The sequence below is a fragment of the Muntiacus reevesi genome, chromosome 18 (genome assembly GCF_963930625.1).
Source record: "Muntiacus reevesi chromosome 18, mMunRee1.1, whole genome shotgun sequence".
In the NCBI taxonomy this organism is placed as follows: Eukaryota; Metazoa; Chordata; class Mammalia; order Artiodactyla; family Cervidae; genus Muntiacus; species Muntiacus reevesi.
This window is the reverse complement of record NC_089266.1, coordinates 38,477,679-39,015,920: the sequence shown is the minus strand read 5'-3', so window position 1 is coordinate 39,015,920 and position 538,242 is coordinate 38,477,679. Positions and strand designations below refer to the sequence as shown.

The 538,242-nt window shown below is 47.4% G+C and overlaps 12 protein-coding genes and 9 non-coding genes across 40 annotated transcripts in view; 9 read left to right on the top strand and 12 right to left on the bottom strand.

Moving 5' to 3' along the window:
* Positions 1–1,145: 1,145 nt before the first annotated feature.
* SMYD4 (SET and MYND domain containing 4) lies at positions 1,146–43,021 on the bottom strand. 4 transcript variants are annotated; one of them, XM_065909870.1, is made up of 11 exons: positions 42,820–43,021; positions 41,806–41,951; positions 24,498–24,642; positions 19,641–19,730; positions 17,092–18,256; positions 7,576–7,758; positions 6,849–7,063; positions 5,473–5,605; positions 4,519–4,635; positions 4,192–4,315; positions 1,146–2,009 (listed from the first exon to the last, which is right to left on the bottom strand). In XM_065909870.1, the coding sequence occupies exons 2-11, from the start codon at positions 41,937–41,939 to the stop codon at positions 1,856–1,858; spliced, it is 2,460 nt and encodes an 819-aa protein (XP_065765942.1). In that variant the 5' UTR covers positions 41,940–41,951; positions 42,820–43,021; the 3' UTR covers positions 1,146–1,855. The 4 variants fall into 4 exon arrangements, with proteins under 4 accessions (XP_065765942.1, XP_065765944.1, XP_065765945.1 ...); XM_065909872.1 differs by having other exon boundaries at positions 6,849–7,039; XM_065909873.1 differs by having other exon boundaries at positions 6,849–7,012.
* Positions 43,022–43,139: 118 nt separating this feature from the next.
* On the top strand, positions 43,140–87,496 carry RPA1 (replication protein A1). Its single transcript, XM_065909951.1, has 17 exons — positions 43,140–43,291; positions 47,744–47,794; positions 49,488–49,566; positions 50,232–50,340; positions 62,103–62,191; positions 69,752–69,844; positions 72,104–72,236; positions 73,658–73,760; positions 74,992–75,060; positions 75,203–75,395; positions 75,889–76,028; positions 76,441–76,589; positions 78,830–78,962; positions 81,244–81,420; positions 81,967–82,074; positions 84,958–85,044; positions 86,494–87,496. The coding sequence occupies exons 1-17, from the start codon at positions 43,259–43,261 to the stop codon at positions 86,596–86,598; spliced, it is 1,851 nt and encodes a 616-aa protein (XP_065766023.1). The 5' UTR covers positions 43,140–43,258; the 3' UTR covers positions 86,599–87,496.
* On the bottom strand, positions 44,051–44,147 carry LOC136150410 (small nucleolar RNA SNORD116). The gene has a single exon (XR_010659837.1). It is a non-coding gene; the product is annotated as a small nucleolar RNA SNORD116 (small nucleolar RNA).
* Positions 87,497–118,572: 31,076 nt separating the features above from the next.
* On the bottom strand, positions 118,573–191,360 carry RTN4RL1 (reticulon 4 receptor like 1). Its single transcript, XM_065910664.1, has 2 exons — positions 190,883–191,360; positions 118,573–121,631 (listed from the first exon to the last, which is right to left on the bottom strand). Exons 1-2 carry the CDS (start codon positions 190,893–190,895, stop codon positions 120,304–120,306), a joined length of 1,341 nt encoding a protein of 446 aa, XP_065766736.1. The 5' UTR covers positions 190,896–191,360; the 3' UTR covers positions 118,573–120,303.
* Positions 191,361–195,085: 3,725 nt separating this feature from the next.
* On the top strand, positions 195,086–204,665 carry DPH1 (diphthamide biosynthesis 1). Of its 5 annotated transcripts, none has more exons than XM_065910111.1 (13): positions 195,086–195,231; positions 197,015–197,167; positions 197,292–197,355; positions 198,974–199,095; positions 199,481–199,638; positions 199,758–199,879; positions 201,553–201,621; positions 201,999–202,155; positions 202,270–202,370; positions 203,051–203,129; positions 203,403–203,543; positions 203,698–203,805; positions 204,528–204,665. In XM_065910111.1, exons 3-12 carry the CDS (start codon positions 197,303–197,305, stop codon positions 203,785–203,787), a joined length of 1,092 nt encoding a protein of 363 aa, XP_065766183.1. In that variant the 5' UTR covers positions 195,086–195,231; positions 197,015–197,167; positions 197,292–197,302; the 3' UTR covers positions 203,788–203,805; positions 204,528–204,665. The 5 variants fall into 5 exon arrangements, with proteins under 5 accessions (XP_065766183.1, XP_065766182.1, XP_065766184.1 ...); XM_065910110.1 differs by having other exon boundaries at positions 195,093–195,188; XM_065910112.1 differs by lacking the exon at positions 195,086–195,231 and adding an exon at positions 195,238–195,560.
* On the top strand, positions 203,923–205,353 carry OVCA2 (OVCA2 serine hydrolase domain containing). Its single transcript, XM_065910115.1, has 2 exons — positions 203,923–204,163; positions 204,528–205,353. The coding sequence occupies exons 1-2, from the start codon at positions 203,977–203,979 to the stop codon at positions 205,025–205,027; spliced, it is 687 nt and encodes a 228-aa protein (XP_065766187.1). The 5' UTR covers positions 203,923–203,976; the 3' UTR covers positions 205,028–205,353.
* An 8,745-nt stretch (positions 205,354–214,098) lies between these two features.
* Positions 214,099–218,770, top strand: HIC1 (HIC ZBTB transcriptional repressor 1). The gene is made up of 2 exons (XM_065908915.1): positions 214,099–214,287; positions 215,755–218,770. Exon 2 carries the CDS (start codon positions 215,775–215,777, stop codon positions 217,917–217,919), a length of 2,145 nt encoding a protein of 714 aa, XP_065764987.1. The 5' UTR covers positions 214,099–214,287; positions 215,755–215,774; the 3' UTR covers positions 217,920–218,770.
* A 150-nt stretch (positions 218,771–218,920) lies between these two features.
* On the bottom strand, positions 218,921–415,375 carry SMG6 (SMG6 nonsense mediated mRNA decay factor). Of its 6 annotated transcripts, none has more exons than XM_065908908.1 (19): positions 415,173–415,375; positions 411,294–413,028; positions 410,549–410,741; positions 409,641–409,751; positions 406,943–407,049; positions 406,640–406,718; positions 399,861–399,971; positions 399,277–399,489; positions 369,576–369,637; positions 362,639–362,784; positions 324,878–324,994; positions 323,156–323,324; positions 311,233–311,434; positions 241,029–241,205; positions 237,196–237,342; positions 227,146–227,299; positions 224,086–224,297; positions 223,754–223,835; positions 218,921–220,606 (listed from the first exon to the last, which is right to left on the bottom strand). In XM_065908908.1, exons 1-19 carry the CDS (start codon positions 415,258–415,260, stop codon positions 220,476–220,478), a joined length of 4,236 nt encoding a protein of 1,411 aa, XP_065764980.1. In that variant the 5' UTR covers positions 415,261–415,375; the 3' UTR covers positions 218,921–220,475. The 6 variants fall into 6 exon arrangements, with proteins under 6 accessions (XP_065764980.1, XP_065764981.1, XP_065764982.1 ...); XM_065908909.1 differs by lacking the exon at positions 415,173–415,375 and adding an exon at positions 414,914–415,008; XM_065908910.1 differs by lacking the exon at positions 415,173–415,375 and adding an exon at positions 414,288–414,849.
* LOC136150396 (U6 spliceosomal RNA) lies at positions 267,032–267,140 on the top strand. The gene has a single exon (XR_010659827.1). It is a non-coding gene; the product is annotated as a U6 spliceosomal RNA (small nuclear RNA).
* On the bottom strand, positions 331,678–331,750 carry TRNAK-UUU (transfer RNA lysine (anticodon UUU)). The gene has a single exon. It is a non-coding gene; the product is annotated as a tRNA-Lys (tRNA).
* Positions 404,216–404,289, top strand: TRNAW-CCA (transfer RNA tryptophan (anticodon CCA)). The gene has a single exon. It is a non-coding gene; the product is annotated as a tRNA-Trp (tRNA).
* A 78-nt stretch (positions 415,376–415,453) lies between the features above and the next one.
* On the top strand, positions 415,454–427,805 carry SRR (serine racemase). Of its 3 annotated transcripts, none has more exons than XM_065908916.1 (9): positions 415,454–415,587; positions 418,359–418,543; positions 423,155–423,326; positions 424,972–425,098; positions 425,287–425,390; positions 426,262–426,381; positions 426,511–426,585; positions 427,064–427,273; positions 427,605–427,805. In XM_065908916.1, exons 2-9 carry the CDS (start codon positions 418,515–418,517, stop codon positions 427,803–427,805), a joined length of 1,038 nt encoding a protein of 345 aa, XP_065764988.1. In that variant the 5' UTR covers positions 415,454–415,587; positions 418,359–418,514. The 3 variants fall into 3 exon arrangements, with proteins under 3 accessions (XP_065764988.1, XP_065764989.1, XP_065764990.1); XM_065908917.1 differs by having other exon boundaries at positions 415,515–415,592; XM_065908918.1 differs by lacking the exon at positions 418,359–418,543 and having other exon boundaries at positions 415,533–415,587.
* TSR1 (TSR1 ribosome maturation factor) lies at positions 426,599–436,894 on the bottom strand. Of its 2 annotated transcripts, none has more exons than XM_065908913.1 (15): positions 436,772–436,894; positions 436,481–436,584; positions 435,943–436,162; positions 435,691–435,825; positions 434,890–435,314; positions 434,017–434,176; positions 433,489–433,646; positions 433,038–433,234; positions 432,168–432,330; positions 431,698–431,808; positions 430,399–430,531; positions 429,169–429,285; positions 428,655–428,795; positions 428,476–428,550; positions 426,599–428,348 (listed from the first exon to the last, which is right to left on the bottom strand). In XM_065908913.1, the coding sequence occupies exons 1-15, from the start codon at positions 436,866–436,868 to the stop codon at positions 428,170–428,172; spliced, it is 2,415 nt and encodes an 804-aa protein (XP_065764985.1). In that variant the 5' UTR covers positions 436,869–436,894; the 3' UTR covers positions 426,599–428,169. The 2 variants fall into 2 exon arrangements, with proteins under 2 accessions (XP_065764985.1, XP_065764986.1); XM_065908914.1 differs by having other exon boundaries at positions 436,112–436,162; positions 436,764–436,869.
* On the bottom strand, positions 430,181–430,275 carry LOC136150456 (small nucleolar RNA SNORD91 family). Its single transcript, XR_010659876.1, has one exon. It is a non-coding gene; the product is annotated as a small nucleolar RNA SNORD91 family (small nucleolar RNA).
* LOC136150457 (small nucleolar RNA SNORD91 family) lies at positions 431,460–431,554 on the bottom strand. The gene has a single exon (XR_010659877.1). It is a non-coding gene; the product is annotated as a small nucleolar RNA SNORD91 family (small nucleolar RNA).
* Positions 436,895–438,053: 1,159 nt separating the features above from the next.
* Positions 438,054–475,196, top strand: SGSM2 (small G protein signaling modulator 2). 3 transcript variants are annotated; one of them, XM_065909339.1, is made up of 24 exons: positions 438,054–438,299; positions 443,682–443,757; positions 456,561–456,723; positions 456,949–457,110; positions 457,381–457,448; positions 457,548–457,693; positions 457,960–458,094; positions 458,546–458,670; positions 459,062–459,129; positions 459,260–459,420; positions 459,584–459,710; positions 461,300–461,434; positions 466,313–466,463; positions 467,234–467,298; positions 467,401–467,537; positions 468,178–468,306; positions 468,542–468,724; positions 470,505–470,882; positions 471,101–471,225; positions 471,635–471,717; positions 471,860–471,969; positions 472,589–472,685; positions 473,200–473,367; positions 473,586–475,196. In XM_065909339.1, exons 1-24 carry the CDS (start codon positions 438,243–438,245, stop codon positions 473,672–473,674), a joined length of 3,138 nt encoding a protein of 1,045 aa, XP_065765411.1. In that variant the 5' UTR covers positions 438,054–438,242; the 3' UTR covers positions 473,675–475,196. The 3 variants fall into 3 exon arrangements, 2 of the variants coding, with proteins under 2 accessions (XP_065765411.1, XP_065765412.1); XM_065909340.1 differs by lacking the exon at positions 461,300–461,434; XR_010659642.1 differs by lacking the exons at positions 471,860–471,969; positions 473,586–475,196 and having other exon boundaries at positions 473,200–473,336.
* TRNAE-UUC (transfer RNA glutamic acid (anticodon UUC)) lies at positions 441,143–441,214 on the bottom strand. The gene has a single exon. It is a non-coding gene; the product is annotated as a tRNA-Glu (tRNA).
* TRNAG-CCC (transfer RNA glycine (anticodon CCC)) lies at positions 447,870–447,942 on the bottom strand. Its single transcript has one exon. It is a non-coding gene; the product is annotated as a tRNA-Gly (tRNA).
* A 4,985-nt stretch (positions 475,197–480,181) lies between the features above and the next one.
* Positions 480,182–496,160, bottom strand: MNT (MAX network transcriptional repressor). Of its 2 annotated transcripts, none has more exons than XM_065910393.1 (6): positions 495,772–496,160; positions 489,541–490,120; positions 488,957–488,998; positions 488,698–488,809; positions 483,879–484,071; positions 480,182–483,747 (listed from the first exon to the last, which is right to left on the bottom strand). In XM_065910393.1, exons 1-6 carry the CDS (start codon positions 495,842–495,844, stop codon positions 482,993–482,995), a joined length of 1,755 nt encoding a protein of 584 aa, XP_065766465.1. In that variant the 5' UTR covers positions 495,845–496,160; the 3' UTR covers positions 480,182–482,992. The 2 variants fall into 2 exon arrangements, with proteins under 2 accessions (XP_065766465.1, XP_065766466.1); XM_065910394.1 differs by lacking the exon at positions 495,772–496,160 and adding an exon at positions 495,552–495,612.
* Positions 496,161–509,692: 13,532 nt separating this feature from the next.
* The window catches only part of METTL16 (methyltransferase 16, RNA N6-adenosine), a 61,479-nt gene continuing 32,929 nt past the window's right edge, over positions 509,693–538,242 (bottom strand). For both annotated transcript variants that reach the window (XM_065909086.1, XM_065909085.1), the window contains 5 exons: positions 537,868–538,010; positions 521,301–521,370; positions 520,490–520,579; positions 511,236–511,409; positions 509,693–511,113 (listed from right to left, as the gene is read on the bottom strand). In XM_065909086.1, the coding sequence (XP_065765158.1) occupies positions 510,490–511,113; positions 511,236–511,409; positions 520,490–520,579; positions 521,301–521,370; positions 537,868–538,010 (1,101 nt within the window). In that variant the 3' untranslated portion in view covers positions 509,693–510,489. The remainder of the gene's footprint in view (positions 511,114–511,235; positions 511,410–520,489; positions 520,580–521,300; positions 521,371–537,867; positions 538,011–538,242) is intronic.
* Positions 533,938–534,041, top strand: LOC136150374 (U6 spliceosomal RNA). Its single transcript, XR_010659808.1, has one exon. It is a non-coding gene; the product is annotated as a U6 spliceosomal RNA (small nuclear RNA).

Below are 538,242 nucleotides of genomic sequence, written 5' to 3'. Positions count from 1 at the left end.
ATCTTAGTTTCCCTGGGCCTCCTGCTTTGGAAGTGTGGAGTCTTAGCCACTGGACCCCCAGGCAAGTCTTGGACTTTAGGTCTTAAACCAAGCACAGATAATCCCCTTGTCAAGCTAATGTCACCTGACAACACAGGTTAACATGCAGACAGATCAGGGAGGAAGTTTGTAACTTCAGGAAATAATTCTGTATTTTAAAGAGCATTTAAAGAAAGCTCTTAAGTTCACATAAAAATAAGGTCTGAGATGTAAAATTCTACCCACATTCTTTTTAAGGAAGTGGGCCTATTTTACAAAGTACAGCAGAACCTTTTTTTCAGGAACTTGAAACGTGTCAAGTGTTTCAAGAACAGAACAACTACAGAATTGGCCACAGGACTAAATTTTTCTTCTTGAAAGTCAGTTCTACCCAAACATCTCATTGGCCACGGCCTCTGCCACAGTGAGTTAGTAGAAAGGAAGACAAACGAGATTCTGCCTGCCCTTCATTCAAAGGTTTGAGTGCAAACCGTGTTCTGAACACTCAGCTTCTTGAAAAGCTACTGCCAGGCAGCTTCAAGGCCATTCAGTTCCTGATTATAAATGCCAGGGCAACCACCAGGCACTTCTTGGGCATGGATGGGGTGGGCAAGCTCTCAAAGCAGCATGAATTCTTTTCCACTAACTCATCTGAACCACTTGGTCCCCAGTGGTGACAGAGAACCCAGGGTTCAGATCCAGAGACTCTGGCCGTCTCACGGGGTTTAGACCAGGGTCCCCAACTTCCAGGATCTAATGCCTGATGATCTGAGGTGGAGCTGATGTAATAACAATAGAAATAAAGTGCACAACAGGCATAATGTGCTTGAATCATCCCCAAACCGCTCCTGGTCCGTGGAAAAACTGTCTTCCATGAAACCAGTCCCTGATGCCAAAAACGTCTAGACCAGTGCTATACAACCAGGTAGATAACAGTTCTCCTTCCTAGTTTGTCTCTTAGGTCTGAAACCACAAGCAGCCATGCCCACACCCTCAGCATTTTCTGAAGCTGTTTTTCCCCCTTTTCAGTACTTACATAGTCTGTATTTCATTTGCCTGCTTGGAGAGATAGAAAAAAAGCAATCTCTTTTCAGGTTTGCTAATAAACATAACTCAGAAAGGATGTGTTATAAAGCCTTCGCTACAAGTTTGATTTTATTAGTGTTTGGTCAGTGAGTCAGCCAAGAATATAGAGTGAAATCCAGAGAACAAGGACTGGAAAACTAGTAGGAAACAAATTGAGAGTTGCCATCCTAGCCCAACAATAAAATGGCCCCATATTTATTTCTCTATTCATAATTTATACACTACTGGTTTAAACAAAGGATCTGAGGAAGCTAGATAACATAAATGAAACTGTCTCTCTAGAGGTAACGAGCCTCACTGACTTCTGGCTTTATAACTATTTTTCAATTACAACACAACTATTAAGAGTTTAAGTTCCCACTGGAGTGGTACACAACATTTCATTACTGCTAGAAACCATAGGAATGTTCCAGTGAAGCAGACATCATCATTTAGAGAAGTGGCGCCTAGCCAAAACCCAGATGCCAAAACCCAGGCTAACATCCAGATGCCTGCAGATCAGCTAAAATCCTTTTAAAGGGCTTAGGTTCTCCAGATACCAGTTTGAAATCTTTTCTGGGAAATGGGAATTTGTGCTGGAGAGTAGTTAACTACTTCAAAAAACATCCATCAAAATAGGTGAGCCTGTCTCTAACCGCAATGCTTTCCAAGTCCCCCCCATCCCATACACCAGGCTTGTGACTGTCAGGCAGGTCCTGTGTTTTTAGGTTGACAGCTCAGCAGCAACAGACGCTCTTTAACTCATCCCACCCTATTCCTTAGGTCCCCCAGGGATGGGGAGCAAGTCCAACAAACAGGATTTCATCTTTTGTAGCTCCCGGATCTCGTCATTCCAAGGGCCATAATGTACCAACAGGACCTTCTCTGCCTTCTGTATTGTAGTCAGAGCTTCGGGTATTGCACACCTGAATCAAAAGGAGGTAAAGAGGAGTGAACCCATGTATTCAATCAGGCAAACATTAGTGGAGGGCCTATTCACATCCTGTGAAGAATGCAGAGTAGATAACTTTTGTTTTCAAGAACTTATAGTCTAGAAGGGCAGATAAGACTCACAAACACACTGAAAGGTAGAGTCTGAAATGAAAGTTACAAAAAAAGTACAAAGATTCCAAGATACTGAGAGACAGGCAGGTCTCAAAGTGCTCATCCGGCATTTTTGTTGTTGTTCAGTTGCTAAGTCAAGTCTGAGTCTTTGTGACCATATGGTCCTGTATTTGCTCAAGATTTACTCAGGAGTCTTTGTCTCAAGAGTCACCAGGTCCGTCTGTGACCTGATTCTGCAGCACTTTGCCCTCTCTCTGACCGAATGGGCTGCCTCTATGTCTCGGGTATCAGGCCCACCCACCACACAGTCCCAGGACCGTGTTTCAAACATTTTACCACACCAGTGGCAGCTTTATCAAGGCTGGACGTATTCCATCTAGAAATACTGACAGTAGGGCCTCCTAATGATCCCAGTTACAAAAGTGGATGAGGCCATCAACTCACCAACCCTACTGTTCTTACAACTTTTAAAGAAACGAAAGACTTATACATAGAAAACTATAAAACACTGATGAAAGAAATCAAAGAGGACACAAACAGATGGAGAAACATACCGTGTTCATGGATTGGAAGAATCAATATTGTCAAAATGGCTATTCTACCCAAAGCAATCTATAGATTCAATGCAATCCCTATCAAGCTACCAACGGTATTTTTCACAGAACTAGAACAAATAATTTCACAATTTGTATGGAAATACAAAAAACCTCGAATAGCCAAAGTAATCTTGAGAAAGAAGAATGGAACTGGAGGAATCAACCTGTCTGACTTCAGACTCTACTACAAAGCCACAGTCATCAAGACAGTATAGTACTGGCACAAAGACAGAAATATAGATCAATGGAACAGAATAGAAAGCCCAGAGATAAATCCACGAACCTATGGACACCTTATCTTTGACAAAGGAGGCAAGGATATACAATGGAAAAAAGACAACCTCTTTAACAAGTGGTGCTGGGAAAACTGGTCAACCACTTGTAAAAGAATGAAACTAGAACACTTTCTAATACCATACACAAAAATAAACTCAAAATGGATTAAAGATCTAAATGTAAGACCAGAAACTATAAAACTCCTAGAGGAGAACAGAGGCAAAACACTCTCTGACATAAATCTCAGCAAGATCTTCTATGACCCACCTCCCAGAATATTGGAAATAAAAGCAAAAATAAACAAATGGGACCTAATGAAAATTAAAAGCTTTTGCACAACAAAGGAAACTATAAGTAAGGTGAAAAGACAGTCCTCAGATTGGGAGAAAATAATAGCAAATGAGGAAACAGACAAAGGATTAATCTCAAAAATATACAAGCAGCTCCTGAAGCTCAATTCCAGAAAAATAAATGACCCAATCAAAAAATGGGCCAAAGAACTAAAGTTGGGTTTCTCAACCTTGACGATATTGACATTTGGGGGCCGGGTAATTCTTAGCTGGGGGTCGTGGTGATGCCATCTCGTGCACTGTTGGATGTTTAATAGTATCTCTGGCCTCCACCCCGAGTCCTAACAACTAAAAACGTCTTCAGACATTGCCAGACGTCCCCTGGGGAGCAAGACGACTTGTGCTTGATTACAACTGCTTTAAAAAGAACAGGACCAGGAAGAAGGAAGAGGGCCTGGGGCTGAGGGTGCTGAGAATGAGTGCCGAGGGAGGGAGGGAGGAGCGGACTGAGAAGAATGGCTAAGAACTGCTATGATGGTGGGCAGGGGGTGGGGGGAGCACTGAGGCAACGTCTCCCTGGGAAACTCCCTTCAGAGCTAAGAGCCTCCCCGTCATCTCCCAGGAGGGAATTCTAAAGCGACAAATGTGTCAGCAGGGCAGAAGGAAGGGATCACTCCTAAAGGGGAAATAAAGACGTTTCACTTTATTTTCATTCCAGGGCCTCGTGACCTAATTTCCTAGAGAAACTGTTCAGCCCTCATCAGAGTCTCATCTCTCTTCTACAGAGCAGTGGGGCGCTGTGGGAGCAAAAAGGAACACACAGAAGAGCCTCGTATAAAATCAGTAGGTGGCCTAGCAAAGTGCTAGCAAACAAGACTTACCCATTGAAGAAGACTTGGGCCAGTTTGAAGAGCTCATGGCCCATCTCCACACTGGATGGCCCGTGGTGGACCTCCACCACTCGGAGACTCTCCTGAAGGTGGGTCGCTGACTTTTCCCAGTCCCCTGCAAAGACAGGAAAATCTGGATCCAGACGAGAACCCCAGTCAGCTGTGGATGAACTTGTTCTGGGAAAGGAAAGCTGAATGGAAGGGAGAGTAGCCTCAGATGAAAGACTGAGAGAGACACAACCAGACAAGGCCAAGGTCACGACCGCACACACAGGCAGGCTCATTCCTCGGAGCGGAAGGTGCAGACACAGGCCATACCTAAGGCAGCATAGGCCTGGGCCAAGGTGTCCTCGATTTCTCCCACCACGCTGTGGTCCGCAGACAGGAAGCTCTTGGCATCACTCTGACACTCCAGCAACAGCTGAGTGGCGAGCTCTATCAATTCAAAGGAAAGTGGACTCATTACAGACACAAATCCAGTCTTAGACATGAGATTCCAGCCCTTAAATCCTCTATGGCTGGGCCTGAATGTGGAAATCCCACTTTGTCTCCCTGGGTTGTGATCAACCCGCAATGCTGGGTCCAATAAAGCTGTTCCCTTATGCTTTCTCTTTCGACAGCACATGGTGCTGGGTGAGGCCTCCCCACATGTGCTCTAGGTTTCCAACTTCAGTTTGAAGTGGGATGGCTACATTCCATGCATGGTCGTTACTTCTCTTGACTCAGAAGTCTAAGCAAAAAGGTCAACTTTCATAAAAAGTAGTGTAAGTAAATTCACATGACGTCAAGCCCCAAGGCAGAGCTTTCCAGGGTAATGAGGGGTTTTGTAACTCCCTTTCTGGAAAAAGCAGGACACTTAAATCCACTGGGCACACGCCCCACTGCTCTGTAGAAGCGAAATAGGCTCTGATGAGTGTAGAACAGTTTCTCTAGGAAATTAGGTCACAAGGCTCCGGAACTTACATAAGTGACACTGAGCTTCTGGATATGCACAAAAGATTACGGATGTCAGAGATAACTCATTAGTCTTTAACTAACTCTCTGATGCCTAAGAGAACAACAGCTTATATCAGTTGGCCCTTTTTCAAGGACATCATGCAAGCTGAGCTGGTAAGGATTTGGTCTCACTGGCCTACATAGCCATCTTGTGGCTGGCTGGGGGATAATTAAATTCAACGCTTCAATCTTCACTGAGTATCCTTAAGATCAAGGTGAACTCAGACTGAATAAAAGGGAAGGGGCTGGAGGACCAAAACAGGGAGCCAGTCTCACCTAGCCTGCCGTTTCTGAGACGCTTCTGGGCCGCCCCCACCTGCCGCTGAAGGTCCTGTAGCCGGGAGACCAGGAGGTCTCTGCTGACTGATTCCATACAAGCTGGGCCGCCACAGCTCAGAACATCATCTCCCTGCGGAAGTCAGTGTTCTCTTTATTGACCAGACTCAGCTAGCGACACTGCACGTGCTTACCCTACAGCCTCACTCCAGAACTTCTGACCCCATGGGGGAAGGAGACTCCTGCTGTAACATACAACGACCAAGGGGGACTGGACCTAGATTTTGATGGCAGCGACTGTGCTGGAAGCAGCAGCCGAGTCTTACTTGAGATTTAGCTACTGCAACCAAATTAAAACTGGTACAGACCACAGTCTCTTTCCACACTGGCCTTGTGTTGTGTGTTAGTCGCTCAGTCGTGTCTGACTCTGCAACACCATGAACTGTAGTCCACCTGGCTTCTATAGTTTCTCTTACTTCTCTCTGGGGCTAGGACTTTGGATGACAAACATATTTCCAGGGGTTATGAAAAAGCCACAAGGAAACCAACATGAAAAGGTTCTAGGTGAGGCCTCCCCCCATTTGATGCTGGGCTTCTTGTGACTTCAGCTTTCTAACACAACCAGCTCCATGTTCTACCTACAGGTCCCCTAAGACATTTGGTGTTTTTCAGATGCCAGAATCCGTGGCTCCATTTGGCAAGAGCACCCTGACTTCTCCTGAGGGTCCTTCCTCCCCCTTCCTCTCCTTTCCTCAGTCAGTGCCTGGGAGCTGAGCGGGGAGCAGACAGCTCTGATATGGACCATCCCTCTGGCCCAAATGGCTGGAGGGAAACTCTGTGCCTCTGATTTCCCTCCAGCCACAGGTGTTGGGTTGATGAAACGCAGTACGATTTTTGCCCAGATCTCTGTTAGAGTCTGTATGTTTTTATCCTTCTGGACTGGGAGGGTCTGAGGCTGGGGCTAAAGGCAGCCATCTGGCCACCACAAGGAGGAAGTCTCTCTGAGATTGGGCTAAATAACAGAAAAAATGGAGCTGAGCGGGCAGAAAGAAACACTGGGTCTTGGTGACACTTCTGAGCTCCTTGACTACAGCGTATTTGAAGCACCCTTAACCTGGGACTTCCTTGTGATTTACTGGAGCAACCCTGACTCAGTTTAGGTGGGATTTTCTGCTCTTTGCAGGAGAAAGAGCATGAATCCCAACCCTTCCCTGTGGTTCCTGTAGGGGGTGATCAAGGTATGGGGAAGAGAGAGTATGGCTTTCAGCATCTCCAAGTCCCAACAGCGTCCTGTTAAAGATTTCAGGCCTTTCAGCTGGATAACTGATGTCCCAGAAAAGCCACGAGAAGAGAAGAAAAGGGAGAAAGCGATTCACCTGCAGGAGCGCTCTGCAACAGTGACAACGAAAGGCTTCCCGACCAGGCCCCGCCGAGGGTCTCTGCCTCTCCCGTTCACAAGGTGGACAGTTGCAGTCAAAGAAATACTGAGACCTCAGCTTCTGGCGCCTCTCAGCAACACCCATCCTGCTCTCGTGCGGTCCTGCAGAAAGACCACGCTTGGCCAATACTGAAACCGAGGGAGCACCAGACACTGCTTAAAAGATTGCAGGGGAAAAAAAAAAAAAAAGATTGCAGGGGACTTCCCTGGCGATCCAGTGGTTAAGACTCTGAACTGCCACTGCAAGGGACAGCGGGTTGCCTCCCTGGTCAGGGAACTAAGATCCTGCACATTACAGTAAAAAAAAAAAAGACTTCAGCTTAGTGGAAGGTCTGTCACATCATGTGACAAATACCTTTTACTCAAACATGGGTATAACTATAGAAACAGGCTTCAGAGTCATGGGGACAGGAAGGAAAAGAAGCCAAGAAGTGTTCCCAGTCCATTTTCAGAAAAGGATGCTTACAGGGATCAAGCAGTGAGATACACAGCAGATACACAGAGGAGACACAGCAGGGCCGAGTGAGGAGCTCTGTACCGCCTCCACCAGCAAACACACCCTCCCTGGGCAGGCGAAGGAACATGCTTTGTGGCGTGCCCATGCGAGTTCACCCCATCCTTTTCTGCTGGAGAAGGGTGGGCAGAGGGGAGGACAGACGGCTCACCATAACAGTGGAAGATCTCCTGCCCTCTTCTAATCAGCTGTAATGCCCGAATGGTGGCGATGGTGCCAATGAAGGACACGCTGATGTTGGGGCTGCAGGAGTGGTTCAGGAGGCTGAGGACAGGGAAAACGGCTGTGGCAAGGCGCACCTGCTGGGTGTCGGTGATGAGGTTCTCTTTAGATCCTGAAAGAGCAAGAGGACAAAGGGGAAAAATGTGTCAGGACATTCATCCTGGCCTCGCCCTCCACTCCTCAGAAGATGAGCTGGGCGATCGGGCCTGAAGCCCGGCTGAGTCAGAGCTCCGCAAGCCGGATCCGATATAAATCAGACGGAGCGTGACTCAGAGCTAACTCTGGTCCCCAGGAAGCAAAGCAAATGAGCACATGAAAAGTCCACCAGAATTCTGGAACCTAACCACTGTGTCTCAATTCCCCCAAAATAATCCAAAGATTAGAATTTGTAGAAAATAATAAAAAAGGGATTATCAGTAGGGAGCCTTCTAGACAAGACAGTTGCATAATGTTCATGACGACATGGAAATCAGAGCACCTGCTGAAGTTACTTCCTAAAGACTTTTATAGTCCAAGTGCTTCTGTTTAACTGATCTTTGGGGGGTTAATAGAACAGGTAACCTAATCGCTATCCTAAACAGGCCTATCATCTTTTTTTTTTTTAATCTATTTTTTAAAAAATCAGTATTTCTTATGCTTACCCCTTTATTCTGCTCTTTGTCCCAAACTGATGGGATATCAGTCAGTAGCAGTACTCACTGAAAAAAATCTCTGGATCACTTTTTTTTTTTGACTACACCTTGCAGCATGTGGGACTTCCCTGAGCAGGGATCAAGCCTGTGCCCCCTGCACTGGAAGTGTGGAGTCTTAACCACTGGACCACCAGGGAAGTCCTGGGTTATGTCTATTCCAGTTCCATATCCCAAACAATCTCTTCTTTGAAACACAATCAACAATTTAACAACAACAAAAAAATTAACCACGTGACTGAAAATTAGGAAGGAAGAGGGGGGGAGCCGTGAGGCTATTTCTGCACCAAGGCTCAAGCACTTACATTCATATGTGAATTCTTCTACTCTCCTGTGGGTCCACTTGCTCTTATTTTAGCCGTAACTCTAACTGGCATACCTATTCAGCTTCTTAGCCCACAACAGTCCAGAAACAGACAACTAATAAGATGCAGAATTTCTGACAATGGCAAAGGAGACGGTGACAGACTGGGAGGAGGCAGAACTCATATGAGAATAACAGCCTTGGGGCAAACATAAATACTAGCACCACTGAGTTTTATTACAACTGTACATCTGACCTAAGCAGAGGTTCTCAGACTCACACCATACTTGCACGGACTTTTGTGATGACCATACACATCTTAGGAGAATGCACAGCACACACAACCTTGAGTGTACAGAAAGGTTTAAGCCGTGTTCCGCAACCTTGGTGTAAGCACGAGCAGATCGTATTTCCAACAAAGCTGGTTGAAATATGAAAGATACTGGTACTTGAAAGGGAAATTTCACTTTTCTGGAAAACTGATAAACCATCATTTTAATTGTGATATCACTGTACAAGCCAGGAGTCTCAATCTACCAATCACCAAATAATGCGGTGTAGGCACATATGAGATAAATAAAGAAAATATAAACCATCAAGTGAAAATGTTCTAGAAAGGAAAACATTAGCTACAGGAATAATACTGTCTCTCTGCAGACAATTCTATTACCTGCTGCCGTGGAGAGCCAGAACAAGTAAATAAAATTCACAGGGAATCCAAATGACTCAATTTTAGTCAACCGTCCTACACTGTATTGAAATCTTTCATTAGTGCATCTCCTAAATGCATAACTGATTTTAGTATCCTTTCCCCTACCCTTGTCCAAGGCCTACCTTCTGGTAAATGTGCTAATGAGCAGTGGAAATGCTAAAAGGTAAGGAGGCCGCAGGAAGGAGCAGCACAGGGCACAAACAGTTTGTAGTCTGAATAATCAGCCTCTGCATAATTAAAAGTTGACTTGCATTGCCAACTACTGATAACTGGCAATCTATATTAGAACAGCTGCTAAAATTTTCCCAGAAAAAAATTATCACAATGCTGTGAGTAATGCCAGCTTCGTGAATTATTTATGGATTATCCTCTAACAGAAGTAGGCCCAGGAACTGGGTGGGGTGAGTATTTTATGTCAGAGTTGAATCTCTCTCTAATTATCTCAACAAAATTAAGTATTGATTTTAAAAGTTATTCAATATTTTGCATTAGTCATCTATTAGCAGAGATCAGAGAAAGTGAGAATGTGTAGGTACCTTAAGCAATTCTGTGACCTTTTGTGCACAGAACAAACAAAAAAACAAAAAAAGAGGGACTGATTCTTTATTTTATGGAAAGGGCACCTCACTAATATCCTTAGTACATTTAAAATGAGATTCAAGTAAAAACAAAAACATTCATTTATAATCCTTTCGGAATATACCTCTCCTGGCAGATATTTTATGAAACAAGAAATTTCTGTGTAAAGCAAGTCATCAAGGATGCCCATGCAAGGTAGATTCCCAGTGGTTGAAGAGTAAAAGGGTAGTGAACTGACCTGAACCCCTGCAGAACTTCATTAATCCCCTTTACGACCTGAACCCAGACACACCACGAATATGCCAGTTTCACCCAGACAGATCCGCACATACCAAGGTCTGGAGTTTCATTGGTGGCCAGTTCTATTCCTTCAAATAAGTGCCAAAGAGAGGTTCCTGAGGAACTATGATTAAATAGGATTTATGCAAAGATAATAACATACGTTTTTATAGGTTTTTGTCAAAATCTATCCAAGTTAACACTTTAATCCTTCTTCTGAGCTACTAATGAAACAGCTGCTAATGAAATTCAATGAGAACACTAAACTGGGAGGTGTTGGAACCCCAAAGAAATAATAAAAAGGGATGAAATAAGATTAGAAATATTAGCAGACGGAGACAAAATTAGACTGACTTCAAAAATCAAAGTGAACATTGCTGGTGGGCGTGTTAACTGGTACAGCTTTCCTGGAGGGCAATTTTGCAGCATGTATCAAGTGCCTTAAAAAGTGCTCTCATCACGTGAACTATTTTTTAAAGAAGCTAAATTACAAAAGAAATACATGGGAGTCAGAAAAAATTTACAATCTGAAAATCACAGAGAAAGTAACAGTCATTTATAATCCTCTCAAGTCAGCTATAAGGTTTGGGTGCATTATATAAGTTTTCTTTCTAGCCCTAAATATGGAATTTTTAACATAACTAGCAACATGGTACACACAGTGACTTGTAAGTTACTTCTCTTCACTTAGTATGTCATGGCCATCTCTTTATACTCTAACCTGAGGTGTATACTATATTTAAAACAACAACAAAGCAACTCTGCCAATCTGATAGGGAAAAAAGGGGATCTTGCTTAAATTACTAGAGAGAGGTTAGAAATGATCATCTTTATTACTACTTTGATAAAGTGTTCACTTATGTACATATAAGATTTAACTTATATACCATAAAATTCACCTATTTTAAGTGTAATTCAACAATTTTAAGGAAATTAAGTTGTGCAACCATTACCACAATCCAGTTTTAGAACATTTTCAACACTAAGTATATTTTTAAAAGTTGATTTTAAGAGTTGCACAGTTGCTGGGAATGTTCTCTCATTTTTGTCACTCACATTTTCATTTTTCTTTATGGGTTTTGGGGGGTGGGGAGTGTTAAACCAACAACTATTTCATTTCTTACAATGCTGTGTGCCAAAAACTTTGCTTGAGCTCAGCTGAATATTTTTTCTGCTAGTCTTGCCTGAGATTACCTTTAGGATTACAACCATGTGCATGTGGTCGTTTGAGAGGCTAGCCCAGGCTTGTTCAGAAGCCACACCATCATTTTAAGAAGTAACAATCGCAGCTGCAAGGTCTCTTAAGGCTGAGACTCATTAAGTCACATAACATCACTTCTACTGCATTCCACTGGTGAAACTGAGGTTCAGCAGGGGGAAACAGGCTCCATCTCTTGATGGGAGAAAAAGCAATGTCAAGTTCAAAGAGAGTTAAACATATAGGGATGGGACCACAGAAATTGTGGTCATTTTTGCAAATAGCCTCCCCAGAGGCCTGGAGATTCACCTAGTCCTCTCATTATCCATATTAGAGTATTGACCCACGCCGAGGGTGGGTAACCTGCCCAAGTTCACACTGAGAGTTAGTGGTTAGAGTGACAGAACAGGAACTCACTGTTCCCCATCCAATGTCTTCATTCCTTCAAGGACCTCTTTCACCTAACTTCTCTATCTTCTTTTCTGATTATAATGTTTTTGAAATTTGGTATTTAAGTTAAATCTAGCTATCTTCGAATTACCGAAATTTGGTATTATATACTTTAGAAAAGCTTCTCTGACCACCCTAAAATTATGTAAAAATTCACCTATCTTTCTCTAGATATTTTATGGTTTAATTTTTCAATATTTAATTTTTTAATAACTTGAAGAAAGAAAGAATCTAATATTTTTGGGGGGCTATCATATCAGTACCATATTGCTTTTAATTATTGTAGCTCAATGCTGATAGGAAATCTAGCAGTACTAACTCCCTTCAGTACTTTTTACAACAAAAAGGCTATTCCTACCCAGTTATGCAAGAAGAAATTTAGGACACTGTCAAAGTTTAAGAAAAATCCAATCGTGATTTCGTTGGAAATGGCATTAAACTGATTAGGTCAATGCAGGGAAATCAGTGTTTCTACAGTTTTCAGTCTTTCCTTCTCAGGACATGGCATGTGTCTGCATTTATCCAAGCCTTCTTTTATATCTTTCCAAATTAAAATATCCTTGCATTTCTGAAAGAGATTCTACTTGGTTATATATATGAATGTTCCTTTAATAAGCTGCTGGATGTGACACAGCAGGGATTTTTTTTTCAGGGTTTCTGCATCTATACTCACAAGTGAGACTGGTCTATAGTTTTTATTCTGGGCTTTTGTAAAATGAGTGGGGAAAGGCCTAGGTTGTACCCATGTCCTAGAACAGTTTATAAGGTATAAAAATGATATAAAAATATCATTATATTTTCAGATATTGTTTTAATGTTTACATTGTATAAAAAAGATATAAAAATATCTTTCTGTTCCTTGAAAGATACTTTTTAAAAGTATCTTTACTTTTAAAAGTACTTTAAAAGTTAAATATGTTCCTTAAAAGTTTTAAAGAACTCAAATAGAAAAGAGTGGGTCTAGCTTGTTTTTATGGAAATATTTTGATAACTTTTTCAATTTCTTCCATAATCATTGGACTTTTGAAGCATTCTCCTCCCTCTGGAAAAATTTAGGCGATTTCTATTTTTCTACAAAGTTGTCTACTTAGTATTTTCAAATTCAAAAATAAATTTATATTCTTGGCTACACCCCTTCATTGTTTCTAATTTGGGGGCGTCTTCCCCTGGATTTCTTAATTAGATTTGTCAAACTTCTGTCTCTATCAGGAACCTATAAACTGTATAGCCTTGTGCCAAATCCTGCCTGCTGCCTCTTCTTTGTACATATGTGGCCTAAGATTGGCTTTTACATTTTTAAAAATCACTTATTTATTTTTATTTTTGGCTGCCCTGGGTCTTCGTTGTGCATGGGGCTTTCTCCAATTGCAGGGAGAGCAGGGCCCACTCTCTAGCTGCAGTGAGAGGGTTTCTCACTGCGGGCACTTCTCTTGCTGCGGTGTGTGGGCTCCAGGGCGAGGGCTTCAGTAGTTGTGGCCCACGGGCTTAGCTGCTCCTCGGCCTGTGGACTCTTCCAGGACCAGAGATTGAACCCATGTCCCCTTCACTGGCAGGTGAATTCTTAACCACTGGACCGCCAGGGGAGTTTGGTGTTTACATTTGTAAGTGGTTCAAAAGAAAATTCGCATGAAATGAAAAATCATAAGGAATTCAAATTTCAGGGTCCATAATAAATTTTTTTTTCTTTTTTTTTTTTCATAATAAATTTTTATTGGAGCCCAGCCAGGCACATTCATTTGTATACTATTTATCATTGCTTTCATGCTACAAGTACAGTTGAGTGGCTGCAAAAGAGACCATATGGTCTGCAAGGCCCAGATATTTACTATCTGGCCCTTTGCAGAAAAAGCTGGCTAAACCTTGGTCTATAGGACACAAGCTCTGATGACTATATTTCTGAATTCCCTATTTTATTATGTTATTTTCGTTTCCATATCCTTATTTTGAATATATTTGATCCGAGTGGCATATTAAAGTTTCTTTTAACCATGAAGTTTTTGCCAGTTTCTCCTTGTATAGTCACTTTTGTTTTACAGACACAATCTCAATGTTCCTGAGAGCTAAGCTTGATGATATATTTCAGAAAAGTATCCTTTACAAAAATAAAATGCCTCTTTGTTTTACTAGATATTTTACCTTGGGTTCTACTGTTTTATATTAATACCCTGATTTGCTTGTGATTTCTGACATGTCCTGCCCAAACACTTCGCATTGTTTCAAGTGTCACCTGGAGAAGGGAATGGCAACCCACTCGAGTATTCTTGCCTGGAGAATCCCATGGACAGAGAAGCCTGGCAGGTTATAGTCCATGGGGTCGCAAAGAGTTAGACACAACTGAGCAATTAATACTTTTTGTAAACAGAATATAGTTGGATTTTAATCTTTTTGACCCAACCTAAAAGATTCATTTAATAGAGTTTAGTCCATTTATATTTACTGTTATAGACTCATTTTTATAATTTTCCTATCTTTTGCTTTGTGAACTATTTTTTTGAATGTTTTTCGTTTCCCTAGAATGAACGGAAAGGTAAACAACCAATTTTAAATTTACTAGAATAATGTTACCACAGTGTGAAAACGTGTTTTTAATTTTAAAAATACCGAACTGTTCAAAGAAAGCTGTAACCACCCATATTTCCACTTTCAGAATTCATCACTGCTAATTAGGATTTTGGTATTTTTACTTCTAGTGTTGTTTTTTCTATGTATATACATTTCAAGCATAAGTAAGAATAAATCATGCATAAAATACTAGAACCTCACAGATGAAGACAGAGTCACCAATCCTTTTCCAATCACTGCAGGTGACCAGTATTATGGTACATATCTATTTTTCTAGTCCTTTTCATCCACAGAAGATACAAGTGTTCCTGACTATACATATTCTTCCTACCAAAATTCATTCTTAACAACTTGTGAAAAATTTTACCCAAAACTTGCTGTGTAAATAAAAAATTGACTGCAATGCAATACCATGCACAGGGAACAAAAACATTTAGGCTACGATTCTCTGACCATAAGGGGGAGGCCAATGAGGGAGGGTGGATGGAAAACACCTTCGTCCCTCCGGCTTTGCCATCCTGCCTCAAGCATTCAGCCTGAGTTAGTGGTCACCTCTACTGTTTTTCCCAGACAACAGTTTCCATAGTTTTGCAAGCTACTGACATTTTTATCTTTTCTCATATGTTCTACTTAGTATTTTAGAGGCAAGACACAATAGAATCAAAAGGTGGTAGCTTTCTGCTGTATAATCTGGAAGCTCCATATACTATTTTTTATATTCAGAAAAACAAAACAAAATGAAACCAGTATTTTTTAAAATGCCAGTGAAAGCACCCAAGGGAAAACACGATTCTGGAGAAACACTCAACAGATATATTTTAGAAGGCAGCGATGGCTCAAAGCAGCAAAAGGCAGAGAAGAAAATGGAGACTGGCGTGCAGTGTGATTCTGTTGTATCATGGGATGAGGCCAGTGCTATTTTGGGATGTTTCCTGTGCTTCAGGATGGGGAATTGAGTCCTGCCCCAAAATATGTCCAATGAAATACCTATACACTGTGTAACTTGGCAGCTGAATTAAAATTAGAGATAAAAAATATAAACAAAAGGTTGACAGAATTCTACATTACCTCATGTGAGACAAAAGAGCTAAGCATATATAGTTCAGTGAAGCCACATTTAATATCTGCCTATAAATCCTAGGTGTAGATATGACCTCATTCCTCCCCTCCAGAGAGCTAATTAGGAAATTGAGAAAAGTATCGTGAGCTGATTGAATTGAAACACACTGTTAAAATGGAGATCAAACAACAGAAATGTTGGAAACACCATTTCTTTGCTAATAATAGTATCTGTTGTCAGTACAATCGTATTAGAGGTGGCACTCAGGATGCTGGGCACAGGTACCCTCCCCATCTACCTTAACAGCCTTATCTCCAGGGTCTAATTCAGGAAAACAGGGCTAGGCTGGTCTGTGTCTAGCAATGGCCCTGAGACCAAAGGCAGCTCAAACATAGATATGGTAATCCATGTTTGATTAGAAATAGTCATACAGCCCACTATAACAGTATTGCATGAAAAGCTATGCTGGGCCAGATTCCTCTCTTGGAAATTTAAAACAGAAGAATAGAGGGGAAAATCTGTCAGGTGAAAAGAGAAGAGATAAGAATAGCTGTGTCACAGGAATAAGTTAAGATTCTGATACTTTAATTACAGACCCTGCTCTGTCTGCAGTCTTGTTTGTTGTGATTGTTTTGTCCAGATTGTTTGAGTTTTCCTTCACAATAAAAGACTAACAGTGTAGGATTTCCCTGGTGGTCCAGTGGTTAAGGATCTGCCTGCTGATGCAGGAGACATGGGTTTGATCTCTGATCCAAGAAGATTCCACATGCTGCAGGGCAATTAAGCCTGTGTACCACACCTACTGAGCCCTCGTGCCAAAACTACTGAAGCCTATGCACCCCAGAGCCCATGCTCTGCAACGAGAACCACTGTATTGAAAGGCCTCTGCACCACACCTAGAGGAGCCCCTGCTCACCGCAACTAGAGAAAGCCCGTGCACAGCAATGAAGACCCAGCACTGCTGCTGCTGCTGCTAAGTTGCCTCAGTCGTGTCCGACTCCGTACGACCTCATGACGACAGCCCACCAGGTTCCCCCGTCCCTGGGATTCTCCAGGCAAGAACACTGGAGTGGGTTGCCATTTCCTTCTCCAGTGCATGAAAGTGAAAGTGAAGTCGTGTCTGACTCTTAGCGACTCCATGGACTGCAGCCTACCAGGCTCCTCCGTCCATGGGATTTTCCAAGCAAGAGTACTGGAGTGGGTTGCCATTGCCTTCTCCAAGACCCAGCACAACCATAAATAAATAAAACTTGAAATAAAATTAAAACAAAATTTTAACAAAAACAAACTTAAAACAAAAATTAACAGTGTAACTGTTGGGGGGGATAAGATTTTTAACTTTATTTTTACAAATAAGCACATCAGCTTCACAACTCTGTATAGTTAGGTGAGATTAAACTACCCATTTTACAGATGAGAAAGCTGAGGCAGAGTAGGAGGATCAAAGTAATTTAAAGTCACAGAGCTTCTCGATGGCATAAGCATAAGACAGCTGTGTCTTCCCTTAAGCCACTGATTTGACTACTGCTCTCCTTTACAGTTCTTTCTCCCCTGTAAATGTTGCTCTATCAAGAACGATATTGTAAGGCAGAATAAAGAGGTTTCCTCTTACCTGTGTGCTGGATGGTCGTTATTGCCTGAGCATTACACTGCAGCTGTAACATGTGTCTCAGCATGGCCACTCCCCAAACATTCAGCTCTGCACACAACACAGGAGTCTCTGCAGCTTTCAGCTTAGTTGGTTTCAGATCTGTTGTGAAGGCCTGCAAACCCGCTGCTTCGAGCTGCCTGCACAGTGCAGAAACACTTAGAGCACAGAGGAATTTGTGCTCAGGGCTATGGTTTTCAGTATGGGGTAAAAGGTGGAAGACGGCATTATAATTCCTTTCATATTTCCCATTAATATCACATCCAGGAATTGGGGTCACAACTGCTTCATCCTTTTTTTCCCCCTCTCCTCTCAGGTCGTATTTGAGTATCTGCGCTGGATCCTCGCTTTCAGGTAAGCAGATGCCCTGCTTACTCATCTCACCACAGAGTTTCTCTATGACTTCGTCAACATCCTCAAACCTAGCTAAGAGAGCCGACCTCAGGGCAACATGACAAAACACGCCCAGTGTGAGAAGCAGAGCCCCCAGAGAACACTCCACACTATGGTAGCGATCCCAGGCCTGCTGCATACACTCCTGGCTGCAATACTTGGCATAGCTGCAGCCATCACAGGGAACCGGGGCCAGAGTGCGCCTCAGACATCGGTGACAGTGAAGGTCCCCACTGGTCACTTGGATATCCCACTTGTTCTCCAGGCCATGAGGTCGCGGTGGCATTTCTCCTGGGTTAAGGACACTCACAAAAGCATCCTCTTTTACCAGAAGCTCTCCTGGGAGGATATCTTTTGTGGCAACCAGATAGCGGCCTTTTAAAGGGTCTATATGTAAGCTGACAGAGGACGAGGCACAGGGAATTTGTTCATTCTCTTCCCTTAGGTCCACACCCTCAAAGGTTTTGGTTAGAGCCTCTGGGAAGATTTCTGGGAGATTCTTCTTTTCTTGTACCTTCACTTTCACACGACAGAGGGTTCTCTGCAGAATCTGAAATTGGGAAGCTGAGACGGTTGGCTTGGCAGCAAAGTTACTTTCAAGATCACTGATGGTCTGGCTTGCCTCCTGTGGTCTCCCCAGCGTCACCAGACACTCTGCCTTACGCAACAGCAGCTTGGGTTGCAATCTTTCTGGATACCCATGCGTCTGTGCTCTGACGATGTCTTTAAGGCATGTCTAAAAACAGAAAGTAGATTCCCAAATGACCGTTCGTCCCTACTCTAAAATATTCACTTGGAAGTCTTAACAAAAATCTACAAGTGAGTGAAGGATTATTAAAAATAGAGCAACTATAACCATGTGCTTATTTCTTTAAATCATATTGTACTGTGATCTTTTAGTTTAGTGATTAGAAATACATGGTGAAGATACTATGTTTAACTGTCATTAACTATTTTTGATTCTAAGGAAAAAAGTTTTACAGATAGAAGGGGCATATTATGGTGATTAAGAGGGCATCCCAGTACAGACTCTGCCTCTTACTAGTTGTATGACCTTGTGCAAGTGAAATAGTTTCTCAGTGTTTAAGTTTTCACATCGGAGAAAATGGGGATAATACCTCACAGGATAGAAGTAAAGACGAAAACAAGGTAATATACCTGAAGTGTTAAAAAGGTGCCTGGAAGACAGTATGTGCTTAATATACGGGAATCATTATTGTAAGAAGTAATAATATAGGGAAGATATAAAGGGCTAAACACTTCACAAGGTCTTCCCACTGCTGTCCTCAGTAGCCCAGGCTTCTCTTGCTGGGGGACTGGAGCTAGATTCTTGTTCTTCTCTTTTGGACCAAAGGGCTTAAGTGTGAACTTGTGATTACTCACATAGTTCTTTCCCCACCCCCGCCACTTTTTTATTTTCGGTTGTGCTGGGTCTTCGTGGCTGCTTGGGTTTTTCTCTAGTTGTGGATAATAGGGGCTACTCTCAGGTTGCGGTGTGCGGCCTCCTCATTGAGGTGGCTTCTTTTGTGGGGCACGAGCTCTAGGGCTCTCTGGCTTCAGCAGCTGTGGCTCCTGGGCTCTAGAGCATAGGCTCAATAGTCACGGAGCACGGACTTAGTCGTTGCTCTGCAGCATGTGGGATCTTCCCTGATCAGGGATCAAACCTGCATCTCCTAAGTTGGCAGACAGATTCTTTACTACTGAGCCACCCGGAAGCCCTAGGGGAAACCCACTCATCTACTTATTAAAAAAAATAAATAACCCAAACAAATAAATAGTTTGCAAACACTTAGAACCTAAAGCATTATTAGCAATGGCTGTGTATGCCACAACTGGTCTTAACAGCTGAGCACTGCTGACCCACTGGATAGAGTCCATGGCCCTGGGGAATGTGCATGTCTCCTTCCTGCCAACCAACACCACCCTACATAATAACCTGTGACAAGTGAAGTGAACGACGAGAAAGAACAAGTTCGGGAGGATATACATTTGGTTCCGATTCAACCAGTTGCACAGGGCCCAATTTTAGTGTTCTGAGGTAGAAGCAAGGATGAAGGTCTAGTCCCCCCGGAAACCCCCTGCAGATCCTCTCCAATCACACCAGGCATTCTGATACTCACTTCATACTGACCCAGGTGGAAGAGGGCTGCAGAGCGATTGGCATAACACAGTGATATGTCCGTAGAGTTGGGCCCCGAATGCGATACTCCCTGAAGAACAATGAACCAGTTAAAGGTATATACTTGGAAACTAGCATCTTCAGAGTTTTTTTTTTTTTTTTTTTTTTTTCAGATAACAGGGGCTCTGCTACAAAAGACTGTATGCAATTGGGAAAGTTACTGAATCTCTTTGTGCTTCATCTGCTTCATTTTTAAGTACCTTAGAGCAGAGCTGAGAAGATTAGGTGAGGAAATAAACACGTGAAGCATTTTGAAGACAGCAGCTTCACAGTGTCGGCCACAAGACAACACTCAAGGTAAACGACAACTGAGGAGTATAACCTGGCACGTGACAAAGTGTGAGGGGAGCAAATAGAAATTCACACAAGAAGAAACACCAATGATACGTGGGAAACAGTTCATAGATAGTCAAATACATGAACATGAAAGCAGACAAAGGCTACTTTCTTCTACTACCAAATTGGCAAGGAATAATCATAAAGGTGGCAACTCCAATAACTGGAGAAAAGACTGGGATTATTCAATGAAAGTACTGGGACAAGCAGCCACTGAGGAAATATAAAGTTGTTTCTCAACAGATGATAAAACTTTCATTAGGATAAATTCCCAATGGATCAAAACCTTAATGTAAAAACTGAAACTGTTAAGAGCACTAGAAGAAACTACATGAATGGTCCAAAGTGATGCTAGAGTGAGAAATACCTTTCTAATTATGACGCAAAAACCCGAAGTCATAAAAGGTTAATAAATGTGGCCACATAAACATAAAAAATTTCTTTGGAGCAAAAACCAATAACAATATTAAAAGACAGACATTGAACTGGAAAAAAATATTTGCAACTCCTATTACAGGCAAAGGGCTCATTTCTTTATGAACAGGCCTACAGATCAATAAGATGACAAGCAATAATTTAGTAGGAAAATAAGCAAATGATAGGAACAATTCTCAAGGGAAATATAAACGGCCCTTAAACAAATGAAAAATGCTCAACCTCATTCATAATCAGCAAAATGCAAATTAAAACTCTGCTGAGATGCTATTTTTTACTTATCAGATCGGCAAAGAAAAGTAAAATTGATAGGATACTCTGCTGGCATAGAAATGAGATACACTTTTTCTACATTGCTAGTGGGAATGTAAACTAGTTGTATGGTTACTGAGGCAATTCAGCAATATATATATATCTCTTAATACATACGTGCTGAGGCTTTCCAGTTGGTTAGTGGTAAAGAATCCACCTGCTGATGCAGGGGACACAAGAGACACAGGTTTGACCCCTGGGTTGGGAAGATCCCCTGGAGCAGGAGATGGCAACCCACTCCAGTATTCTTGCCTGGAAAATTCCATGGGCAGAGGAGACTAGTGGGCTACAGTCCAAGGGGCCACAAAGGCTCAGACACGACTGAGCATATACACTATATTTATATATATATATCTGTATCTCCACTGACCCAGCAATTCCTCTCCTAGGGATTTATCCTATAGATATAATCTCTTATCCTATACATATATGCAAAATAACATACATGAAAGGCTTCTCATCACAGAATTGTTTGAAGTAACAAAACATAGGAAACAAATATTGATCTAGAAGACACTAACAAATTAACATTACATCCATACAATGGAACAGAAGTGGAAAAAGTGCAGTGCTTAACAGTAGAATGTTATTTACATAAAAAGAGTGTATGTGTGCAGGGGTGGCAGATTATTTGTATTTATTTATATTTGGTGAGGTACCTCTGGAAAAACACCTTTTAACAGCATCAGTGTTACTAGGTTCTGGGGATGGAAACGAGGTGGCTGGGGAACAGAGGAAGCAGACGGCACTGTATATTCTTGCACCTTTAAAATTCTAACTATGTAAGCACATTTCCTATGCCAGAATAAATAGACAAAATAATGATAATAATACCATAATAATCAGTATTGCTTAGGATATAGAGAAATGAACATCCCATGCTCTGGTGGAAGGGGAGTAACTAGCTTTTTCCTGGAGAAAGATTTAGCATCAAGTGCCAAAGGCCTAAAAAAAAAAAATCATATTCAATTGACCCAGCAATTGCCCTTCAAGGAATTTATCCTGAGGAAATAATCAGGTGTGTACAAATATTTACATAGAAAGATGTTCCTTGCAGCTTTATGATACCAAACAATCTGCCAACATTAGGAGATGTTAAATCAAGTATAGTTCTCTGTAATGGAACACTAAGCCAGCCGTAAAAAATCATGTTCTAGCGGAAAATTTAATAACATGAGAAAACGGTCACAATAAATTGTTGAGGGGAAAAAAAGCAGGTTACAAAACAGTAAGTACAGCATTATCGCAATTTTGTACAAGAAAAACATATTTTCAGAGGAAAAAGAGGCTGGCTGGATGTAAGCAAAAATGTTAGCAGTGCTTTTCACTGGTTATGGGATTTTTTTCTTACTGTTTATGCTTCTCTATATTTTCCAAGTAAACATATATTACATTTACAATCAGACAAAAACAACAAATATTATTTCAAAAAAGAAAGAAAATAGCAACTCTATGAGAAAACGGCAAAGTACCAAATCACCAAAATACTAGCTTCATGAAATAGGAATGCTCATCTCCCTCTGCATTCAGAGCAAATCTTAATTTTTTGTCTGATTTTACTTTTTTTAGTTTATTTTCCTTGAACAACTTCCCTGTGATCACATTTATGACACGCATGCATGCAGCTGAAGAAATATTAGCTCTGAAAAAGAACTATTAAGGCATTTATCAGTGATCATTACATCTAGTGGGTTTTAGTTCCTTGGCAATCACTAACACATTATTCAGATAAATACTTTCTTGTAGCATCACAAAGCAGAGCTTTTATCAATTTTAGAAGATACTGTTGTTAGTCTGATAGTTGGAAAACTAATTCCAAACTTTAAGCATAGGTCTGTTTAAGATGCAGAGTAGGGGGTACCCACTTCAAATGCACTGGCTTTCATGATAGCTCAGTTGGTAAAGAATCTGCCTGCAATGCAAGAGATTCTGGTTTCATTCCAGGGTCGGACAGATCCGCTGGAGAAGGGATAGGCTACCCACTCCAGTATTCTGGCCTGGAGAATTCCATGGACTGTATAGTCCACGGGGTTGTGAAGGGTTGGACACGACAGAGTGACTTTCACTTTCACTTCAATTGCACACTCACTCTTTCAATAGACAAGGTTCACAGACCTGGTTCAAGGGATTGATACATTCTTGCTTTAAACCCATGTTTATCTCTAAAAAATTATGGAAGGAAATCTCTCAGGAATCTTTTTCCAATTCCTACTCTGGAAGCCTTCTCATACTGTTCATGAGGTTCTCATGAACAGCAGATCAAAACAAACTGGAAAATTCTTCAAGAGATGGGAATACCAGACCACCTGACCTGCCTCCTGAGAAATCTGTATGCAGGTCAAGAAGCAACAGTTAGAACCGGACATGGAAAAACAGACTGACTCCAAATTGGGAAAGGAGTACGTCACCCTGCTTATTAACTTATATGCAGACTACATCATTCGAAATGCCAGGCTGGATGAAGCACAAGCTGGAATCAAGATTGCGGGGAGAAATATCAGTAACCTCAGATACACAGATGACACCACCCTTATGGCTGAAAGCAAAGAACTAAAGAGCCTCTTGATGAAAGTGAATGAGGAGAGTGAAAAGCTGGCTTAAAACTCAACATTCAGAAAACTAAGATCATGGCATCTGGTCCCATCACTTCATGGCAAGTAGATGGGGAAACAATGAAAACAGTGAGAGACTTTATTTTTTTGGCTTCAAAATTACTGCAGATGGTGACTGCAGCTGTGAAATTAAAGGACGCTTGCTCCTTGGAAGAAAAGCTATGGCCAACCTAGACAGCATATTAAAAATCAGAGACTTTGCCAACAAAGGTCCGTCTAGTCAAAGCTATGGTTTTTCCAGTGGTCATGTATGGATGGGGGAGTTGGACCATAAAGAAAGCTGAGCGCCGAAGAACTGATGCTTTTGAACTGTGGTGTTGAAGACTCTTGAGAGTTCACTGGACTGTGAGGAGATCCAACCAGTCTATCCTAAAGGAGATCAGTCCTGAATATTCATTGGAAGGACTGATGTTGAAGCCGAAGCTCCAATACATTGGCCACCTGATGCAAAGAACTGACTCCTTGGAAAAAAACCTTGATGGTGGGTAAGATTGAAGGCAGGAGGAGAAGGGGACAATAGAGGATGAGATGGTTGGATGGCATCGCTGACTTGACGGACATGAGTTTGAGCAAGCTCTGGGAGTTGGTGATGGACAGTGAAGCCTGGCGTGCTGCAGTCCATGGGGTCGCAAAGAGTCGGACATGACTGAGTGACTGAACTGAACCTTAATCTAAGTCACATTGGCTATAAGCTAACCTGGTGGCTAGCCCCCAAATCCAATTTCTCTCTAAACTGGGACTATCACACATTAACAGCCTCATCAGTAATTCAGACAAAAAAGGCACACAATTCAGTGAGAGCTGACAGACACCAGTGAGGGAGGCCAAGGCGTCCAGTAAGGCTTGCTACACTTGTGCCTGAGGGAATATGTGAAGAGAATTTTCTTGACAGAATTTAAGACATATAATACAAACTCTCCTTTGTTTCAGAATATGAACAGAAGCAGAGTTGTACAAGTTTTCTTTTTAAAATCCAATCCAGAATTAATAGACAAAGTTACTAGTGGCTATACCACTTAGCAAGAATGACTATTTTTTGAAGAAATATGCACTGTTGAATTGTTGAGACGGCTCCTCCTGCTCAGCTGCGGGGTGGGTCTTACCTTAGAGTACAGCACAGTGGCTCCCATATAATCCTTCTCCTGAAATTTTTTGTTTCCTTTTTCTCTGTAGAAGAGGGAAGCGTCGGGGTCCTTTCCAACCAGATAACCTCCAGAAAGCCTTTTTAAAAACATCTCATCCTCAGGTCTTCACGAAGAAAGAAAAATCAACAATGACAAAACAAAAAAAAAAGGCACAGATTTGTTATTTCAAGGAAAATGAACCATTGCACCTGAAACAGGAGTGAGTGCCTATAAAATACTGGGACGCAAGAGGTTGGATGTGTTTTGTAATGTGACTGGGGAAGAACATCTTTGGTCTCAGAGACAAAGGGACTAGAATTTCTATTTAGGGGGCAGAATACAATTTATTTATTTTGGGGCCGTGCTGGGTCTTCACTGCGGCACATGGGCTCTACAGCACGTGGGCTCAGTAAGCCCACACCATGTGGGATCTTTTAGTTCCCCCAGCAGGGACTGAACCTGAGTACCCTACACTGGAAGACAGATTCTTAACCACTGGACTTCCAGGGAAGTCCCGTACACTTTTTATTCTCTATCTCATAATTACTGGCTAATAAACCATTCCTTGGATTAATGCATTATACAGAAGTTTGGGTGTGGAGAATGACATAATACACAAGAGTCTGTACTAAGACGTAGTCTCCACCTAAACTTTATTGAAAATACCTAAGTGAACAGCTGACAGAGGGGAGACAGGGAGGAAGGGAGAGAGTGAGAAGAGGGAGGGGGAGAGAAGACTGAAGAAGAGGAAGAGAGGAGATGAATCATAAAGTCAGTGTAGTGAACTGTTAGCATCTGGAGAATCTGAAAGAAGGGTGTTGCACAGCAGTTCTTTACCTTATTTTTGCAAGTAAATCTGAAATTGTTTCAGTCTGCAAAGTGTTTAAAAGTAAGTATATGAATTCTCCAATATAGAAACATACAAACATACACCTTTCTTCCAATAAAGAAAAACAGTATAGAATAACCTAGCCTATACTCTGACTATACAGTGCAATGAAACAAAATATGAACAAAATAGGAACTAAAAATCCTCTTAAGCAACTCTTGGGTTAAAGGGGAAATCAAAGTCAAAACTGCAAAATGTTCAGAAAACTATTTTTCAAATTTTTGTTTACAAAGATCTACCAGAAGAAATACCTTTCACGTTGTGATTCAGTGTGATGCATCTGTGCATATAGGGAAATTTCACAAAACATTATCTTTCATTTAATGTCAAATATGGTTTTATTAATATTTAAACACAATATAGAAAAAAATCTCAAAATAACAGAGAAAGAAAAATAAGGATAGATTTTAATTCAGAAGGTGTGCTTGCCTGTTCAAAATTTATTCCAGTCCAGAAGATATGAGGACAATAACCCACGCATATCTGATAGACCACAGATCCTATTCTTTGTTCTATTTGTTTTTGTGTTGTTTTAAATTAGGTTAAATCTGCAAATCCTATTCAAACAAAAAAGTTGTGATGAACAGTAATAACAGGGAAACTCTTCTTGCCTAACAATGACTATTCTTTAATCTTAATCCAAAATGATGACAAACTCAATGTTTTTGTAATTGTTCTTCAGTGTAATTAAGAACTAAGCTGCAATAATTCATTCTTTCTTGCAGCACCAAGTTTAACTCAGTAATTAAAAAGTCTTGAAAAGCAAATGGATGGTCTTTTCTTTCTAATATTTCAAATTTTCTTTTGGAATGTTAGGATAAAAAATGTGTGGAAGTGAGATGAAAAATATGGGGTTTTTTTGGTGGGGTGCACTCTGGGGCATGGTAGGTTTTAGTTCCCCACCTAGGGATTGAACCAGTGCCCCCTGCTGAGGAAGCTCAGAGTCTTAATAGATGGATCACTAGGGAAGTCCGAGATGGAACAATTTTCTGGGTAATTTTTTAAATTGTGGTAAATATTTTAAAAATTATCATTTTAACTATTTCAAAGTGGACAGTTTAAGTACATTCATAATATTGCACAAGCATCACCACTATCCACTTCCAGAACTTCTTCATCAGCCCAAACTAGAACTCTGTACTCATTAAGCAATAACTCTCTATTCTTCCCCCCGTCCAGCCTTGGTAACCTCTATTATACTTTCTATGAAGTAGTCTATTCTAGGTACTTCATATAAGTGGAATTGTAGTGTTTGTCCTTTTATGTATGGCTTGTTTCACTAAGCATAACATTCCCAAGGTTCTTTTTTTCACAGCTGAATAATATTCCATTGTATGTATATACCACAGTTTCTTTACCATTCATCTGTTAGTGGACATGTGGGCTATTTTCACTCTTGAGCTATTGTGAATAATACTGCTCTGAACATTGGTGTACAAGTGAATCTGTTCAAGTCTCATTTTCAATTCTTTTGGGTATAAACCCAGAAGTGGTATTGCTGGATTACATAGTAATTCTAGTCTAAAATTTTTGAAAAACTGCCATATTGTTTCTCATAATGGCTATATCATTTTACATCCCCACCAACGGTGCACAAGGGCTCCAATTTCTCCGCATCCTCACCAACACTTGTTACTTTATTTTATTTTTGGATAGTAGCCATCTTAACGAGTATTAGGACAATAAGGTATCTTGCTGTCATTTGACTTGCATTTCTCTAATGATTAGTATGATGCTAAGAGCATCTTTCCATATGCTTATTTCATGTGCTTATCTTCTTTGGAGAAATACCTATGCAAGTCCTTTGTCCATTTTTAATTAGGTTTGTAGTTGTTGTTCTCGACTCTTAGGATTTCTTTATATAGTCTGGATATTAATCCCTTAGCAGCTATATGATTTGCAATATTTTCTCCCATTCTGTCGGTTGCCTGCAGATGACTGCCAACAGAATAAATACTCTGTTGGTATTGTCACGTAAGGCACTAAATATTTCATTTTTCATGAAGTCTGATTTGCTTATTTTTTCTTTTGTTGCCCGCGCCTTTGGTTTCAGAGCCAAGAAAAGATGCCAAATCCAATGTCATTAGCATTGGGCTTATGTTTTCTTCTAAGAGTTTTACAGTTTTAGCTCTTAAATCAACTAAATAACTTGAGTTATTTTTGAGTTAGCTTTTGTACATGGTTTAAGGTAAAGGTCCAACTTCATTCTTTGGCATGTAGAGTCTAACTTGAAAGCAGATAGAAAGAACCAAGCTCTTTCCTCTAGCCATGCCTTCTCTTTCTAGAACCCTAAGAGAGGTAGAGCCTCTTATAAGCTTGATAGGCAAAGCAGAAAGGTCCAGCCCCAGAAGAAAGTACAGAAGATAAGAGCTGAGAAGCTATAGCTTAATAACTAGCATCCATTCACATATGCACATTTTTTTCCTGAAAGTAAGTGCAGTTATCATGGAAATTCACCTCTAAGTATTTCACCATGCCTCTGCTAAGAATAAGGACATTCTCCTATATCTTGATATTGCAATATCATTATCACGCCTAAAAAATTAACTCGAATTCAAATATCATCTAAAATTTCTCCATTATTCCTAAAATGCCCTTTTTTCCCCCTTACCCCAACCTGATGCAGGATCAAGGTTCTAATGTACTGCACTTAGTCATTATTTCTCTTTAGCCTCTTTTGAGATAGTTCCATGATTTTTGTTTTATTTTTCATGACTAAATTTTCTGAAGATTCGAGCCAGGAAAATGTTCTACATCCTGGTTTTGTCTCATTGTTTCCTCATGATTAGATTCAGATCAAACAATTTTTGCCAAGAGTACATTATCATTATACTTTTTGTTGTTTCAAACCAGGAGACACATAATGTCAAGCAGTCAGTCCCACCACCACTGGAGCCGCTGTTTGGTCATTTGATTGGTGACTGTTAGATTTCCCCAATATAAAGATAACTTCCCTCTTGTAATAACTAACATTAATAAGTAACCTGTGGGGCTACACTTTGAGGCCATGGGAATAATCTGTTTCCAGTGATCTTTCTTCTAATGGTTTTAGCATCCATTGATGATTATTGCCAGAATTCAGATATTATACTGGGGGTTACAAAATGGAGATTTTCTAATTTTATCATTATTTTTAAACTTATTAATTAGCATTCTTCTGTAAAGACAAATGTTGCCCCCTTTTCTTCTTTTACATATTTATGTATTTATTTGAATATCACCATGGACTTAAAAAAATGCATTGTTTTAAACCCTTACCATCATCATACTTTTTGATGCTCATACTGTCCTAAATTTGGACAGCAGAAACTCTTCAGACTGGCTCCTATGTTATTTTTACTTACATAAATCCATTAGGCTTTGAGTATTTCCTTGATTTCTGGCAAGACAAAGTATTCCAGTTGTACCAGTATAAAATCAAAACAAATGGAAAGGCAGTGAGTACAGATAATAACTCTGTTAAGGATCCCCTAGGAGACTGCAGACTATCAGTGGGAGAGGTTCACTTGTCTCAGGAGGTCTTGATATTGACAAAAGGCATCTAATTGGGGAAAATATTCCTCAAAGACTGTAAATGGCAAGAAAGAAAACTGCATGCCTCGCTTTAAGCTTTAAAGACCCAATTCACATTTTCCTTTAATGGGCAAGCATATGGAGATTAGAAATTTAAATATTTTTTGGTCATTTTAGATTATGATTGGCTAACTTTACAAACAGCTCTTCAGAACTAACCTGTTAAGTAAAGAAGTTTGGGGATGAAGTAGTAAGAGATACACAGAACAAATAAAGAAACAGAGGGAATAATTAACTTCAGGGAAAACAAGAGTTATATCAGAAAGGAAATGTAATTCAAAATATACTTTGTGGTTCACATGATATCTACACAGACATAATGATATACATAGTGAAAACTGGTTTAACCAGTATTATATTCTATTAGCTATACATCTGTGGATCACAACAAACTGGAAAATTCTTAAAGAGATGGGAATACCAGACCACCTGACCTGCCTCCTGAGAAATCTGTATGCAGGTCAAGAAGCAACAGTTAGAAGTGGACATGGAACAACAAACTGGTTCCAAATAGGAGTACGTCAAGGCTGTATATTGTCACCCTGCTTATTAAACTTATATGCAGAGTACATCATGAGCAACACTGGGCTGGGTGAAGCACAAGCTGGAATCAAGATTGCTGGGAGAAGTATCAATAACCTCAGATACACAGATGACACCATCTTTATGGCAGAAAGTGAAGAAGAACTAAAGAGCCTCTTGATGAAAGTGAAAGAGAAGAGTGAAAAGCTGGCTTAAAACTCAACATTCAGAAAACTAAGATCATGGCATTCGGTCCCATCACTTCATGGCAAATAGGTGTAGAAACAATGGAAACAGTGACAGACTACTTTTTTGGGGCTCAAAATCACTGCAGATAGTGACTGCAGCCGGGAAATTAAAGGACGCTTGCTCCTTGGAAGAAAAGCTACGACCAACCTAGACAGTATATTAAAAAGCAGAGACATTACTCTGCCAACAAAGGTCCGTCTAATCAAAACTTTGGTTTTTCCAGTAGTCATGTATGGATGTGAGAGTTGAACTATGAAGAAAGCTGAGTGCCGAAGAATTGATGCTTTTGAACTGTGGTGTTGGAGAAGACTCTTGAGAGTCCCTTGGACTGCAAGGAGATCCAACCAGTCCATCCTAGAGGAGATCAGTCCTGAATATTCACTGGAAGGACTGATGCTGAAGCTGAAACTCCAGTACTTTGGCCACTGATGTGAAGAACTGACTCCCTGGAAAAGACCCTGATGCTGGGAAAGACTGAAGTTGGGAGGAGAGGGGGATGACAGAGGAGGAGATGGTTGGATGGCATCACCAACTCAATGGACATGAGATTGAGTAAGCTCCAGGAGTTGGTGATGGACAGGGAGGCCTGGCGTGCTGCAGTCCATCGGGTCAGACATGACTGAGTGACTGAACTGAACTGATACACTGTAAACTATAATATAGTTATGATGACAGAATGAGGGAAAAAACAAAAACATACACTTGAATTGGGAGTAAGAGAGCTAGATTTGGCATCTAAAACTAAAAACTCAAAACTAACATTATTAGCATACTGTTTAGCAATATGAAACTAAATACTGGAAGAAACAGTGAAAATATATTTTTTTTATTTTTGCATTTTTGGTTGAAAGCTAATTACTTTATAATATTGTAGTGGTTTTTGCCATACAAAATATTTTAAATATCAGTGTCTGGGGAACAGAAATGGGGAAAAGTGAGACAGAATTGCTGTTTTTCTTTATAGGCTTTGAAGTATTACTTGACTTCTTACACTTTATGCATATTCTGCTGTTCTACGCTTAGTTGCTCAGTTGTGTCCAACTCTTTGCAACCCCATGGACTGTAGCTCACCAAGTTTCTGTTCATGGGATTCTCCAGGCAAGAATACTGGAGTGGGCTGCCATGCCCTCCTCCAGGGGATCTTCCCAATCCAGGGATCATATCCAGGTCTCCCACATTGCAGGCAGATTCTTTACTGTCTCAGCCACCAGGGAAGCCTGATATGCATATTACTCTGATAAAAAATGAACTAAAAAAGGAAAATATTTCCACTTAATAAGGTATCATGTCTACACAGTTTTACAAGATTTTCTACCAGTTTTAAAGAACCAAATAATCCCTACAATACATGAATTATTTCAGAGTACATAGAAAGATGGGAAACTCTCCAATTCAGGCTATGAGGCTACCATAACCCTGATACCAAGAGCTGACAAATAGAGCACAAAAAATAACACGCCATCTAATACCATTTCAGAACACATATACAAAAATCCTAAAAATAACATCAGCAAATTGAATCTAGCCATGTGTTAAAAAAAAATGATAGATAATAACCAGAGTTTACCTCCAAAACAGTTCAACATTAGTATATCTACTGATATCAATTCTGCATTAACAGATTAAAGGAGAAAAAGAAAATGATCATTCCTCTTAGAAGATACTAATATATAAAAAAAGAACTGATAAAATTCATCACTTATTTATGACGGAATGTAAGGCAACTTCCATAAACTGAAAAGGGTATTATATAATACTATATACTTGTAGCAATGTCCTAAATGGCTATTACTATTCAACATTGCACTACAGGTCTAACTAATGCTATAATTAAAAGGTAGAAGAGGTACAAATATTGGAAATGAAGATTACTGCTTGCAGATATACTTACTAAAAATTCTAACTGGACTGGCATAAAAATGATGAAATAATGTGAAAGTACAGTTAGGTGGCCTGTTATGATTCCTAGCTTACATTTATACCATCAATCATCAGTTAGATAATTTAATTGGGGGGATAAGTCTTATTCACAAGAACAACAAAAACCTTGTAAGAAGTAAGAATAAATCTGAGAGGAAATGTACAAGATCTATATAAAGAAAATGAGAAAAAATTTTACTTATGGACATAAAAGAAGCCCTAAACACGTGGCAAGACATACCCTTTACTTGAATGAGGAAATTTAATATTGTAAAGATGTCAAATCTCCCTAGATGTATCCATAAACACAACACAATTCCAAAAACCCAATGACACTTTTTACTGAACTTGACAGTCAATTCTGAAGTTCACATGGGGGAAATGTATATAAAAATAGCTAAGATAGTCTTGAAAAAGAAGAATGACCCCTGTATGTGTGTGTGGGAACTTGGCTTAAGAGAGAGCAAAGCCACATTTGTACCAGACTTTCCTGCCTTCAAGTGCTCCTTCTCACTATGTCTGGTAATAAAATCTCAGGGGGAAACCATTCCTTGTGGTTGGAGGACTGACCCCAGTTCCACAAGAGGGTTGGGCATGTGGTACAGGCCTGGACACTCAGAGGAGCCCACACCTTTAGTTGAAGGGGTATGCAGGCCATCAAAGATAGGTTGATCAGAGTCCAATCCAGACATTTTTAATTTTATTTTTTTTTGCCAAAACTCTTGGGAAAGATGACCTCTTTTCTTGTAGTTATTAAGCTATTATCAGGGTGTGCTCAAGGCTACCAATGGCTATCCTGAGTACCAGGGGGAGACAGTGCCTGACAGATGAAGAGATGGGAGTCTGATGACATCTTCTGAGCTCCTGAACACAACTCTGCATAAAAATAGGTCTGCCTTTCTGCACATCCTAGTTTCATAGCCTGTAGAATTCCTAATTTGGGCTGGGTTCTGTCATTTGACTGAAAAAATTCTAATATGATACTATAAAATCACAATAATTAATACTCTTTGATTTTGGCACAGAAATAGAGCCTAGGAACACATTTACAGATAAGTGGGGATTAAATTTTTAATAAATGTGGCATTTTGAAGCACTGGGGAAAGGATGGACTATTCAATTAAAGATGTCAGGAATTCATCTGGGAAATAAAACTTAAAACATTCCCTCACATCATATACAAAAAATAAATTCCAGATGGATTAGAGAGCTAAAACTAAAACACAGAGCTACCAAAAAAGTTAGAGGAAAATAAAATATTTTTTATAATCCTGGGCAAGAGTAGACTACCCTAAGACACATAACCCAGAAGCCATAAAAGAAAATGACAGATATGGCTGTATAGAAGTTAAAACACATACACACAATTTATACACAAGAGACACCATGAGTAAAAATTTTAAAAAGATAAATAACAGACTAGGAGAAAAATTAGTAGCATGTACCATAAAGAGATACACAGCCAGAGTCATGAAGACTTCTTATGAACAAGAGAAAGATAAATGATCCACTAGAGAAATGGGCAAAGAACAGGAACAAAAAATTAACAGAAGAAACAAATGGGTAACATCACAAATGGTGCTACTTTAACTAGTAATCAGAAAAATGTGAATTGAAACAACGCTATTTTGTCCTTAAGGGTACCAAAATTAAAGACTGTTGCTCTGTTGCTTTCTAACACTGGTGAGAATATGTTTCTGGTAAATGGGTAAAGCGTTCTTGGGACACAATTTAGCAGTATTTATTAAATTTTCAATGCTCATAACCATTGATACAACAAATCCTCTTCAAACAATCCATCTTAAGTTCTAAATATGTGTACAAAAACATACATATAAGCTGTTCACTGCAGCACTGTTTGTAACAGTTAAAAAAAAAAACAAAACCCACAATACTATTTTACCATTTCCCAAACACAAGAATCTTACAACAATTTAACACCATTTACTCATCTTGCCCTTTGAACTACTGATGTCATGTCTTTGAAATGTTTTAAATCCCATAAGATGTTATTAACATCATTGCTTTATTTATTTTTTTAACATCATTGTTCTATTTTTGTCATCATTTAAAATAATTAATTCAAAACTATTTACCCACATATGTACCTTTTCATTCCTTCCTGCAATTACAATGCTTCCTAATCTGAAGAACTTACTTCAATACTTCTTAAAGCTCTGATTTGCCGAAGAAATAGTCTCTCAGATTTTTCTTTTGCATTTATTTTTGAAAGGCACTTTCATTAGGTATAGGATTCTAGGTGGGAAAGTTTTGTTTTACTTTGTTTTTCTTTCACCACTTTAAATGTGCCATTCAGGTGTCTTCTAGCTTCTATAGTTTCACTGAAAAAAACTAGCCATCAGTCATATTCTTACACCCAAAAGGACAATGTGCGTTTTTTTTCTTTGGTTATTTTTCAGATTTCCTCTTTTTTTTTCCTTTAGTTTTTAGCAGTTTGAGTCTGATGTCTCTAGGTGTGATTCTATTTATGTTTACACTGTCTGGGACTTGCTGGGCTTCTGGAATCTGTGGGTTGATGTCTTTTATCAGTTTTAGAAAATTTTTGGTCATCCTTTTAGAATATAGCTTCCATCCGACTCTCTTTACTGATACTCCAATTTCAGGTAAGTTAGACAACTGATTGCATCCTATATATCTCTGTATGCCATACCATTTTCCCCCATTCTTCTTTTCTTCTTGTGCTTTATTTTGTTTTTCATTAACCTGTAAACCACTTTCCTCATCTAATTTTACACTGTGTCCAATCTTCTGTCAAGCTTAAGAATTAAGTTGATTTCAATTACAGTATGTTTTGAATTCTGAAAAGTCCATTTTTTGGCCTTTATTATTTAAAATTATTTTTATTGTGGCAAAATAAACATAGTATAAAATTTACCATCTCAACCATTTTAAAGTATGTATTCAGTGGTATTATATACATTCATAATGTTACATAACCATCATCAACATCCATTTCCATAACTTGTAAAAAACTGAAACTCTAAACTCATGAAACAATAAACCCTCTATTTCCCCCCACCCTCAGCTCCTGGCAATCACCATTTTATTTTCTGCCTCTGATTTTGACTACTCTGGAGTACCTAAATGTGATTTTTTTATAGATTCTAATTCTCTGTTGCAATCTATTTTTTCATTCACTTAGTCCATCACCTCTGGTTTCTTCAACATGTTAATCAGAGTTATTTAAAAATCTGTCAACAAACTCCTGTATGTAGATGTCAATCAATCTAATGTTAATTTTTTTCCTCTTCATTATTGGTTATTTTTCTGCCCCTCTGCATGTTTAGTAAATTTGTGTTCCTGACACTGTGTACAAAAGACATAAGGAAGCAAGACAGCATGTTCCACCGTGAAAGTGTCTCCTTTCCTATACCAGACAGACAATATGAGGGCTGGCCTACATTTATCCAAACAAGAGTTGAACTGGATCAGTGCTGGGCTACAGGCTTACTAAAACTCAGTCCATCTGTGGTTTCCTCATCTATCTTGGGTGTGGACCTCCTGAGCTTGGTTGAGAGACTAGAAGGTCTCTTGTCTCCTCATGCATGAAAGTTTTGGTCTTTGCATGCTTTGAGCTAAGATTTTCTTTTTAATAACTTTTTTTTTTGGCTGTGCCATGCAGCATGTGGGATCTTAGTTCCCCAGCTAGGGATTGAAAACATATCTCCTGCAGTGGAAGAAGACCACTGGACTTTTAGGAAAATCCCTACAATTTTTTTTTTCATTTATTTTTATTAGTTGGAAGCTAATTACTTTACAATATTGTAGTGGTTTTTGCCATATGTTGACATGAATCAGCCATGGATTTACATGTGTTCCCCATCCTGAACCCCCCTTCACCTCCCTCCCCATCCCATCCCTCTGGGTCATCCCAGTGCACCAGCCCCGAGCACTTGTCTCATGCATTCAACCTGGACTGGTGATCTGTTTCACACTTGATAATATATATGTTTCGATGCTATTCTCTCAGATCATCCCACCCTCGCCTTCTCCCATAGAGTCCAAGAGTCTGTTCTATATATCTGTGTCTCTTTTTCTATCTTGCATATAGCGTTATCGTTACCATCTCTCTAAATTCCATATATATGTGTTAGTATACTGTATTGGTGTTTATCTTACTGGCTTACTTCACTCTGTATAATGGGCTCCAGTTTCATCCATCTCATTAGAACTGATTCAAATGTATTGTTTTTAATGGCTGAGTAATATTCCATTGTGTATATGTACCACAGCTTTCTTATCCATTCGTCTGCTGATGGACATCTAGGTTGCTTCTATGTCCTGGCTATTATAAACAGTGCTGCGATGAACATTCGGGTACACGTGTCTCTTTCAGTTCTGGTTTCCTCGGTGTGTATGCCCAGGAGTGGGATTGCTGGGTCATATGGCAGTTCTATTTCCAGTTTTTTAAAGAATCTCCACACTGTTCTCCATAGTGGCTATATTAGTTTGCATTCCCACCAACAGTGTAAAAGGGTTCCCTTTTCTCCACACCCTCTCCAGCATTTATTGCTTGTAGACTTTTGGATAGCAGCCATTCTGACTGGCGTGTAATGGTACCTTATTGTGGTTTTGATTTGCATTTCTCTGATAATGAGTGATGTTGAGCATCTTTTCATATGTTTGTTAGCCATCTGTATGTCTTCTTTGGAGAAATGTCTGTTTAGATCTTTGGCCCATTTTTTGATTGGGTCATTTATTTTTCTGGAATTGAGCTGCAGGGGCTGCTTGTATATTTTTGAGATTAATCCTTTGTCTGTTTCTCCATTTGCTATTATTTTCTCCCATTCTGAAGGCTGTCTTTTCACCTTACTTATAGTTTCCTTTGTTGAGATTAATCCTTTGTCTGCTTCTCCATTTGCTATTATTTTCTCCCATTCTGAAGGCTGTCTTTTCACCTTACTTATAGTTTCCTTTGTTGTGCAAAAACTTTTAAGTTTAATTAGGTCCCATTTGTTTATTTTTGCTTTTATTTCCAATATTCTGGGAGGTAGGTCATAGAGGATCTTGCTGTGATTTATGTCAGAGAGCGTTTTGCCTATGTTTTCCTCTAGGAGTTTTATAGTTTCTGGTCTTACATTTAGATCTGTAATCCATTTTGAGTTTATTTTTGTGTATGGTGTTAGAAAGTGTTCTAGTTTCATTCTTTTACAAGTGGTTGACCAGTTTTCCCAACACCACTTGTTAAAGAGGTTGTCTTTTTTCCATTGTATATCCTTGCCTCCTTTGTCAAAGATAAGGTGTCCATAGGTACGTGGATTTATCTCTGGGCTTTCTATTTTGTTCCATTGATCTATATTTCTGTCTTTGTGCCAGTACCATACTGTCTTGATGACTGTGGCTTTATAGTAGAGCCTGAAGTTCAGGCAGGTTGATTCCTCCAGTTCCATTCTTCTTTCTCAAGATTGCTTTGGCTATTCAAGGTTTTTTGTATTTCCATACAAATTGTGAAATTATTTGTTCTAGTTCTGTGAAGAATACTGTTGGTAGCTTGATAGGGATTGCACTGAATCTATAGATTGCTTTGGGTAGTATACTCATTTTCACAATATTGATTCTTCCAATCCATGAACACAGCATATTTCTCCATCTATTTGTGTCCTCTTTGATTTCTTTCATCAGTGTTTCATAGCTTTCTATGTATAGGTCCTTTGTTTCTTTAGGTAGATATACTCCTAAGTATTATTTTATTTTTTTGCAATGGTGAATGGTATTGTTTTCCTTATCTTTCTGTTTTCTCATTGTTAGTGTATAGGAATGCAAGGGATTTCTGTGTGTTAATTTTATATCCTGCAACTTTTACTATATTCATTGATTAGCTCTAGTGATTTTCTGGTAGAGTCTTTAGGATTTTCTATGTAGAGGATCATGTCATCTGCAAACAGTGAGAGTTTCACTTCTTCTTTTTCTATCTGGATTCCTTTTATTTCTTTTTCTGCTCTGACTGCTGTGGCCAAAACTTCCAAAACCATGTTGAATAGTAGTGGTGAGAGTGGGCACCCTTGTCTTGTTCCTGATTTTAGGGGAAATGCTTTCAATTTTTCACCATTGAGGATAATGTTTGCTGTGGGTTTGTCTTATATAGCTTTTATTATGTTGAGGTATGTTCCTTCTATTCCTGCTTTTTTATCATAAATGGATGTTGAATTTTGTCAAAGGCTTTTTCAACTTACCACAACAGAGGTGCAGAATTCAGCAAATGGCTTGAGAGGAAGACTGTATGTGTTTTTTGTATACAAAAAGAACACAGGAAAGACCTATGGCCAGTGATCTGGAGGGCTTCCCTGGTGGCGCTAGTGGTAAAGAATCTGCCTGCCAATGCAGGAGACACTAGAGACTCACATTCGATCCCTGGGTGGGGACGATACCCTGGAGGAGGGCATGGCAGCCCACTGCAGTATTCTTGCCTGGAGAATCCTATGGACAGAAGAGCCTGGAGGCCTACAGTCCATGGGGCTGCAAAGAGTAAGACATGACTGAGTGACTAAACTACCACCACTTGGACATCTACTGGACATTGCCAACTGGAATATGAATCGTTAAACTTCCTTCTCAAGACAGCTCCACCTGCAGCTTTCCCAGGTATGGAAATTTCATCCTTCTACCTTTGGCCCTGTAGGTCTACATCACAAGAGCCACCTTTGACTTCTCTCATTCTCTAATCCACCATATCCCATCTGTCAGGAAATGCGATTAAGTCCACCATTGGAATTCAACCACTTCTCATCCCCACTACTACCACCCTGGCCCAAATTACTATCACCTCCTCTCTCACTTGGATTAAAGCAATAAGCCTCCCAACCAGTCTATCTATTTCCATTCTTGCTCCTCCTATGAAAGTGAAAGTTGCTCAGTCCCGTCCGACTCTTTATGACCCCATGGACTATACAGCCCATGGAATTCTCCAAGCCAGAATACTGGAGTCAGTAGCCTTTCCCTTTCCCAGGGGATCTTTTCAACCCAGGGATCGAACCCAGGTCTCTGGCATTGCAGGCAGATTCTTTACCAACTGAGCTATCAGGGAAATGTTCCTCCTATAGTCTACCCTCAACACAGTGGTTAGGGCAATTGTTTAAAACAGGGATCAGCAAACTTTCTCTAGAAAGCCAAAGAATAAACATTTAGCCTATATTGGCCAAGAGGTAAAAATCGAGGCTGTTATTATGTAAATGTTAAAATGAGCATCTCAAAGAAGTCGGTTAAATCATGAGGGGGGGGAAGCTTTATTTTTAAAAAGTGGAGTCCCAGTTTTAATGAATCAGTTATAAATCAGAAATTCTGTAAACCGATTCCATAAGAAGAAAGGATTCAGTAATTGAACCGATTCTATTCAATGACATCTTTGTTGCATAGGTGGTCTCTAATGCTGACAACAGATTTCTTAGAAATGTTGCTCTCTCTGTTTAACTAACATTTTGTTCAGTTTTGCCTCCAGTGGAAGCAGAAAGGTTTTTTTCAGCTGTTAAATCCTAAAAATCAATACAATTTATTTATGTAAAAAAAAAAATCACTCAATTGATATATTTTTGAACCTTTTAAGTACTAATTTTCTTTCTATCAAGTAGGAAAAAAATGTATTTGTCCTAAATCCTTAAAATACAAATGCTATAAAAATTAAAAAAAAAAAAAATCGAGGCTGTTACATACGTACTTATATAACAAAAGAAAAAACATGCTTTTATTGACAAAATTCAAAATATAACAATAATAACTGAGTACATTTTTAAACAAGCTCTACTGATGAGAAAATGAAAAACAAAAAATTTTTCAAGGATCCCATTTTGCTAAATTGGAGCTCAAAGTCAATGTCCCCCATCATCAGATTGACTGCAAATTTTTTTTTTTTTTTTTTGACTGCAAATGTTTATCTGTAAAAACCATTCTTAGCTGAAGGCCACACAAAAACAGGCAGTGGGATGGATTTACCCTGTGGGATGTTGTTTGCTGATATCTGTTTTAAAATATAATCAGATCATATCACTCTCATCTCAAAACTCCATGAATAGTTTTCTATTGTTGTGTAACAATTACCACAAATTCAGCAGGTTAAAACAATACCCATTTATTATTCTCAGTTCTGTAGATCAGAAGTACAGGCGGGCTTACCTGGACTCTCTGCTTAGGGTCTTAAGAGGCTGAAATCAAGGTGAGCTCTTTTACAGAAGGTCTGGGAAAGAATCTGTGCCTAAATTCATTCTGGCCGTTGACAGAAGTCAGGGCCTTGCAATTGTGGGTCTGAAGTTCCCACTTCCCTGGTGGCTGTTAGCCAGGAAGCACTCTGGGCTTCTAGAAGCTGCCTGCATTCCTTGTGTTGTGGCTCCATCTTCAAAGCCAGCCAAAGCGCATTCAAATCTTATGCTTTGAAGCTCTCTGATTTCCCTTTCTGCTACCAGCTGGGACAAACTCTCTGCTTTTAAAGGTCTTGCTTGATTAAGGTTACGTCCACCCGGTAATTATATCTCAAAGTGAGCTGGCTTGGGACTTGCATTACCTCTGCCAAATCCCTTCCCAGCAGTGTTTAGATTAATGTTAGATTAAATAACCAGAGAACAAGAATGGTGGGGGTGAGGGGCATCTTTAGAATTCTGCCTACCACATGCTGCAATAACTTCCTATTCAGAGTGAAAAGATAAGGCACTAATAAAGGGCCCACCCGATTTGTGCCACCTGCTCCCAACTCCCATGCATGTCCCCTTACTTCTCTGACGGTATTTCCTACCACTCTCCCTCTGGCTTACTCTGTTTATTCACTACTACATGTTCACCCAACTTGCTGTTTTTTAAACCATGCCAGATACTCGCCCACCTTAGCCTCTCTGCCCAGAATTCTCTTCTATCAAATATCTCCTTTGTTAACTCCTGTATGGCCAAGACTCTGCTCCACTTTTGCTCTTTCAAGAGGCACATCTGATGATACCATTTAATACTACCACCTGTACTCTCATTCCTAGCAATGGCTATTGCCCCCATGCCATTCAATATTCATTGTTTCTACTGTGCTTATCACTTTTAACATATTATATACATTATGATGCTTATTTCTGTCCCTCCTTGGTAGTAACGATCTTTGTCTATTTTTAAAAATTCATTTATCTATTTTTGGCTGAGCTGGGTCTTCATTGCTATGTGGACTTCTCATTGCAACAGCCTGTCCTGGTGCAGAGCACAGGTTAAGTGAGCTTCAGAAATTTCGGCACACAGGCTCAGCAGTTGTGGCTCCCAGGCTCTCGAGCACAGGCTCAACAGTCACGGCACATGGGCTTAGCTGCTCCGTAGCATGTAGACTCTTCCTGACCCAGGGATGGATGGAACCCATGTCTCCTGCATTGGCAGGCAGATTCTTTACCACTGAGACACCAGGGAAGCCCCTTTGTCTATTTTTTTTTTAATGATGTGCTTTTTTTACTAAGCACCTAGCACAGTAGCTGGCATGAACAGATGTTGAATAATCATTCACTGAATGAGGTTCTGGGAAATTGTTTCAGTTTCTTATACACATGTGGGTACTAGGTCATGAGGTACAATATATTTCTTATCTAAGAGTGTAGTCAAGAGTGTTTGAAAACTACTTAGCTTAGACTATATCACCTCCATGGTTCTTTCCAAATAGGAGAATTTTTTAATTTCTATGTGCAGCCACTGAATCTGCACTGTATCCTTTGGGATATGGCAAGGTGTACAGCCTAGTGACTACTGCAAGGCATGACTACTGAGACACAATACTGACACTGACAAAGCTAACAAGCATCCATCCACCTGCCAATGCAGGAGACTCAAGAGACACAGGTTCAATCCCCGGTCAGGAAGATCCCCTGGAGAATGGCAACCTGCTTCAGTATCCTCGCCTGTAAAATCCTGCGGACAGAGGAGCCTGGTGGGCTACAGTCCAAGGGGTCTCAGAGAGTCTGACATGACTGAGCACACACATACCTGTTCTATTGATATAATAGGTTAGGAAGAACTGTGGAAATAGCAAGAACTGTTGAATGACCCCCAAAGAGAAAAACCTGCACTTAACTCTTCCATCAGAAAGAGATATAATCTGAGAGGAAATCATAAAAGAGAACACTTTCCAGATCAAAACTTCCCTGACTGAAGCGTTCATTCACTTACTGAAGAAGCAGAGATGAGTGAAGAAAGAGATCGTTTAAAGTCTTTGCTGTAGAAATGGTGACCTGAATGGACTTGGGGAGCAAAGACCACTTCTGAAGTATGTATGATTTCCACTCATCCACGGGCAGATCCATGCTACTTTAGATCTAAAAAATGAATAAGAAAACAAGGAATTCAGTTTCCTACAAACGCATAGTTCCAGAAAATCAAGATTTCATTCAAGCAAGCATGAAGCAACAAAATCAAATCTTGTAGTCTCTTCCTACAGTTGTTTACATGCCAAGGAAGGATATATCGTCTCTCGCACCAATTCACTCAACATCCCTTCATTCAGAAATATTTACTGAAAACTGACTTTGTTCCTGGCATCGTACTAGTGAACGGTTATACAATGATGAATCAGATTTCTTACACAGTTCAGTTTTTTCTTTTCAATCCCGAGGTCACTCCTTTAGTTCAAGCCCTCACCATTTCCTGTCTGGCATTCTTTCTCCAGTATCATAATTAGTCTTCAGGCCCTCAGACTCCCCCTCCCAGTTCCCCCTTCCCAATTCAGTCCATCCTCCATACTGAGACCGATGTCAGTTCTCTGCCTTAAAGTCATTGATGCTCCTCCTAGAACTTAGGGAAGCCCAGTACAAACCCTTTATTATTTGACCCCTGGCTCACTTTCTGATCAAGTCTCGCTTTTCCTCTACACCCTACTATCCGAATTTCCACACATCCTTCAAGACTCAGTTCAAATGGTTCCTACTCCGGGAAGCTTTCCCTGATTTTGCCACCTGTGACGACAGGAGCACACTTTGCGTCTCTCCTGGGGCCCACACCACGTCTACACTGAGTTAAGGCTACTCACAGCAGAAACTCCCTCGACATACTGTGCTCCCCTCTGGGAGTTAGGGACCAGGTCTTATTTACCTTGAGAGACCCCCCCACTGTGCCAAGCTCAGGGTCTGGCACCTGCGGGAGTTCAGCTCGGGATTGCTGAAAGAAGCAAGTCACTGTTTTGACTACCTTCAGTAGCAGAATTATCAGGGAACCCCTCGAACACTCCTCTGGGCTAGCAGTCTGTGGCTGCCCGCCAAAGGCCGAGTGCGGTATGTTTCCTAGAGCCCGCGGGGAAAGGTCCCGGAACGCCTCCGCCCTGCGCCCTAGGCAGCTCCCGCGTCACGCTTCGCGCGCCCCGCGGCTCGGCGCCCCGCCCCCAGGCCCCCGCCATCCCGCGAAGAGGCCCGGGACCTGGACTCCGGTGGGTCACGTGAGCCGCGTGCCGCGCCTCAGCCAATGCGGTGGCTGCTCGGCCCTCAGACCGCCCCGTGCGGTGCGCACGTCGGGAGGCGGGGGCGGTTCACGCAGCTCCCCCGGCCAATCGCCTTGGAGCGCGCGGGTCCCCGGGAGTAAAGCCAGGCTTGCGTGGGGGGAGCCGGAGCGCGGGAGTTGTTGCGGCGGAACCATGGTGGGCCACCTGAGCGAAGGGGCCATTGCGGTGAGGCGACGCCTGCGAGCTGGGCGCGGTGCGGGGCGGCTGTGGGCCCTGGGGCCGTGCGGGTGGAGACGGGGGAGAGAACACAGGAGCCGGAGTGATAGCGGGGGCTGGGGAGGGACCGCCGGATGACTCCCTAGAATCATCAGTTAACGCATTTTTATCGTCATCTTTTTAAACATGCTCATGTTTTTCCTGCTTAAGGAGTTGAAACAAAGTAAACGGTTGATTTTCGCCCATCTCTCTCCTGCAGCCACTCTTTCTTCTCCCCTTACCCCATCCGCAGCGAAACTTTCTCCAAGAGTTGTCAGTTTTCAGTTCTTTTCCTCGCCTCACATTCCCCTGTAACCGACTCGAATTAGTCACTCCCCTTCCTGATCTCTGTAACCCTGGCTGAAGTCAGCAGTGCCTCCTGGGGCTGTTAAATCCAACAGACACTTTCGAGATCTAAATTTTATCAGTTCTCAGCAGCGTTTGACTATTGGGCATCGCTTTCTTCCGGTAGAATCCTCTTCTTTTGGTTTCTATGGCTCAGCTTGGCTTGTCTCTCCCCGTCTTACTTGCGATCCTTTTGTAAATTTTTGTTGAATCAAGGCTCAACCCTAGGCCCTCTTCTTCCAAGACAATCAAATTACTGTCTCTATGTCAGTTAATCACAAGTTTCTTTTTGCCCAGGGCCAACTTTACTCTGAAAGACAAACCTCTATCATCTGTGTACTTGATATCTCAAAAACTTTTTTTTTTTTTTCTTTTCAACGTGCTGGACCTCAGTTTCGATGTGGAGACGGTAGTGAGTTCTCACTCATGTTGTTCAGATTTTCCAAGGAATGCATGAGAGGGTCAAAAACATTTTAAATTCAACATGTCACAAACCAAATCTAATATCTTCCTAAATTTGGGCCTCTGCTGTCCCCTATCTGGATGCATGGCACCATTATTCATTAAGTTATGCCAGCCAGAAATTGTGGAATCGTTCTTTCTATAAACTCTGTCACCCTGGCTATCCAGTCCGTACCTAAGTTTGGTCTGTTATACCATCACATATGTCTCTTAAATCCAGCTTCTTCTCTCCAGGCACACTGGCACCATTACTTGTGCCTGGCCTTCTCCCTTTTACCCAGCATAATCTTCCTCCTGCCATTCCCAACATAGCATATTCCTACCTGTTCTTTCCTTTTTTCCAGACTTTTTTTTAACGTAAATTGTAAATTCCTGGTATATTTCATACTCCTGCCTTCCACAGGGGCTTTGAACATTCTTAAACCACTGCCTGGGTGGTTCTTTTATTATTATTGTTATTAGATTTTTTATTTTTTATTGGAGTGTAGCCAATTAACAACGGGTTGTTCTTCATTCTTCTCTTGTTGACTAACATAATCTCCACTCAGTTACTTCCTCAAAGAACTCTTCCTTGACTCACTTTGCTAGGCTTAAGTCCTTTTATTTTCAGACCCTAATTCCTGTTTGTTTACCTGTTATCTGTGATTTCAGGCAAAATATTAAACTCTGCCTTTCCTCTTTTGTCACAGACTTGTCATACCTAGTACATGTTGCCTCTGGTTAGTGGAAGGATTAAATGAGCTGTTAATTTATGCTTAGTTCATGTCTGATACATAATAAATGTTCATTACTTGTTACCCATTATTAACAGTCACAGATATGATTTTGCATTAAGTATTGTTCATTTCATTAATGTCAGTTTCTTTCTGCCTCCCCCCACTGGACTGTAAATGCTCTGAAGCCTGAAATCTTGTCTGGTTTTTTTTTTTTTGCTCAACACAGTCTCCCCGATTCCTGGAGCAGTGCTGGCCAGTATGAGGTGCCCAATAAATGTTTACTAATTGTGTATGTGGAGAGGGAAATGGCAACCCACTCCAATATTCTTGCCTGGAGAATCCTGTTGACATCGGAGCCTGGTGGGCTGTTGTCCATGGGGTTGCACAAAGTCGGACATGACTGAAGCAACTTAGCGTGCATGCATGCATTGGAGAAGGAAATGGCAACCCACTCCAGTATTCTTGCCTGGAGAATCCCAGAGACAGAGGAGCCTGGTGGGCTGCCGTCAGTGGGGTCACACAGAGTCGGATGCGACTGAAAGTGACTTAGCAGCAGCAGCAGCAATTGCATATGAGGCAGTGAAAAGAGAGGGACAGGTGGATGAAGAGATACAGTTGGCAAAGTGGAGTGAATTTTTTTTCGTTTATTTTTATTAGTTGGAGGCTAATTACTTTACAATATTGTAGTGGTTTTTGCTGTACATTGACATGAATCAGCCATGGACTTACATGTGTTCCCCATTGGAGTGAATATTTTAATAAATTAAAAATAATTAACCTTGAGAAGTGATTGCAGATTGTAGTCCTCGTTTCCTTTATAGCTGCAACCCTGCGTCTTTAAGACAAATTAGGAATTGTTCTTTACTTTTAAAAACAGTGACTGAGGTATCATTTAAATAATTTGCCGAGTTAGTTTTTGTCACGTTCAAAATTTTGGAAACATTTACAGTGTTAGCTGTAGTATTACTTAGGTATTGTTCATAAATGACAACGAAAATTTATGTGTGTGTTTCGGTAGAGAACCTTTGTCAAATTTCTCGTCTAAAGCAAGTAATATTTTAGTTCGAAAGACATAGACCCCCAAGGGCAAGCAACTAACACACACAAATAGTAGGGACATTTTCAGCAAGAGCTAATGAGAGCTTATTCATGGAATTATTGTGGTAAATAGAATAAATAGTATTTTTATCTTAAGTAGCTAGGTAATAGAGAGAGGAAGGGAACTAATATTTTTGACCATTTCTAATGTGCCAGATCCTTCATTATAGTGAGTACTTAAAATAACCCTGAAAGGTAGATTTTTATCTTTAACCCCATCTTGCAGACGAAGAAATTAAAATGCAGAGAAGTAGTTTGTGGACCAGCTGAGGATTTGAACACATACTTTTGAGCATTACATTCTGTTGCTTTGCATTTTTTTTCCTTCCAGTTTTACTGAGATGTAATTGAAATACCGCACTGTTTAAGGTGTACAGCATAATGATCTGACTTATGAAACCATTGCCACAGTCAGTTTAGTGAACATCTGTTACTAACACACACACACACACACACACACACACACACACACACACACACGGAAAAAGAGTATTTTTTTCCTTGTGATAAGAACTCTTAGGATTTACTCTCTTACTAACTTTCATATGTAACATTGTTAATTATATTAATCCTGTTGTGCATTTCATCTTGAGCCTGGTACTTATCTCACAACTGAAAGTTTGTAACTTTTGAATAGATTTTCCTCCTCCCTCCACTTCCTGCCTCTGGTAACCACAAATCTGATCTCTTTTTTTTCTATGAGTTTGTTCATTTGCCTGTTTGTTTTTGAAGTGTAATTGGCCTACAATACAGGGTTAGTTCCTGGTGCACACCATAGTGATTTGATAATTTCTGTACATTACAAAATGATCACCATCATTGCTTTGTATTTTTACTAGCAATGGTAATTTGGAAAATTTTAAGTCAGTTCTGCCTTAAGTGTATATGTCATGTTATATGTCCCAGAAGAGTAAGTTTTAATATTCACTATTTATTGATGGCACAAATAAAAAGAGTAATAAAGAAATACATGCGTTTGATTTTAGACTCAGATAGAACAGAAATATGCTTGATGAAATTATTGACCTGCCCTCTTCCCCCAATTCTGTTCCCCAGAAATGGCTACTTAAAAAAAATCAGACTTTCTTGGCAGTCCAGTGGTTATAGTTCTGTATTTCCAGTGCAATGCAAAGGGCTCAGGTTCAATCCCTGGTCAAAATCTAAGGTCCCACATGCTGTGGGCCATGGTCAAAACAAAAGATCACATTTACTGAAGTTTAATTAGATTTGCATAAAATAGGAATTATATTGCATATGGTTTGCACACTATCAGTTTGTAATACATCAAACTGTATGCAGTAGTATATCAAGCTGTATGCAGTTTGATGAATTTGGACAATTCAAAAATTATAAGAGGATGCAGTGCAAGTTAAGCCTCCAACTTGTGTCCCCCATCACCCAGTTCTTCTCACAGGAGGCAACTAGTGGTATATAAACATTTTCTGGAGGCTGCATGATATTCTGTTTTAAGGGTTTTGCTATATTTGTTTGTCTGATTCCCAATTAATAGGCAGTGTAGGGAAATAAATGTGCTGTTATGAATAATGAGTACATATGTGATGCCAGTATTTTATGAATACATACATGAAGTGAATGTATATTGTTGGTAAGTATGAATCCCACTTTTATGATTTGTCCAGAGTGATAAAGAACTTAAAGTGGATTCTCAAATGGTAAGCTCTGAGAAGGGTCTTTTAATAATGTTATCTGTGGTTTATTCCAGATACCAAACTAAAAATATGTCAAGTTTTAATCATGATTTTAACACCTGTCTCACAAGAATCCTTTTTTACTTTTTCAGGCCATCATGCAGCAGGGAGATACATCTATAAAACCCATCCTCCAAGTCATTGTGAGTACCTGCATATTTTTGTCAAACATTTTTGAACTTACATATAAATTACATTTCATAGAGGATATACAGTCCACTTTAGGAAATTTGTCTGCTGTAAATTCTCTTCATCATCACAAACTTAGTCCAGTCCATGTTGTAACTCTGAGAGAGAAACTGGGCTTTATTTTTACTTTTATGTTAGTCAGAGTTTGACCTCTGGAGGTTCCAATTTGAGGCTCTGCCTTTCTGTCATTTCCATAATTGGTGGATACTATATTGCTACCCATTTTTATTTAAGAAAAGTATCATTTCTGTTTTTGCTACAACATGGTTGTTATTCCCACTTCATAGATGAGAAAACTGAGGCTCAAAGAGGAAGTGACTTGTTCCAGTTTATATAGCAGGAAGCAGTAGAACCCTGATTTGTACCCAGGTGGTCTGACTCCATAACCCACCCACTGAACCCCTACTCTTGATTATCTCATCTTAGGAACAGCTTTCTCACCCAAGTTCAGTGCGTCATCATTCCGTTATTCATAAATGTTGCCTTTGCATTTGTCACTTTTTAGCATTCTAGATAAACCGTTAGAATCTTATAACAGGAACACTTGCTACCTGTGAGCATCTGGAGATTATAGGATTCCTATAAACCCTTCAAAGTCAGTAGAGCCCAGAGTGAAATAATCTCTACATAATATAGAATGTGGGCTTTCCTGGTGGCTCAGCAGCAAAGAACCTGCCTGCCAATGCAGGAGACTTGGGTTCGATCCCTTGGTTGGGAAGATCCCTTGGAGAAGGAAATGGCAACCAGCTCCAGCATTCTTGCTTGAGAAACCCCATGGACAGAGGAACCTGGCAGACTAGTCTGGTTACAAAAGAGTCAAGCCTGACTTAGCGACTAAACAACAGCAACAACAAAAACACATCATTACTTCTGCCTCCTTAGTGGTTCTGCCCTGGGGTTTGTCTTGCTCAGACCTGCCTCATATCTGGCCTCTGGAGCTCTCTACCCAAAAAGAACTTGTCTGCTTAAAATTCTTCCTTAACCCTATCAGTCATTTAAGGAGTTCGCAAATTTTGCTGAGGATTTTAAAAATCAATAGGAGCAGAATTCTGTACCATGATTGCAGATTCTGAGTCAATAGGCCCAATGGTTTGTCTCCCTGTTGCTCCCAAACTCATTGCCAGTCTTCTTAAGGCTGTTTTCGTATTTCATTTTCTTCAGAAAGCTGCCTCTGATTTTCTTCAAGCTGAAATAAATGTCTTGGCTCTGCTCCCATGTCATTATGTGCACACCTCTGCTGTTCTCTGCCTCCATCTTCACCCCAGTTGTAAGCCTCTTCAGGGGAAGGAATTCCTGCCCCCCCCGCCCCGTTTTGTATTTTTATCATGTTTCCTACATATGTTATATGTTTTTTATTTTTTTAATTAAATTTTCAATCAAATTTGAGTTAGGAGAGAGAGAACACAAGAGTATTGGCAGTTTATTTTGTTTTTATCTATGTTGTGTTTAATAATGTTAGTAAAGAGAGGTTGGTGGGAGAATCATCAAGTCCAGTTTTCTTTTGCTTGGATTTAGGCGTTGAGAGAGTGGGCAAGCAGCTCTGTTTCTTTGGGACTAATGGCAAACCCATTCTCCTGCCGCTGAGGTTTACTTATCCCTGGGGACTGGGCAGACAACCTGGCTAATGAATCGTGTTTTCTCTCCTAGAACATCCGTCCCATTACTACAGGGAATAGTCCACCCCGTTATCGACTGCTTATGAGTGATGGACTGAATACTCTATCTTGTACGTATGATGTATAAATTTAGGAGTTTGTATTTTAATAATGAAAGCACACCTAACACCCTGATTGCAGTAATTGGAACATTCCAGAAGTCTACATTTGCTTGGCTATGTCTTCAGTCAGACAGAATTGCAGTTGGCAGAGAGCATTCTAACAATAGACTAGGTCTAGTGGAAAGCTGCCACTTGGCTTAATTAATTTTCTCTAAGTGGTGCTCTGTGCTTTCTTTGATTAATTTCCCTTAGGATGATATTGACATTTAGTGGATATGATGGGTTAGCTGTCCTACACTTGTCTTTTTGGGGTTTTATTTCTGCATTGGAAGCTTTACGGGGAGAAAGAGAATTTGCAGAATATATACTTACTATCTCTAGTCACAAGGTGAAGGACCTAGAAGAGATTTTTTTTTTTTAATCTTTGTCATGAAACCTAAATGATTGAAAAGATGATTTGGGACACTTCAGGAAATACTTAATTTCATCGAAGCAGCAGGTGTTAAATGCACAGCAAATTATTACTGTTTTCTACCGTATAGAGTCTGAGTAGTTTTAATTTCAGGAATGTCTTTTAAGGCATTGTTTTTTCTTTTGCTGGTACAGTATGATCAGCTTTCAGACTGTCATGACTGAAATGTCTTAGAGACTAAAGTAATCTCTCTGCTTTTCAGCTTTCATGTTGGCAACACAGCTGAATCCTCTTGTGGAGGAAGAGCGATTGTCCAGCAACTGTATTTGCCAAATTAACCGGTTTATTGTGAACACGCTGAAAGATGGAAGGTATGTGGTGTTTTGGGTATTTTTAAGTATTTATTTATTTGGCTTCATCGGGTCTTAGTTGCAACACGCAGGATCTTTCACTGGGGTGCTCAGACTCTTCAGTTGTCGTGAGCAGGCTTAGTTGCTCTGTGGTGGAATCTTAGTTCCCCAAGTAGGGGTCGAACCTGTGTGTCCTGGACCACCAGGGAAATCCCTGTGGTTTGTTTTTTTTCTGTTGTATTGTGTTGTAAAATGGGGGCTAATTTTTGAACACAAAAGTTTATTTTTTTTTATTTTTTTTGAACATAGAAGTTTATTGGATGCCAGAATTCAATTAGGAATCAAAGAGGCAGTGGTGAGCTGTCAGCCAAGAGTTCAGAGCTACTGAGTTCTGAATTCAGGCGACTGAAAACAGGATACCAATAGGACAGAAATATGGAACCAAACTGGAAATTTCAGAGCAGAAAATGAAAGCCAAATGTAGAACTCATATTTCTGATCTCTTCAGCAGCACTGATTCTAGGATTCTCTCTTTAAGTATCTTTTAATGAAAAAAGGGTCACTTTTTAGGGCAAAAGAAGATGTACTTCATTCTATAACACTGCCCCTTTTCTGCAGTCTTGAATCTTTCATAGTAAACACTTTGTTCAGCGAACAGAGAGTACTGTAGAGTACCTACATGATGCTCCATGCTAGAGACAGAGTGGTGAACAGAACCGTTAGTCACACCTGCATAACCATTGCCGAAATACTTTTTTTTGGTGGCATGCAGAGTCATACTTACCAAATCTAGGGCAGTTTAAAAATCAAAAGTGTGAGTTTCCTGGCAATCTAGTGATTGATGCTTCATGCTTTCACTGCCATGGTTCCAGGTTCAATCTCTGATTGGGGAACTAGGATCCTTCATACTGTACGGTGTGGCCAAAAAACTTTTTTAAAAAAGCCAAAGTAAATAAAAATAGTAGCATTACAACTTATTGAATTAAGTAGGAATTCATAAGTCCATACTGAATAAATGAATACATGAGGGGGAACAGAAAGTTTTTCTTAGGATGGAATGCCATCTTAAAACGTAGATGGATTGACAGAATTAGATAATCACCATTCGGTGACCATCATGTATGCAAGAAACATTTAATAGGTGCTGTGTAAGTTTCCTGTGGCTGGTCTAGCAAAATACCACACATTTGATGATTTAAAACAAAGAAATTATTTCTGGAATAATTTCTGGAAGTCTGGAGTTGACGTCAGTTTCACTGGGCAGAGAGCATGGTGTTGGCTGGGCTAGACTCCTCCTAGGAGCTCTATGGGAGAATCCGTTCTTTGCCTCTTCCAGCTTCTGGTGGTAAATAGCATTCCTTGGCTTGTGGCTGCATCACACCAGTCTCTCCTTCCATGGTCACATTACCCCTTCTCTCTGTACCAATTCTGCCTCTACCTCCTTCTTTTTTTTTTCCTTTTGACTGCACAGTATGGTTTGTAGAATCTTAGTTGGCCAGTCAAGGATCGATTTTGTGCCCCCTCCAGTGGAAGTGTGGAGTCCTAACTCTGGACCACCAGGGAACTCCATCTTCCCTCTTCTTAGAAGGATATATGTAGTTGCCTTTAGTGCCCACCAGATAATCTGGTATAAAATCGCCACTTCAGCCCTTAATTAAATCACACCTGCAGAGTCCCTTTTTGCGGTAGAAGGTTCCAGGCGTTAGGATGTGGACGTATTTTGGTCAAGGGTGTTCATTCAGCTGACCACAGATGCTGAAACAGGTGGTGAAATTTGGATGAGGAACAAGTTATTTTTAGGATTAGTATATCCCCACGCCCCACACAGCATAATTATTAGTTGTAAAAGGAAAAGAAGCAATTTACAGTGGTGAAAACTGGCAGATGACACCTTATTCCAGTTGTTGACATTAACATTACAAGTAATGGGACAAAGAGAAGTCAGCATGTTGCCTGACTGGATGCAGTCAATTCATAGTGAACATAGTGTCAATTCAGTTCAGTTCAGACACTCAGTCGCACACTCTGCGACCCCATGGACTGCAGCACACCAGGCCTCCCTTTCCACCACCAATTCCCAGAGTTTACTCAGACTCGTGTCCATTGAGTCGGTGATGCCATCCAACCATCTCCTCCTCTGTTGTCCCCTTCTCCTCCCACCTTCAATCTTTCCCAGCATCAGGGTCTTTTGAAGTGAGTTAGTTCTTCACATCAGGTGGCCAAAGTATTGAAGTTTCAGCTTTAGCATCAGTCTTTCCAGTGAACACTCAGGATTGATCTCCTCTAGGATGGACTGGTTGGATCTCCTTGCAGTCCAAGGGACTCTCAAGAGTCTTCTCCAACACCACAGTTCAAAAGCAGCTGTTCTTCAGCACTCAGCTTTCTTTATAGTCCAACTCTCACATCCATACATGACCACTGGAAAAACCAAAGTTTTGACTAGATGGACCTTCATTGGCAAAGTAATGTCTCTGCTTTTTAATATGCTGTCTAGGTTGGTCATAGCTTTTCTTCCAAGGAGTAAGTGTCTTTGAATTTCATGGCTGCAGTCAGCACCTGCAGTGGTTTTGGAACCCAAAAACATAAAGTCTGTCACTGTTCCCATTGTTTCCCCATCTATTTGCCATGAAGTGATGGGGCCGGATGCCATGATCTTAGTTTTCTGAATGTTGAGCTTTAAGCCAACTTTTTCCCTCTCCTCTTTCCCTTTCATCAAGAGGCTAGTTAGTTCTTCTTTGTTTTCTGCCATAATGGTGGTGTCATCTGCATATCGGAGAAGGCAGTGGCAACACACTCCAGTACTCTTGCCTGGAGAATCCCACGGACGGAGGAGCCTGGTAGGTTACAGTTCATGGGGTCGCTAAGAATCGGACATGACTGAGCGACTTCACTTTCACTTTTCACTTTCATGCATTGGAGAAGGAAATGGCAACCCACTCCAGTATTCTTGCCTGGAGAATCCCAGGGATGGGGGAGCCTGGTGGGCTGCCGTCTATGGGGTCGCACAGAGTTGGACATGACTGACGTGACTTAGCAGCAGCAGCAGCATCTGCATATCTGAAGTTGCTGATATTTCTCCCGGCAATCTTGATTCCAGCTTGTGCTTCCTCCAGCCTACCGTTTCTCAGGATATACTCTGCACATAAGTTAAATAAGCAGGGTGACAATATACAGCCTTGACGTACTCCTTTCCCTATTTGGAACCAGTCTGTTGTTCCATGTCCAGTTCTAACTGTTGCTTCCTGACCTGCAAACAGGTTTCTCAAGAGGCAGGTCAGGTGGTCTGGTATTCCCATCACTTTCAGAATTTTCCACAGTTTATTGTGATCCACACAGTCAAAGGCTTTGGCCTAGTCAATAAAGCAGAAATAGATGTTTTTCTGGAACTCTCTTGCTTTTTCGATGATCCAGCAGATGTTGGCAATTTGATCTCTGGTTCCTCTGCCTTTTCTAAAACCAGCTTGAACATCTGGAAGTTCATGGTTCATGTATTGTTGAAGCCTGGCTTGGAGAATTTTGAGCATTACTTTGCAAGCGTGTGAGATGAGTGCAGTTGTGTGGTAGTTTGAGTATTCTTTGGGATTGCCTTTCTTTGGGTTTAGAATGAAAACTGACCTTTTCCAGTCCTGTTATATTATTGCCAAAGACGTATAATCTGTATCCAGTCACGAGGAAGCCTAGGGTAAATTGATAGACATTTTATAAAGTAACTGATTTTCAAATTTCAAGCATTGAAGAAGTCTAAAGAGATACGGTAGTTAAATATAACACATGATCCTGGATCCTTTCGCTGTTAAGGGCATCATTAAGACATTTTATGAAGCGTGAATGAATTCTGTGGATTAGATAGAAGAATTCTTTGGTTTTCAAGTTCAGTAACTTAACCAGGTCATGTCTCAATGTCAGTTGTTCCTCTTTTTTTCTTTTCTGGTACATGGTGTATGCTCTTTCAGTCTGCAGTCTGTTCTTTCTGATGAAATTTTTCTGTTGTTATTCCTTAATGACCTTTTATGTTTCATTTGAGCTCCGGTTTTCACTTACGTTGTGGATAACTTTGTTCTCCATATATGTCTTCAGTTTGCTGTAGTCTTTTTTTTCTAAGGCATGCCTTGGCTTAAGATTTTCTGACACATTACATAGTTTGGTCTTTGTTAGATATTGCTTCTGTTCTCTCTCGTCCCTTAACTTTTTTTAAAGATACACACACACACATATACACACACACACACATAATCTTACTTACTTTTTTCGGTTGTGCTGGGTCTTCATTGCTGTGCAAGCTTTTCTCTAGTTGTGGAGAGCAGGGGCTACTCTCTGGTTGTCCTCGGGTTTCTCATTGTGTTGCCTTCTCTTGTTATGGAGCACGGGCTCTGGGGCACTCGGGCTTCTGATGTTGGGGCACATGGGCTCAGTAGTTGCTGCTCCTGGGCTTCAGAGCACAGGCTCAGTAGTTGTGGTGCTGGGGCTTAGTTGCTCTGGATGTGGACTCTCCCGATTAGGGATCAAACCCACGTCTCTTGTGTTGGCAGGCAGATTCTTTACCGCTGAGCCACCAAGGAAGTCCTCCCTTAACTTTTCAAGTGCTCTTTGCTTCTCAGTCTCTTGTTTCTTCTCATCTTTTGACTTTTACTGAATTCTTGGTCTTATTTTGCAAGCCACACTTGGAAAGTATTCCCTTTCTTGGCTTATGCTTTTTTCTGGATTGGATTCTTAATTGTCTCTGCCTCCTCTGTTCCTGTTATTTTTATGTACTGTTGTGTGTTACATTGCTACTGTGTTATTTCTTTGTGTGTGTGTGTGTGTGTGTGTGTGTGTTATTTCTTTTTTATCTCATGCCTGTCAATGCAGGAGAAATAAGAGACTCAAGTTCAGTCCCTGTCAGGAAGATCCCCTGGAGGAGGGCATAGCAACCCACTTCAGGGTTCTTGCCTGGCGAATCCTCATGGACAGAGGAGCCTGGTGGGCTGCAGTCGACAAAGAATCAGACACGACTGAAGCGGCTTAGCACACACACACACATGCTTAACGTGGACAGCTCTGTCCAGACTTCATTTGCTCTGACATAGTCTAGGCTAGGTTCATCTCCTTGCCAACCTTCTCACTTGGGACCTGTTATCTGCCACCCCAGGCTGCCCTGATTTGCTTGAGTGGTGCCTTCTATCCACTTTCTGTCCTCTAGAGCATGGGATAGGGGAGGGTGGAGCGCTTTGCTGTGACTGAGTACAAAAACTCGAGCTCCATTCTTTCCCGTCACAGGTGGATGCCGTGTGTTCCTTCTTAGCTCTGCTGAAAACCTGAGTGTGTGTGTGCGACCAGGTTTATTCCTTACCTTATTGATGGTCACTGGTTTATTCCAACCAGGGCTTTAGCAGTCATCTTTGTACATTTATCTTTATATGCTTATGCTGTTACTTCATAAGAGTTGATTACAAGAATTAGAATTGTGGGGGTCAGGGGACATGTGTTTTAGAAATTAAACCAATTAACATACTCTTGATCCTTGTATAAGAAAACCTGTTTCTGAATAGGCAACAGACACGGGTTAGATTCCTGGCTCCCCGTGGTGGGGGAATGGAGAGTTACTGCCCTGGAGCACAGGGTTTCTTTTCAAGGTGGTAGAATGATCTGAAGTTAGATCATGGTGCTGCTTGCCCAACTCTGTAAATATGTGAAAAACTGCTGGATTATGTATTTTTAAAAATTTATTTATTTTTGATTGAAGTATAATTGCTTTCTGGAGAAGGGAATGGCCTTCTCCCGATCCCTATGTGGGAGACAGGGATTAAGACCATCCCCAAGAAAAAGGAATGCAAAAAACAAAATGGTTGTCTGAGGAGGCCTTACAAATATCTGTGAAAATAAGAGAAGTAAAATGCAAAGGAGAAAAGGAATGATATACCCATTTGAATGCAGAGTTCCAAAGAATAGCAAGGAGAGAGAAGAAAGTCTTTCTCAGTGATCAGTGCAAAGAAATAGAGGAAAAGAATAGAATGGGAAAGACTAGAGATCTCCGCAAGAAAATTAGAGACACTAAGAGAACATTTCATGCAAAGATGGCTTCGATAAAGGACAGAAATGGTATGGGCCTAACAGAAGCAGAGGATATTAAGAAGAGGTGGCAAGAATACACAAAAGAATTATATAAAAAAGATCTTCACGATCCAGATAATCATGATGGTATGATCACTCACCTAGAGCCAGACATCCTGAAATGTGAAGTCAAGTGGGCCTTAGGAAGCATCACTACAAACAAAGCTAGTGGAGGTGATGGAATTCCAGTTGAACTCTTTCAAATCCTGAAAGATGATGCTGTGAAAGTGCTGCACTCAAAATGCCAGCAAATTTGGAAAACTCAGCACTGGCCACAAGACTGGAAAATGTCAGTTTTCATTCCAATCTCTAAGAAAGGCAATGCCAAAGAATGCTCAAACTGCCTTACAATTGCACTCATCTCGTATGCTTGCAAAGTAATGCTCAAAATTCTCCAAGCCAGGCTTCAACAATACATGAACCACGAACTTCCAGATGTTCAAGCTGGTTTTAGAAAAGGCAGAGGAACCAGAGATCAAATTGCCAACATCTGCTGGATCATCGAAAAAGCAAGAGAGTTCCAGAAAAACATCTATTTCTGCTTTATTGACTAGGCCAAAGCCTTTGACTGTGTGGATCACAATAAACTGTGGAAAATTCTGAAAGCGATGGGAATACCAGACCACCTGACCTGCCTCTTGAGAAATCTGTATGCAGGTCAGGAAGCAACAGTTAGAACTGGACATGGAACAACAGACTGGTTCCAAATAGGGAAAGGAGTACGTCAAGGCTGTATATTGTCACCCTGCTTATTTAACTTATGTGCAGAGTATATCCTGAGAAACGGTAGGCTGGAGGAACCCCAAGCTGGAATCAAGATTGCCAGGAGAAATACCAATAACCTCGGATATGCAGATGACACCACCCTTATGGCAGAAAGTGAAGAAGAACTAAACAGCCTCTTGATGAAAGTGAAAGAGGAGAGGGAAAAAGTTGGCTTAAAGTTCAACATTCAGAAAACTAAGATCATGGCATCCGGCCCCATCCTTTCATGGCAAATAGATGGGGAAACAATGGGAACAGTGACAGACTTTATGTTTTTGGGCTCCAAAACCACTGCAGGTGGTGACTGGAAGCCATGAAGTAAAGGACGCTTACTCCTTGGAAGAAAAGTTATGACCAACCTAGACAGCATATTAAAAAGCAGAGACATTACTTTGCCAACGAAGGTTCATCTAGTCAAAACTTTGGTTTTTCCAGTGGTCATGTATGGATGTGAGAGTTGGACTATTATAAAGAAAACTGAGTGCCAACAAATTGCTGCTTTTGAACTGTGGTGTTGGAGAAGACTCTTGAGAGTCCCTTGGACTGCAAGGAGATCCAACCAGTCCATCCTAGAGGAGATCAATCCTGAGTGTTCATTGGAAGGACTGATGTGGAAGCTGAAACTCCAATACTTTGGCCACGTGATGCGAAGCGCTGACTCGTTTGAAAAGACCCTGATGATGGGAAATATTGAAGGTGGGAGAAGAAGGGGACAACAGGATGAGATGCTTGGATAGCATCACCAATTCAGTGGACATGAGTTTGGGTAAACTCTGGGAGTTGGTGATGGACAGGAGGGCTTGGCTTGCAGCAGTTCATGGGGTCACAAAGAGTCGGACGTGACTGAGTGACTGAACTGAATTGTGTTGGTTTCTGCCTTATATCAACATCAGTCAGCCATAGGTATACATGTGTCCCCTCCCTCTTGACCCTCCCTCCCACATCCCACCCCTGAATTGTACTTTTAAAGGGTGAATTTTATGGTATATGAGTTATATTTCAACGAACCTGTTTTTTAGGGGAAAAAATACCTATTTCCCCTTAACCTTGTTGGCATATTGTACTAGGTATTACAGATTTTTAAAAAATAATTTCTATTCATTATTTTAATTTAAAATATAATAATAAATTCTCCTGTTTGTGAGGTCAAGTATCTTTTCATACATTTATTGATATTTGTAGTTCTTCTTGGAATAGCATTTGATTATATACTTTGTCTTTTGTGTGTGTGCTGAGGGTAGGCTAGGGAGAAGCTTTTTATAAATGAGGGATATCAACTAATTCTTTTATCTCACTTTATCATAGTCTGTTTATGGTATCTTATGATAAGGAGTTAATAACTTTTTTTAAATTTAGTTAGTTTTGTGCATTTTATCTTTATGGCTTCTGAATTTTGTATTTTGCTTAGGAAACTTCCTGACTGGGTTATAAAAACATTTCTTGGCTTCAGACACTTGTGGTGAATTTTTTTAAGTAGACTACAGTTCATCTGAGATTTTATTTTGTTTCTGCTTTTTAGTTTTAAAAGCATTTGGATTATTTTAAGTTGTTTAAGGTTTGGGTTTTTGTTATTATTGAAGTATAGTTGATTTATAATATTATTTTTAGGTGTACAACATAGTGATTTGATATGAGGTTTACTTTTATATGGGATATAAACAAAGAATTTAGCCTAGTTTTTCCCAAATGAATGGTCCGTATCATGGGAGGTCTACGGTAAGGAGTTTATTCTGAGTATGATGGGAAACTATAGGCTTTTGAGTGGCAGAGTGTTGGTATGATCTGATTTAAATTTTTTAAACTTTCCAGGAGATGATTTTGATAGCTATGTGGAGAGTTGATGGTTGGTGACAAAAGTAGATAGAGACTGGTATTCCGTTTATCTGGCTGTGTCTGTTTACCATCTTTTCCATCGGTCTGTTTGTCTAGTCCTGTGTCTGTGCCAGAGTTGGTCTTTTTCTTTCTTTCTTCCTTTCTTTTTTGTGACATCTTCTTGACAGATAATTCATACACCGTACAATTCATCTATTTAAAGTGTAAAATAGTTTTTATTATTCTCAGAGTTGTGCAGCCATTACCACAATTAATTTTAGAATATTTTGTTACCCACCAAATAAACCCTGCACCCTTTAGCTATCACCCCCAAACACCCCATCCTCCCCATCCCTAGACAACCATGAATCTATTTTCTTTCTATAGGATTTGCTTATTTTGGACATTTCACATAAATGAAATCTTGTAATATATATGGTCTCCTATGGCTTGGAAATCCCTAGTATATATTTTTAAAAGGTAGTAGTTCTTTTTTAAAAAACTCTTTATTTTAGTGCCTAAAATACCAAATATTTTGTCACTGTTCAGTTTTCAAGTATTCGTGTGTTTGTAAGGCTTCCCTTGTGGCTCAACTGGTAAAGTATTTGTGTGTGTGTGTGTGTGTGTGTGTGTGTGTGTGTGTGAATAATTTATCTGTACCAGGATCCAAAGGGAAGCTCACACTGCAGTAGGTTGATAGTTCTTTTAAGTCTCTGAATATAGGTTCCTCCTCCATCTCTTTTTTCTTCCCTGAGTATTTATTTGTTGAAGAAACCAGGTCCTTTGTCCTTTATCCTCATTCACTGTTTCCCACAGTCTCAGTTCTGCTGATTAGATCTTTATAAAGTCATAATGTGTCCTTGTCATCTGTGTTTTCTCTAAGTTGGTATTGTGTATATTCTTTACATGTGCTGCTGGATTTATCTTACTAATATTTTATTTAGGATGTATGTATATTACAGAATAAAGTTAGTGGTTTTTTTAGGTTTTTTTTTTTAGGTTTTAGTATTGGGCTAATGCTAAATGATTAACAAGCCTTTCGTTTTTTTCTGTGTTCTGGAGTAATTTGGATAATTTTGGAAGGTAGTTAAATATCCACTGCTAAATACCTATGAGAGTTTTGAAATAGTGAATCTGTATGTAATATTCAGGAACAGATAATTTCAAGCTTATTTTATTGAAGTAATATAGCCTTGATATGAAAACCTGCTAAAGGTTGCACAAACTGATGAGTTATATGTGAAAATCCAAATTACAGCAGTCAGACCATTTAAAGAATACATCACAATGAGGTTGGGCTTACTGTTGTTTACTGCTCCAGACTAGCTCCCTTATTTTTTTTTTTTTTGCTGTGCTATGCAACATGTGGGATCTTAGTTCTATGATCAGGAATTGAACCTGTGCTCCCTGCAGTGGAAGCATTGAGTCCTAACCACTAGCCTGTCAGGGACATTCCTTGTCTATTCTTTTTAATGTCCATCGAGACTGTGCTAATTCAGGCCTCCATCAGTTCTTCTGTTTTTCTCCCTGCCTCCAGTTGTGTTCCCCTCAGAGTCTTTCAAACTGCAGTTCTTTTTAAAATACGAACATACAAACATAGGAGAAGGCAGTGGCTACCCACTGCAGTATTCTTGCCTGGAGAATCCCGCGGAGAGAGGAGCCTGGCAGGCTACAGTCCACGGGGTTGCAAGAGTTGGACACAACTGAGCAACTAAACCAACCACCACCATTACCACAACCAGAGAAAAGCCCGAGCAGCAACCAAAACTCAGCACAGCCAATAAATAAAGAAATAAAATAAAATTAAAAAAAATAAAAAAATACAAACATGATCATGGCATTCCTGTTCAAGCATGTATTGAGAACCACTGTGGACCAGTTGCTGAGGTGTACCCTGGAGGATACCTGCCATGACTGAACAGGCAGCTCAGGAGGAGGAGTAGATAATCAATAATGAATATACAGCTAAATTATATCATATATGTGAGTAAATAATCAAATGAGGAACATGCAGTTAACTGAGATATTAATCATTGTATGTCAACCTGTGTTAATTAAACCTGAGAGATGTGATCTGAAGGAAGGAAATGATGGCTGTAGAAAGGAGTATAGCCGAAGACTGATCTGAAGCAAAGATTAAAGAGGCGTCTCTTGAAGACCTGATGTTTGAAATGAATATTAGATGAAGCAGAGTGAGAGACCCTCACAATCAGAAAGAGGCACGTACAGAGGCCTGTGGCAGGAGAGAGCATGACATACACCAGGAACTGGGAGGAAACAGATGGCGGAGGGCGGGGTGCCACAAGAAAGCAAGATCAACTGGAGAGATTAGTGCGAAGCCAGAGCTCACTGAGCACATCGGCCATGTGAAAAGGTTTCTCACTCGTGGTCATAGGTCCTTGAGTAGTTACCGAGAGGTCTTAATCAAATTGAAAGATGGACAGAGAACTGTAAATTCTTAATTAATTGTAATCACATGAAAAACATCTCTGGGGACTTCCTTGGTGGTCCAGTGGTTAAGACTTCGCCTTCCAGTGCAGGGGGTACAGGTTCAATCCCTGTTTGGGGAACCAAGATCCTACATGGCTTGTGGCCAAAGAACCAAAACAAAAAACAGATGTGACATTATAATAAATTCAATAAAGACTTTACTAAAAAAAAAAAAAAAAACCCCGTAAAAAAAAATCTATAGTCATGTTGGTTTTCACAGGGAAAGGGTAATTGTTCAGATAAGTATATGTTTCTAAAAACAGATTATCTCTTGTTGTGCCACATATTGTTGGGTTTAGTAATCTAAATTCTTATCATGTCATTTGCTCCTTGAAGATACGGTATGTAGTAAGGACACTGCATTTTAATTAAGGAACTAGATGGGAAACGAGAACCCTGCAATCATAAAAGGCCTTGATAATGATGCAGTGAAAGATTAAGGGGAATATTTATGTAAGAATTGATATCATATAGTTCTCAAGTTATTCAGTAATGAAAAACAGTTGACAAAGGGAAATAGTTTTTATCACAGTGATTATTGGGGGAAAGCTTTTAAAGTAGCTTATCATTTTAAGGGCTTCTGAATTTATTTTTTCTAACATGTTTCTTTTCCTTTGCCTTTGTAGGAGAGTGGTTATTTTGATGGAGTTAGAAGTTTTGAAATCAGCTGAAGCAGTTGGATCAAAGATTGGCAATCCAATGCCTTATAATGAAGGTAAAATGTTTTTTATAGGTTGTAACACTCAGCTGAATACCTCTTAATAGATCTGGAATGCTTCCTTTTGCTATAGTTTCATTTGTTCATCTATGGGGGGCCTTACTCTAGGAAAAAGTAACAGGTTACTCTTTCAGATTTTTTTTTTTTAATACTGAAAAAATGATGGTAGGACTCTGTAAAGGAAAAACCTCTCTTCTGTTTTTCTCTGCACGCAACAATCATACATATTTCTGGCTGTGACCAGATGTGTGGGTTTTTTCCTCCCTAATAAGCTGTTCTCCACTTCTCTATGGACACCAGCCGGGTCTCCTACAATTCAGTTTGGTTCTGTCACTGCGTATCTGGAGTTAGCATCAGATCTCCCAGGGTAAGGGCTCAGGCCCACCAGACTGCCTTACCCCCGCCCCTGACCCCACCGCCCACCACTGCTCCCTTCATTCGAAAGTCCTGCCTGTTATCTGTGCTTCTGACCAGCTGGCTGTAAATTGTCGAGTCCTCCACTTCTCTCTTCTGATTCAGTTAGGTTAATTTTTTTTAGTTAATTAATTTGTTTTTGGCTCTGCTGGGTCTCCATTGCTGTGCATGGGCTTTCTCTGACTGCAGCGAGCGGAGGCTCCTCTCTAGTTGTGGTGCTGGGGCTTCTCTTTGTGGTGGCTTCTCTTGTTGTGGAGCACAGCAAGGGACTTGTGGGCTTCGGTAGTTGTGCATCAGCTCAGTAGCTGCAGCACACGGGCTTGATTGCTCCGCAGCATGTGGGTTCTTCCCTGACCAGGGATTGAACCCGTGTCTCCTGCATCGGCAGGGGGATTCTTTACCACTGAGCCACCAGGGAAGCCCTCAGTTATGTTAATTTGCTACAGTGGCTTCCAGAACTCAGAGAAACAGTTTACTTACTTTGTTGTTATTCAGTCACTCAGTTGTATCTGACTCTTTATGACCCCATGACAGGCTTCCCTGTCCTTCACTATCTCTGGGAGTTTGCTCAAACTCATGTCCATTAAATTGGTGATGCCATCCGACCATCTCATCCTCTGTCGTCCCCTTCTCCTCCTGCCTTCAATCTTTCCCAGCATCAGGGTCTTTCCCAGTGAGTTGGCTCTTTGCATCAGGTAGCCAAAGTTTTGGAGCGTCAGCATCAGTTCTTCCAATGAATATTCAGGGTTGATTTCCTTTAGGATTGACTGGTTTAACCTCCTTGCTATCCAAGGGACTCTCAAGAATCTTCTCTAGCACCAGTTTGAAAGCATAAATTCTTTGACTCTCAGTCTTCTTTATGGTCCGACTCACATCTGTACATGACTACTGGAAAAAACATAGCTTTGACTATACAGACCTTTGTTGGCAAAACGATCTCTGCTTTTTAATAGCATCAGTATCAGTTCTTGGTCTATTTTAATCTTAATTTTTTTTCCTTATTATCAAGAATATTTTTCTCCTTTGTGTGCCTGGTAATCTTGGAATGAATTCAGGCATTGTGATTCATACCCTGTTGAGTGCTGGAAACTTGTATTCTTGAATTTTTTTCAGGGATACAGTTAAATTATTTGGAAACAGTTTTATCTTTTGGGATGTTGCTTTTAAAATTTGTTAGATGGGATCAGAGAGTGGCATTTATTCTGGCTCTGGTTATTCATAGTACAGAGGCAAGACCTGTCAGAGTATCCTACTCGATGCCTCGTGAATATGAAGTTTTCCATTCTGGCTGTTAGGTACAGGTGCTATTTCTAGCTTGTTGTGAGCATCGGACACTGATCCCCAAGGTCTTCTCAGATGGTTCTTTCTTTCCCTGGCTTCTGATAGTTTCCACCCAGAGATCAGCCAGCCAGTACTCTGCCGACTCCTCGAGGGGATTCTTCCAACATCTCTGGAGGTCTTTCTCCATTCAGCTCTCTTCTCTGGTACTCTGTCCTGAGAACCCTCCATGTCTTGATTCCCCACATGCTCGATTCCATCTCCTTAACTCAGGGCTTCCTCCATGCCCACTTCCTGTGTCACAACCTGGAAACCCTCAGGGCTTCCAGTAATCTGGTACAGTCACACTCACCTTGTTTATTTCCTCTGTCTCAGAATTACTGTCCTTTGTTGCTTAATGTCCAGTATCCTGAGAATCATTTGTCTCATAAATATTTTGCCTTCTTTTTGGTTATTTTTGGTGAGAGGGTCATCTTGGCCTCTGTTATTCTGTCATGTTCTGTACATGGTTTTACAAGTCAAATAGTTTTGCAAGTGTGTTCTTTGAAGCAACACCAAAAAAGCATTTCCCTACCCAGCTCTTCTTTGTCCTCTGGCTCCTAGCCGGGGGCAGTTTATTTCAAATCTTAGAGCTGTTTCTCTGCTTTGTGTTCACATATTTGTCCATTAAAACTTGTATACTTTTCAAAGTTGAAATGTTAAGATAGACATATTTTTAAAAAATAAACATTAATTTTTGTTTTAAATTTTGAGTAGATAATATAGTTACGTCTTTCAGCAGTCAAAACGCTAAAATTAAGTATTTAGAGAAATCTTACTCCTGCCCTTGCCTCCTCCTGTTTTGTTTGTACTCACTGCTGCCCTCTGTAGGTAACCAATTTCAGTGGTTTCTTTTTGTCTTTCAAGGGTTCTCTTAATGAAAATATAACCAAGTACATAAGTTACATATTTTCACTCATAATCCACTTTGCTTACACCAAAGGTAGGATTAAAAAAAACAACTCTGAAGAGCTAGACAAGTACGTACACTATGTTACCTCTCTTTTCTCAGTTCTGTTTTTGTTTTTTAATTTCAGCTTAGAGATATTTTCATATATATACCTAAAGATCTTCCTCATTTTTACTTGTTTATTTATTGACAGTATAGCATATTGTGTTGTGTGACAATTCCATAGTTTAACCAGCCTTTTATTGATGGGCAGATGGGTGTTTCCATACTCTGGCTATTAAGACAGTGCTGCAGCAGATAACTTTATACATATGCAGGTATATGGGCAGAGGGGCTTTGATCGCTAAAGGTGAGATTGTTGGATCCGTGGATAAATGCTTTTGTGGTAGGTAGATATGCTTGGGTTCCCTTCATGGGATAGTATCATTTTGCATTCCCACCAACAATATGTGAAAATACTTGTTTCTTCACAGCTGTGCCAACAGAGTATGTTATTAATCTTTTGATTTTTTTTTGATCAATCTGATAGATGAAAAGTCAGATCTCAGTGTAGTGTTTAGTTTGTATTGTGAGCAATATGAGCATCCTTTTAAATGTTTAAGGGCTTTTTATTCTCTGTGAACTGTTGTGTTGTCCATTTTTCTTTTGAGTTGTTTATCTTTTTCTTCTCAATTTTTAAGAGATCTTAAAAAAAAAATAGAATTAGTCCTTCATCTCTGATACAAGTTACAGTGTCTTTCGGACTTTGCTTATAGTGTTTTTTTTGCTATGCAGCAGTTTTCTTTTGTTTTTATGAAGTTGTATTTTCCAGTTTTTTAAGACTTTGGATTTTCGATCCATAGTTGGGAAGATCTTCCTCACACCAGAGTTACAAAGGCAGTCACCCATGTTTTATTCCAGTGCTGGCGAGACTTTATTGTTTGTGTCTGAATCATCCATGCTGCTTCTCTCTTGCGGTTGTGATGTCTTGATTTGTGAGGTTTTGGGCTTCACTTTCGCATAATCTGCCGTTTGTCTCTTTCCCCTAGCTTCACTAAAGATGCAGTCTGTATATGGGATGTTCGTTTATGGTATGAGCATTCATTCCTCTTGTCACTCTGTATGATTTTTAGGAGAAGGGACGGTTTGGGACTTGATCGTCACCATGCTTCTTTCAGAAGTAGAGCCTTCTAGATTTTAATTTTTACCTATACCAAACGTATTAATTTGGCGTTTTACATAGGAAAAGGGAAGCTGCAGCCTATTCAGGTAAAGTTTTAAGATATTAAATAGGAACATCACAGTTGTTTTGCAATGGTAAAGTGTTAAAACAAGCATGTAGGTTGTCTTATTCCCAGCTTTTAGGAAGGCAAGCCACGACAAAGCAATACTTAGCATCTCTATGAAATCTCTGGATGCTAGAGGCTTGAGGGAGAGGTGATTTTGCCCAGCTTACTACCTTTGACTGAATTTCTAATGTTTTTTATGTTGTGTTTAATTGACTGGCTGCTTTGAACATGTCTTTCAGGGGCAGAGTATTTGAGGTAATAAAGATGGAGTTGGAAGGGGTGAAGGATAATTACCACTTGGGGTGAGGACCATAGAACTATGAGAAGCACTCGTTTTGTCTCAGTGCTCAGTTCCACTGGCTCTTCCTTTCTTTAGGGTCTGTTAAAGTGCAGAGGAATGAGGCAGAGATTTTGCTGTTCAAGAGTATTTGCTATTGAATTTCGTTGTAACTAGATCAATAACACATTGTTACTTGGGCCATCATGAAGTAGCTTTGTTACAGTGACTACTACCTTATGGGTGTATTTCACAGAAATGGTTTCTAATTGTTTATTGGAAAGCAAAGAGACTGTTATTAGTGAGAAGAGAACTAAAGTTAGATTTGTATCCTCCCAGCACCTAACCCAGACGTGTAACATGGCAGGTGACCAGTAAAATTAACTCATGAGATCCAGTCCAGAATCAGGCAGAGAAATTCCAAAAGGTGCACTGAAATTGTCTCATGGTACTAGTACCACATTAAGTAAAGAGTGAAGATACTTATAGGATTTTTAAAACATGAGAAGTAAAACTCAAACACAGCTCATGTTTCCTTCAATATTGGGTTGGATGGTTTTAAATATCCTGTCTTTACCGTTATGTATTTTTTTTAAATCAGTATGTATATTAGTCGTATGTACCTACACTATTTCTAACCATAATATCTTACTTAAGACTTAAATTCTTTAATATGTTGCTTAGTTATTAGTGTCACTCATTACTGATAGATACTAGTTGAAATTTTTTTCCAGCCTGACTCTTTATTTTCTACCAATGAGAAATTGTATTTATTGGATTACTCTTGCTTATATTCTTTGTGGTTATTGTTAAGAAAGTAATTACTGGTAGAAACGGAGGTTTTTGTTTATCTGTATACTCTATTGTCTGTTGTCTAATTTTTCTCAGCTATTATTTTACTATTAGTGGCTTTTTGTAACTGCTGGATATTGTAGTTATTAGTTATGTTCTATATGATCATATTTCTGCCTGCCAGAATTGGTTGTTTAGGATTAAAAATTAACTAGATGATAGTGAGTTGATTGGATGTAGTCATACAGACCTGGGTTCAAGACAAGGTTCTGCCTCTTCCTAGCTGTGTGACTGGGCAAGTTACTTGACCACTTAAACCCACTTTTCTCATCTGTTAATTGGGTACAGTAATACTGTTTACGTAGAGGGCTTAAGAGTAAGTGGAATAGTGCCCTTAACCTTGTACCTGGTGCATTAAGTAAGCGTTCAAAAAACTGTAGCTGTTACGGACATGTCTATTACAGGGCCTAATTGGAGTCTCATTAAACATGCTAAATTTCATTGACTCTAAGAATCCAATGGTTATAAAACTATGCTATTACGTACTACTAAAAAGAAATTTTAACATTAATTTTAACCCATATGTTAAAATGTTTTAAAATATTGATCTCACAACAGGTAAATAGATAAGTTACATTTTTTAAAAAATTGTGGTAAAATACACATAACATAAAATCTACATCTTAGCCATTTTTAAGTGTATCATTAATGACATTCAGTCCAGTCACCCTTGTGCAGCCACTTCTATCCACCTCCAGAACTCTTCCATCATCCCAAACGGAAACCCTGTACCCATTAAACCATCTCTCCCCACTCCCACCAGTCCTTGGTAACCACCCTTCTACTACAGATACCGCATAAAGATTAGTTACATTTTGATAGAAATTAACATAAGAGATTGGCAAGACCCTGTGACCATGTCCTATTTATTAGCAGATGCTTGGAGAAGTAGGCACGGTGGGGAGGAAGGGACTTGGGAGTATTGATGTGTTTGAGACTGTGGGAGCATGGGAGGAACTAGGGTGGGGTACCGAAGGGGTTGGTGTATCTTCATGGCTCCATGTTTGACTGTTTAAATTATTTGGTTCATTTGAATAAAATTTCCCGAAGCAGGTAAAAATACAGATTAAATTTTTGTCCCAATTATTTGGACTCAATATTGTTTGTGGAGCAATTCATCTTTTCCCTACTAATTTAAAGGAAGGTTCACTGTAGAATTTCAGAATGTTCCTTCATAAGACACACTGTCAGAGGAGAACAGTTCTGCCATGCAATCTCTTGTGACACTGGAAGTTAAGAGGTAATGGAAAAGCTGAAAAGCAGACACAAAAATTCATTGTCGATAATCTTGGCTCTTTTTTCTGTGTAAATAAGGCCTCTCTGTTCTCTCCATAGGAAGAGCTGGAGTTCTGTTTAACCCTTTTAGTTTGATGCTAAGTTTGATTCACTCTGATGGCACAGTTGACTCTCCTTTAGTGGTACCAGTTAGAAGGAACATTCGCAGAAGGAAATAAAATCAGTGCACAGTATGCCCGTTTGCATTAAGGCCTTGGAAAACCCGGTAGGGAACAAACCCAGGGGTGGAAGAAGCAGAGGCAAGGTGGCAGGCAGGGAGCTATTCTAGGGGGGCTCACCGTGTGTCTGTTCTTAGGGCTGTCTAGGAAATGTTTTGAGCTGCACTTGTGTGCCGCAAGCAGTCTTGGTGATCAGCCCAGATTAGGTTTGACTTCTACTTTTAGTGCCACTCACAAAGGCCACATCAAATTCCATAAATTTTTTTTTTTAATTAGCGTATTTTAACATTCTTCAGTTTCATCAACATTTGTAGAAAGGGTGAGGACCAAATAAATACTCTGATGGTGTGGCCTTTTTTATTTTCTGCTTGAGAGACATGTTTGTTTCCTCTCCTTTTTCCTTTTAATCTCCCTGTCTCCCCGACACACCTGCTTCTGAACTCCATCCTCATCTCTCCTGCTGTGACAGTTCACTCGCTTCATGGTACCTAAGGCGCTTTCAACTCTTATTTTCCACCAACTGTCAGTTGCAGAATAAGGTTGCTTTGTTTGGGAGGGAAAGGGTAGAATCCTTTCTGAATGTCTTCTTTCCCTTTGAAGCAGGAGCACTTCAGAGACAATTGAACTGCTTTTAGGTTTTTGTTACCACCCAGCTTTTTCTTCTGATAGATCCTGCCGCGAACACAGTTCTGTTGATAACATCGATTTGTTGCTATGGAAATAGTGGTAATGTCACAGATTCAGCCCAGTGACTTTACTTCAGGTTCACGCAGGAGAAGTGGGCAAGGCTTTAGGGGAGAACCTCATTAAAACCGAAAGCCATCAATTATAAGCAGGTGAAAGGTAAATGGAGCCAACCTTTTAGGTAATGAAAACAAAAGTGAACCCCTAGCACTTTCGCTGCATGCAATCAAGTGCCCCAGCATGAATTCCAACCCAGGAGAGTGGAGAGTCTTTGACAAAAATCACAAATTTGCACTTTCTCAGAATATTTCTTCTGCTTAAGTTTAAATCTCTTAACCCAAATTATTGGCACTAAAATGGTCTTTCCCTTCTGATCATCAGGACACGGACAGCAGCCAGTAGTTCCTCCTCCTGCCTCAGCAGCCAGTCCACCAGCCAGCAGACCCCAGCAGCAGAGTGGGAGCCCAGGAGTGGGTAAGGCTGCCACCCGAGGACGCGTGCTGACTGCGTGCGGCAGGCTTTTGATTGATGGTTTGCAATTCAATCTGGGACTACAGGGAGTTTCCAAAATGCCACACATGACAGTTGCTTCTTGCAAAGAATAATTCCAATTTTCATTGTAAAGTGTGTGATTGAAAAAAATGATTAAAGACAGTCTTTTAAAGATACTTAATATGCTTTTTTTTAAAAAAAAATCAGAATGATACACTATTCTCTGTTAATAATTTATGTGGTAGTTTCTCACTTAACGTCCTCTTGACTATGTGAATTACATAACTTCTAAATTCTCGCCTTTTAACTCTCTAGGAGCCACTTATTCATTTGGTTTGTCTCTCTCCAGGTTTCCCGTTTGGCGCTCTTGGGAGTATTTATCTTAGCTTGAAGACAGTATCATTTATGTTGGTCATAGGTCTTGCTTCTGTCTCATGGATGAGAAATAGTTTCTTCTTTCTGACTTTCTCTTCGGCAGGTCCTGTGAGATTATAATGGAATCACTTTGTTTACTCTCTGGCCTCTCCTTTAGGAACCTCTTCGTGTGGGATGTCACCAGTGAAAATTATGATTTGTAGAATTTGGTTGGAATTTATTTTTAGAGTTTCTTTTTTCTGTCATAGCTTCATACACACTTCCTCCCCTCCCCTCAACGATTAGTTTCTATTCCTCAGTGCTAAGGTTCTAAAAAAAAAAGCAGGGTTAAAATGTCACTAACATTTCTGTGAAACTTTCAGGAGGCATGTCTTTTTCCCCACTAGTCTTTGATGTTTTTATCTGCCTTGTAATAGCTATCTTCTAGCCATCTCCCTTTACAAGTGGATCTATTTATATATAGCTCTCAAATTATGTAGTGTTGGAGGGAGATGAGGAAATAGATTATCTAAAATGGTAAGTACCCCAAAATGATTCACTTTCTTAGGCTGAAGTACAAATAGTATGTTATACTTCTCCCCACTGTCTGACCCCTGACAGATTTATCCTTGTGGCTATCTTTGGCTTATATTGAGATCCATTAAAAAAAAAAAAATCAGTTAACATTCCCTAAACACATAACTGGATGCTGAAAGGAAAAGGACTGGAAGTGTATTGAGGGGGAACGGCCAGCATGCAGACTGGATGTGTATGTGTTTTTATGATTGTATAATGTATACTAAAGTGATATTCTACACATACACATTAAGATAGTCTACAGAGAGTGTGTGCTTCCTAGAGTTACCTTGAGGTAATTGTTACTGCTGTGTGTGTAAGTCGTCTCTTGACTCCCGAGTTAGAAAATTTTAAGATCTGGGACAGTTTTTGTCTATTTTTTATCGAGTGCTACAAATATCCAGAATAATGTGGTACTTCCTGTGGAAACTCAGTAAATAAATGCTGAATAATGGAAGATACATATTTCCACCCAGATGCCATGTTGAAGAAATATTTTGGTATAGAAGATATGAAATCATTGGACTAAATTGTCGTTTCTGAACTTGGAGGGTGAATCTTCATAGAAACAGCATGCATGTAAAGGCATTTGTCTGCTTATAGGTGTTATACATAATGACATATTCTTCCCAAGTGCAACGCAGATGCATAGGCTTGGATGAAAAGGAGGCAAGAAGGGGCCACAATAGCCAGTCCCCCCCGCCCTGTTCATCTTGAATGGAAGACTGATTTCTTGCCCTTTGCTCCCAATTAAACCCAATCCCGTAAACTTCATTCTAGATGATTCGTTCCTGTAAGACCAGTTGAGAGCTGGGAGTTTCCTGGGGGTGTTTTGAGGAGATTTGTTTGTAATAGGTACTCTTCATCTCAGATGATTCACCCACTGTGTCCCTTAATTCCCAGCCTTTCCTTCTTGCTCTTTCTCTTATGCAACCAATGGCTTGTCTTCACTTCTCAGTCAAGGTTATTTTCTTTCTCCAACCCATTATCTTGCCTACTGATACAAGGGAAAAGTTTAAAGATTCATCTCTGAAATAGCAGAGTCTGGATTCATTACCCTAATTATCTCAACCTCAGGATGTAAGTCAGCAGATACAGTCCTGAACATCTGTACACCCAGCCTTCATTTTAGACCTCACTGTAGTCTCCTGTTTCAGTCTCTGTTTGATTTCCAGATCTCTTGATTATTTAAAAGAAAAAACTTGGCCTCTCATTTTGTATGATGTCACTTGTAAATTAAGAATTCTTAGAAAACTTACCATAAAGTTTAAATAAAATAATGATTGTCCTTCTTGGTATTTGATTTTAAAGCTTCCACTGCATCTAAGGCTTTTGGTGCTTCAAAGGCATTTGGAAAAGTTGGCAGTACCAGCCAAATGAACAGCTCTGGGGGAACACAGGCCAAAGTGGTACCCATCGCCAGCCTCACCCCGTACCAGTCCAAGTGAGTTATTTCATAGAATAAATTTAGAAGGGACTTAGAAAAGAGTATAGGAGGTTATTATGGGCTCTTGAGTTACTCATATGTGAACTTCAGGGTTACCACGCATAAAATAGGTTTCCTCTCTTTTTTTCTTCCAGAAGGGGAGGAAATTACAAATTGTGGCAACCTTTAACTATTTCATAATAAAATAATCGCAGAAAGAGCAATCAGCCATAGCCTATGGAATTTCATTCATTTTAAAAGAATTTGAAAATTAAAAGATTTAATGTTTTAAGAGGGGCTTCCCAGGTGGCTCAGCTGTAAAGCATCTGACTCCCAATGCAGGAGACATGGACGTGGGTTCAGTCCCTGGAAGATCCCTGGAGAAGGAAATGGCAACCCACTCCAGTATTCTTGCCTGGGAAATATCATGGACAGAGGAGCCTGGGGAGCTACAGTCCATGGGGTTGCAAAGAGTCAGATATGATTTTGTTGCTAAACAGCAACAACAGAGTTTTAAGAACTAGTTGATAGTCTTAAGAGTAAAAATAATCTTCATTCTAATTCAGAAGGCATTTCATTTTCTCATCAAATAAATAGATGACTTTCAGTCCAAAAATTATTACTACAATTTGGTTGGCTTAAAAGAATCTGTGTGTTTGTGTCAACTGTATTCATATAAACTGAACAGATACTTCTTTTATATGATTTCTTTCCATTAAAAATTTTAGCAGTTGAAAATTAGTGAGTGCTCTTTTCAGAATTCTTTCAGATATTATTTACTTATTTATTCTTCAGTTCTTGGCAATGTGAAGAAGGTCTGTTCCCCTGTGAAATGACGGAATAGGGTAACTAATGTGTCCAGCAGCTACTCATGGGATGGGCACCAGGACTGGATGTCAGACCTTGCGCCTCCCCCACCTTTCCAATGGCTTCTGTCTAAAATCATAGTGCCTGAGAGTGTTTTCTTATGGTGGCTTAACCAACACCATGTTCCATACCCTTGTGTTTACATTCCATGTGCGCTGGAAGTGAGACAGAAGTTTGACATCAGTTATATCAGTTCCTATAATTGAAAATAGCGGCAAAATATAATTGCTGGTATTACTGCATTTTCTAGCTTAGAACCTTTCATTAAGGGGATAGTGTTGCCTTGGTGATGCCTTTTGGAGAAGAGAAAGCGTTTATAAATTTACTTATTTGACAGGAGAATGAGTCAGTGTTAAATAACCTTGTGTGTTTTACTATTTGCTTATTCTATAAACTGTCAAACCTGGATGTCATCCTGGGGTTTTAATTAGCTGGATTAAAATACAGCTTCCCCTGGAAAATAGAATATGCATAAGGTAAGAAAGACTCTAAGAAGATAATAGGGAGGGAACACTTCAGATCTTTCCCAAGTAAGACTCCCGACACTAAGATTATCCATTTTTGGTTTTTAGGTGGACTATTTGTGCTCGTGTCACCAACAAAAGTCAGATCCGTACCTGGAGCAACTCCCGAGGGGAAGGGAAGCTTTTTTCCATAGAACTGGTTGATGAGAGTGTGAGTATCTGTCGGGTGGGGAAAGAGGAGTCCTCAGCTCTGGGAAACAGAGGGCTCACCTCTGTGCAGGCCCATGAGGTGAAGGATAACAGTAGGCCAAGAAGAAACATGCTTCTTGTTGCTGTTTTTCCTCTCTTGTAATCTTCTCATGCCGTCTGGGGGCAAAGGGTTAAGTCATACGTAAAATCCTTGGTCTCAGACGGAAGCATTTATAGCAGTTGACAGTGGTTTTCTAAATGTGAGTAGCCTCACGGGCAGGGGAAATCAGAGACGTTATCTGATTTGCCAGGAGGCTTAGTCAAAGCCCCAGGAGGTGAGGTCTCCTTGGGAGCCGCACAGAGCCCTGGGCCACAACAGAAGGCACGCGGTGGCCTTGACAAGTGATAAGCAGTTGGTTTTGCGAGAGTTGCATTCTGGCAGCGCAGACTTCCTGTGCCTCATGTAAACGAAACCAAACCATGATGGAGGGATGAACAATCCAAGTAGTGGCATCTCGACAAGGATCTTGTCATGCTATATGTCTGTCCATTCATTTTACTTATAATCCCTAGTGTATACTTCAAGCATTCTTTTCAAACGACTGTATATTTCCTATTTGTTCAAACCTCGAAGAGGGCAGAAAAAAATAGTTGGGGTTTTTTTTTATTTGTTTCTGGTTTTTTTTGAAGATGGGATAACACCACCAATGTATTGACTGTGTCAGAATCCAACTTTTTTAAACCAAGTTATTGGTCTCATCTGTCAGTTGGCTAAAAATTCAGCTGTTAATTTAAGTTTCTTCTCCATCTGTAGCATTTTGACTAACAGGAAAATACAAGTGAAAATCCAATCACGAGCAACCTGAAAAGTGTGATTTATTTTAACATTTTTGGCAGTGACTCTCAAGTATGAAGTAATTCCTTGATCGGTGCAAATGCGAGGGAAGCTGGTGAATCACGGTGGCCCAGCACACTTCCCTGGGGGCTCTAGTAATGTCACTCATGTTCAAAATACATTTTTTAAGGTTTCTAACGTGAGGTTTAATGAAGCCCAATAATGGGGATCAGCTAGTTAAACCTGGATTGTTTCGCTGGAGTTAATAACTTGAATGCGTGGCTGTGAACTATATGTCTTCTATATTGACTGTTCTACTGTTTCAAAGATGTCATCTTGACACCAAAGTGTCCCATTTTTCACTGGCAAAACCAGAGCTCCATAGTTCTAAGCTGCTCTCTCTTACACGCTTCTGCAGGGTGAAATCAGAGCGACTGCTTTCAATGAACAAGCGGACAAGTTTTTCCCCCTTATTGACGTGAACAAGGTACGCAGCGTGGCATCTAGACCAGAAATGGCCAAGTGATGGGGTGGGGACGTGGGGACTGCTGTCCTTTGGAGAGCAGTGTGATGGTGAAGGCCTGATTTGATGGCACATCCCACGTTCCATAGCTTGGCTTCTTTTGCAGGTCTATTACTTCTCTAAAGGCACCCTGAAGATCGCCAACAAACAATTCACAGCTGTCAAAAACGACTACGAGATGACCTTCAACAGTGAAACTTCTGTCATGCCCTGTGAAGACGGTCATCACTTACCCACAGTTCAGTTTGATTTCACGGGGATTGGCGACCTGGAGAGCAAATCTAAAGACTCGCTTGTAGGTAAGTCTGTGCGTGAGAACCAAGAGTGGCCATCATTAGTCTTGTTTGCTCCACACATGGGGGAGGCATGAGACGAGTGCTTGCTGTTTCACTTTTGGTTGTGCTGTCACGAGAGTCTCGACCATCTTTTTAATTTTGTTTATTTTTGGCTGTGCTGGATCTTAATTGCTGCGCAGGCTTTTTTCTCGTTGCAGAACGTGAGGACTACTCTCTAGTTGCCATGTGTGGGCTTCTCATTGCATGGCAGTGGCTTCTCTTGCCGCAGAGCGCGGGCTCTAGGGCGTGCGGGCTTCAGTAGTCGGTGGCTCACGGGGCTCTGGAGCACAGACTCTGTAGTTGTGGCGTTTGGGCTCAGTTGCTCTGCAGCATGTAAGATCTTCCCAGACCAGGGATCAAACCCATGTCTCCTGCATTGGCAGGCAAATTCTTTACCGCTGAGCCACCAGGGAAACCCTTGACCGTTTCTTACTAAAACACCGTGCTTGTGTCTTAGACATAATCGGTATCTGCAAGAACTACGAAGATGTCACAAAAATCATAGTGAAGTCTAACAACAGAGAAGTCTCGAAGAGAAATATCTATCTGATGGATATGTCAGGGAAAGTGGTGAACGCTACCCTGTGGGGAGATGATGTAAGTGCTCGCATTGAGTGGCGGGAGTGTGTGGGGGACACAAAGAGCTTCCTGGGTGGTGGCCTTGCCTCGGGAGCTGTGGGGCGTTGGCCATGTCGGCTGGGTAGATAGACCCTTCCTCGTGAAGGTTTGGGCTCTCTGGGGAATGTTTGAAAGCTTTCATGATTTACTTCTGTGAGATTTGCTCTGGTTTAGGTTTTACATAGTGAAATTTGCTCTTTGCTCTCACTCTTGGTTAGTTTTGATGCATCTCTGAGCAGGTTCTTGTGTGTGAGGTTATCTTGTATGGAGCCCATGTAGTCTTTATTGCATTCACTCTACTTTTGGCTGTTTGCTTTGTTTTTTATAAAAAAAACTTTGTGTTCTTCCTGCTATTGACACTTGTTTGCTTGTTGTTCGTGTTGTTATGCAGGCTGATAAATTTGATGGTTCTAGACAACCCGTGATGGCCATTAAAGGAGCCAGAGTTTCTGATTTTGGTGGACGGAGCCTCTCTGTACTGTCTTCAAGCACCATCATTGTGAACCCTGACATCCCAGAGGCCTATAAGCTTCGTGGATGGTAGGTTTTTATGGGGCTCAACACAGGGGCTGTTTGAACCTGGGCTTGGAGAAGAACTGGTTCTTTTGGTTCCTACAATCAGCATGTGATCTGTCTGCCAAGCAGAGGGCTCTGTTACTAAATGGAGCAGTTCCTATATTTCTTGGAGGCATTATGCCTTCTGAGAGGATGGCTCTAAAGCCCTTAAACTGACAAACCTGTAATCCCATGACAAACCTGGAGAGTCACAGGGAGCAATTAGGACAGGAACGCTGCCCGCCGACCTTGATCCTGCGAAGCAGGTAAAGACGGGCTGTAGCAGCTTTGTGCTGGAGCTCCGTGAGTGGAGGTGTCTTTCATTTCAAGGCTCAAAGCTGTGGGTCTCTGCGGGGTGGGGGGGTAGGCGTTCTTGTTCTGTCTAGACGCCGGTGCTGATCGCATCTTCTAGTGTGCTTTCACACTCTGATCGAGTGCGGTGGGCACAATGGGCTTTTGTGGGCAGTATGTTGCTATTCACAAAGCACTCAGGGAATGAGGAGAACATACTAAAATCTCACTGTGTCTAGCTATTTAGGGTGTTAAAACTCTGCCTCAATAGAGCACTTCAAACTGAAACCTGGTATGCAAGCATTGACGTGGTCAGGGAAAAAAAGCTCTGGAACTCGCTTAAGCTTATAATATGTGTAGCTGCAGGTCACAGGGTGGGGGTAGGTGGGTGTTGATTTCCAACCATGTCTTAGGGTTTGAGTGACTAGAGAATTGGCTCGTATTACATGCTCCCCACTTTTGTTTGAGCTTAATGTGAACCAGTAGCACTACTATTTGAATAGTTTCATGACACATCTAAGGCTTCCCTGGTGGTGGCTTAGTCGGTAAAGAATCTGCCTGCAATGCAGGAGACCTGGGTTTGATCCCTGGGTTGGGAACATCCCCTGGAGAAAGAAATGGCTACCCACTCCAGTATTCTTGCCTGGAGAATCCCCTGGGCAGAGGAGGAGCCTGGTGGGCTACAGCCCATGGGGTCGCAAAGAGTTGGACATGACTGAGTGACTGACACATGTGACACATCTACTGGCATGACCATGTCGCTTAAGCCAGCCTTGTGCATGTGATCCATGTGGATCCATGTTTAGCTTTTCTGGTAGCTGGCTTTGCATTATAGCGTGGGGCCCATTCATTAACAAGCTGACCAGAAGGAACCACGGCTTTGGTTTGTCCTTACTGCTTGATTTCCCATCAGGCTCTGGCGAACAACTGCAGGTTAATTGCCCACATTAAGGTCTTCATAGTTTATTTGTTGATCACTGTGATCCCAGTCAACATAAAAAGACATGTCTGTCCCTTGAATAAGGCAGCTTGGCGTTGGTCAGAAAGGAGCCCGGTGTGTCCGCCCCCCCCCCCCCCCCCCCCCCCCCCCGCAAGGTCTGGAGGTGTCTGGATCTCGGCTGCAGCAGTGTGGAGTTTCTGCTCTAAGAAGGGCTGCCTCTGTCCCTGCTCTGTTGACTCCTGATGAGCTGTCTTTGGTGGCAAATGTCTCCTCGGAGTTTTTGAAACTGTAAACTTGTGTTGCTAGTCGAGGTGAAACAGATTTACGGACCTTGCTGTGCCTCTGTGACGAATTTAGCCGCTTACCTGACGGAACAAAAAGGCAATTGTCTGCAGCTTAGGGCAGCATCCATTCTGTCCCATGCTCTCATTTTATGGGGCCTTTTCTGTATGTGGTTACTTTTAGTTATCCTCCTTTTGGGTGACATTGGTGTGTTTTTAATCTCAGATTGCCTCTTTCCTGACACAGTGTGTTTCTGACACTCCCCTTGCGTGTCCTTTCCTTCATATTAGCTGATAATGTGATCAACCTTATAATAATTTAACATAATGTAATTTCAACTTCCATTTTGGCATCTACACCAGGGCTCTCCATGGTTGCTTGTTTTGTTGTTGACTTTCCAGGTTACTGTTTTTTTAGGCACTTGGGCCGTCTGGCCTGTGTTGATAGCAAGGCTAATTTAAGAAAAGGTTCTGTGGTAGTTTGGCACTGTCTTTCGTGACCACTGGGAGGCGTCAGAGCAATTGAGATTTAAAAGCGGTCACTCCATTTCTTCAGTAGACTTGAGATACAATGAGGAAGATGCTACCCTCAGCCCCACTTGGCCATGACCTGTGAAAAGTTGGGTGGGGAGCAAATAGCCTGTACCTGGCATATAGAAACAAGTATCACATTCAATATGCGTATAAAGTGCCTGTTATTCTTTGTTTTTCAGGTTTGACTCAGAAGGACAAGCCTTAGATGGCATTTCCATCTCTGATCTAAAGAGTGGAGGAGCAGGTGGGAGCAACACCAACTGGAAAACTTTATATGAGGTCAAGTCAGAGAACCTGGGCCAAGGCGACAAGGTATCTGCATTCCTAACTTTCTCCACAAAAGCATGTAGAATGTGCAAGAGGATGAGTTTTCAGATCCAATTTCTGATAACCAGCTGTTAGACCTTAATCCAGAGCTATGATTCTTACCTGGGTGATGGTTGAGGAGGCCAGCCAGAGTGAGGGAGCCATGCTTTCGAATAGGAGTATGTTATATTCCTCAGGTCAGTTGAGGCAAAAAGATGCTCAGAGCTCTGACTTAGAGAGTTGTATAGTTCTTGGAGGGATCTTAACGAAGTAGTAGTAATCAAGTTGTGTATTAACATGAACCGCGTTCAGGTCCATATTCCTTTTCTGTGATTGTTCCTGCAAACTGAAATGCCTGCAGACCAGAAAGGCAGCTTTTGAGATTACAGCTCACAATGAACATTAGTGAGTTACAGCGTCAGACATGGAGTGATTCACGTGTACCCTCACTGGCTATAGAGGATTAACCTCTTGGGGGCTGAGCACCCCTGGAATTCTCTGACAGGAATTGACTGGTATTTGACTGGAGTTGCAACTTCCCTTTCAATGTTTGTGTTTAATGATCCCCACCCCCCATTTTGCTCTGCATCTGTATTCTGTCAGCAGTTCAAGATTTAAATCATTTATTTCTCCTTTATGCTCCCACAACCAGTAATTCCTGCTTTATTATTTTCATATTGTACAATATGGTTTTTATTCCTTACTGTCTCATTCCACAATACTTTCTTATCCATCATTGTCAATGACTGCAACTCATAATGCTGCTACACAATGTCCTGAGACTTAAACATTGGGCAGATGTCTGTCATCCTGGGTTTTCTTGTCAACCAGTTTCTTAGACCTAAGGGTAGACAGTAGGTAGCAAGGAATCAGGCCTAGAGAGTACCTATTCACACCCAAACTTTCAAGTCACACTTTGAATTGGGCCCTTACCTGGAAATACAGAAAAACCCTTCAGGCATTCTCCTGGAAGACTCCTCTTCAGAAGAACAGGAGTCCCCAGCTCCTGGGCTACAGACCAGTACTGATCCACAGCTTGTCAGGAACCGGACCACACAGCCGGAAATGGGCTGCTTCCTGTTGCTCACATTGAATCATCCTGTCCGTGGAAAAAATAGTCTTCCACCAAAACGGTCCCTGGTGCCGAAAAGGTTGGGGACCGCTGCTCTAGAGCCTTTTAGAGTGAGAATTCATCTGACCCTGAGTTCAGAGTACACCCAGAGGAACTGCACCCCCCCCCCCAAATTATTCATCCTGTATCCTTTCCATTACAGTTAAAAGGCAAAGCAAATAGCAGCAACAGAAAGCCTACGCTTGTGACTTGGTCCTTGCCACATTTACTTAGCAGTGACGTCTCCACTTGGAAGGCGCTTGTTCAGTCTTTGCATTCTACTGAACTTGATGACTTAGACCAGGGGTCCCACGGGCCATATCTAGCCTGCCGCCTATTGTAAACACAAATGCATTGGAATCAGCCACCCGCTCTCACCTCTAGACTGTCTGTGGATGGTCTTGCACCCCAGCAGCAGGGCGAGTCTGACCCGATGGCTTGTAAAGCCTGAGATAGATACTGTCTGGCTTTTTACAGAAAATGCTTGTTGACCAAAGACAAAGTTGAATCTAGATGCTTGAAATCACTGCTATTGTTTTTAACACGGGAGGAGCGGTTGAAGATAACTATGTCTGAGTTCACTGTGTCGCTCTGTATTTCCTGGTTCTGTGACCTTCAGAGGGGCAGAGGAACAGGAGCAACAAGATCAAGATTTCTTGAAGTCTTTTTCTTTCATATAGTCTATTTCATTCCCCCAAATTCAGTCTATTTCTATTAGTTTAGTCTAATTTAGAATTAAGGACTTGCTTGGTGGCCCAGACAGTCAAAGAATCCACCTGCAATGCAAGAGGCCTGGGTTTGATCCCTGAGTTGGGAAGATCTCCTGGAAGAGAGCATGACAACCTACTCCAGTATTCTTGCCTGCAGAATCCCCATGGACAGAGGAGCCTGGTGGGCTAGTCCATGGGGTCACAGAGTCAGACACGACTGAGCGACTAGCACAGCACAGTTTAGAATTAACTTCTTTATTATTAAGGAGTAGTATGCTTTAAACTTGGTTTATTACCCTTCTAGATGTTGTAGTCAGCCCAAGTAACTTCTGAAACTATAGAATAAATTATCCCTTGTAATCACATTGTGAGAATACACAAACACTTACCCCTTATATGTCAGGGCAAGTCCAGTCCTGAACTTTGGTCTGTGTTCTTTGCCTCACATCACTCTTTTCTCCTGAAGCCTGACTATTTTAGCTCTGTGGCAACTGTGGTGTATCTTCGCAAAGAAAACTGTATGTACCAGGCCTGCCCAACTCAGGATTGCAACAAGAAAGTGATTGACCAGCAGAACGGATTGTACCGCTGCGAGAAGTGTGACAGTGAATTCCCCAATTTCAAGTACCGCATGATTCTGGCAGTAAGTAGAATGGGTGAACAAGGACTGCTCTGGTGTTTGTTGAGCTCCTGCGAAGTTCCCGGCACTGTGGAGACTAGCTTGTCTCTTAATTCAGGCTTTCAGATTGCCTGGGATACTCAGCAGTGACTAAGAGCCGTCGTGTGGAACGCCTCCTGGTGACTGAAGGGTGTACAATTTAAAATGCAGAACACATTGGAGGCTCATTCAAAACCTTTAGTCCAAAGGCCATTGCAGCTGGAGGGCCACTGAGTCCAGTGTGCCCGGATCCTGCATCTGAAGGCGATTTTTGTTGGGCTTTATCTCCCGAGAACTGAAATCACACATCCACACCACATCACGTTCCTGCTGTGATCCACACTTAACATTTTGAACTTCTCTCTTGGATAACTTTTTACATTCTTTGGAAAGAACATAGCTATTTAGTGGAATCGGCTTTTTCCCCTAGAAACTCTCTTAACGAGTGGAAAAAGTCAATCTCTCAGTCTCCTTAGTGTGTCTTCCTTTTGTTACTTCTTTGGTGTAATGATGTGAAGTTGTGTCTTTTAGGTCAATATTGCAGATTTTCAAGAGAATCAGTGGGTCACGTGTTTCCAGGAGTCTGCAGAGGCCATCCTTGGACAAAGCACTGCTTATCTCGGGGAATTAAAAGAGAAGGTCGGCCATGTCCTGTATTATTACTGTAGTAGTTCCCATGCTGTAACACTTAATTCTTTTTGGTCTGATGATTTTTGGTCTATTGCTGGTGGGTGTTGTATAGCGTCTCTCACTGCTGACTATGAGAGCTCATCTGATTCTAATTGTGTCCACCTTGGATGTGTTAACAATGAGGTGATGAAGTAATGTGTATAAAATTCTTTAAAAACAGCACTTTGTAAGTAGAAAGCACTTTTTCCTCCTGTTTCTAAGAGTTGGTGTGCCCGCAGTCACTTGAGATCTGGAAGTATCTTCTGAAGTAAGCTTTTTTTTTTTTGAGTCTGTAGTAATAAACTTTAAGTCCATTATGTTTTCCCCATTATTTCCCCATCACCATAATGGGATGGTGAATAGTTCCCTGTGCTTCACAGTAGGACCCTGTTACCCACCCATTGTGTATGTGATGGTTTATATCTACCAACCCCAAGCTCCCAGTCCATTCCTCTCCACTCACTCCCCCACCCCCACCTTGATAACCGTAAGTTTGTTGTCTGTGTCTTGAGTCTGTTTCTGCTTCCTAGATAGGTTCATTTGTGCCATATTTTCCACATGTCATAGAGTCCACGTGTAAGTAATGTTCTGTGGTGTTTGTCTTTGTCTGACTTTGCTTAGTAGGATAGTCTCTAGCTGTGTCTGTGTTGCTGCAAATGGTATTGCTTCATTCTTTTTCATGGCTGTGTAGCGTTCCATTGTGTATCCGTACCATCTCTTTATTCGATGTGCCTTTTTAAAGTGATAAACACTTCTCTGAAAACTTGAGTCAAATCCCGGTTTAAATTCAAGTGTAAGGTATATGCTTATTTCATGTTGTCAGATGTGTTCTTACAAAGTAACTTTCTTTCCAAGGTCACTTGCTCCATTTCATTTCTATAAGAGTATGTTCACATAGTAGTTTTGTTTAGTTCAAGGACTAGATACTAATTATCCTAAAGTTAAGAAAGATGTTTGCTCAGATAAAACATATAAAGACCAATAAAAGCTATAGTTTCCGGGCCACACAAATTAGTATCTGTCTATAGATTTTTCTCCCCTATTGTCCTCCAAATCGGTTAGGATACTTGTAAAAGCCAGTAGCAGAAAAGGATTTGTCATTTGTTTTGGTGTGTGTTTTTTTTTCTTTCCTGTCTTCTATTCTGTTCATTTAGCTCTGCCCTTTTGTCTCTTTGAAATTGTCCACGAGCTCTCTGAAAATAATCCCAACAAGCCCTTTTACAGAAATAACTGGAATTGACTTTAAAGTATGATGGTATCTTTTATCTGTTTTGCCTGGTCCTCTATTTTCATATCAGCTTTTAAGGCTCGAGGCAGCCTTTCAGGATTTTTTATGGGCTTATTACATTTGACTGGTTTTACTGCCAGTGAATGAGGACATATAGAAACTCTCCCCTCAGGAATCATAATATTCTTGGAGTATGCGCTCCATGCTTTCACTAATCTTGAAAGAATGATGGCAGCTGGTACAATTTTCTGAAGGTTTAACACATTGTTTTATTTACATACCCAAAAGCCTGAGGACTGTGTGTGTGTGTAGTAACCTTTATACAAAGAATTCTATATATAGCAAAGCTATTTTCATGTTCCAAGTGGCTTGCAAATAATACTTGACTGATATGAACTATTAATTTTATTAAAAGTTCTTGTACATTTATTTTATGCATATTTGTGTAAAATGCTTTCTCTAATCCCTCCGTTTACCAGACTTTTTTATTTTCTTAATTCAGAAGCTTAATCAAATAGTATCTGAGAGGCCAGTAAAAGAGAGAGAACTGTGGGTTTTAAACTTCTTCCCTAACCTTTGCCTGCTTCTCCTGCCTTCTTCACTTTACCACATCTGTAAATCCAGAGGCTGAAATAATGTATATATGACAACTTGAACTTTTTTCCTGAGTCCTCACCCATTCTTAATTTGTTCTGAAGATTCTGAGCCTCAGATCTATTCCATCACAGATTTTGAAAGTTTAGAAATGTGTTTCCTAAGAGTATTTCAGTTTTTTTCTATTGTGATAAAATATACATAAAATTTATCATTGTGAGTGAGTGAAAGTCGCTCAGTCATGTCCAACTCTTTTGCGACTCCATGGACTATACCAGTGAACCAGTGAAGTTGCTCAGTCATGTCTGACTCTTTGCAACCCCATGGACTATAGCCTACCAGTCTTCTCCATTCATGGAATTTTCTAGGCAAGAGTACCTGGGTGGGTTGCCATTTCCTTCTCCAGGGGATCTTCCTGACCCAGGGATTGAACCCAGGTCTCCCGCATTACAGGCAGACACTTTACCGTCTGAGCCACCAGGGAAGCTGCATGGCCTGTACAGTCCATGGAATTCTCCAGGCCAGGATATGGAATGGGTAGCCTTTCCTTTGTCCAGGGAATCTTCCCAACCTGGGGATTGAACCCAGGTCTCCTGCATTGCAGGCGGCTTCTTTACCAGCTGAGCCACCAGGGAAGCCCAAGTATGTAAGTTCAGCGGCATTAAAATACCTTCATGTTGTGCAGCTGCCGCCACCATCCAGCTTGTAGGACTTCTTCATCCTCCTCGGCTGAAACTCTGTGCCCATCAAGCACTAACTCTCTGTTGCCCCTGGCAGCCATCATTCCATTTTCTGTCTGTATGAAATTGAGTACTCTAGGTAGAATATTTTAATTTTTAATAAAATTCTACCTAAACAGTTTTATGCGATGATATGTCACCTATATATTAGTCATTCCTAAGAAACTTCAAGCCACTGGGAGGTGATCATTTTCTCAGAGATTTTTCTCCAAGTCTTTTCAAAAACCATACAGATATTTTCAGGTGATCTGGTAGTTTCCATTCCTACAGTTTTACGTTTTGTTTCTGCAGAACGAGCAAGCATTTGAGGAAGTTTTCCAGAATGCCAACTTTCGATCTTTTACGTTCAGGATCAGGGTCAAACTGGAGACCTACAATGTAAGTAACGTCACCCGTGGTGCGTGAGGGTAGCAGCATAGAACAGCTATTTGTCACCCACAACCCCATTACAGCGTTAGCTGTCAGCTCCTCGCTTACTGTGTTCCAGACCCAACACTTAACACCCTGCGTTTACTACTCACTGAGTCACAACAACATTGGGGTACTGTTATCAGCTCTGTTTTCAAATGAGCAAACAGACCAAGAGAGAGGTTAAGGCTCTTGTCCAGTATTAACATCCAAGGGAAACATGCTGTGTGGCCTTTTCAGTTAAACCTGGGGGATTTTGGTTTGTGTCCTGACAAAATGGACCCACATCTTCCACATGGTTCGGGTTCTAAAGTCAGTATGTGAGAGAAAGACCACATGTGGTTAAAATTACCTTGAAAATTCCTTTAATTGCTCATAACATCATACAATTGTAAAATCATGAAAAAACAGCCTTTATTGAGTACTTACTATCTGCCAGATCCTGTTCCACACCCTTTGCATGCATACCTTGTCTCCATTCATGCTGGCAGTAACCTTGCGTGGAGGAGGCATTGTTACCCCCCGTTTTGCCAGTGAAAAGCTGTAGGCATATGGAGAATTGAGTAACTTGCCTAAATTCATATGCTAGCAAGTATCAGAGCTGATAATTGCACGCAGGCAGTTCAGCCTCAGAGCTCTGCGCTCAGCCAGGCTTAGAAATCTGACTGGGTTCTGTAGGTACAGAGCTGGATTGTGCAGGCCCTGAGCTGGCCTCACCCCAGTCTGCCTCTGAAGGCACTGTCCAACCTAGTGAACGGGCGACGGGAGAATGCAGAAAACTTCGCTGTTTCAGGGTTTACTCATTCTGTTTTCCTGTCAGGCCTTAACCCTAATGCCTGCTAACAGCTATGTTTGGTTTTGTGAGCATTAAATGAGCCTCTCAAAGTCAGCTGTACGGTATCAGGGTGGGGTGGGGGGTGGTCGAGAGGGAGGGATGGAAGGGTGGCTCGGCCCCGTGTGACGTGGACAGGGGAGGTGAAGGGCAGTGAGGCCGCCTCGCGCGGGGCTGAGACGGGCCAAGGCAGGCTTCAGCCTCTGCCGCGAGCACGTCTCCTCTCCCCCGGCCTGCTCCCGGAGCCCGAGGTGTGGCTTCAGCAAGTCACTGTCTCCTCTGGGCTCCCGTTTCTCTCTCTGTAAAGAGAACAGATTGAACTTGAAGAGCCCTCTGCGGTCCATCACACTTGGAGTCTAGGTTTCCGAGTGTCTGGGACCATGAGGAACAGGTACAGGGGCCTGTGTGGAAGGGAGGCCTTTGTTCCACCGGAAACCCCGCCCTGGGCGCTCGTCATCACGGCTTTACTGGCTTGACGGGACTCTGAACCCAGCATGTCTTTGTGCTTTCTCCTGTTGGGATCATTGAAACCAGGAACATGGCCACAGGCGTTTCTTCGTTCACAAATAGTGCTTCTCTTTTCAAAGGATGAGTCTCGAATTAAGGCCACGGTGGTGGACGTGAAGCCTGTGGACTACAGAGAATACGGCAGAAGGCTGGTCATGAACATCAGGAGGAACGCGGCGATGTGAGAGGAGCCTGCCGATGGGGCAGGAGCTTGTGGATAGAGGGCTAAAGCGAATCCCCCACCCACCACCCCCGACCTCCACCTGCACCCCCATCCCCGCCCTGACCCACAGCAGTGCAGAGCGCCCCTCTGCCACGAACTAAGCCATCGCCTCTCGTCACACCTGGGAATCCACTGGCAGCAAAGGGAAGCACGCTCGCGGGGCTGTGGTGTGAACTGTGTCAGACCTCGGGCTCAGTGGCGCGGACCGTAGTACCACTCACTCCCTGTCTCGGCTTTTGTCAATTTTACTAAGATCTCATTATCTTCAACCAGGAATTATGTCACGAGTAATTGACCCTCAGTCTGTAGACAGTGAAATAAATTATGTAAGTCGGGTTCCCGCTTCTCCAGTGGTGACACCTTCTCAGCTTGGATCCCTTCCCAAGGGGGAGCGCCGAGAAGTGGTTTTGTGGAGGAACTTGAGTGTTTTAGGAAGCCTGTCTTCCTCAATTTCAAAGGCTCCCTTTCTAGAGGGGCCACACAGTTGTTAATGCCTGGAATGGCAATAGGGTAGAATTATTAATCAAAGTCATATCTTTTATATCTGAAGAATATCCTTCCTTCAGGGTTTAATAGACTGAGTCAGATGGGTCTGATATTAATCAAAATGGTCTCTTCTGAGGAAGGCTGATAAGCATTGACTTGCTGTCCCCTAGAGACATCCCGGCAACTACAAAGCATCGCTTTCGTCTCCCCTTCAATTAATGTTGCATTTCTGTTGGTATGCCTTTTCTACCTGTACATATTTCTTGCATTGGTATGTTTTCTTTTCTTGATTAAAGCTGTATTAAATAGGAGAGATTCTGAAGGGAGAAGCCCTTTGTTGCCGTTGCCTTGTTTAATAAACAGTTTATTCTCTGCTTATGTATTCCACTTTCTTTGAATGCAAAGGGTTCTTGTAACTGGAAAGCAATTAATTAGCCTTCATAATAAATGTTCACTTGGGGGAGATGTTAACTCATTACAAACTCGAAGATTAATCCAAAGCATAGAGATCATTCTTCCTAATGTCTGCAACCTTGAAATGCATCTTTAAAAGAATGAAAACACCAAAAACAAAAAGCCATTGTGCCCCGGAATGCTGATGATCCGGCACTTTGGGATTTTATTGATGTTTACACAGCGGTCTTAACACCAACCAGGCTTTGAAATGTGAACAGACAGTGAGCTGGTAAGAAAACAGTAATTATGCTACTGGGCTTTTCAGTCGGCAAGAACATGCTTGCTCTGTGTGTTCCTAATCATATTAATTATCTATCCGGTCGCTGCAGCCCCTCGTCTGGCGTTTGCAGCACACCTCACTCCAAGCATCCAGGCAGCATTGCAGTCTTCCTGTCGTGCTGGGCTCTGGTTTTTAATCTGGCGAGCCCGGCTCATGGAGGCCCTTTCTAGACCTGGGGAGTGAGCCCGTCCTACCTGTCATCCTTAGCCTTCCTCTTCCGGGAGGAACCAGCTGGCGTCAGGCAGGATGACTTCCACGGCTCAGAACCTAGGATGGCCTTCTCCCAGGCCCTCTTAATTGTCTGGACATGGTCTAGTCTAAGAAGATGGCCACTGGGCCGCACTTGACTCTCCGGCCAAGGCCTCAGCGATTTTTTACGGAAGCTCCTTTCTGTCTGACCTTGCTCGTAAAGCGCTGACTGGAAAATTACAGTCTTCAGCGCGATGGTGGATTGACAAATTGTGGGTTGGAAGTGGCAATCTAGCTTTCAGCCTGGTAACCAGTCTTTTATATCTACCGCTCCCAGCATCCCCTCCTCTCCCCATCACGGCTCCCACCCCGCGAAGAGCACCGACGGCCAGCGTGACCCCGACGCGCCTCCCGGAACACGGGACCAGCCGCCGCGCGTTCTCCACGGCCACGCGGTGACACCAGCACGTCTCCGCGGATGTGATTAGGCGCCCACAGGGGGATGCTCTGAGATGGGGCGGCTCCCTCGAGGGGCGTGTCGAGCAGATTCCCCACTAAAAGGCAGATCCCCGGCAGAGGAGCATCAGAAATTGGCTCCACTGTTAGGCTTTTAAGAGCCTCAGGTCCCCGAGGGTCGCCTAAATAGATTCTGGCCCACAGTTCTTAGAATTCTCTTGGAGATAGTTTAACCTCGAAAGGCTGTTCATATTCTATTTCTCATCTTTCACTTAGAGATCAATGTTTATTTTGCGTACACCATGACATCAGCGTTAGACAATTAGGGAAAAATCTAATCATTTCGTCTTTATTTTAAATGGCTCTTGGATCCCTTCCAGTCTCATTGTGATGGAGGCAGGGGGGGAAAAGGGTAATAATCTGATTTCTGTCCATATTTTCTGTGTTTTATGCTTTCCATTAAGGCCTTGCTAATCTCTGGTGTGTTCATTCTGACTTTCTGAACTTCAGGATCAAAAACTTCCCCTCCCCCATGTTTTTTCCTGAGTGGCCCATCTTCGAAAAGTATAAATAATATCGATTATGGTGTTTAATACCCTAATGAAACCCATAGTTATTGACTACATAATTAATATACTGTCTAAAAGTGAAGTTTGGTAGCCCAGTATATAAAGGTTTAGATATTGACTTATGTTTCTTTGGCAATATGCCTTCTCAGATTTTATTTATAGAATATGAAACTGGTTGCTCAGTCTCTTCATGTTGTCACTTGTTAGAAACCCACTACTCCTCCCTAGTAAATTGATTATTTCCTTATCTCAAAGAGGATATCCGCCCCCACACCCCCCAGGGCTCCCACCCACCCTCTTTTATGTGGTTTGTTAGCTCTTAGTTTTATAATCCACTCTGCTGGTAGAGCTATGGCTTTCAGAAACACTTTTGAGAATAACCTTTTTTTTTTCCCTCTCAAAAAAGACTTTAGATGTTTAATTTTCATTGTTTTGAAAAAGAAGCCAACTGAGTATGTTTTATTATTAAGCTGATAAGTATTGTTAATGTCAATAAAAAAAAGAATGGGTACCATTTGGACCATTGATTATTTCTTAACTCAAGTAATCCATGTTCATTGTAGAAAAAATAACCTGCAGACAAGAAAAAACAAAATTGTCCTTAATCCCTCCTGTCAGCAATAATTGCTTGTATAGCTGACTACTTTTCTCCCTGCATGTGTGTGTGTAATTATAGTTTTAGCTTAAAAATGGGATTATATTATGCATATTATTCTGTAATGCTTTGCTCCTAGCACTAAAGAATGGACCTCTTTCCTGTTTCAGTAAAAATAGATCTATATTATTTTTTTGTAAATCTGGGTAATTTTAATTGGCATTTGGCTATGTGTGTGCATGGCTAGGTTTATTGAGCCAGTTCTCCAACGGATGTGCGTATTTTCTAACTTTTAAAGTTTTATTTTTATTTAGACCTAATTGGCATATAACATTGCATTAGTTTCCTTTTTTTGACTGCATTGGGTCCTCGTGGCAGTGCACCGGCTTTTTCTACTTGCGTTGGGGCATGTAGGATCTTAGTTCACCAGCCTGGGGTTGAACCTGCATCTCCTGCACTGAAAGGCAAACTGTCAACCACTAGACCACCAGGGAAGTCCATTAATTTTAGGTATACATATACTTTCTCATTGTATTTTAAAAACTCAGCTTTTGAGCTTTTGATGGGCAAGAATATTCTCCTTTGCTCTACGGTGAGACTGTGTCTCTCTCTTCTTATTCTGTGCATTTATCTGATTGTGCTTTCTTTGCCTTAGTTCAGTAAGAGCTCCACTGAACTCCTCTTGTATACCATCAAGAGCTGGCAGGTGGTTTGAGCAGGCACTAGAATCCTCTGGAGCAAAAGCAGGTGGTTGACTTGGGAGAAGAGGGCTGAAGCCATGGTGGCTTCCTCCTCCCTACCACATGGATGTGGTTGTGGCCAAGAAGAGGCCTGAATCCTCTTGTTTTCTATTAGAAATGGCCTTTTGAAACACATCTGACTTGCTTTATAAATCAACCTGATTTAAAAAAAAAATTTTTTTTGGCCACACTGTACGACATGTGGGATCCTAGTTCCCCAGCCAGGGATTGAGCCTGCACCCTTTGCCTTGAAAGCTCAGACTCTTAACCACTGGCCCACCGGAGAAGTCCCAAATTAACCCGCTTCTTATCTAAAGCTAATAAGGAATGATTTTTAAAATCTTTTCATTATATTTGAGATGGCAGTTTCGAGTCATTGAGAAAAGTACATAGCACCTGTCTTCATTGACCACCTGTGCCATTTTCTCCCTCTAGGTGACTTTTTTTTTGGCCACACCGCATGGCCTGTGGCAGCCTACTTCCCTGACCTGGGACTGAACCCATGCCCTCAGCAGTGAAATCATGGAGTCCTAACCACTGGACTACCAGGGAATTCCCCTAGGTGACTTTACGTCAAAATACCTTGTCCCCAAGAACTGCAGTCTATTTGGAGCAAGGCTTGGGGCTAAGTAGTAGTATCACAACTCAAATTAAAATTCAGTAGATGGCGAGATCACTGGAGACTCAAGTCATCAGAAAAAATTTCACAAAGAATTAGGTGATTTGAGACTCACAAATTGTAGCCTTCATTTAGATCAGGGGCTGTCTGATCTAAATGGAAAATGCGTACAACCCCTGCTAACAGCTATTCATTCTATAGTCACCACTGGCAGATGAAGCTACGTAGATGCCATTAGAGTTAAGTAGCATCAAAGGACGGAGAAGGCGATGGCACCCCACTCCAGTACTCTTGCCTGGGAAATCCCATGGACGGAGGAACCTGGTAGGCTGCAGTCCATGGGGTGGCGAGGAGTCGGACATGGCTGAGCAACTTCATGTTCACTTTTCACTTTTGTGCATTGGAGAAGGAAATGGCAACCCACTCCAGTGTTCTTGCCTGGAGAATCCCAGGGATGGGGTCGCACAGAGTCGGACACGACTGAAGTGACTTAGCAGTAGCAGCAGCAGCAGCAGCAAAGGAAACAGGGTTCCTGTGGAAGTAATGTTTGACCATGGCTGGTATAGAAGGATTTGCTTGTACTATTGCCAGGCCTGTAACTCTTCCCAGGTGGTGCAGTGGAAAAGAATCCACCTACCAATGCAGGAGACACAGGAAACGTGGGTTCTATCCCTGGATCAAGAAGATCCCTTGGAAAAGGAAATAGCAACCCATTCTAGTGTTCTTGCCTGGAGAATCCCATTGCCAGAGGAGCCTGGAGGGCTATAGTCCCTGGTGCTGCAAAGAATTGGACATGACTGAGCGACTGAGCATGCATATCTTTTCTTGCATTGGGCTTGCAAGTCACATGAGTTTGTGACTTGCCCGTGAACTTGTGGCTGAGACCCATCCCACCACCTGGCCATTTTTGCAGCCCTCCAGCTTTGCCAGGCTCTTGATAGCTGTCTCCTTGGACCGCCCCCAGGTCCTTAGCTCTTGATAAATCTCAGAAAAAGTAGACTTTTCCGTATTTCTTTTTCATCCTTGAATACAGACCACGTGAAAAACAATCCCACCTGCCTCGTGAGATATATTTATAACCAATTCAAAAGTAATCGTGTAAACTTTTAATAATTTTGAGCCATTCTTATGAAATCATACCTGCTCCCTGGGGTATTACCCGGTTGGTAATTGGAAGTTTGTGCTGTCATTAAAAATGACAGCTTCCTCAGTTAACATTCTTGGTGCCTGTAAAATGCAGATAACTCAGCCTATATTTAACTTGTGTGGGGCAGCTTCCATTCCTCGGTTAGGTAACCAGGGGCTGGTGCTGGGACAGCAGCCGCTCACTGCAGGGAGCGGCAGCTTTGTGTGCATGAATGCCCTCCCCCCGAAACGCAGTCAGAACAACCAGGACTTTTTAAAAATAAGCTCAGATTGGGCTCTCATCTCCCCTCTCACAGTTGACACTGCTGTTCATGTTGAAGTTTATTTATATCTTCAGTCAGCCATGGTACAGAGGTCATTTCTATTGGCCTAAAATTTTAGAGGCTTATGTTTGCCTCGGAAAGCTGATCTCCAAAGCACTTAGACTTGGAATGCAAAGCTGGTCTTTTGGGGAAGTTTTCTGTCTCCACAGCAAACCTCTACCCTCCCACTCCACCACCACCACCACCACCAATTTCTCTCTCCATCATTTATTTAAAATTTGAATAGCTTTCGAAGGTGCATTCCTGTAAACGAGCTCCCCACCTCTAATGGGCTCTCTCCAGGCAGCAAACCTTCCATAAAGGAGCCACTAATTAAGCAGAAAACGGTTTGTCTTGCTTAGCCATGTTCCATGAATCTAGCAGTCAATTTAGAAGATGGCAACATCCTTCTTTATGGCTATGATTTTAATAATATTCTTTTGTCTTTCTGCCAGCGGTTAGGGTGTTTATGCACGTCTTCCTCCCCATCTTGAAGACTCGTTGCCGTGGACTTTTTATGAATATCCTTATTAAAGTTACTCTTGATGGATCAAACCCTTGCCGAGCCTTCCTGGTTGGAGAGCCGGGCGGTGGGAAAGCTCATCCATTTGCAGTGAAAGCACGCACACAGGCTCCCAGGGAAGATGCCTGTCAGTCAAACGGCTCTCGAGTTGTGAGAGGCCCCCAAGGCTCTCTGGCCTTCTCCATCTGAAGGTGTTAGCAGGCTTCCCCGTTGGCGGATGTGCACCCCCGGCCAAGCTGCACATGCCTCCTATTCGAACCTTTAGCTCCTGGAGCTGAGTCTCCTTTTGTGTGTGTTATTCAAGTGCGGAGAGGCTAGGAAAAGCAGGGCTTTCTCAATTAGAAAGCAACATTCTTGCATAGTAGTGGTGTTCCGTTTGTGGCATAATTGTCACAGCAAATTACCAGTTAGGTTAAATATTGAGCTGGTAGTTCTCGGAGCTTCAATTATTTGCTCCACCCCGCCCTCCCCACCCGCCCCTACCCTCACCATCACCTGCTATCCTGCACTTCTGACTTGATCTTCTGCCAAGTGGTAGCTTTTAAGTGAGGCTTAGAGAAGATACACTCTACAGCAGGAGCAATAAATCTGGCTTTGGGCAAGTTATAGGACGCCAGGAACATCTGAATGAGGGGTGCAATTTTTGCTCGGTGCGAAAGCGGGGGATAAGCCGAGTCGTCTTTCCTGACTTCTCACTCCAGCTATAAAACCGCTAGGTCAGTCAGTATATCTAGCAAGGCTGTCTCCTAATGTGAAAACCCTATTTGAGATGCCACAAGAAATGCAAAGGAAATATAAGACTCAGTTCGTTCTCTCTAAATTTTCATCCATGAGGGGGAAGGCCCACAACATGGTAGAGTACTTCTTATAAAGAAGCAAAGTAGGAGACTTCTCTGCAGGTCCAGTGAGTGGTTAAGACTCCTAGCTTACACTGCAGAGGTCACCGGTACGATCCCTGGTTAGGGAACTAGGATCCCGCAGCAAAAAAAAAAAAAAAAAAAGGGAAAATAATAGCTGTGGGAGAGGAGCCGGTGGAGAGGAGGGAACAGACTCTGGCGGAGGCAATCCCAATACATGTGAGTTGTCATCGCAAGGGCAGGAAAAATGAGTTGGCAGGGAGAAAAGAGATCCATCTCTAGCTGAAGGAAGGGCGCACAGTGTAGGTGCAGGAGCAGGAGCAAGGAAAGTGGGTGCAGATGTTACCAAGGAAATCAGCTCGGTTCAAGGGCTTGATCTTTGTAGAGAAATAGGAAGTGAGATTGCTGAGCATCACGAGAGCGGCCTGGACCTTGATTTACAGGGAGCTTAACATTAAGCCCTTTGGAATGTGGGTCCCAGCTAGCATCCTTTGTCTTTAATTGACCGATTGTCGGCTGCTTCCTGAGCTGGCGTTCAGGCCAGCCAGAAACCCTGGCAGATTGCTCCAGCGCAGCCTCTCTGCTTAGCCAACTAAACCGCCAAGGAAATCCTGCAGGGGATGTTATTGGAATGTTGTACACTCCATTCCTCACCAGCTTCATGCTGGGCGGCTCATTTTCTTTGGACAGAGATAGACTGGCTCCCTCTCTTGTTGATGGAATGAAAATTCTCCCTTGCATTATGGCTCATGTGATAGCTTTGGTGGCGGTGCCATGGGGGTAATGAAGAGCTTCTTAATGGCTCTAGTTAAACCCAGTAATCTCACTCTATCAACCTTCAGCCGGCTGTGGGACTCTAACCCAGTTTTGTATTCCTTAACGCCCAACACCCACCACTGGCATCCAGAGCACACTTATAAATGGGTGCTCATTCCTTGACGCTAGGATCATGCCTCCTTCAACCCCACTTCTTGGCCGAGGTCAATCTCTGAATAAACGGGGGAAGTTGAAGTGATTTTGGTCTCAGCATCACTCTTCTCAGTCTCTCAGCTATTGGCCTGCTGATTTAGTGTCCCCATGGCGAGAGAACTCATTTTATCCTGGAAAATGGGGAGCCGAATTTGCTCCCGGACCTGCCTAGGTCTAATTAGCCCGGTCTGTAAGCAGGTGTGTAAGCGCGGTCTGTTAGTGCCCCGTGTGTGAGCTGGTGTGTGTGCACGCGTGTGCCCTTGGCTCCCGGAGCCTGGTCTCAGCAACGGCTGCTGCTCCCTCTGGGGGGCCCACTTCAATCCTCTTGTTCTCAAGAGAGTTGGTGCACGAGCCCGCCTTACCCTGGTCTTCCTGAATTTCCCAGGTTCACCCCCAAATGGAAAAGCATTGGTGAACCTATTTGTAGGGAAAGGAATGGAGACACGAATGTAGAGAACGAACTTGTGGACCCGGTGGGGGAGAGGAAGAGTGGACGAATGGAGAAGGTGGCATCAACGGACATAGAGACACTCTCAGGTGTCAGAGGGACAGCTGGTGAGCCGGTTCTGTGTAGCACAGGGGGCCCAGCTGGGTGCTCTGCCCGGACCTGGAGGGATGGGATGGGAGGAGGGAGGGAGGGGCTGTATGTATAATTATGGCTGATTTGTGTTGTTGTATTTCAGAAACCAACACAACATGGTAAAAAAAATTTTTTTTAATATAAATAAAAAAATGGAAAAGCAGCCAAGTGGATATGAATGTCAAGGCAACTTTCTGCTGCGCCTGAGTGAACTAGGAAATGCACCCCCACACATTCCCCCGCCCAGGCAGAGGACCGCAATGGGGCAGGAGAAAAGGTATAGGTGCGAAGAGAGGTCATTTTAACCTAAATTAAATAATGGAAATGACAATTATGAACAGCACTGCGAGCAATGACTAGGCAGCCAGGGCTACCTGACCATGACAAATGGCTCTCCGGGGTGGGGGTGGGGGGTGCAGGGCGCAGCCTCCTCTCCTGGTGGAGCCGCAAAAGGGTCCCTCCACCCGCCGGGGCGAGAGGCAGGGCGAGCGCTGCCTGATTTAGCCTGGAAGTTAAAATCGCTGGAGCAGTTTATAGAAACAGAGGAGTGAGCTGTACCGCACAATCAGTAGGCAGGATCCAGAGATGATGGCATAAACGTTTCAAATGTGCTCAGGGTAATTAGTTTTGAATTACCATGTGCATATTTTAAACATTTAAATGATCATCCCAGGTTTTCGAAAAACAGTTTCACACGGCTTCACGTCGCTCCCCCTCCCGGCGCGGCCTCCCCGCGGGAAGGCAGCCGGCGCGGGGCTGGAGATAGAGCCAGGTGGATGGAGCGGAGCGGTTCTGCGGCAGCCTCGGTGGAGAGAGCAGAGCGGGAGCCGCGCTAACCCCGCGGATCAACGGGGATTAGGCCGCAGCCCGCGTCCTGGCGCAGACAGCTCGCCCAGGACTCTCCTTCCTCCAAGCCACGTCGTCTGTGCCAGTTTTTTTTTTTTTTTTCCCCCCAAAACGATTTGTTCCGCTTTCACGTTTTCCATTGTGCGTGAAAATGCATTTCCATTTGGGTAGCTTTTTTTTTTCTCTCCCCATTTTATGAAGACGTGGACAGCTGGGAAACTTGAAAGATGGTTAGCCAGGTAGGAATAACATGAAGGGTTGTACACCCTCGTCCATGTCCACCAGTCAATTTCCAGCAACTTCAGTCGACCCCTGTGTTTGGACCAGAATGCCAATAGCAGTTTCTGAAATCCCTAACTCGGTCGAAGTGGAAAGGGCAAGGGTTTTTCATGCCACAAACCTGCAATCTCTCTCCTCTTACAGGCATTGCTAAAGGAGGCGCAGGCTGGTATCTTTCACAGGACCTTCCTAGGTCCTTCCTGTTCGGAGAAGCGGATATTTATAAAGTCAGGTCTCTAATAAAGGACCTGAATTTAGAGCAGAGGCTTAGAAAGCAGCCCCGGCATCCTTTTCTCCCTGTTAGATGCTGTTCCTCCGGCAGGGGGAGCTGGGAGAATAAAAACTAGGAGCCCTTGTCGAGGACCTTTGGAGTGGGAGCTATCTTTGCTGAGATCCTGATTGAATGAAAATTGTTCATTATGCAAACTGTGTGGTGATACACAGAGGCGGCCCCCAGGCACAAACCCCAAGTAGTTGCTTTTTCTCTCTGCAGATTAAAACATATGAATTGCTTTGATGTAATCTTATAACAAAGCCTAATAGAAATTTTATTTCTTCTGAAGTTGCCTGTCATTTCTTATTGCCCCCCTTCGCCTGTCCTATTAATACCCTTACAGTCAGGGATAGCGGCTGAGTTTAGACTGTATCCGAGGATGGGAACAGTGTTCTTTCCTTGGCAACGGCCGGGGTTATTTAAATACACGTACACTGCTTGCGATATGTTTAATCTCTTGGTTTTTCCTGCCCCCCCCCTGCTATTTATCATCTTAATGGAATGCTACAGAATATCACATTATGCAATGTGTTTAAATTGATAAATTATATTAGAAAAATATTGGATCGGATTTTTTAATGGTAAGTGGGCTTTGTAGAAATATTTCCTCATTAGTAGATCAGCTGCTTGCAGGGTAGACAGTGTAAGGATTTGGGAATAAGCTATATTTACGACCTATTTGGCTAATTAAAATTAAAGCATAATTTTAGCATGAAGTTCCTGCAAGACTTTGCAGAGAGGGTGGAGGAAGAAACTTGCCCAAATCCAGTTACTTTTAAATGTCAGTTGCCATAACAACTTCACATGAGCCATATTTTTGCTTGAAAATTCCTTTTAGGATTCAGTTGCTATAATAATTTGCCTCAGCTCTTTTTAGGAGGCATATTTTCCTGTTTTCCTTTTGTGATCATTTCAAGGCTTTCAATACTGTAACAAAAATGACCATGTAAATAGCTCCACTCTTCTTTCCTTCTACAGGAGCAGAGTAAAGCCCCCCCCCCCTCCCAAATAGAAGTGTAGGCCACGGGGGATTCTTTTACAGGGAGGGGTCTCCCAGACCACAGGGAAGAGGGCAGAGTTCTAGAGCTCTGTTGCTGCAGGAGCCTGTGTCCTTGTGGTTGGGAATCATTAAGCCCACAGAATTTTCTGAAGTGTCACTATTCAGCTTTTCTGTGTCCTGGGGGTTTTGCATAAGGCAAAAGCAGTTCTGACCCTCTGAAGGAAGTCTAGATCCGCTCATGTATTCTGGAGGCCTGTCGCCTGCCATCAATTTGTTGTTCAGAGGAAATACTGGCATTTGATGACTGAGTGAGGCAATCCCCAAAGTATTTACTTAGAAGCAGAGTGGTAGCGGAGTCAAGTTCAGTGGCCTTTCTTTAGCTGTTTAGCTGTTAACCTTAATTCATTAGACGATGTGACCTCAGAGAAGCGCTTGCATCTGAAATCTTCTGACCACAGGCGCACCAGAGGGGACCAGTTGCTTCCATCTCTCTCCGGGGCTGACACTGTCTTTGCTGAGGGCAAGCTTGGGGTCCCAGGGAAAAGGTGTTGTAAGTGCAAAGAATATTTAATTTCAAAAGGCTCGTGGTCCTGTCTCCCTGGAGGAGCTCTGCTGTTCTTGCTCACTTCCAGTATCCCTGGGGCAGAAGTTGCAATCGAGTCTCTGAATTGACCCCACCATGACTTTAGTGACCCCAGGTTCTCTTCTGGGTACTCATCATGGTCCTTCTTCCCCCTTGACATTTTTCCTGTTTTCACCCCAGCTCTTTGGCGGGATCTTGAATTGTTACATCTTTCCTGTGACTTGGAGGCTTGCAAAGAAACAGTGGGACTCCTGCTAGGAGAATAAAGAAAAGAGAGGTCTTGATGGCTCCCCTGTGGTCCCCGGGGACTCCGCAGTGGGCAGCCCACTTGACTTTCTGCTGTCCATACCTGTGTGGCGAGGGTAACCCCTGCCACCACCCCTACCTCTTAGGGTGGAAGTGAGGATCAAATGCAATGATTTGTGACAAAGAGAAGCATAAAACCCTCTATAAATGTGCCAGGGATAATAAGTATTATATTTTCTCCTCTGAGTGAAGCAGACTTTGGAAGTATGAAACTTATACTCTAGAAAAATCAGCTGGACTGGAGACGTGAGCTGCTCTTTCCAGACCTTGGCAGTGGGTCTCCAAAGGAGACTTTGGTGAAGGTCTGCATCTGTTTGGGGATGTTCAACCTTTTGATTGTTCTGTACACGTTCGCTGAAATGTAATACTTGACATTTCTCTAGCACCGGTTGTGCTTTTTTTTTTGTTTTTCAATCCGAATGTAACTGAACTATACGTTCAGGGAAGTGGAAATAAAACATGATTGCTTGGTTTCAATGTGAAGCTGGAGTTTCTGCTTCATTCTCATCCTCCTTTAAGGATTTTCATCCTTTCCTCAAGTTTCAGTCTCCAGGCACTAAAAGCAGACTGTTACTTCACACAGGAGGAAGACAGAGGTGTGCGGGTGGGGCACAATCTGAGGACTCTGTGGTTAGATAGATATGGGTTCAAATCCCATAGCCTCCACTTATCTGATGTCACAATTCATCCCCTCATGTGAAAAGCATGGATGATGATGACCCACACCTTTCAGGCTGTTGTGTAGATTAGAAATAATATTTGTAAGTATCTAGCATCAGTTCTGGAGAAGGCAATGGTACCCCACTCCAGTACTCTAGCCTGGAAAATCCCATGGACGGAGGAGCCTGGCAAGCTGCAGTCCATGGGGTCGCTAAGAGTCGGACACGACTAAGCAACTTCACTTGCACTTTTCATTTCATGCATCGGAGAAGGAAATGGCAACCCACTCCAATGTTCTTGCTTGGAGAATCCCAGGGACGGGGAAGACTGGTGGGCTGCCATCTATGGGGTCGCACAGAATCGGACACGACTGAAGCGACTTAGCAGCAGCAGCAGCATCACTTCAGTTCAGTCGCTCAGTCCTGTCCGAGTCTTTGCAATCTCATGGACTGCAGCACGCCAGGCCTCCATGTCCATCACCAGCTCCCAGAGTTTACCCAAACTCATGTCCATTGAGTCGGTGATGCCATCCAACCATCTCATCCTCTGTCATCCCCCTCACCTCCCACCTTCAATCTTTCCCAGCATCAGGGTCTTTTCAAACGAGTCAGCACTTCTCATCAGGTGGCCAAAGTATTGGAGTTTCAGCTTTCACATCAGTCCTTCCAATGAATATTCAGGACTGGTTGGATCCTTCCTTTAGGATGGACTGGTTGGATCTCCTTGCTGTCCAAGGGACTCTCAAGAGTCTTCTCCAACACCACAGTTCAAAAGCACCAGTTTTTCGGCCCTCAGCTTTCTTTATAGTCCAACTCTCACATCCACACATGACTACTGGAAAAACCATAGCCTTGACTAGATGCATCTTTGTTGGTAAAGTAATGTCTCTGCTTTTTAATATGCTGTCTAGGTTGGTCATAACTTTTCTTCCAAGGAGCAAGCATCTTTTAATTTCATGGCTGCAGTCACCATCTGCAGTGGTTTTGGAGCCCCCCAAAATAAAGTCTATCACTATTTCCACTGTTTCCCCATCTATTTGCTATGAAGTGATGGGACCAGATGCCATGATCTTGGTTTTCTGAATGTTGAGCTTTAAGCCAACTTTTTCACTCTCCTTTTTTACTTTCATCAAGAGGCTGTTTAATTCTTCTTCACTTTCTGTCATAAGTGTGGTGTCATCTGCATATCTGAGGTTATTGCTATTTCTCCTGGCAATCTTGATTCCAGCTTGTGCTTCCTCCAACCCAGCATTTCTCAGGATGTACTCTGTACATAAGTTAAATAAGCAGGGGGACAATATACAGCCTTGACATACTCCTTTCCCTATTTGGAACCAGTCTGTTGTTCCATGTCCAGTTCTAACTGTTGCTTCCTGACCTGCATACAGATTTCTCAAGAGGCAGGTCAGGTGGTCTGGTATTCCCATCTCGTTCAGAATTTTCCACAGTTTGTGGTGATCCACACAGTCAAGGGCTTTGGCATAGTCAATAAAGCAGAAATAGATGTTTTTCTGGAACTCTCTTGCTTTTTTGACGATCCAGCAGATGTTGGCAATTTGATCTCTGGTTCCTCTGCCTTTTCTAAAACCAGCTTGAACATCTGGAAGTTCATGGTTCATGTATTGTTGAAGCCTGACTTGGAGAATTTTGAGTATTACTTTACTAGAGTGTGAGATGGGTGCAATTGTGCGGTAGTTTGAGTGTTCTTTGGTATTGCCTTTCTTTGGGATTGGAATGAAAACTGACATTTTCCAGTCTTGTGGCCACTGCTGAGTTTTCCAAATTTGCTGGCATATTGAGTGCAGCACTTTCACAGCATCATCTTTTAGGATTTGAAATAGTTCAATTGGAATTCCATCACCTCCACTAGCTTTGTTTGTAGTGATGCTTCCTAAGGCCCACTTGACTTCACATTCCAGGTTGTCTGGCTCTAGGTGAGTGATATACCATTGTGGCTATCTGGGTCATAACAATCTTTTTTGTATAGTTCTTCTGTGTATTCTTGCCACCTCTTCTTAATATCTTCTGCTTCTGTTAGGTCCATACCATTTCTGTCCTTTATTGTGCCCATCTTTGCCTGAAATGTTCCCTTGGTATCTCTAATTTTCTTGAAGAGATCTCTAGTCTTTCCCATTCTATTGTTTTCCTCTATTTCTTTGCGCTGATCACGGAGGAAAGCTTTCTTATCTCTCCTTGCTATTCTTTGGAACTCTGCATTCAAATGCAGAGTTTTCTCCTTTGCCTTTCACTTCTCTTCTTTTCATAGATATTTGTAAGGCCTCCTCAGATAGCCATTTTGCTTTTTTGCATTTCTTTTTCCTGGAGATGGTCTTGATACCTGTCTCCTGTACAATGTCATGAATCTCTGTTCATAGTTCATCAGGCACTCTATCAGATCTGATCTCTTGAATCTATCTCTTACTTCACTGTATAATTGTAAGGGGTTTGATTTAGATCATACCTGAATGGTCTAGTGGTTTCCCCTACTTTGTTCAACTGAAGTCTGAATTTGGTAATAAGGAGTTCATGATCTGAGCCACAGTCAGCTCCCAGTCTTGTTTTTACTGACTGTATAGAGCTTCTCCATCTTTGGCTGCAAAGAATATAATCAATCTGATTTCGGTATTGACCATCTAGTGATGTCCATGTGTAGAGTCTGGTCTTGTGTTTTTGGAAGAGGGTGTTTGCTATGACCAGTGCGTTTTCTTGGCAAAACTCTGTTAGCCTTTGCCCTGCTTCATTCTATACTCCAGAGACAAATTTGCGTGTTACTCCAGGTTATTTCTTGACTTCCTACTTTTGCATTCTAGTCCCCTATAATGAAAAGGACATCTTTTTGGGAGTTTTAGCTCTAGAAGGTCTGGTAGGTCTTCATAGAACCATTCAACTTCTTCAGCATTACTGGTTAGGGCATAGACTTGGATTACCATGATATTGAATGGTTTGCCTTGGAAATGAATAGAGATCATCCTGTCGTTTTTGAGATTGCATCCAAGTACTGCATTTCGGACTCTTCTGCTGACTATGATGGCTACTCCATTTCTTCTAAGGGATTCTTGCCCACAGTAGTAGATATAATGGTCATCTGAGTTAAATTCACCCATTCCAGTCCATTTTAGTTCTCTGATTCCTAAAATGTCACTGTTCACTCTTGCCATCTCCTGTTTGACCACTTCCAATTTGCCTTGATTCATGGACCTAACATTCCAGGTTCCTATTCAATATTGCTCTTTACAGAATCAGACTTTGCTTCTATCACCAATCACATCTACAACTGGGTGTTGCTTTTGCTTTGGCTATGTCTCTTCATTCTTTCTGGAGTTATTTCTCCACCGATCTCCAGTAGCATGGGCACCTACCGACCTGGGGAGTTCCTCTTTCAGTGTCCAATCTTTTTGCCTTTTCATACTGTTCATGGGGTTCTCAAGGCAAGAATACTGAAATGGTTTGCCATTCCCTTCTCCAGTGGACCACATTCTATCAGAACTCTCCACCATGACCTGTCTGTCTTGGGTGGCCCTACATGGCAAGGCTCATAGTTTCATTGAGTTAGACAAGGCTGTGGTCCATGTGATCAGTGTGGTTAGTTTACTGTGACTGTGGTTTTCAGTCTGTCTGCCTTCTGATGGAGAAGGATAAGAACCTTATGGAAGCTTCCTGATGGGAGAGACTGACTGAGGGGAAACTGGGTCTTGTTCTGATAGGCAGGGCCATGCTCAGTAAATCTTTAATCCAATTTTCTGTTGATGGGGGGAGGGGAGCTGTGGTCCCTCTCTGCTATTTACCTGGCATATAATGGGCTAAATAAAAAAACTGCAGTAATGATTGCTGTCCATCGCTGTGGAAGGGTCAAAATTCCTTTGGTCAGTCTGCCCCAGCTGCCAGTGCCCTGTGACCTCTGGAGGGAGGGTATATTTTTCACCCCCTCAACTGATTAGAATGAAACCTGAACTCCTGAGCCCAAGAGTGACCTTCATTTGCAGAGTTCTTGAAGGTAAATCTGGGACAGAAAGGGGACAGCATTCCAGGTAGGTCACTTTAAAAAAAAGTCACTTATTTGGCTTTGCTGGGTCTTAGTTTTGGCATATGAACTCTTTGTTGTACCATGTGAGACCTAGTTCCCTCACCAGGGATTGAACCTTGGCCCCCTGCTTTGGGATCACGGAGTCTTAGCCACTAGGCTACCAGGGAAGTCCTCCGAGAAGGTCACTTTAAACTCAGCCATAGAAAGCATTTTGTAATGATCAGAACTAATGAATGACAGAACAGGTCACTTGAGAATATAATGAGCTTCCATCCATTTTCCATTAAGAAAAGACTGGTAAACGTTTGCAAAACCCCTGAAGGGCCCTGTTCTTGGCCCTTGCGGCTCAGAGCTTGGGAGAGGACAGATGGTGAGGAGGCGCATTTTGGCTACAGGGTTCAGCTAACACTTGCCTTTGATTCTCTTCCTCCCTGAGGATTCCTGTGGGGAGATGCTCTGTGGTGGTTGCCATCTTAGAAACTGCCTCCTAGGTTTCTAAGGTTCTCATGGCTAAGTAACAGTCCAGGGACATGGTTTTGAAAGATGTGGCCTGGCTCTGAGGAAAGGCTTGGTGTCGTGGTGGCTTTGTTACAGAGCCAAAGTCCCAGGCACCTCAAAGGTAGGCAGAGGGTACAGTGGGAGGTGGACTAGAGAGAAAGTTTTGCCCCGGAAGCAGTTCCTCAGATGACTTTCACTGTGAGTTGAATGGTGTTTCCCCAATAGATATATCCAACTGAATCTGTGAGTGTGACCTCAGTTGGAAAGAAGGTCTTTGCAGATGAAATTATGTGAAGGCTCTTGAGATGAGATCATTCTAAACTAGAAGGTGAAAGTGTTAGTCACTCAGTTGTATCCAACTCTTTGAGACCCCATGGACTGTAGCTCGCTAGGAATATCCATGGGATTCTCCAGGCAAGAATACAGGAGTGGGTAGCCATTCCCTTCTTCAGAGCATCTTCCCTACCCAGGGATCGAACCCAGCCCCCTGCACTGCAGGCAGATTCTTTACCATCTGAGCCACCAGGGGCATTACCATCCTAAACTAGAGTGGACCCTAAAGTCAATGACCAGTGTCCTTAGAAGAGAAGGATTGAGGACACACAGACGAGGTAATGTGAATATGGAAGTAGAGATTGGAGTAATGCTGCCTCAAGTCAAGGATGTCAAGGATTGCTGGCAGCTATGAGAAACTTAGAGAGAGGTGTGCGGCAGCTTGTCCCTCAGAGTGTTCAGGAGGAAAGAAGCCTACTGACCCCTAGATTTCAAACATCTGGCCTCCAGAACTGGGGAGAATAAATTTCTGTGGTTTTGAGCCACCCAGCTTGGGGTTCTTTGTTTCGGCAGCTCTACAACCCTATGCAGCTGCTGTTCTGCCATCTTGAATTCTCTCACGCTCTTTGCAGTGGGGCAGTGAGGGGAACCCTGAACCCAACCACCCAAGAGTCCATCATATCCCATTAACAATTGTCTCCCTTGCTCCTGGGGCTGTTCTGTGAGGCTCCTCAGCTCAAACTGTCTCTTCTCTATCTCCAAATGCTCCCTGGGATCTGATTCCTTCTGCACCGGGTACAATTGTGTTGTATTCTTAGTGGCTGGGGTTTTATTACTTATTGAATTCTGAGCCACGGCATGAAGAAACACAGGGCCATTGCCACAAGGCATAAGCCCCTTGCAAAAAAAGGCACATCACCAGCAGAAATAACATTTTTGAAAATCACCTAAAAAAAAAATGTAGCACCAAACATGTAATAAACAGCTTTCAGCCACAGTCTGCCAGCCATAAATTTAATCTGTTTTGACCTGGACACAGCTGTTTTCCTCTCCTTTCTTCAGCATCTTATTCTGAGCTGGCAGCGGCCAAGTGCCCATTGTCATTGGCATTGAGTTTTCATGTTGAAAGACACTTTAATGAGAGAGTTGGCACCACATTCCGCACCTCGGTGGGTATTGTTCCCTCAGCAAAGTTTGCAGTTAACGAGTTTGGGGTTTTGATCTCAAAAGCACTAGGGAGATAAGCTAGGAGGCCTGGCAGTGACATTCCTTTGGAGACAGGCAGGAGCCAGCACTGTTTTCCAGGAGCGGCTGATCAGTCTGGGAGGGGTCTGCAGGCAGACCACACAGGAGGGGTGAGGATGCTGGGCTATTCCATCCCACTCATCACAGCACCCACCTGAGCTCCTGCTTTCTCCTGGGAGAGAACACCGGAACCCCTGTGTCTGCTTCCTTGAGCTGTGGTGGCCCATCTTGCTTTTCAGAAAGATGCCTTTCTTCCCAGGGCAGCCCAGCATTAGCATGGAAATAGAGACATCATTCTTGAGGGGACCTCTGTTGACATGTTCCTCACACATCAGTGCTAGGGAACCAGTCCCCGGGCTGTGCTCTGAGCAGAGAGGATACATTTATCCTGTCTCCTGGCAGGTGGTACCCAAGGAGCCCTTGCATTGGACCCTGTCGCCACAGAACGTCAAACAACACGCCGACTTGGATTCTCCAAGCCTGGCTTGGATGTCTCCGGAGGCGGCCTTTCTCCTTCCTAATGAGAAGGAGACTAATGAGAACCTTTCAAACCGTCTTTTTCTCTTTCTTTCTTCTTCCTATTTTTTCCTTTCAATATTCTTTTCTGTCTGTGTGAAAGTACTTAGTTCTGAGTGCTGCTGAGAATGGAGTTGTCAAAAGTGAAAAAGGCGAGGGAAAATCAAATGTTATTCTCATCAGCTGCAGCTGAAGGTGTATGATGACTATCTCCCACCGAGGGCCCATGCCAGGCACATTGCCCCCTGTCTGCAGCCCTGGGTGGTCATGGGGAACCCAAGTACCAGGTACGCTTGAAATGACAGAACAGTTAAACCACGTCCAGCTACCGCCCACTAACCTCTGCTTGGCTTTTCTTTTTTTGACTGTGCCATGCAGCATGGGGATCCTAGTTCCCCAAGCAGGGACCAAATCCACATTGGAAGCACAGAGTTTAAACCACTGGACCATTAAGGAGGCCCCTCTGCTTATCAGCCTCACTTGACTTCCGAGGAAGCCTCTCATGCCCATGGAATCCATTTCCCATCTTCCCGTGGACATGCGGTGGCCTCACATGCACAGCGGGGCAGCGTGTTTGGTGGCCAGAGGTTGTGATTTGGGAGAGAAGGTTGTGATCCGTGAGGCCACAGAGAAAGAGAGGCTGGGAGGGGGGAGCTGTCCTGGGTGGAAAGGCAACTTATCTTTAATGGAGTCCTTCGCAGGAGCAGAGGGAGGGGGGCGAGAGGGAGACACAGAAGCTGCAGCGCAAAGTGTAAATAGGATGATTGTTGTCTCTTTCTCGGGAAGTAAATAAATCAGCTCCGTGTAGATTCGAGAGGTGGCTGGCGATGCTGTGTACTTACACGGCGTCCTGGACCCGGCCTCCTGACGTTGATTCATGACGCCTTCACCAGCCCACCGAGGGCGGGAGGTGGAGAGAGTTGTTATCCTTCCTCTAAATCCAGAGACTGAGCGAGGTTAAGAGGCAGTAAGTTGGGAGTCGAAGGCGGGGTCCCAGCAGCCCTTCCAGCACTTCCTCCACTAGATCATGCTCCACTTAGAAGCAAGTAATTGTCAGGTAACCTATTTTTCGGGGGCTAATTTCAGCGTATGAGGGTTTTGTCTCCCCTGTATATTTCTTTGCCTGAAAAATGTATGAGCTTATGGAGCAGGAAAGAAGAATTTTAATCATGTGCCCGATCTCATCTGGGGACCAAAGGTCCAAGGGAGAGAGAGCAGAGGATGGGATTTCCCGCCCCACCCCACCCCCACCCCCCGCAGCCCCCAGCCCCACTGGAGTGGAGTACCTTTGGCACCTAGGTGAAACGAGGAAGGGGAAATGCCTGTATCGGTGGAATCATCGGGCTTCTGGCCTTGGGTTTCCTGAAAATGTGGATCTGAAATGATTTTCTCATTAAGAATCTGTTGACCAAGTGTCCTGGGGGAGGCTCAGTGCAGGAGAAGAAGTGAGATGCTTTGGCTGTGGGTTTTTGCTCAGCAGTGGTGCTGAGGCAGTGGAACTGGCTGCTGGGGTTTGCAAATGGGTGGAAAGTGCATAAGCCTCTGTCTTCTCAGGCCTGGATTTCAACCCTGGCTGGAGGATGGAAAAGCCAGGCAGTGAGGAAGGGATGAGATTCAGATCTCAGATGCCAGAAGGGAAAGTTCTTTGGAATAGTTCTCCGCAGTGCTATTGCTATGCACTAGACCATCCGGAGCTCTTCTCACCCAAACCCTGCAGCTCTCCCCAGGTTCCTGAGAACGGGCGGGGGTCGGGGGAGCAGGCGAGCTGCCGGTGGAGTTCTGTCTTGTGTGTTACCAAGGAGCAGGTGAGCAGAGGAAACTGCCTTCTGTCCCCAAAGACCAATTTCTTCCAGCACCAGCAAGTGTGCAGAGCCTCCGCCGGGTCCCACACGTCAGGGTGGCCCCGGCTGGAGCCTTACGAATGGCTCAGCAGATGGATGTAAACTCCGCATCTTCAGGCCCCCACCCAGGAAGACGCATGGCTCCTTCTATGAGGAAAGGCACACCTGGGTATGCCTGTCCCGGCATCTCCTCCGCCCCTTGCATGTCCACGATGGGGAGAGGAAGCTCTAGGCAGCTTGGACCCTGTTCCCTTATCCTGAAGCGTCAGGGCCCACACCGATCCGTGCTATATTGGGCAGGCCCTGCGGGGACGCAATAGCATGTGTTTAGCATCATTGCAGGGACCTGCCACCATCAGAGCCGTCTGACGCAGTCTGGCGCCCCTCCCCCTCTTCCATAGTTTCCCTTCATTCCCTTATTCCCCTCCCTACCTTGCTTCTCCATCTCTTTTTTCCTCTCACTCAGCCTCTGCTGAATTCTGCATTGACATCAGCACTTCCAAAAACAACAACAAAGGAAAGTAGGTCACTGGCGGTTTCAGGTCGGAGCTGGGCCCTGGTGCCAGCTGAATCAGGGGGTACGACTCCTCCCATGGAGAGCAGGGAGACACCCCAAACTCTGCGCCTGCTGCTTTGTGAGTGGGGCTGGGTTCCCATCCCTGCCCCGTATTCTCTGGGAAGGGTAAGTTCAGGCACATATACCGTGTGTTTGCACGCTGGCTCACCGACAAGGCGAAGTTGGGTCTCTGGCACTGAGAGCCACTCTCTGATCCTGGTATAGTGTTGGGGTTCAGGGACCCCGGGGTGTGCACAGCCAGTCTTGTGAGTGGGAAGGCAGCCTGAAAATCCACATGTTTATTCACACATGTGTACATAGGCCCGTCGCCTCAGCCTCTTCTGCCCTGTTCCTCGGAGGCGTCACACGTAATATTTCCTCTGCTCTCTGTGGTCATGGAACTCCCAGTTCTGCTTGAAAGATACCCAACACGCTAATTGGGACTCCTGCTATGATTAAAAAGAAATTTCAGATTAGAGCCACCACGCTATAGAGCCGGGGAAGAAAACAGCTCTTTAGAAACGCAGCAGGAACAGACTTTAGGCTTTGTTTTTTTTTCTTCTAACTTTGAAAAAAACTGCATCTTGCTGGTGTTTTGCCCATGACGGCTTATGTACAAATAAATAGCCAGTGGGTAGGGCCCAACCCACAAAGAGAGGGGCGCTTACAAGGAGATGAAGTTGCAGCTTCCCCCCACCCTTTATAACACAACAGCCGCAATGGAGTTCTTTTTGTGAGCCTGAACCCTGCCTCGCCATCTCTGGCCTCCTGACTTGGGAGATGCCAGCATCCATTCCAGGGCAGCCTTTGCCCAGGATAAAGCTTTTATGAGCAGCCGAGGGTGAGGCGCACATTTCAATCAAGCTTCCTGAAGCGATTAGCTCTGGAGGTCCCCAGGGCTGGCCGGGGGGCGATTTAAGCTGTGGTCAGTCACCGGCAGGAGGCATAGCAATGAGGGCAGCGCTCCTGAATGATTTCACTTGCAGAGCTGAGCTCATCGCATGGGTACTTTTAGATCTCATTAGCTTGGGGAGAGCAAGAGCACACTGTACCGGGTCCCCTGGGCTCCATACCTTTTCAAGCAGCTTCTCTTGTTTCAAGTGGGATCAAGTTCGCCCCACCCCTTTTTACCCCCAGCCCCCAGCCTCCAGCCCCCAGGTACAATGTTTAAATTTTAATGTTGAACTCAAACCCTTCTCAAAGGGGACCATCTGACTCTATGTAGATGAAGTGTCTCCTTTATATCGGTTTCATTAAAAGGCCCAAGAAAAGAACATCAATGTTTGCTGATAGAAGAGTATAATTGTCTTTAAGGGTAATTGGCTAATTATTGCAGATAATTGTCTGCAAATAATGGAGAGGCAGGTAATAAAGAGAGAGGAGGCTGCACGGAGGGGCTGGGGCAGGTAAGGAGACCTCACCGCTTCAGTGGGATGAGGCTGAGGCTAGGAGGGTATAAGGCAAGGACTGCACTGTCTGACTCCTCCAAAACCACCATTCTCAGGGTCTTGCGATTCCCCAGAGCAGGAAAATTCCAGAAAGAATTTGGAGGGCCTCCCTGGGATGGCCAAGGAGAGACGTGAAGAAACAAGAGCCCCTATGCACTAATTCTATCAGTTCACAAAGTAAGGGTCCTTTCAGGACACCCCTCTCCATCTCCCAGCCAACACCAGGACTCAATTTCAGAAGAAAGGATTATCTTTATACTGAATAACTTTGGTTTAATGAAAAGTTCTCTACATTAATGTGTCATCGCAAATCACTAATATCGCAATCACAGGCTCCCCTTGTCTTCAGATCTCTGTTTCCCAGAAGCAGTTGCCACATCTTTTGGAATGAAGAGGAAGCAGAGAACCTGGGTTTGGCATGTGAGATCTTAGTTCCCTGACCAGGGAGGGATTGAACTCGTGCCCTCTGCAATGGGAGCATGGAGTCTTAACCACTGGACCAACGGGGAAGTCCAAGAACCTGGGTTTGAAAGGCTGTTGCCGTTTTATTCTCGTAGTCTCTCAATCTTCCCTGCCCACTCCCCTCATTTCCTTTATGTGACGTAGATGATTTGGTCAAAGCCAAGCTGGTCAAGAAGGACTATTTCCACTACCGACTTAGCCTGGTCTGTCCACTGCTGCTGAGAGCCCGGGGTGTCATCTGGAAGGCAGAGCGCCACCTATGGGCCAGGGTGGAGAGTGCAGCAAGGATTACTTGACGCTTTAATTAGACTCCCAGTTTTAAACTTTTTTGAGGATGTGATGAAAAGCTCTCTGTAGAAACTCACACATCCCCAGAGGGCCTTGCATCAGTGCCACACAGTTGATGGACACACTCCCTCATTCCCCAACTCTGTTTCAGAATCCTGAATCTTGACAAAGCTCTCTCATCTTTCTCATTTCAATGACATATTTACACTTAAAATCCCAATGTTTCATTGAGAAACATCCAAGCAAAAGTGTAACCATTTATATCATTGTCTCTAAAGTTGAATAAAGTTTCAATAAAATTGAAAACTTTATTTTTCCTAGTCAAAGTTGTTTAAATAGACAACTCTACCTAAATATGTAAATAGCATGAATTGAAAATAAATTTAGAATTGAAAACGCAAAATAACCTGAAGTTATACAAGATGTTACCATTGGGGAAAACTGGATGAAGTCTATACAGGACCTCCTTGTACCCTTTTGTGGTGGGATAGGGGATGGGAAACTTCCTGTGAACCTATATTATCTAAAAAAAAAAAAAAGTTTTTTAAAGATGGAAAAAATTTTCACCAAGATAAATTATAAAAAACTATACTATCATCTACAATAAATTACTACTTGAGTTAGTGATTTCCTGTTCATGTTTAAGCCAATTTGCTATTAGATGATTTAATATTGGAACCAAACTTTCAAAATTCATGAAAATACTCCAAACAAGCAAAAAGCAGCTATATTTGACTGAAAATATTGTGATGGTAAGTTAATTTTCCAAATGAACAAAAACAACGAAAAGAAAATCTAAGTGTTCAAAACAGTCTCAACAAAGCTCTGAGGAGAGGCCAAAAATAAATGATCAAAATTGCTGAAGGGGGATTTCCCTGGCGGGCCAATGGCTGACTCCATGCCCCCAATGCAGAGAGCCCAGGTTTGATCCCTGATCAGGGAACTGGTTCCCACATCCTGCAACTGAGACCCGGTGCGGCCAAATAAGTAAATGAATTTTAAAAAATGAATACTGAAGAGACTTCCCTGGTGGTCCAGTAGTTAAGACTCTCTGCTTCCACCGCAGGAGGTACAGGTTTGACCCTTGATTGGGGAACTAGGATCCCACATGCTGTGCTGTGCGGCCAAAAAATTTAAAAATGCTGAAAGCACAAAAAATTGTAAAAAATGCAGGCATTTGAGAGGAGCAGCTAGGAAGGTACCTGTTTCCTGTTTGTACACAGGGGCCTCCACGTTGTTCTCGCAGGTCTAACTGTCGACTTTGAGTGGCTCTTACCCACTGCCTTCCTGTCGCAAGGCGGGAGGTGTGCTGCAGGGGAAAGGAACATGGGGCTGGGTGTTTTCTCTGCCTTTACTATTGGATTTACTCTACTGTCAATATGTGGGGTCCTTTCAGAAATGGGGACCCAGGTACCACTGTCAAGAAACTGGAGAGGGGCTTTCCTTGTGGCTCTATGGTGAAGAATCCATCTGTCAATGCAAAAGACACGAGTTCGATCCCTGGTCTGGGAAGGTCCCACATGCCGTGGAGCAACTAAGCTCATGTGCCACAACTACTGAGTCTGTGCTCTAGAGGCTGGGACCCAAAACTACTGAGCCCGTATGTTGCAACTACTGAATCCCGTGTGCCCATGCTCTGAAACAAGAGAAGCCACCCCAATGAGAAGCCTGCTCACCGCAACTAGTGAGTAGCTCCCACCCTCTGCAATTAGAGAAAAAAACCCGCACAGCAGCGAAGACCCAGCACAGCCAAAAATAAATAAATAAAATTATTAAAAAGATAAAAAAGAAAGAAACTGGAGAAATAACCCTGCCAGCGTGGGAGATCTTTGTTACTGTACCCCAGTACTTGTGGGGGTGTCTGCCAGCTCCTCCAGTCACTGGCAATCCTAGTGACCCAGTTTGGGAAAGTTTAGGGGGTCAGGAATGCAGAGAGAACCTGTAGAAAAAGATTCTGCCTTTTGATTGATTCTGCAAATCAGTTCTTCTGAGGGTAAAATTCCTGAGGGTGGGAAGAAAGAGTTGAGTCTCACGCCACCCAGGGTGGTCCCACTCTTAGCATTCGGTCATGTGGGAGGGGATCTTCCACTCAGGGAAGGAAACCCAGAGCTGTGTTGAGGAAGACCCCAGTCTTGGGCTCAAAAGCATGGATTTTTAATATCAGGAGACTCATTTTCTCCATCTGCAAAATGGGGATTGTGATCCAGTCCCCTCAGAGGTGACAATTCCCAACTAACTCTGAGGCTGTGTCTACAAGGGGACTTAAAAAAAACCGAAATTCCACCCAGTTCTAAGTTGCTTTTTCATTGTCATTCGTCACTGGTCTTAGGAGAGAAAAACAGATGAGGAGGAAAGATTCCCAAGGAAACAGGGCCATGGCCTTGCTGGGTCTCATGGGCTGAAGTGGGTCAGCGACTCTGAGAGAAGAAGCTGTCCCTGAGTGAGGAGGCTGAGGGGAGTGGGCCAGAGGAGTCCCCTTCTGATGATGGCGGGTGTCCACTGGCCTCTGGGAGACCAAGGCCAGGCTGGGCCCAGTGTGGGGTTGGTAGGGAAGGAGAGAGGAGCTCCAAAGACAGCAGAATGGTTGCAGGGAGAACCCCCCCACCCCGGGAGCATCACCTGTGAGGCCAGGAGGGACGTTCGTCTGGTCTAGGGAGTGGGGAAGGGCCACCACAGGACAGGTCCAGGCGATCGGGAACAGCTTGGGGGTGTGGAGTCCACAGCAGCCTCTCCTACAGTACCTTCCACCCAAGATATCCAGCCTCCACCCTGCCTGCCTCTGTGGGCACAGAACTGAGGGCGCGTAAGGCCCCCAGGGTGGTCTGAGTCGCCTTCCCGATGAACTCGGTTCACAGCCGGCAGAGACACAGACAAGGAGGTGAGCCTGGAGTGGCATCGGGAAAGGTGGATGGTGTGGAAATTCAGAAGAGCCTGTGCCTTAGACTTGCAAAGTGCCAGACACTCGGTGGCACTTTGAATGCTACAGATAAAACAGTGAGAGACTGGCTGGGCGGCAGGCACGATGAGGGGTCAGGGACCTCGGGGCCTCTGAGGCTCAGACGCCGGCATAAAGAATAAAAACACCTTGGAGACCTCAGTGACCTCGAGCATGGGGGCGGAATGCCAATGCGGAGAGGCACCCGCCACATGCCCACGGGCATGGCCTCCAGGAGATTCAGGACTCAGTCCCCTGCAGCCTCCGTGGCGCTGGGAGGCACACAAGCCCTTTCAGAGTCAAGGTTCAGTGGGAAATGCTGCCCCCCAGGGCTCCGACCAGATTCTGTCTCTGGTCACATGCCTACCAGTCGCTGAAGAGTGGTCACCAGCGTGTGGGTAGGGCAGGACTCGCCCCACCTTCCACCCTCCCTGGGCAGCGGGGAGTGGTGTCTGCATGACAAACCCCTCCACTCTGCTCCTGACTATGCTCCTTGTAATCTTCCCTGGCACCTCAGACAGCAAAGAATCTGAACGCAGTGGGAGAGACCCAGTTCCATCCCTGGGTCGGGAAGATCCCCTGGAGGGAGCATGGCTACCCACTCCAGAATTCTTGCCTGGAGAATCCCCGTGGACAGAGGAACCTGGTGGGCTGCAGTCCTTGGGATTGCACAGAGTTAGACATGACTGAGTGAATAACATTTTCACTTTTTTTTTCAGTGAAACAAAGGGGGATATTGGTGGCTGGAAGGTAAGTTCCTTATCAATTCATGTGGTGGGCATCAAATCTGGGGACCATGTGAATGTCCCATGCTCGGATGCACAAGGACAGTGACGGGACATGGTGCCTGAGAGATGCGGTTTTCTCCCTACTGCACCCTCCTGTCTGTCTGTCTGCATCTTTCCTGCCTCTGACTCTGGCTTCATGATGTCTCAGAGGGTTGTTTGTTCTCTCTTCAAGTGACACTATGTGTGAGTCTTTTGGGGTCTCGCCTGGACTCCACCAGTCCACTCTGGGACCCCATCCCCTCACCACAGTTCCCTCGGTGGGTTTGTCCTGCCGGCCCTGGTCCCTGAGAACATCTTATTTGGTGGCTGTCCCTTGCATCTCTCTCTGGCTGGAGCAGTGAGCAGACACCTGGATGCTGCCATGTCTCCATCTCTGGTCAGCTGCCACTCGGAAGGCATCCTTGTCTTGCCCATGACCGTCCCTGAAGCTGGGGGGTTGAGTGATCCAGAGCCTCTTGCCTCGGAGCCCTCCCACCTGTCTAGGTCCTGAGCACTTGTGTTTCCTTCTTCCTTAGAGTCTGTCTCCTGGGAAATGGTACTTACAGAGATTGAAGAGTTTAATACATCTCTTGCTTCCTCTATTTTCTGAGAGGGAGCTGCAGAAACTGTGGTTGGCAGGGGCTCCCCAAGATGCCTGGCTGAAGGAGGAGGTGGGGTGGGATGGAGCCTCAACCAGTTTGGACAGCATTGTGACCCAAGCCCACTCTGCAGCAGCAGTGTCAAATTCTGCAGTTCAGACATGCCATTAATGTGCACGCTACCACACAGGAATCCGTGACACAAAAGGCACAGCCTTCCCCACCCTCCTGGTGCTTAGAAACGAAGAGCTGTAATGAGAAATAAGAGCTGAAAGCAGAGAGATGCAGGGCAGGCCACATCCGTGCAGGCGGGTGGCGTACCTTGGAGGAGGCTGACCCACTTCTTTTGGAGGTAAGGGGCCTTGTGGGCCAACTCACTGAAATACCACTTAAATTAGCCACTGCTACCCACACAAGGGTCCCCCTTTGTCCTCACCCCTCCTGCACTGCTTTTGGAGCATGCTAACACAGACTCACAGCTATCCTGGGTTCGCTCTCCCTTGGGGCATCCTCTGCAGCCTCGCCCACTGGACATTTTAAGACCATAACCCACCCTGATTCTAGGGGCCCTCTTAAAAGAGACAGACTCAGAGAGATAGCACAGGTAGGCATGTCTCACGCTGAGCCTCCCTTTCTTTCTGGCTTTTTGGTTGTACTATGAGTTATTTAGCCAACAATAGATATTTATGTATACTTTTTTAGAGCTTGTATTTATTAACAGCCTGCAAAGAGGGGAGACGGGGAGATTTACACTGAAAGCACAGTGAGTTAAAAGGGACAATTAGAGGAGCAGAAAGAGATATCAAGTAGAGAGTGAAAAGGATATTTTAATGCACAAAGGTTCTTGAGATATTTCCCAAGTAGACAGAAGGTAAAAGAAAATTGGCCCATTACAAGCTGATGGTGGGGAATTGGTAACATGGGATGGGAGTAATAGCTGATGGGCTAAACTCCTACTTAGACCAGAGAGCCAGGCTGGGAGGAGGTGAGCTGTAATGCGACCATGGTTGTGTCAAGAGGCTGAACATTAGATATTGAGAGGAACCCCATCAAAAGGTACACTCGCTGCTGATCCAGCAAAGAAGATACACAAAGCAAGGCTGACTTCTTCCAGGTCAGGGTGGAAAAGGCCCTTGAGGAGCTGGGTCCCAGAGTTGGGTCCACCCAGGGGCTGGTGGGGACAGTCTGAGTGGTGGATACTCAAGGGCAGATTTGCTGGGAGCCACCAAATCCCTGAGGCTCCCAGCTGACTCCAGGGAGCCCCACTCCCAGAGCAAACTTGTTCTCTCTGACCCCAGACGCTGCAGCTTGTCCTCCAAGAAGCCTTCCTGGTTCCCCCCAGCCCCCTCAAACCTGTCAACAGGCCTTCTGGAACCCCCCATTTGCCATAGTGGCAGAGTGCTGAGTGATTAGTTAGGTGACAAGTAAACATTTGCTAAATGGGATTCTTGGCTTCCTGGTAATGAACAGCCCCAGCAGGAGAGGAAAAAAGGGAGGTGTAGTCTGGGGAGAGTTCTGGGGATCACTGATGGTCTGCTGGAGCCAGCACATGCGGGGGTGTCTGGGTAGCCCTGTGGAAGCGAGGAGAGGGGCTGAGGGCTGAGCCCTTCGTAGATGGGGAAGGAGGGAGTCTGGGAGATAAAACAGCTCTGGGATATTTCCGAGCTTGGAAGCAGCAGGTGTCTGGGAATGGGACTCTGGCCCAGGCACACTTCCAGGGAGCGCTCCAGCCTGCTGGCACGAGGGGAGGATCTGGCTGAGCAGAAGAGGCAAGGTTTCGATGATGAAATCCACTGTTGAGGAACATTGGCAAGCGTGCCACGGGTGCGGGCCATGTGTTTGCAGAGGCACTGAGGGTCTGGAGCAGGGACGAGGACCCCCAAGGTGGGGGGCTCACACCTCCACTTTTGGAGTAGAATCCAGGTTCCCTGGGCCTTTCCCTCCCCAGGTTCACCTCCCGCACCTCCCCAAACAGCATTCCCAGTCTTCAACTCACAGTTGGTTGCAGATATCCCAAACATGGTGCTATTGCATGCCTCAAGCCCTCTGCCTGGAATACTCCCCACACTCTTCTCTGGCTGCCTCCTCATCCTCTGAGACCCATCCGAGTGTCATCTCCTCCCGGAAGCCCTCCGTGACAGCCCCCACCCAGCCTGAGTTTCTCGTGGTGGTAATGGGGTGCACTTACAGAGACACCAACCCCACTCTGGTTTCACCCATCCCATACTTGTTTCCACATCTAGGCTCTGAGGTCCTTTTAGCACACTTTTATGTCCCCAGAGCCTGGGCCAATAGTTGGCATGAGTAGATCCTTGTTTAAAGCTTGTTGAATGAAGGGTAGGGAGCTGGCCAAGCTCCGGGGTCTGGGGAGGAACTTGTGGAGAGAAACGCTGAGACCACTGGAGGCAGATGAGCAGATGGTTCCCTCCTGGGGCCTGGGGACAGCAAAGAGTAAAGATGGCAGAGGGGCCGGCTCCACCACGAACAAAGGGGTAGGGGATGGCCCTAGCCTCTGGGAGGAGGATGGAACTCTCCAGGCAGGAACCCAGCCCTCCCTGCCCTGAACCACCCAGAAGAGAAGCCGGGTCTGGTGAATTGAGGGGCCTTGGCTTAGCTCCCAACGTGTCAGCTTGCTCCAATGCTCTGCACAAGGGTGTCATTGTGCCTGCGTAGCGTATGAGCCGCTGAGTGACAAGTGATGTCATCCACCATACAGCTGCTTTTATTCCCTCTACTCTTAGAGGGGCAAGCTGCTGAAACTCACCTGGCATCCTGGGCCTCTCTGCCTCGGCTCTAATAACAGTCGGCAACCAGAGACTGCGCCGTGCTCGACAGAGGCAGATCATTTATAAAACATTAGCATTTCTTGTCCTGACATTTCACTCCCATATTACAGGACTTACGAAGTCTTTTAAAAAAAAAAAATTTAATAAAGTGCTTGGACCCTTGATTTTCCCGCCGAGGGCTGTGCTGTCTAAAGTTGGAAATGAAATCAACAACATAACAGCATCCTCAGGTCCTAAAGGGGACAGCTAGGCCCTGGCACCGGCCTGGGTAAGAGCAGGCAGACCACTGGGAGCAAACGCAGATAATTTGTTCTGCCGCCACCAGACTCCCTTTAGGGCACATTTCCAGCCCTGTAATTAGGAGGATTTGTCCAGGCCTGGAAACACAGCCTCTTTCCTCTATTTGGGGGAATTTGCTCCTTTCTTCAAAGGCAGGGAGGTGGGTGCAACCTCCAGACCCCACACACATCCACTACTCCATGGGTCAGTCCCTGGCTCCCTGGAACACCCTCTGGGTCCTGGGAACTGGCAGTTCCCTTCCAACCACCCCCCGGAGCCCACTTAAGAATCAACAGCTCAGCTGCTGCGGGTGAAGCTCTTAGGAACAGGCCAGGAGTGATCCAGGGCCGGCCTGCTCTGGGGACAGCCACAGAAATGGTGCTGACCCAGTACAGCCAGAGCATGGGAAGTGAATCACGTCCTGTGTCTGTGAGTGAAGAACCGAGAACGTGTGCATGCGTGTGTGTATGCGTGTGTGTGTGCGTGTGCAGGCGCACGTGTCCCAGTGAGTCAGTGTGCCCCTGCTCCAAACAGGTCCTCCCACCAACAAACGTGCTTGTGTTTTCAGAGCTGAGCCTAGCCAGGCTCGCCCACCCCCACGAAAGCCTGGGATCTGCCACTCCTTTAGGAATGCGGGGTTAGGAATTGAGAAACAGGGTTCTTTCCAAGAGAATTTTTTTATTATTATTATTTTTTTTCTCTCTTAATTGGATTCAATGTTTCTTGCACCTGACACACAGCCTCTCTGGTGGGGAATTCAGGTTTGTGCAAAGCCAAAAACAATTGTGCCCGATCGGACCCCAGCCAGCAGCATGGCTGACCTTGACTTGAGCCCCTCTCCGCTGTCTCTGGGCTTTCCTGCTCCCTTCCCTGCACGTCCCCACTCCTGACCCGAGTCTGGCCACCTTCCTGACCTCTCCCTGTCCCCGGGGCATCTTCAAAGGGTCCAGGAGGGATGGGGCTCCATAATGCAAAAGTGCCTGAGATGGTTCTTGAAATGCCCTCTTTGTTCCCCTTTTGCTAAGGCCGCCCGATGCCACCCTCCTGCCACCCTACCCAGGACCCTTGCTGGGATGCCCACCAAAGAGCCTCAAGGAAAAATTCAGCAGCTGAGCCACACTTGAGGCCTGGGCTCATGCCCAGAGTCTCCCTGGCCCATCCAGACTGTTGCTGGCAAAGCCCTAGGCTGACAACACTGCCCAGCCTGTCGGACTAACACTGTGGGTGCTGCCTCGCCCGCCAGCCTAAGAAACCCAAATCGCCTTCCTGCCCCTTCTCCTTCCAGCCCCTTCCCAGGGTCTGGATCCCTGATGTCCAACAAGCTGCTTCTAGCTTCTCACCCTGATGCCGACAGCTGCTGTACTGGGAGTGATCGGGTGCTCTGGGGTGGCAGACGGTCTTGTGTTGCATATAAAAACATAGGTGATGCTCTAAATATCTAAGAATATTGGTCCCCTGAAGTGATTCTTGCGGCTTCCCCTTCTCCCTGACCCTCCCCACTGTCTCTTGGCCCCAGGCCCGGGAAAGCCCAGGTTACACGGGGACTACTGTTGCCAGGTTGGGATTCTAGACAAAAATCCTAGAACTCCTTTCTTGCTAGAAATCACCAATACAACCCTTAGTTCCGCAGATATAGTTTTGCGTATAGTTTATAAACATGATAAGACATACAGTTAGGTAAGGGAGTAGGGAAGGACCTGTGCATTTGTGTATATATATGTAGAGAGTGTGTATATATATATAAGTGAACATAGTTATAAAACTGCACCTCCTGTGAGAACCCCATTGCACACAATGAAGTTTTAAATTTCAGCCTCTGATGATCTTGCCTTTGGTAATTGGTTCTTGGAGCCCAGCAGCTGGGCCTGGTCTGCCAGGGTTGCCTGAGACATCAGGAATGAGAGGCATTACCCCCGAAGGAAGGACTGAGGGTGGCACAAGGTTGGATTCAGGGCAGGGTGACTAAGTGGCCTCAGGCAGGAGCCAAAACGCCACCTGCTCACGTGCCCGCACAGAGCTGGCGGACCCAGCCTCTCGTCTGTTTGCTGAGTCGAGCTTCCTCCAGGGGTGGCGGGGCCCCTTCCGACATCTCCAAATGACCAGGATTCCGCAGAGCTCAGCTCACGTGGGGCACTGTCCCATTGTTACAAATGAAGGATTCACCTCGCGGCTTTAACTGCCCTGCTGGGTGGATGCTGTCCGTGGGTGCTCGGCGAGGGGGCTGGCTGGGAACAGCTGGGTGGGATGCACTAAACCCCCCTCTGCTTGGGGCTGTACACTTTGGGTTTATGATCCACCAGCCAGGGCCCAGACAGCAGCTGAAGCCTCTACCAGCCTTTGCCTGAAACCCAGCAGATCCTCCACGTGTAAAAACAGAAAAGAAATCCTGTTCCTTGGTGGGCATGTGGCAGTGCTGGGTGCTAGCACCCCATGTCCTCAGCGGAGAGTGACCACCAGCCCCAGTATCCAGGCCAGGAGGGAGGCCCTCAGGGAGCTGCCCGAGGAGGCCTGCTGCACCCCGCTGGGGGCACGGATGGGGGTCCTGCGGGCACACTTGCCCTTCCTCTTGGGCCGCGCCGTGGGCATGAAGTCAAAGCTGAACTTGTGCTGGTAGTCAGGGGCGTAGTCCTGCAGCTCCGGGGCCTGCTTCCCGGAGCCGGCCTTTGAGACCTGGTTGCGATTCCTATGGCTGGTGCAGTTCTTGCCCGGCTTCTTGGAGCCCGACCGAGAGCCAGGCGGATGGCCGTGCGGGTGGCCCTTGTCCCTGGCGGGACCGTGGGGGGACGGGTGGTGCTCCTTGCGGGCGGCCCTGTCGGTGGTGGTGAGCGTGTGAGACTTGATCTGGTGCGGGGACGCCGGCCCCGTGCAGTTCCGGAAGTCCTCGGCCCTCAGCAGCTTCAGGTCCTGGCCGTGCAGACGCTGGGGGGACACGCAGGGGACCGCCGAGCTGGAGCCCCGGAACCTCTGCAGCCATTCCCACAGGGAGCGCCCCCGGCAGCCACAGTCCCAGGCGTTCCCGTTGAGGCGGAGGAACTCCAGGGCCCCCAGGGGTGCCAGGCAGTCACCTGGCAGCTCAGAGAGACTGTTGTTGAAGAGGAAGAGGGTGGTCAGCCTGCGGAGGTCGTGGAAAGCCTTGTGATGGACCCACTGCAGCTGGTTCTCATGCAGCAGCAGCCGATCCAGATTCACCAGGCCCCGGAAGGTGTCCTGGCCCAGGCTCCACAGCTTGTTGCCGTGGAGAAACAGGTGGCTGAGGTTGACCAGGTCCACAAAGATGTCGTCCTGGAGGTACTCGATGTGGTTGTCCTGCAGGTAGAGGTACTGCAGGCTGTGCAGGCCGCCAAAGATGCCGGCCGGCAGGGCGCTGAGCCCACACTTATAGAGGTAGAGGGCGTGGAGCTTCACCAGGCCCTGGAAGGTCTCGGGGGCCAGCGTCCGCAGCTGCCGGTTGTCGCCAAGGTCTAGCTCCTCCAGGTGCACGAAGCCCTGGAAGGTGTTGGGGTCGATAAAGGTGATGTTGTTGGAGTAGATCCACAGGGTGACCATGGCGGGGCTGAAGTGGCCCTGCCGGAGGAGGGTGATGTGGTTGTTCTGCAGGAAGATGCGCTCGCTGTCCTCCGGGATGCCCTCGGGGATGGCGGCGAAGTTGTGCGCCTGGCAGCTGACCGTCATGGGCGCGGGGTAGCACACGCAGTCCCGCGGGCAGCCGCCGCCCAGGGGCAGCTCCCCGGCCAGCAGCAGCAGCAGCAGTTCCACACAGCACCCTGGAGGGGAGAGAGAGAGAGCAGAGCCAGGTCACAGGGGGGCTGCCCAGGAGGTGGGAGACACTCGGAGAAGCCAGACTCCGCGGATATGTGAGACTCCTTGGTCGCCGGGGCTCTGTCCTCGTCTCAGCCGCACTCAGCGATCTGGGGTCTGGGGTCATACATAGCCCCCTGACTCCTGATGGCTTCCCACGCCCTGGCGCCCCACCTCTTCTGGGGGTTTCTATTCCAGCCTGGGTTGTGAGGTGGATTGGTGTAGAGGCTGTGGTCCCCCTACACCAGAAGGACTTCTTTAGCCCCACCTAGCAACCCCTAGCCCCGCCCACAGCTTCTGAGCCCCGCCCCCAGCTTTTGAGCCCCGCCCCCTTAGGCTCTGTCATCCTGGCTAGGATTGGGGTCACTGCCCATGGACCCAGCAGCCAGCCTCGGGGCTCCTGTACCCCACCGGGGTCCCAGCTTTGTCACTAACTTGCCTTTATCTGCATGTACAGATAGTGGGGCAGGCTCCTGTTCTAACAAAGTAAGTATCTCATATGGGCTCCTGAAGAGTCTTTTTATTTCAATTTTTCCTAATAACAAACAAAGTGTAAGGCATGTCACCAAAGTTTATCTTAAAAGATTTCTCATTTACAGTGCCTTCCACGTCCTCAAGCATGCATCGTCCCCCATGACGTAAGTTTCCTCATTTCTAAGTAATAATAGTTGTTCCTTGCAAAGGACACGTGTGTGTGTGTGTGTGTGTGTGTGTGTGTATGTGTGAGAGGGAGAGAGAGAGAGAGAGGGACAGAGAGAGAGGATGACTGCAGGAGGCACCAGGACTGATGGTTCTGGGGTCCTAGGAGCAGCCAGAGAGAGACTGCCCCCCACTGCGTTCCACTGTCTGGTCCCTCCCTCTCCCTGCCTCTCTGGAGATCCCAGGCTACCACTGCAAATCAGGCCTTGCCTCTCGATTGTCCCGAGCATTTCCTCTGTAGCTTCTCTCTAATTGGGCATTAATTAGGCATTCGTTAATGGATCCTTAAAATAATTTATTTTCGGATGTGTCCAGCCTGTGGTCGGATAACAGCCACGCACTCATTATCGCAGCAGCCTCATTATGGATGATCGTCATTACCTGCCTTTTTCCAGGGTCGCAGCTGCCCCAGGCAGCCTAGCAGGCGCGCCAGTGTTGTGGGGACTGGCTCCAGGTCTGTAGACCCCCGCCCTACAGGGCCAGGCCGTCATCTCGTCCGTGCCGGGGTTGGCTTCCTGATCCTTCCCTTTCAGCTTGGCCCATCAGGCCTCTGGGGAGAGCTGGGTGCCTGGGGCAGCTCGGCTGATTCTTCCGGCTGCCAGCTGTGCCCAGGGCATATTGGATGAGAGAACCAGCCTTCCCGGCCACTCTCAGGCTGGCCCCTACTCCCAGCCTCGGGCCGGCTGCTGCCCCAGAGCCGCCTGCCCCGGCTCCAGTGGACCTCACCACCCCCGACACCCTCTCTTTCCTCCTAGAAGCAGCGTCGTAAATAAGTGACAGCTCCCAGCTGTTGGGAGTTATGGGCTCCCAGAGAGTGGCAGCTGCTTCCTGTCCCCCTGTAATCACCCGGCTTCAACAACGTTTCCAACACATAAAAATCATCGCACATAATTCGGTTTCTGCATAATTGTGTTGGGTTGCGATTTCAGAGCAATTATGACCTCGGCAGTTGTGGCGATGGTGGCAGAGCAGCTGTGAGTTCCCATTCTGGGCTGGGCCACGCTCTCTGCGGCTCCTGCCCTGCTTTAGTCATCGCCACCATTGAACAGTCTGCAGCCCCGGGCCCAGGCAGGGGGGCCTTTTCAGCCTCAGTTTCCCTGTGTGTAACAAGAATAGGAGAGGATTGCTACACCAGCACTCCCTGAGTGGTGTCTGATTTCCAGTCCACTACTGCCCACCTAGGTCTGGCCAGGGGGTCCCAGCCCTGCAGGAGACTCTGCAGTGGGAGGACCCCCTAGGAGCCTGGCCCCCAATCCCAGGTTGATAATCAGGGATCCTGCCCACTGCCTTGAGCCTCCAACACCCGGGCTGGGAGGAGGGCCCAGCACACACTGGTTGCACCTTCCACATAGCCTGCCACCCCATCTCCCCTCGCTCAGCTCTGCTCCTCTGCCCGGCCCAGATGGCCCCAGGGAGGCACCCCCACCCTGCTACCCCGAGGGAGCCCAGGGTCCCCTTCCTAGCTCAGGGTGCTCATTGTGCTGAAGGGGACAGGGCCACAAAACACCCCCACCCCTTGTCCTGCAAAGACAAGGCACTTCCTTCCTTTAAGTCAGGTAGGGAGCACGGCCCGCAGTGGGAGCAGGCTGAACCCTGGCAGGCTCAGTGTTAATACCATCGACATTTGTGCAGCTTATAGAGTTTACAGAGGGCTCTGCTCACGCTCCTCAGAGCCTCAGAACTACCCTGTGTGGTGGGCGGGTGGGGGGGAAGGTTTCCTGCTTCCTGACCTGGGGTGGGGAAGACAGCCCTTCTGCCCGCCACTGTGCCTCTGTCTCTGAAAGGCCCTGGGGGGGGGGGGGTTCTCTGAAGTCATCCTCAGAGAAGCTGGGGGTGCTCCATGAAAGCCACACACCTCCCCCAGATGCCCCTGGGGGTGTTGGGGCACAGGGGAAGCCAGGCAAAGACCCTGGTTTGGGTAAAAGAGCCGAAAGTCCAAAAATCTAGGTGTGGCCTTAGTGTTTGGCATATGAACACATTTTGGCAGGTGGGAGGGGTCAGATATCGGAGGTGGGGGAAGGGGTATAAAGGTGGCACTCGGGGCAGGAGCCTGAGTGGAGCTGTTCCCCTGAGAGGGGCCCAGGAGGAGGCAGGGACCCCAGGCAATGTTTAGAGCTGCTCTCTATCCTCTGGTACCATCCAGATGCCAGGGGACCTGGGCCCGTGACCCCTGCCCCGTCCCACTGGGCACTGCAGTGGGTCTCAGCTGAGTCTGCTTCTCCAACCTGGAAGCTGGTCCCATCTCCGAGGCCCTGGACCAGCTCTCCCAGCCTCCCCCGCCTCCTCTGCCCGAGCCAGCATGTGCCCTGGTCATGGATCATCACCCTGCCTATTTCTTCCCGGGGAGGCTGGCACTGCTTCGCCAGAGCTCCTCCTGTGCCCCCGTGCCCGCTCATGTGGCCCATGGGAGCCCCGACCCACTGATTACTGATTAATGTACTAACAATGACACCGGTGCCTTTGCTGTGCGTTTTACGATTGCAAATTAGCGTGGATACAAGTCTCCACGGAGGAGCCTTATGCTTCCTCCCACCAGCTTCCTTGCCCCCTCCTGGGGAGCAAGGAGGTCACTCTACCTGAGGGGGCTGGAGAAAGTAAAGTGTGGACTCAAATTTTGAACTTCCTCTGGCTCTCGTCCTCCACTGTCTCCTCCCCTGGTCTCCTTTCCTCCCCCTGCTCCCCGCCTACTCCAGGGGCATCCACCTGACTGTCTACTTGGCTGCTCCCAGACTTCCTAGCCCCCCACATACAGATCTGCAGCCTCATTCATTCCTTCCTTCATTCAACACTTGCTGCCAGAGTCCTGGAGTATGCAGAGTGCCAGGGTAGGGAGGGGCCTGGGAAGGACTTGGCAGGTGGGTTCAATCCCTGGGTTGGGAAGATGCCCCTGGAGAAGGAAATGGCAACCCACTCCAGTATTCTTACCTGGAGAATCCCATGACAGAGGAGCCTGGCGGGCTACAGTCCATGGGGTCCCAGAGAGTCAGACACGAGTGAGTGATTGAGCACACACACAGAAGCAGATGGGGGTCTCAATACCAGACTGTCCAGCAGGTGCCAGGCCTGGAGTAGGCGCCGTGGTGTGTGCATGGGGAAGGACTGCTGCCTCGCGCCACTTCCTCCATGAAGTCTTCTTGCTCCCCTGCCCGCACAAAGGATGTGCAGAAAAGGAGAGCCATTACTGTCTTCATGTCCTGTGTGTGTGTGTCAGTGTGTGCTCAGTTGTGTCTGACCCTTTGTGGCCCCGTGGACTGTAGCCCACCAGGCTCCTTTGTCCATAGAATTTTCCAGGCAAGAATATTGGAGCAGGTTGCCATCTCCTCCTCCAGGGGATCTTCCTGACCCAGGGATTGAATCCGCATCTCTTGCATCTCCTGCATTGGCAGGTGGATTCTTTACCACTGCGCCACCTGGGAAGTCAGTCTTCATGTCCTATTTCCCTCAAATCCCCAAACCCCTCACCTGCTGAGCAGGGACCTGTGAGGGCCTGGGTGAGTAGCCAGGGCTTGGGCAGGCCCCTCACCCAGACTCAGCAGCCCATTCATAAGCTGTGCCTGTGAAAGGTTCCATAGGGGCTGGACCTCGTGGGCTGGGTGGAAAGGGCATTCCAGGCAGAGGGCAGCACGTGCCAAGGTACTGAGGTGGGGAAGTAGGCAGCAGGCCCTGTTTTAGCCCTTCTCTTAGCCTCTAAGTAGCTTGAACTCCCTAAGAGGCTGTAACTATGGCTTAAGCTGAGTGAGGGCTACCCAGGGCTGGGGAGGCCAGAGAGCTCCCCACTGGGACCAGCACCACTGATAGGGCCCCTGCTCCTGTCTCAGGGGCTCTGCAGTTTCCCTGCCCCCAGAAACAGGAAGGGAGCTAACCAAACGGGACCCAACCCTGTACCAGAACCGAGTAGCATGTTCCTTACGTGGTACCTTCCTGATACCCTATAGGTGGGAAGCACAGAGGGGAGGCGCCGGCCAGGGCCGCACCGCGGGCCAGCAGGACAGTGGGGGCATCCTCGTCTGAGGGCTGGTCTGCCCTCCCCGGCCCCAAGGTCTCGGGCCTCACTCTGGCCTGAGTCTGGCGCCTGCCCCTCCCCACACCCATGCAGGGCGCCAGCCCAGTGGGCTGATATCCCCAGGAGCCGCCAGGCAGCTCCGTGGGGCTCTGGAGGCTTAGAGACTGGTCAGCCCTGTGGTCAGTCCTTCTGCCTCTGCAGCCTGCCACCCCCCTGCACGGGGCTCGGCTCCTGGCCCCACTGCTGCCCCAGCTAGCCTGGCACTCCTCTCTAAGCCAATCGATGCTAACAGGATGGCTCTGCCGCCAACAACAGCCTCAGGCCAGGCCGGCTGTGCTCACAGAGTGAGTGGTGCCTCCGGCCACGCGGCACTGCCCCTCTGAGCCACACCCAAGCCCAGGTCACTCCTGGAGACAAAGAAGCCAGCCAGGGCAGAGCTGGGTTTCCCTCCTCTTGTCTTCTCCATGCCAGGTTCGTCCTGCCTCCTGCCTTCTGCACGTGCCATCCCCTCTGCTGGAAGCTTGCCTTGGGACACGTGCAGGGCTCCTGCCCTCACCTCTCCGTTCAAGCCCCTCCCCATGTCACCTGCTCAGGGAGACCTTCCCCAGCAGCCTTTGAAAATATTTGTTGATTTATTTAGGGGCTTCCCTGGTGGCTCAGACAGTAAAGAATCTGCCTGCAATGCAGGAGACCTGGGATGGGAAGATGCCCTGGAGAAGGGCATGCAACCCACTCCAGTATTCTTGCCTGGAGAATCCCATGGACAGAGGAGCATGGTGGGCTACAGTCCACGGGGTGGCAAAGAGTTGGACACAGCTGAGTGACTAACACTTGCAATCCATTTATGTGTTTTGGCTGCACCACTCGGCTTGTGGGATCTTAGTTCCCCAACCAGGGATGGAACCCAGGCCCTCGACAGTGAGAGTGCAGAGTCCTAACCACTGGACAGCCTGGGAATTTCCCCCCACAGCCTATTTTAAATGACCCCTTCCCTGTTTTACTTTTCCCCATAACATTTCTTCTTTCCTAATAAATTCCCGTCATTTAAAAATTGACGTTATTTTCTGTCTTCCCCCACTTGAGGGGCAGTTCCATGAGGAGTGATTTTGGCTAGTGTTCGGTGCTGTACCCTCAGGGCCTAGAACAGTGCCCGGCACACAGTAGGTACTCAGGAAGAAAACCCTAGGCCCAGAGCCTGGCTAACAGTAGGTGCTCAATAAACATAATGGTTCTGATTAGTACACGGGCCTCCGGGGTGAGCAGACTCCGCTGTGGCTCTCTTTCAAGGGGCCCTGGCCAGCACAGAGGTGACAAAGGAGGTCTTGGGGAGGGAGGGGACCCACCGGCCCTGCCTGGGACCTGGGGCAGGGTGACCAGCACAGGTTTGTCTGGGACTCAGGAGTTTCCCAGGACATAGGACTTTTAGTGCAAATATCTGAAAGTCCCAAACAAATGTCAATCACCCTATCTGGGGGCTAGGAGTGTCGAGGCCCCCCAAAAAACTTCTGACCACAGGATAAGGAGCGAGTCAACCGGTAGGCATGAGGCACGATTGTTCTCCAGACCCACACCTTAGGCCCTGTGGCTGCAGCCTGGGGCCTAGACAGAGCCTCTGTGGGTGTGTATTTCTGAACATCTACATGTATGTATCTATGTGTGTGGACATGGCTGTGTGCACATACCTGCGTGCCCACATGTCCATACTTCAGCACGCCTTTGTCTCTGGAGACCATCGAGGGGGCTGGCCACCCACCCTTTCATCCTAAGCATTCCTGAACCCCACCCCAGGGAGGGGGCAGGGCCCTCTTCCGAGGAGAGGCCCGTAACATCCCCGTCTTATCTCAGCACCCACTCTGGCTTTGCCTATAGCTCCTGCTCTCCTCCTGACACGCTGAATTATGTACCCACTCCAAGCCCCTCCAGCACACCAGGATCACTCTCAGCTGGGAAGTGGGCGGCACCTTATTGGAATAACCTTTCAGCTTTCATCTGCCGCAGCCAGTCCCCCCTGAGCGGGCCTGGCTGGGAACGCCGTGCTAATTGGGCCGCCAAGCTCTCAGGAGGCCGTGTTGGAGCAGACTCAGCCTCCTCTATCCTCTGCCTACCCGTCTCTATCACCTCCTTGCTGCGGGGGTCCCTGCGTGGGATGGAGAGGTGGAGGGGTACACTGGAGGCCGGCATAGGCAGTTCTTTATCCGTGAACTGCCTGGGCCTGGGACCAGTCCCAAAGGCAGCACATTTCAGCTGGACAAGCTCAGACAGGTCAGTAAACCTCCACAGCCTCAGTTTCTCAGTTCGGGAATGGGGACTTACAGCCCCTGCCTTCTTGGGTGTTGGCAGCACTCACTGATGCTGTGTTCTGAACTGGTACCCAGACCGGCTGCAGGGCGGGGCATCCTCAAGGCTGAGGACTGCATTACCATTACTGCTACTCCATCAGAGGAAGCTGCTGCCTCCCCATCCTCCACCCCTTGGACCCTGGCTTTCACCCCACCCACCCTAGTGCTCCCAGACCCCAGAGGCCTAGCAGAGGCACCTGATGGATTAGATACCAAGTCAGGGCTCAACCTCAAGTTCCTGCCAGGCCTTGGCTGCCCCTGGGCATAGCAGCTGGGGGATGAGGTCTTGATCTTTGTACTTGGCTGTCTCTCTCAGTCCATCCCCGCACACCTGGAGCTGCCAGCTCTCTGCACAAAGCCCAGGTCATATGAGCTCTATCTTCACTTTGAGAAGCCGTCCCGGGCTTATAATATGTGTTCACTGCTACTCAAATTTGCTTCTCAGTTTGTGGGCCCCAGAACCTGGGTTGTGTTCACCAGGACTCCAAGGCTGAGGACAAGGGCCTCTGAGACACCAGCCCTTCCCAGGGGTTTCAGAGAAGACTCTGGGCCCTGTCTCCTCCATCTGGAACCAACTGTCTGTCCCCACAAACCCCAGAAAACTGTAGGCCCACCTGCAAACAGACAGGCCCCCTGACACCCGCGTGGTGTGATTACTGGGCTGGGAACCTTCCTAGGGGGCTCCTGAGGGCGTGTGAGAGAGGGGAGCTGGGGGAGTGTTCTACCAATCCCTGAAGGAAAACAGAAGATCGAACCCAGCCTTTGAGAAGCGGGTGCAGAGCTCTCCACCAGGACCCCTTGCTCTGAGTCCCTGCCTTGCTGCTTGTGAAAGGTCTTCGGAAAGCATGTCCTGTTTATCGATCACCCCGTTCTGAATCTATCCTCCAGTTCTTTCATTCATGAGAGGAACAGCTCCAAGCTCAGTGCTACAACGGTGAGTGATGTGACTCCTTCCCTCATGGAGCTCACAATCTAGGGGAGATGATTTAAACAACCAGAGACGCCCAAACTGACACAGGGAGGGGGGCACTGGGGACACAGGAAGGGGGTTTAAGACAGATGAATGGATGGCCTCTCTGAGCAGTGGGTGACACTTGAGTTGACACCTAAGATTAAGAAGGAGCTGAAGAACAGCTTTCCAGGCAGTGGGAACTGCAGGTGCATAGGTCCTGGGGCAGAACTGAACTTGGTGTGGATGAGGGGAGAGGGACATGTGATGGGGTCAAAAAAGGCTTTAAAAGGCTCAGTCAAGAGTTTGGTTCTGGGACTTCCCTGGTGGCACACTGGATAAGAATCCACCTGCCGACGCAGGGGACATGGGTTCAATCCCTGGTCAAGGAAGATCCCACAGCCCGCGAAGTAACTCAGTCTGTGTGCCAAGCTGTTAAGCCTGTGCTCCAGGGCCCGGGAGCTGCAACTAGGGAAGCCTGTGTAACCCAGAGCCTGTGCTCCACAACCCCTGAGCCTGCGCTTAAAGCCCGCGTGCCACAACTACCGTGCCCTTGTGCTGCAACCACCGAAGCCCGTGCGCCTACAGCCCACGTCCCGGAACAAGAGAAGCCACTGCAATGAGAGGCCGGAGCACCACACTGAAGAGTAGACCCTGCTTGTCGCAACTAGAGGAAGCCGGCACACAGCAAGGAAGACCCAGCACAGCCGTAAATAAGCAGAGTTTGGATCTGATTCTGTTTCTGGCAGGAAACTAAAGCAGTAGCAACCTGATCAGATCTGGGGGGAGCATGGCTTTGTGGGAGCAAGAAGGGAGGCAGGGAGGCCTACGGCTGTCATCCAGGAGACATGGAGGGTTCAGAAGGGGTAGGGGCCGTGGAGACAGACAGCAGTGCACAGGTTGAGAAACATCTGGGTTGCAGAACTGACAGGACATACGGATGGACCGTTGTGAGGGAGACAGGAGGCTGCAGAGGGCAAGAATACAGCAAGATGGGAGGAGCCTAGGAAAACAGGCATGGGGCCGTGAAGAGCTCTGCTTAGGATGAACAAAGCCGTAAGTCTTAGAGAGATGATTAGCTGGAAGCTGGTTGTACAAAACTGAAGCCCAGAGGTAAGACGCACACTTGGGAGGCATCGGCATAGAGATGGTATTTCCATCCATGGGAATGGATGAGGTCACTCCTGAGAGTTAAGAGAGAATTTAGAGTCAAGACTTCCCTGGCGGTTCAGTGGTTAAGACGCTGCACTTCCAACGCAGAGGGTGTGGGTTCAATCCCTGGTCAGGGAAGTTCCACATGAGGCATGGCACAGTCAAAAAAAAAAAGAGAGTGCAAGAAGATAGAGGATGGAGGATTGTGGCAACACAGCAATTCTGAAGGTGTGTAAAGGAGAAGGAATGGGCGATGAGGTCAGAGGAAGCCCAGAACATGTGGCGTGACTGAAGCCAAGAGTGTTTTGAGAAGGAAGGAGGAATCAGTCGTGATGAGAGTGGCTGAGAGTTTCTGGGAGGACTGGAGAGTGTGTTTGACAACGTGGAGGTAATGGGTGATGCTGGAAAGTTCATTGCTGGTAGAAAGCTGAGGCTGGAAAGTTTGTTGCTGGTAGAAAGGAAGGGGCAGAAGCATGTGGGAATGGGATGATGAGTGGATGGGAGCTGAGGAGGGAGGCAGCACTGGATCAGACAGGACAGGCTGCGGCACGCTGATGTGACAAGGGACCTAGAATCTCCACGGCCACGACAACAGAGACTGGCTTCTCACTGAGGCAGGGCAGCCGCCGCTCTGCTCAGGGACGCAGGTGGAGAGCTCACCCTCTACCCAGGACACTGCTGGTCTCCTGGCAGAGGGGACAGAGGACTGGCACTTGAGGCTTTCATTTCCAGGGGTGCATGTCACTCCGGCTCACGCTTCACTGGTCAAGGTCCTTCAGAGGGCCCAGCCTGTCATCGGTAGGAGAAGGATGAAGGCTCCCAGGGGACTCTGGGGTCAGCAGCTGGGAGCACCCAGAGGCCACCCATTAGGGAAGCTTGGCTGCGAAGGGAGCAGAGAGTCTGGGCAGGACCCGAAGGGGTGTAGGGTCCAGGGAGGTTGTTTGTTTTCTAAGATGGAAGAAAAGACACTAGAGTCTGTTTGCATGTTCCTGGGGGTGATCCAGGAGGAAAGGGAGAGAGAAACTGATGCCTTAGGAGTGAGAGGACCAAAGAGACCAAGATCCAGAGGTCCAAAGGAACACCTCCCGAGCAGCTGTTCCTCCTGAAGAGGGGAGGATGTGTTAGCTTCTGAGGGCTTCTATTTTCTCCCGGAAGTAAGTGGGGTCATCAGCTGAGAGCAGAGGGAGGGAAGTGGGTGGGAGCTTGAGGAGGAAGAAAACGGAATGAAACAGGCCCTCTGTGTGGTGAGAAATCAAGCCACCCTGGTCACACACAAGGTCTGTGGGGATGAGGAGACAAAGTGCCTGCAAACCCAGGCTTCCACGGCCACTGCCCCAGGCTCTGCCCGAGCTCCCCTTACCGTTCACTGCACAGGGGGGGCTGCCTGGCCCCTCCCATGAAACTTGCTCAGGCCACTCCCCTGCTGACATTACACTGTGTGTGTGTCCGACTCTTTGCAGCCCCATGGACTGTAGCCCACAAGGCTCCTCTGTCCATGGAGTTTTCCAGGCAAGCATACTGGAGTGGGTTGCCACTTTCTACTCCAGACCCAAGGATGGAACCTGCGTCTCTTATGTCTCCTGCATTGGCAGGTGCGTTCTTTACTACTAGCACCACCTGGAAGCCCCGACGATACAATTAGCTCAGCAAATATTTACTCCCCCACTTTCCTCTGACCAGGCATCACGCCAAGAGGGCTCTGGGGATAAAAGACCCAGTTCCTGGCTTCCATGAACTGACTGACAATCTTCCCCAGATGCCTTCAGGAAAGTATGTTGTGGACATCTGTCACTCTTGTCAGCCACCCAGCAGCTAAACCTTCTTCCTGTACTTGGGAGATCTTCCAGTTTACGTAGATGAGCCTTTCCTTCCCCGTGGAAGCTGAAAAGGTCCAGCCCTCACTTTCCCAGCCTCTCTTGAAGCTCCGCCAAGACCCAGGGTCGGGGCTCTGCCACTCGACACGACTACCCCAGACTTCTGAGCTGGGAGTTAATGAGGCAGATACACCGGGGCTGAGCAGGACCCATGCTTGCCAGGATGACAGCAGCGGCAGAGCCAACGGGGGCAGAGGGTGCGGTGAGAACCTTAGAGGTGCTCCCTGGAGGTGTCTTTGCCTTCACTTGAGCTGCTGTTCCTACCTGTGGAGTCCCCAGCCCTCTGGGAGATTCTGTGAAGGACTCAGTATACTTCCAAAAAAACTGCCCTTTTATTTAAATTAGTCAAGGCACCTGTCTGTTGCTTGCAAATAAGAATCCTCGCAGAGGTGAGGTCCCTCCTGCTGGGCATGGCTCCCAAGCCCTCCGTGCTCTGGCCCTGCTCCCCCAGTTCCTGCTCTTCTTGTGGGAGCAGTGCCCTAAGTTTCCTTGGGGTCAGGGGGGACCACCCCCCAACTAGTGCCGGGTGTGTGGAGCTTATCCCAGCATGTCTGGTGAGTGAATGAATGAATGATTTCGCTGATGTGATTCTAGCCCAAAGCAAGGAAACCAGGTGCTAGAGTTGGCTGAGATGGCTTTTTACGGGTAAACACAGGCGTGCGTGCTCAGCCACTTCAGTCTCTTTGTGACTCTATTGACTGTAGTCCGCCAGGCTCCTATGTCCATGGGATTATCCCAGCAAGAATACTGGAGTGGGTTGCCATTTCCTCCTCCAGGGGAATTTTCCCGACTCAAGGATCGAACCTGCATCTCCTGCATTGGCAGGCGGATTATTTATACCACTTGAGCCACCTGGAAAGTCCAAATATATACAATATATATTTTACAGTAAGTTTTAGCAGCAGGAGAGACCTCATGCCGAAGAGGATAATTTACCAGGCATTTCAGGCCTCACCTCACAGACCTTTCTCTTTTGACCCTTTTGCAGAATCTCTCTTGATTGGCTCCTTAAGACACTCGGCAGGGAATGCTTCAAATGGATCTGCGGTGTTCTGTGTGTTAAGCTGAGCAGCGGGCTCAGGGATGTTAACTTTCTTATTCTTTATACCTTATATTTGCTTACATTTACTCTTCAATAAAAGAAATAAATCTTACAGAAAAAAAATACCCTGCTGAGTTTAGCTGAGAATCTTAGGTCCCAGGCCTTGAACTGCTGTCTCCTCCCTGCTGGCGGAGCCCCCGTACTTTCTTCAGGGACCCTCGTCTGGCCAGCCACCAGCACAGGGGAGCCCCTGACCCTTATCCAGAGAGCTTTAGTCCAGATGGCAGGGGGCTTCCCAGTGTCCCCAAACCCTACCTATTTTCCGCTACAAGGTTTTTCTTTAAAGTCACTCTTCCTCACTTGTTTTAGCTTTAAAATAATACTTGCCAATTGTGGAAAATGTGAAATGTATAGAGCTAAAAAGGGAGAAAAATCACCACAATCCCATTATCCTTGACAATCATCCATGGGGCCTTGCTGTACCTTCTTACGAGACTTCCTTCATTTACGTAGGGATATATAAAATTTAAATAAAAATTTTATTTAAAGCAATAAAATTGGGATCATGCTATATATGCAGCTCTGTAGCCTGCGTTTTCTGCCTAACTTCTTCATTCGTTCAGCTGCTCTCCAGGTGCCTCCATCTGTGAGTTTCTGCTCTAAGGCAGCTTTGGGGAGCCCAGCAGGCAGACTGACCCCACCCTCCAGGAGAATACAGTCTGATGGGAAAACAGACACTCATTGAAGGGCCATAGCCACATCTAATCACACCCTGTGCTTGGATGGCATCACCGACTCAATGGACACGAGTTTGAGTAAACTCCGGGAGTTGGAGGTGGACGGGGAGGCCCGGGGTGCTGCAGTTCATGGGGTTGCAAAGAGTTGGACACAACTGAGTGACTGGACTGAACTGAAGGAGGAGTATAAGGAGAGAGATCCAGGTAGCCAGGAGAACTGTGGGGGCTCCCCTAGCCCGTGGGGGTGGGAGGGCTGGGAGTCTGAAGGCTGAGAAGGACTCCACTGGGGTGAGCGGGCATTCCAGGCAGAGGGAACAGCAGATGCTGCAGGTCAGAGGCAACACACAGTCAAGTGACAAGAGATCAGGTCAGGTTTTCAGAGACTACAGAGGATCCTACTGTATGACAGACCATAAGTTATTTTTCTGAGACATTTAGATTGCTTTCCGTTTTTCGCTGCTATAAATTATCATGGCAAAACTGGTAATATCAGTTGCCTCCTGGGAAACTCTTCTGGAAGCTTAGGGACTGGTGTGGAGGGAAATTCACTTGTATACCTGTCAGGAGTTTTCGATTTATTACCGTGTGAACGTACCTATCGATTCTTTTAAGAGTCAGTTAAGCTAAAACTAAGTAATATTGAAATGAACATCCTTATGCATAACGCTTTATCCTTTTTTTTTTTTTTTTTTACTCTTTCCCTAAATCAGAGATTCATTATCAGTCCTCCTGATACACTATGACAAGTCACCCAGAAAGGTTAGTCCATAGAGCCTCACGTTCAGGGCCCAGGAAGTCACCAACCACGGGGTTTTCAGAGATCTGAACTTATCCTTTGTCTGCCTTCCCATCTAGGCTGTGAGCTACTCAGGAGACAAAAGCTGTGTGCCTCCTACAAAGAGGAGACCTCTGGGGTGGGGAAGCAAAGATTAACGCGTGTTGAATCCCTTCTGTGTGACAGATCTACCATCCTGGGAGCATCCACATATACTCTTTAGAAGTGTGTGTGTGTGTGTGTGTGTGTGTGTGTGTGTGTGTGCGCGCGCTCAGTCGCTTAGTCGTGTCTGACACCTTGCGACCCCCTGGACTGAATCCCGCCAAGCTCCTCTGTCCATGGGATTTTCCAGCAAGAATACTGGAGTGGGTTGCCATTTCCTCCTCCAGGGGATCTTCCCAATCCAGGGATTGAACCCTCATCTCTTGCGTCTCCTGCATTGGCAGGCAGATTCTTTACTACTGCATCACCAGGGAAGCCCACTCATTAGCTACCCCCCCCAAAGATTGTTTATTTATTTATATTTGTTTATTTGGCTGCATCCAGCCTTAGTTGCAGCACACAGGATCTTCATTGAGTCGTGTTGGATCTTTCGTAGCGGCACACTCTCTAGTTGTGGCATGTGGGCTTAGATTCCTCTTGGCATGTGGGATCTTAGTTCCCTCACCAGGGATCGAACTTGCGTACCCTGCGTTGCAAGGCAGATTCCTAACCACTGGACCACCAGGGAAGTCCTCCCCCCAAAAATTATTAGGAAGGTATTCATAGCCCTATTTTACAGCTGAGAAAAATAAGGCTCAACAAAATGCAGTGATTCACCCGAGATGGTGGAACCAAGATCCAGACGAAGATGGATCTGGCATTGAACGATGGAAAGACAGCTCTCTCTCTTCCTTGAGACCACTGCCGCCTCAGGGACCCTCACCTACATCCCACGGACAGTGTCTCGGCTCCCTTGCCGATAACTTCACCACCCACCCTCAACCCGCCCCATCTTTATTATTTATTTCCTCTCCTGGTGCTCCTCACTTGCAAGGCTGGGGAAATGGAGGAGGCAGATGGGGAAAGAAGTGGAAATTCTGTGTAATACCATTGACTGTTATCACAAAACTTGTCTTAAGTGCCAACTCTAGGGATTTGCCAGAGTTGGTGCGACAGAGGTGGGGCCGAAGGTCAGATTAAATTGGGCTAGTAACCCCAGGGGGATGCTTGAAAGGGGTAGCTAAAGAAAGCATTTCCAGCAGGAACGCGAGGCAGCTGAGGCAGGCAGCAAGCTGGCCGGCCAGGTCAAGCCTGCTTTGAGAAGCTTAGTGGTGACAGGCCTGGGTTCACACATCCTCCCCCAGAAACCTGAAATCTTGCCTTTTCCCCCCAATAATGAGTTGGTATAAAAATGGATCCTGAATAAAATCGTCTGCAGTTTTCAAATTTCAAACTGCATTAGTCAAAATATATCAAATTTCCATGTACTGACTTACCACCTGCTCAAAATCGGATCCTTTTTCAGCTGGAATATATTGAAATATGAATCACCTCCTGAAGGAAAAGGGGAGACGGGGAGGGAAGGCCCTCTCAAAATGTGCGGATGGGCAAGCCAGCATCCTGTGCTCCTTGGGCTCCTGGGCCTCCACCAGCCTCCCAGCCTCCCTGCCTGCCTCAGCCTCCCCGTGACGATGGGCTCACTGGTGGCCCATGCTCCTCAGGCACTTCCCCTTGATAGATACCTGATTTCTAGCTCGAACTCTGATGCTCTGGGCAGTCTATGCTGCATAGTCCAGAACACACTCATTTCAAGTCCTCCAACCTTTAAATAAGCATCTACTATGTGCTGGGTGCTCAGACTCACAGGGAAACATGAAAGTGAAAGTCACTCAGTCACGTCCAACTCTTTGTGGCCCCATGGACTGAGCAGTCCATGGTATTCTCCAGGCCAGAATACTGGAGTGGGTAGCTTTTCCCTTCTCCAGGGGATCTTCCCAACCCAGGGATTGAACCCAGGTCTCCTGCACTGCAGGCAGATTCTTTACCAACTATCAGGGAAGTCAGACGCATAGGGAGCCCGACCTCTAATTACACTGCTAAATCCTAAGATGACTCCTTTGTCCCCATCTACTCATCCCCTCAGCAGCACTCTTTGAACAGTGTGGGCCCTCTCTTCTGGAAACACTTTCTTCACTGCAGACGTAGAACTGCCGTTTTTTTCCTCCTGCCTCGCTGGCTGCTTTTCTTGGTCTGCTGTGCTGGGGGGTCTTCTTTGGCTTGATTTCTACATAGCCTGACTCCCTAGGCACAGCCCTGGGATCTTCTCTCTTCCATACCCACACCTATCCCCGGGGGAGCTCACCCAGGCTCAGGTTTTAAATACTGTCTCCATGGGGATGAAGATCAGACATGTGTCTCAGTCCTGAACTCCAGAGCAGTCCACCCAACAGCTCCCCTGACATTGCGTGTGGATATCTAATAAGCTGCTCAAACTCTGTGCCCCAAAGGGGTTCCCCGCCCAGGCTTCCTCATCTCAGTAAACGCCAGCCCCAACCTTTTAGTTGCTCAAGTTGAAAATGTAAATGGCATTCTCCATTCTTCCCTAGCCCTCAGTCTCTTTGCCTTTAATCCATCAAGTCCCACTAGTTCTACCTTCAAAATAAATCCTAAATCAGTTCTCATCACGCCATCCCCACCGCCCGCACTCTGTCCCAGGCCACCACCGTCTCTCCCCCGGACCCCAGCAGCGGCTTCTCCATCCAATCTCCCTGCTTTTATTTAGGTCCCATCACCACCCACAGCCCACATGCAGCCACCAGCATCTTTAAAAATGGTAAGTGCTATCTTGTTCCTTTCCTGCTTGAAGACTTCCCAGTGGCTCCCCCACAGCACCAGAATAAAATGCAAGCTTCTTACCAACCCAGCGCTTCCTCATGACCGCCTCTCATCACATCTTCAGCCCCGTCCTCTACCATTTTTCCCACACTGGCCTTTCGGTTCCTAGAATACAGCAAGCTCATTCTTTTTTTTTTTTTTTTTTTATGTATTTATTTATTTGGCTGTGCTGGGTCTTATTTGTGGCACATGGGATCTTTGGGCTTCATTGCGGCATGCAGGCTGTATACTTGCGGCATGTGGAATCTAGTTCCCCGACCAGGGATTGAATCTGGGCCCCCTACACTGGGAGCTTAGAGTCTTAGCCACTGGACAACCAAGGAAGTCCCAGCAAGCTCATTCTTTTCAACATTCCAAAAGAAAACCCCATAACCATTAGTAGTCATTCCCATCCTGCCTCCCCCCACACCCACCCCCCAGCCCCGGCAACCATTAATCTGCTTTCCATCTCTGATTTGCCTATACCGGAAGTTTCATACAAATGGAATGATACAATATGTTTGCCTTAGCGTTTTAGCGCTGACTGTTCCTGCATGAACCACGCTGCCCCAGGCCCTTGTGGGACCACCTCCCTCTCAGCACTCAAGCCGCAGCTCCAGCATCACCTCTTTGTCTAAAGCAGATGCCCCCGCCCACCCCAGTCCCTCTTGATCGCAGAAGTACATCTCGCTGTTGCCCTCTTAGTCCTCTCACTTAATTATTTGTTTACATGTTTATTGTCTTTCCTCTCATCTGCTTGTTCCCTGTCATGTCCCAACCCCCAGAACAGTGCCAGGCACCTGGGAGGCACTGAACAATTATTTGTGGATTAAGTTAATGAGGGCAGCATCAGCACCATGATGGAGCATTGAAAATGCTCTTAGAGACACGGGTGAGGGTGGGAGCCAGTTGTGCTGCCGGGGAGTGGGAGGGTCACAGTGGAAAGGCGGCCTCCAAGGGGAGTAGAAGCTCCCCGTGGCCTTCATGCTAGGTGGAAGAAACCACATGGGCAAAGGCCTGGAGGCAAGAGACAGCCTGTCTGGTTTGGAGTACATGACGTCTCCTCTGGTTTGCAATTTAGCCCCTAATTCATTGCTCCCCAACCTTTTTGGCACCAGAGACTGCTTTCCTGGAAGACAGTTATTCTCTGGACCAGGGTGCAGGGGATGGCTTTGGGATGATTCAAACACATTATGTTTATTGTACTTTAATCTAACGCTACTGCTGACCTGACAGGAGGTACCTGTCTGCAGCCCACAGGTTGGGGGCTCCTGCTCTAACTCTTTCACTAGCTTCCCACAACGAGGAGACACAAGATATGTCTAGGAGTTGGGTTTGATACAAGATGCAAGGTACTGAGAAGGAAGAAAAGATGGAGTCTTTTTCATGTTTCTTCTCCCCCAGCCTGGTCCTGGCATGGGCTGGACACCCGCACAGATGCAGAGAAAAACAGACTGGTTCCAAGTTTTCTGATTCTGAGTCATTCGCAGCTACCTTTCAGAGACATGGGAAGGTGGGAGGAGATGGCGATGTATATTACAGACACTTGCAACTGCGTTTTGAAGATGGGGCTGAGCCAATGGCCCCTCTGGGTGCTGGACTGTCTGTGAGTCCCATGTCCTTTATTTCTCCTGATCCAATCAGGCCCTGCCAACCTAGGCCCTGTGGCTCTGGGAGTCCAGCTGAGCTCCCAAGAGGAGAGGCCCTTCCCCAAAGCCAGGAGGCTCAGGAGGGCAAATTCAATTGTGTGCAAGGCAGGAGCCATTAACCTGTCTGTGGACTGCAGTGTCCCCACCCTTTCTCCCCTTGGCCAGCCAGGCCTGTTCAGGCTGCCTCTGCCAGAAAACAGCCTCCCACCATCCCGAAGGCCCCCTGCTGCCCCGGGGCTATGCAAAACCTTTTCTGTCCCTTGGTGCCCCATAGCTCCCATCACCCCTGCCTCTAAGATCAGAGCAGGTTCTGAGTTAAGAAGAAAAACCAATCCATGTGGAACTCACTCCGTAGTCAGAGGCAAGCCTGTATCTTGGTGCTTCCTGCCCCTCAAACTTCCAGGTGGAAATCTGCCCTTGTGTGTGCATGCTCCGTCACATCCGACTCTTTGCAACCCCACAGACTGTAGCCCACCAGGCTCCTCTGTCCATGGGGATTCTCCAGGCAAGAATACTGGAGTGAGTTGCCGTGCCCTCCTCACGGGGATCTTCCTGACCTGGGGATTGAACTCAAATCTCTCACGTCTCCTGCATTGGCAGGCTGCTTCTTCACCACTAGCGCCACCTGGGAAGCCCCTTTTGGCAGGGATACCCAGTGCATTATGTGGGAGGGCGGGCTGGGAGCCCTCTGAGTGGGTCTGCCTGCCCCTCAAGGGTGCAGAGGAATTAGCTTAGAGCAGGGTTGGCCTGCACCTCTCGCAGGTGGCTCTCCCGGTGAAGACCCCGGGCCCCTCTCAGCCCAACCTCAGGCCTTGGCGGGCCTTCCTGCCCACTGCCCTGGCAGCCACACACCCAGTCCACACTCCAGAAAGTCTGGCTCCTTTACCCCACGATTTTCCGCCCCTTCCTGGGCTCAGTTTATCGAACGGCTGCATGCCACCATGGATGATCGTGGCTTCTGTCTTCCCCCAGCCCAGAAACACACAACTTGCTCGTTTTCTTGTTTCAGAGCCCAGAGTACCCTTTCAGGCTCTCCACTAAATCTGCCGCTTTCTGCTCAGGATCGGGCCAGCTCATTTAGGCAGCCGGAACGAGGAACAAATCAGGAGCACCTCCAGAGCTAATGAATGATCCGAGCCTTCGGCTCAGGTCAGCAGCCCCCCGCCAGCCTCCTGGGTCCTCTGTGATGGCTCATTATTCCAATATTCCCAGGAGACAGATGGAATTTTCCCCAACATCACCTAATTACATTCCGGCTCTACGTGATACGGTGACATGTGTGCAAGCGCGCACTGTTCCCCACACGACAGAGACTGGAGCATCCCTGCAGAGGGCGCGGACGGGATGTTTTCATCTTGGGGTGTGCGCTGAGAGCTGTTACCTGGGGAGGCTCAGCGATGATACCCCCCCTCTCCTGTCAAGAGCAAGCCCCATCCCAGGTGACAGAGAACCAGCCACAGAGGCGCAGACAGAAGGGACTTCAAAGAGAGGACAGCTGTAGGGAGGGGACGTGTGTTTCCTGAGGGCCTGACGCAGAGGATTGGAGATGGCTCTGATGCAGAGTCTCGGGAGCACTCCAACGCAGGGCTCCCCTGGACTTGAGTCCCTCCCGGTGCTATGTTGAGCTTCCCAGAGTGCTCTCAGCCTGGGAGGGTCCCCGGGACAGAAGATGGCAGGCTCTTGGGGACAGCCCAGACCCACTAACAGAGCCAAAGGACACAGAAATGGGTGTGGAGGCTCCTGAAGGACAGAGCGGCCTCCTTTGCGCCCTCCTTCATGCCCTCCCCTCCCCTCCCTCCAGCTTCTGTCCATCACCCGGGGGTATAGGTTGGACTGCAGGTCCCTGCCCCCAGCCTCACTCCGTGTGACCTTCACAGCCTCCTCTCCCGTTCTCCTCAGTGGCCTTTCCAAACCTTTCCCACTCTCCCTAAATCGCTTCCCTTGGCCTCTGGGCCTGCCTCCTGACCTTCTCAGCACCCTCCCACGACAGACCTCCTGCTGAGGCTGGCTCTGGTCTGCCCTCTCACCTCTGTTCGCCCCCAGGTTTCAGTTCAGACGTCTGCGCTGTGCTCAGTCTGACTCTTTGTGACCCTGTGGACTATAGCTCACCAGGCCCCTCTGTCCATGGGGATTCTCCAAACAAGAATACTGGAGTGGATTGCCGTGGCCTTCTCCAGGGGATCTTCCCCACACAGGGATCGAACCTGCGTCTCTTAGGTCTCCTGCATTGGCAGGCAGGTTCTTTATGACTAGCACCACCTGGGGAATGTCTCCTGGGGCCAAACAGGAACCACAAAGCGTGAGAAGGGCAGGTAGGATGAACAGGTGGCCACCTGGAAGCCAGGCCCATCTGGAGAGGCCCAGACTCCAACCACTGCTGTCTGTGGAAAGGAGGAGAGGGGAGCGCTTTGATTTTTCCGGACAGTGGGAGTGAGAATTTTCACATGCCATTGTTTAGCAGCAAATTCCACCCAAAACAAAACACGCTGTGGGCCTGCACAGCCCCAGCTGCAGCCCGATTCTGCCCGAGGCCGTGGTTTCCGACAGCTGCCTCCTTGTCTGGTGGGCACCCTCTCGGCATCTCCAGTTCCCTGCCCCCACTATCGACTGCTCCCTCTCCGCCCTGAGACTCACTCTAGCCTCTCCCATTGAACAACAAACCCTGCCAAGCCAACATCGCCCTGCGGCCACCGCCTCTCTCCTCCAGACTCAGGTCAGTCAGAAGCAAACCGCTTGAAAAGTCTCTCTCCTCAGTCAGCCCACTTCCTCCACTTCCAGACCCTGCCCTGGGATTCCACCTGCTTCTCACGCACAGACTCTCTGTTTCTGCCCAAATCCAACCGTTCTCAGTCTCCCTCTTGGATCAACTGCCCCTTGAAATCTCCTCCACCCCCAATTTCCTCAACACAGCTCTCTCCAGGGTCAACGCCAACCTGGGTCTACTCCAGACACTCCTTCTCAGCCCCCACGTGCACCTCTTCCTCTTCCCATCCTCTCCACAGAACCCACACAAATTCATCCCCCCACCTTAACTGACTCCTAGCTCCAAATCCGCATCTCCAAAGGCTCCGTGCACGTCCCCTGGGATCACCCAGACTCCTGCTACTCAGCATTCCCCAAACGAGTAGCACCCCCCTCCAAACCTCCTCCCCTCTCCCTGAGTCACCTTCTCAGTGACCATTGACTCAGTCTGCACAAAACCTGGACTTTGCATTTCTTCTCTTCTCTTCCCTTGAGTTCCGTTCACCCCTGTAGCTTCCACCTTCAAAACTCCTTCTCAAGGGAGCAGCTGCCTGCTCATCTCCTACCTTCTTCCTTTCTCTCTTCCAGCTCCTCCTTCTGACCCTATCACTCCAATGGCTGTGACCCTCTTTGTCCAAAGCTCTGGATCCTAAGCCAGCATTCAACTCCTGTCATAAGCCCAACCTGGTCCACCTGGTGCAGTGTCTCTCCCATCTCCAGGCCTTGGGTCATGTTCCCCTCCCCTTGAGATGTCCCTCCTTCCCTCATCTACCTGCAAGTTCTCACCTGTTCTTCAGACTCAGTGCAAGCTAAGTGTGATTTTCCTTGTTTTGGGCTCACCTAGAAAGCTCTGTTCATTCCACACAGCTTCACCATCATCAGTTCACTTGCAGGAATCTGTTGTCATATGAGAGACTGAATATACAAATAGATAATGCCAAACCACATAGAAAAACAGAACTCTTTGACACTCAGTCTGCAGTAACCAGCCCAGGAAACTGTCCCCTTACCTACAGTAACCAGCCCAAGAAGGCAGCCTGCTACCAACAAGTCAGACTTATAGGAAATCAGTCCACATCTCTAGCAAACAGTTCAGGAAGCCAAACAGTAACCCCTGTGACAATCAGCCCCAGTCGACAAGAACTTGACTAGCTTCCCTAATTTTTGTCCCCACTTGCAACTTAAGATCAAGCAGGGAAAACCAAATATGCTCCTAACCACACATAGAGGATACCCTACTTCTTTTTTTAAAAAATATTTATTTATTTGGAGCTGCACTGGATCTTTGTTGCCGCTCAACACTTTCTCTAGTTGCGGTGAGCAGGGGATACTCTCTAGTTGCAGTGTGCGGGCTTCTTGTTGCGGTCAGTAGCTTCTCTTTTTCCAGAGCTTGGGCTCTAGAGCGCTCGGGCTTCAGTAGTTGTGGCACACGGGCTCACGGGCTTAGTTGCCCCGAGGTATGTGGAATCTTTCCTCCCAGACCACGGATTGAACGTGTATCCCCTGCATTGAAAGGTGGATTCTTAACCACTAGACCACCAGGAAAGTCCAAGGATGCCCTGCTTCTAATTAGTCCATCCCTAGCTTCCCCAGGCCAATCAAGGCACAATTGAGGCCTTCCTTTTTTTCCACTCTAAAACTTTCCCACTCCTCTGCCTGCCTCGGACTCTCTGCCAAAACGTAAGTGATTGTTACTTCAAAAAGCAAGTTCTGAATAAACTGCCTTTACATGTTCTCATTCGGTTGGTGCCTTTATTTCCAACTATCCCAAACTTGAGCCATTAAAACAAAACCCATGACCTCGTGGGTCTGTGGGCTGAATGGGCTCTATGGGATGGTTCTTCTGTTGTTCTCACTCAGGGTTTCTCGTGCGCTTGAAGACAGATGGTGGAGAGCCCTGGGTCCTCTGGGCTCAGAACTAAGATGTTGGGACTCGTGAGCCCCTCTCTCCTCCATATGGTCTTGGGGTTTCTCCTCTCAATGTGGTCATCGCCTGTGGTCTTTCCAGAGGAGCCAGGGGGTGTACAGACTTCTTAAACCACGGTTCAGATCTCCCAAAATCATCTTCAGACTTGGGAAAGTGAAGACGCTGGCTTTGATCAAGAGCTGGGAATGGGAATTGGCACAGCTTCACTTCTACTGCATCTGACTGGTTAAATCCAGTTGTGTACCAGCCCGATTCCATGTGGGAAGGGACCCTTCCAGGCTATGATAACAAGAGGCACGGGGGCCACCTTTGGAGACTGGCTTCCACACATCTTCTTTCTCACTGACATTGCTCTTGGTCTCTGAGTGTTTGATATCGAACAGGGGCTTGGCTGAATCAGGGCTCAGCAAGGCTTGACGATCAGGTATGAACTGACAGAGGGTTGGTGTGTCCAAGAGGTGAACAGAAAGGCTCTGCCCCCAGGCCCACACCACCCTGTGTCATTCACATAAACATGCTCTCTGCTGCTCGGCACGCCGCTATTTTTAAACCTCTCAAGCAGTGAGTGGTGCTTAACATTTTTTGAATCAGGGACCCCTTAGGGAATCTCATGAAAGCTGTAGGAGACCCTCTCCCTGGAGAAGTCACTCACAGTTCTGCAGCATATTAATGACAGCTGCCCTTTACCGAGATCTTTAGAGCAAGCCGGTGACCGTGTGCAATGCAGCATGTCCATGATCTGGACTTATTACCCCAAACATACTGCAGGCTAAACACTACCATTTAGCTCCATTTCATAGATGAGAAAGCCGAGGCTCAAAAAGGTTAAGGAGTGGGACTTCCCTGGTGGTCCATTAGCTAAGACTCCGAGCTCCTAAAGCAAGGGGTCTGTGAAGTTTTACCACAATTACCCTGTGGTAATTGTGTGCTTTAGTCCCTGATTAGAAAAAATGGACAGTGACAAGAAGCAACTACTCAGAGACATTTGCAAGTGAGAACTATTTCATCATCTGCAACAGATCAACACTTATTTGAAAACAGTAGTCTAATAAGAACCTGCTGTATGTTGCAGGGACCTCTATTCAATGCTCTGTACTGACTTAGATGGGAAAGGAATCTAAAAAAGAATGTGTGTATGTATATGTGTCACTGATTCACTTTTCTGTGCTGTAAAAGCTAACACAACATTGTGGACCAACTACACTCCAAGAAAAATTAATTGGAAAGAAAAAAAGGTTAAGGAGTAACTAGAAAACAGCACTGGAATTCAGTGCAGGAAGGTCTAAAGACAAAGCCCAGACCCTTCAACCACTGCACCCTACAGTTTCGGGGTTTCTGGGATGCTCTGCAGTCCATCTGGGAACCTCAGGTTAAGAATCCCTCCTCTAAGGGCTCCCAAAGTCCTACTTCCTGATCTAAGTACCCTACCAGTCTTTAAGGCTCTGAATAAGCCAGACCCACTCCTTGCGTCCCCCTCCCTACCCCCAACACCTGGATTTCCGGCTACTCCCAGGCCACACTTAGCTGCTGCCTAAGCCTGGCTACCCCAGACTCTGAGCTGGCCTCCCTTGAAATACCCTCTCCCCACTCTGTCCTCAACCAACGGTCAAATCCCCTTCTCCCGAGAGCTTTCCTTGACAGTCTGCCCTGGACTAGTGCTGGCTTATCCCTCTCCCACTGGGGGCTCTCATCACTTCCTGAGTAACTGCTATTTTCCCAACTTAGCTCTGATCCTCTTGAGAGCAGAGACCCATCCTCCCTGTCTTTCTCACCTTCCTAGATAGACACTTTCATAAACACTAACGGTTCACAGATTCCTCCCTAGGCCCATTTTCTCTGCTCTCCTTTTGATTCCTGGACCCTCAACCCCAAAGGCTGAATGAGACTCCAGAGTGGACCAAGTCAGAGAGGCACTGACGAGACCCAGACATGTTTCCTTTCCGCAGAGAAGCAGCTGCTGAAATACAGTTTTAGAACCCAGTCCAGGGTCAACCCACACCTGGCCGCTCCAGCAGGAATATCTGGTATCATCTGTTTCTTTCTTTTGCATTCTCAGGGAACACCATGTTGCACGAAATCTGTGACTGTTTTGTTTCCTGATAACAATAAATAAAGACTGAAAAGAATGTGCATGTATCGGTCGGATGCACAGCTTCTATGGAGCAAACAGAACAAAAGAAACATCAGCTTCTCAGACTCCCCTGGTGGTCCAGCGGTTAAGAATCTGCCTGCGAAAGCAGGAGACATGGGTTCAATCCCTAGTTGGGGAAGATTCCACATGTCTTGGCGCACCTAAGCCCGTGCACCATAACTACTGAAGCCCATGCATCCTTCAGGCCGTGCTCCGCAAGAGAAGCCACTGCAATGAGAAACCTGTGCGCTACAACTAGAGAATAGCCCCCTGCTCACCACAACTAGAGAAAAGTCCACACAGCAACAAGACCCAGCACAGTCAAAATTAGAAAAAATGAATAAATAAAATCTGAAAAGAAAGAAATACCAGCTTCCCAAGTTCCATGAGTGGAGAAGGCAATGGCACCCCACTCCAGTACTCTTGCCTGGAAAATCCCATGGACAGAGGGGCCTGGTAGGCTGCGGTCCATGGGGTCGCTAAGAGTCGGACACGACTAAGCGAATTCACTTTCACTTTTCACTTTCATGCATTAGAGAAGGAAATGGCAACCCATTCCAGTGTTCTTGCCTGGAGAACCCCAGGGACGGGGAAACCTGGTGGGCTGCCATCTATGGGGTCACACAGAATTGGACACGACTGAAGCGACTTAGCAGCAGTAAGTTCCATGAGAGTCTGCTCTCCTGATGCCCCACTCCCAAACCAGGCAATCGGTCAACAGGCCCTGGCTTGTGGATGGAAAGCTGACAGCAGGATGTGAGACCGCCACAGGCAGAGGACAAAGACAGACAACTACCAAGGACAGAGATGATTGACCAGTCCCCCACACACACATCATTTGTCCCCGAGGGCTAAAGTTACTGTCCTCCAAGCCCTGGGTCAAGCACTTTGCACTTGTTACAACCACACGAGCAAACTGTTGAATAATAAAATTCACTTTATAGGCGAGAGAACCAAAGCTCCAAGAGGTAAATGACGTGCCCAGGACCACTGAGTCCATTGGGTACCATTAGGTATTTTGAGGACAGTCCAATGAAGGGACAATTGACCAAAGTGTGGTTTGGGCCGAGGCAATCCTCAGGGATGGCAAATAGCAGTCAAGGAACCACCAGAGTCACCACCCCTAGGCCTGAAGAAGGGACAGAGGGGAGGGGATTGAAAGTCAACCCAGAACACAGAAGCTGTGTGAAGAGGGCAAGAGCTGAGACATTTGGTCAGGAATGGAGGATAAATACCCAGCAAGCACTTTCCTCCCGGCCACTAATCGCCTGCCCTCCCCATGCCACCTGTCGGCTGGGCAGGTCACAGCTGGGAACAAGTAGGTCAGACTCTAGGGGTGGGGTCGGGGAAGGTTAGCACCTTCACCCTCTGGAAAGTGGCACATTTCTATGGGGTGGAGGCCAAAGAGGCCCAGAGGGGCTTGTGCACAAGTCTGGGGCTCCCCACTGCTCTGGGTGTCGGCACTCCCATCAACTCCAAGCATTGAGGTCTCACCCCTCGTTTATTCCCCACACGGTCCAGAGTCCAAAATGAACCTTCTAGTTCTTTGAGAAAATATGGTGCGGGAGGTTTGAGAAGTCCTCAGCAGAGGGGAGCTGTGGTTTTACAATTAACCTAAAAGCCTCTTATTAGCATCTTGGCCTAAAAGTCTCCAAACACCCACACAGAAACAGGTCTTCCCCCACACCAACTGGCTTTCAGCTTTCGGGTAGAGAGAGGGTTTCAGTCGAGATGTAGGCTGAGGCTCTGCAGTTCAGTACAGCCCCTTTGGCGGAGTGGGACCAGGCTGCACCCCTGTGACAGGAGGGCTGACACCACATCAGCTCACCAAACCCTCCTTCATTTGCAGATTTATTAAATCGAGAGCCAATTCTGACACAGTTTCCTTCAAGCCATTCTACCTTGCAGGTGTGCAAAATTTATCTGAGATAAAGAAAGCCATTACAGAGAGAGCACAATCTTCAAAGCCCACCTCTGAGACCAGGAAGAAATAAAAACAGTAGCCCATACAAATGTGCAATTAAGTTTGCAAATACTTGGGAGCCAGGAGAAACACCTTCCCTGTGGAGAGCAGGTCTTTAAGGCAATTTTCTTGAACTCTATTCAACACTTACTCAGAATGCCTTTTAAAAATAACATATGATTTTCTTCTCTCTCCAAAGGCTCCCTTATTCTTTCTCTTCCACGTAAGAATGAGCCAGCTCTGGAGTGAGAAATGCAGTTGCTCATTTTGATAGGGGATGATGGACTATGTTTCAAGGGAGGTAGAGAAGAAAACCAAACAAACATCCTTGGCCAGGGAGCAGAGTTTTGCTGAGGTGTAGGGAGGCCCAGAGCCTAGGGGCTGGCCCTGGGGGTCTTCACCCACCAACAGAAGGCCACGGTTCCAGAGATCAAGACTCAGCTTGGAGGTGGTGTCTATCCACAGCCTGGCCTGGGCTCCACAAATGCTTAGTTTCCCCAGGTGGGGATTTGATTCCCTGTGAGAGGCAGAAGGCTTATTTCTGCTATAGGGTTTACTAAACATTAGATTCATTTTTCTACATAAATTTGTGTGTGTGTGTGCTCAGTCGTGACCAACTCTTTGCGACCCTCTGGACTGTAGCCCGCCAGGCTCCTCTGTCTATGGGATTCTCACTGGAGTGGGTTGCCATTTCCTTCTCCAGGGGATCTTTGCAACCCAGGGATCCAACTCACATCTCTTGCATTGCAGGTGCATGAAGCGGAGCTACAAATAGGTTCAAGATGGCTTCAGCGCCACAGAGGGTGATAGGACTCACATTTTGGCCCTGCCACTCAGTAACAATGTGACTTGGGGCAAGTGGCTTGGCCTTCTGAGTCTCAGTTCCCTGAGCTGTAAAACGAGATACTGCATAGGGCTGTTGACTGAATATGTGGTTTAACTATAAGAGCACCTAGCAGGCTATATGTCCTGGACCCAGGAAAAAAACCACTGCAGCTGGGGTGCAAAGCATTGTTCTAATTCTGGAAAGGGCCACCACTCAGTTACCAGGGCAGAGAATCAGAGGTATCACTTTGTAGAGACAGCAGAGTTTTTGGATGGGACTCAGCTTTTCTTTTCTTTTTTTTTTTTTTTTGGTTGTGCCTGGTGTTAGTTGCAGCACATGGGATCTTCGATTGTTGTTGCAGGGCTCTTTAGTTTCAACATGCAAAGTCTTAGTTACAGCCTGTCGGATCTAGTTCCCTGACCAGGGATTGAACCTGGGCCCCTGCCTTGAGAGTACAGAATCCCAGCCACTGGACCACCAAGGACTCATCTTTGAACCTTAGTTCATAATTTAGTGTCTATATGTCCCTTGGCCAAAGTCCTTAGCTTCTCTGTACCTCAGTTTCACCGTCTGTGAAATGGGAACGTGAATAATATCTGATAAAAAGAGTTAATCCATGTAAAGTGTTTAGCTAGTGTCTGGCACAGAGTAAGCATTAATAAGCATTGTTTTGTTGTCATTATGGCTTTCCCAGATCAGACTCCATGTGCTAAAATTTAATAACATTTTGTTTTTTTGTATTTATTTCTGCAGCTACATTCTATTTATGGCAAGTGGTACTGTCTCCATTTACAGAGGTGTTATCAAGTTTCCCTTTTAAATACATCTATTTAAGCTAAAGTGGGTCAATATACAGAAGAGAAAAGAAATGAAAAATTAGTGCAGGTGCCTCACAGATGGGTGAGACGCTGAGAAGGTGTGAAGCAAAAATTGAAATTTGGGAAACACCCAGATAATAAGCCGTGCGTAAAGCCAGAAGCAGACCCAAGACATGTCCCACGCCCACCCCAAGGCCATCCCAAGGTCGTTCGGAGGCCAGCGACCTTGAAGCCTGCTCTTTCCTGCCTTCGGAGTCCTCCCTGGATATGCCACCCTGCCTCAGGCAGAAGTCCCCAGCTCCCCTGAGGATAACTTTCCCAAAATGAGGGTGCTGTGAGGAGCTCCCGAGGCCCCTTGCCTGCTTGCCTCCCTGGGATGCCTGGGCCCCAAAAGGGAACCATGGCGCCTGAATCTCGGGGCAAGTCTGGTGGAAGACCTCCAGCCTGGGGGCTGGGGGCTGGAAACTGGGAGGTTGGGGGGGGGGGGAGGGTGGTCCCTCTGAGGAGGTAAACCGAATGCCATTTTTCTACAACTTCTAAGGAGAGACTTGGAACAGCCTGGGAAATAAAAACAGAATTCTGGCTCTGGCCGCCGAGGTGTTACAACTCAGTCCCAGTTGCCTGGCAACTGTGCAGGTGTGTGATTGGGTGAGCGGCGCTCCCAAGGAGCCAACCAGCGTCCGCCGGGCCGGCCAAGGTGGGAGCCGGTCCGGGAGCAGGCCAGCGGCCGCATCCGCATCCCGCATCCGCTCGCGCCCGCCGCCACCCGCCTGCTGTCCTCCTGCTGCCCGCTCCGCGAGAGAGGAATCGCTATGGCCTCAGGGGGTCGCGGTTTGGGCGGCTGCCAGGTACAGGCACCCGTGCTGCGGCTTCCACTGCTGTCTCTAGCCCAGGTTGGGCCACCGACTTCAGAATCCGTGTCCGAGCGCCTTGACCCGCTTCAGACTGGCCTCCCACCCCAGCCCAGCCCAAAGCTGGCATTTCAGAGAAACCCGAGAATGAGAACGGGTGGGACCTCCGTCTCCAGGATCTAGGCTCTCTTTTGGCACATAAATACACCTTCTTCTGTCCCCAGAGAAGGTGCTAAGGGAGCAGAAGCTTCCAGAGGAGGGTTTTGGTGGACTTCTTTTGGTTGACTCCACTCTCCAGATGGGTTCTGCAGCCGACCTCCCAGCACCAACAACCAGTAGGAATAGTTGCTAAGAGGGCTGTTGGAAAGCAGGCCTGCGTTTGAACTCCAGTCGGTGACCAACGGGGCTGTGTAGCCCTGAGCAAGTCACATCGCCTCTCAGTTTGCTGATCTGTAAAAGTTGGGGGTGGGGGACACCTGCTTCCTAGGGCTGCTGTCACGGTTCAGTAATAAACATAGAACCTTTACCATGGTGCTTGGCACATTCTCAGCCCTCAGTCCCAGAAAAATAGTTCCATTAGGGCCTAGAAGCTGGTGCCACCAGGCATAAGTCACTGATGCTGGGGTGCCTCCCACTCAGCACATGGCATTCTAATCCCCACCCCTTTTTCAGTAACCTGTGCAGGTGGCCTCTCAGCGGCGGGTCCCTGTGATGAAAGGTGGGCTGGCTACCTCGCTCCTCATACGGTGGCCTCTCCCAGCCAGCATCCCTGCATTTGCCGCCTCCTGGCACCATTTGCAACCACCCTAAAGAAATGCTGAAGAACTTCTCTGGTAACCCAGTGGTTAAGAATCCACCTGCCAATGCAGGGAACACGGGTTCGATCCCTGGCCCAGGAACTAAGATTCCCACACGCCACGCAAGGGGCAACTAAGCCTGAGTCCACGCCTAGAGCCACCCCAATGAGCAGCCCATGCACGGCAGCTAGAGAGTAGCCCCCACTCGCCACTACTAGAGAAAGCCCACACGCAGCCAAGAAGACCCAGCGCAGCCTAAATAAATAAATAAAAAGGAGTGCTGAGTCAAGGGGCAGGGGGTGGGGGAATCAAGGTTTCTGCCTGGCTCCACCTGCTGTTGGCCCCACCCACTCCTAACTCTGCCTTTTCACTCTCCCTCTTAGGCAGCACTCTCCATGGGGTCCTCTGCAGCCAGCACTAAGGTCTTCGCAGGGCAGGTGTTGCTCACTTGCAGTTCGGCAGGACTGGGCGCCCCCCCCCCCCACCAGAAAAGAAAAGGGGGAAGCAGGCCAGCTGACTCCACCCCTTGGCCAGTGGATAGCTCTTTTTAACGGAGAGTATCACCCCCCACCAATCCCTCTCTTCCATCCTCTACCCTTCACTGCCTTCCACAGACCCCAGGCGGCAGGCGGAGAGGCCAAGTGTGAAAGCGCTCCTGCCGGGCAAGAATGTAGAGAAGGAAATCTCTGAGATAGAGGCAAACCCCACCCCGCCTTGTGGGAGGCTCCTGGAAAGACTTGCTGAACCCCAGGGGCTGAAGACCCAGACTTTGTTCACACTCCCCAGCCTGGAGGGGGGTGCCTGCAAATCCCCTACACTCCAAATGCACTTGGTTCAGATGTGTTTTCTTAAAAAGATTAATTCCATGCAGTCCCAGGCAGCCTTTGACACTGATGTTTACATGGGGTTTTTAAAAGCTTCTGCTTTTCAGCCAACATATTAACATGTTAACAGTTGTGCTTGACTCTGCTTTGGTGTCTGGGCTTTTTTTCCTGCTTCTTTCGAGTTTTCTGTACTTTTTTTTTTTCAAATTTTCCACAGATGGCGTGTATTACTTTCATAGCAAAAAATTAAAATAAACAAAAACAAAAGATTAATTAGTGGGCCCGCTCAACAACCTGTTTAAATCCTTATCAGAAGGGTAGCAGAGTTTCCCAGAGGGCCAGAAATGGCCTCTGTCTCTGGATCCATGCTGCTTTCTGAAGCCACCCTGGGCAAGAAGGGCAGGGAGGCACGGGTGGGACAAAGTGACCCCAATGATTCTCCTGGGACCCCTCTAGGGAATGGCTGTGGTCCTACCGGACAGCAAGTGGCCAGCAGGTTCCTGGAAGTCACTCACCCGTGGTACCAGGCAGAAACTACCCTCTTAGGAAACCGGCAAATGAAAATTCTGGTTTTCCCTTTGTTCAGCTCTGCGCGTCCAGGAGGGCTTCCCAGGTGGTTCAGTGATAAAGAACCTGCCTGCCAATGCAGGAGACAGTTTTGATTCCTGGGTCTGGAAAATCCCCTGGAGGAGGAAATGGCAACCCACTCCAGTATTCTTGCCTGGAAAATTCCCTGGACAGAAGAGCAGGGTGGGCTAAACAATCCATGGGGTCACAAAGAGTCAGGCTTGACTGAGTGACTGAGCACATTAGGAACATAGGCTGGAAGGGCAGGGTAGGGAGATGGGTTGTCCATCCCTCATTCCTGCAGCTTCCTCATCTGCCCATCGTGACCCAGCCCCGCCCGAGTTACCAACTCCTTCCAGCTTGGGCTGCTCCAATTTGTTGCAACCAATACTGCCCAAGGCACTGCCCTGGGAGATCCATCCATGCCTTGGCCTTGACCAGTCTTCTCCCAGGAAGCTCTAGGACCCAGCAGAAAAGGAGACTTGCCAAGATGCTAGAGAGAAAAGGGTGGAAACTCCAAGGGGGCAGGGATGGCTCTTCCAAAACAATAACAGTAAGTGAAAATTTAGAGCTAGTGACCTCAGGGTCAGCACTGTGCTCAGTCCTACATGTGTGAAATCCCTAACCTTCTTAACACTCCAGCAAGGCAGGTGTTATTATCCATCTTCTAGGTGACAATCTGGAAGCGCAAAGAGGTTTAGAGGCCTCCACAAAGCCCACAAGTACAAACTGGCAAAGCAAGAGCCAGATCCGGGTCCTCTGGGGTCAGCCTCTTGCTCCCAACAGTATCTTTCCTGCCATCATATCTTCAGTGTTGTGCAAATACAGGTGAACAGATAAGGCAAGGATGGAGGGAAGGGACTTCCCTGGTGGTCCAGTGGCTAAGACTCAGCACTCCCAAGGCAGGGCACCCAGCTTTGATCCCTGGTCAAGGAACTAGATCCCACATGCCGCAATGAAGCGTTCATAGGCTGCAAAAATCGAAGATCCCTCATGCTGCACCGAAGACACAGCACAGCCAAATAACTAAATACTAGAGAGAAAAAAAAAAAAAAAGATGGAGGGGACTTTCCTGGTAGCCTAGTGGTTAAGAATCCATCTGCCAGTGCAGGGGACACGGGTTCTATCCCTGGACCAGGAAGATCCCACATGTTGCCACAACTACTGAGCCTGGGCTCTGCAGTAAGAGAAGCCGCTGCCATAGAAACCTGTGCACTGCGATGAAGACGAGCCCCTGCTTGCAGTAACTAGAGAAAGCCCTTGCAAAGCAATGAAGACCCAGCACAGTCAAATACATTTAATTAATAAATTTATTTTTTAAAAAAGGATGAAGGTAGCTTCTATGTCCCCTACCCCTCCATCTTCCAGTGGGCCTGCCCCAAACCTGGGCCTGAACAAAGCATCATACTCAGCTCATCTCAACAGAAACTACGGGAAGAGGCCATGCCACAGACACCGGGACCCCCTCCTTGGAGGTCCTGCAGACAGCCCTCTCCTCTTCCTGCTCAGAAGTGGACAGCCAGGACCCTTTTTATCTGTGGGATAACCCTGAAAGTGAAGCAGGGGAGCCCCTCCCCCCCACTTGCTGAACTGGGGAAAGGCAGCAAAGCAAAAGCAGGGGAGCTGCAGTGGCCAGTGGGTCATTATTTACCATAAACTGGGTCTTCTGTTACTAAGAGCTCATTGAGGGCAGGCTGGTCTTTTCACACATCCGTCTCAAGCACCCAGTGGAGCAGCATCCAGAAAACTGGGTAAGCGCCCCTGGGAGGCCACAGACCTTTGAGCTATGCTGAGACCCCATATTCTCTTGAGGACACTTATCCAGTAACAACACCAGCAGAGGCAGATTTACAGGGATCCTAACAAAGCATACACAGCCCTCCCAAGGCCCTGCACCTAGTTCTGTATTCATGACTTATTTTTTTTTTAATATTTACTTATTCATTTATTTGGACTTCCCTGGTGGCTCAGTGGTAAAGAGTCCGCCTGCTGATGCAGGAGATGCAGTTCGATCAGTCAGGAAGATCTCCTAGAGAAGAAAATGGCAACCCCCTCCAGTATTCTTACCTGGGACACCCCATGGACAGAGAAGCCTGCTGGGCTATAGTCCATGGGGTTCACAGAAGAGTCGGATACAACTTAGAGATTAACCACAATGATTTATTTGTTTGTCGGCCTCAGGTCTTAGCTGCAACACGTGGGAGCTTCATTGCACCATGTGGGATCTTCCCTTGAGGCATGAGGGCTCTAGTTGTGGGTCCCGGAGTACACAGGCTCAATGGCTGTGGCGCGTGGACCTAGTTGCTCCTTGGCATGTAAGATCTTAGTTCCCCCACCAGGAATCAAACCTGCATCCTCTGCCTTGCAAAGCGGCCTCCTAACCACAGGACCACCAGGGAAGTTTCTCATGACTTGTTATACTTTTTCAAAAAATGGGGAGTCTAATTTGTGTAAACTCCGCAAAATCTGGAACCAGCCCAGAATGTCAAAACCTGGAACCCACCCCCTGACATACACACAGCCTGCTCCTAGCTGGCACATGTAAGCTGGTTTTCCAGGGAAAAAACAGCAAGAACCAGGGTAGAATGAGAAGGGATGGCGGGGCCCTGAGGCCAAGGAAACCCCCAGATCACAGTCAGATTTTGATCATGATCAAAGCTGTGTAGAACATCAAATGCAGGTGGGAGGGTTGGGCAATACCCCCACCTCCACCCCCAAATAATGTCAATATCAGAGTTCAAAAAAGCCCTCAATCTTTTTGAATAGGGAAAACTTTTTAATATTACATGACTCTCTCTTTCTTTTTTTAAGAAAAAAATTTATTCATTTATTTTTGACTGCCCTGGGTCTTCATTCCTTTGTGCAGGCTTTCTCTAGTTGTGGCGAGCAGGGGCTACTCTTCATTGTGGTGTGTGGGCTTCTCATTGTGGTGGCTTCTCTTGTTGCAGAGCACAGGCTCAGTAGTTGTGGCACATGGGCTTGGTTGCTCCACAGCATGTGGGATCTTCCCGGACCAGGGATTGAACCCATGTACCCTGCATGGGTTCAATCTGCAGGCAGATTCTTATCCACTGTGCTACCAGGGAAATCCTTGAGTGGGGGCACCTTTTGAGAATCTGATGAAAACTCTGGAGACATTAAAATGCACTCACACAAAGAATAGTGATATCCTTGCAGGGGGTTATGGCCCCTGAGGCCCACTGGTTGGCCCTGCGGGAGGTGGGGAGGCCCAGGTTGAAGCCCCTACAATGGAGGCAGTGTAATGTGGTGATGTGACTGTCAGGAAGCTGGGTTCCATCCAGCTTCTAAGTCTCTTCAATTCCCCAACCCTCTACTAAACTTTGCATGAGGTGTTCTCTAAATTCCTTCTAATTCCTTCTAGAATTCTGATTATTTCTGTGACTTTCATCTTCTGCCGGCCTGAGCACTGCCCCAGGCCTTTAGGGAAAAAAAAAAAACCAAACCACCCATTCCATGCAGTAAGAACTTTTCATACGTTGCTTGTTTAATTCTCTCAGTTACTCTATGGAGCAAATATTCTTTGCTCCATTTTACAGACTAAGAAATCCCTCTGTTGGCATGAGGGGTAAAGGAACTCCCCCAAAGTGATGGTAGGTAGTGAGGTTCAGATTTGAACCTGGATCTGCTGGGACCACACAAGCCTGTGCCTTTGCCATGGGCACACCGATGCCCTTAGTCGCCCCTCCTTCTCACACCCACTGTCAACTAAGCCTTGAAATATTGGTCTTTCCCCCTACCTCTTGGCCTCAAGCCACCTGCTTCCCACTCTCTGTCCCTAGGGGTCTGCTTGCCACCCAACAGATGGGGAATAAAGACCCCAATCCCATCCAGCTGGATCAGATCCTATTGAACCTGATTCCTCCTGGGGCCACTGCTTTGTCGGGGGACAATTAATGACCGTGGTTGATTGTTGGACACTTAGACACGGAGCAGCATCACCCAGGTTTGCCTTCCCAGCCTAAAAGCCCAGATTAATCGCCCTGGGCTGGTTCTGTCACACACGGGGATATATTTTCCTCTTGGAATTTACAAGTAGTTCCATCTGAGAAATAAACAACCGGAGATAAAAATTACATTGTCACAGTGCAGGTGTGATAGATGTAAGAAGCAAACCATCGTTGTGGTTGCCGTGGAGGTGCTCTGCGGACAGAATCCACCAGATGAGACCTAGAGGAGCCCCAGGGAAGGGGAATGAGATGCTGATGGGACCTCAGCCGAATGGGAAGCGTGGACTATCTGCAATTTACATTCCATCACTCTAAATCATAGGGTTCCAGGCCGGCCTCCTGGAGCCAGGGTGAGAGTTTGATTGACGGGAGACATCCTCAAGCCACTCCGCCTCTCAGCTGCAGGCCTCAGGAAGGGGGAGCCTGGACAACAGAACAGGCCCCAATTGAAGAGCCAGCAGGGGACACTCGGCTTAAACTTGGCCAAAGTGTTTCCATCAAGACACCAACTAGGGACTTCCCTGGTGGACCAGTGGTTAAGAATCTGCCTTCCAAGCAGGGGACGTGGGTTTGATCCCTGGTCAGTGAACTAAGATCCCACTTGCCTCTAAGGATACATGTCACAACTAGAGAGAAGCCTGCTCAGCGCAAAGGAAAGCCTAGATGCTGCAACCTAAGACCTGACACAGCCAAATCCACAAATACTAAAAAGAAAAAAAGACACCAACTACTTGACTTGTCTCTACTGCTACTAGCTGAGGGAACCCAGGCTGACCTAAGTCTACCTGTAAAGAAAGCCACTTCAGAGACACCCACGAGAAGACCGGACTGGACCTGGGTTCAGAATAACTAATGTTTACTGAGTACTACGTGCTCAGTCCTCTGTGAAGGACCCAGCAAAGATTATCTCATATTAATCCTCAAGGCAATGCTATGAAGTGGTATTATTCCCATTTTGCAGATGACAGACTGAGGTTCAGAGAGGTTAAGTGACTTGTCCAAGGTTCCTGGAATGGATTCAATCTTGTTGTTTAATGGCTAAGTCGTGTCCAACTCTTTGCAATCCCATGGACTACAGCATGCCAGGCTTCCTTGTCCTTCACCGTCTTCTGGAGTTTGCTTCACATGCTTCTCATGGTCATTGAGTCAGTGATGACGCTCAACCATCTCATCATCTGTCACCCCTTCTCCTCCTGCCCTCAATCTCTCCCAGCATTAGGGTCTTTTCCAATGAGTCCTCTCTTCGTATCAGGTGGCCAAAGTATCGGAGGTTCAGCTTCAGCAGTAGTCCTTCCAATGACTATACAGGGTTGATTTCCTTCAGGATTGACTGGTTTGATCTCTTTGCTTTCCAACGGACTCTTAAGAGTCATCTCCAGCATCACAGTTTGAAAGCATCCATTCAGCGCTCAACCTTCTTTATGGTCCAACTCTCACATCCGTACATGACTACCGGAAAAACCATTCAATGAATGGCCCCCAAAATATATGTCCACATCCAAATCCTTGGAACTTGGAAATGTGACTTTATTTGGAAAGAGTCTTTGCAGAGGTAATTAAGGATCTTGAAATGAGATCATGCTGGATTACCCAGATGGGCCCTAAATTTAACGGCAAACGTCCTTCTAAGAGACAGGAGAGGAAAAGACAGAGAAGAGAGAAGCCTGGTGAAGACAGAGGTGGAGACTGGAGTAGCCACGAGGCCTAGTAACCACCACCGGAAGCTGCCCCCCAGAGCCTTTGGAAGGAGCACAGTCCTGCCCACACCTTGAGTTCAGATTTTTTTTACCTCCAGAACCATGAGAATACATTTCTGCTGTTTAAGTCACTCAATTTAGGATTCTTTGCTGCTTGTTTCTTTGTGAGTGCATGTGTGTGTGTGTGTGTGGTTGGTTTTTTTTTTTTTTTTTTTGTCATGTCACACAGCTTAAGGGATCTTAGTTCCCCAACTGGAGACTGAACCTGGGCCCGCATATGAGGAAAGCACGGAGTCCTAACCAGTAGACTGCCAGGGAATTCCCTAGCCACTCTATTTGTAGCAATTTGTCATGACAGCCCTAGGAAAAGAATACAGGGCCACAGCTGACAAATGGCAGAGCCAGGATTCAAATCTGGCAGGCTGGCCCCAGACTCAGGGTCTGCCCACCAGATGATGCCTGGATGCAAGTCCTGACTCCACTGCTGTCATGGTGTGTGACCTTGAGAAGGTTGCTAAGCCTCAGCCTGCTCACCTGCAAAATGAGGAGGTCAGACAAGACAAGTGGGGTGAATCCGGGGCTGCCATGGTGATAAGAAGGACAAATGGGGTTCTGAGGACATCATCAAGTGCAAAAAAGAAAAAGGCCTTTCTTAGCAAATCACTTGCAGACTGCAACTTCTGTGGGGTTTGGGCCACCCATGACACAGTCCCCACCTTCTAGTTACAGTCCGCCATCAGTACACTCTCCTAGGCCTCAGTGACTGGTTCAGGGCCAAACCAGGGTTGTGACGTCAGATTCAGAAAGATAAGCTTTCTCTCTCTGAGAGGGAGTGGGGCGTGAACTTGGAGTTGCTGGGCATTTTGAGCATGTGCCGACGCAAAAGAAGTCATGCTAAGATGCTAAGAAGCAGAAACCAAGTCCTGGTGATCACGTCACACCTGAAGATGAATCTTGCAGTTTTATGAGCCTGGGAGATTTCTTTTTTTGTTTCAACAGTTTGAGTTTCTGGCCTTTCTAAACTGGGTGTCCCAACCCTCAAGGAAAGAGTGGGATGAATTGACAGAATAGCATGGAAACATATACATTATCATATGTAAAATAGATAGCCAGTGGGAATTTTCTCTGTGACACAGGGGGCTCAACCCAGTGCTCTGTGACAACCTAAGAATCTGCCTGCAATGCAGGAGACCCCGGTTTGATTCCTGGGTTGGGAAGATCCCCTGGAGAAGGGATAGGCTACCCACTCCAGTATTCTTGGGCTTCCTTTGTTGTGGCTCAGCTGGAAAAGAATCTGCCTGCAATGCAGGAGACCTAGGTTCAATTCCTGGGTTGGGAAGATCCCCTGGAGAAGGGAGAGGCTACCCACTCCAGTATTCTGGCCTGGAGAATTCCATGGACTGTATAGTCTATGGGGTCTCACAAAGAGTTGGACATGACTGAGCAACTTTCACTCACTCACTCAGGATGTACAGGTACATGGAAGGGAGGTTCATGAGGGAGGGGACAGGAGTATACCTGTGGCTGCTTCATGTTGATGTACAGCAGAGGCCAACACAATATTGTAAAGCAATTATCCTCCAATTAAACAAAATAAGAAAAGAAAAAAAATATAAGCCAGTTTCACCATGGGTCTCCATCACACTGAGGATACCCTGCCGTGATCTCCCCACGACCCAAAAGGTCTCGCATGAACTGAACAGTCTGCCCACTCCTTTCCCCTGGTCCCTGTGGCCCAGCCGCTGGGGCCATCTTGCTGTTCCTGGAACACGCCAGGCACACTTCTTCTCAGGGTCTTTGCTCTGGTTTTCCCCTCAGCCCAGTCCCTCTCTTGCCCCAGCATCCACATACTCCGTCCATCATCCACCTGGCTCTCTGATCAATGTCACTTCCTCCTAAGGTTTCCTTGAGCACCTTATCTCAGACTACCCATGGCCACTTTCTGTGCTCACCTCCACAGTCCTCATCAGCCTGCCATTGCTTTCTTGTCCCTGACCCGCCCTGGAATGTGGGCTCCACGATAGCAGGGCTCTGCCTGTCTCATTCACCACGGTGTCCTCACCATCCAGGCTCCAGTATCTGGCAGGTGTCCTTACATGTCTGTTCAGGGACCAAATGAATGAGTGCTGGATGCCTTGGGTGCCTGTAACTGGGGAACCTGCTGTAGTCTGGAGGGCTCAGGGCCGCTTCTTAAGGATAGGTCATTTGAGCTGAGCTCTAAAGGAAGAGAAGGAATTACCCAGGTGAGGGGGTGGGGCAGAGGCAACATTACAGGCAGCATCATCTGCTTGTGGGAGGATCCTGACCAGGATGGAGACTGACACAGTGAGGGACAGAAAATCAGTAAGGGGTAAGTTGTGTGAGGTGTGAGCAGAGGCATAGACAGGAGGGGTCAGTTTACACAAAGCCCTGAAAGCTCTGATCCCAGAGCTGTAGGAAGCCACTGGAGGATTTTAAACAATCAAAGTGATATGATGAGATCATTTTCCCTAACATCATCTTTCTGTAGGGCAGAACCTGGAGACAAGAGAAGAAGCTAGAACACCAATCAGGAGACTACTGCAATAGTCCAAGCGTGAGATGCAGGGCCCTGGTTTAAGATGGTAGAAGTAGGGGACATGGAGAGAGGGGGATACGTTTGAGCAATGTGCAGGGGATGGGCTGGACTGGTGGAAGATGACGAAAAAGTGGATGACTCAGTGGGTGCTCAGCAGATAGCAAAGCAGGCCCCTCAGTGTCCTAGATTTGGACACTTCTATTAATGTGGCCAAAGATTATAGCTGCTTGGGGTTCTTTTTTTTTTGGAAGGCACATCAAACTTTCTGACTCACTGCGCTTGCAGGCAATCGCTTCCTCATCAGAACAACCCTTATGGGGACAAGAAGTCTCTACTGTGAGGGAGGCGGAGCCCGCGGCAAGCTGCTGGATCACAGTCTGGAGAGAGGTGCTGGGGCATCACTCGCTGGCCAGGTCTGGAGAACCGCTGGGGGTGGGGATTTTATTTCAAGAATGAGAAAGTGATCATGGGCAAGGGGTATATACTCTTTCCTTCCACTAGGCTAGAGAATTTTTGAGGCAGGGGAAAAAAAAGAAATAGTAGGAGAAATGTCACCAAATTATGATACCTATATCTCTGTTTCTAGAGTCTTCCATGACCCCCTCCCCGCTCTGGTGTTCTACCAGACTGTCAATGCCTGTGGATGATTACAGAGACCAGAGAAGGAATCCCCTGGATGGCAGTTTCAGAAGCTGGAATCTGGAAGACTTATGTGGGACACAGGCCAATCCTGAGCAAGGATGAGCTCCTTAAGCAGAAATCAAGTGGCCATGAATTTGGTGGCCTTTCTCTACTTTTTAACAACCATGCCCCACTAAAAACAGTCATCATGGGTTGCAAACCAGTGTGAAGGTACTTAATGCTACAAAACGGCACACTTTAAAACCGCTCAAAATGGTACATTTCATGTTATGTGCAACATAAACACAAAAAATGTAGTCCACCGAAACAACCAATTACTGAAGCTTTCACTTCTCCTACAAACGCCTGCGAAGTGGTCATCTTCCAGCCTCAGGCTGAACATACATAGCAACAGGTGAATCACTGTCACGGCCACAGAAGATGCCATCTTTTCCATTGCTGTTAAAAACTTCTTGGAACACAATCAAATTGGCCAGGGACTTCCCTGGTGGTCCAGTGGTTAAGAATCTGCCTGCCAATGCAGGGGGCCCAGGTTTGATCTCTAATATGGGAAGATCCCACATGCTGTGCACCACAACTACTGAGCGCTAGAGCCCAAATTCTGAAACAAAAGAAGCCACTACAGTGAGAAGCCTGCAGACTGCAGCTAGAGAGAAGCCCCCATTCGCCGCAACCAGAGAAAGCCCCCACAGAGCAACAAAGGCCCAGCGCAGCTAAAAATAAATATTAAAAAAAAAAAATCAAAGCGGCTAATACTTAAAAGAAAAAAAATGTCATCATAGAGTTTTGGGGGTCCTCTCCAGATGCTCTTCTGAGTCAGAATTGTTCCAGAGCTGGACCTCCTCATCGATCACACCATTGTTCTATCCTGCTTCCTCAAGTCATTCTGAGCTGTGTCTCTAGGAGAAGAAATGGTATGCACGAAAAGCACCCCCAGGTCATGTCGGAGCCAGGGTTCAGAATGCATGAAGGGAAAGAGCCCCTCTCTGGATCCAGAGAGCCAACCTGTGTGGGATTTGGATGGCTGACCTTGGCCAATTAGTGCCTTGCTCGGTGTAACCAACCGAGTCACAAATTCAATTCAATTCAGCAAACATTTATCGAGCATCTCAGAGCCAGCTGATTTCTGTCTGTTCTGTAAGTGCAATGAAGCTCAACCTTCTCTCTAGATTAGAGTTATTTGTATTTCGAGGCGAAAAGGTAGGTTTTAAGTACCTGTGAGAGGTGGTAATGGATCCTGGGGGAGGGGTGGGCAAGGACTGGGGCTGAGAGAGTGGAGCTAAGAAACGGCCTGTGAGTCAGAACGGCAGGACCTGGCCACAGAGACAGGGAAGAAAAAGTACCTGAGAAGCCAGATAAAACCTGGGGATTTTTTTTAAACTCCCCCTCCCCCCTACATACTTTCTTTTTAATCAAAAAGATAATGCATGCACATAGTTTAAAATTTTTTTCCCCAAAAAACACAAAAGGGAATACAATGAAAAACAAGTCTCCTTTCCTCTCCCAGACCTCCAGTCCCTAGTATCTTTCTTCAGAGGCATCCCACTGTTAATAGTTTCTTTTGAGGTCTTTCCAGAAAATTTCTATCACATACAAGCATATCTTTCTTTTTAAAATCCAAATGGGAGTGCAGTATATTACCACTGCTTTTTCACTTAGCAATGCATCTTGGCATCTAGCCCATATCAGCGCTACACAGTCACCCATTCCTTAGAGTACAGAATCCGATTGTATGGGGTTGTTGTAATCTACCCAATCGATCCCCTACTGATGGACATTTAGGTTGCTTCCCGTTTCTGCTATTACAAGCAATGATAACGTGCACGCTCCTATATGTGCATTTCTGCCCACAGGTGCAAGGGAATCAGTAATAATTTCCTGGAAGTGGAATTGCTATATTTAGATAGATGTGACTGACTGTGGCTGAGAAGTTCAGTTGGAGCTCTCTCTCCAGGAGAGGAGCTGCTATGTACTGAGCCCCTACCTGCACCCCTTCCTTGCACAGGGCCCCAGGTCCCTCACTGCCATGTGGCCATATCAGAGCAAGGGTTTGGACTGCATGTTGGGAAAGAGTTCTCTGGATTCTGGGTTCAATGCCTGAGTAGGGCAGATCCCCTGGAGAAGGGCATGGCAACCCACTCCAGTATTCTCGCCTGGAGAATTCCATAGACAGAGGAGCCTGACAGGTTATAGTCCTTGGGGTTGCCAAGAGTCGGACACAATTGAGCGACTTTCATTTATTCACTGGATTCAGAGGAGCCAACTTGCATGGCTGAGGACCCAACTGGGAGCTAAGAGTATGCAGACCCCCTCCCCCCTCCAGTCAAAGAGGTTAAAAATGTGCAGAGAGGGAATTCCCTGGCAGTCCAATGGTTAGGACTCTGCACTGAAAATGTGGGTTTGATCCCTGGTCAGGCAACTAAAATCCCACCAGCCAGACTTGCCTGGCAGTCCAGTGTTTAGGAATCCGCCTGCCAATGCAGGGGCCACGGGCTCGATCTGTAGTCCAGGAAGATTCCACATTCGGTGGAGCAGCTAAGCCCCTGGGCCACAACTACTGAGCCTAGGTTTTAGGGCCCTTGAGCCGCAATAAGAGAAGCCACCTCAAGGAGAAGCCCGCATACCACAAATAAAGAGTAGCCCCCATTGTCTCAACTAGAGAAAGCCCACGCACGGCAACGAAGATCCAGTGCAGCCCCAAATAATTAATTAATTAAAAAAAGATCCTGCAAGCCTTGAGGCAAGGGCAGAAGAAAAAAAAGGAGAGAAACTATACAGAGAGATCAATGCATCATGGTAAGGCATTTGCACAATGCCTGGCACATAAGGAGTGTTCCATCACCATGAGTTATCACTGGTATAATAATAATAACGACAAGAGAGAGGGGGCCCTGTCTTGCCAGTGGTGAGGGTCGGTCTGTCCAAGCATCCAGCTGACTCAAAGGCTCAAACCTGGGAGCCTGCTCCGAGTTTGGAGCCGAGACAGGCAGTTTCCACTTATCACAACTTGGCATCTGGAACTCACGGGCCTTTGCCAGTGCCTAATAAACACCATACTTCACGCCTTGCCATTGTCACCCACGCGTCCCCTGACGCCTGCTGACGCCGCCTGCCACCGCACACAGTCAGCATTTCGGCCAAGCATATGACTCCTTTATGACCTGCTTTCTTTTTTAAAGCGGTGGATGTAGCCTAAATGACGTCACCTTGACATAATGAAACTAAATCTGTGTTTGGCGGTGGGGCCAGCGGGGAGGAGGAGTGCATTGGGCATGCCAGAACTTACACAGCCAATAAAGAATCAGCCTTGAGTTTGGGGCCAGTCAGACCTGGGTTTGAATCCTGACCCTGACACTTAAAAGCTCTTAAGTCATTTAACTTCCCTGAGCCTTAGTTTCCTCACCTGTGAAATGGGCTAAGCACTTGTTCTAACAGGATTACAGAGAGAAGTACAGAGTACACAAGATAATGGATTATTGATGAATTTTTTTATAGACCGGCCTTATTCCAAAAATGATTTCAGGCAGCTGAGATAATGTATGTAAAGTGTCTGGCACATGCAGTGCTTCCATAAAGGATCAATTCCCCTCCCTGGCCCTCATGTTAAAGTGGTCACCTTCAGACCCCAGCACCTCCACACACACCTCGGTTTCAAAGTACTGCCATCACTTGAAATACTTCTGGAAATTTCTTTCTTCAATTCCCTCACTCTCCCTCTCTCTCTTTTTTTGGCTGCACCATGCAGCTTGTGAGATCTCAGTTCCCCTACCAGTGATTGAACCCAGGCCCTCAGCAGTGAAAACATGGAGTCCTAGGAAAGTGAAAGGAAAGTGTCCGACTCTTTGAGACCCCATGGACTGTAGCCTGCCAGGTTCCTCTGTCCATGGGATTTTCCAAGCAAGAATACTGGAGTGGGTTGCCATTTCCTTCTCAAGGGGACCCAGGGATCGAACCTGGGTCTCCTGCGTTGCAGGCAGACTCTACCGTCTGAGCCACCAGGGAATCCCTGAATCCTAACCACTGGCTAAAACAATAAAGCTTCTGTGCTGTGTGCTACGCTAAGTTGCTCAGTTGTGTCCCATTCTGTGGACTGCAGCCTGCCAGGCTCCTCTGTCCATGGGGATTCTCCAGGCAAGAATACTGGAGTGGGTTGCCATGCCCTCTTTCAGGGGATCTTCCTGACCCAGGGCTTGAACCTGTGTCTCTTACATCTAACCTGCATTGGCAGGTGGGTTCTTTACCACTAGCACCACCTGGGAAGCCCCATACCACTGGACTGCCAGGGAATTCCAAAAGTGGTTCAATTCTTGAGTCCCACCTTGCTTTCAACCTAAAAAAAAAAAAATTCCCAACAACAAAACAAACCACATTCTGAAAATGTCTTGTCTGTTTATTCATAATACACAGCTTCAAATTATTCTTGGCCTTTTCCAAAAAATCAAACCTACCCTCAGTGGCCAAGGATTCACCACGATCGAGGCTATTAAGAGGAAAATGCTATGAGATCTGAGGCAATTTCCAAGAACTGTTGTGATCGAGCAGAACTGGAATAATGGCAAAGCCTTCCCAGTCCCCACCTCCCCTCCACTCCCCACCCCCATGTCTCCTTTGACTTGGTCCATTTCTGGGGACACTTGAAGTTAAAACCTCTTTGCAGCAAAGTCCACTTGCTGCTCCCTGGTCACACTCATGGATCACACTTCCAGTCCCTGGGGTAACAGCAGACTGCTGCCTCTGGACGCTGAGTGCAAGGATAAGGTATTGAGGATGGAGGATCCTTCCTTCCATCTTTCATGGGGACACTGAGAAAGCAATCCAGGGATTGGAGCCCAGGGGTTGGAGACAGGATGCTTCAAAAGCAGACAGCAGGGTCCCCCTGTGCCCACGCCTGCTGTGTACAATAACACCCACCAACTCTCCTAGCGGGAGACCCACTTGACCCCTTCTAGGACCAAAGGAGGGCAAAGGCTGCCCACGGTCTGAATTTCCTCAGCCTCGCCCCTGCCAGCTGGTGAGTTTGTTCCTCCTATTTCCCCAGTTCCCAAGAAGGCCCTGCCCCTACTTAACCTTGGAGCAGGCTGCAGTCACTGCGGCCAAGCAGAAAGATCTAGCCTCCAGAGTGAGCCAGGCCTGGGTTCAGATAGCTCAGGCAGCACAAGCAGATGAGTTGCCTCCCACTTCCAAGCCTCAGCACCCTTGTCTAGGAAAGGGGATAACACTTGTTTGGGTTGGGGGAGAGGTATTCAGGAGGAGGGCTCATAAAGATGAGATGACATAGACCCTCTGCAGATGGTGGCTAACATTCCCAAGGCCCTGGGTGCAGGCCCTGTATCTGGGGTGGGTGGTTCGCCCGTTCTCACAGGAAGCCTGGGATGATGCCCTGATCCCACTGGCATGGAACTCAGCCTGCTGAACTCTCACTGTGTATCTGTGACAGGAGGGTGGGGGAAGGGAGCTTCCACAAGCAGGAGGACCTAGAATTGGCTCTGGGAGGACAAGACCTTGGTGCTCCCTCACGCTCCTCCCCACAGGTTCACCCCAGAGACGAGGTGGGCTGACTCTTGCTGTGGATGGAAGCACCATCTGGAAGGTGGGACAGCACATTGGTTAAGCCTGGCACTCAGAATCTCTATCAGCCCTCTTAGATGACTTGTTCCAAGATCTCCCCTTGGTTGAAGATACACAAGTCCTTATCCTCTTGCTAATTGGTTCAGATCAATTGACCTTCAAGTGGGACTAATGTACAAGTGGTAAGAGATGGCTTGTATGCCAAGCAACCCGTGTGCTTAACTAGCTGTTGCTCAAGTAACCAAACAAGGCACATGAACCCAAATTTCTCAGAACACCTTCTCCTAACAGGCTGCAGAGCCAGCATCTCCCCCATCGGCCTGAAACACTTGGTGAGTCCACAGACCTGCTTAAAGGCACCAGATTCTATTAGGCAGGTGGCAATAACACGAGTGTAGATTCCTCGGGGAGGCACAGGGGGTGCTGAGCCTGATACCACAGTCCCTGGGCCCTGCTCTGCCCTAGCTCAAGCCACCTGGCAGGAGAAGGAGCTGCATCGCAAGTGCTGGCAGAGGATGGGGAAGAAAGCGTATTCCTGGCACTCTGGCTCCCATCTGACTTTTTTTTTTGGTCAAGTTTTGAGGCTTGTCGGATCTTAGTTCCCTGACCGGGGATCAAACCTGCACCCCCTGCATTGGCCATGCAGAATCTTAACCGCTGTACTACCAGGGAAGTCTCTCCCATTTGCCTCTTGATCTGTTTCCTCACTTGGCCCATTCCCAGGAAAGCGGGAGTCTGTCTCACTGAACCCATCTCCGAGGTTAGGTCACCGCTGATTTTCAAGTGGGAGCGGATGTTTAGTCTTTTATTGCTGCCAGTCCCTGAAGTGATCTGCAAACCGGTAAAGACACCAGGAGAGGGCCTAGAAATCTTGGCCAGGCTGGGAGTGGACAGCAACTCTCCCCACCTTCCATCACCCCCTCTGTGGCCCCCTCCTTCCTACCCCAACAGAGAGCTAGCTGCTGGCCAGAAGTATCTCTCTGCCTGCCAGAGTGCAGGCCAGCCGCCCCTAACTTTCCTGGGCTCTATTATAAACCTCTGCTGTGTTCCTTCTGAGCCCCCCTCCTCAGGGTTTGAGCCGAGCTGCTTTGCCTTATCAGTCTTGCTTTTCACATGCGCTTAAATTCATGAGAAAAGGGAAAAAGTGAAATCAGATAGAAACGCAGGTCTGTTTGCTGTTTTCTCCAATGAAATGGTTCTGGGTAAACAGCAGACGCCTTTGATGAAATCCCAGCAGGCTTAAACAATAAAGCTGGTTACAAACTCAATCTGGCCAAGATATCAGATCTGAAATTGTTTCAAAAAACATGTCAACATTTTCTAATGCTCCTTGAAAAAACTTCCTGGGTTGCCCTCTGTGGAGTCTGGGTCGAGGACAGAGGATGGGGGCAATCCAGGCAATCAGCTTCTGCTCAGGCCCCACAGGACTTAAGCAGCCTGGAGTCCAGGAACAGGCTGTTCCAGCTGCTGGGAGGCCCTGCCAGGGCCTGCTGTACATGTCTAAATGGTCATTTTGCAGCCCTTGTCTGATCCAGGCAGAACACCAGCCTCCTTTCTGTCTGCTTCTTCACCCCCCTCCCCAAGTTGGCCCGTCAACCTCCACCCCTAATTCCCTACCTTCTCTTCTCCATACCACAGCCAGCAGAAGCTTTTAAAAATGTAAATCAGATCATGCCTCATGCCGTTCCTTTGCTTAAAACCTCTAATGCCTTCACACTGCACTTAGAATAAAATCCAAACTCCTCCTGTGGCCTACAAAAAAATCCTACGGGATCCGTCACTGCCAGCTTCCTTCCGGCTCACTACTACAACTCCAGCTTCCCCCAGCCTTCTCTCCAGTCCTAGCAGCCGCACCCATTTCTGCCTCTGGGCCTTTGCACTTGCTGTAAACTGCCTGGGACGTTTATGTCCCAATTTGTCAGCAGCTCCCTGCCCACCCTAGCTAAAGTTGATCCTCTCCCGGCCAAGCACAATATCACCTCACAGCATATTCTCTACACCGAGTCCAACCACTCTCTGAAATCACCTTATGTGTGGACTCATTAACTGTTTCTTCCTTTGGAATGCAATCTCTCTGCAGACTCCCAACCTGTGCGTCCCCTTACTGGTAGCTTAGGACTGGCATACAGCTCAATCATGAACTGCTGCATGAATGAATGAGTAGCAAGGATGTCATCACCCCCTCTAGGCACCCTCCAGGGCAAGACCCAGGAGGACAGCACCATAAAGATACATCACCAGCCTCTCCCAGCTGGTCACCCTGGCCATCCTCGCCCTGCCACCTCCCCCAGCAGGCCTCACTCAAGGTCCCTGCAGGCGTTGGACCACCAGGCCTTGGTGGAGCCTGAGGGCAGGAGCTCAGGATTGGGCGTCTCCCCACTCTTACTGGCCCCTCTTCAGCCGGGCTGTTTCTCTCCTCTGCCCATCTCTTCCTCCCCAAGGACCCAAGCTCACACAGGCCTGGGATGGGGGTGGGCAGGGGCGCGGCGGCTCCCCCCGCCCCCGCCCTCACCGGCCTTCTTGGACAAGCTCAGGCGCCCGGTTGGCTCGAGTCTCCTGGGTCTGGGATGGCGGAGGGGAGTGGGGGGCGGACAGTGATGCCACCCGAGGCCTCGGGCCCCCCACCCCCACCCCGCCCGGGCCGCGATCGATCCTTGCTGCTCAGGCCTCATTACCGGGGAGAACGGCCGGGGCTGGCAGAGGAGCCAGACGGCTGCCGAGGGAGGTGGGGAGGCCTCCCGGCTCCCTGGCCCGGATTAAATATTTACTATGTTTTGTTTGGCCTTTGGGGGAGGGGCGTGAGGGCTGTCGCATCGATCCCGAGCTGCCGGCGGGGCGGGGCGGGGCCCGGGGGCGGGGGCTGGGCTCACACTCGGCGCCCCGCACCCCAGCCTCCATGGGCGGGCCGGGTCGGGACCCCAGGACCCCCGAGTACCCCGCCCCCGGTCGACCCCTCTAGGGGCGGGGATTTGCTGCCGGGCCGCTGGGCCGCGGTGACAGATCTGGGTTACCGCGCGGGAGCGGCGGGCCGCCCTGGAAACGCTTCCCACCCCGAGGACGCCTAGGCCGGCGGCCAGGGAGGGGCCGGGCGCTTGGCGATTGGCTCCCTCGCCCACCTGCGTCCTGCCCGCAGACCCCAACCGGGATCGGAGACCGCTGCCGGAGCGCCGGTCTGGGCTAAACCGCATCTTCAGTCCTCCCGGGTCTGATCCCCCCAGCACCCCTGAGCCGGCTGCACCAGCCCATTGCACAGATGTGAAATCCGAAGCAGAGAAGGAGACGCGGGGCCAATTTGGGCACCCACGACCGCCCGAAAGCCCGGGCCCTTCCTCACCAGCCTCTCCCAGCATCTGGTCGAGCTTTACTTTTCTACAGAAGGCGGCGCCACGCCAACGCCCTGGCGAGCTCCCAGCACCCGCCTGGCGGGCTTCGGAGAAACGGAGAGAAATGGGAGTAGTCTGGGCCTCGGGGAGCTCTGGGGGTGCTCTAACACTGCTCGCTGGATGCGCGGGTTTGGCACACTCCTCCGCAGCCAGAAAGGACCCTCCCGGAGGCTTACTCGGTCACACACACAACTGCTAGTCATCCGTTTAGTGTTCCGCAGTCGGAACAGGTGCGGCGGGGGCAGAGTGCTGCGTAGTCAGGGTCCCTGCCCTCAGCGAGCCTATAGTCTGCTGTACCCACAGTAAGAGTTGTCATCTCTTTCCAGCCCTCTACCCGCATGCGCGCGCGCACACAGACACACATGGTGACTACTCCCCCACAATCCTGTTATAGGACATAGACCCACCCTAAAGGACTTCTCCAGGCTTCCCTGGCGACTCAGGCAGTAAAGAATTTGCCTGCAATGCAGGAGACTCAGGTTCAGTCCCTGGGTGGGGAAGAGCCCCTGGAGAAGGGAGTGGCTACCCACTCCAGTATTCTTGCCTGGAGAATTCCATGGACAGAGGGGGCTACATTCCGTGGGATCACAAAGAGTCGGACACGGCTGAGTGACTAACACACACACACGAAGTCCTGCTCACATCACATTCTACACGTGCAGGTGCACCCACAAATTCCCAGCCCACCCCAACCCCATCTCTACATGTGTATGTGTGCACATCACCCCCCCCCCCAGAAAACAACTAAAGAGTGGCCGCGGCACCCATCACGCGCGTGTCCACTAATAAACACACATGCGTACAGAGAGCTGCCCCATCCCTACACATGCATGTGCATGTGCTAGTACGTTCACACACAAAGAACACCCCTCTCCACCTCCACACAAGTTGGTGAACGTGCCCACAGAGCTGACCGTCCCCTCATCCCATCCCTGCGCACACACACACACATGCACACACACACACACATGCACGTGCACGGAAGTATCCACTGACATCTCATCCCTATACATGTGTGTCCCCCTGCACACCCGCACACACACAGGCACACACGCATGCGCACTGACTGTATATAGGCAACTGGGGAAGAGCTTCAGCCTCCAGCCCTGCTCCTATTTAAAGAGAAGCATTGCTGGAAAAGGAACAAAAGCAAAGCTGGCTATAAATAGCCACCTCCCTCCCCGCTTTTCCTGCCCTCCGGCCTGACGGCCTTGCCTCTCCTCTCCTGCCTGGGCCCAGAGCAGCCAGGGCAGGACTGTCCCCAGGGGTGGGCACGGGGGCCCTCAAGGCCCAGTGGCCAAGCACAGAGCACTAGGGCCCGCCAGGGGCTCTGGGCCTATGTGGGTGCAAGAGCTCGCAGCCTGCCACCTGCAGCCAGCCCTGCGTGCATGTGCCCGGCTCAGAGGGAGGGAGGCCCACTTGGGCCTGGCGGGGCTGCTGCCTCAGCAAAACTGCAAAGGCTGGCAGCTGCAGGGGAGGAAGGCGGGGCTGCTGAGGAAGGCCACAGCTGCCCCTGCCCAGGCCCTCCCTTCCCGCCCAGGCCAGATCTTCCTGGGGTTGATTCCTGGTTTGGTACCTGGGCCCAGAGTCAGGGATACTGGGTGCCCTCTCAGAAGTCACATGCGCTGGAGGAAAGGTTGGCAGGACCAGAATGGGGGATGGGATGCAAGTCCTACTTGGAGTTCCAGTTCTATTTCCTCTGATCCACCAGCCTTAGGCAAGGCTCCTAACCACACCACCCAGCCTCAGTTTTAACCCCCTCTTCTTGGGGTTCTAGAAGTGATGCATGAAAAACCACTGTGCCTAGCAGGCCCTTGGAAACTGGAAAGCCACTAGGATGGGGGAGATTACAGACTGCTCTCTTCAAGAAACTGCCTGCAATGCAGGAGACCACGGTTCGATCCCTGGGTCGGGAAGATCCCCTGGAGAAGGGAATGGCGACCCACTCCCGTATTCTTGCCTGGAGAATTCCAGGGACAGAGGAGCCTGTCCTGTCGGGCTATACAGTCCATGGGTTCTCAAAGAATCGGACACAACTGAGTAACTAACACTTGCTTTTTAACACTTTCTGTGTCGGAGAAGAACTGGATGAAAATAATAATTTTGTTTTGTATTTGCCATGTGCTAGGCACTGGGCTATCTTTATTTTATTCCGTCCTCTGTGAGGTAGGTACTATTTATTCCCATTTTACAGATGGAGAAACTGAGGCTCAGGGGCTCACTCTAAGGTCACACAGGACTGTAAACCACAAAGCCAGGTCACAAAGCCAAGCTGGAAAAGATACTGAAGCTCTCTGTTCTATGTTTTATACTGTGGGGGACTGGGGAACCCTGGTTCTCAGGTTAGCCCCTCCTCAGAGACCAGTGGAAAGGTGGGCTGGGCTGGGCTGCCTGAAGCTGGAACTGAATGGGCCGCAGGGAGGGAGCTGGTGTGACCCTTAGCTCCTGAGGCCCCCACCAGGGTCTTGCAGCATGAGCCCGCCTCCTGCTCACCCCTCCTGTCCCCTGAGGGGCTTTTCTCCACCAACCCTGGGGGAGGGGGCGGGAGGAGAAGGAGAAGAGCTCAGGCAGACCTACTTTCAAGGCTTTAATCCTTTTTGCTTAAAGGATTTTTTTTTTTGCTTGGGGAAGACTTGGTCTGATCAGAGGAGAGACGCAGGGAGCTGACAAGCTGCGGAGGATGGGGGGGGGGGGTGAGGAGAAAGAAATACATATTTATTACCCTCAATTATTAAAAAATAGATAGTACCAGATCTTAGGTCCTGGCAGACACTGCAGTGGCATTTGTGCAAGGACTATTTTCTTTCCCTTTTCTTTCTCTTTTTCTTTTTTGGTTATTTCTGTTGAAATTGTAATGCTTGTAATGTGGCGAGCTTGTTAGTTAAAAAAAAAAAAAAGAAAACTCCCTGGCCAGTTCCCAGTGGGTTAGGAAGAGCCCCCAAGTACTGGGAGGAGCCGGACAGACCCCTTCTCAGTGGAGGAGAGGGTGTGGACGAGAAAGATCTGCGCCCTCATTTGGGGCTGCAGGGGCTGGGCCCAGGCAAGCATGTGTCCCCAGCTGTTCTCCACTCCCTTCCCGCCCCCTACTCTCCCAGGCAAACTCTCCACCAATTCAGCCCCCACTCCCGCCCCTTCCCTCATTGCTGCTCTTTTCGAGGGAGTGGAGAGAGAGAGAGAAATCGATTCTGCTTCTTCTGTGAAGGAGGCGACAGCTCTTGCCCGAGGCTTCTGAGTGCTTTGCCCATGGGTACTGCCAGCTCCCCAGACACACCCTTCTCTCACCAGGGCCGAATCAGCCTTTTGAATCAGCCTGTTGAAAAGGGGGCAAGGGGCAGATCACCAGCTGGGTGCAAAGATGCCAGGCATCTGTAGGGCAAACTGAGGCCTGATCCCCCAGGCAGGTATACACCCCTAGCCTCTTTTGTTGCGGATTTCACATCAGGGCCAGAAGGGGCCCTAAACAGAGAGAAAAAAGAGTAAATAAAGAGGGAGAGGAGAAGGGGATCTACAATGAGGAAAAAGACTAAGAGGTAAAGCCACTGGCAAGCGGACCATGACATTCATTTCGGTACTTGAAGACTCGCAGAGCCTGGCCTCGATACAGGACTGTTGGCCAACAGATGGAGCTGATGAAGACCAAAGAGCAGCAACATCTCATGAGGACTTGCTACCTGCTGGGAAGGCCCTTTCCTCCTACCTTGTCATGAATTCTCAGAACACCGAGAGGCAGCTGGCATTAGCCCCACTTTTCAGATGAAGAAATCGAGGCCCAGCGAATTAAAAGCAACTGCCCAAGGTCAGGCAGCTGGTAAATGGCAGAGCAGGGCCCTGGTTCCTGCCCGTCTGGCTCCACAGCCTCAGCTCCCAGCTACTCAGCTCGATATACAAAGACAGCAGGCAAATGTGAGCAGACCAGGGATACTTTTGAGAAGCAGCAGGCAAGAAGACTCTTTCCTTTCTGATCAGGGAGAACCTGCTTTGGGGGGAAGGAAGAAGGAGCTGAGGAGAAGTCAGGGCTGTGAGCCGGTGGCTGGTGGATGATGTCCCAGTTTTCTGGGGAGGCTTTCAACCTCTTCTTACTTTCCTGAGCCAGCAAAAACCACATGGGGATGCTTTGCAAAGCCCTGCCCCCTGCACTGCCTTATGGGGCTCCTCCCAGACTCTAGGCAGAGGGGACAGAGAGTTGAGGACATGGCCAGTCTTCCCCAAACGAGGTGACCCATCCCTGAGACTCCTCCCCCCGCCAGGGCTGGCCTGTGTCATTTTGTCCACTCACGCGGACTCAGCCCTGGACACAGAGAGGCAAAGCTTCAAAGGGCGGTCAGTTCTGGCCCACAGAAAGGAGGGCACAGGGTTACCATTCATGCTACTCATACTCCGGCTGCATTGGTTGAACGCCCATTCTGGGTCATAGTAAAGTGCCACGGACTTCATCAGCATCATCTCACGTAAGCTTCACAACCCTCCAAGACAGGTACTCTTAGTAGCCTGGTTTTACAGATGGAATAAGTCAAGCTCAGAGAAATAAGGTCATTCCCAGGACTTGAACTTGGGTCTGACCAGATCCCACAAGCTTGATCCCTGCTTGGAGGTAAAGGGCTCGATTGCTGACCCCTGGACTGAGCTCTCCCCACCAGACTTTCAGAAGCAAGCCTCCAGCGAGCGAGGACAGCCACTAGCATAGCTGGAGAGGTCACCAACGAGGGCTCCTCTGAAATAGAGGTACCATAGAGGAAAGGCTGGGTCTAGGGCTCCTGGACAGATGAGGGACGTGGAACCAACCTTACCAGCCAGTATGCCGTGGACAAGCTATGGGACACAGCAACCTGATGCTGTGTGACGCTGGGCAAACCACCAGGGCTCTCTGGGCGTCGGTGTTTCTGAGTTATAAGGTCTCTTCTAGCACCAAAGAACCTGCAAATCTATAAAAATCGCACCAATTCCCTGGTCCAGATCGGAAGCTAGGGACCTACCCTTTCACATGTTCCACCCTCAGGAGTTTTTGGTGCCACAAGCCACCCCAAGTGCAAGGAAAGCCAATGCCCTCTATTCATCTTCCCCTCTGATGTGCTCACAGCCCCCTTCACTGGAGACCTGTGCCATGTCCACGGCCTCAACACACTCACACACACACACACACACACACACACACACACACACACACCCTCCTCTGCGAACAACCAAAAGACTTAGGGTCTGGCTGTCTTCTGCTTGGGGGAGTGTCAAGCCCGCCTACCTAAGGGACATTACTGACCTCCCAGGATGGCTTCCCTAGGAAGCCCTTGACCTTTCACCCTTCTCTCCTTTTCCTGCCCCAGAAGCCCACACAGCACGTGGACCAAGGCATATATAAAGATGTAGGCTGTGGCATGGTCTCTAACAGCAAAAAGCAGCAAACAGCCTCCACACACAAGTCAGAGGATGGGCAGTCAGATGAGGCACCTTCTGCAGCCATTCAACAGAAAGGCGTTTGAGAACTACTGTTAATTCATCAAGACGGGGCACATTTCATGCGATAGACGGAAGGATGCACCAAACAGCCTGGGAGGGGTAAGTGTTCCCACACTTTGGGTTGTGGGCTTACAGTCATTTTCTTCTTTTTGCCAATCTGTGGCTTTCCAGTGTTTTCTGCCATGTGTCCACATTAGTTGCGAAGTTCAAAAATGTTCTCTCTGGAGAGAGAAGTTTGGTGTATAAATGAGGCAGCAGGTGAAAAAGATAAGACTTTACAGAAAACTAAGTTCTGTGTAAAAGGCAAGGTCTTATGGGACCTGACCTCGGACCCCGTTAGGAGCCAAGGAGGAGCGGTGTCTGACCTCAGTGGGAAGAGGGAGCCCGAGACCCACCACTCCTCCTCCCCATCTGCCATAGCTGTCTCTTTGGTCTGGGGTTTTGGCTCCTTCCCCTTGGCCAAGTGACTGATGGGCTTGGGCTGACCCTGAAGCGCTGGTCCTATCCCAAGGAACCTGAGACTATTCCACGGGCTCATCTCAGAAAGTGTGCCCTGCTCACAGCTCCAGCCCGCAAGGCAGCAGGTATTGTGTTAAGCACACTCCTGCCTCAGGCCTTTGGCTTGCTGCTTTCCTCCATCTCGAGAGGTTTTCCCAAGCAGAAGCAGCTTTGGTAGTGAAAGAGAGCCCTCCCTCACTTCCCTTAGGCTTCTGTTCAAATGTCACTTTATCAGAAAGACTTCTCAGCCACTCTCTGTTCTTCTGGTCACCCTCTGTTCTTTAATGAACCCTCTGTTACTTTTCTTTTTCTAAACACCTACGCCCACCTAACAGAATATAGTTGGTTGGTGGTTTTGTTGTTGAGTGTTTTTTTCCCACTTATTTTACTTATTTTTTGACTGTGCTGGGTCCTCGTTGCTGCATGTGGGCTTTCTCTGATTACGGTGAGTGGTGGTTTCTCTTGCTGCAGAGCATGGACTCTAGGGTGCATGGGCTCAGTAGTTGAAGCTCGCATACTCAGTCGTTGTGCACTTTGCCTACAAAGGTCCACATATAGTCAAAGCTATGGCTTTTCCAGTATTCATATATGAGATATGAGAGCTGGACAATAAAAAAAGGTTGAGCACTGAAGAATTGATACCTTCAAACTGCGGTGATGGAGAAGATTCTTGAGAGTCCCTTGGATAGCAAGGAGGTCAAACCAGTCAATCCCAAAGGAAATAAACCCTGAATATTCACTGGAAAGACTGATTCTGAAACTGAAGCTCCAATATGTTGGTCACCTGATGCGAAGAGTTGACTCACTGGAAAAGATCCTGATGCTGGGAAAGACTGAAGGCAAGAGAAGGGGATGACAAAGGCTGAGATGGTTGGATGGCATCACTGACTCAATGGACATGAGTTTGAGTAAACTCTGGGAGATTGTGAAGGACAGGGAAGCCTGGTGTGCTGCAGTCCACGGGGTCGCAAAGAGTCGGACAGGACTGAGCAACTGAACAACTGAACAACAACAACAACAACGGTTTAGTTTCTCCAAGGCATGTGGGATCTTCCCAGACCAGAGGTCGAGCCCTGAGTCCCCTGTGTGGCCAGGCAGATTCTTAACCACTGGGCCACCAGGGAAGTCCTGGTTGATTGTTTATTGTCTGTTCTCCCCACTAGAATGGAAGTTTCATGAGAACAGTGGACTTGGTTTTTGTTCACTGCTTCATCCTCAGGGCCAGGCGAGCAGAAGGCAGGCACTCAATAAATGTTTAATGTTTGTCAAACGGAGGGAGCTCTCCCATACCTCTCTTGGTTGACAGGATAAAAGGTGTTCAGCTCATCAATAGACAGATAATCCATGGGTGACCACAATCTATAACATGGTCTGACATGGAAAACGTGGCTGGCTCAGCTGGGGTCTTCCTTCTGGGAAATAAAGCTGAGAATACCAATAGGAATTCCCTAGTGGGCCAGTGGTTAGGATTCAACACTTCCATTGCTGGGGGCAGGGGTTCAATCCCTGGTGGGAGAACTAAGATTCTTCATGCTGCGTGGCATGGCCTAAATAAATAAATAAAGCCGAGAATACCAAGGATGTGGGGGAATTAAGTGGTGGGAGGAGGCGGGTGAAAGGCCATCTTGAAGAGTAAGCAGCCCAGAGACTTCCCTGGTGGTCCAGCGGCTAAGACTTTGTGCTCCCAATGTTGGGGGCCTGGGTTCGATCCCTGGTTGGGGAACTAGATCCCACAGCTACAGCTAAAAGATTGCACATGCTGCAATGAAGATCAAAGATTCCATGTGTCACAACTAAGCCAAATAAGTAAATTTTTAAAAAAGAAGAGGAGGAAGAAGCCACCCTGGGTGGCCATATTGGGCTTTATGAGAGATGAAAAGTTATGAGTGTAGACAGTGGGGTCGGGGCAGTAACAGCTGGCTTGGGTGGAAGAAGAGTCCATGAGGGGGATCATAGAGAGGCTGCTCCTTCCTGGAGGGACCCCCTTTCATGGAGGCTTCTGGAGTCCAGGCCATGCATCTCTTTGCAATAATTCCCCATTTCAGTGTGCTATCTTGAATCACTGTAATCGCATTTGTTCACTGAAGGCAGAAATACCAGCCCACCAGGGGCAGTGGGCCAATTACAGAGAGATGATAACCACTGCTACCTCGAGGCAGCCCCAGGGCCAATTGCCGCCCCACAGTTTGGTGGTGCAGGTCCCCCTTGGGCTGGAGTGTTCTCCTGAACGTGGCCCCGTGAACTGTCCCAGCCTTTCTCCCCTGCTCAGAGATTCGGTATCAACCACAGGCTTGGGCAGCAACCCGGGAGCCCTCCCTGCAAGGAGAGGAAGTGGTTCAAAGTAAAAGTCATTTTCACAGACGGGAGAGAAGGCAAAAGAGGCAGCATGTTCTCACCCCAGGCACCATCTGAGCTCAGCTTGGCCTAGCAATTTTATCTCCTCATGTTCGGTCCAGCCTCATTTAAACATTTCAGATCTCTGAAGCCCAGAATGTCCACGAGAGGTTTTTCATTTGCCACGGAATCAATAGTGCAAATGTTGTTCCATACAAACCTGCCAAGTCCAGCCCTAAAGTTTTCTGAGTGAGAGTGCAGCCTCTTCCCCCAGCGCAGCTCTTGCCCTGCTGGAAGTCCTCTGTGGCCCGGTTGCCCAGTCTTTCTTTGCCTGTTAGCTTCCTCCTCCTGTAGAGGAGCGGAGCAGGGCTGGAGTGAGGCAGCAACAGCCCTGGGCCCTGACGAGCTCAGTGGCCACTCTGCACCTCAGTATTCTCATCTGTAACTTGGGGCTAATACTACCTGCCTTTTCTACTCTTAATGAAGCATTGGACAGAGAAAATTGTGAGACACCTTTCTCCACCCTCCTCACTAAAAAAAATAATAATATTAGGGCTTCCCTGGTGGCTCAGTGATAAACAGCCCACCTGCCAATGCGGGAGCTACAGGTTCGATCCCTGATCCAGGAGGATCCAACATACTGAGGGGCAGCTAGGCCCACCCAGGCGCCACAGCTACTGGGCCTGTGTTCAAGAGCCTGGGGGCCACAACTGAGCCCATGTGCTGCAACTACTGAAGCCCTTGCTCCCTAGAGTCTGCGCTTCACAACAAAAGAAGCCACCGCAGTGAGAAGCCCATGCACCGAAACTAGAGTAGCCCCCACTGACCGCAACTAGAGAAAAGCCTGTGCAGCAACGAAGACCCAGCACAGCCAAAAATAAATAAATAAACATTAACATTAAAAAAATTAATAGAAAGAAAAAAGGAAAGAAAAAATATCTTCTCCTAGTTCCTGATACGAAGTTTTCTTTTCTTTTCTTTTTTTTTTTAAGCCCTAAGTTATCATGATTTAATTTTTCTTGCAGTTACAGAGCAATTTAAAAATTGGGTTTCGATACTAGGTTCCTTGTGTTCCAACGTACGTGTACAGTCATTCAATCAACATTGCTAGTCAACTCATAAAGACACGACATTAGTTATTGATTCAACACTGTTTACCCAATGTCATACTCGTGCTACATTTTATTTTCTGCAGGATGCTGTACTAAGTCGGGTCCTGGTAGGAAAAACAGAGCACTGTCAGACTGAGTAATTTGATGAGTACATCATGATGATGAGAACAGGGGTGTGTGTGCTGTGTGCTTAAGCTCAGTCGTGTCCAGCTCTTTGTGACCCCATGGACTGTAGCCCACCAGGCTCCTCTGTCCCTGGGGATTCTCCAGGCCAGAATACTAGAGTCGGTTGTCATGCCCTCCTCCAGGGGATCCTCCCAACCCAGGGATCGAATCCAGATCTCCTGCATTGCAGGCAAATTCTTCACCACTGAGGCAGCAGGGAAGCCCCAGGAAACCCTAATAGACAGTGTCTTTTTCAGCCCCCTCCCTTCTCCCATGGCACCCCCTCCCCTAACCCCAGCTATCCCATCCCTCCAACCCTCCATCCCTGGGGCTGAGTGAGGGGAGGGAGCTCTTACTGAGCTTGGCGACAGAGCTGCTGGGAGAACTTTCACTGGTTCAGCACAAACCAGACTGACATCCAACTGCCAGAACCTGCATTCCTTTGCCTGAGGGCCTTCTCTAGCAGAGAAACTTTCTTTGCTCCCTTCAGGGTAACAACACTCACCCATTGAGGGACTGGAGTTGTGTATAAACACCCAGCTCCCTCTCCTTGGGGTGAAATAACTTTGAGGTGCATATTCTAGACTGTATCTGAAATTCCCCAGTGGGTCTGAGTTCAGGGAGAGGTGGGGTGAGGTGAGGGGGTCATTCGTGGGTTCAGTTCTCTGACTGATGGTACCTGCAAGGATGATGGTGCAGATGCTGAAATGGGAGAAATGGGGAAGGGGTGAGGGTGCTCAGAGCTCAGACAACACACCTGCTATTGACTTCTTCCCTTCTGTCTCACTTCTCCACTCATCTCCGAGTGTTCCCTAGGATCCTTCCCAAATAGAGACTTGCGCTTGAACCCTTGTCTCAGGCTGTACTTCTGGGAGAAATTTTGGGCGACCTGTGATGGAGGGACACAGAGAGTCCATCGTGACCCACCCATCAGTTGAACTCGGCTGGAAGCTCATGGCTGAAGTTCAACAAAACAAGCTCCCAGGACAGACAGCACGTGAAGAAGAGTGGAGGGCAGATCTGGAGGGGTCGGGGGAGGGGGTAAAGAGGAAGCTGTTTCCTCATGGAACTTGCCATCCAGTGGGGAAGGCTAATGATATAAAGATAATTGCAATAAAATAGACTGAGTACTGTGATCGGGAGTACAGGGAACAGTGGGCTACCAAGGACCACCCCCCTAGCCCAGGTACATTTTCCCAGCGGAAGGGATGTGTACACTGAATCCTGAAGGATGAGCGTGAAGGGGAAGAAGGCAGCAGAGGGTGTTCTGTGCAGCAGGGGGTGCTTGTGCAAATCTTTAGAGATGAGACAGAGAGAGAACAATTCCTTCGGGGGATTGAAAGAAGGTCATTAGACCTGGACCTCAGAGTTCAAAGTGGGGAGTGGGGAGAGGAGAGTTTAGTGGGGCTGTTGCTGGGACAAGAGAGGAGCACCTGACCGCCAATGCAAGGAATCACTGAAGGTTTTTAAACAAGGGAAGGACAAGATCTGTGGCACTGCAGACTCTGACCACCATGTGCAGGCTGGATGGGGTGAAGGCAGGAGTAGGGGCAGGGGAGCTGTTGGTGTGGTCCGGGAGAGGATGGTGGCAAAGGCTAGGGTGGAAGCAGGGAAGGGAGGTGTGAAGGATGCTGAGGGAGAAGGGGCATCACTGCTCGATGGACTCGTGGGGAGAGGTGGGGTTAGGTGAGGGGCTCATCCGTGGGTCCAGTTCTCCGACTGATGGTACCTGCCAGGATGGTGGTGTAGATGCTGAAATGGGAGAAATGGGGAAGAAGTAAGGGTGCTCAGAGCTCAGGGTTGAAGTAGGAGCATCGTTTCACACATGCCAGGTTTGAGGGGCCTGTGCGGATGCCAGTGGAGACATCTGGGGGTGGGGGATCAGCTGGAAGGATGGCCCTGGAGGTCAGAAGTAACATCTTAGCTCTCGATAAGATGTGGAAGGGAAGCAGTCAGTAAATGAACCCTGCAGCTGTAGACAAGCTGACATCCCCAGGGCTGAGCTGACACCCCCAGAAGGCAGGCCCAGGGCAATGCCCCCAGGGGGCACCGCACTGGAAGGATGGCAGGAGGTAGTGAAGCCGGCAAGCAAGGCTGAGAAGGAGCAGCCACAGAAGCAGTAGAAAGACCAGGGGAGCCGCCATGGGGGAAGTCGAGGGAAACTATGGCCAACAGAGTCAAGGGCCGCCAGGTCAGGTGAGATGAGGAGAGTGTCCGGTAGGGTCAGAATCAGGTCAGAGGGGCAGCAGAGGCGTGACCACTGAATCTCTTCTCCTTGAGGGGTGAGCAGTAGGCAAGGGCAAGCGGATTCCAAGTGCAGACAGCTTCTCCCAGCGAGCTAAGTGGTCACAAGGGGTCCAAGTCCCGCTGCACGGGAGCGAGCTCCAACCCAGGCCTGTGGGCTGTGCGGTGTCCTCTGGGTCCGCGCACAGCACACGACACAGCCAGTGGCCTTCTGGCCTGAACTGCTCGCTAGGGGGGGACCACAGGGGGCTCCCCAGCCCCCAAACTGGAGGAGCTTCCAGGGCAGCACTAAGGCCAGAGGAGGAGGCCCCTTGAGCCAGGTATCACCAGGGCCACCTGTGCTCTCTGCTTTATATTCTGGGCTCTGACACTGGACATCATTTGAAGAAACTCTCCTACTGCCAAAAAACATTTGCCAAACCATCAACCTAGTTATATGACAGATGGGGAAACTGAGGCTCAGCATCTGGGGTCCTAGTGAGTCAGTCACAGTGGCGGAAGCACATGCAGCCCCGGGGCTCCAAGTTTGGGATCCTGTCCACAGCCCCAGAGTCCACAGCGAGAAAAGGGCCTTGGCCAGGCCAGAACCAGGATTGTGAAAGGCTGCTGCTACCGGTGGAGCCTGGCAGCCAGTGAAGACAGAGACAGACAGCAGAGTAAACACCACGTGGCGGGCTGCCCTGCAGCACAGGCCGCGGATGTGGCCGGCGTGCCAGCCAGCAGGCTGCCAGTCCGTGACCACAGCCCTCTCCCCGTACCCAGCCTGCCCCGGCTGCCCCACGCTGGCCACGGAGTGACCGACCCCGGCCTGTCTCTCCCAAAGCCCCCCGCGCCGCCTGCTCCTTCCTCCTCTCAGCCTGCTCAGACAAGGCCATGAATAGAACATTAAAGGTAAAACCTTCTAAAAGAAAAAGCAGTTCCCTGGTAGGAGTCGCCTCATGAAATGTCAAAAGCAGAGCAAGGCTTCCTGCCTTGTGTGATCCTCACTAATGGAGGCACCTTAGCCTCCGTATCCCCATCATCCAATCGCCCTATAAATAAATCATCCTAAGAAGAATGCCAATTTTCCCCCTAGGGCCTCATGAATCTCTGCATAAAAGCCCCCTTCATGATGCACGCATTGGTTCAGGTGCCCAGAGAGAGAGATGGCGAACCCTGCTTCCAACAATTTCAGAGGCAGTAGCAACTCTCATGCCACCTCCATGGGCTGAGAGTTGGGAACTCTGCTTTCCTCCTGACTCGGGGAAGAATTTTTTGCTCCATTTCCTGCAAATCCACCCCAACCACAGAGCCACTGCCCTGTGCAATCAGCCCAGGGAGCTACCAGGAGGCCTCATCTCTGAGGGTTGCAGTGCTTTGTCCCTTGGCAGACATATGATGACAAGTCGTGCCCACCCCCCTGCGTGGGTGGGCGAGCCACGTACCCACTGGAGCTCTGTTCCTGACATGTGGCATGCACAGTGCTGGCCCGCCCGCCCACTCCCAGGGTGCCCCCATCTGAGTGGCTCACCAGTCACTCATGTTGCCAGTGGTCCCGGCGGTGGGAGTGCCAACCTAGGTGCCCGGGAAGCTCAGCTCTGCCACCGGGGATCTCTGGCAAGCACTCCGTGAACCTGTTGCACGCTTGCCAGGTATGGTTCTGCATGCGCACACACACAGCATTGTGCCAACTCTCTTGCTGGGTGGGCCTGGAGGCCTCTGCAGCACCTCTTCTGAATCACCTAGCAGGGGATGTTTGCAGGTTTGAATCCCAACTTCACCAACTGATTAGACCGTAATCACAGGTTCTGAAGCACCCTACTGAATCTGTTAGCTCTGACACCCCGTCCTGCCCCACCAAGGAGAGGGGCGCTCCTCCTTGAGAGGAGGGAATGTGCTCTTCTGCGCCCAAGATGAGATTCACTAGACTCTCCGCCTTCTCTTTTCTTTTCCAAACTGCAGGAAGAATGGGTCTCTCAGGTACACATCCTTGGCTGGAAGTGGGCAGGAGAAAACCTGCGTGGAGGACCCGCAGTTACCGCCCAGCTGACCGGCCAGGGCTGGGCCATGGGAACTCTCCAGAGGAGGGGGGGCAGGTGGAGGGACCCCCTCCCCTCATCCAGCCTGCCAAATGCCACCTCCTGGGGTTATTACTCCCCAGTCACCAACTAGTCTGGGGTATGACTGTGTTAGTTGCCCCACCAGGACAGCCTGGAAGGGGAGCCGTGGAGAGCAACACATGCAGAGTGCCCAGCCCCCTAATAAGCCAGGGCCCTGCCTTCCTGAAGGGCCTGAGAGTGGGCAGGGTGCTTCATTGTCTGATCTCTGTCTGCAATGAAGACAGCAGTGCAGGAAGCAGCAGGGGAGAGAAGGGTAGGGGGACAGAGTAGGAGGACAATTGAGAGAGGGGTTCGGGGTGTCAGGAGCCCCAAGTCCTAACCAGAGACGTTCCTGGAGGAACACCAGAAGAAGAGTGCACGGGAACTACCAGGGAACGCTGTAATGAGACATGAGTGATTCAGATTCGGCAGTGCCCGGCACCTCGCAAAACAAATGTCACATAAATCAAGGCAGATGGGCATGTGAGGCGGTGGCGCTGAGAGGCTAAGAGAGCCAGGCAAAGAGCGTGGTGGCCGACAGACCTGGGGTGGCATCCTGACTCTGTGCCAAGGGGATCACCCAGACTCAGGGAGTTCATTTGGTCTGCGCCTCGGTTTCCTTATCTGCATGGCAGGGACGGGCACAGACTGATCTCGAAGGGTGGTTGTGGAGACTGCCTGAGGCTAGGCACGGAGTCCATTTAGCTTGGCCCGTCACTAATCATAAGCAACTATTGTTAGCATGTGGACAGGGACCAGTGGAATCGGATTCAAGGCAGGTGAGGAAGAACAGTCCATTCTCTGCTGCCCATTCCCTGCTCGCATCCATACCTCCTCCTAGCAGCCTTGGCCAGGCATGTTTGGACCACAGTGGCCTCCCCTTACTCCAGTGATGGACCCGAAGAGTCAACTGTACCTTTTCACCCCAGTTCAACGACATCCAAGGAGGTCCCTGTTTCTGGACCCCCCTCGCCTTGGAGTTGACGTCTTCCTAGGTGTTCGCTTGGGCTTCCCAGGTGGCACTAGTGGTAAAGAATTTGCCTGCCAATGCAGGAGATGCAAGAGACGTGGGTTTGACCCCTGGGTCAGGGAAGAGCCCCTGGAATAGGAAGTGGCAACCTGCTCTAGTATTTTTTTTTTTTCGCTCTAGTATTCTTGCCCGGAGAATCCCATGGATAGGGGAGCCTGGTGGGCTACAGTCCATGGAGCCACAGAGTTGGACATGACTGAGCATCTAAGCACACATGCGGCCTTCTCCCAAGCCTCAAGCAAGCCCTCCCCCTGGGGTGCCTGCATCACTCTTCTCTCAGACTCACTTCTACCCAGGTGGCCTGGCCAGTGCACCCTGAGGAAAGGGCCGCTTCCGGCATTCTGCATGGAGGTCCTGCCTTCTGCTGTCCCTGGAGGCTCTGTTCCCGTTTCGCCAGCTATTTTGCTTCCTCGGCCATCTGTTCCCTCCCTGTCATCTCCTCTCTGCTTTAACCTTAACCACTACTTCGCTGCAGATGGTACCAAACAGATCCGTTCTTGACATCCTTCAGCAGGCCTGCCCCCTCCTTCTCATCTCCAGAGTGAACTTCTGCTCTGTCCTTTCTCAGGCCCTGACTTCAAAGCTTGGAGTTGGACTCACCGCCCGACAAGCCTCCCTCCCGGATCCCATCTGCTGTCAACTCTGCCACAGGTCAGGGGGCAAAAACTCCTACCAGTCTCCCCTGTCTTTTCCATTTCGTAATGAGACTTCCTCGCTTCAGACTTGGCCGAGAACCTCTCCCCGTGTCAAGTCCACTGTCTGTTCTGGTTATTCACCTGGTCTCCTAAAACAGAGCCACTGAACCCTCCGGGGTGGTGGGGGTCGAGCTTAGCAGCCTGAGTCCGAGACCAGAAACTTGGGTTCATTCCTGCAGTACAGGAGTCAGTGTGTCCATGCTGGGAGTTTGGGTCCTGAACAGTTCCTCGGCAGCAGCTAGACCTGGAAACTGTGGTGAGGAGTTGGCGTCAGGTTGGCACGACAGGGGCGGAACCAAAACACATTTTCTACATTGTCTTAGCTCACAAACGGGGAGCATTGCATTTCTTTCCTTGCTTTTATTCTGGCACTGAAATGCCAGAAATGCATGCAAGGACTTTATTTAGCAACTCTGTCTCTTCTCTCTTGAGGTGACCTGGTGCTTCCTTAAAATTCCTCATCCTGGCTTCTCTTTGCTGGTGTAAGGACCAGGAACTTTGAGGGGAAAAGCAGTCCAGAAGCTCCCAATTAAGGAAACTGTGTTGGTGTCATTGGTTTCATTGGGCTGCTTTACTTGAATGGGACAGACTTGTGCTGGGAACTCCACTTCTGTACCTAGATTTGGGCTAAAAAGGCTTGTATCTCAGCCCTCTACACAGAGCTTTTGTAATTCCCCTCTTTACACTTTCTGTAGTGGGAAGGGGAATGTCTTGGCTGTCCGTGGAACACTCTCCACTTCCCTTCACCGCTGGGGCTAAGGAGGGCCACACATTAACAGTTCTAAGGGGAACCTGCTCATACCTGGACACATAAAGACTCTCTGATTCTCTAGGGGACCTCTGAATGCAAGTCAACCAAGCATCTGACAACCCCATAGTCCCTTCTTCCTCCTACTTTCCCTTCTTCCCACAAAGGAGACCCAATCCAGCCACCAGGCCAGCCCATCTGGCTATGGAAACCAAAAGAACAAAATGCATCTTACTGGGTTGCAGGCCTTAATCTAGTTCTTGCTGAATTATTCAGGGATGGCATTAACTTATAAATGAGTGTGTTTGACTGATTTTGTGGTTGATGTACACATAAATTCTAATGAAAGACAGCTACACGATTTTAAATTATTAATTAGACTGCCACTTAACAAAGCCTATTTGGCACTCTATTTCCTTGCTTAACAAGACAAAAACTTTAAGGAAAGGTTCTGTATTCACCCAGAGGCTGTTGATTTGCATTCTGTTTTTTATAGCTCTAAAAATGAAAACCATAGATCCTGACCTTAAGCAGGCCACTTCTGGCCAAGCAAAAACCCAGCAGGCCACTCTCCCTTCCTAGATGCTGCTGAGTGGCTCGGGGCCTCGCTTGCCCTGCCTGCCTCTCATCTCTGACCAGAGATTTGCTTTTTATATCCTGGTTCTGCCAGGCTAGGCTGGGAGATGGAAAAGCCAGCAGGGCAGCTGCTGAAGCCTTCAGCTAGCAGCGCGGTCAGCAGCAAGATTCACTGAGGACTGAGGCTGTTCTGATTCACAGAGGTGGGGCTGTAGCCAGGAGAGTCTTCATTAAGAGATGCAGGCAGCACCCCCGGGTCTTAAAATGTCCTGCCCAGGGACAACATCATATTAACTGTCATAGGACAACCGGAAATCAGAGACATGACCCTTGTGGTCCAATGCCTACTCTCACCTTCTTCCTCCTCTGGGGTTTCTCTGCATGTTAGGTAGGGCTCACGGTCCCCTCCTCTCCCAGGATCTAGGAAAGGCTACTCTTTCTTCATCTTTCAAACCCTTTTCCAAATCATAATTAAACTATGAAACTCCCCCCAGGGCCAGGACCCCACGTAGGGTTCTGCATCGACGGGCAGGGAAATTGCAACAAATACCTGAATCCATCCTATGACCTTTTTTTTTTTTCATCCTATGACATTTTTGCCAGGAGCCTTTGGGAACACTTGAGAAGCAGAAACTTCAATGGCCACCTCTCTTGCAACCAGCCCTAGGCAATCTTTGTCTCTGGGCACATACCTAGAATCCACACAGAGAATCTGAGTGCCCTGTGTTATGTGTGCACAAGAGAGACCAGTCCTGGTCACTAGGATCAGGGGCCAAGGGAGAGATTTGCCCAGACTAGGACCAAAATAAAAGCCCTTTGCCCACTCAATGGCCCAGAGCAGCAAAGAACCTCTCTGCTCTGCTTCCTTCCGGCCAATCCAGGTGAAAACCTCTTTGTTGGTAGAATCTCTCTCACCAACCAAGCTATGCAGGAAGGGAAAAATAGCCCAAGTGGCAAACACACGTGACTGCCAAGCCTCCAGTGGCCATCTCTTGGGCAGGCTAAGGAGCTTCCCGCTGGGGAGCAGGCCCCAGAATGCACTGGGTTCATCCCAAGCTGGGTCTCTGGCCAGCGAGGATGGGAGAAAAGGCTCTTGGAGGCTGCTCAAGCCTCCCTGGACACCTCAACCATATAAATAAAATGCGTGGGCTGCTTCATGGCTCATTTTTAACTGTAAACTGACAAAAGACCAAAAGGGAAATGAGATGTCAGCTGCTCTCTATTATCTCCATCACAGACCTGCAGCCCAGACATGGCGGCCTTCAGAACTACCCAGGAAGTCTTCCCCACTGGGGCAAGTTTGCAGGATCCAGGTCCAAGCCGCCCAGCTCTGTAAAAAAAGGCACCTTCTCTGTGCAGACATACTCTGGCTAGCACTGGCGGGTGCTGAAAAGACTTTTGGTCCCTTTCTAGCTGGGGAAAGGAACTGGAGTGGATCCTTGAAGTGGTGTCTCCAATCAGCCGCAGAGACTTCCCACCCACAGTGAAAGGCAGTCAGCGTTCCCCCACCCTGCACTGCACCGACCCACGTGGAGGATACAGGTCACACAAGTTGGTGGCTATTCACACAGTGGGGCGACCCAGATTCATCGGACGGCCTGAGCTAGGTGGGACCACCACACAGCCTTTAGGGCTTCCAGCGCAGACGTGGTTTCTTCACGCACCTGTCCCACCAGCTTATGGGGTCTCTTCCATCACCCCCACATCTGCTCCTCTCCGCCCATCCCTGGGCTTCGCTTCCCCCTCCTCCCGTCACCTCCCCTTGCCCATTTTCTCCTTTCCCATCCTACTGTGAGGTCAGAATTCCGTGCTTACGACACCTCGGTCTGTTGCCATGGAAACAAGGGCGGATTAAGGCTGGAGCGCGGAGCTCAGGGATCAGGCCCCTCCGCTACCTGAGGTCCCACCTCAGCCGGCTCCCGCAGGGCCCGGGCAGCCAGCCGCAGGCGCGGCTGGTCGGTCGGCCCGGGCCAAGGACGAGGGGGTCCCGGCGGGGCGCCGCAGCCCGCCCGGACATGGGAGGTGAGAGAGGTAGACGACGCAGAGGCCCGGGCAGCGGGTGGCGGAGCCCGCGGGCTCACGGCGTGGTCACCTGCCCTCCCTGGGCCCTGGGGACAGCTCCCCGTGCGACAGCCACGTGGGGGCGCGGCGGGACTTCCCCAGCGCCCGCGCCAACTTTGCAGCGCTCGGCTAGGAGCCCGGCGGCCCGAGGGTCGTGGTGAGGTGGTCGGGGGCGGGGGTGGGGGGCAGCTGTCCTCAAGTTAAGCCTGGCACCGGCAGCGCACTCTCCTGGCACGGCTTCCACCTTCCAATCCCTCCGCTCCAGGCAGAAGGAAAGTTTGAGGAACCGGACCTCCGGCGCTAGACACCAACCCTCGGCCGCTGGATGCCCAGAGCCCATCCCTGGGGACCACCAAAGCGTGGTGCAGGGAAGGTGCCCGCATCCGGGCCCCACCTGGGAAGCCAGGACGCGTGGTGAGTGAGCGCCCGAGCTGCGCGGCGCCTGACCGCCGGCTGCACCGGAGCGCGGGTCGGAACCAGCCCCGGCCCCGCCTAAGCGGCGGAAGCTGGCGGCGTGGGTCCGCGAGGGGGGATGGAGGCTGCAAGTGAAAAACTTTATACCGGCAAAGCTAAGGTCCCAGGAGGCCGGCTCCCCTTCCATCACAGGTAGTTCACTGTGGTCTCCAAATGACCTCGCCGAACCAGATCTCTAGGCCTGGCCGCTGGATTCAGGGAGCAGATCCCGAGTCTCGATACTAGCCCCCGTCCGGGGTCGAGCTCCCCCAGCAGCACTCCCTCCGCGGGTGAGTCCCGCGAAGCCCTCTAGCCTTCCCAGAGCTGCTTCCCAGACCGGGAGCCCCGGCGCCGAGCGGCTCTCGGGCGGCTCCCAGGCTCGCGGCTCTGCCCCGTGCGCATCCAACTCCAACTTGCCCCTGCGGTTCCAACTCACCTTTGCGAAGCATGTTGGCCGCGGGGCCGCCACTCCGAGGTCGGCCTAGGCGCTCTCCCTCCGGGGGTCCGGATTCAAATCCTCGGGCGCCGGCTGCAGCTAATCCGTGCGCGTCGAGGCGGGGGCAAGCCGGGGATCCGCTGGTGCCCGGCGGCCCGGCCCCGCAGGGGCATGGTGAGCCCGAGCCCCGCGCCGAGGGCACCGGCGCCCACCGGCAACCGCGGCTCTGCCCGGCAACCCCCGGGGCGAGCTGCTTTCTCCGCGGATCCGGCGGCCTGCTTCTGCAACCCCGAACACTTTGCAGGCGGTTTTGAGGGGGGACGCCGCCCCCTGGTCCCCCGGCCGCGGCCCCCTACTCTCCGCCCCCTCGGGTCGCCGCCGCCGCCGCGGCTGCTGCAAAAGGGCGCTCGCACGCACCGCGGAGCTCCGGGGAAAGCGCCCGGCGCGCGTTTGCAGGACCGTGCGATCGGCGGAGCGGGGCGCCTCCCTTCCTCCCCCCGGCTTCCCCCACCTCTCCTCCTTCCCTCCCTCCCCCGCTCGCTAGCTCCCTCCCTCTCTCTCTGCGCTCCCCGCCCCCGCTCACGGAGCGCCTCCCATACAAAATTTATGAAAGTGCTCTCAGCTCGCGGTGCCAAGCGCCGTCCTATTCCCAGGGCAGCGGAGCTCAGCCGCGCGGCGCCGCCTCCCAAGGTGTTTTCGCCGCGCTCGCCCCCGGGGACGATCCTTGGCCCGCGTCCGTCCAAGTACCTGCCCCAGTCCCCGGGCTGGTCGTCGGGCCACTCGAGAGCCCCTCCCGGGCTTCTCCGGCTTCCCGAAGCTCGCACCCGCAGCCCCACCCCCTCCGGGCGAGCGCCCTTCGCGGATGGAGGTCACCGAAACAGGCGGCTGGTAGCGTGCGCTCTGCCCACCGGCTGGGATGCAAGGACCGCCGCCCAGAGTCCCCGATTACAAGTCCGCACCCCTGCCCATATCCTCCCTGGCCGACTCCGCTTCTTCCTCGGAGGCTCGACGGCTCCTCCTTGCCCAGGACAGCTCCGGCAAACCCAGCCGCATCGCATCCCGAGTCCTAGGACACTGTTCTTTTTTTGTGGGGGGTGGGGGGCGAGTGTGATGTACTTCCTGGCTAGTCTAGACCTGGCAACAAGCACTGGGGAGGCCCAGCTGCATATCCTAGCGAGGGAAGACCGATGTGGGGCTCAGCCAGGCTATCTCTGCTTGGAGGGGCCTCTGTTGTCCCTCGGTCTATACAGACCCCGCCGGGGGCTTCGTGGAAAATGGAGAAGGCACCGCCTAAAAAGCAGGTCCAGCTGGGAACCAGCTGGGCTGAGCTTAGAGAAGGTTAAGGCCAGACCAGTCCCGGGTGGAGGCCGGCACCCCCTACTGGCCTGAGATAAGAGGGGTCCTGAACGGGGGAAAAGAGTGGCCTATGTCACCCATTAAAGGCACATTTATTGAGGGACTGTCAGTGTAGAGCTTTAGTCTTCCGGGATTCAGTCAATGAAAAAGGCAAAGTCCCTGTCCTTGTGAAATTTATGGTTATTAGGGACCAATTTAGGAAAGACCAGATGAGATCTTGCTTGGAAGAAGAAAAAATAAGTCAGGTGTTGTTCTGGAGCTGATAAGAAGGGATCAGGGAAAGCACCCTGAGCAGGTGACATCTAAGCACAGATCTAACTGAAGTGAGAGAGTCGTGTGATACCTTGGAGACAAACTTGACATGTTAGGAAGCTCAAAAAGAAGACCAGTATCATTCATTCACCCATAGATGCGTTCAGCAACACCGAGGTTTGTGCTAACTACATAGGCTTGGTATTCTGCAGTCCATGAGGTCGCAAACAGTCAGATGTGACTTAATGACTGAACAATAACAACAATAACATGAACTATCAGAAGCTTATGGCAAGCTTCTGTAGGGGAAGACCCATAAGCTATCTTAGAATGTGCTAGGAAGAGATAAAGTGTGGGAGGGGACTCTGCTAGCTCTGTAAGGGGCTGAAAGACCATCCAAAAAGGTTTCACAGAAAAGGTGCCATTGGTCTTGAGGGCTGAATTCATCAGGTTGAGAAGGGGAAAGACTAGGACAGGCAGGAAGGAATGTGTAGATGGCTTAGAGGTGAGAAAGTAAGCTTGTGCTGAAGTTTAAGAAGATTGGTCCATCTTGCAATAGAAACCCCAGGTAAGACATTCTCTCAGCCTCCACCAGCTGCAGGACCAGACTGAGCCATCCTGTCTGAGCCCTGCCAGGCAGACACTAGCTGGAACTCTGAGGACACTGAGAGCTGCAGAGGCCCTCGGCCAGTAAAACCCAGGTCAGGGAGGTTGAGCAACTCGCGAAGCATCTCACAGTAGATCAGTGCTGAAGTATGAGCCTGCATCAGGGTATGCTAATCCTCCTTCCACCTCCCAAGCCGCCTCCCCATGACCCCTTGCCCCGCAATCTCCAGTATCTTAGGCAAAGTTGGCTGGGGCTGGGCGTGAGTGTGAGAAGCAGAGTTATTTCAGGCCTCTGGAGGGCTGGGTGCTGTTCTGGAGGCCAGCCAGGGGGTGGGGGCGACTGTAGGCGGGTGTTGTAAGGTGGGGGTGCGCTATGCCCGCCTTCTTGTCAGGCAGTAATTACTCAGACTGATGAGTAACTCTGGCAGGGAGACCCCCACGGACAGATGGAGGTGTTCTCGGCCTAAGTTGAATGACAGCCCCCGATGTCCTGCACAGCGGGGTCTTCAGGCACAGGCTTGTTTACTAATGGGGGCTGCACAACTCATTCAGGACACAGGCTGTGGGGTGGAGCTGTAAGAGGATGGGGGCCTTCTATTACCAGTGGGCCCCACTTCTGCTGAGGGAAAGGTCCTAAGGGGTGTGGGGTGCACTAGGGAAATGCTATCACTGTCTACTGGAGCCAGTCTTTCCCTCTTGGGACTCTCAGCTGCATCCAGAGCTAAGGCTGCCCACAGACTGGGCCTTCGTGTCCTGAATGTGGAGGGGCTGGACTCAAGCGGACCCCAGAATTGAGATTCTCCACACTGGGAGTCCAGAGAACCTGAGAGATTGAGAAAGCGCAGGCTGGACTCTCATCACGCTGATGGGATGTTCCTTGGGCCACATTCCTGTCCGAGGTTGTGACCATCCTAGGGCACCCGTTGGGGGTCTGAGGGGCAGAGCACTGACCTTTTCTGGTCTGCCCCTCGGCCGCTCATTCCCAGCCTGCCCGGCCAGCCCTCCTCTCTGGGCAGTCTCCCAGGCAGGGCCTGTCCCTGGCTGCTTGTTTTTCACTTCTCCCTGCGCCTTAATTAGGAGTTTCCAAGCAGGGAGGGCCTCCAGGGGAGCCCGAGGCCACAGAGCTGCCTTAAAGGGCCAGCTGTGTTCACACAGAGCAGAAAGGAAGACGGTGCCAGAGGGCTGGGTGGGCAAACGGCCCTGAGGGCTGACTGCTGGGTGGCAGACCTTGCTGAAAGCCAGTCGTGCAGGTAGTCTGCTCTTCTAAAGGTCAAGGCTGTTCCACTGGCCACTTTGCCTTCTTTTTGGGATTCCAGGAGCTTATAGGCCGGCTACCTATGCCGGAGGGGCAGCCAAGGCAGGGTAAATGTTGGCCAGAATCCCGAAGGTTTAGGCAGTCAAGTCCTTGGACTTCCCTTTTCTCCCAGGAAGGCATCCTCAGGCTGGGGTCCTTCCCCTGGTAGCAGTTTTTCACAGTGAACCTTCCACACTGTGGGTTCTAGAGGTGTAACGGCATCCCAGCGCTCCGGAAATCAGCATCAAGACTCAACTTGACGCTGGCTCAGTGGGTGCAGTTCTGTCCTGTCGGGACAATGGGGTCCTCTGAGGCAGGGAATGCGGCCCCGCCCATAGGTCCAGGGCTGATCAGGAGGGGAGATAGGGGAGCTGAAGGAAGACCCGGCGGTGTTTCCATTTACAAGACTGCGCCCCCCGAACTAGGGCAGGGAGTCTGCAAATAGGAGGGCACTTGTCCAGGAGAGCCAGATCAGGCTGCTCGTAAGGGGAGGAGGGGGCAGGGTCGCCGGGAGAACGCAACCGCCGTAGTCGAGGACCACTAGGGGCTCCCGAGAGTCCCGACCTTCCGGGCTGAGACAAGCGGCCCACTCTGGCCCCGCCCCTATCTTTCTCTTTCACGGTCCCCGCCCGGCAAATCCCCGCCCCTCGTTGGCAGATCGGCGATCGATCGCACTGTCTGCGCTCTCTGAGTTCTTCTAGCGCTGCCTTTTTGGTCCCAACGTGGGTCCGCTGGCGATGGCGGCGCTGGTGGCGGCCGAGGCCGCAGAGTCTTGTAGCCGAAACGGCCCGGGCAGAGGTGGGTGCTACGACGCTGCGGCCTCCGGACCTCGCATCTCGGGGTAGGGCCCCTGAATCAGGGACACGACCAGCCCACTTAAACGGCGGCGGTGCCGTTCTCCGCCAGATCCGGAAGGTCTCGTAGTCACTCGCTCCGAGTCACTGTCGCTGGAGTCCAGGGGGACCGGTCTTTCTTATGCGACCTTAGGGCACCATCGGGAGCAGCCCCTCCTAGAAGCTTGTAGTTCTCAAGCCGGAAACGCTGCCTCCCTTCCTTGGAGGGCAGACAGACTCATGAAGACTAAACGATGAGACGGACCCGACGGGGAGGGAAGGAGCCAGGCGTGTTGGACGGGGCATTCCTCAAGTCTGCCTTCAGGGAATACTTTACGTAAGAGGCACAAGGTTTCATTAACCCGGCACTTATGGAGCGCCCCCTGAATGCCAGGCCTGTGCTAGGTGCGGGGACTAGATTGCAGCCCTGCCCTTAGGGATCTCACCGTCTACCGGGAAATACTGACGTAAACAGAAGGTTACAGCCAAATGGTAAAAAAAAAAAAAAAAAAAGGAGGAGCCTACTGGCCTTTGGGACAAATTGAGCTGCTAGGACTAGCAGCTCCCACACCCCTGCAACCACTAGGGACTTGGGCCTGTCAGAGGAGCTTCTGTGAGGGCCGGCCCAGAGACACTGACTGGTGTTCCAAGACCTTTGAAACAACTCAGCAAGTACCATAGCAGTGGTTACATTCAGATCGGGACTTAGGGTCCCAGCCTGTCATTCTACTACTCCACTGCACCATCACCATCACCACCCCTGTGTCTACTGCTACCCCAAACACGTACCCACACACAGAGGCTGAAGTGACAGTCTAGCAGGATCTCCGGTAGAAGTTCTGGCAGATAGTACAGGCTCAATAAGTATTCGCTGAATGAGTCCATTTCTCGCATTTTCACACTCTTGAACTGTCTGGTGCCCAAAGAGATGCCCAGGTTGGGCTAAACTGAATTGTGGGGAGTAGGATGCCGAGTAAGGGCTACAGCCTTCCTAAAGGACTACAGTGTTTCTTCTCCTTTAATCTTGGGGGTGGGGGGTTGTAATTATTTGTGTCCCTGCATTTCGCCCTCTAGACTACAAGCCCTTGAAGGGCAAGATCACTTTTCTATCCTCACCTGTTTGCCCACAGTCCTGACTGGAGTGTGTTCTTTTCCAGCCTTCCAGGAGTGGGAAGTGGGGTAGAATGATGGAACTAGGGAACTTAAGGCAGTTAAATGTATGGTGCTTATTTACCTTTTGAATGAGGAGAGGGAAGAAGCAAGAATTAACCAGTGTAGACAAAAGTAAATGGGACTCAAGTATGGAAGGAGTTCTTTTAAATTAGTACTTGTAACAGTTTGTTTCCAGATCTCATATCTAGGATCTCAGAACTTCAAGGCTTTCTCAGGGGCTGGGAGCAGAGGGACGTTTTCCCAGACTGATTGGGCTGGCTGGGCTCTTGGGCTGTCTCAGGATTGTTCTCTATCGAGGAACAGTTGTGTGGATGTTTTTCCCATTTGACCCTCAGTTGTGTCACCTGGTGCCAGCTCTACTCTCAGGGTGAGTGAGCCACACCTTCAAGTCCTTGATTCCCAATAATCTCATAACATGGAAATCAGTTACACAGATTTCCTCCTCGCTTAATGGGTCGTCTCTCCAGCTTCAGGATGAACTCACTGGGGAAGAAGGCTGGGCCAATCCCCTTGACTTCTGGGATCTGGGCCTTAAAAGTTGGGTGGCATTAACAGCTCCATCAGGTCTGGCTGTGATTTAAGCCAGGCACCAACTCAGACCTCTCACATTTATCCTAGCTCGAGCCCCTCGGGGCCGCTTGGCCAATCAGATCCCAGCTGAGATCCTGAACAATCCCCAGCTGCAGGCGGCCATCCAAGTCCTGCCTTCCAACTATAACTTTGAGATTCCCAAGACCATCTGGAGGATCCAACAGGCCCAGGCCAAGAAGGGTGAGCCCCCCCCAAGCTCTGAGCTGGAGTGCGGTTGGAGAGGTGGTCTGACCCAGCCAGGGGGGTGTCCCCATCCCAGTCTTCTCCCAGCCCTCTGCTCTCATGTCTCTGCTCTATCTTGCAGTGGCCTTACAAATGCCCGAAGGCCTCCTCCTCTTCGCCTGTACCATCGTGGATATCTTGGAAAGGTGAGCCTTGGGGCACTGTGGAAGCTGAACTGAGACCTTTCCCATGTCCCTTATGGCTCTGGCCATTGGCATCATTTTTTTCCCTTTCTGGACCTCTGCCTTACTGTGTTCCTTCCCACAACCATACACACACCAAGGGAAAAACCCCAATCTAAACTCCTAGCCTGCTACAATCCCTCCTTGTCTCTATAAATTTCCCCTTCCCTAAAAAAAAGAAATTGGGAGGGAGAAATGAGTCAATTTTATTGTCCTCAAAGCTGGGCCCAGAGCAGATGGTGGGGCCTGAGGAAGAAGCTGAGAGCCCCCAGAGTTGACCCTGGAATGGGCTGGGTGGTCAGTGTGGGGTCTGGCTAAGGGGGGAGACTTTTTCTCTGGCACATTTGGAGGAGCGGGGCAAGGAGGGGCTTGGCAGCAGGAGAAGCGCCTAGGAGATGGTGTTCAGTTCCTCCACCTCCCTCGTCTAAGTTTCTTCAATACAATGAGCCATCTTCAGGAGGGGGGTGAGCGCTCAGCCATCTGGAACCAGTACAGGAACAGGGAAGGCAAAAGAAGAAAGGGGAGGTCATCTCGTGATGGGAACCTCCCACTTCCCTGCTGCTGCCCTCCCCCCACCCTGCTTCGCATACCGAAGCCACAGACTCACTTCCCTGCTCCCACCCTCTTGCCCCTTGGGGATGCTCTCTGGGGCTTGGGCCAATTTGCATACATTTTAATCTATAAAAAATTAAGTGCTCCGGCTGACTCAGACGCCTGGGCTGCATTCTAAGGAGCTGAATAATTTGCTTCTGTGCACAACCTGATTTGGGGAAAGGGGCGGTGGGGGGGGAGGGGGTGGTGCCTGGCAGCAGCTCAGCGTTCCCCACCACACCCCCAGGAGAAGAACAAGGAGACCCCCCCCTCCCCATCCCTGAGCCGGACTCCATGCCCCAGGGGTGGGTCTCAGGGAAGAGCTGGGCCTCTGACCCCATTCCTGTGGTGAGTTTAGGGGATGTAGGGTCTTCCCTACCCGCCCCCATCCCCCAGTGATTCAGGCCTGGCAGCAGATCCCATGGCAGTGCGCTGGCCATAGCCCACTCTTCCTGACGCATGAGGCATGTGGGTGGCGCCATGTGCTGTGGGGGAGCTGCTCGTGGGTTCCCCCATCCTGGCACAGAGGGCCTTGACTAAGGGTGGGGAGGCAGCAGGGGTTCTGGGCGGCTGGGAGGTGATGTGCATCCAGCACGCGTCACAGTGCCAGGGCGTGGAAATGGGTGTCTTTGCCTGTGTGTGCATGCACCTGGCTCTGCGTGGGGTGAGTCAGGGCAGCAGAGGTCTGTGGTCGACCCGTGGGTATGCCAGGCTGAGGCCTGGGGGGTCCTTCTTGCAGTCAGAGTCCGGGCAGAGGAACTAGGGTGCTGTAGAGTCCATCCGCATACAGCTAGAGTTCCAGGAGCTGCTGCCAGACCTGGGGGAGGTAGCAGCTGGGCCCCTCCTACTCTGTTGGCAGAAGTGGCAGTTGCCAACCCAAAGGATTGGGAGAGGCAGGGAGAGCAGAGCTGGGCCCTGAGATAACACCACATTCAGGTCTCTCTACCACCTCACTCCTTGTGTCACTGTCCCATCATTTCCACCCCCACAGGTTCACAGAGGCCGAAGTGATGGTGATGGGCGACGTGACCTACGGGGCTTGCTGTGTGGACGACTTCACTGCGAGAGCCCTGGGAGCTGACTTCCTGGTGCACTACGGCCACAGCTGCCTGGGTACGGCTGCCAGGACACCCAGACCCGGCTGGGAGGCAGAACTGCATGCTCATCTCCATTGCAGTGCCTGGTGCTGCTGGCACGCACCGGGTCCCTCCTGGTGTCTGGGATGGCCTTGGCCTTCCTGCTCCATGGGTGGAGCTTGCCTTTGGACTTGGTTGCCTTGGAAACCATGCTGCTGTCCCAGTTATGGGTGTTTGAAAGGCTGTTGGTGGTAGAGCAGGCTGGACCCCCTAGTCGAGTGGCAGAGATGGAGCTTCTAAAAGACCCGTGACACTATACTCCCTACCTCCCCGAACTCCCTGTCTTTCCTCAGGCTGAAGCTGCTTGTCCTCTGCCCCTCTTGCCCTCCAAAACAGTCTCCTGAACTCTTCCCTCCTCCCAGTTCCCATGGACACCTCGGCCCAAGACTTCCGGGTGCTGTACGTCTTTGTGGACATCCGGATAGACACTGCCCACCTCCTGGACTCTGTCCGCCTCACCTTTCCCCCAGGCAGCGCCCTCGCGCTGGTCAGCACCATTCAGTTCGTGTCAACCTTGCAGGTAAGTGGGCTGGTCTCCGGGCTCCTCCTGGGTCCCCACGTCGGGTGCTCCAGGCTGGTCCTCTGGGCCTGGCTCTCCCTCCCCGTCCACTTGCTTCCCTTCCCTCATTCTCCCTACAGGCAGCTGCCCAAGAGCTGAAAGCTGAGTATCGTGTGAGTGTCCCACAGTGCAAGCCCCTGTCCCCTGGGGAGATTCTGGGCTGCACGTCCCCCTGCCTACCCAAGGAGGTGGAGGCTGTGGTGTAAGTGGAAAATGGGGGGCCAGTCATAGAGACATAGGAAAAGTTCCCTAGGTTCCTCTGAACGCTGAGGTTCATCGTCCAGGAAAGGAAACTGAGTCTCAGACTCCTTAGCCATTCGCTCAAGGTCACCGTGCAAGATGGGGACCAAAGAGAGTTTCAGGTTCCCCGACTCCCTCTCCAGTGCTCTGGCCAACGTCCAGAAGACTATCCCCAGGGTGGGGCAGGAATGAGGGCCTGATTCGGGCTGGGGGGCTGGGGTGGGGGGTGGGGGGTGGGGACAAGGGTGGGGCTCAAAATGGTGGGAATATAATTGGAGAAGATGGATGGGCACGCCCAGGCTGCAGCCCCATTAATTTAGCATCTGGACAGCTAACAAGCAGGAGCAGCGTGTCTCCTGCCGCCTAATTATTTTAGGTAATGGAAATGCTTAATGTTGTGTGAATGCAGCCAGCCTCGGAGCCGACAGCTCCCCCCGCTAAGACTGGGGAGGGGAGCCCCATTCTCAGCTAATGGCAGGGAAGGGGGGGCATTCCCCTGACTCAGTCCCACTTCCGGGGCTGCTGATGCTGCTCCCACAAGCTTTGCTGCACCCACACAGGACATCCCTGCCCCCAGAGAGGCCCACATCAGGGCCTTCCCTTTAGCTGGCAGCCCTGCTCCCTGATGGGCATTTCCTCTTGCCTGGGCATACATAACTCTGAGCTCATACATGCCTGCCCCTGGGGGCTTCGGGTGTCTGTTGGAGGGAGGAACACCCCGAGTGTTTGTTGGCCATTCATCACAATTCGGTGTGGTCTCCCAAGAGAGAAGGAGCTGCCACGTGGACTGTCTTCCGTGCTGTGGCCTCTCCATGATCTGGGAAGGTGCAGTTAAGGACAGCATCTCCTAGCTCTGCTTGATACAGCCTGGTGTTTAAGCCTAGAATCAAGTCCCAGGTATACTGCTTAAGAGAGCTGTGTGACTTTGGGCAAGTTTCTTAACATCTCTGAACCTCACGTGTATCTTTTGCGAAATGGGGATTCAGATTTCTCTACATCCTTGAACCTCACTAGTATCTTTTGTGAAATGGGGATTTTGTGAAATGGGTAGCTTGGAGGATTACCTGTTAGGACTGAGTAAAGTCACACATGTCAGATGTTTAGCCCAGGCGTGGTACATGGAAGGCATAAGCCCAGTAAACAGTGACTCTTATTACAGTTCAGTAACTGGACCCAAGAGCTAGTTTGAGCAAAGAGTAGTCAAACTATATATACACCCTGAAAACTCATTTATGGCCCAGATGACACCCTGAACACCACTTCCCACATCCGTACTGAGCTAGGTGAGGGACAATCTGTCCTCCCACCTCCACGTTAGGCTCTCTAGAGCCTTCCCATGACCCTGGCTGGCTCCTTCCTCTTCCCCTAGAAGGTTCAGGTGGGGATAGGGGCAGTTCTTAGATTCTGCATTACATAACTAGAGGGGCCTTAATGGTCCTCTAGTTCAAACTCCTATTTTACATGTGAGACATCCAGGGCCTTGCGTGTGGGAGGAGGGGTTTTAAAGGATGACTTGTCCCAGTTCACATACACTGCAGTGTAGCCAGCCAAGAACTCAGTCCTCTGGACCTCCAAGCCGGTGCCTGCTTCTGGTGCCTCATCCCACCCTCATGGCCCCCTTTCTCCCCGCTGCAGGTATCTTGGAGATGGCCGCTTCCACCTGGAGTCTGTCATGATCGCCAACCCCAACATCTCCGCTTACCGGTATCGGCCGGACTGGGCTAACCAGTCCCCTGCCCCTGAGACCGTCAGTCAGCCCCAAACCTCCTCACCCCGGGGCCACTTAAAAGCCCCCAGCCCTGAGGATCTGAGGTTCTGAATCTAGGTACCAGATGTAGGGTTGCTGCTACACAGCACCTCCCCATCCACTGGATCCACACCCAGATCCTAGAACCCTCTCTCGTGCCTGCTCCAGCCATGGAACTGATCTTCCAGTAGCAGTCTCTGCTCTTGCCTCTGTTCCTAAGTGCCTGCATGGAGCCTGAGGGTTCCGAAGACCAAGGGGCTGCATGAGGGAGCTGTGTATGTGGCACAAGTCCTGTGAGTGGCTGTCCCAGTGACCCCGACAGCTTCTTTTCCAGATACGACCCTTACAGCAAGGTCCTGTCCCGAGAGTGCTATGACCACCAGCGCATGCAGGCCAGCCGCCAGGAAGCCATAGCCACTGCCCGCTCAGCTACATCCTGGGGTCTCATCCTGGGCTCTTTGGGCCGCCAAGGCAGTCCCAAGATTCTGGAGGTCAGTGGGCTCTGGGAAAGGGGACTAGCTGGGAACCCGGCTGAGAAAATCAGGAGGCCAAGGGATTTACTTTGGCCACTTGATCACCCCAGCTGTGCCTCCTTCTCCCAACAGCACCTGGAATCTCGGCTCCAAGCCTTGGGACTTCCCTTCGTGAGGCTGCTGCTCTCCGAGATCTTCCCCAGCAAGCTCAGCCTCCTTCCCGAGGTGGATGTGTACGTTTCCCCACCTTAATCTATCTAGAGATGACTGGCTAAGGAAGCTTAGAATCTGGGTTCTGCCCAGCTCCTATTGCAGGCTGGAGTCAGTGCTTCCATGACCATGAAATTTTAATGTTTAGAGAGCACTCATTTCGCGGGGGCTACTTTTGGCTATGGGTCAACCCAACTTTGTCTGGCTTGGGGGCTCACAGGCAACAGCTATATCATAGTCGTTCTGCGTGAGATGAGTTTGAGGGGTGGTTGGCACCTGCATTGGACCAAGCAGTAAATTTTATCCTGGGGTCTGATCGTGAACATGCTGCCCAAGCCCTCTCTTCAGAAAGTTCGTAGTCAGGCACTTCCTCGTGGTCCAGTGGTTAAGACTTCACCTTCCAGTGTGGGGGGTTGCAGGTTTCAATTCCCTAGTTGGGGAGCTAAGATCCCACATAAGGTATACAATATTGTAACAAATTCAATAAAAACCGAAAAAAAGCTCACAGTGGAGGAAACAGGAGAAAACAATACCATAGTGCTATTCTAAACAGCAGTTAGTGACAGTCTTTACTTTCGAATTAATAGTAGGCTCTGTTGAGTGTGTTGGGGACACAGTCATGTTCTTCAGCATGCTGCCAGGAACAGAGAACCCCCCCCCCACCCCCCCGCCTTTGGATCTGACCTGATTTCCCTTCTTATAGGTGGGTGCAGGTGGCATGTCCACGCCTGTCCATCGACTGGGGTACAGCCTTCCCCAAGCCGCTGCTCACGCCCTATGAGGTAACACTAGGTTCTGAAAATCCCTGGGGGAGAATGGGCTTTACCCTTAGTTCTGTCCTGGAAGGGGTCCTCCGTGGAGCTGCACTTAAGTTACAGCGGAGGCACTTCCTAGCTGTGTGGCCTTGTGCAAGTCCCTTCCGCTCTCTGAACCTCACATTTCCTTTCTATGCTATGGGTATAATAGGACCTTCGTAGGTCATCGTGAGGACTGAATTAAATAATCCTGTGTAGAAAAATGTTGGCAAATGTTACTGTCCGGATTTTCTCCCCCAGGCGGCGGTGGCCTTGAGGGACATATCCTGGCAGCAGCCCTACCCTATGGACTTCTACGCCAGCAGCTCCTTGGGGCCGTGGACGGTGAACCACGGGCGGGATCGGCTGCTCCAGGTCCCAGGCCGGCCGGCCCTGGGGAAGGTAGGAAGGAACCCCAAGGAAGACCGAGGGGCCTGGGCGCGGTCTCCCAGGCGGCGCGAGCCGAGGCCGCCGCCCTGCGGCCGCTAAGGGAAATGCACGACAGCGGGGTGGGGAACGTCGCAGAAGCGGGACCGTGACCTGTCTGCCACCCCAGGTTCAGGGGGGGGCCGCGCGCCCCTCTCCAACCGCGGCTTGCGAGCTTTGCAGCTGCAGAGACGAAGAGGTGTCGCCGATCGCTCCCTGAGACGCTCCTGGTTCCCAGGTATCAGGTCTACCTCTGGACCTGCCGCACCCTCTTCCCGTTGTCATGGCAACGTCCGCTTGCTCAGAGGCCCGCCTCCAGGGTGGTGGCTGTATTGGGTCCCGCCCCTCGTGTTCAACTTCCGCCTGGGGAAAGGCTGCTTCCTGTTCCTCTGGCGCGCACGCGCCATGCATGATGGCTGCGCAGCCCCTCCTGCGGATTTTGTGTCTGGCGGGTTTTCGGCAGAGCGAGCGGGGCTTCCGTGAGAAGACCGGGGCGCTGCGGAAGGCGCTGCGGGGCCGCGCAGAACTCGTGTGCCTCAGCGGCCCGCACCCGGTCGTGGACGCAGCGGGGTCGGAGGGCCCCAAGCCAGACTCCGGTGAGAGGAGCCCTGCCCGGAAATGCGCCCAGAGTCTTCTGTCTTGCCTTGGCCGCGTAACACCTGCCTGCAGACAGCCACCCTTGTTCCTCCCCACATTCCTGCCATCCTCCCACTTCATTCTGCCCATACATGCCATCTCTGTCAACCTAGCCCCTTGCTCAAACTCCTGCCTGGTCCTCCCAGACTTCTACTCATCTCTTCTCCAGGTCAATCTGTTCCCCGCCTCATTTTCCCCAGACTTTCTACTCCGCCTCAACCACCTCTGTTTCCCTCATTCCCAAACACTCCCTCACTCCCGTTATTTCTTTCCCCCTGGATTTCCCCTTGCCTTAACTCTGTACTCTTCCCTTAATCGCTGTAGGACCCTGCCCTCCGGAGGAGCAGCCTCGAGGCTGGTGGTTTTCCGAACAGGAGGCAGACGTTTTCTTGGCCCTGGAAGAGCCCACGGCGTGCAGAGGTCTGGAGGAAGCCCTGGGAACGGTGGCACAGGCACTGAACAAGCTGGGGCCTTTCGATGGGATCCTTGGTTTCAGCCAGGGGGCCGCGCTAGCAGCTCTTGTGTGTGCACTTGGCCAAGCCGGCGATCCCCGCTTCCCTTTGCCCCGGTTTGTCATCCTCGTATCTGGTTTCTGCCCGCGGGGCCTTGGCCTCATGGAACCCATCATGCAGGGTCCCTTGTCACTGCCTTCCCTCCATGTTTTTGGGGACACTGACGGCGTCATCCCCTCTCAGGAGAGTGTGCAGCTGTGTAGCCGATTCAGTGGAGCCATCACCCTTACCCACTCTGGTGGCCACTTCATTCCAGCAGCTGCACCCCAGCGCCAGGCCTACCTCAAGTTCTTGGACCAGTTTGCAAACTGAAAGCTCTACAAAGGCCTTTGCCTCTTCATCCGCTTTCCGTTCCACTCCCCATGACCTTGATGCAGCCTCTGTAATCCCTGCCTTTTTTCTACATAGAAATCTCACCTGCTATTAGGGCACCTCACCATCTCCAATTAAGAGACAAATATCAGTACTTAAGACTCAAATTATATAAGCCCAGCTCTGCACTCAAAGAAAAAAAGGGGAGGAGGATTAGGAAGCCTCAATGGACTTTGACCTTGGCATCCCGAATGAGTGGGGGGGTGACAGGAAAAGGAGAGACTGGCAGCACTGAGTGCCACACAATAAAGTGATTTGGATTTTGAGCATCTTTTTCCAGGAAAAGATACACAGGAAAACCCATTTTATGTTTTTTTAAAACGGATTCCTAGGCATCAGCACAGCCTCCAGGGCAGCACCAGGCCGGGAGGTGTTTGCAGTTGCGAACCCCTAGGACAAGCTCACGCATATGTGCACATACACATTTTTGGCAGAAGTCTTAAGTCCCAAGCTGAAGGAAAGGACGCCTCCCTGAAGGAGGGAAGAATTTACATCTTGAGAAGTTTAGGGAAGAGACCAGTTGGCAAAGCTCTGCCTGGGCCATACTGAGTTTTAGCTCATTCGATCCTGATCCCTAAGAGTTTGTGTGTTGGCCTGTCAAAACCAGGCTTCATGTATTCTCTGTTTTCTCCACCATAGCTGTCAGCTTCTCTGAACTATGAGTTTGAAGGATGGGATGGTACTAGACCTAGATGGAAACAGACAGCACAGAGGTAACCTTTTTCCAAACTTAACCCTGTTTGCAGAGCTGGAGATGGATGCTACTCTGTAGTGGTCACAGCCAAGGCCTAAGCAGCCCATCTGGTTTGAAAATGCTGTTAGTTATTCTTAGGCACTCTAAAGACTGCTCGCTGTAACCATTCCCTCCACTTCCAGTGCCTTCTTCCCCAGGCTGCCCTGCCTCTGCAGATTCATCAGTTTGTTCCTTTTCTGGAAGATCGCAACAGGCCGTATCTGGCCTACAAGCATGGCTGCCCCAAGTAGTTTAGTAACTGAGCAGGAATTGGGGTTAGGGAACTGCAGCACAAATGCCCTAGCCCATCCTGAGGCAGCCAGACTAAGAGCCTTAAATCACCTGAAATCCTGAGTTCTTCACTATGGATAGCAGCTTTCTGAGACTTACAGGGGCTCCCCAGGTGCACTAGTCGTAAAGAAACTGCCTGCCAATGCAGGAGATGGTATAAGACGCTGGCTCGATCCCTGTTTCAGGAAGTTTCCCCTGGAGGAGAGCATGGCAACCCACTCCAGTATCCTTACTTGGAGAATCCTATGGACAGAGGAGCCTGGGGGGCTACAGTCCATAAGGTTGCACAGAGTCAGACACGACTGAAGCCACTTAGCAGGCAGCATGCAATATTAAAAGTAAAGCTAGAGTTAAATGCCTAGGCAGAAAGTGGGGGGGGGGGGGGGGGGAGAAAGTTTTTTGCCACAGTGCTACTGCCTTGCTCTTGGTGTTTTAAAGGGACCCCTTCCTTGGCAAAGGAAGAGACTGAAATGCTCTGAATTAACTCCTACAGACCTGTGGGATTTGGCCCATAGAATTTTAAGGGGAAAAAATGGGTTCGTGATAGTTAAAATTTTAGGAATGTCACACAAAAATTCAGATTCCTTTCTTCTCTGGAAGTAAGCAGTTCGGAATAAAAAGCAGTAAGTCTGCAGTTGCCTCACAAGCCCTCACAGGCTTCCCTGGCTTCCCTCTTTAGCAAGGCCTCAAGAGGTGAAAATGTCTTGCATACCACAGTTGCTGCTACTTGGAATTACTGGGAGAAGTAAAGGAGAGAGGGAAAGACATTTGGGGAGTAAATATTAAGGTAGTGTTTAAAGTTGGAAGGGTGAGGTTGAAGACCAGAGCAGGATCTGGTGAAGCAGAAGTGAGAAGGTGGAAATTCCCCTGAGGATCAAAATGTCTGCTGGGCTTTCCTGGGTTGGGAAGATCCCCTGGAGGAGGGCATGGCAACCCACTTGAGTATTCTTGCCTGGAGAATCCCCACAGGCAGAGGAGCTTGGCGGGCTACAGTCCATGGGGTTGCAAAGAGTCAGACAACTAGTCACAGCACAGAAGGAAACTGATGATATGGTCCACGCGTTCCCAACAAGTGTGATATGTCATCCCCCCTAGTGCCCTCCAGGAACAATGGGGAATCTTAGGGTGTTATTCCCCTCCACACCAATTCCATGGACCATTTGCATCAGGATCATGTTAAACCTTGGGTTCCTGGGACCAACTCCAGACTTACTGAGCTAATCACTAGGACCCAGGAATCTGCATTTTGACAAACCATCCTGGTCACTGTCATGCAATGAAATGCTGGAAAACCACTGTCTTAGTAGAGGGTAAGTCTCTGGTAAATATGTGTTATTTGAAAAAAAAAAATAGTGATTCTCAGGCACTCCATTAGGAAGAAGAAAACAAGCTCTCTGGCTGAGAAACATTGATCTAACATTTTCAACTAGGGGTAATGAGGTCCAGAAGACAGGAAGAGGTATATCATCTATTGAGTGCTAACTATGCAAGGTCTTGTGTTAAGCAGAAGCTTTAGCTACCTAGTTTAATCTCACAGCTTCATAAGGTAGATGCTAACCTAGTTTTACAACTGAGACGAGGCACTGAGAGGCTAACTTCCCCAGAGTTGGATCCAGATCAAAGAACTGCTGGTCTTGACCTTGACTAGTCGTTTTCTTCTCTGCTGCTTCACAGAAAATGAGCAGAGGCCACCACTCACTACTGGATGGCGTGTCCTGCAAGGGCCTCACCTTCCTAATCCATAAAATAGGTTGGGGGTGTGCTGTCCTGAATGATTTTCAAGATACTGAACTCCTAACTGTACAGTCAGTCCTCTGGTTTCCGCCCCCCCGCCCCAACCACTTGCAAATGGGTTCAAACTGCAAAAGACTTCATCTCTTCTTTCCAAAATATCCCTGCCATTTATCTTTTCTACCTCTCACTCCACCTTAGTTCCTAAGGTTCTTGGGAGAGAGAGTCCCTAAGCAGAGAACCCTCAACAGCCTCAGTCCTAGAGCTTCTGCCCAGAGAAATGTGTACCCTTCACTCCCCTGTTCATTCTCAGTGCCCAGAGCTGGGGTCTCCCCAGCACCACCACCCCCTTCCAAGGACATAGTAGCCTAAGAGAATACTTAAGATCAAAATAGCATTCTGCAGTTTTCAAAGGTTTTTACTTACATGATCTTATTTGGTCCTCACGACAGGCCTGCCAAAAAAGGAGGGATCACTATCTCCTTTTACAGAAGGCTCAGAAATAACATGGCCCCTTAACAGCCAGTTGGTGATGCCAGGTGGGACCTCCTGCCTCCCTGTGCACTCTTGCCAGGTGCACACAGTCTGCCCACCGATGTGCACGGGATGCCAGAATCAGGTGCATTTTCATCTAAACCCTCAGTGTCCTTGGGTGGAAGAAAGAAAGTGTGGGTGTTGATTAGCTGTGAAACCATCACCAACTGTGTTAGAAACAGTTTAGAAAAGGGGACATGGAGAGGTCAAGAAAAATTGTATTAATGGGTGGCAGGACTGGGCTGCATTAATCGTTCCCAACACTGTCCCTCGGTGGTCTTGCACCCAGTATCCAACAGTCAGCCCCGAAGTGGGGGATGGTGGTGGCGGCAAGTGACAGGCAGAATGTTTTTGAAGAGGTCATTGCTTACACTTCACTAGCCCAAGAGGACTTCAGCTCCTCTGGTATTTACTTTCCTTCTTTATGGCTAGTTTGAGACAGTCTAAAATTGGAATCCAGCACCTAGAGATAGAGTGAGGTGAGGATGCAGGTATGTTCACACAACCGTTTACGGACAGGTTAACTTTACAAGCTTTACACTTCCTGAGGGTCGGGGACCCTTCTTATCCTTCAAGATTCGGAGGGAAAGAGAGAGGGAAGAGGAGGGAGGGAAGGCTGTGACTCCATCAGCCAATGGGTTCAAGGTTTACCCTTTGCCCTCTGCCTACTCAACTAGGGGTTCCCGGAAGAATGAGGTCGTGGCGCATTTAGAAAACCTTTCCTCCATCAACCCCCTTCGGTTCCCAGGATGCAAACATTTTTCCAGGTGCCTGCAGCTTCCATCCCTCCCTCCAAGGAGGTAAAAAGAACCCAAATCCCAGAATTCCCCATTCTCTCACGAGCCCTTGGCTGCAGTACCTCGGGTAGGAGGACAGGATGATCACTGAGGGGGACAGTCAGACATACTCCGCAGACCATACTCCGCTTCCTTCTCTGCCTCGTTGGATGCCCGGCTCCGGAGTAGCCCGCCTCCCTGTGCGGCACCTCCCGCCACCCCCGCAGACACATGGGCTCTCGACTCGCCGCCTCCGCTTCCTCCTGTTCCGAGTCTCCCCCATCCCGCCGGGCGGTGCGCTGCGTGGCGCGGCGCGTGGGCGTGCTGCGGGGCGACCATGGCTGTAGACTGTTACCTCCGGTTCCCACAGTAACAATCGAAAGCCACGGTTGCCCTGGAGACGCGGGGGCGGGGCGCGCGCTGCTGACGGCACCACGGCAGCTCCGGTTGGGCTGACGTCAGGACCGCGGGGTGGGGGGACGGTGGGGGGACGGCGGCAGTGCGGGCGGGGGGTGGCGCTCGCTGCAGGGACGGGGCTCTGGGTTCTTGTGGCTCTGCGAAGTGCGTGTGGGCCGGCAGCCCCTCAGTAGCCCCTGGGGACTGGGGACGGGACGGTCCAATGGCGGTGCCCGCGCTGGATCAGCACCGTGGACAGCGGCGGCGCGGGCAGCGAGCGCGGGGCTGAGGGATCTTCGGGGACCGAGGGGCCGGGGGCGCGGCGGGTGGCCGGGTCCGCGGTCCTGGGGCGGGGCCAGGCGTCGGTGGCCGTGACTGGAGACTGTTACTGAGGGCGGCCCGGGCAGTAAGCAGTCTAGAGCCAAGGTGCCGGCGCGCTGCCCGGGCAGGGCGGCTCCGTCGCCCGCAGCTGGGGGCGCTGCTGCTCTTCCTGCCCCGCGTCTCCAACCCTTCTCGGCCCCGGCGCTAGCGGACAGGCACGCGGCCCTTGACGTCAAAACCCTGTGACGTCAAAGATGTCCCTGCGGAGAGGCACTTCCGGCTGCGGGGAGGGGGAGGGGCGGGTGATGGGGGCGGGGCGGGGCTGTCAGGCCGAGGCCCCGCCCCCGCCTGGTCCTGAGAGGACAGCTCCTCATGCAGAGGCGGGAAGTTGGGGGCGCTGAGGGACCAGCTCGACGGGACGGGGAGGGGGCGCCCCGGTTGAATGAGGGGAGGGATCCCGAGAAGCTGCGGTAGGGGGGCGGGTAGGTGGGCGTCTGTCTCTCGCCGGCGCTCCAGCTCAGCAGACCGGGGGCAGCGAGGCTGAGTCACAGCTCTGCGGGGAGGAGAGGAAGGGGCGCGTCTCCTGGGGCGCCAGCACCTTCGTCCCACTTTCTTGGGAGGATGGCGCAGGAGCCCCAGGAAAAACCGCAGGCACTCAGGTCGGTCCTCTAATCGATGCTCCTCCGAAGTGGTTGCGTCTCCATCCGGGCGCAGGCAGGTGCTGCTCGGGGTTCTGCGTACGCCTCTGGCTCCAGCTCTAGCAGTTGCGAGGAGACCCTCGTCCCCTCCACCCTGTCCCCAACCCCACCCCTTTGGGGCCCCTCTAACCTGCTGCCTGTCGGTCTCCTCCTTATCTTCCAGTCCATGTCCGTGCATCGTCCATCTGTCGCCCATTGGTCGGTCGGTCCCGCTTACCTGTCGGCTGTGTTGCGCCCGCGCCCGCTCGCCTCCCGCAGCCGGGCTGGCGCGGCGGCTTTTATAGGCGCGCGTAGTACTCGTGCGGCGGCTCATTCATGCGGCCGCGGCTCCTACACACTGACGCGTTGCCGACGTCAGCAGGGAATTTAGGAAACGGGAAGAGGGGCTATTTATAGTGGCGAGGCGGGGGGGTGGGGTGGGGTGGTGGGGACTGAGGCGATGGGGAGCTGGGAAGGGGAGGAGGACGCACGGAAGCAGGAACGGGGAGGGGAGCTCGCGCCCCCCGTAAGGGTCTACAAGGGGTTAACTTTCCGGAACTGCGGGCTGGGGGCCAGCGAGAGGACAGTGCAGGGAGTGTGGCCAGGCCCATTATAAATGTATTCACTCTGAGACATCTGGGGGCTCAACCCCAGCCCACTCCCCGGCTTTCCAGGGTCCTCACCCAGTAGCCCCCACTCCCACTCCTCAGTTCCTGGACCCGACGGTTCTGTGACATCACTGGATGCCCTGCGGTGGCGGCGTTATACCCCGCAAGGCTATTGCGGTGTCATCACCCTTGGGCGCGGGCCGGGGGGGGGGGGGTGAGGAAAAAAAGCTGGACCCCCGAAGGGGCCTGTGACATCACCTAAAACGGTGGTGTCAGGGACATGAGGGAAGGAGAGGGAAGTCCAGGGGGTTGTAGGAGGAGGCTGGGCATGGAAGAAAAGGCTCAATGGGAATCCAGGAGCTAGAGACCCGAGGGAAGGGAGAAAAGTTGAGGAGGGTGGCTTGGACTCCCCAGAAATGAGCAAGAGGGTGCTCTATGGGGGAGGTGGGGGAAAGGTGGCAGGAGAAGGGAGAGAAAGGAAGCCTCAGTAAGTGGAAGGGAGGAAGACCAGACCACAGTTTCAGAGCCTGACTCCCAGCAAACCTCATTTAGTACCCATCTGTGGAAGGAGGGACTTTGGCAGCTCAGCAGAGAAGAGTCTGGGGGGAGGGTAGCTGGGCTGAGACCACTTCCTGGAGGAGGAAGAGTTCCTGTAGGTCAGAATTGGTAAGAAGAGCCCATGCTATATCAGGCGAAGTCCTCCTGGACAGGAATAGGGAAATTAATGAATGGGTGGTCCTGGCGGAGCTTAGCTCATTCAATTGAGGAAAGTTCTAAATGAGGGAGAGGAGTGTGTTCAGAGAGAGGAGCTGGGTTAGGGTGGAGGGAAGGCAATGCCAGGCCAGGCCAGGTGGAACTAGGGAGGGAGGGAGAGGTCAAAGATTAAAGGCAGCTAGGTTGGGGGGCAGGTATGTCAGACCCTTCCATACAGATGTAAGGACCGTGTGAGGGGAGGGACTGGGGGAACAGGAATCTGGGAAGATTGTTGAAGAAAAAAACAGTGGCACAGGGGACCCTGGGGTGGGTCTGCAGTGGACAGACGCCACTGCACGGAGACCAGGCTGATTGGATCCTTGTGGGGCTAGGATCTGGCCTCATCAGGGGGAGGAAAGATGACAGCAGAAATGGGGTCAAAGAGGTCCTGCATACCCTTTACCATCTGGCCACCTGGAGTTCTCAGTTTTGGGCCTCCACTAGTTCTCTTCCCCAGGAATGTCTTCCTGTCTGAGGGAGAACTCCTATTCATCCATCAAAGCCCAGATCTAAGAGCACTTCACAGGAGTCTCCTGCCTCCCTGCCCAGCATTCTATACACTTTCCCACCTCAGTGTGGCAGCACATCTCTCCGCCAAGATGTCATGGATGTCCACCTCCCCCGGAGGCTCTCAGCTCCGGAGCCCACAATTTTCATTCTTGGAACCTCACTATTTCCCTGGTGAGCACCCTAAGGCAGGGGTTAGGGAGACGGAAAAGAGGACTGTGATCAGATGTACCCAGAACACAGAGGGGAAACAGGGTAAAGACGCTGGACGCAATGAAAGTCAGAAGAACCTGTGGGGACCAGGAGCCGCCTCCTAGCTGAGAAAAGGGAGCCTCTGGGGGGCGCCCGAGACCTTGGTGTCTGTTTGGGACCGCGGGTGGCCGCGCCGGCCGCCCCTCAATGAATGACTCAGCCACTACCTCTGGAGGGGGCGTGGGGGCGGAGGGTGGCGCGGGGCGGAGGGAGGTTGGTGAACACGGCCCCCACGGCCCAGCGGCCCTGCGCGGTTGCTAAGCTCTCCAAGGCCTCGGAGAGACGCGATCTGGGCGAACCTCATCGGTTACTATGGTAACTCTGCGCCCCAGCCTCTCGCGCTCGGCGGCTGAGCGAGGCGCAGCCAATCAGAAGCTGCAGGCGTTCTTGGGGACCCACTCCTACCCTCCACGTGTGGGCGGGGGTCAGGAGGTGCGGGGAAGAGGCGGAGCGTGGGCTGCGGAGGCCCACTCAGCCTCACAGGCGCTGGCTGCCGGCCTGATGTGCTGGGGCGGCGCGGGGACACTTCCGGAGTTAGCTGTGCAAGCGCCCGCGCTCCAGCGCCGGGTCCTCTCCCTCGTAGAGGGGGCGTCACCTGCAAGAATTGGACCTTCACGTGGGGTGCAGGACCTTGCGGGGGATCCCGGGCTCCAGGCCCTCCTGTGACTTTTCTCTCGACGAGGTCGTTCAAGCTGGTCGTCCCTCAACACGGCTCACACGGGAAATCTGGGGGCTTGGGTCGCTTCTGTGGGACCCCCAAGAGGCGCTGTCCAGCCATTTCCAGTCACCTTTCCTGGGGGCCCTGTAGAGGCCTGCAAGTTCAGGGTGGGGTTTTGGGTACCACCTCTGCCCAGGTCATGGAGGGCTCTATATGGCAGTACCCTGAGTATGACAGAAAGCCGGGTCTTGGACTCCGGAAGGGGACAGGTGTGTGTCTGCAAACATGAGCGCTCACGGGTGTGAATTCCTGGAGGGGGTCTGGGTGCAAACGGGTCTATTCTGTGCATACCTATCCCACGTGGCTGAGTGAGGTTGGGTGTACTGGGGCGGGGGGCGTGTACAAATGGACAGTGCCATCCAGGGATAGCTAATGACAGCCCCTTAAGAGCTTGTCTATCTTCTTCCTTAGGATTTCGAAAGCCTCCTCCCTTGAAGGCCGGACTTATCTGAATTGGGGCAATGTCAGAATTTAGAAATATGTACACAGGAACATTCAGCTCAAAACCCAGGTTTTTGTGGGGCTCGCAGGTCCGGGGCTGGGGCCTCCAGGTGGGCACATCTGGGAGGCTGAATCTGAGAAGAGGCCCCCCTCCTGAGTCCAGTTCGGCATCTGCGAGCCTCCATCCCAGGTGCGCAGGAAGGAGGCCGTGGCTGTGCCGCGCAAAGTCCCGCACGGCCGCGAGGTGGCGCCATAGCTGCAGCAGCGCCCGCCGGCCCGGGCCGCTCCAGATAAGAGTGTGCGGAAAGCGCGGCGGGGCTGAGACGCGACCAGGACGCGGGGAGGACGGACCAGCAGGACAGACCGACCGGGGGCCCGGCGGGCGGAGGGCAGCGCAGCGCAGCCACGTCCCCCCCTGGATCCGCCGGCAGCCGGGCCCGGGGCTTCCGACATGCCCCCCAGGTGGGTCCTAGGGCTGGGGACCGGGGAGGGACAGGGGACCCGAACAGTCCGGTCCTCACGCGCTGGCCGCCTGGGGCGCATCCTCCGGCGCGGGCGCCCCCAACGCGGCTGGCGTTCAGGGCTCCGGGTGTCACCCCTAGAGGACTCAGGACCGCCGGGCCGCTGCTCTGCGCCGGGTTCACGGCGGGGTCAGCGGCCCGGGGCCGGCTCTGCCCGCACATGGGCTGGAGAGGCGAGGGGAAGGGAAGGGGAGCTGGCGGGCGGGGCTGGCAGGGGCGCTGCCCTGGCACAGCGCAGCGCCTGGCAGCGGGGCGGGTGGGGCGCCGACTAGGAGCTGCCACCGCCGCGGGGAGGGAAGCCCGGCAGGGCTGCGGCCGCAGGTAACGGGCCGCGCGCGAGGCCCTGGGGACCAGGCAGCGAATGGGGTCGGGCGGGCGAGCGGACGGCCGGGGAGCTCAGGGCTCGGTTCAGGCCCGGCGGCCGCTTGGCAGCCGAATTTGGGGGCCGAGAGGAAAAGCTGGGAGCCGAGGGACTGGGGCTGGCGCGCTCCTCCCGGCCTGTCTGAAGTTGGGAAACTTTTCCCCAAGTTTGGGGCGGCGGAGTTCCCGTGGAGAAGGGGCCGAGGGGAGCCGGGGAGGGAGGCGCCGGGCCCGCGAATGCAGAGCGGAGGCCGAGGCCGGGGCCGGGGCGCGGGTGGGGCGCAGGCCAGGGTCAGGGCCGCAGCCGGCTGTGCGCCGTGCCCGCCCGGGGCGCTGCCCCCTCCCTCCCCTGGGAGCTGCGTGGCTCCCCCCTCCCCCCCACCTGCTTCCTGCCTCAGCCTCCTGCCCCGATATAACGCCCTCCCCGCGCCGGGCCGGCCTTCGTGCTCTGCCCGCCACGGCAGCCGCTGCCTCCGCTTCCCGCGCCACGGCCGCCGCCCGGGGCCCCAGCCGAGGGTCTGACAGCCCCCGGCCAGGGCGGCGCCACGGCGGGCACCGCACTGCCCTCCTCCGGACCTCTTCCCCCAACTGAGGCAACTTCTCTGGAGGCGGGAGGCGCTTTTTCACTCGGCTCCCTTGTATCCCACTTGGGCAAACTTCTCAGCCCTGAATGACTTTTCCTGAAGCGGACATTTTCCTCAAATCGGGTAACTGTTTCCACAAGGGTCGCTTCGCCGGAACAGTTTTCTCCTCGGAAGCCCCCAGAACCCAGGCAGAGTGCCCGGCTGCATCCGGGCCTGGGGGTGCCGGCCAGCCTGGCCTCCTCTCCGCCGGCCGGTCTCGGCTCCTTCTTCTGGTCCAGGCCGGCCGGCCCAGGCGCCCACTCTTGGAGGCCGCGGATTCTCCGCCCGTGCCCAGGCCGCCGAGCTCCATGCCCCTGCCCCTGCCCAGCTGAGGGGAAGGGGAAGTGCCAGGGAGAAGCGCCGGGCTGGGTGCAGGCAGCGAGGGCTCGGTGCGGCTCTGACCCAGCCGGTGTGTGTCCCCGCAGGAGAGTGTGCTGGGCAGACGATGCTGGACACGATGGAGGCGCCCGGCCACTCCAGGCAGCTGCTGCTGCAGCTCAACAACCAGCGTACCAAGGGCTTCTTGTGCGACGTGATCATCGTGGTGCAGAACGCCCTCTTCCGCGCGCACAAAAACGTGCTGGCGGCCAGCAGCGCCTACCTCAAGTCCCTGGTGGTGCACGACAACCTGCTCAACCTGGACCATGACATGGTGAGCCCGGCCGTGTTCCGCCTGGTGCTGGACTTCATCTACACCGGCCGCCTGGCGGATGGCGCGGAGGCTGCGGCGGCGGCCGCCGTGGCCCCGGGGGCCGAGCCGAGCCTGGGCGCCGTGCTGGCCGCCGCCAGCTACCTGCAGATCCCCGACCTCGTGGCTCTGTGCAAGAAACGCCTCAAGCGCCACGGCAAGTACTGCCACCTGCGGGGCGGCGGCGGCGGCGGCGGCGGCTACGCACCCTACGGGAGGCCGGGCCGGGGCCTGCGGGCCGCCACGCCCGTCATCCAGGCCTGCTACTCGTCCCCCGCCGGGCCTCCGCCGCCGCCCACCGCCGAGCCGCCGTCGGGCCCCGAGGCCGCTGTGAACACGCACTGCGCCGAGCTGTACGCTTCGGGTCCCGGCCCGGCCGCCGCGCTCTGCGCCCCGGAGCGCCGCTGCTCCCCGCTCTGCGGCCTGGACCTGTCAAAGAAAAGCCCGCCAGGCTCCGCGCCTCCCGAGCGACCGCCGGGGGAGCGAGAGCTGCCCCCGCGCCCAGACAGCCCTCCCAGCGCCGGCCCCGCCGCCTACAAGGAGCCACCGCTCACCCTGCCGCCGCTGCCGCCACTGCCCTTCCAGAAGCTGGAGGAGGCCGGACCGCCTCCGGATCCGTTCCGAGGTGGCGGCGGCAGCCCGGGATCCGAGCCCCCCGGCCGCCCCGACGGGCCCAGCCTCCTCTACCGCTGGATGAAGCACGAGCCAGGCCTGGGCAGCTACGGCGACGAGCTGGGCCGTGAGCGCGGCTCCCCCAGCGAACGCTGCGAGGAGCGCGGCGGGGACCCGTCCGTCTCGCCCGGGGGGCCTCCGCTCGGCCTGGCGCCGCCGCCGCGCTACGCGGGCAGCTTGGACGGGCCTGGCGCGGGCGGCGACGGTGACGACTACAAGAGCAGCAGCGAGGAGACGGGCAGCAGCGAGGACCCCAGCCCGCCCGGCGGCCACCTCGAGGGCTACCCGTGCCCGCACCTGGCCTACGGCGAGCCCGAGAGCTTCGGCGACAACCTGTACGTGTGCATCCCGTGCGGAAAGGGCTTCCCCAGCTCGGAGCAGCTGAACGCGCACGTGGAGGCGCACGTGGAGGAGGAGGAGGCGCTGTACGGCCGGGCCGAGGCGGCGGAGGTGGCCGCGGGCGCCGCCGGCCTCGGGCCCCCCTTTGGAGGCGCTGGGGACAAGGTGGCCGGGGCCCCGGGGGGCCTGGGCGAGCTGCTGCGGCCTTACCGCTGCGCGTCGTGCGACAAGAGCTACAAGGACCCGGCCACGCTGCGGCAGCACGAGAAGACGCACTGGCTGACGCGGCCCTACCCCTGCACCATCTGCGGGAAGAAGTTCACGCAGCGCGGGACCATGACGCGCCACATGCGCAGCCACCTGGGCCTCAAGCCCTTCGCGTGCGACGCGTGCGGCATGCGCTTCACGCGCCAGTACCGCCTCACCGAGCACATGCGCATCCACTCGGGCGAGAAGCCCTACGAGTGCCAGGTGTGCGGCGGCAAGTTCGCCCAGCAGCGCAACCTCATCAGTCACATGAAGATGCACGCTGTGGGCGGCGCGGCCGGCGCGGCCGGGGCGCTGGCGGGGCTGGGGGGGCTCCCCGGCGTCCCGGGCCCCGACGGCAAGGGCAAGCTCGACTTCCCCGAGGGCGTCTTTGCCGTGGCGCGCCTCACGGCCGAACAGCTCAGCCTGAAGCAGCAGGACAAGGCGGCTGCGGCTGAGCTGCTGGCTCAGACCACGCACTTCCTGCACGACCCCAAGGTGGCGCTCGAGAGCCTCTACCCGCTGGCCAAGTTCACCGCGGAGCTGGGCCTCAGCCCCGACAAGGCGGCCGAGGTGCTGAGCCAGGGCGCGCACCTGGCCGCCGGCCCCGACGGCCGGACCATCGACCGTTTCTCTCCCACCTAGTGCGCCTCTGGCCTCCGCGTGGCCCCGGCCCGCGCCCCCAGGCGGCGGCGGCGGCGGCCACCAGCAGGCGGGTGCCCCCCTCACCTCCCCGCGCCCGGACGACAGTAGCAGCCCCGGCAGCGTCGCCGCAGGGGCGGCGGCCTCACCTGGCCTCACTGCTTTGTGCCTTAGCCCGGGGGTGGGGGTGGGGGAGGAAGCCCCGGGACGGGGGTGGGTTGGGGGAAGGGAGATTTATATTTTTGATATCAGCTTTGACCAAAGGAGACCCCCGGCCCTTCTCCGCCTCTTCCTGTGGTTCGTTGGCCCCCACCTCCCCGGCTCCGTGCTGCTCTTGGGGGGGGGGGGAGGGGTGCCACTGTTGGGGCGCTCCCAGCCCTACCTCCGGCCCTTGCGACCACACCCATTCTCACTGTGAATCTCCCCGCTGGGGTCGGAGCGTCGGGCAGAGCTGGCGAGCGGGGAGGGGACTGAGCCGGCCGGAGGGCCCCCCGCCCCAGCCCCCGCCCGCCCCGGGACGGATAATGTGAAGTTCCTCATTTTGCACAAGTGGCACTAGCCCCAGGGCTAACCTTTCCCGCCCTCTGGAGTCAGAGGGCTGAGACAGCCCTGGCCTACCCGGTCTCCCACTCCCGCGGTGGTCCCCCCTCCCTTCCCTGGGGCCCCGGACCATATTTATTGCATGCGCCCTGGGCGGCCCCCCAACCCCGAGCCCAGGCTGGGCTGGGCTGGAACGTGGTCTCTTTAGCTCCCTCCTCCTCGTTTGTATATTTCCTACCTTGTACACAGGCTCTTCCAGAGCCGCTTCCATTTTCTATACTCGAACCAAACAGCAATAAAGCAGTAACCAAGGACCCTGGACCCAGTGGCTCTCTTTGCCCTGCACAAGGAGCTGAGTGGGGTGCACGGGGTGGGTGCTGGGGCCAGAAGCAGCACCCTCAGACAGGTGCAGTGGCTTGGCCCTTCCCTCCCCGGCCCCAGAGACAGGTCAGCAACAGTTCAGGTATGTTTTATAACTAAAAATTTATTCAGGAAACAAAACCAGGGCTGCAAATGGAACAGAAAGGAGGGATGGGGCCACCCACCCAGTCATTAACCTTCATCGGGCAGAAGGGATCTCAAAGGAGAGGCCAGGGACCCTATACCCCAAAGCCCAGCCTTCTGAGCCCTGTACCCTCAAATCACTGGCTGTGGCTCTCCTGCTCCCCGTCTTTCTGGCATAGTCTTGGGCTTTGGGGAGGGCACTGCCTTGCTCCCACTGTCTGAGCAGGCTGTGTAGTCAGTCAGGGGCCTCTGGTGGACTCCCTCACTGGTCCCGTTAAGACTGACTCCTGGCTTCGCCTCCAAACCCTGTCTTCCCCTAAGTCCTCCTCCAGCCCTGACCCTGGCCTGGGAGAACATAGTGCCAGCAGGAAGCCTCTGGCGGGAGACTGAACACAGGTGCCAGCTAGAAGCAACAAAGAGCTCCAAGCACAGCCAGAGGGCCCCTATGCCTTCTAGGGCGGAGCTATCCACGGGGTGCACGCCCCAGGTCAGGCAGTGCTCCTCGTGGGCACTGGCCTGCCCTACCCTCAGACTAGTCTGAGGGTTTCTCAGAGCACAGGGGCCTGGAAAAGCAGGTCAGGGGCAGGAAAGCGACATTAGGTTCCTGCCACAGGTACCACAGAAAAGAGTCAGAAAAGCTCTACAGCAAGGGACTGAGGGGCCAGGAAGGTGAGAGCGATGGACTAGAAAGACGGGAGGAGGAGGGGGATGGTTCAGGAGGGAGAGAGGGAGGGGGACTTGGAAAGAAATGTTGTGAAGTAGGAAGAGAGCAAAAGGAAGGCCATTGAGGGGAGAGGGATGAGGCAAAGGCAACCCAGGAGGCACGGGCCTGAGAGGGCAGACAGCCCTTCCCTACAGACCCAGGACCAACTGAGGGGAGAGCAGGTGGCAAAGCACAGGGGCCCCGGGCGGCAGGGCAGGGAGAACAGCGGGGTGGGGGGAGAAGAGTGGAGGGCCTGGGGCTGCTGTTCAGAACCCAACTGGGGCTCCTGGGGGCATCCAGGCCTCAGGGAGACAGACCTCCTGGGCACTCTCCTCACAGCATGACCAAGGCCTCTTGGACACTTTCGGGTCAGGGCTTCTGAAGACTGAGGGGACCCATGGTTTCACCTGCATCTGATGGAAATGCTAACCCCGCCCTGTGCCACCTCCAGCTGAGAAAGTGGCTGCATCTCTGGGCTAAGAGGCCTTCCGTCGGTCCTTGACCTGGACAGGGGGAGGGAGAAAGGCTGGGCATGGGGCGGCCCATCTGGCTCGCCTGCCTGCCGTCACTGCAGCCAGCCACCTCCCTGCTAAATCCTGGCAGCCCAGGAGGGTCCCAGCACTTCTACCCACCCCTTAGGAGGGGCTCTGTGAGGAGCAGCTCCCCCACAGCACGGCCACGGCGTGGGTTGGAAGAGGATGGTTTATTGTCTGGGTGGACTGGTGGCTCAGGCACGTGGGCATCTTCTGTGCTACACCGGGCGCCTGGCGGCCTTCTCGGGAACGCTTCTGTGAGGGGGGAGCTGCGCCCCCTCAGCCCACCTGGGCCCACGTGAGGAAGGCCGGGATGTCCCGCACAGGCACGTTCCTGGTCAGCGCCTTCACTCGCAGGTTCCGGTCATCCGTCAACAGCACCACCTCCCTCAGTAGCCGGATGGGCTCCTCTGTGGGCATGAGAGAGCACGGGGATTCACTGAGGGCAGGACGTGGAGGCCCTGGCTGCCTCTCCTCTTCTGGAGGGGAAAGCAGGCCTGGGGGCTCAAGGCCAACCATTTCTTGGCCCTCCCACAGGGCCTTCCCCTCACAGGCCATGAGCAGAGGGCACCCCTACCCTGCGGGCCGAGGGAGGACCGTCACGGGCTGGGGTTGGCCTTCTGCTATGCACCCCTGCCCCCCGCATGGTACTGGGCCACCTCATGCCCAGTGAGCCCCCCAGCCTGCCAGCCTCCGGCAGACCCCTCTTCTCAGGACTCAGCTGAGGCAGGAGAAGAAGCCTCCTGTCCCTTCTGACTGCAGGGCTAGTTCTGGGCTCATAAGACTCTTCTGCATCATCTTGCCTGCTCCAAGGCCAGCAGACTGATGCTTGAGGTATTCAGAAGTAGGAAATGCAAGATGGAATATGAAACGTATCCAGGGCTTCCAGGATGTGAGGAGGGGTGCTAACTCAGGAGAGGAGGGCAAGGGTCCCCCGGCAGAGGCCAGCCAAGGTGGCCCTGAGGCTAGAGCCCAAAGATTCCCACTGTTAAATAAAAGTAATCCATGTCTGTGGCATAAACCTCTTAAGCACAGAACAAGGAAGGTAAAGTTGGTTGCCCCCCCACCCCCACCCCCCGCCGTGATCTTCCTCATGTCTCTGTCTTGTCCCGGGGTAAGCTGTGTGTTTCCAGATTCCTTTATGCACATTTACAAGTCTAGATACTTGTCACATAAGCTTTTTTCCTGTAATGTTAGTCATACTAGCCGTACTTACTTCACTGAAATTCTAAAGATCTTCCTATGTCAGCACAAACAGAGCGCCTTCATTCTTTTTAGATGACTTTTTTTTTTTAAAGCAGGATGTCTTTCCCCCTAATTCCTTAACCTTTTAATACTAACGTATCGGGGAGAATTTAAACTGGGGCCAAGGCCTCTCACAAGTGACATCCCCACCCCCATTAAGGCCCCCCGGGTGGCAGGTCCACTCCTCATCCTCAGGCAGGCAGGCAGTGAGGCCCAGGAAATGTCCTGGAGGGCTTCCTGACCACGGGGGCCTGGCGGGGCTGGGGGACTGCAAACATCCGTGTCGGACCTGAGCAGTTTCAGGCTTCCCAGCTCCAGGCAGGGAGGCTGTGAGCTGGCTGTCAGCCGTGGGAGGAGTCTGGGGGAAGAGGGAGGAGAGGCTCTCGGGGTTGATGGCGGTGAAAGAAGGGGAGCGGAAGGAGGGTGTGGTGGGAGGTGAGCGGCGTGGCGGGCTGAGAGGTCGAGGAAGGCGGCCCTGGGCCGAGGAGATGCTCTGAGATGCGCAGCTTGGGGGTGTGGGCGGGCAGGGTGACGAGCAGTGCCCTGTGGGGCTCGCAGTGGGCGGCCCGGGTCTGTCCACGGCCCCACTGCTCCTGCCCTGGGACTCAGACCAGGAGAGTCCCAGGCCTCGTGGCGGCCAACCGAGGCCCGGCATTGCTGGCAGGGGTCTGCAGGGGTTTCTGTGGATACTTTGAGACATTTTGAACAATAAACATCCTCTGTTTTGACACTGGTAACTTCACTTTGTTAGAAACCAGAGACTGTCATCCTGTCAGGCCCCATCCGCCATAATCCACATGATTTTAAAATTCAACATCGTTTACACATAAACATTTGGTGATGGTTTCTCTGTGAATCTGACAAGTTAATCTGCTAAGAATTCACACTGACAAATGGGGTTTGATTACACCAGCCGTTGCTGATGTAATTCTGATAGGGGCGGTCCCCAGGATGCCAATGGGTTCCTGTAGGCTGCTGGGGGTGAAGTGGGGGGTGGGGAGACTAGGGCCAAAGCCAAAATGTGTCTCTGCCGAGAAAGAAACAGCTCTGAGGCTGGGTGGGGCCACAGCGGTATCTGAACCGTACTTCCCAACAAGGTCTTCTGCAGTCCTGCCGGCCTCGCCCTCAGAAGGTGCCCCTCCAGGAAGCGGCCTGGGAGCAGAGCCCCACCCCTCCCTGGGCTCAGCCAGGCTCCCCCTGCCACTCGGAGGCTCTGGATCCGCCCCTTAGGGACAGTGCAGGCGCACCAGGCGGCAGGACCCCTCTGAGGAGCAGCAGCTGTGGGCGCGTTACCCGCCTCAGGTACAGGGGTGTGGGCAGCATGCGCGCGCTGAAGCGGGCGGGCGGAGGGCTGGAGGGAAGACAGTCCCGGGCCCGCCTGGCAGCAGGGTGGGAAAAGCGAGCAGAGACGAGCTGGGCAACCTCAATGCAGAGAAGAGGACAAGAAGGCCACAGACATGCAGCCAAGAGACCAAGGGGTGAGAATTATCAGCTGTGCAGATGCCACTGAGCTAGGACAGCCTAGGAATTCCTTCCAGAAGAAGAAATGTCTGGAGTCCTGGGAGCCAGGAGCAGAACACCTGAGCCTCGCTGACTCTCAGAGGCCAGCTCAGGCAAGAGATGGTTCTGGGATGAGGGTGAGGTGCTCAAGCACCCCAAAGAGAGTCTCTGGCCCCCCTGACGGGCTTTGGCTCACCAAAAGCGTCTTGAAAACTGGGCTGAGGGCTTCATCTGCAAGGTCTCACCTGCCTCCAAAGTGCTATGTCACAGAACCAGAGAGACAGGAAGAGAAGGACCACTACTAATCGGGGAAGTGCTTCCCCCCCACCTGATACAGGGTAAACATTCACGGATGAACTGAGAGGGTGAGCGTGGCCAAGGACAGGGAGGGGGGGCCCGAGGGACCGCTAGGGACTGTCCTCAGAGCGGCGGAGGGCTGGGCTCAGGAGACCATGGCCGGAATAAGCTACAGTGAATCATAAAGACATTCTTGCTGTCAGAGAGCTCACTGAGGACCCAAGAAAGGAAATGGATGCATGCAGAGCAGCAAAGTTCACTGCCTGAAGCCCAGCTTCCTGGGCGAGGCCCGTCCTTAGCTGGCTGAGGGTCCACCTGAGGCTGGGGGAGCCGGGGGAGGGTCTGACTTCCAGCACGGGGTGGTGTGTGTGTGAGGGAACTGGGCTGGCCTCAGGCTTCATCCCTGATTTTTACACTTCCCAGGCCACAGTTAGGGAAGGTACCCTTCCCCGGGGCTGAGGCAGGCAGGAGGCAGGGAGGGAAGGGAAGGTCCCGAGGTGGAGGGAGCTCGCTACCTTTGTTGGCAGGCATGAAGTCCTTCGCCTTGTCTTTACAGTAGTGGAGGCAGCAGGAGAGGATCAGGTCATCGTTGTTGCCCTGGAGGAAGACAGGGTGAGTGCCACGGGGTCACAGCTCGGTGTCCCGCCCATCCACGCCCTGGCCCTGCCTGGTCAGGTCCCACTGTGCCGAGAGTGACCGGGGGACGAGGAGCCCCCTCCTGGGCCTCGATGGCAGCTGCCCCTGCGGGCAGGAGGCCCAGACTGCGGGGCCAGCCTCGAGCCCCTCCCTCCTGGGGCCCCTGTTCTGAGGGCTGGCTCAGGCGTTCCCGCTCTGCCCTGGGTCTCACCAGCTGGCCAGTGATGTCCTCGCTGCGGAAGGCGATGGATTCAAGCTCATTGCCACGGCTGGTCAGGGCCCGCAGGCAAGAGTCCCGACTCTCGAATCGCCGCTCAAGGAACTCAATGGACTTCCGGGCCTTTTCTTGCACCACGCGGGCATAGCCCCCAGCCCGGTGGTCTGTCTCCTGCCCCTTGGCCAGGCCGTCCAGCTCATTGATCACTGAGGAGACACAGTCCCACAAGGAATCAGACTCAGCAATCACGTCTGTCTTGTCTGTCTGCACCCGAGGCCATGCTTTCCCAGGTAGCTCCTCCCCGACCCTGGAGGCCACGTGGCCTCACAGGAGTCTTCCCGTGAAACCGGGGACCCTTGGAGGGCAAGAAGTGCCCTCAATGTTCCAAATGTTCTCTCCTTTTTCTGCCTCTTCCCCTGGGCCCTACCCTTCTCCTAGGAGGAATTAACAGGGATTTTCTGGAGCTGCTGTATCCAGAAGAAGAAACTGGGATTCTCCATCACATTCCTCAGTTACACAATCAAATTGAGAGGGTCCCTCGGGAGAGGCAGGGGTATGCAGCAGCTAGAGAGAGGGGCACCCTCCCTCATCAGCCTGGGCCCCCACACAGTCGTCCAAGAGGGGCCCAGTTCTCTGCCTGCCCCTGGCAGAGCGCTGGGAGGTCATGGGGAGGTCACGGGGTGGGAAGTGGGGTCACGGTCTCACATGCAGGGACCCTGCTAGTCCCCTGAACCATCCCCTTGGCACTTCTACCTCCTCTGATACTGCACGTGTGTGTGTGTGTCTGCCTGCCTATGTGTCTGGGACACGGCTTCATTTTCTGGTGAAGATTCTTTCCAAAATTCCAGCCAAGAGCCTGAGGTCAAGTGGGAAATATGCACTCCTTGGGGGCTCTGGGAGAGTTTGGGGTCTGAGGCCTCTCCTCAGCACAGTGATTCATGGCTCGGGGAGTCGGCGTGAGCATGCTGTTCCATGGTGAGCCTGGCACTCACTGTCTGGGTATTCAGAGACACTTTCTGGAAAGCGCCCATGTGGGAACACGAACACACACACACACACACCCATGCCTTCAGCAACCTGAGGCTGCAGTGTCCACACAACGTATGGCTGAGGTTGCGGAGTAGTGGCGGCTGAGTGTATGGTACACCAAACAGAACATCAAACGTGAAAAACTGGTGTTCTATCCCAAAATCTGCTTTCCTGCTTCCAAATTAAACAGGCTTCAAAGGGGAAGCTTGTTTGTGCTTCTGCACCAGGCGGGGCTTCTCGACGCTGGGGTCAGGCCTAAGGAGCACGGAGCAGGTTAAAGAGCACAAGAAACAAGCGGGGAGGCTGTCGGCTTAACCCTCTGTGCTCTGGGCACAGGGCAGGGGCCGGCTCTCCTGTAACAGAGCTGGCATTTCCTGGTGCCCTGGGGGCTGACTATCCTTATAGCTACCATCTCCGCTGGCTCTTCTTATATACTTGCTCCCTCCCCACATAATCCGGCTTCCCCCACTGACCCATAAACTCGCCAAGGCCAAGGGCTGCAGCTCTACCTTTCATGGGCCCCCTCGGGAACAAGGAGCCTGAGCACATGGTAGGGGCACCATCAGTGCTGGTGACCAAGAACTCGTTGGGCTGGGGTGGTGTCTGAGGCTCCTTCCAAGATGTAGATGAGCAACCTGAGACATGGCCGCCTTTCTCAGTTACCCCATCTTCTGACCATCCAGCAAAGAGCGGCCAATTCCCTTTCTTACCCCTGAAAATCTCCCGGGCAGGTGGGCACTGGGACTTGCTCTCCTGAAAGCCGCCCCACCCGGGACCCGGCGAGGGCAGAGGGGTGGCTGCAACAACGTGAGGGTCTGACTCGGCCCTGGGCAGCTGCTCTACTTCTGAAGAACAGAAAACCTTCCCGTGGGTCTCAGGGCCTGGGCTGAAGAGGCTCTGGTCAGGCCACATGGGGAGGGGGAAGGAAGACAGGGAGGGTGGAGGCGGGCCGAGGGCCGCTTCAGTGCCAACATTCTCAGGTGGTGCTAACGTGTTTCCCACAACCCCCCAGGGTTCTACAGCCCCTGCAGGGGCGGATGTTTCCTGCCCTTTGTTTCCACCCTCATCTGGCACTCAGGCACTGGGGACTGGGAGGGAAGGCCCAGTGGAACATCTTGGCATGGATGTCAGAGGTGGCTTGGCAGGCAGACGGCCAGTCTGGCAGACCGTCCAGAGGCCAGGGCTTCCAAACTTGTTCCAAGTGGCTGCTGAGAGGGGACATTAAGCAGCCTGGGCTTCCCAGTCGTCTCCCAGACCCCCTCCCTCCAGAGGACAGCTCTCGGCGCTATCGGCTGTGTGAGCTGTACAGACAGGAGCCGGGGCCCCTCCTGAAGCCGACCCACCACAGGGCTCTGAGAACCAGGGGTGCCTTAGACAGTCCCTGGAGAGGGCCCAGCTGGGCTCCTCCGGCCTGAGGGTGGAAGCACGCGAGCGGCCCTGAGATGCTGACCCTGTACCAGCAAACAGCGACCAGACAGTGGTGAGGGCCCAAGTGGCAGGAATCCACAGGCGAGAGCCAAGGGCTTGCGCTGGAGGGCCTCCATTGGCCTGGCCTTAGGGTGACACTGGCCAGAAGAACGCTACCTCGAACCAACAGAATGATCGTGAAAAGCTACGAGCCCATCAGACCAAAGGCATCTAACCACTTCAAAATCCTCCCAGCCTCCCTGCCAGACCACCCAGCAGCACTGCCGTTATCTGCCAGGGCTGAGTGTTTACCAATAACGGGAACCAGCTTTGCTGTTTTACTGCGAGCTTTATAAGGATAAAAACAAGGGCTGGGCTTGGGCAGCCTCTGGTTGCTGGGACACAGGAGTCCATTTGCTCAAGCAGTTTAAGCCACGGATCAGCCATAATAATTCGAACTGCTTTGATTATTAAACAGTCTTCCTTGCCCCACGCATTCCCAACTTCCCTGCAAATCCCGTCTTACACACGCGGCGGGGCTATGCCTGCCGGGCCCCGGGGCATGCGTGCAGAGGGGCCTCGTTGCACACGTGCAGGGTGGGCCCGGCCCTGACTCACCGATGAGGGGTACCACCAGGATGTAGTTTCTGCTCTCCAGCAGCTGCGCCAGGCTGGCCAGGTGGTCAATGAAGCCGTTGGTGTCTGGGACGAGGAACAAGGGTCTGATCTCGAGCTCCATCTGCCTCACGTGACTCTGGTCCTCCAGGACAGCCTACGGGGACGCCGAGTGGTGAATGAGCAGGCCGGCGGCGGGCCAGCCCGGGCCCCGACTCCACCGTGTGTGTCAGCGCCCTGCCCCCTCGGCCTCGGCCCCCCCCCCCCCCCCACCGCTCCAGAGGGACAGCCAGCCCCCCGGGAGGCTGGCCCGAGACAAACCCAGGGAGACCAAATGGCTTGGGGAACTGGGTGTGATTAAAACCCCGAGTGGGACTGAGAAGGGACCCTGATGGCATTCAAAGTAACGGGGCTCTGAAAGGCAGGCCTGGGGCTAAAAATCAACGAGGCGCACGAGAGTGGTTTCACACACGCTACTGAGAACACAGGAGGTACTTCTTAATTCAGATACTTTAAATGTACACATATACTCAGACAGAATTCGTCATTTCCATTTACTTCACTGTGTAGTTAATAAAGAAAGAAAGAAAAAAGAACCACCTCAAAACCTATGCAAAAAAAGTGATGCTGACAACTAATAATTGGTACCCAGAGTGGCAGGAGTCCACCCAGCGGGACAGATGACTTCCCACGTCACATGTCTGCAGAGAATGACATCCGGACGGACGAGAACGAAGTCTGTCTTCCCCCGACCAGCCCGGGGTTCCCTAAGCAGGGGTCGTCTGTGATCCACCCGCGCTGCTTTGCCACAACGCTGTACAATCTATACTGTTTGTTTACTTGGTGTTTTTCTTTAGATGGACTTCGAATCAACTCACTTTTGTGGCTCAGCAAGTAACATACGTGGTATCAGGAGTCTGAGGCCCAAGCATGTTTACCAGTTCAAGCTGAATTTCCGCAGTCAAGAGTCAGTGTGTCTCCTACACATCACTAAAAAACCCCTCGGGTAGCACCAGTGGTCTGGGCCGCACATCTCAGAAAGCTCATGGCCTGGAGCCTGTCAGTCTCACACGTTCGCATCTTTTAGGGCAGCTTCCGTACCCATTTGGAAAAGCCCAATTTTCTCAAGTCTGACAGGGCACGCATGGTGGCGGCCCTGGGAGATAGGCTCTGGGTCCACCTGTCACTATGGGGCCTGGCCACTCTCTGGCTGCTTCGTCTTCTGGGGACCATGGCCAGGAAGCAAGCTGGTTTGTGGGCATCTGCCCAGACCCCGTGCCCCCCGTGTGTGGAGCTGGAAGGCACCAAAATGAGCCTGGCAGGGGCCCGGCACGCAGGTCCCAGCCCTGCCCTGCCCTCCTGTGGCCTCCTGCCGATCACCAACTTGCAGGCACACAGACACAAGCCCTGAGCAGCGAGCAGATGTGCGTGCCAACTGAGATGGGGCCCACGGGCTGGGCCCTGGCCACTAACAGTCAGTGAGGAAGGTGTTCAGGTTTCACTGGCAGTGACAGTAAAACTGAAAGGGCATGCCTCCGAATGCCGGGGGTGGCTCCTCTGTGACCTGCTGGGGACCTTTCCCTTTGAGTAAGTTGCTGCTGCCACTGCCACCACAGCTGGTGGAAGGCACAGGGCGCTGGCAGGCATGAGAAACGCGGCCCGGGGCTCGCCTGCAAAGTCTCCTGCGGCTCTCACTCGGGACGGGAAAGCACCTGGCCTGTGGGCCACCTTCCCAGGAACCTGGGTCCCCAGCCCTCCCCCTGGGGCTGCCAGCTAGAGGGTGACACACGTTCCATCGAACTCAGCCTGGGCATTTACATATTACTTCTCACTGTGAGGGAGTCGACACAGTACACGTGTGATGGCGTGGGTATTTTGTGAGGACAAGAAACGGTCCCACTCAGGCTCCGTGAGCACCCCAGCCTTTGCTCATGGGTGGGGCTCCAGCCTCTCCTCCCGTCACTCCTCTCCCCAGGCCTGAGTTCTCCACCAGCCTGTCCACTGCCAAGAACGTTCTCTTGGTGTCCTGGGCCCCCAAACCTCTGTCTTTCTCGGTGAGAAGGGACAGGATGAGCCCTGATGTCGGGTTCGCCTGAACACGGCATCTCTGCCGCTGCCTCCCCCACTCGGACCCCTGTCACATCTTAGTTTTCCTGCCTCCAGAAGTGACCCTCCGGCCCTCAGGCTGACCCTAAGGAAGTGGCACTGGCTGCCCTTTCTACCCTGCGGGAACAATGAGCTCCCAAGACCTCGGACCATCCTTCCTCACTGGGAGGGCCCTTAGGCCAGGTGGCTGAGGGAGGCAGGGGGCTGAGCCTGCTTGGGTGTTTTGATGACAGGACGGAAGAAAAATCTAGGCACAAGGTCCAGGGAAGCGTGCGCCGTCTGAGTTCCTTGAGCGCTGGCTCAGGGCCAGAAAGGTGAACGGAGGCCACAGCATCATGGGGAGGTGGCAGCCGGGCTGGGTCCCCAGGGGTGGGTGGGACCGAGCTGCTGAGGGTGGTCGGGGCTGTGCTGCCACCATCCGGTCCCGGGACACCCGCGGACGACTTCCCTTAACCTGGTTTCTGCCCAGTGACTCACTGCATGCCTGCTTCCTGTTCCCCACATGCCCTCCTGGGTCTCAGGAGATTCGATGAAGCTGCTCCCCCTTCTTTTGGGGTACCAGTAGGCCTCTGGAGGGGGGGTCATGCCTGGGTCATGACACTAGCCCAGTCCCCTTAAGAGAATTCAGACGAGGAAGGATTGGGAATCGCAGGCCCTTGTCTGTGGGTGTCGGTGTTTCCGGCCCTCTGAGTGGCGCTGTGTGTGTGTGTGTGTGTGTATGTGTGTGTGTTTAGCATTTGCCCTCCCAACTTTTCCAGATTTTACCCGTCAGATTCCTGGCAGCTGTGCACGGCGCCTGTGCCGGCCGTCACGTCCCACTCTGATCCCTGGGTCGCACGGTGAGAGAAGGACACAGGATGCGCAGGGAGTGAAAAAGTGATGTCGGTGGGGCGAGTGCCAAGTCCCCACTCAGAGCCATGGGACGCTCGGGGAGAGGGGGAAGCATGCTGCCGCGGAGTTCAGAGGCCGGTAGTGAGATTTATTTTTGTTTGTATGAGCAAAAAGCTGCAGAAGCCTCTGGTGGGGGTGAGGGGGGCGCAACTGGAATGCTGTGATTCAGACAGACTGGCCCTGGCCCGGAGTCAAGTGTGCTGACCCGGAAGGAGAGGTCCTTAGGAACCCTTCTTGCTGCGGCGAAGGCTGGGCCGCAGTGGTCCTCTGATGCAGAGCTGGGAACCCTAGGGAAAGCGTGGACATGCTGGTTCAGACCAGGGGCGACAGGGACCATGAAGTCACCCAGTGTAAAGAAGGAAAGAACTTAACTCTGTGTCTGGAAGGCACTCAGTAACCAACTTTCTCTGAAGCCCAGAGGCACCCTGGAGCAAGCAGGCTGGTGGGGACCTGGGAGGGGGCTGGTCCACAGCGACATCTGAGGAGGAAGCTACCAGGCCGGGGTCCCCAGAAAGGGCTCCCTCACAGGTTAACTTCCTCCTTCGATGTGCTGGGGATGACTGGGGGAGGCTGACCCTTTTAGAAATTGAGACACTGAGGGTTACAAATAAAGGTACCGCCGTTAGTTCACACGGGAGTCGTGGAACTGGAGGAACTTGGGTCACAGAGAAGCGCCAGGTCAAGAGTAGGCCTTCCTTCTGCTCAGGGCTCCACAGGGACTGCACCCACAGGGTGATGGGGCTGTTGATCCCTGGGCCTCTCTGGCTAGACCAATGTCTTCACCAGAAATGAGAAGTGTGGTAACAGCGAATTTCCACGCTCATCCTGTGTCTGAAAGTATCTAGCTAGATGCCTGATATTAGTAACAACCAATTTCAGTTTCCGTTCTTCCTGACCAAGTCCATTTTTCACATTTTATACATCCAGTGGGGGTGACTATATGGGGCAACCACTAGGGAGCAGAGCTGGGGACGGTGAGGCAGTGGACTGCTGACCTCTGTTATGTGATTCATGGCGCTCTTGGAGGTCTGTTTTTCCTTTTCTTTTTTTTTAAACTATGTAAAGTTATGTGGAGTATTTAAGTATTTAAAGTTAAGTGGAGGTATTATTTAAAAAATTTAAAAAGGTGGAAAAATGGAAATGAAATATAAAATAGGAAAAGCTGGTGAGATAACCACTGGCATTACAGGCAGACATTCTTTTTTGGGGGGGACACCCTGTGCAGCATGGCATGTGGGATTTTAGTCCCCCAACCAGGGACTGAACCCACGCCCCCTGCAGTGGAAGCTTCGAGTCTTATCCACTGGACCACCAAGGAACTCCCAGGCGTCCCTTCTTGAGCTGAAGAAACCCACGGGTGCAGATTCTGCATCTGCTCCACAAAGCAGCCCAGGTCATTGGCTTCCCTTAGCATCTTCATTGCAGGGGGGTTGCTCATGGGAACATTTCTGCTTAGGATCCCTTCTCTGAATATCCAGAGTCGGTACCACAGAGCTTAACATATACTTGCCATCTTTTTCAAAGTTATAATTATGATGACTTGCCCGCTACTTCTTGCTGCCCTTTCAAGATGGACAGGGAGCGGCAGGGCCAAGCATGCCACCCCTGGGCTTGCTCCAAGCAGCAGCCCAAGGGTACTTCGGCCAGAAAGCCTGGCCCCTCTCGGGAGGACAGCCCCCTGTGGATGCTGCAGCAGCCAGGGAGGTGCGAGCGGCTGGAGCGAGCTCTGGGATGGGCGTTTGCCCAGCTCCGCGGGCTGCTGTGCCTTCCTGTCCTGGCGTGAACGTGCCCCTGGCCGGGTAGCGCGCTGGCTCCCGCCCCGTCTCCGACAGTTAGGAGCCAGGGCTGAGTGTCCGCCTTCCGCTGGATTCCATACAGGTGTGGGGGCTCTGTGCATGCCCCATTGTTCCACAGCGCCGCCCCCCGCAGCTGGGTGGCAGTGTGAATGGGCTGCAGCTATATTTAGCATGAAACTCCTGGGGCCGTCACAAAGGAGTGACCGCATCTTCAGGAGGGTGGGTGGGCGGGAAGGGGACGGGGAGCGAAGCTATTTTCAGAACACATGTCATTGCTGGCTATGGAGCAAGGCTGCGGCCATAACGCCGAGAGAAACAATAGCTGTGGCTAGAGGAAGAGCCTGTTATGTTTCAGGTGGGATGTTTGCAACTGCTCAGGAAACCTGACCCCGCCCGACAGCAGCACAAATCACAGCAGAGCCTCGTGGAGGCAGAGAGGAGGCGGGGGATTCACAGAGCCAGGGTGAGGTGCCAAGAGGCCACGCCTCGAGCCCGGAGGAGGATTTTCAGCGACTGCTTTGCCCCGGGGGCCTGGTTAGGAATGAAACACTTCTGACCAATTTCCCAGACAAACCAGGCCCCCTGCTCTGGTCTCTGACACCTCCCAAGAAGGGCAATGGGAACAAAAGGATCTCCGCAGAAGGCAGCAAGGTGGGCACAACCAGGGCAAGACGCAGAGCCGTCTCGGGCAACGGGCGAAGGCTGGGCTGAGCCGAGAGGGTGGCCTCGACGCCCTCCCTGGGTGGGCGCACTTGGCCCCCAGTGTCCAAGGCCCCGCCTGGGCGCCGAGACTCCAGCTGCACAGGTCCTGAGAGCTGCCCACACCCCTTTCCTGACCTCCAGCCGGCCCTGCTCACCAGCCTCTGTGCAACGCCGGAAGCGGGGAGGGACAGGCTGCGGAGGAGGCCAGGCCTCGCCTCCCCCATCCCGCTGCTGAGCACAGGCCCAGGGGTCTAGGTGGGAGCGGGGAAGCGGGGGTGTGGCTCCGGCCCCAGATCTCAGTTGGGCTTTACAGCCAGCATGGGGGCCGGCAGGGTTTTTTCCAACCCCATCTTCATATCCCCTTCCCCAAACATGTGTGGTTCCTGTTTTGCTGCATCCGTAAAAGGCGCTGGGAGCTGGGGACCTGCCTTACACCTCTTGGTTAACACCCCTGGAGACGGAGGGGGTTCGGAGCCGTGTAATTTACAGCCCATCTCCCCGATCTTAATTCACCCGATGCTCCTCTCTTCCTTATTGTATTAGTGTGACCAGGTACCTGCCAACAATAATGGCCTCTCCAGCTAGGAGCCTCTCCCCCACTCCCAGGACAATTTATACCTTTTCCTTGGGATTTTCCCCCCTTAAATTAAACAAAAAGAGGAAAAATAAGAAAAGGTTAACATGGGTTTGGAGCGCTGCAGCCCCGTAGTTCTGGGCAGGGAGCCAATGGCCCGAGGGCACACACATGTGTGTGCTCTCCCAGAAGGGCCTTCACCGGCCCTGTTTTACAGCCACCTCGGCACAGACTCCAGGGTTCACGCATATGGCCAGACAGATGTGTCTGGCTTACGTTCAAGGCTGGAAAATGAAGAATTATGGAAGTGAAGGGCCCCGGGCATTAAAGGGGGGCGGGGAGAAGGGAAGGGGGGAATTTTTTCTCTGCTGAGAAATCCTCCTGTGGCTGTGAGGCTGGAGGAAGAGGGCTGACAGGAGGCAGGCCGCCAGCAGCGGTGCATGTGGGGCCTGCTCTTAAAGGGGCCCCAGCCCCCCAGCCTGACGGCCTGCAGCAGGCCCTCGGTGCCTGAACCTGAGCACACTGCTCCGAGGGAGCCGACGGGCCAGACGGGCCCCCAGGCAGGAGCGGCCACAGGCCCTGGAAGTCAAGTCCCGCACGAGACCGCTGTCGGGCACCATTCGTCATTGGTGAGGTCGGGCTGCCCACGGCGCTCGGGACAAGGCCAGGCTCCCTGGCACGTGCTCCTCCAGCAGCCGGCGCTCCCCTTTGGTAACAGGGCTCGCTCCCACGTCACGTCACTGACTTCTCCACACCAGTGGACACTCTGGGACGGGACTCTCTTGGTTCACCCACATGTCCCCTTGTAACCAGCCTGGTAGGTGCTCAGCACTGCTTACCACACTGAGTGGAAGACGCAGGACCTGATTCCAAAGAGTTCACGGTGCGGTGGGGGAACAAGCCCAGCAATAAGTGTAATCTGAGACGTGATATACTACGTTTCATGAGTGAAGTATAAATCAGTGCCACAGGAACACTGAGCAGAGAGATGACTCCTCCTGGGGGGACTCGGGGAAGGCTTCACTGGGGAGATGGGGTTTCATCTGGGGACTGAAAGAAGACTAGAATTTCAATAGGTAATAGGAAATGTGGAGCAGAAGAAAGGGCACTTGGGCTTGAGGGAGCAGCAGGAACCAAGACGTGAGCGTGGGGAAGGGGAGTGCTGTCTGGGGACAGTGGGCGGAATGAGCGTTAGTGTTGTCCAGGCAGTGGGGCCGGAGTGTCTGGATGGATGGGCACTTCGCGTGCACTGTCTTCTGAGGGAGCTGCTGTCACCACTTTTGTCTGACAGGTGAGGAAACGGGCTCGAGGAAGTTAAAGCATTTGCCCAACATCACACAGCTCGTTGAGGGCTCACGGGGAACGAGAGAAGAGGCTGGGAAAACAGACTGGGAACAGCCTCAGATGCCACAGTAAGGAATTCAACTTTATTAGCCAAGCAAAGGTGCTGACGATTCCTGGGCAGGGGAGTGGCTCTTTTGGGAAGGGAACGATGAAACTATGTATAATGATACACTGCAGGCAGTAAGCCTGGCTCGCAGACTCAGTACCACAACTCCAGGAGCTGCCATTCACAGACTCCAAGGTAAATAGGACCCTGTCAGACTTGTGCAGTTCAGGATTGCTGGCTCCAAACTAGTCAATCCCTGGGCTACAGCAGCAGCTGTGGCAATGGGAATGGAGAGGAGAGAAGGGCATGAATGAGTGGACAGGATCTGATAAGAAATCAGACACGAGGGGGCTTCCCTGGTGGCTTAGTGGTAAAGAATTTGTCTGCCAGTGCAGGGGACACGGGTTCAATCCTTGGGCTGGGAAGATCCCACATACTGTGGAGCAATTAAGTCTGTGCGCTACAACAACTGCTGAGTCTGTGCTCTAGAGCCTGGGAGCTGCAGCTACTAAGCCCATGTGCCACCACTACTAAAGCCTGCATGCCGTAGAGCCTGTGCTTCGCAACAATGAGAAATCCATGCATCTCAAGTAGATAGCCCCCACTCACTGCAACTAGAGGAAAAACCTGTGCAGCAATGAATACACAGTACAGCCAAATATAAATAAATAAAACTAAAAAAAAATTTAAAAAGCAGACATGAGGGCTTAAAAGCTAGTGAGGAACTTTAAGATGATGCTCTCAGACTTCCTTGATAGCTCAGTGGTTAAGAATCCACCTGCCAAAGCAGGGGACATGGGTTTGATCCCTGATTTGGGAAGATCTCACATGTTGTGGGGCAATTAAGCCTGTGAACCAAAACTACCTAGCCTTGCCCTAGAGCCCATGCTCTGCAACAAGAGAAGCTACTGCAAGGAGAAGCCTGAGCACCACAGTGAAGAGAGTAGCACCCACTCGCCACAACTAAAGCAAGCCCAAACTCAGCAACAAAGACCCAGAACAGTCAAAAAGTAATAATAAATAATTTTAAAAATTAAAAAAAGATGACGCTCTCTTTGGTATCATTCATGAACTCATTAAACAAAAATATCTGCTGAGTGTCAACTCTGCATGCTGAGACTAAGAAGTAAGAGAAAGGAGGAGGAGACCAAGTAAAGAACAATGGTCTAGAAGCCCACGAGGTTGGTGTGGTCAATAGACAGAATACAAGGGTCCTTGTGAGCTGCAGGGAGGTGGCTTCAGGGCCCAAAGCCACAGGGAAGTCAAGTGTGATGAAGAACCAACAAAGACAGGTACTTGGGGACCTCTGATACAGTCGATTCTATGACTGTTGGGGTGAGAGTCAAGAAATGGAGGTGGTGGTATGGAGAAAAGTTCTGGGATGACTGATGGTGAGGAAGAAAAGAGCCACAAGTCAGGAAGAAAGACAGCCTGATGGTGAAGCTCTGAGGGCCAGGACAGAGGTTTACAGAGATCACAGAAAGAGGAAGGCAGTGGCCACACCACCGTGACGGTGGTGCTGTAGAGGTACCACACACTTAACTCCAACAGGTCGACTGGTACACGTGTCTAAAGGCCCATGGATCCCAACAGACAGAGCTTGTCCCAGGGCAGGGCTCCGTCCGACGGACGAGACCATCAGCCCACTGTCAGCCATGAGCACACCCTGTGTGACACGCGCTGAGCGCGTACGCCGGCTCCTGCAGGCCTCCCGGCCACTCCACAAGGGAGGTGCTGTCACTACTTTCATTGTGCAAATGAGGAAACTGGTTCGGAGAAGTTAAACCATGTGCCCGAAGACACATGGTTGGTAAGTGGTGGAGCCCAGCCTGATCAGGTTGGCCTGACCACATGCACTGCACTCCATGCCAAAGGCCAGAGGTGGGTGAAGAGAGGGCTGAAGACAGACATCCCTGAAGAGGATTGGCGCTTCCCTACGTGTGCAGCTAGTCTTAAAGCAGGAGTGTGGCCAGCCCTTCCCTGTCTGCCCTGATAGATAAGAGGAATAGATAAGAGGAAGTGAGCTTACAGCACAAGAGTCGGACCTGGGAGAACCATAAGGAAAAGCTTGTGGGCAGGGACAGCATGGGTCCACGAGAGGCCCGCTGATGTGAGAATCCTGGCGTGGAGATGGGAGTAATTTCTCTCTGAAGGGTTTAGCGTGTCCTATCCAGAGGGGCTCGGCCATTACAGTGGGAATACATGCACACAGACGGTGGCCATGACACCAGCTCACCCCCGAGAACAGGTGTTCTCAATAGAGAACCTTGGTTTCTCCAGGAGTGTCTGCACGAGGCTCAGGGGAACTGGGAAACCCCCGAAACTGTGTGAAAGGTCGGGTCTGTGCGGCATCACAGATCATCACGGGGGAGGAGCTTTCAGCAGATTCTTGGAGAAGAACCTGACCCTGCCTTGGATCCCAGGAGGAGGGGGACTGCAGGCGCTGAACCAGAATTTAGCGGCGGAAGAACAACACAGGTGGCGGAACCAGTCAGGTCCCAGCAAGAGGGTCCTGCGCACCCCCATTCCCATCTCCCCTGCGCCCTGAGCAGACCACCACCCACACCAGAACCGCGTGCCTGGCAGGGCCCCACCTGGATCTTCTCCTGGCGACGCTGCTGCTCCGCTATCTTCCTGGCCAGAGCCAGCTTCTTGGCCCGAAGCTCCCTGATGTCGTCCTCGCCCCCGCTGCCTTCGGCCTCCGAGTCTTCCTCAAAGTCTTCAATCACTACGTCCTCCTCCTTCAGTGGGGGCGCACATCAGGAGAGAGAGGAGACCGTGAGCCCACAGCACTGACCAGACCCACCCTTTGGTCCCTCCCGCATCTCAACTCAGGCTTCTCTCGCCACTCCCTGCACAGGGCCCCACGGTGTGTGCTCCCCTCGGCTCAGGGAAGTGTCACGTTTTCCCCTGGCTCTCCTGTGCACTCCAGGGTCCTCCTCTTGCACACTCACAGATCCACACTGTATCTACTTCCATGCCTATATTCACAGTCCTTTCTTCTTTGCACATACTCCAAAAATCAAACTTTGGGCCTATTTTCATTTTGAAACTCACCAAAGGGGAAAACGACAGAGAAAGTTAAACCACCCAACTGAAGTGTAATTCATGCTAATGATCTGATAGGAATCACTCTGGCCAACAGCTGGGATCTGGGCGTGGACACCCCCTCGCCCCAGACGTCGTCAGGGAGCAGATGCTGCAGCTCAGCAGACCTTGCCCTGGTTTCTTTTTAAGACCACAGGCTGGTGGTGTGAGGGCTGGGGGCCCCATGATAGGAATTCACATGACATGACCTTGCTCAGCTGCCCTCCAGGGGCCGGGACAGACTGGGAGAAGGCGGGCTAGCTTAAGGAATCTCCTGCCAGGCTGGAGGCGCCTTCCCCAGGGATGGCACCTCCCTGCTCTCAGCCTCGACTCTTAGAAGCCACTACTCCCCGGGTGGTCCTGGGCTCCACTTCTCACTCCCTCACTCTTGGCCTTGGTCAGTGGAGAACATGCAGCTGCCTGAGAGAACTCCCTTGGAGGGACAGCGTTAACACGGGTAACGGGGTGGTTGAGCAGAAGATTCCTGGGTCTGAATGATAACTGGATGATAATAGTGATGATGATTATGACAGTAACAGCTGTCATTTACTGAGTGCTTGCTATGAAGCCAGGTACCCGACTAAGCATTTTTCATGTATTAACAACTCATTTAATACAACAGCCTGTGAATGGATGCTATCATCACCCCTAGTTAATAAATGAACAAATGGAGGTCTAGAGAGTTAAAACAATTTGCTCAGGGTCACGAGGCAAGCAAGCGGCAGAACAGGGATTCAAACCTTAGTGAGTCTGATTCCAAAGTCTACGCTCCTACCAACGACCCCCAACGGCGCAGCCCCAGACAGACCTAGATGGAGCTCAGGGCCAGCCTCGGCGGCCCAGCTGTGCTCCCACAGGCCCACAGGGATCCTGCTCAACACAGGCTGCCCTTTCCTCCAACTGCCCACTGCGACGGCATTCCGAGAGACACACTGCGGAGAGTGGTGAGCAGAGCGTGTCTGTGGGTAGGCAGTGCTTTGCTTCGGGAGAATTGAGGGGTGGGGAATTAGGTGTGTCGGCAGCATCCTTAAGGAAATGGACTCTGTTCTGCTCATGAAGAATGATGTCTGAATAGACAGCTCCCCCCTTCCTCTCTCGATCACCTTAAGTGACTCAGTCTTACAGGGTGGAGAGGGATGAGATCTCAGGATGGGGCCACTAGACGAGATCTCAGAACTGCCACTAACCTAAGAGGTCTCAGGGGTCTGGGGTGCTGTCCGCAGTAACTACTCATCTGAAAACCTGCAGGCTCCCGCAGTGTCACCCACTTCCAGAGTGGCCCAGGCCTTGGGAAGGAGAAAGGCTCTCTCTGCACATTTACTTCCTGTCTTAGGGGTTAACCTGGATGGGGTGAGTGGAGTCAAGTCCCTGGCCGGCCTGTGGGAGACACTGCCCCTGCCTGCTCTGATCAGCGATACACAGGGTTATCATGGGGCTCGCACTGAGCCTGACTGAGGTCAAAAGAGGGTCAGCGAGGCTTGTCTGAGGTTGGCTCAGCTCTCACACCAAACGAGGAAGTGCAGGGTTGTGAAATTACACAGACCAGGGTAAGCAGGGTTTCCCAGGGGCCACTAACACAAAGGAACCCAGGAGGCTCGTGGGAAAAGGAAGAAGTGGGCAGCACGGCATGGGTCACAACCTCCGTCGGGTCAAGCAGCCTTAGAGGGAGGGAGACAGCGTGGCACAGCCAAGACCTGGGCCAGGACCTGGACTGCTTCCTGTGGGAGGGGAGGAGCCCCTCCCTCTGGGCTCGCCTGCCTCCCTGAATCTGGTCCTGCAGGTTCCTGGGGCCAGGGGACATCTCCTGCAGTACCCTGGAGAGCTACCTTGCTCACCTTCTACTGCCTGCCTCAGCCTTAAAACATGGGTGAGAGCCCACTGCGGCGCTACCCCGCCCAGGCTTCCCTCCACGGTGCCCAGGGCTTCGGTGGCACTGCTCTGCCCTGCCCAGAGCCTGAACACCCCAGTGGCTTTAGTAAGCCCACTGGCTCCTCCCATACTGACAGCTCATTCTTTCCCGTTACTCCCTGCCCAGGTTTCATCTGGAGGGCCTGGAATCATGGGCTCAGCTTCATCCCTGGAACCACCTCTCGCCTGGAAGTGGAGCCCTGTGTCATCAGGGGTGGGGTGGGGTTCTCCAGCTATTCCAATGAAGCCCGTCCAAGACTGTGCTGCTCTGAAGACTCTGAAGCAAAGGTGGCCACTCTATCACTGCCTCAGATCACCAGCGAGAGCTTCCAGCTGACATCTGGCTTCCTGGGCCTGCTGCTGATTTCATCCCTGAACCCCGCCCTGCTCCACCGGGCGCTGGAGACCGCCGCAGGCCAAATGACTGTGCTGGCCGACGGCTGACCTGGCCTCTGGCTGCAGTCGCTTCCGTCCCCTCCTTGAGTCCCATGTTCCTTCCCACCTAAGCCCCCTCTGCCTCTAACACTGGCAGGGTGGGGGGCAAAGAGGAGGGAAGAGACAAGCATCAGGCAAAGTGGGCTCTGTGTGCACCCCCAGCAGTCATCCACACCCAGGCACATAGCAGGGCAGCGAGCAGCGGCAGTAAATGCACACACGCACCCACAGTGTCCCACCTCACATCAACTCACAACCCACAGGTGGCGGGGCAGCTGGCAGCAGTGTTCAACTTAAGCCAACACACAAACCCCCTGCACAGAGAACCACAGTAACAGTCACCCCCAGAAAGAAACCTCCATCCACGGCGAGGCAAACGCCAGTGGGGTCTGGCAGGGGCGGGCACTCGGGCTGGTGCACACACATACACACACACACACACTGTCTGGAGTGAGGCAAGGGCTACAGGAACAACCAAGGGCAAACAAACAAGAGGAGAATTCCTTAATCACATCAGGATGTGCAGGAGGGAGGGCGGGAGGGAGCGAGGGAGGGGGTGATTTTCCACACGGGGCCAGCAATGTCAGCTCTTCCTGTGCGTGTGCTGGAGGCTGCAGTTCGGGCCTGCGCTGCGCTGGGCTCCACACATCCATAAACTTGATCCTCGGCCTGAACCCCAACACTCCCCACCCCCCCGACCCCTTTCTCTAAGCCTCCAGAGCTGCACATTATTAAACTCTTTCTTCCCTCCCTTCTCCTCCAATGCAACATTAAAAAGAAGCATCTGGAACTCGTAGCAGAGCGAGATGGAGGCACTGGGGTGGGAATGGCAGGAAGGGGCACCAGCAGAGTGCACTCTTGAGGGGCCGGCTGGTCACGTCGGCATCGCCACTGCTCCGGGTGGTTATAAATAACCAAGGGTCAACGCTGAACCCTGGGCAGCACAGGGCTGGGGGGAGCCGTCCCTCGGCCACAGCGGGCTCTTCCCGCATTGTACCTCATCTTCCAGTTGTTTTCCCTCTTGGCTTCCCATTTCCTTTCCCATGGTGTCTGGGACGGGTGCCACTGACACATATTTTCCACCCTTGAATGCCAGCAGAGGCTCTTCTTGTCCACAAAGGGCTTCCAGAAAATACTTCAGCACTGTGACCCTTTTGCAGTCGGCTGCAATAACCTACGGGGAGAGAGGGAGAGAAGAAAAACAGCACTTTCTGAAAGGGAAGATGAGAGACATTGACTGGAGGCTTAGGGGCACCCGAGAAATGTGTCATCTGGGAGGTGGGGGTGCGTGGAGAGAGTGAGCGGGAGCGTGTGCATGTGAGATGAGGCCAAAGGCCAAGATCCTTGAGTCACCAGCATCTCCCCTCAGGTCATCTCTAGGGTGGCGGACAACCCCAGCACCAGTGACCGTTGTCCTCTGGGGTTCTGCCTCTCTGTGACCTAAGTTCTGATATGGTATCTAGCTGGACAGGAGGAGGGGCGGAGGATAAGATGCTGATGGTCACAGAACGCGGAGTCCTGGTGCTCTCCCTGCCACTCTCCATGCTGCTCCCAGCTCCACTCTTGCCAGACTCCTGAGGGGAGAACTTTCAGCCTGAGTGAGAAATGAATGATGAGGGCTTTCTTGGCTGTTTCATTTCAGCCAGATCATTTTAGGTTTCCCCTGACAGGTTCCTGCCCCACCTAAGAGCTTCTCGTGCTCAAGAGACGGGGGTCCGGCAGGAAACTGTAGTCAGGAGAAGGGAGACAGGCAGAGCAGGTGGGAGCAGGGTGTTCCACCACGCTCTGCTCCTCCAGGGGTTTGGGCTGTCCCGCTCCCCTGTGGCCACATCAGCACACAAGCCAGTGCTGTCAGAGAAGCTGGGGCTGATTTAGCTGAAATGAAATCAGTGTCTTGAGCAATCATCACATTTGTAAGTGGCTGAGATAAAGTTTCCACAGTCACCCGGCCTGGGGTCCTTCTCCTGCGAGACCTGCAAACCTACCTGCTTTGCACCTTCTTGTGCCCTTTTCTTCCTCCCTGGCCTCTGGGGTCCTCTCCTCCCTTCTGGGAGGGCACTCACCAAGGGAGGAGAGGGGCCTCCGTTGGATCTGGAGCTCACAAGTAGTGAAGGCCATTCCCACAAGGAAATACTGCAGTGGCCAAACATGCCGCAGGGCGGCAGCCCCTCCGTGACCATGACTCCGGCCCCCCACCTGCCACCAACCTCAAGCCTCCCATCCTATCACATGACGGGGACTGCCCTGGCTGCGCCGCACAGTATGCTAACTAACGCGGAGACTGTCTTAGATTGTTTGCTCAGTGGTGCACAGGTGTCTTTGTCATCGCCCTTGCCTGGGTGATAACCCCCGACCCCCTGGTGGCAGAGATTACCTCTTGTACTTCCCTGGCAAGGGGTGCCAGGGGCAAGCAGGGCACTTGGGAGGTGGATAGGAAGGGCTGAGAGGCGCAGGGAAGCCGGGCTGGGTGCCAGAGGGAGAGATGAGGCAGGCATGACCCAAGTCCGCCAGGAGCCGGTGGAGACGAGCACCACTCCGGCAGCCGGGTGGCCGGGGGAGGCTGACCGCACACGACTGTCAGCCCTGAGCCGTGTGCCTCCATCCTCGGCCACGTCTCAGCCTGGATGGAGGCCCAGGATGGAGGCACATGGCTCAGGGCTGACAGTGCCTCTGCTGGCCCCACCAAGGGCCTGGGAAGCAACTGAGGCCTGAATCGAAGGCTGAATACCTCAACCACCTGGGAGGCTGGCCTGAAAGGTGCTCGGCTACCCGGGAGTGGCTGAGGGAAGGATAGCTGTCATGAATTTGGGGTGCCTCGTCCTGTGCTTCCAAGGAGGAAAGAAGTGTATGCCGGGCCAGGGCAGGTCACCGCGGGTTCCATCGCGTGTCTTCACACATGGGATGAGGAAGGCTAGAAATACAGAAGCAGGGGCTAAGAGGCATTAAAGAACAGAGCTGAAATGAGTAATAGCCTGGCAGCCAGCACGCACAGCGGCCTCCCTGCATCCCCAGCCTCTCACTTGCAGAGGAAACTTCTGCATTTCCACAAGACTGCCAGTTTCCTCTCTGTGGTCTAATTTTAACCACCTTGTCGTTACAGTGTGTGTCAGCCACCTGACCCCACTGTGACCTCTGACCTTCTGCCCCAGCTACTGCTTGCACTATGGAGAATTATGTAACGGAGCCAAGACTTTCCTTTTCGGTGTGAGGCTGCTGTCACTGAATGGAGAGGAGGTGGGGGTGAAGGAGTGAGAGAAGGACAGAGGAAAAGCCTGACGGTGGTCCCTGGCATCACCCTGGGGTGAGGGGTACGCTGGCACTCCCACTGAGTGTGCAGCCGAAACCTGCCCAGGAGACGAGAGTGTGCCCAGGAGTGTGTGTGCTGACAGGTGGGCCGGACAATTCATGCTGTCAGGGCATGGGCCGGAGGGCACGCCGAGTGGCTGGGGAACAAAGCAGGATTCCTGGCCAAGAGGGAGAAAGGCCACATGTGTGGACGTGGGGCTCCTGGAGACGGGGATTTCCAGGAATGCAGACATCCTGAGCCGGCCCATAGCACATCCTTAGAGGATCACGAGGAACTGTCATCTACGTGGACACACACACAAAAGCAGTGTCACCTCCCTTCCCCAGCCACTGCTTCCCCCCCTCCCCATTTTAGTTTTCAATTCTGTTTGGAAGGAACCTGGCTTCCAGGGGATTCTGTCTGCTGTGGCCATCAGTTCCTCCCCGAGGGCAAAGGAACTCCTGGATGATTCTCAAAGGAGCTCTGATCCAACGGGGTCTCTAAGTGGGGTGTGGAAAAGAATTCCGCAAGTTTGGAGAGAGAGAAGTCACCCAGCCTTTTGGAAGGGTTGTCCTCGCCTTTGCGATCCAACTACGGGGGAGGAGAGCCAAGGCTGTACAGTCTCCTTAGGTTTCAGAGTGCACTGCGGGGGTAAGGAGTGGGGCTGGGGCGATCAGGGAGCTGGGAACTCCAAGAGGCAGAAAGTCCAGGGCTTGTCCAGGGGTCCAGAGACCCCTTTGGTCTCCAGCCCACTGGCCTGTCTGCTGAAGCCTTCTGCTTTCAGGTGGGAGGGACCAGCCCAGCAGGGTAGGTTCCTCCTATACAAAGCCTCCAGCACTTGAGTTGGGCAAGAAAAGTTTAAATGTGGATAAAAAGGGCTGTCACAACGGAAGAAGCCCTTTAAACCACCCACAAAGAGCCAACTCCAAGGCGAGCTCTGTCTGGCCAAAGAGGATTTCCTGGTAGGAGAGGGGTTAAAGTTGGGCTCCCCACTCAGAAAGGAAGGAGCCCAGATGCAGTCTATGACATAATCCCCACAATAGCTCTGTTCGTGAGTACATTTTTCCATTCTATATCAATGAAAAACAGAGAATGTAAGTGGTGTGTACATTGCAGCTCTGGGCAAATTCTAGATTCTCTAGAGGAGAAAGATCTGGGCTGTTAACAGGTGGGGCTGGACCAGGGCTGGAGGTGAGGTAAAGGCCTGGTGGCCAGGGAACACCCGGGGAACCTGAGACCTGCAACTTCCTAGGGGCAGTCATCGTCCTCCTGGAGGGACTCACAGTGCAGGAGACCACGAGGAACTCCAAAGTTACTGGACAAAATGCCTCTCATGTCTCACTCCAGTCAGCTCTGAAAGGAGACTGGGGCTCTCAAAAGAAGCCACCGCCATGAGCAGACCCTGCTAGCCGCAACTAGAGAGACTCCCGCACGGCAACAAAGACCCCAAAATAAATAAAATTTAAAAAGAAAGAAGGAAAGGAAACTGGGGCTCTGGGTCAGGGAAGAGCTCAAAGAAGGGCACCCAGAGAAAGCCCCTTCCCCTCCCCCGAAGGCCGTCTGGGGCAGTGTGCCCCGCCGGTGGGAACTGAAACCTCGAGCTTCAGGGCTCCAGCTATCACCCGGATCAGGTCCACACGCAAAGAACCCAGCAGAAAGGAAAACTGAAAGTGAGATGTGGCTGGGCGATATGGGAGCCTGGCCTGTCCCGGGTTCAGTTCCTTCGAGAGAGATAATGTGAGCATGCATGTGGTAAGCGGAGGCTGGTACCCAGAGGAAGGTGAGGTCTTGAGGAAAGCAGGAAGAAACCACCAGGGTAAAGAGAGAAGAGGAAGGCAGTTTGGGGCATATCTTGGGTGGGGCGGTGGATGAGCAGAGAACGAACAGTGTTGTCTGAAAACCGGTGAGTCTCCATGGCCATACGGCAGAGCATCAGCACAGGCTGTGCAGAAATGCCTTGAAGGAACAGAAAAAGAGATCTAAGCTGTCTTATGGAAGGTGGTGGAGGGAGAGGGAGAGACGAGGAACTGAGCAGCAGGTACCACAGATGGATGTTAAGTTGTGAGACTTAACACCAGCCATGGGGAAGGGGGAAGAGCCCTGATCCAGCCAGGGAACAGGCGGCGGGGTCAGAGAGCTGAACCAGGCCTCTGGATGCAAGCTCCAGGGAATGAGGGACTCGCTGCATCTTTATTGGACCCCTGTTTTCTCCAGACAGGCCTCCTGGAAGGCACAGACACTGGAGTGGCTGGCTACATTTTGCAAAACTCCTTTTTCTAAACTTCTGGTTTGGGGCGGTCAGAATTTAAACTTGCTCTATCAGCCAGTTTTATTTTTTTTTTCTTTTCTGGTTTTAAAAAGTCTTGCTTACTACTGCTCCTCTGGTTACAGAGAAAAATCACACGGGTTTTCCCCTACAAACTCAAGTTTACAGGTTATTTTTCTTGTTTCTCTAAATGGAGCCAATTACTTTCACATTTGTTGAAACCTTCAATCAAACTTTATAGCTTGTTAATTTCACAGAATGTCCTTAGAGCAAATAAGATGCAGACAGAAAAGTGAAGTCTTGCTGAGATTATTAAGAAATCTTAACATAGCCTATAAATCCACGACCAAGGCTGGTAAAACACAGGCCCGCCCGGCTGGCTGCTGAGGTCAATTAGCAATGGGTTAATTATCATCTTTAATGAGCCAAGCCTGCATGATTGGCTACAAGAAACTGAACACAGACTACAGTGTTTTCACAAACTGAGAACCTCTAGTGATACACGACTCATCCTCACGGGAGACCAAAGGGTGGGTCTATCATCCTGGAAGGATGATTCTACAGCGGCCAAGGGTGGGTCAGCCTGAGAAGAGGTCTGCCAATGAAAGTTCAGACACAGGGAATCCTCTGGAGCTGGAGGGACACAGGAAAGGGGTTATTCACGTTCCTAGGGGAGGGAAGTTGGTTTTGAGGATGCACAATCCCTCTGAAGGCCGAGGCAGCCGCTCACAATGAGGGGGAGACAGATACTCCCAGCCCAGCTGAATCAGGACGGATGGGTACTGCCGCATTGTGAGAGAGGGTCACAGGTCAGAGGGGAGAGGAGGGAAGAACCTGGCAGGCGCTGAATGACATAGTGGACAAGGAGAAAAGGTCTGGATCCTTGTGTCAGACACGGATCCCGACAAGCCCCGAGTATCCTGTCCCAAGGCCTCCGCTCGGTCAGCAGGTCACTTGCTCCCAATCCCTGCTGCAGCAGGACCCCACTGCTTCCAGCACAGGCCTGGCCCTCAGTCTTTTTTGATCCCAGTGTCCAGACTCAGCCAGCCCTAGTGCTATGGTTGGTCTGCGCCAGCTGAGGGGTCGACGGGTCACAAGACGAAATGCTCACATCACTGGGCAAACCCACCCTGCAGCAGCCATACCATTCCATGTGTCTGGTCCCAACAGCTGTCCTTTCTTCTTAGTGGAGGCAACACGGGCCGTTACCAATCAGCTGGCAAGGCACAGATGCCTGTTCAGAGTGAACGGCAGCCTGCGAGCCCTACCCATACCTCCCCCACCGTGTACATGTGTGTGTGTGTGTGCGTGCACTGGCCTTAGGTTTCCTAGAGAGGGGTGGGTGGGAACTGGCAAATGGTTAGGTGGGAAGACTTGGTAAGGGTGGGGGAGACAGAGATTATGTTCACACCAGGAGGAGAGGTGGGAGAACAGAGGAGAAGTGGAGTGTACCCTGGTGAAGAAGGTAAGTACAGAAGGAAAAACAGGTCCATTTTGGGAAGAGCCAAGTTGAGGTTATACAGCAGCTTGGTCAAGAGCCTGGGCTTCATAGTTGGAGGTCTAAATTCAAGTGCTGATGGACCCTTCCTAGCTGTGTGTCCTTAGGCAAGTTACTCAATGTCTCTGAGACTCGGCTCAAAGCTGTTTGAGAGAGATAATGCATCTCAAATATCCAGCAAGGTACCTAGGCTCAGAAAGTCATAAATACATAAGTGGCTGTTATGCTTTTTCTTCTATGCTGCCCTGCTCTGCTCAGAGGCAGGAGGGGGACTCTGTCTGATACCACGGACACGTGTGGAAGCCAGGCTCAGAGGTAAGGGTACATGGCTCAGGGCTGAGGGGAAAGGCCCTGGGATGCTCACCTGGCTGCTGAAGCTGCTGAGCTAAGGTGTTGGATCCGGATGACTGAACAAGGCAGCTGGTGGAGGGAAGGGCCAGCCTTCCTGCAGTGGCCCCCCCTTCCTGCTGTCTACAAGGACTGGGGACCTAACCATAGGCCTGGATGCATTCTATAGGACTCCAGAGGGGCCCCGAGGGCTGGGACTTTAGGACAAGCACTAACGCACACATCACAAGTAAGGTCCTGCGGTGAATCACAGCTGCCTTAACCCGCTGGTCCCCTCCTATTGGGGTGTGGGTGGCAGATCTGCCTCTGTTAATGATATCCTCCCTACACGAGACAAGCTGCATCCTTGCTCCAGGTCTCTCAACACAAGAAAAACAGTTTCTACCCACCTGAATTTCCTAAGCTTGGACATTCTAACCAAAGTAAGAGAGGAGTCCTGGCTCTCCTGGGTAGAGGACAGCTGGCTCTTCTTGAACTGTTCCCTCGTGGAAAGAAACTACTTCCCCCCTCCCCCCCCCCCGGGGCTCTAAGCTCCAACTGGATGAGCAAGGTGCATTCTCAGCAGTGAGCGCGTTGCAGGGAGCAAGCTATAGGCAGCAGTAGCTCGGGCTGCAGTCCAATCGGCTTCCCCTGCAGAGGCTCTGAGAGCAGCCACCCGCACTGGCAGGGGCTGGGCGGATACTGGCACTGCCAACACAAGCCTTTCAGGTCTGGCTGGCTTCAGCTGCTCTGAAACCTGGAGCTCCAGCGCTGGGGCCCTCACTCACTGAACCAGCAGGGGAGGCTACAAGCTCAGCCCCTGGGGAGGAAAGGCCTGAGTCTGTCTCAGTCTGCAAATATCCACATGCAGTCGGCTTCTACACTGCCGGTTAGTTCTGGGCCAGGAGCACGGTGTCTGGAGCTCTGGTCGCTCTGAGCCACTTGCCTCTTTGCCTTCCACACAGTCAGCATCAGGAGGCTGCCCCTTGGGTTCGTGTGCAGGCTCCATCACCCAGTTTGCTTCTGGTTTTATTTATGTGTGTGGGGGTGAATGCTGAGGCCTGCAGCATTCAACACACCCAATCATCGTTCAGCTCCACAGATGCTTATTAAGTGTCTACTGTGTGCACAAGGCCCCATTCTAGACCCTGAGGGTTCAGTAGAAGGGGGTGGGGCACATTCAGAGCAGGAGAATCAAGCTCCCAGGAGAGAGACACCTGCCACACCAATGACTGACAGTACCCAAAAGGGCAGAATTCTCACTTCTCTTCTCCTTCAAGGAAAGCGGAAGAGAAAGCCTGGGGAGAAGCAAAAGCCCTTCGTAGAGACCGGGCACATGCTCCTTTATCCCTTTTAGGCGGAGAGAGCCTGAAGAAGTCAGGATGGAGAAATCCCTTGGGCTCAGCCTTGGTACCAGGTGAAATCCCCGTCTCTCTCAATGCTCCCCACGGTCCGTGCGAGGTCTCCCCACCGAACATCGCTTCGCTCCCTCCTCTCCGTTTCTCCCTAACCCCCAAGTCCAGGTACCCCTGTTCAACATTGCCCTGCATGCCATTTGCCCCCTGGTACCTCTGAGACTAAAAATTACTCCCCAAACTGCCTCGACCTACAGGTCTTTACTTTTATGCAATCAATTCATTCCCTCACCTTCCTTTAAGTGTGATACAAACTCTTTCTTTTCAAGAAGTTATAGTCAAAAAAACAAAAAAAGAAGTTATCGTCCAGCCTGCCGGCCCACTGCCCACACATTTTCCCTAAGGCTCTGATATGTGACAGGGATCATGCCAAGCATTTTGGGCAAGAAGAGAATAAGGCAGGGCTTCTCGGGCAGTCTGGTGGCTAAGACTCCACATTCCCAATGCAGGAGGCCCAGGTTTGATCCCTGGTCAAGAAACTAGATTCCACATGCTGCAACTAAAGACACTGCATGCCATAAAGAAGACTGAAGATCTTGAGTGCCACAACTAAGACCCAGGGAAGTCAAATAAATAAATATTAAACAAACAAACAAACAAACCATACATGGTTTAAAAAAGACAGAACAAGGTAGATGCAGTCCTTGACTTCACAGAACTTTCAGGCCACGGAGGGATCCCACAGTAACCTGGCACTGACCTCTTCCAAATCCCCAGATGCCCCTTCGGCACCTACGGGCGAGGCCTCCATGTCCCCCTCCTCTCCTCCGACAGCACGGGGAGCCCTCCACACCTGTACTGAGCCAGCAGTCACTCAGAGTCGCCCTGGAACCCCCGCTGCATCTCCCAGCGAGCCAACTCTTTCCCGTCTATGTCAGGTGCAGAGGACTCAGGATCCTCTTAAAACCATTATTGCTTCACGTTGAAGACATATGTAAGTAATTTTTCTTATGACCTACTTAACAGATTCTTTTTCCTATCAACTTTCAGTCCTGACCATGCTGTTTGAGAGGTCCATTACTGTTCTCAGTCTACAAGGGGGTTCACTCCCTTCTAGGGAACCTATTCCACCTTTGGACTGTTCTCATTAGTGGAAATGTCTATTCCTTTCACATCCAGATCTGCCTCCCTGTGCTTCCAATTCTGTTCTATGGGGCCACGACAAAGTTCTTAACTCTGCTTCTGTCTGACTGGCCTCCAATTTTTTTGAAGTCTCTGTTACACCTTCTCTAGGCTAAACAGTCCCACTTCCTTCCACTGCTCCTCACTTCAACCGTCTCCTCAACATCCTGGGGATTCTCTCACTAAGACTTTCACTGAGACGAATGTCTCCTGCAGGGAGTGCCCATGTGCAGTCTGGCAGCAGAGAACAGAAGACACAGCTAGCTCCTCCCTGTTCTATCCTGGACACCTCAACTCTGCAAATCGGCTGAAAAAGCACATGTTCTGTTGTTCACCACTTTGCCCAAGTGACACATTGTGAGCTTTTAATCAACATATCCCCAAAGTGTTTTCACGTATGTGGCTAAATAATATCTCCCCCCACTGCGTGCAAGCCCTCCACTAACTATTTCCCTTTATCACATTCCTTCACTGAGGCCTTCCCACGCTATAAAAACCCCATTATTCAGTATTGTCCTGCACATTACTTGCTGTGTGTGCTGACTTTCTGGATAAAGTAGGATTTTAGGTTTATTCCTATTGGACTTCGTGTAATTACTTCTTTCATTGGAGCCTATCAAGTTCTCTTTGAGTCCTTCATTTGTCATCTGAGAATGCCACCTTCCCTCTCAAGTTTGTGACATCCATAAATTTCACCTGTTTATGCTTCACAGTATCTTTCTCCCATTAGGCTATCCTGTTTTCTCTCTTAAGGAAGGCTCTTGAGGACAGACATGTAATCTGTACGTGTGTGAGTGTGTATTTAAAGAAAAATCTATCTGCTGCATCTAATACACACTATGGGTAGTTGGATGACGTGGATGGCCGACTGTGGGAGGCTGACGGCAGCTCTGGGACCTGAGGACAGCTCCGGGTGCCATCACGATGGTGGGGGCGGGCGTGCCGGCCACACTGTATAACCGTGCATCGCGCTCCTTGTGCTGCACAACGGGACACCCTGGACAGACTCAGAGATGCTCCTTTCTGCTTTGGGTGGCGCTCCCCATGGAGATTCAGGCTCTAGAAGGAATGATGCTCTCTTTTGACAGGCTACCTACAGAGTTTCTAGTTTGAAATAAGATACCTCGAGAACCCAAGCTCTGGGCACGTCCTGCCTTGTCTTCACTGCAGGCTGCTGCCCCAGGGCAAGGCACAACACACCTCAGCGAGAGGTGAGACTCATTCTCTTCAAAGCACTGATGTCATGCTCAGAGGAAAACATTACACCTGTATCTCGAGAATCCCCACGGCATATTAAAAATACAATGAAGAGAACTTCCCTGAGTTTGGGGCTGAGGCCTGAGGCCACTTCAAGGTGCCTTTTCAGGTTCTACATCTAGAGGCCTGAGTCCCAAGTGGCACAGGGCCTCATGGCTGGAGACACGACAAACATGGGTAATAACTAAAGGGAACTGAAGTCTATTTATAGTTTGATAAGGTTTAAGTAAGCCAAATGCCTGGCATACACAAGCTGTTCAATAAATATTAGCTCCCCTTTCTTCACCCCTGAGTGCTAAAAAGCATTTTAAAAACCACCTGCACTGAATCACACAGGGAACTGGTTAAAAATGCCGATTCCTGGACTCCACTTTGGACTAAATAAATCAGTACCTCTGGGGACACGGCCTCGGAATGTGTACTTTAAGTAAGTGTTCCTGCTATTAACACTTAGGAATGCTGAAGTTGGAGAATCACTGCTTTAAAGGCTGGAAGACTAGGAGGAGGCAGTCACAAGCTTAGTCCACTCTTCAATTGCAACTCCGGTGAAGGTACAAAGAAATAGGTTACATTTTTCATGGCAGTCTTCAATCTAGAAACCCTCAGCACCCTATGAAGCAGTAACTATTACATTCAGATAATGATATTAGAGATGAGAAAAAAATTAATGAGATGTGAAGCCAGATGCAATGGCTTCCTAGGCCAGCATTCTTGCCACCTCACCAGACCCACTTCCTACGAGAGCACCACTGGGGCTTCCCAGGCACAAAAACGAAATCCGCTGCGTGCGGCTCTACCCATCAGAGTCAGGCACGGTGCCTCATCTAATCCCCTCAACAGCCCCACGAGGTTGGTGCTGTCAGAACCTCAATTTTACAGACGAGGAAATCAAGGCACAGAGGAGGAACGTGCTCCGGGTCGGGCGGCTGGTAAGTGGAGGAGCTGGGAATGGGCCCCTGCTCAGAGCGCTCCAGCCGCTCCAGCCCTCAATGGGCCGGAAGCATCACCTGTGCTTCAGCCAAAGACTCTTACAGCCTCTGCAGGGGAAAGGGCCCGTCATAAAAAAATCCGAACGGGGCAGCCTCCTGCCGCTGGTCTTGTGAAGACAGAACTCTCGGGCTTGCTGCACTTCTCTGGGGCAGACAAGCTGCTACAGGACAGGAGAGACGTTTACTGCATGCTCTCCTGCGTGACGGTGGGCAAGCCACCCAACCCTGTGTGCAGAGACGCAGGTGATTCCGAAGGGCTCTTTCCATCTTCAGGGGTTTCTCTGACTCTGGGCAGTCATCTTGGGAAGGAGAGGAAGACAGTTCTGCCACTGACCTTGATTCTGGAGCCTGGCTCTGTCACTGGGGATGGTGCCAAGAGCTGGGTTTGGCCTTTTGGAAGGAACGGCTGAAGGTTCAGAATCTGAACTAACTGAGAGCCGGGAGATAATTCCAGATGGGAAAAGATGGTACAGGTTCTTCTCATATGGTCAGCCCCTCAGGGAGACTCGGAGGGTTTTATGAATCATTAGCACAGAGCTCCCCTCTGGCCACAGAGCAGAGGAAGAAACATCAGACCAGTTTATAAAGCTCCAGAGCGGAAAATTTCTGGTGGTGTCCAAGCTAAGTTTTTTGGCTTTCTGTGAAGTTTGGAAAGACTTATACTGATGTTTTAATCACCTGTTTAGTGTTCTGAAGACTCTTGTCAGCGGCTCACGAGCCGGCTCCAGCAGGCAGTGGGAGCTGCTGGCGCACGCACTGGGCTCGTCCTGTGAGCCGTTTCTTTCCCATGGCCGTCTGACACCCCACAGCTCCCACCAGGCCGCTGGGAGGGTACAAGCCAAGCCACTGTGCCCTGTAGGAGGTGGAGGACAAGGTTTCTGGACTACTTCTCACCAGGGCGGAGGCCGGGAAGGGAGGCTTAAGAAAAGCCAAGGTGGGAAGAGAGAAGGGGTGGTCTCAGGGGACCAGTCTGCCTCTGGTGGGCACTGAGGAAACAGGCTTGCCGTCCAGGAGAACCACGGTCCAGACATTCTAAAGCCCCTGCACACTGATCATGAAAAGACATTCTCACAAGTGAAAAAAAACAACTGAACAAACTCAGGGCAGGGCACGTTCTAGAAACAAAAACTCATGACATGCAAGAAGCCCTTTAAGGAGGTTCAGGGAAGCGGCATGCAGACCAAGTCAGCATTTTACTTCTGCAGTTTGCATGGGTCACAACATCTTGGTGGCGGAAATAGCCCATTTTACTGGGAAAGCTGTGCTGGAGATGAAGTGGTGGCTGATGGTTGCTATGCACTATGCTATTTCATCTGATTATCACAGTAATCCTGGGAGACAGAAAGAGGAAGAAGAAACTGAAGCCTGGAGGAAACAAAACATCCAGTCAGGGGCAAAGCTGGAATTTAAACCCATTGTGTCTTACTCCGGGCTTACCAGGTGGTGCTAGGGGTAAAGAACCCACCTGCTGATGCAGGAGACAGACGCAAGAGATGTGGGTTCGATCCCTGGATCAGGAAGATTCCCTGGAGGAGGGCATGGCAACCCACTCCAGTATTCTTTTCTTGCCTGGAGAATCCCACAGACAGAGGAGCCTGGCGTGCTGCAGTCCATAGGGTCGCACAGAGTCAGACATGACCGAAGTGACTTAGCACGCACACAGCACGTGTCTTACTCCAAAGTCCATTACACTCTGTAGCCTCTTAGGAAGTAACAGTATTTTTGGAGAAAGGGACCTACTGCTTCAAGGATATATTGCCCCACCCGCCCCCAGCTCAGCAGTAGCCCAATGGCCCACTCCCAGAACAAAAGAAACAATTCTGATGAACTCACATGCAGATGAACAGGAACCAAATGGGACCTTGGCTAAGCTACAGGCAAGAGCAGTGACACTCAAATCAAAACCTTGTCGGGCTACCTGCTCTATCATTCAGCTCATTTACAGCACAGGTAAGACCACACCTGGTCAGCTGATGAGCTGAATGAATATGGGAAGCTTGTCACTATGGGATGCCAAGTTAAAACCCACACGTGAGTATCCCCAGAAAGTTCTCTGCAGTCTTGGGCTCGCGATGGACTGTAGAGAAACAAGTCCATCAGAAAGTCTGGGGACAGGACAAATGAAGTCAAAGCTCCTTCCTGGAACCCACAGGCTCCACAAATCTGTCAATCTGAGAAACTTTTACAGTGAGAGCAACAGCGTGCGTGGTTCATCTAGCAATCCTTGATCCTGGAGCAACAAGAAGGCGGAGGAGAGAGAGAACAATAGCTTCCTTCTCAGTAGAGAGGCGGGGCTGAGGGAGGAGATGCTGATTTCTGGCTGAGTTCTCACAGAACTTTCCCTTTCCTTCTCCTCTGCTCTTTCCAGGGGATGCTTCTTCAACTGCCTGCTCTCTCCAGCTGAGACTTAACCTCCCTCCGCCTGGCCAGACTGCTCCACACACACCACCGTTCCCTGCCCTGTTATGCCCGAGTTCAAGCAGATAAGCTGCCAGCATGGCTTCTAACGGAGGAAGGGAGGGGGGCTCTCCAGGGAACTCCGCTTTCTGAGGGAAAGGAGTTTGTACCACAGCAAAAGGCACACGCTGCCCTTCCTCAGTGACCTCAGAGAGGAATCTACTTACAAAGGCTGCAGTCGGAGAGGAAAGTGGGAGAAGGAGGGGAGAGAGAGGGAGACCGTGACCAGAGAGGTCGCAAGGCCCACTGGAATAACTGGGAGGCAAGGAAAAGGCCTCTTTGTCATGAGGACAGAACTGCTCGGACCCCTCTGATTATGACGAAGGGAAGGCGGGTGCTCAGGCAGTGCCTGGGGCAGAAGCTCGTGGACCACTGCGTTGTACGTGGGGACATGCAGGAGAAAATGCTCTGAAGCTGATGACAAGGCAGACAGGAAACTTCCGTGTCCTTGCTGACAGGAAAGAAAGAGTGAAATTCTGGATCCTCTCTCCTCGGCAGGATTTCTAACAGGCATCTGAGGCTCACCCGCTTCCCAAGGATGTGCTGACAGCTGGGAATACTGCCCTTCAGGTCAGGCAGAGCAGGGATCTAGGCCTCGCTAGGAGTTCACAAGAGGTTCAGTAAGGACTCAGACCATGATCCAAAACACAAATGGGACTGCCATTTCCTGCTGGGTTTCCATGCTGTAAAAAAGTGGGGGAGAGATGCCAACAGCAAAGTGCTCAGCCTCCTGTGGAAAATGGAGTATGTGATGTAGCCGGCTCCAGGCTCTGACTTGTAAATCTAAGTGAGAACTAGTTGCTAGCTGTAGAGGATTACAGTGTTCAAGAGACACTCCACCACCCAACCTGCCAGTCTCTGCTCCCTGCCCGTGGACTTCTAGGGAGCTGACGACAAAGCTGTCTGGGGCCTCCATGGGACGGGCAGCCTGGGGCTCTGGCAGCTCCTCTGGACCTCAGTTCACTGTCCTGTGTTCTTAAACAGCTTTGATGGAACAAGCCATCTGTGAGGGTTATTTAGCTTGGAACTGGAAGAGAGTGAGGATGTGGAAAAAATAAATCGGGCGGCCAAAGGATGGGGTCAGAGAGAGAGAGAGGGCAGGTGGCATGTTCACGGGACTATGTGCCAGGGCCAAGAGGAGGGTGGGACTGCAGAGGAACAGTGCCGAAGGAGGCCGGCACGGGAGGTGCTGGAGCACCCAGGACAGCACGACTTTATTTCCAAAGTGGTGTCTGCCATTCTCCTTCAAGGGCTCACAAACCCTCACTTGCAGGTGTCTGTGATGGGAGACTCCTGGGCTAACACAGCTGTTAAGCGCCCCTGCTTTGCCATCTGAAAAATAACCTGAGTTCTGCCTAATTTCTTGCAGGGCCTGGGCCTGCAACTTAGTCTAAAAGGCAAATCTAACAGTTTCTTGACACCCAAAGCCACAAGATAATGGCAAGAGCTCAAAGAGTGGAAAAGTGAGATGATGGAGGATCAAGGGGAATCCTTATGAATTACAGAAAACAGCAACAGAAACACATAAACTGCATGGCACATGGGGAGGATATAAGGGAATCTGATGCAGGACTGGATTGTACCTGGTCGTTTCTTTGGAGTTGTCTTAACCGCTCCTCCAATCAGTATAAAGAATATATATATGGGCTTCCCTGATGGCTCACATGGTAAAGAATCACCCTGCAATGTAGGAGGCCTGGGTATGATCCCTGGGTCCTGAAGATCCCCTGGAGAAGGAAACAGCAACCTACTCCAGTATTCTTGCCTGGAGAATTCCATGGACAGAGGAGCCTGGTGGGCTATAGTCCACGGGGTCGCAAAGAGTCAGATACGACTAAGTGACTAACACTTTCAATTTCATATATATGTGTATATACACACAGAGAGAGACTTATATGTTTAGAATCTAGGCGTTTTCACATATGTTATCTCATTTAATCCATGCTAGGGGACTACTAGCATTCCCATTTCACAGAGTGTAAACTCAAGCCCAGAGGGAATGAACAACTTACATGCAGCTTTCTTATCATCTGAATGGAGCAGAATGAAGATTATGATTCGTAACGAGACTTTTAATCAGACCTCTCTGCAGGTCATTCTGGTAAAAGGGCATTAGCATTGATGGTGTCTCATCTGATCTATTCTCCTCAGAGGATTTGAGAAAGAGACCAAAAAAGCTGCTCCTGGAGTCTATTTCTGATTCTTTACCAAGTCTTTCCAAGTCATCAGACTAAGAACAGGCTTAGAGACAGTGAGCCAGCAACTCTGAATGCTGTTTACTTGACATACACACACACAGAGACATACAAACTATTATAAACTGCTTAGTATAGTTTCAGTGCTTCATGCTGGTAAGACAGAGACACAAAATTTCTGTACCAGCCTGTACTAGCGAAGCCTACTCACAGTCTAAACTGTTTTAAAATGGACGACACAGAGCTAAAACTGAATCCTGTCACTAAATTCTGTTACGTAGACTAAAGTCATTCCTGCTGCTGACAAAGCAGAAGAGAAGTTCAATGACAGCATCTCTTCTAGGAGCTGCTGAAGAGATGGTGACACCTGGGTTTCAAGTACCAGGACAAACGGAAGCTGTTCAGTAACGGCTGAATCACAAGGCACGTGGTAAAAAACAAAAATCAAAACAAGGAGTACAAATGGCCGAATTTTAAAAACAACCTTTCCACCTCTCATTTCTACAGCCTCTGCCACCCTTGTTCTGGGGTGGCCTACCCAGGTATTTATGCACGTACTGCCACATATGATTAACTATGGCTCTATACCTTTTACATATAGTTATATAAATGGTGATATACACATTGCCATTAAAAAAAAACCACTTAATAGCACATCTGAGAGATTGTCAACATCATTTGTGTAGCACATTTCATACCAAATGCTAAAGATCATCAACAGTAAGGTTCTGGAATAGATCCAGAAAACTAACCGTGTTTATTGCAACGGAATCTCTCAGTGTTGGGATGACTCAAAGACTCAGCAAAAGCAGCAAGGAAAAGCAGACAGAAGAAAAACTGTTCATCAGTAAAGTCCATCAGCCACCATCGGGTCCGACACGCCAGGAGTGCTCAGCAGCCACAGACCCCTCAACCAGGCAGGGTCTCAAATGACAACAGGCTTGGGCCAGGGGGACTGCACTGACATATCCAAAAAGAATGCGAGGGCTTCCCTGGTGGCTCAGTGGGAAAGCAACCTCCTGCCAATGCAGGAGACATGGGTTCGATCTTCTGCCAGTGCAGGAGACATGGGTTCGATATATGTAGAAGGAATAGAGCCATAGTTAATCATATGTGGCAGTATGTACGTAAATACCTCTGCCGGCCACCCCAGAAACTGGCAACAAGGCTGGCAGAGGCTGTAGAAATGAGAGGTGGGAAGGTTGTTTTTAAAATTCAGCCATTTGTACTCTTCATTTTGATTTTTGTTTTTTACCACATGCCTTGTGTTTAAGCCCATGAGTCACAACGATCAAGCCTGTCTGTGCTCCGGAGCCCGGCAGCCGCAACTCCTGAAGCCCACACTGCCAAGCCTGTGCGCCACAGCAAGAGAAGCCACAGCGAGAAGCCCGCACGCCGCCGTGAAGAGCAGTTCCTGCTCGCCGCAGCCAGAGGAAAGCCCGCACACCAGTGAAGGTCCAGCACGGCCAACGAAAGTAAAATTATATACGTAAAAAAGAAAGTGAACAGTACATGTATGTGCTCCAGTCTGCATACTGCCCCGACTCCCACACCAGAGCAAACAACAACAGGAGGGTCCTCAACAAAACTGAAGGCCAGAAACAAAACACTGTCACACTTTATAACGAAAATTAAGTTGTGTCAATGCCATCTCCACTTGTAACCTGGGTTTTATGGCAAGAGGCGCCTGGTACAGCTGAAGGCGCGCGCACGGTCTGCAAGGGCCCATCTCCCGATCAGGGACTTTACGCAGACACCACACAACTGGAGGGCGTTTGAGGGGCTTCCGGCTGATCTCACAGTTTGAGCTGCTGCTGTGACAGTACCCTATTCCAGGGATCAGGGGACAACAACTCTTTGGCTCCCCGGACTGTACTTCCCCAAACATTTTCAAGTATTCTACTGAATTCATTCAATAAATATTTATTAAGCATCTGCTCAGAATAGGAGGGTTTATTTGAGACACGAGGGATACAATAGTCAATAAAATTATGTTCATGTTGTCATGAAGCTTAACATTCTTGGGAAATGAGAAACAAGCAAATACAGGGACAAGTAGTGGGAAGAACTAAGAAAAAATAAAGTAGGGCAAGAGAGACAGAGAGCAACAGGCTAGCAGAGAGGGTGGCTGTTTAAGACGGACAGAAGAAGGCTCCTAGATCAAGTGCTGTTTGATCAGATGTGAAGGAGTGAGCCACAAAGCAGGGATGGCCTTACCTTCTGGGATAGGTACCCAGAGCGCCAGGGAATCCCTTCTCTCCTAACAAGGACTGCCAGCTACGCAGTGTGAAGGAAGGGGCAGGGGCCTGCTCTTCCAGCCCGGCCGGGTGAGAGGAGAGGCCTTTGAGAGAGCATGCAGCTAGCACGCCCTCCATGCAGTTTCTGGATAGTTTCCATCACAGATGAGAGTTATATGTTGAATTTTAAGTTGACCACAAATATTTAACTTCCCTGGGCCACAAATGCAGTATCTTCTCTGTGGTTTAGCTGGCACCAAGTACATATTTACGAATCTCTATACGTCTGCCTGTTATTTAAATTTCTTACAGAAGTGCCAAGGTCTTTAGTTGTGATTTATCCCCTCGCATTCCATATGAGTGGGGCTGAACCCTGATCAGGCCTAATTCTTGGAGAAAGGAGGTATCTTTACCACTGAAGCTCAGGGTCCTCTGAGTTACATTTTCCTATTATTGCCTTCCGCCTCAAAAAATATTACTGGGGGCTGGGGGCGGGGGGGGGGGTGGTTCCTGTTCTGGGTTCTCATATTTGAATTACAAGGTAGAAAATATAAAATTTCTCTGTTTTTTTCCCCACAAGAGAATGAAGAATAAAAATAAAACACAGAAAATCTATGAACCTTAGCTACATTAGAAAGCAAAACAAACCAAAAAAGCTAGGTGTAAAGTGCCCTAAGCTTCTAAATATGTATTCTTATTTACTTAGCAATTCCTGAGTATCATAAGGAGCACTAGGCTTACAAAGACTATAGGAAACAGTCCCTGCTCCCTAGCTGGGTCTACAACAAGTTGGCTTGGGGAAGGGCTCTGGCTTGACAAGAGCACAACATTCTGGGTCATTCCCCATCCCAGGGTCAGTTTCTCCTGACAAGCTGGCAAGAAACACAAGGTGGCAATTTTATTAAATAAAGGCATGTGAGCAGAGCGTCGAAAACCCGTGAATTTCAAAACAAGCCCTCCGACTTCATTCTGGGTGTCTGTCAATGCCTTCATCTTCTGCAGCCGCTGACTGGGCCTTTGGGCTAAGGTTCTACTCACGTGCCGGCTATGGGCAGTGAGGGGAGATACCAAGCTGCAGAGCTGAGACCAAACACAGAGAGACCAAAACTTACTTTCAGAAAATCAGTGAACTTTCAAAGTATTCAACTTGGAAGGCTAGACGCTCATTTAAAGGGCGACTTCCCTGGCGGTCCAGTGGTTAGCACTCTGCTTCCACTGCAGGGGGCACAGGTTCGGTCCCTGTTTAGGAAGCTTAAGATTCCACACACCATACGACAGACCACACACCCTGCCCTGGCCCCGCAAAGAAACACATTAAAAAAAAAAAAAAATCTAGCACTGACTTGTAATTAGAATGGCTTTAAGTACATGCATCTAGTTATTCTGTCCACCCTTCTAGTTTTCCACTGAAATAACTGAAGGAAAAAGAAAAAAGAAAGTATATATCAGTACTAGGCAACCACATACCAGAAACTATGAGGAATTTTCTGTAAGACAAACTGCAGATGGGACTGGAATGAGGAAAAGAACAACTGATGTTCAGCCCTTTGCCTGCTTGATAAGTACATAGATGAGACTTCAGCAGCCATACCCTACTGATGTTCTTTTCTTGGAGACATTAGGCTAAGAGACAAGGTAGGTTCTGGTCCACTCAGGAGGGCACAGCTGGATTCACCAGGGTATCGTAAGAAACTTAGTGGCTGCTGGATCACAACCGTTGTGGTTGGCCACGTGAGGCAGGAGGAAGGCAAAGCTGAGTCTGGCTTCTTAAAGAGGCAAGAACCCCAGAATGAGAACAAGAGATTGGTCTATTATAGCAAAGAGAAGGGTCAGCTCCTTGCCATGACTAGCTCTAGCTCTAGGTTCCACTCTAGAAGTGTTTAACACCAGCAGGGTAAATCAAATGTTCCTCCTTTCTTTTTATGACAATGGGAAAGTCTTAACAGATCCCCACCTGAAATTTCAATATGAACAAGTACAGACTGCCTAAAAAAGGATGGGGGAAAAAAAATCACCTAACATATGAAAAGGCACTAAATTGAATAGAAGGATACCAATATAAGGAATAAGTGAGTATCTCTCTAGAACAGTCATTGCAAAAATTCTGGAAACTTTCATTTAATCTTCAACAGTGATGACACAAGGACAGATAAACAGATCATTGTAACAGAACAGAAAGTCCAGAGATAGACCCCAACATAAAGTCATGTGTGTTACATAATAAGTCAGTGGTGCTCAATCAAGGGAAAATGCTCCTGTATGGAAAAAATTAACCTTCTCTCTACCTCATGCCATAAGCAAAAATTAATTTGAGATGGATTACAGACCTAAGTGTGAACGATAAATAATTTAACTTCTACAAGAAAAGAACAAATATCTTCATGAACTTATAGGCAGATAGCTCTTACATAGGACACAAACGAAAAAAATTGATAAATTTGACTTCATAAAAATTAAGAACTTGTGTTTATCAAAAGACACCATTAAAAGTGAAAATATGAGCCAAGGCTGAGAGAAGGTATTTTTAATACATACATGTATACACAACATAGGACTTACATTCAGAGTATTTTAAAAATTATTCTATAAATTGGTAAGAAAAAGACAAGCCACTCACTGAAAGGAAAAATGGGCAAAAGTCAGGAACAGGTACTCCATAGAAGAGGACATCCAAGTGACCAAAAGAAGAAGAAAAGGTTCTCAACATCATTATTCACCAGGGAAATGTGAATCACAGTCACAATGAGATATTTCTGTACACCCACCAGAAAGGTTAAAATGAAAACCAAAATCAAAATTAAAACCAAGAGCTGGCAAGTACATGGAACAACTTAAGTTCTCTTATAGTGCAGATGGTCATGTATACTGGTACAAGTTCCTTGGAAATCTGCTTGGCAGTGTCTACTGAAATTAAACACATATCTGCCTTACAACCTAACAAGCCCAATCCCAGGTACACATCAAAGAGAAAAAGAGTATATGTCCACGGTTGCTTTATTCATAATAACCAAGACTGGTAAAAGAGATGTCCATCAACAGTAGAAGTGGTACACTGTCGTGTATTTATACAACAAAATGCAACACAGCAATAATGCAGCATGAACTACTCTTACGTGTAATAACCTGAATGAATCTCTCACAGATTGTGTTGAACAAAAGAAACAAAGGGTATGTACTGAATACAATATAATTCTGTTTACACACATGTCAAAAACAAGCAAAACTAAGAGTGAGTGAACAAGGTCAGGATAATTGTTACCTGTGTTAAGGGAGAGGAGAGAGGAGGCATAACAAAGCCTGCTGGGATTCGAGAAATATTCTGTATCTTGATTGGGGTCACAGTTAGCATGGATATAACCATATGTAAAAAGGTACTGAACTCAAAAGTAGTGCATATTACTTAATGAAGGTTAAACTTCAATAAACAAGTAAAAAACAACAACACACACACACACAAAAACAGAGTAAACTGCATTTCAATCTAGATAAGGCAGTCATATGAGAACATAAATGATCAGGAAAAACTATAGGTAAGGCTATAAGCAGCAGTTAAATACAGCAAAAGAAAAGCAAATTAGTGATATGGGTGACTTGGTTGAGTCTCTTCTGTAACACAGAAGAAAATATAGAGACGAAAATAATGGGCAGGGGAGAGTAAATCTTTAAAAAGCTATTCCAGAAAGACCAAGACTGATAGGAAAAGAGCAATAACTTAAAAAATGAGAAAGGAAAGGGGGGAAAAAAGGAAAAGCAAACTTTCCTGAGTAACAGAGAGATTTGGAGCCTGAATATTCAAAAGTGAAAGAAAGTGAAGTCACTCAGTCATGTCTGACTCTTTGTGACCCCATGGACTATAGCCCACCAGGCTCCTCTGTCCATGGGATTTTCCAGAAAAGAATACTGGAGTGGGTTGCCATTTCCTTCTCCATATTTAAAGCTCATGTTAAAAAATTTAATTTGAAACCAACACTTTCATTAGAGATGGCAAAAAAAAAGGGGGGGGCTTTGTGGTTTTTTTCCTAATGAATACAAATTTGTATTTGGTGGGAAAGAGTGCTGTAATCAATTAGTAATGCCTGTCTTTGACACACCTATCAGACATCTGCCACCTGTGACCAAGACATACCGTGGTTCAGTCTTTAACTTCCAAGGACAATGAGAAAAAACAATCCTGCTACTGCTGCTGCTGCTAACTCGCTTCAGTCGTGTCCGACCCTGTGCAACCCCACAGATGGCAGCCCACTAGGCTTCCCCGTCTCTGGGATTCCCCAGGCAAGAACACTGGATCAGGCTGTCATTTCCTTCTCCAAAAACAATCCCAGCAGCATTAAAAAACAAAACTAAACAAAAGAACCCCACACAAATCTGACTGGCCTCATACTTTTGTGCCCCACACTGCCCTATTCATGCAGAAGGGCAAAAGAAAGACGTTCTCAGATAAACTAAAATCTCACTGATACCTATGATACCTATACAAACTAGGAAACGGAGGAGTGGTGAGAGGAGGAAGCAGGAAGTCTTGCACTTATGCATGGGAGTGTGTGGCAGAAACTGCCAGTTGTTTCCCATTATCTGTTCTCCTTCTCTTCCTCTGTAATACAGCCCTTGATTTTTAGCTGTTTATACAGTCCATGGGGTTACAAAGAGCTGGATATAATTGAGTGACTAACACTTTTTTTCATAGTCTACCTATTAATAGAATAAAAATATTTCCCAGTCTACACTGCAACTACGTTTGGCTAAGTGACTCAGTTCTGGCCAGTAGAATGTAGACTGTAATGTGTATGAACTCCCAGGGAAGGCCTTTATTAAAACTTTTTTAAAAATTGCATTCCTTCTCTAACTGTTTCTACTTTGAACAGGCTTGCAGGCAGATGAAGTGGCTGGCATTCCAATAGCTATCTTAGACTTTAAGAGGTTGTTGGAAATGAAAACCAACTAAAAGGCCCAGCAAAAAACCAGAAACTTGGTCCATGACACCATGGAAGTGTCAAATCCAAAAACCTCTGGGCTTCCTCCAGTTGAGAGGGAAATCTATCTTATTTAAGTTACTGTTATTGGGGGGTCCTCTGCATCTTGCAACTGATCATGATCCTAACTAAACTGATAGCTAGTTATATCCTATGTAATTTTTCCACTTGATAAGTAGAGAAAAAGAACCTAATGCATTTTATTTTAAAAATCAGAGATAAACAACTGGAATTAAAATGCTATGAGTACAGAAGTATTGGTTGTACAACACTGAATGTTCTAAATGCCACTGAATTGCTCACTTTAAATGGTTAATTTTCATGTTATACAAATTTTATCTCAATAAATTAAATTCTAAAAAAAAAAAATCCCAAAGTAGAAATTAATAACAGTTTAAGAAATCCAACTTTAAAAACAAAACTTCCAAATAACTTTAGAATCAAAGAGAAAAAAATAAAAATGATAATCAAAGACTACTTAAAAAATGACCATTAGAAGAGTACATATCTAAATGGACTGGAGTACAGCCAAAGTATTAGTAACCACATGTTCAAAGTCATAAAGTTTTTAAGCAAACTAGTGAGAAACAAGCAAACACAGAAGATTCAACACAAGCAGAAGAAAAAAACAAGTTTAAGAACAATTAAAGAAAAAAAAGATAAAAGTTAATAAATTAGAGGACAATAAATATAAGAGATAGTTTTTGAAAATGAAAAAATGTAAACAGCTAACATTTTAAGAAAAAAAATCAGAGAACACAGGAAAAAAAAAAAGTGAAGATTTTGGAGAAATGAATGATATTTCTGGATAAGGTCAGTCAAGAAAATTGACACAAGAAGTGATGAAAATATCCTCACTGTGGTGATGTTTACACTACCGCATATTTTTGTCAAAACTCATACTTTGAATCAAGCATTTAAAACTGTCAAACTATTTATTATATGTACTTGTTATAGCTTAATAATCTTACCTAAAAAAATTTTTTTCTGCCTAAAAAATTGACTCAAGAGCTAAAAAAGCCTTAAAAAAAACATGTACTAAGGGAAGAAATAGAAAAAAGGAGGTGTCAGAGGCTTTCTGAATTTTCAAAACTACTAGAGGCTGAGGCACCTTTATAGGTAAGCTCCTTCAGTTTATTCACCTATTCAGTCAACAGGAGCCATTCTCCAGGCACTGCTCTAAGCACTGGGGAGTATACAGTAAATAAAATTAAAGTTTTTACATTCTGGTGGAGGACAATAAACAAGCAAAGCAAAAACAAAACAAAATCCAACTTGTCAGGCAGGTGATGGAAAGTGTTAAGAAGAAAAATAAAAGTTCAGTGAAGGGACAGAGAGTGCCTGGGGTAGACTGTCCATTTCTTTACCATTTATTACTGGTAGAGAACTTTCTGATAAGGCTGGCTCTTGAACAGGAATCTGAAGGACTTTAGGAAGTAAACTATGCAGTTGGGTAACAGCAGAACAGAAGTGCAAAGGCCCAGAGGCCTGAGCTGTTTGGCATGATTAAAGAATGAGGAGGCCAGTTTGGCCAGTGAAGAGTAAGTGGAGAGCGGTAGGAGATGAGGTCAGAAAGGATGTAAGCCTTGGCAAGGGCTTGGTATTTTCTTCTGAGTGAGACAGGAATCCTCTAGAGGGGCTTGGAGCGGTGGTGTCAGCTAACCCAACTTACATCTTGAGATCACCCTGGCTGTTGTGCTGAGACTAGGCTGAAGGGGAGAGAAGATCACAACATGCCTACACTAACAGTCCCAAGCAAGAGAAAGCTACATTTTGGATTAGGGTGGTATTAGTAGAAATTGTTGTTAAATGGCTGGATTCTGTACATATTTCAAAGGCAGAGTAAAAAGACTGCTGAGAGGCTGACGGTAAAGTATGAGAGACAGTCAAAAATGACTCTGTAAAAAAAAAAAAGACTCTGTAAGTAAGACACTCTATATACTTGCCAGGTCACCGAAAAAGAAAAGCTGCTTCCCATTTCTTTGCACAGGGTCAGTACACCAGAATACTCCAATACCCAAAGAAAAAAAGCAGTAAAGACAGAAAAGAGAGGCCAGGCCCACTATGGAAATGGATATAAATACCTTAAGTAAAAAAACAGCAAATCAAAAGTAGCAGACCACAAAAATGCAACCTGAATAAGGTTATCCCAATAAGAAAAGGACCAAATTTAGAAAACATTAATTTAAAACACATCACATATAAAGATGTGGTACATCTATACAATGGAATACTACTCACAGTCATAAAAAGAACAAAATAATGTCATTTGCAGCAACATGGATGCAACTAGAGATTATCATACAAAGTGAAATAAGTCAGAAAGAGAAAGACAAATACCACATGACATCACTTATATGTGGAACCTAAAATATGACACACAAATGAACCTATCTATGAAACAGAACAGAATCAGGGACATAGACCGGTGGGTGAGGTGAAAGATGGGAGTTTGGGATTAGCAGATGCAAGCTGCTATATAGAATGAATATACAGAATGAATAAACAAGGTACTATAGTATAGCACATGGAACTATATATTCTTGTGATATACCATATCAATATCTTGTGATAAACCACAGTGGAAAAGAATATGAAAAAGGATGTATAACTGAGTCACTTTTCTGAATAGCAGTATTTAACACAATACTGCAATTCAACTATAACCCAGTGAAAACAAATTAAAAAAGGAAAAAATCACATAAATTAATGAATAAATGATCAGCTAAGAACAGAATTAGTAAGAAAATTTGATGTAATAGCTGAATATAAAAGTTAGCTTTCCCCAAGTACTATATAGACAGTATAATGAAAAAAATTCCATTCATTATAGCAAGAAAATCAATGAAAAAATGTGGGAGACATAAATGTACTGATGTCCAGAGAATACATTGTTTTAGTAAGAAAACTTGTAACAATGTCAAATTTACTTCAAAGATATTTTTAAAGTGAATGCAATTCCAATCAAAATACCATGAAGAGTGCTCGTTTCTGGCAGCGCATATAGTAAAACTGGAACAATAGAGAGAAAATTAGCATGCCCCCCCACACAAGTATGACATACAAATTTGTGATGTCACTTTTTCTTTTATTGTATATTTGAAAGTTGCTAAGAGAGTACATCTCAAAAGTTCTCTTCAAACAATAAAGAAATTTGTATCTATATGTGGTGATGGATATTAACTAGACTTATTAACTTATGAAATCAAACCAGTCAGTCCTAAAGGAAATCAATCCTGAATATTCATTGGAAAGACTGATGCAGAAGCTCCAATACTTTACGGAAGAACTGACTCACTGGAAAAGACCCTGATGCTGGGCAAGACTGAAGGCAGGAGGAGAAGGGGATGACAGAAGATGAGATGGTTGGATGGCATCACCAACTCAATGGACATGAGTTTGAGCAAGCTTTGGGAGTTGGTGAAGGACACGGAAGCCTGGCTGCAGCGAAGCACTGCAGTCCATGAGGTCGCAAAGAGTCGCACATGACTGAGCGACTGAACTAAGACTTATTGTGATCATTTCACAATATACTCATATATCTAATCATTATGTTGTATACCAGAAACTAATATGTTATATATTAATTATATCTCATCTAAAAAATACCATGAGGATTTTGGGGGGGTGCAATAGGATTGAAAATTATTCTGAAGTTTGTACAAAGCATAAGTAGATGGGAAAAGCCAAAGGTATACAGCAATGAAATATAAAAGGAAAGTGTGCAAACTCACATCAGCAGAATTAGAACACATTACAAAGCTACAGTAACTAAAATGGCAAGGTTATGTATGACTAGCAAAAAAATAATAAAAGCCTTAGAAACAGATACTAGTATGCATCTACATCTATGTATAAAAACAGATTCTAGCATAGTGTATCCATATATCAGTGTATAATGAAGCTTAACTGTTAGTTAAGCTAAAAGTTTCATAAATCATTTAATAAATGATGCTACTTTATAAACTATTTATAGAGGGGGCTAAAGATGGGGGGACACATGTGCACATGTGGCTGATTCATGTCAATGTGTGGCAAAAACCACCACAATATTGTAAAGCAATTATCCTCCATTTAAAATAAATTAATTTTTAAAATTAAGATAGATCTCTGTCTCACACCATTCAGAAAAATAGATTGTTTTTATTTTTTTTTTCAGTTTTTCAATAATAACAATTTTTCAAAAAGTAAAATAATAAGAATAAAATATGAATATTCATTTGAAGTTAGGAAGACTTTTTAAAGCATAAAGACAAATTTCATAAAGGAAAATGAAAGATTTGGCTATGTAAAATTTAAATCATTTACATTTGAGAAGAATCCCACAAATAATGGAAGGTAAGTGACAAACTCTAGAATATATTTTCAATGTAAATGACTGAAAAGGGTTCAAACCCTTGTCAGAAAGGCCTTTAAAATAAAAAAGAGAAGAGTGAAAAATACTTCAATTAAAAAACAGGCAAAGGATATGAAAAAGGTCTCCTTAAGAAGACATAAAAATGCCAATGCTCAAAAGTACCTGAGAATTCCTCTTTTAAACATTTTTAAGATCATTTTATTAATTACAGTGGTAATTCTCAACATTTCAAAGACCCATTTTATTTTTCACTTTAAAAGGAATAAAAAAAATAAAAAGGAATAACTGAATTTGCTCACTGTATTTACTGCCCATTGGAAAAAATATTTACTTGATTCCAAGTGTTGTTCTGGCTATTAAAAAAAAAAAAAACTAATACAACATTGTAAATCAACTACACTCCAATAAAAATTAATTTTAAAAATCAAAATATCTCATTGGTATTTCCTTTATCAATGAGATAAATGAAAATGACTGAAATAAATGAAAACATAGGCAATCTCAGCAGAGAGACAAACTGAGAAAGAATCAAATGGAAAGTCTAGAGCTGGGAGAAAAAAAAGGAAGCCAACAAAACAAAACAAACCCAATAATCCAACACCTGAAATAAGAAAGTCACTGGATGTGCTTAAAAGGAAATGGAGGTGATACAGAAGTCAGTAAATTTGAAATCTCAAACCTCTGTATAGCCACAGAGAAGCAGCCTCATATTCTGTGTATATACAATATTCAAATTTCTGGCCTGACTTCTGAACCATATATGTGTAGATTAAATGTAAAAAACAAAAGAGTAACAACAACAAAACCAGACAAACAAAATGGATGTTTGACCTACAGCAATTTGAGTCCAACCAACCGAAATGCCTAATACACGAAAGCAAAAACCCTCTTTCGAGGAGCAAAACAAAATCCACATGGCATTTACCATTATAGGATAAAATAATCTCAAGTCACTCAATGTATAAAGAAACAAGGCAATGTGACCTACTCTTTTTTTAAAAGTATTTTTTAACTTAAGCACAGTTGATGTATAAGTTACAGGCACACAACACAGTGATTCATAACTTTCAAAGATCTTCCATTTATAGTGTAAAATATTGGCTATATTCCCCTTTGCACAATATCACTGTAGCTTATTTTATATTTAATAATTCATACCTCTTTATCTCCTACCTCTATATTGTCCCCTCCCTTCCATCTCCCCACTGGCAACAGTTTGTTTATTCTCCGCATCTGTGAGTCTGCTTCTTTCTTGTTATAGTCACTGGTTTGTTTTTGTTTTGGGCTGTGCCACATGGCATGTGTGGGATCTTAGTTCCCTGACCAGGGATCAAATCCATGGCCCCAGCAGTGGAAGCACGGAGTCTTAACCACTGGATCCCCAGGGAAGTCCTGTTGTATTGTTTAGATTCTACACATAAGTGATATCATACATTATTTCACGTGATCTATTTCTAAGAGAAAAGATAGGAAATGGAGACTACTTTAGAAATGACACAAATGTTAAAATTAACAGCAAGATTAGCGACAGTTACTATAGTGGCATTCAATGAAATAGAGGAAAATGGCTGAAATAAATGAAAACATAGGGAAGCTCAGCAGAGAAACAAACTGAAAAAGAATCAAATGGAAAGTCTAGAACTGGAAGGAAAAAAAGGATGCCAACAAAACAAAACAAACCCAACAATCCAATGTCTGAAATAAGAAAGTCATTGGATGTTCTTAAAAGGAAATGGAGATGACAAAGAAGTGAGTAAATTTGAAGTCAGAATAGAAATCACTCAAGGTAAACAGGAAAAAAAAAAAAATAAAGCCCTTGATTTGGGAGACAACAGCAAAAGGCCTAACATATGTGTACATAAATCTCAGGAGAGATTGGAGCAGAAAAAAATAACTTCCGTAATAATGCCTGAAAGTCCCCCAAATTTGGTGAAAGACAATTTGCAGATTTAAGAGCAGTGAACCCCAAGCAGGAGAGATACAAAGAAAATCATGCCTAGACATATCACAGTTAAACTACTGAAAACCAGATACAGAGAAAAATCTAGAGAACAGCCAGAGAAAAAATGCCCCACTACGTGCAGAGAACCCCAATCTGAATAAATGTTAATTGATGTCTTATCAGAAATTATACAGGCCATAAGACAATAGATGACTGTATTTAAGGTACTGAAAATTTTCTATACCCAATGAAGACAACTTTAAAGAAGGAAGTGAAATAAACACATTTTTTTCCCGATAAAAGAATACTAAAAGAATTTGTAGCATATGCCTTATGAGAAAAGCCAAAAGCTCTTCAAGCTAGAGGAAAACGATACTGCTTGGATACTTGGCTCTTCACAAAGAAATGGTAAGTATCTGGATAAATACGAACAATAATTCTCTACCTTCTTAAATTAAAAAAGACACATAGATTTGTTTAATGCAAAATCATAACATTTTACAAACTGAATATCCACATTCCAATGAATGAGGTTGGTTCCTTACCTAACATCATACATAAAAATTAACTCAAAATAGGTCAAAGATTTAAACTTACGAGCCCAAACTACAAAACTCTTAAAGCATAGGAGAAAATCTTTACATTGTTGGGTTTAGTGATGATTTCTGAACATGACATCAAAAGCACATGCCACAAAGAAAAAAACAGACACAATGGTAAAATTAATGTCACATGTATAGGTACATACATATATACGCATACAAGTATACACACACACACACACGTATATACATGTATATATGTGTGCTATATTGCTCGCAGCTTGCGGGATCTTAGCTTCCCAACCAGAGATTGAACCTGGGTCCTCAGCAGTGAAATCACAGAGTCCCAAACACTGTATCATCAGGGAATTCCCAATCTTACATATATTTTACCACACATATACAAATAGCCTTATCAGCACAAGAATTTAGCATTGTATTTCAAATGTTTGCTAACATTTAAGTTAGTAGAAATAAAATTTGCATGTCTTTGAAGTAAAAAGCCAAAAACCAAACACAACCTGTAACACTGTCATGTTGGGATTATAATGTATACAGTATATTATATACACATGTATGTTAATAGTATACAGTATATACCATGTAACAACTATAATAATAAAGGACAGAGCAATGGGTAACTGGAACTGTATGCTTGCAAGATTTCTACATTTTATGTGAAGTGGTACGATAGCAACTCTTAAGTAGTCTGAAAAGTTTAGGACATATACTATACTCCACAGAGCCACCATTAAAACACAGCAAATAGAAATACCCAAAACCCCAATAAATAAGTTAGAGTGGAATTCTTAATAAAAATCATATAATATAAAAGAAGACAGGAAAGTAGGTACAAAAGGAAGAGATATATATATATATATAAATATAAATAAAAGAAGGAACAAAAAACCCAGCAGGAACAAACAGAAAACAACTAACAAAATTGTAAACCTAAAATTCAACCATCAGGTTAATTACATTAAGTGTTAATAAACTAAATACTCCACTAGAAAGGAGGAGATTTTCATTACTGATTAAGTGTAAGACCCAACTACATCCTGTCAATAGAGATTTTTATATATAAAGATACAGACTGGTTAAAAGTAAATGGATAGAAAAAGATATACCATGCAAAGAAAAAACATAAGAGGGTTGGAATGGCTATATAAATATCAAGAAAAAAACTGATTTTAAGGCAAAGTATTTCATCAGAGATGAAAGAGGGACATTTCACAGTGATAAAATGGTCAGTTCATCAGGAAGCTATAATAATCATAATAATGTGCGTAGCAAGAGATCTCCAAATACAGAGAACAAAAATTGACAGAATTAAAGGGAAGAACAGAAAACCCACAATCATATTAAGAGATTTTAACATTCCCCTCTCAGAAATTAACACAGCACCAAGACAAAATAAGAGTAAAGACAAGAGATCTCGACACTATCGACCACCTTGACCTAACTGATGTTTATACAACACTATGCCCAACATACAGAATACATTCTTTTCATTGTACGTACAGTTATGGTCTTCCAGGTAAATATGTGAGAGGCTATAAAGCAAGTCTCGGTAAACTTAAAAGGACTGAAATAATGCGAAGTATGCTCTCTGATCACAAAGGAACTAAATTAGGAATCAGTGACAGTAAGACATCCAGGAAAACCTGAAATACTTGGAAATTAAGTCACATACTTCTAAATAACCCATATGTCACTACATACAGATCCTATAGACATCAAAATAACAAGAAGAAATTATTATAAACCACTTTATGGCCACAAGTTCACCAACTTAGATTTAACACCAATATTACACAAACTCTTTCAGAAAATGGAGGGAGAGAGTAAACTTCCAAAGTCATTTGATGAGGTCAGTATAACTAATGCCAAAACCTGATAAGATACAACAACATTATTAATATTCCTCATGAACACAGGCACAAAGATCCTTACCCAAACACTGGCAAATCCAATAAAGCAAACAGGATTTATTTAAGTAATACAGTTGTTCAAACATTTAAAAACCAATCAGTAACTTTTAAAACTTAACAAGAAAACAAACAACCCAATTAAAAAATGGGCAAAAGCTCACTGAACTAAATATACAGATGGCAAACATATGAAAAGATGCTCAACATCATAAACCATTTAAAAATGGCAAATTAAAACAATCATGAACTACCACTATACACCTATTGAAATGGCTAAAATCCAAAATACAGACAACACCAAATACCAGTGAGGCTATGAAGCAACAGGAACTTTCATTCATTGCTGGCAGGATGCAAAATGGTATAGCTACATTTAAGGCAGCTGGGCATTTTCTTACAAAGCTACACATAATTTTGCCATGAAACTCAGTGTTAGACACTCAGTCATGTCTGACTCTTTGCAACCCCATGGACTGTAGCCCACCTGGCTCCTCTGTCCATGGGATTCTCCAAGCAAGAATACTGGAGTGGGTAGCCATTCTCTTCTCCAGGGGATGTTCCCGACCCAGGGATCAAACCTGGAGTCTCTTGCATTGCAGGCAGATTCTTTACCATCAGAGCCAGCAGGGAAGCCCTAGTCTTACCATATGACTGAGTGAGCTGAAAACTTACCTCCACACAAAAATGTTTATACTGGCTTTACTAGTAATTGCCAAAACCTGTAAGCAACCAAAATGTTCAGTAGGTGAATGCATAAATAAATGGTGATATGTTCATACCACTTCCATGAATATTATTCAAGGATAACTATTATTTTATGGAATATTAGAAATAAAAAGAAATGAGTTATCAAGCCATAAAAACCACCTTAAATGTATATTGGTAAGTGAAAGAAGCCAATCTGAAAAGGCTACACATGATTCCAAAGGTTGTATGATTCCAACTATATGACACTCTGGAAAAGGCAGAACTACAGAGAAAGAAGTAAGACCAGTGGTTGCCAGGGGCTAGAGATGATAGAGGGAGGGATGAATAGGTGGAGCATAGGGTGTTTTTAGGTAGTGAAACTATTCTGTGTCATGCTGTAATGGTGGATACATGTCATTATACATTTGTCAAAACCCAAGACTGTACAGCTCAGAGAGTGAACCCTAAACTATGGATTTTGTTAATAATAATGTACCAGTTTACCTGCTCATCAGCTGCAACAAAGGAGCTACATTAATACAAAATGTTAACAACAGGAGAAACTGATGTGGGGAAGGGTGGCAGGGGAGAGAGTGTATATGACTTGGGTTTTCAAGTCCTCATAAAATAACAGCCACAAAGGAAAAACATGATAAATTAGAATACATCAAAATTAAAAACTTCTCTTCAGCAAGACACTGTTAAGAAAATAAATAGGCAAGCCATGGACTGAGTGAAAACAATTACAAAACATATATATTTGACAAAGTACTTGTATCCAGAGTACATAAAGAAATTTGCAACCCAACAAGAAAACAAACAACACAACTGAAGAAAATGGACAAGAGATCTAAAACAGATCCTTGATGAAGAAGACATACAGGTGGCCAGTAAGGATGTGAAAAAAGCATGTAAATTCTATATTAGTAAGCAGGAAAATGCAAATTAAAAGCCAAAATGATATACTGCTCCTCTCCTCCAAATGAGGATGTGAAGCAACAGGAACTCCTGCATACAGGTGGAACGGAATATGCTGCAATCACCTCTGGAAAAAGGTCTAACCATCTCCAATAAAATGCACACATCTACTCTGTAACTCAGCAATTCCAATCCTAGGCACTTACTCAAAAGAAAACATATGTCCACAAAAAAGTGGATAAACAGCCATCTGTCCATCCATCGGAGAACAGATAAACTGTGATATATTCATAAAATGGAAAACCACTCAGAAACAAAAAGGAATGAACTGCTGATAAATATGACAACATAAAGGAATCTCAAAGTTTTCTACTAAACGAAAGAAGCCTTATTAAAAAAACTATATGCCATTCTTATGAAGTTCTGGAAAGAGCATATCTCATCTATTATGGGGAAAAAAAGTCAGGACAAAGAACTACCTCTGGGGGTAAAGATGGAGCTAAGCGAGCATAATAAAAGACTTCAAATTTTGATAGGCCTTGGGTTACAGAAGTATGTGCATTTGTCAGAACCTAGCAAAGGTACACTTAATATTTGTCCATATCACTGTATGTAAATTTTATCTCAAAAGAAAAAACCATAAGCAAATACTGAACTCTAATGACACACATTCATGCTGAAGGATTTAGAGGAAATATATTGATGACACAGATCAAAAATAAACATGACAGATGGAGAGATGGATGGATAGACAGATGACAAAGCAATATTATAAAATGAGTGACAGAATCCAGATGTTTTGAGGATACGTGAGCTCACTGTAACACTCTTACAACCTTGCAATATAATAAAACATTGAAAACCAATTCTATCACTAGAAAACAAAAAGACAATGTATATTTGGATGCAGTGGACATGGCTGTTTGCATTAAAAAAAAAAACAACCTATCTTTATCCTTGTTGCCTTCATTAAATGGCTGTCTCAGTAGCTATTAAGGAAAACAGGGTAAGTGTCAGAATGTTGGTTTTGCCACCTAGAAGATGTCTTCAGCTGCTTATGTCATAACATTGGCTCTGATACAAATCTTCAAATTTGAAAGGCTAGAAATGCTGAAAAAGTAGAGGCAGTTTCAATACCCAGAAGGCAGGGCTGGGAACTGAGAGCTATAAATTTGGCTCTGGCAGCCAGTGGGGAGGGGGCCATGGCTGAACGATGTCAGAAGTGGCCGGTCATGGAGAACCTCGCCAGCTCCAGCAGTTCTCTGTCTGGACGTCAGCCCCACACACTGGCTTCAAACCTCAAGAAACTAGAAGATCTCACCAGTGGGATCCGCCAGAGCAGCTGAAACACGTCCCTGTAAACAATAAATGTTTATCTGGGCAGATAACCTGGCAGATAGCCGCGTCCTGATCTTAGGCAACTTGAAACCCCACAACGGGAGGCTGAGCACAGAGGGGCCCTTTGCCTCTGCCACACGGGTAGGAAGGCAGGGATGGAAGGTGGTCCTGGCTCCTACTACAAGAGAGGCAGCAGGAAGCCACTCTGCAAGTGCCAGCTTCTTCTCTCCTGGGCCACGGCCAGATGCCTTGAAACACAGCGGGTGGGGACAGAGAAGTCAAGTCAACCAACACTAAACAATGCCACCGCACGGAGCTGGCTGTTACACCACAGCCCTGAAGGTATGAGGAGCTCTGGCGTGTTGGCTGCTGCCACAGGAACCACACTGGCGGAGGGCTTCCCCAGGACTGGGTGGGAGGCTCATCACTGACTCCGGCCACACACACAGGCTCAGTCGCCACCTCGGTCAGTGGCAAACAGCTGCCGAGAGAGGAGGGGCAGACTCCGGGATGCCGCAGTCTGCACAGCCAAGCCTGCCACTTTAGGAGACTCCAGACAAGATTCATAAGAGCCACGTGGCTTAGACCTCACGGAGGAACCGGGAGAGAGGGCTGCACAGGGAACCAGGCGGCTAGAAGAAAGGAATGGAGGTGTGCTGATGGCACAGAGATGCTGTTCACTGACAACTGTCTGCAAACAATTTGACTACCAGTTCTGAAAACCCTACTCCCTAATTGAGGGATTAAGTCTTGGCACTGGTTACTCCTCCATCTACACAGGCGTCTGCCCACACTGCTCTCGGGAGCGGAGAGGACAGGGAAGTGGAACCCACAGTTTGCCTAAAGAGAAAGTTCAGCCCTTGTTCAGCAGATTATGCTTGCGTTCTTTCCCAGGGAAGAGAACGGAGATACTTTAACAAAGGTTCTTTGCTCTGAAAGAGTACCAAGTTAAGTCCAGCAGAACAATGAGGGTGTGGATCTTGGATGAAGCCTAATGGAGGAGTTGAGGAGTGGAGGGGAGAGAGGGGACAGAGAGAGACAGAGAGAGAAAGAGAGAGAGTGTGTGTCTTTTTTTTTCTTCTTTGGATGGTTGGGGGAGGTTGCCAATCCATTCTGTAGGCTTCAATCGCACTTATAGCTGCTTTATAATCATTTCCTGAAAACACAGTAGGAAGAGAGTGGTATTTGCTCACCCCACCCTCCATCTAACACTGCCCCAGCAATCCAACTATGTGCTTTAAACTGAGAAGCGGCCAGCTTTTTGCCTTTGGCAGCACTGAAGGCCAGACATTACCAGCACTCCTGTGAACAGCTCAAGGCTCCACCCAAAGAAGACTGCACACACTGAAATCCAAGAGGAATATCATTCCAGCACAAAAGCCCAGGAGAGAAAGAGGAGAGCTGAGGAAGCTGGGTGGGACAGTTGGGACACTACTGAGTTTTGACACCAGAACACCCAAGTGGTTAGCACAAGAATTTGGGTAGAGTGGTGATAGATCAATTCTAGTGTGGGAAAATCAAATGCTACAATAAAGAAGTTATCCGTTTACAAGGAGAGAGATGACAATGAGGGCAGGGTGTAGGCTAGAGGGCAAAAAGGTAGAGAAAGCATAGAGAACTGGGTTGCTGCTGAGCTAGACGAATTCTGAACACACGGGCAATGTTCCAGCCTCTTTTCAGGAGAGGCTGATGGAGAGTGGTTATGGGCAGGCTAGGACAAACAGGGAAGGCAATGGCAACCCACTCCAGTACTCTTGCCTGGAGAATCCCAGGGGAGCCTGGTGGGCTGCAGTCTATGGGGTTGCACAAAGTCGGACACGACTGAAGTGACTTAGCAGCAGCAGCAGGACAAACAGGTCCCATTTCTGCTCCAGAAGCTGACTGGAGGGGTCCTCTGCAAGACAGTCATAATAAAAGTTTACACAAAGACACCTACTCCTGGTTGTCCAAGGCCAAAGGTACCTTATTCCAGAAAAGTGTGTGATAGGCTCTAAGCTCTAAGATCCCCAATGTTATTTACTGAGTTTTTCAGTTTACTCCAAGAGGATCTGCAGATCTCCCTAAGAAGTCTTTAGAGAGATGCTCAGCAGGGGAGCAGGAAGACCACTGTGGACCGTACCAAGGACACAGCTCTTCTGCATCCTAACATTACTTCTTTCCTGGCAGGAAAGTGAGAATGGACATGGAAAGGGGGTTCTCTAGTTTGTTTAACTAATTACCTAATTGATTAGTTAATTCTAGTATTATTTGTTTTTTGTTTCTAATGTGCAGGGATCTCTTGGACTCTTGACCCTCAAGAAAAATGGAATTGGAAGTACACTAGTTAATTGGCACCTGAAGGCACTTTCTGCTCTTTGTTGTTGTTCCCATGAGAACAGCATCAGAGATGAACAAGGTATAAATGCTTTAAAGTAATCACCATTTTCATTTAGAAAGGAAACTTATTTTAAAACATTTGATCCACTTTGGGTACCAAAGTTTCTGTTTATATGGAAATAAGAAAAGGCAGAAGGAGTTCCATTTCTGCCAGAGGCAGTTTGTCTTTTGCTAATTTTTTTTTAAAGTTGTACGTTCTTTTTAGCTCTGGAGCAAACTAGACACTTCCAAAAGGAAAACAGAGGAGGCAGGATGCTGCATGATTTGTGGTTGTCTCCTATCTCGGGTGGGGTTGGGGATGGGGGGAGGGCGTACATGATCACCTCGGGGAGAGACTTATGCCCTCATGGAGGCAGGCCTCTCTATCCATGCTTTTCATATGTGCAGGCATCTTGAGCCATAAGATGATTCAGGTACTACAAGGCCTCTGCAGGTGTCACCATTGTCCAGTGTTTTAGAAAGAAAATCTGGGAAAAGAATCTAAGAAAAGACTAGATGTGTGTATATGTGTAACTGATTCACTCTGTACAGTAGAAACACACACAACATCGTGAACCAACTACACTCCAATAAAAATTAATTTTAAAAAATCTAAAGATGAGTCTCTAGGGCTGTGCTGTCTAATACAACAGTCATTAGCCACATGTGGCTATTTAAATTACTTAAAATTAAATACAAGTAAAAATTTAGTTCTAATAAATAGAAAGACATCCCAGGTTCATGGGTTGGAAGGCTTTATATTGTTAAGATGATAGTACTACCCAAAGTTATATTCAGATTCAATGATAAATCAAAATATTTATCTCCCATGAAACTAGTCTAGAATATGTTGATTTGGGGGATGAGATAGTAAGAATAAGAACACACTGAACTATTTTAGGAAGGAAATGACAGTTCTCTGTCAGAAATTTATTAATGTAGATCCCCATACTAACAGGTCAAAAAAGACAGATCACATGATCATCAACAAATGAAGGAAAATATGTACTATAATTTAACTCATTTATTTACGATGAAAAACAACCTCAGCAAACCAGGAATAGAAGAAAACATACTTAAACTGATGAAAGATATTTATCAGAAATCTATGGCAAATAGCAGATGCAATAATACCTGTTTAGAAGCACTGCTATTTAAGTCAGAAAAAACTAAGAATTTCTGTTATTCTGTCATCTATTATTAGAACTCATAATGCTAGGGTTGGCAGATATAGCAATAGAAAAGAACAGCACTCATATTTATACCATTAATAAGCAACTAGAAAATACAACATCCAAAACAGGCATGAAAGTTGTGCAAGGGTTTTATGGAGATTTCCAATACACACGGTGGACAGAAAATTCATATCTAGACCCCCACATCTATATGAACCAATCAAAATAAGGAGAGAAAGTGGCCAGAAATGTGAACATGGGATTCAAAGTAGAGGAAATTAAAATGGCTAATAAACATATGAAGAAATGTTTAACTCCTCTAATAACAAAGAAAACCTAAAACAAGATACTTAAAACCCATCAACTTGGTAACAATTAAAAATTTGGAACTGCCTAGTATTGATGAGAATGTGGAAAAGTTTGAACTCATTTACCTTCATAGGGTGTGTAAACTAGTATGATCACTTAGAAAGCAATATGGCAACAGCTAGCAAGGCTGAAGGCGAGGGTACCTTACAACGCAGCAATTCTGTTTCCAATATATTTCTTAGAGAAACTCATACATTAGGAAAAAGAAACTGCAGTGACGTTAGTAGTAGTAAAAAATTGTACATCTATAAGAAAAGAGATCAATGAATTATGGTACAGATTATTAATTATAGTGAAAGGAACATGCACCATAAATAAATAAATCTAAATGCTGTAGTGTTATGAAAGCACAGCGGATGGTGGCCAGAGTGCGCCAGATGTTATGTGTCTATCTGTGCATAAGTCTATATGTGCAAAATAATACTATGCTGTTAATGGATATGGACGCATTAAAAACATACACAGATATACTGAATTCAGGATAGTGATTACCTTTAGGAAAGGAAAAAGAGAAATGGGGTCCAACAGGATATAGAAGGAGTTCCCACTGTTATCTATGGTGTATTATTTCTTTCAAAGCTGGGTGGAGTGTACCCAGGTGTTTGTTAACTATTGTATTTTTAATGTAAGGATCATTGCTTTAAGAAAAAACAAAACAAAACAGCTGGGTAGAGATTAGGATCGATTATCCAGACAACTATAATTTGCACAAGGGTGGAGTACTATTAGTCTCTTATCAAACTTCCCTGTTTATTTCCTTCATGGTATTAAATACAAGCTGAATTTATTTCACTTATTTACCTTTTTTTTAAACTGCCTGTCTCCCTTCAATTAGAACATTAGGTCCATGAAGTAAAAGACTGTGTCTGAATGAGTATTTAGTATTAGGAGAATGATACATATCAAGCCTGCCAGAGGAAGTAAAGGGGAAATGTCAGACCCTGCAGAGAAGCCCAGGCTATCTACTGACCATACGTTCAAGCGCCAGTCTTTGTGGGGCATACACGGGGAAGATACAGTGATAAATGGGTGGTACCCTCACCAGCCACAGCTAGGACTACACCACTGAAGCTGGGGGAGTGGGAGAGAAGAGAAAATTTTAAAATATATTTGGAGACAAAATTTCTATTAACAAGATAAAGAAACTTTGAACCTCTGGATTCTCTACAGACACCTAATTAATTACCTAGCAAATCTTCTCTTGCAAGTTCCAACAGGAGTTTAGGGAGATGAACTTTCTAAATACTTAAAGCATATTACAATCTCTTTTCTCAAACTCAGGTTTGGAAAAAGAACAGAAGACAGGGAAGAGGGAATGGAAAAGCAAGACAACACAACAAATATACTGCTTTTGACACAGTTTATGAATAATCCCAAAGAGGAGACAGGCATGTCTGTGGTGTGATGAAGGCCACTGACTACTTTTAGGCAATTACAGCACTTCCCCTAGAGGCTGTGTAGAGTAGCAGAGGTTCAGAGGATGGGCTCTGGGGCCTGACTTCTTGGGCTTGAATTCTGACTCTATTTACTACCTGTGTAACCTTGGGCAGGTCATTTAATGGTTATGCACTTCGGTTTCCCTAAATATAAATTGGAGGCTAATAATGGTACCTACCACTAAGGGTTGTTGTGAGGATTAAATGTTTGAATACATGTAAAGCTCTTAGAATAATAACTAAGACATAACAAGTCCTCAATTAACAGTAGCTTTTAGTGTAATTATTCAACTGGGAGAGAGAAGAGCTTAGGTTTTAGTTCTTTGGAAAAACTGCTAGCCCTGGGGGCCTGGATGACTAAACCATCAGCTAATGAAATAGAGACAACATGAAACAGGGAAAACACTAGACCACAAAATCAAACTGCTGTTGAAGGAGAGATTGCCAGTTATCTCCCAACACCCCGGCTCTTCCTCTTTTTTTTTGGCTGCTCCTCCTGGCATGCAGGATCCTAGTTCCCCTACCAGGGATCAAACCTGCACCCCCTGCGGTGGAAGCCTGTAGTCTTAACTCCTGAACCACCAGGGGAGCTGCAGTCTCCTCCTCTTCTTTGGTGAAAGAACTTTGATTTTTGGCTGGTACATTTCTAGCCAACCAGGAGACTATATTGCCAGCCTTCTCTGCAGCTAGGGTAGCCATGTGACTGAAACCAAGTAGAGGTTTCACGTAAAATCTTGAGGAAGTCTCTTTAAAAGTGTGAGGAGGACCCAGTCTGTCCTCTTCCCCTGTGATGCTGCCTGCTGATGCTCTAAGCAGCCACCCTGGGATGGGGCCACATCCTGGGATGTTGTAGTCGTGAGCTGGAAGAGGTCGTGCACCTGCCCATGTGGTGGAGTGCCCACACGAGCCCTGGACTGCCTATTTCTGGACTGTGACACAAGAGAATAAAACCTTATGTGGTTATGCCTCTGTGTCTGGTGGTTCATATTCACTCAATACTCAATGATATATCTGGATTCTGGACTACTATTACTATATGATCGCAAATAAACTAGGCTCTTTACATCTATGTTTTCTCATCTGTAAAATGTGGGCAATACCTCACAGAGTTGTGAGAATCAAGTGAAACAACACATCCAAACAGCGCTATGCAGAATGCTGATATTTTATCAATGAAAATGGGAGAGGCATTCAAAAAGGAAAAGCAGGTGATAATGATTGGGGGAGGGGTGCGGTATGCACCAAAATAAAGACTAAGAAAAGGACTAAAAAAAGAATCTAAGAAAAGACATTGTGCTTATGAGAGCAGGAAATTTCTTTCAGAAGATGGTGAAAATGGACCACTTTGGTGAGGTAATATCTTATATTGTGAATCCTGCTAAATACATTACTGGGGCTTCCCCGGGTGGCTTAGTGGTGAAGAATCCACCCAATGCAGGAGACTCAGGTTTGATCTCCAGGTGGAGAAGATCCCCTGGAGGAGGAAATGGCAACCCATGCAGTATTCTAGCCTGGGGAAGCCCATGGACAGAGGAGCCTGGCAGGCTACAGTCCATAGCGTTGCAAAGAGTCAGACACAACTTAGTGACTGAACATTACTAAACTATCTTGATAGGAATCTTGTAATTTTCCACTCTTCGGAGTCCACAATCTCTGATCCCAATTCATTTCTAATTAGATGACTTCTGGCCTTCAAATCCTAGTATCTCCCTCTCTACATCCTTCCTGTCATTACCCCCAACCTTAATAATCAAGTCATACCTCTTCATTTTACCACACAGCAGAGCTGTTCAACAGAACTTCCAGCAATGATGGAAATTTTCCAAAGCTACTTTTGACGATACGGTAGCCATTAGTTACATGCAGGTTATTAACCACTTGAAAGATGGCTAGTATGACTAAAGAACTGAAGATTCAACGTAAATTTTAACAACTTTAATTAATTAAAATAGATACACATAGCTAGACTCCGGTTATTGGACAGTGCCACCTATGAAGTGAGCTCTAGGAAAGAAAAGCAAATTGAATATCATTTCCTCATTTCTATTTGATCTATCCCATTTCTTCTCAATACCTATGCGAAAATGCTTTCTCTCAGCCTACTTCTGACAGCCAGTAAATTCTTGGGGAGTACCCATTTCCCTATTTGGGATTTGGGTCAATTATCTTTTTTCCAGAAGAATACACAGATTTGTTCAAAATACATACAAACACAGTCCTCAGTGAGACAGACATCCTTAGGGCAAAAGTTTACTGAATACACCAGAATAACTAGATCCAGGGAATCCACCAGAAAAACAAAACAAAACAAAACAAAAAGCTCCAGAGATGATTAATTCCCCCCAAAGCCCAGACCCTCTTTTTGGTCTAAAGACATCTTAAGTTCAATTATCCTTCTTGATAAGTTCTTATGTATCCAATCTAAGTCTAGTATGCCCTTTTTAATTAAATAAAAGAGGAGGAGAAACACACAAATTCTGCTCTGAGGAGAAGATCAAACTAAAAGAAATGGCCTGAAGCAAGATTACTGACCACAGAAGGCATGGTACAGCAAATAAAGCTGTCAAAATAAGCAATCTGTCAACTTGAAGAATTAGTATCTTCATGATGGGGATGAGAGGTCGGTCAAAATAATACCACAGGTGATTTAACTCAGAGAAGGACAGAATACGTTTTCCACAATGCTAACCCAATCCCACAAAGGACTGAGGGATCAACAATCTACTGGCCTGCTCCATCTGTGTGGACAGCCCTAGACATTTTTAACTACGATCTATGAATCTCAGCTGAGGAGTGGGCAACCTCTTTTAGGGTTTCTCTATGACCAGGAGGATAGACAGGGCAGAGAAAAAGCTCTAGAAGAAGAGGGTACCAGACAGATGTTTTCCTAGCTCGAAAGACACACGTTAGAACAAACACCCTGACCCTGATGACCCCTCCAGGTTGCTGCCCAGGTGCTCGTGTTTTAGATGTGAAAAAAAGTGTAATTTCTTCAAACTCCTTGATGTGAATCCAAGAAAGGATGTGACAGTACTCGCTGCAGATTTCCCTCAGAGGCAAACCAGTGAGACCTTTTTTCAAATGCAAATTGGCTTACTCACTGTAGCTGACAGGCTTCTAGGGGAGGAGTTTAAAAGGAAAGGCAACACTCCCCTCGGACTGATCTGAGAAGTATGGGTGACCTTGATTAAGTGAGAAGAAGGGACAAAGGACGCCTGGAGAACGACCCCAGGGAGCACAATGCTCCATCAGGACTGGTCTGGGCAGAACTTGACGAGAGGTGGGAATTTCTATTTCTGTGGATTCTTGCTCGAGGTGAACCACCTTAATTTCAGCAGCTCCTTCCTTCTTACATTGGCTCAGGTATTCATTGATTTCAGCACAGAATCTAAAAGTCCCCTCCCTAGACTTCCAAGTCAGTTCTCTGGTCTTTACAGCAGGAGTGCCCGTAACGGTGTCATCCAGCTATGGCCCACTGGCTCTTACTCACTACGCAAGTATTTATCAAGCCCCTGTGAAATCCTCAGCACTACACAAGACACCTGGGGCATGTCCAGAAGAGAGTGGTTTCAAGGAGTGCAGTGTGTAGTAAGAAAGACTACTGATCTGTTCACTTCTGGTCATGTTGGGCTCAGCAGTTGCAGTGCACAGGCTCAGTTGGCCCGTGGCACGTGAGACCTTAGTCCCCCGACCCCTGCATTGAAAGACAGGCTCTCAACCACTAGACCACGAGGGAAGTCCCGGTACGCAGTCTTAAAGGTAGATGCAGGCAGGAAGAGGTGAGAGTTGACCCAAGACCACTGTGTCCACATTCAGAAAACACCCCCAGTCTTTCTGAGGATTGTTATATCACAACATGGAAACATAATTATTTCACAGGAGGGCGGGGGGGGAAGGCTGGAATTTCAGAAATGAGAGAAAAAACGTGGGGTAAGGGCAGGTAGTTGGGATTAGTGAAAATGCCAGAGTGGATGCTTTAGACTCAAATAGAAAGGCCAGGAAAAGGAGGCCTGGAAATTCAAACATGCCTAGATTAAGGAGCCTGTCCCCATCTACAGGAAGTTTATCTCTAACATCTAAATAGTCATGTTTTAAAATCAACAAGTTTGCTGGTTTCAGCTGCCACTGACCGGAACCCCCAGTGGCTCTGGCCCACAGTGTAGACAGACTGTGCCCAGCCGGACTAGCTGAAGACATGCAGCCGGAAGTCAGCCAGCCAGCCTGATCCCTCCCAGCTTCGGGAGGAGTTTGAGCAAAATGCTACCCAGCTATGTGAAGAGTAGACAGGAAGATTTAACCCTAACAGCACAGGACTATCTGTGGAGGCCAGCCTCTCCATCAGCAGATTCAAAGAGTAAGTGGTCTAGGACCCAAGGGGACTCCAGGAATGAGAACAGAAACCTATCAGCAAGTTTAGCAGGATCTTTGGTCCCTCCCTGTCCACTGCAGTTGCTTATTCACGTTCACAGTCACATATTTTAAAATTCTGATATAATTATCTCCTAGAAATTACTGTATGTAGCCTCTTGGGATCTAAAGCAATTAAGTGAAGATAAATTTCTTTCATGGAGCAAGCTGTCAAAGGATGAAGCAATTTCATTCCCCATTTGAAGTGGAAGCTTTGGGTCATGCATGGTTTATTTGAAACAATGCCATCACCTAAAGCTGCTGATCTTATCTCTAACTCCGTTCTCCATTTCAAACTGCTGGAGATATGTAGCGTGGCACTGCCTAAAGTTATGACATCTGGCTCAAGGCCAGCAACAAAACAAGTCAGCTCCTCTTCTAGATTGCAAGCTTAAGAGGACAAAAATAATATTAAAGCAAGATAATTTTATAGGTGAAGTATGTTAAACCCTAAAAATGGGAGATCTTCCCAGGGTATCGGTGTGACTACAGAAGCACCCAACCAGTGGGGAAGTGACCGAAGAGCAAGCAGGAACGCCCCCCAAAGGGGGGAGGGTGAAATACATGCCAAAAATCTAGATTTTTCTCTTCTGGAGACACTGAACCAAACAAAGAGTGGGCTCTATTTAATGAAACAGCCTGATAGACTGGAAAGCATACCAGGTTGAGAATCAAATCCAGCCCAGGGTTCTAACTCTAGTGCTGTAAGACTATGTGTGAGATTCAGGGGAAAATTCTCATTAACTCTTTTTCTTCTGAACGGCAGCTGGTACTTTATTTTTAAAAATTCTTCATGACCACGTGTTATTCATTTTATGACATACAGTCAATGTGCTATCTATGTTGTAGTATTCAAACTTTATTTTTAAGCCACTGAAACTTTCTTCAGGTAGAAAGAATCACTGAAGGTCAGACCATGTCTGAGCACTGGGTTTTTTTTAATAGAAACCTTGGGAAGTAGAACTTGTCAGTCCATTAGAATCACCAGAAGAGCTGGTTACTATGGATTGTTGGGCTCTACCCTCAAAGTTTCTGATTCACAGCTCTGGAGGAAGACCTAAAACGTTACCCACCAAACCTGTTCCTAGGTGCATCTCACAATGCTGGTCCAGCAACACAATTTGACAACTACGGATATAGAGGAATCTGCCCAGGAAGAATGACCTGGGTTTGGAGTGTCTACTATAGAAGCCACTGGTCACATGTGGCTGTTTCACTTTAACTAAAATTAAAATGTCTGTTTCTCAGTCACATTTCAAATAGTCAACAGTCCCACATGGCTAGCAGCTACCACATATGATGGTAAGGAAATAAATTTTTTCTGCACCATCATCAGAAGAAATTCTATTTGATCATGCTGGTTAACAATCTACTTGAGTGCACTGGTGAAATGTTTACCCAAGAGAAAAGAAAACTTAACGAAAATTTCAAGTATATTAAGATGTGTCAGACATAAGAAAAAAAAAGAAAGGCTCTGTGACTCTCAGAGAGTCTAAAACCAGTAAGTGGGAGTTACGGAAAGGCAAACTGTGTTCAGTTTGAGAGAGAACTTTTTAATAGTGACTGTCTCATGACACAGTAAACTCTGGGAAGTACCCGAAGCAGAAGCTATGAGGGCTCTGGGAGACAATTTCTTAATTAGGTAGAAGACTGACTGTGATGTCAGTTCTAAAGGGCCTCCCAATTCCATGTTTCTTTTGTAATCTGATCTAATTTTATAATTACTATCATGGCAAACCAACTCTTCTTGCATCTGGGATAGTTTTCTCAAGTATGTACTTGAGGTAGAAGGAACTTCCTTTATTAGGGTGCTTCGGTGATACAACTTCCCAGTTTTTATTGTTTAAAAATGTTTTTATGTGAATTCCCCCGCAGCCCAGTGCTTAGGACCCCATGCTTCCAATGTAGGGGCACATGTTCAATCCCTGGTCAGGGAACTAAGATCCCATCTGCCGCATCACACGCCCCGCCACCCCGCAAAAGCTTTTACAGCACCAAAATACAAATAACGAAAGAAAAAAAATAGATGAACTGAATTTCATCAAAATTAAAAATTTCAAGAAAATGAAAAGACAGTCAACTCACAGAATGGGAGAAAATATTTGCAAATTACATATCCAATAATGGACTTTTATCCAGAACATTTAAAAAACTACTACAACTAAAGAAAAGACAAACGATACAATTTTTAAAATAGGCAAATTATTTGAATACACATTTCTCCACTTTTACAAAATCTTTACAAAGTTCTTTCACAAACCTGATCTTTTAACCTCACAAAGACTTTAGAGTTGGATAGAACAGTTGTAGGTTTCCTAGTTTTAGTGAAAATGAAACAGATGCCCAGAGAGGTTATAAACTGTCCAAGGCAAAACAACCAGCTTGTGGCAGAGTTATAATCAGAGCCCACGCTGACTCTTTCTTTTTTCTCTTTTTCGGCCTTTTGAATTGTGGGATCTTAGTTTCTCAACCAGGGATTGAACCTGAGCCACAGCAGTGAAAGTGCTGAGTCCTAATCAGGGAGTTTCCATGGTCCTTTCTTTTATTCCATCCTGTCTTCCTTTGCCTCAAAGGGAAAAAGTTAACGCTCAGACATCCCAAGGCCAATCAAGTGAGAAAGCAGAAATTATGTTTTTTTAAATGCATACAGTAAATAAGTATGTGAAAAGGTGCTCAACATCATTACTCATTATGGAAAAGCAAATCAAAACTACACTGAGCTATCACTTCACATCCACTAGGATGGCTAACTTCAAGTAAATAGAAAATAACAAGTGTCAAAGATGTGGAAAAATTAGAAGCCTTGTGCGGAGCTGGTAGTAATGCAAAACGGTATAATCATTGTGGAAAATGGTACAGCAATTCCTCAAAAAATTAAACAAGATGACTATATGATCCAGTGATTCCACTTCTGGGTATATACCCAAAAGAAGTTAAAGCACGGACTTGAATAGATATTTGTATCATCCAGCATTTATTTACAGCAGCCAAAAGGTGGATAGAAGTGACTCATGAACCTAGAAGACGTTATGCTAAGTAAAATAAGCCAGTCTCAAAAACACAAAATCTGTATGACAACACTCTATATGAGGCTCAGAGAGTAGTCAAATTCAGAGACAGAAAGTAAACTGGCGGTTGCCAGAGGCTGGAAGGAGCGAGAAATGGGGAGTTTTAGTGTTCAACATATAGAGCTTCAGTTGGGGAAGATGAAAAAGTCCTGGGACGGAGGATGGTGATGGATGCAAAAACAATGTGAATGGATTTAATGCCACAGAACTGTAAACTTTAAAAACAGTAAATTTTATACTATATATATTTTAACAATTACATTAAAAAAAAAATGGGATGTGACTCTTTTTAAAAAGTAAGATTCTAATTAGAAGAAAGCCACCCTTCCTAGCTCCTCACCCTCTCGAAAAGTCTGGTATAAGGATTTTCCAGCTTCTGGTATTAACTAGATGTAAGGAAGAACCAATTAAAGTGATCAGTGAGCCAAAGGCTGCCCTGTGAGCCTGGTCCCTTCAGAGCAAAACACAACCTAGGCAGACTGGCAGTTACTCCTTGACTGCGTGGTCTGATTCTCAAGGCCAAAAATGATCCTCGGCTCCATCTGTGTGGGATTCTGAGATAAAGGAAGGAACACCAAAGTACTACTTCAGTGGTCTGCTTCCAGGTTAGGCCCCCAGGAAACAGAGTTGACTCTCAGTTCTAGAAGGCTCAAACTTGCCTTATACCGAAATGCCAAGTCAGTGGCAAAATATCAATTCTAGCACTGAAGTTACACAGCCACAGGACTCTAATGTTCCTACAGGGAGAATCCTGCTTATGTTTTATAATCCTGAAAGGCAGAATTGCCTGTTCTTTAATGTTCAGGTTAGCCTGAGGGCTAGAAAAAAGACAGGTTGGATTCTGGGAAAAACGTCTTCCTGGGTCAGATGCAGCCATGCTCTTGAGCGTCAAGGTTCCAACTTGAATGCCTCGGACAGATGTCTTCACCGTGTTCATTAGGATCCCCCAAAGAACATAGCTGTGTCCCTACCTCTCAAGGGGTCAGCTGACCTTTCAGAAGGTTGTTTCCTTGATTCTAAGGAAGTGATCAAAAGCAACTCCGATGGCCATCTTTGAGATGTTTTTATATTGCACTTGATGTTCCCAGAATTAAATCTTAAGTTGATTTTCCAGAAGGCAAATCACTATAGATCTCTAACCACAAGAAGAGGATGTAACTCTAAAGTAATTAGAGAATGAATGCCATGCTAAGTCGCTTCAGTCGTGTCCGACTCTTTGTGACCCCAAGGACTGAGGCCCCCAAGCTCCTCTGTCCACAGGATTCTCCACGCAAGAATATTGGAGTGGGGTGCCATTTCCTTAAAGTAATAAGACGTGTCTTTAAAAACCACAAATGAGTATCAGGGTAATTAGTATATTGGGAGTCACACCTTATACTGAGGCTGTGAAGTACTCTTCCCCCTATCTCTCAAGCCCAGATCTCACTTGTGTGTGAAGGAGGTGTGTTTTTTTGTTTTGTTTTGTAATATCCGTAACCCAGCTGTGACACTTCCTTCCACATCTACCTGTACATCTGTTTCCTACAGAGTGCTGCTGCCTCAAGTGAGATGCGTGAGGCTTCTGTAGATGCTGGGGAACAAGATGGAACAAAAATGCTTCACACCTGGCTCCCAAATTACAGGCACGCTGGATTGGGGCCAACATAAGCTGGCACAGCACCAGCTGAAATGGACATCAATTAAGGAGGCTGTCATCTTTCAAGACTGCGGGGTCTTTTTTCACTCCACGATCCACACTGCTCCACAAACCAGCCACAGCACTGCTGGTAGAGTTTTCCAGATGGGATCATTTCCCTCAGATTCCATACTTGCAGATTTATGGCAGGACTTGTTTTTAACCCCTCCCTTTGTTTTTAAAGCCTGAACATTTTATTTCACATTACAGTTTTATCTTTAATTGAATTTGTCCTTTAGGAAAGTGGGAAATTTGTATCTACATGAGCAGGAAAAGTTTTGCGCTTTCCTAAAAGATGCTTTGTTTACAAAAAGGCATTCAAATAATTGAGATTAGTAAAGGGTCAGAAATTCTTCTCTACACACATCACTCCTACTGGGGTCAGAAGCCAGAGAGCCTTGACCAGTCTGCATTATCCTGGAAAAATGGGCAGACCTCTAAGACTAAAGCAGCCCTCCTCTGACCATCACATGCAGCAGCCATGATCCATGTGGATAAAGAAACTCTGCTAGTGGCAGAGTATGGCTAGTAGCAATGCTGTTTAAGAAAAACACCTTTTTCAAAAATGTATTTTTTGACTGTGCCACGTGGCATGCGGGGTCTGAGTTCCTCGACCCGGAGATGAACCCCCTGCAGTGGAAGTGCAGAGTCCTAATCACTGGACTGTCAGGGAATTCCCAGAAAAACACCTTAAGAATGTCAGCAATTAAAAAAGGGACGAGATTCCACATGGAACCTTTTCTTGACTTCTGTCCAAAGGGGCAGAACATGTTTTCTCCTCCATACCTAAGTGGGCTGCCCTGTGGAAGGAATTCCATGCAACATGAAAGAGCCCCACGATAAATAAATATCTCATCCACATTTAATGTATGTTCCCAGAACCAAATTCCACTGCCCCAGGGGGGCGGCCTGTTGCTGCCAATTTGCTTCTCATGGCAGAAGCCTGAGTGGCAGAGTCCTGCTTAGGCGCTGTCGATGCTTGTTTGGAAAAGAGGCCAGCTGGAGATGAAAGAAGCTCTTCAAAGTGGGTGACTCCTCAGAGGCTATCACTTTAGGGCTTGGGAATGATTACTTATCAAAAACTCTTTCAGTCTGGAATAGACTCTGGTGAGAAGCTGGCCTGCCCTCTCGGGCGTTCTGTTGGTGTTTGCGGGGCTAGAGGGGCCTCAGTGGGGCTGAAGTGATGGGAGGAACTGAAGAATCCCATTGAAGTCAAGAGCCCAGAATCCACACCATAGGTGGGGACATGAGAGAAGAGAAGGAATTAATGAAAGCTTCAGACATCTGTCTGCACAACTCAGTCCTGGGGCACTCCTTTCCCCCCTCTTGTATTTTAAATAAACAGCTTCAAAAGGGGTGGTCCTCACATCTTTCTGCTGACGAAGGTCTCAATTTCCTTACTTTCTTCTACCAAGAGAGTCTGAAACCTCTAACACTCAGCATTTAATCAGTCAAAACCTTAAGTCTCTGAAGTGAAGAGACAAGCCACAGGCTGAGAGAAAATACAGGCAACATATATATATCTGACAAAGGACTTGCAATGAGAATACATAAAAACCTCTCAAAACTCAGAAAGAAAACAAACATTCCAACTTAAATATAGGCAAAAGATTTGAAGACACTCTGCCAAGCACAAGAAAAGATGCTCAACATCACTAGCTATTTGAGAAACGCAAATTAAAACTGCAATGGGATACCTGTTGGAATGACTTTAAAAACAAAACAAAACAAAACAGCAGTACCAGGTGCTGGTAAGGATGTGGGGAAACTGGAATTCTTCTATGTGGCTGGTGGGAATACAAAACGGTACAGCCACTCTGCAAACAGTCTGGTAATTTCTAACAAAGTTAAACCTACACTTAACAAATGACCCGTCCATTCATCCCTAGGTATTTACTCAAGAAAAATGAAAACCCAAGTTCACATAAAGACCTATATATGAATGTTTGCAGTCATTCTATCTACAGGTACCAAAAGCCGCAGACAAGACAAATGCTCATCAGCTGGCAAACAGATGAACAAATTGTGGTATATCCATACAATGGAATCCCACTCTGCAACAACAACAAAAGTGAATTAGTGACACAGGAGACAACACGGATGACTCTCAAATGCTTTATGCTATGTGACTGAAGCCAACTCAAAAAGCTAATTACTGTATGTTTTTTTTCTCATTATAAATAGCTGTTTTATCGGTATCTATAAAACAAAAAATCAAATTAATGGTGGAAAAAAATAACTAACCTAAGAAACTTCTGTTGTTTAAAACAAATAAAATCTGGTTTGGGAAGCTTCATTTGTGGTCTTTGTTTCCCCTCAATGGGTCTTAGAAATGCTAATAAGAGTATTAGAATAATTAATGTCAACAACAACAACAAAAAAAGAGGAAGTCTAGCTACTATTTCCAACAGAGTAAAATTTTTAAAAGGGATTATCTCAAATTAATAAAGAAATCTTTAGGTGGTTATTTGCAACAGAATAAATAAAATGGACATTTATGTGATTAAAACAAGATTTTTACATTATTGTACACCCTAAAGTTAAATAGGAGAACCTGCTTTTCTCAGCAGCACTAGTGGTAAAGAATCTACCTGCCAACACAGGACACAACAGATGTGGGTTTGATCCCTGGGAAGATCCCCTGCAGGAGGAAATGGCAACCCACTGCAGTATTCTTGCCTGGAGAATCCCATGGACAGAGGAGCCCAGCAGGCTACAGTCCACAGGGTCACAAAGAGTCGGATATGACTGAAGCGACTTAACACAAAGTTAAATGGGCACTCTATGGTTTTTTAATATGACATTCTGGAAAAGGCAGTCATAGGGAGAGTAAAACGTGAGAGGGCGACAGGCACTGGAAGTCTGATTGCATGAGGGAGTATTTTGGGGGTGATGAAAATATCCCGTATCTTAATTGCAGTGATGATTCCATGACTATATGTTTGTCAAAACTGTTTAACAAAGAGTGGATTATCATGTATGTAAACAAACAAATCTTGGTCTCTGGGGAAGGGGATGAACTTGAGGAATTCCACTCCATTCTGTGAGCAGGCTTACCTGGGAATGTAATGTAGCTAGATTGTGACAGGGTTGACAGTTTCACCTTGGAAATGGAGACAACATTGAAATAGACCTATACTGGTACTTCCCTGGTGGTCCAGTGGTTAAGACTCTGCACTTCCAAGGGGGGCACAGGTTCAATCCCTGACCAGGGAACTAAGATCCCACATGCTACATAGTATGGCCACAACTTTTTTTTTTTAAAAAGACCTGTATTTCTGTTGAAATACAAGGAATTTTATACCATTTGTCCCCCAGACTTTTCACAGTTACAGAGACAATGCAATCTTCCATATACAGATTAAAAGATACTAAGTCCCAGCTTGGTTTTCCTCCTCCCCTTTCATTTCCTGTTTCATCTGGGCAGAGGTCTCTGTTTCTGCAAAGGGCAAAGTGTATACAAGTTTAAAAATCATGAGGAAAATCAGAGGCGTAAGTTAACTGGAAGCCTCTCAGCCTGAATGGGTTAGTGAGCACAGACCCCCCAAAAAAATAAATTCCAAAATGTTATTTTCTAAAATAGTAAACAAACACTTGCCAAGATCTAATTACAAGAATTCTCGAAGAAATCTTTGTCATGTTACCAGTGAGTGAAGTTAAAAAATCTTATAATTATACCTGTTACTAAACTACAACATAGAACTGTAATAATAAAATTTCTTTTAATATCATGATGATCTAATAATGAAATTACGGGCATCTTCAAAGGTGCAATCTTTTGAAAAGAAAGATTATACTCCTTATTATAAGGTGGTCACAGGACCACGGAGAGTGAGAAAGTCAAGTGGATAAAGGTGTGTGTTAGTTACCGCGGTACCTGGAGAGTTGTGAAAGCAGTTAGCTTGAAGAAGGGACTACATTTCCACTTTCATTTTATTTATTTATTTATTTATTTATTTATTTATTTTTTTTAATATTTATTCATTTATTTGGCTGCACCAGGTCTTGGTTGCAGCATGTGGGATCTAGTTCCCTGACCAGGGATCAAACCTGGGCCCCCTGCATTGGGAACTCAGAGTCTTAACCACTGGGCCAGCAGGGAAGTCCCTCCACTTTCATTTTAGTGGCTTATCTTCACACCTCTGTTTCACAGATTATTCCTTCTAGTACTGCTCGGGTGCTTCAGGTTAGAGGAAGGAAACGGTACTTGGAAATAACAGCTAAGCTAGAAACTCTCTGCTCCTACATTCCCTTCGAAGAGCACAGGCCTGTAAGCATATGCACACATACAAATGCAGAGAAAAGGGCTTTTTCATTTAAATGGAGGAAGCTGCCATGTCTACCTCTATAAGCAAAAATATTAATCATCCACCGTCTGGTTTTAATCCACACGCTCCTGATCCTGCATCTGAATGTATTGTTATCAGGGGAAGGAGCATTTCTGCTCAATCTTATTCACCAGCCAAAAACCTGAAAATGGGAAAACCACATTGGTGGAGTGCCTTCTTGGGGACCCAGAGAACTCTGAGCTGATGCTTTTTTATTGTTTTCTTTCTTTCTTTAAAAAAAAAAAAGAACAAATGTGAATTTCAGAGGGTCTGGAGGGGGAAAAAAGAAACAGCTCAAGTTACAGGTCCCTTGTCTCTTGGATTGACACTATCCTCGGGGGAATTAGCACTTTCCTTTCTGTATTTCCCAAAGGGGCTCCACCAGGCCACCTGATTGACATCAGCCTGTCAGAGGCACCCAGGTGCATCCCTTCCGAGTATTTACAAATGAAATGGCAAGCCCAAACAGCCAGTCTTTGCCTCTGGTCTCCATTCTTCTGGTTTGTGCTTTGCTAGCAGTAAAAGCAGGGACGAAAAGGGCGTCTGTGTGAGTCTAAGCATGCTTCTCCCACTGTCTGCGCTGAGACCCTTCCCTCCGGTCAGGCTCTCCCTAAAAGGGGTCTCCAAGCCAATACGTGGGCTTGAGGGCCTTTGAAGCCATTAGTCACCACGCTTGCAGTCTTACTCCCAACTGCGAATGGGGCCACCCGTGACACAAAATTCTGGCAAGATTAGGGGACTAGGCAAGAGCAGAAGAAACCACAATACGCCGGAGACTCCCAGGAGAACAATGACTAGTGCTGTAGGGAACAGACTGACAGAGCAGACAGACTCTAACCAGGCCTCACTCTGTTTTCGATGCAACACAAATGTTTTCCATTAGAAGTTCCTTGCCCCACAAACACTCATACATGCGGCTATGAAATCCACATACTTAACTTCTGCTTTTCTGGCACTCTGACCCCACTACCTCTCCTGTTCCTCTGGAATGGAGCAGAGTGGATAGTGAAAAGATTCTAAAATTCCCAGCACAAAGGTAAGGTGGGGAAGAGAATCAGAATAAGCAGCATGCTAAGTACCATCTAACATGAGTGTGACTGAACAGGCTAAAGGGAAGAAGGGAGGAAACAAGGCCTTTTCTTTTGCCAAGAGAGAAACAAGTCCAGTCGAGCTCTGGTTCTCATTGGTTGGCTCCCAGGCTTTCAAGCTTAAAGTCTGGCTTTACTTTCTAGTAAAGTCTGCAGCTGATCATCATCGGGAGGTGTCAGTCGCCATTAAAAGCAAAGCAGGCAAAACCCTCTGAAAACTCATTACAAAGTCTGTGAAATTCTAGTGTTGAGCAGTCAAGGAACACTGGCTTATCAGTACGCCATATTTCAAACACTCAGAATTAGCTGAGTAGGGCAACTGTGAGAAGAGGCTGAACTAGAAACCTTAAGCCATCAGTAACCAACCTCCCACCATCTGCAGAATCAGGCCCAGGTTCACTGCTACTCACAGTCATAGAGGTGGTGACATGTGGATGTCAGACTAATTAAAATCTTCCCTAAAAAACAAAGGGCAACAACAACAAAAGGAAAAAAAAAAGGAAACAAAATACCAAGGAAAATAAACCATATATAAGTAAGAATTTGAAGAAATAAAATAAAGAGAATGCTGAAAAGGAGGGAAAAAGTAAAATTTTTAAATGGCATGTAAGAAATAAAAGGAAATCCCCTATTCAGGCAGCTCTGGAGTTCCCTAATTGCACAAGAGCAAAGGACAACCCCCCAACGTGGATGCCTCGTTAAGCAATTGCTCAACCTACACTCATTGTGCAACTCCAACCTTCTAAAGCTTTTTGCTGCACATATGAAAACCACGTTTCCACTGTGCTCTAGAATTAAGAACAGTTTTTCATTTTTCTCTTCTTCACTTTAGAGGGGGCTGTGTCCATGAGCAAAAAAAATAAAACCCAACTATTGCTAGATAAGCATTCACTACAAATGAGGTTTTACATTGTTTCATCTGGTTACTTCTGAGTTTACTGGTAGTTAAGAAACACTTGGATTTTTTCCTTAGGCAGCTAAAGATTCATTTTTCCTGCCACAGACAATAGTGATATCACAAAAAACTGTCCACAAAAACATCAGACCTTTCAAAAATCTTTGTTCTAAGTGACTGCAGTTCTGGAAGATATGCAGCAGTTAGAAGTGGCGGTTCTTACTTTACAGCCAAAATTCCAAAAGAGGCCTGCGTAGATCACAGCGTAGCTCGCTAATCACAACCTTTTCTTTTCAGAGAAATCAAGTTAAACAATTAGTAAGAACAATAATCAGTATATACCAAGATGAAGAAAGCATAACAGGAAAACCCAGTGGCCACACAGAAAAAGACAGACAGATCTGACTCTATAAAAATTTTAAGTCGTACACTGTAAAAAATATAAACAAGATTACAAAACAAGTTACAAATCAGGAGAAAATATCTGCAACATATAACACTACCTATAGTATATTAAGGACTCCTGCATATCAAACAGGATAATAAAAAACATGAAAGTGGGCATGGTCATAAATATATATATGTGCAAGTCAGAGAAGAAGAAATATAAACATACCATAAATATACAGAAAGAATCTTTATTCCACTAGTAAACAAGTGCAAGTCAAAGTGAGATACATTTTTAAACCTAGAAAATTAGCAGAAATTGAAATATAATAATAAAGAGTATTGGTGAGAGTATGAAGAAACAACGTGTATGGTGTTAATAGGAGTGTCAACTGGTATAGTCATTTTGAAGAGAAATTTGACAGTATTTGTCAACATGGTAATATGTATATTTTTTTTTTGACAAAGTAATTCCACTTGTAGGAATCTATTCCACAGAAACAGTCCTATAAGTATACAGAGACTTAATGTAAGCATAAGGAAGTTCCTTTCAGCACTGTATGTAATAACAAAAATTGGACATAACTCAGTTATCATCTGAAAGATAGATAAATATATTATACCTATACAATAAAACATGATGCAACTTGAAAAATGGTATAGATTTATATGAACTGATGTAGAAACAGTTCAAGGTATTTTGAAAACAAAAAATACTGGTAATATATACATAGCATGTATTTGAAATTTATTAGAAAAATCAATACTCTGCTACCAAACTGCTAATAACAATCACCTTTCAAACGGAGGAACTTATATTCTAATGTTCTATAGTCTATATTATTTTAATATTATTGCAGAGAGCATCAGCTACTTTTCTAATTAGAAAGTAAAGACAGGAGCTTCCCTGGTGGCTCAGTGGTAAAGAATCCACCTGCCAACGTAGGAGACATGGGTTCGATCCCGGTCCAGGAAGAGTCCACATGCCACAGGGCAGCTACGCCCGTGCACGACTGCCGAAAGCCTGTGCTCTAAAGCCCGGGAGCCACAACTACTGACCTCATGCATCACAACTACTGAAACCCACGTGCCCTAGAGCTCATGCTCCGCAACAAGAGAAGCCACCTCTGTGAGAAGCTCGTGCCCTGCAACTAGAGAGCAGCCCTCACTCACTACAACTAGGGAAGAGCCTGTGCTCACCCCAACTGGAGAAGAGCCCGCGCAGCAACAAAGACCCAGCACAGCCATAACTAAATAAGTAAAACTAAACATTAAAAAAAAAGTAAAGACAGCCCATCTTATTTTTCTGATCACGATGGTAATGGACTAGTCCTCACCCCATAAACAGCTCTAAAATATATATGGCAACTATTTTTAGGCAGTGCTCAACAGGCAGTGCAAGACATTGATCCCTGAGGGAAAAGAAACTCATGAAATCAGCCTGCAATCACTCCATCCTCTGCCTGGGGATAATTTTCCAACCATGATACAGAAAGCTGAATCCCAAGGATATTACGATTGTCCTGAGGTGCTGAGGAGACAGAATAGAATTTGAGGCAGCTGAAAGGGCTGAATCTGCGAGTAAGGAAATGAACAGAAAGAAGCTGTGCAAAGAAAGGGCTTGAAGTCCATGTGAGACGCCTCAGTGTACAAGTACGTGAAGGCTAGACTGTACTTACGCAGGCCAAGATGACCAGGGCTCACCAGATGGCAGCCGCTCCAGGGCTAAAAGTGGGAAAGACAGCTATTAGAGGTGGTGGCTCAGGGGTAAGGAATCTGCCACTGATGCAGGAGATGCAGGGTCAAATCCCTGGGTCAAGAAGATCCCTTGGGGAAGGAAATGGCAGTATTCTTGCCTGGGAAATCCCATGGACAGAGGAGCCTGGCAGGTTACAGACCATGGGGTCGCAAAGTCAGATATGACTTAGCGACTAAACAACAACATCCCTTGAAAATCACCTGAGATTCCAGAGAGGCCACATCCTAGATTTAGACCTAACCTGAATGTGCACTAATTCTTTCTAAAACCTGGCCTAAAGCAAAACTGGCAGCAAAGACGGGGCTTGGAAGCTGACTATCACCAAGTTAGTGGGGCTTGAGAAACATCCTAGGTTCCGACACAGTTGCACTAATGATATATAAAAGCTAATCCTATACCTTCAAGAGGATCAAGCAGTAATATAACTGCCTCTTAAAGAAAACCACAAAGAATACTCTGCAGAGGAAGGTAACTAAGTCCAGAATCTCTTTAACAAATTATCCGCAATGTCGAGTGATTTTAAACAAAAGAAAATATTCACAGGACAAAATCTCATAAGGCTTTGTGTCCAGAGTCTAGAAAGAACTTTTACAATCCTATTAGAAAACAATTTTTAAAAATGGGCATGAGATTTGGACACTTCTTAAATGAAGATCTATGAATTGCTAATGAACACGTGAAAAGCTCACCGTTAGGAAAACACCAACTAAAATTAAAATGAGATACATGAGAATGGCTAAAATTATAGAAACTAGAAATACAAATGTCGGCAATGATGCGAAGCATCATTGGATGCGAAGCAACCAGAACTCTCATCCATCACTAGTGGGAGTAAAATGGTGCAACCACTTTGGAAAATAATTCGGGAGTTTAAGAAAGTCATTTATATATGGCAGAGCAATTCTATTGATATTTCTAGCAATTTTCCCAAAAGAAATAAAAACATCTGTTCACAAAAGATGGTACATTAATGTTTACAGCATCTTTACTCCTAACATTAAAAGATAAGGCAACCCAAATGACCATGATCAAGTGGATGGATAAACAGATAGATATATCCATTGGCAGTTGGATTCTTTACCATTGTGATACCTGGGAAGCCCTCTATACATCAGGCAGTCACTGATATAATCTGAAAGGATAGAAGTAAATGGAAGTGGTAATTAGTAATTCTATAAATTTATATACTATTAGTAAAGAGGTGAGAGAGAGCACACAAAAAACGGTGAGGGAGGGCAACAACAAGCAGGGAGAGAGAAATACATAACATAAAAGATTAGTGCCAAAGGGCCACCAGTGAAATGAGTCATCATGCAAACTGGCCCATCAACATATTATACGTCAAGTGAGAAGAGGCAAAAGAAAAAGAAAGAGAGAGGACTTCTCTGGTGGTCCAGTGGTTAAGAATCTATGTGCCAATGCAGAGCACACGGGTTTGATTCCTGGTCCAAGAAGATCCCACATGCCACAGGGCAACGAAGTCCATGAGTCACAACTAGCGAGCTCACGCTAGAGCCCCTTGTGTCAACAGCAAGCGCCCCTTCGACTGAACACAAAACAGTGAAGGAAATAAACAGTTCAAAGTTTATTTCTAAACATCTGACTAGAAGCGATTTTTCCTTAGATATCTACAGACCAACAGAGAAGGAACTGCGAGAAGGAAAAATAATTCAAAGGGTGAAAAAAAAGAGATCTTATCTGGCACGGTACGACAAAGGAACATGCATGTTGTAGTGCCTAAAAACTAGAGAGTGCTCTCCCTTCCAAGTTTCCAAAAGCTCTTATCTTATTCAGTATAAAAATAAAACACCTCTTGTATGAGGGTAACCAAAGAAAGTTCAAAAGTTATTCATAAAAAGCCTTTACAAATCATTAAGAAAAAATGGATAAGCATTCTAATCATAAAATGGGCAAAGAACATAATTTATAAAATAATGATACCAATACATATACTCAGTAAGCATAACACTAGGAAGAAAAAAAAAACCCTATTAGTAAACAAAGAATGAAAATCAAAACAATGAGATGCCATTTTTCGCCCATCTTTGGCTTAGTTACAAAAAGTCAAACCATTCATGATTAGTGAGGATGCTAGATAACAAGAGATGATATTCTGCAGTTTATAGAGCTATAACCTTTTTTGGAGGGTAATTTGGCATTATTTATCAAAAGTCTTAAAAAATCTGTATCCCCTCTTTGACCTCATAATTCTTTCTTCTTTTCTCAAAGATTATTTAATTTGTGGCTGCACTGGGCTTTCAAGGCTGTGCGCGGGCCTTTCCGCAGCGGTGGTGAGCGGGGCCTGCTCTCCTGTTCCTGAGCACGGGCACTAGGGCCTGAGTGGGCTTCAGCAGCTGGGGCCTGCAGGCTCTAGAGCGCAGGCTCAGGAGGCGTGGTGTGCAGGCTTAGTTGCTTGGTGGTGTATGAGATCTCCCCTGACCAGGGATTGAACTCATGTCCCCTGTGTTGGCAGGCACTTCTTAACCACTGGACTACTAGGGAAGCCCTGACCTAGTAATTCTATTCCAAAATGTACCTTATGAACTGATTAAAAAAAAAAAGAAGTAAAGACTGCCTGAGATAGTATCATTTACAAATGTGAAAAGTCAGTAACTTCCTAAATGTCTTATTGAGGACTAAAATATTATGGTATGTCCATACATGTTAATATAATGCAGTCATTAAAGTTCACATTACAAGTGAATATGGAACTATATCCAGGATACATCTACTGCTAAGTGACCAAAGTAGATTACAAAACAATATATGTAGTTTCATTAGAGTTCTGTTAAAAAGCAAAAAACTTCACATGGATCTCTGTTCATCCATCTATCCAACCAGGATAGGAGACAAGAAGATCAAGGGATCTTTTCTTCCCTTAATGCTAATATTGATTTTTCTAATATTTCTTCAAAGGAACATCTATTTTGTAAAACAAAGAAAGACTTAAATAATTTTAAAAAACTTAAAAGCATACGCTTCTGAGTTAAATAACTCTAATTTCAAAATCCCAACTGAAGGGCCCACACTGAGCATACCCCCCACTCCCCACAACGCCTCCTTTGTCTATTATGTTCACAACAAGGGCCACGGAATCCAGCATGGCGCCTGACACATAGCAGTCAATAGCTGTTAAATGGGAAAATGCTATCCATCTGCCACAAACCTCATGGAATTACTGCCAGGTGGATTGAGGATAGCTAGAAACAGGTCATTAAGAGCCAATCCACAGCTTCCCTTCCTAAGAGAGCAACTTAAAAAAAGTTTACTTTGCTTGATGTTAGTATATAGACATAGAATTGATTTTTGTATACTGACTTTATATCCAACAACTTTGTTAAACTCACTTATTAATCTGAATAATTTAATCTTATTTTCTACACATGAATCACATTATTTACAGATATAGTTTTTTTTTTTGTCTTTTCTTTCCAATTGTCTTTTTAGTACTTTTTCTTATCTTACTGTACTGGCTAGAACCTTCAAAATAAGCTGAATGAAACTGGTAATTAACGACTCTTATCTCACCCTATTTCTTGACATGGTTGGTGGTAATAACAGTTGTTCACTGTGTGATCAGTCTTTTTGTTTTACATATTTACATATGCATATTTCATAATTAAAAAGGCAAAATAAAAAGAAAGCAGAGAAGAAACTATGAAGAACCTGGCAAAATTCTTCATTTTTGAATAATCAACTAGTTTCCTACTGCTGCTGTTAACAAGATACCACAAATTCAATGACTTAAAACAACAACATAATTTATTATTTTATAGCCTGGGAGATGAGAAGTCCTATAATCAAGGTGTTGGCAGGGCTGTTCTTTCCAGAGACTCTGTGGGAAAAATCTGTTTCCTTGCCATTTCTAGTGTCTGGAGGTCACCTGGCATTCCAAGGCTCATGGTCCCTTCCTCCACCTTCAGGGTCAGCAGCATACTATTTCCAAATCTCTCTCTCTGACTTCTGGTTCCATCACCACGTCTCCCTTTTCTGACCCTGACCCTTCTGCCTCCTCGTAAGGACCTTCGTGAATATGTTAAACCACCTGGATAATCCAAGGTCACCTTCCCATCTCAATATCCCTAATTTAAACACATCTCCAAAGGCCCTTCTGCCTTGTAACGTAATTTACTTAACAGGTTTTGGGGAACAAGATGTGGCCCATCTTTGGGGGAGGGCATTATTCTCCCCACCACAAAATGTGAAGATATGGGGGCAGATGCAGAATACCACTTAGAAGACTTTTCACAGCTACAGATTAGTACCATTCACAATCAGCAGTTTAGAGAGGCCCCAAAAAATGTAAATGGGAAGTGGCCAGAGGGTGGAATTTTTTCTTGACATGGTAGGCCACAGCTCTGGGAAGGAGGTCAGAAACTGCCTTATCATTGAGGTGAAACAAAAACTGGACATGGGATGCTAGCTCTGGTAAGTAGCTCCATTATACACAAGACAGAACATATAGAAAATAAATTCACATGTTGAGAATGCACACCACCTGGCCTCCTCCCCATGCCCTTCAGGGTGGTGACGTGGTAGTACAAACATATTTCAACCAATTTTAGACTTGAGAAGGGGATTTTAAATGATATCTGTAGATAAAGAAGGCATCCAGTGAGAATCTACCTAACCTGTCATGGACAAAATATCAGAATTGAGTAAACCTTTGTTTAAAGAAACATAAATGGCCAACACTGGACTGCAGAAATACAAGCCTGGAACCCAGGGAAAAGAGCCTAAAACAAAAAAAGGGAGCAGAGCATGCAGAGAGACAGAGTAACCGAACACTTGGAGGAAAAAGGTTAGATGAAAAAGAGCATCTCTGCTTTATTCTCACACCGGATTGGATTTTTAAAATCACAGATTTTGTAAAGTATGCTAAAAAAAATGATAAAAACAAAAACGATAAAAGAGACCTAGATAAAAGGCAGGCAAAAATATAAAGATTCCAGAATAAGACAGGGAAATAACATAAGGAGACAAATAATCCAACAGAAGATTTAAAAAACTGAATTAGAAGCAGTGAAGAATAGAATCAACACTATAAAAATCTGAACCAACTACAGAGAGGAAAAACTTGAGAAGCCTTTTGAGGCTGCAAAGGCAAAAGCAAAAAAAAATTAAAATGATGACAGAAAGATATGTGGAGGACAAAGAATAGAGATCTAACACACACGTCAGGAGAAAAGAAATTACCAAAGAAAAGAACAAACACATTAGTAATCAAAGACATGAGACATGAAAACTTTTCTGATGCAAAGATAGAACTGCATCTGCTTATTAAAGAGCTCATTATATGCCATACAACATTAAACTATAGAGCCCGACATCTAAACAAATCCTCATATAATTTGAAATTCAAGATTTAAGAAGTTGTAAGTTACCCATACTGTATGGGGGGAAAAAAAAAGTAAACCTACAAAAGAAGAAAAGTAAGATTCCTCTTCATTTTTTCCTAACCATGAATGCAATGGAATAATAGCTATTGTTTTAAAGGGGAAAAAAGTTGACCTAAGTTAAGTTGCCATTCATGTGCAAGGGCAAAATAAGAACACTTTCAAAACACAAGTGTTCAGATAGCAGCCATGAAGAATGTCATTGATATATTGTTTAATGAAAAGAACAAAGTAAGGAAGAGAATGTGTACCACACTATCATTTTGATCATATATGTATATATGTTTATAAATACATTTCAATGGGCATAGAAGTGGTATAAAAAGACAAATATCGAATTGTTAACAGTGGTTATCCCTAGATCGTGACTTTTGCCTACATATTTTTGTGAATTGTTTGATTCTTTTGCATATATATATATATATATATATATATTACTGTATTTTACAAAAATCACCTTAATTTTTAAAAAGCCTTCATGTTATCTTTGCTGGGAAAAATTCTATAATGTCACATCTAAATAACAAATGAGTCAAAGTAAAGAATATAAAAATGGTAAAGACACAGAATAAACAGACTAAAAACTGAGCTCTGAAAACATTTAAAATAAATTTGAAATAATTATAAATTTAGAAACAAAATGCAATTGTGTGAAAAAGAAAATACATACTGTAAGCAGTCCTAATTTCTACATTTTAAATATAGGATAGTCAACTGACTTTCTTCCCCCCTTTCATTCTTGATGTAGATCCTTAGAGAAGATTATGTCATGTTTTTAAAAAACTCAGTCCCACTTAAAATGAGTATTTTCCAGATCACCAAAAAACAAAGGCAACTTTTGTCCCCAAACTATGTATGTATGTATACGTGTGTGTGTGTATATATATAAAAACAAGGATTTTTTTTTTTAAAGCACAAAACAAGAAGCATATACTATATGATTTCAATAGTATTAAAGGAAAAGAATACACACATATAAGCATGGGGGAGGGGGGTGGAGACTGAAAGGACACATATGAAACCTTAACACTAGTTAATTTTAGGTGGTAGTTTGTAGGTGATTTTTATTTTCCTGTGCTTTTCTATATTTTCTATTTAAAATGTTTGCATAATTATGTGTACAACAAGCAACTTGCCAAAACTGTCATTTAAGAAATGGACAAGTCAATGGTTTCAAAAGTTGGACAGTTTAAAACCCATCTTTAGCTTCAGTTATGTATTAATGACAGTTTCCTGGGATCCTACATCCAGACAGAAAGCAAAGATGACTGTTAAGAATGAATGGGATATGATTGTGAGATGTCTAACATCATCCCCAGTGGCTCAGAGGTAAAGAATCTGCGTGCAATGCAGGAGATGTGGCGACATGGGTTCGATCCATGTCAGGATCGAAGATCTGCTGGAGAAGGAAATGGCAACCCACTCCAGTGTTCTTGCCTGGAAAATTTCACGGACAGAGAAGCCTGATGGCACAGTCCATGGGGTTGCAAAAGGGTGAGACACGACTGAGGGGACTAAACAACATCACCTTATAATACAATCTATATTTCTTAATCAAGCTTAGAAGCTGCCCCAGCATTAACTTGTTGGAAAGTTCTTCACTGAGTTCTTCAGTCAGATAACATAACATGGGAATGAAGACACAGAAGATCACACAAGTTAACCTACCTGGGGAAGCTAGAATGAGGATAGCTTACATCTACTTATGACATAAATGACTTGATTCTCACTAAATGGCTAGAGCTTTAGAGCCTAAGAAAAGAAATAGCCTGTCACTAAATAAATCCTTGTTCAGTACTACCTATAATAGCTATACAGTCACATGCATGTTTTTTAGATAATTAAGCTTTTTAGATATTGACTAACATATATAACATGAACTCAACATGTTTCTCCTAAAATAATTTCCTTTTTACCACTTCTCCTATCTAACCACAGGGTTATTGGGGTTTCAGTGAGGAAATATGTGTAAAGAGCTTAGCACACCTGGAACCTGACCAATTGACTGCAAAATCTTAAACTTACTATTACTATGGTTTGATTACTTTTCCAATCACTTATGCTTATTCAGTATAATGCAGCAAAAAGGACACAGGGTTTTATTTATCCTTTTAAAACTTGTTCTTATGGAAATGTTCATATATGTATAAAAGTAGAATACTATTAATATAATAAACCACCCGATGCAAAGAGTTGACTCACTGGAAGAGACCCTGATGCTGGGAAAGGTTGAAGGCAAATGGAGAAAGGGGTGGCAGAGGATGAAATGGTTAGATAGCATCACCAACTCAATGGACATGAATTTGAGCAAACTCCAGGAGACAGTTAAGGACAAGGAAGCCTGGGGTGCTGCAGTCTATGGGACTGAAAATACAATTTAGCAACTGAACAACAACAAAAACCCATTTTTCAGATTTAATCATGATCAACATTTGGCCTTTTTTTCGCCATCTACAGTCCTATCCACTTTCCTTCCTCCCAAGATTATTTTGAAGCAAATCCTAGATGTCAAATCATTCATAAGAATATGATATTCTGAAGTCATACAGACAAGGATTCTAAACTTTACTTAGCTACATGACCCTGGGTAAGATACTAAACCTGTGAATTAAGGTGCCGAGCAGCCACTCATGAACTTAACATCACTTTCTCCCAGCTGGCTCTAATGTTCAACGTCTGTGATATTTCTGTCTACATGTAACCAGCTCCGCTCTATTGCTTTTACCCTAACCCATACTCTTTATCTCACTTTTGAAAAATCCCAACAGCCACCTGTTTTCTCAACCTCCTGTTCATCCCATGCCTGGGTTTTCTATTACAGTTTGTTTCTTTTAGGCAGAATATTAATCCTGAAAGATGTTCAGCAAATCAAAAAGATCAAGGGTGAAGCAAGTTTGGGAAGGGTAGCAAAGGCTATCCTTCTTGCAATGTACACTACATTAGAAGCTCCAAGATGTCCTGCAGTAACAGTTTCTAATATTGTTACTCTAATTTACATGATTATGGAACTTTTTTTTCACCTAACTATTAAGAACCTATAAAACTAGAGTTTCTTGGAATATGCTTGGGAAATACAGTGATCGGTGTATTTCTAAATCAGTGCTCCTTGAGCAATGCCTTCAATGGGAAACTACCAATTCAATAAAATTTCAAGAGTTCCTCTTTAACTATACATGCAAATTAACTTGTTTGCTTGTCACATCTTTGTGTGTGCCACAAGTTCTCTCCCAAACCAGGTGGGCGTTTGCCTTGTATGTCTGGAGCTCTCCTGCTGTGTACACAGGAGTGGTGTAGGTCTGCTCAGTGAGCACCTGTCTAGTGAACATCCAGGCTGAACCAAACGTGACCACTCTCGACCACGATGAAATTCTCATGCTGCCGCTACAAAGTCCTTGAGATACTTTACATTTCTTAGTCGTGAACACCAGAAGCTGGAGAAGATGTCTGTCTTCTTCAGATATCCAAAAGGTCAAGAGTTCCTAAAGAGTCCCCCATATCGACACTGATCTTCCAGGTCAGCGGTGGAGATGTTTCACAAGAGCTGATCATCATTCTTCGCTTCTTTCTTGAGCCTCGGATGTCTCTTTTATAAAATGAAGGTACTAATACCTCCTTGGTGGGCACTTTGTGTGGACTTAAATACTGGACAGAAGCAGCTTGCCCAGGGACTGACGCAGACATGCTAGATATTTAAGAGATGTTATTTTTCTCTGCCATGGAGAGAAAGAGAGAAAAGGGCAAAGGAAGGTATGTAGCATCTTACATAGGGTAGACCTTACATAGGGAAGACCTCTCCAACCAAGGTGGCATTGAGAAGGGCGTGAGAGGGCAACACAGTGCTCTGGGGACGGGGTGCAAAGGAAGGCAAGTGCAAAGACCCTGAGTGTGCGGCTGGTCTGAGGAACAGCAAGGATGCCAACGTGACTAGGGCGTACTGGGCACAAGCAGAGCAGCAGGAGCTGCACCAGAGAGTTCAGAGAGAAGGGACATGATATTACTGATGCTTTAAAGAGGTCACTCTGGGCTTTCCAGGTAGTCTAGTGGTTAAGAATTCACCAGCCATATAACAACATGAATCAGCCACAGGTATACGTATGTCCCCTCCCTCTGGAACCTCTCATCCAAACCAACACAATATTGTAAAGCAATTATCCTCCAAATAAAAATAAATAAATTTAAATTTAAAAGAAAAAAAGAAAAAAAGAATTTGCCTGCCAACACAGGGGACATGGGTTCAATCCCTGGTCCAGGAGGATCCCATGTGCCAGGGAGCAACGAAGCCTGTGCACTACAACTACCGAGCCAGGGCTCTAGAGCCCAGGAGCTGCAATTACTGAAGCCTGTGCGCCTAGAGCCACGCTCCGCAACCAGAGGAGCTTCTGCAACGAGAAGCCTACGCACCACAACCGGAGAGAGCCGGTGTGCAGCAACGAAGAGCCAGCGCGACCAAATATAAAATAAATAAATAAAAATAAAGAGATCATACCAGTGGCTGTGCTGGAAATAGACTGGAGAGCAGGAGGGAAGAGCTAGAGAAACTAGTCAGAAGGCATTTCACTGAACTGAACTAGGGTGCAGTGGTAAGAAAGCACTGTATGTGTTTATTTTGAAGGTAAAGAAGACCTGGACTGCTGACAGATTAGATATGGAGGTGTGAGAAGAGAGGAGCCAAGAATAACCCCAAGAATTTTTACATGAGTAGCCCCAAAGTCAAAGGTGCCATTTACCAAGATGCGAAGACTGAAGACAGATCAGGTTTGAAGGAGAAGGAAATTGAGAAGTCTGGATTTGGAGATGTTGCATCATTAGACACGCCTATTCCACAGTCCTTGAAGTGGAGACTACCTTCAGACTACCTCAGTCTCAGTGAGCTGCGACTGCCCCGGGCAGCCTGTGACTCACGACCACAGGCTGAGGGCAAGGACCACGGGCTTTGTGTTCTTCTTGCCAGTCGTGTACTTACCACATGCTGTTGTGTATCATCTACTGTACCAGACACATGTACAATATGCTCACACTAAAGCTGGGAGATGGATTTCCCTGGTAATTCAGGGGTTAGGACTCCGCACTTCCACTGCACGAGGCACAGGTTCGACTACTGGTGGGGGAACTAAGATTCCACATGCCACACAGCGAAAGGCTTAGCAAGTCTAAAGCTGGTTAGGACTCTTTCTGTGTTCTTCACTGAAAGACAGTTAACCCAATAGCCAATTTCCAAAAGCAACCTCCAGAGTCAAGACCACCCTATGATCACAGAAGAACAGGACGTACTAGGTTTCCCCTGGCCCAAGTTGTGGTTGCCCAGTTTCTCTTCCAACTGAGCATCTTCCATAAAGTCTGCACTGTGTTAGCTGTCCTCAGCCTCACACACGACAACTCCCTGTTAGTATTCCCTTCGGAGACTAGAACAGCAGGACTTTATTCCAACGTTTTGCTGGAAAAACATAAAATGAGTATTCCTCTAGAGAGAGAAAGGTTCTCACATTCCCAATATTAGTCATTAACTGCATTTAAACTCCATTGATATGTCAATGTTGAGACCTTTATCTGTTTATATAAATTTAACCAAAGGGAATATATGAAAAAAATTCTACTATAAGGAATCACTTCACTTATTATAGTAGTTCAAAAATTCAGGACAGTCCCTTGATTCAATAAAGCAAAGACTGGTTAAAGAAATCTTCATATAGAAATGAATACTAAGTGACCCTCAAACATGATTCCATTTAAGAATACATTAAAAGATACAAGTGAAAAAAGCAGATTACAGGGACCTCCCTGGTGGTTCAGTGGCTATGACTCCACACTTCCAATGCAGGGGGCCAGAGTTTGATCCCTGGTCAGGGAACTAGATCCCACATGCCTCAACTTAAGATTCCTCATGCCACAACTAAGACCCAGTGCAGCCAAATAAATATTTAAAAGCAGAGCATGAATAATATGATCCCTAGTTGTGTTAAAAAAAAAAAAAGAAAAGTGTGTGCATATACTGGAAGTTAAATATGATTGTATATAATCAGAAAAAACAACAGTTGTATTACCACTGGGTAAAGGAGTTGTGGATACATTTTTTTCCTTTTTACTTGTCTACAAGGAACATAGATCCTTTTTTCACAAAGACGAATTAAAAAAATTTACATTCAACATAAAATCTCTCATATTTGTAGTTTATGTTTGGATTTTAGCTTTTACTATCTGACATTAAAATAATGACAAAAAAATCTACCTGCCTTTCTATACATACTTCATCTAGCTCAAAAGCTTTCCTTCTGAGGAGCCACTTGTGAAACTGTCCCCAAAAGCTCTCCCCTAGGCGACGTGATGCCAACAATTCCGCACAGGGGTCAGTCACAGGGATCCCCTGCTTGGCAGAGGAGACCCTGCTCCAGGGGGTCTGTGGGCGCGACTTCTCCAGCCCAGCAGCTGCCGCACGGGAATGGGAAGTGGAAAGGACGGCTCTACTCCCCACACCTGGCCGCAGCCCCAAATGTTGAGCAGAGACTAAGAGCTCCACAGTCCCCACCAGGGCAACAGGCAATGGGCTTTGTTTTCTATAAACAGACAGACAAGGAGAAAGTTCAGGTTAAAACGCAGTCCTCAGAGGAAGAAAAATAGAAACCAGGCAGCGGGGAATGCTTCATATTCCTAAAAGCTTTTTTTGTAAGTTAACACATGGTGTCTGCTTCTCTCTAGTCACCTATTTATCACTCTCCTCCTTAGAGAAGGGAAAAAGCCCTGGCTGTTTTCCTAGTGCAGAGTTTTGCGGCTGGGGGGAAGGATGAAAGGGGGGAGGAAGGAGGGTGCCTTAAGCATGATGCAAACCATTTGGAGCTGAGTGAGAGCACTGCCAACACAAGCTGCACTATTTAAACAAGTGAGGAAATGATCGTATATACAACATGCCAGCGAGCGCACACACACACCAAAGGAAGTCGAGAGGGCTTTTTTTTTTTTTTTTTTCAGGACATGGAGCTGGATGTCAGCGGCTAAAAGGTCGATATTTTCCCTTAACACCCTCCTCAATGACTTAATCATGTTCCGTTTGCACAGAAAACTTCCCAAGAATAAAAAAGTCTGGAGAATTGAGAGGAGGGGTGAACGGGGGAGGGATGTTTGGCCTGGGGCTGACCTTATCCGAGGTTTTCTCCACGTAGCAGGGGTCCTGAGGGGCAGCCAGCAAGGGGACAAAGCCCGAGAGAAGCCGATCCTCTTCCAGGATGAGGAGGGTGAGGTCATCATCCGGGTCCTTGTACAGTGGCACCTCAGACTGATTCACTGCAGTCAGTATGTTACAGAAGTCAGCCAGCGTCGACCACACATCCACAGCAACCCTGCGAGAAAGGAGGGAAGACGAGAAGAGCAGCTCTAGAGAGGGACCAGTTCAAGCCGTCTAAGCACTTGTGGGCAGGGACATGCTTGTGGCAAATGCCATCTACGGCTGGCATCTGCCAGGAAATCTAACCCAAAGAGCTCGGAGACAAAACTGCGCCCGTGGCAGTAATCTGGTGGGTGGGTGTGTGTCCATCTCTGCAAAGTTGAAATTGATTAGGGGGACGCTTTTAATACTAACCAGAAAGGAAAAAGAATTTAGAGAATCAGTTGCCTAATGCAGGTCCTGTCACCTTTCCAGACAGTGTGCCTGAGACACTTACTCAAACATTCAAGACAACCAGTGCCTGAGGCGGCTCCCAGAATTCCCCTGCTTCTGTCCAGCCAAGTATATGCCACACAGACAGCAACACCATGCCAATCTCTCCTCCTCCTACACAGCCAGAGGGACCAGACACACCAGGCAACAAGTCACGTGGTTGTTGCCTCCCACCCCAGTCCTCTACAGTAGTTTAGAGCGCTCTTCCTATAGGTAAGGAGGAAAACAATCAAACACACCCAACAAAAACCTCATTCCTGTCCTGCCAAAATCCTCCTGGGAAGGAAAAGCCACCCAAGCATTTCAGCAGGTGAATGACATCAGTACTGTCTCAGCCACCACTCCCCCCCTCTTCTCCCTCACAAGTGGAAGGTAACGTACAGGGTGACCAACTCTTCTGGTTTGCCTGGGACTGTCCCAGTTTTAGCACTGAAAGTACCAAGTCGCCAGAAAACCCTCAGTCTTGGGCAAACTGGGTTGGCTGCCCACCCCTGATCGCGTATCACCAGCTCCTGGTCGAACATGGTAAGAACTCCTGAAAAGGCGAAGTCCGGCTTGCCCCAGTTCAAACTTCAGAGCCAAGTTAGAAAAAGGAGGTTCATTTCTCTGACACTGTCATTTGTCAAAACTCTCCTGTGGCTCACATCCCTGCTTTGGTGGGTGGTAAGGATCCTTAGAGCTTTCTTTTTTCGTCTGTATGGGACACAGCTCTAAAAGCCAAACTGTGGTCAGATTCGGGACCCGCCAAGTCTATAGGCCCTGGGCTGTACAGGACTTGGCTTTCTTTTCCAGAAGGCTACCTTAACCAGGGTGTCTGGAACAGGCAAGTGCCCTATGGATGCTAAGCTGTACTCTAAAAGGAGTGAGCTGCACAGAATAACAAAGAAAAGCTTTACAATGAGGCTCAAGAGACGGGGTGGTGAGAGGCGAGAAGCAGAAGAGAGCTATAAGAGCGAGCTCCATCCTGGAATCTTCCCAGAGGAGTCACTGCGCATGAGCCAGATCTGCCAGGGAGGGGCCTCAGACCTGAGGAAAGTGTTTCTCCTGAAGACGGGGAGCTTTGGGGAGATGGCAGAAGAGAGGGCATTCAAGGGCCATGGCACTGAAGGTGATGCTGGGGGAGAGAGGGGAGTGGAGGTGTGAAGACTCCTTGCCTGGATCCAGGTGGAAGGAGCCTGCACTGGTTTATTTACTGAAATCGCTGCACGAGGAAAAGGCCATGAAATGAAACATCTTGTTTTCAAGAGTGTCCTGGGAACCAAGCGGAACACAGCTCCATTAATCACACAACGGCACATAATCAACACACGTGTACCGCACAATGACTCGCCTCCCAGGCTTTGCCCAGGAACAAGAATGTGTTTGGGAAGAATCACCGGAGGGGCGAGAGCTTTCTAAAGCCTCTCTCTCTGCACAGACACCGACGACTGGACTCATTCACAAAGCTCCATCTTTTGGCTCGGCTGAGTTTGGCTGTCAGAAATGTTTAAATATGGAAAAAAATAAACAGTTGCAACACGTTTCTGTGCGGAGATCTGCCTGAGCCCCTTTGTGATGTAATGGGAAACGCGGCATTCAGGCTACCAGCTGTAGAATAAACAGAACTTGGAGGGTTAAAAGGAACTGAACTTTCCACGACCCCATCCGCAGAGAAGAAAATAATAAGAGGAATGATGCACTGCCCCACAGCTCTGATAGTTTATCCTCCGGTCCCGGCTGCAGAGACAAGCACCGGATGTGATAGGGCCGCTCAGGGCCGCCTCCGAGGTTAGCGCTGCCCATGGGAGACGCACAGGGAGGCTCTTCCAGCTCCCCGCTTCCTCCCCCTGTGCCCTGCTGGCCACTTGAGCCCACTGCCTGAGTCTGATCCCACAGCAGTGGTGAGCTCCGGCCAACAGGCACTGCTCGGCTGCAGAGCAGCAATTTGGAAAATAAACAGGAAAGACGACAGCGAGAAGGAAGAAGGTGAAAAGTCTCCCAGCTGAATTCTTGGCTTGGGGGCCTTGGTTGGTGCTGTGCAGGTCAAGGCTGCTTCAGGAACTACTTGGGGGTGGGGGGAGGTGGTGGTGGTGTGGGCAGCAGCATCTCATGCCAGGGAGAGGCGGCAGAAAATTACCCATGGCTGCCACAATGGGAGGCCCCACATCCCTCTCTCGTTCTCCCACCCCTACCATCTTGGATCCAAGATGAAGAAATATGTGGTACCATGTGGTTCTCATTACCATGCTCCCTGTCCCTAAGGCTCAGATAAACCAAAACGGACTCCTCCCAGAGACTGCTGGCCACCACGAGGGACCCCTGCCCACATCTGCCTCTTGCCCATTACCACCCACCTTGTGCCCAAACCTGGAGACTCACTGCAGAAATGCGGTGGATAGGAGTTCCTACCCTAGTATAGATTTGTAAACAGCAGCTGATGCCAAAAGACAAAGCAAGTGTCCTGAGTTTCCAACCCCGAAATCTCAAGGGGCCCAAGGGGCCAAGCTAGACTGAGCTGAACCAAGGGAATAAATACACAAAATGCTCCGAGGAAAGGTCATTTCTGTCTGGATCCCTCCAGACGGGTGTACAAGTCTAGTGGCTACTTTCTTCTGGTATCGCAGTGGGGCTGTGCCAGATCACTTCATAGCTCATTGATAGTCCTCTCCTTCCTCACTGAGCCCCATAAACACAACAACTGATCAGGTGCCCATGGACCATACGGTGACTCCCCACAGAGGGTGGGGGAGAAGGGAGTGTCAGGAAACTAATACTAAAAGGAAGAAGTACTTTGAAAAACTAGGTGAAATGTCTGAACTCAAACTTAAGATGTCTGCAACGGGATGAGGTAATTCCTGGAACCTGGGCAACGTCACCTCAGCCTACCCTGATCAGGCCTCTGGGCTGAGAGGTCAGTCCCGTGGGTGAACACAGAGCTTCCTGTCTGAGTAGAAGGGGAAAAGTTAGCCTTTTCCTGCTCTAGTCTTTATCCCAGCTGGGAGTGCCTTTCAACCTTCACCCCATTGCAGCCCTTGAATGCTAGGGATTCAAGGTTGGCCCGGGCCAAGGGGCCTGATGTCCAATTCTGGTGGCTGTGAGGAACTTTACACCGCTCCCATTCTTCTAGAAACGCTTAGGAAATGACTCCCCAGGAGAGTTTCCAGACATGCTCAAGGCACCAGTGGTTCTAAATGGACCCTCTAGGGCGCTATCTGCTTGGGCAAATCCCTCTGGTTTGTTCTGGTCCCAGCTCATATTTGGGGAAAGCTCCCAGAGTCCAAAAAAATCTTCCCCCCAAACAGACACAAGGCAGCCAGAGAACATGAAACTGCATGTGAGTCTGTTTATGGCTTTCAGAATGGCGGCAAGGGAGCCTCTCAGGCAACTGTGATGTGACTGGTGAGCAGGGATCGGCGGCTGCAGGGTGACCCAGTGGTCCAACCCCGCAGAACACGCCACACACCGGGAAAGCAGACCTTTGGCTGGAATCTGCACACCAGATCCTAGCTTGGGACCGACCAGCAGTGGCTAGTTAGAGGTATGCACTCAGGACCAAGGCTTGCTCACTTCCCTACAGACAGGCATTCACTTACTCCACCAGGAAAGGAAAAAAATAAGAGTTAATTTACTTTTTATTGCCTCAGAATTCCAAGGTTTAATGTAGCTGTCAGTTTGAGTGCGGTGCAGCTGCCGGCCGATACAATGCAGCCCAGGCCAGCCCAGGTGACTAGGGAAACACATTTCACAGAAATGAACCAATGCACACTCTTGGCCGGTTGTTTGGGGGGATATTGACTCGGGGAATCAGATTAACCCTTCGGGCTGGGGTTAGTTCTGCAAATAGCATTTGAAAAGCAGCTTCGGTACAAGGAACCAAGAAGCCCTGATCTCAGGTGGACCAGTGGGTTTCTGGTTTCTTCAATTTTGGCATTTCCTCATACGACATGCCACTCAACTACAATGAGCTCAGGAAGATTCAGGTGTGAGATGTGCGAGGCAAGTTATACCACAGAGATCTATCAAGCTCCTTCCTAAACTTCAGAAAGGAAGGCAGATCTGCTGGTTTTATAGGGAGCAGGTCAGGTATGAACTTTTCTAACTCCACCCGAGGCCGGGACGACAGTTCAGAGAATGGAGGATGAAGGTCCCACTGGGGCTCAGGCCATCCTTCTGGCAAGTCTGAGGAGGACTGAGCCCTCATACACCCCTTCATATTTTTACTGGGGGAACAGGCTGACTGGTGATTAATATCAAGTACAATGACCCCATGTTACAAGCCTGCAGGGGCCTGTGGAGGTGGCCATTTCCTGTGTAATACCAGCTTGTTTAAACACTAACATTCAAACGCCACAGCTGCAGAACAAACCCGGAAAGAGCTGAGTGAGAAGAAGCCCTGCATTGTGTTTTGGAGCTATGGAAGATCAGAGAAGCAGTACAGATGGGAAACGAGTTGGGTCTTCGGTTCCTGGGGTGAGGAGCTCTGGAAACATGGCTAAGATGGCACAGAAGCCAGGCACAAGAAAACTGAAAAAGAGATGGTCTGTGGACTATAGCCACAAAGGGGAAAGACTAAAGGCCACAGCAAGAAAAATGCTCTTAAGATATGTTATATCCTCTTTTTAAAACTTGTTTGCTGATGGACCATTGTATTCTAGCCCACAACCCTCCACGCGGGGTTCCAAGCCCCACGGGAGCCCTGCAGGACACCCCCCCCCCCACCCAACTGGAGGAAATGAGCAGGTAATAGCAGAAACGGACCTGAATGCAACAAGTCTGGTAGAGTCAAAAGAACAGTACCTGGGCTTGAAATAGCTCGGTAAGCCCCTTGGAAAGCCAACTCTGTTCTCAGTGGGCTGAGGCTCCGGTTCTGGGCTGAGGCTCCGGTTCTGGTCTCAGGCTAGGCAGCTCGGCAGGATGAGGCAGACCCTGGGAGGGGGTGGGGGAGATCTATACAGCTCTCTCTGAGACTCGGGAACCACAGTGTATCTTCCAGATGCCACCATGATATAAACAGGAGACAACGTTATCAGGGCTCTCACTGTTCTAGGAGTTAAGACATGGGCGGCCAGATACCATGCTCTGAGAATGTCACTGTTTATTAGGTGACCACTGAGAACTACGAGACTCAGTTAAAGAAGATCCTTTCTGCCTTTCTAATTCACACAAACAAGTCAACCTGGGCCCTTGGAAGAGTGCCCGCTGAAATTAATTCTGCCCAATAGGGCAAAATCAATCTGCAGCCCAGTCACCCTGCACTTCTCTGAGAACATAAACTTCATGTTCTCAGCAGTGCAGCTGGAGCCCTATGGCCAACAGCAGGTCACGGTAACCTCATTCCAGGATTTCTCAAGTACCTCTCCTGTGCCTCCCTCAACCTCTCTCTAGGTCAGCGCCTTATTCAACTTCAGTTCTCCCAAGCTACGCTCAAACATATGGCCTCGGTCGCATGACGATGGTGTGTTAAACCCATCAGCACTGTGTTTGGGAAAGAGTGGTCCCCAGGGGACCTCGACATCTCCACGGCCTGAGTGGATTCCTCGGTGGCCTCCCTGGTGCGGATTCTCACGGTTCCGGCCTCTCTGAATTCTGAGCTGTAACCACTCCAACACGTCTTCTCAGTTTAGCACACACTGGACCCAAATAACCTCAGCCTGGAGCTGGAAAGTACTCTCCCGGGGTCAGCGGCTGTACCCTGCTGGGGTCAGACTGGAGCCTTGGGCCAACACCCCTTCCTCTCACAAGAAGTCCTGAGGGAGGAGGTGGGGGGCGGGGGACGGCGGCTCCTGCCGTGGGAGAGATCACGTGTGCCCCACACTCAGCACTTGGAGGAAGAGGAACCCCCTGGTGCCAGGCTAGAGTGCTGACGCCCCAACCCGGAGCCAGGGAGACTGGGTGGGGAGCCAGGGTAGCAAAGGGGCTTCCCACAGTCACCACCACTTCCTTCAGGGAAGTGCTGATGGACTAGTACTTAGTGACCTCCTAAAATGCCCTTCTGGGAAGACGTATTAAGCGTCCTTGAAGGGGTGCCGACTAGGCTTGGGATTAGTTCTTACTTCAGAGCTGCCCTATGAGGGTGAGCGAACGAGCTTCTTTTTAACTCAGGAATGTCTATCTCGTCTCCAGGGTGAGCTCAGGCGGGCTTCCTGCAGAAATTAGCATACTGCACGCTCCCTCCATGTCCCCACGTCTCCCAAGGTGATGGCACCTCAGGGGGCTCCCTCCAGGTCATTTCCAGCATGCTCCGTAGACTACACAAGACAAGCCATGGAAAAGCAGCAAGTCCAGGAATTTCTGGAGGTTTTTTTTTTTTTTTAAACAGTACTCCAATCCAACAGTGTGATAAATGCATCCGAGCTACAATTAGGAAGATATATAGCATCAGAATGCGAAGGTCTGGGCAGCCTGGTGAAGCGCGGGCTCTCCAGAGCCCCGGCTATGTTTCCCATTATGTAACCCTGGTCATGGGCAGACAGCCAGACTCCAAATGAAAAAGAGACTCTGGCTTGGCACCGGTTCTATTTTCCTATCCTCATTCGGGGTCAGCGCAGTGTCATACAGCTGCAGAGAAAGCTCCGGGGATTAAACCTGGGAAAGCCTCCAAGACCAGGACCTGGGTTCAAGTACCAGCTGAAAGCAATAAACCAACTGCCACAGCTGGGCTAGGTTTGGATGTTCTCAAAGTCCCCTGACTCTTTCACTTACTGAGAACTAGAGATCAAGATGAGGGAAGATTTGGCTTTGGCGGAGCCTCTGAAATGAGGTAGGTTGTCCCACTGCCCTTGCCTTGCCAAAGGTCCTGGGATGCAAGGGGGCTATGCGTGGGCTCGCGGAAGCCCGTCGCTCTGCTCCTCTCCACCACCTGACGTTCACAACGGCCTCATGCTCCCTGGGCAGAGTCGGGAGTGGCTGCCCCTCCCCTCTCACGAAAGTCCTGGCACAGAATCTGTGCTCCCCACTCCTCCTCCAACCCCCAACATGTGAATGGCCCCTCCAAACACTGTGATCTGTTCTAAACAGACCAAAGCACTCTACACTGCCTTTTACAGTGGCTCAAGGCAACTTTCCACACCCTGCTACAATCCTCCATACCCAAATCTTGGGTACAAAGCCATCCCATTACAACTCCTAACAGACACGAATGGGAAGTCAACGTGCACACGTGCCAACACCAGCCTACCAAGTGCCGCTGTGTGCAGAGGCACAGATGGCTCTGAAGCCCTGCCCCTGTCACTCGGCAGCGTCGGGGAAGTCCTGTCACCATCAGGACGAGTGCTCCATGTGTGCCCAAGTGGCTCCTGCGAGGAACAGTCAATGTGACCAGAAAGAGGAGGAATAAGGGCCAGAAGGAGAGAACCAGGGAGACCTCATGATGTGGTTTAGAATTCCCCTGAGAAGGTGGAGGATGCTTCGCAGTGACTGACTGTGCAAGGAACGATGGTAACACAACGAAAGGCAGAAGGGGAAGGAAGGAACAAGATTAATCAAGGGTCCAAATGTGTCAAGGAGACAATGTGGGAGTAGGCATTTCTGGAGGAGAAGAAAACTGAAGCATAGGCTTTCTGGTCACCTTAGTTTAGGATCAATGAGGAATCTGACTTTGCAGAAAACATATGCAGGCACTGACTAATGAAAATACACAAAGGAGAGGTGTTAGGTGGAAGCGATTTCGTTCCTACTCTCTTGAGAACATTCCCAGACCTTCCAAAGTGAAGAGCAGCATAGGGACCTAGTGTGTCAGAGGGATGGATTTCTGTTCTGACATCTATAGAACTATCTGGAGTATGTTATTCCTCACAGCCTTAAGAGAAAAAGGTTCCACAGTATGGAAGATCGGTGGATGGGAGATGTCATTTTGTAACCTAGAGAAGAACCACCAGACCCTGCCAATCCCTTAACTATAGCATCCATTCACTGAGTGTTGGGCGGTTACATGAGAAACCAGAAAGAAGGGAGGTAAATTCTTACTCCACTTTTCCACAGCTTGGATCCGAAGGCTATGAGGTGGGGTGATGGTCAGACCAGGTCTGCTTCGTCCAGTGGCACCAGCCCTCAAACCACTGTACCTTGTGGTCAGGCCCCAGGATGGCATGGCCCCCCCTCTATGCTTAAACTTGCATTCCAAAGACAACCAGCCGCTGATTCTGACTGCAAAGGCAGACAGTGCAGGAAAGACTCTATTCTCTACCACACTGACTTTTCCAGCCTAGTCTGGACTCATCAAAGAGTAAGTTAACAGCTACAGGAACTTGTCTACTAAGCCATCAGATTCACATTATTTGGTCAGATTTGCTATCCCTGTGAAGGAAAGTCTGGAAAGACTGAGCAAATTTGATTGACATGTCCCAGCCCCCTCTGCCTCTCTGTGGCCTTGGAGGTGAAGGCCATCTGGGGGTGGATGTAGCCTGGACCACGTGCCCGGCTGCAGACTGAGCCCTTGCCCAAAGATGGGCAGCAGCTCGCATGAGCCGGCAACGGTCCATTTGCTCCAGCATCCACAGAGAAAACAGACTCAGCACCTCGAGCAAATGAGGCCCAGCACTTCCTGTGTGAGCTTTCCATTTCCTCAGCCAAACAAAAGCCAAGGGGGTGGGAGAGGGAGGGGGGGTGAAGGGAGACAGGTCGCAGCAGAGAGGTTAGCCAGCCTGATGGCCAGGATATGGGGAAACAACCTGGGTGGACCATACCTAAGGCTGTGCGGTGGAGTGACCCAGGGAAGGCCCGAGCTCCAGGAGCAGATGGTCTGCCTCCCCCCAAGGCCAAGGGAAAGTGAGGAAGACACTGTGACCCCTGCACATGCTCAGAAGCAGTGGCTGGAGATACTTGGTGAGCAAGAGTCCTTCCTTGTCAATTTCTTTCCAGAACTGCAAACTGCCTAGTCGGCACTGCAGATTAATGGCCTGAAAAGTCAGAGGCTGACATGTTAACTCTTCAGGGATCGCTGCTGAGAACCGGCTGCCCCAAGCCAGATCAGCCTGTTCCTTTGTGTGTCCACAGCTGACCAGCTCAGGGTTCAACTCTGGCTCACGGGTCCTCAGCCTGGAGTGCGTCCTGGAAACTTAAAGAGGGTTCACAGGAAAGATGCAGAGATTTGTTTGGTGCTGTGAGCGTCACCCACAGGGTTACAGAGCCAGAGTTGGGGGGTCCTGGGGAGGGCGGGCTGAATGGTCCAGGCGTGGCTTCCTGGGGTGAGGAGCAAGGAAGAAATATGAGGAATGAAAGGCAAGAAAGAATCAGGCTCCAGAGTCCACACGGAAAGGTCAGTTAACTGCTGGCCAGAAACCTCTGCTGCAGAGACCTGTGTGTGTCACCCAGAAGCCTGGAGACTCCCATGGCATGGCTGGCCCACAGCCCAGAGAAGCACCCCTGCCCACTCCCTAGAAATGTAATGCACCATCCCAGTCATCCATCTTCCTCCTTCCAGTACTCTCCCCCTCCCAGGGAAGAGCACTGGACAAGAATGAGAAGACAGTGAGCATGGATGCTTGCTCCCGAACACACACGTATATGCCCAACACAGAGCCTGAAAGAAATGGGAGTGTACTACACCTGCCAGAGACCACAATATAGCCGATGGCAGAGGGAGGGATGGGAGGAGGGGAGAAAGGGAGACAGAAAGGTCGGACAGAGAGAAATGCCAAGGGAGAGACCAAGATAGGAAAAGAGAAAGAATAAGGGAGAGAGATGGACAGTCAACAGAGCTGACCAGAAACAGGCGCCTGGGTGCACACGCATTAGGATGCTCTTAGGCAAACACACACACACACATATACATACATGGTGACCCGAACACAGAGAAGAACAAGATGCATAGGAACATGGATATAGAGCAGGAGCCGGCAAACCTTCTCTGTAACGGGACAGACGGTAAGTGCTGTTGGTTCTGCAGCCTGTATGGTCTCTGTCACAACTGCTCAGCCCTATCACTGCAGTGCAAGAGCAGCCGTGGACAGCGGGTAAACAAACAAGCATGGCTGTATTCCCATACAGCTTTATGGACCCTGAAAAGGGGCTTTCATATACTTTCTGCAAGTCGTGAAGTCTCATACTTTTGATCTTTCTCTCAACCATTTAAAAATGTAAACCATTCTTAGCTCACGGGCCACAGCTTACTGACCGCTGATATAGACACGCACAAACAGCAGGGAGGGAGGCAGGAGAAGAGGCAGGCGGGAACAAGCTGAGACGGGCAGGAGGGACAGAGGCAGGTGGATGGACACAGGAAGACCCACATATAGAGAAAACTATCCCCCGCCCCCAACAGAGAGACCTAAACTGACACACAGAGACACACTCAGACAAATATGGACAGGGACACAGGCAGGCCAGGGCACAGACGCTCAGGAACATATACAAACACTCCCACGGGACACAGCCCCATAGAGAGAGACACGGGCAGGACCAAAGCAGAGATGGACTGACATGCGCCCAGACGTATATATGAACACAGAGACATGGCGTCAGACACACAGTCAAACAGACTGCTCATGGGGGACGCAGGAACCCTGCAGAGACCCACACATGAAGACAGAGACCCAGATACCAATGTGGACACAGCACGTGGACACACACACATGCACAGACATGGAAAGGCACACCAAAAGAGCCTTTGATAGACAACCCCCCCACACACACACTTTAATACAAAAAAACCCTCACCATCAGACACACACAACCAGACCCAAACAGGCACACACAGAGCTACAACTCACACACTGCTATGAACCCAAGAAATCACTCTATATGGCTGCGCAACAACATGAATGCACTGTACACTTAAAAATGGTTAAGATGGCAAGCTGTCGTATATATTTTTTACCGCAATTTTTATAACAGAGAAAAAAGTCGTATGGACACACAAAGAGATCTACATAGACACACTCAGCAGACACACATTTTCTCCACACCAACATCCAGAGACAGGGAGACGAGGAGGGATGTGCTGCGGGGGATGGGGATGAAGTGAGTGGGAAAGCGATGTATGTTCTCACCCCCAACATACACCACACCATCATGAGAGGGAGGCGGGGAGACAGAGTGTGCAGGGCAGCATGAGAAGCGGCAAGGGCCTGAGAGGTGCACGGCGATGGACGAAACGGGAGAGAAGGAGGGGGTCTCACACAATGAAACCCACCCAGACCTGGGAGGCAGCTGCAGAGACAATGAGCATGAGCAGTGCACAGTGAAAACTCGCAAGATCAAGGGCAAGGGCAAGGAGCACAACAGAGCAAGCCATGACGTGAGAGAGAGAGACCTAGAGGAGGAGGAGGAATGGACCAGGGAGCAGGCAGAAACCACCTGACACCTCAGGGGCCCTGGGAGGTGTTCACGGAAGGAGAACACCCACGTTCCAATGGCGAGGGGAGACACAAGTCAGCAGGCCACAGGAGGGGGGCTGTGGGAACACGGGCGGGCAGGGCTGACTCACTGTGAGGGCAGGTCCAGGGAGGTGGGCGGAGGGTTCCAGGTGTCTGGGTAGCCGAGCATCCAGTCTGACCAGACCTTCACACTGGGGAGCAGTTCCTTCAGGTCCGGGACAAAGGAGGACACCTTGATGTCATCTTGATCCTCCTCCCCCTCAGAAGAGGACAGCTGAGCTGCAGAGGCAAAGGGTAAGAGCTGGGCCTAGATCTGCAGTGGCCCCGTGTGTGGCCTGGGGCGTTGGGATGGCAGCCAGCTCCCAGGGAAGGGAGACCACGTCCACAGGACAGCTGGGCCCAGAAGCAAAGGACAAGTGCCAGCACCTAAGAGGATTCTGAAAAGCAGGACAAAGAGAGAACCAGTGCACTGGGTCTGCCCTGCACACAGCTGCCTGTGCTCCACCTGTGGCCTGGGGACAGGGTCACCACCCTGACCTCCAGCCTCCCACCCACACCCACTCTAGCCTTCCTTCAGCACAGCACTGACATGGCACCAGGGTTCCTGCTCAAACAGAACAACCCGAATTTGATGGTAAGGAAGTATCAGAGAAACCCAAACAATGGGGCGGTCTACAAGATAAATGTCCTGCACACTTCAAAACTGTCAGGAGCACGAAGAACAAAGGAATACTCAGAAACCATCCATGTTGCAGGAGACTATAAAGAGTCTTGACATCTAAATGCAACATCTGATCCTACAGTGGATCCTAGACCAGAAAGAAATATTTTTTTAGGACAACTGATACAAACTCAGTAAGATCTGTAGAGTCAATAATAGTACTGTATCAACGCTGGCTTCCTGACTGTGATAACAGTACTGTCATGTAAGAGAAGGTCCTTGAGACTAGGAAATACACAGTCAAGTATCTGGTGCGGGAAGGGGCAGGGCAGGGAAGCTACCATGTCTGCAACTTACAATCAAATGGTTCACAAAGAAAATAATATGTATATGTGTGTGTATGGAAAGAGAGATAACTTAGAGCAAGTGTGGTAAAATGTTAACAATTAGGGAGTCTGGGTGAGGGGTAAGTAAGAGTATTATTTCCGAAACTTTTCTGTAAACTTGAGATTCTCTCCAATTAACCTCCCTCCCTCTAAATAGGCGGCCCCAGTGGCTAGAGGCACTCCCATAAGGCTAATGTGGCTGGGGAACAACAGAGGGGCCTCACTACTCATCACAACTGATCCAGAAGCTGGAAGGAAGGTGTACCCTTCAGCCCTGCCTGAATTCCAAGTCAGACTTGGAATTCTAAGGGCAGACTTAAAGGACATGGGGACACTGCTCAAAGCAAGGGCTAGAAAGAACCCCTGATCTGGTCCAGTGAGTCTCCTGCAGATGCTTGGTCCACGGCAGTTATGGCCCCTACCAGGTACCAAACAAAGAGGGACATACAGAAAGAGGGGGAAACCAAAACATCAATTATGAACATCAAGGAAAACTCATTATTCAAGTTGCGTGAACACACAGCAGTTCAGAGGTACAGTGAAAATCCTGTTGAAAGAGAAGAGAGACAGAGGATGAAAGAAGTCTCCTCTCCTTTCCACAAAATGGAAGGAGGGCTGGAGAGGAAGTGGGACTAGCCAGGTAGGCAAAAGGAAGAGGCACGCTGGCAAGAGGGAGCCCGGAGTAGAGGGAGAAGACACGGAGAACGCAGTGTGGCCTCCTGAGCGTGTCTGGACAGGACCCAGGAGCTGGCAGGTCCACCAGCCAGGGGCCCGCGTCTGCTTACCTTTGGCCGACTCCTTCAGTAAGTAGGTGCAGCGTCGCACGAGGAGAGAAAACATGGCCAGGCCCAGGGCTGCAGCCTGCTCCTGGATCACAGAGCGACACTCCTCCGAGAAGCAGTCTGGGGAGGGGAAAGGCAAGTCCATCAGTGTCCTGGGGGCTCAGGGCTCTTCTCCCCACCCGATCAGGCGGAAGTCCTTGGTCATGTCACTGAGTTCCTTTTCCTCACCTGAGCCTGGGGCTGGAAGATTCCCACTCTCAAAGGGCAGTCAAAAGGTTAAATAAAGTATCGTATGTGAAGCCCTCACCAGGATGCCTGGCATGTGGTAAGTGCCCGATATGGTTATTATAGGGCTCCCTGGTATAAATTCTGTTTTGCACCACTTCCCCCAGGTGCACAGTCGGAGCCCAAACTGCATGCTCTCTGCTGATGACATGAATCCACAGTTAACAGGAAGTCATATTAACTCAGTCTCTCTAATGTATAGATGGCAGGAATACAGTCACCAATTAAGATCAGAAAAACACAAATTTAGAAGTCATTTTCTTGAAGCACCACCCTTTGATTTCAGCCTTACCTTCTCTCTGTTCCTCCTCCTCAGGGAACACACTTAGAAATAATATATGTTTCACTGAATGAGTCAAATTTTATAAAGGACAGTGCCTGGCACATAATAAGCACTTAATTAAGTATTAGCTTTAATTTTCACCTATTCATTCCTCTAGAGCTAAGAAATAAACCTGGCTTCCGACACTAGCAGTCTATGCCCCTCACTTCCTGAGCCTGACCAACTTCCTTCCCGCTGTGGGTCAGGGAAAGGAGCGAGCTTGGCGGTGGCCAGGCCTATCCTTTAGCAGGAGCTACAAGCACATACACCTTCAAACCACTGTCCGTACCCACTCCCTGTCAGCGGCCCTCCCTGATGGTCACCTCATCCAGCCCTGAGAGGAACAGGTGACAAGCATAAGGCAGCAGGCCAGGCTGCAGCCCCGGGGGAGGAGACCCCTCTATGTGCAGGAGGCAGCATCAACGACCAGGCTCGCTTGCTCTGGCAGCAGCTGATCTGTTAATTCCTCCTGTAATACGGGAGAGCTCTCGGAATCTCCAAGTGTTAAAAGCATAATAAGCTGCACGTTTGATCTCTGTCCCTGCTTGCATTTTAACCTCGGAAGTCAAGAGGGAGCCCTCTCGCCTCTCCCCTCATTGACACTCGGCTTTTCAATAGGGCCTAATTGAAGTCTTTACTCCAGGAGATGCTACACAACCACAGTTATTCCTAACCGTCTTGGCCACAGGAGCAAACATGACTGGAGTATGCAAAGCCAGCCCCAAACCACTTTAGAAAGCCCTGGGGGTGAGAAGGAACAGGCTGCTGCTCAGAAGGTCCCAACATATGACTAGCATCAGTGTAGCAATTCTTCTCTTGTGGTTTTCCCACCAGCCTGCCAGATGCCCAATGGTCCCAAATGTCACCCTCGAACTTTCCAATTCAACTGTGGCAGGCAGTAAGGAAGTGGTAACAATCCATGTGATTAGAATAGATCGCCAGCCTCCCTCCTTCTTCTGGTAAGGCCCTAAACCTCTGCTAGAGAGACAGGAAACGAGCATCCAAGGACCAAGCAGAGGGAGGATGGACAGCTGGGAAGGGGGAGATATGTAAGCCATCCCAAGGAAAGCTGCCAGCTTCTCCCCTCCATGCTCACAACAGGCAACGGCACTGTCTGAATCACCCTGGCCCAGTCCAGGCCCCTGCCCAGCACTGCCAGCAGCCTGCCTCTAAATAGCAACAAAGCCCAGAAAGGGAGAATAAGGCTAGTTAGGAGAGGATGAGTGAAGGCCACATCCTGGCGGATGACACAGTGAGTATACATTAGTGTCCCCTCATCAACTGAACATCTTATGCAGAAGTTGTTGTTTAGTTGCTAAGTTGTGTTAGACTCTTTGTGACCGTGACCCCATGGACTGCAGCCCATCAGGCTCCTCTGTCCATGGGAACTACTGGGCCTAGGCAGAAGTTACCTGCACAGAAGGCCCTCAGAGGAGATGGAAGTGGGTATCTGAGCTCCAAGGACTGACAGAAGCTCAGGACTACAACAAGATACTCTCATCAGCCTTGATAAAGATAAGACAGGGTGAAGTGAGATGACTTTCACCAAGACCATTTCTATGTTTATGATAAATGGCAGCCTTGGGTTAGACTCCTTCTCAAAGTGCACAAGGCGAAGGCTCAACGGGAGAACCAACTACTTAGGAATGACGACCCTGAGGCCTCTGGGGAGTCCAGCCTGGCTCCTTTTTAAGCCTCCTACAGGAAGGTCTGGGGACCAGGTGAAGGAGCAACAACTGGAGCCTCTTTGCTATGTCTGGAAGGGACTGACCACCTCAGGGCTGTGGCTGAAAGGCAGCCGCATGACGGCTCTGCTCCTGGCCATGGTTACACCACCTCACCCTTCACCCTTCACCCCTCCTTCTCCCCAGAAAGGGCCTGACAGCACTCCCTGCTGTGTTTGGGTCTGAAGGATGGGGAGGTATTAATACAAATCAGTACGCTGTCATGTGGTGATCACGCAGGTGGTGATACCACAGTCATCTCTGGGGGTCAGAATGCCTGGGTCTTGGTCAGCTCTGCACATAGAACACTTCTGGAAGGCCTGCCCTCCTCCACGGCTCAGTGGTACATAAGCACATACTGAGCACCTACACATACAAAGTTACAAATAAAACAGGGTTCCTGCAATCTTAGGACCTTCCAAATGGGTTATTTATTACACCCAAGTAACCATGGTGACTCAGATCCCGTGCCTCCAGTGAGAAATGTATTAAGTGCTATGGTATCTTCAGGAGATGCTATCTGCCTCACTTAGGTTTCTGTGGGCTAAAATCTATAAGATGCCAGTCCTTGAGAAGGACCCACTTGGTGCAAGTGAGCAGGAAAGCAGCATCCAGGGTCCCAGGCCCACCCATCCCAGGTGAGGCCTAGGAAACTGGCCCCACCCTCACAGAGGCCCATATATATCCCTGGAGGGGGCTGGGCCAGGGCAACAAGTGATGTGGGGTGGGGAAGGAAAAAGCATTGTTCGCCTTGGTATTTGCCTGGGTTCCTCTGGCTTTGTGTCAGGTGGCTGGAGCCTGACAGGAGCTGAGGAACTCATTAACATTGTGAAACGGCCTTTCCCCTTCTTTCCAAAAGCAGGCCTGTTCACAAGGCGGTAGGGGGAAGCTTCTGGCTGAGGAAGTCAGACAGAAATGTCTCGTACCAGAGAGTCACCTGAAGTCTGAATCCCTCCCACACGCTCTCAGAGGGGCAGGTGACTGCGGCTCCCGCCACTCCTCTGGCCAAATACCTGCTCAAGCAGAAACACTCTTCTCGCTCCTATTAACGGAGAGACCTTCTCATTTTTCTGAGAACATATTCATGGAAAACATAAACCAACTGTCGTCAAAGTTGTATGAAATCAGGAAATGGAGCGGCCGGGAGAAGGCTGCCATGTGGCCGGATGTTATGTATTTCTAATTAGTGCTATACATCTTTCAACAGCAAGTGTCCTTCTGCTGGGAAACACAACACACTGCCCTTGTTATTGTAACTGTCAGAGAAGTGCTTAAACAGATAATCTCCAGGAAAAGTGATAAACACGGCCCCTCTCCCACCCGTGTGTGCACGACGGTGCTGCCAAAGCAAAGCTGTGCTTGACGGCTCCAGGATGGCAGAACGGTGTCCTGCAGGAAATGGGAGCAAGGCGGGAGGGGGGAGAGGGGAGCGGCACGGAGGCGAGGCAGGCCCACCTGCCCGGACCCGTGGAGCCCGGCCAAGGGACCGCAGTTCAGAACCATCACTTCTGATAGGTTCCTGGGTCAGGGGGAGATCTGGAGGAAATCAGATCAGCAGGGCTGAGGTTTGGCTGGTCACGGAATAATCTGGCAGCAACGGACAAGCAGAGTTTGCCTGGTGCACATAGCCAACTTCCTAGCAAGAGAATGAGAGGAGTAATGAAGAGAAGACACAGTACAGATGACACATAAGTCTGATACCCCCACGGCCACAGAGGGCATTCGGAGGGCACTGGGGTCCACTCGCCATTCCAGCAGAGAGGACCAACTGTTTGCTCAGCGGCTTCACTAACAGCCAGAGAAAAATGCAGGCAAGACCACTTATTCACTGATTCCGTCCCCACCGACTCCTCCCAGAGAGAGGAAATGAATGGTCAGTCACCTCCAAACTAACACCACCTGGAGGCGATTTGTTGGCTCTTATCTTTCAGACATGAGGCTGCTTTTCTCATGAGTCAGTCACCAGTCAGACACAGAGCTGGCACCGCTCCTGAGCAGCCCACCAAAACCTCCTCGTCTACAGGAAGTGGGCAGTGAGAGCATCTTTCGACTGCTGCTGCTTGAGCCACAGTTCCCTGTGGCAGCTGCTGGCTGACAGGGAGGTGGAAGAGGCAGTTGCGTTTATAGGAACCAGACAAAAATCTCACAGCAAAAGCAGAGATGTCCACGCCATCAGGGCATCATTTTATTCCCCAGGGAATAAAACTCATCATTTGAGAGAATGGTGAATGAGTCAGAGAAGTTAGGCACCAATACAGCCAAGCAAACTATATTCATGCACAGTGGCAGAATGCAGGCTGACTGGGGAGAAGGCAATCCAGGATGCATCCCTGAGTAAAATCTATCCGAGGCAAGACAGAGGAACATGGGAGGGAATGTGCCTTCTCTCAGAGACCCTACTGTCCTTCTGGATTTTCTATGATTATAAACTAACTTTCTCTTAGCAAGCGGGTAGGTGTCGGGACAAAGCAAATCCCAACCTCCCGACCAAGTGACCTCTCCCATTGACTCCACAGACGTTGATTTGGTCCAATTGTGGAGGATACAATGGAAAACAGGATACTGTCCGTGAGAAGATGATATTCTAATGAGGAAGACAAGAATACTACACAGACAGCCAAATAACTGTAATTCAAGACCATATATTACGGCATTCCATAAGGAAGGCGGAAATAAGATGCTTTCTCTAACTATTTCCTGCTGGTGTGTATCACGGAAGGTTTCGTGGAAGAGAACATATCCATGCTGCAAAAGATGAACAAAGATGGAGCGCACTGAAGAGGCACGCAGGTAGAGGCACCCCAGGCACATACTCTGACAGCAAGCACTGTATGCGGCATGCCGTAGAACAGGGAGCCCAAAGCTCAGGGCCTGCGATGCCAGGGCAGCACACACAGGCTGGACCCAGCAAGCAGTGAGGAGGTCTAGCTAAACCTAGCTAAAGCACTTAGGATGGATTAGCGTAGCTGGAAAAGAGCGACAGGGAGTCAAACAGGCTGGGAAGCTAAGAGGACGTGAACTTGCTTGAATGAAGAGGAATTACATGTAGAGCACTTCATAAACTTTATAATGCCAAATAAATGTAACATCTTTCTTAGAAGAGAGGTGGGGGAGAGAACGGAAAGGCATGCACAGATGTGAGAAACGCTGCAGAAGGAAAATCAAGAGAAGAGAGAAGAGAAGAGAAGATGGAGATGATGCGGGGAGGGAAGGACCCTCTCTGATAATCTTGGCAGGTTCCAGAGGATCCTGAGATCCCAACAAGGGAAACACCCACCAAATGAGATCCAGGAGAGAGGCAGAAACGCGGGACTGTGGAACACCTGGAGGGAGGGGGTCTGTGCGGCAAGGAGTCCCCAGGCTCCCGCCCACTTGGCTCTGGGCCAGTCCTGTCTTTCCAGAACAAAGACACTTCAGGGGGTCAGAAATACTTGAGGAAGACCTTGCAGAAGGAGGCCTGGGAAGTCTGAACGGGCTCTCCCTGTGGAAGCCATTAGATATTCAGCACTTCATTTGTTTCCAATTCTTGTAGGAGCGCAGCTCCAGGCTGTGGGGTGAGAGGCTCCCCTCTGACGTAACCAGGAAGCAGCTGCAAAATTAAGGAATCCCTCATGACATCATAAAAAGGGTCGATGGTTTACTGGGGAAAGTATAAAAATTAATTACATATTCCCACATGACCCTCTTCCCCTAAATCTGTACACACCCCCTCCCACCTCCACACATTCTCTCATCAACAACCAGAAGCCACACTGATGAACAGGGTACAAAAAGGGCAAACAAAACCCAGGAAGAGAAAGCTCTCTGGTGCACCCACTGTCTGCACCACACATTTGGGACTGGACAAGGAATACCTAATCCTGGAGTTTTTATACATAGAGCATCCTTCCTCAACAAAATTATAAGCCCCTTGAGTACAAGAGCAATGTCAAGATTTCACATCCTTGAAAATTAGCACCACGAAGTGGTTCAAGAAATGACTGCTGCTCTTAACAGCAGGTACACTTGCCTCTCCATTTGTGGATCATAAACGATGATTCCACTGTGGCCAGAAATACCTATACAGAGCACGCGCGTGTGTGTGTGTGTTTAAATATATATATAATCACAGAGCTTTACAAAAGATCTGCACAGGACAGAGTGTGTGTGTGTGTGTGTGTGTGTGTGTGTGTGTGTGTGTGTGTGTGTGTGTGTGTGTGTGTGTGTGTGTGTGTGTGTGTGTTTAAATATATATATATAAAATCACAGAGCTTTACAAAAGATCTGCACAGGACAGAGTGTGTGTGTGTGTGTGTGTGTGTGTGTGTGTGTGTTTAAATATATATATATAAAATCACAGAGCTTTACAAAAGATCTGCACTGGAGGTTATTCTCCCTTTCTGACAACTGAGAAAACAGGCTCAGAGAAGTGAAATGACTGGTCCCAGGTTGGTTTCTGGATTTTTTTGGCCGCACTGCTTACAGGATCTTACTTCCCTGACTAGGGATTGAACCCAGGCCCTCAGCAGTAAAAGTACTGAGTCTTAACCACTAGACCACCAGGGAATTCCCCATACCTGGTTCTCAAATGCCTGTGATTCAAGTTTCAAACTCCAACTCTTCTTCTCTCCTTTGCTATGAACACGAAAACCTCAGACTACTCCACAGTTCTGTACCAAAAGCTCTGAGATAACTATGTGGAAACTGAAATTAAAAACACCAACACTGCCGAAGAAAATGAAATACTTAGGTATAAATCTAGCAAAATATGAACAGGATCCTAGGCTGAAAGCTACAAATGCTGATGAAAGAAATATAAGATGACCCAGAATAAGTGGAGAGACTTAACATGTTCATGGATCGGAAGAATCAATATTGTAGAGATATCCATTCTGCCCACAAAGATTTATAGGTTTAACACAATTACTATCAGAGTCTGGGCAAAGACTTTTGTAGACAAAAACAAACCTCACCCTAAAACAAAACTTTAACCTTTAAAGGAAAAGGCAAAGGACCTAGAATAGTTAAAACAACGTTGCAAAAGAACAAACTGGGAGGAATCATTCTTCCCGATGGTAAGTCAAAAAATGACTGCCTTTTCAACATATATTTGCTCAAGCAATTAGATATCCACAAACTCAGATGTTCTTCAGTGGATGAATGGTTAAACAAATTGTGGAATATCCATATTATAGAATATTACTCAGCCATTAAAAAAAAAGAAACTCAACCTAAATCTTACACCTTACACAAAAATTACCTGAAAATGGATCAAAGACATATATGAAACATAAGACCATAAAACTACTAAAAAAAAAAAAAAGATCATAAAACTTTTAGACGAAAAACAGAAGAAAGTCTTCAGGACCTAGGACTAAGTGAAGATTTCTCAGACTTGATGCCGAAAGTATAGTCTATAAAAGGAAAATTGATATGCTACATCTCATAAAATTAAAATCTGTTACCCTACTGTAAGACAATGAAAAAGCAAATTACAGACTAGAAAAATATATTTGGAAACTACATATCTTACAAAGGACTAGTATCTAGGCTATATTAAGAACTCTCAAAACTCACCAATAAGAAAACAAATTGTCCTATTAGAAAATGGGTAAAAGACATGAGCAGACATTTCACCAAATAGGAAATACAGGTGAAATATCAACACATGAAAGGTTGTTCATTATCTTTACATTTTACATCTTTACATTTACAGTTATATCCCATCAGGGAAATGAAAGTTAAAACTACGAGACATCACTAAACACCTATTAGAATGGCTAAAATGACAAATAGTAACACCACCAAAAAGCGGTGAGGATGTAGAGAAATTGGACCATATATACACAGCTGACAGAGAAGGCAATGGCATCCCACCCCAATACTCTTGCCTGGAAAATCCCATGGACGGAGGAGCCCGGTAGGCTGCAGTCCATGGGGTCGCGAAGAGTCAGACATGACTGAGCGACTTCACTTTCACTTTTCACTTTTCTGCATTGGAGAAGGAAATGGCAACCCACTCCAGTGTTCTTGCCTGGAGAATCCCAGGGATGGGGTCGCACAGAGTCAGACACAACTGAAGTGACTTAGCAGTAGCAGCATACATAGCTGACTGGAATATAAAATGGTACAGTCACTCTGGAAAACAGTTTGACAGTTCCTTTTAAAACTAACATGCTTATGATATGACCCAGCAATCATACTCTTGGGCATTTATCCCAAAGAAACGAAAACTTATGTTTGCACAAACACCTGTATGCGAATGTTCATAGTAGCTTTATTCACAATAGCTTAAAACTGCAAGCAACCCAAATGTTCTTCACTGGATAAAGGGTTAAACAAACAGTGTAACATCCATACTATGGAATACTACTCAGCCTCATAAAAGACTACTGATACAGGCAATAACATGGACAGTTTGTCATGGAATTATGCTGAGTGAAAAAAGTCAATTTCAAAAGATTACCTGCTATATGATCCCATTTATATAATATTCTTGAAATAATGTAATTACAGAGATGGAAAACAGGGGTTAGCATCTAGGGATAGAAGGGCGGCATGGTTCTTAGAAGGCAGCATCATGAAGGAGTTTTTGTGGTGATGGAACAGTTCTGCATCTTAATTGTGAAGCAGTTACATTAAACTACCTGTGTAGGGATTACCCTGGTGGTCCAGTGGCTAAGACTCTAAGTCCTTAATGCAGTGGAACCGGGTTCAATCCTTGATCAGGGAACTAGATCACGTATGCTGCAACTAAAAAACAAAACAAAACACAAAATACCCTGCAGGCTGCAACAGAGATGGAAGAGGTCGTATGCTACAACTAAGACCCAAGGCAGCTAAATAAATAAAATTTAAAAAACAAACAAACAAACTAACTGTGTGGTAAAACTGCACACAACTACACACACACACACGAATGCATGTATAACCAGTGAAATGTGAATAAGGTCCATGAGTGTACCAATGTCAATTTCATGGTGTTGACACTGTACTAAAGTTATGCAAGATGCTAACATTAGGGAAGGAGGGATGAAGGGTGAACAGGACCTCCTGTGTGTATATTAATATATATATTTTTTTCTTACAACTTCCTGTGAATCTGTAATTATTTCTAAATGAAAAATTTAAAACAAGTAAGCAAAAGTAAGTCGGCAGACAAAACCCAAAAAGACTGGACACAGGATTCCAGCAATGTTTTTCTTTTACACAGAAAAGGATGACTAAGACATTCTGAGGACAGCTTCTCAGTTGAGAATCCTCTCAACCTCTTGTTCTTACGTGCTGCCTGGCTTGAGATGCTGGACATGCCCATCCGCGTGGTTCCTTACCTGGACTGAGCAAGAAACTGCCAGGGGCAACCAAAAGTAAAGTAAGAAAAAAGAAAGGAAAGTTCACTGAAGACAGAACTTATGTCCAAAGAATAAGGAGTCAAGCAGGAGAACGCCATCAGCAAGGCTATGACTCATCGGACTGGTAAAATTCATGACAAGCAGCACTAAGTGAAGGTGATGAGAAAGTGAAGAAAGATGACAAGAAGAACGAATTGCAGAGGCTAAGTGAGCTGCTTAAACATGTTCTTGCTGTTCAAAAAATAAGTAAAGGTATAAATCTCACACCAATGGTATGTACATTCTACAAACAAGGGCAGGTGGGGTGGGGGGAGTTGTTTTACCACAGAAGTCCTAGCACTGTTATCTTCATAAATGAAACTGCTTATGCATTTTCAGGGCTGCACTGCTTTGGACTGTTAATCAGATGGATATTAAGAAGATTTTTTCAATTAGCAGCATGAGCTACAATACTATTTTAAACTGCTCCTTTGCCAATAAATGTGTAAAGATCAATTATTTTTTTTAAAAAAAGGACTTCATAAAAAGAAAACTTACTTTTTAAAAGACAAAAATAAAAAGTCACAAAAATTTTCTCACTAGGAGAAAATATTTGTAAAACACATATCTGACAAAGGACTCTTATCAAGAATATATTAAAAACTCTTCCAAATTAATAAGATACACCAAAAAATGAGCAAAGGACATATGCAGATGACAAATAAGAACATGCTGAACATGTACTTCTGATAAGATGCTCAACATTAGGGAAATCAAAACCATGAGAAACTCTACCCCATCTAGGATGTCTATGTCTACAAAAAAACAGAAAATAACAAGTATTAGTGAGGATGCAGAGAACTTAACTCCTTATACACGGCTTTAGGGATATAAAATGATACAATCACCTTGGAAAATAGGTGGGAAATTTCTCAAAAAGTTAAAACAAATGACTTAGGTATACCACTCCTAGGTACCTACTTAAGAGAAACGAAAGCATATGTTCACACAGACTTAACACTTGAATGCTTACAGCTATTTTATGTGTTAACAGCCCCAAACTGGAAAATAAAACCAATATCCATCAACAAGGAGATAAATAAACAAATTGTGGTATATCCACACAATGGAAGACCAGTCAGCAACGAAAAGGAACTACTGTATCACTCAACAATGCTGATGAATGTCAAAATCAATGTGGAATAAAGGCAGGACAGAGGGAGGGTGAGGAAGGGCGGAGAGAACTTATTGCTGAATTCCAGAAAACGCAAATTAATCTACAGTGACGGCAGATCACTGGGACCAGGAGGGGACTGTTAGGGAAGAAGAGATTACAAGCGAACACAAGAAACTTTTATTCCACTATCTTGATTGTCATGATGGTTTCACAAATGTATATATGTATGTGTGTAAATTCATCCAACTTACACGCTTTAAGTATATGTAGTCTAAAATACAATTATATCTCAGTAAAACTCTTAAAAAGATTTTTTAAATTAGGGGAATCAACTCTTCAGATTTTTCAGAGTTTATTAACTTAAGAGACTGATTTAATCAAGAAAGCTGGACATCTACTGAGTGTCTAATATATACAAAGGCCCTGAATAAGGTGTTTTGCACACATTACCTTGATACTGAGAAAAACACTGCAAACTGGCATCCACATTCCCTACTTCGTTGTTTTTGTTCAGTCTCTAAGCCATGTCTTACTCTTTGAGACCCCATGGATTGCAGCACACCAGGCTTCCCTGTCCTTCACTATCTCCCAAAGTTTGCGCAAACTCATGTCCATTGAGACGATGATGCCATCCAACCATTTCATCCTCTGTCATCCCCTTCTCCTCCTGCCTTCAATCTTTCCCAGTATTGGAAAAAACTCATTTCCAATGAGTTGATTCTTCGCATCAGGTGGCCAAAGAATTGGAGCTTCAGCTTTAGCATCAGTCCTTCCAATGAATATTTGAGACTGATTTCCTTTAGGATTGACTGGTTGATCTCTTTACAGTCCAAGGAACTCTTCAGAGAGTCTCCTCCAGCACCACAATTCGAAAGCATCAACTCTTCGACGCTCAGCCTTCTTTATGGTCCAATTCTCACATCCATACATGACTACTGGAAAAACTACAGCTTTGACTATATGGACCTTTGTCAGCAAAGTGATGCAGTCATGAAATTCCCTACTTTATAGACAAGAAAACAAAGCTTCAGAGGATAAGTTAACTTTTGTCATCAAGGTCACACAGCTGATATTAATAAGCGGCTGAGTGGCAAAATCAAACCTTTGGTCTGGTTGACTGCAAAGCTCTTTATGGCGCTGTAATACAACTGCTACCTTCTGAAGGCACGAACATGACCTCCAGAGGTGTTAGGCCCTCTCCAGAGAGCAGCTTGGCTTTCCCTCTTCCTTGACATGGAGCTCTAGAGCCAAGAAATGTCCTGGGGACTCTATTGATACATCTTGGCAAGACAGATGGCAAACCACTTCTACTCTTTTCAAGGAAAACTGAAAACACTTCTAAATGAGTGCTCAGCTTTTTCCAGGAAATACCCATGCCATTTTAGAAATGGAATTCCAATAGATTTCCTGGAAAAATTCAATCAATTGCCAATGAAAACATACTCTGACTGTTTCCACCTTAGTTATATCTCCAGATTGATATTTCCGTCACTCGGAATTTCCAGCCTGAATCCAGGGTTATTCAATGCACGTCCCCTCTTGGGCAAGCTGAGCTGCTGCCAGCAGAATGGCATGCTGGCACCAGCCAAGCCTCTCAGGAATGAGGCCCAGCGGAAGCGCGCCTGCCACTCCAGCGTCACATTTGGAGGAGTTACAAGTAGATCTTGGAGGACAGTGTCTCTGCTCCTACAGTGCTTGCCAAAGGTTTGGGGAAGTTTGTCTCTCCCCCAATATTTGAGGGGAGCAAAGGAGGCATAGAAAAGAGTGGCAGCTTCTTGATTTCACATCAGGCAGCTAAATCCCTGTGGAATGCTATCAGGAGATCTCGGGAGCCTTGAGTCAGTTACTTAAGGTTGTAGAGGAAAGAAGTGAAAGAGGCTCCCTAAGAGGCATGCCCACTGGCTACCCTGGAAGAACACTTCTGCTGTAAACCTGTGACAGAACTAATGCAGCTACACCACTTTCTGTGGAGCAGGCAGAGGTTTGGCATCTGATTCAAGCAGCGTGAAACCCACCTTTGTTGGTATGACGTTTCAGGAGCAATTTGGGCCCAAGGTAAAAGTGAGAGAGAAATAACGCCAGCAGACACCTCATTCAGAAGAGGCTCCTTTGAGATGACAGGCAGCGGGGCAGAGAAATGTTCAGCTTTCATTTTAACAGATTAACTCAAGTTCTTTTCATTTTATAGTTTGCTAAAGGATTTTTTAAAAGAGTTTGACAGTTTGCAAACAAGGTCAAAAATAAAACAACCCTGAGACAGGTAGGGCAGAGAGGTAACTAGGATAGAAAGGATCTCTTGGACTCCTTTTGAGAAGCTTCCAGAATGCAAAGGTTACAGCCATCAAACAAATTTGGAGGAGTCAGTACTGAAAATTGAGGCCAATGATGAAACATAATTCCTGGGTGGATTCCTCTTGAGTATCCAGATCTGCATGTTCATCCCAGCCTGCTCCAGCAACTCGCCCTAAAAAGCTCCTCGAAGCTGTACAATCCAAGATCAATGCCCAATCTACATCATGTAAGTAATGACTTTATCCAACCCCACCCACCGTGGAGCATGTGTTTTTAAAGCAGAAAAGAGATCAACAGAATGATAGCTAAATAAAGTAATTATGCCAAGGAAGAAAAGTGAGAAAGTTAGCACTCCATGAAGGTGGCTAGAAACCCATGAGGCACCAGCTAGTCCCCTGACTGAGAAGCTCTACAAAGGAGATCCCCTTTAGAATTTGTATTCAGGTGGCTGACTGGCTAGCTTGTTAACAAGACTGACTGAAACCTATACACACTGCTTTAAACTAGGTTTAAACTTCTTAGTTTATACTTACTCTTTTACACTTCAGTATATACAGTAATATAATATACATACAGCATATACAGTACACATATATACAGTGTAACAGTATATAACAGTATACACGACGTAGGCCAATGTATATACAATGTAGGGCAAAATCACCTACAGTGAATAACATTAAATGTAGAAAATCAGGACCAAGAAGAAAAATATAAATATGTCAATCATGCAGGTTAACAATCTTTCATGAATGAACTTAAAATCCGCCTCTGGATTTTCCTGGCAGTCAAAGCAGAAAAGGAAACACCAACAATAGTATACTTGTCAGTATTGGAAAGGAATAAGTATATCAGTTCCTCAGGAAAAACAAATCTTTTCTCAGCACTGAGTTCTAAAATAATTTTTTTTTTTTTTTTTTTTGCCTCACCATGCAGCACGTGGGATCTTCATTCCCTGACCAGGAATCAAACCTGTGCCCCCTATATTGGAAGCTTGGAGTCTTAACCACTAGACCACCAAAGAGAGTCCCTAAAATAATTTTTTAACACTGACTCTGTGCAAAGGATACTGTGGGGTGGGGGAGGGCAATAATCTTGGAAAGGCCTTTATAACACATGGCATTATACCACATACTATTAAAAGATATCCAATAAATATTATCCTGAAGTTACCTGTGTGGTGAGACAAAATACATTATATATCACAGTCTAAGAATGTTTTTTCCAAAAACATACATAGGAATATTCTATATATTGATAGATATATAATGTTTTAAGAAACTCTTTAAAGCTAAGTTAAAATAATGCTAAATTAGGAGACTGTAATACTTATTTCAAAAGCCTCCACAAAGGGTTTCCTTAAGTAGAGAGATCGCCGATGTCTAATATATCTGCCCAACACTCAGTTTGCAACACAGACCAAGGGTCAGAGAAAACCAAATGCAAGAGCTACTTGCAGTTGATGATGAAAGGCTGAGCATCCTAAAATCCTAAAGAATCTTAGATCAATGGGAACATGACATATGCTATAAAAGTCTTATTTTAAGAAGACCAAATGATACATTAAAATATATACGCTCTTAAGTACATACATGCATAAACATAATGGGTGGATATGAAAGGGAAATGGTCTAAACTGTAAACTTTGATTTATGTACATTTTTGGGATATTTCCAAAACAAAAATTCAACAGCATGCTATAGGGCAAAGAGATTTAAAGGCTAAATTTATATTTGAACACTGGTGCTGAGAACAAAGCTCAGTAATTCTGGGATTAGCACCCCCTGCCAAACAGGCACTCTTTAAGCACCAGCTCAACTTCATCTTCTTGGTGAGATTTCCTCCATTTGGAGGACAGAACTGACCTGCTTCTGCTTGGTTCAAAAGACCTAACAGATTTATTTTTAGAGCACTGCCTTACCCCTTAGAGTGGGCCCAAAAGACAAGTGAGAACAGCCAAGAGGAAATAAAATAGCAAACCTGCCGCCTCTGTGGCCCTGAATGGCCATTCTTCCACCCTCCCTCTCCGAAGCCCACCCTCTTTCCTCTCCATTATCTAAGTCCTTCCTTCAAGACCCAAAATACATTAAACCTGTGCTGTGCTCCCCGACAGGCCTCCTGGGCTCAAAGCAATTCCATCCATAACATGCCCCTAGCAGGTGGCTCAAAGCCACTCCAACACAGGATTTATCAAGCTTCTCCACTAGGCCGGAAATCCCACGAGGGGAGGGTCTACAGGCGAAATCCTGTAAATTCCGAGCACTTGCCACAGTGCCTGGTCAAAGGAGACGATCTCTCCGGAGTAGCACCTCACTAAGTAGTGGACTAATCCATTTCCTTAAGCACAGTCCATCTTTACTAAGCAGCCACCCTGTGCAACAGCCCTAAGCTAGGCACCGAGCTTTCAAAGATGAGTCAGACATGAAGCTGGACCCTCAAGGAGTTGAAATCTAATAGGATCCCCCGTGCATAGTTAACTATGAACCAAAGAAGAAAGTGAAAACTACCTTAAGAGATATAGCTAATGTGTGAAATGAATGAAGAAAGTCACTATCACAAAGTTTGGACAGGAAAAGCCTGCAAACAACCTAAGTGTCCAGGACTGTTTAAATAAATTATGGGACATATGTATAATAAAACACATAGTCATTTAAAAGGGTGAGATAACTAAAAATACGATATACAAAAATGATATAACAGAGCTACTATTTACTGAACCTTTACCATTTGCCAGGAAGGGGGGCAAGCAGAAGGAAGCAGAGGTGTAGAAAAAGGCTTTCCTGGCTCCAGTCCCTTTTGCAGGACAATATCTTTGTCCTCAAGTTCCTTGCAATACATTTCCTCTCTTGCTTAAGCTACTTCAAGTTGGTTCTTGTCATTTTCAAACACTCTTAACATACAAGGTAAAAAAGACTAGACAGTGGGGTTGGCATTTGTTAAAGCTCATCAAACCGAGCACTTAAAATCTGTGCTTTACTGTTTTACGTAAATTACATCTCAACTTAGAAACAGTGAGGCCAAGACAGTATGAATGAATGGAGGACACTGGTACAGTAACAGAACAATGGCACCACAGGAGCAGTTCCGGGACAGGGGCTGACCTGGTGCACGACCCAGACTCCCCCCAGGACCAGCATGCTCGCTCTCCCAGCTGGCGCAAGTACTGGCAGCCACAGATCTCAGCTGATCCCTCTCCCAGACCTGCTCTCAGCTGGAGAAAAGTGCTTCTCCAATGTCACTCCCCCTGCCCAGCCATAACTCACATTCACCGACTGGTGGATGGAGGGAGGGCATATGATTCAGCCCCGTTGGCCTAATCTGGGACTACTCTGAAGGGTTAGCCCCTTTAAGCAGTTCCAGAGCTCCGTAGAGGACTGGCTAAGGCCTCTGTTACATTGGCAGTGAAGTTCAACTTCTCTCTGTTCCCCATCCTGCTTCCATCATGCCCCCTCGGGTAGTGGTCCTGAGAGCATTCCCCAAATAACTTCCTGGGGATGCAAACCTCCATCTTAGGAGTATGCCTCCTGGGAAACCTGACTTGCAACATGTGAGAAACAGGATAAATCAATTTTTAGCAAGCTTGAGATTCCAGGTAAACTCATCCAACAAGGAGTTAGAAATGTGGGCTAGAGCTCAGGGAAGTTTTGGGCAGGAAAGAGATTTGGGAGCGACCCACAGAAAGGTGACAATTAAAACCATGGGATTTTACAATACACCAATGGGGAAAGGCTGAAGAGAGGAAGGCCAAGATAATAAAAAGGGCTGATATTTCATGTGTGGATAAGGAAGGGAAGACCCAAGACATAGGCAGAGAGAAAGGGGAGAACAGAGAATACAGTCATTATCATCAAAAGCACTTCAGGAAAGTCTCCCGTCAACAAAGGCAAATACTACCAGAAGAGCTAAGAGGAACGAGACACGACACAACAAATGCTTAACAAACCCTGGTTAATCGAGCTGAGTGGGACACATGGCCTGCAGGGTGCTCAGCTTTTGCTGGGTTGTTTTAGGCAGCTTCTGTCCTACAGCGACAGGCACAGACTCTACCTGAGTGCCCTGAGGCAGATCCACTGTTGGATTGGTAAGCAAAGAAAAGCTGAAACGGTCCAGTACATGAACATAAGTGAGCCAAGACAGAGTTCAGCTGCTTAAGCAATTTGGAAGAAATCTTCTTCTGAAAGGCTTCTTTTAAGCGTATTCCCAGGGATCCTCTGAATTAACAGCTGGGATCCTTGAGAAGACTCACCGTCCCTATGGACCAAATTCAAACCTCAGTCAAATCCACAGTATTTAAATAGACTGATCCTAGCACACTTTTTTGAGGGGTGGGGACAGAAGGCCACAGGTATAAGGAGGGAGGAGGGAGGTCACTTACAGACATCAGTGACATCATCATTGCTTTGAATACAAATAAACAAGCTCTGCTTAGCCATGGCACCCTAAAGTAAATGACATCTCACACAAACAGGTGTTATGTGACCTCCAGTCCTAGACCAGAGTAAACAATTTTATTTCTGCTCCTGTGCCCGACATAACTAGGCATAATATTCAGTGGCTCACTGGCTTTCCCTGTTTTCCTGCGGGTGTGGCTGGAGGGTTTCTCACACCTGTGTCCCTTACCCTGAGTCCTGCAATCCAAGGCCAAGGCATCACAGATGCCCAAGAGCTGGTGTGGCTCTATTTCCTTCAGAGATCTCAAACTTGTCAGGAATTCCGAAAGTCAGCACCAATTTCAAATCTGATCAGCATCTCCGAAAGTCACAGTTACCATACAGCTGAATAATTCAATATTTTTTCATAAATTTAACGCCAGTGTGTCTGTGTTTGGAAACTTTGAAAATACATGTTGTATGGTTTACTGCACTGGAAAAGGTGCCAACAGAGTTTCAAAGGAAGGGAAGTGTATAACTGTTTCCTTTCAAATGCATTTTCCAATGGGATCCATTCAGGGAAAAGGCTGGAACTAACTAAAACATTATTAAAAACTGTTATGGAAAGAGACAGGGAGATGGAAAAAGATAGACCCAAAAAAGCGAAATACATAACTAAGAGTGAGACAGACATACGAGGAAAAAGAAAGGGGATCTGGGCAGAGAGACAGGTTGGACGGGGAAGTGGGGTGAGATGGAGTTTTGTCTGGCAGTTGCTGTTCGTGGCCTCATACTGCCGCAGATCAATCGATCCGGGCTGCAGTGCTGCTGGCCCAGTGGCACAAGACAGACCACAGAGTTGGCTTCAAGTGCGGCGCTTGCGAACTGCTGACCTTCAGTTTTCAAACCAAAAATATTCTTTGGGAAACGGTAATACCAGGTTCAGCCCAACCAGCCAAGCAAAAACAAGGACTACTAACCTGAAGTAACACCCTATTCAGTTACATCAGGCACCAAGCCTTCACAGGCATCAACTGGGAAAATCGGCAAACCTGAAACCACACCCCACCAAAAGCTAACTCCAGATTCTGACTCAACCAAGTAGGCAATGATAACCAGAAATGCTAAAGCAAGTGACACGGTGTTTCAAAGTTGGCTTGACCAGGACCTACTCAAGCAGGAAGGCCAGACCTTGCTCACAGAGCCAGAGATATGGCAATTCCTTCTGAGGTCACATGTGCATGACTCCAGTGGAATCCACATGCAATGCTTAGGGAAGGGCTTGGCGCTGACTTACAAGCCATTACAATTCTAGACAAAGGATTAACAGTTTGTAGTGAGTTGTTTTTTTGGTTTGGAGTGGGTTTTTTTTCCCCCCCTGTCTTTTTCTAAATTCATCTAAGTTAGGGTGATGCTAAAATCCATCTCCTAACCTGGGATACTGGGGAGGGCAAAAGGGTGTGCTATTAGTAACTCATCAACAGGGGCAGGCAATCACTCGGCAAACCAGGACTTACCATCACCCTAGCCTAAGCCATAGTAGCTGTTCCTCTCTCTGGGTCAGTATTATACAATTTCAGCTCAGAAGAATCTTATTTAAAAAGCCAGGACTGCTCCTGATTAGTGCCAAAGCACTTTTTGAGCTCCTCCAATGGAGAGGTAAACAAATCAATTAAGTTAACTGCAAAAACTAACAAGAAAGATTGGGCTTGACAATCAGGATTCTGGAGAAGCTAAAAATTCCAGGCAGCAGCTTCAGGGGAAAAGGGAATGTGCCACAGATGGAGCTGTGGAGGCTGATCCGCCCGGCCTCTCAGTGCTGGGCCCCGATGCCTCAGCCAGCTTCAAACGGCGAATAGAGGGCGGGCAGACCTTGGTGCAAGTCTGCTGAGTTCCAGGCCATCATTCTTGAGGGTGTAATAACCATGGGCTGTAGCACACATGTTGAGGGATGAGGGAAAAAAATAAACAGAGAGACAAAAGAATGAGGATGCACTGCCAATTTCAATTGTGCAGCTTTTATTTTTAAATGCTTATCAAGCTGAGAGAGAGCAGAGTTCTTGGAAAACAAGGTTTCCTTTTTTCCAATGCCAGCGTAAAACACCCTCAAGGACGGGCACTGCACAGACTGTAACAACAAGGAACGTGGCCCTGCACCCTCCCAGCAGCACAGCCTGCCATGGGTCCCACGCTGCTCTGATTTCGGCTCAACTGAGTACTCGAAATAACAGGCCCACTGCCTCTGGTAAAAACTGCTCTTTTTAAATTTTTTATTAATCTCCAAACTGGCTGTGTTAGAATTACAGCCCATTACCTACTAACTCTCTTCACTAATAAAATAAATTTGTAAAAGGCCTAATTACTACTTTTACTGAAGTACACTGCCTGGGGATCAAGTACAGGAAGCCAAGGACTCAACCAGTTGTCAGCGAGACTGGGATGGGGAAGGGGCCCGGGGGAGGATATGGAGTCACCAGAGGGAGGGGATAGGAGGGCCGCAGAAGAGGCTGAACCCGTGCCCCAAAAGAAACAAAAGGCCACTAACCCTGCTGTTGTTCTGAACAGCCCCGAGAGGATCCATGCCATCATGGCATTTTGGGAGGCCTGTCACGGGTTACACAGGCCTGTGCTGCCCACGCCCCAGCTCAGCAGAAAAAGCAAGCTGCAGTCCAAAACAGATGGATCCTGGCCGGACTCTCAGCAGAGAGCCTGGAGAGTCTGACCAGTAAGGAAATAAACAACCATCCTTCCCACCTATCCCTCTCTCTCTCTCCTTGCCTCCCCACCCCCCAATGTAGACCCCAAAGAAGAAAAAGACACAAAACAACAACAAATGTGGGCAATTGCACAAGAGCTGTACCGTGAAGGCGAGGCCGACTGCATCGACTTCTGGGCCGTGCCCTGCACCCCATCCCAGAACACTGATTACAGAGCTGGAAACGTTCCTCACCCGCTGAGCCAGCCGGCCCCTCATCCAGGGCTGGTGCGGAGCAGTCTGACTAGAAACGAGCAGTCAACTCTGACATGCTCATTTGTAACAGAAGGTGTGTATGAGACGAACTAGTCCAAGCTTAGAGAGAAAGCAAGAACAAGGCGTGACTGTCATTTTTAATTGTCCACAAAGAGCCCTCAAAGGCAAATCCCGTGCCTCTCTGAGACTCTGATAAACAGTATTTCTCCTCCAGAGAAAACTTAAAAAAAAAAAAAAAAAAAATCAAGTGCTGCCCAAGAACCTCGTTTTTAAGGAATCCTGATAAGAAAACCTGCCGTGGCAGGTGAGTGAAGCCTGTGGCGGATACGCCTTTTGGGGACGACCAGACTGAAACCTGGCGGCTCACTGAGGCGGGGTCTGCACTAACTCTCAGCACATCACATGCCTGACCCTGAAGGAAGGACTGAGGAATGATCTCAATGGGAAAAACCCGACAGCAAGGGCTGTGACACCAAAGCCACAGCTCCGTGGGCCCCTGGAGCCTCTCAAACTAAGCTGCCAGCTAGGGAGCTAACACTAGCTTTGGATATAATGCAGCTCTGGTAGAGTAATTAATTTTTTTCTTAACTGGGATTACATTAATTTTCAAGGACTAATGGAGTCCAGCTGTAATGGGAAGAGCGGCTGTCGATGCACAAAGGCACTTGTGCGTACAACATTATAAACACACACATACACACACACGCGCGCGCACACACACACACAGACCTATAAAAAGGATCCACTATAACAGGATATTTTTAGTTTCTACAATGCAGCACTAAAAATACAGCCCTGGCTGATACATCATGGCAGAACTATTCCCTCTCTGTCGCTTCAGGAACAGTTTAAAACATTTATTTTTGTTTCCTTTTTGCGATGGTCAGACTAGAGAGAGAAATAGCAACTCATTGATAAGAGGAAACGAGAGAGACATGAAAAATTGAAAACTACCTAAAAACTCATGGAGAGGTTTATTTTATTAGTTCTTAATAAATATCTTGCAGATTTCCTCAGGAAATACACCAGATCACATGTAAAATAGTTTGATACTGATGTCAACTGCATCAACATATGAAGTCTATTAGGGTGAAGCCACAGCAGGGTGATCAGCGTGCTGAAAAACTCCACAGTACTTGGAGGGAGGAGGGGGGGGTCTCACGGCCTTCCAAATTCTTCGAGAGGTAAAAAAGTCAGCCAAGACGCAGAGAGAGAGAAAGAGAGAAAAAAAAAGATCCCACATCCTGCTTTCAGCTGCCAGCAATGTGAAGTGCCCAGAGATTAATTCTACGTCTGGCCTGGAAATGTGACTTTAAAGCATGAGGGAGGGGAGCTGGGGCGGGGGGAGTGAGGAGGAAAGAGGAAAGCGAAGGGCAGGCTAACTGAGGCTGGCAGCGGGCCACCAACCCCCTCCTAAAGCCATGTTTCAATGTAGACAGAAGTAAACCCCAACAGACAGCAGCGCCTCAGCCTGCCAGGGCCTTACACCAGCTGCAGCGCATCTCGCTCTCCGCTCTCCACTAGGCCCGAGTGCAGATGTTCCCCACAGCATCACTTCCGCTCAACTTTCTTTTAAAGAAATAGCACACATATGTGGAGGTATTTCCACCACTTCCCAATAGGACGCTCCTCGCCTTTAAGGGCTCCAGAGCAAGGGCGAAACTGACAGCAGGTACCACGATGGCTGACAGAAGTGCTCCGCCTCCCGTGGGAAGGAGCACCAGCCATGGGCTACAGAGCATTAGTTAATTAAGGGGAATGTCTTTACAAATGTGTCTTCCCACTGTCTTCAGTGGGAGAGGAGGGCCCCATAGTTTGGGGTAAAGAAAAAAAGGGAGGAGAAGTATGTTGAAGATCTTACTCCTGGTTTCTCAAAGCAGTTCACTGTAGCATTGCCATCTCAAAGGGAAGGTACTGATGCCTTGTCACCATGGAGACTGCATAAGGCCATCATAACAGAATGTCTTAAAAACAAAGTAACATCTTTGGGAATCCACTAGCAGTCCATGGTTAGGACTCCAGGCTTCCACTACAGGGAGCCCAGGTTCAATCCTTGGTCTGGGAACTAAGATCCCACCAGCTGCACAGGGTGGCCTCAGGTCTCGGGGTGGGGGGGGCCAGCGAGGAGTACATATATGTGTGTGTGTGTAAGTTTTTTAATATGCATATTTACTTGGCTGCAAGAAAGATATCAATTTTTTTAAAAAAATTTAGTTATAAACTCATTTATATAATCCCAAACCCTGGTAAGTTAATCAATTGATAATTAATGATTAAGTACCTAATTCTGAAGCTAGCTTTGATAGTGTTAGGGATTTCATAAAATACGCACTCTTCTCTTGTTCTCATAGAGTAAATACCCTAGTTGAGGGATCTATGTATCTCATGAAGCTAAAATAATTGCATTTTTTAGAACAGCTGAATATCCTGTAGTTGGTCTATTAGGTTATTAATTCTTCTGGAATGAAAGAAGAGAGAAGAATCAGCAATGTCAAAAGAAAACAAAATACTAAACCCTCAAAATCAAAGTTGCTTTGTTTGAACCTCAAGTTAAAGAGAGGAAATAGGATCTTCCTGTAAGTGAAGGAGAGAGATACTGGCGATCAGTGGCAATTATGGTGAGAAGGTTTAAATCAGTAAATATTTAATAAATGTCTTCTATGCTCAAGGTACCAGATATAAAAACAGATTTAGAAGCTGTTAACTAATTTGCATGATACAGCAAATAACACAATCAGAGCTAGAACCTAATTTTACCTAACTTCAATTTTTTTGTCATTACAATTTCTAAAAATAACTTTAATTCAAAAATATCGCAATCACTATAGAAAACTACAAGAACCCAAAGAAAACAAAGAAAATTAAAGACACCTTTAATCTATCCCAGGGAATTATGATTAAATTTTGATGTATATCCATCAGTCTTCTCTGCTGAAATGTGTATATAACATGTATTATTTTACAAAAATGTGATCAACTGCAAAGTTCATAACCATGAGACCACACAGCCTTCAGAGGAAGGAGAGATCATGTTTTTGGCAGCTGACCCCACCCCTAGGAGTCACTCACCCAGGAAACAGAAATGTGATGATCTGACTCCCCTGACTTGGCAGCACACGCACATCTGTTCCAGCCCTGTAACTCTCTGAGTTCCTTAAAGCAAAGAAATTTCAAAGGTATTTCATTCTCCTCTATCCTCCTTCTGTACATCCTTGAGCCCAAGTCAGTCAGGTGCACTGATTCCACAGAGATGCTGCCCTAGTACACCTCCCACGTGAGTGTGTGCTAAGTTGCTTCAGTCGTGTCCGACTCTGTGGGACCCTATAGACTGCAGTCTGCCAGGCTCCTCTGCCCATAGGGTTTCCCAGACAAGAATACTGGAGTGGACTGCCATGCCCTCCTCCATGGGAATCTTCCCTACCCAAGGATCGAACCCGCGTCTCTTACATCTCCTGCCTTGGCAGGCGGGTTCTTTACCACTAGTGCCACCTGGGAAACCCAGAGTGCTTCCAAAGCCAAGACTAACCAATGGAAAGGGCTATCAGAGATTATGGGAAACATCTGTATCCAAACGTCTCTGGCTGAGTCTAGTTCCATGTGCTGGTGGCCTGTGCACCCCCACTGGCACAGCCTTAAGTCCTTGCAATTCTGCTCCATAGACTGTTCACTCCCAGAGCTTTGGCTACCAAATAAAGATGGCACTTCCTTATTAACACTCTGTTACACACTGACAATTCAGTCCTGAGTGAAAGGCAGGACGGCCACAAAAGGCAACAGCATTCTTTCCTCCCTGAAATGGCAAGACCACACAACCACTCACCTACACACCCAAGCCAACCATCGAGGCCTGAGCTCTTCCCAGCTGGCAAGCAGTCACCTGAGGTGAGGGGAGGGGAGGGGAGGGGAAAGGTCTGACTCCTGACAGGCAGCCCCTCGTGACTCCACCGCCACCTCACTCCGCGAAATGTGTAAAAATGGGCTGCTATGCTGGCCCAGAACTTTTATATCTGATGCAGAAGATCTACTGTCACAACTCTCGGGTGTTACTTCATTAAGCACGTAGGGTTCCTCACATCTCTTACCAACTAAATGAAACTACAAATGGGGCTAGAATTCCCTCCAGCTGATGGAAATGAAAATACATTCGCAGAACTGCCTAAAAACATCTTTTTTTTTAAGCTTTAAGAGCAATGAAGTAAATCATAAAGGATAACATTTTTAACTATAAAAACTTTTTACAACTTTGGTACATTAAAAATACAAATATAATTAAGAATCAAATACAAGTAAGAAAATCACCAATGAACACAGAAAGGACTTGCTATATTAACTATCTATAAAGCTCTAGTAAACTGGTAGGAAAAATATTAGGGAGGAATGAAAAAAATTTGCAGAGAACAGGACCACACAGAACTATATATGGTTAACAAGACACAGGAAAAAATGTCCACTCTCACCAATAATCAAAGAAATGCAATTGAAAACAGGATAGGTTGGAAGATGGTTTGGCAGTTTCCTACAAAACTAAACACAGTCTTACCATATGACCCAGCAATCACACTCCTTGGTATTTACTCAAATGAGTTGAAAACTTAAGTCCCCACAAAAACCTGCACTCAGATGTTTATAGCAGTCTTATATATAATTGCCAAAATTTAGAAGCAACCAAGATATCCTGCAGTAGGTTAATGGATAAATCAACTGTGGTCTACTCAAATAATGGAATACTACTCAGTGCTTTTGAAAAAAAAAAAAAAAGCTGTCAAGCCATGACTAAGTGAAAGAAGTCAATCTGAAACGGCAACCTACTGTATGATTCTAATTCTATGACATTCTGGAAAAGCAAAACTATGGAGACAGTAAAAATATCAGTGGTTGCCAGGGGTTAGGAGGAGGGAGGGAGGGAGGGATGGACAGGCAGAGCACAAACGTTCAGGGCAATAAAACTATACTGTATGATAACACTAGTCTAAAGCCACAGAACACCACCAAGAGAGAACTCAATGGTGAACGATGGACATCAGGTAATAATGATGATCAGGTTCATCAACTGTAACAAATGAACCACTCGTTCTGGATGTTGATAGCAAGGGAAGCTGTGCACGTTTAGGGCAGGAGATAGTATGGCACTCTCTGTATTTCCATTCCATTTTTGCTATGAATTGAAAACTTCTCTAAAAAATAAAGTCTACTGAAAAAAAACAGAGATAGGTTTTCTTCTATCATTTATTCAACAACTTTATGAATGCCGACATTGTGCTAAGGCCTATAAAACATTAACAATACTCCGGGCTAGCAAGAGGTGGTCACTGGGCGGTCTCAAACACTGCTGCTAAGACTGTAAGCTGGCACAGCTTCTTAAGAAAGTAATCCAACACACCATGTATCAAAAGCGTTAAAAGGCTTCAAACCTTTTAAACCTAAAAGTTAGTTTCTAAAAATACAGTCCAATGAAATAAAAGAAAAAGCATGTTTCCTATTTATTAAAAGATGTTAATTAAAGCATTATTTATAATCCAAGAAAAGTGGGGGAAATATGTGAAAACAGGGTAATGATTACATTAATGTTAACACATTTACATGAGAATATTATTCAGCCGTTAAATATATTTACAAAGAATTTTATAACTGAATACTTATAAAACAAGTGAAAACAGAATCAAACACTTTATACTCAGTATACTTTCAACTGTAAAACTTGAATATTCACACATACATATAGGAAGGAATGTCATTGCTGGGAAGATGGTTTATAGGTGGTTTCCACCTTTTTTCTTTTTTTTTTTTTTTTTCAGCACTCAACAAAACCCAAAAGGTGAAAACTTATTTTAAAAAATTATTTAGCTTACAAAAAACAGGACACAGTTGCTCCAGTAAGGTGAGAGTAAAAAAATATGGTAAATGAGTAGACAAGGAAAAATAAAAGAATATTTATGGGCAGGAAGAAAGGACAGAGAATTAATGATGAAAGATTTAGACGACGAAAGGGGACAGAACTCATGTTGTATTCAAAGCAATTCTGCTTCCAGAGCCATGAAGACAGTGACTCCAGTATTAACAGTAAACACCAAGACACATTTAATGTATTTTAATTTAATGTCAGAATATAAAACAGGCACTTGGAAACAACATATTCAGAAGTGGCACCTTAACAAAAAACAAGAAAAAACATGATTATAAGCAATGGCCCAAAGAGCTGATGCCCCGTGACCTTGCCACTCAACTTTGAATGTCTAGACTGACTGCTGACCAATTTTATTCCTGATGTGAACTCAACTCAAAACCTACTTGGGCTTCCCTGGGGACTCAGATGGTAAAGAATCCACCTACAGTGCGAGAGACCTGGGTTTGATCCCTGGGTCGGGAAGATCCCCAGGAGGTGGGAATGGCAACCCACTCCAGTAATCTTGCCTGGAGAATCCCCATGGACAGAGAGGCCTGGCAGGCTACAGTCCACGGGGTCGCAAAGAGCTGGACACAACTGAGCGACTAAGCACAGCACAGCACAAAACCTGCTTGTTGAGAACTCACAGCACACGAGGCACTGGGTACTCACAATTAATAAATCAGTGGGTAAAACAAGTCAGGGATCCCTAACTGCAGGAACTTGCAGTCTAGCAGAGGAGTCATGAGGGAAAACAAATAATAAAGATACACACAAGTTGGAGAAGGCAATGACAACCCACTCCAGTATTCTTGCCTGGAGAATCCCATGGACAGAGGAGCCTGGCAGGCTACACTCCATGGAGTCTCAAGAGTCAGACACAACTTACCGACTAAACCACCACCCAGGCGGGTTAGCTGAGAACCAGAGCCACCTGGAAGTTAAGTGGGAGGTTGGACAGGGGTGCAGAGTTCTGTCTGGGGGAGAAAGTAGCCTTGGACTAACTGGGGCAGGGAGCTGCCAGAGACACTGCTCAAGAAGTCGTTCCCAACAGCAGAAAGGTCAAGTTCAGATGTAGGCTTAGAAAAACAGGTAACTTGACCAAAGCAGAACAAGCCAGCCCAACTGGTTCATGAATGTAGTTTAATTAAATGAATCTGGATGGGAACAAAAATAGATTGAGGAACCACAGAGTGACTGGAGGAGTGGAGAAGGCTCAGCAGGGTCTGGCTGACTTCACCTGAAGCCTAGGTGAGGAATCAGGGACCAGGCAGAGAAGGGCTGTAAGGGCAACTGGGCAGTAGTTCAGGGAGATTTTGGAAGGCAATCTGACTTCTCTTCGGAGGAAGTTTGAGCTGGTTGGGTTAGCAGCCAAGAGAAATGGGACTGAAAATGGAATTGGGGCCTCCATACCCTTGGTGTCGGCCCAGCAAATATTTCTTAGTTGCCACCGGCCTGAAGAATCCATGCTCTAAACTCTTTCATTTCTTTGATTGTATACTTTATATCCTTTTTTCCTGTTTCTTAATAAATTCTTTTGAAAAATGTGAAACAAAAAATGAAAAAAAAAGGATATATACAAGTAAGTTATCTAGTGTTTAGAGAACAAGTGTTATGGGAAAGAAAAGCAGAGCAGGATGGGAATGATAGGAGAACAAAGATGGAGTGCAGCAGTGTTAAGAATGGTCAGAGTAAGTCATGTGGAGCTAAGATTTGAACAGACTCATGGGAGATGAGATATAGGCCATGCAGACGGCTGGAGAAAAAGCACTTCCAAGTATAGGAAACTGCTAATGCAAAGGCCCGAAGGTGGGAGAAGCCCCTGGCTCATCAGAGGACCTGCAAGAAGGCCGGAGTAACTAAAACAAAGTAAGCAAGTCAGGATGTGGTCTGAATGAGACCAGAGACAGCAAGGAGGGCTGTGGGAAGAAGGGAGAGTCCACACAGGAAGGCCTTGTGAAGACCATCACGGCTTTTGCTCTGAGAGAAATGGGAAGCCAGCAGAGGACTGTGGAGAGCAGACTGTGTGTGTGTGAGTGCATGTTATGAGTTTCAAGTCTTTCTGGAAAGCAGACTACGTGTGTGTGCATGTGTGTGTACAAAGGGGAAATGGGAACAAGAGAGACCACAGTTAGGAGTTTCAAGTCTTTCTGGATCATCTTTCTCTTCGTGTTTAAAAACAAGTTTGATTCACAAAGGGTATCCAGGGCATGTTTGCAAGAGGGTTTTTGCTTTCAGTGTGGAATCTTGAAGAATGTGTCAATGTCCTGCAACTGTGTCCTTAGCAGGCATCTTGAAATAATGATTACCAAACATTTCTCTCTGTTCATTGCCCTGACACGAGTTCTGGGCATCACCCTCTCTCAGGGGAGAGGTGGAAAGAGGTTATGCAGAATAAGCAGTGATAACGCGATGACGTCACAGGTGTGCCTCAGAGAAGCCCCTAGTGTGCTGGGCTCATAACCACTCCACAGTGATTTACTCTGCCCTGCCAACGCCAGCTGGAGGAGGGATGAAGAAAGCTGACACAGCCTTAAGCCCTGGGCAGGCATTATAAGATCTTTCTCCCTCCAGGCCTGCCAGCCCCTCCCCTCTTCCAACCGCTGATCCTTGCTTCAGAAGCCAACGTGTGAACAGCACGTGTCTGGATTTCAGAAACCTGCCCAGCAGTTGGAAACTCCCTGCAGCGTGTCAATCGCTGCATCTGCTGTTGGCACTTGGGGCAAGAGATCACATGGGCAGTTTCTGAACTACGCTTGGAGATGGGAGTCTGATATCTGAAGAGGGGACTCGAGAAGCCAGAAAACTCCAGTTACAGTAAATAAATTCCTAACCATATGACAATCTGCCTTCTAAAAAGGAAACTGGGACATACAATCCAACCAAACAGCTCTAAGGACGGCAGCAGTCAAGAACAAGAGCACAGAACACCCTGACTAATGGAAAGGATTTTATGGGCCAACAGAGTTTACCAGCTCTGGAGTGTGACGTGGCTGAAACTAGAGAGCACTCTTGTCCAGATCCCTAGCTCACACCCTTTTGGCAATAAATGGCTTCTATCATTTCAGCGACAGGCCTCTCTACCTGCCTTCCATTACCTTTCTTCCCCACCTGTCAATTAGTCCTCTGAGTAGTGTATACCTTGACCATCTCTTGGAAAAATAAAAAAGTCTGAGCCCATAAACCATCTGCCATAAAACTAGGCTGCAGGAGCTGGAAAAGGAGCTGCTCTTTGGAAGCCCAGCCTACCATGCTCTCACCACCTGACATACAGGTACCCCTGTCACACTGCTCACAGGCAGAGGTTAGGAAAAAAGGCTTGAGTCTGACGTTTCAAAGAAAAAAAGAATAACAGCATTTCCTCTAGCAACATGGCAGGCAGACTAGGAACCTAGGTCTACTCTCCCAATGAAACAACTAATTATCCTGGAAAGAGCATCTTTAAAATCCTTCTAGAAAGCAGTGGTGAGTTAATAAATTAAAAGGAATCCTCTGGCCAGGGACTGAGTAAGGACAGAAAACTAGAGCTGTTAAGCATGGGATAGAGCCAGGCCTTACCCTAAGAACATCTGCTACCTGCTGAACTTGAGCGCTGGGTTTCCGAGACTTCGTGGGTACAGCCGACATAAGAGGATGTCCAAGACACCTGCCATAAAGCTGAGGTCCCACAGAGCTACACCCAAGTACAAAGGTGAATCAGAAGCCATCCTCAGCCTCGTGATAAGACAGCTAGCTAGAAAACTGACTGTATCAAACCCTGAGGCTGACTAGAAGGGAAAAAAAAATAATGCACTGAAAGTACAGACTGTACACTAGCGCTCACAGGGGTGTGCAGCCTGAATTCCCATTACCTGAAAGGTTTGAAAACCCTCAAGCAGACATTTTACTTAGAATGATTATTTTAGACTCTTCACACCAGACCGTGGACAAAAGCAAACTCAAACCCTTTCCCTATTTTCATCCCAGGTCTCCAAGAATTCCCACTAATGAACTCCCGCAGAAAATTAGCAGATTACAGGGGAAAAAAAAATTCTTTTTAATTACACGGGAAACAAGGCACATATGCAACAACCAGCAGAAATAAGAGACTAGCAGAACCTCACATAAAAGGACCCCTTGGTCAGAGTCCCTAAAATAACGTTTACTATATTAAAAAATAAATAAAAGACAAGCTCACAAATATGTTCAGGAAATAAGAAACTAATAGGAAAAGACCAGATTTAGGGGGAAGAAATCTGGAAATAAAAATATATAATTGAAATAAACTCTCAGCAGGGCATGTTTAGCAGATTAGATATAGCTAAGAAAAGGTTCAGGGACAGAGTTAAGGAAATTATGAAGAATGCAGCACCAAAAAAAAAAAAAAAAAGAGGGAGAGAGTCAAAAATGAAAGAGAAGTTTTAAGAGACATTTAAGACAAAAGGAGAAGAGAAAGCATGGGCAGATGCAGTATGTAAAAAAAGAATGCTAAGAATTTTCTAAAACTGCTGAAATCAACTCACAGATACATGAAGCCCTATAAATCCCCAGCAAAAAAAAAAAAAAAGTACAAACCTAGAAAATCATTAAAGCTGTAGAACATCAAAGGGTTTATTTAAAAAAAAAAAAAAAAAAGACCTAAGAATCACCCAGAGATAACAGATTATTTTTAAGAGGATAATTAGACTGACGGCTGACTTTTAAACAGTAATGACCCAGAGACAGCAAGGTACCTTCAATGGGCTGAAGAAAAACAACTGTTAACATAGAGTTCTATTACCAGTAAATACAGAGGAATCGGGAAAATAAAGGGTTTTCAGACAAATACAAATTGGAAAAGTTTGTCATCAAAAGAACGTCACTAAATAAATTCTAAAGAATACGCTTGAGGCAGAAAGAAAATGGGCCCAGGGAATTCCTGGTGGTCCAGTGATTAGGACTCTGAGCTTTCACTGCCAAGTTCCATCCCTGATCCAGGAACTAAGATCCCACAGGCAGGGAGGTGCAGCCAAAAAAAAAAAAAAAAAAGGAAAAGAAACTGATCCCAGGGAGAAGGTCTGAAATATAAAAAGGAATGAAAGGAAAGGAGTAAATATACAGATGAGTCTAAACAAATATTTACCATCAGAACAATCGTGATAATAATGAAAACAAAATATAAGTGAAAACAACAACTTGTCTTTCAAGGTTTAAAAGTAAAAAAAGAATTAAAACAGTTGACAACAGTAGCATATTAACTGGGGAAGAGAAAAGGAGAAGAGGACAGAATTTAAGTGTGCCAAGGTATCTGTATTATTTAGTAGAGGGAAAATACAGCTGCTTAGGTTGGGGGGTGGAGGTGGTGGTGAGGCAGGGTGGGAACAATTGCTTGCTGTGTTGAGCTGTCTCAATCAGGTCCAAAGAAATTTCTGTATGCCATCTGACACAGGAGGCTGGACCTTTGAGACCTGTGTGTAATGTACTACCTTTGTGACCTTCCTAAAGTTACTCAGCCTTTCTGGTATGTTTCTCGTCTGTAAATCTACGAAATAGGACACAAAATAGCTGTCCCACCTGTCTCAGGGGCTTTTCTAGTAGCTCAGCTGGTAAAGAATCTGCCTGCAAGGCAGGAGACCCTGGTTCAATTCCTGGGATGGTAAGATCCCCTGGAGAGGGGAAAGGCTACCCAGTCCAGTATTCTAGCCTGGAGAATTCCATGGACTATATATAGTCGATGGGATTGCAAAGAGTCAGAGGCTGATGGGAGACATCACATGAGAATACATATACAGCAATCATAAAATCTCATCAGGTATGGCCACAATGTTGTTCTGTTGTCATCCCTGGCCACTACCTCTGAAAGCTTACAGTTCTTCCCCAGACCAATGTTTAGTTGGTTAGGGTCCAAAGTGCAACTTACTCCCCCTAATCCCCACCCCCAGAACATACTCATGTTCCCGAGTATTCAACAAATAGCAGAGAGCTGGCCCACGCCCCCTGTAACATGTAGAATTTTACTCCCCAGGAAAAGTTTAAGGAGAGTTCAGAAAAGGCAGCTGAGAGTCCTGCTGCCAGCATCCCCTTAATAACATCTCTCTTTCAGAATAAGTCCATTCAGGAAGAAAAAAAAAATTAAATTGAGAAGCTATAAAATGGCAGCAGAGATGAGGTCTCTAGTCCATAGTAATGACGAGGTGGTGACGGGACACTGCACTTTTCCACTGCCCCACAAAGCGGCCACGGACACCAAACCACACAGTAACCCTGGGGCAAAACCAGAAATCATTTCAACAACATGGTAAGAGGCTTAATTTTATTGATACGAGTGAATTTTCTCATGTCTTTAGCTTTTCACAACTGCTTCTCCTCCCTCAGCCTAAAGTAATGGATTCATTCTGAAAATAAGGACCCTGGAATTCAGAATTGGGAAGAGAGGAAGACCCCTTGACAAACTCACTTCCTGAGCTTTTCCTTCTTTTCCAGGGAACTCTGAGGGAAGAAATGCATGCTAAGCAGCCTGTTGATAGCTGTATCTCCCCCAGAGGGACAGAGAGCACAGCAGAGGGATGCGCCCTTCCCCTGGTCTGCCTCCTAAAGCCTTGCCTCTTCTGACCTCCGAATCCATTTCTCACATAATTTGGGGGCCAAGCTGGCTGTTTCTTTGTTTATCTGCCCTCAACTGAGCAATCCTGAAAATGAAGGTTAGGCAGTGCCGACTACCTGTAGAAATCTACGCAAAGGTCCTTGGGGAGAAAGAGCCCAAGGGCTTCTATCACCAGAGACAGACAAGCAGGGATGAGAGGGCCAGTTTACACAGCTCAACTCAGGCCTACCCCTCCCGAGAGGTGGATTCCTGTACAGCTGTTCTGATAAGCAGGGGATTAGGCACTTGATACATTCTGCTCGGGTGAGAGACTCAGACAGAAGTGAACTGCACGGGGCAGCACCCTGCCTTACCAAAGGTCTCTAAGGCGGTGGTGTGCTGAAGACAAAGAAATTCTGGTTGTGACTGTAACTTCACAAACTAGGGTCAACCTGCATACATGACCACAGCCTTGAGGTGAGTGGCTCCCATCTCAAGCGTCCCACACACTGGGGTCAAGTTCTGTGGGTCCCCTGCCGACAGGTGCCTTGTCTCTGGATCAGACAGTGGCACCCCCACCCACCGCCTCCTGCAAGTCAGGATTACTAACAAACCATAAAAGCGAGCATAAATGATAACAAAAGGAATGCCAGCCTAGCCCTAGCTCAATGCCAGCCCCTAAACGTTCCCCAAGAACAGGGAGCCCCAGCGGCGAACACACGAGCAGTGTCTCTTGGGTGCCCTCTTGCTGTCACCAGGGCTTTTCCACAAGGCTGACATGGAGGCCTCCTCTATGAACTGGTAGATGAGGAAAAAGAGGAGGAAAAAGAAGGGGCCAGGGCACAGAAAAGGGAAGTTATTCTAGTGGTGGCCAATGAATAACATCCAATGATTTATAGGAAGTATAATCCAATAATACAGTAAAATAAAACAGTGTGTGCCTGCAATGGTTTTGATTCCAGGAATTATAAAAACATATTTTTTAAAAAGACGGAGAGAGAGAGAGAAAGAGCAAGAGGGGAGAGAAAACGGGGGGAAGAAACAAGGGGGCCAGATTGGAGCAAATTGGGCACAGATGGGAGAGGCAGTTGGGCTCCAGGGGTGCCTTACCACATATACTGCTTCGATTACTCCTCTTCAAGAAACGAGAGCTTTATTTCCTTACATTACAGAATTAAAAAAAAAAAAAAATTAAAATTCTTGGCGTGCTTGTGGTTTAGGTCAACCATTCCCTCTCCAGCACCACATCAGCCAATCGGTGGCTGCTGAAGTGTTAAATGCTGAGGCACGTGGAGAAGGCCCCGCTTCTCCGATGACCAGCGGTGACATCACCCTGGGAACCACCTATCTCGCCACCACCCATCACTTGCCAAAGAGCAATTCTGGACACAGGCCAGGAAGGGAACACACTGTTCAGTGACAGTCGGCCTGGAATCACGGCCTTCCTCATCCATGTGCTCAGTGAATGCTTACTGAGTGCCTGATAAACAGCAGGCCCTCTGCTAAGGGAAACCCAAACATCCCTTGAATGTCTCTGTCCTCAACCTCTTCAATGTAGACTAGTAGGATTCTCGACTCTCTGCAGTCCCACTCCAGCAGGCTTCTTGCAGAGGGCCCACCTGATGGGAGGAGATAAAGGTATCAATAGCCTTGAACTTGTGAGTTTTAAGATCACTGCTGAGACCTGAAAGGTTCGCTGGTTAAAGGATATAGCACAACTCAACTTACTTTGCTTTACCGGAAGGGGGACAAATCTCACGACTTCTGCCTCCTTGAGCTCCAGGGAAAACTGTAACTTAGGAAAGGCCTCTTTCACCATCTAAGTGTTTCCCCTCTGTTGGGCCTTGTGGGGTGCCTGAAGCTCTTTAAAGAGTTCTGTGTCTCTCGACCCCAAGGAAAGCACATTTGAGAAGTATTTTAATAATCACACTATTAGTATCATTTGCAGTATTTTGAAAAGAGGACTTATACAAGGGTAGCACCGAGCCCATACAAAAATGAATTAGAGGCAACAGCAAAGGACATCCTTTTTTGTGAGGCCGTCCCTGTGGCTCTCCCTAGGTACCACATCTCCAGGGAAGGGCCAGGCATAGATGGAGAGGATCTCGACTGCCGTGGGGGGACACAGATCACCTCTGCTCCGGGCTGGAACGTTCCTTCTCCACAGAGTCCAGGAGCTGACATATGCAAACACCCACCCAGAAGGACACGTCCAAGAAGGAATGGAAAGAAAAATGATGGCCCAGATGTTCTGTTAACTTGCAGCGACTGCCAAATCACCACAGACCTCAAGCACCTGGGAGGGCCAGGCAGCAGCAGGCCCTCGCTTCCTGGCTGCAGACAGCCAGGGGTCCCGCGGCTGGGTGGCGGCTCTGACAGCCAGCCGGCCGGCCTGGAGGGCAGCCTTCAGAAGGGCACAGGCTGACGGGACCTGGGGGCTGAACACTCAAGGGCTGATTTATCACTTCCTTACTCATAAAAATGTGATTCAAACTGCTGCTGATTAGTGAAGGATTTAAATCTTTACCCTCTCCCCAACCCCCTTCCCGCTCCACCCCCGGCACAGATGCTGCAGCTCAGCCACAACACCCCCTTCTTGCCACTGTCCGTGCGAGCACAGCACAGGGGCCCAGCAAAGATGACTCACATGCTGGGAAATGGAAAAGTGCATCTTCCCACCAGCCAGCCCCGCTGAGTGCTCCGCTCACCCCTCTCCCAATGGCAGCCCACACAGTGGGGTCTGGACGGCCGCCTCAGCTGCACACCGGGTACTTGGCAGCGTGTCCACAGAGCGCTCTGTCCTAGCTGAGTGTTACATCCTGTGGCCCGGGCTGTGTTTCCCTGAAACACCCTTGGACCACCTCAGCTCTCGGCCCCAGCTGCCCCGCGGAGGTGAGCGTCAGGACAAAGCCGGAGCCAGTGGCGGGGTCTCACGCACGGGCTGCGACGTGTCCTTCCGGGCGAGCAGGTCCTCGTGAGGAGCGACCATGGGGAAGAGTTTGAGAAAAAGCATGCTGACCTCCAAGGGGCAAGCGCTACTTCCCCCTTCCTCTGTTCTCACCGTCTCGCCTTCCTCTCACCCGTATTTTCTTAGCTTTTAACTTTACAACAGCTCCAAGGAAAGGACTCATTGGTGGCCTATGAAAAGGCCAACATCTTCCTTTCCGTGGAGCGGAAGTTGCTGACAACAGAGGCTCCGCAGGCTAGAGCTGTGGGGCCTTTACATTCACACCTCCAGGTCCCCTGATGGGGAAACAGTACCTCGGCAGAGGCTGTGCTCTGGGACAGGCGGCTCACTGACTCTGATGCTGCTAGAGGGAGGCAGGGAGGTGAGCAGGAAGCCAGCTCGGGAGGCTCCACTCCTCCGAGCCCGCGAGCTTCCCACCTGGGGGCCCGACCCTCGAGACCCTCAAGAGAGGAGGAAGGGATCAAGTTCCCGCCCCTCTGGACTGACCGCCTCACCACCCTTTACAAACTGTATTTCCTCCTTCCTAGAAACCACCACTGCCCCTCAGGATTGCGTGCTTCCTCAGTGCTGTTCCTGGACATATTCAGACAAGTTCAAAATGGCACCTAAACCTGTGCATTTCACCTTCTGCAAGGAATTGTAAATGCTGCAGCAGACAGCGTGAGAGAACACCCTCTAGGATTCACATGTGATGGAAAACCCAGGCAAACCAGCAGAGGACCTGGCGGAGTCCCAGGAGGAGCCAAATCTCAAGGGAAAGTGCAGCCTGCCTGCTCATCAGGGAGAACACCCCCTCCCACCCCACCGGAGCAGGCTGAAGCATAACTCTAAATACAAATGGGAAAGGGAAATAAACCAACTTCAGAGTGACAGAGATCACTAAGAAAAGGTGCCATGAAAGAACCAGTGAGACTTCGTCCAGAAACACTGGGTCTGCTTTACAATGGAGTCTCTCCGTATGGCAATTCCCACTTCTTGGGATTGCAGGTGACAACCTTCTAACCCTGAGACCAGACACTCTCTGTTGAAGGTCTGAAATGATTTTCTGGCAGCTTGGACCAAGTCTCCTTTGCAAACAAACACACAAAATAATGTCACCTTCAGGCTACAGATTTCCATCAAGTCAAACCACATCATCCTTACCTCAGCGGGGTGGAGGGAAGGAAAGGGATCCGGTTAATATCCTTCCACTGTGACCTGGTCACCAGAACATTTACAAATCCTGCCAATCAGCCCCTCCCCCATTTCTCCTTCCCCACCTCCCACCTCACATCAAAAAAAAAAAACCAAAAACCCAGTGTTCAGAAAAGCATCTCAGAATGCATACCACTACATCTGCCAAACTCTGGGGCTGGTGCGTTTTTTGCTTCCAGATTTGAGTCACCAAAGCTCATCAATTCTCTGTTCTTACTCCCTGGCAGACTCCCACAAGGGATATCCCATAGGGAACTAGACTTTTCCATATTGAACAAACAGGGTACATGAGTCCAGAAACAGCTATTCCCCATCCCTGCCAAGCGTATGGTCTCTGCAATGAAACATTTCAGCAATGCCTCCCCCCCGGGACAGGCTCTGGGTCTGCAGCCTCCGAGAGGCCTTGCTGCTGCCTTCAGCACAGCCAGATGTGCAGCAGCATCTCTGGGTTTGCAAATTAAGCTCTATACCCATGATTCCCTCCAACCATCCCACCCAGGCACTAGAGAGTTGAACAGATTTCAGAGAGTCCATGAAAGATCTGAAAGGCAATGGAGGAAAAGAGGAAGGGGTGTGTGTGTGTGTGCGCATGTATGTGTGTTGGGGGGGCCTGTGTGCGTGCGTGTGTGTGTGTGTGTTTGGGGGACTGTGTAGTGCTATGGCAGCACAGAAAAGAAGATAGATTAATCTTTATCTGTCTAGATTAAAAAACTGGATGTTCCTTACCTTTCAACTGGGAGTTGTGTACAGCAAACATGTTGATGGTCATAAGCTGTAGCATGCGGGTACTTCCAATAGGAGAGGGGCTGTGCTGCAGCAACACCTGGAACTCCTTGAGGACCTTCTCAGCCACTGCAGAGAATGTCTCCATCCTACAAGCACAGCCAGCCCATCAGTGAGGCACATCCCCGAGAGCACTCAGCGCGCGCGGACACACACACACATGCACTCATTCATTCATTCCTTCCCTCCCTCTCTCTCCTTCTTTCTCAGAAAAGCGAACAGCTAACACCTAGGATGTTTCTTTGCCTTCACAAACCTTCCGAGTACCCTAAGGTTGTGAGCAAATTTAAGAGAAAGACGCGTTCAGGGTTTAGAGATGGAAACAACTCAATTTTTTGGATAAATCACCATGAGTTATTACGCTTTGGTATGCTATTTCCTAACCTCTGGCAATAACTGGATTCAAGCTGAAATCAAAGTTTCTCTCTGAAACCATCAGTTTTTCTAAATAGTGAACAAATTTCCTTTAAGCTCTAAGGCCAGCATAGTCCCCAAACTCTCTGGTATGAAAACCATATTCTAGGAAGAGATTTGTGAATCTAAAGGTTCTTCTACTCAAAGCTTCACTTCAGAGAGGTGCTCAGACGCAGTTCTGCTGCTGTCAATGCAGGGACTAGCACACGAATTGTTCCACGTAAGGACTCCAAACGTCCCTTGGAGAACCCCTCGATCGGGGGCCCTGATGACCTGTTTCAGCCTTTCCTGGGTTGCTGTCCTCCTCCCTCTCACAAGGGCTCTGCTCATCAGGGTCTGTATGTTTTCAGGCCTGTGGAAATATAATGCCCTGGCCAACTGCCACTCCCAATACAGGAAGAGCCTGTAATGTAGGGAGGCAGAAATCTAGCCAGTGACCCGGCGCTCCTAAGGAGAGGTCATTCAAACCACTGCTTGCCAAACGTGGCCACAGAACAGTGGTGCATGCCTGGAGCTCCTCTGGCAATGGGAACAAACCACAGCTGAAGTCCTCAGAAATAAAAAGCAAATTCAAACTCGGTGCTAGAGAAAGAAGAAAACCAGGCACATGGGCCTGAGGGCCATGCCGAACAATTCACGGTCACCAGAGTATCTTTCATCCATTCTCACACACCCCCCCACAAACAAACAAACTGCTTGTGGTACACTGCGTGTGTACTGGGGTGGGGGGAGAGGAGGGTGAGGAAGAGTACCTGCTTGGATTAATAAATAGCTTCTGGAAAGCCACAGGGAAGGGAATCCTCCTAAAAGGATACAACACAGTCTCGAGTCCTAGGGAAGGGTGCTTCTGCTTTCACCTGAACCTCAACCCTTTCTCCAGGGTGTAGTGAGCACCCTCTCCAGAGCCTTCTGAAAGCCTGGCAAGTTTCATTCCTTGCCCTTGGAGGCAACTCCTGTGAATGACCCCCCAGCACCCAGCAGTCACGCCACAGTTTCGGGTCAATTACAGCTTATGTTCCAGTGCACTTCTCTGCTGAGCTGCCCTCATTTTCATTGGCACAAAACATGCCAGGCATTTGCTTTCTTCTCCCTACATGCCATTTCAAGTGCCACCCCACACCACACTCCTGTCGCCACCACCCAACAACAAAATAATCAAAACACACTGATTTTCTTCCACCTCTGAAAAGCTTCACAACCATTAAAACTCTTGGTCGGTTTGGAATGGCAGAGAGTGATATGTTTGGGGCTGGACTGGATCCATTTTTCCCCCTGGGCTGTAACAAAGGTTTCATTTTAAACCTTGACACTGTGCAGCACTCTTTCTGGTTGGAGGTGGGGAGGGGGGCTAGCACGTCTCATTACGAGAATCGCAGCGTTCACGCTGCTTGAAAAGCAGCCACACTGGGCAAGTTCCGGAGCCATGTGTCTCTGTGTTGAAAGGCGGTAGAGAGCCAGCAGAGAACGACATGACAGAAGTGTCACGTGGGACGGTCCTGCTTCGAGGCTGTGTCTGAGGAAGACTCTTTCCCGGGATGGGAATTGAAACACAGCCATTATCACTCCCTAGGTCAGACTGAAGTCTCAAACGAGCACCAGGCTAAATGTCCACATCGTCTTTTTTAAGTTAAAAAAAAGAAAAGAAAAATTTGCTGTTCACCTTTCAGCTAGTTCACAATGATTAAGACAAAAGAAAAAGAAATCAAATGCATAAGGGTATGAGTTAGAGTAACTCCAATTCTGAGATACGAGGGAAGATGGAGTTCTCAACATCAGCTTTGTGAGGCAACAACTGAAGGACACGCAGATAAAAGATTCTTCCTCAGAGTTCAATAACGGCGTTTCCGTGCCCAATTTCGTAACCAAAATGTTCTCTGGTTTTGGTCTTCAATTACCTGTAAGTAGTTTTATTTCTTTCTCTTTGCTCCACCCCATACTGCAGAATGAAAATTATACTAAAACTGGGATAATGACAGAATACAATTTGTTTAGGGAAAAAACCCACAAAATAAAATGATGGTTTTTATGGCTACATAAGTAATTAAGCAAATGCAATAAAAAAGTCTGAAGAATATATAACTTGATGTCTAGCACTATCTCTTTGGAGGGCACAGGGGTTGGGAAAGAGTTGAAAGAAATTTTAGAAAAGCATACTATACTTTTACAAGGAGATTTTTATATATTACTTATGTAATAATTGTAAAAGTTTTACACAAGCAGCAGCAGCAGTAGCAGCAACAGAGAAAAGGCAAGAAAGCATAAAAAGATAGCAATTTATAACAGAAAAAAACTGGACGCAGCCTAAAACATCCAACAACATCAGATAATTAAAATGGCATATCCATACAATTGAATTCTATTTTTTAAAACTGTATCAGATATTTTTAAGTTTAATATATATTAACTGAAGACAGTTTTAAAGTAGTTTAATGTGATCCCTTTTATAGATATTTATAAAGAATAAATATGAGAATGCATATGTGTGATGTATGGAAGAGAAGATAATACACATCATTTTAACGGTGGATAGTTATCTCTGGATAGTGAGAATAGGAATAATTTTTTATTTCTTCTTTTTGCTGGGTTTTCTAAATATTTTACAAAGGGCACTGTATACAGTAAAAAGATTTCCCCTACGATGAATACTTCTGGCTTTTGTATATAATACATTTCTAGTTTTAAAAAGTAAATCAAGACACAAACATAATATTTTTAACAATTCGAAGTCCAAAATAAACACACGAGTCTTTGAATTCCAAGAGATCTTGAAAGTGTGCAAAGAGCATGACTCGGCAAGCAAGGAAAAAACTAAAGTGGCAACTTCAACCTAGGCTACAATGGGAAGCTAAATTATTCTCTTCATCACAAGTCAGAAGTCTACGGATGGCCGGCTTCCTGACCCCCTCAGAGGAGTCCGAATGCAGGTCCGCTGTGCCTCTCCCTGGGAGAGCCAGTGTTTGTCAGGAGCCACACAGCACTCCTGCCCAATTCCGTTTCCTGAGCCCAGGAGGACTCTGGCCCTGTCTTTTAAAACTGTATGATCACTTGTAGGATGTGCATTTCACTGGCTGAAGTGACCGCTTTCTGAAGGGATCTCAAGAGACACCTTGTCTCCTGTGAATGGCAGTTTCAAGAAACCAATCTTTCAGACAGTACTGGGACCAGACCCGGGAGTGACTCAGACGGTGACTAACGGGGCAGGACCCAACCCCTCAGATGCTGGGGAACACAGCTGGCCTGACAATATTCTCTGCGGGAAAGAATCAGGCTCCCTAATTTTTCTTAACATCTTCATTTTTTAAAACTGTACAAGATAGGAGCAAACCAGTAGCAAAACCAAACCAAACCAAACAGCTCGACCGTGAGACAGGGCAGCCATGAGAAACAAAAATCGCAGGGCTACAGGACAGGGGGACTGGAACAGACCTTGGAGCTCATCTGCTTAAACTACTGATAAGGAAACCAGAGACCACAGACGCTCTGACTCGCTCCCTCTCGAGGTCTTAGAACTAGTCGGCAGAGAAAAACAAACTTTTTGGCACCTGAATCCATCAAACACTTGGAATTTCTTTTTTTGCCGGCTGCTGAGAGGAAGGAGACCGGGTGTGGCACACAGTAGGCCCTCAAGTGCACGCGGATGCAGCAGGGAACACGGGCCCAGAGAAGACAAAGCCTGGGAGGGCCACGCTGCCGGGGCTTTTCTCAGCAGGCAGGCGGGACAGTGGATGTGTCTTCAGCTGCTCCCCATTACAATCTCCGCACTCTTAATTCGTTTTCAACGCCTCCCACATTTCACATCTTCTTGGTAATTAGGCAGCAGTCCATGTTGCTGTGTGTGGCTTGGGCTCATTGCTCTTCTGGTCTTACAGACTTCTATAGTTTGGGGTTTTTTTTTTATTTCCAATAGAAAAATTATTGCTGTTTCTCTGCCTTCCAGAATAAATATGGGGCTCAATTCTCTTTTCACCTCCAAGAGAGCACAAGAGGAATACTCACTGAGGAGCTGAAGTGCCTAGAATTTACATGCATTTTCCTCATGTGAACACTACTACAACTCAGTGTTCATGAAGGTGGAACTAGACTGGCCTTATCTTTTTGCCAACAGAGTTGGTTATATGCAGGAATGGAAGAGATCTTGAAAAATAATCTGGACCACAGGAAACCACCTCTGACAAATGAGATGATCTGCTCATTTTTCAACAGAGAAGAAAATTCCTGAACACCTTCCCTCTGTGAAATTTTCTTACATATAACCCAAACCTCTCCAGCTGCAACATAAGCTTATTTTTCTCTTGCTGTCATCCCACAGAAATCAAAACTATTTGCTTATGACTCTAATAGTTAAACACAGTTAGGGTACCCCCAACAGCTGTCTTTAAGTAAACCTTTGGTTATCTTATTTTTTAAAGATTCATTTATCTTCTCAGAAATCATTTCTAGCTTTTTTATCATTATTGCGAGTCTTTTCCAAACTTTCTCCAAAATATATCTAAACATGAGAAATTTAAAAGGGGGAAAAACAGGGTTTTAACTAATGCATAATCTGATTTTATATATATATATATCTTAAACGTTCCTATATCCTGGACTAAGATTTCTAACGTTTTTAGTCCCAGAAGTTTCTAACAGAGCTGAGCAATAACTATGGCGGTTGTTCTCGATAGGAGCAATTCTGCACCACAGGGAACATTTGGCAATGTCTGGAGACATTTTAATTGTCACACCGGGGGGTGAGGGGAAAGGATGCTACTGGCATGTAGCAGGTAGAGCTTGGGATGCTGTTCAACACAGGACAGCCCCTACAATTAAGAATTATAAGGTTCAAAATATCAGTAGTACTGAGGTTGAGAAATCCTGACTTAAAGCAAACATGGTAGAAAAATTTAAAGGGCAAAGAGAGCAAAAGGAAGAAAGGAGAGAAGATACTGACAAGAAAGGTAGTAAAGGAAAGAGATTTTTTTTTTTTTTTAATGAGAATTTTTAAAGAATAAAGAGATGAAGAATCACAGCACCTATTTTAAGGGTAGTACAGTAATTTTTCCTGATATGATGTGCTATTGTATGAAATAATATAATCTTACCCACCCTGAAACTACAGCTTCACATTATTCACTACTGACTGGCCTGGGTCTATGATGACCCAACAGAATTCTAGATTCCTTCTCTCCAGTCTTTTGCAATCTACCCATTTCTTGTAGTGATTCACTTATTCCTACAACTGTTTACTGAGCACCAACTACATGCCAGGCACTAGGGTTGCAGCAGTGCTGAACAAAAACTCCCTCCAGAGTAGAGCTGACCTGGGGGCGGGACGGGGGGGTTGCTACTGAGGTGCCCAGCTTCCTTTGCTGAGTGAACTACTTCACACATGTTTCTGCTAGCAGACAGGCATCTACTGCACTGCTCCAAGTTTTCCAAGTCATTTCGAAGTCAAGACTACAGCCATCCTCGTCACTCTTGCCCAGGTTGATGATACATGAGTATGTAAAAGGCACAGTTTCTAGTTCACCAACACGTTCAACAGTGTTCCTCCAAACAGGACAAAGCCTTTCAGCTTCTCCCACTAAGGAAACCTTCTAGAGCGTTAAGAGATAGACTTACAAGGTTATGACAGAAAGCGAAAGGGAAACACAACAACGGGGGGAACTGGAGTCTAAAACAAGCACCTCAAAGGGCAGTGCACCAGAAAACCCCCAACTGAGAATGCATTAAAATGCAGAGAAGACCTGCGGGCACTGCCGCCTGTTCCTCTCCTGGAGTAAGGAAGCACTTAGCGCAGGAGCACTGGCTTCACAGTCAGGAGAAACTCTGATCCACCAAAAGACCACTCGAAACGTGGTCTCTTCCCAGAGACTTACAGGGCTAAATAACAGGGTCTCCCACATACCACCTTCCCTGAGGTTTATACGGAAATCCATGGTGGCCAGTGAAACCATAGAAAAGTCTTAGCATTTACTGGGGTCAGCAACATGGTGCCAGAAACCGAGCACAGGAAGAAGGGGTATGGTTTGAAGGGAGAGAAATTGGAGAAAAAAAATTACTGTCCACTCTTTTTCCCTTCTCCTTAAGGGAAAATGAGTGGATACTACTTTCCCCCAAGAAGGACCCCTGGCAGCTGCACCCATGGACTAAGCATGACTTCCTTGAGGAGCTCACTAGGGGCTGAGCCGGAAGGCAGAGGAAAGAGAAACCCAGAGGGATTAGGGGTGGGGGGTGGGGAACGACTCTGGTTAAAGGGGGTTTTAATAAAGGTAGGGAAAGGGGAGTCAGAGGGAGGGAGAGTAACGTTTCCCAAACTTCATGAGCACAGTAGGAGAGTGAGTGGAGGGAAGGGGAGGGAAGGTGGAGGCCCCTAAGAATTCACACCCTGTGCCCTCAGTTACAAACACAGTCTAGTTGCTAACAATATTAAATTCCAAAATGACTTGTAATGTAGGAAAATAAAATAAACATCCTGCACACTTACCCAATCCGGGTAAACAGCTTCCCATGGGCATGGAGAAAACTGAGGATGAACCTTTTGTTCAGCTGCATGGGAAAAAGAGAGAGGAGAAAACAATTAAACTTTCCCCAGTTTCCTGTTACTGAGCAGAGTCCCTAGTGACACAATAACCTGGCCAGGGTCTAAGGGGTGGGCACTAGGGATGGGAACCAAATGAACATGCCCAAACTCTCACACAGACCCAGGGCCCATGCCCAACAGCTGCTGCTCAGCTGAGCCAAGAGAACAGCAGGCTCAGTGAGGAGACAGCACCCCCTGCTGGCAGTAGTGCCTGCGTGCAGGGAGCGAAGCACCGAGTACCAGCTAAGCTGAGTAGAAACCAAGATGCCTGTCGCCCTCTGCCATCCAGAAGTCACTCTGGCCTCATATGATGGAAATGAAACAGTGGCAAGGGCAAGACAGGAATAATGAAGATCCTGCATAAGGCCATACTCTTTCTTACAAGCTGTTTTTCTACCTATCCCAAAAGCAAAATTCTTCTTTGGAAACCAAGGGTAAGGAAACCCACCACTAACTAGCTCATCAAATTGTACTTCTCTGGCTTTTAAAACCAAAGTTAGAACCTTTCTCTCTCTCTCTCTCTTTTTTTCTTTTAAATAAAAACTGAGTGCTGATCTTTTATGTGAAATCCTCTGGCTTTTAAATGTTAGCTACTAACAAAAAAAAGTTTTTTTAAACATTAGGCAAGCCAAAAACACGCATTTGCCAGCCATATCTGGCTCACATCCATGAGTCACCAAATTTGCAATCTCAATTCAAGGTTCTAGAAAATCTACTTTTATCAAAAACTAGGAGAGAGAGTCTTCTGAGCAAAACAAGGGAGGGAAAAAAACTTCAAAGCCAGTAGGAGTAATCTCAAAATCAAACCCTATCATCCTCCCTGGTCTCCTGGAAGAAATGTGCTCAGGGCCTTGCAGCCAGACAGGAAGAAGGATCAAGAATCCCTCAAGAGTGGGTGCTTAGGACAAGGAACGGTCGAGCACCCTGGATGCCCAAAAGGTTTATACTCTTGCAAAAGAGAAAACCAATCAAATTGTGGCAGTGCCACCAATTTCACACGGAAACTGAGTGTGAGGAAAGGAGGGCATTCTCACCTAACCAGCGACTTCAACCACAAACTGCATATAATCTTCAGTCTTTCAGTCTTTATTTTTGCTTAAACGAATTACATTTAATCAGCAATACCAGATCAAACACTGAATTCTGGAGTTAAGAAGGATACTTTACGGAAGGTAACCTGTCTCTATAGAGAGGTGAGTCAGGACCTGGGGGACACTGGGTTCCATGAACAGAAGGGAAAGATGAGGAACTGCTGCAAAACTAATGGCCAATGGTTCTGCCATGGTTAGTGGCAAGGCCTGGGTTAGAATGCCAAGGAAGGTAGTGGAAACTTACCCCTCAAACCTCTGCCACTTACCTGCTACAGGGTCTCGGGCAACAGATGTAACCTCCCTAAGTTTTCCCTTTTACACGATGGAGACACAACAAACGGAACCTCCCAAAGATTTCCCTTCTACACGATAGAGATGACAGTACCCCCCATGCTCAGTATGCTGTAAACACTCAGCTGTCAGCGGGAAGCCCTCTCCCAAGGAGCAGGTGGTAAAATGTTAACAACTGGAGGACCGGGTAAAGCAGGAGTTCTTTGTCTTATTCTTATAGCTTTTCCATGGGTATAAGATTATTTCAAAATAAAAAGGTAAAAATATATATATTTCTCTCTATTCCTGTTTTAACTCAATTGTCCCTTTTGCCAGCTGTCAATCATTAACCGTTAACTCATCCATAACCAGTTATATTTATACATACAAGGTCACTGGATAAACAGTATTAACCCATCTCATTCAAGCCAGTTATTATCCCCCAGCTGCAACACAGCTCAAAAATTGAAGCAACTTAAACCAGTACATGGCAGAGTTAGAACCTGAACCCAGGTCTTCTGATTTCAAAACAGTTCTCCCCTTAAACCACCGTCTGTCTCAGGAAAAGAATTGGTGAGCTTATTCATGAAGGGCTGATGAGGGAAGAAGCACAACTAAAACAGCAGTTCAGTTTTATCTTCAAATTTTCGTTACTGATTAGGTAGGAAACATACTGCATGACCCACAACGCCTCTTGCAATAAAATGAGTGCATCATGGGGTCTTTTAATACTGTGATTCTAGCTACATATCTCCCAAAAATCTTACCCTCAGGGTAGCAGATGACTCCGACTTAATTACCTGAGTTCATACCTGCCCTGAGTGTATTTTACCTGTATCCAGTAGAAAGCGGATTTCAATGCATTGTTTCTCAACTAGTGTTAGTGAAGGGAATCTTAGCAAACTCAAACTACACACACATTCTCTCTGACCTTGGTTAATGAGAACCACTGCTTTATTTTTAGCATGAAAGTACCTGCAACCCTAAATATAGTTTCTCTCTATTTGTCACCAACATTCTGAGCAGAAAGGAGCTAAAATGTAGATACATTCTAGAGAAAGGTAAAGTATGCTATTCTGAGGAAGTGGATTTGTTACACGTTGATTAAAATGGGACTAAGCGTCATCGTAGATATCAACATGAAGTCACCAAGTGCTGAGGCAGAACTGGAGGACAACTTAACTGACACAGAGTCAGACACGACTGAGCGACTGAACTGAACTGAACTGACACCAAGTCCACAGGAAGGATGGCCTCAGTCTGAGCTTCCTCTCTCCAACACATCACCCTGGACTGGTCTCACGTTTGGAACTTCTCGGTTCTTAACAGGACACTCGGATGGTCTCCTTCAGGTGGAGAAAAGAACCGTTTCTCCTTGTGTGGTCAGGCTATCTGTCTCCAGATCTTCCTTGTGCAATTACATACTGTTCACCAGAAACCAGAAATGCTTCTTGGGTGTAGCCCTGAGAGAAGGTGTTAGAATTATTGAAGGGTGCCTGGCTCTTTGGTTCAAAGTCCAAAACCAACTCACTGTGGACACCTGAGTCGTCTATACCATCTGAAAGAGACACTAACGGTGGGTAGGACACTCACAGTAAAGTCTACCTGGCCATTAACCATGGGATTATGAGTTAAAACGGCTTGGGTTGTTCCTAAACTATAAAATGGAATTTCTACCACTGATGTCACCTAACTCAGAGCTGAAAGGATAAAATGAAATAATACAAATTAAAGCATTCTGAGGAGCAAATGTCTTATGCCTGCCCTGGTTATCAGCACTCAGAACTGCCTAAGTGCTCTGTGAACTGCTGAGCAAGGAAGGAGAAAGAAGCTGCTGAGAGGCAGCAAGGTATCACCAGAGGAGAGGCCTCTGAAATATGCCCAGTTTCAATTCCAAAGAGCTGTTTCTCCTTCAAAAGAGCTGTATAGAAAACTGAATACTGAAAAGTGAATCATTTTAAGGACAGTAGGAGAAAACTTGGTATTAAGAGGAACTCCAGCATGCATCTTAAGAGGGTCTGGGGAAATATAAACTATCACTCTCTAATTTATTCATCTGGAATGTCTCTACTTTTACATACCAAGTATTAAAAATTAAAAAAAAAAAAAACTTCGTTGTGTTTTAAAAGGGGGCTCTATACTCTTAGACATGACACAACATGGGTGAAGGCCAAGTTTCAATGGTACCTGTTAGAAGTAGTCAAGGACTCTCAGAGCCCGCCATCAAAGCCCAGTCATCACCTCCCAAAGTGCTCAGATTACAAGGTGGAGAGGATTGACAGCACAGAGATGAAGCTGCCCTTCACCCCAGCACCCCTGCCAGGCACAAGCAAGAGCAGACTAACAAGACAGGGTCCTCAAAGCCAAAAACTTGCAGTCCAAAAATAAAAGGTAAGCAAATAACATATGAACGTGCCACCGCCCCATTTATGCCCCGAAACCTAGAACAAGGCCTTCTGACTATGAAGGTGACAGGAGGACTGTGTTTCCCTTACTGTCACTTTCCCTCGGGCAGAAAAGTCTGTGGCAGGGAGATCTAAGAAGATGAAAGAGAAAGTGAGGATGTAGAATGTGGAAGCTGATGGATTAAGTCCGCAGTGTAACCACCATACAGTAGGAACAAAATTGTTCATTAGAACATCCAGGATTCCTCTTTCCAGGGTATAGATGACGAACAATGCAAAGGCAAGTCAGGTGGCAAGACTCAGATGCCTTGCAGGGACAAGACAGAGCAAACCACAAAATCAATCCTCAAATCCCAAAGAGCTCCGCCGAGACGGAGGTGGAGCAGGTATGGTGAATTACTCCTCACCTTCAGTTTCTTCTCCCCTGAACCATTCTGGGCAGGATGACAGCTCAATTAGCTCTAATTAAGCCCAAGCTCCATGTAGTGATGTCCTACTTAAAAGGCTGGATTGGAGCCATGTGACCTCAAGTGTAAAACATGGCCTCTTAAAACTAGGGACCCCTTCAAACAATGGTTCTCACTCTCACACAGCAGCTTAGTGCTGCCTCAACAAAGTCTTACATGAAAGCAATTTACTTACTATTGCTTCACTATCTCCCCTACTTAGAGCCAGAAGACCAGAGGGAAACGGGGCTAAACGGCAAATCAGCAGTCAGCTCCAGAAAACCCAGTGAGCAGGGGGCAGCCGAGCTCAGAGTACCGGCTGGCTCTCGGGAGGGTGACTGGCACTAGGTCTAAACAAAAGAGAAAGAATCACGCATCTGTGACTATTCTGTATTTATGGCTTATTTGTTTACGGGTGTAGGAAGTGGTATAAAACAGTTTGAACAAAGACCACTGAACTGGGTTTAAGACCTGGGTTTGAATTTCGGTTATGCCATTCATTTGCTATATATAACTGTCGACGAGTCACATAAAATTTCTAAGGCTCTTTCTTCAACGGTAAGATGAGAAGGCTGTGGAGGAAGAAATGACAATCTACTCTAGTATTCTTGCCTGGAAAATCCCATGGACAGTTGGGACAATCCCTGCAGTTCATGGGGTCACAAAGAGCTGGACGTGACTGGACAACTGCGACCACACACACACACGCAGGTGCTGGGTTCAGCAGGGTATTCAAGGTGAAGCAAGCTCACGGCGTGACAGGGCAGGCAGGCATGTGAGCACTGTGGGGAGCAGCCCACGTCCTAAAATGCAAGTGTGTGCAGAGGAAGGAGGAGGTAACCACACGACCCAGCAATCCCACGCCTTGATATATACCCAAGAGAAACAAAAACTGGCACAGAGATGCTCACTGGTCATTACTCACAGCAGTCGAAGAACAGAAAAGCACATCCACTGATGAGCAGGTCGATAAAAAGCGGTCTCTATCCATACAATGGAATAATACTCAGTATAAAAGGTAATCAAGTTTTTAGTGATACAGACAAAAAATAAATAAAATGAGAAGGCTGGGTGAGATGAGTATCAGCAATTCCATATCCCTGAGTACGTACACATCACAAGAATGAATTCTGTAAAAAATACAGATTCCCCAGGCCTTCAGAATCAGAGTCCTCAGGGAGGGAGAAAGGGGCCTGGGAGTCAACGTTTTGAAAATGTCTCCAGGTAATTCTGAAAGACAGCCAGACTGGGAACCCCTGGGCTAGATCATAGGTCAGCAAATTATGGCCGAAGGGTTTTTTAGCATGGTCCATGAGCTAAGAGTGGTTCGTATGTTTTTTACCCACTGAAAAAAATTGAAAGAATTTTTCATGACACATGAAAATCATACGACGTTTAAATGTTGGGGTCCACAAAGAGGGTTCTACTGAAATACAGCCACACTTGCTTGTTTCATATTGTCTGTGGCTGCTTTCCCCCTACAAAGGCAGAGTTGAGTGGCTGTAGCAGAGAGTGTATGTCCCAAAGCCTAAAATACTATCTGGTTCTTTCCAGAAAAAGCTTGCTTATCCCTGGGCTCCTCTGTAACACTGGGGTCTCAAAAAAATGCTTGGATCTGCACAACACTTGAGGGCTACCACACACACAGTGGAAACAGCAATGATGCTCCTGGGCTGTTTTAAAATAAGCCCCACCGCCCAGGAAGTTCTGACAGCTACCCTCCCACCTACCAGCGCAGGGGAATCACCAATCCACAGTGCTCCTTCCAATTCTAAAAGCCCACAGATGCAGAGTTCTAACTAAATCGAATCCTTCTTGCCGGCTTCTCAGCAAACACCAGCCTATTCTGTGATGATAGCACAAAATACACCAAATGCCAAAGACTGCTGCTCCCATAGCTTCTGAACTCAAACACTCCGAAAGCTAGAGAGAAATATGAATGGGGGTCTCAACGCTTCCAGCTTGGAAGCCACTATGGGGCTAAGGGGCTGGGTGAAAACACAACACATCCAAGCCCAATCAGTACTTCACTTAGGCCAGAGAGCCCCGGGAGTTCTCCCAAAACAGCCCTAATCAGGAGAAAGTACCAGACTAAGGCTTATGAATGCCTGTGCTGTGTGGCCTGACGACCTGGAGCTCAGAGGTGCCACCGACTGAGAAGCTCAAGATGCACAGGGAAAGAGAGAAAGTTCAGCCAAAGGGCAGCACTGCTGCTCTGACTGAGTGACTTTCTGAATGAGTCTTCTTTCTGACTCATCTCTCTCAGAGTCTGGGAACTCTCATGCCCATCCACCCAAAAAAATGGGGGAACTGGGACAACTGTGCATCTGCACAAAGTGGGAGAGAAGAGGAAGGGCTGAAGCTCCCACTTGGTGATCAGGTGAGCAACTAGAAAATAGCTTTCCAAAGGCACATAGTTCAAACCATCTTTTAAATGAATGGGTCAATAGTGCGTTGATGATAGTGAGTGAGGTCCTTCTTACCCTGTGTCTACCCCACTCATTCATTCATTCATTCAACAAAAACTGACTTGCCATCATCTAGGTACATGACACTGTGCATGAACTATGAATAAAGCAGAGAGAATCTCTGCTCAGTGGGTAACACAATTATAAAGCACCATGATAAGGCAAGTATAGGACGATGTCTATTTCCACAGTAGAAGCGTCAGAGATGACAGAGAAAAAGTGGATTAAAGAGTCACGTCTATGTGTCAAAAGAAAAGAAGACAGCGTAAATGATGCTCCCAAGAATGGCACGCTGTTAACTGGCCTGGCCAGGTGAGTGATTCTGCAAGAAGGAGGCTGGAGAAATAGGCTGGGCCAAGTTGCAGAAGTCCTCATTAAAGAGCTTGATCTTGTGAGTGATACTGAATGGTTTTGAGTAGGGTAGTGACATGAGCAAAGCTCTATTTTTAAAAGGATGTTCTGGCTGCTGTTTAGAAATTTTAGCTTTTTTTTTTGGGGGGGGGGGAGATAAAAGTGTTCAGAAGCCAGGAGACCAGTTTAGAAACTGCTGTAATCCTCCAGTGGCAACAGAGACAGAAAAATAGAGGGAAGACAGAGAAAACCATCATTTCATGCTCAAATGATCCTTTGTCCCTACTCCCAATGGTTCCAGTTCTAAGTAACTCAATTTACAGAGACTAGCAGTGGCCCAGACCAAGTAGAAGTCTTTAGAATCATGTAGAAGTCTTACTCAAACTAAGTGAAACACAGATGTCATCTTCAGAAATAAACTGGAAATTCTCTTATTTCCTTTCAATAATATTTTTAAACAGCCTAGCATAGTGTTTCAGAGATGGCAATGGCAACCCACTCCAGTACTCTTGCCTGGAAAATCCCATGGATGGAGGAGCCTGGTAGGCTGCGGTCCATGGAGTTGCTAAGAGTCAGACACGACTGAGCGACTTCACTTTCACTTTTCACTTTCATGCACTGGAGAAGGAAATGGCAACCCACTCCAGTATTCTTGCCTGGAGAATCCCAGGGACGGGGGAGCCTGGTGGGCTGCCGTCTACGGGGTCGCACAGAGTCAGACACGACTGAAGCGACTTAGCAGCAGCAGCAGCATAGTGTTTATACTTAATACATATTCAGTAAATAACTGTTGAAGAATCTAATGGTAAGACAGATTATCCAGGTAATACACAGAAAAAAAAACCTCAAGAAAAACAGTCCAGTACTAATATTAATGCTGGAGGGAAATAACATACTCATCACTATGAGAGTTTAAATCTCTCTCTCTGACAGACTCACAGACTAAGAGAACAAACGTGTGGCTGCCAGGGGGTAAGAATGGGGGAAAGAGACAGGGAGTTTGGGATCAACATGTACACTCTGCTCTATTTAAAATGGATAACCAACAAGGACCTGCTGGACGGCACAGGGAACTCTGCTCAGTGTTATGTGGCAGCCTGGACGGGAGAGGAATTTGGGGAAAACGGATACATGTATGCATGGCTGAGTCCTGCTGTCCACTTAAAACTATCACAACGTTGTTAATCTGCTATATACCCCAGCATAAAAAAAAAGTTTAAATACACACACACACACACACACACACCCCTACCTTTCTGGAAGGTCAAAGAAAAACAGTACTATCAGGAACTAAGGGTTTTGATCCTGAGTAATAGCTCCATCTGCTATATTCCAGCTTAAGAGACTGGACAAGAAGAGACCACAGCTAACATGAGAATAAAAGCCAAAGTCCTTACAATGGCCGACAGAGAGTCCTGTGTAGTCATCTCCTACACCCTCTGCTCCGGCAGCTCCCTGACCCCTAACTGTATCACACACAGCCCCACTGAGGACACACGGAAGGAGGCTATGGAGGCCATCCTGCCTCTCTAGCCCGGGGGTTCCCCACCCTCACATTCACTGGAATTGCCTATGAATCTTTGAAAAATACGATGCCTGGCTTCTGTCTCCAGATATTCTTTCTGACTTAACTGGCGAGGGGGTGAAACCTGGGCATCAGGATCTTTAAAAGCTTCCCAGGTGATTATACTATACAGCAAAGTTTGAGAACCACTGCTCGGCTTTACACGGCTTTTACAGCATTCGTTGCCAATTTGTATGCACATACCATGACTTTGTGGACTTTATTCACCACAGCCAGCAGGCTCATAAAAAATAACCTGTAAATATGTGGTGAACAAACAGCCTGTCCAGTCTGGTCTTTGGCTGCTCCTACTGCCTCCCTTCTTGTTGACAGAGCCTGCCCTCAGCAACGAAGATTTATTCATGGTGCCCTAAATGCACCGTGTTCTCCCTGTTGCTATGCCCAGTCTCTGTCTAATTCCTTTGCATGCACTCCTTTCTATTAAATATATCTAACAAAGCCCTACTTTTCCTTGCTTAAACCCCTCTTCCCAAACCCCACCTCCAGGCTGAGCTTGACACCTTATCTTCTAGACGCAGAGACTGTTTCACATGCCTCTGTGATTCTGGGTCTCACGGTACATCTTAATCACATACACATGTCTGTCTTTAGACCAGCTCTGCCCGTAGCATTTCTCCATGGTGATGGAAATAATTCTTATCTTCACTGACTAATACAGTAGCCACTGGCCACAGGTGGGTAATGAGTGAAAGGTGGCTCCTGTGACTGAAGAACTGAATTTTTAGTTTTATTTCATTTCTTTTAAGTAACCACCACAGTGGTCAGCTCCATTCTAAACTGATGTCCTTTAGTGAATGATTTGTTTCTATATCCCAGGACAAGAAATGATCAACAGTGATGGACAGCAGGCTGAAGAGATGAAAGGATGTGAGTTTGCTCTAAGATTACAATATCCCCCACTTTCACAATTTCTGGTGTACCCCATGTTAGGAGGAAAAGACACACATCCCGAGGCACAAGTGAGACTCAGCCAAGGGAGCAAACGACTGGAGGAGCCTACTCTACTCTTCTGCCCACATATATAATCCACACAGTGTGAAGTATGGCCTAACAGCTGATTTTAACTATTGGACTGCACCTTTCAGAAGCTTGGGAACAGCTCCCAACTAAGGACAGATTAAATTTACAGAGCTTGCTCTGTGCTTTAGGAGTTAAAAGGACTCTCAAGCTACTCAGACACAATTCAGACACGGAGAGCTGAAGATTTCCTAGCCAAACAAAGCAAGTGTTATGCTCAACTGCCTTAGTGACAGTCAAAACTTCCCCAGCACCTTCTCTGTGTAAGGCACATTTCTAAGCACCTTATGATTATCGGCCCATTTCACCTCACAACAATCCTGTGAGGTAAGTACTACTATTATTTCTAAGTTACAGATGAGAAAACTAAGCACAGAGGGGTTAAGTGACCAGTCCAAGTCTGCTTCCAGACTCTGAGCTCTTAATCTTTCACCTTTAAAAAAAAAAAAAAGGCAACCTTTTTGGCAGAACCAAGAATGACATTGAGGATATTTCTAAAGGCCAAAAGCTAAGGCAACCCCAAACAAAAACCCATCACTGCCTCAGGTGTCATTCACTGAGAGACCAGTGGTCCAAACCAAGAGAGAAGTATTGCACATGAAGAGAAGTAGATACTTCTAGTCCAGATCATATCATGCATGTTGGTGGAAGCACTTAACAACTGCACCCAAGGAAAATGCCGGCCAGAAGGGAGAAAAAAGAAAAGTGAGAAAAGCGAATAAAAGCTTATTCTCCATGTCAGTAAAATAGCAGTAATAAACTAGTAAAATAAAAACCCTAACATTTTTCTAGACAAATCCTCAATCCACCTGTTTAATAAGGCAGTAGTTCTTCAAGAGTCAAAGAAGACAAGTGCATTTACGGACTATCACCAAGGGACTGTGCAAAGTCTGGAAAAAAATGTCTGAAAACATACCCCCTCCACCACCACCCACCCCAGCCTACCCACCTACCACAATACAGGAAAACCCCTGAATCTCTCAGGAAAGGGAGGAGTAAGAACTAGTTTAAGAACCCAGAGGGGAACGAGGGCTCAGTTTAAGAAAGATGTGGTCACAAAAAAGGTTTCACAAACCATTCTGCCGTGGGCACCAAAAAAGCAAATAGCCAGCCTGATAGGGAGCTCTGACAACCTCACGTGAGCTTTGGATTTGAGCAAGGCACCAAATAAGGAAAGGATTCTGGCCCATCGACTCCTAGGAAAAGTGTTTCAAGTTAAAAACGGTTATTCAGGTTTGGATGTGAATTTCTGTATCTGTTCTTTATCAGCAGAGGCACCTCTACACCTCACTGGCAGCCAGCAGTGGACTGGGGAAGAAAACGGCTGAAATAAAAATGGGTTACACATAGATGACAACATGAGCTGACATAGCCTGGCATTTACCTGGACACCAAAGACAAGGCTATAAACGTGCAACACAGTACTTGAAGGATCCCACATCCCAGCTGGACCCAAGCATCTCCAGGAGCAGACAGGCTGTGATGTCACTGTTCCCCCAATAGCCAGAGTGTTCAACAACAAGGCTGAAAACCACAGCACTTTTGGTGACAGACTCAGTTTCACTGTGACTGGAGGAAGGCCTGCTTCCATCTAGTTTTCTGTCAGTCATATCCTTTTGGTGCTGGTTCCCAGACTCAAAATATCTGGTTCAAAAGACATGACAAACACTTTCAAATGTCTTATCTTTGATGCAATTCTCCTCTGTGTTCTCCTTATCCTCTCTCAACAATGAAAATCAATCCTGGGCACATCAGAAAACAGGGAAATCATGAGCATGAACTTCTTCCGAACTTATTTACAGTGCTTTATCCCTCTCACTGTTCCTATTAAATATATAGGGAAAATGTAAGTTTAGAGTTCAAAAGAAAGGGAAGCACAGAAACAGCAAGTCAAAAACCAATTACACTGGACAACACAGTTTGCTTAGTCTGTGACAATTCATCAGCCTCTATGCCTTTGATGTAGGCCCTTTCCTGTATGTATACTACTCTGTAATAAAGTTTTCTTTAAATTATCCCAATCTTTTCCGCTGTCCCACAAAAAGCCTTTATTTCATGCCAGTACCCTTTGCCCAAGTGTCCTAACCCCCATCAAACTCTAACCTGAGGTGGTAAAAATGAAGGTGACCGTGCTGAAGTCTGTGGCTCCACCGAGGTGCAAGAAAGCTACACAGGTGTTAAACACCAGATTTGTTGATGGTACAAAACTGGATCCCGTTTTTCAGATGTAAAAACAAGGAGCAAGCCTGAGAAACACGTTCACAGAAATAAAAAGAAATTTAGGAATATGATCCAGAAGAACTGACTCCAAGTCTACATCAACCACAAGGGAAAGCTTCTGAGGGGGCAGCGAGGGCATCCACTAGTGTCTTAGCCAACCTTTTGATACATGTCACTTCAAAGTATTTTAAAAGCCATACTGTTTTACAGATCTGTCCAAAAGTCTTAAAGAAAATATGCCGAAGAAATTCCTCAAAGAGAATGTCAACTGACTTACAAAGAGTTTGCTTTACAAATTAGGGCTGAATATCTCAGAGATTTGTGGCACAAGTCAGCTCAAAATCTCATTAGATAGAGTAAGACTCTAGTATCTTTACCAAGAAAGAAACACCCCAGAAAAATGCAAATCGGCAGAGGTATTATTCCAAATCCTCTCTCCCTTATGATTCAGTAGTTGCAGTCCTACTATGCATGTGAAGAGCAAGAATAGGACTTATTGCCAATGGTTACAACACAAAGCATAACTTATTCCCAAGCCAAGCTGGGCTTGGCTCAGAAAGCTTCCCAGAATGATGGAAGGCATGACTGTAGGATGACTCAACCTTTGCTAATGCATAAAATAAAGCAGAGAAGAACTATTTGAAGGATTCACTTCTAAGCTTGGGCCAAATCAAAAGCCTAGAAGTATCCACTCTGTGATGACTCTTCGGTTCTAGCTGACTGATTAGACAGCATCAGTGTGGACATCTGTACCATGGCCCAAGATGTTCTAATGACAGACTCCTGACTAGGAATCTCAGAAGCAACCACCACGATTTTAATCCATGCCAGAAAATTCTGCTACCCGCATCTCCCTGAAGAACTTGTTTCATCCTTCAAAATGAAGGACACGTCACTTTTCTAGGGTGCCTTCCTTGCTCATCATGAGTTAATTTCTTTTCCTCTGTACTACCTCTATATGGTGTATGGATTTCTATTCATGCGTAACATTTCATTATAAGTATTTATTTACATATCCATTTTTCTTACTATACTGCATCTTTGAAGAAAGGACTACTATTTATCATTTGCCTTTCTAGGTGCAGTGCCTAGAATAAAAAACAACATACAAAAATATTCATTAAGTATTTATGGAAATGACCTGAATGGGGACAGGAAAAATCCTGATCCACTCAGAGATGATTAGCTGACCTGAGAAAAAGGTTTCACAACTGAACAAGCAAGACAAAAGAGAAAAATGTCCATATAAAACTGTGAAGCAAGTTATTTAGGGTCATGTATAAAGGTATATACTGCACTGCAAGACAAAATTTTAAAAAAGAGAAAACAGAGGAGCCAGAGAGATAAAGATTAGAGGTCAGGAGTAATAAGGACATGACAAAAAAAGCATGCCAGAAACCCTTGACACTTATAAAGCCAGTTACAAGTTCAGTTCTAACTTCTGGAATAACTAAAATAGAGAATTATTCTGAATTAACAAATTAGTAAATGTGCATGAGGTTTTTAAAAAAAAAAAAAAAAAAAATCCGCCCCACAACTATCTCTGATACTAAAAGCAAAAATTTCTCCCGCAGTTTCCACAAAGAGACCTGGTAATGCAAACAGCAATAATTCCCTAGACCTCTTTATTGTTTTAATATAGGCTGATGACCTTACTGTTCATACTGTTCAACCAGTCCATCCTAAAGGAAATCAGTCCTGAATATTCACTGGAAGGACTGATGCTGAAGCTGAAACTCCAATACTTTGGCCACCTGATACCAAGAACTGAATCTTTGGAAAAGACCCTGATGCTGGGAAAGATTAAAGACAGCAGGAGAAGGGAACGACAGAGGATGAGCTGACTGGATGGCATCACTGACTCGATGGATGTGAGCTTGAGTAAACTCCAGGAGCTGGTGATGGACAGGGAGGCCTGGCGTGAGTTAGTCCATGGGGTCACAAAGAGTTGGACACGACTGAGCAACCGAACTGAACTGAATGATGACTTTACACCAAAGTACAATTCAGTAAGAGCAATGCTACCAGGGACCCCCCACATCACCTGGGTGCATGTTCTAGGCCTGAATGACAAGGAAAGAGCAACAGAGGAGGAGAGATGCCTCATGATTCCCAAAGCAGACTCTCAATAAACCTTGAATTGGTAGAGAGATAGAAAATAAAACAACTGGAAAAATCAATGAAGCTCTTAATAATAAAACTGTGTGGTAAATAGATTTTTACAGGGACTTGAGCATCAGAAAGCATCTCGATCATATTTTAAGTTCCTTCTGGTCTAGGGAGCCTATATACCAATACTTGGGAAAATAAAACTGAGCAGTAACTTCAATATTAAATATTTATGAGTAAAGTAAAAGGCTTCCAGGAGGGGAAAAACCCAAGTTTCCCCCTGGAGCCAAACAAAGAGTCTGCCGACTGGGGTAAGATCACACGCCAAAAAGACAGCTATTTCACATTCTCTACCTTAGCCCAAACATCACACCCAAGGCAGCAAAATGAGCAGACAGATGAAATCCTGGGACCTTAAAGAGTGGAGAAGGATGGCAAATCACAGGACTGCAGATACATCTCCCCATGAGCATGGTCAGAAACTTAAAGAAACAGGAAACTGGTGAGAAAGGCAACATGGAGAAAACACAAAGGTCAGTGCAGTCTCTCCCTCCGCCCAACAGACAGAATGCTAGAAAGAAAGTGAGCCGCTCCCACTCACTACCAGTAACATCGTCTCACTCCTCCATTCCTTCCTACAGCAGCTGCAGCTTGAACATGGGTGCAGGGGAAGGGTCTCATTCTCACTTGGAATAAGAATTTCTTCGCAGGCTAGGAGCTGGATCCTAGGGGACAATTTATAGCACACCCGCACATACATTCCAGTTGGCTGGAAATCAGCAGCTGATTGCTCCCTTGTCTAACTTGGTGAGCAGCCAGAGGAGGACTTTTCTCAGTCGGCTCTCCCAGGCTGGAAAATTCTCTAACCCCAGCGTTCTGGCTTAAGTCTGGATATCAGATTATTCAGGAGATGCCAAAACTACGTCTTTACATTGGCTTTGAACAAGTCTCTCAAGTACACCATACAGATTCCCACAGATCTCAAAATCATCTGGACGTTAAGGTCAAAGATGGCCACTCTTCCTCTCACATAGAGAGGAACATGCTTTTCAAGGCATGGCCAACATCAAAACAAACCTTTCACAAATCATACGTCAACCTGAATGAGTATCCTGAAGGGTGAACAAGCAACAAACACACTCATTAAATGGCTTCCTTACAACCTTTTTATTCTACACTGAAAATTCTCCTTATTCCGCCAGTGACTGGAATTCTCTCACTGTGGTTGATCCCTATGCCGTGAAGGACCAAACGCCAAGTCTGTTTCTCTGACTGAGAGGAAATGAAGGGAGAAACCTTAACAAGGTGTTTTTCTAATCTCAGTAGGTGCTAAATCAACAGTTCGCAACCAAAATACTTCCACCCCTCCCAGGGAGTACTTGGAAAAGTGGAGGCCAGCCACTGGCATCTAGTGGACAAGTCAGGAATGCTAAACATCCCACGGTGACAGACCTGAAAAGTGAACTGTGTCCCCAAAAGGCGGAAACACCTCCGGTGACAATCAACGTCTTAAAGGACCTCTGGGTTACCTGCCTTCACCCTTTCAGCTTCTGAAGCAGTGGTGGGCCAACTTTTAGTTGGTACAGGGTCAGGTACTAAATAGTTTAGGCCTTGTGGGCCATGTACATCTCTCTGTCACATGTTCTTCTTTTTAAACAACTCCTTACATAGGAAGGTAATAAAGTAATTCTTAGGGCTTCCCTAGTGGCTCAGACGGTAAAGAATCTGCCTGCAAGGAGGGAGAGACCTGGGTTCTATCCCTAGGTTGGGAAGATCCTCTGGAGGAGGACATGGTAACCCACTCCAGTATTCTTGCCTGGAGAATCCCATGGATGGAGGTGCCTGGTGGGCTACAGTTCCCGGGGTAACCAAGAGTCAGACACGACTGAGCTTAGGACTAAGCACAGTACAGTCTGCAGGCCACTGGCAGTCTGATGATCTGACTCATTACAGTCCATTTACACGGAGAGATGCTGACTAAAATAATATTCAGTGCAGTGTGTTATCAGCAACTCCAATAATCAACGTCACAAGTTTACAAAGAAGGCAACAAAAACTTCAGAATTTAGTCTTGAAACCTAAGAACTGGGGCATGGACTTGACTTCTAACCAATCAGATAATTCTCTTCTCCTTCCCTGTGCATTTCAGTAGCAAGTTTTCTTGTGAATGCTCACATTTTCAAACATGTTACTGAAAAGAGTACAGGGGCAGCCTTTCCTCCTCCCTTCAGGATGTCTAACTTCCCATTTACTGTGCGTGCCACGCGAGAAAGTCTCTGTAAAATTACTACTGCTAACATTTTTTAAAATGTCTAAACCAAACCAAAGTCTGGAAAATCTGACTGGTATCTGGGTCCTGACTTTCCGGATGGTAACTAAAGGTCACGTGGGGTGGAAAGTGGCCTGTGGGTAACACAGAATACACACAAGCACGCGAACAGGATATGTTGGTAATCCGGTTTCCTGAGACCTGGTGAGTTGTGAGAGTTCTCATCAACGCCCCTGGGGAAGAAGAAAAACCTTCAGCTGGGAAATACTGGATTTTAAGCCAGTGTCCATTCTTAGAATCAGATTTCTGGCTGAAGCAGAATGGGGCAGGCATACCTCTTCCTCATTGGACTTGTCTAAAAACATAAATTAAAGGAACACAAACCCTAATGAAGCGAGTTTCTGATCAGGTTTCTTCACCATGTGGAAGCTGGTGTTTGCAGCATGGCTTTATGTCACGTCTCAAGCCCCAAAAGACGAAGAGTGTGGTTTTGGTGTCTAACCAGCCTCAACTGCACCCTGGCACTCTGTTTCGTCCCCCTAGAGAACTGTGCTCTGCTAGAGGAAAGAAACCAACCTCACATCTTGAAACGAAACGGCTAGGATAAAAATAAAGCCCTGAAGTGGTTTGGTGACCGAGGTCATGTGAGGCGTTAAGGGTTTGCAGGTAGGGCCAATGTACTTTGAGAAACTTCCACTCACGGCCAACCACAAAGAGACAAAGACAGACATCGGCCTGAGAGTCCAGCAGTGATCCAGGCAGGCGGATCAGTCCTTGCCTGGTAGGGACTGTTCCTCACTGCAAACTCATAGGATTAATACCTGAAAAAACCCAGTCCCAGTTCTGCTTTTCTTTGAGAGTTCTCTTGATGAGATAACTTTCTTATGGCCTGAGAAAAAGAGCCAAGCTGTAGCCTCGTCCTGTAGAAAGAGGCTCAGATGAACCCCTGTCACCACACGCTGTCAAATCTCAGTTCACAGAAAAATATTTTCAAATAGCTGCCAGGGTGGAGGAGAATGACATGGGGTACACACTGCAAACTACTTTACAAAAGGTAAGGGCCACATCAACGACATGAAGCTAAGATAATACCCACAGCAACCCTGAAAAAATACATGGTATACACCTTACAGATATAAAATCTTTGTACACATGAGGCCAAAAAATCAAGCTAACATTCTCTGCTATGATGATATAATTATGGGGCAATGAAATAACCGAGTTACCAAGGACAAAACATCTACCTACCTGCATAGAGACTCAACTCTTCTCTATTATTGTAAATTAAATCAATGCTTACACTACCCAGAGGAAATCAGGCCAAAAGCTATTTTGAACTTCATACTGGCACTAGCGTTACAAGTGCCAACCTGAAGGATCATGATACAACACTAGAAACTGGAACTCACTCCAAGACAAAGCAAGGCATCCTGCCTTCTAACCATGCTCTCGTCTACAGCTGTGTTCATGGACGGGGCGGGGCGGGGGGTAAGGAGAATGTGGAGGCGTTAGATGTGTACCACCCACACATCACAGCCTTCTTCTGCACAGTGGTGGCAGTGGTGGCAGCAAGAGCAGCAGCTCGGGTGCACAGCTATGCACGGGGCACTGAAAAGCAAGACAAAAGATGGGCCTGAAGAAAATGCCACCTGCACAGCATACTTTAAAAAAAAAAGCCTTCAAGCAAATCAAACAAGTTGAGGACATGAGACCTCTGTGCTACAGGCCACCTAGCCTGGGTTTCCCACAGTGAAGCTGTGCTCCTTTGTTGGCCAATGTTCACATTGCTGGACTCTTTTTTTTTTTTTTTTCCACATTGCTGGACTCTTGATTAAAGGCAAGGAAAAAAAACCATATACCTCATATACCTTCCAGCCTGGCAGAGCCATGTATTCAGAGTCAGAAAGGAAATCATCAACTTATCACAGAGCCTTGAAAGAGCTTATCACAGAGCCTTGAAGGAAAAACCACCACGGAAACATGGACACAGGAGGTGCAGGCAGGGGCAGCACATAAAATTCCAGGCAGATGATTCCGAAACCTTGGCAAACAAGGTTCTCACTCTGCCAGAAATTTCAGATAGTTACTAAAAGGCCTGGGCAAGGGGAAAACTACCTGAGATCAGAAAAGCTTATTCTAACCATCTGGTTTGGTGGGTGGCATTCAGACTTTACGAAAACCAGCCTAAAGCTTTTCAGTTCACACGCTTAGGCAGTGTAACTTCTCACTTTTCACCAAGCTTGGCTGCAACAGGATGCTGAGGAAAGAGCTCTGTCCCAGAGCTCTGCAGGTAGGCCTCAATTCCCACAGGCACAAACTTCATTAGGAAACAGAAGTGATACCTTTGGACTCCCCAGGCTCACTACTGGGCAGCAGACAAACAGTAAGCCAGTCAGGCAGCAGGACATACTGCTAACTGGGTTATGGGTCAGCGCCAGTGACAGCGTCCCCAGCAAAACACCTATGGCCCAATGACGAAGGCCTTTCTCTGCGCCCAAAGTCAGGCCCGGCTGGCTGCGCCTGGCAACTTTAAACAGAATCTCTGAGAAACAACCTAAACACATCCTAAAAAACCTGGACTGTAATATCTTACCTTGGTGGCCCTTCTGGAGCATGGATTACAAATCAAATGCCTGCATAGGCAAGGTGGGTGGTGTAAGCAAGCAACATGTAAGCACAGGAGAGGGACCAGGCTAGCGACAAACTAAGGGTGAGTAGGCTGCTCAGCTCTGGAGAATTGTTGCCAGATCTTGATTTTTTTTTTTTTTTTTTTTTTGAGAATTAGCTGGCAACTCATTTTAATTTTAAAATAAAACCAACAAAATCTATTTGTACCTGAACTGTGGTTATTGAACTAATCAGACACCTCCTGACACAGTACAGAATGAGGCACACAGTCCCACCAGTGAAGTACTCTTGCCAAAAAGGCTGAAAGTATCAAACCATGCTTTTGTGTTGACTCTCATTTAGAGTTATATGGGGATAGAGGAAGAGGTTAGATGATACCATAAGGAAACAGAGACAAATCCAAAAATGTGAAAATGCCACAGGACAACTGACCTACTTCTTTAACCAGTGAGTGACATGAAGAAAATTTTTAAAAGGGAATGCAGAACTGGTCTTGACTAAGAGAGACTTAGGAGACAACATAATACAGATCTTGATTTGAACAAACCAACTATAAGAAGACATTTGATAGATAAATTGGGAAATTAAATTATAGATCAGATGTTGAATGACACCAAGGAAAGGCATGGGAATGGTCCTTTGATACTTAAGAAAACGTTCGTTAATTTTTTTAAAGGCATGTAGGGAAGTGGAATATGTATGGATGTAGTGATGTCATATCTTAAATTTGCTTTAAAATACATCAGCAGGGAATGAGCGGAGAAGAAGCCGAAACAAATGTGGAAAATACGGGTGACAGGTATGAGGGCTCGTTATGCGATTTTCCTGTGTGTGTTTGAAATTTTCCATAATTAAATAAAACTCCTCAGATCAGATGGACAGTCTGCATTTAGACAGTGGACTGTCAGTCTGTGAATTATCAAGCCTCATGGTACACTTTGGTTAGAAACTGAAAAATGCAACATCAAACCAAACAGCTTAAAAGAGCATTATAACAAAACCACGTCAGGAACAACTACTACCACTGTATGAGAAGTTACAATATGCCACTCATTGCTCTCTATGTGCATTATCTCATTTAGTCTATCGTTATCAGTCCCTTACAAACGAGGAAACCGAAGCACAGTCAGATTAAAGAACATGCCCAAAGTCTCACAGCTAGTAACTGATAAAGCTAGGACTTGAACTTAGGACTTCTGAAAACCCAAGCTGTTAACTTCTGCACTGTCCTGCCTCTGACATGTAAGATGCTGGACTAAATTAATGAAAGCTAACAAGCTGCCAAATCCCAAAGAGATATAATGGACTTGCAGGCTATCACTCATTGAATGGACTTAACTCCTAAGTCCAATAGTGATATTAAAAAAAAAAAAAAAAAGCAAAGATGAATAACAGTGTGTATGACATACCACTAACAGATGATCACATATCTACCTGATAAATATCTGCATGCTCAGTTGCTCAGTTGCGTCTGACTCTTTGCGACCCCACAGACTGTAGTCTGCCAGGTTCCTCTGTCCATAGAATTTCCCAGGCAAGAAAACTGGAGTGGGTTTGCCGTTTCCTCCTCCAGGGATCTTCCTGACCCAGGGATCGAACTCGTGTCTCCTGTGGTTCTTGCATTGACATGAGGATTCTTTACCACTGAGCCACACAGGAATCCCTCTTATATATGTATACAATTTATATTTTATATACAGACATACAAACTATATTACCCCATTCAAAAAAGTCTTTAAAACATCTAAAAACTCCTTTACTAGATCTTCCAATCCCTATTCCCACCCACCTAGAAACCAACCCCAACATAACTGCCTAGAAATTTCCCCAACAAGAATCCAGCTTTCCAAACAAGGTCATAAATTTCCTAAGCCCAGGGAGCCTCACTTTAATCCTTTATGCCCAATTTATTCCTCACTCAAGATCCTTCCCCACGAAATGTATCCTTTCAGACTCAATCTTTCAAAAACAATAATCAGTCCTAGATGCCTAATCTTTCTTGAACTCTTCCTTATTCATGTGGCTTGAGAAGTTTCTCTTTATGCACAAGAGAGAGGACATTATGGTTGTCACTCTAATTGTGCTACTTTGATGAAGACCAAGATATGGATAACTCTGTTGACCTAAGAAATTAGAATACCACTTTCCCAACCAGACTCTAGGTGAAAAATTAGGTGTGAATTTTTCTCTTTTGATTTTCCAGGATAATGAGCATGAGACATTTCTGATCTAAATGCCAGGAAGAACACACCCTAAAACGTTAATAATAGTTATGTCTAGGTGATAAAACATAGTGTTTATCAGCATGTTCAAACTTTTTACAATAAACATGTGTTAGCTTTGTGAACTTTTAAAAGCAATAAAAATATAAGTATGAAAAAAACTTTGCCCTTCTAACTGAAGCCATTAGCAATTTCCCCCAACCACCAAGACACAAGAGATTCTAGTACCTTCTCCATGTTCATTAGGAATGCCTAAAGCACAATCTAAAAGAGTAGTCCTTTTAATCAGCAAACTATGGGGCAAAAAATTCAGTCAACTTTCACCCTACCAAACTTAATGAATGGAATGGTACTGCTTTTGTTGAATTACCAGTACAGACATGACAAGGAAACAATGAGAAATTCCAGAAACAAAATGTTATTTCCAAAATCCAGAAGCATGTTATGAGACCAGCCTCTTGACCTCCACACCCATGTATACCTACAGCACCAAACCAGAAAGTGGTTCTTGTGGAAGGTTCAGTCTTTCTACCACTCCAGTTTTCTCACATCCTCCTCCAAATTATCACAGATTCAGATACCCTGCAAACCCTCTGCTGTGTCCATGGCCCCTGTCTCTGCTCAGGCTGTTCCACCTACTCGGAACATTCTCTTTCACTCTCCTTAGTTAACTTTTCCTAGAATCCTTCTGAATTGGCCCTTCCTTTCTCCCCACCACAACCCATGCCTCCACTTGGACTGGACTATGCCCTTCTCTGTGCTTCGGTGGCACCCAAGACATACTCCCTCACGACACCATGAGAGGTGGTCCTCATACCTGTGGATTTTGTATTTGTGAATTCACCGACTCACTAAAACTTATTAGTAGCACCGAAATCAACACTCACGGTGCTTTCACAGTCATCTGTGAACATGCACAGAGCAGCAAAAAAACTTGAGTCGCCTGATAAGCACATTCCCAGCTGAGACTGAGCAAGGTGATTCTCTCACACTTAAAACAAGTGTCCTTTCTGGGGCCTATTTAGTGCCACATTTTCCACATTTTTATGCACTGATTAAAAAGGTCCCCCAGCACAGTGCTGAAATGCTAATGTTCCTAAACACAAGAAGGCTGTGATGTGCCTTAAGGAGAAAATACATGTGCTAGACGAGTTTGTTTGGGCATGACTGGTACTGTTGGTCATGAGTTCAATGTTAGTGAATCAACAATATATTAAATAAGGTGTCTTTAAACAGAAACATACATGTGTACTAATCAGTAACCAGAGGCTCATAGGAACCTAACCCTGAATTTCCCTTAAGAGCATTCAGTACCTGCTCATTCAGTGTCTATGTTGACTTTACAAAACATAACTACCACAAACAACAGTAATCAACTGTTGACGGAAACATTCTCTTTATGGAGCCATTCCTCCCACTCACCCGGAGGCTGGCAAACTAGACTGCAGGCCAAAGCTAGCCTGCCACCTGTCTCTGTAAATAGTTTTACTGCAACACAGTCATGCTCATTCATTTACAGTTTGTCTGTGACTACCTTGGCACCAAAACAGCAAAACTGAGTAATAACAGAGACCATATGGCCTGCAAAATCTAAAACATTTACTATCTGGCCTTTTATAAAAAAAAAAAAGCTAGCTGACCCATGCACTAGACTCTAAACACTTTGAGGAAATAACAATGTTGCACTTATCTTTATGATCTTAGCACAAAACTGGCACAACAGGACAGGTTAACCAGTCTGGTTAAGCACTGGACCCAGAATATAGTCTTTTGCTCTAAAAATTCAGGGGTAACTGCATTAAATTCCAGATCTGAATAAATCCTGAAAGAAAAGAAAAAAGATACTGTGCAAAGAAATAAAATAATGGAATGTGACAGAAGGATGAGGAGCAAAAGGAAAAAGACCAAGGCAAACAATATCATTTGGTGGGTGAAATAATGAGATTCAAATAAGGAAAGGCCTAATGACAAGTATTAGTAGCTACTGAAATTCAGTCTAGTCTGACCCTCCAAAAATATTCAGAGGAGCCAAAGAGAAGGTCTGGTGAGAGCTTGGCCAAATATACAATGACATTTAACTTGTCTGAAGACATATTTCTACATATAGCACCGAGGGTGTTGTACATACAACAATCACAATGGGTTGAGGAAAATGCTGAGCACAGCAAACCAAATCATGCCACAACAGAACTCACTTAAGTCTAAGAGACAAACATCTAACAAACGGCTTTCATTATCATCTGCTCATTCTTCACCAGCAGATGGACACATGCTACACTGCATTCGAGATGTTGATAACAGAGCAATCAGGTCTCAGAAAATCCTCAGCATTTCCATCAGAGACTCTCACCTTTCAGTGTGAACACTATTTCTGATGCCATGATTTTATATCCTTAGATTAACTTCATGCTCAGTAACAACCCATTTGCTAAACAGGACACTTTTCCTGATTTCCAAAGGGAGCTGAAAACCAGCAGAAGGCACAGTCAGTAAATAAAGAATGCTTGGAACCCTAGTGACACTGAACTGGGAGTGGCCTAGCTGGCAGGGACACAGTTTAAATGTGAGGCGCAATAGTTTCAGAGGATGCCACTTACAGCTGGGGCTGGCAGTCCCTCCCCAGGTTGCATGTTTAACCCAAACCACATCTCAAGGCTGATAACCAACAACCCACAAGCTAACCTCCTGCAGCCACTCAGAAAGAAAGTCAAAGCTCACGCTTGGCAGAGAGAGAACAAATTAGTTTGGAGCTGACTATCATTACTAACAACCACCTGAAGCCAAATTGTCCATTTCTTATTCATGGATCTGAATTGTAGCAACTGTAGTAGTCTGCGCTAGAAACGCTCCAGGAGTTGTCAAAGGAGCAACTTCTGTCAAGGCTAATCACTCAAAAAGGACAACTGAAGTGAATAAGCAAGTAAAACACAAGCGAATATTTAAATTACACAGATAAATACATGGCATACACATTTATAACATAGTATCATACAGCCATACAAGGACGTACTAAGAAAAGATATTCTTGGGCAAGTGGAAACACAGTTCTGCTGTAACCCTTGTTTTGAAGACACAAATCTGTTCCATCATGATCAATATATAGGGAACAATGTGAGCCTAACACAAACTTTTATTTTGTTCAGGAGAAACAACAGGTAAACACAGAAGACTCCACCCAGCTGAATGGAGCTGCACAGGAACACACAAAACACAGACACACACCCCAAACATTCACCAGCTACAGAAGTTCACCACGTGAGCTTACATTTTGAGCCACGCCTAAGCCCATCTGGTGTTCTACCTACAGGTCCAATTTCAAGCAACTCTCCTTCCATCACTTCACAATAACTCGCAAGCGGCAATCCTTCCAAAACCCACTTCTACAAGTAAACTTTATGTCTTTTTCAAGATAGTATTTACATACTTCTTAACCAATGAACGTGTAGAAAACACAACAAACTGTTTTACTAGGTTCTTATCTTTTTTTTTAACTATGTCACCGAGGAAGTTTTTGAGTGCTATTCTCCTAACCCCATTTTCCCCATCAGCTCTGTGGTTTTTATTGTGCAATTGTGCACAGCACAGTGATTTTTAGGAACGCATGTGTTACCTTATAGCAGAAGTGACTGTATGCCCAGTGGATAATTCAGAAGAGCAACCTGTATGTTGGTATAAATAGTATAAACCCATTTTTGCTTAAAAATACATTTCATGTGTCTGCAGGCATGTGTGTATACATACACACACACCTGTAAAATTTTAGAAAAATGTCTGAAAGAACTTCCAAACAGTTAATAGTGGTGTCTCTGAAGGCAAGAAAACAAGTGACTCTCATTTTAAATTTTGTTTTTGACTTAGATACAGTGAATTGGTGTTATCTCTGCAATTAAAAAAAAAAAATTCTTTAAAAACCAGAGAAAAAAATTAACAAAGAACAAATTAAAAAAAAGAAAAACAAATCTGTTTCAACATTAAAAGTGTTGAAAAGAGAATTATATAATCTGATTATGTGATTCCCCTGCTTAAAGTTCTTAATATTAGATACTCAAACTCCTCAATATTTATGAAGAACCTGGCCCTTCCTAATTCTACAGTTTCATCTCTCACTTTTCCTCCCCTCCTTTGTCTGCTCAACTAAGATTTATTTAGAATCTTCTATAGGCAGGCACTGGGGATAAGGCAATGAGCAACCAAATATGGACCCCACTCTCACAGAGGCTTGAATCTAACAACAGAGACTTCAACCAACAAGAGAAAAACTGCATCTAAAATTACTTAATTAGGGCTTCCCTGGTGGCTCGGCGGTAAAGCAGCTGCTTGCCAATGCAGGAAACATGGGTTCGATCCCTGGTCCGGGAAGATCCCACAGGTCAAGGAGCCAACTTAGGCCATGGTCCACAACTACTGAGCCTGTGCTCTAGAGCACGGGAGCCGCAATCACTGCGCCCACACGCCCGAGAGCCCGTGCTCCACAGCAGCAGCCAGCTCAATGAGAAGCCTGCACACGGCAACTACAGAGCAGCCCCCACCTGCGGCAAATAGAGAACAGCCCGCACAGCAACGAAGACCAAGCAGAGCCAAAAATGCATAAATAATTAACTAGAAATCTGGCATCACAAAGCGGAAGCAGCCAGGCTCAGGGACCAGGAAAAAGCTTCCCTGGAAAAGGGAAGTGATATTTACTCTGAGAATTTAAGGATGAGTCAGAGTGGTGCTGATTGAGAGAGACCAGCACTGCAGGCAAAGAGAATGTGTCATAGCCAAGGGCCAGAGAAGAGGTTGGGCTCTTCAAGGAAGAAGCCAGGATAGCCAAAGAACAAGAACAAAGTGGTGGGCGGGGGCAGTGGAGAGGTATAAAATAAGGTTAGAAGTAGCAGAGACCAATCTTGCAGGGCCCAGTAAACTATTTTAAGGATTTTGGACCTGATTCTAAGAGCAAAGAGAAACAACTGAAGACTGTCAAAGAGGGAAGTGGCATGATCAGAAATGTGTACCTGGAAGTTCATATGGGTTGCAATCTAAAAAGAAAGGCCTAAGGAGGACCAGGAATAAATGTGGGAAGACCATTAAGAACTTCTTTCAATAATCTGTGGATTACTGACATGATGAATGATAGCTTAGACTAGGATAGTGGTAGGAGAAATAGAGAAAAGTAGATGGATTAAAATTATGCTTAGTAGGTAGAGTAAACAACCCTTGGTATTAACTGAAAAAGGGGTAAAGGATGACTCACATCTCCAGCGAGAGCACTGCTCACATTCTACCCTCCAGCCACACTGAATGACTTGCAGCTCCCTAAGCCTTCATGCCTCAAGAGTAGAAATGCCCTGACATCATCCTTCAGCTGCAAACTGCCTCCTCAGTCTAGCCTTCCTTAACTGTGCCCCTTAGGTGCCTTAATTCCTGTTCCTATAGAGTCTCATGCTTGCCTTTATCACAGCACACCGCATTATAATATAATCAAATATTTATGTTTCTATCTTCCCCACATGACAGAGTGCTCCTTAAGGCTAGAAATCATCTTTGGTTATTTTAATCTCTGCATCTCCAAAGCCTAATTACTCAAATGTCTGTGAATAAACTCTCACTTCTCATCCAGTGTACGTTCCTGTTCCAGGGAACAGAGAGAGCGAACTGAGTTCTTGGGGCCCGCTGTAGGAAAGAAACGATATGGAAAGATGACCTGGGCCTGAGAAAACAGGCAAAAAAGGCAGCGTGGTTTCCTAGCTGGACAAACAGAGAGCTATGAAACTGCAGGCTCTTTCTCCAGTGCTGTTGGTATAGAACTGAGAGCCCAAACCCAAAGAGGTAACTTTAAAAGAAATTAAGGGAAATGATTACTCCAGGATAACGCAGAGGCTGAAAACATACAAAGAGCTTCACCAATAGTTCAGAAAACAAATTACCACATTTTACTCTGTATATATATGTAATTATTTGAAGTTTTTACTAAAAATACATCAATATATTATTTGCATAATTTAAAAGGTACTACATATAATAAAATGTAATGGCTCCAATGTGTAGCTGAAAATGCCTTCTCCTAGATGCACGTAGAATAAAAATACATGCCATATGATTCAGCAATCCCGTTCTCGGGCACACATCCAGACAAACTCTAATTTCATTGAAAAGACAGATGCACCCGAACGTTCGCAGCAGCCCTGTTTACAACAGCCAGGACATGGAGACAACCTGAAAGTCTGCTGACAGATGAATGGATAAAGAAGATGTGACGGTGTGTGTGTGTGCGAGAGAATAGTACTCAGCCATAAAAAGGAATGAAATCATGCCACTGCAGCAACATGGATGGACCCAGAACTTATCATACTAAGTGAGGTGAGTCAGGAAGAGAAAGACAAGTAACACATGATACCATTCACATGTGGAATTTAAAATGTGACACAAATGAACTTAATTATGAAATAGAAACAAACTCACAGACATAGAGAACAGAGCTGTGGTTGCCAAGGGAGGAAGGGGGTAAGGGAGGGATGGATGGAGAGTTTAGAAGTAGCAAATTCAAATGGTCATAGAATAGACAAGTAACAAGGTCCAACTGTATAACACAGGGAACTATATTCAATATCCTGTAAGAAACCATAATGGAAAAGAATATGAGAAAGCATATATGTAAAAACGTATAACTGAACTGAATCACTCTGCTGTACACCAGAAACAAGTATGGCATTGTGTCAACTATACTACAATTAGAAAAATAATAATTTAATTAAAAAAGAATAAAAATATGAACTTACAAACATATTACTTAAAAGAATAAATAAAACACCTAATGGAAGACAGAGATCTATAAAACACTAATTATAACTTTAATGAGGGATACTCCCTAAAAAATGCCATAAAATACTTTCTCAAATTGTCATTGTTGCCTTCATTTTAAAGACACATAGTGGAGTTAATCCCATAGAACAATCTGTCTCCTATTCAAGTAGACTTCCGGTCTGAGGTGGTAACATCCAAACTAGAAGAGGTAGCAGTGAGGGATTCTGCTACAGTAGCAACCCCTCTGAAGCACCCTGATGTCCTGGGGCCCCATGCGTACCATGGCACACAGGAAGTTGGTAGTTTCATTTATAAGCAATGACTCCTTCACAAGTCATCCAGAAAAGAGTTGAAGACTAAAGACAGAGGAAGATAAATGGGAATTTTAAATTAAACCCTGAAGGATGAGTCCTCCTATCCTGCCACCTTTGACTCATTCTTTTTTTTTTTTTGACTCATTCTTAGCAGACAAACAAGCCTCCAACTTCAAAGACGAAACAGACAACATGAAAAGGCCATCCTTCACCTCCCTCCTACAATACTCATGATCTTACCTGCACCCCCAATTATCCATTCCTCTTTTCCCTCAAGCACAAGAAAGAGGGATCTCTCATCTTTTTTTTCAGCTATTCCCCTCACCTGTGCTCTGGATCCTACTCCTTTCTCATCATTTGCAAGGACATTTCCCTGCCATCTATCTCCTTTCTTTCATAGGTCTTCAACCTATTTATCATTATGTCCGTTCCTCAAGTAGCTGAATCAACTCTCTCTCATGACTTCAGTATCATCTATAAGAGGATGCCTTCAAGTATCTTCACCTCTGGCCTAGATCACTCTCAAGTTTCAGATATTTGCTAGTCTCTAAGTATCTGCACGTCAATGTCCTACAGAAATTCCAACATGTCCAAAACTAAACTCATCATATTTTTCCTAAAACCAATTCCACCTTTATTCTCTATCTCAGGGAACGGACCAGTTTACCCAGTTCTCAAGTCAGAAACCTTAGTGCTACTTCCCTCAGCTCCCATGCCCAATCAAGTCCTTTGGATTCAACCTCATTAATATACTCTGTTCGCTTTCCCCATCTCCAGAGGCATTTCCTGGTTCAGTTCCTTCTCACATCTCACTTGGATTACTGTTGCACCCTCCTACTCTCCTTATTCCTAGTCTTACTCTTCTCCAAACTTTCCACACAACATCCAGAGTTCTAGTTCTGAAATGCACACCTGACATTTCTCCATTTAAAGCACTCAATGGCTCCCTATGACTTTCTGGGTAAAAGGTCAAACTACTTATTGTATGACCTTTCAAGACCTGGTATGAGCTCATCTCGCCATCCACCGTACAAATTTTGCTCTCAGGGCACAATAAACCCGCCATTCACAATTTTCCAACTACTGTGCCCTCTCCCTAATTTCAAAAATCCCACCCAGAATCCTAAAACATCATATTGATGTCTACGAACCCAGGGCAGCAAAAAACTTTTAATCCTAAATTCATCTTCAGCTAGAAAAACTTTTACTAAATTCTATAGTGCCACACAGTGGTGAGAGAGGGAAGCGCACAGTAAAGATAAAGGAAATGTAGATGGAGAACATGTAAGAGAACATCAGGGAGCCTCAAGTGGTCTGATTCCCTGAGATGAATGGGAAATGTCTGTGCAGTGCTCCATGGCGGCACGTACCAGGTTCTCACGCCTACTCAGCTAGTCATGCTCACGACATCGCTCTCAGGAACTTACATCGCTGGGGCTCAGGCTGCCCAGCCCATTCTCCTGCTCAGAATCTTTCCCAGACTCGGTGCCCTGGGAGGACCGGGGATGGGATGGATGAATCCAGATCTCCAGGCGGGTGGTGTCATCTCCTACATGCCGGAAAGTGGATTTCTTCCCTTTCCGCCACTGGTCAGGGCTCAGCTCCAATTCTTCGTGTTGCTTCTTTTCCATCTGTTCCGCCTGTATGACATACAAACATGTAAGCTCAGACTCTCCTGGTATTCAGCCAATAAAGAGAAGTGCTCATCTCACCTAAGCTTGTTTGCTAAGAACTGTAAAAAGTAAAGACTTAGCCATAGTTCCGAAGTACAGAGTATCATCTGTTCTGTCTCATAAAAGTTACTTATTCTGTAAACCAGATGCTGTGGAACACCCAAGGGCCCTGAAGTGCTCTCCTAAAGATGAGTTTGGTTCTGCACAGAGACTGACTCTAGAGCACAGACCCATGGCACCCCTTGAGGACACTATTAGTCATTTCCTGAAGGACACAGAGACAGTAACAGAAATGCATTCTTCTAGGAAGAAATGATTTTGCCTGCATCCCTACTCACCTTCCGTTTGGTCTCTTCAAACAAGCTCATGAGACTCTCCTTGGCAGTCAGGATAGGGTTGCTGGCCGCTAAACTGCGCATATAATAATAGACAGCATCCAGTTTCCTCCTCTGCAGAGAGAGGTCAGAGACACTGAGTCAACCAGTTCTTTTCCAGACTCCAGCCTGAGTCAGCCGACCCCGGAAACCCTACCATCCCTCCCAAGCTATGAGGAATTCCAACAAGAAAATGAGAAAGCTGCCCACAGGAGAAGTCATGGTGATGACAACAGAGCTCTCTTCTCATCCAGGACTATGTCTAACATGTAGAGCTACTCTTAAAGCCACACACTCAGCAGTGGGGAAAAAGAATAAAGAGCCTCACAAAATACGAAAACAATTACATTTTCTCTTTAGAGAAAGAAAACTGTCAGCATGTACTAATTATCATTATATATAAATTATAAACAATGGCAATATCACAGAATAAGCGTAACTATGAGGCAAATGATGAGCACTTCAGAAAGAGTATTTCCAAACCCAAGGAAACTGCCCCGTAGACATTATTATTCCCATTTTAATGATAAGGAGACAGGAGCTCAGGAAGATTATTATATAACTTGGCCAATAAAGTCTCAAAGCCAAATCTCTGATAAGCTAGTATTTGAACCAAGGCCTCCCTGGCTCCTAAGTTCATGTTTTCACTACAACGTACTGACTCTACTGAGAAAAGGAAACTATTACTCAATGCATTCAGCAATTAAATACTTCAAGTCCAATTTTATAACCAATTAATAAGGAAATCAAAGGGAGAGGGTTAGAAGGAAAGAAAATCAAAATACTTTCTTTCTATCATATATGTCTTTACCTTTTCCTGCCTTGAAATGTACCTAGACTACTACATTTCCTTCTCTCCCCAGCACCTACTTACTCTTTAAAAGTCCTTGAAATCATCTAACATGGTTAAAGATACACATTCTAAGCTCAACTGCATGAGTGTGAATTTGGCCCTGCCACCGATTAGGTATACGCCTAAGAAAGTCAACCTAGAACAATTTCCTTATCTGTAAAATGAAGATATTCACCAACATATATGGCTCCTGAAAAGAATAAAATTCACATAATTATAATTTAACGGAATATCTGGTACATGGTTTCAGTTAGTTAAATGGAAGCTATCTTTAATGTTATTCTAATTATGCCACTCCCTTGATTTTACAGTAATTGATCAGTCCCACAATGATTTTTTTCATATTTTAACATCTCTGAAATCAAGATACAACTCACAATCAATATCTATCATCATCTTACTTGAGTTCACATTTTTCTTTCTTAGTGCCATAGAAAATGATGTCTCCAACAATCAATTGCATCATATCCTATCAAGTGCAATTTGTATCATTGTCTGTATACACTTGTCTTCTCAATTTTTTTTTTTTCAGGACAGAAACCATATCAAATTACCTAGCAAACAAAACACTGCACAGCATATTCTCAGCAAATACTTGGGATCCACTGAAGGAAAAGCTATAGAAAAGTTGAGAAAGTGATGTTAAAAAGACAATTAATTGGGTTAAGACAGAGAAAGAAAAAGAGGGACAGAGGAAAAGAACTCAAAGAGTACTAACTTAGGTCAGAGGTTCATAAAAAAAAACACACAGCAATTTAATTAGTGTGGCAACAAACCACTGAGGGAAGACACAAGATTAATATTCAAAAATTAGTTGTATTTATATATATTAGTAGTGAACAATCTGAAAAAGACATTAGGAAATAATTCATAATAGCATCAAAAATAACAACATACCTTATTTATACCTTAGGAATAAATTTAACCAAGGAAATGCAAAACTTTTAAACTGAAAATGACAAAACATTTCTGAAAGAAATCAAAGAAGACCTAAATAAATGGAAAACATCCTGTGTTTTTGCAACAAAATATTTAGTATGGTAAGGATGTAAACAGACCTCAAAGCACTCTAAAGATACAATGCAATCCTTAACAAAATTACAGTGCCTCTTTTGGCAGAAAAGAAAAAGCTGATCCTAAAATTCATATGGTGTTCCAAAAAACCCCAATCAAAACAATGTTGAAAAAGAACAAAGTTGGAAGACTCACATACCCCAATCTAAAAACTCACCACAAAACTACAGTAATTAAAACAACACAGTACTTGCACAAGAGAGAGAATTGAGAGTCCAGAAATAAACTGATCATACATCAACTGACTTTTAAGAGTACTAAGACTATTTAATGGGGAAAGAATAATCTCAACAAATGATGCTAGGGGAATTAGATAGCCACATGCAAAAGAATAAATTAGACCCTTACTTCACACCATATATTAACCAAAAATGGATCAATGACCTAAACAGAAGAATTAAAACTGTTAAAAAAAAAAAAAAAAAAAGGATTTCTGTATTTTCGTCTAAATAAATAAATAAGAAACTTTAACTTTTAATTTGGTTATGAGTTTCTTAGCTATGACATCAAACCACAAGCAACAAAAGTAAAAATAAATAAACCACACTTTATCAAAATTAAAAACTTTTTAAAAGGGCATTATCAAGAGAGTGAGAAGACAACCCATAAAATGGGAGAAAATATTTATAAATCACATATCTGATTAAGGTCAGACTACGTAAAGAACTGCTACATCTCAACAATAAAAGAGACAGCTCAGTTTAAAAATATGCAAAGGATTTGAATAGACTTTTCTTCAAAGAAGATACGCAGATGGCCAAGAAGAACATAAAAAAACCAGTACTCATTAGGGAAATGCAAGTCAAAACCACAATGCCATACAGCTTTGAAAGCAATTAGGTTGGTTACTATTTAAAAACACACATACACAACAACAGAAAATAGTGTGCTTTAGCAAGGACGCAGATAAACTGGAATCCTTGTAGGACTGTAAAATGGTACAGCTGTCGGTATGGTGATTCTTCAGAAAACTGAAAATGCTATTGTCAGATTACCCCATGATCCAACAACTCCACTTCTGATTATATGCCCAAAAGAATCAAAAGCAGGGTCTTGAAGAGGTATTTGTACACTCATATTCATAGTGGTGATATTCACAATGGTCAAAAGGTACACATGTCCATTGAGAAATGAAATGAAAAACAAAATATGGTATATACACAACTGAATATTACTCAGCTTTAAGGAGAAAACTGACATGAGCTGTAACATGGATGAACCTTGAGGATTTAATGCTAAGTGAAATAAGCCAGTCACAAAAAGACACAAACTTTTTCATTCCATTTATATTCGGTAACTAGAGTACACAAATTCACAGAGACAGAAAGAAGGGTGGTCACCAAAGGCCAGAGGGAGGGGAAAACAGAGAGTTGCTGTTTAATGGGTAGAAAGTTTCAGTTCTGTAAGATGAAAAGAGTTCTGAAGATTAACCGCACAACAATGTGAATGTACTCAACACTACTAAAACATTACGCTTTCAAAGATGGCAAACTTTGCTTTATGTGTGATTACAGTTAAAAAAATTTTTGTTGAGGTTTGACAGTAAACAAAACTCTGTAAAGCAATTATCCTTCAATTAAAAGGTAATTAAGTTAAAAGAATTTTTTTTATTTTCTTGATTTTAAAAAAAATTGGGTAAAGGACTTGAACAGACTAATAAGCATATGAAAAGATGCTAAATATAATTAAACATTAGGGAAATGCAAATCCAAAAGTGAGCTACCACTTCACACAAACTGATTCTAAAGTTTACATGAAAAGGCAAATAAAAAAACATTCAGGATAGCCTACACAATACTGACACTACGTGACTTCCAGATTTGCTATAAAGCTAGCTATAGTAATCAAGACAGTGTGGTACCGGCCAGAGAATAAACAAGTAGATCAATGAAACAGAATAGAGAACCCAGAAACACACCTTCACAAATACAGTCAGTTGATTTTTGACAAAGGAGCAAAAGCAGTTTAAAGGAGAAAGAATAGTCTTTTCAGCAAATGATGTTAAAAACCGGACACCACATGCAAAACAATGAATCTATACACAGACTACACCTTTCACAAAAATTAACCCAAAATGAACTACAGACTTTAATGTAAAATGTAAAACTCTACAACTCCTAGAAGATAACAGAGAAGAAAGTCTAGGTAACATGCGTTTAGCAATGCCTTCTCAGATACAACACTGAAAGCACAATCCATTAAAAAAAAGTTGATGATAAAAAAAAAAAAAAAAGTTGATAAAGTTCTTAGATTTCATTGATTTTAAAAACTTCTGTGAAAAACACTAAGTAAATAAAAACTACAGATTGAGAGAAAATATTTGAAAAACACATATCTAATAAAGGACTGGTATCCAAAATATAGGAGCTCTAAAAACTCAACAATAGGAACTTCCCTGGTGGTCCAGTGGCTAAGACGCCATGCCTCCAATGCAGGGGAGCTTAGGTTCGATTCCTGGCCAGGGAACTAGATCCCACAGGCCACAACTAAAATATCCTGAATGTCACAAGGAAGACTGAAGACTCTGCATGCCACAACTACGACTCAGCACAGTCAAATATTTAAAAAACAACAACAAGAAAACAATACAATTTAAGAATGCACAAAAGATCTAAACAGACATCTCACCAAAAATACACAGAAAGCAAATAAGTATATGAAAAGATGCTGTACATCATCTGTCATTAGGGAATTGCAAGTTAAAGTCTAACACAAATAGGATTCTGCAAACCTATCAGAGCAAAATTCAGAACATCGACAAGACCAAATGCTTAAAAGGATGCACAGCAATAGGCGAGAATGCCAAATGGTACAGCCACTTTGGAAGACAGTTTGACAGGTTCTTCCAAAACTATATATACCCTAACCACACAACCCAGCAATCATACTCCTAAGTAGCTATCCAAATAATTTGAGAACTTATGTCCACAAGAAAACGTGCACAAAAATGTTTCTAGCATTTGATAGTCAAAACCTGGAAATAACCAAGATGTCCTTCAAAGGAGAATGGATAAACTATGGTACATTGATACACTGGAATACTACTCATCAATAAACAAAAAGAGCTATCAAGTCACAAAAATACTTCTAAGTGCTAAATGAAAGCAGCCAACATGAAAAGGCTACATACAGTATGGTTCCAACTATATGACATTCTGGAAAAGTCAAAACTAGAGAGACAGTAAAAAATATCAGTGACTGAGAGAGGCTTGGGGGAGGGAAGAAGGATAAAGAGGTGAGTGGTGGAGCACAGGGTATTATTTTTAGGGCAGTGAAAACATTCTGTGATCCTGTAATGCTGGACACATGTCACTACATTTGTTCAAACTCATAGAGTGTACAATAATAAAAGTGAACCCAAGTGTAAGCTGCAGACTTTAGTATTAACAAATGTACCTGCACTGACTCATTAACTGTAACTAATGTACTATACTAATGAAAGATGTTAATAATAGGGAAAACTGGGAGTTGAAGAAGTATACGGGAACTCTCTGTACTTTCTGTCCAATTTTTCTGTAAACCTAACACTGACCAAAAAATTTTAAAAATATAGTAAAGAAGAAGAAAAAAAAGTCCCCAGGTAGGGAGGAGGGAACCACAACGATATATCACTTCATACCCACTAGATTGGTCATATTCAAAGTAATGAAAAATAATAAACGTCAGCAAGAACATGAAGAAACTGGAACTCTCCTACACTGCTGGTAGAAATGTAAAACGCTGCAATCACTATAAAAAACAGCTTGGCAGATTCTCAAAAAGTGAAACATAAAATTACCATTTGACCCAGCAGTCTCACCCCTAGGTACAGACCATAATTAATGGTTAATTTTCTCAGATGAATTTTATCTGAATTTTTTTTAAAGCCATTGAGGAGAAAATTTTTTTTTACATTTTCTAGTTAACAAATAATACTAAAGGGGAGAGAAAAAGCCACAAAGAGGGGCGATAAAAATCTCAACACATATCAAAAAGAGAATAGGACAGAGGTAGAAAGCAGAGAGAGCAATTCATAGATTCCGCAAGAAGTGTATCCTTAAACCACATTCCTTATTAACAATGTCAATCCATAATTAAAGTGTTAAGATTTTTTTTTTCATTTTTGTGGAATAAAGGATAAAAATATCAATTCAAACACTATGTGGGCAATGAATTTTACAACATTAAGAAAACTCTTCCTGCCAACGAACACGTTAACTGCTCCTTATATTTAAACCTTTGGTACCTACAATTGGCCCCTCTCCCTTGAAGTCAGTTTCCTTACTAGGGGCTCTGTCAGATCTGAAGGCTCACTGTGAGAGCCACATTTAGAGGAGTTCAGCAAAATCAGAGAGGTACGATTTGGCATTTACTGTGCATCTGCTAAAAAGACTCCTAGGGTAAAAAGCTCAGATGAATAAGGGGATGATCTGGGGAGGAAGGATGTACTTAGGGCTAGTTGAGGACTTTAAAGGGGAGACATACAGGGAGCCTTCCTTTCCTTCTAGAGATGAGTAACCTAGTTCAACCTAGGGAAGGGAAACAAGACAAGGTTCAGAGCAGAAACCTTGGTCAAAAAGAGTAACGTTTGGCTGCAGCATAAGCATTCCCCTGGGAACTTAAGTGTAGTGCAAGTGGATTCAACTGAAGTGAAAGGTCCCTCACAACTTACCTCTGAAAGCAACAGTTAACAAAAGGAGTTTGAGGATGGCAGACAGAAGCGGGTATACTTTGGGTTGGGTGTTAAGATGAGTTCTAGTTCCAGGAGTTGATGCTATCAAAATCCATATATCTTACACATTGCCTGCAAAATACCTCCCCATCCAAAATTTCTTACCGTATACACAGCCAGCAGAGCCAACTGGTTATAAGGGCGCCCATTCTTCGGAGCAATATGCTGGGCCTTCAGGTACCAACTAGAACAGAAAAACAATTTAGAAAAAGATGTTTCTGCATTAACACTTCCCCCATTTATCACCTGATAGCCCTTACTACTTAAACTGTAACCCTCCGAGTGGTAAAGCAGGGAGCACCTGTAGGACGTATATACAAGACGCAGCTCAGGTGGCCCACTGCTCTTAACAGGGCCTAGGTTAAAACCACACGGGGAAGAGGAGTAACGAACAAGAAGCAACAGTACCTGCGTGCCTTCCCATAATTTGCCGTGTCGTTGGCTTGCTCCCGATACCTGGCAATATCTCCTTGGCAAATCATATATCGCTGGGCACTGATCAAGGCATATTTTACCTTCAGGAGAAACGACCAGTTAGCAGCATCTACCCAAGAAACTCTAACTTCAACCCCAAAGGGCAGAGTGAGGGTCAGAATCACAGAGCAGCATTAACAAGGGACCAGCAATCATCAACAAAGTCCAGTCAAATGGAAAAAACATTCTGCCTGTCTTTGTAGTAGCTGGGGAACCTCAACTAAGTCGCTGGAACTCAACTTCTCCATCGGAATATAAAAATACCTATCTCACAGGGAAACTGGAGGGAAAATGTGTAAGAATACTTTATGAATTATAAAGCGATATACAGGGATTTCCCTGGCAGTCCAGTGATTAAAACTTGGCACGTTCACTGCTGTGGGCCTGGGTATGATGCCTGGTTGGGGAACTATGATTGCACAAGCCACGCAGAGTGATATACAAATAGAGTAATAAAACAGTTGTTTGTTCTTTCCTTTCCATCCTTCCATCATCTTTCTCTCCTCAAACTATTAAAACCACTGTATTGTGTTACTGCACTCCATCTTCTTTGCAGGACAATAATAATTCCCTAAAATAGTAAGTTACCCTTTACCAAACACCCATAACATCCAGGATTGGGTAATACTACATGTATGTTTTCTCACTGATGGGCTTGGCATCTGTCCCTCAATGAGAAGATGAGTAAAACTTTAACTACCCTAAGACATGCGCTCAACCAAAAAACGTTCTTAAGGAACATCACTTCATAACATGTATATGCTGTTACTACATATTGTTAGAACTTCCCTGGTGGCTCAGCAGTAAAGAATCAGCTCACCAATGCAGGAGACATGGGGTTTGATCCCTGGGTTGGGAAGATCCCTTGGAGAAGGGAATGGCTATCTACTCGAGTATTCTTGCCTGGAGAATTCCATGGACAGAGGAGACTGGTGGGCTACACTCCATGGGGTCACAAAGAGTCAGACAAGACTGAGCGACTAACACTTCACCTGGCTAACGTCTTGGGTCTTCAGCCTTAGCTTAACCATGACTTCTTCAGGCCTCTATGATCCGCTAGGCCCCTTTACACCTACACCACACCCCCCCAACACCTTTTGCAGAAGTCACTACACCTGCAGTTACTAATCGAACACCTGTACTCACCCCTAATGAAACTAAACTCTGAGAGTTGGGACCACAGCGTTCTTGTTCCAGGCAGAATTACGTGTGCCTGGAATGGCACCTGGTGCGTAGGAGGGACTCAACAAGTACTTGTTGATTAGTAATAGAGCTTCTGCATGGCAACTGATCAAAAGAAGCAGAAAGGCAAGAGGAAGCCTCTGTTCTATAAATCACACTCGTTTCTCTAATGAGTTGACCTCTTATTCTCCCTTGGCCCTTTCCTCTCAACATATAATTACGCTAAAGTCTCTCCAAGGTTAAAAACAAACTTCTCCTGGCACTGTCTTTTAACTACTAACTTCCCTTCCCTCCTTGCCTTCACAGCCTTCTTACAAAAACAGCCTGGGTTACCCTCTCATTATATCTGCTACCCTACTTCTCATTCACTACAATCTGGTTTCCATCCTCTCCAAGTAATATAACTCGTGGTAAGGCCATCCAACCCAACCAACACTTTTCAGCAATCAAAACATGTGAGAGTTTTTATAACACTTGTCCATTTTACCCACCACTACCCTAAAATCTGGCTCCCTGCTCTTGGGCTGGCTCTCCCAGTTTCCCAACTTCTGCTTCAACTATCATCTACATATTGACGACTTCTGAATTTCTATCACCCCTCCAGCTCTTTCTCCTGAGCTCCAGACAGACCAGAACATTCATTTGTTCATTTTCAGGTCCTCTACTCAAGCTGATTAAAACAGAACTAACCTCTTCCTTCCCAGCCTCTCTTCTAGGGCACAAAATGCGGGGAGGATCTGGACTCCTCCTCACACCTCCAATCTTGACAGTCACACTGAACCAGCCAGCAATTCAACGCTGCTCCCTACAGTTTTCCAATCTGTCTCCTCTTCACCTCCACTTCCTCTACCTCATTCACGCCCACACCCAGCTCTCCTACCTCCAGTCTTGCCCAAACTCATCTAATTGCTGAGTCCCAAGAACATATCTATGCCATCCATTTGCTGAAAATCAATCTATAGCTCCTCATTTCTTTCAGGAAGAAAATCCAAACTTTTCAGCGTGACACGTAAGAGTTTATGATCCATCCCTTCCTACTTCGTTAACTTTTCCTCCTCCAACAGCCCAATGCACATTACGGACATCAGCATGCTGATTTCTTCTACTTTCCCAACGAGGTGTGATCCTCTCACTGTGCCCTGTATCTAAACTGCCCCTTCCACTCCTAGCCATGTTTCAAAACCCAACCTGACAGTCGCTAAGAAAACTTCTTTGACCCCCCCCCATCAGTCTATAGCAGACCCAATGCCCTCTACACTCTATACATACCATTACTACAGTATTTATGACATTACATTGTAACTGTTGCTTTAACTCGTCTGTTCCCCCACAGGACTATATCTTTCATTCTTGCATCCTCAACAGCCAGCACAGTGCCCAGCACATAACTAACACTAAATAAATGCTTACTAAGTGAATGAGTAAATTTAACATAAAGAAGCTGGCTTACTGTCTTTCGTAATGGCTTGCTGCGAATGGCAAGACCGTCCATGTAGTCCTCCAATTTGAACTTGTAAGTGACCTGCAGCTTCTGAAGCAAGCTATCAAAGAAGTCACTACCCTATAAAGAGAAAAAATAAGAATCAGTCAAATCAGCCTGTACTGATTCATTCTACCCAGAAACTGGGGCAAGAAACCCTATCACAGTTCTGCTATTGTTCAGCCAGCAGATGTTAAGGGAGGTATGTGCAGTACTTAGTGGCCACCAACTAAACCCAAGACAAATTGATAGCATAAGCCTTTCCATGGTTTTAAAGATATGAAAACATACACAGGGATTTGCCTGGCAGTCCAGTGGTTAAGGCTGAGCTTCCACTGTAGGGGGCATGGGTTTGATCCCTGGTCAGGGAACTAAGATCCCACATGCTAAGAGTTACACACACACACACACACACACACACACACACACACACACACACACACACGAACACACACTCCAGGTAAGACATTCAGAAAGCTTCCAAGCTCAAAACAAATTCCACCTGTCAGGGAACTAAGATCCCACATGCTAAGAGTTACACACACACACACACACACACACACACACACACACGAACACACACACACACACACACACACACACGAACACACACACACACACACACACACACACACACGAACACACACTCCAGGTAAGACATTCAGAAAGCTTCCAAGCTCAAAACAAATTCCACCTGTCAGTTAAGCTAGAGTGTCAAGGAAGCAACAGAAGCAGGGTATGCCTAAACTCAAGAAAAGAGCATATAAAGTTTGTTGTCAATGTTCTATTATAAAACACAGTATTGTGGGTGGTAAAAACTCATCCCAACTAAAGGATGCTGAAGCCTTTATCCTAAGGACATAAAGATGATGGTTTACCTCATCCAAGAGCTCCAAAAGTCTGTTCCGAATCTGTTCTGGGTTCTCAACATTCGGATCCTTGAGAAGCTGCCTGAACTTCTCAATCACCTGATAGAAAGCATTCTTCCACAGGATCTGATCCACATTCTGATTATCAGAGAACTCAATATCTAACAGAATACAGCGCTCATATAACTGCAGCAGTTCAGCTCTGGAATAAAATACATGCAACTTCTAGCTCCAAATACACCACAGGAAAGGCTAGACCCAAGACCTGAGGTTCCTGCAAATCACACACCTTCCTTGGCAGGAAATCCAAAATGCCACCAGGTATAGCTCTCACTCTAGCTTCCATTCTGCATAGCAGAATGTCATTCTAAAGACAAGTTAGGTCTAGGAAAGTAGTTCTTCCCCATATACCTCTACCTGAATTTAATAGCCAAAGTAACAGGGTACATGCTGTTTATTTCTTGGCACTTTAGAAAGTCTTTCCTTTTCCACATCCAGAGTCCATGCTCTCTTAAAAGATTTTTTTCTTCTTAAAAAGTGGGAAGCACAATCATTTCTAGGACTAGAAACAAATTTTTTCTGCTCCGCTCTTTTTCTAACTTCCCTTCCCTTACAAAAATTAATGTGAAAGGGAGGTAACACCCGGGAATTTACCTGAAAGGCTTCTACCTTCCTCAGCCTTGGGGCCCTGTACACTTCCAGCTTATTCCTACTCCCCTTTAGCCAGGATGGGACACTCCCCCACACTCCATACCTGAGCTGAGCCATCTTCTCCAGGCCCTCAGGACTGATGCGGTCCCTGGAGAGCAGGTTGCTGAGTTGTAGTTCTTGGTTGTCAGCCACCCGGAGGAGCCGGTGCAGTTCCTGCTGCTGCATGTTCCTCATGTGCTGTTCCACCTCCTCAGGACTCATGGTGCTGGCAGGCAGAGGGCTACACACATACTGTCCTGACGGAGCTGGGTAGCCCGGGTAGTAAGGCGCTGGGTACACACCGTTTGTAGGGCCCACCGGGTACTGCAGAGGGCTATAGCCTGTGTAAGGATACTGGGAGGCGGGGCCTGGTGCCCGGGGGTAATAATAGGGGTTGTCAGAGTTCTGAAACTTATAGTATGAGGCTTGGGCCTGGCGTGAGTCACCCCAGGAGGTAGGGCTGACTTCATCATCAGTGTCCAAGAAATGCAGCTGCGGCGTCTGACTCTTTAGAGCGGGTTTCTGTTCAGGATTGTTTGGGTCCCACAATCGTCGAGTGGTGCCTCCCCGGCCCCAACTCCGAGATCCCTTGCTACCAGTTCCAAATAAAAGCCGAGGTCCCAAAGGTGCCGACTCTGGAGAACCAGCTGAACTGACTGACAGGGTAGTGTGGGCAGGGAGAATGAGAATGCCCCTGCCGCGACCCCGAAGTTCCTGTCTCAGGTTTTTGGACTCCGGCTTCTCAGAGCCTTTGCCCCCACCGCTCAAGCCTTTGTCTGGCTTTAACCTATCCACCTCTTCCCTGGCCGACCTCACCACTGAGGAATCTTTGTTCATGGTTTCTGCATCAAAAGTGACTCGAAGAGTGCCTCGATTTTCTTTACCATTGCTTTTCTGCTCTCCCTCCCCTCGGCCAGACCAGCTTCTTTCTGAATGCTTCTTCCTCTCTGAGCTCCTCCGTGGTCCATCAGGCTCATCAATTCTGTCCTCATCCAAGGAGTCGGTTGAGGACATAGACACCTGCTTCTTCAGTCGGGGCCTCTCCTTGGTCCGATCCTGGCGGCGGCGGCGACTTCCACTGTCAGTCAGGCCAGCCCCCTCGACACTGTTGTTGCTACCAGCCGAGCTGGTGCTGCAAGTGCGATAGCGGTTCCTGCGTTTGTCTGAGCGGGAGTAGCGCTTGGCAGAACCTGGCTTGCCCTGCGCCGAGTCTTCGTTCACCTTCTTCACCCCCTCCCCCTTTTCTACCCTCTTTCCTTTTTCTCCCTTTGCAGCCCTTACTCTGTCACCACTTGCGCTCTTTTCAGCCTCCTCTCTGTCCGGCTTGTTCACCACCTCCTCTTTCACATTTCCCCTACACTCATCTTCCTCTACCCTCAGTTGCTCTACCTGGTTGAGGATTTCTTCCTCTTCCACCCGGCTGGTGGCTTCTTTGGTAACAGTCTGCAAACGCCTTCCAGGTTGATAGATCTGCATGTCCGGTTTCTTTGCCCTCTTAATAATTCTTAGGCTTCGATCCTCTTGTCCAACAGTCCGAGGAAAGGACTCCTGTGCCCGAATATTTTCTGAGTCTACAGGACCATTTTGCTGTGGGTTGTCTTTGCAGACATCTTTAATGAGCTGGGTACAATTTCCAACAGCAAAAGAATCTCTGTCATTAACAACTTCATTCTTCAACTCGTCACTCCCAGAGGGTTCCTTGATTTTAGGTCTGTTTCTTAGTCGGGAAAGACCAGGCTTATAGATTTCCAGATCTGGGCGCCTGTTATCTTTTCGCTGCCTGGGCTCCTTCATATTTTCTGCCATGTTGGAGAGAGTGTTGGGGAGGAAAAGGTGGAAGAATAAAGGGGAGGGAGAGGAAAAAAACTGTCATTAAAAGTAAAGCAAGAATTACACATCCAAGTGTTCATATCGATGGCCAAGGAAGCAACTTTCTGCAGAAATGGAAATTCTACTAGGTTTAAGATATTTGTTCAGCAACTGACAAAACTAAAAACTTAACTATACCGGACCTACCTACACTTGAATTAGGGAAACAAGGGGGAAAAAAATCATATTCTCTTGATTTTTACCCAAATCATACTCAGATCCACAAGACCCTAAACTACCTCATCACTGTCATAATGAAAGATCTCTGACCAGTTCTACATTGGACTTTTTTTCTGCTATAGAGCTCTCAGCTCCACTGTTGTCTCTTCTACCTCTAACATTTTTTATGGGGTGGCTGAGTCCTTTTAACATATTAATGGGGAAAGAGGGAGAAAATGAGGGGTATGCATATAACAATCCACAGTTCTGGACATCTCTGGAGAAAAAGTTTGCAACTTCAGTCACTGAACTTGGCCAGGACAATCCTCTTCTTAAGGCTTTCAACTACCCAATTGCATACCTCCGGTTGAAGCAAACAGGAAGCAGTTCCTTTCACATTCTTCATCTCCACTCATGCTCACTAACTCTCTAACAGCAGCCAGTAGAGTCATTTCAAGGAAACACTACTCAGACTATCATCATTAGAATACTGAGACTAACTGCTACTATGATGATGGAATATGAGAAGGAAAAAGTTCCATAAAGGAGCTTTCCCTGGAGGATGATGGAAGTATTGTGACATGCTCTCAAAACACCAAGGACTGGGGCACACAAGAAGAAGAAAACTGGACTTAAGAAACCACTCTCCAGGCTCCAGGAACTTGCAGAATGACAGATAAGCAAGTATCAATTTTCTGATCGGTTACCTTTAGCTGTTAAGGGGAGAGTCAACTGTAAATAGCCACTCAACTGTCCAGCGGGGGAAAAAACAGGATTTAGTGAGATTATAGAGTACTCAAAATGGAATGCTATAGAAAATTCTAGTATTGTTCTGTTAACACCAGTGCAAACAAGCTCCTAACAGGGGTCACATGCTCCAGTATTTACACCCATGGGTGTTAACAAACTTGAAAAAAAATAACCCAAAACCCTGAAGTTTAAGATACCGCTTCAGTATTTTCCAAACGTTAAAAGACTGTTTCATTCACTTTGAATAAAGGTAAAGCAGTTTAACTCCAGAATAACTCACCCTCATTAGCCTTTCTAAGTTGTGGGGACGGGGTGGGGGGCGGAGAAGAACCACTACCACTTTCCAGCGAGGAGAGAGAAAACAACCCGAATAATCCAATTCAGATAGCCAAAGAAAACCAATTTCACAAACTTCGGCCATAAGCCTGCAGAAACAGAACTACCATTCCTAAACGAACTCCCCTGACTAACCAAGAAGAGGTGAGACACTAGAATCTTCCCCGGTGTTTTCCCGATGTGACTGGAAGCTTTAATTTGCAAGTTGGACATTCTCTCAGATTTAAAAAAACAAAAAGCTGCTCCCACACATGCCAAGGCCAAACCAGAGTACAATCAGCTTTCTGAGGTCCTGGATCCCCCCGGTGGCGCAGCCTTCAGAAGCCTGCCTTGCGGGAAAAAGTTCAGCAAGGAAATACCAAGCTGTTGAACCTTTTCTTCTCCAGGTCTCCAGTCCCTACTCTCCAAGGGGGAATAAGACGGGGCAGGCCTGCGGCTGACTCCTTGGGGAACCACACACTCCGGGGGGCCTCCTCGCCAGACCCCGGCGCCCAACTACTTGTCGCTTCCCCCGATAGCTGGAAACCCACGGGCTGGTGTGAGAGGGCCGAGGCAGTGGGGAACAGTCACCTTCGCCGTGAGAAAGGGGGCGGAGACAGGAACCCGGGCTGGGCCCTCCCGGAGGGGCCTGAGCCTGCGGAGCCCGACCCCGCACCGGCTCTCGGACTGGTAGACAGGGGAGGGCCCGCCCCGCCCTCGGCCCCCGCCCCCACTGTTGGGGGAAGGGGCGGGGGCTCCGGAGCGCCGCGGACAGAGCGGGGAGGAGGCAAAGGAGGGGAGGGAGGCGGGGCGGGCAGGCCCGGCCCAGCAGCTGGGCGGCGCGACTCACCTCTGCTCCCGGCCTGTGGAGCCAGAGTGGACAGGATCCCTCGCAGCTCCGACGCGGAGATCCGGACACGCTCCAACCCCTCCGCCATCTTCGCGGCTGCTGCTACAGCTGCAGCTATTCCGCCAGCGCCGCGCGCGCAGCCAGGAAACCACGACGGCCGGGCGGCGCGCGCGCGCTCTCACCCTCCTCCCACCCTTTTCCCCGCCCCCTCCCGCTCTCCTCCCGCTCTCCTCCCGCTCTCCTCCCCAAACGACGGTGGCCGCACAGGGAGGAAAAGCGCCGAACGCACGCTCGGTCGCTCCACAGGGAACAGCCGGGCCGCCTACCTGGGCGGGGCCGGCGGTCGCCGCGCGTGCGCAGAGGTGTGGTCGGGAAGGTGCGCTGAGGCTGGAGTTGGAGGCGCGGCCCCCGGGAGGTGAGGTGAGGTCAGGCCCGGCCGAGGCAGGCCGAGCGAGGCGAGCGTTTGCGGCGGTGGCTCCTTTTGCTGTCGCGGTGGCCGTCGAGGACACCGGTGCCGGCATGGGGTTCGGAGTCTGTGCGGGCCTTCTCCATTCGTCTTAGGCCAGGGTCTCTTCGCCACAGGCCCGGACTGGTGCATCGGGCTTTTACTTTGGGACCTTCAAGATCTTGGAGGGTAGTTACTGTTATGCCCCCCCCCCTTTTTTTTTAAAAGGTGATGGAACTGAATGTCAGGACCATAGCAAATTGCCCAGGATGACACAATGGATAATGACCAGAGACTCAAAAGTCTTTTCCTTTATGGCAATTTATATCCCAAACTTCCGTTTTTTAAAAAAGTACAGTATTGATGGCTCTTGCTGAGGGAAGGGTTGTGTGGAAATAAGTCAGGAGGTGTGGTGAGGCGATTTGGGAATTTGCTGTATCACTGAAGTTTTGGAGAAATTACTTGACTTTCCTGGATCTCAGGTTGATTTCTTTTTGTTTTTGTTTTCATCTTTAAAGTGTAACTGGTACTTTACTGTTTGTTCCTGAGCCTGTGTTCAGAGCTGGTGAAACTCCCTCTTGCAAGACTGCTTTCCTCCACCTCTTGCTCCTTCACAATGGCACACAGCCAATTATTGGACCTCTACACCATCAAAGAATAGTTACTAATTACTCCTTAGACTGAGTGGGCATAAAAGATGCAAACAATCTGACAATTTACTCAGTTACTATTAGGTGGCAGACCCTTCCCCTCCAGAAGGCTAAACAGATGGAAAAAGTCAGTAGACAGCAAAAGAAGGGGAATGATTGGAGTGGACAGAGCAAATGGCATGGCAGTCTTTAAAAACATGAAAGGAATAGGAAAAAATATTTAAAACGAATTTGATATCACAGTGAAATTGGACAGGATGTTGGAACAGTGTTTTTTTTAGAGATGAAAAGTGTGAACAAAGCTTCCCCAGGAAAAACATGATTGCCAAATTAATGTAGCCGTTTCAGTGAACTGCAGATGAGATATGACAAAAGTTAAAACCAGCTCAAAAAAATTTACCAGAATTCAGAGGGGAAATGTAATAGAAATGTGGCTCAGTGGTAAAGAATCTGCCTGCCAAAAAAAAAAAAAAAGAATCTGCCTGCTGATGCAGGAGACGCAGGAGATTCGGGTTCAATCCCTGGTCGGAAAGATCCCCTGGAGTAGAAAATGGAAACCCACTCCAGTATTCTTGCCTGGAAAATTCCAATGGACAGGGAGCCTGGTGAGTTACACCCCATGGGGTCACAAAGAGACACGACCGAACACACACACATTTAGAGATGAAGGAGAAATGGAGAATGGATCCAGAAAACTGGGAATCAAATATGAGTTCAGAAGGTAGAAACAAAACTGACTGAGGAGTAGCAATAATCAAAGATATAATAGAAGAAAATTTACTAATTTGATGGAAATTTTGAATTTAAAAGTTAATTTCAACTCTCAGATTTAAAGGGTTAATGAAATACCAGGTAAAAATAAATGAAAAGACAACCATATTTAGACCTGTATCACAATGAAAGCTGAGTTTAAACAAATAAAATATGTGCTAATATATTTAAGATATATTTTTTTAAACCAATTGCAGAGCAAGATACAGAGTATGGTTCTGAGAGCAGCAAAACCATTTATTGCAAATATAAGTTCCTATATAAATATATCAAAAAGGATGTGGAAGGATACATACCAAACTTTTTAAAATGGTTATCTTGGGAATTCCCTGGCAGTCCAGTGGTTAGGATTCCTCTCTCTCACTGCCGAGAGCCCATGTTCAATCCCTTATCAGGGAACTAAGATCTCACAAGCCGTGTGGTGTGGCCAAAAAAATTAATAAATTAAAAAATAAGTAATAAGCTACATATTCAATAGTTAGAAAATAAAAATAGAAGGAAGAAATAAAGATAAAATCATAAATTAAGGAAAAAGAATAACACTTGGTAAATCAAAGCACTCATTCTTCAGAAATAAAGTAGACATTATGTAATAGACACATTTCTGGCAAAAATTTTTAAAAATCCAAAAGACATCCTATCAGATGCTTCATGGGAAGAGCAAACTTAGCTCATCAGATTTCTGATTTCTGTCCTAAAATGTTCCTTTACCAGCCTTATATCTCAGTAAATTATACCACCATCTAAGTCGAAACCCAGGAGTTATCCTTGATACCTCCCTCTCTCTCAGCAACCCCATTCAATCCAATATCAAGATACATCTTGTCTATCTCTGTAGTGGACATGTATGGAGTTTATAACTTCAGTCTTTTCCCCTTTTTTCTCTTAAAAACTGCCCCTTACTCACTGATAGTATTTTCTCTTTTCCTTTTTCTATTTTGTTTTTTCCTTTCTTTTCTCTTTTACTCCTTCCCTTTGCTCCTATTTTTCCCTCCAGTGTAGAGATTTTAGGCAGTCATACTGTTTGGTTCACATTGTCAACAAGGCCTTTCTGGTTTTTCCTACATTCCAGTTCCCACTCATGTTCCTTCCCTCTTCAGAAGCCACTCTAATGTGTTTGATATATGTCCTTTGAAAATACGTGTATCTTTGAATAATAATATAATATTGTTTTGTGTATCTATGTATTTTAAACATACATATTTGATATTGTGTTCTAGAAATCATTGTTTCTTTTTCATGTTTCTGTAAATACTTCTAACTATTGCATGGTATTGTCTTAAATGACCTCATACTCTTGGCCACTGGTCCTGGGCCAAGATGGGCCAACCAGAGTCCCTACCCAGAACTTTTTTAACTGAAACTAAGAAAAAAAGAAAACCCCCTCCAGTGTGGAAGCCATAAAATGCAAAACACAGGAGCTGTCAGCAGCCATGTGTCCTGCCATGTGGAACCAGCTGGTCTGCAGTGAAAAGAATGAAGCCGACATGCAGAAAGCAGCAGAGGTGAGAAACAGAAAGTCTTGGAAAACCTCCAAGCCCCTGGTTCCACTTGTTCCTAATGCTCCATATTCCTGCCCTTTCCATGGTTCAACTTTTCTGGATTCCATGAGCCAATAAATTCTCATCGCCTCCATCTTGTGCCTATGCCAGATTCAGATTGGGGTTCTATCACTTGTAACCAAGAAGTCTAACTAATTATAATCTCCAAAATGTATGTGTGTGTGTGTTTTTAATTGTAAAATACATGTAACATGAAACACACCATCATGACCATTTTTAAGTGTACAGTTCACTAGTGTTAAGTACATTCACATTGTTGTACAACCAATCTCCAGAACTCTTTTCATCTTGCAAAACTGAAACTATACCCACTGAACAGTTTCCCATCCCCCTGTCCTCCCCACAGCCTCTTAAAACCACCATTCTCTTTTCTGTCTATGAATCTGACTACTGTAGGTACCTCACATACGTGTAGCCATATGGTATCTCTCTTTTTCTGATTGACATTTCAATTAGCATATATCCCCAAGATTCATCCATATTCTAGCACAAGTCAGAATCTCCTTTTTAAATGCTGAATAATATTTCACTGTGTGTTTATACCACATTTTCTTTATCCATTCATCTGTTGATGAATACTGGGATGCTTCCACCTTTTGGCCATTGCAAATAATACTATGAACATAGGTGTACAGATATGTCTTTGAGACCCTCATTGAATTCTTTTAGGTATATACCCAGAAGTAGAATTGCTGAGTCATATGGTAATTCTTTTAATTTTGGGGGGAACTACCATAATGTTTTCCACAGCAGCTGCACCATTTTACATTTCTACCAACAGTGCACAAGGACTCCAGTTTTTCTAGATCCTGCCAACACCTGTTATTTTCCCATTTGGATTTTTTTTTTTTTTAATAGTAGCTATCTTGGCAGGCATAAGGTAGTATCTCATTGTGGTTTTGGTTTGCACTTCTCTAGTGATTAATGATGTTGAGCATCTTTTCATGTGTTTGTTGGCCATTTGTATATCTTTTTTGGAGAAATGTCTATTCAAGTCCTTCGCCCATTTTTCAGTTGTTTTTTCCAAAATGTATCATGAATGATTATTTTTCTCTGCCTCCACTTTCACCATCAAAGTCCCTGTTGTCTTTCATGTGGACAACTGTAATATTTCATAACTGGATTCCCTGATTCCAACTCTTATCTCTTTCCTTTTCATTCATCACAGTGTAGCAAGTGATTTTTTGTAAATATGAATTCTTACATGTCACCTGCTCAAAAGTCTTCAATGACATTTTTTTGTCAGAGAATAGTGAATTTACAATGTTGTGTTTCTGTTGTACAGCAAAGTGAATCTGTTATACATAAAGTATATCCACTCTTACATTCTTTTCCCATATAGGTCATTATAGAGTATTGAATAGAGTTCTCTGTGCTATATAGTAGAGGTCCTTATTAGTTACCTAGTTTATATATAGTAGTGTGTATATGTCCATCCCAACCTCCCAATTTATCCCTCCTCCCTCCTTTTCCTCCCTGGTAATCATAAGTCCAATGGCATTTTATTACTCTTAAAAAAAATTCCATGAGTCATGGTCCCTTATGATCTAGACTCTGCCAACTTCTTTCCTTATCTCTTACATTTCCCATTGATCACATTTTCAGATACATTGATCCTTTAGTTCCTGGAAAATGCCAAGCTCTTTCCCTCCTTAAACCCTTCACACATTATTATTATTCCCTCTACCTGAAACACTTTCCCCACTACTCTGCCCATTCATCTTATAGGTCATAATTTAATTTTACTTCTCAAAAAAAAAAAGCTAATTATTCACAGAAAAATAAAAATTCACTTCTACATAGATGGTCTTCATTGACCTCCTTCACGTATCTAAAATAAAGCCTTTCTATATACTATCCTAATACACCTCCCTAAGTTAACACATCAGTGTTGGCAAATATATGTTTAATTGGATTATTAGGACACCTAACCAATACATTGTAATCTTTATGGGAAGAGGAACAAGTCTACTTTTCTAATACTGTATTCCCAGTCAAACACATAGAAGGTGCTCAATATTTGTTGAAGGAATGACAGATAACGAAAAACTTAGAAATATTAATATGTACAACTTTATACTAATAAATTTTAAATTGTGATTTTACCCAAAAAATTACTGAAATTAATTCAAGAGGCAATGGCAAATCCATATAAACCAGTAACTATGAAGTCACTGAAAGGTTACCAGAGGTATGTTTATAAGGTAAAGGCAAATTATTTGCAGATGGCATGATTGTTTAAAGAATAAACAAACTATTTGGTATAACAAGATAATCTGATAAAGTATTGAATTACATGATAAAAATTGTTAGTTTTCATATACATCATCAGTAAGCAGTTTAAAAATTAAAAAATGCCTTCTCTCAAAAGCAACAGAAGTATGTTGCACTTAGGCATAAATTTAATCAGGTCTATACAAGGAGTGAATAAATTATGACAACTTTACTAAGAAACCTAAAACAAAAGGACTTTACTAAATTAAAAGACATCCATTGTTAATGGATAAGGAGGTTCAACATTTTCAAATATTAGTTATGCCTCCAATTCATTTGTACATTGTACAATGGAATTTCTGGCAACCTTGGTAAAGGATTTCTAAAGTTCTTTTGGAAGAACTGATACTTGAGAAAAGCCAATAAATTTTAGAAATTTTAGAAAGGGAAGAATATATTAATGCTATTAAAGGAATTGGCAGTCTAATCAATTGGCAGTCTAACCAGAAAAGCCCCAAGCATTAATAGAAATTTAATTTTTTATAAATGTATTTCATAGGAAAATGATTCAGTATAGTGTTAAAGATTTACAAAAGAATTAAGTGGCCAATATACAGAAAAAATGTTCAGTCACTAGTAATTAAACTACTAGACATATTTCAGTAAATTGACAGATAAAAATAATAAGCGTAAAGGAAAATAGTTATTCCTCAGAAAGTGATGATGGGGTATAAATTGACATAATCTACAACTCTTCTGATCAGTTTGGCAGTGGGTGTCAAATGCCTTAGGAGTTATGTATGCATTAAAAAATGCAAAATGCCACTGGTGGAATCTGCTCAAACCATGTATAAAGATCTTGCTACAAGTCTATTCATTACATCATCATTATAGCAAAAAATGAGGAAAACTTAAATGTTCAAGAGTTATGTAAAACCGATGGTATTTTTGTAAAAAGTACTAGTGATTTAAAAAGTCATATTAGGGCTGGTGTCTCAGTGGTAAAGAAACCACCTGCCAATGCAGGAGACATGAGTTTGATCCCCGGTGAGGGAAGATCCCACATGCCATGGAACAAAGCCCATGTGCCACAACTACTGAAACCTGTGTGCCCTAGAGCCTGTGCTCTAATACAAGAGAAGCCACGGCAATGAGAAGCCCGTATACCTCAACTAGAGAGTAGCCTCCGCTCCCTGCAATTAGAGAAGTCTGTGCAGCAACAAAGACCTAGCACAGACAAAATATAAAAATTTTTTAAACTTTTTTAAAAAGTCATATAAAATATCGATTGATAAGCTAAGGTTCATATTCATAATACTGTCTGAAAAAAGCAAGTTACCAAACCTGTCAAAAAAGTTTTGTCTGCACATATATATATATATGGGCCTGGACAGAGAGACACCAGAAGTTCAGTGGCAGTTGTCTTTGGAGAGGAAGCAAATTAAATTCTTTCCATTGAATATGCATTGCCTGTTAATAAAAATAAAGAGAATCACAATAAAAATAGTGAAAAGTGGAAGCTTAATGCAGTTACTGGAAATTATAATTAGGAAAACTTTGAAGAAACTGAGCCAAATGGAAAAAGAGTAGATGAAATACTATCTTTGGTTTGATTTTAACTGTTACATGCATATTGAAAAAAAAAGGAGGAAACATAGAAAGAATTTATTAAGATGGTAGGATTGTAGGTGACTTTTCCCCTTGGTAAATTGTGAAATATTTTTAAAAATAAAAATTGTAGCAGATTTTGAAACCAGTTTATTTAAGCTTCATAACAATGATGAAAAAGTAGAGACCAGTGGCAGCAGCAACAGATGGATGGTATAGGTGAGGACTGAGCTTTAAGCCTTCCAGAATCACCAGGAATCAACTTTATTTCCTATAAAGTTTCAACAGAAGAAACTTATACACCAAAAAACTCAGTTTCAAGAGATGTTCCCTTATGCAAAAATTCTGGAACCCCAGTAACAGAAATGGTTCCCACATTAATACCACAGGCTGAATCTATTTTCCAATGTTATGCATTTTCTTTGTTGTTTTGAGTATTAGTTTTTTGAACTTAAGATTCACAGCAAAACTGCTAAGGTACCGAAATTTGCCATATGCCCCTTGCCCACACACATGTATAGCCTCCCTCATTATCGACATCGCCCACCAGAGTGATGTATTCGTTACAGTTGAACCTGCATTGATATACCATTACCACTAAAGTCCATAGTTTATATTATGGTACACTTTTGGGGATGTACATTCCACGGGTCTGTTGTGTGTTTCCAAAATCTTTTCATTAAACATATCGTCTAGGCTTGCTTTGACCCCCTTCTTATTCTTGGCTTACAGAACCATGTGTGATCCATACTGCATCTCCTTTGCTGATGTTGAAAAAGCTCATATCAACATTCGAGATTTTATCCACCTCACACCAGTACTAACAAGTTCCCTTTTGAATCAAATAACAGGACGCAATCTTTTCTTCAAATGTGAACTCTTCCAGAAAACTGGATCTTTTAAGGTAATAATCCTTTTTGATAGTATACCATTCTTTTCAAACCACTTTCACATAAATGTGTATGATCCTCCTGATCACCCAGTGAGGCAGGTAGAGTTAATGTCTTTTTATAGCTAAAGAAAGGGTTGTCAAAATTTTCCTTTGCTTAAGTCCTGGTTACTTAGCATCATGGTGTTCCGGAGAGCCAATTTTACACTATCTCAAAATTCCTTATAATTAAGGTGATCACATACAGCTTTCTATCCAAATTAGGACATGTTTGGGGATGAAAAGGGTAACTTCTAATGATAGAACAGAGAGCACAGTTGTCAACTTGGACACCTGTGGTGTTGAGTCGTGTCCAACGCCTTGCAACATGACTTTGCAACACGACATGTGTGATCACACTGTATATAGCCAAGTTTAAGCATTCACTTGCTATGTGTTTATACATTATGAATAAAAAAGGTCTAAACCTAGCTCAGCCCTCATATAACAAAACCTTTTTCTTTTTCTGTAATATATGTCAGGGTCTCTCCTTTGCATAAAAATAGGTTTTTGTGTTTCCTCATTATCAGAATTTTCTGACCATTAATTGAACTTCATTCATTAGAATGAACTTCAAGATTCATTCAGGTAAAAATCTGAAAGCTACATTTTGGACTGTGCCTGAGAAGTATTAGTACCTGTTAAGTGGTAGCTTTAGGATATCATGTATTTACCTTTTTTCGGCACCCATTAACTGAGAACTTTTAAACAATACAAAAACTTCTCTATTTTCTTTTACCCTTTGCTTCTGTCAGTTTGTTCTTCATTTGTCATACATCAAGCACATATTTTCACTAACTATATGTATGTACAGGTGTATGTACTGGAGGCCTTGCCCTATACTCATACTTTCAGGGGAAGACAAAAGTAGGTTGATGACAAGTGTCTCACAGATACAGAGAATTCCCTAGCCACCCAGTGGTTAGGACTCTGTGCTTTCCTTGCCGAAGGCCCAGGTTGGATACCTGGTTGAGGAACTAAGATCCTGCAAGCCATGCAGCACAGTCCAAATAAAAAGATATAAAGATACACACAAGGAACATGGAAGCCAATGGAGTACCTAATTTTGCCTGGGAGAGCAAGAAGGTTGAACCAGGTGATGTTTGATCCAAGTTTTATAGGATGATACTTTTAGCCAGATCAGGGAGTGAGGGAAAGAACTACAGGTAGAGGCATCAACATGTCAAGAAGTAGAGGTGTGAGCTAACCTGATAGGGAACTAGCAGCAACTTAAGATGGCTAGGACACTGACATGTTAGGAAGTACCACGTTAGCTATGTTAGAAAGGCTGCCGCTTTTAAAGAATTTGTACTTTTCTTACAAAGATAGGCAGTCAATGAAAAAGGTAACATTTGTTTTTAAAGGGTAACTTTCATAATCTAACAGAACTATTAGATGAGAATGATCCTTGAGGCAGGATCAGCTGAGATTCAGTAGCTCCCAATTGAGAAATTAAGCCTCACAGAGGTAGTGGCCAAGATGAACATGAGATATTTAGGAGGTACAAACCAATACGATTTACTGGGTGTGCAGTGCTGGAAGAGAAAAATCTAAAACTGGTAGATTTTTTGAAAAGAAACATTTTAAACAAATGGATTAATTCACCATCCCTCTTTTCCAGATTCGTGGTGCCCTTAATGCAATCAGAGGCTTGATTTCTGCCCATCCAGAAGAGAAGCCCAGAGCTGTTGTTACTCACAGCAGTGGAAACCATGGCCAGGCTCTCTCCTTTGCTGCCAGATTAGAAGGTACTTGATCAACTTCTCAGAGTCCTGGGTAGGATCATCAGAGGAGTGGAAAAGTATCCTTAACTTTCAGTGAGATTGGTGATAGCCATGGAAATAAATTTCCCAGCCCCTGATTACAAGCGAACTGAACAGAGGTTTCTATCCTAAATTCTGATTTGTACTAACTAAACGTTGTTTCTCCCTCCCAGGGATTCCTGCTTATATCATAGTGCCAGAAACAGCTCCCAACTGTAAAAAACTGGCAATACAAGCCTATGGAGCCTCTATTGTATACAGTGAACAGAGTGAAGAGGTAAGGGAGAGAATGTTCAGCACCATCACCCAGGGTTCATGGTCACATGAAACCTCTTACCTCACTGGGCACAGCTTCCGGTCTCCTTTGTTGTTTCCTTTTTAAACGTTGGCATGCCCATCACTCAGATGATCTACTCATGGTCTTCCAGTTTAAAACTTCTAACTCCAGTCCTGACCTTTGCTCTTAGCCCAGACTTGGTTTTTTTTTTTAAAACAAACTTAAAAAATTATATTGTTTTTTCAATATTTGGCTGAGATGGGTCTCAGTTGTGGCATGCAGGATGTTTGATCTTTGTTATGGCATGTGGGATCTTTAGTTACAGTATGCAAACTCTTAGTTGCAGCATGTGGGATCTAGTTCCCTGACCAGGGATGGAAACCTGGTCCCCTGCACTGGGAGCATGGAGTTTTGGCCACTGGACTACCAGGGAAGTCCCAGAAACAAAAATTCTTGCTGTCACTTGTGGCCCAGATGAACTGGCCCATCACTACTTTTCTGATCTCACTTTCCACTGTTACTCTCCCCCCAACACTCCACACCAACCACAGTTTCTCAAAGTCAAGCACTCCTATTCTGTGGTCTTTGTACTTGCCGTTCCTCTTTCCCTGGAATATTCTGTGGAGACACATACGACTTGTTCAAATGCATTGTTCTCCAAGGCATGTATTTACTTATATCCCACCCTATCCCATCATGTTAGGATGCAACTCCACTGAGTGCAGGGGCTGCTCTGTTCAGTCATATCCTCAGTGCCAGACCCAAGTCTGAGAAAAGCAGCCAGCCAATGAAGTGTTAAACGACCGAATCTAACTTGTTGGGGACTCTATTAAATATAGATAAAGTAAACTAAAGTAGTGTCCTCTTTCAGTCCAGAGAAAACATGACAAAAAGAATTGTGGAAGAAACAGAAGGCATTATGGTACATCCCAACCAGGAGCCTGCAGTGATAGCCGGGCAAGGGACAATTGCCATGGAAGTGCTACACCAGGTAACGGCTTAGCTGCTCAGCTGCCAGGAATGCTGACGTTTGACCACAGAACCAGTTCTTTCCTATGTATATATAAAACTGGTTATTAACACATACCTATTTTAATACTTTATATTCTTTTCACTGCAGGTTCCCTTGGTAGATGCACTGGTGGTACCTGTAGGAGGAGGAGGAATGCTTGCTGGAATAGCCATTACAGTGAAGGTGAGAAAACAGCTTCTGGAGGACTCCCCCAGGCACAGAAGTTTATTTTGTATTATAGTACATTGTGAATACTTGCTCACCATTCCCCCCAAACTGCCATTCCTTCTTATCATCGCCTGGCACTTGAGATGGAAGGCTCTTCTCTGCATCCCTACCCTTTTCTTAATGAAAACTTTACAGCATAAAAGCCATTACAATGAGTGGCACCCTCACAGTCCTTTGAATTCCATCTCACCAACTTACTATCCAGGTCAGGAGCTACCCCTTTCCCAAGTCACCAGCAGAACCAGCTGTGATCTAGGTAACTGAAGGCCAGAGTGGAAAACAATTTAAACTGCTTAAAGGCCTTATTTCCATTACATAGATTAAAAGAAAGGCTCTTGGGCAGAAATGTGTTAACTGTACCATCTGTTTTACTGCAAACATGCAGGCAAAATGCTGTGGCTAGGTGTAAGGTATCTAATATTCCTCTTTCTAGGCTCTGAGACCTAGTGTGAAGGTATATGCTGCTGAACCCTTGAATGCAGATGACTGCTACCAGTCCAAACTGAAAGGGGAACTGACCCCCAACCCCTATCCTCCGGAAACCATAGCAGATGGTATCAAATCCAGCATTGGCTTAAACACCTGGCCTATTATAAGGGACCTCGTGGATGATGTCTTCACTGTCACAGAGGATGAAATTAAGGTGAGGCTTCAAGAGGAAAGAAAACAACCAAAGAATGGAGCAACCTCTTAGGCAAAAACCCTCCTGTTGTAAATGGCAACTAACCCACAAGGGGACTTGACTAGGTGATTTCGTAACATGTGAGAGGGTGCTCTAGATGAGTATCAAGACAGTAAAGCAAGTTAGAATGAAAAAAGCCCTGCCCTTCACCGGCAAACACAAACATATCACAAATAGGAAAACTCAGACTGGGCATACACCCCCATTTGGCCTTTATTCATGGAGGCCAACCAACTAGGCTCCTTCCCCCTTTTCCCATGTCACTAATCCTTACTCCCTTCTATACCTACAGTATGCAACCCAGCTGGTGTGGGAGAGGATGAAATTGCTTATTGAACCTACAGCGGGTGTTGGAGTGGCCGCTGTGCTGTCTCAGCATTTTCAAACAGTTCCCGCAGAAGTCAAGAACATCTGTATTGTGCTCAGTGGTGGAAATGTAGACTTAACCTCCCTAACCTGGGTGAAGAAGCAGGATGAAAAGGCAGCTCCTTAGCAATCCATTTCTGTTTAAAATGTGCAAAAGGAAGAAAAGGGACTCAAGTGTCTAGACACTTGGAAATTTTGTCTCCTGGTCATTGTCAAGTTCCTATTTTCCCCTCTAAAACAGCCTTCAAAACCCTAATGGAGAATGTGTATTTCAATAAGATTTAATGGGTTTTTTTGGACTAAGTTGAATTGTAAAAATATCCATACTTAACTGAGACACCTTCTCAAGGCCAAGAAAAGTCTTCCGCACAAAGGAGCAGGAGCCCTTAAGTAGGCTTAAGTAGAAAGCACAAACTGGGCAACCACAACCTACAGGCTCCCATCCCTAGAGTGCTCACTAGGAGCAGTGAGACAGAATCCCACTGAATCCACTACTCCATGTCCATTTCAAGCACTGTTGAAGAAATCTCACTTTTCACCCAGGGGACTGGTTCTGGTACATATGGATCATAAGTCCACTTGGGGAAAACTCTCTTATAAAGATTCATCAGTACTGTGTCCTGAGATTTTAGCTTCCCATCAAAACTGCATTTCATGTGACCGTGAGTACCTAGAATGCAAACAGAATGAGTTGGTCATATTAATAGAGAACTTTAAAGCAGTAGTCTCCTAACTCAATGGTCATTTAACAGCACTGAGGAAGTCTACACAAGCTCCCAAATCACACATTCTCTTACCTAAAGGCTCCTTGATGTGGCCCCTGCGGCCCCATTTTGTTCTCAGTTCCACAGGTTTAAACCACAGTACATCCTCTTAGATAAAGAAACACATAGAAGACCAGAATGAAACACTTATCCATAATGTATAAACCCAACCTTCATCCCACAAAGGCAACTGGATCCCCTGTCACACCTACCTCTGTTGAAAAACATGTAACGCACCACTGCCGTCTTAGTAAAAATTTTGAAAGGATGACCACTCAGAACAACTCTCTTGATGACCATCCTGTCTGGATCCACTGACAAAAGATGGCCTGTGGCAATGAGGCTGTGCATTCCTGAGGGGCAAAAGCAGAGCAGCAGGAGGTCAAAGCCTTCACTTATTTTCCAGTCTATTTAAGACCTGTGAGAACTTGGGGAGACCCAGTGGGGATGTACTATGTGGCCCCTCCTGGGTTCATGGCCAAGATCACTGATATTCCTGCTGAGCCTGTCCTCAGAACCTGCCCTAAATAGAGCACCCTGAGCAGCCTCTACCAATTAGCTAAGGTTTGCAAGCAAGATAAAACCCCATTTGTCATCCTGAAATTGGGATAATTTAAAAAACATCATTACCTTTTTTGTTACCATTTGACTCCCAATTTAAATACAGAAAGCAATTAATCTTATTAAGGACCCACAGGCCTATTCACCTCTGTGAACTCAACTTACCATTGCTGTTCTGTTTGAAAAGCAGCACAGACGCAGGAGAAAAAGTGATCGGGGCATATACTGTCACCACCAGGGCTGTGTCTGCAGTCAGGAACCTCTGAAATTTATGTTTATCCGCTGCCATTAAAAGAATAAAAACCAGGACATATTTTGAGAAACAATAGGTAATCCAGAGGCCTGTGAAAAGCTGTATCACTGGAACGAAGGCAACTAATGTTTCTTTATCCTACTACTTCTCCAAACATTTTCTGGCCTCTGTACAACTGAAAAATACAACCCTATCCTAGCAGAGTGATTTTTCAAGTAGGAGGCAGAGTCTTGGAGCCTGAACTGTATTTGGGGGTTTGAAAAAGTTCTCCAGGTGATCCTGATACACATCACCCTAACTCGTTTGAGAATCGGCGCTTTACAGAAAAACACTCCACTAATTCAACAGCTCTTAGTCTTGAGCAAGGATTGGCAAACATTTTCTATAATCAGAGTAAGTATTTTAGGCTCTGTGGCCATAGAGACTCTTATAATTACTCAATTCTCACTAAAGCACAAAAACAGCTACAGACAATACATTATCTTAAATTAATACTGAAAGTTATAAAATATTTTAAGGGCAGTATCAATCCCTCATTTAAACAGCATGGTTGGTGAGCAAAGAAATTATCCAGAGCATCCATTAATACTGCCTTTTTTCACCTTCCTCTGGAGACTGCTGGGGGCTGAGAGTGTGGGTAACGTTCAGAAGCCCCGACATACTGCAAGTATCTTCCCACTCTAAAGACTGTAAGAGGACAATCATTTTTTGTCATAGGAGTATCCCTGGTCATCACTGTCCAAAATCTCATCTCATCTCATCTCATGGATGGCATCTCAGAAGCCATACACCTCTGCTTTATCCAACTGTGGGCTACCCCCTAGACTTCACCCACTGGGACATCAGATGACAAGGGTTCCATGACATGTCATTTCTTGAAAGTTGCTGACCCCTATTCAACACTGACTCTGCAGCAAATACTCATGGTAGAGGAGCCTCAGCACCACATAGAGGTTGCATCACTGGGATGCTTCAGACAGGTTCAGACATTTTGAATGGAAACATCATTGGCTCCTAAACCAGAGCTTGAAATGGTGTATTCTGCACACCCCATCCCCATACTCCCACCCCCTGCTGCAAAATCAAAGTCCCCTAAAAAACATTAAGATGGACAAAACCCCAGAAACTTCCCTGAGGCTTACCTGCAGTGTGCTGAGAGAATAAAGGTGAGGCTCGGAAGCGCCTGAATCCACAGTGGAAGATCAGCTCCTCTTTAGCTTTCACAGGTTCAGTGTTGCCAGGATGCCGGCTCACCACCATATTAAGTACTGACATCTGGTGACCAAGTAGAGAAACAGAACTTATCAGGAATAGAACACTCTAAAGTAAAAGAAGGCAAACCAAACCAGCAGACTGGGTTCACCCTAAGAACTGACAATACTAATTTATGTTGTTGTTTAGTCACTAAGTTGTGTCCAACTCTTTTTATGACTCCATGAACTGTAGCCTGCCAGGTTCCTCTGTCCATGGATTTCCCAGGCAAGAATCCTGGAGTGGATTGCCATTTCCTTCTCCAGGGGATCTTCCCGACCCAGGGACTGAACCCGCATCTCCTGCACTGCAGACAGATTCTTTACTGCTGAGCCACCTGGGAAGCCCTATACTAATTTATCGTATAGTATAAATGATTAAACACAATTCCATCTTTTACCTTCACTAATAAGTAGCATTCAAACTGAAAATAGGCTGACTTTCAGAACTTTCATGTCCCTGCTATACTAGTTGACCTTCCCATGTGTAACATGCAACGGTTCAACATCTACCACAAAATCAATGACTACAAGTCACTCACTAACCACACACCCCCAAACCACACTCAAATTAAGACCCTTCTTGCTTCAACCATTACTCACATTGACCAAAGGGCAGAGCTCTCTTACACCCCAACCTACATAACTGCTGGCCACCAAGAGAAAAAAGATCTATACCTTGGCATGAAAGTGAAAGTTGCTCAGTTGTCCAACTCTTTGTGACCCCATGGACTATACAGTCCAAGGAATTCTCCAGGCCAGAATACTGGAGAGGGTAGCCTTTCCCTTCTCCAGGGGATCTTCCCAACCCAGGGATCGAGCCCAGGTCTCCCACATTGCAGGTGGATTCTTTACCAGCTGAGCCACAAGGGAAGACCATACCTTGCCAGAAGCCCTCCTCATTTTTATGGATGCCAATCCTTGACTAAAGTCTGATCTGACAAACATACTTATGTCAGAGAAGTCTCAGAACCATACAGAGATGACATCACTGAGATGCATCAGACAGATTCAGACATATTAGGTAAAACCATCATCGACTTCTCTTGTCATCCTCTCCTGACTCCTCATCATAAAGGCAGACTTTTACATCCCAAGGAGCAAAACGTCAGCCACATAAAACATTAGGCTGTCATATAAAACTGGTTGCAAAGTGCCATAACTCCCATTTCCCACAAGACACTAACTCACCTTCTGTTCATGAGGTAGTAACGAAAATGCAATCAAGGGTGTGCCTCGCTTGAAGTGCTCAACCACTGAGACAGGGACTTCAGAAACATGAAGTGTGACATACCAGCCAACCTTCCAGGAGAAAGCAGAATACAATCATGCAGTTACTCTTATGGTCTCAATAATGACGAAGCATTTCTCCAACTATGTTAACAGTCTCCCAGACACTGATAAAGCCAGTGCTCACCCTCCAAGACTGCCTTGCACAGATGCCTCAACTACCCAGATTAAGCTTTCCCAGTTAACATCTCTGACGCCTCTTTGTTCCCAGTATCACTCTGATCAGTAACTCCGTAGCTCCTCTAAGTTAGCTGAAGGCAGCATAAAACTCATTAAGGTACTCATGCCAAGAGAGTGAGTAGGGGGAGGGGAGACTGATACGACCTTGGCAAATAAGCAAATTATAGGGATGGACAAAGGAAAGCAGATACCTCAGCTCCTTCAACTTCTTCTTCTTCAATCTCTTTAAAGATGCGTCTCCGGGTATTAATAAAGTTCTGAAACTGAAAGATCCGAGCATAATCTCGAGGGAGGTTTTCCTTAGGATCCCAAGGAGATGTCCGGAAGCTCTTAAGGCCTCTGTATTTCTGAAATCTAGAATATAGATGATATTTTAAAGAAACTCACAGTGACACTTATATGGTGCTACTTAACTGTTTCACTCAACTCACTTAAAATGCCTAAAGCTTAAAATTTAGAAAAAGGAAAAAATTTTTTAACTTTTAAAAATTAAATAAATAAAATGGTTAAGGCTTTAGCTTAAAATAACTACCTTTCAAAATAACCTAATGGCCTAAATCATGACCACCCTCCAAAAGAGCCAGTAACAAGTATTTCAGCACCAAACCCCAGCTTCTTCAAAGTATTAACAGTGGCTCCCTGCTGCATATTAGGGAGTGGCTCTTTAACCTGACTAGCAGGGTCCTTGATAAAAGCCTTACCCCTCTAACAACTCTTGTTTTAATGAGACTCACCTTTAGAGGGGACAAGATCACCTTCACCCCTAACTCTTTGTTCTTGCTGTTCTACCTAAACTTCCCCAAATCTCCAAATGTTATATACTTTAATCGAGTCTTAGCTCCAAAGGAAGCATTTGCTAATTAATCCCAATTGTATTTCTGTAACATTATTAGTCTGTACTACAGTGTAGAATGTGAATATATGTAACTGTTCATATATAAGGTTAACCCTTTGGGAGGAAGAACAATGTTTTTTCTTTTTTTATATCACACTGACATAGTTCTGAGCCATGTAAGTTTTAAATAAAAATGTATTGATTGGTTTTGGACTTGTTGACTCACCGAATTCTAGCAGCCACATCACGGGGGGTATCTACTTCATCTGGGAACATCTCTTCCAGTCTTTCTTGTTTGTATTTCTCCAGCATTTTTTCCTCAGCCTCTTCATCCACTTTCTCATCATACAGATCATCACGTACAGACTCTCCTATAGTCATAGTTTCACATTCCTCCTCTTCTTCCTCTTCATTACCCTCGTCCTATAGAATGAAGGATTACAGTTTCTGAGGAAGCCCACATCTTTACACAAAAGGCCAATACGCTGAAGTTTACTAGATACACAGTCCAAACCAATATTAACTCTAATAGAGACTGAGTTATAAAACAGTCTCATTCCAGCAACTACAAAGCTATTCCTAAGAAACAGACAACACATACCCCTTAAGGTCGGGAAGGCACCTTGCCTTGCATTAGGGGCTGTGCACAGAGGGTGCCCAAGGGCCCACTTCCTTACCTGAGATTCCTCTTCCATAAAATTCTCATGTTCTGTATCATCGTACTCATCTCCTTCCCCGCCACTTTCACCATCCTCATCCAGAATCCATTCAGCTTGATAACTGGATGTTCCTTTGGGAACCTTCTTTACAACCTTGGAACTTTCCTTCAGTAAGTCTGTAAAAGCCCAAATGAGTTAAGTTACATACCTCCTCCTTTCTTCTATGACACAGGATATACTGCTACCAATACCAGGAACTCTGGCAGGCACTTACAAGTTTATTTCAGCTGCCTCAGAACTAGCACTAGCAATACTAACATGGTTAAACAAGTCTTACAGTGAATCGGAAGTTATTTTCCCATTCATTAGGAAACAGTAAGTAATTCTTAAGAGATACAGCAAGTGCAAACTATAGCCTTTGGAGGTAAGAGAAGACAGACTTCCAGTACTTCCTCATCTGTGCTACCTTTTAAGGTCCTCACTGTGAGCAGTTAAACAAAACCCACAATTCCAGGCCAGACGAATCTGAAGTCTGCCAATACCAACCATGTGCCTCGCTCAGCTCCTCCTCTGTGGGCCAGGTCTGCTCCCCCTCCATTGGATCTGGGATAACCTCTGTTTGCAAAGATGCTTGTCTATCAGGGTCTGCCTTCATTAGAACCTTCAGGTCTTCCTCCATATCAGCTACAGCATCTGCAGAACAAATCTGAAAACCCAGTTGACAATTAACTGTTAGCCAAAAATCTACTAAATCTAACATAATTAGAAAGATCTAGAAGAGCATAGCCCTCAAATAGAATAGAAAGTCAAAACTTGTCAGGATTTTTCAAATGGTTCTGTTTCCTAGCATTCTAAATCTATAAGTCTAGCTCTTGAAGCCTTTCATAATCTGATCCCATGCCTACCTGTTTTGTACTCCCAGCCACTGTTATCCTCAGAGTTCAAAGAAACCCTTTGATCTATCACTTTGCCTAGGCTCAAGTTGTCTCTATTTGCTAGGAAATTCTTCCACCACTTTTCAACTCATAAAACACATTCATCCTTCTCAATACCTGGCACAAGTCGATCCCTTCCGTGAATCTTGCCAGTCTTTTTCTCAACTTCCACTGCAGGTATACTTTCGAAATCTTTATTTCACAGGTGTTTGCCATTTTTCTGACCTAATTAAGTTGTCTAAGGAGAGAAACTACAGCTGTGTCTATCTACAGACTCAGAGTCAACTGTTATGCAAAGCATCTATAAAGCACTGAATAAATATTTAATATATCAACTTATTTGTAGTTGACTATTGCTTTTTTCACAATTACCTCCAGGGACTGGGATATTTGTCCAAGTGTGTAGCCATACTACTTTCTCTGAAGTTAATTAGTTCTCATCTATGATTGTACAAGACATAGTTTTTAAGAACACCAAACTTACCTCCATTGCCGTGCCTGAGTCCTTTGAGGATCTGATCACTCTCGGATTTAAAGGGAAAGGGTCCACAGGGGCATCTATCTGCTTCATCTGGAAATCACCATGTCCAATGATATGCAGCACGCTATTTACATTCAGAGCCTGCCCACGAACATAGCCTGAGATCTTCAAGGTGCCCATCAAGTCATTCTCTTCACTAGGCACAAAGTCAGCAGCATGAGCAAATAGATAGGCACGCCGATCTCGAAAGGCAAGATGCCGTTGCTTTTGGTTAGCCAACTGCCTGAGCAGCATCCCTGCCTCCTGCTGAGTATCTAACAGGAGGAGTTTGTCCTCAGGAAAGCGCTTCTCCACTGCTTTACTTAGCTTTCTTCTGGCATCTACTTGTTTCTTCGGCGGGAGGCTAGAAATCCCTTGAACAGCTAATGCTGTGAGCAAAAGAGAAAAGGTTTCATGACTTGTTGCTTCACTATATGAAAATCTCCCCCTGCAGTTTACAAACAAGCTAATAGTTCAGTTGTGAGCCCAGAGATCACCAGGCAACTCACCACTCAGTTACCCTAAAGAAATTTCAAAATAAAACCAAACTTCATAATCTTCTTCTTTCTCTGGGCAACTAGCAGTCCAGAAATAAAAAGGCACCTTGATACCTGACTTGTAAATTATGGACCAAGTTAAGGCCACACATACTCGTACGACCCCCCCCAATAATATCAAGCGTTAGACATAGTGTCTGGCAAATTACAGGTGAATAAATGCTAATTCAATTCCTTTCTTGACCTGCAATACTTCCAACTCACTTACTATAGGTGGGAAGGCCCTGAGCAAACAGGCAAGAAAGGCAGTAATCCCCAGTTCTATCCCAGCCTTCTAGTGGATCAAGGAGGAACAGGATGGTATCAGCCACTTTAGCCATGTCTAACACAGTGTGCAGATCCCCTGCAATAGAAGACAAAGTCATAGGAAAAGATGGTTGACATCAGGACATTTTACTCACAAAGTATTACCACTAATGCTCAAAACATAGTGATCGGAAATATTGTTGCATACTCTAACCTGGCCTTGCCGATGTGAAAAACCACCGATGTTTCAAGCGGGGGCATAACAGCATAAAGCTATGGGTGCTTCCCCGTTCATTCAAGTGTACAGTTCCAGTGTCCCTATCCTGAAGCAGCCGAAAGGCCTCTGGCAGGGAAATCCTGTCGTGCAAGGGCACCACCAGTACCTGATGAGGAGGGCCATCCTTGCTGCCAAGCTGTCTCTTTTCTGCCAAAACCTGCGGAAAGAAAGGATCAGAGAACACCTCAATGTTTCAATACTTTATTCCAGTACTGCATTTCCAACAGTACAGAGGCCCATCCTCAACATCCAAAAGAGCATCTCTCTTGTTAAAACGTGTCAGGTATGCCAAGGAGGTGGGCAGGAGGTAGGCACAAAGCTACAGCATGAGTCTGAGCCTGCACACCTGACACGTGCTCTAGAGTTATCCTCCATCTCTGACCCCCTTCCTAGGGTCACGTTTTCTAGTTCGAGGCATTACCCGCCTAGAAAGGTTGTGAAGCCACACCAGTCCCCGAGCCCCCAGTCCTCTCACCGCCTCCTTCTTCTGCTTTCGGAGCTGGCTGGCGCGATGCCTCTGGTCCACCCTGCTGAGATCTTTTCTCACCTTCTTGCTGAGGGTTTTCGGTGCTAGACGGCCTGGAAGGATATCAGACCTTTCTGATCCTGCGCAAAGCACTAGCAGGTCAAGAAAGGGGAACCCTGCCTCCCCTCCTTAGACCCTTTGCGCGGGGTCCAGGCCGGAAGCAGGAACTCATTCTGGGCACGAAGAAAAGCAGTTAATATCGACTAAACAGCTCTTCTTCCTCCAACCCTACCTTCTTACCCTTGCCGTCTCGCTGCGCGGACCCTCGACCCCGATGCCGCCCGCCTTTATGCGCTTTATTCTGCTGCTTAAGCGGGCCTGAACGATGGGCCGCCATGCTGCCGTTCACGTGTACCAAGTCGCCACTACTTCCGGGCTGAAGAGATCGCTTCCGGTCCCCGCCTCGGGGCGTGTCCTCCCCTAGCGGGGCGGGGCTCCTCGCGATCTCTCGCGAGGTTCGTTTACACACGCCTCTAGACTAAACCTCCGCGTAAACTTTTCCCGGACTGGTGGTCTGCTTTGGGGAGACTTGAAAACACCGGATGTGGGCTCGTGGCTTGGTCTTTCCGTTTCGGAGGGCCGATATGTTTCCTTGAGTTTTGATTTTTTTTTTGCGCTATCATGTTGCATCACTTAGGAAGATTCTCCATTCGTGCGATAGAGGGTTAAGCCCCTCCTCTCAGCTAGCTTTGTTAGTGCACGCTGCTGCTCGGCTGGGCGCAGCAGGTGTTCCTTGTCACTTTGAGCCACCGTTTGTCGCCCTCAGTTCCCAGGCGGGGCTGCTTAAGCCTACCAGGCAAATCGTGCGGAAGGCGCTTGTCTCACATCCAGTTTTCGTGCCAGTTCTCGCTGGTCCCAGTTACCCCAACCCGCGCCACCACCTCCCAAGTAGCTGCGAGAAAAGCCAGACGGGTCGTGGCGACCCCTCGGAGGAGGGACAGCTGACCGTGACTGGCGCCCTCGGAGCCAACCGCGCCTCTGCAGACGGGGGCGGTTGCTCTCCCACTCCTCTTCCCACAAGCTTTGCAACGGAGGGCGCCCAGCCGTCAGGGGGTTTTAAAGAAACGATGGCGCTCCACTGCCTGCCTCCCAGCCGGGGGACCAACACGGGCTTCCCAGTAATCAGACTCGAGGCGCGGGGGTCCCGGGCCCTCCCGTCGGGAAATCGAGCATGTAGGAATCACGGAACATCCAGCTGGATAAGGGCCAGCTTCCGCAATAGCGACTTGCCCCCTCTTAGCCGCCCGGGGGGGTCCAGGGGCGCGCCCCGCCTCCCCGGCCCAGCGCTGTGCAGAGCGAGCGACCGGCGCTCACAATGCGGGTTCGCGCCCTCGGGGCTGGAGCAGGCGCGTTGCCATGACAGCGTCCCGCGTGGCATGCGCCCGGGCACGCCGCCCCCAGGCACGCGCAGTCACCCCCCGCCCGACCCCCTCCCTCCCCGTGGCTGAGAGCATCCCCCCCCCACCCCGCCCCCGGCAGTGGGAAGGGGCCGGGCCAGGCTCCTGACGTCTGTGCGGGGCTCGAAAGATGGCTGCGGAGCCCAGCACCGGGCAGTGGCTGCGGCGGCGGCGGCGGCGGCGGGCGGGGAGCGCGGCGGACGGGGGCTCCGCCTGGCGCGTGGGGCGCTGAGTCGAGAGGCGCGGAGGCGGCGAGGGCGCGTGGGGGGCATAGAGGGCCGCTGGGCACCTCCCCTCGGGTCAGCCGCCGCAAGATGGGCAGCGCGGAGGACGCGGTCAAAGAGAAACTGCTGTGGAACGTGAAAAAGGAGGTAAAGTCGGGGCACGGACCTCCGGGGGCTCGCGTTCCTGTCCTTACGGCCCACGGGACAGAAAGATCTGCGCCCATCCCAGGGCGCGGGCGCTCGCGGGCCTCGGACGGGGGCCGGTCCTGGACTGGCTGCGGTTCCCGCCCGACTCCCGGATCAGGGGCAGCACCCCTCGGCCCCAGGGGCTAGGCCAGCGCTTCAGGGTTTGTTTGCTTCGCGATCCCGCAGCTCCCCACCCTGCGACAGCAGCAGCTCTGGGAGACCGAGGGGGAGGGGTGGCGGCGATTTCTGGAGAACCGAGCTGCCCCTTCATCGCCCTCGCCGCCTGGGGAGGGGGCGGGGCCCGCGCTGAACCGGTGACCTGGGGGCTTAGGTCCGGTTTGCCCTACACCCCACTCGGTTACCTTTCTGGGAACTGAGTCTCGGCTGCATGAGGGTTCGCCGCACACCACGTCTCACTCCACGCCCACCTCCCTACCCAGCGGCCAGGGGGGCTTTTTGAGAATGGTTTTTAAGACTCAGATTTTTTTTTTCCCTCTTTTGAGGAGCACCCCCCCCCCCCGCCCATGTCACAAAGAGAAGTCCTTCCCCGTGCGTACTAATGTCCTCTACTTTGTCCCTGCCCTAAAACCCATTTCAATTCATGGGGCGGAGGTGGGGGGAGGTGCCCGTGTGAATGACTCACTCGCATAGGCACGCTGGAGAGCTCCAAACCCACAGAGTGGATTAGAATGGATGAGGCCTCTGGATGGAGCCCTGGACTCTTCCCATCTACCTCTGTCGGCCAGATGTGTCACCTCCATAAGGGCAGGAAACCTGTTTTACCCAGAACTCTGTGTCCATGCCTGGCACACAGTAGGCGCTCAGGGTTGTTGTTCAGTTGCTCAGTCGTGTCTGACTCTGTGACCCCGTGGACTGCAGCGTGCTAGGCTTCCCTGACCTTCACTGTCTCCCAGTTTACACAGACTCACGTCCATTGAGTCGATGATGCCGTCCAAAAACCATCTCGTCCTCTGTCACCCCTTCTCCTCCTGCTCTCAATCTTTCCCAGCATCAGGGTCTTTTCCAATGCACAGGCTCTTCGCATCAAGTTGCCAAAGCATTGAAGCTTCAGCTTTAGCAGCAGTCCTTTCAATGAATATTCAGGGTTGATTTCCTTTAGGATTGACTGGTTTGATCTCAGTGATCATTGGCACTCAATTAATGTTTGATAAATAAGTCTATTGATCTTGGAGACTGCAGAGTCTGATGTGAATGCATAAACTTTGAAATAGTCTGGACCTAGCTCTTTGTGATTTTGAATAAGTTACTTAACCTTTCTGAGTCTCAATTTCTACATCTCTAAAATAGGGATACTGATATTTAGCTGATATATAAAAGTTTACCATATTGGTACCTTTCCCCTTTCCTAGAGGTTGCATATTAAAGAGCAGAGACATTAGGTTACTGACAAAGGTCCATCTAGTCAAAGCTATGGTTTTTCCAGTGGTCATGTATGGATGTGGGAGTTGGACTATAAAGAAAGCTGAGCGCCGAAGAAGTGATGCTTTTGAACTGTGGTGTTGGAGAAGACTCTTGAGAGTCCCTTGGACTGCAAGGATATCAAAGCATGCAATTCTAAAGGAAATCAGTCCAAATAGTCATTGGAAGGACTGATGCTGAAGCTGAAACTCCAATATTTTGGCCACCTGATACGAAGAACTGAGTCATTGGAAAAGACCCTGATGCTGGGAAAGGCAGGAGGAGAAGAGGACAACAGAGGATGAGATGGTTGGATGGCATCACCGACTCAGTGGACATGAGTTTGAGCAAGTTCTAAGAGTTGGTGATGGACAGGAAAGCCTGGTGTGCTGCAGTCCATGGGGTGGCAAAGAGTCAGACACAACTGAGCGACTGAACTGAGAGGTTTCAGGACTGGAGAAGGCTCAGGGTTCTTATAGAATTCTGGAAGGCTCATAATTAAGGCTCTGCATTAATTATAACCTGGCTATTGTGCCCTAAATTTGGTTACTTCCTTCCTGTTGGCAAACAAGCAGTTGAAGCCATCATCTTTCCAGCTGTGTTTGAGAAGCTCCATTGTGCTTTTGCTATGAAGTGGCCAAGAGTTTTTTAAGTCCAGGAGTATATCAAATTAACATTTAAGCACCAACTCTTGTCTCCCCAAGGAAAAAAGAAATCTTAAATCTTAAATCCTCAAGAAACAGTGTAGTGACAGAGACTTATATGAACAGTGTAAACAAGAATAAAAATGTAACAGACCACCAGCCCAGGTGGGAGGCATGAGTCAAGTGCTCGGGCCTGTTGGGCTGGGAAGATCCAGAGGAATCGGGTGGAGAGGGAGGTGGGATGGGAGACTGGGATGGGGAATTCGTGTAACTCTATGGCTGATTCATATCAATGTATGACAAAACCCACTGAAAAATAAAAATTAAAAAAAAAAAAAAAAAAAAAGAATAAAAATGTAGCTATATCCAAACTATGGGTACATGTGCTAGGATTGTTGATGCGTTCCAAATTTGGGGTTAGTCAGGGATGATAGAAAAGATTTCAGGGAAGGCAGTGTTTAGAAGGGCTGTCTGTACTACTCTGAGAATGATTCTTAAACAAATGTGAGAAATGTCCAGGATATGCTACAGCTCTGTATATGACCTGATAGAAGTTGACCCTGAGCTCCTAGTTCCCTTAACCTTCAGGGCTAGATTTTGAGAGAAACATATCCTTTCTGATCCTATACATGGAGACAGTGGGGGTGATTGTTGACAAAGCTGGCTTTTCACAAAGGAACTATAGTCATTTTTTTTTTTTTTTTTTTTATGGTCTGCACTGCATGGCTTGCAGGATCTTAGCTCCCTGACCAGGGTTTGAACCTAGGCTCCAGGAGTGAAAGCCCAAAGTCCTAACCATTGGACCACCAGGGAATTCCCAGGGCGTAGATATGTGTGTGTGTTAGTCATTCAGTCGTGCCCGACTCTTTGTGACCCCATGGACTGTAACCCACTAGGCAGCTCTGTCCATGGGATTTTCCAGGTAAGAATATTGGAGTGGGTTGCCATTTCCTTCTCCAGGGGGTCTTCCCAACTCAGGGATCGAACTTGGGTCTCCTGCATTGCAGTAAGATTCTGTACTGTCTGAGCCACTAAGAGTATCTATAGGTCCTCCTAATCAAAAAATCTGCCCCAGCAGTCTGGCTTAGATGTCTCCTGGTCTTTGAGTTGTGACATGATGCTCTGTTTAATGCAAACACCCCTTGGGAAGTAATCTAGGAAGCTTTTAATAGTTTAGAGTGCAGGATCGATCAGATCCTCCTTTACCTGAACCACTAACCATGAGCACTTTGCAGTAAAGAGGAGACTTCCGGTCCTTCCTCCATCCTCCCCAGACTTTAGAAGCTCTACCACCTTCCAAACAGAAGTGAGGGCCTGGAGAGCAAGGGCAGCATCGGGACACTGGACACAGGACACTGTCCAAAGAATGGCAAAGACTCGGTCTGACCAGAGCTCACTAAATCAGTAAGATTGAAGACAGGGATTGAGGTAATCCATCCCTCTAATCTTCAGTATTAGTATTTGTCTCTTGGCAGGCTCCCCCAGGGGCTTCCCTGGTGGCTCAGATGGTAAAAACTCTGACTGCAATTCAGGAGACTCAGGTTCAACCCCTGGATGGGGAAGATCCCCGGAGAAGGAAATGGCAACCACTCCAGTATTCTTCCCTGGAGAATTCTATGGATAGAAGAGTCTGGTGGACTACAGTTCATGGGGTCGCATAGAGTCCAACACGACTGAGCAACTAACACACACACACACAGAGGTTCCCCCAGGGCATCAAAAGTGCTTGGCTTCAATGTTGGGAGCAACTAGAACCTCCTATACTGCTGATGGGACTAAATTGGCAAAATCTCATAATGCCAAATACCCTCATCAGAAATTCCTTGCCTAAAAGTATAAATCCAAAGAAATGAGCCCCCATGTTCACACAAAGACACATCTAGAGTGTTCATAGCAGCACTGTCCATAACAGCCCCAAATTGGAAGCTACCCAAATGCCAGTCAGCTGTGAGTTGTTCACGCAATGGAGAATGAAAAATGCACATCCACATACAACATGAGCAAATCTCACAGTCACACAACTACACACTGAGCAATTCCATCTATAAAAAGCACAAAATCCCACACATGTGCTCTATGATGTTAGAAATCAGGATAGTGGGTACCTTGGAAGGGAGTAGTGACTAGAAGGAATCATGGCAGAGTCTGGGGCTACTCTAGGGTGCTAGTCACGTGTTGTTTCTTGAACTGATGCTGCTTTCACAGGTGTGTTTAGTTTGTAAAAATTCTTCAAGCTGTGAAATTATGATATATCTGTTGTTGTTCAGTGGCTCAGTAGTGTCGGACTCTGTGCAACCCCATGGACTACAGCATGCCAGGCTCCTCCGTCCTCCGCTGTCTCCCAGAGTTTGCTCAAATTCTTGTCCACTGAGTCGGTAATGCTATCTAACCAACTTACCTTCTGCTGCCCCCTTCTCCTTTTGCATTCAATCTTTTCCAGCATCAGGGTCTTTTCCAGTGAGTCAACTCTTCGAATTAGGTGGAGCTTCAGCAATAGTCCTTCCAATGAATATATACCCTTTTCTATATGTTTATTATACATCAATTTAAAAGCTTTTTAAAGTGCTTTCTAAAGAAAACTGTGACTGCTTACCTTACAAGGTGTTCTCAAGCTTTAACATTCAGGTAGGAATCCGAACATAGAGTTTTACCTAGACAGAGAAAAGGCTAGGCTCGTGAGCATGTGGGGAGTGTCCCTGATACCTGGATGGACCTACCTCCCCTCGGAGAAGGGAGAAAAGGAGGGTCAGGTGTCTTCCTGTGGCCTGTACTGAGACAATTTGTCCCTGAAGGACAGCCCACAAGCCCTTCCGCAGCCAAGTATGGATGAACAAATAGCGTCCCATCCCTGTTCTCCACAGCAGGGCCCTTCTTCCTAGGTTGGAATATCTGAATTGATTGATTAGTGGGTTTATAGCACCTTTTTCAGCTTCCCTGGTGGTTCAGTTGGTAAAGAATCTGCCTGCAATGCAGGAGACCTGGGTTTGATCCCTGGGTTGGGAAGATCCCCTGGAGAAGGAAATGGCAACCCACTTCAGTATTCCAGCCTGGGAAATCCCATGGACAGAAGAGCCTGGTAGGCTACCTTTTTCTGGCTGCCTTTCCAAGACACTTGGCAATGTTTAGAGTGAAGAAACTTTGCTTCCCCACCTCTCCCATTCCTATCTTCTACTCTGCAAGTGGCTGAACTCAGACCAGGTGGGCAAACCAAGCTATTTACTTGCTCACAGGCCTTTGATCAATCAATCAGTCAATAACGGTGACACCCATTTATTCACAGGTGAAGCAAATCATGGAGGAGGCTGTCACCAGGAAGTTTGTGCATGAAGATAGCAGCCACATCCTTGCTCTGTGTGGTGAGTGAGTGACTGGAGGGTAATGAGAGAGGGGTTTAAAAACTGAGGATACTGCCATGGGGCCACAGGAAGAGTCCTTGGGGTTAGTAGTTTTCAAATCGGGTTGTAAGTCAGAGTCAACTCAGAAGCTTATGAAATCTTGTTGGGTCCCATCCCAGATCTACTGATTTAGGATCTCCAGGGCCCAAGAATCTGCTTTATATTCTAGTCCCTAAAGACAGTAGTGCTCAAATTTTAGCATCATAGTCACCTGTTGTTGTTGTGTTTAGTGGCTAAGTCATGTCCCACTCTTTGTGACCCCATGGACTGTAGCCTGCCAGGCTCCTCTCTCCATGGGATTCTCCAGGCAGGAATATTGGAGTGGGTTGCCACGCCCTCCTCCAAGGGATCTTCCCAACCCAGGGATCGAACTCACGTCTCCTGTGTCTCCTGCAGTGGCAGGCGGATTCTTTACCGCTGAGCCACTTGGGAAGCCTAGAGTCACCTGTCGGGCTTGTTAAAACAGGTTCCTGGGTCCCAGCTCTGGAGTTTCTGATTCTGATATCTCTGGGGTGGCCCCAGGAATTTGCATTTCTAACCACTTCACAGGAGATGCCAGTGCTGCTGGTCCAGAGACCGCACTTTAAGAACCCCCGGCCTCAGTAGTTGGGTTGGGGAGCCACGGTGCTGGTTCATCCTTGCATTAACTTTGGGGATGGGCCTGTGCCTTTGAATGCTTTCTGTGCTACATCTGTTTTCTAATCAATCCCGCCTGCGTTGCTTCACCATTCCCAACTCTCCAGACACTCAATTGCATGCAAATCCACAGGAGGATCAAGGAAGGCTAGCTAAGACTTCCCGGCTCAAAGAGAAAGTCTGTAATAAACCACCGCTTCCTGCTTGGCGTGAACATTTCTGCCTTTGTAGCAGCAAGACTGTCTCTGCACACTATTGAGTTTTCTTAGATTTCCAGGAATTTGACTGTCCATTTGCCATCTTTTTCAAAAGTATCTATTTATGTATTTTTGGCTGTGCTGGGTTCTTGTGGCTGCACGGGCTACTCTGTAGTTGCGGTGTGTGGGCCTCTCATTGCGGTGACTTGTCTTGTTGCAGCTCTCAGGCTCCAGAGCACATAGTTGTGGTGCTTGGGCTTAGTTGCTCTGCGCCGTTTGCCATCTTTGTGTTGTTTTCCGTGGCCTCTGAGGTTGGTGTTTGGTGTTCATGGAAGGGAGGTTGTGCATTTCTGAGGGGAAAGAATGAAAGGAGCAGATCGAGAGAGGGACACCCCTGACAGCAGCACGGTGGGGCCGATAGAGCCGCCCTTCGCGTCCGTCCAGCAGCAGACACTGAAGGTCCCCCAGGTTCCAGACGCTTCCTCCTCCAGGCAGGGAAACGGCAGGGACAGAGTGAACTGCCTCTCTGTCCCCAGGGGATTACACTCTGTGGGCAGACAGACAGAAAACAAAAGCACACAGGAATATATCCTGCAGTAACAGGTGTGGTAACAGCTGTGAAAAAAAAAGAAAAGCAGAGAAATGTGGGAGGCGGCTGGGGAGAGGCGGCCTGTGAGCAGAGCCCGAGCAACAGGCTGGGCGTTCAGGCAAATCTTGATGCTCTTCTTACTTTTCAAGTTGTACTGGACACGTTTCTTGACTTCTGTCACCCTCAGTCTGCTGCTCTAAAAACAGGGTGGTGATTCCCACCTCAAGGAATTTTCATGGGGATTGAGATGATGCCTGTGAACATTCCTACGTTTGTAAGAGCTCAGAAAAACGTCCGTCTTTCCTCTTCTGGGCATTAAGGCTGAAGCTAGGTTTGCAGGATTGGAGGTCCTAGTATCTCCCTTTTGGGTAAGTTGATTCTTTGAAATGATATAGCCCTTCTCGGGTCCACAGGACCAATCCGATCCCACCTTTTCTGTGGCAGAAGCCCTGCTGGGGAAAAACCATGCTAGTCTCGCAAGAAGTGATTTTAAAGAGTATGAGAACCCTACTCCCTTCTACCTATGCTGAGTCCCCCTGACATGAGCCACTGTCTGTCATGGTCACCAGAAGGGCTCTGCTGGTCGCCCAGAGGCACCGTGGCAATGGTGCTCGGCTTCATCCAGAGCACACACAGCAAAAAGCACAGAACAATGAAACAGCGAAAACGGCTTGTGCATGGGTGCCGAACGTGGGCAGCGGTGGGAGAGCGGGGGCAGAGAGGCAGGCGGAAAGCTGTGGGCATCCCACCATCAGGTCCCTTAGGGTGAGAAGAAACGTGCCTGCTCGCCTCTGATCAGTCCAGGAAGGGGTCCCCGGGAAACAGCGGGGCCTTCACTTCCGCCTCTTGCCTTGAAGTCCGTGGCTCTTTCCAGCAGGCAGAGATACCACCATCAAAAGGAGAGTTTCAGTCGCTGAAATAGATCAAGAGTCTGTGAAATTGACCCAAGTATCCAGGGTTCTAAAACCAGCCCCAAAGCAAGAAGAGCCCGGTTTGGCTGGATTTCAGGAGGTACCTTAGGTCAAAGCGCAAACTGAAATGCCCACAGGGTCAGATGAGAAAGTCTGGATGTGGGACAGCAGGCAGTGGTCACGAGTGGGTAGCCCTGGCCAGGTTTGAAGAGGGCAGCCACCACTCAGCTTCTGCAGGAATGCTGGTCCCGGCCTTGCCGTGGCCTTTGTTTTATTTTAAGAGAAGTCAGCAGTCTGGTTTCTGTGTGAAATGTCCCAGTTTTTAAATGCTGATAACTAACTCCCATTAAAAAAAAAAATTGTGTGGGCTCAACAAGAGGCATCTGCACGCCTCTGCCAGTTTGCTGCCTCTGCCTTGGGCTCAGTGCACAGTCACTAAAGGGAACGCCAGCAGGAGGGGCTGCCAGCAGAATAAAGCTAAGTTGAGCCGGGCATCTGAGACCCACGGGAAGAGGAATCCTTACACTGTACTAATGGTGGTGTTCAGTGGTGAGGTGGATCCCAGCTTGGGCTCAAAGTAAGGTTGGTTTAAAGCAGTGATTATCAGCCCTTTCTCCTGCCTGCATCACATGGTAGAATCATAACCAGGGATTCCTGGAGGGTTGGGGGTGGGGGGCAAGAAGAACAGACATGTACTGATGGAAAACTCCAGTTTTCTGGCTTTTTGGAGATTCTGATACGCCAGGCTCCTTCACCCACGGGGAAACTGTTCAGAATGCATTTTTAGTTAGAAGTGGATCCAGTCTTACCCTGGGTCTTGTTTTAAAAATCTTTTGACGATTCTACATGGCATGGCCGACCCTAGTTCCCCCACCAGGGATGGAACCCACGCCCCCTGCATTGGCAGTGCAGAGCCTTAACCACTGGACCACCAGGGAAGTCCCCTGCCCTGGGTCTTGCAGTGGTCCTGGCCGCATCCAGAGGTCGGCTTTGTTCTGAGGGGAAACGGGAGCGCAGTGAAGGCTGTGGAGACTGGATTAGCTCTGCCGTGAGTGACCCCTTCCCCTGGAGCTTTGTGGAGGCCTGGGGTCCTGGGCCCCTCTGCCCTGCCCTTGGCCCCTCCGTTCATGGCAGAGGATGGCTAAGGGGTGTCTGACTGAAGAGGGCAGGGCCTGAGCTAGAAGAGCTTCCCTAAGCTTCCTTAGAATATAGACGTTTGAACCAGAAACATCACCTTCTGGAGAGCCTTAGAAATGGAACTGAAAAATCCCTGGGTCAACACCTGGCCCCGGGTAAACCCAGGAACGTTCCTGTTCTTCAAGGGGAGGAGGGAGACTCCGGACCTGGCAAGGAACACGCTTTTGTTGTGTGTTTGCTCTGCTTGCTCCTAAACCTGTCTGTCTAGAAGCTGGTCGGGCCCCTTCGGGTGGAAACCTTGCGAGCAGACCCTGCTGGCGCGCCTGGCTGGCAGGGGCGGGGTCTCTGCGTGCTGCCCTCCTACCTAGGAGCGTGGCTGCAGCGCTGCCCTGAGACGCCCCCTCCCAGCCCCCCAGACCTGGTAACTGCACCCCCCTCCCAGAGACTAGACCCAAACCCCACTGTGGGAGATGGTTCTCTGATATCCCCTCTTCATCTTTTTTTTTTTTTTTTTAGTTTATGTATCTATTTTTTTATTTGTTTGGCTGCACTGAGTCTTTGTTGTGGCATGCCGGATCTTTAACTGTGGCAGATGGGATCTAGCTCCCTGACCAGGGCTTGAACCCAGGACCCCTGCATTGGGAGTGCAGAGTCTTAGCCACTGGACTACCAGGGAAGCCCCTCTCCCCTTTATCTTGAAAAGTCAAGTCAAGTTTGCATTTTCCTCCCTTTGACACTTTTTGATGGTGGACACTTACTGCTGAGTGAAATGGATGCTTCCTGTTTTCACCCCGATTCTTGAACCCCCAGGTGTAGGCCAGTAGCTCCTGCCACCCCTTCCTCCAGAGGGCAAGGAGCTTTGTGGGCAACTCAGGGTCAAGCAGTGGATGGTCTGAACTCTGCGTTTGTAATAATGTCTGCTCATAGAGGGCGTGGTTACTCTCTCAGGGTTATTTAGGGGTCTGGGGTAATTTAGGGCTCCACTGAGGAGCACTGGGCCTCCCTTCAACTCCCAGCTCAGGTCTGGGAGTATCTGCCTCCCCAGTGTCTCTGCTCCATTCCCATTGGGCGCTGAGGTTGGATTTTTAACCAATGGTGGGTAGAAGGGCTTTAGGAGGCCCATGAGAGGTTCCGGACCTGGTTGAGCAGGTTCTTAGACCTGCGTAAATATACTCGGGCATTGGGGGTGGGCGCAGGCCAGAGGGGGCCAGCCCTGCCGGTCAGTCCCCAGGCTCCCTGCCCTCCGCCCGGCGATTGATTACCCGGCGATTGATCAGTCCACCTGAGGTTGCTTCAGGCTGAGGATGAGCTGTAATGGGAGACGGGGGTGGAGTCTCTGGAGCTGGGAACCGCACCAGGGCTTTATTAACCAGCTCCCTGTTGCTAAGCGGCTTTCATTAGCAGGGGAAGGTCCGCCGCAGCAGCCAGCTTCTCTAGGGAATGGCGGGGATACCAATGAGCTGGAGAGAAGCAGGTGTGACGGGAGGACGCATCCCACCTGGGATGCTGCCATGCGTTCTGAGAGTCAGACGCCAGGCAGTTTTCAGTCTGTCTCTCTCCAGTGAAAGGGATCCCTTCTCTCTGCTTCCTGCCTGCACTGAGCAAATAGCTCATTCTCAGCATATCTGGCTCCCACTTTGCGTCCGGAAGCGATCAGGTGGAAAGGAAGGCCCTCTGGGGGACTGGCTCCGCTGGCCCTGCCTTGGGGCGTGGCTGAGGGCAGGTGGCAGCGGTCTGCACCCGAGACATTAAAGTCCAACACACCTGACCTGGCTTCACAGACTGACCATGTCACCAAGTATGTGACCTGGCCACTTAAGCAACTCTGAACCTACACCATAAGGTTGATGTGAGGGGTTAAAGGAGTGATGGGGGCAAAGCACACAGCATGGAGCCAGGTATGCAGTAGGTGCTCAGTAAGTGTCATCACCACCACCAGTGACCTTCTGCCTTGTTCTTAAAAGTGATCTTACAACCTTCCCCATAAAGCCTCCTCGAACCTTCTCCTGAATTCCCTCTGAGAATCCATGTTTCTGGGAACTTGGAGCATCTGGACAATCAGAACTTTGAACTCTGGGAATCCAATCTAGGAATTTGAAGATATTAAGAAATTATTATTAATTTTGTAGGTGCAGTACAGGTATTAGGCACATGTTTTTAAAAGTCATCTTTTAGAGATACATACTAAAATATTTATGGGGAAAAAATACATGATGTCTAAAATTGGTTTCCAAATAACCTAGGAGTAAGGGGACAGTGGTTGGAGGTGGTATAACTAAAATAAGATCGGTCAAGCCTTACTTATGATGTGTGATGGGTACATGGGGGTTCATTTTATCATCCTCTTTTGTATATGTTTGGAATTTTCCATAATGTTTGTTTTTGTTTTTTCTTTTTAAAAAGGAAGCAGAGGAGAGGATGGATGGAAGAAGAGATAGAGATAGCAAGTATATGTAACTTATTTTACAAGAAATATTTTTATTTCAACACATCTGTATTGAAGGCATCCTTAAACAGGATTCTGGGCATATAAGCCTACAGAAGAGACAAATAGGTATGCAAATCTGTCCCAACCTCTGGGTTTTGGACCTGGATGTTGGATACAGGACGGAAGGGTCTAAATTCCTGCTCCTTCATGGCTCAGCTGGTAAAGAATCCACCTGCAATGTGGGAGACCTGGGTTTGATCCCTGGGTTGGGAAGATCCCCTGGAGAAGGGACCAGCTACCCACTCCAGTATTCTGGCCTGGAGAATTCCATGGACTGTATAGTCCATGGGGTTGCAAAGAGTTGGACATGACTGAGTGACTTTGACTTCACAGCACTGCATGCTAGTCACTGAGTTTTCATAACTTAATTTGCCTTGTAGACTGAGGACGTTGTGTTCACTCACCACACAGAGATAGTCCTATGCCCAGACTGACCCAGGCTGTGTCCCCAAGTCCATGTACAGACATCTGTTAGCAGTGGGGGGCTTCACGGTCTAGAATTGGTACCCAGGGGAGTTGGGGGAACAAGGGAAGGAAGCAGATGTTTCTGAAGGGTCCTCCCTGATCCTGGACCCCCAGGTAGAACCAGGAAGGACCTGTTGTTGGCTGAGGCTGCTTCCTCCCCTTCCCATCCTTGGTCTTCTAAACCAGAGACAGTGTCTGGGCCGGGGGACCTGGGTAGTTCTAGAGAGCAAATACAAGAAGGGCACAAACCTTACCCTCTTGCCTTCAGCAGCCCACACTAGACCAGCCATCATCTGGCTTCCCGGCAGTAGGATGGTCAGTCAGGCGGTGGCCTGTCATGGTGAAATTCCAAAAAGAGTGGAAAAAGGTAGAAACCCGAAAGAAAAGAAAAGAGAGAAACCCGAGTCACTGGACCTCCCTGCACCACCATGAAGGAGCTTCTATAGGGAATGCCAGAGGCCTGAAACCTCAGTGCTGACCACAACCGCCGCGGTGGGCTCTGAAGGCTGGTTTTGTAAGAAAAACAAGGGCGTTTGCAGCTCCCCTGTCCCAACAGAAAATCTCTCGGTGCTCTGTCTCCCCATCCGTCGGGGCCCGTGGGAAATCCTCGACCTTGACAGAGCCACAGGCACGCCTGTCTGGAGGGAGGTGGGGACCGCGGCACATGTCTACCCTCCCTGCACTGTCCCGCCTTCTCAGGCCGCCTACAGAGACTGCCTCTAGGGAGGGCACCCAGGGTCTCTCCCTGGAGATCAAGACCAAGCCCTTCCTCAGGGAGACAGCCCCGGATGACCTGTCAGAGCAGTCACCACCCCATCCAGCTGTGTGGCACATACACCACATTCTTGAGAGATGTTACATAAAGGGGAGCAGCTAAATGGTTTAATACCTAAGTGGGGATACAGGGCCAAGGGAGGTGGTGGTTTGTTTTCTTTTTAATTGAAGAAAATAGAGAATGTTTGTTTACAAATGTGCATACGTGCTCAGTCGCCTCTGACTCTTTGTGACCCCCATGTACTATATCCCAGCAGACTCCTCTGTCCATGGTGCTTTGCAGGCAAGAATACTGGGAAGTGTTAGTCACTCTGTGGTGTCGACTCTTTGCAACCCCATGGACTGTAGCCTGTCAGGCTCCTCTGTCCATGGAATGTTTCAGGCACGAATACTGGAGTGGGTTGCCATTTCCTACTCCAGGGAATCTTCCTAACCCAGGGATCAAACCCTGGCTTCCTGCATCTCCTGCATTGCAGATGGATTCTTTACCACTTCACCACCTAGGAAGCCCTTATATACAAATGGAAAGTATCTAATAGGGAGAAACGAAAGATGCAAGGAAGAGAAAGGATGTTTCCTGGATTGATGTCCTTGAGACAGTGGGTCCCTTGCCGAGCTGGGTGTGGCTGGCACTGGCCTGGCTCCTGGGCAGCCAGTGTGAGCTCTGCACATGGACTTTGCCCTGCATCTCCAGGGGGACAAGGAAGATGGGTATGTGCGGGATGAACCTCATTTCCTTCACCTGTTTAATTCTGGAATATCAGGAAAGGGCTGTCTCCTCCCAGTGAAAGTCTGGATGGGAGAGTTGCTTTCTTGTTTTAGGGCTTTGAACAAGACTGAATGCCACCCCCCAACATACAAAGCTGAAGCAAACAGCCAGCATCACCAGTGCAGGCGGAGGGAAAATGTACCCCGTTACCATAGAAATGCTCATTCCTCGTGGAGGCAGCTGTTATAAATCCCTGGGTGGAAATAGCCGGCCAGGGAAGTGGGGAGGGGAGAGACGTGTGATGCCCGGCCTCACCTCTTTGCTCTGCCCACTTCATCCACCGCGTGAAAGGAGGCCGCCCATCCTACCCCGGCTTCTATTTCCAGGGGGTTGCTCCTCTCCTGGAAATCTTGGTTCCACTCTCCAAGACTTAAAAATTCTGCTCTGAGTCAAGTCCCCCGAAACTCCAGGCCCCAAACCAGCCACCTGTTTAACTCTCCTCACTCGGAGGCTGAACTCGCCTGATGCACAGATGTCAGCTGGCGGAGGTGGGGGCCAGGGCTCTGAACACACCTGCTCCTGGGGTTATCCACTCCTCGCACCTCGGAGCCTCAGGCCCAGCCTTCACGTCAGGCTGTGCTAACTCTGGCCGCCGTGTCCTCCACCTCATTCTTGGAAGGCCGTCCAGTGGGCCCCCCTATAACTGTACTGGGCTTGTCCAGGCCCCTTGGCTGCTGAACACCTTTTAATTGTGGATGTGCATGTGAGAGCGGGGGCTGTTTCTGAGGACCCAGGGCTGATTGAGGACCCTTCTCAGTGCCCACCGCTGTGTTTCCTGGACAGCCATGGCTTTAGTCCATTCTTTCTTGTTTTTTTTTTTTGGCTGTGCTTTGCGGCATGTGGGATCTTAGTTCCCAGCCAGGAACTGAACCCACACCCACTGCAATGCAAGTGTGGAGTCTTAACCCCTGGACCACCAGAGAAGCCCCACTGACTTTAATCCATTCTTGTGGGCTCCTGAGACACCTGAGCTTCTCTCAGCCCACGGAATTGTTTCTCGGTCCCTGCGCAGCTCAGATCACCAGTGGCTGCCCTAAGCAGGGCCCGGGTGCTCCTGTAAGAGTGGGGAACCAAACTAACCTGCAGACCCTATTTGCTGAGAGCTAGTGAAGGGTAGCTTCGAGTCTTTCTGAGTTGTATGACAATTCACCCTGATGGAGAGAGTCTCTGGCATCCTTTCATGATGCAATTATTATTTTAAATCAACAACCTGGCTCAAAGATCAAGACTATATTGCTTCTTGTGCCTCCTTCCAGAGTTTATCTTAATCTTAAAAAAAAAATTGTGTTTTTTGTTTACCCCACCCTTTTTGTAATCCAAAGGTCTCTTTTGAAAACTTTGCTGTTCTTAGCTCCTAGAGAGCATCCTCACCCTTTTTCAGAGTGGCATCGTAATTACACTGTATGAATGTGTCGTGTGTGTGAGCGTGCGTGTGTGCGTGCGAAGTTGCTTCAGGATACCCTTTCTATCCTGGATTACTGACAGCAGTTCCCTGAGCCTTGCTGTCAGTGGAGTTGGATGACGGAGTAGAGAGGGTACCCTGGGCCCCTCTGTTACCGCAGCTCCAAAGGTCACCATAAGTGGGGAGTGAGAGGATCCAGCTTGTTGAGTCATCTCTATTTCTCTGTTTCAGTTTACTCACCCAAATGCTTCCATCCCAACCAGTCACCAAAAACAGTAACAGTGTCGATTTGTTTTTAATCAGTATGTGTTTTTCTTACATGAAATGGGCCGAAAGACTGCCAGGATGGTGTTTCCCATCTTTGGGGGCACCCGGAGTGGCTGAAGGTGGTATTAGGAACCCTGGAACAGGGCTTCTGAAGCTTTCGTGTCCCAGCTGGGGGACCAGGGCCGGGACAGCTCAGTCAGCAGGGGGGTGGTTTCGGGTGACTTGGTGCTTTGGCTGTGATGGGGGTCTCCTTGCCAGGCCCCTCTCCTTCAGACCCTTTCCCCTGGAGAGGGTAGCTTAATGGTCTGTGAGAGGCCCTCCTGGGGAGTGTGGACAGCTGGAGAGTTGGACGTTATTGCTGGTGGCTCTGCAACTGCAGCTCTGAGTGTGGGTGCACTGCCCAGGGAGGGACCAGGCGGGTCTTTGTGCTTGCATCTCTGTGAGTGTCGGTCAGTGGACATGTCTGTGATTCTGCTCAACCCAGAAGTCTTAGAGCGGGGTTTTAAAATTTTCCGGGGTCAGAGACACCTTTTAGAAACCAAAAGTCAAGGATTCTTTATCCAGAAAAGAACCACCCACCTATGCACATGGGAGCAGACCGATGATTCTGTGTGCAAAGTTAAGAGCTCTCTGGGAAGTCCAGAAGCCCATCCACAGACCCTCTCAGGAGAGTAATTCTCAATTATTGTAAGTGTTATGATCTTATTTTGCCTACGCACTGCACATGATAACATCTTTCATTGCACGCACTCCTCTGCGAGGTTCAGCCCTTTGTGAATGGGGGAGGCGTAGTGTGGTCTAACAAGTCCTGACTCAGGAGCCTGGGGACTCGGACTAGGAACAGCTGGCAGAGGGTGTTACTTTGGCAGAGGGTTGATTACTTTGCTTGGAAGGTGGAGAGGCGAGAGGGATTTCTCCCGCTGCAGACATTGCCTGGCAACTTGCCCGGGTTTCACAGGAGGCACTTCAGGGCCACGGGGTGAGTGGGGGCACCAGATGTGCTGTTCTTCTCTCAGCGCTCCCTACTCACAGTGATTATGGAGGCCTGCCTCCGCCCACCCCCAGAGAATCCGCAGCCCTGTGCTCAGAGGCTGCCTGGCAGGCTGGCACTGCTTGCATCCCCAGCTCCCCAGCCTGACTTCACGCGTGCCGTGCAGCGGTCGCCTGGGGAAGGTAGGAAGGCTAATGACTCATTTCCCCGGCAATTAGTCACATCACCGAGGAGCTCGGTCCCCTGCAGGACTGGTGCCACCTGCTGCCACTCTGGTTCCTGTTCCTCTCTGCTTTTCTCCTGCTCTGAACGGGCACTGTCACCCTGGGAAGCAGTCACCACCTTCCTCTAGGTGTGGGCATGTAGCTGCAGCAGGACCAAGAGACAAGGACTAAAGGGTCACTCGTCTGTGCTCCCTGCCCCAAGGCTATGTAGGACCTCCAGGGACCTACCACAGAGGGGAGCATGTGACCCCAAAGCGAAGATTCCCCCACATGCCTCATATACCCATGACACCTGTAGATACACCTGTCTGCGGACACACATGCTCACAGATGTATGAATATGGCAGGAGGGAAAGGCTGCGTCTCCCAGAAGAGGGCGAGAGCGCTAACTTCCCCTCCCCTGGGACCACTCTCACTGAGCTGGCCGGCTTCCAGGTTGGCCCCAGAGACCCTCTAAACTTCTCAACCTCAGTGCAAGAGACAGCCAAACCAAACTTACAGGACAGCAGTGACCATAACAGTGAAGGCAGAAATGAGGTGACAGCCACTGCTTTCAGTGGTTTTTTCCGAAGTGCAGGTTTCTTTCTTTTTAAGATGCAGGTTGGTTTTTTTTTTTTTAAAAAAAGATAGTTTATTTATTTGTTTTCGGCTGTGCTGGGTCTTCGTTGCCGCACCGGCTTCTCTCTGGTTTCGGCGAACAGGGGCTACTGTCTCATTGTGGTGTGTGGGCTTCTCACTCCGGTGGCTCCTCTTGTTTCGGAGCACGGGCTTGGGAGCTGCTGGCTTCAGTAGCTGCAGCTCCCAGGCTCTAGAACACAGGCTCAGTAGTTGTGGTTCACGGGCTTAGTTGCTCTGAGGCGTGTGGGATCTTTCCGAATCAGGGATTGAACCTACCTGTGTGTCCTGCATTGGCAGGCAGATTCTTTACCACTAGCGCCACCTGGGACACCCACCTCCAGCCCAGGAGGCAAGGGGAGACCTCCTCCCACCTGTGAGCCCCCACCCCCAACACACCTGGAGGAGGTGAAAGGGGCTCAGCCCAGGTTTGGGGCCCTGGCTCCTCCTCCCATCTCTGCCACTTTGTGATGCGAACCAGCCCTCTTCCCCTTTCAGGGCCTTTCCTTCCTCTTCTATAAAACAATCAGCTTGGCCTCAGTCACGGCCAAGCCCCTTCCTCCCCCTGTACCTCCACACTAATTTCTTTTAGCATCTGTTTGTGCCCAGGGCAGCTCCCCACCCTCCCCCACCATGCCCTTCTTTGCTTCCCCGTGGAATCTGTCTGCTGTAAGCAGCGTCCAGACAGAGAGTAGGCCTAGCCCCTAAAAGCATGAATGAATGAAGGGAAGCCCTCCCTGCATGGGAAGGAGAAATCTCTCACTCCCGCAGGGCTCATCAATAATTCAGGGCCGCTGTCAGGTCTGATCTCTGCAGTGGCTTCCTCAATATTTCAGCTCCTTCTCCAGAGCCTCGTTCCTTAGCAACCACATCATTGGTGCTCTCCAGGAGGACTGCCGCGCTGTGTGCTCCCCTCGTCCCCTGTCCTGGGGGTGCTGTCTGTGCTTGCCCTCGTGGGCAGGGGTGGAGTCACCCATGCCAACCCATCCTGGCAGCTTTGTCCTCAGAGCCTCAGGACGATGCCACATACAGGAGGCATGAGGCACACCAGGCCAGGTGGCAGGAGGGGACGGGGATGGAGTGGCATCTCAAAGCCCCCAGGGGTCCACTCTGGGTGGGCAGGAGCAGGGGCACAGGCGGGAGCACTTTGGAAAGAGGTCGGGGTGTATCTCCGTGGCCCGCCTAAGCCTGAACCGCACCCCCCAGTCCTCAGCTCTGCTCCCCATGGGTATGAGGGAGGGGGTGTTCTCCCTCGCCCCGTCTTGCCTAGGCTCAGTTGCCGTCCCCTCTGTGGCCCAGGTGCGGTGGAGGCTTGCCTCCTGCATCAGTTGAGGCGCCGCGCTGCCGGCTTCCTGCGCAGTGACAAGATGGCAGCCCTGTTCACCAAGGTGGGGAAGACGTGCCCGGTAGCCGGGGAGGTTTGCCGCAAGGTACAGGAGCTGCAGCAGCAGGTGGACGGCAGGTGAGCCCGGGCCGCCGCTCGTACCACTTCCGAGGGCCTCTCAGGTGAGGGCCCAGACTAAGGGTGGCGGTGGGGGGGTGGCCCTTTCATCTCCAACCCCTCCCCCTGGTCAGTCCTCTGGGTTCTCGTCTTGTGGCACCAGACTCGGCTCCCAGAGCCACCAGTCTGCATTGCGGCTTGCCCCCCGCACCCTCACACTCCTGGAGCCCATCCCTCTCTCTGCAGGAAACCCTTGGCAGGCAACCAGGAGACCCTGCGGAGACAGGGCTCCGCCAGCGGGAAGGCCCCAGCCCTCAGCCTGCAGGCCCTGAAGCACATTTGGGTGCGCACGGCGCTGATCGAGAAAGTGCTGGACAAGGTCGTGCAGTACCTGGTGGAGAACTGCAGGTGACTGCCCTTCCTGAGCGCCCCCTCCCCACCCCAGCCCCCGTGCCTGACTGCCCACCATGGTCTGTAGGCATGCGCCATTCACTGTAGCGCCCTGAAAGCACAGACTGCCCCAGGCCGCCCACAAAGCTCAGCCCTTGTATACTTGTTGCTGCTTGATGACTGGACAGGGATTAGGTCCTTGTGGTGATGTGTCTCCTTGGTGAGCGTGATGGCCCTGGAAGGAGGCCCAGAGCCCTGCGGTCACCCTGTCTGTCTCTTTCCTGGCAGCAAGTACTACGAGAAGGAGGCGTTACTGGCTGACCCTGTGTTTGGCCCCATCTTGGCCTCTCTTCTAGGTAAGCCTGGGATCAGAGAGGCCTGTGCTGGCCCACAGTGGGGGCTCCGGGGCAGGTGCCAAGGGGCCACCCCCGAGCTGGTGGTTCCTGTCTCCACAGTGGGACCCTGTGCCTTGGAGTATACCAAGCTCAAGACAGCCGACCACTACTGGACTGACCCCTCTGCTGATGAGCTGGTCCAGAGACACCGTATCCGGGGTCCCCCGCATCGCCAGGATTCCCCCGCGAAGCGCCCAGCCCTAGGAGTAGGTGTCCCTCTTCTCACCCCGTGCTCACCCAGGATGGGCCCCTGGGCCTGTGGCGAGGGCAGCCAGCCTCTGTGCCCCTGGCAGATTCAGGTGGTAGCGGCCAGCCCGGGAGAGCCTTCCCCGCACTGGCTCTTACATAGATGCCAGGAGCACAGAGCTGGTCCGAGGCTGAGGGCAATCTGGAGACAGGAAGGAATCTCGGGGTCCTTGGCCCCCACGCCGACCTCCCCAGACCAGGGGCCAAGGCGTGACTTTGTGCGCAGATCCGAAAGCGACACTCAAGCGGCAGTGCGCCGGAGGACAGGCTCGCCGCCTGCGCCCGTGAGTACGTGGAGTCGCTGCACCAGAACTCCAGGGCCCGGCTGCTCTACGGCAAGAACAACGTGCTGGTGCAGCCGGTAGGGGAGCCGAACGCCCCCACCTCTCCCTCCTCCCGAGGGGCCCAGACCTCCAGCCACAATCAGCCCTTCCTTCAGAGGCTTCATTTCGCACGCCTCACGCCCAGCCTTGAGCTGTCATGAGCCAGGATGGCATCGGCTCCAGCCCACTGAGATCAGGCCTTCCGGGGGCAGGAACGGCGGCCAACAGGGAGGGGGAACACCCAGACACATCTGAGAGCCAAGAGGCACCCGGGGCAGAGGTGGTGGCCCCAGCCAGGCAGGGGAAGGAGGTGCCCACATCTGCAGGTGGCACATGACGCCCCTGCTTCCTCCCGGTCCCCAGGCCCAGACCCTGTGATTGGCCCGGCCTGGCCTCCCCTGAACCCACCTGGAGCTCCTCTTCCTCAGGCCATCCCGGGGCCTCTCAGGCCCTCATCTTCCCTGTCCTCTGTGTGTCTCCTGTCTGTAGAAGGAGGACATGGAGGCCGTCCCAGGCTACCTCTCCCTGCACCAGTCTGCAGAGAGCCTCACTCTGAAGTGGACCCCCAACCAGCTCATGAACGGGACTCTGGGGGACTCTGAATTGGAAAAGAGGTGAGGGCTTTGAGACCCCCTCCCAGGAGCCAGGGAAGAGAGTGGGGGCTTGTTCCCTGGTGGGGAGGGCATGGAGAGACCCAGCCTGCTCCAGGGTACAGGCCTCACTTCTTACCCGATGCCAAGAATTGCAGGGAGAGGCTGCCTGGAGAGGTTCCTGGAATGTCTCAGACAGAGCCAGGCCTGGGCACGGAGAGGCTTGTCTGAGCCAAGTTCTGGGCAGTTGCGACTGCCAGACTCTCTGCTACGAGGACAGCACGGGGCCCCGGGGGACGCGGCTGGCCGAGGTCGCTTCTCAACCACAGTCACGCTATCCTCTGGATAGTCTCTCGGCATCTCGGCGGGGTGGCAGGTCTCAGGGCACAGTGACACCGACCTGATTCCTCCGCAGCGTCTACTGGGACTACGCCCTGGTCGTGCCCTTCAGTCAGATCGTCTGCATCCACTGCCACCAGCAAAGTGAGCCTCGCCTGTGCTGGGTGCAGGGGTGGGGGGGGGAGGCCGCGTGGCCCACGGACCTCCTGTCCCCCTCCCGCCGCCCCCGGCTCCGGGCCCTCCACCCAGCCTCACTGGCACACGTTTACCCCAGAGAGCGGTGGCACGCTCGTGCTGGTGAGCCAGGACGGCATCCAGAGGCCCCCGCTGCACTTCCCGCAAGGAGGCCACCTGCTGTCCTTCCTGTCCTGCCTGGAGAACGGCCTTCTTCCTCGAGGGCAGCTGGAGCCCCCACTCTGGACCCAGCAGGGGAAGGTATCTCCAGGCGAGGGGAGGTAGGGACTGGGTTCTCTCCCGCCCCCCCCAACCCCAGTCCCCCATCCTTCTCCACATGGAGCTCTTCGAAGCAGCATGGGGGTCTCCTGCATCAGACCCCACCCAGGGCAGGCTGACCACCCACCCCACCCCACCCCTACAGGGGAAGGTGTTCCCCAGGCTACGGAAGCGCAGCAGCCTGCGGTCCGTGGACGCGGAGGACGTGAGCGCAGGGCGAGCGACCGACTACGTGTTCCGGATCATCTACCCTGGCCACAGACACGAGCACAGTGAGTGTCTCAAACCTCACTCAGGAGGAAGAGAGAGGCGAGCTCCGGGTGGTGGGGGGTGCAGTGTCACCCGAGGCCGGGGTGGGGGGCAGCCGGCAGGGCCCGCTGCCCGGGCTGGGGTGACTCAGGCAGGTTGTTGCTCAGCCTCGCATGGGACCTGTCCCCCCACAAACCATGCCCCTGAGAAGTAGCGTCTTGTCTATCTAGCTGTCTTCTTCTCACTTTGTAACCTCAGGTCTCTTGGCTCAGAAGTCACTGTTCAGTATTCTCTTGGCCATCCTTTCATGCCCTGCCCCAGGGGAAAAAACGTGGCTAGACTAGAAATAGAAGGTGGGGAGCTCTCCGTTTCGCCTCAGCCTGCTGCGTGACCCCCATAGGGAAGCCTGGGTGCAGGATCACGCTGCCTTGTGGACGATTTGTGGGTGCAGATTGTTCCATGACTCTGCTCTAGCCAGGCTCCTCCCCCAACCTGCTACTGATGCGGGGGCAATAGTGGGAGTCGGGGGCATCTAGGGTGAGGTTTGGAGCTACAAGGGGCCTCTGGAGGCCAGGAGTTGAAAGTTGGCTTGGCTCTTGTGGGCCCTGCCCCGCCCAAAAGTGACCCCTCTGGGCCCCTGGGGGCTGAGCCACAGCATCTACCGACCCCCGAGCTCCCTCTCTGCTCAGAGCACCGCTGTGAGCATCACCGACATGGGAGCACCGGGTACGAGCATTGCCCACGGGCCTCTCCTGGCCAGACGCGCTGAGCTTGGGGGTAAGGTCAGGGAATGCACCAGACCAGAGCATGCATTGCCAGCCAGACCACCTGCTCCCGAGATGCGCTAACTCGTGCCAACAAGTTGTTGACCAGTGGTCCCTGTATTAGTGGACAGACTGTGCAGACTGCAAACACACAGCCATGCCATAGCGCAAGTTCCCGACCAGCGTGGAGGGCAGGAGGTGTGGGGCCCCTCGCCTCCCAGGTGTGCCTGCCGAGGAGGAGACGCAGCTTTGGCCAGCCGTGTTTGCCAACCTGGCACTTAATCTCGGGCTCTTGCTCGGCTCAGCTGTTGCAGCTTCCACTTGCCCTCTTCAAGTCTTGTCACTTCCCAGTTGGGGTCACCTCACGGAGCAGAAGCCCAGTAGGGTGACTTGACTCAGGCTCTTCGTGAGCAGCTCCAGAAAGGCCTGAGAAGGTTGGGTTTTCAGTTTGAAGAGGGGGATTTTAGGGTGACCTTCAGATGTGGTTCAGCCTGACCATGACACAAGCTGAAGAATGATGGGGATCCATCTGCCAACAGTCATGCCCGGCCTCGGCCGTGCAGGGCTGGGGAGCCCCTGTCTTTCACTACCCTGACCGCCCCCATCAGTTCTCTCTCTGCTGTTCTTCCTAGAGAGGGCATCCTTTAAGAGTGAGCTCTGTAGCTGCCTCCCGGCCCTCACTTTCTTCCATCCTTTCCCCAGTAACTCATCAAAAGGCTCTCCGGTCCCCTCTTCCACGCCCTGCAGGCTCAAGGCGACCCCAGACTCCGTAAGGAGGGAGTCCGGACCCTCCTGCCCTGGGACCAGGGTCCTCACGCCTCTGCGTCTCTGCTGTTCTCTTTGAGCAGTCACTATTAACTACCACCACCTAGCGGCCAGCCGCGCGGCCTCGGTGGACGATGATGAGGAAGAGGAGGATAAACTACACGCGATGCTCTCAATGATCTGCTCGCGGAACCTCACAGCTCCCAATCCGATGAAAGGTTTTTATCCCTCCCGTCTCCCTGATCCACCCCTTCCTCCCGCTCCGTCCCAATCCCCTGGGCCCACCTGCCACCCACCGCAGGGGCTCAGATGGCAGTGTTGGCATTACGGGACTTGTACCTAGGAGGCAGATCAGGGAGGGTGGAAGAAGGCGCCAGCCAGAGGGACAAGGACCATGGGCAGGCGGCTCTGGGTTCCCCATTGAACCTGTGAGGGGAAGCCTCCCAACGGAGAGGGAAGGGATTAGAGACTCCCTGGTGGGAAGTCTGATTATCTGGTTCCCTCCTGGGAATGAATGGCTCTCTGAGCCCTGTTCCCGCTCTGGGGGGTGGATCATGCTGATAAACCCAAGACAGTGTCTCTTTCTCTCCCACTGTCTGGAAAGACAGCCCGTGCCTCTGACTCCAGACTTAATGTAAACAGGGCAGAAGAGCAGGCCCCTCCTCTGCAGGGCTAGGGGCTGGACAGCTCATGGGAACAGGAGTAACCTGGGGTCAGGGGAGGGGTTGGGGCCACCATGGAAAGACCCAGGGCTCAGTTGACCCAGCTAACACTTTAGCATGAAATCTAGAAATATCTGTGCCAAAGATATCAGATAGCTGTGTTCCCGTCCTCAGGGACCTGAGTCCAGGGTTGCAAAGACCCCTTTACTGGAAATTACAGGACAGTGCCCACAGCTTCTCTGGTCACCAGTCCTCTTGGCGCAGAGCTTGACTGGTGGAGAGGCACTGGCCGGGGGACCAGTGAGGCCTAGGTCACGTAAGATTGGTTCTGAAGGGCTGAGGCCCCCTCTCTCAGACCTGAGGGGAAGTGTTCCCATGCCACAGATTCATTTCTTTCTTCTTTTTTTTCATTAAAAATATATATTGTGTCCATATAGGAGCTAGTGGAAAAATCTTCATCTCTATCTCTTTTCTATACTCTGCACGTGTGCTAAGTCACTTCAGTCGTGTCCGACCACAGCCCGCCAGGCTCCTCTGTCCATGGGGATTCCCCAGGGAAGAACACTAGAGTGGGTTGCCATGCCATCCTCCAAGGGATCTTCCTGACTCAGGGATTGAACCCGAGACTCATGTCTCCTTCATTGGCAGACAGGTTCTTTACCACTATCCCCACCTGGGAAGCCCTTTCTGTTCTCCAGGAATGACCAATTAAATATATAATCCCCAACATTTTAGGAGATGAGGGTGGTGTTTATACAACAAGTAGGAGAAGAAACTTAGGACAGTCCATTGTCCAGGATGAAAGTCAGGCCGTCTCTATTTCATCAGACCTTAATGCAGACATGGAACCCTTTGATTCTGTTGCCCTGGTGCGGGGGGCTTGATTGCTATTCATGGTCACATTCACCTGCAGACAGTATAGCCAGAGCTTTGAGGTCAATAGATTTCTATGAAATACACACACACACACACACACACACACACACACACACACACACACACACACACACACACACACACACACACACAGTTTGTGAGGCAGATTATTACAAAAATATCTTCGAGTTTGTTTATGCCTCCCTGTATCCACTTGAACAATTCCCTACCATTCTTTTTATTTATTTGTTTTTATTTTTTAAACCATTTACGATGTTGTGTTACTTTCAGGTACACGGCAAAGTGATTCAGTTTTATATATGAATACATTCTCTTTCAGATTAGTTTCCATTATAGGTTATTGTAAGATATTGACTGTAGTCCCCTGTGCTATACTGTAGGTCCTTGTTTATCTATTTTACACATAGTAATATATTTATATGTTAATCCCAAACTCCTAATTTATCTCACCCCCCGGCCACAGAGTAATTCCTTCTCCCCTTTCTCTGCCCCTACACAGGGAATGTGGGGCTTCCCTCATAGCTCAGTTGGTAAAGAATCCACCTGCAATGCAGGAGACACTGGTTCAATTCCTGGGTCAGGAAGATCCACTGGTAAAGGGATAGGCTACCCACTCCAGTATTCTTGGGCTTCCCTTGTGGCTCAGCTGGTAAAGAATGCACCTGCGATGCAGGAGACCTGAGTTCAGTCCCTGGGTTGGGAAGATCCCCTGGAGAAGGGAAAGGCTACCCACTCCAGTGTTCTGGCCTGAAGAATCCCATGGACTGTATAGTCCAAGGGGTCACAAGAGTCGGACATAACTGAGCGACTTTCACAGAGGGTATTCAGGAATACGCAACACCCTCCTCATACAAAAGTCTACCAAAGAATCCAGTTTCTGAGCTTGGCCACCATGCCTGTAAAGGGCAACCAAGTCCATGGCCTCGAACACACCTAGCACACCCTCCGCCCAGCCTGCCAGCTGCCCCCGTGGCCACCACATCCCTGCCCTTGTGCCTGCCCCCTCTCCCAGCCCTGCAGGGGGACCCCCCCCCCAGGCCAGCCGGTAGGAACCAGGGGAGCCTCGCCCCCACGCTGACCGCCCGCACTTGGCCTGCCACTCGGACTTGCCTTGCAGACCAATGCTTGGTGCTCGTGCTCATTTCCAGGTTCGCGGACTTGGAGCAGCGTGGGAAGGCTAAGTGAGGAGAGTCGGGAGCCCCTTCTCACCCCACAAATGGTAGTCAGGCTGAAGACTGGGAGTCCCAGTAGAGCCCCTGTTTGGTGGTCATGGAGATGAGGAAGCCATCCCTGGATGCTCTGAGAACCGAGGCCTCTGGGGTCAGAGAAACTCAGAGGGTCCAGGGGCCTCGGGGGCTTGTCTGAGCATCCTCCTGAGGAACTCAGGGGTCAGGCTCACCCAGTGTACAGCCCCGACCCCAGCCCTTGAGAAGGGGGAGGAGGTGTGTGAACTGTGTTACCAGGCGGCTGGGGGGACAGTATGGGAGCCCCACCTCCACTCCAGTCCATAATGACAACACTGTTGAGTCCGTTCTGCTAGCCATTGCTTTCCAGGCCTGCGACATGCTTTACTTGTGCATGTGAATCAAGTGGCGGGGGTCCAGACCCTCCCCTCCCTTCCCCACCCTCCCCCCCTCCTCCCCCGGCTGCCTCCCCACCGAGCAGAGATGCTGTTCACTCTAATTCTGCTCCAGGCCAGGCACCTTTCACTCGGAATCTTAGGGGCTGTGGGGTTCAACCACTCTAATTGTTTCGCTGCAAACTTTGCTCATGCTCGGAGGAGAGAGTCAAGAGTCAAAGCTGGCCCAGCAGACCCTCCCCGTCTAGCCTGCTGCCCCTTGCCCAGTCACTCCAGGGCTCTGGCTGTTTGCACTGGGTTAATTCAGAGATGCAGTGTTCAATGCTGGCTGGCTCAGCTCCTTCCTGGAGAATTAAGGTGAAGAGCATTGACCCAGGACACTTCCCTTGGTTGGGCCCTGCTTTCTGGGCATGAGCTCGTTTTCCTGTGTGCCCACCGTCTACACCTGGCACCCCCTACTCCACCTACCCACCTGCTGCTGCCTGCTGCCTACCTGGCTGGGCCCCCTGCCTCCCCCCACCACGGGCCTCCCTCCTGCCTGCCTGCTGCAGGGGCCTGATCTGGGCTCCTGCCCCATCCCACCTGCATTTGTCCCCTCCTCCTTCTTCCCAGAATCTCAGGCATGGCTTGCAACCCCTCCGTCCCAGAGCCGCAGCCCCCCCCTGCCCCCACACCCAGTGTGTTCCCTTAATTTGCCTCCGGGTGGAGCTGAAGGGCCAGATATCGAAAAAATCCCAGCTGTGGATCTGGAAAGAGAGCCCCTGGGGCCCAGAGAGGGCCGCCTCTGAGGGGACTGGAGGGGGTCAGCTTAGTCCTGCCCGCCAGAGCACACCCAGAGCTGGAGTCTGCCCCAGACTCACAGCAGCCGAGGGCCCAGGCCGTAATGTGCAGAAAGAAGTCTCTATGACACACACACAGAGCACTCTCCTTCCTTCTCTCTCTTTCCTTGTCTTCTTCAGGCTTCTCGGTCCTTTCCCTCCCCCCTGGCATCTTCTCCTGGTCCTTTTACTTTCTGCCCTCATTCTGCTTCATCTTTGTGGCTCACGGACCTGCCAGAGTCCCCCGAGTAAGCAGTGCCTGTCCCACATGGGCCCTCGATGCTCTCAAAAATCTTGAGTTCTGATTCAGACCAGCTGGGCTGGCTGAGGAGGCTTGGTCTGTGGTGGTGGAAACATGTCCAAGGAGCTGTCTTCCGCAGCATGTTCCTCTGGGTGGCGGAACTGTGTGGGATCTTTGCCCTTCCTGCCAGCTCGCCTGCGTGTTTGCAGGAGGCCACTGTGCCGAGGGCAGTCAGGCTGGGCAGGGACGGAGAACTCGCCTGCTGCTGAGCTGGCAGCAGGGGCACCTGCCCAGGCAGGGCGCACTGCTCCTCCTTAGCCACTGGCCACCAGGTCTAGAGCCCTCAGAGGGATGAGGTCTGTGGACCAGGACTGGTGGCTCAGTCCTGGGGTCCTTCAGGGACTTTGACCAGTGGAGACTCCTGGCATGGGAAGGTTCCGAGATCGCAGTGTTCCAGGCATTTTCCTGCATATCTGAGAGTTTGTTTAAGAGGACCAGGCTGAATCCTGGCAGGCCAAGCCAGCTGGCAGCATTTCAGAGAGCTCAGGCTTTTCTTGTTCCTTCTCTTTCTTTCTCCTCCCTCTAGAAAAACAAGTGTCTGTCCCATCGCTCATAGCACAACGGGGAGGATAGGCACAGTCATCCATGACTCAGTGAAAGTACCGTATCACACTCAGAAAGGCCAGGTGGGAAGAGTCAGACACCCTCTCTCTCTCTCTCTCTCTCCACCACCTCCATCTCTGGGCTCTGGACCCTGGGCCAGGCAGGCACCACCTCTGTGGTTTTCCACCAAAGGGCGACTTCATGCTGCAGCTCTGGGCACAGAGGTGGGCATGCGGCAGGGTGCTTGGGGGAGGAGACCGGCCAGGCCCTGACTGTGGCCCCCTTCCCACTCTCAGATGCTGGCGACATGATCGAGATGCAGGGCTTTGGGCCCAGCCCGCCGGCCTGGCACCTACAGCCCCTGCGCAGCCAGGGCTCCTGCTTCTCCTGCTCTACCAGCAGCTCCCCGTATGCACCCCCCAGCCACTGCGGCTGTGTGCCCGACCGGTGAGTGGGCCTGTGCGTCCGAGTGTGTGTGTGTTTGGGCCTGTGTCACTTGCCTGACACGGGCTGGTCCTGAGTTGGACACACCTGGGTTCTAATTTCACTTCTGTTCCTCCTGCGGCTCTGCCAAGTCACTGAGTCTCTCTGAGCTCCTGTTTCTGAGCCTCAGTTTCCTCATCTGTGAAATGGGGATAATACCGCCTGTTCCCTAAGGTACCTGTGAGCACTGAATGAGGTATACAATGCACATGAGTGCCCAGAGCTGTGCCTGGCACTGGCCAAGTGCTCGGTATCTGGAGCTCCTCTTCCCGGGTGGACCTGGATCCCGCCGTCAGGCTGACGTCTGAGAATGCTTCAGCAGGTGTCTGGGCGTCTGCCATGTTACCAGGAACACTGTGTGCATGGCATTTGTGAGAGGGCCATGTGCCCACCCTTGATGCTTTCACTGGCTGCTTTTTCACCTGTAACTTCATCCTAACCCTGTTACGCCTGTTGACCCTCAGATGGCTCTCTCCATTTTCACACGAGGACACCAAGATGTACTAACGCAAAGTTAGTTGCCCAAGATCCCCGGGGTGGTTGGGGACCAGGCTGGGCCCCCAGCAGCTCTACCCAGAGTAGCTGGCAAGGCCAGGGAGCCCTTGACACGTTCCCGGGCTGTAGATCCTGCTCCCTGTACCACCCAAGCTCCTCACCTGCCCCCTGAGCCGGAAGGTCCTCCCTCCTTAATCCTCCCACTGGAGGAGCAGCCCTGAGTCAGGCTGATCCCACAGGTTGCCCCTCAGGCTGCTGTGTGAGAGCATGAAGAGGCAGATCGTGTCCCGGGCCTTCTACGGCTGTGAGTGTGGGGTGAGGTGGGGCCACCAGGGGAGGGGGCAAGGGCGGGGCGGGCACCGGGACACAGGGTCACAGCCTCCTGACTCCCCCCCGCCCCCCCCAGGGCTGGCCTACTGCCGCCACCTGTCCACCGTCCGCACCCACCTGTCGGCGCTGGTGCATCACAACATCGTCCGGCCTCCGGGGGCCTCGGGGGGCCTCACCAAGGACGTGTGGAGCAAGTATCAAAAGGATGCAAAGGTGCGCACTCTGGGCTGCCAGGCTCTGGGGTGGCTTGGCAGGAGGCCGCGATGAGAGCCGCCCACCGTGCTCTGCGAGTGGCTGTCACAGACCAAGTGTGCATTTGGGTGAAAGGCGTGGTGCAGGCTCGGAGGTGACGGGCCAGGATGGGTGTCCGCGGAGCACGGGGGTCACGGTGGAGTCTCAGACAACCAGGCCTGTGTGGCCAGGACGGGTGGCCATGGAGCACGGGGGTCACAGCGGAGCCTCAGACGACCAGGCCTGTGTGGCCAGGACGGGTGGCCGTGGAGCACGGGGGTCACAGCGGAGCCTCAGACAACCAGGCCTGTGTGGCCAGGACAGGTGGCCGTGGAGCACGGGGGTCACGGTGGAGTCTCAGACAACTAGGCCTGTGGTCTCCATGGGAAAGAGACCAGACAGGGAGTCTTTTCTGCTTCTGCATGGAGACCCTCTGCATCTCTCCAGGCTCCTTTCCTGCCCTGGAGGGGTTGAAGTAGATCTTCCTCCAGCTCTGGCCTGGGGGGGCAGGGCAGTGCAGGGATGTGACAGTCCCAGAACCATCCCTGGCCCCAGCCCCGGCTCTCCAGCGCATGGGGTTGCCCGGCCGGCCCATACAGTCTTGCCTCCCTGGGTCCCTCAGAACTACAAGGAGCTGGAGCTGCTGCGGCAGGTCTACTACGGAGGCGTGGAGCACGAGATCCGCCAGGACGTCTGGCCATTCCTGCTTGGGCACTACAAGTTTGGCATGAGCAAGAAGGAGATGGAGCAGGTGAGGGGGAGGACGGGGGCACAGGCGGGGAGAGCCAGGCCAGGGGAACCCGGGGAGTGGAGGGGCGCCTCAGAAACCTTGGTCTCTACCCAGCCTGAAAGACACAGGGCAGAGCGGCGCCGCCATCCTCACCCCCCGGGCCCAGCCCGAGTCTCCGGCTGTCCCGGGAGGACGGCCGCCGAGGGGGGCCCGGTGTGCCCCTCCCCCCCACGGTCACGCTGTGGTCTGAGCACAGGTGGACACAGTGGTGGCAGCGAGGTACCAGCAGGTGTTGGCGGAGTGGAAGGCCTGCGAGGTGGTGGTGAGGCAGCGGGAGCGGGAGGCTCACCCGGCCACACTCACCAAGTTCTCCTCGGGCAGCAGCATCGACAGCCACGTGCAGCGCCTCGTCCACCGAGACTCCACCATCAGCAATGACGTGAGCCCGACGGGACCTGGGGGCCGGGGCGGGGCCACCAGCGCCGTAGGCCTGACCTCTGGTGCTCGCGGGCAGTGGGGCCCTGGAGCACACGCCTCCACGTGTCCGTGTGTGTCGTTTCTTTGCACTGAAAGATGGGATGACGGTCTGCCTGCTGCCCGTTTGGCGTATTGTGTTCTGTCCTAATGGACTAGCAGAGGAGGGTGGATTTATGGGGAATTAGGGAGGCCCTCCTTCTCTGGGGCTTCCCTGGTGGCTCAGACAGTGAAGAATCTGTCTGCAATGCAGGAGACGCAGGTGTGATCCCTTGGAGAAGGAAATGGCAGCCCACTCCGGTATTCTTGCCTGGAGAATTCCATGGACAGAGGAGCCTGGCAGTCTGCAGTCCATGTGGTTGCAAAGAGTTAGATACGACTGAGCGACTAATACTTCCAACACTTTTCCCTCTTTGTAGAGAGACCTCAAGGCTAGGATTGGGCCTCCCTGGGCTCCAGTCCTAAGTCGACTAGTGATAGGATGAGGGACTTCTCTTCCCATCTCTGGGGCTCCATGCCCCCTCTCAGCTCCTCTGATTGTAGAGGCTTCTCCTAGAGCTGAGACTGGGGGTGGGTGTGCACTTGGAGCAGTCCCATCTCATAGAGTTGGCCATGAGAAGCCAGTTCAGAGCCTGTGTGGTTCTTCCCACATCACCCCTGACTTGTAGGTGAACGTCAAGTCCCAATCTATGGCTGCTGGGCCCAACTAGAACTGAAAAGTTTCAGTTTTCAGGACATTCTTTTATTAACTAATTTTTTTTTCTTTAAGACTGCCTCTTTAGACACTGTATATTCTTGTTATTTAACTCCTATTAACTGAAAACTCAAGTTGAGCAAGACTTAAAAAGAAATATAACTGCTGAGGCATCCTCTCCTTTCCATGGTCTTTGTTCTGAATCCCATGTTTGTGAACAGATCTCTTTCTGCTTTGGGTTTTGTTAAACCCCAAGTCTCAATCCGTGCCCCAGCTGCTTAGCTGGTGGACACAAGTAGCCTTTCTCGCAGGCGCTAACCCAACAGCACTTCGTGCTTCTTGCCCAAAGTGAAAACTCCTTTTAAGCATCCCTTCCCTCCATAGTCCAAATAGAAAAATGAGACAGAACCATCCAGATATGTCTCTTCTTTTCCCTGTGACTTGTCTGTGGGAGTGTGTGGATCGTTCCCCAATCAGTAGAACATGTTTCTTTTTTCCTTCTTCCTTCTCCTCAGCTTATCGTCAGCTAATCTAACTGATGAGGTACTTGCTAGAGAGGTTTCCTGCCTTGTTCTACTACTGCACGCTCAGTCCTGAAAATAAGGAAGAACTTGTTTTTCCTAGCACCTCCAGCCTGCCACGTCCCCGGGCTGCCCCAGAGGCCACACCACGACACTGTGGAAGCTGTCCCGGCCCGAGGCAGCCCACGACAGCTGTGTTTGTAGAGGCTCACTTACTCACACTGGCCATCGAGTGTCCAGGCCTCCGTCCTCCTTCTTCCCTTCACACTTTTTCTCACCAGCATGAGGCCAGATGGGGCTGGAGATGGTGTTTTCATGTTTTCCCGGAGCCTGGTCGGCTGGGTCGGGGGATTGGGGTTGTTTGGCACTCCCCCTGGGGAGGCAGTGCTGGGGAGCCATAGGGTGGGAGTGGGGATGTGAGGAGAATTGTGTCCCTCTTGGTTCTGACCCTGGAAGAGAGGCTGAGCTGAGGGTGGTGCAGGAGGGCAGGCATGAGCCCCGCTGTCTTCACGCCCCCCCCTGTCCAACAGGTGTTTGTCTCTGTGGATGACCTGGAGCCTCCAAGGCCCCTGGGACCCGAAGACCCCAGACCAGAGGCTGAGCCGGGGGCGGAGGCGGGGCCCACAGGCATGGCGGTGGTGGAGCAGCAGTCGGTAGAGTTCGACTCTCCAGACTCGGGCCTGCCTTCCTCCCGCAACTACTCCGTGACCTCGGGCATCCAGTCGAGCATAGACGAGGGCCAGATGGGCTTTGAGGAGGAGGACGGTGCTGGGGAGGAAGGCTCCGCCGGGATGGTCCCCGAAGCCCAGGTCTCCGAACCCCAAGAACCCGGCCAGGAGAAGGCCTCGCAGGCCGGCGAGCTGGAGCCGGGGGAGGAGCTCGCGGCCGTGTGCGCTGCTGCCTACACTGTATGTGCTCATTCCCCAGGCATTGCTCTCAGTGGCCCCAGAGGCAGGGGACAGCGGGGTGGCCTGGACTGTCCTGGAGGGGAGCACTGGGCCCCTCCCTCAGCAGGCACACAGGACTCTGTGCTCCGAGGCCTTGGCTCCCTGCCCGAGCTGTATTCCTTTATTCGGGCATCACCTCTGGCCCTTGACTTACCCCTGAGGGCCCTCCACTCTTCCAGATAGAATTATTGGACACCGTGGCCTTAAACCTGCATCGCATAGACAAGGACGTGCAGCGATGTGACCGCAACTACTGGTACTTCACACCCCCCAACCTCGAGCGGCTCCGAGACGTCATGTGCAGGTGCCAGTGGGGGCCGGGCTGGGCGGGGGGCGGGGACCCTGCTCTCTGCAACGTTAGGTCCAGCAGTGCCCTGCTCCCCGGCCCTGTGCCTGTCTCGTGATCGGCTCCCTAGTCTGTGTGTCCCCCCTCCTGTCATTCTTGAGGCCTTTCAGATCTCAGCTTTAGCCATGCCTCTCCGGGAAGCCTCAGCTGGTCCCCACCAGCACGTTGGGGGTGGTGATGGCTTGTCCATCTCTACCCGAGGGCCTGGAGAACAGTAGCTGTGGATGGTTGGTATAGCACTCCAGTGCTTCAGGGTGGAGGAAAGGCTGACCTCTGGGTAGCCGACTGGTCTAGGGGTCGTCTCCCCAGGAGTCCCCGAGGGGAGGGGAGAACAGTGCACAGCCACAGAGACCCCCTGCTGTTTCAGCTACGTGTGGGAGCATCTGGATGTGGGCTACGTGCAGGGCATGTGTGACCTGCTGGCACCTCTCCTGGTCGTCCTGGACAATGGTGAGGAGAGGGCGGTGGGACTGGGCCTGGGCCAATCCAAGCTGGGGAAAGGAACAGGGAATGGTGTGGTCTGCATTGGGGTGGGGAACGTGAGCCAACTCTGCCCCCCTCCCTGCCAGCCTCACACCCACCTCCCCCACAGACCAGCTGGCCTACAGCTGTTTCAGCCACCTCATGAAGAGGATGAGCCAGAACTTCCCCAATGGGGGTGCCATGGACGCCCACTTTGCTAACATGCGCTCCCTTATCCAGGTGAGGTCCGCAGCTAGCGGGGGCGTGTGATGGGGCAGAGCTGGGCTTGTTCATTATCCTCGGGAGGCTGGGGAGCGCTCCCAAAATGTGTTTTATGTATAAGCTTAGTTTCTTTCATTAAAAAATAAAAACCAGGAGAAGGAAATGGCAACCCACTCCAGTATTCCTGCCTGGAAAAGTCCATGGACAGAAGGGCCTGGAGGGCTGCGGTCCATGGGGTTACATGACTGAGCACACCATGCATAAGGGTGGAGGGAAACAGGTTGTAGCAATAAACTGGTAGAACTAAAAAATAACTAAAAATAAAAACCCAAAACCCCATCACTTTCAACCTTACCAGTTGAGGAGGAGTGTTGGTGTATGAATGCTTATGCTTCTGAGCGTTCTGGCGAGTAGTGTGGTCAATGATGAAATCACCCAGAAAATGGCATCATTCCAAAGAGGACATCCCAGAGAGATGGGTGGGGCCGCAGGGTGCAGCCCTGGCCCGGGAGAGAGACAGGAGGGGCAGATGCAGCTGCCCGGGGGGCACCCGAGGGGCCTGGGGGTGGGGGACACAGGGCACTGGGGACAGTGCCCGCACCTATTCAACCCAGCGCCCTTTCTCCATTCAAACCAGATCCTGGACTCAGAGCTGTTTGAACTCATGCATCAGAATGGAGACTACACCCACTTCTACTTCTGTTACCGCTGGTTCCTGCTGGATTTTAAGAGAGGTGAGAGGTGGGCTGGAGGACAGGCCTGGGGTCGGGGCAGTGGGACATCTCCAGAGTTCTCAGCCCACACCGCAGTGTGGAACCCCTCTGAGGAGCCCTGGTCCTCACCAGCCCCGGACTTACTAAGTGTGGTGACTTTAAAAGCCATTAGGTGAATCCACAGTGCAGCCCGGGTTGAAAATCACCCAAAGGCAATGGTTTTCAGAACTGTTTTCAAACCAAGTCCTCCTGAGCACCAAAGCCTATAGAAGTAGAGCTACTCTAGTGTGATGTGGCCTCCACGCGAGGCCAGGGTGCGGGAACGACCACGGGGGAGGGCGGGGCTTACCCAGCTCCAGCGGCGCGGTTGGTTAGTGCGCGGTGCCTATAGAGGAAGGGCGGGGCCTCGCCTGGGAGCCGCCCTCTCCACCGGGCCCTGCGGTGGACTGGTCCTGGAACCCGGGCCCTGGAGCTCTGTCTCCGCGAGGCGACCACTGGCGGCCAGGCCCAGTCTCAGCCCCCTCGCCATCCCCAGAGCTGCCGTACGAGGATGTGTTCGCTGTGTGGGAGGTGATCTGGGCGGCCCGGCACATCTCCTCGGATCACTTTGTCCTATTCATCGCCCTGGCCCTGGTGGAGGCCTACCGAGAGATCATCCGCGACAACAACATGGATTTCACCGACATCATCAAGTTCTTCAACGGTAGGAGCCACTCAGCTGTGCCGGCTGCCCCTGCAGGGCTGTTGGGCGGGGGGCCCTCTACGCCTGGTCTGGGCAGGGTAGAGGGTGTCTTAGGAATACTGGCCCGGCCCGTAAGGGAATGTCAGGAGTCCAGGTGGAAATAGAGCCGGGTGGGTGGACCCCGGGCTCCTCCCAGACTGCTGCCCCCACCCCCCCTCAGTTATCCATGTCTCCCCCAGAGCGGGCTGAGCATCATGACGCCCAGGAGATCCTGAGGATCGCCCGGGACCTAGTCCACAAGGTGCAGACGCTCATAGAGAACAAGTGAGGCCGCCGCCAGGAGGCAGCTGCCCGCCAGAGCCTGGGCCCCCGGCCCCGGGGCCCCACGCAGCGAGGTGCAGGGGCGGTGCAGCCAAGACTGCCCCAGCCCCCAGCCCCCGCGCCTGCCCCACTGTGTTCTAACAAAGTGCTTGTGAGCCTGGGATCCGACTCCGGGCAGTGCCGGCCCCGCAGGGCAACGCAGGGGCCAGAAGGCCCTAAAGTCAGGGCTGGGAAGGGAGGGATCTGCCTCAGAGAATGACTGCCTTGGGGGACACCTACTCTGCTCCCCTCCCAAATACCTGGGGACAGCCCCACTGCCACTGGCATCCTGAGCCTGGACAGCTCCCTGTGACCTCCCTGAGGCCCTGTAGACTTAGGAGGGCTGTGGTTGCCTGGGCCCCAGCTGGGTGGATTGAGGGGACCCGGGGCTGTACCTCTTCTGAGAGCCCCTCTGCAGGCCCAGTGCCTGTGCACACACTGGCCCCAACGGGGGCAGGAGGAACAGCTGCCAGTCTGGGTGTGTGTCCTGGATGCAGGAGACCTGGGCTGCAGCCCAGGCCCTTCCCTGATACTGCGGGACAGCCCAACAACATGGGCCCTGGTGGGAACAACCCACCTTAGCAGCACTGCCACTGCCTTTGGCCACCCGAGGTGACCCCGTGCACCATCCCCCACCCGCCAAGCCTGTACAGTGCACCCACGTGTATCTGTACGGTGCCACTCAGCACCCTGCTCCTGCTTCGTGCGTTAGATGCATCCCTGAAAACTGTGTGTGAGTGATGCTTTCGCCAGCAGAACGACCTGGAATGTGGCAGAAGCACCTGCACAGGAACCCCAGGGTGATTCTTTTAAGGAGGCAGTCCTTTCATGGCCTCCTCTCAGGAACAGGCTCTGGAGCCCCGGGCAGCCCACCATCTGTCCCCGGCATCTGCTGAGTCCCTGAGGTGGAGGGGAGGGTGCTTGGATCTCCCCAGTCTGTTCTTGGCAAGAAGCAAGGCTCGCTCTTCCTTCCACATGCTTCTCAGGATGCCAAGGATGCTAGAGACCCAGGAACCCCCGTGGAGGAGCCTCACTCACAGAGGTGCTAGGGGGGCCCCAGCTCCTGACCCCAGGCAGGCCTAGTCATACCGCTTGCTCCATCATCCCCACTGCCCCTCTCGTCAGTACAAGCAGGATGGTCCTTGTTCTGGGGCCAGGAGGCCGCTCTGCCACAGGGGCTGGGCCTACCCAGCGATCACTGAGGTCTAGAGACTTCCTGCGTTTGAGAAACGTGGGAAAGAGCCCGGCAACCTCTCTGCATCCCACACAGTCTCCCCAGCCCCGGGCACTGCACAGCCTGTTTAGGGGCAGCCTGCCCCATTGCCCACCTGTCGCTCATGAGTCCTTGGCCTCCACCAAGTATGGCGGCCATTGTGTGCCTGCCTTAGTGACTCTGGTTTTGTGAGGAGCAGAATGTGTATGTTTTTTGGCTCAGAAACTATACTCTTCAGTGTAACAGACCAATAAACACAGCATTTGGCAATGCTCGAGGCTCTGGTGGCTATTTGTGGGCTGGCACTGGACAGTGAGTGACTGTGTGTGCTGGGGAATTCTGTTAAGCTCCACGACTGAACAGTAAAGAGGACTAGCCCCACAAGGCCAGGATGGTGAAAAAAAAAAGAACCAAGGTTTCCAGAAGTGAGGGATGCTGGTGGTGGAATGGTTGAAGGTGAGAGCCAGACTCTTAAGTACCCGGAGAGAACCTTTGGGGGGACCTCACCCCAGAGCCAGCAGTCCTGACCAATGGCCTCTCCAGCCTCTGGATGCATGTGGGTCCCTGCCTGCCCTCCTGATTGGCTACAGGGATGAGCTGGAGCTCAACTGGGAATTTACAAGACCTCCCAGCCCCTCTAGCCAGTGGGAAAGGCCCCTGCCCCTCTGGCCGTGGCTCCTCCTGCCCACTGAGCACTGTCTTCCAGATGCCTGCTTCAGGCGGCAGTGGGGAGAAAGGTAGTGGAAGGAGAGGTCAAACTCAGGAGAGGTCAAACTCAGGGATGGAAAGAGCTGGACTAAACAGCAGGTTCCTATCCACCTGCCCCACCTCAAGGGGCCAGCCCATCACCCATAGTTCCAGGCAGAGGGCATGTCGTCTGGTGTAGAGGACACTAGCTTTCTGGGGATTAGGGCCTGCTGTCAAAGTTGTCAGAGTTGTCCAGGCAAAGAAACCAGCTGACATTAGTAACTCGGACCAGGACCTCATAAATAAGCCCCTCAAGGGGACCATTCCCCACCCCCCAAGCTGACCGTGTAGCCCGGAGTGATCAGAATTCCCCGTTAAAACATCTATTCAGATAAACACTCTTACCAAATTGGGTATAGAGGGAATATATGTGCTATACTTACTCAGTCGTGTCCAGCTCTTTATGACCCTGTGGACTGCAGCCTGCCAGGCTCCTCCGTCCATAGGGATTCTCCAACCAAGTATACTGGAGTGGGTTGCCATGCCTCCTCCAGGGGATCTTCCCAACCTAGGGGATTGAACCCAGGTCTCCCACATTGCAGGCTGATTCTTTACCGGCTGAGCACCAAAGAAGCCCAAGAATACTGAAGTGGGTAGCCTATCCCTTCTCCAGCGGATCATCCCCAACCCAGGAATTGAACTGGGGTCTCCTGCATTGCAAGCAGATTCTTTACCAGCTGAGCTACCAGGGAAGCCCATAGAAGGAATATATCTCAACATAATAAAATCTATTTTTGACTAAGCCATAGCCAACATAATACTCAATGGTGAAAAGTTGAACGCTTTCCCACTAAAATCTGGAAAAAAGATGCCCACTCTCACCTGTTCTATTCAACAGAGCATTGGAAGTCCTGGCCACAGCAATCAGAAGAAATTTAAAAGATACCCACATTGGAAAAGAAGAGGTAAAATTGTCACTATATGCAGATAACATGATAACTATATAAAGAGAATCCTAAAGACTCCACACAAAAATACATTCAGCAAGGTAGCAGAGCACAAGATTAACATACAAGCCGTTGCATTTCTTTACACTAACAATGAAATACCAGAAAGTAAAAAAAAAAAAAATCCTTTATAATTGCATCAAAAAAATTAAATATTTAGGAATAAACCTTACCAAGGAGGTGGAAGACTTATATGCTGAGAACTACAAAACATTGATAAAGGAAACTGAAGATGAGTCAAAGAAACGGAAAGATACCCCATGTTCTTGCATTGGAAGAATTAATATTGTTAAATGGCCATACTAGCCAAAGCAATCTATAGATTTAATGGGACTCGCTATCAAGTCTCCCAGGACATTTTTCACAGAACTAGGATAAATAATCCTAAAATTTATATGGATCCATAACCCAAAATTGCCAAAGTAATTCCAGCATTGCCAAAGCAATGAGAAAAGACACAGCTAGAGGCATTACCCTCCCAGATTTCATACTACAGACGTCAGACTACAAAGCTACAATAAATCAAAATAGCCTGGTATTGGCACAAAAACAGATATAGAGATCAATGGAACAGAACAGAGAACCCAGAAATAAACCCACACACCTATGGTCAACTAATCTTCAATAAAGGTGGCAGGAGAATGGAGAAAAGACAGTTTCTTCAGCAAGTGGTTTTGGGAAAGCAAGACAGCACATGTGAATCAAAGAAGTTAGAACACTCCCTTACACTTTACACAAAAATTAAACTCCAGATGGCTTAAAGACTTAAATATAAGACATGACACCATAAAACTCTTATAAGAGACCATAAGCAAAATATTCTCTGACACAAATCATACCAATGTTTTCTTAGGTCAGTCTCCCAAGGCAATAGAAATAAAAGCAAAATAAACAAATAGGACTCAATCAAACTTATAAACTTTTATACAGCAAAGGAAACCATAAACAAAATGAAAATATTTGCAAATGATGCAACCAGTAAGGGCTTAATCTCCAAAATATACAAACAGCTCACACAAGTAAAAAACAAACAAAAAAAAGCCAACCCAATTGAAAAAGGGGCAAAAGACCTAAATACACATTTCTCCAAGACACGGATATGGCCAATAGGCACATGAAAAGATGCTTAACATCACTATGTATCCAAGAAAAGCTAATCAAAACTGCAATGAGACCTCACACCAGGCAGAATGCTCATCATTAAAAAGGCTACAAATAGGACTTCCCTGGTGGTCCAGTAGTTAAGAATTCGCTTGCCAAAAAAAAAAAAAAAATCCTCTTGCCAATTCAGGGGACATGGGTTCAGTTCCTGGTCTGGGAAGATCCCACAGCCCACGAGCACCAACTACAGAGCCCTGCAGCGGAGAGCGGCCCGTGCTCTCTGCAACCAGACAAAGCCTGCACGCAGCAGTCAGGCACAGCCAAGAAAATGTTTTTTTAAAATGTCTACAAATAATTTGCTGGAGAGGGTATGATGTAATCATAATTTTACGCAGTGCTGCCACTATGTAAAACAGTATCCAGATTCCTCAAAAAACTAAAAGTGGAGTTGCCATATGATCCAGCCATCTCACTCCTGGGCACATATCCAGAAAAACCTCTAATTTGAAAAGATACAGGCACCCCTATGTTCCCAGCAGCGCTATTCACAAGAGCAAAGACATGGAGGCAACCTAAAGGTCCATCGACAGATGAGTGGATAAAGAAGGTGTGGTGCATGTACACAATGGAGTACTACTCAGCCATAGAAAATAATGCCATTTGCAGCAACATGGACTGACCTAGAGATCATCATACTAATTGAAGTCAGAGAAAAATGAATAACTTATACACAGAACTTAAAATATGATACGAATGAACGTATGTGCAAAACCAACACAGACTCACAGACAACAAACTAAGTTACCAAAGGGGAAAGGGCATGGGGGATGGACAAACTAGTTTGGGATTAGCAGATTCAAATTCTATGTATATAAAATAGAGAACTATAGTCAATATCCTGTGATAAATCATAATGAAAAAGAATATGAAGTGTGTGTGTACATCTCTGAATTGCTTTTCTGTATACCAGAAACACAGCATTGTAGATGACTCCTCTAAAAACAAAGAAGAAAAAATTCCCTCTGCTGTTGACACCACCTGAAAACTCACCAAAGACCCCTGAGAACTAGCCTGGAAGTGGTTGGTTCCTTCACACACTCCCACCCGTCTCTGCTCAACCCAGAAGTGCTGGCACTCCCAGAACCCTGGCTGGGCTTTTAGGGCCAGAGGGAACCCCACAGTCAAAATAGGTCAGCTGAGGGCTCGGTGTCGGGAGGGGAAGAGCAGGAAGCGTGAGCAGGGTACTCTAGCCCTGAGGATACTGGGTCATCACTGCCAGGGGCACAGTCTTCATCTCTGATCCTCGTGTTGGGCACAGGATCTGACACTGAGAAGGTGTGTTAGGGTTACCTAACCCCGGGCCTTCCCTAAAGTGCAAGTGACCAAACATTTCCTGAAGCTACCAGCAGAGGGAACCAACGTTTCACAAATGAAATGAGCAGGCAGGATCGTTAAGGTAGTGGGGAGGGGCACTGGGCTTGGCCCTTCCTGAGATTAGGTCTTCAGAGAAGGGGACCTCAAGTGATTGATGGCCATCAGGCCCTTCCCCAAGATAACACCCACATACACCTCAGGCAGACCCACCCCGGGAAGAGAAGCGGGCTGCGGTTTCAGGGAGAGCGGATGGGGCTGGCCTATGGCTTGGCCCAGCTGACTGCTCCCGACCTTCCTCTCCCTTACCTCCCCACCTGCTGGCCGGCCAGATGGCTGAAATCTTCTAAACTGGGGAGAAAAGTTGTTGTTATAGGGTCAAAGGTCTTCAAGGCCCAGTTTAGAACATAGCTCTTTGACCCCTGACCTACTTCCTCTTGTTCCTTACCCTGTAAGGACAGCCTTATAGATCGTACACACCGCCTCCCCCATGACCTGTTCTGACTACAACCCCAAGAGTGCAGCCCCCTCTCAGGAAGCATCAGGCCCTCCTGTGCACAGACCCTCCAGCTTTTGCACTGGAACTTTCTGGAGCTTGGGATGCCCAGCTTGGGACAGGGACAGGCCCAGGGGCAGGGTGGCACGCGCTTGGGGACAGCTCCGAACCAGCTGACATCGGACGGCAGCTCCAGACAGGCCCTGGCTGATCACATGACCTTAACAAGTCACTCAGCCACTCTCAAACTTGTTTCCTTATCTGCTAGCTGTTGGTCTGTTTACTTCACCAAGCTGTTAAGAGATGAAACAAGATAGCGTTTGTGAAAAATGGTTTGAGGAAGTATAAAGTATTGCACAAGTATGAGGAAGACCAGTGCTGCAGTTCTCAGAGCCTGCTGAGGATGGAGTCTAAGGGATCAGAACTGGAAGGTCCCTCGCCGTTTTTGCAAAACCCACCAGCCTAGAACCTATCAGACCCCAACCCCTCAACAGGAAAAAGCCGCCGCCACTTCTTGCTGGGGTTCTTTCCCTCAAGGTCTCTGCCTCCTTTTGCAACAGAACAACCCAGATGCTGCAGGTGGCAGCTCCGTCTCGGGTTTCAGTGCAGGTTTATTTCAATTTTATATTTTATTCCAGGCAAGTGCTTATTACATGGATAGTATTCATGTCTCAATACCTAACGTCTTGGAGCATGAACAGCCACTAGAATACAGTTCCATAGTAAAAATACAATATGTACAAAATTAGGGTTTTTGTAGTTTTTTTTTCCCACACAGCAGATGTATCCAAACACATAAAAATCTCTACAGTCTGGGGTCGCTACAATTTATATTTCAGGAAACGGAGACACAGTGACCGAGTCCTCACTGTAAACAAGGGCCACCTCTTTGTGGGGGTGGGGGTGTGGGGGTGGGACTCTGGGATGGGGAGAAGAAGCTGTTCCTGGAGAGGGCAGGGGTTATGGTGACCCCCAATTCCCTTCCAGGAATTCCCTGCCCTTCTTTGGCCCCCCTAGGAACCAACCTCCCCCTCTCCCCGAGGTAAAGACTCCCAGCCAGTGAGCCACTCTGAACATCAAAAAGTAAAACACGCATGAGAGGTAAGATATGTGTATGTGTATGTGTGTGTGTGTGTGTCTGTGTGCACACGCGCATATGCACACACGTGCGTCCCCCAGGCTGGAAGGGCTAGGGAGGGGAGGGGCAGGCGGTCCCATGGGGTGAAGACAGATAGGGTCCCCACAGCACTCAGAGGGGAGAGGCCCAAGGAAGGGCTGGGTGGCGGCTGCCCTCTCGGGCACACGGCATCACAGCGTTCACGAACAACAACAAAAACAACAGCAACAACACCCATCGTCACCAATCTGGACATAGTCATTCGGCACTAGATTCCAAGGCCCCCCACTGCTGCAGTAGGGGGCGGGGAGGGACGGGGGCGGCGGGCGGATGAGGTATCTGTGCAGGCCCGAGGGGCAACTGGCTAACAGAACAATTTCAAGGTGAGCAGGCCTGAGAGGTGGGCGGCTTGCCAGTGCTTCTGTTCCTGGGGGCCAGCCTGCCCTGCTCTCTCTGCTCTATCCAATGTCATCACACCAGGAAGAGAAAACCAGCTCCCCCAAACAGGGTGATAGTGGCAGCAGCTGCAGGTGCAGAAAGGCAGCAAGCTTGTGAGATGGGAGCTGCATTTGTGTTGGGGGGAGGTGGGGGACAGCGTCGCCTCCTAGAAACCTCTAACGTATCCGTAAGTCTCTCTACCCTGGGAGACAAGAAACAGTCTCCAGGACCAGAAACTGAAAGGGAGTTCTGAGGTGGCTCAATCTACCCAAGACCTTTGTCGGCCTCCTCTGTGAACCATGGGACCCCCACCCCCCCACCCCGCCCCAGCCTGTCATTGCAAACTTCACACCCAGGATCACTGGCTCCCCCACCTCCACACACTCTGAAAGGCCACTGGTGAGTGTGTCCAGGTGGGGAGCCGAGTGTGCACGTGTGTAACTGAGTGTGTCTGACACAAGGCCACTTGTAATAAATACCCACATAAAAAGAGCAGCCAAAGCAGTCTGCTGAGGCAAAGGCGTGGAGAGCAGTGGCCTTCACACACAGGCCCCCTCGCTCATCCCCACCCCAAGCTCAGCCCTGCCCGCGGCCCAAATGAGGGCCTTTCCTCGCAGGAAGGTGGTGGCACACAGCAGCGCCCTCTGGGGGAGGGCACATGCAAAACAGCCTGCCGGAGACGACAGCCGTTCAGGGCAAAGAAAGATGAGCCCAGGGATGGGGAAGCTGGGGCGGAAGCAACAGTCCTCCATGGCCTGGCCATGCTCGCTCCCCACAGGCCCCCAGGGCCGAGCCCCTGGACTGTAACCTCCTGATTACCTCACTCACGCGGCGCCAGGTTCCTGGAACCCAGACCAGACGCTGGTCCTGTCTCCTAGGCAGCAGGAGGTGTCCAGGCGCACTCATCCCTCCAGGGAGTGCAGAGCACAGAGCAGAGCCCAGGACTCCTTTCTATCTTCTGGAAGCCAAAGTCAAGTCCAGGGATGGGGACAGGGTCCAGCACACCCTCCTCCCAGGCCAGACCAGGCTGGAGGTCAACAGGGTGGCTGGGGGAGATAGTCAAGTCCCTCCTTCCTCGTCCCTGCCCTCAATCTGCCCTCCTGAAGTCAGGAGCCCAGTGGCAGGGCGGTTGGGGGGGCTTGGAAGCTTGGCAAGGGCTTGGGTTTGGTTTACTATTGGTAGAGAACTGTCTTAACTAGCTCGTTATGATCAATCACAATGACTGCAACCAGCCTGGAGAGCCCCAGGCCGGAGCACCCACCTGTCTGGAGGGACGCCACACAAGCCACCTCCTAGGACTTGTCCCCTGCACTCAGAGCACGCCCCCCTCTCCAGTCCCCCTGGATATCAGGGCCAAGTTGCTTGAGTCCTGCTTCCCCACGTCCCCCTTCAGAACCCTGGAAGGAGAAGGCTGAGGCTCAGGAGGGGAAGGCCCGGGCGCCCGGCCGTCTAGCCAGACACAGCGATAGCAGCAGCAGCAGCAGAGGAAGGCGGGCAGGGCGGGGCAGGCGGAAGAACACGACGTCCACATCGCACTGGTGTCAGGGGACAGGTAGGGGACGGGGACAGCCCTGGAGCGGGCACCGGGCCGGACAGGCGGCACGTGGGCCAGAGCGTGTCTCAGCACTCTGTCAAGTCCTAGTGCAGCGGGGTGACCCCTGCCCTGTGCCCGGTGCCCTGGGCCCCCTCCCTCCCCTGGCTCAGAGTCTCTGCACCCCCTTCCCCTAGGAGGCCTGGGGGTGGGTATGGGTGGGGCGGGCCTGGGCCTGGCTGGAATGTGTGGAGCTGGTGGGTGGGAGAGTCGGGGACGGGTCTCCCTCCCTGCCCCCGCCGGGGGCCTCTGAGCGGCCTCATCCTCAAGCCAGCTTGAGTGTGCTGACCGGGAAGGAGGGCATGGTGACCATGGTCACAGGGTTGAGCACTGTCTGGCCCACCAGCTGGGGGTGGTGCACCACCTGAGCCCCCACGGCTGGCTTCGCCATGACCGTGGCCGGGGGCCCCAGCCCGGCTGTGCCATTCACTTGCTGGTGTGAGAGGGTGTGGGCGATGTGGCTCACGGCCACCGGCTGGCTCACGGCCACCGGCTGCGGGTACAAGGGCAGCTGGGAGCCAAGGTGGGCCACGTGGTTGAGGGTGGCAGAGTGCACCGTGATGTGGCTGATGGGGGGCGTGGCTGGGGCCAGCTGCACAGCGGGGCTGGGGGCCGAGGGCGCGATGTGGGCGATGTGCTTGCCCCCCGGCCCCTGGAGAACATGGTTCACAGTCTGGATGACTGAGGCGTGGGTGGTGGCGGTGTGGGCAATGACCGTGGACCCTCCCCCAGCCGCCACGAGATGGGCCGGGGCGGGCACCAGCGTTTGGGCCGGGGCCGCTGGTGGGGGCGGAGGGGCCGGCAGAGGTGTCTTCTGCTGTGGCGGGGGCTGCTGCCCAGGGAGGTGGGCAGGAGACAGGGCCACAGGCTGGGCGTGCGGGTGTGGGTGCGGAGGCAGAGGCGCGGGGGCTGTGCTGGGCGGTGGCTTCGGCAGCTCCGGGTGGGGGCGATGGCTCAGCTTATGTGGGCCCAGGCCAGCCTGGTCCTCCTCCATGTCCTCGTCTATGTTGTCCTCACCCTCTGTGGAGGGACACGCAGGTAGGGACCGGTCAGAAGGGCTGGGGAATGAGAGCCTGGAGAAGCAGATACCCCCGGGGCTCTGGGGATGTCACCGGCCGAGGGTGGGGACGATCGGGGCGGGCGGGGCTCACCGGAAGCTGTGGAGGTGGAGGCCTGGTCGTCCTCAGGCTGGCCCGTCTGCCGGAGCACGCGGTCAATCTCCAGCACGTCCATCCACTGGCTCAGCTCGTGCTTGAGCTCCGCCAGCCGCTGCTGTGTGGCAATCTTCTCCCGCGCTAGCCGCTCCATCTCATGCTCGTATTCTTTCTCCTTCCTCTTCAGGGACTGGAGAACAGGGCAAGTAACAGCAGGATACTCTGAGCAGGAGCCACAGGGCCCATGGTACTGCCAACATCTCCTTCACCCACCCTCATCTGCGGATTGGGGCCCAGGCTGCCGGAGACCACACCAGTCTCTTGGTCCATGGCTCCACCTAAGGAGGCCCAGCATCTGGACACGGACTGCGGGCTCTCAAGGCAGGTGTAGATTCAGGCCAGTCCCTCCCCTACCCCCACATCGACTCTGTCCTGAGGGGCTTTGTTGCCTTGTACCCCATCCACCCTCCTGGGAGCATCTCCCTCCATTCTGCAGAGAAGGGCAGAAAGTGTAGACTTCTCAGGCGGTGCCCAAGGCCTGCACTGCCATTCACACCATCCTGTCGCTATAGATACGGATACCACGAGCTACCCTCCATGGAACCCATTCCTCAAGGCTCCCCAGACGATCCTGCCCTTTGTCCCTTCATCACTCACTCGTCTCCTTAACTTCAACACCCTTGCAGGACGGCCAGCAGATTCTGAGACCCCCACCTCCATCTCCTGAACAGCTGCTGACTTGTGCACGTCCTCCCCACGGTGCCCATCTGTGCCGCCTCGCACACCGCTCTATTCCCACACTCCCCAGGCCCCAGGATGTGGCCTTCCTTCCCCACCTGCACCTGAGTGGCATTGGCCACTGAGAAACAGCTCTTGGGAGGACAGTTCCTCAACCTCCATTTGAGTCGCCCTGGAGAGGCTCCTCCCCCCTTGACGCTGAGGCCATCCACATCACTCAGAACACTGGAGGGTTCCTTGTCCGCCGCCCCATCTCCCCTTCCACTCCTCTCGGCTGACCCTCCCGCAGGTACCGGATGCCCGCCACCCAGACTGGGGCATGCTCCCCCATCACAAGGGTCTCCAGTTTCCCTTCGCCCAATGCTTGTTAGCAGCTCTGGAAGGCCAGCTCCTGTCCTGTTCCTCAACTCCCTTTTGCACTCTTTCCTTGTTCTCTGTGACCTCCTGTCTGAAACTTTATTCCCTCCTCACCCCTTCAGGTCTCACCCGCTGGAGATCCTCCACAGCCCAGCCCCCTCTCACGCCCTCAGGGTATACCCGCCTGCTCCCAGGCTCGCCTGTCTTGGGAGTGGCATCCTGAACCGCACTGCCCCCCACCCCAAGCGTTCAGGGAGACTGCCAGCCTTAATGAGACTGACACTGGCCCTCACGACCCCCTAGATATTTCCCATTTTGTTTTTCCATCTCAACACACGCTGTCCCAGTCCAACCCCGTGAGCGGAGTACACACTGTTCTATGGTTAGCTTACACCCCGTGACACTGCGGGTGGCCAGGACACAGCCACGTGTGACCTCTTGGCCAAGCACCTGTGAGGACTGGAGGGTGTCAGTCCCCACCTCTACCACATCTCTCCCCATCATCACAGGAGAATCACAGTCTCTCATTAGACCTGAGCTTCCCCTGATTGCATTTCCTTTGGGCAGTTTTGCAACAGCCTTTCCCAACTGTTCACCTGACCTCCTGGGCACAGGAGGTGGTCAGCTCCACACGCAGACTAGGCCCGACTTCCCCACGCTCCCTCCTGAGCCCCACGCTCTCTCCTGCAGCCCTCCGCCACGCTCCTTGCATTCCTGGCCTCATCGGTCAGAGACGCCTCAAGCCATGAGTGCCTGTGACACGTAGCCCAGACACGGCTGTGCCGTGCACTGACCTGAAAGCCAGCAGTTTTACACTTTTTACACTTGTTGCCAGTCCCAGGCCACACTCAGCCTCCTCTATCACCCTGGCTTCGAGATTAACCTGCCTCCCCCCCAACATTTCTGCCAGAAAGCTCCCCCACTGCCCCACTCCCCCCACACACACCCGGCTTCTCCCTGAGAGGCCAGTGGTAGACAGGCCGTCGGAAGGGGCCACGACGATCACGAGGCGTGGGGTGAGTCAGCCCTCAGGCCTGTCCTGAACTCTGCGCTAGCGGGGCCGGCTGACTGCCCGCTCAGAGAGAATTAATCAGGAGCCAAACCCCCCACTTCTCACCTAGTCCAGTTCTCCACAGGTCTAGACATCCCTGGAAAGTTTTCCCAAGGTCTAACTTTTGTCCCTATTGTTTCATTTTAAGGCCATTTCCTTTCTAAGAAAACTGGATGTGTTGTTTGGTACCTGCCTACCCTACTTCCTGTTTCTGTCCACTTCTCTGAGAACTTTCTTCAAATCCTTTACTTCCAAGGCACTGTGGCTCTGGCTGGGGGCTACAGCCTTCCCAAAGCACACAACCTCCCTCAGCACACAACCAAAGTCCTCAGTCTCCACGCCCTCTGTGGTCTCTCTGGTACCCCCTTCCAACTCCCATCTCAGCATAGCAACCCTCCTGACCACGTTCAACTTCCAAAATGCATCTTGCTCCCTCCTACTGTAAAAACTGGCCTGTGCTGGGTTCTCTGCCCCGCACCTGTCTTGGTCACCCTGGCCTTCAGGCCCCAGCTCAAAGGCCCTTTGCTCAGCAGCAACTTCCCCAACTCCCCAGCACACATGCTGCGACCCCTGTCCAGACTATGCCCTTGGAGCAGATTCCTCTGCTTGGTTATTCTATAATGTGCAGCAAGACCAAACCTAAAGACAGAGATCTGCACTTTTTCCCTTGCTCCCCACTTTTTATCCGCCCAATCAGACACAGGGCTGTCCAAAAAAACCTGAATGAGTGAACGAATAAAGGAAGTTGAAGTTTTATGGAGAACTTTGTTAAGTTTCCCAGCATTTCTGCTTCTGTTGCCAGCCCCAGGACAAGTATCTTTTACAGAAAGCTAGGGTTCAGCTTGCTTCCCACTCAGGCCAGGCCCGTATCCCAAATCTGCTGGTTCTACTGAGTCTCTTATTTCTGGATGTACTTTCAAATCCACCACCTCGCAATCAAGGCTTTCCGCCCGAAGTACCTCTATACAGAGAGGAACGCGCCTTTCCATCCTTCTTCCTTCTCAATAACTGCTATTAAGTTATTATTTACAAATGGCCAATCCTCCTCACGTCCTTACCACAAAGATACTATTACTTTTTCCCACTTTAGCATCATCGCAGTACAAGATGAAACCGATACTAACAGAAAATGTCGCAGAATTTAGGCCGGGGTTTGCTCCCAGGCTACATGATTTCCTGTAGCTGAAGGAGTAGCAACTTAAGTCTCCAGCCCGAGTTCTGCAGAAACATCCCAGAAAACCCCCTCCCGGAGATCCTCTGAAACTCGACGCTAGGTCCCCTCCCCCCTTCCCTTCCTCCCCACCCCGGCCACCAACGAGGCCCCGCCCCTCCCGAAGCACGCGCGCACCCACGCGGACCCGGCTTTGCTGCGTCACTCCCCACTGGCCGCACCCTCCCTCCGCGCGCGCAGGAGTCCCGCCCCCTACCCAGCCCCGCCAATCAGCAGAGCCGGGCCCGCCCCTCCCGTGCCGGGAAGCAGCCTGGAGTCGCGCCAGCCCCTCCCCCTCGTCCGGAGGGCGGGCGGAAGGGCGCGCGTTCGCGGGAGACCGGGAGGGAGCTGCCGGCTGGGAGTAGTCCCGAGGCGGCGCCTCCGCCCGCCTCCTTCGACAAGTCAGGCTCCGGTTACCTCAGGGCTGTGACCCCGCAGTCGAGGCCTGGCCCACCGGAGCCGTCACGCCGCCCATCACCTAAGCTTCCCTAGAGCGCCGACTGGGAGACCCCGAAACTGCCCCCGCAGTCCGGGAGGCCTAAGTCCCTCCCACTCCTCAACGGCTACCTCCCGGCTCCGCGGCAGCCGAGCGTGGCCGCCTGCCCCACCCCCACAGCCTCCTTCCCGGCACGCGGAACCCTCGGCCGGTTTCCAGGGAAACCGAAACTCGGGCCGTCATGGCAACGGTCTTATCTGGCGGGCACCCCCCCTTTCCCGTACGGCCTAGAGGAGCCAATGCCAAAGGCAGGGGACACACGGCAAGGAAGGCCCCTTGAAAAAGGGCTTCTTTTAAATCCTGGGGGAGACAGAACGTAAGGTTTTAGGTTCAGTGACGCACCCCCCCCCCAGGACTACTGTCATCCAGAGTGCCGCATTTCCCCTTCCCCAAGGTTTAATCCCCAAAGTCGGGAGGTGGCATCTATGTGCGTTCAATGCAAGGATCTTGATCCTTTGGGGCTAAAAGTCCGGGACGCGCGACGGGGTGGGGCGTGTTTCATGGGTTCCACTATGGGAAACGAGCCACGCCCAGCACCCCTCACCCCCTACGGTAGAGTCTCGGCCGAATCCGGTTCCCGCCCAGCACTGCGGGCGCGATGGAGGCACCGGTCGCCCTACGTCCTTCCCATTCGCTGGGCAGTAGCGCGCGGCAGGCGGTAAGGCGGGGCGGGTTCCGGGCTGACACCGAGTCGCGGGGGCCGTGCTGATGGCGGGGCTCCGTAAGGCCGCCTGGCGGGGGAGGGGTGCAGAGCGCCACCGCCGCGTCCCCCGCGCACGCGCGCTGGTCACGCCGCCTCCACCCGGGTGGGGAGCCCCGCTGACGTCAGCCGGGCCATGTGCTCGGCGCCCGCGTGGAGGCGGGCGGGGCCGCGGGAGGGGGAGGCGGGGCATGCAGGCAGCCTGCGCGGCGGCGGTCTCCCGCCCTGCTCTGGGCCTTGCTTCTCCCCCCCAACCCAGCATACCTGAATGTACCGCAGCGCCGTCCGCAACACGCTCAGATTCGATGTCTTCTTGTCGTCCACGTTGGGGATGTTGCGCTTCAGGGTCTCAAAGCATTCCTTGAGATGGGCCCTCCTGAGGAAAGGGAGCAGGGCCGGTCAGCCAGCGCCAGGGGCGGGAGGGAAGGTCCAAAGAGAGCTTGGGGACCAAGGATGGGACCTTCCGGGTAGCTGGCGGGGCGGGCTCAGAGTCACAAGCTCACACACACACACACACACACACCTGTTCTTCTCCAGCTTGTTGTGGACTTCTCTGGTTCCGATTCTGAAATCCAGACAGACAGGGAGCTCAGGGAGGAGGGCCCAATTAGGTGGCCTTCCCACCCCCTGCCCCCACCCCTCCCCAAATGCCACAGGCTTTTTGTCCCTGACATCCTCTCTCTAGAGAAGCAGCCATGAAAACTGCTGGCCCTGTGTCCTGGTGCATACACCCTCTGGAGGGCACGGGTAGGCTCATAATTCACAACCCCTTCATATTCCACCTCACCCGTGCACCTGTGAAGGGCTCCTGGGATTGGGAGAAATAGCCAGTGGACCCTGGCCCTCACCCAGGAGGTCCAAAGGCCTGGTGATGCCATTAGCCCCAACTTTGGAGGGGGTCAGAGAAGCCTGAGAACAACAGAGGGCAATGACCATTCCCCACTCCCCAGGGTGGGGATGGTCCCAGCACAGTGAGAAGATATCCACATATAGGAGGGTGCGGCTCTGATAGGGTAGCTGGGAGGGCACTTGCTCTTGCACACACAGCCCCAGCTGTGGACAGTTCTCTCCATCCCACCGGCCCCCACTCTGCCACACCTCACTCACCCCCCAGGCCTCTTCTTCTGTTCGCTGGATTTGACTTCTTCAGCGGGTGCCAGCTTCAGGGTCCCAAGCGTGGATGGAGGTGGCTGTGGGGGAGCCAGCTGGGGCTGGACTCCGGGGTGTGGCGCAATGGTCAGGATGGGGGTGGGCAGGGGCTGCAAGGGCTTGGGGCTGCCAGTGGGTGGAACGGTGGCCTTGGAGTCCGGCAGGAGAGGAGCAGGAGTGGGCACCTGCGGCCTGGTGGGAAGGGGGGCAGGCTCCTTAATGCTGAGTCCAGGGGTGCTGACCAGGGCTGGCTGGCGAGGCGCCAGGGGCAGAGGCTGGGCCGTGGGGGGTAGTGGCGGGGGCGGGGGCAGAGGCTGAGGGGAGTTGGTCACTACTGGAATAGGAATGACAGTCAGTGGGGTAGGGGTGGCCAGTGGTGGGGGGGGCGCCGGCGGAGGGGCTGGTGGTGACAGAGGCAAGGGCGGTGCCTCAGTGCGGGGCTCCTCCACCGGCATGGTGTGGGCCAGCCGCGCCAGGCTGCTGGCCTTCTTCTGCTCCTGTTCCCGCTCCCGCTCCAGGCGAAGCCTCTCCTGTTCCTCTGCACAGAGAGAACACAGCGGTCGCTCAGCGGGACCTGCCGTCCTGGGCGCCCCAGCTCCCCTTGTCCTCCCAACTGTAACCCATCCTGACCCCACGCCAGGCAGCACCCATGACACCACAAATACATACACTCACCCACACCCAGCCAGGCACTGGGCACAGCAGTGAACAAATAAAACAGACTCCCTGTCCTTGCTGTTGAGGAGCTCATAGACCAGGGGAGGAGGAGCATAGGACAAATCACAGGATTAACAACCCAGGTTGTGGGAAGAGGGGCTATGGAAAAACAGGGCAGAAGCTGTCAGTGAGGGTGCCAGAGGGGGCCTGGCACACTGCAGGTTGAAGTGTCAAGCAGGTGATGGGCAGGGGCAACAAGGCTGAGGGAAAGGAGTGGTAGATAAGGTGGAGAGAGGCCAGTCCACAAATGATCTCACAGGCCACCACAGGAGAAGAGAAAGTACAAGTCGCTCAGTCATGTCCTACTCTTTGCAACCCCATGGACTATACAGTCCATGGAATTCTCCAGGCCAGAATACTGAAGTAGGTAGCCTTTGTCTTCTCCATGGGATCTTCCCAACCCAGGGATTGAACCCAGGTCTCCCGCATTGTGGGCAGATTCTTTACCAGCTGAGACACAAGGGAAGCCCAAGAATACTGGAGTGGGTAGCCTATCCCTTCTCCAGCGGATCTTTCTGACCCAGGAATCAAACTGGAGTCTCCTATATTGCAGGTGGATTCTTACCAACTGAGCTATCAAGGAAGCAAAAGAAAAGAGGCAGTCAAATCCTAGATTCTGGGGAGCTACCTTCTAGAGGGCAGGCATTACCTTCATTTCACAGATGAGACAGATTAGCTCTAAGAGGCAAAATGATCTGTTGAGGGTCATACTGCAAACACACACACACACCCTACACCCGGTTGTCTCACAAGAGCCCCACACTGCAACCAAGGCGGGGACATCACCTTCACCCCGCACACACGAGACAAGGCCCGGGACTCAGGACTGCCAGGCTAGGTCCCAAAGCCTGTTTCCTCAATCAAGGTCTATACCCCAAATGCACCTGGTCCTTCTCTGCCCTTGGTTGTGCTGGAACTTATTCCACCACCACCAGCAGCAGACTAGAAAGGGAAGAGGCAAGCAGAAAGGAAAGCAGGGCTTTTTAACAGGGGTTGAACAAGGCAATGAGTTCCAACAACCTTGCACACCTCAATTCAGCATCTCTGCTGAAAGTCCCACCAGAAGGGGAGGCTTGCTCAGCAGTGGGCTGAGAACAGGGCCAAGGGAGAGACCCCTCCTGATCGAGATGCCCCTCTCCATCCACCCCCCTGCCCCATCCCCTCCCAGGCCCCACCATTCCAGTTCCCTGGCTATAGGCTGGGGCCAGGGCCCTGGGGAGCCACTGAAGCAGCCCCATCACCCCGCGGGCCAGGGAGCAGGCCAGCCCTCCCCGCCTGCCCGATTCACCACACTGCTGAGTAACAGAGCTGACAGCACAAGGCGGACACGCCCCAAAGACACCACCACCCACAAGGGGTGGGGCTGGGGGGGCAAGGTTGGCCAAGTGCCCCTGTAGGGGAGGACAGCATCACCCTCTCCACAGGTCTTTGGGCCAGGGACCCCAGAAAACACGCGGCCTCAGGGCCCTTTGGCCAGTCAAGCCCTGGTGTGTGAGCCAGGCCAGCTCAGAGCCCCTCCCTCCTGCTGAGAAGAAGAGGCGCAGGAGGAAGTAGGGGGAAGTGTTCTGAGAGGGGAAGCGCTCAGTGGTTTCCCAGCAGCCAGCATTCAAGGGCTGGAGTCAGCAAGCGCAGCCTCTTCCGTGTCTCCCCCAGCCCCTCAGGAAGGGAAGCTGCCCAGCCTGCTCCGGCCTGCTCCTTTAAGCCACCAGCGCTGGCTTCCTTTGCGGCCCTGGAGAAAACCCCCCCTCTGCACTCCCCTTTCCACACTGGGAAAGAAACCTGCTGAGTTCAGTAAAGGAGACCTTCTCAGGCCCAGCCCAGGACACCCCTAGTCCGCTCCGCACCTCCCCAGACCCCAAGCCCAAGACAAGGTCCGGGAGCTCAGGGCCCAACACAGCCCTACCTCCATTCCTTTGAGGCAGGACTTGGGCTTTCACTGGCCTCGGGGCAAGTGGGCCCCTCTCCCACAAGCAGGGGGACAGACAGGGCCTCAGGCCCCAAGGTCAGGCGCTCTAGGAACCCAGAATGGAGGCAAACCTCAGATTCCCTGTATTTCCTTTCCTGTATTCCCCATGTTTTAAGGCAACTCCAAAGCTCCACCAGAAGATGGCAACCTCCTCATATACCCTCTCTTCCAGAGCCAGGCAGGTGCCAGACTCACAGGTGCCAGGAAGGGCCCAGGTGAATGGCCAAGCTCTATCATACCTGGATCAGCATGAAAAAGCTTAACTGGCGCTGAAGAGGGGGGCAGTCCAGACAAGATCCAGCCCACTAAAGCCTCCTGCCTCCTCCTGGCCTGTTCTGACCCATCCCTTGCCCTTCTCCTGTGCACTGGGAAGAGGGAAACAAAGTGGGGAGAGCAAATGAGTTTTAGCAATGTGGGTTTAAGCTCTTTAATGCTCTGCTGCACCCTTAGGTGCAGCCCTCTTCTCGTCCCCATACATGCACACACATAGTTTGGCACCTTCCCTGGGCTCTGCCCAGAAGCTGCCCCCAGAGAACTGAGCACCACCCTTCTAAGTGACCCGGGGGCCAAGGCTACAGCCCCCAATGGAGAGTACAGGCTTTGAGCTTCCCCAAAGCCATTGTGGCCTAGGACCTCAGCCAGCACACAGCTGGGGCCAGAGAAGACCATATCAGGGGCCTCCCAATGTTCAGGGGAGTTCTCCCCTTCTACATGTAATAAGGAGGTTGGTGCAGAAGGCAGGCACAGGGTGGGACCAGCTCAGAAGAGGGTCTCATTTGAGTCAACTTCTATAATTGATAGAAATGACCAGGCCTCCATGCTGGCCACCAGGACGGCCTCGCCCTTTCCTCTCTCCCCTCATGTACCAACATGAAGGTGCACACACATCCTTGGACTCATCATGTGAACAAAATAGCTGGTCTAGGTCAGAAAACAGTCACTTGAGGCTTGAAGTTGAATGGGGGCCCAGACAAGAGGATCCCTGTTCAGGGCTGCCCATCGGGTACACATCCCCCGGAAAGCAGTTCTGGTCAGCAAGCTCCCCAGCAGCACCCCTACTTCTCTTCCATTTCTCGCCACCCCAACTTAGAGAACAAAACCCCTAGTAGGAGCAAAAAATGAATTCTAGAGATTAGGCTGCTGCAGCCAAGTCAAGCTATCTGTACATGAGTTTGGGGAGTAAATCTGGCTTTCCAGCATCCATCCATCCATCCCTTAAGACCTCCTGCTCTACCAACAAGAAGCCTTAACTGCCTGCCTCTAGTTCTCACCACCTGAGGGAGGGGCAGGGCGCTACAACTTCTCAGCAGAGAGCCCTTCCCAGGTTCCTTCCAAGTGTTGCAGACGTCATCCTTGTGATTCTTACTCTCAGCTCTGGACTGACTTATTTCGGAAAGGGTGGTGGACATCGACAGTGAGCGTTTTCTCCCCTCCCTCACACGGCCACTCAGCCTGCGGGGTAAGCGAGGGTGAAGGGAGTGTTCCTTTGGTCAGTCCTGCTGCCTCCAGCACAGTGGGCAGTACACAGTGTGGACACAATAGGGACTCCTGAATTGCACTGTGGATGGCGGTAGCAGGTGACTCAGTCTTTCCAAATCTTGTGCACGCTTCTCCCCAAGCTGCTGGTCCCGCACGCAGGACAGTCTCGGTCGCCACCTGCACTGTCCACCGCCTGACCCTGATCTGGACCTCGAAAAAAGGGGGAGGGGCGCGTGAGCCGACGTCCTGACCCCTCAGTTCCGAAAACCCAAGCATTCTCAGTCTCGTGTATCTCAAGTGACTCTTGACCTTGAGAGGCCGGACGAAATGACTCGGCCGGCGGACCCGCGGCTCCCCCGCCCCTGCCCGCTGCTACTCCCCCCGCCCGCCGCGGCGGCGGTACAGGCTGCAGGCGCGCGCGCGCACCACACACTACTACCTCCTGCATGACTCATCATTGAAGCAACAATAGGCAGAAAGGAGAGGAGGGCGAAGCACTCTCTCCACCACAACCCACCCGACCGGGGGCTGGGGGCAGTGCTGGAGGGGGCAGCAGTCCCCGGATACTGCACACACGCCGCCGATCCAGGGCTGCGACCCTCGCAGCAGTCCGGAAAACGGAGGTCTTTCCCTGGCCCCTATTTCTGCAGCACCCTGAAGCTGGGGCCATCAACAAGGGCGCGTGGGGATAAGGGCATCTGAAATCCCCTTATCGAGAGAGCACCAAAGTTTGCCCCTTCTTGCCCGGCTCATTTCATTTCGCGGTCAGGGGTGCTGCCAGGGGGTCCTGGTGAGAACGTTTTGGCGGGGGGGGCGGGGGGGGCGGGGGTTAGTGGGAGCATGTGAGCTCTATATATCCTGTCGCTCGGCGATTCTGAGGGTTTCCCTCGCCCCAGGAGCAAAAACGGGAGGTCGGGGCGAGAACCGACAGGTGAGCTCGGCTCCTCCCACGTAGGGCAAAGGCTCTACCAGGCAGATGCCCAGCGGCCAGAGCCAGGGCCCAACCCGGCGCAAGGCCCCTCGTCAGCCCCGCCCCGGCCCCGCCCCCGGCCGAGCGCTAGGCTGCGGGGAGGGGCTGGGCCGCGCTGTCCCCAGCGGGAGTGTCCCCCGTGCACGTGGTCGGGGGCGGGGCCGGTCCACGTCACCACCCGGTGTAACCAACGGGCTTGGAACGCAGGCACACGCAACATTCCAGCCGAGAGCGGGTTTGGAACGCGTAGACACGCCACATTCCACACCGGCTAAAGTGGGGCGCAGCAAGGGGGGCCCGGGGTTTGCCCCCGGCGACCTGCGGGCCGTCTCGTAGATGTCCAAATCAGCCCGGCTCTCACCCAAACCCCTGTCGCGCGACCCAGCCCAGCTTTGGGAGGCGGGGTCAGGCGGGGCTGGCCAGGATCATAAGACACGCGATGTCATTTCATTCTGCAAAGGCCGCCTCCGCCCCAAGCGGCGCGTAGATCTGCCGGGAGCGCCCCCCGCACCCTCCCCACAGGGCCAGGGAAGCCGGGGAGCTGCTCCGCGTAGAGTAATTCCACCCCCACTCCGTTACACACACGCCCACTCGTGTGCACTAGACACTCGCCCGTGTACACGTCCGTCCATCCGCTCTCATCGAGGTTCGCATCACACATACCCCCATGCATACACGCACACACGCGCTGGTCTACCACCCCCACGCAACACCATTCCTCACCCCACCCCCCGGCTAGCACATCTTCATCCCAACCGAGGGCACAGCTGGCCCACAGGAAAACAGACCCCCATGAAAGGTGCACAAGAGGTGGTAGGCAGTTGGGGTGGCGCCTACCGGAGCCGGGTTCCTCGCTGCATGTTAATGAATTCATTAATTAATTTCACTGCCCACAACACCTCCTCCCCGGGCGGCGGCTCTTGCGCGGATCTTTGCACTGCCCGGCTTCGCGGGCCGCCCTGGAGCGGGTACCGCGCGCGGTTTCGCGTAGGCTCGGGGACCGGGGTCGCTCGCCTCCCCTTCCCTGGTGCCCCAGGGGCCCAGCCCGGCCGCTCACCACGTGCTCTCTGTTGTTGCTGCGCTTGCCATTCCAGGAAGCGGGCCGCCTCCAGTAGCGTCTCTATGCTCATCGCTCCGAGAGCTGCCGGGGGCGCGCCGGGGCCGAGACTGCGGCCCGCGAGCCGGGCACAGGTCAGGCTGGCGGGCAGGCAGGAGGGAGGGATCACCTCCGGGGGGCGACAGGACTGGGCGGCGCAGCGCACTCCGCAGAGAAGAACGGGGGAGCACAGGAAGAAAAATCAATGTCTCCCCAGATATTTGCAAAATGTAATTTGCAAATTTTAAAAAATCTGATGCAAAAAAAAAAGGCGGCACTGCCTCCCTCCTTCCCCTCCCTCTCTTCCTCCCTTCTGATGCCTCCCGCCCCCAGGAGTCCCGCCGACAAGAAAAGGCTTTGCAACAAGATGGCGAGGAGGCACAGACACACACAACAAGGGAAGGAGCCGCGCTGCCCCCGGCCGCCGCCCCCGCTACTACACCGGGGCCGCAGCCAAAGCCCGGACCGGAGCCCCCGCCCGTAGGGCCCCGGCGTCTCAGGAAGGGAGGGGCGGGGCCCCGGGCTGCCTGGCCCCGCCCACTCGAGACCGCGCGCGCACACGTGGCCTGGGTGGGGGTGGGTGAAGCTCCAGCCGGGTTCGCGCCCTGCATTTCCGCTCTCCCGCCTCGCCCCGCCCCGATTGCTAGCCACAAGTTGAGCAACGGCTGCGTGTTTGGGTCATTCACAACGAAATTTGTCCTCCTGGAGGTAAAGGAGGGTGAAAAATTCAGGACTTAAGTTTAGCTCAAATAAGAATATTCCAGGTCAGGGAAACCTAGGTTAGTAAAGACTGGCCTGACCCTTGGGTCTCCGCTTTCTACCTACACGTGACCTAATTCCTGCAACCACCCGGCTGTCGCAATTCCCCCGGGATCCGCCCCTGGGCGGAGCTGACGGCTGGAGGCTGCCAGAGAACCCGTGAAGGGAGCGGAGTGGAAATCCGATTCCGCGTTTTGTCTCCGTTCCTCCCCCCGCAGTGCGTTCGCATCCTATTAGGCGACGTCACCGGGCCGCGGGCCAATGGGCGGGCAGGACAACACGGCATGGAGCAGCTCCACATGGACACCCCGCGCCGCCAGCCCTGCGTTTAAAGGGCCAGTGTCTAGCGGGGTCACATTCGCGGGTGCGGATGGGGCCACTGAGTATAGCGTAGGACGCTGAGAGGGAAATTCTACAGTTGTGCCCTGCCTGCTGTTTACTCTTCACCACCCTCCTGTTAACACTGAGTCTCTTTCCTTCCTTCCCCTAGATTCTCGTCTTTGTCCACGCGCGTCTGATGCGGGTGGAGAGTCCGACTGTGTCTCCCCAGAGGCCGCCCTTTGCTCTGGGGCCGGGCTCAGGGCGGTTACGACTTAGGCGTCCACAGCGCAGACCAAGGGGGTGTGGCGCAAATCGGGAACAACAACGTGGAGGGCGGAAGCCCGGCCCTCGCAATGGCTGGACTACTGAGGCCGCGGGGCGGGGCCACTCCGCCTAGCCACAATCGCGCACGCCGCTAGGGCGGGACCCGGAATGGCACGCCCAGCGGTGGCTTCTTGAGTTCGAGTTTGGGGCCGCCTGGGGTTACAGTTAACAAGTTAGACCTCTGAGGTCAGCCCAGGTGGCTGAGTGGTAAAGAACCCACCTGCCAATGCAGGAGACCCGAGTTGAATCCCTGGGTGGGGAAAGATTCCCTGGAGAAGGGATTGGCAACCCTCTTCAGTATTGTCTGGGAAATCCCATTGACCGCAGAGCCTGGTGGGCTACATTCCATTGGATCGCAAAAAGAGTCGGAAACGACTTAGCCACTAAACAACAAAACACCCAAATTCTCTCATTTTGCAGTTAAGGAAATTGAGGTCCAGAGATGAGAAAGGACTTGTCTAAGGCCACTCAGTAGTCCAGTTGCTCCTTGCCGGGTAGAAGGAGCATTTATCCCAGACCGCACAGATGACTCTTCTACAGACAGTTCTGGGTCAGGGTCCCCAGTCAGAAAACAGTGGTGGAGGAGTATCACACTGCTCACATGGAAAAGAGGAGTCTGACCGCTTAACATTGCTAGACACATATAAAACTGGTACAGATGACGCTTGCTGGATTCATGCCTTTCCTTTGAGGGCATAATGCATCCCAGGGAAAGAAAGTCTGCGCAGACTCTGGAAATTGAGAACCTAGTAAACAGGGAGGAAAGGGGTGTTTGCCAGCACCAGTTTACAGAGGGCTCTTATCTTTCCACAGTTATTGCCCCAGCACCTGTAGCTGAGCAGAGAGAGGCCATTACACACAAGTGACTGGGTGACACTGGCTTTATTTATGACGAAGTTGAAAAGCAAGAGGGGATCAGAGCATTAAATAACAGTCAAGTTCTTTGCAGGATGAATGCTTCTTTCCTTGGAAGGCTAGATCAGTGCTGGTCCCAACATTGCTTCTTTTAAGGTATCTGCCACCTGAGACTCTGTGTGTGTGTGTGTGTGTGTGTGTGTGTGTGTGTGTGTGTGTGTGTGTGTGCGCGCGCGCGCGCACGCGCGCGCGCTTCAGTCACCTCCGACTCTTTGCGACCCCATGGACTGTAGTCTGCCAGTCTTCTCTATCCATGATTCTCCAGGCAAGAACACTGGAGTGGTTACCATGCCCTCCAGGGGATCTTCTCGACCCAGGGATCGAACCCGACTCTCTAGTATTGCAGGCTGATTCTTCACCCACCGGGTACACACACACACACACACACACACACACACACACACACACACGCTTCCCAGGTGGCTCAGTTCTGGCCTGGAGAATCCCATGGACAGAGAAGCCTGGTGAGCTACAGTCCCATGGACAGAGAAGCCTGGTGAGCTACAGTCCATCACACACACACACACACACACACACACACACACACACACTCACACACACACACACACACACACACACACACACACACTCACACACGCTTCCCAGGTGGCTCAGTTCTGGCCTGGAGAATCCCATGGACAGAGAAGCCTGGTGAGCTACAGTCCATGAGGGCGCAAAGTCAGACACAACTGAAGCGACTTGGCACGGACGCACATATATGTATACATGAAATAGTCTAATAGATATATCTAAGTGACTTAAGATAACTGTTGGCCAAGTTCTCATTTTGTTAGGGGCTAGCACTGTACCATTCTGCCCAGTGGCCCGGGATGCTCAGAGAGCTACCTCCAGCTGTACCCTTCTGCCTTCCTCAAGTGGTCATGACACTCTTACAGTCCTGAAGTCTCTTCTGGTGGCTGAAGTCCAATTCTTCTGACTCATCAGGGACCCAGTTCTGTCACATCACAAAGGCACCCCTCTGAAAAGTAGTGTTCTGAAGACAGCTTTGCCTTCAGGGGTGGGGAAGCAGGAGGTAAAAGTGGGGTGAACACAGAATTCAAATGCCAACCTCTCCCTTGTCCCCAATAACCCATCTGGTCCGGAGATTAGTGGAGATGCTCACTGTGTAAAACAAACAGCCTTCCCGGCTTCACATGATCATCTGTTTATTTGGGTCATGTGGGGACAGCAGCCAGGGGATGTTAGGCAAAAGCAAGGGTTTAGAAAGGAGGCTTTTCCTGGGCTTGTTGCTGCCTGCAGGAGCCTGAAAACGGCCAGACAGGGTTTCTCATCAACCAAGGTTACTCTAGTTGGGGAATGGACAGTGGGGGTGAGAGATACCATTTAGGTAGTAAGGGGGAGGGTAAAAGGAGAGGAATGAATAGGGCTGTTTCATGTTTTAGCCCAACTTCCTGTTGCAAGAGGGTGGAACTCAGGTAGAAGCTGGCCATTGTTGTATTCATTCAGGGGGAAGTCTTTTTGATGTTTCAGCAGAAAGGTTAGCATGTTTTGGGTGTAGGCCAAAGTCCAGCCATTTCCAAAAAGCTGCTCCTAAATGGCTTCCAGTGCTTAGTATCTTTGGGGCAGGAGGAAACCTGGCGCATCTGTCACTGTGTAATTCTCATGAGAGGGTTTCTGTTTCCACTCTTCTTCCTGAAGTCTTTTGCACCCCAGTGCCCTGTTTGGCCCCCTTGATTTTTCTCTTTTGGCCATGCTGCTCAGCTTGCGGGATCTTAAGTTCCCCAACCAGGGATCAAACCTGGGTCCGTGACAGTGAAAGCACCAGTCCTTACCACCGGCATGCATGCATGCTAAGTCATTTCAGTCGTGTCTGACTCTGCAACCCCATGGACTGTAGCCCACCAGGCTCCTCTGTCCATGGGACTGGTTCTCCTGGCAAGAATACTGGAGTGGATTTGCCATGTCCTCTTCCAGGGGATCTTCCCAACCCAGGAACTGAACCCATGTCTCGTGTCTCTTTCATTGGCAGTAGATTCTTTACCACTAGCACCACCTGGGAAGACCCCTTACCACTGGACCACCAGGGAATTCCCAACCCCCTCAGTTTTTTAGTATGTGGAGCTAGTGACATTCCTTAATGAGACAGTCTTCCATCGCCCCACCATTCATCCCAACAAAGCTCTACATATATACACAAATCTAAGAGCTATGAAGATCAGTTCTCTGACCCTACAAAGCAGAAAAGTAATAAGACAGGGGAACAGGTGTGAAGCCAAAGTACAAATATACCAGGTCCCAAGTTGCACATGCCCTAATCCTTCAGGCCTGACTTCTCAAACTATGCACGTCGTCTTAGGAGAGCTTTTCACCTACTCATTAAAACAAGAGCAAAGGGAGAAAGTCAGCTGTGCAATGAAGAGGGAAAGATAGAAGACTAAGTACACTCAGGGACACACTGCAAGATGTTCACAGATCCTGTGTCAAATGTGTGCCAGACACTGGGCTCTCCTTATAGCCAAGGCCAGGGGACCTTTGGTAAGCCAGAGTGGGATAAAAGGTCATAGAGTTGAGCTCAATCCCACAGTGATACATGGAAAAAGTAAAGCTTTGCTCTTTCCCACCAAGCTGGATGTAGCACAAGAGATCCTAGGACCATAAAAGCATCTGTGAGGGTACTGATCTACCTATTTTAGAAAGTTACTTCCCAGATAATCATATTTTTCTAATAAGTGAATTAAGTGGATTTAAGGCTGGGTTAGCAAACTGAACCTGATACCTGATGAGATCAGTCTGAATAATGATGAGCAGGATTCCAAATTACTCTCTTAGAGGTGTATCCTATAGGGCATGTGTTCAATTGCAGTAAAGTGGGCTCCCTGGAGCTGGAGGTTTTCACCTAAGTTCTCATCTGCCTTCCTCTACTTCTGGTGAGCTGTCAAAGGACCTCTCCTAAACCTAAGAAACAGATACAGTCAAGTTCAACCTTCCCGTTCACCAACTTCCTCTTCATTGGCTCACGTGATGTCAGAGCTAGGAGAGTTGCGATCGCCTAAATTAATCTCCCAAGTGGTGTTTTATCCAAGGTCACGATGCTGCTTAGTGTCAGCCGGGGTGAGGAGTGGCTTGGTTCTCCTCTATGTGGGACAGCCCAGCATAGGGAAGAGGGTCCGGAAACCTCCCAGCAATGGCTGATGATAGGGAGCTGGCTGAAGACAGAAAGAATCATTGACTTTGCTCAGCAGGTGAGAAGGCAAGGAGAGAATTAAACTTAGGATCCAGGGGCTCAGATGACCTCCGGGACACTGGAACTGCCTCAGGCTGCTGCTCTGAGGAATGGAGAGCTAGCCATTCCTCGCTGGCGCTGTCTGGCCTGAAAAGGTGACTGGGGGAAAGGGGCAGATTTTTATCCAGGCAGCCGCCCTGGGTGTGGACACTGAGTAATAAGGAAAGAAATGCAGTTCAGAAGCAAATAGGGAGGAGCCACACACACTGCGCCTTTCTGAGAAACCAAAGCGGCTGGCAGGCAAGCTGTGCAGCTAGGGAGATGGGGGCTGTGGATGACTGGGGAGGGAGGAAGCTGATCAGAGGGGAAAGACAGATGGGGAAGGTCGAGGACTTCGGTTACTCCTTTGAAGCAAGAAGAAAAGAGGCGGCTTCATGAGAGTAAGTCAATTCAGGTCATGGGAGTGGGACTGGGCAAAGTTATTAGTAAAGACAGGCGGAGTTTTTGCCATGTGAGTCAGGAGCCAGCTGGACCCGAAGGCTCCTCCCAGGGCAGAGGGGCTGGAATGCAATCAGCACCCCACACGAAGGACTCTCGTCTAGGTCCCAGCCAGTCCCAGCTCACAGGTAAAAGGAAGGCTGCAGATCAAGTCTTTAAAACACAAGGGTATCAGCTGCCTGCACTAGTGACCGGTGCCCCTCAAGCCAGAAGAGGGTGTGAGGCCTGCAGCAGTGGTCTTTTACTGGCTGGACCACCCTGATCCAGGGCACAGCTCCATGCCCACAATAGGATTTCTTACCAAGGGACCAGGGCCCATCAGGAGAGTCTATATGGGGCAGTGCTGGGGACACCCTACACCCTCCAGGAGCCTCGTTCCAGCCAGTGACTCCCCCCACTTCGAGGCTGGAGGCTGGGATAGGACAGACTCAGCCAGTTCCCCGGCCCCCAGCCCGCTTGAGTCCCAGTTCCTATCAGGCACCTCACACGGCAGGCAGGGCTAGAGCTCACCAACCATCTCTCAGAAGAGTTACTCTGTGGTTAACTCTAAACCGTTCACTAAACACAGTTAGGTCCTTAAAACTTCCACCACACACCAACATAGACGCAAGTGTTAAATGCAAAACAAAATGTCAAAGGAGCCATAATAAAATATAGGCAAACATTTTTTGGCTCCAGGGGTGGTGAAAGAGGCATCTATCCATAAAGACAAAGAGAATGTGAGAGGATCAGCCTGACACATTTGATTATATAAACTTTCTAAAAGCTCCTTGACTGTAAAAACAAAACCACCATAAACAAAAGGAAAAGGTAAATGACAAGATGGAGGAAGATACTGGCAAGCTGTGCCACTGCAATTTCAACAACAAAATGAACACCTGGATAGAAGAGAACATAGGACGTAATTTATAATTCATAAAACAAAAACTATGAACATAAATATATACCTGAAGGTGTCTGGCCTTGCAAATACCATAGTAAAACTAAAACAATAAAAATATTCTTGCCGATCAGTTCATAAAAGGATTTTTAAAAATTAGCCTTCTGGTGCTACCAAATGTGTGGTAAAGACAAGCACTTGTGGAAATGGTAAAGGAGAACAGCTTTTTCAGTGAGCGAATTGGTAATATACGGAAAAGTCTTTAAAAGCACATTATCTCTTCTGCTTCAGTAATTCTTACACAAATTTATCCTAAAGCAGGAAGAAAACACACAAACATTTCTGTACAAAGATATTCACTAAAGCATTACGTACAAAAGTGAAAACCAGAAAATCTCGATTTCCAATAAGGAACAACTGGTTTCATGAAGTGCCGACACAATACGGCATGTGAAGAAAACAGGATATAAACCAAAATATTACTGGTGCTTGTCTTCGGGCAGTGCAACCTCTGGTAACTTTTATTTTCACAAGTTTATGACACACAGGTTAATTCTATAACCAGGAAAAAGTTATCACAACATATTGCTGAATGAAAACCTTTATATAAAACAGTAACACAGACCGTTGATTCCACATTTGCTGTTTAAAAATATACATGTATATAAAAATACTATAACAAAATGTAAAACAACTCCATTTGAGTAGTGGAATTGAAAACTTTTATTCCTTCTTTTCTAAATATCTTCTAATGAAAACATCGCTTTTATAAAATGAAATTATGTTAAACAGGGGAAAGTTCTGGCGTGCTTGACCAGGAAAAGCCTCACACGAGTCTTGATCTCAACTAACTTGACCGGTGGTGCTGGGTCTACTTCCCATCCTAGTTTTTCTTGTTTCTTCACTCCTCTCCCCAACCCGCTTTTCCTGCTGCTTAACTCTGCAACCCCCCAGAAACGGTTCAGGCGGCCCTCACAATCCAGGTGAGAGACGCAGAAGGGTACTGAGGTGGTGGCACCAGGGCTGGAGGAAGAGGCTGGGCTGGAATTGGGAAGATCTTTCTCAGGTGGAAGATTTTTAGACCCCAGTGGTGAAGGAGAGGAAGGTGCAGAGATTTCTATTCTGGACAGCCGGCTGGATGGTGGTGGAGAATACTGGAGATGCAGGTGCAGATCAGTTGAGTTAGCACAGCCATGGTCCCGAGGGTGATGTCCGGCAGGAGGTGAGGCATGTGGAAAGTGAAAGTTCAGGAAAGGCCTAGATTTGCATGTGAAGAATGCAGGAGTGCAGTATAAAGTCATGGAGTGGATAAAGTTGGCCATGAGTGAGAGAAAAGCACAAACCAGGCCCATGGCTACTAGAATCTTCGGGATTCTCCCTGTTACGAGGTGAGAACTCTTTAAAGAGGTGGGGAAGCAGCAACCAGACTTCAGTGTCTGAAATAAATGAGTTAGGAGAGTGGAGGCAGCAAATATTTAGGTAAGTTCTACCACTTGGTGGTAGAACAGACCACAAACTGATGGTCGACCAGGTTTCTGTAAAATACTGAATTCGTTGTCAAGATTTACCATCAAGTAAACTTCTCATAAATCTGGATTTCCGGCTTTCCTCGAGAAATAAGATCCAGCATCACTGGGCAGCTACTTCTGCACGGCAGTAACCAGCAGACATCGAACACAAGTTACTTGATAGCAGCAGTGCTCCACCAGTGGGAGTGGGAGCTCCAGCCCTTCTTATCTGGCCCCTGGGGTAGAAGATGGGGTAGTTCCCTTTGTGAATGAAAGTGTCCATTAAGGAAACAGAGGCCAGCATTTGCTCCAGAAGCCCCCTCATCTGGCCCCCTGAAGGCAAATCCTGGGACAGAGAGACTTCAATTAGGGATTCTGACCAGACTGGGAATGCCCACTTCCCAGCAAGAGACATGGAGCCACTGGAATCACACAGGTAGCGGGGCAGGTTACCCACTGTCCCAGGCTCAGCGGTGCTCACTGGGGGCCCAGTGGGGCGGGCTGGCCCCTGGGGGCGGGCTGGCTGCTGGAGCCGGCCAGGCTCCCCCAGCTGGGAATTTCCTGGCTCCGTTTCCTCCACTCTCAGCCACACTCCTTGAATTCCCACCAGATGGCAGGCAGCCTTTCCTTTTCTCCAGATTCACACAGTCCATTCCCTTACCTGGGGAAGACGACTTGCTGTTTTTTATGATGACTGTTACCCTTCTGTAGCAAGATTTGAAAGTCTATCAGCTTTGCTTTCCGTAAGTGAAATATTTGATGCTGCCTAAGATTAAAAAAAAAATCCTTCTTCCCCTTATACAATTATGCATTGTCAAAGAGTCATTACCTAATTATCAGTTATTTTACACTGATTCTGATCCAATGTGTGCCTGCACTAGATTGTGGTTTCACTATCGACTTAATTATCTGTACTACTGCCAAATACAAAATTCTATAAAAATTTGGTAGTGTAAGTTAAGAACTAATTATAAGCAATTTCATTTTATTAAAGCTTGCTCATTGATCAAAGGCTGGAAAATAATATGACCTTCGAATGCTCAATGGCAGAGTTGGTTAAGACTTGACTTTCTCTTCCCTGTGTCGTATCATTGAAGCTTCCTTCCCTGGAGATGTGTCCACGGGGCCCAGGAATCCATTTCCATCCTAAAGGTAGCACTTGTGAGGAATCTTGAGACTGGTATGAAATCCCTGTCTCCTATCTCGGACCTGAGGTCAAGTCCCTGTAAACAACCTTAGGGCAAGTCATTTAAGCTCTCTGAGCTGCCACCTCTTTACACAACCACACAGGGACTCCATGCCTCTCTGCCGGGTTATTAAGTCAGACAACTGACATAGAGGACTGACAATCGGTATTGGTTCCGTTTATCCTCCCACCACACCGAAGTTTGGATTTCTGCTCTCAGAGTGGCAATCTATACTTGCACTGACACACTTGAGGTCCTGGTTTTTTCACCTGAGTCTCTTGATAAATGTTCTGACCAGAAACTGAAACCTCAAGAGAGACTAAGAAGCAATGAGCCTACCCCTTGTTTATAGACTTTTCCAAGGGGCTTTAGTATTCCTCTCACTTAACTGCTGTTAGGACTCTTGGAAGTGAGAATCCAGCACCTTTTGTATGTCGAAGTCAAGCCTCAGTGAGAATGACTGACCCTGTAAGTGGAACTGGAATGCAGACTCTGATGAACTGTGAAGTCTGTGCCCTTCTTTGTTTTCCATGCCCCTGCACTTTCTGGCCCACTCCACCTTATCTCAGTTCCCTGGCTCCTAAGCAGCACCCGTGATCCCCCACTTCCCTGAAGAGAGCCCAGAGTCCCTGACGGTCTGCCGGTTCTGTTGATGGTTCTGCCGGGGGCTGAGAGGGGCGGAGAAGAGGCTGCACCTCAGAGAGCATTCAGAGGCGCGAGGCCTTCAGTCACAACACGGTCCCCTGCAGTAAAAGCAAAGCCTCCAAAAGGCAGCATTAGCCGTTCCAACCAGCAATTAAAAAAAATAAACTGCTGTTTTAGTCATTTGGGTGAGTCATAGCAGAGGATCTGAATGTCTTTGCAGAGCAGAGCAGGAACCCTCTGGTATGTGTGTGAGGTCCCACTGCTCGCAGGGTGAGCCCCCCACAGGTTTCCTTAATACAGTGCTGGCACGAGCACCAAGAGGTTTGTAGCCGGGAGCATGAGAAGGTTCAAGACCATCAACGCCCTGCTCCAGGAGGCAGAGGCCAATCCATCCTCACTAGTAAGCCTCCTCTGGGTTTTTACTGGGCTTAATGCCCATTCAGCAAACTGATTCTCCCGAGCGCCAACTTCTCCAAAAGAGATGTGGCTGTGAAAGTGCTGTACCTTTGAGACTTTCCTTCTCTCAGAGCACTCCTTAGGAATGCTGAAAGCAGCTTCTTTCTTAAGGCTCTATTATTCTTCCTGCGACACAAATAGTAGCTTTAGAAAAGTTACTATGTAAAATCATGAAACATCCCCCTCCAGCACCCCCATTAACTAGAGGCCAATAAAAAGTTGATCCAAAGGACTAACACAGCCTGGGTCTATTTTATAGTAGTAAGACAGGTGGAAAGAAAAAAATTTTTAAATCATCTGGAACCATAAAGAAACATAAAAAGGTTAAAAACATGCCCAGACCACAGGGTGGTGAGTTTCTCCTTCTTTCTTTCATCTCTCTAAATTTTTTAACGTAAAAACGTACTTGCTTACATAAAAATATTTATCTGAGTCTGGCCGTAGTCACTCAGTCGTGTCCAACTCTTTGCGACCCCATGGGCTGTAGCCCACCAGGCTCCTCTGTCCATGGGATTCTCCAGGCAAGAATACTGGAGTGGGTTGCCATTTCCTTCTCCAATTTATCTGAGTAGTGACTGGATATTTCAAGAAAATACCAAGGACACAATTTTATCCACGCCCACCGTGGAGCTGATAAAAAAGCCAAATACGCCCTCGTGTGGCTGCAGCGGAAAACACCTGGGTTTAAGTAAGAAGGAGGGGCTTCTTTAAGGAGGCCTAGAATTTTCTAAAGGCCTTTCCATCTTTTCCACCCCTTGCAATTTTACTACACGTCAGAGCTTAGAAGCTGGTGTATGCATATGGTAAGCTTTTGACAGGTTTTATGTTTTTAAAAATACATACTAACATTTTAAGTATATATCATCCACACACTCCCTTAAGATTAGCTTAAACTCCACCACAGAGACACCGACCCTGCAAGGACAAGCAGTGATGCTCTGGTGTGTGAATAGCTGGGCAAGGATGTGGGGTGAAGGAACCCACTGCTGGAAGCAAAGCAGATTCCAAAGAACAAAAGCAGCTTATTCCCCTCCTTGGAAAACAAGTCCTGCTTCTGTTCCCACTCTGGTTATCAAGAAATCAGACGCCCAGCCAGGGACCAGAACAGAATTTAAGATAATACCACAAAGACTGAATTTCATACCAATCCATCAACATGAACTTGACCTTCATACACTTAGGCAGTTATCACTCAACATTATGACACACAGGTCAGTAATCTATTTCTTTAAAAAAAGAAAAAAATTTCATTTTCCCCTTTTATCAGAGGTGTAGGCTACCCCATATCACACAATTATAAAGTATATGCATAAGTGAAAGGATTTTAAATGTCTTTTTAAAATGTTTCAATGTTCTTTCATTAGATGGAAATAAACTATTCTTCTCAGAGAAGGAACTGAAGACACACAAATGCAAAAATGGCACTTACTCACAGTTCCAGCAGTGGAAGGTTCTGTCATCACATACTTCTTAAATTCTAAGAGCATCAGCTTAAACTATAAAACACCTTCCACTGCACCAGGCCTCAAACCTGGGGTCCAAACATACACAGACATAAGACACCTCTTCTGTGCTTCCAGGTCCACAGAGGATTCTCTGGGAATCTCTAAGTACTAGAGTTAACAAAGGCTAATACTGTGGCTGAAATACATTGTGAACAAGTGAGGAGTATAAATAATACACTCCTGTGACAACACGGAGGAAAAAAGCATAAGGTGAATATACAGAATGAACACAACCAAAGTTGAACCCACACACTCACACACCCCATCCATAGAGAGAGATCAGTGACTAGAAGGAAACACTGAAAGACCAACAGTGGCTATGCTCCTGAAGGCTGAGACGAGGGGTGACTGAAGCTGTGTTCTCCTTTCATCTTTCCAAATCCTTGATGAGCATGTACTACTCCTTTATAGTGAAACAAACATGCGAACAGTGATGACTTTATTGAGTGAAGAGTTGTTACCTAACTCACTTATCCTAAAAGTTGATCAAGATAGAAACTAGCTTTGGGTCCAGCATACGACTCCAATGTGTCGTAAGAGGTGAGGAGAGCAGGATGGTGTGGGTGGATGGAGGAGATGACTGGACCACTGGAATTCAAGGCCCTGTGCTGAATCTTGGACTCTGTGGTACCCTGGGCATTAAGTTTCCTTTTCCTGTCAAAGTCGAGGCTGAACCAGCATAGCAGTTCCTAACCCCCATGAGTCAGTAGCTCCTCTTAAGTCGGGGAACCTTCTCTCCAGGAAAAAACCCAAACATGTCCACAGAGCTTCTGGAAATAACCCAGGAGGCTCTGGGCTCTCCAGAGGTCCACGGACCAGGCTAGAACACGGGCTGGTTCGTATGTTCTCTGCTGCAGCTCTGTCTCCACTGCCATGGGGAGGTATGATATGGTCCTATTTCCGTTTCCAGTATCTTTGCTGAAGGACTGGTCTGCTGCTGCTGCTGCTAAGTCGCGTCAGTAGTGTCCGACTCTGCGCAACCCTATAGATGGCAGCCCACCAGGCTCCGCCGTCCCTTGGATTCTCCAGGCAAGAGAACCGGAGTGGGTTGCCACTGTCTTCTCCAGAAGGACTGGTCTAGCTGCTGCCAAAGTATGCCAAGGTAATCAGTTTTATGCCCCAACCAACAGCCACCTTTCAAAAATGTGGCTTAACTACTCTGCCGCAGTCTTCTTTGCAGTGAGGAGCAGTGGCACCGTACTCAAAAATTTCAGGATAAATAGAGCCCTCGGCTGCTGGTATAAAATTAAGCGGTGAAAGTCAAGCACAGCAGAGGGTAACCGAGACATCAAGAGGACAAAAAAGAGACGCCTTTCCCAGAGGTATTCCTGCTGAGCCCTAACACCACAATTAGAAACATATTTTAAGAACACAGTTACCCTGGCCTCAGAATTCTCCAATGGTAACAGGTAAACACAGAAGGGATTACAAACGAACTCCCCTGCCAAAACCATCTCTGATCAGCGATAACTTGTCTGCCAATAGTTGGGACTTTCTTAAGCAACTCACTACATGTAAGTACATCGTGCTCCATTTCTCGTTTTCATCACCACTCACTCACCCATCCAAAGCCAAGAGAGGATCTTCCCCAACCCCAGGATTCAAACAGGACTGACAGTTTTCAATTCTGAATACTCTTATATTAGCTCCACTTCAAACATCAAAACAAATTAAAAAAAAAAAATTCACACCAGTCAAACTGCTATAAAACAGTTCTTTACACAGGTTGGAGGCACGGGTATGGCTTCATTCTGCTGCATCGCAGTTACATCCGGCAGTTTTGCTTACCTAGTTCTGTTTCTGAAACAAGCAACATCCAAAACAGAGTCAGGAATGTGCCGATAGTCTCCGATGTTCCCAGGCGCTCCCTGATCAGGCCTTCTTCCTGGCATTACTGAGCTTTCTCTCCCTGACTCTCAAAAGACTAGTTCCTTTCTCAGGACTGACACAGGGGTCATCAATCATATATACCCGAAGTTTTTAGTCTTGAAAGTGACTTTAGAAGAGGGTATAAGGCTATCTGCCCTGGTATACCACCTCCATGGGGTGGAGGGGGAGGAGGGCAGGGGTGAGAAAGTCACCCCTTCTCAGGAAGCAACCAAGGCTGACACAGAAGGCAGGATGCACTGTTAAGTTCTGACCAGGATCAGACTGCAAAAATAATCCTTTTGGCCTCAGAAAACCAGTCTGAAGTCAAGGTGATCAGCTTAAGTCAGGTTTAAATCCCTTATGAGTTTACCAATGGCATTCTGTTGATGCTGATCACCAGAGTTCTTTCTCTGAATTACCATACTACGATGCCCTATAGTTTTTCTTTTTTTTTTTTTAAGGAGGGGGTTGTTTAAAAATGGACTTATTTGCTGGTTTAAGACAATTCCACATAATGTTACAGTGGGCTAATGATGGAATTCAGCTTGCCATTCCCCCCCGCCCCCCAGGCCACTCTTCAAAGCAAGCTGCTTTACAGAACTTTCCCAACTGTGCGAGAATTTTGGAGTTAACTAGCAACAAGCCTGAAAATTTGGTTACGTATATAAGTACAAAGCTGGTTCATCAAATCCCTGTTCTGGCCCTCAACCCAGTGCATTTCAACTAAGGCGTCATCTACTTCCTTCTTAACGTTTATCAGACACTTGAATAAGTAACGTCCAGCCACTCCTTGGAGATGGTTCCCTTTTTCAGACACTGGGCCGCTGAAGGGCTCAGGAGCCTCGTGGTCCTGGGCTCCATTACTAGAGCCTTTATAACCTTCCAGAACCTCCATGTCCCCCTTTTCCTCACTCCTTTCATCCTCCGTGGGTTCTGGGTTTTCCTCCTGGGAAAGTGCGTCCTGGCTGGGGCAGTGGCCCCCCACAGTGGCAGACTCGCCTTCCGGTGGAGCAGGCCCCCCCAGGGCACTCTCCTGGGGGCCCTGGGCCACATCCTGACTACTGCCAGACTCTTTGGGAGGAGACTTTTTCTCTTCCAGGGCTTCGATCACGTTCTTGGGAGCTAGGGGCACTTCTCTCAGTTGTCTCACTCGGTCTCTTTTCTTCCTCCTTAAGTGAATCCAGGAGTTTTCTATGGCTGTTAGGAAAAGGCTGATTTCCTCCTTTCCACAGGGAACTCGTTTATGCTGGACCTGTTTGAAGGAAAAACAGAATTTTATAGATCACTTTTCTCCTCTGAAAACTCCTTAAAAAAAAAAAGAAAAGAAAAAAGATTATTTTAAGTACTTCTTCAGTGTGCTTATCAACCAGGTACCTTCAGATCGGTGAGGATTTTTTCAATCCATGTTGTCACAACCACAATGCCTTCCACTGTCTCAGGGCCCAGAGATGACGCTTTGAGGGCTAGTTCTTTCATCACAGACCCCAGGACTACAAACGTAATAGGCTTCCTTGGCTTCTCTAGTTTTCTTCGCTTACTGGGTGGTGACTGAAAGAAAAAGAGGGCATGGGAGAATAGGTGAAGGTCATCCAAATAATCAAATCTCATGCATTATAATGAATTCAGCTGGGGGAATCTCCATGACCTTTGCTACCAACTGCAGAGCCCTAAAAAAGAACAAAGGCCTTGGCATGTTTATTTTTAATACTTAAAACAACTGTGCAAAATGGGTTTACCATCTCCCCATTTTCTAGATGGGAAAAACTAAGATACAGAGAAGCGATGGAATCTGCTTGAGGTCACATGGTTAGTATTTGTAAAGTTAGGATTTGAATCCCAAACCCAGGTACTTTCTGCCTGGGTTCTATCAGTGTGTAACTCCTCTGGTTACTAAATGTCCTTCATCCACCTGCTATGCCCAAAACAGGCCTGTGCAACTATTTCTTTCAAGGCAACTCAAGGACCCCAACGGCACTGTGTTCCTTTCTATTAAAAAAAGAAAAAAAATGCATGGCTTAAAATCACCACTATGGAGCCCAAGTTGATACGTGCTGAGACTTGTTGAAAGAGAGCAGCAGTGGCAGTTTGTGAATCACATGCTAGGAACGACCAGGGCACCAGGATCGCACGGGCTGAAGAGGACGCTGAATCCAGGCGTGTCAGGGCCAAGCCAGTGCCCACCTACGCGCTGCCTATTGGCTGGGGAGAGGGGGCACGAGCACCCACAAGAACAGTGGATTTGAAAGCTGATTCCACGTAACTCAAGACTGTCGTCTTTCTTTAAATTTCAAGCTTGAAAAGTGAACTACACTCTTACCACTAGAGGGACTCAAGTTCCATTTTAAACACCAAATGACACTGCTCAATTTAAAGCTTATTTCTTTCAAGTAAAAGGTTACTTTTTTTTTTTTTTTTTTTTTTTAAGTTAGACTCTTAGCTAAGATCAGATAAATTATGGACACTTTAAGAGACTGACTTGTAGACAAATTTTATCAAAATTAAAAAAAAAGAGTTTAGGCTAATTCTAAAGTTAGGATCGAAATGAGCAGGATTATAAAAAGGCTCAAAAAGAGACAATACCCAGTCAGCTCTGAAGATCTTCTAAAAAAAAAAAGAAGTATTTGATAATTGTGTGGTTGTGAACTCCGACTGTGCCTGGAAACAGTGACAGAGCACATAAGTACACACACAGTGAGGTCCAGTTACTGGGTGAGGCCTTATAGGAACTAACTAGCAACTCCCTACCCCCATATACACAAGAAAATAGCCAGATTATTCTATGCTAGAACACTTTTAGATGGTATTTCCTAGAAACAATCAACATTTTCTCTTTGTACCAGATATTAACTAATTAAAAAGGGAAGTTAAAGAATAGAAAGCAAGCTTAAAAGAGAAGGACCAGAAACAAAGGGTGTGTGTATGAGGAAGAAAGCTGCTCCTGAGAAATGGACGGCAGACTCTAAGCCCTGAGGGCTGAACGTGCTCAATTTGTGTTTCAGGCAAGACGAGACAAATTCATATGGGCACCGACACAGCAGCAGCACTGCTATCACTCAATTGCCCAACATAAGAAACACAATTTCTCCAGTTACTGAGAGCCTAAACTCTGCACTGAGGAGCCTGAGATATGATTATTAAACTGGGGGTGAAAAAAGACGGTGGTATGTAGAAGGAGGATGGGAAACAAGAATCAAATTATTCTTTCCGCTTCCTGACATCCAAGGCTGTTACCATGGAAAGGTCACTGTCACAGGGCCATCCCTGACAGCACACCAATGGGCATCTATAAATATGGCTGGAAGGATAGCGCCTCATCTCTCTTTGGACAGAGTCGGAATCATTTGTGCTTACAAATTCCAACCAGCAATGTGAAGATATTGCTGTGCCTGTCATTTCCTGCAATATTCTCCTCCAAAAGTAAGAATGGGCTTTTCTAGAACTTGAAGGAGAGAAATGCACCCTCATCAAACTTAACAAGAGCTCTCTCAAGGACCCACTTTCAGAAACAGCAAAACAGACAGTTTGTTGCCTTGTTACACTAGAACAAAAATGAAAACTTCTCCATCTCATATATGGCTCCTTTACCTTGCATCCTGGCTCCAATGTTCCATATATAATGGTCAATCAACAAATCTGGTATTTCTGAAGATTTTTAGTGAATTGTTTTCACTCACACACACACATTCTCAGGATTTAGTTTTACTCTTGGCCATGCCACACTGGTTAGGGATCTTAGTCCCCCAACCAGGGATTGAACCTGCACCTTTGGCAGTGAAAGCGCATATTCCTAACCACTGGACCACCAGGGAATTCCCTAGTTTTATTATAGAAACTAGGTAAACACTCAAGAGACAGATAATTTATACTTTAGAAACTCTAAAAGCTTTTATAAGTAATTAAAGATTAACTTAAGTCTGGCTTATAGCAATCATTCCTCACCCTATCTTGCTCATACTGAAAATTCTCAGTAGGCAGGGCCAGAGTAAAATACAGGAGCAGGTCCTAATAAATTAACAGTTAAATCCAACCCCACACAGGTTCAACAGCAGGTAACTGCTATCACAACACCAGTAATAGAAGCTGTTTTCCCCAATTGAGATGATCTTAATTTGCGAACATGCTTTTACATCTCAGACCACAAATATTTTCAATGAAGATTGCTATACTCAAGCTGTCATAGTTTAGAAGACAAAGTAACAACTTAACATTTTAAAGCACAATTTTAAAAAATCAATAATGATTAATTCAGTTTAATGTACAAAACCAGAAGGTGAATTTACAACCGATTTTGGGTTAGAAGATGAACTACTGTTATCACCCAGCTGAGATTACAGGGTGAAAGCAGTTTGGTGGGGAGTTGTAAATTCTGCAGAGACTATAGGCTTTGTATCTTTAACACTGCAAGGATTCAATGAATAATCATCAGTATGGGAGGAGCCTCAAGTGTTACCACACTGAAACCACGAATTGGGCAAAAATAGCTCTTACATTTTAAAAATATGCTTTACCTAGCAGAGCTCTTTTTTTTTTTCTTTTAAAATATTTGTTTGGCTACACATATCTTAGTTGTAACATGCGAATTCTTACTTACAGCATGTGGGATCTAGTTCTCTGACCAGGGATCAAACCCAGGCACCGTGCATTGGGAGTGCAGAGTCTTAAGAGTTGTCTTTAAATTGCTTAAATCTTCACTCTTCCTTTAATTTCTAGACCTCAGTGGTACAACCAGTCAGAAGACTTTCAAATCAGGTGTAACCTGATACAAATCTGTGTAGCATTCGCCATTCTGCTGCTAACTGAGGCTAAGGTAGAACACACATCTCCCTCATATCTGCAGGACAAGAAGAGGGTCATTCACTAAGATCTGCTGAGCATGAAGCCACGGCCTCCTCGATAAGACAGAGCAGCTTCCAGAATGGTCTTGAGGGGAAAGGCATGCTCCTGACTAGCACACAGGGGTCTTCCCTGCTCTGCCACATTCTGAATGGCTGCCGCTCCAGGTCCTCCAGGAACAAGCCGAGTGTCTGTGAGCTGTTACTCAGCACAGGCTACTACCTGTGGAAGAACAAGGCCAAGGGGCCAGCACTGCCACCTGGCTGGAGTCCACACAAGAGGTGCGCTGGGACGGACGGTCAGACCAGCTTACCTTCTTCACATGTGTATCAGCTCTGCTGCCATGAAGTGGACTAAGTATTTTGCTCTCTAAAAGTGTGGATTCTTTATTAACAGCCCAGTGGCATTTCTGTTGTTATCTAATCTGACTGGTTGCTGTTTTTAAAATGTCCTGTAATCATTCCTGCTACTGTAAGTCACTTCAGTCATGTCCGACTCTGTGTGACCCCACAGACGGCAGCCCACCAGGCTCCCCTGTCCCTGGGATTCTCCAGGCAAGAACACTGGAGTGGGTTGCCATTTCCTTCTCCAATGCATCAAAGTGAAAAGTGAAAGTGAAGTCGCTCAGTAGTGTCTGACTCTTAGCGACCCCATGGACTGCAGCCCACCAGGCTCCTCCGTCCATGGGGTTTTCCAGGCAAGAGTACTGGAGTGGGCTGCCACTGCCTTTTCTGGTAATCATTCCTGATATATGTAAAAACAATACAAAGTAAAAAAAAAAGAAAAAGAAAAAAGTTTATGTAGAATGCTACCTATCTAAGAAAGTAGGTGGCTATAACTATACGTGTATTTTCTTATATTAAAACAACCAACCCAACTAAAAACAATGGGAGGATAAATTAGAGAAGAGGAATTGACTGGGGTGAAAGAGACAAGAGAATGAAGCTAAACTTCTAACAGTGTCTTTTTGAGACTTGATTTTGAAACCATGTGTGAGTATCTTTCACGATTGCCAAACAAAACTAAATAACACACACACAAAAAGGCAACCGCTAAAAACACAAAGTAAAATGAAACACCTTTTGTAAATAAATACGGAACAGGTTATAGATGAAATAATACACTCTAAGATCTGCTTTAGAATCATCAGGGCAGCTCAGCATTACTGGGACATCAAATACAGGGGCAGTGAGAAGGAATGGTGGGAAATGATAATACAATATATTTTACTGAGCACCTACTATATATATCAGGCACTGTGCTAAGTACATTTAATCCTCAAAACCTGATGTGGTAGGTACTATCAGTAACTCCCAACTTACAGATAAAGAAACAAAAACTTAGAGAAGCACCTGCTCAACCTAAAGATAGATAGTTTCTATACACTCTACAATGGTTTTGGGGTAATCCACCATGCCGCCGTTAAACAAAATACCAGTACAAGCTATGTCAGAAGCAAGTTCATGCAGAATCCAAATGACTGAAAGAGATGAATCCCGGGGCGTCCCTGGTGGTCCAGCAGCTAAGGCTCTGTGCTGCCAACGCAGGGGGCCACGGCTCAACCACTGGTCAGGGAACCAGATCCTGCACGTAGCAGCTGAGAGCCCGAATGCTGCAACTGAAGATTCTGCATACCGCAATTAAGACCAGCACAGACAAGTAAATAAATATATATAGACAGGTCCAGAGAGATTTCTATGGGCTGCATGGTTAAGAAGGCTTTATGCAGAAGTTGGAACTGAGCTGGGCTGCAGTGAAGGAAGTTCAGAGAAAGGATCAAAGGGCTGTGAGCAAAGGCTGTAATGACAGTCAGCGATGACCCTGGCATCATGAAAAGACTGTGTAACTTCTAATACCGTAGAAGGCAGCACATTCAGGAAAACAGGGAGTGATCAGGATGGCAGGGAAGTCAAAGACAGAGTTGGAACAGGGAGCCACCGAGGAGCCATCCTTTCTTTGAAAGGTGAGCTCCGGATGAATCCAGGTGACCGTTACATGGAAAGTGGCTGGGACGGGTTTAGAGCAAGGTGCTGAGGGGCTGCTGAGTAGGTAATACCTGGTTAGACTGGAACAAAGGGCAGTCCCGGGGCAGCACAGTGACTTCGCGCCTAGGCTGCGAAATCAGACTAAGCAAGGCTTCAACCTGACTTTAAATTTAGAGTCTCCAATTTCCTCATCTAGAAAGTGGGGATAATACCACCCACTTGATTATTGTCAGGTTTGAATAAAATGACATAACGTGTGTGAAGCATTCACATCCTAACAAAGACTATCTCTGGTGCTTGAAATCTATTATACCGATTAACATTATGCTTGCAATGCTGTTCCTTAGTAGAAGTTCTACATCATATTCCTTTTAACACTCAACAAAATACTCACTATGCTCCAACTATGAGTCAGACATTGACAATTCCTCCTCCATGAAGTTCTACCAGGCTGAACCATTTTCTTTTCTGAATGCCCTAATTCTCCATCATTCTGGTTCCTACCATTCATTTCAGTACTCACTCAAATAAACTTTTGTATCCATACTTCTCACTCATAAAACTAGTCACTGTAAGCGATAGGAAATGGTATCTTATTTCTTTGGTATTATCACAATGAACATCACAATAAGAAAAGTAACAAGAGAAGGAGCCTTAGCTTTGGTTTTGCTAAACAGTTCAGATCCCTAACCATCACATCTGTTTTACAGCATAATTTATAGTCTGGTACAGTACTGGTTTTTGAACCATGTCCTTCCCCCCCACTGCCCTTTGCCACACTGAGCAGCTTATGGGATCTTAGTTCCCCAACAGGGGACTGAACCTGCACCCTCAGCAGTGAAAATGCAGAGTCCTAAACACTGGACTGCCAGAGAATCCCCTCTAACCATGTCTTAACAGGAGAATCCTTTCAATAAATAAAATCAATACACAAAACTGACAAAAGCAGATCAGCTCTGGTTAAAATGAGAGCGAGCCCTGGGTACCAGCCTGATACCTGTCTCCAAGAGTCACACCCTGAGCACCTACATGGAACCCCTCCTCTATCTGGAATGAGTTTGAAAGCGTGTGGACTAGGCAGTGGAGCGCTGTCAGAAGAACCCCATTCTGACACTAACAAGGCTACCTAATTAATCTGACCCCTTCCCTCCATCTGTTCTCCAGAAAGCCCTCTAGTTATGACTCCCTGAACAAGAAAGACCCAGGCTCAGAGGAAATGTGTTGAGCAGAGGGGGCTCATTTTTTAAAACCAGAGTTCCTGGGCAATGCTCAGACCAAGAGTACACACCATTTACTAGAGTCACATTATTTCCCCTTTTTCTTTTAACAAGTGTCAAACTTCTGAAAGCAAAGCAAAGCTAAAATAATGCCTTGGGCAATGCAAGAAGCTCGGACAAAGAGGCATTCTCAGTGGCCTGTTAAAATTCTGTAAGGAACAGTCCTTATGATATGTTTCCTTATATTTGTCATCAGTTGGAAATGAACAGACACAATTTTATCAACAGTAGGACTCGTCTTTTGGCTGTTAAAATAAATCCAGACGAGCAATGGGCTTAGTGTGGGCACTTGAATCAGCAGCAAATTAGAATTTTTCAGCATTCAGCACTGACAGAAGCAAGCCAGTAGGCCTGAGATAAGTGAAACAGAAGTTGCCATAGTAACTTGCACATTTACCCTAAAAAGGCGGGAATGGGGGTGGGGCGGGGAAGTAGGTCACTGTTTCTGCTTAACCAGCTCCAGTCCTTGGCTTCCTCTCCTCACCTACAGCACAGGCTCCTCCCTCCCCGGCATAGCGATAGGAGCAAGAGAAAATGAGATGACCGATTCAAACGGCAGGGAGAGGTCCAGTTGGCAGGAAGGAGAACCAAGAGGGCAGCCCACTGAAGCCCTCCGGAGGGCCCTGGGACTACCCCTGGGAAAGCAGCTGCCGAGCGAGGGCACCAGTGCTAAGGAACTGTTGCTGGGTTACCACAAATCAGAAACTGCCGTTTTCCCCGTAGCAGTTTAAGTGCACCTAATGGAACACTTGGGAATGCATTATTAACAGCTTTGGGTTGGGGGCAGTGGTGCGGAGGGATGAGTACTCTGGTGTGGCAGAAGCCTGGGGCCCTTAGCAAGAGGCATTCTTTCATGGCTGAAACTATGAACAGGGCTCGAGGATGACCTAAGAGACAGGGAGGGAGGGAAGAAGGCTTAGCTGATTCCTTTTCAAAGTAAGCTGGTTTTACTACCACAGAAACACAGTGCTCTTTGATACTCTGATCTGAAATAGCTGCTAATCCAAGAGGGCAAGGGTGTCACCGGTCCTGGAGATGGCCCGGAGGGTGCCAGAGCTCATTATCAGCTCTTCTGCCTGCGGTGCCAACAAGTGTGGAAAGCAGGTTCAACAGAAAGCACTCGGAAACAGGTGCAGCTCCATTTGCCTGCAGCTGTTAGTGTCTGCATAGGGATAAGCCAGGGCATTATTAACGATTTTAACCAGTTGGTGGGAAAGCCCTGGTATTCTTATTCTAGAAGACGACAGAAAGGATAATCCCTCAGGGAGGTCAAAAAAAGCACAACCATCTTTGGTAATCAGTGAGTATTTCAAACACTAACCTCTGGATACCCTACTGCATGGCACAGAGGCAGTCTGGGCTTCCATCAGACAGGCCATGCAGACTTGACTGGGAAAACTTATTTCAACCCAGCAGCACACCTAGCTGGCAGAACATAGGAAGGGAAGGCTGAGTTTCAAATCTGAGCTCACGTATTCAGAAACATCTTCAAATGGCCCCCTCATACTTTCGCACATCTCTACTCCTCTGCCCTACAGAAGGAAGGAGGCTCAGAGTTACAGAGAGAGCCTGCAAGAGAGCCTGTAACACTTCAGAGAGACTCTGGAGCAAAGTGCAGCCAAGACCTTGGGAGAGGAGCACCCAGGACAAGCCTATGGTGTGGACAGGGGACTGGAGACGGTGGACAGGACCAGGTAGGAGGCCTCCATAAACACTGGGGGCAGCAGCAGCTCAAGCTGAGCAACACGTGCATGAACGTTAAGGTAGACCGCTCCAGGGAACAAGAAGTCAATCCTTCTTCCAGGGGAGAAGTGAGAACAAACAGGTGCTATTCTATTACCACCTCTTATGTAGCCTAGAAAAATTATTCCGGCTAACCAGTTCAGAAACATTTTTCTTTTGCATATAGTAGCAAGCACAGAGAACAATGAGAATTTTGTGGATCATAAAATTACAGAAGAATGTTCACGGTCAAGCACATGCAAAGTAGACAAAATAGGATAATGAACTATATCACCCAGCTTCAAAACTCATCAATATTCTAGTGCTCATCTGAAAGTCAAGACAGGATCCTTTACTCGAATGATTTCTGAGTTTTACACATCAAAAGCCTGCAATCCCAAACGGCAATTTCTATATCCACAGGAACCCTAGGAGACAGCTACTCTAGGAAAACAGCAGTGATAAAAGAAAATAGACTTCAATTTCAATTCTTGAGGAATGTCCAACAGAAAAATCATACCCACAAGGTGTTTGTATTTGAATTTTTTAATTGGTAAAAGATCCTTTTCCAACTCATTTACATTTTCTGATTAAGAATCACTGAGTTGCACAGATTCAGAGAGAAAGGTTTTGTGGTCACCACAGACAGCCTTCCAGGACGGTGCCTGGTTTACAACCACTTTCTGTTGTGATGTAAGCATCTGGGGCAAACTTCAGGGAAACAAGACAGTACAGATTTAGTTGATTTATGACCTACTAAAACCCACCATGTACTGGATTTCAGCAAAGCTAAAGGAAGGTCTCAACTTACTGGTACTGTTACATCATCATAAAAACTCCAAGCCAAAGCCCATCTCATTGTCCGACCCTGGCAGAATTCTGTATAGGTGACTTTAGGAACCTGAAACCAAAAAACACAGCATCGAATCATTTTATTAGTTCTACTAATATGTTTCTGGCTGCTGCCTCATTTTAAATTATAGTTTGGTCTTTCTTTTTATCTTTCTTTTATCATCCAAAAACAGCTATGTCTAGCTGCCTAATAACCAATGAGTAAATCATTGTTGTTGTTCAGTTGCCCAGTAGTGTCTGACTCTTTGTGACCCTATGGACTGCAGCACGCCAGGCCCCCCTGTCCCTCACCATCTCCTGGGGTTTGCCCAAGTTCATGTTCATTGCATCAGTGATGCCGTCCAGCCATCTCAACAAAGTTGTAGGCTTTTTTCCTCCCATGAAACATGAGAGACAATTTACAGTTCTGGGTTCGAGGTTAGATATATGAAACACTCAAAACACAGCCCTTCAGAGAACTACTGGTAAAACGATTCAAATGTTCTTTTGTTTTCTTTTTTAGGAAAGAGAGCCTCCAAAGCCTGGCTAGACATAGCTATGTAGTCTCCATTTTAAGGCCTTAAAAAAAAAAAAAAAAAAGGCCTTATTTTGGTGATTTGCAAAAATTCCCTGTTAGCTCCAAAATTACATCATTCAAAAAACTAAATAAGCAATGGACAAGCAAAAATAAAACAAAAAACACATTTAGGGTTTTTTGGTATACAGGAAAATTCTATATTTCAAGTACCATCAAAAGTGGACACACCGGAATAGTAATGACAAAGCCTTACCCCTTGTATGCGAAGTTCTTCCTTCAGAGGAGCCAGGCTGCATTTCTTTCCCAGCATGCAGCTATACCATCTAGGAGAATAAAAAAAAAGCAGCCAAGTCAAACACTGTTTATGTGGTTACATTTTTACACCAAGCATTACTCAAGCCAACAAGATGAGAAGAGTAGCAAACAAATACTGAGTTAAGTTACAAGGGACAAAACCAAGAATTATATATAATGTCTTTAGACAGAGAATAAATCTAAAGAAGGAAAACATGCCCATAGCAACTTAAACAAAAGTCACTTAGTTTCTCCAATTATTTAGGGATATATGTATGTAGAAACAGAGAGGGGTCTCACTTACAATGCTCAGAATGAAGGCCATTCATGGGACAGAAATTAGTTAATAAATAACAAAAACAAGGATACACACCCCCCCACACCATATTAAGACAAACTGTAAAATCCAGTATGACCTGTACTTTGAGATATGCACTCACCTGCAAATAACTTAAGAATATATATTGCACTAAAGTTTCAAGAGAACATGAAATCAGTTTTCTCTATAGCAAATACAGGAGAGGGAGTATGAAGATGAAGTGAACTGGTTAAAACATAAAAGGACAGACTTTATCTCTTCTGATTATTCTAAAAAGTTTGCAGAGTATAAAATTTATATGGAACTTCTGCTTCAGGCTATGGCAGATTAATTAGTAAGAAAACTGCCAAAAGGAAACTGGACAAAATATATGAAACAATTTTTCAGAATTTGACAACTGCAGTGAAGACCTATGATCTCAGAGAGAAAAAAAAGGTAAGCCCCACAATTGCCAGAGCTTACTGCCTGGAGGAAATTTCCAAGCTGCAATGCAGGGAAAGGAAACTAAAATAGAACCCAAAAATCCTGCTGAATTGTTGAGACAGACTGGAGCCCAGAGAGGCTGAGGCAGTAAGAATTTGAAGAGCAAAAGAGAAAGGAGGAGGAGCTGCACAGGGAGAGAAATCTGGATGTCTGCAGAGGAGCTCCCTGGAATATTCTGCAGAATAACGGTCTGTGTGGGGGGTGGAGGCCAGGGAAAGAACTCTCAGAAAACAGTAAGCTGAACAACTCCTGGATTCCAGACAGCGAGGACTTGGCTTTGTGGTTAGACAGCTAGTTTGTGGGTCTACTAGCTACAGCAGAAAGCCCTTGTTAAAAAAAAAGGGGGGGGGGGGGCGCAAGCAGCAGAATCCTGAAAAGGATGCTGCTTTTAAACGGGCGAGCGGCTGTTTCGTGTCCGCACTAATAAAGCTTACAAAAACAAGACGTGAAAAAGGATCCTACTGATCACAAGTAATATAAGCAGCAAAACAAAGTCCAAAACTCATTAAAGGAATACAATGAAACAGAGCACCCCCACACATCAGAGACACAGTGTCCAGCATTTAGTCAAAAACTACCAGACATTAAAGAAGCAGGAAAATGACTCACAAACAGGATTTAAAAATCAATCATTAGAAATAGACAAACAAATAAGAAATGATGGAATTAGCAGACAAGGACATCAAAACAGCTATTAGAAGTATGTCCCATAACAAAACATGGACACGATGAGGCAAAGAAGGAAGGTATAAAAACTAACCAAACAGAACTACAAGACATGAAAATTACAATATCTCAAATAAAAAATTCACTGAATTGGATTAACAGCATATTAGACTCTGTAAAAGAAAAGATGTATGAACTTGAAGACACAGCAAAAAAAAAAAAAAAAACCTGAAATAAAGCACAGAGGGGGGGAAAAAAGAAAAAGATGAAAAAAATAACAGAGCACCAGTGACCAACGGGACGGTATCAAACCGCACACATATCTTGAGTTTCAGAAAAGAGGCAAAGGGGGACAAAAAGTATTTGAAAAAAAAGGTCAAAATTTTTCCCAAACTGATAAAAACTATAAACATATATAAGTTCAATGAACTTCACACATTAGAAACATAAAACCATATTATATATTTAAAATACATAACCAACTAGGACCCACCATATGGCACAAAGACCTTTGCTCAATACTCTGTAACAACCTAAATGGAAAAAGAATTTTAAAAAAACAGATACCTATAATGGAATCTCTTTGCTGACACATGAAACTAACATAACACTGTTAATCAACTATAAAATATAAAATAAAAATTAAACCAAACCAAACCACATAATCAAAGTACCAAAAATCAGAGACAAAAGGGAAATCTTAAAATCAGGTAGAGGGTAGAAACACTTTTTGTTCAAAAGAAGAAAGATAAACACAAATATTTAATATCAACCTCTCATCAGAAATAATGCAAACCAGAAGACAACAGAACAACACCTTTAAAGGACAGAAAGGAGGAACTCCCTGGTGGTCCAGGGTTAGGACTCCACACTCTCACTGCCAAGGGCCCAAGGTTCAATCCTTGGTTGGGGAACTAAGATCCCATAAGCCCTGTGTAAGAAGCAGGAAGTCACCACTTTGTCTTAACAAGAGCCGAACAAACCAAAAATCAACTCTTCTTAAATCCATGACAGAAGTATTCATAGGGCCCCTAAAATTAGAGATAGGCAGACAAATACAAAGAATCACAACTTACTAAAGCACAAGCCCACCTGCAAACATCTCCACAGGAACAACCAGTGCTGAGGTGGAGAAACCTGCACTGAAACTGACAGCCTGCCAGAGACTCGGCCCTGACAGCCTGAGAAATAAAACCTCCCGGGTGCCCACTCGTCAGGGGCCCCGCGCTTTAGTAACTATCATCTGCGAGCTTGACCAGGCTCTTACCGTCCCCTATGCTTCTGACTGGGGGAGAGGAAAAGGAACCATTTTGAATTAGACTAGGGCATCCTGTTCTTAAAAAAGTCTGCCCCCAGGAGAAACTAATTAGCCAGAGCCTGACCTCTTGGGGTTTTATCAGAGCCTGACTGACCCAGAGGAGGGGTTATCATTCAACTCCAGCCTACTCTAGACATCCTTTCCCACCAAAGCAGGGGCAAAAACAGAGAAGCATGTATGTAGCTCACAACCCAGAGGGACCGGGTCACTGAAAGGCTAAAACCTACTCAGAGGACTACAGAATGCTTCCCCTCCTCCACACCTTACCATGGCATTGCTAAAGGCCTATAAGAGCTGTTCCTTTCACCAAGTACATCATGTCTTCCTATTTTAATTATAAGATATACTAAAAGGCAAAAAACCCCCACAAGAGTCTGAGAGGCAGAGAAAGCATCAGAACCAGACATGGCAAGGATATTGGGTGTTATCAAACTAGGAATATAATAACTATGATTAAGATGCTAAGGGCCCTAATGGATAAAGTAGGCAGCATGCAAGAACAGATGCATAATGTAAGCAGAGAAGCAGATTCTAAGAACCGAAGAAAAATGAAAGAGATCAAAAACACTGTAATGGAAGGGAACAACGCCTTTGATGGGCTGATTAGTAGATTAGAGACGGCTTGAGGAAAGACTTTAGTCTGGGAATACCTCAATAGAAACTGCCAAAAGTGAAAAGCAGAGAGAAGAAAAGAAAAAACAACCAGAATATAATATTCAGGAACTGTGGGACAACTACAAAAGATGTAAAATCTGTGTAATGGAAATCTAGAAGGAAAAGAAAGAGAAAAGAACAGAAGAAATATCTGAAACAATAATGACTGAGAATTTCCCCAAATTAATTCGGTCAGATACTGAACCACAGATCCAGAAAGCTGAGAGAACAATGAGCAGAAAAAAATATTCAGAAACTGCACCTAGGTGTATGACTTTGAATAAAATCAAAGCTTAAAAAAAATCCTCAAAGAAGTCAGAAAAAGATATACCTTACCTATAAATAAGAATTACATCCAATTTGTGTTAAGAAACTATGCAATCAAGAAGAGAGAGAAGTGAAATACTTATTTCAGACAGAGCTGACTTCGGAGAAAGGCAAGTTATCAGGAATAAAGAGGGGCATTATTCTAAGCTAAAATGGGGACAGTCCTCCAAGAAGACATAACAATCCTTAATGTGTTTGTACTTAACAGAGCATCAAGCTACATGAGGCAAAAACTGATAGAGCTGCAAGAAGAAATAGATGAATCTTCTATTAGAGATGGAAATTTCAACAACCCTCTATCAGAACGGACAGATCTGGCTGGCAAAAATAAGTAAAGACACAGTTGAACTCAACAACACCATCAATCAATTGGATATAACTGACATATATAAACTATTCATCTTCTCAAGATCACACGGAATATTCACCAAGATAGACTGCTCTGAGCCATAAAATACATCTTAACAAAGTTTAAAGGAATAAAAATCAAACAACATCTGCTCTTAGTCCACAAGGGAATTAAACCTGAACTCAATAACAGAAAGAGAGCTAGAAAATCCCCAAGTACTTAGAGATTAAACAATATATTTCTATATAACACATGGGTCAAAGAAGATATCTCAAAAGAAATTAAACAGCATTTTGAACTAAATGAAAACAAAAAATACAATTTGTTAAAGTTTGTGTAGTGAAAGCAGTACTTAGAGGGAAATTTATAGCACTGAATGAATACATTAGAAAAGAAAAATCTAAAATCAATCATCTAAGCTTTTACCTCAGGAAGCTAAAAGAGTAAATTAAATCCAAAGCAAATAGAAGAAATAATAAAAATTGAAATCAGGAAATCAATAGAGAAAAATCAATTATGTCACAAGTTGGTCCTTTAAAAAGACCAATAAATTCAATATGCCTCTAGCTAGGCTAAGGAGAAAAGAAAAAACAAAAAGAGAGGACACAGATTCCTAGTATCAGAAATGAAAAGGTGCAAAGATAATCTTTTAAACAAGTGGTGCTGGAACTGGACATCATATGCAAAAAAACTCCCCAAACCCAAAACTATACAAAACCTTGTATCATTTACAAAAATTAACTCAAAATGGATCACAGACCTAAATGTAAAACAAAAGACTCCAGAAGATAATATAGGAAAAAACTAGATGACCTTGGATTTGGCAGTAACAATGATTTAGATACCAACACCAAAGGCAGGATGCATCAAAGAAATAATTGACAATCTGGACTTCATTAAGCTTTGTGAAAGATATGTCAAGAGAGTGAAAAGACAAGTTACAGACTGGGGAGAAAATACGGAACACCTATCTGTTATCTGAAATACACAAAGAACACTTATAACTCAAGAATATGAAAACAACCAATCTGATTTTAAAATGGGCCAAAGACTCTAACAAGACACCCATCAAAGAAGAAATACAGATGACAAACAGGCATTTGAAAAGACGCTCCCTATCATATGTCATCAAGGAAACAGAAACTAATGAGATACCCCTACACACCTACCAGAATGGCAAAAATCCAGAACACTGACAACACTAAATGCTGGTGAGCATGCAGAGCAACAGAAACTCTCCTTCTATCAGTTGAAAGACAAAAAAGGCCGAGCCACTTTGGGAGTCTTCCAAATATATTCTTAGCACGTGATCCAGCAATCCGTGCTCCTTGGTATTTACTCAAAGAAACTGAAAACTTACGTCCGCACAAAGATATGCACAGAGCTGTCTATAGCAGCTTTGTTCATAACTTTCAAAACTTTGAAGCAATCAAGATGCCCTTCAGCAGTGGTGCGTTTGGACAATGTAATATTATTTGGCATTAAAAAGAAATGAGCTGTTAAGCCATGAAAAGACATGGAGAAAACATATATACATAAATAAGTTAAAGAAGCCAATCTGAAAATGCTACATAGTGTATGATTCCAACTACATGGCATTCTGGAAAAGGCAAAACTATAGAGATGGTAAAAGATCAGTAGTTGGGAGGGATGGGTAAATAGGTAGAGCACAGAGGATTTTTTAAGGCAGTAAAATATTATGTATATTATAATGATGGATAACTGTAAATATACATGTGTCCAAACTCACAGAATATACAACACAGAGGATAAATCCGAATGTAAACAATGGACTCTGGGTGATAACAAAGTGTTGAAGTAGGCTCATCAATTTTAACAAATGTCCCAATCTGATGAGGGATACTGACTGTGGGAAAGGTATAGGAGCCAGAGTAAACAGAGCTCTCTAGAATCCAGTAAAATAAATAAATAAATATATATATATATATATATATATATATATAAAAGTCTAACACAAAAGAGAGAGAGAGATAGGAATGACCAACAAGCATATGGAAAGATGCCCCACATCTCTGGTCATCAGGAAAATGCAACTTACAGCTAGAACAAGGTATCACTATAAAACCAACAGAATGCATAAATTTTAAAGTAATGGCAACATCAAATGGAGTCAGCTGGAACTCTCATACATGGCTGGTGAGAATGGGAATCAGTACAGTCACTTGAGAACAGCTTGGCAACCTGACTCAGGAATCCTATTCCCAGATATTTGACTCAAGATAGAGGAAAACTTAAGTTCACGCAGACTAGTTTGCAAATGTTCATAGTGGTGTTATCCATACTAGCCAAAACCTGAAAAGGGTCCAAATGTCCATCAACTGGTGAGTGGATTAACCAATTCTGGCATATTCACACAACGGCATACTCAGCAATACAAAGGGAGACACTATGGATACAATGCATGTTATATGAAAGCCTGTTTTGCGTTGGGTCATTTACAGTAATGAGGAAACAGCCTCAGAAAAGAAGTTTATTGTACTAACAAATCCCAGAGACCAGCAGAAATCACCATGCAGGGTCACATGGGGAAGACACTAGGGTGGTCAGGAAGCAGACAACAGGAGTGAGGGGAGTGCTTAGGCCACGGCCTCTATTGCGGTTTCCTCAGGACAGGCAAGGCAAGGCATGGGGTACAGTTTAGGATCAGCTAGTGTGAATAACCTCCAACGGCTCTGGGCTGCGAAGGAGTCCCCAGGCACCTGGCATCTGGCCCTTGGATCATCAGGCAAAGGAAGATGGCTTCCTGGGCTGAGGCGGCAGATAGAGTAGGGATCTAGCTGCCTTGCAGATCCAAGGCTCACTCAGGCAAGGCTGGGTCCTTTGCTGTATCTAAGATCAATGAGCCCAGAGAGGGGCAATCTCCCCTAGCGAGATCAGTCAAAACCTCATAATACATAGAAAAGTAAAAATATTTACAATACAAAGCTAGAGACAAAAATCCATTTATTTAAAAGTCTAGAATAGGCAAAACTACCGTGATAAAAAAAAAAAACCAGTGACCACGGAAGAGACTGCAAAGGGACACTAGGGAACTTTTTTATGGTGATGGAAATGTTTTATATCTTGACTGTGGTGGTGGTGATGGGTACATTTGTCAAAATGCATCAAATCATACACCTGAATTGGAGGAAGTAACCCTATGCAAATTATACCTCAATAGAGCTCATTTAAATATACAAACTTAAATATGATATACCTTGTATCTTCAAACATAAAGACTAGTACACAATGCAGTAACGCTTTGCCTATTTCTTGCTTTATAACATAGCTTAGTTACACTAGCAATACATAATCTGTATCCTCCTTTTTTCACTTTTTCACCAAGCATCATAATTACTCCTGTGTCATTTGAAGTTCATCCAACTGCACATTATTTTTAAAGAGAAATTTCACACTAAGGGTATACACATTTAACATTTACTTGTTTATATGCAAAGTAGCTACTGCTGCTGCTGCTGCTAAGTCATTTCAGTCATGTCCGACTCCGTGTGACCCCATAGACAGCAGCCCACTAGGCTCCCCCATCCCTGGGATTCTCCAGGCAAGAACACTGGTGCGGGTTGCCATTTCCTTCTCCAATGCAAGAAAGTGAAAAGTGAAAGTGAAGTTGCTCAGTCGTGCCCGATTCTTTGTGACCCCATGGACTGCAGCCTACCAGGCTCCTCTGTCCATGGGATTTTCCAGGCAAGAGTACTGGAGTGGGCTGCCATTGCCTTCTCCGAAAGTAGCTACTATGAAGGTGAATTTTATAGTCACTAAAACTCAAGTGGATCTAACAGCCTCTAAAATCACATACCGGGTTAAAACTATAAATAATTGTCTTTTTTTTTTGCCATTTTTACAAGTTGAAAATGGTTGAAGATTGGCAATTTCATATGATTCACCCTAATACATTAAGTAATATGAATGAAAATCTTAATTACAAAAGTATGACAAATATTATTATACTGCTTTAGAAGTCGTGTGCATTAACCAGTACTTTATTTGCTTTTATTGTTTATGGGTTCAGCAACAGGTAACAATCCTTATTTTTAATCATCAATCCTTTTCCAGATTTGAAAACACAAATAAATAATTGTTCTACCTAAACTACTTTAAACAAACCTGGGTAAATTTACTTAGAGCCTAATCTATTTCATTTGGCAGCTTTACAAGGTTTGGAAGAAAAAAAATATGGTCCCTTTAAGAAGGCAGTGTACAAATGGAGAAATCATTAAGCAGGAATTAAAAGCCTTCGGTAAGTTAGGAGTAAGATGGAGAAATTAAAAGCAATTCGTGCTCACACAGTAATAGTATAAAATATGTTGATTAACACCTTTCCTTTAAAATTAGCATTCCTGAACAGATTAAAAAATTTTTTTCATTGAAGTATAGTTGATTTACAATGTCTTAATTTTTTTTTTTTATCCAGCTAAGTCTCTCTGGCCTGTGGGATCTTCCTGGGTGAGGGATCGAGCTTGAGCGTACTGCATTGTCAGGCAGTCTTCACCACTGAGCCACCAGAGAAGCCCCCAGTGTCTCAATTCTGCTGTGCAGCAAAGTGGCTCAGGTATACACATACATACACTCTTTTTTATATTCTTTTTCATTATGGTTTATCCCAGGATATTGAATATAGTTTCCTGTGCTATATAGTGGTATTTTGTTGTTTACCCATCTGTAATAGTGGGAGTTGGGGAGTCCCCAAACTCCCACTCCATCCCTTCTCCGCCCTCCTCCCCCATGACAACCACCATCCTGTTCTCTATATCTGTAAGTCTGTTTCTGTTTCGTAAATAGGTTCATCTGTGCCATATTTTAGACTTCACATATAAGCGGTATCATATGGTATTTGTCTTTCTGACTTACTTCACTTAGTTGAAGTACTCTCTAGTTGCATCCATGTCCTTAAGACATGAGATGAGAATCACCAGAAGCCAAGAAAAGTTTAACAACAGAGACAAAAGAAAGATATTACAAACCTCCTCAGGTGATGAAAGGAAGCAAGTATTTATAGATAATTAAGGCTCAAAGAACTTCCCTGGTGGCTCAGATGGTAAAGAATCTGCCTGCCAATGCAGGAGACGCAGGTTTGATCCCTGAGTTGGGAAGATCCCTGGAGAAGGGAATGGTGACCCACTCCAGTATTCTTGCCTGGAGAATTCCATAGACAGAGGAACCCGGCAGGCTACATAATCTTTGGGATCGCAAAGAGTCAGACATGGCTGAGCAACTAACACACTTGACAAGGCTTATAATATGTCATTGGTACTTAATATAGGCTTGGCAGAGTTCATATTTCTTTTAATCCTTACTGTAACCTAAATGGGGTTCTCAAGGCAAGAATACTGAAGTGGTTTGCCATTCCCTTCCCCAGTGGACCACGCTTTGTCAGAACTCTCCACTATGAATACAAGAATACACAGAAGAACTATACATAAAAGATCCTAATGACCCACCCAGATAACCACGATGGTGTGATCACTTACCTAGAACCAGACATCCTGGAATGCGAAGTCAAGTGGGCCTTAGGAAGCATCACTATGAACAAAGCTAGTGTAGGTGATGGAATTCCAGTTGAGCTATTTCAAATCCTAAAAGATGATGCTGTGAAAGTGCTGCACTCAATATGCCAGCAAATTTGGAAAACTCAGCAGTGGCCACAGGACTGGAAAAGATCAGTTTTCATTCTAATCCCAAAGGAAGGCAATGACAAAGAATGCTCAAACTACCACACAACTATACTCATCTTATATGTTAGCAAAGTAATCCTCAAAATTCTCCAAGCCAGGCTTCAACAAAATGTGAACTGAGAATTTCCAGATTTTCAAGCTGGATTTAAAAAAGGCAGAGGAACCAGACATCAAATTGCCAACATCCACTGGATCATAGAAAAAGCAAGAGAGTTCCAGAAAAAAATCTACTTCTGCGTACATCATGTGAAATGCCAGGCTGGATGAAGCACAAGATGGAATCAAGATTGCTGGGAAAACATCAATAACCTCAGATACGCAGATGACACCACCCTTATGGCAGAAAGCAAAGAACTGACGAGCCTCTTGATGAAAGTGAAAGAGAAGAGTAAAAAAGTTGGCTTAAAACTCAACATTCAAAAAACCAAGATCATGGCATCTGGTCCCATCACTAAATGGCAAATACATGGGGAAACAATGGGAACAGTGACAGATTTTATTTTCTTGGGCTCCAAAGTCAATGCAGATGGTGACTACAGCCATGAAATTAAAAGATGATTGCTTCTTGCAAGAAAAGCTATGACAAACCTAGACAGCATATTAAAAAGCAGAGACATTACTCTGACAACAAAGGTCCATCTAATCAAAGCTATGGTTTTTCCAGAGCCATGTATGGATGTGAGAGTTGGACTATAAAGAAAGCTGAGCGCCGAAGAACGGATGCTTTTGAACTTTGGTGTTGGAGAAGACTTCTTGAGAGTCCTTTGGACTGGAAGGAGATCAAACCAATCTATCCTGAAGGAAATCAGTCTTGAATATTCACTGGAAGGACTGATGCTGAAGCTGAAACTCCAATACTTTGGCCACCTGATGCGAAGAACTGACTTATTAGAAAAGACCCTGATGCTGGGAAAGATTGAAGGCAGGAGGAAAAGAGGAGAAGAGAGAATGAGATGGTTGGACGGCATCACTGACTCAATGGACAAGAGTTTGAGCAAGCTCCAGGAGTTGGCAACAGACAGGGAAGCCTGGCATGCTGCAGTCAATGGGGTCACAAAGAGTCAGACACAACTGAGTGACTGAACTGAACCAAACTGTAACCTAAATACTGTATCATGAATCTTTTCTTGTTCCCTTTCAGGCTGCATGGTGTGGTATGGGGAACATCCCCAACCAGGGATCGAACCTGCGCCCCCCTAAAGTGAGTGGAAGTACGATGTCTTAACCACTGGCCTGCCAGGAAGTCCCTCAGCTTCACTAAAAAAAAACAACAATTATTTATTTGGCTGTGTCAAGTCTTAGTTGTAGCACACAGGATCTTCAGTTGTGGCAGGCAAACTCTTTCTTAGCTTCACTTTTTAAAAAAATTGTCTGCCCGTTAGATCCTAACTACTCTGAACAGGCATCTTGTGACAACTAATCAAAATGTAAGTAGAAAAAAAAAAAAAAAAAGGATGATCTAGTTGCAAAAGAGACTTTGAACCCATTATACTATTTTAATGATGAAAGTAGCACTCCACTCATTACAGCATTTAGTAATTCCTTTGGGACAGCAGGTTTCAAGAAAAATTATTTTGAAATTATTTCAAATGTACAGGAACTGCAAGATTAGCGCAAATAATTCCAGCATAGTATTCACCCCGATTTACTGCACTTTCCCCCATTTGCTTGTTCTGTGTGTTTTTTCTAAACCATTTGAGGGTTAGACATTATCATGCCCCTAACCTTAAATATTTTGGCATGTACATTTTATTTATTTATTTATTTTGCCATGTATATTTTAAAAACAAGGACATTCTCTCTTTTAACCACAGAATGACGACCAAATTGAGAAATTTTAACACTCATACAGTACTATTATCTGGAATATGGTCCATACTCAAATTTCACCAATTATCCCAATAACGTCCTTCATGTCAATTTTCTCCCCTGATGTAAGATCCAATCTAGGATCATGCATTTCATTTACATGTCAAGTCTCTTTAGTCTCTTTCAATCTGGAACAGTTCTGCAGTCTTTTTTTTTTTTTTACTTTCATGACCTTAATATTTTTGAAAAATTGTCTTACAAAATCTGTCAAGTTCGGTATGTCTGAAATGTGCTCAGTCAGATTCAGGTTAAGCACTCTGGGCCGGAAGAACACAGAGAGGCTGTGTGTCCTTCCAGGCAACTTGTACCCCAAGGTGATCACTGGTCAAGGTGGGGCCCCTCCAACTCTCCACTGTAAAGTTACTATGTATTTCTTTGTAATTGAGAAATGCTTTGTGATTAGGGAAATACTTTGAAACTATGAAAAATATCCTCTCTACAAATTCTCCATTGTTGACTCCTCCACGAATCAATTACTACAATGACTGCAAAATGGTGACTTTTCTAAGTTGATTATTCTTTCTACATTTATTAGTTGGCATTCTAATGTAATAAAGAGCTTTTCCTTTACCCCTTATGTACTTCATTTGTTTACCTTATTCAATGTGTTACAATCCATTATTGTCATTATTCATCCTAAGCTTGCACTATATTGTCCCATATTTTGCTTGAGCTGTCTCTATGTTCTTTTAACATTTAATACCAAAAAAGGTATTATTCCAACTTATACACAAGGAAAATGAAGTGGCTTACCCTTTTATAAAGGCAAATGTGTAGAAAGTTTGCAATAGAATTGAATAGTCTATCAGCTGGAAAATTAACTAAAAGCTCAGTTATAAAATTTCCAGTTGTTCCTTGCAACTACTTGTAGCATCTTGTTAACTATACTAGAATCTAGTTTTTAAAACCAGAAAAGGAGTGCTCGCTTCGGCAGCACATATACTAAAACTGGAACGATACAGAGATTAGCATGGCCCCTGCGCAAGGATGACAGGCAAATTCGTGAAGCGTTCCATATTTTTATTTGAATCAGTTCTAATGAGATGGATGAAACTGGAGCCCATTACACAGAGTGAAGTAAGCCAGAAAGATAAAGACCAATACAGTATACTAACGCATGTATGTGGAATTTAGAAAGATGGTAACGATAACCCTATATGCAAAACAGAAAAAGACACAGATGTACAGAACAGACTTTTGGACTCTGGGGGAAGGCGAGGGTGGGATGTTTCAAGAGAACAGCATCGAAACATGTATATTACCTATGGTGAAACAGATCACCAGCCCAGGTGGGATGCATGAGACAAGTGCTCAGGGCTGGTGCACTGGGAAGACCCAGAGGGATCGGGTTGAAGAGGGAGGCGGGAGGGGGGATTGGGATGGGGAATACATGTAAATCCATGGCTGATTCATGTCAATGTATGGCAAAACCCACTACAATATTGTAAAGTAATTAGCCTCCAACTAATAAAAATAAATGGAAAAAAAAAAAAAAACAGAAAAGAAGGCTGGCCCCACATTAGAATAAAGTAACAGAGTACTTTTAATGTTTCCTTTCAACATAGCAGACCACAGCAGTTAAATCTGATGGATCGCTAAAACGGACAAGAGTTAAAATTACCCTATTTACTATTCATTATTATTATTTACTATTATTATTAACTACATCAAATATATATTTATTTAATTATATGACTACCCTATGAGGCATGATATAGCTATCATTATTTCACTTTATCAATGAGAAAACAACTTTTAAAAATCAAAGAACCACATTTCAAAAGGCCCAGATTGTTAAATTTATTACATAGCACCTGGTGATGATCACCAGATAAGTGGATTTTACCCACATCCAAGAAGTCCCCACCATCTGGCAGGGGGCAGCTGATGGAAAGGAAAAAGCAAAAATGGGGCGTTAAACCAGCATTAAGTTGGAACTTTGTAACCCTGGTTCCTGGAAAAGTCAGAGAATCGTTGCCATAAAGGGTGTCAGCTACAGCCAGTAACAGGAGTGGGACCCAGGCCGTGAGGGGTTTGATAAGCCTGCTGATGTATCTGTTAGGTGAGTGAGTCCCTAGAAAGGAAAATGCTACTAAGTAAGCTCAAGTCGCAGGCACAAAGAATGAAAGGTAAAGATGACAAGCACTTGTAAATCTTCGTCAACGATAAAAAGGCTGTCTAATAAGGACAATATGTCAATTACATCTCAACAGTAAAGAAAAGGCTGTGCACTTAAGAAGTCTAACTGCAGGCTGGGCAACAGTGGCTGCGTGGGGTGGTGGAGAGGGGATAAGAGCAGAATTAGATCTAGGGCCCAGATCTCTAACCTGTGCAACTAATAGGCTGGATAACCTTCTCTCCCAGGGGCCTCCCAGCCGCAAAATTCCTTCAGATACAAAACTGCAGTTGCTGCTGAGCGTTGCTCAGGCGAGGCACCTGGAAGAGCCACCACTGGAGGTCAGTTCAACAAGTACAACTTATTTCACTCCGCAATGTTACACATTTGGCTTAATTTCTGCACTTCTCAGGAACATGAAGAGGGTTAAGAAGAAGATGGTGGAGTTTAAATACTTATTTTTAATCTCTCCTTTTTTCATAGCTTCAAAATATGCAGTTTCCACAATATTTTAAAATTTGAGAGTTGCATAGTGGTATAAACTTTATGTCAACAATAAAATTATGCAAGAGGGCATGAACTGATACCTTTCTTCCTTTTATCTTCCCTCTCAACCTGCCTGAGTCCTAACAGAGCAGACAAGACCGCTGAACCCTTTCTTTAAGTGGATTGTAACTGGTAACTTTTCCCACATATGACACCAACCTTGAAATGGTGGACTCTTTAGAAACATAATTTGCTATTTTCAGTCCCTCAGTCATGTCTGACTCTTTGCAGCCCCATGGACTGCAGCACGCCAGGCTTCCCTGTCCTTCACCATCTCCCGGAGCTTGCTCAAACTCAAGTCCACTGAGTTGGTGATGCCATCTAATCATCCGGCATTAGCCATTTACCCTTCGCAGCAAACATTCACCTTTCATTCAATCTGAGGGCAGCCACAGAGCCAGGTACAGGCAGACCTGGAACATACTGACCGATTTCTCTGCCTTAGAATGGCATTCCTTTACAACATACTTCTTGTAGTTCAAATGGAACTTTGGAAAGAATAGAAATTTACTGACTAAAAGGCTCCTGAAAGTGACCGTCCCCATTTTCCTGGGTGACTCCAGGTCCCTCAAAAGCTGACAAACACTGAGGTGGCCACACGGCCCTGTTTACCTACCGTCACGAGTTTCAGTGCTGTTACTTTCTTCAGGTTTAATTTACTCACTCACACTCTTCTTAATACTCGGTATCACTTAAGTCTCTTTCTTCCTCACACCCTAATGTATCATTGAGGAAATCGATTAAGACAAAAATATATTAACCTTTGGCTTTAATATTGTGTCAATTTTCTGAGAGGCAGATCATCCAATAATCCAGTTGCCTTCCATGTTTAAATAAAATCACATTTAACAAATCAGGGTACGTGCTGATTTTGGAATTGGCCTTCTACTAAAATAAACAACTTTAAATGCCTGTAAGTCCAAAAGAAAAGAAAAAAAAAAAAGGTTTCCCTAATTAGGAATTCTAGTTCTGAGTATTCACCCAGAAGAATTCAAAGTCAGGTCTTAAGAAATATTTGCACATTCATGTTCCTAGCAACATTATCCACGAGAGCCAAAACATGGAAGTAACCCAAGTGTCCATCAACAGATGAATGGATAAACAAAATGTAGTATATACATACAAAGGAATATTAATATTATTCAGCCCTAAAAAGGAAGGAAATTCTGAAACCTGCTATAAGATGGCTGCATATTGATGACATGATGCTAAGTAAAAGATGCCAGTCATAAATCATATATGATTCCACTTATATGAGGTACCTAGAACAGTCAAATTCAGAGAGAAAGAAAAAAAAGCAGTGGTTGCCAGGGGAACCACTATGTGAAGAGAGAGAATAGGGAGTAGTTGTTAATAGATACAGAATTTTAGTTTAGTTTTTTAGTTTTACAAAAAGAAAGAGTTCTGGAGGTTAGCTGCACAACAATATGAATGTACTTAATGCTACTGAACTGTACACTTAAAAAAATGGTTATGAAAGCAAATTTTACATTATATGTATTTTCCCACAATTTCAAAAAATTCTTCTTTATGTCACAAAGCTAAATCCCAGGGCTGAAAGTCCTTTCAGTTTGAACCAGCACATTATCCATCATTTCAACAACACTTGGCAGGGTGAGAAGTCAAGCAAGACAAATAGCTCTCTCTGAGTACCTTACGTTGCTTAATGACAGGTGTGTTGTCCGAAATAATTAGCTTTTAAAAGGTAGTATATTTAACTCTCCTTTGGAACTGGTTAGGGATCTCAGTTTCCCTTCATTAAGTTCCTGACAGCTCAATGTCCTCACATCTGTCACTGTTTGGGAGACTGATTCCAAGAACACAAATTGCTTCAAGGACTGGGCAACAAATTTATTCTGGTTCACAGGACAGAGCTGAACCCATCTGTTTTCTAATCAAAAGCCATATTTGAATCAGTTTTGCTCCATCACAGAACCACACTAATGGGAGCAGTACAATCATATGGTATTTTCCTCCTTTCTATCCATGTAGTACACATGATTATGGGAAACACAAATCAATTAAGGGCATGACAGCACCCTCAGAAACAGGGTCTCTGCAGACTGTAGGACCTTTTACCAATTCCATTTTTATCTGTTAATTCTTCGGATCACAGTGATTCATTTCCTCTAAGTGACATGGTTTCTTTCTGAATTACACACGGGATAATATTTTTATCAACTTACCTTAATCTTTTTTTAAGCTGTAAACTGTCATGGATGATTCTTTTAACAAACTCTAATTCACCTCCTTCTGCCATGATCTCTGTGATTCCTCCTGTATTTACAGAACTGGGTGGGGGTCTTCGAGGATTTCGAGAATTTACTCCCTGAACAACAACAACAATAAAAACCCTGGTGAAAAACTTTTACATCTTAAGACCAGGTCTCTGTAACCTAGTTCTAAGTAAGAATGCTTAGACATAATTTCAATTCCCAAGTACTATGCTAGACTCAGGATTTAAAAATCATATAACCACGGCATTTGAAACAACATTATTGTTTCAAACAACAATATTCCTTCCCTAAAAGGTCTTTACCTTCCATCTTTCTGATTAAACA

Excerpts from the sequence above, each read along its gene's own strand:
- SMYD4 (XM_065909870.1), bottom strand. The coding sequence starts at position 41,939 with ATGGATCTGCCCGTGGATGAGTGGAAATCATACATACTTCAGAAGTGG. Across the intron at positions 7,064-7,575 it reads GGAGATCTTCCACTGTTATG|TGTCTGGTGCTCCCTCGGTT; the intron begins GTGAGCCGTCTG and ends TCTTTTAAGCAG. Across the intron at positions 4,636-5,472 it reads TCTCAGAAACGGCAGGCTAG|AGCTCGCCACTCAGCTGTTG; the intron begins GTGAGACTGGCT and ends TTGAATTGATAG.
- RPA1 (XM_065909951.1), top strand. The coding sequence starts at position 43,259 with ATGGTGGGCCACCTGAGCGAAGGGGCCATTGCG. Across the intron at positions 75,061-75,202 it reads CCCTTATTGACGTGAACAAG|GTCTATTACTTCTCTAAAGG; the intron begins GTACGCAGCGTG and ends CTTCTTTTGCAG. Across the intron at positions 85,045-86,493 it reads TCAAACTGGAGACCTACAAT|GATGAGTCTCGAATTAAGGC; the intron begins GTAAGTAACGTC and ends CTCTTTTCAAAG.
- DPH1 (XM_065910110.1), top strand. The coding sequence starts at position 195,128 with ATGGCGGCGCTGGTGGCGGCCGAGGCCGCAGAGTCTTGTAGCCGAAAC. Across the intron at positions 197,356-198,973 it reads ATCGTGGATATCTTGGAAAG|GTTCACAGAGGCCGAAGTGA; the intron begins GTGAGCCTTGGG and ends CCACCCCCACAG. Across the intron at positions 201,622-201,998 it reads CCCAACATCTCCGCTTACCG|ATACGACCCTTACAGCAAGG; the intron begins GTATCGGCCGGA and ends CTTCTTTTCCAG.
- OVCA2 (XM_065910115.1), top strand. The coding sequence starts at position 203,977 with ATGATGGCTGCGCAGCCCCTCCTGCGGATTTTGTGTCTGGCGGGTTTT. Across the intron at positions 204,164-204,527 it reads GGGCCCCAAGCCAGACTCCG|GACCCTGCCCTCCGGAGGAG; the intron begins GTGAGAGGAGCC and ends TAATCGCTGTAG.
- HIC1 (XM_065908915.1), top strand. The coding sequence starts at position 215,775 with ATGCTGGACACGATGGAGGCGCCCGGCCACTCCAGGCAGCTGCTGCTG.
- SMG6 (XM_065908907.1), bottom strand. The coding sequence starts at position 413,709 with ATGACTCTACTGGCTGCTGTTAGAGAGTTAGTGAGCATGAGTGGAGAT. Across the intron at positions 413,029-413,618 it reads CCTGTTTGCTTCAACCGGAG|AAAATATGAAGGAGCCCAGG; the intron begins GTATGCAATTGG and ends CCAACATGGCAG. Across the intron at positions 324,995-362,638 it reads ACACAACTCCCAGTTGAAAG|ACTGCTTCTCGGAGGAGTGT; the intron begins GTAAGGAACATC and ends TCCCCTCCCCAG.
- SRR (XM_065908916.1), top strand. The coding sequence starts at position 418,515 with ATGAAGCCGACATGCAGAAAGCAGCAGAG. Across the intron at positions 418,544-423,154 it reads ACATGCAGAAAGCAGCAGAG|AACCATGTGTGATCCATACT; the intron begins GTGAGAAACAGA and ends CTTGGCTTACAG. Across the intron at positions 426,586-427,063 it reads GAATAGCCATTACAGTGAAG|GCTCTGAGACCTAGTGTGAA; the intron begins GTGAGAAAACAG and ends TCCTCTTTCTAG.
- TSR1 (XM_065908913.1), bottom strand. The coding sequence starts at position 436,868 with ATGGCGGCCCATCGTTCAGGCCCGCTTAAGCAGCAGAATAAAGCGCAT. Across the intron at positions 436,585-436,771 it reads CGCGCAGCGAGACGGCAAGG|GCCGTCTAGCACCGAAAACC; the intron begins GTAAGAAGGTAG and ends ATATCCTTCCAG. Across the intron at positions 433,647-434,016 it reads GGAGCTGAGCGAGGCACATG|ACTTACTGAAGGAAAGTTCC; the intron begins GTTGGTATTGGC and ends GGGCTTTTACAG.
- SGSM2 (XM_065909339.1), top strand. The coding sequence starts at position 438,243 with ATGGGCAGCGCGGAGGACGCGGTCAAAGAGAAACTGCTGTGGAACGTG. Across the intron at positions 471,970-472,588 it reads ACATGCGCTCCCTTATCCAG|ATCCTGGACTCAGAGCTGTT; the intron begins GTGAGGTCCGCA and ends CATTCAAACCAG. Across the intron at positions 473,368-473,585 it reads CATCATCAAGTTCTTCAACG|AGCGGGCTGAGCATCATGAC; the intron begins GTAGGAGCCACT and ends TGTCTCCCCCAG.
- MNT (XM_065910393.1), bottom strand. The coding sequence starts at position 495,844 with ATGAGCATAGAGACGCTACTGGAGGCGGCCCGCTTCCTGGAATGGCAA. Across the intron at positions 488,810-488,956 it reads AACAAGCTGGAGAAGAACAG|GAGGGCCCATCTCAAGGAAT; the intron begins GTGTGTGTGTGT and ends CCCTTTCCTCAG. Across the intron at positions 483,748-483,878 it reads CTCCACCTCCACAGCTTCCG|AGGGTGAGGACAACATAGAC; the intron begins GTGAGCCCCGCC and ends GTCCCTCCACAG.